At 41.9% G+C, this 537586-nt stretch overlaps 1 protein-coding gene across 8 annotated transcripts; it reads right to left on the reverse strand.

Moving 5' to 3' along the window:
- Positions 1 to 152191: 152191 nt before the first annotated feature.
- On the reverse strand, positions 152192 to 422075 carry LOC126470071 (F-box/LRR-repeat protein 2). Of its 8 annotated transcripts, XM_050097579.1 has the most exons (13): positions 421713 to 422075; positions 382137 to 382294; positions 312786 to 312884; positions 312598 to 312702; positions 212406 to 212473; positions 204376 to 204505; positions 193296 to 193459; positions 178245 to 178402; positions 177284 to 177423; positions 169284 to 169475; positions 164863 to 164964; positions 158311 to 158523; positions 152192 to 155129 (listed from the first exon to the last, which is right to left on the reverse strand). In XM_050097579.1, the coding sequence occupies exons 2-13, from the start codon at positions 382200 to 382202 to the stop codon at positions 155022 to 155024; spliced, it is 1545 nt and encodes a 514-aa protein (XP_049953536.1). In that variant the 5' UTR covers positions 382203 to 382294; positions 421713 to 422075; the 3' UTR covers positions 152192 to 155021. The 8 variants fall into 8 exon arrangements, with proteins under 8 accessions (XP_049953536.1, XP_049953537.1, XP_049953538.1 ...); XM_050097580.1 differs by lacking the exons at positions 312598 to 312702; positions 312786 to 312884; positions 382137 to 382294 and adding exons at positions 234306 to 234389; positions 368985 to 369116 and having other exon boundaries at positions 421713 to 422073; XM_050097581.1 differs by lacking the exons at positions 312598 to 312702; positions 312786 to 312884 and adding an exon at positions 234306 to 234389 and having other exon boundaries at positions 421713 to 422073.
- Between the last annotated feature and the right edge of the window lie 115511 nt (positions 422076 to 537586).

Genomic DNA, 537586 nt, shown 5'->3' on the forward strand with positions numbered 1-537586 from the left:
TCCTTCTCCTGCTGCTGCTAGTTCTCGTTCCCAACATACATAGTATGGAGACTGATCAATAATTAAAATATAAATACTGTAAACAGAATGATCGGAAAAAATGGCGGTACTGACTTTAAAGAAATAAAGAATGTCCGAAAAAACAGATACCATCTTAATATAGTTAAGGCTAACCAGTCATGCGAGTAATGAGTGTAGTGGGCAGGGGCACTACGAATGTAGTATGTGGACATTAAGTTGGGTTGGCTCAAATGGCTCTGAGCACTATGGGACTTAACATCTTTGGTCATCAGTCCCCTAGAACTTAGAACTACTTAAACCTAACTAACCTAAGGACATCACACGCATCCATGCCCGAGGCAGGATTCGAACCTGCGACCGTAGCGGTCGCGCGGCTCCGGACTGAGCGCCTAGAACCGCGAGACCATCGCGGCCGGCCATTAAGTTGGGAATGTGGGTCTCACGGGGAGCGTGGTGCAAGGGATAAATCCCTACAGTCACACTATCCTCTGTGCCCTCGGTGGCTCAGATGGGTAGAGCGTCTGCCATGTCAGTAGGAGATCCCAGGTTCGAGTTCCGGTCGGTGCACACATTTTCAACTGTCCACGTTCATATCAACGCCTGTCGACAGCGTGGGGTCTTGATTTAATTATAATTTTAGACTTCCAGTTTCGAGGTCATGAGGTACACATGCGCTGCAACTCAAACTTAGGCTGTCTCATCATGATGACAAATGGTCCACCTGCAGGACAGAATCGGCACCCTTCCACACTCACACTATTCATTACGTGCTTGAATGTGTGGCTGTGTCTTTATTACTTGTTAACAGTGGATTTGTGTGCAGAATAGTTGGATGAACTACTTGTCATAGTTCCGTATATGAGCAACGTGAATGACTGCAGACTGCGTGTGTGGAAATTGTGTACATGCTATGTCTGGGTGTAAATATTTGTATGTATGTGTGTTTTTTTCTTCTCCTACTGCTGCTAGTCCTCGTTCCCCACATATACAGGGTGTTACAAAAAGGTACGGCCAAGCTTTCAGGAAACATTCCTCACACACAAATAAAGAAAAGATTTCATGTGGACATGTGTTCGGAAATGCTTAATTTCCAGGTTAGAGCTCATTTTAGTTTCGTCAGTGTTTACTGCACTTCATCGATTCACCGCCATGATTTCATACGGGATACTCTACCTGTGCTGCTAGAACATGTACCTTTACAAGTACGACACAACATGTGGTTCAAGCACGATGGAGCTCCTGCACATTTCAGTCGAAGTGTTCGTACGCCTCTCAACAACAGATTCGGTGACCGATGGATTGGTAGAGGCGGACCAGTTCCATGGCCTCCACGCTCTCCTGACCTCAACCCTCTTGACTTTCATTTATGGGGGCATTTGAAAGCTCTTGTCTACGCAACCCCGGTACCAAATTTAGAGACTCTTCGTGCTCGTATTGTGGACGGCTGTGACACAATACGCCATTCTCCAGGGCTGCATCAGCGCATCAGGGATTCCATGCGACGGAGGGTGAATGCATGTATCCTCGCTAACGGAGGACATTTTGAACATTTCCTGTAACAAAGTGTTTGAAGTCACGCTGGTACGTTCTGTTGCTGTGTGTTTCCATTCCATGATTAATGTGATTTGAAGAGAAGTAATAAAATGAGCTCTAACATGGAAAGTAAGCGTTTCCGGACACATGTCCACATAACATATTTTCTTACTTTGTGTGTGAGGAATGTTTCCTGAAAGCTTGGCCGTACCTTTTTGTAACACCCTGTATAGTATGGAGACTGATCAATAATTAAAATGAAACTTCCTGGCAGATTAAAACTGTGGGCCGGACCGAGACTCGAACTCGGGACCGTTGCTTTTCGCGCACAAGTGCTCTACCAACAGAGCTACCCAAGCACGACTCACGCCTGGTCCTCACAGCTTTACTTCTGCCAGTATCACGTCTCCTACCTTCCAAACTGGCAGAAGTAAAGCTGTGAGGACGGGGCGTGAGTCGTGCTTGGGTAGCTCAGTTGGTAGAGCACTTGTCCGCGAAAAGCAAAGGTCCCGAGTTCGAGTCTCGGTCCAGTCCACAGTTTTAATCCGCCAGCAAGTTTAATATCAGCGCACACTCCGCTGCAGAGTGAAAATCTCATTCTGTAAATAATTAAAATGTAAATACTGTAAACAGAATGATCGGAAAAAAAGTAAGAATTGTATATAGAATGATCAGAAAGAAAATGATTAAGTATGTAAATATAACATATAGAATGAAAAGTAATATATTCAAGGGAAAACATAATATTTCAAGTCTTTAGTGTACCTGATAGTAATATAAATGTCTTGAGAAAAAAAATAATAGCTTTTTAAGTAAGTCAATGTATATACATTGTAAAAGAATACCGTACAAGCGGCTTATAGTGAAACTGCGTGCTTATGGAATATAGTCTCAGTTATGTAACTGGATCTTTTACTTCCTGTCAGAGAGGTCACAGTTCGTAGCAATTGACGGAAAGTCATCGAGTAAAACAGAAGTGATTTCTGGCGTTCCTCAGGGAAGTGTTACAGATCCTTTGCAGTTCCTTATCTATATAAACGATTTGGGAGACAATCTGAGCAGCCGTCTTAGGTTGTTTGCAGATGATGCTGTCGTTTATCGACTAATAAAGTCATCAGAAGATCAAAACAAACTGCAAAACGATTTAGAAAAGATATCTCAATGGTGCGAAAATTGGTAGTTGACACTAAATAACGAAAAGTGTGATGTCATCCATATGAGTGCTAAAAGAAATCCGTTACTCTTCGGTTACACGATAAATCAGTCAAATATAAAGGCTGTAAATTCAACTAAATGCCTAGGAATTACAATTACGAACAGCTTAAATTGGAAGGAACTCATAGAAAATCTTGTAAGGAAGGCTAACCAAAGACTGCGTTTTACTGGCAGGACATTTAGAAAATGTAACAGATCTACTAAGGAGTCTGCCTACACCACACTTTTACGTCCTTTTTTAGAATACTGCTACGCGGTGTGGGATCCTTACCAGATAGGACTGACGGAGTAAATCGAAAAAGTTCAAAGAAAGGCAGCACGTTTTGTATTATCGCGAAATATGGGAGAGAGTGTCACTGAAATGATACAGGATTTGGGCTGGACATCATTAAAAGAAAGGCGTTTTTCGTTTCGACGGAATCTTCTCACGAATTCCAATCACCAACTTTCTCCTCCGAATGCGAAAATATTTTGTTGACACCGACCTACATAGGCGGAAACGATCACCACGATGAAAGCCGGCCGGAGTGGTCGTGCGGTTCTAGGCGCTACAGTCTGGAGCCGAGCGACCGCTACGGTCGCAGGTTCGAATCCTGCCTCGGGCATGGATGTGTGTGATGTCCTTAGGTTAGTTAGGTTTAATTAGTTCTAAGTTCTAGGCGACTGATGACCTCAGAAGTTAAGTCTCATAGTGCTCAGAGCCATTTGAACCACGATGAAATAAGGGAAATCAGAGCTCGTACGGAAAGATGTAGGTATTCGTTCTTTTCGCGCGCTATACGAGATCTTAATATTAGAGAATCGTGAAGGTGGTTCGATGAACCCTCTGCCAGGCACTTAAATGTGATTTGCAGAGTAGCTGTAGATGTAGAAATAGTTTCGCAAATTATTGTATAAAAGAAACAAATTTTTAAATAAATCAACAAAATAATGTAAAAACCCATTATACAGTGTGCTTCACTAAATGTGTTTGCCTCTATAAGTTACGAAGTAATAGGTGACGGAAATATTCTTGCAGTTCTTCGTCTGTTACTGCGGCGTATTACCAAGCTGCCTGTTTCCCGAAGTCGTTGTTCGGCACGTGAGAACGTAATGGCTGTCGGAGCTCTTCGCCTAGGGTATCTCAGGGCTTGCGCCACGGCTGCTTCAGTGGCATCGTGTCGGCACTTGCTGAGCGTCAGAAACATGTCAAAGCACTCGTTGTTCGTGTATGCCATCTTCATCTGATGTCAGTAACTGTGGTATATTGAGCCCCGTTTGTTTGTGTGGCTCGAACTGACGGGTATATGGCCGTGTGCGGCGACAGTCGGCAGCCTAACAGCGCCCCGAGGGAGCTTCTCCCATCGTGACACCGGCGACGTTACAACTCGGCCGCACCAAATTTAGGAGGCGCATTACATATGCGCAGCGCAGGAGGAATCTGCCTATGAAACTTTGAAGGGTTGTAGCTCCCAAACTAAAAGTGATAGGAATGTAATTTAAATTGATGTATACACAGCTGGTGTTACTGATTCCAGTGCATAACAGAAACAACTATTGTTCCATTTAAAAATTTGTATCTTTTTGCTGTGACTCTTTGGATAATAACACAATAAACTATGTTCATAGCTCCGCGGACAGTGCAACGTTTCTTATGGTGACTTACTGCAATAAATATTTCCGTCACCTATTACTTCGTAGCCGGCCGCGGTGGCCGTGCGGTTCTAGGCGCTCCAGTCCGGAGCCACGCTGCTGCTACGGTCGCAGGTTCGAATCCTGCCTCGGGCATGGATGTGAGTGATGTCCTTAGGTTAGTTAGGTTTAATTAGTTCTAAGTTCTAGGCGACTGATGACCTCAGAAGTTAAGTCTCATAGTGCTCAGAGCCATTTGAACCACGATGAAATAAGGGAAATCAGAGCTCGTACGGAAAGATGTAGGTATTCGTTCTTTTCGCGCGCTATACGAGATCTTAATATTAGAGAATCGTGAAGGTGGTTCGATGAACCCTCTGCCAGGCACTTAAATGTGATTTGCAGAGTAGCTGTAGATGTAGAAATAGTTTCGCAAATTATTGTATAAAAGAAACAAATTTTTAAATAAATCAACAAAATAATGTAAAAACCCATTATACAGTGTGCTTCACTAAATGTGTTTGCCTCTATAAGTTACGAAGTAATAGGTGACGGAAATATTCTTGCAGTTCTTCGTCTGTTACTGCGGCGTATTACCAAGCTGCCTGTTTCCCGAAGTCGTTGTTCGGCACGTGAGAACGTAATGGCTGTCGGAGCTCTTCGCCTAGGGTATCTCAGGGCTTGCGCCACGGCTGCTTCAGTGGCATCGTGTCGGCACTTGCTGAGCGTCAGAAACATGTCAAAGCACTCGTTGTTCGTGTATGCCATCTTCATCTGATGTCAGTAACTGTGGTATATTGAGCCCCGTTTGTTTGTGTGGCTCGAACTGACGGGTATATGGCCGTGTGCGGCGACAGTCGGCAGCCTAACAGCGCCCCGAGGGAGCTTCTCCCATCGTGACACCGGCGACGTTACAACTCGGCCGCACCAAATTTAGGAGGCGCATTACATATGCGCAGCGCAGGAGGAATCTGCCTATGAAACTTTGAAGGGTTGTAGCTCCCAAACTAAAAGTGATAGGAATGTAATTTAAATTGATGTATACACAGCTGGTGTTACTGATTCCAGTGCATAACAGAAACAACTATTGTTCCATTTAAAAATTTGTATCTTTTTGCTGTGACTCTTTGGATAATAACACAATAAACTATGTTCATAGCTCCGCGGACAGTGCAACGTTTCTTATGGTGACTTACTGCAATAAATATTTCCGTCACCTATTACTTCGTAGCCGGCCGCGGTGGCCGTGCGGTTCTAGGCGCTCCAGTTCGGAGCCACGCTGCTGCTACGGTCGCAGGTTCGAATCCTGCCTCGGGCATGGATGTGAGTGATGTCCTTAGGTTAGTTAGGTTTAAGTAGTTCTAAGTTCTAGGGGACTAATGACCACAGCAGTTGAGTCCCATAGTGCTCAGAGCCATTTGAACCATTTATTACTTCGTAACTTACAGAGGCAAACACATTTAGTGAAACACCCTGTATATGTCACCAGAAACAAACAGCTTTGTAAATAAACTAAAAAAGGAAAAAAATTGTTAATTAAAAATAACATAATATTGTTAACAATCTGTATTGCAAAAAGATATTAATAATGAATCATTAGCTACTTTGTGGTATCATTGTTATTATTTCCTAACTCTTTCACTACAGAATTGTTGTTAGTAATAAGTTGTTTATAATAAACCTGAACCTCTCCCCATTATGCACACAAGTAAAGAGGCCAACAGAACTGAAATAAAGAATATATGAAGACAGTAACTGTTCTCGAAAGTATAAATACCATTGATGACCGTGCAGCTTCTATAGAATAAATGATAATTAATTGAAGCTCTCAGCTGCCGACAGGTGTTGTTGATATACCTCGATGGGGACAGCTGAAAATGTGTGTCCTCACGGGGACTTGAACCCGAGTTCTCCTGCTTACATAGCCGACGCTCTGTCCATCTTTTTTTTTCCAGTGTCAGGCTTACCACCTTTGCTGACATACATTTTGTTGTACTACCGCGTAAATAGTGTCTACAATGTCCATATGTTGACAAATAGTGGCTAATTAGAAAATAAATTAATTAAGGAAATGTATAAAACTGAAAATGCCCAAATGAAAGACATGAAGACATTGCGGATAGTACAAATACAAAAGAAATATGCTCCTGTAGCAATGAAATGAAATTCCTGTCGGGGGCGACACCTGCTCACGACCCGACGTTCGATAGAGCAAGAGAGCCATCTATCGACTCGTTCTCCTGACGTTGGTGTAAGACTGGGTCGTCTTCTCGAAATTAACTAAGGGTCCGTAAGTGTGATCGATGTCTATCTCGGTTTCTTCGTTTATCTCATCTCTCACCCGCCACACCCCATCTGGCCGGCGGGTAGGTAAATGTAAGTCGCAAGTAATTAGCGAAGTCTTGCCCACATTTATTATGCTGTTGCAGCTTCGTGTGTCCATCCAGGAGAGAATGCCAAAAATCAATTTTGTCCTTTTCCGATTCGTTGAACACGTAGCCAACCACCATTCCCCGTATCCATGTCACTGCATTGGTTTTTTGGACCGGAAAATGAGATTCTTGGGGGAAAAAAAGTGTGCCTGATGAAATTGTGTGAGGGGCGGAGCGTAACAGGAACGCCAATATCTGTTGTGCCTAGTGCCACACTGGAGCCGTCCCACTACATACTAAACGATGTTCATCAGTGTCCACTGTTGCTCAGCCTAAACATATCGGAGTGTCTGCCAAATGAATCGCGTGCCGCCGTTGATTCGTTGCGAACTTCCTATTTACCACCACATACCATGTTGAGCGTACCGACGTTGGAAGGTAAACGTTCCGTATAACGCGCCATATCTGTCGCCAGTTCTTGTCTGGGTACTTCTTTTCCAGGGTATTCCTGGGGCACCGGCGCAGTAAGAGTTGGTATACATCTCGCGTCGTCGGTAGTGGTGTTGTTGGGAAGGAATCTCTGACATAGCTAAACTCCAAAAAAAAAAGAATTGAAATGTGACAGCTTCGGTGAAATATGGCCCACATTGACTGGGGGCACCATTGAAGTGGGCGTTACTACATCGGCCAACGCACCCGAGATATTGCGAAATTGACCGCGCTACTGTCGGAAAATCGTACTGACGAATAACGCCTGTGCCTTTTCATATACGTTCACTAGACCAAGTCCGCCCTCTCCAGGTGGTAGTGTAAGCGTTGTGTATTGGATCTTAAACAGGTGTCCCACACTCTCGTAGGTTCCGAAAGATGCTTGTATCCGTGATGCCATTGTGCGCGTTAAAGGCAGGACATGCGCTACGTGAGCGAGTCTCGGTGCTAGGTATACGTTAACATAGGTCACCTCTGAATCATATCCAACGCTCTTAATTTCTGTAACAGCACCTTTGTCCGCATCTGCTTCAATATGCGTCTGTAGTTATCCGCTGCTGTCCGCTGTACATCCGTGTGGAACGTAACACCTAGACATTTTATGGTCTTAACTAACATGAGCGGGCCTTCCTCCCCCGGTTGTAATCCTCGACCGACATTCATGCGGCGTGATTTCTGTAGATTAAGCACGCTTCCTGCCGCCATCCCGTATCGCTGTATCCATGCCAACGCCGTACGTACTTCGTCGCCTGTCCTTGCCATCAGCATCACATCGACAGCATAAGCGCGGCAATGAAAGGTCAGTTGTGGCAACGGCACTCCCTCCAACCGTCTTCGGAGACCATATAGACAGGGTTCCAAGGCCACTGCATACAAAAATATCGAAAGGGGCCAACCTTGACGAACTGATCTTGAAATAACAATGTAGTCAGTGTCCCGCCCATTCACCGAGACCTTTGATCGCACGCCGTGTAACAGTCGCATGATCACTAGAATGAAGGCCTGTGGGATTCCCAATCTGCCCATCACCGCATGCAAAAAGGTATGATCCACTCTGTCGAACGCATGATCGAAGTCAATAGCGACGAGTGCCCCACGCACTGGGCATGCCGCTGCTAATGCGATGATATCTCGGTAGCCACCGAGCGCTGTATGTACATTACTCTTACCGCCTAGGCAAGTTTGATCTATGAGGAGTCTATCAGAAATTGAAGACCGCTGGCGAGCCCCAAGGATGCGCGCGAAAATCTTATAGTCGCAGTTCAAAAAAATTGTTCAAATGGCTCTGAGCACTATGGGACTTAACATCTATGGTCATCAGTCCCCTAGAACTTAGAACTACTTAAACCTAACTAACCTAAGGACATCACACACATCCATGCCCGAGACAGGATTCGAACCTGCGACCGTAGCAGTCGCGCGGTTCAGGGCTGAGCGCCTAGAGCCGCTAGACCACCGCGGCCGGCAGTCGCAGTTCAAGAGAGTGAGTGGTCTATAATCTCCTGGCCTTCTGCCACCGCGTGGTTTGGGTATTGGGACGATGATACCCTCCGTGAATTCGGCAGGTATCTCAGTCTGCGGTAACAGGAGTTAGTTGTACATCTGAATTCAGGTCCGTCCCACGAGGTGCGGTAAAATTCAATTGGGAAGCCGTCCTGGCCCGGGGACTTGTTCGGAGCCCCCCTGGCAATTGCATCTGTCAGCTCGTCCTCTGTTACTGCTGTGATGAAAGTCTCTGCATCCAGTGGTAGTCCTCTATCTGGCATTTCCGAGATGACATCATGTAGTGTCTCGTGGTTCACTTGTACAGGTCCATGTAACTGGCGGAAATAGTCAGTAAACACATGCGCAATATTACGCTGGTTCACAACTTGCTGGCCAGTTTCAGAGATTAGTTCCCTGATCAATGTCCTGCGTCGTCGCTGGCGTTCACGTACTACTTGGTGCATGGAGGGGGTTTCGGCAGCAACTGTGTCCGCCAATCTCGCCCGGACCATTATACCTTCCATTCTTAGTCTCGTCAGCTGTAATAACTTGGCTTTTATCCTGCGCATGGCAGTGTGCCTTTCCGGCGATGGTTGTTGGGTCATCAGCTCCCTCAGGGCTGTAAAATAAAAATCAGCCGTCGTGCGGTTCCACTGCGATTTGTCCTGCCCGTATCGTATCGACGTTCTTCGTAACGTTGGTTTTGCGCATTTGATCCACCACTGGAGAACCAAGGTGTATGCTCGTTGGCGGCGAACGCAGGTCTCCCAGGCCGCCTCTATCGACCGGCGACATGCAGTGTCACGTAAAAGTGCACAATTCATTTTCCAGTGGCACTTACTCCGCCATATCTTCTGATGCGTTAGTGAAATCGTACTGACGTACGCCATATGATCCGTAAAAGCCGCTACCAGATTTCGGCATCCAGTATCGCCGTCCGTAGAGCTAGTGTCACATACACTCTATCAAGTCTACTCGCCGAGTGTCCCGTTGCAAACGTATAACCCGGTCTGTCGCCATGCTGCAGTTCCCAGGTACCCAGAAGCGCCATTTCGGTAATCAACGCACGCAGTTCCCTGCATGGCACATAATGAGTTACTTGGTCCTTTTTGTCGACGACACAATTAAAGTCGCCGCCCACTATATAGTTATCATAGCGTCCAGCGAACAACGGTACTATCTCTTCGGTGTAAAAGATCGCCCTTTCTCTTCGTCTTGTGGAGCCACATGGCGCGTATAAATTGATGAAACGAACGCCGTCGACAGTGATCGCTATGCCACGTGCCGAAGGGAGAGACATGACGTCCTCCAGTCCTATTCCTTCCGTAGTGAGAATCGCCACACCGCATCCACTTTCATCGTGCACTGAATAATGTGCCTCGTAGCCGTAGAACTCTGGCGGCGATGTGAAACGCACTTCTTGTAGGAGTACAATATCCACGTCCGCAGCGCGTAACATGTCTTTCAGCATTTGAATTTTAAGCGGTGTCCGAATGCCATTAATGTTTATCGTGGCAATGCGGTACGCCTGGCGTGTGTTCATCAGTTGTAGGGCGGTGTCATTAAGCGTCTAACTGCACCCCCGGCGCTCCTCACCACACTAAGTTGTTCAACATTTCCCGACCCCTCCCGGCCTCTGGCCAGGGCTATCCTCAATCGTCGCGTTCGTATTTTCATTCTGTTCCTGTTGGTCCATTTCTTGCGCCCAGTCCCCCAGCATACTTCCGGAACTGGTCGAAGGATGGGAGGCAACGTTGTCACCGCTCTGATGTTGGACAATTGTCATCTCCACTTCTGCCGTCCGGTCACCAGAAGGAGAGTTCAAGTTATCGTCGCTGTGCAATTCCTGCATCGTCATCTCTGTATCTGTTGAATCCTCTGGTCTCAGGTCGATACTGTCGTTGTCGTCCACTGTCCCCTCAGGCCTATGGCTATCGTCAGCAGAAGTCAGTCGACGCTTCTTTCTTCTCTTCGGCGAACGCTGTTTCCTTTGCCTTGCTTCCGCATCGGCTGTTTGGGTTGCGTATCCTCCGTCTTGGGCCTGGCCTATCACGCTCTCGGTGGAAGCACTGGTAACCACCACGGATGAGCCTGGAGCGGCCGTCAGCTGCGTCTCTTGTGTGGTGTCCTGTGTCTGCTGTGGTGGAACCTGTGGTAGGAGTTCTAGTCCGTTGGTGTCCATGTTCTCTACAGGGGGCAGCTGCTGGTGCCCATCGGAAATCTCCCTCACGTCACCTCTCTGGGCTTCCACAAAGGTCAACGGTAAGACAGTCATCTGTTGTGGAGCCTGAACGTCATCCCGTGGTGTTTGCACTAAACGTCGCTGGAGGCATTACGAGCGGACATGACCTTCTTTCCCGCACCCCGAGCAAGTGCGAGGTGGCCCATCATAGATTATAATCGCTCGACAACCTCCTATGTACAAATAAGAGGGGACGTGCTTTCGCAGTTCTATCCGTATTTGTCTCACCCCATTTAAAACGGGGTACGTGGTAAAACTCGTCCATTTTTCGGCCACATGGGATAGAACTGTACCGTATGGTCGAAAGGCGTCGGTAACAAGTTCAGACGGGACCTTAAACGGAAGTTCGAAGACTCGTATAGTGCGGATCCCCATTCCCGCGTGATCGACCGTAACCGCATCTACATCTACATCTACATCCATACTCCGCAAGCCACCTGACGGTGTGTGGCGGAGGGTACCTTGATTACCTCTATCGGTTCTCCCTTCTATTCCAGTCTCGTATTGTTCGTGGAAAGAAGGATTGTCGGTATGCCTCTGTGTGGGCTCTAATCTCTCTGATTTTATCCTCACGGTCTCTTCGCGAGATATACGTAGGAGGGAGCAATATACTGCTTGACTCTTCGGTGAAGGTATGTTCTCGAAACTTTGACTAAAGCCCATACCGAGCTACTGAGCGTCTCTCCTGCAGAGTCTTCCACTGGAGTTTATCTATCATCTCCGTAACGCTTTCGCAATTACTAAATGATCCTGTAACGAAGCGCGCTGCTCTCCGTTGAATCTTCTCTATATCTTCTATCAACCCTATCTGATACGGATCCCACACTGCTGAGCAGTATTCAAGCAGTGGGCGAACAAGCGTACTGTAACCTACTTCCTTTGTTTTCGGATTGCATTTCCTTAGGATTCTTCCAATGAATCTCAGTCTGGCATCTGCTTTACCGACGATCAACATTATATGATCATTCCATTTTAAATCACTCCTAATGCGTACTCCCAGATAATTTATGGAATTAACTGCTTCCAGTTGCTGACCTGCTATTTTGTAGCTAAATGATAAAGGATTTATCTTTCTGTGTATTCGCAGCACATTACACTTGTCTACATTGAGATTCAATTGCCATTCCCTGCACCATGCGTCAATTCGCTGCAGATCCTCCTGCATTTCAGTACAATTTTCCATTGTTACAACCTCTCGATACACCACAGCATCATCCGCAAAAAGCCTCAGTCAACTTCCGATGTCATCCACAAGGTCATTTATGTATATTGTGAATAGCAACGGTCCTATGACACTCCCCTGCGGCACACCTGAAATCACTCTTACTTCGGAAGACTTCTCTCCATTGAGAATGACATGCTGCGTCCTGTTATCTAGGAGCTCCTCAATCCAATCACACAATTGGTCTGATAGTCCATATGCTCTTACTTTGTTCATTAAACGACTGTGGGGAACTGTATCGAACGCCTTGCGGAAGTCAAGAAACACGGCATCTACCTGTGAACCCGTGTCTATGGCCCTCTGAGTCTCGTGGACGAATAGCGCGACCTGGGTTTCACATGACCGTCTTTTTCGAAACCCATGCCGATTCCTACAGAGTAGATTTCTTGTCTCCAGAAAAGTCATTATACTCGAACACAATACGTGTTCCAAAATTCTACAACTGATCGACGTTAGAGATATAGGTCTATAGTTCTGCACATCTGCTCGACGTCCCTTCTTGAAAACGGGGATGACCTGTGCCCTTTTCCAATCCTTTGGAACGCTACGCTCTTCTAGAGACCTACGGTACACCGCTGCAAGAAGGGGGGCAAGTTCCTTCGCGTACTCTGTGTAAAATTGAACTGGTATCCCATCAGGTCCAGAGGCCTTTCCTCTTTCGAGCGATTTTAATTGTTTCTCTATCCCTCTGTCGTCTATTTCGATATCTACCATTTTGTCATCTGTGCGACAATCTAGAGAAGGAACTACAGTGCAATCTTCCTCTGTGAAACAACTTTGGAAAAAGACATTTAGTATTTCGGCCTTTAGTCTGTCATCCTCTGTTTCAGTACCATTTTGGTCACAGAGTGTCTGGACATTTTGTTTTGACCCACCTACCGCTTTGACATAAGACCAAAATTTCTTAGGATTTTCTGCCAAGTCAGTACATAGAACTTTACTTTCGAATTCATTGAACGCCTCTCGCATAGCCCTCCTCACACTACATTTCGCTTCGCGTAATTTTTGTTTGTCTGCAAGGCTTTGGCTATGTTTATGTTTGCTGTGAAGTTCCCTTTGCTTCCGCAGCAGTTTTCTAACTCGGTTGTTGTACCATGGTGGCTCTTTTCCATCTCTTACGATCTTGCTTGGCACATACTCATCTAACGCATTATGTACGACGGTTTTGAACTTTGTCCACTGATCCTCAACACTATCTGTACTTGAGACAAAACTTTTGTGTTGAGCCAACAGGTACTCTGCTATCTGCTTTTTGTCACTTTTTCTAAACAGAAAAATCTTCCTACCCTTTTTAATATTCCTATTTACGGCTGAAATCATCGATGCCGTAACCGCTTTATGATCGCTGATTCCCTGTTCTGCGTTAACTTTTTCAAATAGTTCGGGTCTGTTTGTCACCAGAAGGTCTAATATGTTATCGCCACGAGTCGGTTCTCTGTTTAACTGCTCAAGGTAGTTTTCAGATAAAGCACTTAAAAAATTTCACTGGATTCTTTGTCCCTGCCACCCGTTATGAACGTCTGAGTCTCCCAGTCTATATCCGGCAAATTAAAATCTCCACCCAGAACTATAACGCGGTGGGGAAATCTACTCGAAATATTTTCCAAATTATCCTTCAGGTGCTCAGCCACAACAGCTGCTGAGCCAGGGGGCCTATAGAGACATCCAATTACCATGTCTGAGCCTGCTTTAACCGTGACCTTCACCCAAATCATTTCACATTTCGGATCTCCGTCAATTTCCTTCGATACTATTGCGCTTCTTATCGCTATAAACACGCCTCCCCCTTCACTGTCCAGCCTGTCTCTGCGGTATACATTCCAATCTGAGTTTAGGATTTCATTACTGTTTACGTCTGGTTTCAGCCAACTTTCTGTCCCTACTGTTTACGTCTGGTTTCAGCCAACTTTCTGTCCCTAGTGCTATATGGGCGTTGTGACCGTTTATTAATGAGAGCAGTTCTGGGACCTTTCTGTAGACGCTCCTGCAGTTTACTATTAGCACATTAATATTGTTATTCCCTGTTGCATTTTGCCTACTCCTACCTTGCCGCGTCTCAGGAGGCGTCTTGTCGGGCCTAGGGAGGGAAGTATCTAATCTAAAAAACCGCACCAACATTCCCGTCGGAATGACAGAAACGATACCCGTTCGGTGATCGTTGTAGAAGTCTTTCGCAAGCAGCCTCGTCAACAACCTTGACACAGACGACGCTTGAAACGATCGATAAATTGATTCCCACGATTTCCTGTGGATCGATTTTTAACTCTTCTCTTAAGAAACGTTCAATCTCGTGTGCCTTTGGTCGTGTATAGTCGTTCGCAAAACTGAACTTCAAAGTCGTTTTTCTGTACGAGTGTACCATCTCGTTCTAGACTCACAACATCGCACACGCGAAGCTGCTCCGGCGTAAACAAACAGGCGCGCGCACCACAGCGCGGCCGGCAGGCAACACGGTCCGCACTGCGTCACTGCCGAAGGCAGACTGCTTACCTTATGCAGACCCGTGTTGGACACAGCTGAAGAGCGCGACTGCAGGGACTTATCCCTTGCACGCCTCCCGTGAGACTCACAAAAAAATGGCTCTGAGCACTATGGGACTTAACATCTGTGGTCATCAGTCCCCTAGAACTTAGAACTACTTAAACCTATCTAACTTAAGGACATCACACACATCCATGCCCGAGGCAGGATTCGAACCTGCGACCGTAGCAGTCCCGCGGTTCCGGACTGCGCGCCTAGAACCGCTAGACGACCGCGGCCGGCGCGAGACTCACATTCCCAACTGTCCACAATCTACATACGTAATGCTCATATGGATAGAGCGTCTGCCATGTAAGCAGGAAATTCAAGTTTCGAGTCCCGGTCGGGGCACATGTTTTCAACTGTTCCTATCGAGATATATCAAAAACACCTGTCGGCAACTGAGGGCTTCAATTAATTATCATTTATTCTATAGAAGCTGCACGGTCATCAGTGGTATCTGTTATTTCGAGAACAATTACTAGGCGGCCGGTGTGGTCGTGCGGTTCTAGGTGCTTCAGTCTGGAACCGGTCGCAGGTTCTAATCCTGCCTCGGGCATGGACGTGTGTGATGTCCTTAGGTTAGTTAGGTTTAAGTAGTTATAAGTTCTAGGGGACTGATGACCACAGATGTTAAGTCCCATAGTACTCAGAGACAACAGTTACTATCTTCATATATACACTCCTGGAAATGGAAAAAAGAACACATTGACCCCGGTGTGTCAGATCCACCATACTTGCTCCGGACACTGCGAGAGGGCTGTACAAGCAATGATCACACGCACGGCACAGCGGACACACCAGGAACCGCGGTGTTGGCCGTCGAATGGCGCTAGCTGCGCAGCATTTGTGCACCGCCGCCGTCAATGTCTGCCAGTTTACCGTGGCATACGGAGCTCCATCGCAGTCTAACACTGGTAGCATGCCGCGACAGCGTGGACGTGAACCGTATGTGCAGTTGACGGACTTTGAGCGAGGGCGTATAGTGGGCATGCGGGAGGCCGGGTGGACGTACCGCCGAATTGCTCAACACGTGGGGCGTGAGGTCTCCACAGTACATCGATGTTGTCGCCAGTGGTCGGCGGAAGGTGCACGTGCCCGTCGACCTGGGACCGGACTGCAGCGACGCACGGATGCACGCCAAGACCGTAGGATCCTACGCAGTGCCGTAGGGGACCGCACCGCCACTTCCCAGCAAATTAGGGACACTGTTGCTCCTGGGGTATCGGCGAGGACCATTCGCAACCGTCTCCATGAAGCTGGGCTACGGTCCCGCACACCGTTAGGCCGTCTTCCGCTCACGCCCCAACATCGTGCAGCCCGCCTCCAGTGGTGTCGCGACAGGCGTGAATGGAGGGACGAATGGAGACGTGTCGTCTTCAGCGATGAGAGTCGCTTCTGCCTTGGTGCCAATGATGGTCGTATGCGTGTTTGGCGCCGTGCAGGTGAGCGCCACAATCAGGACTGCATACGACCGAGGCACACAGGGCCAACACCCGGCATCATGGTGTGGGGCCGATCCCCTACACTGGCCGTACACCACTGGTGATCGTCGAGGGGACACTGAATAGTGCACGGTACATCCAAACCGTCATCGAACCCATCGTTCTACCATTCCTAGACCGGCAAGGGAACTTGCTGTTCCAACAGGACAATGCACGTCCGCATGTATCCCGTGCCACCCAACGTGCTCTAGAAGGTGTAAGTCAACTACCCTGGCCAGCAAGATCTCCGGATCTGTCCCCCATTGAGCATGTTTGGGACTGGATGAAGCGTCGTCTCACGCGGTCTGCACGTCCAGCACGAACGCTGGTCCAACTGAGGCGCCAGGTGGAAATGGCATGGCAAGCCGTTCCACAGGACAACATCCAGCATCTCTACGATCGTCTCCATGAGAGAATAGCAGCCTGCATTGCTGCGAAAGGTAAATATACACTGTACTAGTGCCGACATTGTGCATGCTCTGTTGCCTGTGTCTATGTGCCTGTGGTTCTGTCAGTGTGATCATGTGATGTATCTGACCCTAGGAATGTGTCAATAAAGTTTCCCCTTCCTGGGACAATGAATTCACGGTGTTCTTATTTCAATTTCCAGGAGTGTAGTTAAAGGCTACCCGGCCATTGACCTTCGCCTGTGCGAATAAGCACAGGTTGCTCGAACGCTTACGGGAATCGTCGCCCTAGGGGGCGCGAGTGATGAGTGGATGGGTAAACATCTATTAGGTACATTACGTATGTAGATTGTGGACAGTTGGGAATGTGGGTCTCACGGGAGGCGTGAAAGGGATAAGTCCCTGCAGTCGCGCTATTCATATGTGTCCTTGGTGTCTCAGGTGGATAGAGCATCTGCCATGACCGGAGATCACGGGTTCGAGATCCGGTCGGGGCACAAATTTTGAACTGTCCCCATCGAGTTATATCAACAACACCTGTCGGCAGCTGAGGGCTTGAAATAAAGAATGGTTAGGGGGAGGGGGAGTTCAGCGGTTATTAGTCCACAGTGGAGGGCTTTACTCTATGTTAATGTGGTCCAGGAGTTTTCCAGTCAATTTTATATGACACGAGACCAGTATCAAGTTACATTATGAGCTAGTCCAACTGCCTTAGATGCTTATGTAGGGTGAAGGCTCCCTCGGTGGTTCCCGGTGGGCAGGGGAGTGGAGATGACCTTAATGTAATTAGCCCAAGTCTCTATCCTGACACTGGAAGTCCCCATCTTATCTTCTCTCTCAAGGTCAAGATAATCTAGAACTGGCAGTGATAACCTACTACACTCCTGGAAATTGAAATAAGAACACCGTGAATTCATTGTCCCAGGAAGGGGAAACTTTATTGACACATTCCTGGGGTCAGATACATCACATGATCACACTGACAGAACCACAGGCACATAGACACAGGCAACAGAGCATGCACAATGTCGGCACTAGTACAGTGTATATCCATCTTTCGCAGCAATGCAGGCTGCTATTCTCCCATGGAGACGATCGTAGAGATGCTGGATGTAGTCCTGTGGAACGGCTTGCCATGCCATTTCCACCTGGCGCCTCAGTTGGACCAGCGTTCGTGCTGGACGTGCAGACCGCGTGAGACGACGCTTCATCCAGTCCCAAACATGCTCAATGGGGGACAGATCCGGAGATCTTGCTGGCCATGGTAGTTGACCTACACCTTCTAGAGCACATTGGGTGGCACGGGATACATGCGGGCGTGCATTGTCCTGTTGGAACAGCAAGTTCCCTTGTCGGTCTAGGAATGGTAGAACGATGGGTTCGATGACGGTTTGGATGTACCGTGCACTATTCAGTGTCCCCTCGACGATCACCAGTGGTGTACGGCCAGTGTAGGAGATCGCTCCCCACACCATGATGCCGGGTGTTGGCCCTGTGTGCCTCGGTCGTATGCAGTCCTGATTGTGGCGCTCACCTGCACGGCGCCAAACACGCATACGACCATCATTGGCACCAAGGCAGAAGCGACTCTCATCGCTGAAGACGACACGTCTCCATTCGTCCCTCCATTCACGCCTGTCGCGACACCACTGGAGGCGGGCTGCACGATGTTGGGGCGTGAGCGGAAGACGGCCTAACGGTGTGCGGGACCGTAGCCCAGCTTCATGGAGGCGGTTGCGAATGGTCCTCGCCGATACCCCAGGAGCAACAGTGTCCCTAATTTGCTGGGAAGTGGCGGTGCGGTCCCCTACGGCACTGCGTAGGATCCTACGGTCTTGGCGTGCATACGTGCGTCGCTGCGGTCCGGTCCCAGGTCGACGGGCACGTGCACCTTCCGCCGACCACTGGCGACAACATCGATGTACTGTGGAGACCTCACGCCCCACGTGTTGAGCAATTCGGCGGTACGTCCACCCGGCCTCCCGCATGCCCACTATACGCCCTCGCTCAAAGTCCGTCAACTGCACATACGGTTCACGTCCACGCTGTCGCGGCATGCTACCAGTGTTAAAGACTGCGATGGAGCTCCGTATGCCACGGCAAACTGGCTGACACTGACGGCGGCGGTGCACAAATGCTGCGCAGCTAGCGCCATTCGACGGCCAACACCGCGGTTCCTGGTGTGTCCGCTGTGCCGTGCGTGTGATCATTGCTTGTACAGCCCTCTCGCAGTGTCCGGAGCAAGTATGGTGGGTCTGACACACCGGTGTCAATGTGTTCTTTTTTCCATTTCCAGAAGTGTATTTATGAGTTTGGAGGCGCGGGTTGCCTATTCGCGTGAACCCCCGGTCTTGAACCATCTCTTAAACAACTACTGATGGGTTTTGCGAGTGTGACATTCGGTTCTGCATTATCTTTTGCAGCTGTCGTCCTCTTCTTTTTCGTCATAATCCTCTTCAATGACCTCTGTCACGATCGCTCAACACACCATTTCCTCTAAGTTTTAACTTAGCAGATGATGTTTCTTCTCTTCCCCTTTATGTGGTATAAATCTTCAGTACAGTGCTTTTTGAAACTGCGAACACTTCAGCCACCTTGGTTACAGACGGACCTACCATTCGAGCGCCAACAATTTGGGCACGTTAGAAATCACTTAGCAGTGACATAATGAACTCACTACAACACAGAACACTATCCTTACCACGGCTGACACAGGCAAAGTACTGAGGACTTTGCACAGGTGCTATTCATAGCCAGATAAAACAGTGCAACACGCAGGCTTGGATAACGTCTTCTTCTATATTCAGGCATGCTTTTCTGGCGGTGTTTCTGTAGTTTTGTCCGGCCCCTGTATCTAAAACAATTAATTCGTGATTAACAATTTTCTATTCATTTTTTTCTAAAACCGTGTTTTTTAACACATTCAGATAAAAATCTTGCACACCCATGCGATTAGTCGGTGCTTCTAAGAAGCTTTATCTAGCTGATTGTGCCATCTGCCCATCAATCGCTCTCACTTCCAATGGAGACGTGATAAAGTTCGCTTCTTATGTTGGCTGGGTAGCTTTCACCTCTATGGGAGACTTGGTTCGCTACAGATGAGGTACGTGTAACTCTATGGCGCCTACAGAAATGATATTGATATTGAAATTCGTTTCTGTGAACAAAGCTTAAAATCCCATTTATGCTGCATTTTGTTGACATATTTCTGCATAGACTTGTGTGACTAACAACGTATTAAAAAGTTTGTAGTATTGTTCCAACTTTATGCTACAAGCGTCAGTAATATTTCATGAATAAACGTAAATTTAGCCAATCGCATTGTTTTACCGAACTCTTCACTCGTGACAACCTGACAATAAAACACGAATTTTAGTGAAATTGTATTTTCAGCCAGCTACCTCTGGTAACATGTCGGCTTTTGTCTACAGAGGCCAACATATACAAACGTTTAAATACTCAAACAGCTGACTTACACCAAAGTAGCTATGTTTCGTGCAGTGGAATACAAGTACCTCAGAATCGTCGTTTCTGTGATATAATAAACTGACTTACTATGCTCGTGTTTAACATTACATGGTAGATAAACGTGACAAAATTTAGGGGTATGTAATGAGGGATGGAGATTTTCACTAACGTACTGCAAATGGCGTGTATATACACTGACATGATTAGATCTAATGTAAAATTCGGTAAGACTACAGATAGGCTTGTAAGTTATGGTGTACTGTTACATGCCTAAGTGAAATAATATTGAATTTTAGTACGGAATCAGCAGACATATTTTCGTTGACAGACAACCAAAATGAAACTGATAGGTTGTATAGGGCCAAGTACCTACGCAGGAGACATTTGACGCACATCATGTTTCCAAGACTCCTCTCACAACGAAGAGGAAAAACAGAAATCTGTGCGAAGTTTTCGGTCTCTCGACTTGGAAGAAGTAGTGCTTGCTCACGATAATGATGAATGGATGGTTTTCACATTTTTGGGGGCTAAACAACTGGGTCACCAACACCCTTTCGCAATACCAGGGTACTGGTGAATGAGGAGAGCTCTAGCTAAAACGGAAAGCAAAGGCCAGGTAACGGTTGCCACAGAAATGGAAAATGGCGCGTACAACGTCCAGTAGATCTATTCATACCGTTGTAACTATTTAAAAGAATCATTAAAACAGTGGAAGTTAGTAAGAAGTCTGGTTGATCGCAGAACGAAAGAGATGAGACAGACACTAAAACCACATTAAAACCCCCGTACAATTAAACTGAGCAGGTGTCCTGGCGCCTCGCAAAATGTTAACAATTATCGCACCATTCTGTCGTCATTGTCTAATAAGGAGCGTAAGTTCCTCAGAAGACCAAAGACCAAAGGTTTCCCCCGTTTGAGCATCCAACACATAAACATGACGCACCGTGAATGCGACGCAGCAAACATAGCATTACAGTAGGTCTCTTTGCACAGGACATATGCATGAGTCATTAGGCATTTGCCGATACGAAGACTAGTGAGGACCACTTGGCCCCTTCGTGGAGTTCGAAAGGATGTACGCCATGGGCGAACAACCGGTTTTAGCGATTACAGCTTGTCGTTACTCACTTCCAGTCACTGCCGTTTCCGCTCAGCCAACGTTCGCTTTGTCACCCATGACGCGATAGCCCGTAGGGGGACGTGAACTTGAACTGTGGTAGTTTCCTGGCAGGCTGCTTTCGCTGTTCTATCAGCTTCCTCATTCCACTCGATTCCGATGAGTCTAGGGACCCCATCAGGCGACAACCACTTTCTTCTGACTGTGCAGGAGATGGATAATGTCCTGGACCACCTGAACTGTCCTATCGCCGGTAAAATCTGCTGAATAGCCTAGAGAGCACTCAGAGAGTAAGCGCAGACAAGACAGTTCCCTCCACGAAGAAGTGTCATGTGTTCCAGTCGATTCTTGACCGCCCACATCTCTGATTAGTACACTGAGAAGTAGCTAATCCGATGGGACCGATGACTTCTCAGTTTGATCCCCTCCCCCAAATCAACTAACCAACCAATCACCAGCTTCTGCACAGAGGCTACGAATGGGACTGGTTCGGTAGGCACCTGTGTCCAGCCAAATGCCTGCATGGTGGACTGCGTCCAACATCTTTCAATGAGAAGGCCTAGCTGATCCATACACTATGCTTCCACAGTCAAGCTGCGTGCGGACGAAGGTTCTACAGAATGTGAGCAAGCTGGATCGATCTGCTCTCCAACTTTTACCGCTAAAACAGTTTAAAATATTTAGAGCCTTTAGACGTCTACATTTCAGGTGATGGAGGTGAGTCAGCTACGTTAACCTCTGATCAAAAAGAAGGCCCAAGAGCCACACTGAGGTCTTAAAATCCTAGATTGTTTCCTGAGCCGGAGTTTCGGGTAGGGAAATCATTGATGCGAACGATTAAAATACGCACATACAGTTTTTCCACAGAAAATTTAAAACCAGCGGTATCAGCCTAATCCTCCGGCCTCTTAATGGTCAGCTATAGTTGACGTGTAGTAGTCGTGAGACTGGAGGAAGAACAGAATACTGTAATGTCATCCACAAATTAGGAATAAGGACTAGATTCCTTATTGTGGAAGAGATACTATCAATCACTACAATAAAAAGGGAGGCCCCCAGAACGCTATCCTGAGGAACACCATTTCGTAGAGGCAATGGATCAGAATTGTGTAGTACTGACTCGATACGGGAAATACAGTTAAGCGAGCAAGTACTGCAGTAAGATGTGAAGACACCCACGGAAACAACATTCATGCAGTTAACGAAAGATTTTATGAAGGCACCAATAAACTGCTATTTGCGTAGGAATTATTCTTTTATCGATACACCTTAATTGGTGGAGGTTGTCAAGTGTGGATCGGTTTTTCCGAAACACAGAATGGAAACACCTGAGCCATCCCTTGGTTTCGAGAGTTCATCTTAGGCTAAGGGGTCTTTCCTACAGAGCTGGTGAGCTCGACACTCCTGTAGCTATCAGGAGATAACCTGTCCTTCCCGGGTTCAGAAGTGGTTTCACAAACGCCTCCCATCACATATCCGGATAGTATACTTAGTTCCATGTTTATCTGAAGAGGCATTAGAGGACTTCTTCCGCCTCCATGCTTAGGTGTCGTAACCTATCAGGACCTGCAGCAGTGTCACGTACAGCATTTAGTGATGTCTGTAGTTCCCACATGGAGAAAGGGCAGCTATATGGCTCCCTGTTGCCAGACGAAAATTCTAGTCGCCGTTACTTCACGTGTTCCCTATCTTGGTGCAATCGAGGAGTGGTGCAATAGGTGAAAATCAAATCATAAAAGTGTTTCGCCAACGTCTGCGCTGTTTCCATAGGTACTGTTTGGAGGACACCATTGTTTGACACTAGATCGGCGGAAGTGGTCAAAATGACACCTGTCATACTTTTTCCCTTCATTGTCATGCCCAATTTATTTACTTCGTTAAAATCATATGATTTTCCTAAATTTTTTCTCCTATTTACGATGATGTATTAGGATTTATAAAATGTTTATATTTTCTTCGACATTTCATTCCTCTTAGAACAGTGGAGGAGGTCAATTTGACCCCACTATGATTTATCTTCTGAATATATATGAATAATCCAACAATGAAGCGGCAACAGTCAGCAGTTATGTAGAGCAGTTGATGCTCAGTGTTGCGACTTGGCACGAGTAAATTCCAATCTATCACAGCATATATCGTTTTATTCAGGTAATAGTCTTTGTCCACGAAACACGTTTTCGAACATGTATCGTCAGCGTGGACTTTCTGATGAAGAAGTGTTACACCTCTTCCGAAGATGAATCGGAAACTAACTTCACTGATAAAGATGATGATTATCTACCTGAGACAAGTGAAAATGACGACACTGTGGACAGGGAACGATTAGTGGAAGAGGATTCATAAGCTGATTTACGTCAATCGTCACCTCTTTCATAACAATAAGCACAGTTGGAAGAATCTACAAAGATTGTTTCTAGGAATGGAACAGTGTGGTCGATTGCCAATTTTTCATCTTCTGGAAGAAGATCGGCTACGAATGTTCTGAGGGAAAAAGGTGGTCTCACTGCTTACGCTTGCCAACGACTTTGTCACCAGTGCCTTCCGACTTATTTTTGACGAAGCAGTGCTACGACTCATGAAGAAATACACACTATCAAATGCTCGAAAAGAACTAAAAACAATGATTAGACTATGTCAATAGACGAACTGGAAAACTGATAGCCATCTTGTGTGCTCGAAGTATCATTTTTATGTCTGTGGATGATCTTTTGGTGGCCTACTTTTATTAAGGGCATTATGCCAAGGGACAAATTTCAGGAACCTCTCAGATTTCTTCGTTTCGATGAAAACTCAACCCGACCTGAACACATGGCAGCCAATAAATTCGCTCTTGTACCTGAAATTTGGAGATAAGTTTACTGAAAACAGTATTCGTTCTTAGCACCTTGGAATAAATACAACAATTGACGAGCAAGTATTACCAAACAGACCAAGATGCAGATTCACTCAGTTCATGTCCAACAAATCAGACAAATATGGTCTCAAATTCTGATTGTTTGTCGATGTAACTACTAAGTATATATGTAATGCTTTCCCATTCCTCGGCAAAGAGGATACGCGTAGAGCCATTTGTAAACCAAGGAAGAAATGTGACGACTGATAACTTCTTTACGTCTCTTCAACTTGCTAAGAAACTCAAAGAAAAGAAAAATTCATTAGTTAGTACAATGAACAGGATCCGTCGTGAAATCCCCCAATGCTGAAATTTACTCCACCACCCATCCTGCACCATAGTGGCAACACAGACTGCACCATCACTGTATAGCAAAGAAAGAAGGATAAAAATGTCATTCTTCTCTGAGTACACAGCATGCTGAAGTAGCAATAAGCAAGGAAGGAAAGAAGAAATGTGAAACTATAACATTCTACAATGCAACAAAGTATTGGGTGGACGTGGTTGATTAAATGACCCGTAAACAAAATACAATGGTTGCATGTAGGCGATGGCCAATACATGTCTTCTACAACATCGTGCACACGCCGGAAATAAATGCACTGGTCATGTACAACTCAGTAACGAATAAGAAAATGGAAAGGATGAAGTTGAGACTTCAGCTGGCGAATGAACTCAAGGGAACGAAAGAGCAAGAACATCAGGCAAATGAAGAGGATACGGGTCTGAAATCACATAGAAAGCGGAGTAAGTGCCAAATCAGCCTCCAAAAAGGCAACAAGACAGCGAAAACTGTGCCATGAAGCCGTGTGCGCAAAATGTGCGCGTAAAACAGACATAACCTGTGCTAAGTGTGTCCAGCAGATTCCAGTAACTTGAGTGAAAATTAATACAAAACCGTGTGTAGAACACATGCCAGGGTAATATGGGCCAAATATACTAAATGAGTCTAGAAGGTTGTATAAAGAGTTAATAAATGAAATTCTACAGTTTCGGAAACTTGTTAGCATTAGCAACAATAAATCTGTAAGATATTTCGTTGTTGAAATATATAAGTAATTATTAATTACCGTGTTAAATAACTATCGTGATTACTAGAAAAATGTATGGATTAAGAAACACTAAAACAATGTACTTGTTTACGTCAAATATAAAAATACTTTATGTTGGTCAAAATTACCTTCTTCTGCCCTAGTGTTAATATGACAGATATTGGGCCTGAGCCATTGTAACACCCCACCCATCACTTATCTCGTTTTGGTGTGTGTTCACCCCAGGTAATTGACTAACAGATCAACAGAGAGTGCAAAACTGCCGCAATATCGGATAATGCAAAAAAGTAATATGGCCCTGTGACTCCTGATTGAACTGCAGTGGCAGTGTTGACATTAATTTATTCAGCATTGATCACTTTTAATTAAAAAGGGGTGCACATTGATGTTATATTCAGCTATTGAACACCAGATGCAAATGTTGAACATAAAATTAATTAAGAAAGTGACTTGGGATTTCAACTACTTCGCGGTGGTCTAGCGGTTCTAGGCGCTTAGTCCGGAACCACGTGACTGCTACGGTCGCAGGTTCGAATCCTGCCTCGGGCATGGATGTGTGTGATGTCCTTAGGTTAGTTAGGTTTAAGTAGTTCTAAGTTCTAGGGGACTGATGACCACAGATGTTAAGTCCCATAGTGCTCAGAGCCATTTGAACCATTTCAACTACTTGACTGAAAACAGATGCAGTCGATTAGCACAAATTTATTTTTACTCTCGACCTTCAATCATCACACTACAAGACTCTCCTATCAGGCAGTGGTGATAAATTGCGTTTGCGTGGAGTAAAGCACGATAACTCAAAAGTAATTCCTATCGACTGACCCAGGCGTAATGCGAAGTGCGAGAAGAATTCTACAATACACGGTCAATGAAACCCTCGTGGAAACTTTGCCGACGTGATCCAACAAATTAATCAGTGGCCGGAGCGGGCGCAATATCACCGAATACAGCGTTGCGCAGCGGCGTCGTTGTGTGGACGTCGGCCGACCTCGTGGCGCTGCAATGCCGCGCTCGTCTATTCACTCCTAGCTATCTTGCTCAGTACATATCTGAACGAAAACTTTGTATCTCCAAGCTCAATCGTTCCATTTGCTAAGTCCTAAATTGCAGAGATGCTCACTCTTTCTCAGGCAAGCTGAATAAAGAACGCGACGTCTGCACTCTAGGCAAGCTGGGAACGGAAGACCTCTACGGAGACTTCTCACAGTCCACTCTTCGCCTCGGTTTCCCCTCCAGCAAAATCACTTACACCAATTGCAGTGCAAGGCGCGTTAATTATGCGTCGCTTCCCAGCGCCGACCAATGCCTGCTCTGGGAAGTGAACAAATTGCCACAAAATTTCCCTTTGTATCAACTTCTGTTATTTAGCTCCTCCCAGGCCACCCATCAAGGTTAGCGTCTGCACAAACAACAATTTTTCCGGAATTCTGACTCCCAGGAGAGTACTTCAAATTCCTTGGTCCTACATTCCCATCAGAGGCTGGCGTATTTTATTCTGTCGCTCTTCACCTGATTTACTTCAGACTCTGCGGACCGTGAATTCAGCGTGAAGTTGCTATAGTCACGAACACGCATATTTTGACCTCTGTTAACCACTCCACCGTAGCTTTGCGTGGCTTTCTCGCATGTTTAACTGAAAACGGGATGACGGACATTTATCAACAGACTTACAAGTTCTCCGTCTGCTTCCCGGTACACTAGCGTGGGGTCAACCACCCACTCACTGTCACTCATCTTTAAGGCAGCTGGAGGTCGCGCCCCGTTACCGCTTTCTCAGAGCTTGAGCCACCCTAAGCTGCTCATTGTCGCTTCCCTTAGCCGCTCCCCCGGGGACCACGGACAATTCAGAGTACTTCCCTGGGATAAACTAGCCTCCAGTAAATCGACGAGTTTCCACAAAGTTTTCATGTCGTGTGAATTACTTTAAAACCATCACCCGACATTAATTATTTCAATACGTCCATACTATACCCTCTACAAGATGCATTGTGCCTTGTCAGTCATTTTTTGTTCAGCCCTACTGTTCGCTCAACGTGAGTTAGGTGATCTTTACTGACTTCATGTAAGGGGCATAGTTCTTGCCGTCTTACACCTTTACTTCCTGATACGTCCTGGATTGACCCCCATAACTTCGTTGGTGCTGCGGAAATTTAATGGGCATTAAAAATTCTCTCCGTACACTCCTTTTCTTTCTTTAATAAGTGGCCTAGCTTTAGCCCTCGCCTGCCGAAAGGCTGTGGGTTGTCTCCACTTGGTCTGTTCTTAAACCAGCGTAACGCAACGCACCTCTCCCCAATTGCTAAACGATATTCCTCACTCCCACAAGGACAGCCTTTCTTCTAGGCTGGCTAGGGGAATGGAGGAATTAGCAGTATGGTGCATCACATTCTTGATGTGGTCCACCCACTTCTGGGTGCTGTCAAAGTGTTGGAATACGCCCAGTCGACTGTATAGCGGCCAGATCGACTTAAAGGGGCCTCAGTTCAGACGTTATAGTCGCAGATAGGGCGAGCCAGGTAGGAAAGTGGTCTCTGGGGTGTAAATCGTTGGTCAATTCCCGTGTAGCGGTATCTGTAATGGCAGGAGAGCATAGGAAGGGGTCTATAGCGGAGAACGTCCCAGTAATCTTGCAGCAGTGCATTTCTCCAGGATTAAGTAAGCAAATGTCCTCTGACACCAACAGACTCTAAACTGCCCAACCCTTGGGGCGGATGGTAGAAGAGCCCCAGACCACACGATGTGCGTTGATGCCACCAAGTAACACAAATGGGTGGGGAAGTTGTCGCATGAGATCAGTAAGTTCCGTGTTATCAAGGAGCTCCTGCTATGGGTTTTACAAAGGGTATACTATAAGGCGAGATGGCGCATATACTGCCACTGCAGCCGCTTGTAACTCAACGGTGAGGGTGATGGGCAAGTAGTGGAGCATTTCATGGATGAACACAGCTACATCACCATCTGCATGGTCACCACTTCGGTCGTCCTTCCTATGGAGATTAAATCCTGGCAACACGGTATTACCCACGGCCTTAAGTGCATCTCCTGAGTGCTTTTCTTGTACGAGTAGTTTTACTGCCTCCAAATGCGTCCAGTAACAGTTCGAATTCCATTGAAGAATGGGAGTCATTTTAACAGTTTGGTTTAGCTCTCACTAAGTCATGGGGCCTAGGAGGGGATTTCAAAATGTTGGGAGGAGACGTAGACGGGCTCGGTGGGTCTTCCAAACGTATGTCTAGGTCCACTGGAAAGTCCTCCCCATCATACGTTACTGAAGAATTACTGTTAAAGGGCTTGACATAATGCTTTTTAGGCTTGGACTTCCCATCCATTGGTTTCACTTTCTGTTGGGAGGGTGGTAAAAAAGGATACGTACACTACTGGCCATTAAAATTGCTATACCAAGAAGAAATGCAGATGATAAACGGATATTCATTGGACCAATATATTATACCAGAACTCACATGTGATTACATTTTCACGCAATTTGGGTGCATAGACCCTGCGAAATCAGTACCCAGAACAATCACCTCTGGCCGTAATAACGGCCTTGATACGCCTGGGCATTGAGTCAAACAGAGCTTGGATGGCGTGTACAAGTACAGCTGCCCATGCAACCTCAACACGATACCACTGTTCATCAAGAGTAGTGACTGGCGTATTGTGACGATCCAGTTGCTCGGCCACCATTGACCAGACGTTTTCAATTGGTGAGAGATCAGGAGAATGTGCTGGCCAGGGCAGCAGTCGAACATTTTCTGTATCCATAAAGGCCCGTACAGGACCTGCAACATGCGGTCGTGCATTATCCTGCTGAAATATAGGGTTTCGCAGGGATCGAATGAAGGGTAGAGCCACGGGTCGTAACACATCTGAAATGTAACGTCCACTGTTCAGAGTGCCGTCAATGCGAACAAGAGGTGACCGAGACGTGTAACCAATGCACCACATACCATCACGCTGGGTGATACGCCAGTATGGCGGTGACGAATACACGCTTCCAATGTGCGTTCACTGCGATGTCGCCAAACACGGATGCGCCCATCATGATGCCGTAAACAGAACCTGGATACATCCGAAAAAATGACGTTTTGCCATTCGTGCACCTAGGTTCGTCGTTGAACACACCATCACAGGCGCTCCTGTCTGTGATGCAGCGTCAAGGGTAACCGCAGCCATCGTCTCCGAGGTGATAGTCCACGCTGCTGTAAACGTGGTCGAACTGTTCGTGCAGATGGTTGTTGTCTTGCAAACGTCTCCATCTGTTGACTCAGGGATCGAGAAGCGGCTGCACGATCTGTTACAGCCATGCGGATAAGATGCCTGTCATCTCGACTGCTAGTGATACGAAGCCGTTGGGATCCAGCACGGCGTTCCGTATTACCCTCCTGAACCCACCGATTCCATATTCTACTAACAGTAATTGGATCTCGAACAATGCGAGCAGCAATGTCGCGATACGATAAACCGCAATCACGATAGGCTACAACCCGGCCTTTATCAAAGTCGGAAATGTGATGGTACACATTTCTCCTCCTTACACGAGGCATCACAACAACGTTTCACCAGGCAACGCCGGTCAACTGCTGTTTGTGTATGAGAAATCGGTTGGAAACTTTCCTCATGTCAGCACGTTGTGGCCGGCCGGAGTGGCCGAGCGGTTAAAGGCGCTACAGTCTGGCACCGCACGACCGCTACGGTCGCAGGTTCGAATCCTGCCTCGGGCATGGGTGTGTGTGATGTCCTTAGGTTAGTTAGGTTTAAGTAGTTCTAAGTTCTAGGGGACTTATGACCACAGCAGTTGAGTCCCATAGTGCTCAGAGCCATTTGAACCAGCACGTTGTAGTTGTCGCCACTGGCGCCAAACTGGTGTGAATGCTCTGAAAAGCTAATCATTTGCACATCACAGCATCTTCTTCTTGTCGGCTAAATTTCGCGTCTGTAGCACGTCATCTTCGTAGTGTAGTAGTTTAGATGTCTTGTGACCAAGCTTCATTTTTGGGGGCATAAGTCACCTGCTTTTCCTTAGAACTCAACACCAATGTGTCTGGCAAGCTAATAACTGGCAGGTGAATCTACAAGCATAGGTAGCTGTACTAGCATCTAAACTGTGAGTTGGCTTCGAGGCATCAGCCTAGACTACTGGTTGCTGCACGGTGGTAGACGTGCTAGCATTTGCACTGGCTGTTTGTACTGAGGCATCAGACTTGGCAAATCGTTGCTTTACGATAGTAGAGAATGAGGTTGCAAACGTCGAAGGTTGCGTAGCTCTGAAAATCCTTTTTGCCTCCTTCTACAGTTCAGCGTATTGACATGAAGCTCCTGACTCTTCTGTTCCTGTACAGAAACAGCAAAGTCCTTTGACCAGACTGGTTGTGAGCCAATGCAATTAACAGAACAAGGTGGTCGGGTGCACGGCGAGCCTGGATCATGAGCGGCTAAATTACGTCTTCCACGGGTCGGCTTCCCTTTGCACGCTGAAACTGTGTGCTCGTCTCTGCCGTTGAAAGTAACGCATAGGACTGAGAACTACCGACGGAAACCAGTCTCTACACATTCAGATCACGCAGGTGAATTAAGGTGAATTAAAGGTGAGTATCAAGTTAGGTGTCTTTTTTCCTAATTCACCAGCCACCCATTTCAACACGTTTCTCACCTCAATTACGTCTTCGCTTTCCAATTCTGCTTAAAGTTCATTAGGAACTAGATGCATAAGGTCACTACTTACTACGACACCTCTGCTGTAATTGAGAGTGTTGTACATTTCAACAACTGTAGGATATCATCCAGGTTTCTTTTTTCCTTTGCAGTAAACTGGGCTCTTGATTGGGCGTCATTGTCTCTACCAAAAGGATACCATTCCGTAAAATTTTAATAAACTCAGAAGATCCAGCAACTCCCTCCACTCACTTTTGTATATAGAATGGGGACATTCTCTCGAACGTACCCTCTTCCGACTTAATAACAATGAAAATATTATTATGCATTGGTATTGTTCTGTTACTGATATTCAACACTGAAATAGATATATCAGGTCCACCCGAGTTCTCTTTGTGGAGTGGTTAGCTAAACCCTCCAGTGGCAAATCCCTTCCATTGGGAGTTTGAAGTTTACTGTTATTGTAAGCTATTTTGGACCCATGAGTCGCTAGGGAATCATTTCTCAGCCCACAGCCCTGCAAGCCTAGGTAAGCCTGTTAATAGTAAGGTTCGTCATTTCCTGTCAGAAAAGCCACAGTTCATAGCAACTGACAGAAGTAATGTCTAGCGTTCCACAAGGGAGTGTTATAGGCACTCTGCTGTTCCTGATCCATATAAACGATTCAGGAGACCATCTGAGCAGCCCTCTTAGACTGTTTGCAGATAACGCTGTCATTCGCTGTCTTGTAAAGTCATCAGATGATCAAAACCAACTGCAAAATTACTTAAACTGATATATCTAAGGTGCGAAAAGTGACAGTGAGTAAAGTCATCCACATGAGTACTAAGAGGAATCCGCTTAATTTCCGTTAGACGATAAATCACACAAATCTGAAGGCTGTGAATTCAACTAAGTACTTATGGATTACAATCACATATAACTTAAACCTTAACGATCACATAGATAATGTTGAGTGGAAAGCAAACCAAAGACTGCGATTGATTGGCAGTACGCTTAGAAAGTGAGAAAGGTGTAGTAAGGAGACTGCCTACATAAGCATGACCGCCCTCCTCTGGAGTATTGCTGTGTGGTGTCAGATCCGCATTAGATAGTACTGACGGAGGACATCGAAAAAGACCAAAGAAGGGCAAATCGAAATAAGGGAGAGTGCCACGGATAAGATACGTGAAATGGAGTAGGATCTCCTCTTTCAGTCACCGACTTTCTCCTCCGTATGCGAAAATGTTTTGTTGGCGCCTATCTTCATAGAGGGAAATGACCATCATAATAAAATAAAACTTGGTGTGCTAGGACTTCGTGTCATGTCCTGCAAGTATGTGTTGTAGCCCTATGTGGTCAATCCTCACTTGCTGCTTATGTACTTTTGTCGAATGGAGCCTGTTTACCAGAGACAGAGCAGTAAATACGTGGCTGGACATCAGAATTTCAACGGAAGAAAGAATAGGCCGGCCGGAGTGGCCGAGCGGTTAAAGGCGCTACAGTTTGGAACCGTACGACCACTACGGTCGCAGGTTCGAATCCTGCCTCGGGCATGGATGTGTGTGATGTCCTTAGGTTAGTTAGGTTTAAGTAGTTCTAAGTTCTAGGGGACTTATGACCATAGCAGTTGAGTCCCATAGTGCTCAGAGCCATTTGAACCATTTGAAAGAATAGCAAATAACAAAATTTTACGTAGGACTACTATATGATTAATTTGTAGATGATTTGACAGTGTTCACTGTGCGAAGTTTAGTAAAATGAATCTAACCTGGCCGGTCATAAAATCGAACTGAGCTGGGATGACGCATACCAGTACGTCATTCCATGCTGCTTCAACTCTATGCCAGCGTTCATCAACTGTAGAGGCTGGTGACTGATGGCGTGCTCGTCTCACGGCAACCTGTGGCCTAATATTTTCTGTGAGAGAGACTCTGGGGAATGTCTGGCCAGGGCAGCAGTCGAACAGTCCGTATCGAGGTGCGTCAAGATATCACGGACAACGTCCAGTCTTACGTTATCTTGTTGTAAGATAACGTCACAGAGACAAAGAAAGTAGGGCACAGCCACATATTAAAAGTGCAACGGCTGCAGTCTAAATTACTTTGTATGCAAACCAAAGGTAATCGTGTTGTGTAACCAATGGTACCACATACCATCGGGCTAGGTGCTAGTCCCATACAATGTTTACGAATGCAATCTACAAACATTGGTTGTCTTCGCAAACCCCCCTCACGGTTTCGTCCATCATGAAGCTGTACGCAGAGCTAGGACTCGTCTCAAAATGAGACGTGGTATCTCTCACGTCCATTGTTGTCACTGTGTGCAGAACTGTCAAAGAGCGTCTATGCCACCGCGTCGAGTGCATCCGCAACAACGGTGGCCATGCTGATAGTCAGTGGTGCTCCAGGCTGTCCGCGCAGATACTTGTCTTACTACAAGCAAGTCCATTTCCCGATTCGGTGTACGTGACGTGACAGTACGATCCTGTACGGCCGAGCGAACTGTAACTGTCCTCTGGGGCGCTAGACGCGTAGGGGCATTGAGATTATGCGTAGTACTATGTATGACTTTCCTTAATCCATCCATTCCATATTTCCACCAGTCGTGAGCTCCCAACAAATGTGAGCAACAATATTGTGTAACGATAAACTACAGTCTCGATATACCACGATCCTTCTGCTGTCAAATTCCGACACCTGCTGGTAAACGTGCCGCCACCTTACATGGGGCATAACATAATCTCACAAACAAACAACATTCAAATCCCATTTCTGAATTAAAAATCTACACCTGCCTATATACGAAATGTTAGATCACCAGACAAAAAATTAGTCACCCCAGCGTACCTGCACAGATGAATCGTTAAGGCTTTGTGGATGACGCATAGGTAGAGTCATCTGCCCAATCACGCGCGCACTGCCCCTGCGTGAGCATAAGACAGTAGCAATCAGTGAGATGTTTATGTTTCAACCGGTCATTGTACGTAAACATGGGTAAATGTAAGGACGTGACAGGGTGGCATGAACGGATAATCGTTTTTGGCCCTGCCCATGACCATGGTGTGAAGTCGCTGGGTTTGTTGATGTTTCGCGGCGGACTGTTCACCGTAATACGAAACACGACGTCAGATTTGTAGTTGGAAAAAGATGGTGACTGAATGGGACCGGAGACGCGTTTCACGGTTTGTAAATCAAAATCGCTTCCAATCCCGCTAGAAATTGCTCCAGGCTGTGAATGAAAGTCCATCCCAACCTGTTAGAGAGAGAACATTGCGACAGGATCTGCACGCAATGGTCACTGAGTCACCTCGCAAGAGGCCATTGTGCACGCAGGCGCATAAATACGACGATAGCAAAGTTCTTTGGGCTGGAAGAATATGTGAACACTTCGCCACCCTATTGCATCTTGATTGGCCTGCAAAAATCATCTGACTAGAATCCCATCGAAAACCTTCAGGACATATTGGAAAAGCGAATAAATCACCGTCATCAACATCCCTACAATTTGGTGGAATTGCACCCTCAGATCCTTAGCGAGTGGCTTAAGTTAGATGCGACGAACCTGCACAACCTTGTGGACTTACTTCCTAATTGAATCCACGCTGTTATCAAGTCCAGGGGTGCAATTATATGCTATTAGATAATAGTTACAATGGTTTCTCTGGGAGTGATTAATTTTTTGTCCGATGAACTTAGGATGGCAGTATCCCAACGTACTTTATTCCATTGCTCTGAATTGATAATCATTTGAGTAGCCAAGCATACTAATTTTATCTTTGTTGCATCCCTTAGCACTCCTGCAATTATAACAACCAGTAGTGCGATTGAACGAAGCACTGAGAATTCCCACAACATAGAGATGAAAAACTATCGACGTAGATTTGCTGTAAACTGTTAGGCGGTCACAGTCAAGGATTGTTCAGAAGGCGCATATTTGCTTGCTGTCCACTTAGCTCCACCAGGTTTTATTGTTTCCCAGCAATATATTCACTACATATTGGAAGACTTCTAATATATCCCGCTTCATGAACCTATCACAGTGAAACTCTAGCACAAGTCTTTCTCGTGAACACCTGTGTTCCCTGAAAGGTGAATAGGAGGTGCTGTTTGGTGACCAACTAGTTAACCTGTTGTACTCCACTTGACTTCGTCTGCGTTCACGTTGTAACACATTATTTTCCGGGCCCACCTGTGTGCTCTCCTTGTGGCAACTGTCTACGATAGAATCAGTGACTGGCCAAAAGAAGTTTCTTCAGTCTGGAGGCTTGTCTTTCCCTGATTCTTCTAATGGGTTTTGGAGGAGACCTACGAAGCTGAAGGACCAATGAAATTACCTGCAGGTGGCTACTAAGTCTGATTGGCTGGATGGCCTGAATATTAAACAATTTCGTGGAGCTCGCTGAATCGGGAAGTGTTCGGCGTATCTCCCTGGGAAGGGTAGTGGACACTCTGGAATGGAGGTGTTAATTCGAGAGTAACACCGAGTTCTGTGTTCGAAGACTTCGTGTTCGAAGAAGTATTTCTTCCAGTGCGGATAGCTAAGACAACTGAACAGGGGGTTTCCCTTGCGCGCGAGTGGAATGCTCAACAGCTTTACAGTTTTTTTTTACGAGTGTTGCCATTTGGTGAGTGTGCACACGCTCTGTGGACAGTCCTCAGACTAAGTTGGGGGGGAGGGGGGGGGCAAGAAACTAGCTGAACGTTGAGTGTTTTAGAATCGATGTGGATTTGGTGAGAAATTCATTGATGCCAATTAATAATATTCGTTTCCCTGGAAATTTGAATGACGTGTTTTCTGCCGTTTTTCCTCTGTTGGCTTTAAACTGTATTCCGTTTTGTTTTTGTTCAGATCAACAGTGGAAATTGCCAGGCGCAACTAGGAGATGTTGTGTGAGCTGTTAGCGGTGCTTAATTCTAGCCCATTGGTCAGATCTTGGAATATTTCTGAAAGTTATTTGGTTGCTGTTGTGCTGGTAATGATTGACATTTTAACAGTGAGAAGTTTAACCCTGTCTAGCGGGTCGAAGCGAGGCTGGCGACCCGTATTTGAACTGATTGTATAGGGTGCCAGTGAAAAGAAGGAATTCAGGTACGCTAAAAACACTTCTTATCAAATCTTTGGAGCAGTAAGTCGTGCAACTTTTCTTAGCTGCAACAGCTGCTAAGAGTGCGGTACTTCTGCCCGCGGGACGCTACCGAAGCTCAGAAGAAAGGACGGAAGGAACGCTGCATCGTGGAAAATCTTGGGTGTGAGATATCAGTCAAAACTGAAGAAGATCTCCAGGCAAGAATTCTTTCTGCCTGTGATAATGTTCAAACATCGACGTTCTTCGAATGGGTACGACACACCTTAGTGCGGTGTCGTCATACTTGCGTAGAAGCTTGTGGGACCACTTGAACAACTTTTGTGAATGTAGGACCTAGAGCAAATTGTGTACCTAAAATTAATACAGAAATGTCTCAAATTCGGTTTCCACTACCGTCAACAAAGCGACAAAAACTTTTAATTGTCTCATTTTCGATCATAACTTCTATCGAGTTGTTTCCAGTCCATATTTCTCTACCTCAGTTGATACATTTATCCTTTCCAGTCGACACTGAAAATTTGTGTCATTATCACATTATCACGTATTACATGAAAGACCAGCAGAAATGGTAACTACGGCTCAATTTCATCATAAATTTACAGTGTGCGAAAAGTAACTAAAGTTTTCGGTCTCTATTGGAAAAAAATACACAGTTCCAGCTACGGTAAAATAGGGAAACTTTCTGACTGAGGTGTCACTTTGTAACAACAGCGCGTTCCAGCCTTTTATTCTTAAATACTGTAATTTTGGTCGACGTTCAACATATACCTCTGCTGCAGTGTGTTCTTGCATTGTACTAGCATTAATGATAGAAGCTGCAATCAAGTGCATTATACGTGAGCTTGTCACAAAGCCGTTTTATTATGGTGTGGAGAAACGTGTTTGTAGAGTCCCTGAAAACGTTCTGCTAAAGTCGATAATTCTGAAGAGCTGATTAACTGAAGGTAAATCACTATAAATAAGTTATATGACCAGATCATTTTGTATATGAGTTACATGTTACAAAAATTTTCTTCAGCCGTTGGAAAGCGAAAGCCGTTACTTCCGTAGATTACTTCAGTAACTTTGTAACGTACACATACCTGCAGAAACATGTATGACAAATGAAATTGTAGAGAACGAGTCTCATTAATGAAATTATAAACATTTGTAACGTGTTTAGTAAAAGAAGTAACTTAGAAGTAGGCATCCTTGGAGTAGTGAACCAACTTAAATAAGTTAATAAAAGCAAGTCTTCCGGTCCAGATAGTATACCAATTAGGTTCCTTTCAGAGTATGCTGATGCAATAGGTCCACACTTAACAGTCGTATACAACCGCTAGCTCGGCGAAAGATCCGTACCCAAAGACTGGAAAGTTGCTCAGGTCACACCAGTATTCAAATAATGCGGTAGAAGAAATCCACTAAATTACAGATCCATATAATTAACATCGATATGCAGCAGGATTTTGGAACATACATTGTATTCGAATGTTATAAATTACCTCGAAGAGAACAGCCTATTGGCACACAGTCAACACGGATTTAGAAAACATCATTCTTGTGAGACATAACTAGCTCTTTACTCACACTAAGTGCTCCGAGTGCTATTGACAAGGCATCTCAAATTGATTCCGTATTTTTAGATTTCCAGAAGGTTTTGACACCGTGTCTCACAAGAGGCTTTTAATGAAATTGCGTGATTGTGGAATATTGTCTCAGTTATGCGGCTGGATTCGTGATTTCCTGTCAGGGAGGTCACAGTTGGTAGTCATTGACGGAAAGTCATCGAGTAAAACGTAAGTGATTTCTGGCGTTCCCTAAGGTAGTGTTATAGGCTCTCTGTTGTTCCTTATTGCTATAAACGATTTAGGAGACAATCTAAGCTGCCGTCTTATTGTTTGCAGACGATGCTGTCGTAAATCGCCCAGTGAAGTCATCAGAAGGTCAAAACAAATTGCAAAACGATTTAGAAAAAATATCTGTATGGTACAAAATTGGCAATCGATCCTAAATAATGAAAAGTGTGAGGTCACCCATATCAGTACTAAAAGGAATCCGTTAAGCTCCGGTTACACAATAAATCAGTCAAACCTAAATGCCGTAAATTCAACTAAATACCTAGTAATTACAATTACGAACAACTTAAACTGGAAAGAACACATAGAAAATGTTGAGGGGAAGGTGAAAAAAGACTGAGTTTTATTGGCAGGACACTTAAAACACGCAACAGATCTACTGAACAGACTGCCTACACTAGCTTGTCCCTCTTCTTTTGGAGTACTGCTGCTCGGTATAGGATCTTTGCCAGATAGGATTAACGGAGTACATCGATAAAGTTCAACGAAGGGCAGCACGTTTTGTACTATCGAGAAATGTGGGAGGCGCTTCCCGTTGCGGCGAGATCTCCTCACGAAATTTCTATCACCAACTTTCTCCTCCGAAAGCGAAAATATTTTGTTGGCGCCGACCTACAGTCGGAGAAACGATCATCATAATAAAATAATGGAATTTAGAGCTTGCACGGGAAGATATAGGTGTTCGTTTCTTCCGTCCGCTGTTCGAGACTGGAATAAAAGAGAATTATTGTGAAGGCGGTTCGATGAACCCTCTTCCAGGCATTTAAGTGTGATTTGCAGAATATCTCTGTAGATGTAGAAGTAGAACACAGTGTCATTTCGCATTACAACTTTGTTTCTAAATTTAACATACAGGTGCTCAGAATGTTGTATTGAATGTGTCATTATTGTTTTTCATCATACTACAGAACTTATAAGTGTCTGACAGTCTAATAAAGTTTCTTAAAGGATATTGTGTCGAAAATAAGTGTTGTTACATTTTTTTCTCATATGGTTCCACTAAATAGATATGGAAATAAGTGTGTAAAAGTTTTATTTAATTACCTATAATTATTTGGATCATAAGAAAATTTAAAAAATCTAAGCCTCACGAAATTGACAAACTTCGTAACAAATGTTTTTTTTAGGAAAAAACAAAACTCATAAAACTGGGCAAATTTATAACAGTTACTGCTGTGTTTCATAAAGAAATACTAGGTGAGCCTATCTTCGTGACAGGTGAATTTAAGTCTATTTTCCGTGTCTTAGACTCACGTCACAATGGTATCTTGAACTGGGAGGGGGGATTGTAAGTCTGTAACAACTAATATTCTATATTTCAAATACCTCATTATACACATAAAAACTTTATTTCTATCAAAAGTGATGGAGAAAGGCTATAAAATTCCATATCTGTGAAAATTAAATGTCGAAGTACATGTTTGTATAAGGTTATGTTACAAAAAGCGCTAAAAGTCTCACGAAGTTGCCCAATTTACGGTACCTCCAGAGTCCTCCTCATTCAGTTTACGGCGAAGAATAGATTTTGAAAGATGAGGATATGTCCACAAATGATGACGAAAACCTGTTACTAGTTATTATTAGGAGATTTTCTATCTTCACATTTTCTAGCATAAAAGGAAGATTTCCCCATTAGTTAGCCAGTCCTACGACCTTCATGGCTATACATATCTGCTCCATTCGCGCTGCGGCCCGAATTTAGTATTTGAAAGAATAGTGAAGGTTCGAGTTTGCTGTAGCATTCAGCCACTGGCTCTACAGCGTGTAGTATCACGCGGTATTTTGTTCCAGCGTGTAGCCGAACACTATGCCTCTGGTTGGGCCGCGCTTGCTCGGTTTCAAAGTGCGCGGAGTTGGTCGGAGTGAATTCTATTTGCAGCGCTAAGTGGATGACGGCCCCAAAGCACGAATACCGAAATAAACGCTCACCCCCGCGGTTGCTGCCCCGACCGACGAGGGAACAGCGACACGGGTTTCACAGGGACGAGGAAGGGATTGTCACTGAAACCGAAAAAGTAAGAAGCATTCTATTCGTCTATCCCATCATGTTCTTATCTCATTGGCGGTATCACTATAACCAAGAAGACTTTTTTTCCAGTCTACAATGGTACCTGATGTTTCTTTTACTAAACATCCTTCAACTCTTTAGCTACTGTATTGCTGCTTAGAATGAACCATGCAGTTCTTAATTCCGGCAGTACATTCTCATGGGTGTTTTTCCGTTTCCGAGTCCACTTGAGTCCTGTTCCTGACGCACTTTCACTGCTAGTGGCGACAGGAGAGGATCTGATGTTCTTATAAGCATTCTGCATTGATCCTGTCGTGAATATCGTTGTCGTCAATTTCTAATTGATCAAGGTATTTCCTTGCCATAAGGGACGTTGTCCACTTCGTGTTAGCAACTTACCTCCGACAGTGCTCTCTCTTGTTGATGGCGATCTTCAATCTCAGCTGCTATGAGAGCGAGGAGAGTTGGTAAATAACTATTTTTACACTGGGTACTAAAAATGAAGTCATGTTATCCTCGTAATTGAGTGTCAATCCAGTGAGGTGTGGTATCGTCCATTCGTAAATAACTTTCACCAGCAAGTAGTTGAAGAGGATAGGGGACAAGCTGTCTTCTATTCTCACAATAGCTCTGATGACGAAGTCCTTTGTTAGTTTTCTCCTGAATTTTACTTAGGAAGTTACACTGTTAAGCATTGTTTTCACATTAAGTTGAAGATGTAATTATCAACGACTAGTACGGTTGAAGTCTGGAAGAGGAAGTGTCTGCCTACAGAGTTGTAGACGTTGTGTAAGTCAAAAAGTGTTCAAATGTGTGTGAAATCTTATGGGACTTAACTGCTAAGGTCATCAGTCCCTAAGCTTACACACTACTTAACCTAAATTATCCTAAGGACAAACACACACACCCCGAGGGAGGACTCGAACCTCCGCCGGGACCAGCCGCACAGTCCATGACTGCAGCGCCCTAGACCGCTCGGCTAATCCCACGCGGCTGTGTAAGTCAAAGAAGATTACTGCATAAGGTGAAGTTCTTACAATCTTGTAATTGAGAATGTTTCTAAGGTTCTGTATCCGTTTTGTATCTTTTCCGTATATCATTTCGGCTTACTGAATTCGCCTTTGCACTCTTCTATGAAAAAGTCTAGTTAACACTCTAATTTCGTGAATAATGAAGATAATCTTGTACGTTACTAAAAAGCAGCATATTCCTACATGGCGGTCAGTATCCCTTTCTGTATAGGGGATAGAAGGTAGTAAAGGTCTAGTAATTTGGAAGTACCTGTCTCAGAGATCTCGGCTATGATGTCATACGTACTTTAGGCTGGGTCATCCTCTGCGTGTTTCCACAGTCCCGTGATGATAATGTCTTTTACTGGTGCTGTGTTCCATTTGAATTAGGAAATGATCATCCGTATCTCGTCTTTAGCTGATGACATGGTATCCAGATTAGCAGCAGACCTAGATGAGGTGTATCCGCATGTTCCTCTGAGTTTGCATTAGTTGAAGTATTCTGCTACTTTTGCCGTGAAATCTTGGTTTGAAGTTTCAGCCTCCCAGATGGTCCCTTGAGATACTGCCTGAACTGAATAGGAACTAACCTGTGATCTGACAGCTTAGTAAAGGTGTCTGGTGTTGTTTTTCTGGAAGTCACTCTCCACTTGTTCAATGATATTCTCTTTGTGCTCTCTCCTTGTATTTCTCACAGTGGTTTCTCTAGTTAGGATCTTTTTTATTTATCCATACTCTTGTTATTGGTGCATTTGAGTCACGCTTCCCTTCTCTTCAGTCGCGTAGTCACATGCTGTTGTCCACAGTGAATACCGGTGCCGGGGTAGTAGAGGTTGCCCTAACTATCACTGCCTTATGTAGTTGAGGTTAATATTTTTATCAGTTCATAGTGTATTTAGTAATAATGTTCTTGTACCCATTAGAAAGGAAGTTAATAACTTGCAAAATTTTCTGTTCCGTGATACATTACGTAGTTCATGACTCGCTTTAGTCACAAGACGGTTGGACCTCAAGTAAAATGCAGCGACAAGTAAAATAAAATTAAAATAATTTGTTTATTTTGTTGTAAGATGTGTCATGTTTGATGCATGAAAATCTCTACCGTTGTATCCCCTCTAGCCGAAAGCCGCATGTGGAAATATGCGTCTGCGCTGGTTCGGAGACAAACCTATAGTTGATATGAAAGCGTTATCCCTTGGGTGAGCAGCAGTTTCTCTTTGCGTTCACCGTGATTTTAATATTGGCAGTACTTGATCGCATGCACTGCTAAGTCTGAAACCTTTATCTGTTCACGAGATTTATTGAGCTGCGAATTTCGATCGCTTCTCTAATGACGCTGTCCCGCTAACAATACATTGAAGAGGGAATTTTAGTACATTTGTGGTCTAGGCTGTGCCCCTTACTAAGACAACGCTCAGCTACGGCAGATTTCACCGCCTGGTCCAGACGTATGAGTCGTCCACGTTCGACACATGTCTTTCACGATGCGACAAATCTGTCCAATACTTGTCTTCCCGAAGCTACAGAGAATCTAACAAACGCTTGGCTTTCTAGTAGACCTCTGAGTTTTGTGATCTTTAGCAGCCATACTATTTTCGAAAATAAACCGAAGGCGTATTGCTGTGCGAGTCGTTTACGAGATATCATATTTTGGAAAGTTTCCACACCAGCCCTTGTACGATACCTGTGATAGCACACACTAAAGAACAACACAAGTGCGTACGCTAGTTATATGGATTCTGAAAAGTAAGAAGACCACTGACCATCACAGAGTGTCTTCAAAATTACCACTGGCAGCGGCAATACATAATTCCAGTCTGGTATGGATCATCTGCGGCACACGTGCTAACATTACACTGGAGGTGTCCGAGCAGGCTGCAGTAATTCGTCGTTTCATATCAGGGGGTGTAGCTGATATGTCCTTGTAGACAGCGTCTTTCAGTTTTCCCCACACAAAAAAGTCAACAGGCGTCAAATCCAGGGAACGGGCCCGCCAAGGTATAGGACCTCTGCGTCCAATCAAGTCGTGAACACATCCTGCAGTTCTTCGCGCACTGTGGGCTCGACAGCCATCATTTTGGTACTGCAGGTTCCTTCCAGTCTACAGAGGAACGTCTTCTAGCATCCGTCGAAGATGGACTATTAGGAGTCTGCGATACTTGTGCATGTTCAGTATTCCGGCTATGAAACATGGGCCTATGAGCTGATGGTTCACTATCCCACACCACACGTTCACACTCCATGGACGCTGACGTTCCACCTGACGTAGCCAATGGGGACTGTCAACAGACCAATAGTGCATTTTTCGGTGATTTACCTGGCCTTTATTGGTAAATTTAGCTTAATCACTAAACAAGATACGTGATACATTGGGAGTTTCGTGTCCTAATGCGACGTACAGAAGTTAACACGATTCTCATAATCGTTCCCATGCAGCTGTTGGCGGAGAGAGATGTGAGACAGATGGAACCAATGACGCTGGATAATGCGTAGTATACTTGCCTGACTCATGCCACATCCTCATGCGAATTTGCAGAAGCTAACGTGTGGATCAACTGCTACAGCAGCAAGAACATTAATATCTCCCTCTTCTGTTGTCACTTGTTTCCTTCTGTTACTTTTTCTAAGTGTTACACCACCACTATCACGCAACTGGTTGAAGAGGTTCATAGTGACATAAAAATTGTTGTGGTGCATTATGTTTGAGTGGCATGCATACATCCAGGAGCAAATTACACGCCACCCCTTCCCCTTAATTTATTGTTATATTCATTGATTTATGACCCCTGGGGCTTGATTTATGACCTCTTGGCGATAATCTGTCCTGAGAAACACCCCGTCCTTACCTGTCCCCCTCATCCTCCCTTCCCCTCTGGGAACAGTGACAATTTTTCGGTTCAGAGCCACTTTCCACACTCTTGGGAAATCGCTCAATCCTCCTTCTACCCTCCCTCATTTAACCCATCCCCTCCTGCCCCCCCCCCCCCCATTCGGAAATGGGTGGGAAAAAGACGCAGTCTGTACTGAGTTGCTGCAGAGGAAGGATCTCAAGAAACGAAATTCAAATCAGAGTCAACTCATATAAAAAATATTTTTTAATTCCATTTGCATATTCTTTATGTTTTCAGCTTGTGGGAAACAGGGCTCCTCCACTACCCTTTCCCCAGTTGTGAACTGGCAGGAAAAAGGCTGGAGAGGAAGCTGCCATCTTTATTTTTGGAAGGGAAATGTCTTCAGTTGACAAGATGTTGAGAGAGGTGTTTGATAACTGTATTACCAAAAAGCATCCTATCCAGAGACGATTGCCACCATCTCCCCCTAGTCCACTATACCAGAGTGACGAGCCAGAGGTGTTCACATTGGTGTATGGACCACTGCCACCGGTTGGGAGAAGTCAAAATTGGTGGGAACACAGCATTCCCCCCTCATCCACTCGGCGCGAAAAGATCGCAGATCATCAATCAAAAAAATCACATACCACTCGAAGCCAAACTGACAATTACCCTACGACCCTGGAGCTTCAAACATACACATATCAATACGCGCTACCTCTAGTGACACAAAATGCTTCACTGATCTAATTACAAACCGAAATTCTCGTGAAAAAAACCACCACTCGTAAACAACGGATCATAATGCAACACACACATGAGAATCACATATACATTTTGCAAATAAAGTAATTAAATTTCGAAATTTAGTGCCGTAGCACTAAATATAAGGTCTTGTATGCATCGACGTTTGAGAACACAAGCATCCACTTCCACGTACTGCAAGACTCAACACCACCACGACGATTCCACCTTACACTAAACATGTATAGTGAAAAAACCTTCCATTCGTACATACTCACGATCACGAAGTGCTCGCCATTCGAAGACTGGAAGAGTGCCGCGTCCGCGACGGCCGGGCGAGGCTCGCACACGAATTGGCAAGGCAGGCAGTTGTGTACACAACTCCAGCCATACCAGAATCTCAAAGACTGTCACCATACCACCAAGCAGTCAACCGATCAATTTACATGAGGGGAATCTGCGAACGCAACACACACGTCAGCTTCTGTTGCCAGTCAACAAGCATACTGGTCACTTCACTGATCAGCCATCCAGAGGGTGCCTCCTCCGGTACTTGCACCCGCGACATGGGCAAGAGCCTACAGGTTGGAGCATTCTGTGTAACAAACCAGTCTTCCACGCTAAGCCACAGCTTCCAGTCGGCCACATCCCAGTGACCACCCCGTCATTGGGTGCAGGACACTTCGAGACAAGCATTTGCAGCTTGGACGTATAGTTCTCACTGCAATTCCATCTCTTACATAGACTCCCCAGTTTAAAAAATCCACCTTACCTAATCCAAGACAGGGATGTTGTTTCGTCCATACGCTTCGGATTTCTCACGTGAAATGCAGATTCCTCCCTTTTATACGAGTTATCTTTTCACATTCCTGAAGTGTCGTTATTTGTTGTGATAATCCTATACAACAGTACGGTGTTGCTCATATTTCCTCCAAGTAGTCTCCCATCAGGTAGAAAAATCTGGTCTTATCAGCTTAATGTTTGTTACATCCTACATCGCAGGACTAGAATACTATACTTATTTTTGGCTCATGACGAAGCGCCAAGAGCATGTTTTACCTGTGTCACAAGATGCCTCCTCACATTCAGACTCCCTTAACGTAGCCAAATGCCTCGTCAGCTACAAAGTCTGTTAAGGTAGCAGCACAGAGGAGGTGTAAATATCGGGTTAACCGTCAGTATCACTTTATAAATTCGGTAACATAGCTGATTTTTTACTATGAGAATCTCTCCCTGTGTAGATGGGAGACTGAAATTTCGTTAAGATGTTCCGATGCAACGAAGAAACACCTGGTTACCGCTCCACGTCGCGAATCATATCCGTGATATTCTCGCCCTTGCTTCACCTGCCCAGCGGCACATCATTGCTATCAAATTGATTGACTACTTAATTAAACTCACAATGAGAGTCCCCTTGCATGGTGAGTAATTTTTTCATGCAGAGGGATTACTCTCGCCAGATAACCTCTACAGACGCCTCTGTAATGTCTCTGGGGACTTACCACAGACTATGTAGTCACTTCCTCAGATGCTAAAATGGGTGTTAACCATTGTAAGATAGCTGAAGATGTCCAACGCTAACCACGTTCCGTCTGTTGGTCGCCTAGTCAATCTGATGGTAGTAAGTAACTTATGATTCTGATATACTGCGCCCGAACTAATCCTGCTGAAACCTGTAGGTCTATGGGGGAGTAGAATGTTTCTTTTCCAGCCCTGCGACGCCTCCAGCCCAATCCCCACCGTGACCACTGGCCCTCATGTGAACAGCAGCTATCACCAACCTCACCACCACTGCCGAACTTTCGTGAGCATGCAGTCGTGGGTTTCCCTTAGCTAACAGCCCAATGGAAGCATTCCTACTGGCTCCCACAATATTTGTGGGTTGATACTTTGACAACCGAAATGGGAATCCTTGGATGGAATGTGATGAACTTTTCGAGGAACGCTATTGAGAACCGAATTTGAAGCTGACTGTAGAAGGACACCGCTGGCGCCAACATACATTTCGCGTAACGACCACGAAGATAAGATGTGAGAACTTAGTCCTTGTATAGGGCATATAGACAGTCCTTCCTCCATCGCTCTGTTTGTGAGTGGAACAGGAAAGGAAATGACAAGTGGTTCAAATGGTTCAAATGGCTCTGAGCACTATGGGACTCAACTTCTGAGGTCATCAGTCCCCTAGAACTTAGATCTACTTAAACCTAACTAACCTACGGACATCACACATATCCATGCCCGAGACAGGATTCGAACCTGCGACCGTAGCGGTCGCACGGTTCCAGACTGTAGCGCCTAGAACCGCTCGGCCACCCCGGCCGGCGACTAGTGGTGGTACAGGGTACTCTCCGCCACACACCCTACAATGAGTTGCGAGGTATGCATATAAATGCAGATGTAAATTTAGTCTGCCTATCAAGATGTCAGTCCATCCATGTACAGTACAGAAGAAAATTGTCTCCTCTTTGCCGAAAAAACAAAAGACATAACTTCTGCTGCTGAGTGTCTGTTGCTGTATCCTTCTTATTAGTCTCCAATTTTCTCATTGTAGTCACTTCGTGAGACGTGTCTTGGAGGTTGTAATATGTTTGTCCACAATATTTATAAGTAAAAGCTCACCTCTCAACTCCCCTTTCGTCGGAGTATCGTTTACCTACTGTATTCTCACGAATCCTCCAGTCTCCGCTTTATAGTATTTGAATCCATACGATTACTACAAGTAAGAAATGTTCACTACCAAGTAACGGACGCCTGCTAATTCCCTCGAAATCCCACCACGTTTCGGCAGCATTGTTCAATAAGTTACCGGACTGTCTAGTCCTTTATCCGTCACTGATTCGGTAGAGAGCTGTCACAACAAGAAAAATACTACATTAACGTGCAGGAGCAGATTCACAACCCTGCAGACTGCACAAAGAAATTCAGAAGCATAACATCTACAATTCGTTGATATCTAATGAAATTGAAATGAGCGTTTGGCGTCATTGGCCGGGAGGCCCCTTACGGAGCAGGTCCGGCCGCCTTGGTGCAGGTCTTATTACATTCGACGCCACATTGGGCGGCCTGCGCGCCGGATGGGGATGAGATGATGACACCCAGTCCCTGGGTGGAGAAAATCCCCGACCCAGCCGGGAATCGAACCCGGGCCCGTAGGACGGCAATCCTTCACCGTGAACACTCAGCTATCGGGGTCGATGTTGATATCTAATGACTGTCAATAAATATCACTCTATACAACGCTAATCTCCTTTACCGTGTTCCTACGATTACTATGCTAGAAATACGGCAGTGTAATGGCGTCAGATTCTTCGTTAGTAGCACAGTCTCTCTCTCTCTCTCTCTCTCTTTCTCTCTCGCTCTCGTTATTTTGTAACATCGAACGGAGTAAAACTATGAACTATAACAACTTCGCTTATGTCACCTGGTAGAGAGCTTGACAAGATTTTACCACGTCTCTCCATTCCAATATATCGAAAAGAAGTACCGTCTGTGTGTTGACATCGACAATATGTGGTGATCCTATTAAATACACACGTTTTGGTCCATTGGAGGAGGTGGCTACTGATCGAAGTCGCTTCCAAACATATCACACAGACTATTTGTCACAGTAGAGGGTTCTTGAGTCTTTGTTTCACAAACACTTTGAGACATTGCTTTTTTTTTCTTTTTTTTACTGTAACACATCGAAGCAGTGTATCACTACAGCTTTTTTTTCTGTAACACATCGATGCAGTGTATCACCACAGTTTTGTACACCGCCATACATTTTGTTTCCATAACATAACCTTGAGGTCTATGTCAGGTGCTAAGCCGACATTAACACGTTTCGATCGATTTTCTCCCACAGAAAGCTGGACAACGCGTGGTGTAAAGTAAGCTGCTTCCACAACACGGAGGATTGTTGAAATTAAAGACAGAAGCTGTGTTTCTTGTTGACAAAAATGTGGAAGACATCGCAACATATGAAAACTGGAAGGGTTTGCAGCAATGTGGAGTGTTTCCAAACAGCTGTTCAAAGATGATGACCTCTAATTCAGTCTCATCTTCCACAGTGACGATGTAGCAGATGTCTCGGTGATCCATTTTCGAAGAGACCAAGAACATTGGTTCCTCATACTGGTGTTGCACATTGCACCCAGGTACATGATCACTGTTTTGGTGCCCACGGTGGTGGTCTTGACATCCAAATCTTTGCACATTGCGTATTTTATTTTTATGGCTTATAATGCACAACCGCATGTTGAACAAGGAGGTATTCTGCAGGACTTATACCCATAGAGCATGTTTAGTATGCACCATCAGTTTTCAATCCCACCGGTGGAGGAAAGGAATGATTTTCATAACCTAGGCGAGCATGTAAGTACCCCCATTCCTCCATACTTTTGTCGTATTTTCATCAGTTTTACGCATTTTCCATCAATTTTCGTAATTCTACCAGGTTTTCCGTAATTTCAACGCACTTTACCCAATTACTCGAGTTCCAAACCACCACTCTCGACGATTTGTCACGTCGACAAAACGTCTCATCGTGTCGTTCATGTGATTCTATCAGCCAGTGACATTCCTGAATGGTTCTCAATTTCTGTGTCATTACGAACTGTTAAGGCTTTCGCAGCTATTTATTGACAAACTACCTGTTGGCTTCTGCCTTGGGTTCTTCGGCTGACGTTCGTCTGATGATTTTTCTGACGTTTCACCAGCACGAGTGGCTGGCATTATCAAAGTTTCACCCTCCATTGAAAAAAAATCATGTATCATTGCTAAACCACTAGCTTTATCACTTTGCGAGGGCTATATACATGTGGATGTATCACGGATCCTGTTACACTGCCTACATCACATGACACAAATACCGTACTGCTTTCAGTGTAGGAAATACCCCATTGGAGTTCTTGAAGCATCCGCACACGATTTCGGAGGGAGCCAATAGCAATGCTTCCACGGGGCTTTACTCTGAGGGAAACCCATATCTACAGGCTCAGAGAGGAGGTGCAAAAACTATGTTCTTTAGCCGAAACATTTTTTAAATTTAGTAAGATATTATTACGATTTGCCATCTCTCCCTATTTTGATGGGGCTCCTAAGCTGTTCTCGCACTCGTAGGATAAAGTCGAAGATTTACCAACTTCTTTGATGATTACCACCCCAACAAACGAATCATATCCATAGCAGTATGCTCAGCACTCTGCCCCTTCGTTGGACCTTTCGGCTAAGGATCCTGAACAAAACTACAGATCTTCTCTCTATGCATTTTGTAACTGTTCCTCTATCTTTAACCAACTTTCCCTGAAACACTGTCTCTGATTTTATTTGGAACTGACCAGAAGTAGGAGCGCACTGTACCCATTACATTCGACATCTCATGAAAAAACAGAACGAGCTGAGTTCCACGTAATCAATACATTTCGATATTTTTCTTTCTAAAAGACAATAAGGCGCTTTCCAAGCTTGCATAAATGACCGACGCTAGTGATATAGACCAGTATTCTCATTCCAATACCATAACTACCGTTCTTCGAAGAATGCTCTGATATAGACCAGTATTCTCATTCCAATACCATAACTACCGTTCTTCGAAGAATGCTCTGTACTATTTTTTCTCAAGTCACCCATCCAATTACACACGATCTCTCTAGATGCACGCATGCTGGGGATGTTAGCACCTTATTGGTTTATAGTAGACAGGAACCTGATATATTTGAAGGTGTTATGGTGATGTGACAGACGATTAAAAAGAAGAAGTACCGCACGGTTTATGCGTGATGAGGCTTCAGATGGAAGGAGTTTGAAACACCTTGTGTAAATCAGTTGTGCTATCAGTTCTGTAGTATTATTTGGATTCCATACCAAGAAGAAATTGGAAAGAGAGAAATGACCATAGCCGCGCGGTGTCTACATCTACATTTACATTTATACTCCGCAAGCCACCCAACGGTGTGTGGCGGAGGGCACTTTACGTGCCACTGTCATTACCTCCCTTTCCTGTTCCAGTCGCGTATGGTTCGCGGGAAGAACGACTGTCTAAAAGCCTCCGTGCGTGCTCTAATCTCTCTAATTTTACATTCGTGATCTCCTCGGCAGGTATAAGTAGGGGGAAGCAATATATTCGATACCTCATCCAGAAACGCACCCTCTCGAAACCTGGACACCAAGCTACACCGCGATGCAGAGCGCCTCTCTTGCAGAGTCTGCCATTTGAGTTTATTAAACATCTCCGTAACGCTATCACGGTTACCAAATAACCCTGTGACGAAACGCGCCGCTCTTCTTTGGATCTTCCCTATCTCCTCCGTCAGACCGATCTGGTACGGATCCCACACTGATGAGCAATACTCAAGTCTAGGTCGAACGAGTGTTTTGTAAGCCACCTCCTTTGTGGATGGACTCCATTTTCTAAGCACTCTCCCAATGAATCTCAACCTGGTACCCGCCTTACCAACAATTAATTTTATATGATCATTCCACTTCAAATCGTTCCGCACGCATACTCCCAGATATTTTACAGAAGTAACTGCTACCAGTGTTTGTTCCGCTATCATATAATCATACAATAAAGGATCCTTCTTTCTGTTCGCAATACATTACATTTGTCTATGTTAAGGGTCAGTTGCCACTCCCTGCACCAAGTGCCTATCCGCTGCAGATCTTCCTGCATTTCGCTACAATTTTCTAATGCTGCAACTTCTCTGTATACAACAGCATCATCCGCGAAAAGCCGCATGGAACTTCCGACACTATCTACTAGGTCATTTATATATATATTGTGAAAAGCAATGGTCCCATAACACTCCCCTGTGGCACGCCTGAGGTTACTTTAACGTCTGTAGACGTCTCTCCATTGATAACAACATGCTGTGTTCTGTTTGCTAAAAACTCTTCAATCCAGCCACACAGCTGGTCTGATATTCCGTAGGCTCTTACTTTGATTATCAGGCGACAGTGCGGAACTGTATCGAACGCCTTCCGGAAGTCAAGAAAAATAGCATCTACCTGGGAGCCTGTATCTAATATTTTCTGGGTCTCATGAACAAATAAAGCGAGTTGGGTCTCACACGATCGCTGTTTCCGGAATCCATGTTGATTCCTACATAGTAGATTCTGGGTTTCCAAAAACGACATGATACTCGAGCAAAAAACATGTTCTAAAATTCTACAACAGATCGACGTCAGAGATATAGGTCTATAGTTTTGCGCATCTGCTCGACGACCCTTCTTGAAGACTGGGACTATCTGTGCTCTTTTCCAATCATTTGGAACCCTCCGTTCCTCTAGAGACTTGCGGTACACGGCTGTTAGAGGGGGGGCAAGTTCTTTCGCGTACTCTGTGTAGAATCGAATTGGTATCCCGTCAGGTCCAGTGGACTTTCCTCTATTGAGTGATTTGAGTTGCTTTTCTATTCCTTGGACACTTATTTCGATGTCAGCGATTTTTTCGTTTGTGCGAGGATTTAGAGAAGGAACTGCTGTGCGGTCTTCCTCTGTGAAACAGCTTTGGAAAAAGGTGTTTAGTATTTCAGCTTTACGCGTGTCATCCTCTGTTTCAATGCCATCATCATCCCGTAGTGTCTGGATATGCTGTTTCGAGCCACTTACTGATTTAACGTAAGACCAGAATTTCCTAGGATTTTCTGTCAAGTCGGTACACAGAATTTTACTTTCGAATTCACTGAACGCTTCACGCATAGCCCTCCTTACGCTAACTTTGACATCGTTTAGCTTCTGTTTGTCTGAGAGGTTTTGGCTGCGTTTAAACTTGGAGTGGAGCTCTCTTTGCTTTCGCAGTAGTTTCCTAACTTTGTTGTTGTACCACGGTGGGTTTTTCCCGTCCCTCACAGTTTTACTCGGCACGTACCTGTCTAAAACGCATTTTACGATTGCCTTGAACTTTTTCCATAAACACTCAACATTGTCAGTGTCGGAACAGAAATTTTCGTTTTGATCTGTTAGGTAGTCTGAAATCTGCCTTCTATTACTCTTGCTAAACAGATAAACCTTCCTCCCTTTTTTTATATTCCTATTAACTTCCATATTCAGGGATGCTGCAACGGCCTTATGATCACTGATTCCCTGTTCTGTACATACAGAGTCGAAAAGTTCGGGTCTGTTTGTTATCAGTAGGTCCAAGATGTTATCTCCATGAGTCGGTTCTCTGTTTAATTGCTCGAGGTAATTTTCGGATAGTGCACTCAGTATAATGTCACTCGATGCTCTGTCCCTACCACCCGTCCTAAACATCTGAGTGTCCCAGTCTATATCTGGTAAATTGAAATCTCCACCTAAGACTATAACATGCTGAGAAAATTTATGTGAAATGTATTCCAAATTTTCTCTCAGTTGTTCTGCCACTAATGCAGCTGAGTCGGGAGGTCGGTAAAAGGAGCCAATTATTAACCTAGTTCGGTTGTTGAGTGTAACCTCCACCCATAATAATTCACAGGAACTATCCACTTCTACTTCACTACAGGATAAACTACTACTAACAGCGACGAACACTCCACCACCGGTTGCATGCAATCTATCCTTTCTAAACACCGTCTGCACCCTTGTAAAATTTATCTCTGGCTTAAGCCAGCTTTCTGTACCTATAACGATTTCAGCTTCGGTGCTTTCTATCAGCGCTTGAAGTTCCGGTACTTTACCAACGCAGCTTCGACAGTTGACAATTACAATACCGATTGCTGCTTGGTCCCCGCATGTCCTGACTTTGCCCCACACCCGTTGAGGCTGTTGCCCTTTCTGTACTTGCCCAAGGCCATCTAACCTAAAAAAAACCGCCCAGCCCACGCCACACAACCCCTGCTACCCGTGTAGCCGCTTGTTGCGTGTAGTGGACTCCTGACCTATCCAGCGGAACCCGAAACCCCACCACCCTATGGCGCAAGTGGAGGAATCTGCAGCCCACACGGTCGCAGAACCGTCTCAGCCTCTGATTCAGACCCTCCACTCGGCTCTGTACCAAAGGTCCGCAGTCAGTCCTGTCGACGATGCTGCAGATGGTGAGCTCTGCTTTCATCCCGCTAGCGAGACTGGCAGTCTTCACCAAATCAGATAGCCGCCGGAAGCCAGAGAGGATTTCCTCCGATCCATAGCGACACACATCATTGGTGCCGACATGAGCGACCACCTGCAGATGGGTGCACCCTGTACCCTTCATGGCATCCGGAAGGACCCTTTCCACATCTGGAATGACTCCCCCCGGTATGCACATGGAGTGCACATTGGTTTTCTTCCCCTCTCTTGCTGCCATTTCCCTAAGCGGCCCCATTACGCGCCTGACGTTGGAGCTCCCAACTACCAGTAAGCCCACCCTCTGCGACTGCCCGGATCTTGCAGACTGAGGGGCAACCTCTGGAACAGGACAAGCAGCCATGTCAGGCCGAAGATCAGTATCAGCCTGAGACAGAGCCTGAAACCGGTTCGTCAGACAAACTGGAGAGGCTTTCCGTTCAGCCCTCCGGAATGTCTTTCGCCCCCTGCCACACCTCGAGATGACCTCCCACTCTACCACAGGTGAGGGATCAGCCTCAATGCGGGCAGTATCCCGGGCAACCACAGTCGTAGTCCGATCAGGGGATGCGTGGGACGAGCTGGCCGTCCCCGACAAACCCCCATCCGGACCCCCACAATGATGCCCATTGGCAACAGCCTCAAGCTGTGTGACCGAAGCCAGCACCGCCTGAAGCTGGGAGCGAAGGGATGCCAACTCAGCCTGCATCCGAACACAGCAGTTGCAGTCCCTATCCATGTTAAAAACTGTTTTGCAAAGAACGTCTGATCTAATCTACAGAGAGCGCAAACAAATCAACAAAATTTAAACGGTTATTAAAATACAAGATTGCCTAGTAAATGCAGTAATGCTGCTACTTGCGCACTGCTGACACTGCTCGGCGGCGGAAGGAGACTACGCGAATTTACACTATTCAGGTACTAAAGCGCGATGCTACAACTCTCAAATACTATAATACGCCCGAAATTAATGAATTAAACAATGCAAGTACCAAAAACACGCAAAGAAATTAAGAATTAAACTACGTAACAAATGAGTGAGCTAGGAGTATACGACTTGCTGCTGCAGCTGCTTATCCAACGGCGGCAGGGAGCACACTGACTGACCAACCGACACTGGCCGTTCAAAACAAAAACAGAAGACAAACGACTACGCGAATTTACACTATTCAGGTACTAAAGCGCGATGCTACAACTCTCAAATACTATAATACGCCCGAAATTAATGAATTAAACAATGCAAGTACCAAAAACACGCAAAGAAATTAAGAATTAAACTATGTAACAAATGAGTGAGCTAGGAGTATACGACTTGCTGCTCAGCTGCTTATCCAACGGCGGCAGGGAGCACACTGACTGTGACCAACCGACACTGGCCGTTCAAAACAAAAACAGAAGACAAACGACTACGCGAATTTACACTATTCAGGTACTAAAACGTGATGCTACAACTCTCAAATACTATAATACGCCCGAAATTAATGAATTAAACAATGCAAGTACCAAAAACACGCAAAGAAATTAATTAAACTATGTAACAAATGAGTGAGCTAGGAGTATACGACTTGCTGCTCAGCTGCTTATCCAACGGCGGCAGGTTAGAGGCGCCATGTCACTAATCGTGCGGCCCCTCCCGCCGGAGGTGGCGCAGTGGTTAGACACTGGACTCGCATTCGGGAGGACGACGGTTCAATCCCGCGTCCGGCCGTCCTGATTTAGGTTTTCCGTGATTTCCCTCCAGGCAAATGCCGGGATGGTTCCTCTGAAAGGGCAAGGCCGACTTCCTTCCCCATCCTTCCCTAATCCGATGAGACCGATGACCACGCTGTCTGGTCTCCTTCCCCAAACCAACCAACCAACCTCCCGCCGGAGGTTCAAGTCCTCCCTCGGGCACGGGTGCGAGTGTTGTCCTTAGCGTTAAGTTAGTTTAAGTAGTGTGCAAGTCTAGGGACCAATGACCTCAGCAGTTTGGTTCCTTAGGAATTCACGCATTGGAAAGTCTCTACTGACTGTGGTATGGGGAGATTTGTTGTTAATGATTGCACATAGATAGCGCTCCAAGTCACACCCAGAAAACACAAGTATATACGAGTCGAATGCGGGTTATACCACACAACTGATACAGCCCAAGAGAACAAAGGGAAAAATGGTTCAATGTGTGATAAATGACCGGTCACAACATCTCCCTCTCTTTAGAATTCATTATCAGTCTACCATTAAATCCTATCTCGTTACAACCCCTCTCAAACGATTATTCCATCTACTTTCTATCATCCTTTAGCGCAGATCCATGTCAATTTAGAAGCAAATAGTTCTCTTTTCTAGAAAAGCATCCAAGAGAGCATTAGGAAGGAATATTGGGTTTAACTTCCAGTCGACTTCGACGTCATTAGAGAAGGTCTTTAGAGACAGAGAACAAGCTAGGGCTGTGTCAGGGATAGGGAAGGAAATCACCTGTGCCCTTTCGAAGGAACCATACCGGCATCTGCCTAGAGAGATTTAGGGAAATCACGGAAAACCTACATCTTGACGGCTGGGCGCGAGTTTGAACCGTCGTCCTCTCGAGTGCAAGTCCAGTGTGCTAACACTGCGCCACCTCGTTCGGGAAAGAGAGCGGTCATCTTGCATTTATTCCTATTACTTCAGTATAAACACTGCATAATGTTATTAAAAACCATGCAGCTACTATTCTGTGAGATATTTGTTAGCAGACACTGTATGGTTGTGATTGGTAGAGAATACAGAGAAGCATTTTGTAAATATTGGTTATGAAAGTTTAAAACACTTAAAGAGTCTTGCACAGTGTCAAACATGCGATTCATTCGGTAGTTGTATATTGCAGTCCCCAAGCTGGTAACACAATGCTCTTTAGCTAAGGAGGACCTAAAGGTTATTGTAGCCACATATCAGGACACTTTATGAAAATCTATAAGGTGGTTGCCGATGTCTTTGAGGTCACACCTGGGCTTGTGATTCAACACATATAAATTTATTACTATACATTTTGTGGTCATCCTCGTCAAACAATTTATTCCAGCCGTCTTATCAACGTCCACGATCAGTTACTATTTCCCTGGTTCCCAGTGCCCCCATGTAGACTTTTTCTCATATTCCTCTTGCTGTCACACACTCGTTCCCATGTACAAGAATTTTCCTTCGCCAAGCAATCACGTAAGCACCCCCTCATTCTCCCTCAATTTTCCCCAATTTTGTCGTATTTCCCCTGAATTTATACTTGTTTCCAGCCAACTTTCGTAATTTTACAGATTTTATGTCAGTTCTGCTCACGTGATCATGATGTCACTTCTGGCAACGTATTCTAAAGTTACTTGTGAATGTAGTACAGTTGTCGACACTTAACTCAGTTGTGCTCTTTCTCTGTATGTGTGTCTGTATTGGTTTCAGGTTGGCGGGGGCTGGAGAGGAGGGTAAACACTACAGTAGACCTACAGCACGTGAATCCACCTTCAGATACCACCCTGGACATATCGCGGCGGATTCACCTTCGAATCCTATCCTGACCGTCACACCTGGTGGATCCTCCTTTGAACTCTATACAGATAACCTGTACTGGATACACATACAAATTCTATCTCGGTCCTATCTCTAACCTACGCTGTGCCATGGGGGCACAGTTTTGCTCACATATATCAATACTTGCATACTGAAATCATCAATATCTGGATACCACGAATTCGTCTTTGGAGTGTTGAAACACTCGATTTATTTAACTGTCTATACATGGAGTGAATAGTGGTCTGAAGATGGCATTATTGAGATGCCGGAACCGGTTGTCTAAATAAAATAACTGATCAAAACGTATGGCTCTTTGTCGATCTACCGTAGTAAATAAAACGTTACACAGATCAATGGAAGCGACTACGATACTGACCGCCTGCTCTGATCGACCAATAAATGTATATTTAATGGAATAAAAAGGTATGCTCCATGTCAACACGCGCCAGACGGGCTGGCCGAGCGGTTCTAGGCGCTTCAGTCTGAAACCGCGTGACCGCTACGGTCGCAGGTTCGAATCCTGCATTGGGCATGGATGTGTGTGATGTCCTTAGGTTGGTTAGGTTTAAGTAGTTCTAAGTTCTAGGGGACTGATGACCTCAGATGTTTAGTCCCACAGTGCTCAGAGCCATTTGAACCATTTTTTATGTCAACACGCAAACGATGAGGAGAGAGAGCGAGACCCTGTGCTGTCAAGAAAGACTCGAACACCATTACACTGTCGTATATCTAATGTAGTAATCATAGGAACACCATTAGACTGTCGTATTTCTAATGTAGTAATCATAGGATACACGCGGCTATTCATAGACAGTCATTCAGTGTCAACGAACTGTAGGTATTATGCTTCAGAATTACTGTGCTGTTGTTGTTGTTGTTGTTGTGGTCTTCAGTAATAAGACTGGTTTGATGCAGCTCTCCATGCTACTCTATCCTGTGCAAGCTTCTTCATCTCCCAGTAACTACTGCAACCTACATCCTTCTGAATCTGCTTACTGTATTCATCTCTTGGTCTCCCTCTACGATATTTACCTTCCACGCTGCCCTCCAATACTAAATTGGTGATCCCTTGATGCCTCAGAACATGTCCTACCAACCGATCCCTTCTTCTAGTCAAGTTGTGCCACAAATTTCTCTTCTCTCCAATTCTATTCAATACCTCTTCATTAGTTATGTGATCTACCCATCTAATCTTCAGCATTCTTCTGTAGCACTACATTTCGAAAGCTTCTATTCTCTTCTTGTCTAAACTATTTATCGTCCACGTTTCACTTCCATACATGACTACACTCCATACAAATAGTTTCAGAAACGACTTCCTGACACTTAAATCTATACTCGATATTAACAAATTTCTCTTCTTCAGAAACGCTTTCCTTGCCATTGCCAGTCTACATTTTATATCCTCTCTACTTCGACCATCATCAGTTATTTTGCTCCCCAAATACCAAAACTCCTTTACTACTTTAAGTGTCCTATTTCCTAATCTAATTCCCTCAGCATCACCTGACTTAATTCGACTATATTTCATTATCCTTGTTTTGCTTTTGTTGATGTTCATCTTATATCCTCCTTTCAAGACACTGTCCATTCCGTTCAACTGCTCTTCCAAGTCCTTTGCTGTCTCTGACAAAATTACAATGTCATCAGCGAACCTCAAAATTTTTATTTCTTTTCCATGGATTTTAATATCTACTCCCAATTTTTCTTTTGTTTCCTTCACTGCTTGCTCAATATACAGATTGAATAACATCGGGGAGAGGCTAAAACCCTGTCTCACTCCTTTCCCAACCACTGCTTCCCTTTCGTGTCCCTCGACTCTTATAACTGCCATCTGGTTTCTGTACAAATTGTAAATAGCCTTTCGCTCCCTGTATTTTACCCCTGCCACCTTCAGAATTTGAAAGAGGGTATTCCAGTCAACGTTGAGAAAATATTTCTCTAAGTCTACAAATGCTAGAAACGTAGGTTTGCCTTTCCTTAATCTAGCTTCTAAGATAAGTCGTAAGGTCAGTATTGCCTCACGTGTTCCAATATCTCTACGGAATCCAAACTGACCTTCCCCGAGGTCGGCTTCTACCAGTTTTTCTATTCGTCTGTAAATAATTCGCGTTAGTATTTTGCAGCTGTGGCTTATTAATCTGATAGTTCGGTAATTTTCACATCTGTCAACACCTGCTTTCTTTGGGATTGGAATCATTATATTCTTCTTGAAGTCTGAGGGTATTTCGCCTGTCTCATACATTTTGCTCACCAGATGGTAGAGTTTTGTCAGGACTGGGTCTCCCAAGGCCGTCAGTAGTTCTAATGGAATGTTGTCAACTCCTGGGGCCTTGTTTCGACTCAGGTCTTTCAGTGCTCTGTCAAACTCTTCACGCAGTATCATATCTCCCATTTCATCTTCATCTACATCCTCTTCCATTTCCATAATATTGCCTTCAAGTACATCGCCCTTGTATAGACCCTCTATATACTCCTTCCACCTTTCTGCTTTCCCTTCTTTGCTTAGAACTGCGTTTCCATCTGAGCTCTTGATATTCATACAAGTGGTTCTCTTTTCTCCAAAGGTCTCTTTAATTTTCTTGCAGTATCTATCTTACCCCTGGTGAGATATGTCTCTACATCCTTACATTTGTCCTCTAGCCACCCCTGCGTAACCATTTTGCACCTCCTATCGATCTCATTTTTGAGACGTTTGTATTCTTTTTTGCCTGCTTCATTTACTGCTTTTTTATATTTTCTCCTTTCATCAATTAAGTTCAATATTTCTTCTGTTACCCAAGGATTTCTAGTAGCCCTTGTCTTTTTACCTACTGTATCCTCTGCTGCCTTCACTATTTCATCCCTCAGTGCTATCCATTCTTCTTCTACTGTATTTCTTTCCCCCATTCCTCTCAATTGTTCCCTTATGCTCTCCCTAAAACTTTGTACAACCTCTGGTTCTTTCAGTTTATCCAGATCCCATCTCCTTAAATTGCCACCTTTTTGCAGTTTCTTCAGTTTTAATCTACAGTTCATAACCAATAGATTGTGGTCAGAGTCCACATCTGCCCCTGGAAATGTCTTACAATTTAAAACCTGGTTCCTAAATCTTTGTCTTACCATTATATAATCTATCGGAAATCTGTCAGTATCCCCAGGCTTCTTCCATGTATACAACCTTCTTTCATGATTCTTGAACCATGTGCTAGCTATGATTAAGTTGAGCTCTGTGCAAAATTCTACCAGGCGGCTTCCTCTTTCATTTCTTAGCCCGAATCCATATTCACCTACTACGTTTCCTTCTCTCCCTTATCCTACTACCGTATCCTAGTCACCCATGACTATTAAATTTTCGTCTCCCTTCACTATCTGAATAATTTCTTTTATCTCATCATACATTTCTTCAATTTCTTCGTCATCTACAGAGTTAGTTGTCATATAAACTTGTACTACTGTAGTAGGCGTGGACTTCGTGTCTGTCTTGGCCACAATAATGCGTTCACTATGCTGTTTGTAGTAGCTTACCCGCACTCCTATTTTTTTATTCATTATTAAACCTACTCCTGCATTACCCCTATTTGATTTTGTATTTATAATCCTGTATTCGCCTCACCAAAAGTCTTGTTCCTCCTGCCACCGATCTTCACTAATTTCCACTATATATGACTTTAACCCATTCTAACCTACCTGCCCGATTAAGGGAACTTACATTCCACGCTCCGATATGTAGAACGCCAGTTTTCTTTCTCCTGATAACGACGTCCCCTTGAGTAGTCCTCGCCCGGAGATCCGAATGGGGGACTATTTTACCTCCGGAATATTTTACCCAAGAGGAAGCCATCATCATTTAACCATACAGTAAAGCTGCATGCCCTCGGCAAAAATTACGGCCGTAGTTTCCCCTTGCTTTCAGCCGTTCGCAGTACCAGCACAGTAAGGCCGTTTTGGTTAGTAATAAAAGGCCAGACCAGTCAATCATCCAGACTGCTGCCCCTGCAACTACTGAAAAGGCTGCTGCCCCTCTTCAGGTACCACACGTTTGTCTGGCCTCTCAACAGATACCCCTCCGTTGTGGTTTCACCTACGGTACGGCTATCTGTATCGCTGAGGCACGCAAGCCTCCCCACCAACTGCAAGGTCCATGGTTCATGGAGGGAAATTACTGTGCATGGTTGTGAATTTCCTTCTATACGTTAGTGTGTTATTTTTGTTGTTGTTATAGCTCCTCGTAGGTGATGGGTGGAGGACTAGATAATCTTGTAACCAATGCAACAGTGCTGTCGGAAGGTAATGGGAGAGCTAGAGAAATCGCAGGGGTCTGTGATTTGGTGGGAGACATCACTAACTCGTAGAAATCAGGTGTAGTCAAATACTATACATCGAAGACTGGGGAATTAGTGAGAATACAGTAGGTAAAGACACTCTGACGAAAGGTGAGTTGAGAGGTGAGCCGTTACTTATAAATACTGACGACAAACATATTACAACCTCCCACACACGTCTAGCGAAGTGACTCCAATGAGAAAATTAGGGACTAATACGAAGGTTACACCAACAGATAATCAGTAACAGAAGTTACGTCTTTCGTTTTCTCGATAAATAAGAGACTACATTGTTCCGTGAGTTTTGTGTGCTTATAAATGGGTGGACTGACATCTTAGACTAAATTTACGTCTACATCTATATGCATACCTCGTAGGTCTTTGTACAGTGTGTGGTGGAGGGTACCCTGTACCACTACTAGTCTTTTCCTTTCCTGTTCCAGAGCGATGGAGAAAAGGACAGTCTACATGCCACATATGAGCATTAAATTCTCCTATTTTATCTTCCTGGTCCTTACGCGAAATGTATGTTGGCGGCAGTAGTATCCTTCCACAGGCAGCTTCAAATGTCGGTTCTCAACAGCATTCTTCAAAAATTCATCACACTCCAACCAGGGATTCCCCTTGAGGTTGTCAAAGCATCCGCCCATTAATATTATGGGAGCCAATACAGCCATCGGGCTGTAATCTAAGGGAAACCCATCACTGCACGCTCACACACGTTTGGCAGTCGTGGCGACGGTGGCGGTGGCATGAAGACCATTGTTGGCGGTGGATATGGGGGCAGAGGCATCGCAGGGTTGGAGAAGAGAGTGAAACAGCCTACTGCCCCAACAGACCTAGAGGTCTGAGCAGGATTAGTTCGGGAGCAGATATCAGAATCCTAAATAGCATTTTACATGCATTACTCTCAGAATTTACGAGATGTTTTCGTGACCATACATCAGTGTACTGCATTATTTCGGTAATTTACGAGTAGATTTCAGATCTGCAGGCTGTTTACGATTAGCAAGCATGTTTGCAGAGCATTATATGTGCATTATTTCGGTGATTACGAGGAGTTTGCAACTCTAGGCTGTGCAATACATTATTTCGACAGTTTATACTTAATGGTCGTGTTTGCAGAGGGTTTTACTGCATTATTTTTACTATTTACGGTTTGTTTTCGTGTCTGTACATCAGTGTTCTGCATTATTTCGGTGATTCACGAGTAGTTTGCAGGTCTGTGTACTATTTACTGTGACCTCAAGCACGTCAGAGCGAGTGTTTTGTATCAGCGTAATAAATAAACTATGTGAAATCCGTCCCTAAATAAACTGTTCCAAGGGCCGGCCGGTGTGGCCGTGCGGTTCTAAGCGCTTCAGTTTGGAACCGCGTGACCGCTACAGTCGCAGGTTCGAATCCTGCCTCGGGCATGGATGTGTGTGATGTCCTTAGGTTAGTTAGGTTTCAGTAGTTCTAAGTTCTAGGGGACTGATGACCCCAGAAGTTGAGTCCCATAGTGCTCAGAGCCATTTCAACCATTTTTTAAACTGTTCCAAAATAAATAAAGTACACTCCTTCCTCTCTCCGGCAGACGGACACACACTCAGTTTTTTCCCACCATTTTTTCCCAGACCACCATGGGATGACAGCGCCCTCTGGTGGTAGTACAGTGCACTAGGTCAGCTGGAGTCCGGATCTCATGGTGAATGTGAGGTAACATCCCAAAGATGTTCGGGCTCACATGCGGTTCCCCTTTGACGAAATGTCTTGGCTCAAACTCCTTTAGGCGTTGAACCATATGTGTCGCATTACATGCACTAAATTAGACACTTGTGACCCTTTGGTTAATTTGTCTGGCTGATGGCATGTTTATGAAATACAAAGTTAATATAACATATGATAACAGTAATAGTAATATCAGGAACTAAATTAACGACCCATAAATGATGTAGGCCACATAGTTGCTATTTGATTAGAATAATGTTCATTCAGAAAGCAAACTAATAGTGAAAATTGTCGTATTTAGGGTTACTGTTACACTCGAGCGCATATCCATTTGACACAGTTCGATCATTCACAATCTCATCGCGAAGTACAGGTCCAATACTCCACCTCGTTATCTTCGCGAAAAGTTAAGTTCACACCAGGCGCGTGGCTGATCACCACTCAGAGGCTGACTCCCGCGATGCCACACAACGCGAAATTTTCTAAGTCGTTCCACCTCCTAGCTACCTGAAGACCGACGTGTCAATCCGAACTGTACCCTTTGGTGTCTAGACCAGAACTGTCACTCTGCCCGTTTCCGGCCGCGTCCCTCACGTTCGAACATCGTCTCTCAACTGACTAGGGCAGTTCTCTTTCCTGAAACTGTCCATCTGATTGGCTACAGCTTACTCTACATCATTTTACATTTTAACATATTTAAGTAATCAAGCTTGACCACGCTCATATTCTAAACAAAAGAAACGATAATATCCATTACATAATAAACGTTAATTTCTTTTACATAAAACCAACACAATTTCCTTCTTAACTTTGAATGTCACAGCCAGTACGGTTCTGGCGCTACAGTCTGGAACCGCGCGACCGCTACGGTCGCAGGTTCGAATCCTGCCTCGGGCATGGATGTGTGTGTTGTCCTTAGGTTAGTTAGGTTTAAGTAATTCTAAGTTTTAGGGGACTTATGACCTCAGCAGTTGAGTCCCATAGTGCTCAGAGCCATTTGAACCATTTGAACAGCCAGTAGCCTTGCACCAATGTGCCTTCTGATAAATAAATAAAGAACAAAAGTAACTATTATGTGCTAAGCTTTACAAAAATTTTCTATTACCTAATGATTCAATAAGGTGTCATGCTGTTATCGTTCAATGTGTTTTGTGTGGAGGAAACGATGATCTGATGCTTAATTCAAAACACTGATAATTTAAATTCACTATATCTTTTACACAAATAAAGTTACTGAGTTGATATTTGCAACATTTGTCATTTTAATGATGCAGTTCTATATGAAATGTCGCTCGTCAAGATCGACCAAAGCGTTCAGATTCTAGCATACAGGTTTTTGTTACAAAAAAATGGTTCAAATGGCTCTGAGCACTATGGGACTTAACATCTCAAGTCACCAGTCCCCTAGAACTTAGAACTACTTAAACCTAACTAACCTAAGGACATCACACACATCCATGCCCGAGGCAGGATTCGAACCTGCGACCGTGGTGGTCGCACGGTTCCAGACTGAAGCGCCTAGAACCGTTTGTTACAAAACTTGTTAACTTCACATTAACAGTAAATCCTAAACTTTTATAGATTTGATCAATATTCAAGTTTTATTGGGATCACCATCAAAATTTATGAACGATGGTAGATTAAAATTACTGTGTCTTCATTTCCTGTATTACTACAGAATTAAATATAGTTTTCTTAAATGTTTCTCTTCATGGCCGATCTTAAGTCCGCCATATTTAACACTGCTACGTCTCCCTGGCCACAATCGTCTTCTGGGGGTTTCCCTATGACGTAGGTTCTCGTCTGTTTCACTTGCACACAACAACGCTTAGGCCTCATTCAGCACAACAGACGTCTGTGAATTTCCCCATCTCGTGGCAAATCTGCACTCTTTGTGGCACACGGTCCTGGGTTCGTTTCACAATTCCTGAAGGCTGACTCTGTCGGCGATATACTTAAGTGAGAGCAAAATGCTCATTAACTCACACACATCCACTTCATAACATGTTGGCGTGCCATATATGTTATGAATTAGCACCCAAATTTACTTGACCATAACTTATAATTTGGAAATTACAACAAACATAAAAACATCCAAAAACTTAAGCCTAACACATACATACACATAAATAAATCCCTAATATGCCCCCCAAAAACCTAATTTATATGCATAGTGTGCACTGATTCTTGACTTGATACCGTTCACCAAATAATTGAGTCCTCTGACCACCTCGCACCCAAATATGCGTCTGAACTATCTCTTTATAACTGCACAGACTTTGTGCCAATAAAAATCCTTATGCAACAAAACAACAAACAAGCTACCATAAATCCTGAAATAAAACATTGCAAATTACCCCTTAATTTCTTACTCATCCCAAAATAATTCTTTAATTGTTTCTTTCGTCTCAGTTTCATTTTTTCTCCCTTCTAGACCTCTCGCTATCTTAAACTTGTCTCGAATTCACAAATGAGGCAATAACGATCGTAATGTTCTACCGTACCATCGCCAATCAGTTACAGAAAAATCAAATTCCTCCTTAAGATACCATTCTGTCCAAATATCACTTTCTATATTAGAATCAAACTCACTGCATTCTCCCTTAAAATTATTGACATTAGTAGCTACAACATCATTATCATGAAATAAAGCATTACTTTTTACTTCCATGTCATTACAAACAACTTCACAAACATCACTTTCGACAGCCGGTGATACATCGTACAACTCACTACATAAAACATCATTACCTCCGTCGACAAATCACCAATATAAGAACCGTTCATAGTTTCACCATCTCCTGCCGTTACATCACGTATATTGTAGCTACAACATCGTGTAATTTCAGAATCAACAGTAGCATTAAATTCCGCTGAGTTTTGATTTAAACCTGAGCATAATACCTTTTCCTATTATACACGCTCCTGCGCCACATTAATTTCAGATCGCACATCAAATTCAGATCCACATTCATTCTCAAACAAAAATTCAAGATCCACAGATCCATTCAGAATTTCGGGTTCACCTCTATTAGTAGAAAGATACGCACAGATTTCTTCCTCTGAAGTATCAATACCAGCAACTTCAACTTTCGTAACTTCAGCACATAAAACATCATTACTACCTTCCTTCAAAAATAATTCACCAATATTCGCTGATACACACACAAATTCATCAACAGCTGACGAGAATAATGCCATGCCGCCCATATTAACCTCCTTAACAAATTTTCGCCTTCACACTATCACCTGAAACATCACCACCTCCATCACTATAATCGTTACCGGTGGTTGGTACCTCTTTAGAATTTTCTATACCATCTAATTCCACCACATTCAGCTCCACCTCAGCCTCCTTCTGGCACTTAGAAACTTTCATTCTATTAACATTTACCCACTCTTTCGTCTCACATTCATAAAACATATCATTTAGCCGTAAATCGTGGTCATCAACTTTATCGTTATCTTTAATTATCTTAGGATTACGCCTTTTATGTACGATCTGATTTGAAAATGTACCTATTTGATTGGCAACTCTTATTAATTTCATTTCAAAATTCTGACGCCTTTCTGCCGATTTATTGGCACCCATCACATTTCCGTTTACTCGCGTCCTATTCATCGCTGGTTTATTTTGACATCTCCGGACCTGAGGAGCGTCGAAACTTAGTTTCTCGATCTTCCATTAGGCTGGTTTACTTCGCCAGATGACGGTCCCTCAAATCTACGTTCTTGGTGTCGGTCCCTGTCACCTGTCACGAAAGTATCCGTTCCCATTACCCCTTTGAAATTTATCATTGGATGTGTTTCTGTTACCGTTTCCCATATCAAAACTGCTGTTTGCGTTCCGTTGATAACTTGTCGGATGTCTTTCATAGTAATCAGTTGGGCTGCAGTTATGATTTCCACTCTGAAAACTATTTGTCTGCTTTAAATTTCAGCGCCCTTTCTAATTTTTCTACAAAGTCCAAAAATTCGTGTACTGAGTTGCTAGAACTGTGCACTAGATTCCACTGCAAATATTCCGGTAACCGCCTTTTCAAAGTCGTAATTTCAGTAAGCACTTCCAAAGGACGTTTCACATGCATTAATCTCGCAAGTTCACGTTTACAAAATTCTAGCATCGACTCGTTCCCATATTTAAATGTTGGCCCATTCAGAAACTCATTTTGGAGTCGCGTTTGCTTCGCTTCACTCCAGAATTTGTTCAGGAAACTGCTTTCAAATATTTCTTAGGTAGTGAACGTATCACTGTGTATATTTGCATACCATTGCGGCTCACCTTCCAAATGTCTTTTCACGAATTTTATCTTCACCTCGTCGGACACTCCACTTATAAAACCATCGCTACATGCTGCTGGAACATTTACTGCGTGATATTTCCCATCGTCTCCTAAACATTTTACCGTTCCCGAGTTCATCCACGGAACACAGAACACTGTAGAGGTTTGATATGCAACTAATGAATTCAACTCGCTTTTTATTTCATTGATTTGCTTTTTAACTTCACCATTTTCAATTTTAATGCCAGATTATACTTGTTCTTTTATTTTATCTACTTCTTTCTCCCCTTTACCTATTCGAACGGATAAGTTACTAATAGCCTCTGTCGTCTCAGCCATTAGAGCATCGTGCCTACTCATACAATTTCTTACTTTCCTTCCCAGGTCTGCCTACAACTTCTCCACCTTATCATTGAAATTTTTCTGGCGCTGCAGTCCGGAACCGCGGGACTGCTACGGTCGCAGGTTCGAATCCTGCCTCGGGCATGGGTGTGTGTGATGTCCTTAGGTTAGTTAGGTTTAAGTAGTTCTAAGTTCTAGAGGACTTATGACCTAAGATGTTGAGTCCCATAGTGCTCAGAGCCATTGAAATTTTTCTCCGCTTGATCTACGTTAGAGTCAAGTATCCCAACTTCATCAGAAATTTTGCCCGTTTCATCCCGAATGGCTTTTAATTTTTCATCTATCAATTCCTCGATTCCACTAGCCATTTTACCTACTTCATCTTTCACAACGGAAGCTATTTCGAATTGAAACGAATCAATTTTTAAATTTACGTCAACCATATCGGTTTTAACAGAGTCAATTTTTAAATTTTGGTTCTAAATGAATCAATTTTTGATCCCTATCCACTTATCATTTGCATTAATTGCGACATTATGTCTCCCCAAAATTCATCTCCCTTGCCTGATTTCGGACTATTTGCCCTACTAAGTTCACCGCCGATCACGTTCTCCCGCTCCGACTTCGGGCTAAGTGTCTCCCATTGCAATGCGTAAGTTTGAAATTTATTGATTGGCGACTCCGTGGAGTGCTGTGTTCACAACGACCATATATGTTAAATTAAAAGGAAGGTCAGCGTTGGTCGTAATATTTATGTTTTATTGATAGCATGTAATAAAATTATCTCCTTTATATGAGTATCCAAAACCGTTTGCTTGACAGTTTTCATTTCTGTTTTATCAACTGCAAAGATATGATGGGTTCTGACCCAGTGCTTGTGCAAAAAAAGAGTACAACTTGATTGCGATGTATTTATTTGGGACAAAGCTTTTATACTTTAAAGAGAACACTGTTTCCTTATACCCAAGTTCTGTTTGTATCATATGATAAATTTTTCTATAAATAACAGGTGTGATAGTGGAGGTATCTACTAAGCTAGCGTATTTCGTACACTTGTCTCTATCCAACATATAATTTAGTCTTTGTAATTTGTAACAGTAGCTTTCACTCACGAATGTGCTAAACGATCTCTGCATCCACAGTGTGCTTTTAAAACATTCTGCTTTCACAATTACGATGACTTTTTAATTTATATAAAGTGTTCACATGCCCCAAAGGGATAAATGAGATGTGTGTTTCATCACGTCGTTAAATACGATAAAAAATTGTTAATCTGTACCCTTTAAATTTTTTTATATAACACGTAATGAGTTTCATGGCATTTTGACCTGCTATATTGTGACATACATGGTATAATTATATTTATGTATTTGACTTATTGGTTTCAATGTAATATTTTACGTAAATTAAGAGCCCTATATCTCTGACTCCCTACGCCAGATGGCGGTTACTGTGTTATAACAAATTCTGTTAAATTTGATGTTATGTTATTTGTATATTTTTCTTCTTTTCTAGTCCTGTAATCTGACACCATATAACTTCACCTGTTGATTCTTATTCTGACATATTTTTTAAGTTGTTTCAAAACAACACTGCAGCGTATGTTGGAAAGATGTGCAATTCCCCCTGTCTTTTTCTTGCTATGCGTTTTTTAATGTACAATTTTAAAACTGAAATATTCAATAAATGATTTGTACGTGCACGTTGGTTTTTGTGGTAATCTCTTGGCAAATAAAGAATTGTTAAGTCTTCACGTGACACACGCCACATAGAGGGCGTTCCAAAACCCTGTCACACCGAGGTCTGCTGTATAGGTGATGTAAACAGCGGCTTCAGTTATTGTGATCGCTTCTCAATTTTGGTTATTGGTAACTTGATACCAGTGTCTGAGTTTCATGTGTACAGGTATGTTGTTTCCAACTGTTGGTTTATACTCAGGTGTATTTGTGGTTTTTGTTTTTACTCACTGATCGCTATGTAAAAATTTTTAACTTCCAGCACCGGAGATGACCACTACGTGATCGAAAATCGCTTCTGCTGACCAACGCTGACCTTCCTTTTAATTAAGTTTGAAATTTGGTTCGAAGGTTTCTATAGCCTTTCTTTGAAATGATACAGAAACGTGGTGACCTGCGCCGTCACCCACGGTGACGCTTCAAACGGCACGGTGTCGACACATGCGAAAAAAAGGCCACAGCCCGGAAGTTCATATGAGCTGTAAGGTATGTTAATGATGTCACATTGCCACAATATTTCACCACAATTCTGCCCAACGCCACCGTCGACGTGTCACGCGATAAGAAGGTCGTCAAAGCCCCTCTTCCCAAAATTTCACCCTTTCTTCTAAAGTCAGAACCTCGACTCTCAGAGTTGAAATGACGCTGTTTTCTTATCGGTGAGCGAGGAGAACATTTCAGACACACCACCGCTCAGAATCGTCACGATAAGGCCTCAAGGAGTGGCACAACGTACGTCAATCCAGCCGCCCCTTTTCCTGGGGCGTTGATTGCCATACATTTCACAGTCGAAAACGACAGTTCGCAGTGCAGTGATCAATAGAAAGATGTTCTGGACAACCTTTGACACTGCTAACACCATCTGACATTTCAACCCTTCTCTAAGGACGATGTGGGGCTGCATCAAATGGTTCAAATGGCTCTGAGCACCATGGGACTCAGCTGCTGAGGTCATTAGTCCCCTAGAACTTAGAACTAGTTAAACCTAACTAACCTAAGGACATCACAAACATCCATGACCGAGGCAGGATTCGAACCTGCGACCGTAGCGGTCTTGCGGTTCCAGACTGCAGCGCCTTTAACCGCACGGCCACTTCGGCCGGCTGTGGGGCTGCATCCTCGAGGGTGACGTCGCAGGACTTTGCACCATTCCAGAGGAAGGTTGTAGGCACCTTTGTGCCAAATTTCAAACTTATGTGTTGCAATGGGAGGCTATTACGGGGCTTCGAAAAAGAGATTCTTTAATTCTTCTGCGCTGTGTATATTTAGGTGTTCAGTGATTTCACTAAAACGTTTAAGGAGAATGCCAGGATGGTTCCTTTGAAAGGACACGACGGTGTCAGTGTTTGTGCCTCTCTCTAAGGAAAACATCGTCGACGGAACGTTAAATGTTACCTTCCTTCTTCCTTTTCCGATGTTATCACCCACACTGTCTCTTTCCATCAACAAATCCCTTCAGACACCATATGCACCCTCAAAAAGTGCAATCTGTCCTAACTGCTCCACACTGCATCCATAACCTCTAAACTTCCTGTTAATCTCATCGCTCCTTTATTTTAACTCGTAATACAGACAGACTCACATACAACCGACAACTGTAAAAACATTTTAAAATTCTGCTAAACACACAGGAACGCCGAAAATGGTGTTAAACATCGACAGTCTAAGGTGTTTAACTATATTGCTTCCCCTCGCGTATGATCTTTTTTTCCTTTTTCGATTTCTGTGCTCTGTCAGCATTGATTTCTACTTGTAGTAATATCTGTTGACATTGTGCAATGTTTGAATATTCAAAGGGCATTGGTCAGCTCTATAGTTTCCCACAATATTTCTTGTTTTTTCAATCTCTAATTGATAAATTTAATTAAGGTCGTGAACTGTTCTGCCATAACATGTAAAGGTTTTTTTCTTTGAAAGTGCTCCCAAATGTGTAAAATATTACATTTGCCTGAAGTTCAGAGTAAAACGTCATAATATACACTGAGGTGCTCATGGAATACCTGCTAATATCGTGTCGGATCTCCTTTTGGCCTACGTAGGGTAACATCTCGACGTGGCATGGACCCAACAAGTAATTGGAAACCTCCTACAGAAATATTGGGCCATGTTATCTCTATAGCCGTCCATAGTTGCGAAACTGTTGTTGGTGGAGTACTTTGTGCACTAGCTGGCCCCTCGGTCACGCCCCATAAATGTTCTATGGGATTCCTGTTGGGTGGTCTGGGTGGTGAAATCATTCGCTCGTTTTTCAAACCAATAGCGAACAACTGTGGCCCTGTAAGATTGCGCATCGTCATCCACAAAAATTCCATCACTGTTTGGGAACACGACGCCCCTGAATGGCTGCAAACGGTCTCCATGTAGCTGAACATACCAGAGGACTCAGTCCATTCCATGTGAACCCAGCCCACAAGTTTATGCAGCCATCAGCAGTTTGCACAGTGCCTTGTTGACAGCTTGAGTCCATCGCCTCTTGGGGTCTGCGCCACACTCGAATCTACCATCAGCTCTATTCAACTGAAATCGGGACTCATCTGAGCAGGCCACGATTTCCCAGTCGTCTAGCGTCCAATCGATATGGTCACGAGCCCGGGACAGGCGCAGCAAGCGATGTCGTGCTGTTAGCAAAGGTACTCGCGTCGGTCGTCTGTTGCTGTAGTTCATTAACGCCGAATTTCGCCGCATTGACGTAACATTGATTTCTGTGGTTATTTCACGTAGTGTTGCTTGTCTTTTAGCACTGACAACTCTACGCAAGCGCCGCTGCGCTCGGTCGTTAAGTGAAGACCGTCGGCCACTGCGTTGTCGTGGTGAGAGGTAATGTTTGAAATTTGGTATTTTCGGTACACTTTTGACACTGTGACTCTTGGAGTACTGAATTCCCTAACGATTTCCGAAATGGTATGTCCCATGCCTTTTCACATGAGTCACCTGAGTACAAATGACTGCTTCGTCAGTGCACTGCACTTTTATACCTTGCGTACGCGATACGTTCGCCATCTGTATACGTGCATGTCGCTATCCCATGACGTCTGTCACCTCAGTGTGAAGGTCATTCCTTGAAACTTAGCACATGCCAATACAACTGTCACTTCACGTACGAGAAAGCTGAAGATGTGTGAGGTGACAATACGGACTAGATGCTACCCAACGGTTTCGGAAATTTGAATTTTGCTCGCAAGTTGTTACGAATACACTGAAATACCTGTACGAAATTAGAATTATATATGAATACCTTCAGCTACCGACGGGCGTTGATATCTATCAACGGGGACAGGTGAAAATGTGTGGCCCGACCGGGACACGAACCCGGGATCTCCTGCTTACATGGCAGACGCTCTATCCATCGCAGCCACCGAGGGGACAGAGGATAGTGCGACTGCAGGGACTATCTCGCGCACGCCTCCCGCGAGACCCACATTCACACCTTATATGTCCACACACTACATCCGTAGTGTCCCTACCCAACACACTCATTACTCGTGGCAGACATTCTTACCAAGTCCCGCAAGAGTTCGGGTGAAATATGTGTGCATCCACACAGAAAAGGAAGACTTATCTCTTCTGTGCGGATGCACACATATTACCCGAACTCTTACGGGACTTAGTAAGAATGTCTTCCACGAGTAATGAGTGTGTTGGGTAGGGACACTACGAATGTAGTGTGTGAACATATAAGGTGAGAATGTGGGTCTCGCGGAAGGCGTGCACGAGATAGTCCCTGCAGTCGCACTAGCCTCTGTGCCCTCGGTGGCTCAGATGGATAGAGCGTCTGCCATGTAAGCAGGAGATTCCCGGCCGGGGCATGTATTTTCACCTCTCCGTGTTGATATATCAGCGCCCGTCAACAGCTGAAAGTATTAATATATAACTCTAATTTCGTTCTAGACGGTTACAGGTCATCAATGGTGTCTGTTCTTTCCGACATGTCCGAAAGAACAGGCACCATATCCATATAAGAAATACCTGTAGGTGTCTTCCTATGCGTCCTTCTTGAAGCAGCACGGCAATAGGTTTGGCTAATTGTTAGAGAACATATTTCCATTGAAATGTTTCCGTGGGTTTGTGGTTTTTGCCATGGCTGACCTCAAAGAGTAGCGGGTCTGTATAGTTTTAATCTGGGGAAAACCGTTGCAGGAACACAAAAAATGTTAAAGCAAGCTTTTGGAGAGAATGTTTTAGGCGTCAGACACACGTAAGACTAGTATAAGCGTTTCAAAAACGGGAGAACATCGACTGTCCATAATAACCATTCCTGTCAGCTGTCAACAGCATCACAACAAAAGATGTTCAGAAACTGAGTGACCTGGTTATGCAAGATCGTAGGCACAGTATCAAACACCTCTGCAACTCCTTCGGAATAAGTTATGGTACCTGTAAACATCTTCCGTCAGAAGCATCAAACATGAGAAGAATTGCGCTGAAGCGCTTTGCTACAAATGCTTCAACATGATGAGAACAACATGGAGTGGAAGTCGGCATAGAATTTAAACAGCTGCTTCAAGAAGACTCAAATTTTCTTTCAGATATTTTCACTGATGATGAAGATTAGGTTTATAGTTGTGAGCCTGAAACTCATCACCAACTTTTGCAGTGGAAGAGTCCAATATCTCGGTCAAATAAGCTCGACACATCAAGGATAGCATTAAGTCGCTGAAGTATTTTTTTATTTACCTTCTTATATATGAATATTTCCGATCAGACGTTAAACTAAGAGTTCTGTCATGATGTAATAAGATGTTTTAGTGAGGGCATGAGAGCCGGCCGGGGTGGCCGAGCGGTTCTAGGCGCTACAGTCTGGAACCGCGTGACCACTACGGTCGCAGGTTCGAATCCTCCCTTGGGCATGGATGTGTGTGATATCCTTAGGTTAGCTAGGTTTAAGTAGTTCTAAGTTCTAGGGGACTGATGACCTCAGACGTTAAGTCCCATAGTGCTCAGAGCCATTTGAACCAACCATTTGACGGCATGAGAAGAAAACGTCCACAGAAGTGACATAGGAACGACAGGGTACTCCATAGTGACAATTACCTATCGCTTAAGGCCTACTTTATGCAAGAATGCTCGGCCAAAAACAAGACGATAGATATACTATATACAGGGTGAATCACCTAAAACTTGCACCGTAGATATTGCAGAAATGGGAAGTGTTACTGACGTGCGGCTTTCACAGAATGGAATTGTAGTCAGGGGCTCGTATTGTTAGCCAATAATACTTAGAATGTCACTTTTTAGTACAGATATCAACACCTTTTAAATCGAACAATGCCTATTGAGATTAAAAAACTAAAAATAGGGTAAATTAGAATGTCAGCGGTGTTTGTTGTAGGATTCCAGTGTAAATCGTTTACGAGATATCATATTCTGAAAATTTCCCACACTGACACTTGTACAATATCTGTGGTAGCACACACTAAACAACAACACTAGTGCATACATTAGAACACAGATTGTGTTCAAAATGACCACCGGCAGCGGCAGTACATAATTCCAGTCTGGTATGGAACGACTGCTGCACATGTGCTAGCATTTCAGCGGAGGTGACCGAGCAGGTTACAGTAATACGTTGTTGCATATTATCGGGTGTAGTTCAAATGGTTCAAATGGTTCTGAGCACTATGGGACTTAACTTCTAAGGTCATCAGTCCCCTGGAACTTAGAACTACTTAAACCTAACTAACCTAAGGACATCACACACATCCATGCCCGAGGCAGGATCCGAACCTGCGACCGCAGCGGTCGCGCGGTTCCAGACTGAAGCGCCTAGAACCGCTCGGACACATCGGCCGGCGAACAAGATTCAAGTCCTCTGCATTCAATCCGACGGTTTGGAAACAATTAGTGAAGATACGCCGTAGTATTTCGTGCACTGTGGGCATGCATGTAGGTACCACAGGTTCCTCCTAGTCTGCAGAGGAACGTCTTCTAGAATCCGTGGCAGATGGTCTGTTAGGAGGCTGCAATACTTGCGAGAGTTCAGTATTCCGTCTATGAAACATGGGCCTATGAGTTAATGGTTCACTATGCCACACCACACGTTTACTTTCCATGGTCGCTGACATTCCACCTGACGAAGCCAATGCGGACTGTCAACAGACCAATAGTACATGTTTCGACGGTTCACCTGACCATGATTGGTAAATGTGGCTTCATCATTAAACAAGATACATGTTACATCTGGAGTATCCTAGCTTAATACTCATGTACAGAAGTTAACACGATTCTCGTAACCACTTCCATGCAGTTTTTCATGGAGAGAGATGTGATAAGGATGGATTCTACGTCGGTGGAGAATGCATAGGACACTTGCCTAATTCACGCCATTTCCTCGTGCGATTGCGCGGGAGCTAACATGTGGATCAACTGCAACAGCAGCAAGAATATTAATTTCCTCTCTTCTGGCGTCACTTGTTTCCTTCTGTTACTTTGTCTAGATGCTACGCAACCACTTTCACGGAACTGGTTGAAGAGGTTGATAAATAACTGCACAGATGTTTGACTTCTATTGGGATGTCTTCCCGCGTACATCGTACAAGAACGAAGTTCTTTATTCCAACACTCTCCATAGACAATGAGCGTGTCTGCTTGTTCTGCATTGGTAAATCTCAACATCCACTCACGTCCATCTGCTCGGTCTGCCACTCACTAACTGACTAGAAAGTCACAATGCACTCAAGAAATACACAAGCACACTGTAAGTAAACATAGCAACATCGTGCTTAGCAACTACGCAGATTTAATGGCACAAACAAGTGTCGGTTTAGAAACTTTTCAGCATACGATACCTCGTAAACGACTCGTATTAGAATCCTGCAAAAAACACCATTGATATTCTAATTTACCCTACTTTAAACTGTTTATGTCAGCAGGCATTCTGCCATTTAAAAACGTGTATCCTTGCACAAAATATACTCTTTCTAAGTATCATTATAGTCTGTTTATTGGATAACAATACGAGCCCCTGACTACCAATCTATTCTCTGAAAACTGCACGTTAATAGTACCTTCCATTTCTGCAATATCTGCGGTGCAAGTTTTAGGTGATTCATCCTGCATATATGTGTGCGGTTCTTGCCCTCTTGGACACATCCGATAGGACAGACATCACACTGTTATTGAGGGTATTTTCGTTCTGTCTTTGCAGCTGCAAGAAAATGCATGTTTTTTTGCACCAGACGCACTTCGCTTTATTGAGGTAAAGCATTAGCAATGATCTGTAATCAAAGATAATTATAATTTGATTTTTTTAAGATCGAAAGAAAGTTCGTTAACTGTACGTGGCCTTTTACGTACGGCAACATATTGTTAACGATCCGTTTTTCGACCTTAAAAAAGGTGTTGACTCGGCGAAGGTCTTGCATGAGCTCCAGGCACATGTTAAAATGTGGCACTTGATCCTGTGGTGACAGAACACAATTGAAGTAGCCCCCTAGGATATGATCATAGCGTCCCCTGAATAAGGGGGCGACCTCTTCTGCATAAAACCTCAAACTGTCTCTCGTCTTGTCCATACCGGATGGGACGTACACGCTCACGATCCTGACGCCGCAATATGTGATAACAAGACCTTGTGCTGAAGGGATGTCACACCATCAATCATGATGCCTTCCTTCATGAGCATGGCCAAACCACTGCTATTGTCCATGCATGGTGCCTGGTAAACGTCATACTCATAAATAGATGGGAACTAGTCGATGGGCACTTCCTGTAGAAGTGTGACGTCAAGATCCCCTACCCACAACGTGTCGTGAAATATCAGCAGCTCGACCTTGGAAATGATGGTACTGAGGTTAATGGTGCCAGTCCAGTACGCCTGGTATGGGGTGGCAGCATCATTGGCACCAATTGTGAGAGGTGGAGGTGCGAGACCTGAAGAGGGCCCAGTTGTTGATAGCGAGTCCCTTCCAATTCCATTGTCATTTAACTGTCGTGCTGTGAAGCAACTATAAATGTTTTAGCTACAGCACTAGACATCAAAATCGCCAGCCAATTCAGTCAGGCGTGTGCATCAATGATGCCTTAGAATTAGTGGAGTGGATGGAGGTTGCAGGATTTCTGTCATGGAGAGAGAGGTCGAATCCATCTGCTGTCCATCATCCAGAGGTATGGCGCTATGAGAGGTCTCCTGCGAATCCGCTGCCGATCGAATCCCATTAGGGGAACCGACGATCATGTCTTCCTGCTGGGGGACCTTCGTCATCTGTAGATATCGTCCTACAGGTATCAGACAGAGCCAATTGGTACTTCTTCTGTCACTTCAGAGTCCGCTGTTTTCAAACATGAGCCGTCAGTATTCATCAATGACTGGGAATCCTCGCCATCAGGGACAAAAATGTCGGTTCTCACCAACAAGTCTGCAGTGGCGAATCTCTCCTGCAGGGCCATTCCCCATTCATATTGCAAGACTGGTACCGAGAGATCCTCAGGCAGTGCAGACTGTTCATCCATAGCACCCTGGCACCACGTCGGGAGTGCTCAGGGTCGACTGGAGATGACGCTTATGTTGACAGTAAATGATCAGACAGTACAGACTGAAGGATCCCCATCTACGTCAATGGGAGCACCAAGACATTCGGTGACATATTCTCGTGCTCCAGTGGCAGTTACGTGATGCAACATTGCATCCAGCATGATCTGAGATATCCCTCTGGCCCACATCTCAAACATGTCTTTGGCTCATCGTAGTAAATTACGATGGAACAGCATCCAGCAGCATAGGACTGGACATGTTTAGTGAGGTCTGTGCACACCTGTTGCATCCTATTCAGAACTGAGTATGTGGTAAACTGGGCCCAATTTTCCGCTTTGTGGCTTATGACAGTGCCATTGGGTCTCAACACTGTGATCACCATCTCTCTTGGCACCTCAAATGGCAGCTCGAAGACACGAAATGTCCTCTGGCTGAGATGCACATGTTCCACTTCCATAAGGCAATGTGTGAATCTGAATGCCTGAACTGAAGGTTGTTCGACTTATTGATGATCCTGTCTCAAGCCACGTCATCCACCAGTTTCACGTAGCCCACGCTTCTGATGGAAGGGTGAATTCCTACTAGTTCATGATAATCGATGCAAACGTCGTCTCACAAAAAATTTTCAATTCCAACACTTTTGGTCGCACATTCTCGGTGGTAAAACTGAACTGCAATGTCGATTTTTCTTGTGAAAATGTCATGGCGCATCAAAGAAAGTAAGTTGCGCAGAGTTAACTGTACACCGCAACAACGCCTTGTGCTATTGTGGCAGGGACGTATCCAAGCTGTCCATGCTACTCCACTGCTTTGGGCATACTGTTCGCCTCGCCCATCTGGACACGTTTCCCATCCTACCCAAATTTTCTTCTTGCCACAAGCTAGTGGTGTAAATTGTCAAAATGTTCAAATGTGTGTGAAATCTTATGGGACTTAACTGCTAAGGTCATCAGTCCCTAAGCTTACACACTACTTAACCTAAATTATCCTAAGGACAAACACACACACCCATGCCCGAGGGAGGACTCGAACCTCCGCCGGGACCAGCCGCACAATCCATGACTGCACCGCCTGAGACCGCTCGGCTAATCCCGCGCGGCTATAAATTGTCCATTCACCTACTTGCTCGCAGTGGGTCCTGTATTCCTGCAAGAGGCTCAGACACTGTTGTGCATCCACACTAGAGTTATCAAGGCAGACATGTGTCCAGATATACTACATCTATGTGTGTGGTATCTGTTCCATCGGGTCTATTCGACATGCCCATATAGTCATGATCTCTCCTCATGCAGCTTCCATATTTTTTGAGGCCTGAAGAAAGACATTCGTGGCTACCTGTTTGATTTGGACAAAGAGGTGAACGCCTGGCTACAATCCTGGTCTGGTAGGCAACTGCAAACATTTTTCCAGGAAGGCATCGACCATCTTGTGTCACAGTGGGATAAATGTATTAACACTTATGGCGATTAATTTTTAAATAATAAGCAATTTACTTACTTTGTTCCATCTGTATCGTTTTCATATACATTATTGGAAGAGATAGCATTGTGATCTGATGTTTAATTACAATAAAGGCATAGCGGACCATCGTAGCTAAGCAAGTGCCTTGGCACTAAATATTATATTTCGTAAATCTGTCTTAGAAAACTGCATATTGAGTCATTGTACACTATCTGATCAAAATATGTGGACACCCATACATAATGCGGAATTTACCACTAGATGTCACAATGACAGATCCACTTGTGTAAAAGAAGGTCGGGGCTATTGTGTTGTCAATACAGAAGCAGTAACAACAGACTGGTTCGTTCAGGAGAGCTCAGTGACTTCGAACATGGACTAGTCATTGGATGTCTCTTGAGTACCAAATCCATCAAGGACATTTCAACCCTTCTAAAGCTGCCCAGATCGACTGTTGGTGATGTGATTGTGAATTATAAATGTGAAGGAACAACTCAGCTAAACCAAGACTCGGCAGATTTCATGTACTAACGGAGAGGAACCATCGAGCTTTGGGGAGGGTGGCTATAAGAAATAACATGAAATCATCGGAAGGAATGTTCTATCAGCAATCCAGCTAGGACAATGATTGTGCGTATGGACTTAAAAGGAATGAGGTTGAATGGTCGATCAATTCCTCATACACTGAGAAGACAAAAGTCATGGGATAGCTCCTAATATCATATCAGTCCTCCTTTTTCCCGGAGTAGCGCAGAAACTCGACATGGCATGGACTCAACAAGTTGTTGGAAGTCCCCTGTAGAAATATTCAGCCATACTGCCTCTATAGCAGTCTGTAATTGTGAAAGTGTTGCCGGTGCAGGATTTTGTGCAAGAATTGACCTCTCGATTATGTCCCATTAATGTTCGATGGGATTCCTGTTGGGCAATCTGGGTGGTAAAAATCATTCGTTTGAACTGTCCAGAATGTTCTTCAAACCAATTATGAACAATTGTGGCTCGGTGACGTGGCACATAGCCATCCATCAAAATTCCATCGTTGTTTGGGAGCATGAAGTACATGAATGGCTGTAAATAGTCTCCAAGTAGCCGAACATAACCATTTCCAGTCAATGATAGGTTCAATTGGACCAGAGAACCCGTCCATTCCATGTGAACACAGCCCACAACTTTATGGAGCCACTGCCAGTTTGTACAATGCCTTGTTGACAACTTCACTCCATGACTGCGTGGAGTCTGTGCCACACTCGAATCCTACCATCAGCTCCTACCAATTCAAATCAGGACTCATCTGACCAGGCCACAGTTTTCCAGTCGTCTAAGGTCCAACCAATACCGTCGCGAGCCTAGGAGAGGCGCTGCAAGCAATGTAGTGCGCTCGCATCGGTCGTCCGTTGCCCTAGCCCATTAACGCCAAATTTCGCCGCACTATGCTAACGGATATGTTCGTCGTACGACCCACATTGATTTCTGAGGTTATTTCACACAGTGACATGTCTGTTAGTACTGACAACTCTACGCAAACGCCGCTGCTCTCGGTCGTTAAGTGAAGGCCGCCGGCTACTGCGTAGTCCGTAGTGAAGGGTAATGCCTGAAATCTGGCATTTTCGGCACACTCTTGACACTGTGACTCCAGGAATAATTAATTCCCTTACGATTTTCGCAAGGGAATGTCCCATGCGTCTCGCTCCAACTACCATTCCGCGTTCAAATTCTGTAAACTCCCGTCGTGCGACCATAATGATGTCGGAAACCTTTTCACATGATTCACCTGAGTACAAATGATATATCCGCCAGCGCACTACCCTTTTATACCTTATGTATGCGGTACTACCGCCATCCGTACATGTGCATGACGCTATCCCATGACCTTTGTTACCTACAGTATCCTATTGTCATTGCTAAGTGACGCATGAAATAGTGTAAAGTGTGGGGCAGTGGATGACTGGAGACGAGTTATGTGGAGTGATGGATCACGCCACATCCTGTGGCAATCCAGTGAAAGGTTTTGGGTTTGGCGAATGTCTTGAGTACGTTACTTCCCACCACTTGTAGTACCAACAGTGAATTACAGAAGTGGTGTTACAATATGGGAGCGTTTTTTGTGGTTATGGTGTGGTCCCTTTATTGAGCGTAAGAAAACACAAAGTGTGGAGGGATATGAACACATTTTACAGAACTGTGCACGGCCGACAGTAGAGAACAACTTTGGAGGCGACGGCTGATTGTATAAGCATGACCATGCACCGTTGTAAAAAAAAATAAAATAAAATAAAAAATAAAAATAAAAAAATTAAAAAGAATCTGTGAGGCAGTAATTTGTGGACTATAACATTCCCGAAATGGACTATCTTGCCCAGGTCCGCGACCTGAGCCTTATGGAGCGCCCTGGGGGTGAGTTAGAACGGCAACTTAGTGTCCGACGTTACTACCCTCTCTGGTTTCTGCTATTAAGTTAGAATGGGCTGCCATTCATTCAGAGACATTATTCACCCCACTGAGCCGGCCGTTGTGGCCAAGCGGTTCTAGGCGCTTCAGTCCGGAACCGCGCGACTGCTACGGTCGCAGGTTCGAATCCTGCCTCGGGCATGGATGTGTGTGATGGCTCAAATGGCTCTGAGCACTATGGGACTTAACATCTATGGCCATCAGTTCCCTAGAACTTAGAACTACTCAAACCTAACTAACCTAAGGACATCACACAACACCCAGTCATCACGAGGCCGAGAAAATCCCTGACCCCGCCGGGAATCGAACCCGGGAACCCGGGCCTGCGAAGCGAGAACGCTACCGCACGACCACGAGCTGCGGACGATGTGTGTGATGTCCTGAGGTTAGTTAGGTTTAAGTAGTTCTAAGTTCTAGGGGACTGATGACCTCAGATGTTAAGTCCCATAGTGCTCAGAGCCATTTGAGCCATTTGAACCACCCCACTGATAGTTTCCTCAAAAAAGTTCAAGCCCTCACAGAGGCGAAGGATGGACACAACCGATATTAATAGCCACTAACTGGTGTGCAGACACGTTTGATAAGTCAGCGCATGCGCGTCTATTGAAAATGAGTGAATGTTCCATATTTATACATTTTCAGTTCTTGATTCAACAGCATTGTTTAGTTGAGTTGTCGCCTGTGATGACTTATTAACTGACACACCGCCGAGGTACTCCTGTTCGGCGGCCCTTTATCATGAAGTAAGTAGTTTGAGTCTTGGCGGTAGAAGAAATTTTCACTGCCAGTATTCGTCAGGCGAGGGGATGAGAGTTGGAGGTATAAGTTTCCTGACCAGCAAGCTTTGCGCCAATGCCCTGCACTAAATTTCAAATCTTTGCACAGTATCTCATGAAATGAGGGTTAGCCGGCCGCTGTGGCCGAGCGGTTCTAGACGCTTCAGTCCGGAACCGCGCTGCTGCTACGATCGCAGGTTCGAATCCTGCCTCGGGCATGGATGTGTGTGATGTCCTTAGGTTAAGTTAGGTTTAAGTAGTTCTAAGTCTAGGGGACTGATGACCACAGATGTTAAGTCCCATAGTGCTCAGAGCCATTTGAACTATTTTTTGAAATGAAGGTTATGTGGCACCACTGATTGTAATCCATCCGTCGGGTAGGGAATATAAAAACATCTTGAATAATATCTGCTTGACCGCTCTTGTAAATAATTTATTTAATTACCGGTTTCGTAACCTATAAGCCATATCATCAGGTTATTTCTGTTAAATTAGACAAAATGTTCGTTACTATTGTGGTCAAATTATAGCTACAATCACTAGTGAGAAATACATCAAATTACTTACATGTTCAATCATGACATTAAACTTACGACATGGACGGGACCTAACATTCCTTGTTTATGAATACATGACGCAATTAGCGAATAGTCAGGTAAGCCGAAAGTATGGGTTCATGGTTCCTTAAGTGTGCCTAAAAGAAATTTAATGACTTTAAGAGTGCCTGAAATTTAATAAAAAATGTGAGAAGTATCGACAAGAACTCATTTAGTAATAAAAACAATATAAAGAAAACTTATGGGCAAGTTTGTATCGAAACGGCATACCATTAATACAGAAGACCGCTATACATAGAAATGCAGGTGGGGAAGTTCCCAACTGTGGACGCCATCTCCCTGCATCGCGGCCTGCTCTATTTATGATATGTCGTTTTCATATAAATTTCCCCGTCAGTTATCGTATTTATACTGTGCTTATTACTAAGAGGGTTCTTGTCGACACTTCCCACGTTTTTCATTAATTTTTAGGCACTCTGGATGGATTGTGACCCTAGATCTAATGGTTAACCGGTTATGTTAGTCCCACTCGTCCGTTCCAGGTTCACGGTAGATATTTTTAATTTTTAATTTTGAGTGGGTGTTCCACCCCTTTATTAGTCTTATACTCTCATTACATTAGGTCGATCGGATATTTCTTAACGGTTCTTACATTTTTTAAAAATTTTCTGAGGTACACTTGAGGAACCGTGGAGCAGCTGTAGGCTCAGGCACAGTCCCGCAATTATATTACTCAGCAGTGACCTCATAGGACGCCGTGTGCTTCCGCCATTATCTCTGTACCACATCTCCCACATCCGATGTCAAGTTCTACCAACCACAGCAACGCCCTCCAAAACAGGAGCCCGCCGGTCAGCACGACACCGGCTTCCATGACAGTGCGTCAGCTGCTACAGATGCCCTCCTTCCCATCGATGTCGACGACGAGGGCTCAGGGACTTTGCTTCAGACGGCCATCGACGATAACTCCTCCAGACTCCGTGGGGTCGAGACAGTCAACCATCTCTCCTCCGGAGACGGTTGAGAGGGGGAGAGGGAGGGGGGGCATGTAGTCCACCAGCATAACAGGTCAGTGCAGGGGATACGACCTACCGGACCAGTAGGCGCCATGGCATCGTGAACCAAACACAAACAGTTCCGGGAGACAACAGACTTGTTTGTTAATGCGATGTCCGGACAGCCGTCCAAACTAGAATTAATACTGTTAGACACACAATTGTAGTGCTCCACTATGCACAGATTTGATATTGATTATTAAACTATAAGACAGCTTTCCAGTTCCGACTGAACCAAGAAGTCTTGTTGTGTTTGTGACTGATTTAACTGCAGGTCTTGTAGTTTCATAAGACATGTCTTTTATATGATATCAAATGAAGTGTTTATTGTTATATGTCTACCTGGGAGCTTGTTCTGGCTTAGGGAATCACTGTCAGGTTATGGCAATGTAACCCTCCGTAGCTAAAGATAGTCGTTGAAATGTAGTGCCTTGCAGTTGTATGTAATCAGCGCAGTAAGACTGGTCATCGTAGAGACGTGACAGAATTGCAGAAAGGAGGTATTGTGTTTGGACGTGCCCGTGACGACACCGTTAATTAAGTTGCCTTATTTATTGATGAATCAGTCTGGACTGTTCAGTGCGTCTGCAGGGAGTGGTGTAAAGTCGCAGCCATGTGCGAGGATATGCTGAAAAGGATTGCCACCGAATTTTTTATGTGAATACTCTTAAAGCCTTTTAAACGAAACAAACTTTATATAATATTCTACACTTTTATTCTTCATTATGTATATTTATTTCTCAACATAGTCGCCATGGCAACGATCATATTTCTCCCAACGAGAGACCAACTTGTTGATTCAGTCGCTGTAGAATGTTTGACTTTGTGGACGGATTCACAACCTCACCTCTGCTTGCACCGCTTCATCATTATCAAAATGAAGTATTCGAGGGTGTTCTTTAAGTTTTGGAAACAGGTAAAATCAGATGGGGCCAAATCGGGATTGCATAGGGGATGATCGATGACAGTGAACCCATGACGTCCGATTGTTGGAGAAGTTGCAGCTCTCACGTGTGGTCTGGCAGGGTCATGATGAACGAGAGCGCTGAATTGTAAATTACTATTCATTTATTTCACAAAATCACAATTTTTTGTTTTATAGCCATTCTCAAGCGCAAGTGTCCGATTTCCATAAACGACAAAAGTAATCATTGGGTATGACGATTATTATACACCAGTATAATGACTGATCGGTGTGCACTGTTTATACGACGGTTGTCCAGAAAGTAAGCTCCGATCGGTCGCTAAATGGAAACCACTTGCAAAATCCAGTACAGATTTGCACAGATGTGTTGGGTAGTGTCTCTAGTTGTTGTTGTTGTGGACTTCAGTCCTGAGACTGGTTTGATGCAGCTCTCCATGCTACTCTATCCCGTGCAAGCTTCTTCATCTCCCAGTACCTACTGCAACCTACATCCTTCTGAATTTGCTTACTGTATTCATCTCTCGGTCTCTCTCTACGATTTTTACCCTCCACGCTGCCCTCCAATAGTAAATGGGTGATCCCTTGATGCATCAGAACATTTCCTAACAACCGATCCCTTCTTCTAGTCAAGTTGTGCCACAAACTTCTCTTCTCCCCAATCCTATCCAGTACCTCCTCATTAGTTATGTGATCCACCCATCTAACCTTCAGCATTCTTCTGTAACACCACATTTCGAAAGCTTCTAATCTCTTCTTGTCCAAACAATTTATCGTCCATGTTTCACATCCATACATGGCTACACTCCATACAAATAGTTTCAGAAACGACTTCCTGACACTTAAATCAATACTCGACGTTAACAAATTTCTCTTCTTCAGAAACGCTTTCCTTGCCATTGCCAGTCTACATTTTATATCCTCTCTACTTCTACCGTCATCAGTTATTTTGCTCCCCAAATACCAAAACTCCTTTACTACTTTAAGTGTTTCATTTCCTAATCCAGTTCCCTCAGCATCACCTGACTTAATTCGACTACATTCCATTATCCTCGTTTTGCTTTTGTTGATGTTCATCTTATATCCTCCTTTCAAGACACTATCGATTCCCTTCAACTGCTCTTCCAAGTCCTTTGCTGTCTCTGACAGAATTACAATGTCATCGGCGAGCCTCAAAGTTTTTATTTCTTCTCCATGGATTTTAATACCTACTCCGAATTTTTCTTTTGTTTCCTTTACTGCTTGCTCAATATACAAATTGAATAACATCGGGGATACGCTACAACCCTGTCTCACTCCCTTCCCAACCACTGTTTCCCTTTCATGTCCCACGACTTTTATAACTGCCATCTGGTTTCTGTACAAACTGTAAATAGCCTTTCGCTCCCTGTATTTTACCCCTGCCACGTTCAGAATTTGGAGGAGAGTATTCCAGTCAACATTGTCAAAAGCTTTCTCTAAGTCTACAAATGCTAGAAACATAGGTTTGCCTTTCCTTAAACTAGCTTCTAAGATAAGTCGTAGGGTCGGTATTGCCTCACGTGTTCCAGTACTTCTACGGAATCCAAACTGATCTTCCCCGAGGTTGGTTTCTAATAGTTTTTCCATTTGTCCGTAAAGAATTCGCGTTAGTCTTTTGCAGCAGTGACTTATTAAACTGATAGTTAGATAATTTTCATATCTGTCTACACCTGCTTTCTGTGGGATTGGAATTATTATATTCTTCTTGAAGTCTAAGGGTATTTCGCCTGTCTCATACATCTTGCTCACCAGATGGTAGAGTTTTGTCAGGACTGGCTCTCCCAAGGCTGTCAGTAGTTCTAATGGAATGTTGTGTACAACCGAGGCCTTGTTTAGACTCAGGTCTTTCAGTGCTCTGTCAAACTCTTCACGCTATCATATCTCCCATTTCATCTTCATCTACATCCTCTCCTATTTCCATGATATTGTCCTCAAATACATCGCCCTTGTATAGACCCTCTATATACTCCTTCCACCTTTCTGCTTTCCCTTCTTTGCTTAGAACTGCATTTCCATCTGAGCTCTTGATATTCGTACAAGTGGTTCTCTTTTCTCCAAAGGTCTCTTTAATTTTCCTGTAGGCTGTATCTATCGTACCCCTAGTGAGATAAGCCTCTACATCCTTACATTTGTCCTCTAGCCATCCCTGCTTAGCCATTTTGCACTTCCTGTCGATCTCATTTTTGAGACGTTTGTATTCCTTTTTGCCTGCTTCATTTACTGCATTTTTATATTTTCTCCTTTCATCAATTAAATTCAATATTTCTTCTGTTACCCAAGGATTTCTAGTAGCCCCCGTCTTTTTACCTACGTGATCCTCCGCTGCCTTCACTACTTCATCCCTCAAAGCTACCCATTCTTCTTCTACTGTATTTCTTTCCCCCATTCTTGTCAATTGTTCCCTTATGCTCTCCCTGAAACTCTGTACAACCTCTGGTTTAGTCAGTTGATCCAGGTCCCATCTCCTTAAATTCCTACCTTTTTGCAGTTTCTTCAGTATTAGTCTACAGTTCATAGCCAATAGATTGTGGTCAGAGTCCACATCTGCCCCTGGAAATGTCTTACAATTTAAAACCTGGTTCCTAAATCTCTGTCTTACCATTATATAATCTATCTGAATCCTGTCAGTATCTCCAGGTTTCTTCCATGTATACAGCCTTCTTTTATGATTCTTGAACCAAGTGTTAGCTATGATTAAGTTGTGCTCTGTGCAAAATTCTACCAGGCGGCTTCCTCTTTCATTTCTTAGCCCCAATCCATATTCACCTACTATGTTTCCTTCTCTCCCTTTTCCTACTACCGAATTCCAGTCACCCATGACTATTAAATTTTCGTCTCCCTTCACTATCTGAATAATTTCTTTGATTTCATCATACATTTCTTCAAATTCTTCGTCATCTGCTGACCTAGTTGGCATATATACGTGTACTATTGTAGGAGGCGTGGGCTTCGTGTCTATCTTGGCCACAATAATGAGTTCACTATGCTGTTCGTAGTAGGTTACCCACACGCCTATTTTTTTATTCATTATTAAACCTACTCCTGCATTACCACTATTTGATTTTGTATTTATAATCCTGTATTCGCCTGACCAAAAGTCTTGTTCCTCCTGCCACCGAACTTCACTAATTCCCACTATATTTAACTTTAACCTATCCATTTCTCTTTTTAAGTTTTCTAACCTACCTGCCCGATTAAGGAGGGATCTGACATTCCACGCTCCGATCCGTAGAACGCCAGTTTTGTTTCTCCTGATGACGACGTCCTCTTGAGTAGTCCCTGCCCGGAGATCCGAATGGGGGACTATTTTACCTCCGGAATATTTTACCCAAGAGGACGCCATCATCATTTAACCATACAGTAAAGCTGCATGCCCTCGGGAAAAATTACGGCCGTAGTTTCCCCTTGCTTTCAGCCGTTCGCAGTACCAGCACAGTAAGGCCGTTTTGGTTAGTGTTACAAGGCCAGACCAGTCAATCATCCAGACTGTTGCCCCTGCAACTACTGAAAAGGCTGCTGCCCCTCTTCAGGAACCACGCGTTTGTCTGGCCTCTCAACAGATACCCCTCCGTTGTGGTTGCACCTACGGTACTGCTATTTGTATCGCTGAGGCACGCAAGCCTCCCCACCAACGGCAAGGTCCATGGTTCACTGGGTTGGGGAGGGGGAGTCTCTAGTGTGCCCGTAGATCGTGTCGCGTCGCTCTTTTCAGTTTTGAGTGAACAGTGAGCACATAAAGATGCGTAGAGAATAGCGTCTCCCGCCGAGTATGAGGGCCTGGTTAGAGATTGCGCCTGTGTCATGTAGCCCAAATAACACAACTATCGAGCAGTTCCTTCTCCATGCCAATTCTCGGCCGCACACTGCAGGGGCAATGAAGACGCTCCTGCAGCGTTTCCGATGAGATGTGTTTGATCACCCACAATACAGTCAATAATTTGCTCCCCTTGAGTCTCATCTCTGCTCACATGAACCGCTGGCTATGAAGACAAAATTTTTCCACAGACAACGAGCTGCAGACCAGTGCAGATAACTGGCCGAAAGCACAGGCGGTTGCTTTCTATGACGAGGATATTGGAAAGTTGATACAACACTACGACAACACTCGAAGTTGGAGCGGCGACTATGTAGAGAAGTAGATCGAAGCTGTACCTAACTGTTGCAAATTAAACGTTTCTGGTTTTCACTGTAGTTTCCATTTCGCGACCGATCGGAACTTACTTTCTGGCCAACCCTCGTACATACATTTATATAGATGTACTTGTATATACTACGCACTCACGCACATTTATATTTTTCAAAGACTGCTGTAAATTTATTTTAGTATTACGTATCTACCCAGTTGATGTCTAACAACTGCGTTGACTCACACACACTTTCGAGGCGTGACCGAGTCGGTAACGACTGTACCAGAAAACATGACATGAGGGTGAAGTGCGTTCTCTAAATGGTGATTAATTATGAGAATAAATTTATAACAGTCTTCAAAAAAGTTATAGAAATGAATGATAAGTTACACAACTCGGCGGTAGCGTTCTCGCTTCCCACGCCCGGGTTCCCGGCTTCGATTCCCGGCGGGGTCAGGGATTTTCTCTGCCTCGTGATGGCTGGGTGTTGTGTGCTGTCCCTAGGTTAGTTAGGTTTAAGTAGTTCTAAGTTCTAGGGGACTTATGACCACAGCAGTTGAGTCCCATAGTGCTCAGAGCCATTTGAACCATTTTTTTTTACACAACTCGCTGTTAGCCCATAAACGCAAGTTGCCATGACCAAAGGAATACAGAAATAACGCGCTCTTTGATCGCAGGGGTATAACAGTGACGTTGCTTTGCGTCCAGTTTTAGTTTGACACAGCACATGTGTTTCCTCACGGTGGAGCTAGAATAAACAAGAATACAATCATTTATTTTGCATTCGACGAAATTTGTATCAATCGTGGACTATAGCATTAAAGTTATTCCAAATATCATTCCTCCCATAGCGGAATACATTTGCAGTTATGTACACTGCGTCAATTAATTTTCATCTTATACCCTTTACAGTTTCACAGAGCTTCGTTAAAGGCCATCTGATTCCGACAATCGGTCATTGCTGCATTACAGCTACTTTAAAGTAGCAAGCTCGTGTACTCACCTTTCGTACTAACAATAAGCCTAATGTCTAATGTGTGTGAAATCTTATGGGACTTAACTGCTGAGGTCATCAGTCCCTACTAACAATAAGCCACAACTAGTCTTACACTCTTCTATGCTTCATTAAGAGAAAACGAGTCGAAGAGTATGATGCGACATCAGCGCATGCGCGTGATCGTGATCCGCTGTCTTGGTACATATCCGCGTGCCACAGTCAGTTTCCAACGTAGCGTCCGCGGCTAACAGACCGCATTCGACGAAGTGGGGCCGGGGCTGTTCCTCAGCTAAGTAACCTTGCTTGACATGGTACCACGGTACTTAAGATTTTTATGTTTGACCGTGCCTTATTCTGGCATGTATTAGTTTATTTTATGCTTCTGAAGAAGGCTAGATTACTCTAGCTGAAACCTGGGTAAAGACCAGTAACATTTTGCAACTGAGGCGGATTTTTGACATATTAATTTATCACAGTTGCTGACAGGGCTGCAACATGTTAAAAATTCTGAGCTTAATAGCTTGTTTGTCCATCTTTAGAACGAAATACATCAATGAGTCTGCGCATTAGGGATCCGACAGTTTGTTGGTAGATTTGTGGAGATAGGCATTAGATGTCTCCGCACAAGTCAAGTAAATCGTACAAATAAATGGCGTATTCGGTGATGGCGCCCGATAGATACCCAAGTGGGTTCCACTGGATTTACACCAGGCGAATTTGGTCGCCGAGATATCAACGTGCGTTCTCTATAATACTCCTCAAACCACTGTAGCACGGTCCTGGCTCCGAGACACGGACAATTAAATTGCTGAAAGGTGACATCGCCGTCGGGGAAGACATCAAGCATTGAAGGGATGTAGGTGGTTCACAGCTGTCAGCATGTCTTCGATTACTACCATAGGTCCTATACAAGCGCAGGATAATCTCCCCCATAGCGTAATATAGCTCCCATCAGTCTGCGTCCGTGGCACGCTGCACGTTTAGAGTCGCAAAAAAATAGCTCTAAGCACTATGGGACTCAACATCTGAGGTCATCAGTCCCCTAGAACTTAGAACTACTTAAACCTAACTAACCTAAGGACATCACACGCACCCATGCCCGAGGCAGGATTTGAACCTGCGACCGTAGCAGTCGCGCGGTTCCGGACTGAAGCGCCTAGAACCGCTCGACCACCGTGGCCGGCTTAGAGCCGCAGTTCACGTCGATGACTTCGTTTGTGGAAATGGCCAGCGACCTAGTGTAGCAAAACTGTTATTCGCCCGATGAACAGACACGTTTCCTTTCATCGACGGTCGAATCAAAAAAAAATGTTCAAATGCGTGTGAAATCTTATGGGACTTAACTGCTAAGGTCATCAGTCCCTAAGCTTACACACTACTTAACCTAAATTAGCCTAAGGGCAAACACACACACCCATGCCCTAGGGAGGACTCGAACCTCCGCCGGGACCAGCCGCACAGTCTATGAGTGCAGCGCCCTGGCCCGCTCGGCTACGGTCGAATCCCTATGGCCCCGTGTTCACTGCAATCGTAATTGACGATATCGCTGGGTTAACATGTGAACACGTAGGGGTAGTCAGCTGCTGAACTCCATGTTCAAACACTTGTGAGTGTACCAGCATTATGCTCCTGCAGAGATGCCACAGATCACTATCTACCCTACTTTACTGAGCAGACAAACCTCCGAAATCCACGTTCTGTGAAAAGTAGTGGACGTGCAACCATTTAGTGCCTATTGGTAGTTTCATTGTCCTTCTACCTCTTTCCGTAGGTGCTCACGACAGTAGCACGTGAACATTCGACCAGCTTCGCCGTTTCCGATCATTATTAGGCTCTGCCTGATAATGATCTTCCCTATGTCAAAGCCGCTTGTCTCAATGGATTTCCCCATTTGCCGCCCATATTTTCGCTAGGGTAATCCCCCCTCCGTGTCTGGTCCGCTTGTATACATTTGTTACCGCGTCACGTGCAACGCAACCAGGTGGCATCCAACGGCATTCGGGAGGACGACGGTTCAAACCCGCGTCCGGCCATCCCGTTTAAGATTTTCCGTGGTTTCCCTAAATCGCTTCAGGCAAATGCCGGGTGGTTTTTATGCAAACCAAATTAATTAGAATATTCTTTTAAACTTTAGACACTGTGCATTACATTATACAAAAATCGGTCAGAATTATTATTTGATTGTATTTTGCGCGTGAGTGCGTGAGAATGATTGAGAGAGTGTATGTGGGACATACGTCAAAATTTAATATTTCATTTTACGTGAAACCTTGTACTAACGAACCGTGGCATAGTTGTGTTACAACCAAGATTCAGGTGACGTACATCGGTGTGTGCTTGCTTTTGTATAAAAGTAGCCAGAATGGAAGTTAGAGGCGGAATAATCTTATTTATCAATTTGAAGAATATTTCGCACTCCGTTTACTTTGATTAAACAAAATACAAGAGTTTAAAGTTTTGCTGACATTAACTACTATCAAATTAGTGACTGGATAAGGCAAGATTTGCCACGAGAATGAACTGGAATGAACGTTCTGATTGGTCATTTAGATCAACAGCCAATCAGAATTAATCTGTTCCCGCGCGAAAAGAGGAGAGTACATCGAGGAGAGTCGCTTGCTAGCTGGTCTACGGCTAACACGATGTCAGATCGCTACTTAAAAATACTCTGTAAGGTGAGGAAATAGTGAGCTAGTTTCGGTTCGAACATATCGTGACTGAAGCGACTGGAATTACGAACATTTTAATGAAAGTTTGGTGTTTCTAAATTAAATAGTTTCAAAGATATCAGCGTCTGAACTTTCTGGTTGTAGTAACAGCTCAGTGTGGCGTGTTTGGTGCTCTGTGCGAAATATTTTGGCGAGCACCTTTTACGAAGAGGACCACTGAAACGATCGAATGTTTAACTCGCGAATACTTGTGGGTATGTGACTTGTAGAATGTGAAAAGTAGTCGGATCGGACTTAATAAAATTCTGGCTGCTTTTCGAGTGAATAGTTGTTATACAGACAGTGAACTTTGATTGATAACATTTTACCATATTAAATACTGACTTGCCGGCCGGTGTGGCCGAGCGGTTCTAGGCGCTTCAGTCTGGAACCGCGCGACCGCTACGGACGCAGGTTCGAATCCTGCCTCGGGCATGGATGTGTGTGTTGTCCTTAGGTCAGTTAGGTTTAAGTAGATCTAAGTTCTGGGGACTGATGACCTCAGATGTTAAGTACAATAGTGCTCAGAGCCAAATACGGACTTGATAGCAATTTCATGTGTTTCAATATGAATAAAAAGCAGATTTAATCCAATTTTAAACACTTTTCTGCAAATAGACTGAAGATCCCGAATGCCCGATTTTTTAATCATGAACTTTCAGGAACTAACTTTCAACTAGAGTTACACGGCCTCTGTGTGGTAGGTATTACGTGGTGGTTTCATCAACGATGCTTTACACTGCCTAGAACGTATCTGCTACCACAGAGTGAAGGGAAATTGGCAAGAATCCTATCGTGGTAGGTGGACTGAACGATAGTGCTAACAAAAACAAAGACGACCGATCCCGCCCCACCGCACCTGCCGCATCTTGGGCATAAAATCAAGTCTTCAGTTTCATAACTACGGAGATTCTAAGTTAGCGATAGGTGTCTGTAAGGTACTACAACCTCAGTGTATACATATGCTTGACAGATTCCTATTTACGGAGTTAGTGGCGGAATGACGTGTAATTTCACATGTCAAACACCGCTGCTTTGCGTTTGCCCTTTTCTTTGCCAGAGGCATTCCCCGTTACTAACGATCATTTTATATAGGACTGATGCGAGCATAATATAATTTCTGAACCGTGATCTGATGTGCATAGTGGGGGATACACTCCTCAGGAAAGCTATATTGTACGTGTATCACAAGGAATCGATGTTTCAAGGAAGTAGTTTTTCATTTTACATTTTATCGCCATAGTTTATCGTAGACAAACCTGCAAGGAGAATGTGTGTCATGCGCTGGAAATATACTCCTTACATTGGGATATTAACAGCGTTGCATTCCATACGACTAATAGGTTGGAAACCGCAGCGATCTAACATTATAGCGTGTTTTAAGTGCAGAACATTTTAGCCTTAGGAGTGCATGTGTTTATTACCAATACCTTCTTGGTAATAACCCGAGACACTAGAACAAGCATTAGAATTGCTAGCGCAGTTGGTTTACGTAAAACGCAGCAAACTCCGTCCGTCTGGAGCTCCATCATGCACAAAAACCACCAGTTTCTTGTTCTTAACCGTCTGTATATCATCACAACAGTTTCATATCTACTGTACATCGATAAGGGGTGCTAACCTCCTCGACATTCGCGATCTGTGCTCTTGGATGGGTGCGGGACAGCAGTTACAGCCTCGGTTCATACTGTTCCTACACGAAACGTGGAATGTAGCGATCTACTTCCTGTCACCTGCAGGGATCGTTGGTCAAAGACAATACGAGGAGATTTTTCGGTCTCTAACTTTATCCTAAGAGTGCGAGAATGCAATGTGATTCCCATTCACATAGAGAAAGATCATAAGTTACGCACTATGATCGAAGTGCTAGAGATATGTAGGTCGCTGTCTGGTATACTTTGGTGTATATGTTCGAGAATTAACAATGAATGAATATACTGCACAGTCATCTACTTACATCCGTGATGGAACTGGCAAAGTAGTGGAGGGGCTGTTTAGTGATGATACAGAAATTGGTGAGCATGCTACTGCATCATTGGTCGGTGTCGAAATTACGCTAAAATTGTTAAAATTGATCGCACTATCAACTATGGTGCTTTTTATTACAGTACATCGACGGTGTCTTTTCCATACCAACAGTCCAGGTACGCTGCTGATTACCACCTAAAGTGATTTACACCGTGTGATGTCTTGTTTCCTGGGAGAGTCAATAGACCAGATGTGTTAATTTCAGTTTAGAAGCTGACACAGACGTCGAAGTTGTGGTGGAAAAATATCTATGGCAGTGTACAAAGTGTGTCACAGTATAAAAAGCGGTGTATCAAACAACGAAACAGCGTCCCTCTCCAGCGACTGATAACATGTGGGAGAACGTTCTCGTACAGTACAGGTGATGAAACTTTACACTGGTCTCTGCAAGCGATGTCGATCACTGGCCACCCGATCCAATGGATAAATACTTGTATGTTTAATAGGATCGCCACATATGCTCGATGCTGGCACATAGACGGTATTCGTTTTCGATATATCGGAAGAGAGAGATGCGGTAAAAATCTAGCAGATGACATTAACGAAGTTTTATAGTTCGTAATTTTTCTCTATTGGATGGTACTGAATAACGATGATAGCATGTTGGGGTGATAAAAGTGAATTGGCCCTGAGGGACGCAGATCTGCTTCAATGTTGAATCTTTCTAATTTTCCCAGCAAGAAACACCACTGTAACTGTTCGTACTATCGTCGTGTTGCAGGAGTATGCTTCATTTAACGCTGGCCTTACACATTGTACACGGGTGGCGGAGCTACGACAACATGTTCCCACTTCCACCGAGTGGTCAAAACACGCTCCTATAGTATTAACTCAGCTCACTCTGTTTCTACACAGGTTGCAGTCGGAAGTGTATATTGCTCTCTTCGATGCCTGGGTAAAATTGCTAAAATTGATCTCGCTATCAACTGCGGCTTTTATTACAGTACATCGCTCCATATCAATGGTGTTTTTCCAATCCCGACTGCCCACTGGCTACGCTGTTGATTACCGCATAATGACTGACTGACACAACTCTGTTGAGAAGGAGGGAATCTTGACGGAAGACTGGATATCTGCTGCTTGTCGCTGTGGAACATGGGATTAATTGTAGAGGTCATCACCTTAATACAGTTGTTTGGAAGCTTTCCTCATTGCTACAGACTCGACCTATTTCCATATGCTGCGATACCCTACACATGTTTTTAATTTAATTTTTTTTTCACCAATAAGATAACAGTACCTCTTTTTATTTGTGCTACCTCATGGATGTTGTGAACAGCACCTTCCGGCTGTGGTCAACACTGGAACAGTAATCATGTACATGACTGCAAAATGAAGGAACAATGCTTTTCGAAACGGAGCACCGAGACATCCGCTACCCTTTCGATGGGAAGATGAGATTAACTGTACAGGTAATCCCCGTCAAATAGTTGCTGGAAGAGCTTTACAATACCGCAAACTATTCCAGTTTCCGTATGTTGCGATGTCTTCCACATTTTTGTCAATGAGAAACATTGCGTCTGTGTTTTATGTCTACCTGCCTGTGGTGTGGTAGCTATATAGTTTATGCCAAGTGATGTTCAGTTTTCTGTGAGAGCCAGAGGACCGAAACATGTTAATGTCGGTTTAGCAGCAGCTGACACGGGTCTCTAAGTCATGGTAGTAAAAACAAAGTGTATGTCGGTGTACCTGATTGGGTGTGTTACAACCGGAAAAACAATGTATTAAACTGCTTATGAAGGAGCAGTACAGGAACCCTCTCGTGTGATTGATAGTCTGTTGGATATGGTCATCCTACAGTACAAGGGATGAAACTTTACACTGGTCTGTGGAAGCGACTTTGATCACGAACCACATGCTCCAATAAACCAATACCTGTATATTTAATAGGATCGCCACACATGTTTGGGTGATTGACATGAATGCACCCTGAGAGAATCAAATCTCCTTCGGACTACCTGTATGTAGTTTGGAGATGTGTTGCAAAATCTTCGTCCTTCCTCCATGCCATGTATGATGAGTAGTCTTCCTAATTTTCCCACCAAGGAATACCACCATAACTGCTCGTACTATCTCTTTTACTACCTCGTGTTACAGGGGAAAGCTTCGTTTGGCGCTGGCCTTACACACTGTACATGGTTGGCGGAGCTATGACACCATGTTCCCATTTCCACTGAGTGGTCAAAACGCGCTCCTGTTGCATTAACTCAGCTCGTTCTGTTTCCCCACAAGATGCAGAAAGTCTTAGATATAGCGTATTCTGACTTCCGTACAGTTCAGACTTATTAAGACGATCACATGGACTAAGCTGCAGGGAGGGCGGGATAGAGAATTAGGAGCAGGAACAAGATGCAGAGGGACTGATATCAATGACCTGCCACCTGGTGGGTGGAAGAGATGGCTAGGGCGCCGCGGAATAATTGTTGACAAGCGTTTCTTTTTTTTCGTTTTGGCGATATCTCTTAACGAAATTTCAATCTCTCACAACATACACAGGGCGAGACAGGCTCTCACGATTTGTTTCGTAAACGCTAGTAACATATAGCTCGCTCTATTCGTCCACGAGACTGAGAGGGCCATAGACACGGGTTCACAGGTAGATGCCGTGTTTCTTGACTTCCGCAAGGCGTTTGATACAGTTCCCCACAGTCGTTTAATGAACAAAGTAAGAGCATATGGACTATCAGACCAATTGTCTGATTGGATTGAAGAGTTCCTAGATAACAGAACGCAGCATGTCATTCTCAATGGAGAGAAGTCTTCCGAAGTAAGAGTGATTTCAGGTGAGCCACAAGGGAGTTTCGTAGGACCGTTGCTATTCAAAATATACATAAATGACCTTGTGGATGACATCGGAAGTTCACTGAGGCTTTTTGCGGATGATGTTGTGGTATATCGAGAGGTTGTAACGATGGAAAATTGTACTGAAATGCAGGAGGATCTGCAGCGAATTGATGCATGGTGCAGGGAATAGCAATTGAATCTCAATGTAGACAAATGTAATGTGCTGCGAATACTTAGAAAGAAAGTTCCCTTATCATTTATCTACAATATAGCAGGTCAGCAACTGAAAGCAGTTAATTCCATAAATTATCTGGGAGTAGGCATTAGGAGTGATTTAAAATGGAATGATCATATAAAGTTGATCGTCGGTAAAGCAGATGCTAGACTGAGATTCATTGGAAGAATCCTAAGGAAATCCAATCCGAAAACAAAGGAAGTAGGTTACAGTACGCTTGTTCGCCCACTGCTTGAATACTGCTCAGCAGTGTGGGATCCTTACCAGATAGGGTTGATAGAAGAGATAGAGAAGATCCAACGGAGAGCAGCGCGCTTCGTTGCAGGATCATTTAGTAATCGCGAAAGCGTTACGGAGATGATAGATAAACTCCAGTGGAAGACTCTGCAGGAGAGACGCTCAGTAGCTCGGTACGGGCTTTTGTTGAAGTTTCGAGAACATACCTTCACCGAAGAGTCAAGCAGTATATTGCTCCCTCCTACGTATATCTCGCGAAGAGACCATGAGGATAAAATCAGAGAGATTAGAGCCCACACAGAAGCATACCTACAATCCTTCTTTCCACGAACAATACGAGACTGGAATAGAAGGGTGAACCGATAGAGGTACTCAAGGTACCCTCCGCCACACAGCGTCAGGTGGCTTGCGGAGTATGGATGTAGAAGTAGATATAGCATCGCACTTGTAACAGGAGCCCTGTCATAGTGTACAAAACAGCTACGTTCCCTTGAATTATAGCTCCATGTTGTCAAACGTAAAATGAATGTGTTTTCTTCCGACATGTGTGCCAATGGCGTGAAAGATTGTCTGAAATGTTTGTAATACACACGTGCATAACAGTTTATTTACAGACACTAAACGACAGAGACGTGACAGATTGTCAGTTTATTTACAGACACTAAACGACAGAGACGTGACTATTTGTGATCGGTGGCGGTACACTTCCCTGGGCGTCACAAACTAATGAGATGCAACTGCAGTCGGACGTAAAAACTATACCGATTTTGCTCATAAAACTAAAAGAAAATGGACTTCACCTATTTTCATGTCAAGAGGACATTTATTATGGTCGTAAATGTGTTTTGCATTTTTTAAATAGATGCTTGATTATGGATGTGTTGACATCAAATACATTTTTTCTCCGTCACCGAACAGCCGGCTGCTGTGGGCGAGGGGCGATGGGGCATGTCTGCTGTGTTGGTCGCCGGACACAACCGCTCTTTGTGCGGCTATCCTTTTATCTCCTATCGTTTAGCTGACTATACACACTACTGTGTTGGCATAGGGGCGTCGCCTTAAGGCGGCAGCCAGATGGTGGAAAGCGAGTGCTGATCTTGACCATTCTCCGAATGTCCTAAGGGGCGCCACATCAAAGGCATGCCACATATCGCGAGGACCTGTTGGGGTCTGCAGCCGTACGCAGGTCGGCAGAAAGACAGCATAAGTCACAACTTGTGAAATAGCCACCTACAGTGTCCTCCGGATGGGCTGAATTATGCCACTTAATTTCCCTTTTGTGTTGTTTAGGACCGTCGCCTTAAGGCGGTGGCCAGATGGTGGAAGGCCAAGTGCGGCCAGCAACCGCAGAGGGTGGCAGTAAAGGGCGGACAGCGGCCTGGCTGCGCCGCGAGGCGGTCGGCGGAGCAGCTGGCCGTTTGAAGGAGCATGTGTCCCCCCCATAGGTGAATGGACGGAGAGAGAGGTGGAGGGAGGGGGGAAGGGGGCTCGATTTTCGGCAGTTTGTGGATGCCTATTGAGGCATTCAACTACTGCCTCCTCTGCAGTCTTTTAGGACAACGATTTTACCCAGTAAATGTGCTGCATTATGACCCATTCATTACGAGTACTGGTCTTTTCATGACTATTTCGAAGTGTAGATAGAACTGTGACGCATTTTTTTTTTCATCAGCTGTGGTAGCATATATTGGCTTCGATCACCTTGCCTGCAGAATGGTTTTTGGGCAGGCATCTGTAGCGAACTCTGACATCAAACAGCAATAGATACTGTATACTTACAGATAATACACTTTTTTAACTCCTCTCTGTCCAACACCAGCATCTCGTCAGTTGAACGTATTTCCCACCAAAAAGAATAAAATAGTACCTTACACGCCAGCCTTTTTCCCACAAGCCTGTAGGTATAGGGTAGAGTTTGAGTGTGTCAGTCGCTAGTTTCCAGGATAACACCAGTTGTATGGTATTGTCAGTTATTGCGCTGTTTTGCGCTTTTATGCCGTCTTTGTGTAGCGCTATGCATATACACTACTGGCCATTAAAATTGCTTCACCAAGAAGAAATGCAGATGATAAACGGGTATTCATTGGATAAATATATTACACTAGAACTCACATGTGATTACATTTTCACGCAATTTGTGTGCATAGATCCTGAGAAATCAGTACCCAGAACAACCACCTCTGGCGGTTATAACGGCCTTGATACGCCTGGGCATTGAGTCAAACAGAGCTTGGATGGCGTGTACAAGTACAGCTGCCCATGCAGCTTCAACACGATGCCACTGTTCATCAAGAGTAGTGACTGGCGTATTGTGACGAGCCAGTTGCTCGCCCACCATTGACCAGACGTTTTCAATGGGTGAGAGATCTGGAGAATGTGCTGGCCAGGGCAGCAGTCGAACATTTTCTGTATCCAGACAGGCCCGTACAGGACCTGCAATATGCGGTCGTGCATTATCCTGCTGAAATGTAGGGATTTGCAGGGATCGAATGAAGGGTAGAGCCACGGGTCGTAACACATCTGAAATGTAACGTCCACTGTTCAGAGTGTCGTCAATGCGAACAAGAGGTGAACGAGACGTGTAACCAATGGCACTCCATACCATCACGCCGGGTGATACACCTGTATGGCGATGACGAATACACGCTTCCAATGTGCGTTCACTGCGATGTCGCCAAACACGGATGCGACCATCGTGATGCTGTAAACAGAACCTGGATTCATCCGAAAAAAAACCGTTTTGCCATTCGTGCACCCAGGTTCGTCGTTGAGTACACCATCGCGGGCGCCCCTGTCTGTGATGCAGCGTCAAGGGTAACCGCAGCCATGGTCTCCGAGCTGATAGTCCATGCTGCTGGAAACGTCGTCGAACTGTTCGTGCAGATGGTTGTTATCTTGCAAACGTCCCCATCTGTTGCCTCAGGGATCGAAACGTGGCTGCACGATCCGTTACAGCCATGCGGATAAGATGCATGTCATCTCGACTTCTAGTGATACGAGGCCGTTGGGATCCAGCACGGCGTTCCGTATTACCCTCCTGAACCCACCGATTCCATATTCTGCTAACAGTCATTGGATCTCGACCAACGCGAACAGCAATGTCGCGATACGATAAACCGCAATCGCGATAGGTTACAATCCAACCTTTACCAAAGTCGGAAACGTGATGGTACGCATTTCTCCTCCTTACACGAGGCATCACAACAATGTTTCACCAGGCAAGCCGGTCAACTGCTGTTTGTGTATGAGAAATCGGTTGGAAACTTTCCTCATGTCAGCACGTTGTAGGTGTCGCCATCGGTGCCAACCTTGTGTGAATGCTCTGAAAAGCTAATCATTTGCATATCACAGCATCTTCTTCCTCTCGGTTAAATTTCGCGTCTGTAGCACGTCATCTTCGTGGTGTAGCAATTTTAATGGCCAGTAGTGTAGTAATGCAATTAGGACAGATCTTTGTGATTAATTGCACGACTGCTACGGTCACAGGTTCGAATCCTGTCTCGGGCATGGATGTGTGTGATGTCCTTAGGTTAGTTAGGTTTAAGTAGTTCTAATTTCTTGGAGACTAATGACCACAGATGTTAAGTCCCATAGTGCTCAGAGCCATTTGAACCATTTTTTTTGTGATTAATTACGTAATTCAAAAAATGGTACAAATGGCTCTGAGCACTATGGGACTTAACATCTGTGGTCATCAGTCCCCTAGAACTTAGAACTACTTAAACCTAACTAACCTAAGGACATCACACACGTCCATGCCCGAGGCAGGATTCGAACCTGCGACTGTAGCGGTCACGCGGTTCCAGACTGAAGCGCCTAGAACCGCTCGGCCACTCCGGCCGGCATTCACGAATCATGGAAGTGTTAATTAGCATAACATGTATTATTGGACAACTGAAAATCCATGTTGGCTGGGGCAAGTTGCATTCCAAAAACCGTGGCCGGTGAATGTATGGTGTGGGATTCTGGACAGAATTATAGGCCCCTATTTCATCGAAGGAAATCTTAATGGTAGGAAGTACACCACACTTCTGCTATTGGAAGAAATACCTTTAGGAACAGGGAACAGAATGTGATATCAACACGATGGGTGTCAGGCACATTTTTCGCTGATGGCTAGAAATGAGTTTCAGAGACAGTCCCCAAATAGTTGGACTCGGAGGAGATGTGTCGTGGCCGTCTCGTTCACCAGACTTGACGCCTCTGAATTTTTTCATGTGGAGATTCGTAAAAGACATTGTTTATAAAGACGTCCCAACTACACCTTAAGATATGCGAGAGAGAATTGTCAGAGCATGTGCTTCGATAAGTGCCGATGTGATAAGGAATAGCACTCAGTCCATGACAAGAATATTGCACCACTGCATGGACACCAATGGTCATCACTTCGAACACCTTCTGTAAATGGACGTTGATGTCACCTTTGTGACCTTCGTTGACCTTCAAAGACCGTACTGTAACACATCATTGGATTCGCCTCGATAGCCGTATCAGAAAATAAGTACCAAACTATAGAAGACCATTTAAAAAAACAAAGTTGGCCTTCATATCTTTGATGCGACCCCAACTAGCAACAAAAAGCCGACATCGTATTATGGCCCCTGTTGTTCCATGCAACTTCTGTCCCACAAACTTTTCAGCTCCTATCATACTTTCGGAGTTATTCTTAGTGGCAATAGTTTGAAAAAATGGTCAAATGTGTGTGAAATCTTATGGGACTTAACTGCTAATGTCATCAGTCCCTAAGCTTACACACTACTTAACCTAAATTATCCTAAGGACAAACACACACAGCCGTGCCTGAGGGAGGACTCGAACCTCCGCCGGGATCAGCTGCATAGTCCATGACTGCAGCGCCTCAGACCGCTCGACTAATCCCGCGCGGCTGCAATAGTTAATCTTGAGCGTTGTACTTAATTTTTTTTTCGTTATTCATATGTTGCAGAGGCACCACAGCCGCCACCAGCACGACAACAGCTGGCTGTGGCATGGATGCCTAGAGCGGTGGTTGCGGGGGCCGGACTGAAACATGCGCCTGAGCAGTATGCAATGTCATGCAAAGTGTCACTGGCGGCTGCACGAGAGGTGGCAGCATCAGCTGCGGCCGCTGCAGTGCCTGAGCGCCTGCCACTGCACCATCGTATACCCCCGGGCGTGCATGGTTCATCGGAAGAAGAAGAATAAGAAGGACAGCATTGATCTCTCATCACCGGCCGGAGTTGCCGAGCGGTTTTAGGCGCTACAGTCTGGAACCGCGCGACCGCTACGGTCGTAGGTTTGAATCCTGCCTTGGGCATGGATGTGTGTGATGTCCTTAGGTTAGTTAGGTTTAGGTAGTTCTAAGTTCTAGGGGACTGATGACCTCAGAAGTTATGTCCCATAGTGCTCAGAGCCATTTGAACCATTTTTTGATCTCTCATCCCCCCCCCCCCCCCCCCAGCATATAGCAGCAGCAGCATTGCCAGACATCATCGTCGCAACCAGGGTGTTCTCACTGGTCCTCATTGCTGCCACCTCATCCTACTCCATCTCCTACTGGTCGCACTCGCTGGCAATGGAAGCTATGTGTACCTCGGCACATACCTCTGTGCACCTCGCCAACTCCATCGTCGATGGGATGGACATCATCATCATCCTGTAGTAGTAGTAGTAGTAGTGGTAATAGAGAGATCCTGTGGCTAGCGGCAGTTCCATCTCCTGTCCTTTTAGTGAGGGACATCAGGTCAGTGACACTATACCACAGTCAGAATAATCGGTGATTCCACACGCCTTTAAGGAGCGAATCTCGTTCACGACGATCAAGAATCTGGCAGGAAAGTATCACGACCCTGTTGGTTTTCTAGTGTCGAGCCTTCCTGTCATGGAAAAGGAGCTCCTCAAAGTAGTCAATGATCCACAGCATCCTGCCATTAAATGCAGTGCGGTGCTCTGCGTCGAACTCTCACACCCCCCAAAGTTGATTCTTCATTATCTTTTTGGGGCAAATGGCATGATAACGAGGAGCACGGCAATGGCTGAGTGGTTTCATAAATCCACCTTGAGTGCTACATTGGCCCAGTTTTCCGAGATGGGATGATAATGATGATGTTTGGTTTGTGGGGCGCTCAACTGCGCGGTTATCAGCGCCCGTACAAATTCCAAACCTTTACTCAGTCCAACCTCGTCACTTCCATGAATGATGATGAAATGATGAGGACAACACAAACACCCAGTCATCTCGAGGCAGGTGAAAATCCCTGACCCCGCCGGGAATCGAACCCGGGACCGCGTGCTCAGGAAGCTGCGGACGCGAGGTGGGAGTCAGAGGGTCAGCTAAAGCACTCAGCCGAATACTACATGTCTATGTCTATGATCCAGTAAATGGAGGGTCTAGCTGTATCAAGCTCCCTAAACATATAGCTAATAAGCAGGCATGCATTAATGTCGAAAAAAGAAAGGCTCAGGCTTGTTTTACATGATCTATTCTGGCTTGCGAGAGAAATGACAATTACAGGGATCATCCTGAGCGTCCCGGTACATACTATGTAGGTGCTAATATTTGTCGGTGTTATGACTCATTATCGAGTTCCCCGTCAAGATCCAGGACATACCTAAATTTGAAGCACAGAATACCGGAATATCGGTTCACGTTTATGGCCAGAAGAACTGCAAGTCAGATGAGGTGGACAAGCATATTGTTGTTGGCCCATTTCTCAAAATTTTCTGGTGATGTCAGTTACATGAAAACATGCTGCTCTTCTCTGAAGGTGATAATTATCACTATGTTTGGATAAGAGACATGTCCCGACTCCTTTCCACCCAAATGAGCAAACATGCACATAAAAAGCATATTTGCTTAAGGCGCCTCAATACCTTTTCCTTATACAAGTTATTAGCGGCACATCTAGTAGATTGCTCTTCCAAGGATCCGATACGTTTTATTGTGCCTACTGAAGAAGAAAAATTCATAAAGTTTAAAAATGCTCACAACCAGGGGCGATGCCCGTTTGTAGTGTACGCTGACTTTGAATGCCTCCTCGCTCCTGTGACCCGCCGTGAAGGTGACCCACGACACCACACACCACCTTTACCGAAAAACACATGCTATATGCGGCAGTGTACCAAATTGTGTCGTCCCATGATTCGAGTCTTAACTGCTACAAATCTTACGTCAGGTATAATCCTGCGGTTTGATTCCTCACAGAACTCGAAAAACTTTCATGACCAAATCTAAGGAGAGTGAAGATTTGTACAATAACGCAGTTGACTGTTATATTTGTGGGCTGCCGTTAGACAGAAAAGCAGAAACTCCTCTTAGGGACCACTGTCATCTTACAGCGAAGTTCCGTGGTGCAGCTCACAATAAGTGCAATTTGAAGTACCCGCTACCAAGGCACATACCCGTTTTCTTCCATAATTTAAGCAGGTATGACTCTCACTTTGTAACTGAGCACTTGGCTGATTTCAGTTGGAAGAAAAATCAGGTCAGTGTCCTACCTGAGAGTGTCGAGAAATGTATTTCATTCTCCAAACGAATGACGCCAAGAATTACGCTGCGCTTCCTTGATACGCTACGTTTTATGCAGGCACCACTCCAGAAACTCGTTGAAACTCTACCTCAGGTGGGGGACATGCATATCGCTCGAGCTGCATTTTATGACAAGGAAAAGTTTCAACTTCTGACTAGGAAGGGGATTTTCACATACGAGTTTATGGATAGTATGGCGAAACTCAACGAAACCAGGCTACCCGGCATAACTGCATTCTCCAGCAACCTTACAGGTGATGCCATAACAGGTGCAGAGTTGTGAGCATGCCGTGAATGTCTGGCGGGAATTCAACATCCCCTCTTTAGGAGAGTGTGCATGGCTTTACATGGACACAGATGTGCACTTGCTTGTGGACGTTTTTGAGAAATTCCGGCGTCTATGCATGACTACATATTCTCTGGATCCCGCCTTTTATTACCCAGCACCTGGGTTGTCTTGGGACGCAATGCTCAGGAAAACGAAGTGCAGTATCGAATTACTAACCAATGCTGACATGCTTCTTTTCTTTGAGCGAGGGACTTTGCCAGTGTGTCCTTAGGCACGTCAAGATGCATAACCCACGCACATCCCTTGATTCAAGTTAAATAATGCACTTGGATGTAAATAACTTATACTGACACACCACGCAGCAATCACTGCCGATTGGTGAGTTTTGATGCGTGCCCAAAGACGAATGCAACGGATTGGGTGGAAAAATCGTGAGCGGTATGGCAGCTGATTCCGATGCAGGATGTGTGGTGGAGGCAGAACTCGCATACCCTATTAGTTTGCATGGTGTGCACGCTAATTTGCCATTGTGTCCAGAGCAACAGATTACGCAAGGAGGCTCCACCCCAAAACTGATGACAACGATGGGGAATAAGAGCAGGTATGTTGTTCATTATCGTAAGCTCCAGCAGTATCTCAGATAGGGGATGGAGCTGGTTAGAATCACCTGGGCTATCTCCTTCAAGCAGTCCCCCTTGTTGAAGGAGTATATTGATTTGAATACAAGACAGAGGGCTTCCACGGCGTGTGACTTTGAGAAAAAATTTAAAAAATTAATGAATAATTCAGTTTTCGGTAAACCAATGGAGAATTTCATTAGAACCGAATGGGATTGGCATTATGGCATAAGACAACGCATTGCCAGACCAAATTTTAAGCAGATCACCATATTCAATAAAAACTTTGTTGCTGTGGAAATGGTGAAGACTGCAATAGAGTTTACGAAACCTGTCTATGTGGGGATGAGAGTACTAGACCTATCCAGACTCCAGATCTACCGTTTTCATTATGAGCTTGCGAAAACTAATTTCGCAGATCCTAAATTACTTTATATGGCTACAGATAGCTTCATCTATGGACGAAGAACTGAGATCCATATGGAGTAAAGAGGTACCATGGTAATGAATTCAAAACGTCTTAATACATGGTCAATAATCCTGATGGTATTGTTCCACAGAATAAGAAGGTTATTGGCCTTATGAAGGATGAGGCAAATGGGTTGCAATTGTGCAGTTTGTAGGTCTGCGATCAAAAATGTATGCATGTCGTACAATGGAAGGTACCACCCAGAGCCGAGCTATGGGTGTGCATCATATGGCATTGAGAGTCCTCCCTATCAAAGATTATTTGCAGTGCCTGTACGGCGGTGTTCATGGTGCTTCACCGCAGTCGCCCCATATGGTACAGCAGACTAGTGTTCCATCGAGAGGACACGGGGTGTACACTGTGCTGCTGTTTAAAATCGGCTGTCACCTCATGACGATAAAAGAGTCACTTGTGATAGGATTAAAACTCTCCCATACTCACACTACTCACTTCTTGTAGCAGGACAAGGGATCGGTGACTCTGAGTGAGTGAGATTGAGAGAATGAGAGAGAGAGAGAGAGAGAGAGAGAGAAAGAGAGAGAGAGAGAGAGAGAGAGTCTGCAGAGTAGTAGTATGACCCTTTTATCATAGTGTCAGTAATTTTTTTTTTGTGTGTGTGTGTGTGTGTGTGTGTGTGTGTGTGTGTGTGTGTGTGTGTGTGTGTGTGTGTGTGTGTGTGTATACAAGTGTACATAGTACACATAAACATACAAGTGTACATAGTACACATAAATAGTTACACAAAACACACACACACACACACACACACACGCACACACACGTGTGGAAAAAAGTTAGAAAATATATATATATAGACACACACACCATGTGTGTGAAAGAAAAAAGTTTAATAAAAGCATAAAAAGAAAAAAAGATTTTTATATGTCTATTTATTTATTGATACATAAGGTATGTGCAGCCTGTAAATATATACACTGAAGAGCCAAAGCACTGGTATACCTGCATAATGTCATGTATGACCCCTTGAGCATGCACAAGTGCTGCAACACGATGTGGCATGGACTCGACCAATGTCTGAAGTAGTGCTGGAGGGAATTGACACCATGAATCCAGCAGGGCTGTCTGCAAGAGTACGAGGGGGTGGAGATCTCTTCTCAACAGCACGTTACAAGGCATCCAAGATATGCTCAATAATTTTCATGTCTGGGGAGTTTGGTGGCCAGCAGAAGTGTTTAAACTCAAAAGAGCGTTCCTGGGGCAACTCTGTAGCAGTTCTGAACGTGTGGGGTGTCGAAATGTCCTTCTAGAATTGCCCATAGCCATCAGAATGCACAATGGACATGAACGGATGCAGGGGATCAGACAGGATGCTTTCGTATGTGTCACCTGTCAGAGTCGCATCTAGATGTATCAAGGGTCCCATTCTCACTCCAACTGCACATCCCCCACACCATTACAGAGCCTCCACCTCCATGAACAGTCTGCTGCTGACATGCAGGGTCCATGGATTCATAAGGTTGTCTCATTACCCATAATGTCCATCCACTCGATACAATCTGAAATGAGACTAGTCCAACCGGGCAACATGTTTCCAGTCATCAACAGTCCGATTTTGGTGTTGACTGGCCCCGACAAGGCATACAGCTTTGTGTCGTGCAGTCATCAAGGGTACACAAGTGGGCCTTTGGCTCTGAAAGCCCATATCGATTACGTTTCATTGACTGGTTTGCACGCTGACACTTGTTGATGGCCCAGCACTGAAATCTGCAGCAATTTGTGGAGGGGTTGCACTTCTGTCATGTTGAACGATTTTCTTCAGCCATCGTTGGTCCCACTCTTGCAGAATCTTTTTCCAGCGACAACGATGTTGGAGATTTGATGTTTTACTAGATTATTGATATTCAAGGTACTCTCATGAAATGGTCATACTGGAAAATCCCCACTTCATTGCTATCTCTGAGATGCTGCGTCCCATTACTCATGCACTGACTATAACATCAAGTGCAAACTCACTTAAATCTTGATAACCTGCAATTGTAGCAACAGTAACCAATCTAACAACTGCACCAGACACTTGTTGTGTCATATAGGCATTGCCGACCACAGTGCCATATTCTGTCTGCTTTCATATCTTTGTATTTGAATATGCATGCCTATACCAGTTTCTTTGGTGCTTCAGCATATATATATCTGCACATCATGTGCATATTGTGAGTAGAATAGTTTTTAAGTTGTTCACCTGCCACTAGCCATCCAAGACAGAATAATTTTTAAGTGTATACAGTCCATCAGAATTATTATGATTGTAAAAACCTTTGCAATTGAAGCTGTTGAAAGTAGATTCTAAGTGTGCAAGGTGCATCAGAATTATTGTAGAAAGCTATGCTATTGGGGCTGTGGAATTTAGTTGTACTAAAAGCATCTCAGAATTATTTTTTAGCATGGAACTATAAAAAAATTGTAAACATTCCCATCCAGTGCTACTGGAAATAAAAAAAATCAGTGTTACTGTTGTAGCATGTAAGTTACAAATGTGTCTGCATTGGAACAGCAGAGTCAAATTGTACCTCAAGAATTATATCATACCTCAAGAACTATATTGTATTTGTACGAACTGAAAAAATGAAAAAATTCATTACCATACATCTTTGTTATTATGTAGAAAAAAACTATCCCCTATTATATAAAGGCTGTACAGGTCGCAAATGACATTAGTTTTTCCTGAAGATTTGTGCTATTGAGGAGGGAAAGCTTAAAACCAAGAATAACATAATATATGGAATAGTTGCATGGAACTAACCCTATTGTGCAGCACAAGTTGAGTTATGGGAGCAGGAGGCATGTGACCATGTCCACTTCCAAGTACATATAGCAAACATGTCTAAAATTATGTCTCCGGTGCTTGAATAAAACCACAAACACAGTATCTGTGTAAACCTGTACACTGTCAAAATGGGAACAGCGTGAAGAGAAATCATACACATATTATAAGATGAAAATTTGTTTATTTCTCATGCAACTTAAAAGTAGTTTTACATTTTAATCAACAGGCACAGCAACACTATTTTCACACATCTTCTTCTTCTTCTTCTTCTTCTTCTTCTTCTTCTTCTTGAGTTGATGGAGAGAAGGACACTCATATAATTCCAAGTCTTGAATAGTAGCAAACTTGGACCAGAGTATGCCTGATTTTATAAGTTACAGAAGCAACCCATCCAACTGTCAGCAAAATTTACATGCTACATTACATAATAAAATAATTGTTTCATAGAATCCCTTTTATTAACATGAAACACAAGGCTAGTAGCAATGGGCAGTGTCTGGTACATTTGTCACATTTGAATAAAACATGTACATACACACTGAATTAATAACAATAACTGACTGTATGGTGAGAATACTGTTCTTGAAGGTACCATACTTAATTGAAATCTACAGTTCATCAAGGTTATAAGACATTATAAACACATTATTAAGTTTAGTAGTATAAAAGATGGCAGCATCTATGTCCGTGGCATTGCTAAAGGTCTGTCTTCACTGTGGCTTACTTCCTAATGTGACAGATGTATTGGTATTGTGCTACAAGCTGACCAGTCAACTGCTGTCCATCACCATGGGAAGAGGGCTATGCAGGAGGACCCCTTCATTAATGTTAGGCACAGCACACACATGACAGATGTTCCATCACACACTTTCCCTCATTTATTACCTTGGGCATATATTTGCAACATCATCAACTTATTAACTCATTTTAAATGTTGAAATAAGCATATGACTGAATTCATTCCACTCATTCAGAATTAAATTTGGATCTTGCTTTTTGTGGGTATAAATTCCAAGCTCCCCCAAGATGTTAAGGTAACATCCCTTCTGCGATCTGTGTGGAATGTCCTGAATCTGGCTTTGGAGTTCATCCCAGTTTTCCATATGTACTGTTTACTACAGTCATTGCATTTGATATTATAAACACCTGCATCCTGAGAATTATTCCTACTATCATTGATTTTATTTCAGAGTCTGAATTTTGGCATGTTATTAGTACAAAAAACTGTTTTCATATTTGGTTTATGAAAACATTTCTCAATTCTCTCAGAGGTCTTGCCAGTGTAGGTTAAAGCTAAATATTTTTATTTGTTTATTTTTGTATTTCTTATTCTTAGCTGCAACATGACTTCCACTTATTTGTTTTAGTTGCTTCATCTTTAACTTATTACAATTTTTACCACATCCTTGCTCCTTACCCATTTGTCACAGCAACTTGCTTTAAAGCACGCAGTTCTATTTCTACTTCCTGCTGTCTTAGTGACAATCTTAATAACCTGTATACAATACAATAAATAGAGTCAAATGTACTGGAAACATACTTGAATTTCCTTTTTGGGTGGTGGTTCATCTAATACAACTACGTGAGTCAAATGTCTTAAAATCATACTTAAATTTACTTTTTGGGTGGTGGTTCACCTAATGCAACTAAATAAAAGGCTGTTTTTATTGTGCCATATCTGGTTTGTTTCTTTTTATTTCTGAAGCATCTTCAGGGACAAATTGTGACATTATTACTGCATGTCAAACATGCCAGAGCTGTACTTAGATCACTTGCATATTCATGATGTCCAATTTTTGGCATTTTATGAACACATTTTGTTTTAACATCTCACCTCCAATGATCACTGTGTCTTATTGTATTCTCTGTTTCAGAAGTAGTTTCTGACAATATTTTTTGCACTAAACACAACTGTATAATGATACAAGGCAAGAAAAATATTAGTAAAACTAATCATTCAGTAATTGCATCAATAATTGGAAACAACATTTAAGAATTGTTGCTGTAATCATTTTTTCTGGTATGAACATCATACATAAGATGCATTCAGAAAGAAAAGAGTCAGGTGCAGTCAAATGAAATCAGCTTAAGAGTTTGTAATGCTGGAGGCTTCAAAAGAAGCCCAAAGGGGTATACTGTGTTTCCTTACAGCAGAAGGAGAGTACAAAATGGAAATTCATCACAGGTTTATGGCAAATACCCCGTGTCTGTTGCAATTTCAATGCTCAGTCTGACCTTTAGAATAATGGAATCATAACTCACCAGTCTTCAATAATGAGAGCATCCACCAGTTGGAGTACGGTATCTGCATTGTGGTGTGATTTTCCAGATTGTCCATCATCACCCAATGACATCTGCTCCTCCTTGAATCACTTGTGCCATGATTTGAACCTTGCAATGGACATGCAGTACTCTCCATACACTTGCACCATTCTTTCATGAATTTCTGTTCTCCACACTCCTTCCAGTTGTGAAATGCAGTATTCCCCTTTGCTCTTTCTTTGAAGCCTCAATTTCACTATTTTCAGCACTACTTAGTGCAGTTGTCAGTTGATGCCTACATGTGTTCACTCTCACATGGATGTACACCCATGTACCTCCAGTGGTGAGTTTGGGGACTCAGTACTCTTATAGAGACTGGACCTTCTTCTGTAGGCAATGCCATTATGAAGGCTTTAGTCATTTTTATTTTACAGCCTTCAGCAGGTATCCTATTAAATACATCTTATATTTCATGATTCTGCATGCTTAATCTATGTAGACTGATTATGCTGTTCATCAATTTGAAAAGCAGTTAGTTCCATGTAAAAGTTTGTAACGGTCATTCACTAAAATCTGTAAATGTAACAATATATGTGAAGAACCACCATTGTTAAAAGTCAAAAATAGCTTGGCACCTAAGCCCAAGAGTCGGTGCCAGTGTTTTTTGTCTCAGCCTGTGTTAATCAGGCTCTATTTTGGATTAAATCTATACATGTTGTTTCCAAATTTTTTTCTGGAGGTCATTAAAAATTGAAGCTGCAACTCTAAAAATTTATTTTGGTTTTATTTTAGATATTAGTTATTTACCGCACTCACAATGAGAATGTAGATAATTTTTCAGTTAAGAACAATGTTCAGCCCACATACATTATCAGTTGGCAATAAATTAAATATAAATAGGTTGTATTGTACCTTCTGCTATGACAATGAAAGCAACGTGAAATAAGCTTCATTCTGAAGCACAACATGATGACTGTAATTCTCTTATTTAGTATTAATTTCATATGTGCAATAGCACATACAGTGTGTAAAACTGACATGCCAATCAAAGTTATTTTAAGTTTCAGCCAGTGTGTATACCAGCAAAGTTAATGGAAAGTGTATCTTTTAAGGAATGTTGTTGTTGTGGTCTTCAGTCCTGAGACTGGTTTGATGCAGCTCTCCATGCTACTCTATCCTGTGCAAGCTTTTTCATCTCCCAGTACCTACTGCAACCTACATCCTTCTGAATCTGCTTAGTGTATTTATCTCTTGGTCTCCCTCTACGATTTTTACCCTCCACGCTGCCCTCCAATACTAAATTGGTGATCCCTTGATGCCTCAGAACATGTCCTACCAACCGATCCCTTCTTCTGGTCAAGTTGTGCCACAAACTTCTCTTCTCCCCAATCCTATTCAATACTTCCTCATTAGTTATGTGATCTACCCATCTAATCTTCAGCATTCTTCTGTAGCACCACATTTCGAAAGCTTCTATTCTCTTCTTGTCCAAACTATTTATCGTCCATGTTTCACTTCCATACATGGCTACACTCCATACGAATACTTTCAGAAATGACTTCCTGACACTTAAATCAATACTGGATGTTAACAAATTTCTCTTCTTCAGAAACGCTTTCCTTGCCATTGCCAGCCTACATTTTATATCCTCTCTACTTCGACCATCATCAGTTATTTTGCTCCCCAAATAGCAAAACTCCTTTACTACTTTAAGTGCCTCATTTCCTAATCTAATTCCCTCAGCATCACCCGACTTAATTAGACTACATTCCATTATCCTTGTTTTGCTTTTGTTGATGTTCATCTTATATCCTCCTTTCAAGACACTGTCCATTCCATTCAACTGCTCTTCCAAGTCCTTTGCTGTCTCTGATAGAATTACAATGTCATCGGCGAACCTCAAAGTTTTTATTTCTTCTCCATGAATTTTAATACCTACTCCGAATTTTTCTTTTTTTTCCTTTACTGCTTGCTCAATATACAGATTGAACAACATCGGGGAGAGGCTACAACCCTGTCTTACTCCCTTCCCAACCACTGCTTCCCTTTCATGTCCCTCGACTCTTATAACTGCCATCTGGTTTCTGTACAAATTGTAAATAGCCTTTCGCTCCCTGTATTTTACCCCTGCCACCTTTAGAATTTGAAAGAGAGTATTCCAGTCAACATTGTCAAAAGCTTTCTCTAAGTCTACAAATGCTAGAAACGTAGGTTTGCCTTTCCTTAATCTTTCTTCTAAGATAAGTCGTAAGGTCAGTATTGCCTCACGTGTTCCAGTGTTTCTACGGAATCCAAACTGATCTTCCCCGAGGTTGGCTTCTACTAGTTTTTCCATTCGTCTGCAAAGAATTCGTGTTAGTATTTTGCAGCTGTGACTTATTAAGCTGATAGTTCGGTAATTTTCACATCTGTCAACACCTGCTTTCTTTGGGATTGGAATTATTATATTCTTCTTGAAGTCTGAGGGTATTTCGCCTGTTTCATACATCTTGCTCACCAGATGGTAGAGTTTTGTCAGGACTGGCTCTCCCACGGCCGTCAGTAGTTCCAATGGAATATTGTCTACTCCGGGGGCCTTGTTTCGACTCAGGTCCTTCAGTGCTCTGTCAAACTCTTCACGCAGTATCATATCTCCCATTTCATCTTCATCTACATCCTCTTCCATTTCCATAATATTGTCCTCAAGTACATCGCCCTTGTATAGACCCTCTATATACTCCTTCCACCTTTCTGCTTTCCCTTCTTTGCTTAGAACTGGGTTTCCATCTGAGCTCTTGATATTCATACAAGTCGTTCTCTTATCTCCAAAGGTCTCTTTAATTTTCCTGTAGGCGGTATCTATCTTACCCCTAGTGAGATAGGCCTCTACATCCTTACATTTGTCCTCTAGCCATCCCTGCTTAGCCATTTTGCACTTCCTGTCGATCTCATTTTTGAGACGTTTGTATTCCTTTTTGCCTGTTTCACTTACTGCATTTTTATATTTTCTCCTTTCATCAATTAAATTCAATATTTCTTCTGTTACCCAAGGATTTCTACTAGCCCTCGTCTTTTTACCTACTTGATCCTCTGCTGCCTTCACTACTTCATCCCTCAAAGCTACCCATTCTTCTTCTACTGTATTTATTTCCCCCATTCCTGTCAATTGCTCCCTTATGCTCTCCCTGAATCTCTGTACAACCTCTGGTCCTTTTAGTTTATCCAGGTCCCATCTCCTTAAATTCCCACCTTTTTGCAGTTTCTTCAGTTTTAATCTACAGGTCATAACCAATAGATTGTGGTCAGAGTCCACATCTGCCCCTGGAAATGTCTTACAATTTAAAACCTGGTTCCTAAATCTCTGTCTTACCATTATATAATCTATCTGATACCTTTTAGTATCTCCAGGGTTTTTCCATGTATACAACCTTCTTTCATGATTCTTAAACCAAGTGTTAGTTATGATTATGTTGTGCTCTGTGCAAAATTCGACCAGGCGGCTTCCTCTTTCATTTCTGTCCCCCAATCCATATTCACCTACTATGTTTCCTTCTCTCCCTTTTCCTACACTCGAATTCCAGTCACCCATGACTATTAAATTTTCGTCTCCCTTCACAATCTGAATAATTTCTTTTATTTCATCATACATTTCTTCAATTTCTTCGTCATCTGCAGAGCTAGTTGGCATATAAACTTGTACTACTGTAGTAGGCGTGGGCTTCGTATCTATCTTGGCCACAATAATGCGTTCACTATGCTGTTTGTAGTAGCTTACGCGAATTCCTATTTTCCTATTCATTATTAAACCTACTCCTTTTAAGGAAATTAAAGCAATTAATCTTGAAACGGATGTTGATGTGGAACAGATTGTTTACTGCCTGCCAAAAAAAATATAATTACTAGACTGGAATGAAACTGCAACAATGTGTGGAAAAAAAGATAAGTACTGTTTTTATTATGTTATTGTTTTTCTGTGCACTGACTGTAGGACTTTGCATGTGAAATTATTTTTTTATTAATGTTAGATTGAAAAATCATACAAACACATTAAGCAGGAACCAATTTCAGACAATGAAGTGGTGGAAGAGTTAGGTGATGAACAGAGCTTTAGCAACTCATTTTCAGGGGGAAATGGATGTAATGAACTTTTTCTAAAAGAAATAAAAAAATTTAGACATGAAATGAATACTATGCTAAGGTTTGATGAATTAAGAAACAAATCATATGAAAAATGAAGTAAAGTGGGATATCAGGAAACCAAAAGTGAGTTAAAAAGTGAGCTGGGTTGTGAAATGGGCTATAGGATTAATAAAATTAACATTAAGATTGATAACAGAATGAGTATGTTAATATGTGAACTAGGTAATCAATTGGACAGGCTCTCACAAATGAGTTGAAATCTGATCTTCTAAATAAGTGTTCAGGTTGGGGAGGTAAAAGAGGAACTTCACTCATTAAAAACCACTGTAACATTAGGGCAGAAACAGCATAATGCTTGGGTAGACATATCTGAGGGCTGCGGGACACATACTTACCTGTACCAGTAACTTTATTTCTTTACTACAATTTAGGGAATACATTGTACCATTTCCGTACACTTCTGGCATCTAGTGATAGTCTGCTGCACCAGTTGTAGTTCCTATTTGTGCTGAAACATAACATTTGTGGCACCATTGATCACTGAAATTGACATCAGCTGCCAAATTGATATTATAAACAATGAACAAGTGTGTCTCTTGAGAGGAATGATTGTTTTGACCTACTTTTCCATCAATTGTCTTGTATCTTGTGCCCTGGTCTCAAGTATTCTCTTAATACTGTGTGTGCATTTGTATTAATAAAGTGTCTAATTTGTGGCAACAGTAACAGGATATTATTCCACATACTCATTACTATTGAATTCCTACACTGATGTCCCACAACTACTGTATGTTTTCCATGTACTTGGTGAACACACAGTGCCACTTACCACTGAGACAGTGGATGTCATGGATCATCAGAGGTTATTATAAACTTTTGCCAGTTTTTGCTGTGTTTCCCATAGATTGCATAGTGCAACGAACTATGTGGAACTACTCAAGTTTGAAAATGCTAGTGAAAGTGACTATCACCCTCCTCCCACATGTGCACATTGATGTGCTGATTTCACATGGCAACAGTTAATGCAGCTTTCCATAGATCTGATTAACTTACCTCTGATGTATGAATGACGGGAACTGTTAAATACATGTGTCACAGGGCCTGTGTTACATACTAGTGTATGAGTGTAACACCACTTCCTCGCTGCTCCTAACCTGATGTGTGCTTCTGATCCCAGTTTCTGAGGCAAAAAATCCATTCTCACCAATCAGTAGCGCTTGACCAGCCACGTCACAACATAAAATTCCCAGGTTTGCTACTGTGTCAAGACTGACAGAAGGGCTTACAACCAGTGAATATGTTAGTGCCATATAGACTCTTACCCAGCATTGTTACTGCTTTATGGTGTATGCTACCAAAACTGCCTCATTTCCTTTCAGACCAGCAACAAGCATGGTTTTCATTGTTGAATTAGTGTTCACTACTCACAACATTTTTGCCAATAACTGAAATATTCCATATTACTGTGTCATACAGATGAGCATGCTGCTACCATCAATGATGTTATCATATCACATCCTTCTCTTAACAAGTTTGAGGCAGCTAATGCAGCATTACTTCAAAGACTGTGTAAATCACCCAGACAGCAAATTCAGCAGGCTATGTTCTTGGAACAATTAAATGGATAGACACCCTCACAGTTTTGACAGTAACTTCTAACCTTAGTTGACACTATACTAATGCTGACAGTGCACTGTGGGTCTTATGGACAACCAAATTACCACATGAGATTCAAGCATCTTTAATATGTAATGAAGGCCTCACAGAAGAGGTTATGTTCTGGTTAGTAGACCATATTTTTGTGTTGAAACCCAACAACTACCAGCAGTACCCTGCAGCCATGTTCCACATTGATGTGGCAGGCAGTTACCAATCGAAGGCAACCTCACCCAGTGCTTCACAATATGAGGCACACAGAATGGCAGTAGCAGTCTTGACCTTGCCTTCAGTAAGCAATGACCGAATGGGACTGAGCGCACCTGAAGTTGCCCAACACTGACAGCATGGGTCAATGCCTTCCAGCAACTGGGATGTACCACCTCAGTTGACAATAACAAACAGCCTGCACCACAATGCACAATGGACTGCCACATTAACCATGGGTCCTACTCAATGCCTGGGAAGCTCTTGGCAGATGAGGTTCTCAGTGAGCACCATCTCCCTGAACTGTGCAAGAAGTGAATACTGCCTTGAGAGAGGACTGGGACAATATCCTCACCAATGGAATCCTGAACAGTTTGGTAGCAGTATGACTAAAACATGCAGTATGTGCATTGGTCCCCAGAAGGGCATATGCCTTCCTGAGAGTCTAATATTGACCTTTATGCTGGGAGACTGACCTGTGCCAAACATGGACCTTATATATATCCATAATCCTGCTTTCCCATGTGATGAAATCTGCACCATTTTTATTTATAAATGTACCATTCCACCCCTATTATGTACATACTGTGTTTGATGTTGTTCATCATTGATTGTGATTATTTCTGTTCAACAATGTCTTATAAATTGTCAATCAGTGTAGTCAGAATTCTCTTCCATGACTTGTTTTCTGTAAGGTTCATCTTCAGAGGCACACACAGCATTTGTATGTTATGTGTGGTAGTGTGCATAGGGCCTCAAGTTGTTGTAGCTTCTTTCTACTTTTGTTTTAAGTGCTGCATCCTCTTATAATCTGTCAAATTTACCTTCTACTATCATTCTATCCATTCATCCTTAGTTAACTGTTTTGAGTGACCATTTGGCTGATTAAACAACTAATGATTTTTTAGTTTTTTCCTTAATTATTTATTTCTTTTTACTATTATCTGATCTGACTCATGTTGAAGTATGATTACTATATGGTTGTGCTTTACTTGTAACTCAGTGCTGAAGGATATGTAGGATTTTATTCTAGAGACTATTCTGCATTATGTTGCTGAGAGAATTTGTTATATTGAAGTACCTGTTGATAATGCCAGGCGATAGCTAGAACAACAAACTCTGATTTATACAATAATGAGTTTAGGGTTTTCTGTGATTGAATAACTTTTCATATTGTGAAGTAATTTATACATACACTCCTGGAAATTGAAATAAGAACACCATGAATTCATTGTCCCAGGAAGGGGAAACTTTATTGACACATTCCTGGGGTCAGATACATCACATGATCACACTGACAGAACCACAGGCACATAGACACAGGCAACAGAGCATGCACAATGTCGGCACTAGTACAGTGTATATCCACCTTTCGCAGCAATGCAGGCTGCTATTCTCCCATGGAGACGATCGTAGAGATGCTGGATGTAATCCTGTGGAACGGCTTGCCATGCCATTTCCACCTGGCGCCTCAGTTGGACCAGCGTTCGTGCTGGACGTGCAGACCGCGTGAGACGACGCTTCATCCAGTCCCAAACATGCTCAATGGGGGACAGATCCGGAGATCTTGCTGGCCAGGGTAGTTGACTTACACCTTCTAGAGCACGTTGGGTGGCACGGGATACATGCGGACGTGCATTGTCCTGTTGGAACAGCAAGTTCCCTTGCCGGTCTAGGAATGGTAGAACGATGGGTTCGATGACGGTTTGGATGTACCGTGCACTATTCAGTGTCCCCTCAACGATCACCAGTGGTGTACGGCCAGTGTAGGAGATCGCTCCCCACACCATGATGCCAGGTGTTGGCCCTGTGTGCCTCGGTCGTATGCAGTCCTGATTGTGGCGCTCACCTGCACGGCGCCAAACACGCGTACAACCATCATTGGCACCAAGGCAGAAGCGACTCTCATCGCTGAAGACGACACGTCTCGATTCGTCCCTTCATTCACGCCTGTCGCGACACCACTGGAGGCGGGCTGCACGATGTTGGGGTGTGAGCAGAAGACGGCCTAACGGTGTGCGGGACCATAGCCCAGCTTCATGGAGACGGTTGCGAATGGTCCTCGCCGATACCCCAGGAGCAACAGTGTCCCTAATTTGCTGGGAAGTGGCGGTGCGGTCCCCTACGGCACTGCGTAGGATCCTACGGTCTTGGCGTGCATCCGTGCGTCGCTGCGGTCCGGTCCCAGGTCGACGGGCACGTGCACCTTCCGCCGACCACTGGCGACAACATCGATGTACTGTGGAGACCTCACGCCCCACGTGTTGAGCAATTCGGCGGTACGTCCACCCGGCCTCCCGCATGGCCACTATACGCCCTCGCTCAAAGTCCGTCAACTGCACATACGGTTCACGTCCACGCTGTCGCGACATGCTACCAGTGTTAAAGACTGCGATGGAGCTCCGTATGCCACAGCAAACTGGCTGACACTGACGGCGGCGGTGCACAAATGCTGCGCAGCTAGCGCCATTCGACGGCCAACACCGTGGTTCCTGGTGTGTCCGCTGTGCCGTGCGTGTAATCATTGCTTGTACAGCCCTCTCGCATTGTCCGGAGCAAATATGGTGGGTCTGACACACCAGTGTCAATGTGTTCTTTTTTCCATTTCCAAGAGCGTATTACAGTGACTAAATTGTGATGATTTTTGCTATGCAATTATTATTGTTATGAACTGTCAGTTATAGTAATGGTCAGAGGATTTACTATGTAGTGAATAGTTAGGGACAGTAAGACTCTATGATAGTTCCATGGTGACTTCAGCTGTATAATGAATGCAAATCCTACACTAGTCAAAGATAATCATCTTGAGTATGACTATCTAAGAGAAACTAAGAATGTCCATAGGGTTATCAACCTAAAGTTAGTGAAGCTGCCACGGTTAGTACAAAAATATTGATGTTTTCTTACCTATAATTATATTTTGTGGTGTTGTTATTTATATGTTTCTACTGACAGTGTTGCTTAAGGTGATTATTCTACTTTGAAGAACTTTATATTTTGTTAACAATAAGTTGGAGGAAGATGGGAGTGGAAAAGGTACAAGCAAAGTACATCTCTGGCATTTTTCCATTCTATGAATCAAGTGCTCATATGTCTCTGCAAATAATTGTACATGCTCACATTTAGCAGATTATTACATTTTCTGTCATTAATAAGGTAATACATTTTTTTGTAACCATAATGATTCCATTCCATGTTCAAGCTTCTTTAAGGATTTATTTTGTCTTGGGTAACTAAGCCATGATATAGACAAGAAATATAAGGACGATGATGGGGGACTAAATTTAAATGTTTCTGCTGACAAATATCTAACTGTGGCACCAGTGCATTTTTTGTTTCTTTTAAGAAGCAGATATGTTATTGGTCATGATGTATTTTTCACTCATAAGGAACATTTCTTACCTATCATTTCACTTAGTCTCTGGAAACCTGTGTATATAAAGGAATGGAGTAAGTTTGTGTAAAGTAAGAAATGGCACTGTGAGAGTACAGAAATGTTGAGAACTGATTAGGTAATGAAATGGAATATTGTACCATTTTTAATGAAATGATGAAGTAATGAATTTTCACATAAATTTCATGTTATTCCAATGACTTAGAAAATAATTGTGATGCAATACAGTAAATCTTTAAGAAGCAATGTGGATGTTTTTTGTCGGTTGAGGTAATGATGAAGCTATGTTAACATTACTCATGAATAATGTTGAAGTAGTTAATGACATTACTAATGGTGATGTATTAGGAACTATTTTGTATGAAGTGGGGATGTATAATGGGAAGTAGAAGAATGACATTATAGTTAGGGCTGTGCTATCTTGAAATGTAGCAAAACATATTCATAAAAACCATTAGGGAGTACTGAAATGTTAAAATGTTTTGAAAATAATTACTGGTTTATCATACACACAATTAACGTTTGAAGTATTATGCCAACCTAATTTTGAGCTAAAACAAATGAAATGAAGCATAAGTGTTTGTTTAGTCATCTTATATGTTTAGGGGACTACAATTAATTGTAAACAACATCTACAGTAGGAACCACACTGAATTGAGTACAAACATGTAGCATGTTAATAAAGCTATAACTGATTTTTGTTAATTTGGAAAATAAGCCAAAGCAGTAATTGGAAGAGATGTAGAGAATCTTGATTAAAAGCTAGTTGTTGACAGAACTGCTGATAACACTGTTCATTTGAAACAGCTTTTCTGATGTTTTATCTCAATTTGTCCAAAGCAGTATCAAGTTGTTTGGTTTTAAGAATGAATTATGTGCCTTGCTCAGTGAATTAAAAATATTTTCCAGTTGTGTAGTTCTGAGAGTGATGCTGATATCAATATAAATTTACTTGTGTTGTAAATAGTTTTATGTATTTTTGTCATTCTTTTTTGTTACTGTACTGATGTGTGCTATTTTTAACAAACAGTGGCTCACATCTATTTCTTTTGAGTATCCATGCATCTACATTACTGTATATCAATATTATTATGTACACTCCCATACAATTTTTGAATACACTACGCACGTAGGAGCTTAGGTTAAATGAAAACAATGTATTTTCACTTCAAGAAATGAAGCTTACTTTGTGCTTATTTATTTATATTTTGTACTTGTAGCCCAGTTAATGCTTAAGCATTAGATGTTTGAGTTAGTACTTACACTGTTTTTTGCCGCAATTATTTTAGATTTTTGACAAAGACGTACTATTTCAGAAAATGCTAATTATGAACTGTATTTGGTCCTGTAGTTCAACATGAAACTATGAAACTGAACTATGAAGCCAAGAGCTCAGAGAAGACCAAATCAACCAAGGATATGGACTCAAAAGAAAGAAGTAGTGAAGTTAGGCAAAAGCATATTTAATAGTCATTAATCACTGTGAAGCTAATGTGCTGCTGTAGCAGGAAGAGAGGTGATAATCTGACGTGGTGCATCCCAGGTGGTGGATAGGGGGCTCCTCACCAGTTGATGGACTTAACCAAAACAAAATAGCTCTCATGGACCATACACAAAACAACTTCTATGGATAAAAACCATAATTGTAATATGGAGGTTGATTACCTTTGAAAGTCAGACTTGTAAGGAAATCTTTTAAGGAAAAATCCACTGCTTGGGGATTGTCAAGAAAGACCGCACTTGGATATGGTAGCCAGTCACTTAAAAGATAACTTAGGAGCATCTGAAACTATCCAAAACTGACAGAAGATCAAAATTCAAACTCAAGACATGATAAAAACTACACAGCAACATACAGCACTTAACCCATCATTTAACCAGGTAAACTCAAAATTTTGACACATGAAATGGATCACAAAGAGATTCCAATAATTTGGCTTCAAGAAATGAGAAACATTGATAAGGAACTAGCAGAATCACAAGGATATAGAATTTATAAGGGAGTACCAGAAAAAAGAGCAATGTTGCAATGTCCACAATTTGGGACAGAATCTGTGGTCAGTCTCAAAATAATTGAATCATTAATAGAATTTAAATCACAATCTCCTTGGCTACCAACTATAAAAGCTTTGAATAAAATATACACAATAATAAATTCCCATGCCCCACCTAATGATAAAAATAATAAGAAAGAACACAGAGACTATGTGGATGAATTTCGAGAGCTTTTAGATCAGACGACAACAAACATAAATAAAAATTTTAAATGGAGATTTTAATGCTCTGTTAGGAAGGGACAGAAGACCCAGAGATGGAATAGGGAAATGACCAGCACAAAGAAGAACAAACAAAAATGACACGAGACTGGTGGAATTCTGTAGGAACCATGACAGGTCTCAAAGTCAGCATACTTCAAGAGAAGACCAAATAAGCTTAAAACTTGGAAACATCCAGACTGGAAAAAAGGAGAATGGCAACTGGATCATGTATGGATGGATAAAAATTACCACAAGGAAATCTACAATGTGAGTTTGGTAAAACACTGGTAGAGAATCAAACCTGATTAAGGTATCAGAGTCATAAAACAGAAGAATCACACTTGGAACTCATAGAACAAAGAAAGATAATCCAAAAAATAATAAGAAGGGTTAAAAGCCAATATCAAAAAGCTATACTTCTAATGATAGAAACAGATAGTGATAAAACAACCTCAAGGGACTACTATAAAATATTTAGCAGACAACTACAAAGATATGACCCTTCAACATAAATGTCAAAGGATAAAAATAATAAGATGGCCCACAGCAGTAGAAGAAATACAGAAATTGCTAAATTGCAAAGATCTTCCAGAACTGATACAAGTAATCACATTTATCCCTGTTAAAACACCAGCTGAAGGTATAAACCCACCCACAATCGATGAAGTCTACAAGCTTTGAAAGAGCTCAAAAACTACAAAGCAAGTGGAGAAGATCAAACATTTGTAAAACTTTGGAAATACGCAGCAGAACCAGTGAAGATATCAATACACCAAAGAATAGCGAAAAACTGAAACAAATAAGAACTACCAGAACATTGGGCTCAACTATAACCCATCCATTACAGAGAAAAAAAGGAGACAAATCAAATCCAGACAACTATATTTGGATATCACACAAAAAGTCATGTCAGGAATTCTATATAACTTGAACTGGAACTAAAAGAATACCAAAGAGAATTTAGAACCTTGAGAATCTATGCAGAACAGATAGTCACTTTGAAATTGGTAATAGATTATTACAAAAGAAGATGAAAATAATAAGTCATAATCTCTGCATACATGAAAAAAGCTTATGATTGTATCCCCAGATGTTCAATGATGAAGATACCAAGAAATTTTGGTCTCCATCCCAAATGAATAAAAACGATAAACTTAACTCTAACAAACACTAAATCTAAAGTAAAATTCGGAGCCGTTGATGATTAAAGCAAGGTTAAGACAGGTAGATGGTTTATCACTATTAATTTTCTACTGTGCACTCAAGAATGTGATGAGTGAATGGTATGAGAAATATCCTGAAAACATAAGAATTGGAACCAAACAAGATCAAATAATATTAAATTGCTTGGGATTCTCGGACGACTTAGCATTACTGGCTAATTACATTCAAGAAGACAGAAATTAAATAATAAGCCTACAAAATATAGCACAAAAAATAGGGCTCTGGATATCATTCAAAAAGACTGAGATAATGATAGTGGACCCAATAGTAATCAAGCACATAACAGTAAATACAGTAACAGGAAAGTAAAAATAGTGAAACAATTTAAATATCTAGGAGAAATTTTAACATACAACTTGGAGAGGAAACCTGCCTGCCAAGTAAGAATGGGCAAAACGATAAAAGCTCAGAAATTAACAGAGTCTACGTACAATCAATAATGTCTATCAATCAAAACTAAATTAAACAATCACAAGGTGGTGGTTCAACCAGAGGTGACTCACAGAAGTGAACTCTTCAAAGTAATACAGAAAAATAGAATTGACAAAAAAAAAAAAAAATAGAAACAAGAATAGCTAGAACATGCATAAATAAGAAATACCAAAAAGATGGACAGTGGTGGATAGTGCCAAAGGAAGTGGTGTACAGCAAACTGGATCCCGTTACATATACTATATGAAAGAAAGGACCTCTTCTTTGGGTCACATTATGAGGACACTGGAAACCAAACTATCAAGAACAATTATAGAGAAACTTTGGAACATGAACCAACAATTAGGATGAATAAAGAAAATCAGGGAAGATACGAAAGAGCTAGAATTAACTATGGACAATTTGCAAAACAAAACAGAAAATTTAAAGAAACTGACAAACATAAAAATAAGATTTAAAACAAAAATAAACAAGCAGCAAACAATATAAAGGGTATTTATATATAAGAAATGACAAAAAGATCAGAATGAATGAAAAGATATTGGGTAGTTTGGAAAGGAAACATACAAAGAATATGACCAGAAAATGATTGACTAAAGTGGTCCAATAAGACCATAAAAGCAAAAGATGAAGAACCATTGACCAAAAGATTTCATAACAGAATTTTGCCCTGTGTAACTTTACAGCATAATCTCCCTAAACAATGTTAAAAGACAAAACAAACAATTTCTTTTTTTCTATGATAAGAAATAACATACACAATGTTTTTGACATATTTCTTATGAATGTAAAACTCTTGATGTCTATGTGTTTCAATAACATTACATACTGCTCTCTCTTGAAATTTTGTAACAAATTTTGTATACATATATCACTTTACACTTTCTTACTCTGCTCCCTGGATGCTCTGCTAGAACCTCATGAATAATTCTTATGCAAGAGGTCCTGGGGAGGAGGTGAGGGGTTATGTAGCAGTCCAGGACAAACAATAATGAGGATATTGATACCTTACCTATGAAACTATATGACTTACAGTTTGTTTTACTGTCAAATAAGATAGCCAACAGCCTTGCTGCAGTGGTAACACTGGTTCCCGACAGATCACTGAAGTTAAGCACTGTTGGAGTTGGCTAGCACTTGGATGGGTGACTGTATGGTCAGCCAAGCACTGTTGGCAAGCGAGGTGCTCTCAGCTCTTGTGAGTAAAATTAAGGATCTACTTGATCAAGAAGTAGCAGCTCGAGTCACGAAAACTGAGCACATGCCCCTCCATACCCATATCCAGTGATGCCTATTGGCTAAGGATGACATGGTGGTCGGCCAGTACTGTTGGGCATCCCAAGCCTGCTCGGATGGGGTGTAGTTTAGTTTAGTCAAACAAGAAAGTCTATGTTTGCGACCACTTGCATATGGTGTTTACTTATGAGTATGTCAAAGTTAATTACTATTCACAAAATGTTTCAAAAAAAACATAAAAAATAAAGTCAAATGTACTGAAAACATACATGTGTTTTCTGTTTAAAATGTACTTTGTGATCAGTTTTACACTAAACAAAGCCATGTAATATATGCGGTGATGCAAGTATTAGCGAAATTAAAATTTCAGTAATTGCATCTGTAATTAGGAGTAATATTTAAGTCTTGTTCTAATTATAAATTTTAATGATGTAAACATCAATTGTTTCATGATTCTGAGAACTTAAAATGACCCTTTGACTGCATTGGGTGTGTAAATACATACTGTGGCTACTATTCCAGGTGCAATGGCCATATTTACGTGTGCCTTTAATCCTTGCATCAGGTGCTCTAGATGGGTTTGTGCACAGCTAATACCTGCCGCCTTTGTGCTCCCAACAAGTTAAGATGGGCTGCTGATCAGGTCTCTGTGTGCTCTGGAAGCAATAACATGTGAGGCACATATCAGCCAGTTAGAGTGGTGAAGTAGCCACGTTTCTGCCCCAAATGCTCAGTTGCTTTAAAGAACCAGGTATAATTGCCTATCACCATCTTAAGTGATCTTATGCATGTTGCTGTTTCCATCTTTGTTTTTGACTGAGAAGATGGCATGCCATTGTCATTTTACAGAGGCAGAAATACTTAAGATGGTGATAGGCAATTATACCTGGTACTTGACATCACAGAAAAATACTAGTTCAGTAGTGATGCTGGAGAGACTAGCTTGCAAGTTGAAATCATTACATGTAGCTATAAGGCGTTCTAAATTTTGTAAATAAACAAAAGGTCTCAATGGAAACTGAAATAATTAAAACAGGTAGTTACTTACCAATTACACCTTGTGACAAAACAACCAGCAGGTTTTGATTAAAGCTGAGCAGCCCACATCAAATATCATGAATATTTGATTTGATTTGATTTGATTTCTTTATTAATCCATGTAACAAATTACATTGTGTGGATTTCGTCAGCAAAATCATATACAATACAATATACCTACAATTATACACATAAAATTAGTATTTACACACATTTTTGAGGTATCTAAAATTAGTTTTATATCCTTGTGTAATTTGTAATTTTCTTATAGTACTGTTCAATTTTTGATTTCATATTATAGTTACTTCCTCATGTATTACAATGCAGGCTACTTTAATTACACTACATGTTTTAATTCAGATAGTCCGTTACTGTGTAATAACTTTTATTTAATAAAAAAAATTTTAGTTTTGTTTTGAACTGTCCGATTGTGTCAATATCTTTTATTTTTTGGGGCAATTTATTATATAATTTAACAGCATTGTACAACAAGCTCTGCTGAGTTTTAACTTTATTTTTCCTCTCTAGATGCAGATTGTATTGGTTTCTAGTTTCATAGCTGTGTACTAAAGAATTTTTCATATAGCAGTCAATATTTTTTTTTTACATACATAACACTTTGAAAAATGTATTCACAGGGGACAGTTAGGATTTCCAGCTTTTGGAAATGTTCAAGGCAGTGAGCCCTACTGCCACTCTTGGTTATTATACGAATTGCTCTTTTCTGTAATTTGAAAACTATTTGAATATTTTTACTGTTGACTCCCCAAAATATTATTCCATAGGTAATAACAGAGTGGATATAAGAAAAATATACAGATCTGACACATGTAGTATCACAAACTGCAGTCAGAATTCTCAGAGCATAGCATGCTGTAGCAATTCTGTTACTAAGTATTTTAATATGTTCTTCCCACTTTAACTGACTGTCAACATGCATACCAAGAAATTTTGTGTAGTCTACACATTCTATAGTTTCAATGTTTAACTTAAAGTTGTTATAGTGTGGTTTCTTGCAGACATAGAAGTTAACAGCATTTGTTTTTTTAAGATTTAGTGTTAGTTTATTATTGGATGCCCACTCACGTACACTGTTTAGTGTTTGTTCGGCTTTTTCTTTTAGTGCATCTGGTGATTTGTCACTGATTAGAACATTTGAGTCATCTGCAAACAATATTGTTTGTCCATGCTTGATGCTCTGTGGGAAGTCGTTTATGTAAATGAGGAATAGTACTGGGCCAAGGACACTACCCTGTGGGACACCTATATTTACATAATTTGGGTCTGAAGTATACTTTACAATATAGTTTGAGTAACTTGAAATATGTGAGATTTCAGTTATCTGTCTTCTATTTTTTAGATATGACTGGAACCACTTTTTCACAAGTCCCCTTATTCCAAGTTCATCTAACTTATTTAACAATATGTTGTGGTCTACTGTATCAAATGCTTTAGTTAGATCAAGAAATATACCTGTTGTGTAGTTCCCTTTATCTAATGCTTCTAGAATGTGTTTTGTGAGGTGTGCTGTTGCTGATTCTGTGCTTTTCCCTGATCGAAATCCAAACTGGTCAACAGACAGTAAGTTGCATTTATTTAAATAATTCATTAGCCTATCTTTCATAATAGTTTCTAATATTTTTGCAAAGCATGATAGTAGAGAAATTGACCTATAATTTTCAATTATTCCTGCATCACCTTTTTTGAAGAGAGATAGTAATTTTGCATATTTTAAATAGTCTGGAAAGTAGCCCTGCTTGAAAGATTGATTTATAATATCAACTAAAGGTGGAAGTAGGCTCTTGATACAGTCCTTAATTATAAAAATGGGGACTTCATCCAGATCAGCTGAGTTTTTGTTTTTCAGTTTGCTGACTGCTTTATAGACTTCTTCCTGTTTTGTAGGGAATAACACCATTGAGTGTGATACACCATTATTTGGCTTTTTGACCTGAGGGGCTGTTAGAAAATTTTCCTGTAATTTTATTCCTATGCTACTAAAATAATCATTTATATAGTTTGCCAAATATATTGGATCTTTTATTAGAGTCCCTTCCTCTTTGATTTTCAAGTTTGACAGATTCATTTTCCTGGTACCAGTTTCCTGCTTCACAATCTTCCATACTGCCTTATTTTTGTTTTCAGCAGAGTGCACTATTTTGGAGTTATGAGCTCTCTTTGCTGCAATCAATATTTTCCTATATGTTTTTCTATATCTTTTATAAAAGAGTGAGAAAGTAGGATTAGTTTGGCTGTGTTTAATGGAGCTCAGGTACTTTAGTGTTTCAGATGATTTTTTGATTCCTTTTGTGACCCACTTGCTTTTTCCTGTTGTTGGTAATGGACATAATACTTTAGGAAATGTTTCTTCAAAATTTAATTTAAACAATGTCATGAAATTTTTGAATTTTTCATTTGCATCTACCTCTGAGTATACTGAGTCCCATGTTTGTCCTGCTATCTGTTTGGCAAACTCATGTCTATTTTTTTTAGAAAAAATTCGTCTGTAAATATGCATTTTCTTTGTTTCTTCTGGAGCCACTTTTATATTAATGATTTGAGCTGAGTGATCAGATAATCCTAGCTCTGCTACCACCACCTCACAGTTTTCTTTGCCTAAATCTGTTAATACCTGATCAACAGCTGTCTTTGAGTATTTTGTTATTCTGGTTGCACTGTTAACCATTGGAACTAAATTGAAACTTTGAGCAAGACTTTGTAATGAGTCCCATGTAGAATCAGGATTCAGTTTATCCACATTCAGGTCTCCACATATGAGAATGTGGTTCTTTGGAGTGGATATCTTGTCAAGAACATGATTAAGTTTGGAGAAAAAGATATTGAAGTCTCCACTAGGAGATCTGTATATACATAAGATAATCAAATTCCTACACCTGTATTGGTCCCTGATTTCAACTGCTGCCAGTTCAAAATTTTGCTCTTCACTGATTACACATAAATCGCTTCTGGTCTTATACTGATAATTTTGTTTTACATAAATACAACACCCTCCACACTTCATAGAAGTCCTACAGTATGCACACGCTAAATTATAAGACTGCAAGACTAACTGATTAATTTCAGCCTCATTGCACCAATGCTCAGTGAGACAGACAACTGAGCACTTTGTAGACTCCAGCTCCACTTCTAGCTGTTGAGTCTTATTTGCTAGGGAACATATATTTTGGTGAACAACTGTTAAGTAATTTTTTCCAGCGCTATTTGCATTCCCACTTTTTTTCGTTTTAAAGTCGTTCTGTTTTGGTTCAACTGCGTCCTTATTACGATTACACTCACGTTTTTTGTTTGCATATGGTATTCTTCGATAGTCACCCCCTGCAGACCATATTAGTTTCCCTTATTTTTTATAATTTTACATAAATCCAGGAGCATTTTACTGAAAGTCATTGCACCTAGTCTGTTTAGGTGCAGGCCATCCCTACCCAGACATTTGTCGTTGAGAAATTTATTTGGGTCAACAAATACAACACCAAGTTTGTCGCACTGTTCCATAATACCAGTGTTTATTTTGTTTGTATACGCATTACTCACCGATCTTCTTTGTAGAATTCCATTGATAACAATTCTGGAGCTTGTAAACAAACCTTTGGCTGACCGAATTACATTACGAATATCATTTATGATTTCTTCTTGTCTGCTGCTTCTAATAGAGTTTGTCCCTACGTGAATTATCACGCCTTTAAAATTTGTGTTGGAATCATTGTTGTTTTGGCTGGATTTTTCCATGTTCCTAATGTTGTTGAAATGTTTCACAATCTGCTGTGGTCGGATTCCAGGGCGAACATCGACTTTACAGTTCGGAACCACTACATTTTTTAACATGGAATCGCCGATAACAAAGAAATCACTTTTGTCGATCTGTTTTGCTGGATTTTGTTCACATTTATCTTTTTTCTTATACGTCACAGTTTTCCACTTATATTTGCTTACAGATTTACCGCACGAATGGGTGTAATGTCACAGTATCCTTTTCTGATGCACTTCCATATCTTAATAGACGAAAGTTTTGAGTATTAATCATGCAGCAAAATATGCACCTCTTTGCATGCTATTATTTGCAAAATACCTTCAATATCTTTAACTGTTCATAAAATATGACAGGCATTATGACCACCTGATTCACATTGTGCATGAACAGATCACTAGGTGCATTGCACACAACCCTCCCACGGATGTAAAAACCAATATCTCAAGAATGGTGATAGATATTGCTCTGCTTTGAGCTTTAAATAAAATTTTGATATGTTAGCTACGTTTCATATACAGCAATGAATGACTTACAATGACCCATATGCAAAATCTACATAGTGTGTTTTTACTTACGCAAGACTTAAAATTTTGTGAAATGCTTTATTTAATTTGGTGCAGCGTGCTAACTAAGATGAGTAATGAAAAGAAATTCAGTCCTTTATTGAGTAACAATATCAGGCTCTAAGAATCAGATTTTTCACTGAATAGTTTTCTTAAAACTGGATGATAAGTATTTTATAGTGGACAGCTTGTCTGCCAAATCGTCACTGATAATTTGTGCAATGCAACTTCACTGAGCATATAGCACAGGGTGACTGCATCACACTTGGCAACCTGTCCTCCTGCGATGATGTTCAACTTGCTATTGTATATGAAACAAATAACTGAAGTTGTCTCATGAAATGTAATCAACAAACATGGTCCAAAAAAATTATTACTTTGGTAATTAATTAAAGTGATGTCACAGAAGGATTTATCCTTTCTGAGTGATTGCAGTTGTGAATAATTGGGGGCAGTATGTGTTATGGATGAGTAACTATGAAAGAGCACTATGTTACCAAGGTGAATCAAAGCAACATGTTGCTTTCATCATATGCTTCCAAAATCCTACTAAAAACTCCAAGAAAATATAATTCTCATGTATGAAATGATAGTGACATACCTATGAGTTTGTCTATGCAGTGAAAAACTTTAGTTGTCAGAGTAACTGTATTTATTTTGTGTCATGGGTGGCAAAATCCAGAACAGCAAATGATGTTATCACACCCAGAACTCCAAGAATATTCAGTGCATATTGGCTAACTGCCCCCCCCCCCCCTATGAACCATGGACCTTGTAGTCAGTGGGGAGGCTTGCGTGCCTCAGCGATACAGATAGCTGTACCGTAGGTGCAACCACAACACACAACAGAGGGGTATCTGTTGAGAGGCCAGACAAACGTGTGGTTCCTGAAGAGGGGCAGCAGCCTTTTCAGTAGTTGCAAGGGCAACAGTCTGGATGATTGACTGATCTGGCCTTGTAACATTAACCAAAACAGCCTTGCTGTGCTGGTACTGCAAACGTCTGAAAGCAAGGGAAAACTACAGCTGTAAGTTTTCCTAAGGGCATGCAGCTTTACTGTATGGTTATATGATAATGGCGCCCTCTTGGGTAAAATATTCCAGAGGTAAAACAGTCCCCCATTTGGATCTCCAGGTGGGGACTACTCAGGAGGACATTGTTATCAGGAGAAAGAAAACTGGTGTTCTACGGATCAGAGCGTGGAATGTCAGATCCCTTAATCGGGCAGGTAGATTAGAAAATTTAAAAAGGGAAATGGATAGGTTAAAGTTAGATATAGTGGGAATTAGTGAAGTTTGGTGGCAGGAGGAACAAGACTTCTGTTCAGGTGAATACAAGGTTATAAATACAAAATCAAATAGTGGTAATGCAGGAGTAGGTTTAATAATAAATAGAAAAATAGGAATGAGGGTAAGTTACCACAAACAGCATAGTGAATACATTATTGTGGCCAAGATAGATACAAAGCCCACACCTACCACAGTAGTACAATTTATATGCCAACTAGCTCTGCAGATGACGAAGAGATTGATGAAATGTGTAATGAGATAAAAGAAATTATTCAGATAGTGAAGGGAGATGAAAATTTAATAGTCATGGGTGACTGGAACTCAATAGTAGGAAAAGGAGGAGAAGGAAACGTAGTAGATGAATATGGAATGGGAGTAAGGAATGAAAGAGGAAGCCACCTGGTAGAATTTTGCACAGAGCATAACTTAATCATAGCTAACACTAGGTCCAAGAAATATGAAAGAAGGTTGTATACATGGAAGAAGCCTGGAGATACTGGAAGGTCACAGATAGATTATATAATGGTAAGACAGAGATTCAGGAACCAGGTTTGAAATTGTAAGACATTTCCAGGGCAGATGTGGACTCTGACCACAATCTATTGGTTATGAACTGAAGATTAAAACTGAAGAAACTGCAAAAAGGTGGGAATTTGAGGAGATTGGATCTGGATAAACTGAAAGAATCAGAGGTTGTAGAGACCTTCAGGGAGAGCATTAGCGAACAACTGACAAGAATGGGGGGAAGAAATACAGTAGAAGAAGAATGGGTAGCTTTGAGAGATGAAATAGTGAGATATTGAATTTAACTGATGAAAGGACAAAATACAAAAATGCAGTAAATGAAGCAGGCTAAAAGGAACACAAATGTCTAAAAAAATGAGATGAATAGGAAGTGCAAAATGGCTAAGCACAGATGGTTAGAGGACAAATGTAAGGATGTAGTGGTGCATATCACTACGGGTAAGACAGATACTGCCTACAGGAAAATTAAAAAGACCTTTGGAGAAAAGAGAACCACTTGTATGAATATCAAGAGCTCAGATGGAAACCCAGTTCTAAGCAAAGAAGGGAAAGCAAAAAGGTGGAAGGAGTATATAAAGGGTCTATATAAGGGTGATGTTCTTGACGACAATATTATGGAAATGGAAGAGAATGTAGATGAAGATGAAATGGGAGATATGATACTGTGTGAAGAGTTTGACAGAGCACTGAAAGACCTAAGTCGAAACAAGGCCCCGGGAGTAGACAACATTCCATTAGAACTACTGACAGCCTTGGGAGAAATATAATAATTCCAATCCCAAGGAAAGCAGGTGTTCACGGATGTGAAAATTACTGAACTCAGTTTAATAAGCCATGGCTGCAAAATACTAACACAAATTCTTTACAGACAAATGGAAAAACTTGTAGAAGCCAACCTTGGGGAAGATCAGTTTGGATTCCGTAGAAATGTTGGAACATGTGAGGCAATACTGACCCTACGACTTATCTTAGAAGATAGATTAAGGAAAAGTGAACCTACATTTCTAGCATTTGTAGACTTAGAGAAAGCTTTTGAAAATGTTGACTGGAATACTCTCTTTAAAATTCTGAAGATAGCAGGGGTAAAATACAGGGTGTGAAAGGCTGTTTACAATTTGTACAGAAACTAGATGGCAGTTATAAGAGTTGAGAGGCATAAAAGGGGAGCAGTGGTTGGGAAGGGAGTGAGACAGGGTTGTAGCCTCTCCCCAATGTTATTCAATCTGTATATTGAGCATGCAATAAAGGAAACAAAAGAAAAATTCAGAGTAGGTATTAAAATCCATGGAGAAGAAATAAAAACATTGAGGTTTGCCGATGATATTGTAATTATGTCAGAGACAGCAAAGGACTCGGAAGAGCAGTCGAACGGAATGGACAGTGTCTTGAAAGGAGGATATAAGATGAACATCAAAAAAAGCAAAATGAGGATAATGGAATGTAGTTGAATTAAAATGCGTGATGCTGCCGGAATTAGATTAGGAAATGAGACACTTAAAGTAGTAAAGGAGTTTTGCTATTTGGGGGGCAAAATAACTGATGATTATCGAAGTAGAGAGGATATAAAATGTAGAGTGGCAATGGCAAGGAAAGCGTTTCTGAAGAAAAGAAATTTGTTAACATCAAGTATAGATTTAAGTGTCAGGAAGTCGTTTCTGAAAGTATTTGTATGGAGAGTAGCCATGTATGGAAGTGAAATACAGATAATAAATAGTTTGAACAAGAAGAGAATAGAAGCTTTCGAAATGTGGTGCTACAGAAGAATGCTGAAGATTAGATGGGTAGATCACATAACTAATGAGGGGGTATTGAATAGAATTGGAGAGAAAAGAAATTTGTGGCACAACTTGACTAGAAGATGGGATCGGTTGGTAGGACATGTTCTGAGGCATCAAGGGATCACCAATTTAGTATTGGAGGGCAAAGTGGAGGGTAAAAATCGTAGAGGGAGACCAAGAGATGAATACACTAAACAGATTCAGAAGGATGTAGGTTGCAGTAGGTACTGGGAGATGAAGAAGCTTGCACAGGATAGAGTAGCATGGAGAGCTGCATCAAACCAGTCTCAGGACTGAAGACCACAACAACAGCAGATCAGGAACAATAAAGGGCCTATAACACTTCCTTGGGGAATACCAGATATTACTTCTGTTTTATTTGATGACTTTCCTTCAGTTATTATGGATTGTAACCTTACTGACAGAAAATCATGAGTCCAGTCACACAATTGAGATGATACTCCATAGGCATGCAATTTAATTAGAAGCTGCTTGTGAGGAACGGTATCAAAAGCCTTCTAGAACTCCAAAAATATGGAATCAGTTTTACTTCCCCTGTCAATAGCACTCTTTACTTCGTGAGAATAAGGAGCTAGTTGTGATCCACAAGAATGACATTTTCTGAATCAGTGTTAGCTATTTGTCAATAAATCATTTTCTTCAAGTTCATTCATAACATTCAAACACAGTATATGTTCCAAAATCCTCCTGCAAATTGATGTCTAGTGATATGGTTCTGCAATTCTGCAGATTACTCCTATTTAATTTCTTGGGCACTGGTGTGACTTATGCAACTTTCCAGTCTTAGGTTACAGATCTTTCTATGAATGAGTGGTTGTGTACGACTGCTAAATATGGAGCTATACTATCAACACACACTGAAAGTAACCTGACATATCCAATTTGGACCAGGAGCCTTGCCTTTCTTACATGTTATAAGCTGCTTTGCTACACCAAGGATATGTACTTCTAAGTTACTCATATTGTTCTTGATTTGAGTTCTGGAGTATTTACTTTGTCTTCTTTTTTTAAGGAATTTTGGAAAACTGTGTTTAGTAACTCTGCTTTAGTGGCACGGCCATCTCTAACATCTCCACTGTTATAGTGTAGTGCAGGTATTGAAAGCATCTTGCCACTGATCTACTTTACATACAACCAGAATATCTTTGTGTTTTCTGCCAGGTTTCAAGACAGTGTTTCATTGTCAAAACTAATAAAAGCATCTTGCACTGAAGTTTGTGCTAAATTTCAAGCTTCTGTAAAACTTCACCTATCTTGGGGATTTTGCGTTCTTTTAAATTTAACATGCTTTTTTCATTGCTTCTGCGATAGTGCCCTGCCCTGTTTTGTCTACCATGGGGGATCAGTATCATCTCTTATTAATTTATTTGGTACATAGCTCTCAATTGTTGTCAATACTGTTTCTTTGAATTTAAACCACATCTGATCTACGCTTACTTAAATTGGAAGGAGTGGAAGACTGTCTCTTAGGAAGGTGTCAAGCAAATTTTATCTGCATTTTTAAATAGATATATTTTGCATTTACTTTTGGTGGGTTTGGGTGTTATGATATTCAGTCTAGCTACAACCACCATGTGGTCACTAATCCCTGTGTCTGTCATGATGCTTCTTATTTGGTCAGGATTATTTGTTGCTAGAGGTCAAGTATGTTTTTGTACATATTTACACTTCAAGTGGGCCCCTGAAATAGTTATTCAAAACAATTTTCTGAGAAATCAAACAATGGAAATTCTGGTAGGAATATCAACAATGTAGGAAAAGATAGACTGCTACTTACAGTAAAGAAGACATGTCAAGTTGCAGATAGGCATGATTAAAAAGACATTAGCATACAGGTTTTGGCTACAACCTTTGTCAGTAAAGAGGACGGACACACACACACACACACACACACACACACACACACACACAAAGGAAAAGAAAAAGGAAAAGAAAAAGGAAAAGAAAACAAGCACACCTCACACACACACACACGACCACCGATGTAGGCTGGGGCTGAAAACTATATGCGAGTGTCTTAATTGTGCCTGTCTGCAACTTGATGTGTCTTCTTTGTGGTAGGTGGCAATCTATCTTTTCCTACATTGTCAATTTTCTGAGAAGGCATTCAGTATGGTTTTGGATGATGTTTTATGCCTACCACCGACTTTAAGTAGCAGTATTAGGTGACAACAAAGCTGGACTCCAGCAAGCACATATCTAGCAGTCAAACGGTTAATCTATATACACTGGTCATATTATTCATTAATTAGTTCCATGTAAGAGTTTGCAGCTGTTTTTCATTAAAATTTGTAACTTTAACAATATTTGTGAAGGACTCCCACTGTTAATAGACATAAATAGCTGGGTGCCTGAGCCCATGAGTTAATGTCAGTGTTCTGTTTGTCTCTATCGGTACCAACTGGGTTATATTTTGGACAAGATCTTTGCATGAAGTTCACAAAAAGTTTCTCTAAAATTCTTTAAAAACTGAAATTGCAACTCCAAAAATGTGCTAGGATTTTGTTTTGCATGTTGGTTATTTGACACACTCATAAACATAATCCAAGCAACTGTTCAATTAAAACCAACATTCAGTATGCCTGCATTATTGGGTGACAGTAAATCAAATTTAAACAGTCTGAGCTGTGTATTTCACTATGACATCAAATACAATGTGTAAAACACTGTTCCAAAGCACACCATAACGTCTCAGATTTTCTCATTTATTATTAGTGCTGTAAGTGGTAACATTACAAATTCTTGGAGAAAAAATTCCACTTACCATGCCTTTCACCTCTGGCAATGTTTGTTAATTAGCAGAAGAGTCTGTGAGGTAATTCCAGTACCTACAGAAAACAAAGCTAACAGGAGTCACAGTGCAATGAGTTTGGCATTTAGTAAGAATATGTTTACTTAAAAACAGTTCAAAATTGGAATAAATTTACAATATTTCAGTTTGAAAGCCTGATTTCATTTCTTTCAGTTCCAGTTCTTCAACTTCTCTGTCTGTTTTCAGTGTTATCATCATTATTTCATGTTCAGTGAGCATGTGCTGTACTTTGGTTTGACATTTTTACTTGAGGCACTCTAATCTTCTTTAGTAAACTTGGTATTTCATGTCAAGGACATTTTTTTTATCATTATTTTTGGGACACGAGTTGATACTGTAGGTTCTGTAACAGAATCCTGGCTCGTGTGTTACACATCTGCTTGTAATTAGTGGTTATATTTAGTTCAAAACATGTGATGTGTTGCTGCCGTAATTATCTTACACTATTATTCGTACCATTTCAGTGTGAACACACTCTCCTTCATCTTCATTTTCATTTTGTCATCGATAATGAGGAACAACACTTTCATTTGAAGTTACAGTTGCACATCATTTGCTGATGAGGAGGAGAAATGAACAAGAACATAATGAATATTATAAATTACATATTATGCAGGGAAATTATCTTAAAAAATAAAGAGAGAGCATTATAATGTATACAAGCCAATGCACATAACTTGGAGAACAAAATCCACATCATCATTGTAGGGGTTGGAAATACAAATAAATTGTGGCTTGTCAGCTGCAATTAGCTACTTTCCACTTCCAATAACAGTAGGCTTGAGAAAATTACTGCCTCCAGTTTCATGCTCTTAAGCCTAGAAAAGTTGTGACACTGCTTTTGCTTGACTCTACACATCACATAAGTATGAAATGTAAAAATTGTAAAGTTCATCTTTAATTATACCTTGTCGTGCATGGATGTTTTCTTGGTCCTTTCCTTTCTATTGTTATGAAACATTTCAAACTTCTCTATTCATGATTTGTCCCAGTGCTCTTTCCATGTCTTTCTTTTGTTGGTCATACACTACTGGCCATTAAAATTGCTACACCAAGAAGAAATGCAGATGATAAACAGGTTTTCATTGGACAAATATATTATACTAGAACTGACATGTGATTACATTTTCGTGCAATTTGGGTGCATAGATGCTGAGAAATCAGTACCCAGAACAACCACCTCTGACCGTAATAACGGCCTTGATACGCCTGGGCATTGAGTCAAAGAGAGCTTGGATGACGCGTATAGGTACAGCTGCCCATGCAGCTTCAACACGATACCACTGTTCATCAAGAGTAGTGACTGGCGTATTGTGACGAGCCAGTTGCTCGGCCACCATTAACCAGACATTTTCAATTGGCGAGAGATCTGGAGAACGTGCTGGCCAGGGCAGCAGTCGAACATTTTCTGTATCCAGAAAGGCCCGTACAGGACCTGCAACATGCGGTCATGCATTTTCCTGCTGAAATGTAGGGTTTCGCATGGATCGAATGAAGGGTAGAGCCACAGGTCATAACACATCTGAAATGTAACATCCACTGTTCAAAGTGCCGTCAATGCGAACAAGAGGTGACCGAGACGTGTAACGAATGGCACCCCATACCATCACACCGGGTGCTGCGACAGTATGGCAATGACGAATACATGCTTCCAATGTGCGTTCACCACGATGTCGCTAAACATGGATGTGACCATAGTGATGCTGTAAACAGAACCTGGATTCATTCGAAAAAATGACGTTTTGCCATTCGTGCACCCAGGTTTGTTGTTGAGTACACCTTCACAGGCGCTCCTGTCTGTGATGCAGCTTCAAGGGTAACCACAGCCATGGTCTCCGAGCTGATAGTCCATGCTGCTGCAAACGTCATCAAACTGTTGGTGCAGATGGTTGTTGTCTTGCAAACGCCCCCATCTGTTGACTCAGGGATCGAGACGTGGCTGCACGATCCATTACAGCCATGTGGATAAGACACCTGTCATCTCAACTGTTAATGATATGAGGCCATTGAGATCCAGCACACCATTCCGTATTACCCTCATGAACCCACCGATTCCATATTCTGCTAACAGTCATTGGATCTCAACCAACGCGAACAGCAATGTCGCGATACGATAAACCGCAATCGCGATAGGCTACAATCCGACCTTTACCAAAGTCGGAAACGTGATGGTACGCATTTCTCCTCCTTACACGAGGCATCACAACAACGTTTCACCAGGCAACGCCTGTCAACTGCTGTTTGTGTATGAGAAATCAGTTGGAAACTTTCCTCATGTCAGCACATTGTAAGTGTCGCCACCAGCGCAAACCTTGTGTGAATGCTCTGAAAAGCTAATCATTTGCATATCACAGCATCTTCTTCCTGTTGGTTAAATTTCGTGTCTGTAGCACGTCGTCTTCGTGGTGTAGCATTTTTAATGGCCAGTAGTGTAGTAACTTTACCAGTTTTTTTTTTTTTTTATTGTGGCTTAAGACCGTTCCAATATAATATCTAGCAACAAATTTTTTTTTTAGCTGTGGGGAAGTTTGAATAGCAAACCTTCTTATGCTTATTTTCTAATCTCATCCATGATCACCTGAACAATCACACCAGCTCACATCATGGAAGATAACATTAAAATTGTTTCAGATGGTCTAAAACCATTAAGTAAACCTATGCAAGACATTAAATACATGCACAGGATTATGTGGCTGGCTGATAACTTACCAAAAACACAGATGAGTCAGCCACCCTGAAAATACATTAAAAATGTCGCCCTAAAATTGTAGGGAACAAGTCGGACAGTTCACAAAATTTTGAAAGTTGTACCACATTTGTTTCATTGTCAGTTAAAATACAGGGCAAATCCATCAGCAACTGAGCTGCTGACCTTTGGTCCAAAAATAAAAGACAATCTAGTAAAAAGTGGTGCACTGTGATCTGTATGCCATAAGTAACAAACATTAGAGGATCCTCTCGCTGGAGAAGAAAGCTTCATAGAGCTGTGGCCAATATGAGGATGAGTAAGGAGGACCCCATCCCATCTGTATGATTGGAAGGAGTTAAGCCACAGCTGTGTTGTGGACTTTACTAAGCATGGTTTATTGTCGGTCACTCCCACCTGTGTGACTGAAGGGAGGTAAGCCACAGTTGTGCCATTGACTTTACTAAGCACAGCTTATTGACGCCACTTCCATCAACTCTTTGTCTCATCGATTCTGTAACTCAACAGCAAGGCAATAGCTTGTAATGGGAAGGCAAACTGAACTAACTGAGGATTGCGACACACTTTCTTGGCTGCTACACCTGTCCTCTTGTTCCTTGTAACAACCATTGCCCTGCCACCCAGCAGAAAGACACCATCTCCCCCAGCCTTAGTAGTTGGAGGAGACTGTCCCAGATGTCATGGACTGCTTTATTTCTGGGTACAAGTGTTGGAGAGAGTAAAGGGCACTTAGAGAATTGGAACAGACAAGGTATTTACCACTTAAAACACATCTCATCTTCTTCAGTGCCCACAAGATTGTGTGTAATTCTGCATCAAAGATGGTAAAGTCTTGAGGACACGATCAGGGAAAATGACACAGCAACCAATGGAGTCCCCATCCCCCCCCCCCCCCCCCATCCATAAATACAGCTACAGATCAAAAGTATATACAGGAGTGCAACCTCTCCTGTAACACCCTGAATCTAAAATTACTCTGTGCCTCTTCAGTAACCACAGCAGCAGGCAATTAAAATAATAGATTTTGGATTAAACTTGCTCCACACCATGTGACTTCAACGGGCAACGCGTCACAAGTAATTAGTATAATGGGCGGGGGCACTAAAAATGTAGTGCGGGACAATACGATGAGGTTGGTTGTTGGTTGTTTTGGGGAAGGAGACCAGACAGCGAGGTCATCGGTCTCATCGGATTAGGGAAGGACGGGGAAGGAAGTCGGCCGTGCCCTTTGAAAGGAACCATCCCGGCATTTGCCTGGAGCGATTTAGGGAAATCACGGAAAACCTAAATCAGGATGGCCGGAAGCAGGATCGAACCGTTGTCCTCCCGAATGCGAGTCCTGTGTCTAACCACTGCGCCACCTCGCTCGGTAATACGATGAGAATGTGGGTTTCACGGGAGGCATGCCAGAGATAAATCCCTGCAGTCGCGCTACCCTCTGTGTCCTCGGTGGCTTGGATGGATAGAACATCTGCCATGTAAGCAGGAGATCCCAGGTTCAAGTCCCGGTCGGGGCACACATTTTAATTTGTCCCCGTTGACGTATGTCAACACCTGTAAGCAGCTAAGGGTGTTCATTTCATTGTAATTTCATTCTAACGAGCTGCATGGTCACTGATGGTATCTGTTCTTTTGGACATGTCTGAAAGAACAGATACCATCTTAGTATATATAAATGAGAATATAAGTGGTTAATAAAAGGGGGGGGGGGGGGGGCATTCCATCAGTAAATGGCAAACTGTCAAAGGTTGAGGGTAATGAGCACAAAGTGGTGGGGAAGCACCACTTAACAAATGGTGATGGCGAAAAAGATGGTGCCCAATATGCAACCTAGCTAAAATGATCTCCTCACAGTGACAGAGCCAAGGGGAGGTTTTCCATGCCACTGGGAAAGGTTTAACTCGCCAGAGCTTGTTCTCATGAAGGGAGGACCAGTGGTGATGCCAATGTGACACCACATGCTGAAAGACAGCAACATGGAGATCATCGAAGATAATGGAAGGACTAGCGGGCAAGGTATGAGGACTGCAGCCTTGGCAGCAGTATCAGCAGCCTCATTTCCTGTCAGTTCGATGTGATCAGGGACCCACCTAAACATCACAGTGGCTCCAACAAGACTGAGCAAGTGACAGCCTTCCTGGACCCATTGCACTAAGGGATGGATGGTGAACAGCACACAGAGGCTATGAAGGGCACTGAAAGAGTCAGAGCAAATTACACAGTTGTAAAGCCTGTGTCACCATATGTACTGCGTGGCCTGATACAGGGTGAAGAGCTCTGCTATAAATATTGAGCAGCATTCCAGAAGCTGATACCAAAAAACATCGGTGTCAACGATGAAGGCCACAGACACCATGGTCATTCCGAGAGCCACCATCTACACGAAGGTACTATCATGAAGTTCCATGCGAAGATCAAGAAACTTATGGTGATAGAGCGAGGCTGGAGTAATGTCCTTAGGAAGCAAATGAAGGCAAGGTGACTACAGGCTGCCACATGAAGCTAAAGTGGTGAAGGGTTCACATCCATTGCAAAAGTAGCAGGTTCAAAATGTTCAAATGTGTGTGAAATCTTATAGGACTTAACTGCTAAGGTCATCAGTCCCTAAGCTTACACACTACTTAACCTAAAGTATCCTAAGGACAAACACACACATCCATGCCCGAAGGAGGACTCGAACCTCCGCCGGGACCAGCCGCACAGACCATGACTGCAGCGCCCTAGACCGATCGGCTAATCCACCACGGCAAAGTAGCAGGTAGCGTGTAGTTAAGCTGCCAGAGCAATAGCCAAAAGCAAACTCCAAGAGGTAACAGAGATGAGGGACATGCCCCATACTGTAAATCAAAGGAGTTATCGAAGGAGGAAGCATAGCGTAGGTGGCCAGGTATTGCAGACAAACGGCGTGTGTATCTGCTGAGAAGGAAATCATGATGGTACGACAGTGGTAGTTCGGCAGCTTCTGCATACAGACTCTCAACTGGGCTAGTGCAAGAGGTGCCAGTGGCCAAATGGATGCCATGATAGTGGATAGTATTGAGACGGTGTAAGAGGGGCGCATGGGCAGATGCATAAACGAAACATCTATAGTCTAGTTTCGATTCGACAAGGGGCCAGTACAAAAGGAGGAGGGTGGTCTGATCTGCTCCCCAGGAAGTACCACTGAGGACACGTAAGATGCTGAGGTACTGCGTACAGTTAGTGGTCAGCTAAGACATGTAGGACGACCAAGAAAGTTTCCTATTAAATGTTTTTTTATTCCGGTCTTTAATCACAATATAAAGTCCTTTGATTGTGATCAAAGGGTGGAATAAAAAACATTTGACAGTACCTGGATCACTGTTTGTATTCGTGACTATGCTGCAGCTTGTAAAAGTTTCCTATTGAGCATGAGCCCCAGGAATTTTGTAATTTCAATGAATGGAAGAGCAACAGGCCCAAGATGTGAAGACAGTGGAAGAAAGCAATTGTGCCGCCAGGAATTCATAAAAACAGTTTTGTCACTGGAAAAACAAAAGTCATTGTTGATCCTCCACGTGTAAATATGATCAATACAATGCTGAAGCCACCACTCAAGGAGACAAGTCTGTGGAGAACTGCAATAGATGGAAAAATCATCAATGAAAAGGGAGCTGGACATGCCTGGTGGGAGACAGGCCATTATAGCGTTAATGGCGATAGCAAGGAGGACAATGTTCAGGTTGGAACCCAGAGGCACACCGTTTGCCTGGATAAAGGTGTCCAACAAGGCAGAACCCACACATGCCTTGAAAACTTGATCTTTTGAAAATTCCTGAGGGAAACAGGGCATGTGGCCATGGAAGCTCCACGTGTAGAGTGTATGGAGGATACCAGTCCTCCAGCAGGTTTCACAGGCTTTCTCGAAATCAAAAAACACGGCTACAATCTGGTATTTCCACAGAAAACCATTCATGACATGGGTTGACACATGATGAGTTGGTCAAATGCAGAATGACACCCTCAAAATCCACACTGTGCAGTGGTTAGTAAATTGTGAGACTTGTGACACCATACCAGTTAGGCATGAATCATATATTCCATCACCTTGCAAACACAAATGGTGAGAGAAATGGGGTGATAACTAGAAGTAAGATGTTTGTCCTTACCGGGCTTAGATGTGGATATGACAATGGCTTCACACAAGCATCTGCAAAACATGCCCTCTGCCCAGATGTGACCGTAAATATGAAGGAGAAAGTGCTTGCCCACAAGAGAAAGGTTCTGGAACATCTGGATACACATATAGTCCAGCCCAGTGGCAGAGGAATGGGATGAGGTGAGAGCATGACCTACCTATCTCACAGTAAATGCAGAATTGCAGCACTCATGATTATGAGAAGAGAAGGTTATCACCCGAGCCTCCTCCACTCATTTCCGATGGAGCTAGGCAGAGCGATAGTGGCTGGAGCAGGAAATCTCCGTAAAATAGCATCCCAAAGTGTTGGAGATAGCAATAGTGTCCACTATGACATGTGCTAAGGTCAGCTGTCATGCCAGAGATTGGGGGATGGACCTTGGTTCCAGAGAGATGTCGGGGGTTGGCCTACACAGTGGGAGAGGAAGTGGAACTGTTAAAAGAAATAGTAAATAAAATCCAGCTAGCTTTTTTGCTATCCCGAACAATGTGATAACACTGTGCATGCAACTGCTTATAATGAACTCAGTTTGCCATCATAGGATGATGGTTAAAAATGCCAAGAGCACATCTCCACATCTGAATTGCGTTGTGGCATGCCTCAGTTCGCCAAGGAACAAGGACATGGTGCAGTAAAGAGGAAGTGTGAGGAATGGGATGTTCTGTGGTGGTAAGGATATTGCTTGCAAGATATTCTACCTGTTCATCAAAACTGGGGGAAATGTTGTTCGTTGAAGCTCACCAGGGAGGTGTACAGCCTCCAGTCGGCCTTAGAAAACTGCTGTTTGGGTGTGCACGTAGGTGGGGTGGGAGTCAGCAAATGGCTAGCACATGGGAAAAGGTCCCATGAGTACCTTCCTTGGGATGAAGGTCAAAGTGGACTGGAAAGAAATGCGAGAGATCAAAGTGGTCATGAGGACACAATTTTGTCTCCTAGAGGCAGAGAACAAGAGCAGCCATAATTCCTCCTTGTTGGACCTAACACCATGAACATTCCATTGGAGGAGAGTCGTGATGAGGAAAGGGTAGGAGGGAAAAAATGAAGGGGTGTTACCTTGGCAACTACTGAGTGCCAGCCATCAAAGACTCACTGCTACAGGGTGCAGACGCTGGAGGATACTGCTCCATAAGATCTACAGAGACATTGGCATTCTCCCTCTGTTGGTCTGTGGAGTCCATGGCAGATGAACGGTTGGCAGTGTGCACTGGTGACTAAGAGGTTGGCCGGGTGAGGGTATCACATAGGAACACAGTCAAAGAGGATCTCCAAGTTAGCGAAGGAGAAGACTGTTTACCTTTCTTTGATTTCTTCGAGACTTTCTGGTTGGCAAAGGAAGACTCAGATGTTTGTTCACTGGAGGGACGTAAGAAGTCTTCATGGGAGTATTCCTTCTGTCCTTTCTGGCCTGCTGGTTGTGTAGCAGGTGACTTTGCCCCATGAGGCAAAAGTTTGGTGGCTTGTTGCACAGCTGGAGGAGGAGATGGTGATGCTACCGTGACACTAGGTGATTTTACAGCCATGGTGCTGAATTCGAGGTCGCGTGTCTGTGTGGCCATGTCCTTCATGGAGCAAGATGTGGTAAGATCAGTACTGTAAGTGCCGAATGGAAGAACACAGTGTTTCCAAGTAGCCAACAACTTGTGAGCGACTGGGTAAGGCCCTTTTCCCTTTACTCAGATCTCCTGAATGGCCTGCTCATCAAGATACATGGGACAATCTCGGGAGGAGGCTGCGTGGCCGCCATTGCAGTTGATGCAGTGGGGAGGAGGAGGAGGAGGAGGAGGAGGACAATCACCTTCACAAGCATCCTTTCCACTGGTTACACATTTGGCCTGGTGTCAACAGGACATTCAAGTGTGGTTATAATGATGACACTGTTAGCAGTGAATCGGGTTTGGAATGTATGATCAGACTGTGATAACTTCCTAGCCCACTTTGATCTTTGATGGAAGCACCACTCTATTGAAAGTGAGAAAAAGAGTGCATGTGGGCACTAAGGATGCATGTACCTTTTTCGTCACCTGATGCACTCCAGTGACACCCTGATCAGAGAGGTATATTTGGATTTCTGCCTCAGTCAGACCATCAAGCAGCCTAACGTAAATAACACTATGCAAAAAATTCAGCATTTTCTGGGCCTCGACACAAACAGGATAGCCACGAAGGAGCAAAGCTGCAAGCATTTGTTGTGCTTGAGAATCAGAAGTAGTCTCCAAAAGCAAAGTGCCATTGCGTAAATGAGAGCAGGGTTTCACAGGGCCAGCAACTGCATCAACACCTTTCTGAATAAGAAACATATTTACTGTAGCAAAGGACTGACCATCTTCAGGACGTGAAACTATGAGGAACCATGCTGCAGGTGGGAGGGGCTTTGAATCATGAGCTTCCTTCAATTTATGTTTAGTAGACATTGACTATGAAGATGATGATTGGCTCATTGCGAGAAGAGTCCCCACGACTGCCAGCATCTCCGATGGTGCACTCCTTCCAACTGAGGGCCCCCTCAGAGGGAGGTGTACCCACCTCGAGGTGATAGTTCACACCTCAGGCCAAATCTCCTGAACGCATGACAGCTGGACCAATTCGCAATTTGGGAAGGTAGCAACTCAGAGAAACACCCCTCCCTGGGCTTGGCCTGTACCACGGGATACACATGAACCCTACCTGTTGATGTGGGACTGGGAATTACGTGTTACACAGTCACCTGTTATGTGTCAGATGTGTGGACCAGCTTAAGGAGTGCACAGAGAGGAAGAAGAAAATGATGAACCTCAAACACTGACGTGGGGGAAGGATATGATAAGGGGAGCGAGAAAGAAAAAAGGAACGAAAAACAGTGGAGAGACTGTTCTTATGTAATCTACTGAAAATGCAAAATGTGTTCCAAAAAACACCCCAGACACATTCTCCAAGGAAAGGGAAAAACAATAGCTAAAGGATAGACGTGCAGCATGCTGCAATGGCTGGGGCCCCACAGTAGCCAAGCACGAACCCATCAAAGAGCGGCGATCCCCCTGTGGGGACAAAAGGCTATTGGTGGAGCTGCTCCACAATGCTCTCTCTCCAGACAGTGTTGTATGTCTTACTGGTGCCAAAAAATATAGTAACATTGTGATGTTTATTTAGGAAAACCTGCTACATAACCGCTTCTAGAAGCATCAGGTTGTCGACAGTGAATCAGAAGCTCCTGAATCAACACTGAGAGTGGCTGAGGAGTTGCCTTGTCTCTAACATCCAGACCAGATGACAGTTACCCATTCACTCCAAGGTCTTTCCTACACAGCTCATTAAGGCAACACTACAGTGACTACTAGGACACATTTGATCCTTTTCTGGTTTGAGGAGAGGTGTCAAAACGGCCTCTCTGTGCGTGTAGGAAAAGTGACCTGTCTGCCATAGCAAATTAAAACATGTGAAAAGGATTTCCTTTAATGCTGCTTGCAAATGTAGAAGCAGGCTGTACTGGATTTTGTCGTGACTGGGTGCAGTATCACAAGCCTCAGACAGTGCCAAATCCAGCTTCCGCATGGAGAATGAGCAGTTATAAGACTCTCAATTGTTGGATTGTAAGTCCCATTTGCCCCTCTCTATTGTTGCACAGTAGTGGTGGAACACTGGATCCTGGCTGGCATTGGCAGTAATCATTGCAAAATGCTCTGCCATTGTCTGAGTGATGAGTCCGGGCATTGTTTGGAGAGATCCCTGTTTCAGCACTGCTGCTATTGGTAAATGACTGTATTTATTGGAAATGTTCCTGATAGCTTCCCATAGAACAGGCGGAATGTTTGGCAGAGTGAATGCTTGCCATGGCCTTTTCTTGGTCTGCTTAATGATACATCTAGCCTTGGCTCTCGCAACTCTAAAGGCTGCATAGAGCCAAATGCCTGACCCATATTGCTGAGCAGCACTCGTTGGTCCACCAAGGTACAGGTTTCCTCTGAAGATAACAGAGGGACTTTGTGCTGGATAAGTCAGCGGCATTATCTATCATTCGTGTGATGTGGTCCACCTGTTTCAAGATGCTTTCTTGGTGTTCAAATCCAGCCTGCTTGTTTAACAGTGTCCTGTTAATCCTACTGATCATCCATTTCAATGGCTTCATTTCTTTCCATTAATGCTTCCTCCAGTAGGTGGATCTACAGTGGGGAAACAGTCACTAGGATCAAGATCACCAGTTACTTTCCGCTGAGTAGAGTCTGAGAGGAATGGAGCGCAGAAAGTGAGGTCAATGGCTGAGGACGATCCAGAAGCAGCAGAGAAATGAATGGGATTGCCTATGTTGAGGATGTATAACTCCTGAGACATCGTGAGGCTCTTCAAAATTTCTCTCTTAGGGCAAGTGAAGTTTGAGCTCCGTAATACATTGAGAGCTTTGAAGTTGCTAAGTAGGAGAAATGGGTGAGGAAGTTGTCGTATAAGGTCTGTGAGAGCCTCAAAATCTGTCACATCCTGGGGAGGTAAATACAGTGAGGAGATAGTGATGATGTGACCTACATGAACTTCAACAGCTACTGCTTGTAGATCAGTAACCAAGAAAAGAGTGGAGGGGCAGTGTGCATTATTGACAAACATTGCAACCTCTCCCTTGGGTCTTTCCCCAGTCAGTTCATCCTTGCAATGGAAGGTATAGCCCTGTAGCACAGGGGCATCATTGGCTTTAAAATATGTTTCTTGGAAACACAAGCACAGGAGATATGCCTGTGCTACGAGTTTCGGTTTCTCCACACAAGTCCTGAACCCATTCATGTTCCACTGTAGCATGGAAGCCATTTATTTGGGAGCTGAAATACATCCTGTCTCTCCACCAGCGTGGAAACCTGCAATCGGTGGATGTTCAGTCTTGGTGCAAGAAGGTTACCCAGGCACACTTCACATTCCATTGGCTCCACAGCAGAAGGAGTAGAACAGTCAGGTCAAATGACATCAACATGTCCTGACAGTTTACTTCCCATTTCTGCCTGTGTTGGAAGCTTCTCATTTACTTTTTTGGCCTGGGAAGGCTTTGCAGGAACTACCACAGCATTGATAGAGCTAGTGCCAGATTTTTTAGCAGACTCTGCCTTTGGAGATGACAGGAGCTCCACAGTGTTGGCAACTATGTCTTTATCTTAAGTTCTCTCGAGGTGGGCACAGGGAGGTGACTATGGGCTCTGAAGAAACTGCAGTTTATACAAGTGTACTGACAAACACAGGTAGTAGTGCCGACACTAGCAACGTCCATTTGTGTAGAGGCATTGGCTGTCAGAATAGGTTTCTTCAGAGCTGAAGCAAAAGATGTAATGAATGTGGGAGGCTGCATCGCCTTGTAGATCATCTTGGCCTCACCACACAGGATACATTTTGTTGTTTTTATCTTCTGTATCTTCCCTTCTTCAAGGTAGATGCTGCCATCTACTCCAGACAGGCTCATCCTCAAAGCAGTTTACACACATTGGAGGAGATGAACAAATGACACCTTTGTGGGCACTTAAACAGTGCATTGCGTTGGGGACATAGGGATCCTGCTTTGATATGCTCTGGGATTTTCATGCTATTGGAGGTAAAGATAAAGGAGTTGAATTTTGATTTTACCAGATCCCCAGCCACCTTTTTCATGATATTTTGTATATCAGCAAAATCTCTAGGTTGCTGTAGTTCAAGGTGTGGTGGAGCTTTGTTTCGATGTTATATTCCCCAAGGCATTTCAGCTTCTGGGGGTTCATCACTTGTTTGCAACTAGGCATTTCAACCAACAGTGTTCCCTCCCACAATCACTTGACTGATTTTGAAGTGCCAGCAATGCGCCCTAAACCTTTTGGAATATGGAAAACAGAAACCTTCTCAAAGCTTTCCTCTTTCCTTTTAACAATCAAAAGCACATTCTGCCCAGCAGCATACATTCTGTTACAGTAAACTGAAGAGCTTCGAATAAAGACTGCATCGGGAGGATTGGCTACATGAGCCCCCTTGTTAGGATGAGTGTTGATACCCATCAGCAGCCCATCCATTCCACTGGCAAGATCCAGACAGAGCCACACATGCCTAGGTAATCTTTGTAGAACTTAGTTGTTGCAGTTTTCCCAGAGGTTGCCAGCTAATGACTGTTCCATCTCAACAGCCACACATCTTATTGGTGCACAGCACACCTCAACATTTAGGGTCTTTTTATAGACTTTTAGCATCCTCACAATCCAGGCAGTTGAGCCCTGTTCCCTGTGGCACCCATGTTCCACTGCCATGCCATACAGTGGTTGCTGAAGCACGCCCACAATTTAAGGTGATTCTGTTTACCAGTCCCCAGCTCAGGAACCCTGAGTCGCCAAGCCACACAGTATCAACCCGAGCACCAGAACCTACTGCCTTCTGGGTCTTGTGAATGAACAGAGCCGACTGGGTTCTACACCATCATTGTTCATGGAATTCATATTGATTAAGACACAAAGGAATTACAGGCAATGGTTGCAAGTGGGCATCAGTTTAAATCACTGGGGAAAGTTGAAAATTTGTGTTGGAGCAGGATTCGAACCCAGGTTTTCTGCTTACTAGGCAGATGCTTTGACCGCTAAGCCATCCAGATACATTGGTCATCTTGACTGCACTGACTACCCAAGTCGTACCCAAATTCTCAACTTACCCACACACTACTAATGTAGCGACCCTTGCCCATTATCATCACTATTCATGGCATTTTGCTGGTTCCCGTAAGATTTCAAGCTTGTTGTGCATCTGCACTGAAAGATCATTGGCTGTCTTCTCCTTAATTATATATGCGTGGTGTCTGTTCTTTTGGACATTTCCGAAAGAACTGACACCACATGTATATCTGTATTGATTCCTAATGAGGAGATTTTCAATCAACAGAAAGGTCATAATACATGGGCTTAAATCAGGAACCCCAAGGCATATTTCTAGTGCCAGCATTATGCAAAATAGCCATATTTTGAAGTCTAACAAGTGTCATCGAAATAGACAAATGAGGATTTAAGCTCTCTTCATGCTCTTCAGGAGTGTTTTAACATTTAGACCACCTCATCTACTCTGTTCCCAAAGTAATGAATATGTATTTGTACAAGTATTAAGAACAGAATAATTTAGTGCAAAAAATGTTTATTATGTATATGATTCAATAAATTTTCATGCTACAACAACATTGAATCTTATGGATTGATTTTACAGCTTTGAGTTTGAGGATTAAACAACCATTATCCATTTCTTTTTCTTTTTACATTCACAATACCACAACAACAATATATGACAGCTCATGTTGCACTTTCCAAAAGACTGCCCTCAAGACAGTTTCCTTACCCGTTTACATGTGTATGTCTGGAATGAGTATTGCTGAATGTGTATACTATATCAAAATTAAAAATGGCCATCAAAATAAACCTTTATTCTATGATGCTGACCTCTTATTAATTGTAAATGTTAAAATGGAAAACTAGTAGAACATTGTTTTGTCACACAGATATGACATCCATTTAACTACAATGCATAGTTCCCACTTCAATGCTCAGCAACATACTTCACCAAATTTTTAGTACATTACCATTATCTTAGACTACCACTGAAGTTTCACTTTATTCCATTCTTCAAATAATTAAAATAAGAGAATACATAACATACCTTTCCTTGTGCATATCTGGCTGTCAGTATTATTTTTGGTTATATATACACAATACAGTTACTAGCAAATAAATTCAAATCTGTTTGGTGGGGTTGCAATTAGCAAAGGTCTACAACATGAATGCCAACACATGTTATTATTCAGTGGCACTGTGGTAATGTTATATCACTCCATGTAGATTATAATAATGAGGAAAAAAATGAAGCAATTCTCTGATATATTACCAACCCTCCTTTTACTACACCAAATAACACAAAATAAAACCAGTGACATTGGTAACAAAGTAGTATATAGCAATTTTAAAGTTTAAATGAGTATATAGCTTTCACTAGTCAACAGCAATTTTGTGTTAACATTACTGTATGTAACATGTTCCAAGCACACAGAAATACAACATTCACATGAATATAACTGTTGTTGCCCACCTAGCAGGAAAGAGATGATGCCAGCATCTACAACTCTGAAATAAACTGTTGTCTAAGTACAAGTCTATCACAGAAATTATTATTTATACACCATAAATGATCAGTCAGTTCCTGCTTATTATCAATTACATCAGCTACAGAACTTGGTACAAATACCTCAAAATTTATTTTATGCTATAGGAGGTAGGTGGTTCTGAATACTTTAAAGATAAAATTAAGCTGAAAATACAAGGACTTTTACAATTTGCTAAAAATATATATATATTATTAACCCTACATGCCAAATGCAATGTATCAAATTACAGAGTGCAGAATGTCTACTTATTAACAACTTCACAGTTCAATGTCATTCTTTTGAAAGACGCATTACAATTATATACAGCATGTAAAATATTAGTTTCCATATTCTCACTATTTTTCTCGTTGTGTTTGTTTCCTTTATTTCTCTTCTGTAATGAAACAGTACATATCTGAACACAGTGATATATCCAACTTACTAAAACAAAATGAAAGACATATTTAAGTGCAGAAAACAGATTAAACATTGTATTCTGAAATTATATCTGTTCCCATATTGGTAGTTGCTCTTTTTGACATATGAATTATGGAACATCTGAATTTCCTTTGATTTTAAAGCTACATTTAGTAGTGCTACAGGTATCAATACCCCTAAATCAGAGTTCCAAACATACCTCACACTACAAATTATTCTCCCAAACAGTGTGTAATTTCAGATATTCTTGCTAAAGTACATATAATCGAATTAACATTATAGTAATTTTATATAGTTGCTGTTCTTATAGTTGAAATTGAATTATGTCCCTATTGGCTACAGTAAAATCTCTATACAAATTTGATCACAAAAACAGCTACACAATGTTATTAGAAATACACTGCCACACTAAATTACATATGCAGAATTTTAAATTTAAATGTATTAAAATTATGCACACTTGAATACTATGTGTGGTTTACAATGTGACTGAAGTGTAGTAATAAAAATATCAGTTAAAATTATCACCTTCGTTCTCCATACCCAGTAATTTTTCAGTGTTAATTTGCTTGCCATTATGACTGCAGACATACTAGGTGTTATGGCTACACAACTGCTATTACATTCTTCATTAAAAAATTTCACATAAAAGCCTCATTAATCTCTCAAAACTTAACCAAAACTTCTATTCAAAAACACACTGTCAAAGGATTTCCTAAAAAGCGGTGTACATCATAACTGCAGTCCATCACTATCTTTTAATACTTTGTTACAAAAACTTGACCTTTCTGCTAACCAGTGACTGAACTCCCAAGCTTATAGTTAAAGTTTTATTTTTAATGCTGCTGATAAATTCTGCTTGTTCCCTTTTATCTGGTATATTCCTGACACCCCTAAGAAAACTTTGCAGATGTGTATTTTACACATAGAAAATAATAGCAGCTACCGGATAGCAATGGCTGACAGAACACAGAAATATCATAAACATCTTTCATATGTCAGATAAGTCCTGCAAAACAGTTCTACTAATTCAATGTCATTAATCAGTCTTTAGATTTATCAACTTAAAACAACATACACAACAATTTTGGGAACATTACAGGTTACAGTGTAAAAATATTTAATAATGTCATCTGCTTATAACACATACTTCTTGAGACAATGTGTAACCTTGTGCTACTGTACAAAATCATTCTCATCCCTCTATCTGATCCAAGTGGCTTACAGTCCTTCAAATCATTCTAACTGCACATATGCCGGAGGAGTCTGTTCCCCGTGCAAGCAGCAGACACAGATGCAAGGACATATGGAGCCAGTAAGTTCACTGATGCGAGATGAGATAAGGCGAGGCAGTGTGAGGCATGGCGACAAGAAAACCTCACAGGATGGCACAACAGCGACAGTAACGTTGTCTAGAACCACCTGCTGATGGTGGTGGTGTCACAGGTGCAAAGTACGCATGAACCTTGATGTTTGGAAGGTGGTTCTGTAACCCAGTGCACCAATTACAAATTTTATAAAAATGTTATTAAGGTACAAATAGGAGGCAGAAACTATGATAAATAGAAGCATTCAAAAGGAAAATAATGGAAATAAAAACCAAAACAGGTTGTCTGTCTGATAGTACATTTAATTTGTAGTAACCATGATAACAAGTAAACAAACAGTTATTATTACTATACCATGAAAACAAAAAATTCCAATAATGTGTGTCATCAAGAGTTACGTCACATTTCCTTAGACATTTAACTGAACTTCATCTTTTCCCAGAGTTTTGCAATAACTGTAAACCATACTGTATTACTTACAATACTGAAACAATAACCTTTGGTGAGTTCTCTTTTGGACTCTCAAAATCTCAATCAGAAAACTCAAATTTTTAGACAGTGCTCATCATGTTACTCTGCCTGAAATGAGTTGTTGCACCTGAGGTGTTGAATTCATTTCTTCTAAATGTGTGACAACACATGGCAACAGAAATGAGAGAAAATGTAAATCTCAAGGGCTGGTTGGAGTTTGAACAAATGCTCTCCTGGATGCTATATATGAATGAGTCAGACTTTTATTTAGGTAAAAAATTAGTTTTAAAACCTCTGTTAAATGAATTCTTTTCATGGCTATATAATTAACCCGAGCTTTGCAAAGTTTTTATTAGGACAGATGAATTATATTTTTTTCCAGAATACAGAACTCCATGTCAAACCATCCAATAAAAAATACTTTATACAATTCAAATGTGGCCTATGTACAACACACAAAATGTATAGCACTTTCCATCACACCATATTCTTCACAGAGCCTAGAATGGTACTTACCTCTACAGAGTTCCGAAGTTTCTCAGGGTTGCTGGCCTCCAAAATAGTTGTTTGTCAGTGTTTGCACAAACTGACAGTCCATATATACGAGGTGTTCAAAAAGTCTCTCCGCAGTGTCATACGATTGTTAGCTGCGTGTGCCGTATGCCGCAGTGAATATACCGAAAAGAAACTCAGTGAAATACAAGTTATTAATTTCTTGAATATTCATTTCTACTTACAAATTTTCACATTAAATGTTGAAAGTGTCCCCACTGTTGTTGAATACACGATTCAATTTATCTAATCATGCTTCCAAACACAAGCTGTAACATTTCTTCTGTAACAGAAGCAGTGAAAGTGGATATTGCAGTTTTCAATTCATCAATGGATTTTGGACAGTTTCTATAGACAGTTGCTTTCGCTGCAGCCCAGAAGTCAGGTGGTGTTAGGTCAGGCGATCGTGGAGGCCAAAGTCCCAGTGAAATTATGCAATCACCAAAAACATCAACAAGTAGTGACACCGAAATGCGAGCTGAATGCGCGGTTGCACCATCTTGTTGAAAATAACCGTTCAGTATTTCACTTAACACAAGTTCTCCCATGAATGGGTACAGAATATCACTGCGGTATCGTTGTGCGTTTATTGCTTCATTGAAAAATATGGGACCCACAATCTGACATCTAGAAATTGCAATCCAAACTCCTATTTTCACAGAATGAAATGGTTCCTCATGAATACACAATGGATTTGTGGTACTCCACATATGAGAATCTTGCGGGTTCATGTACCCAGATAAATGAAACCATGCCTCATCAGTGAAAAACGTTTCATTAAGAATATCCCTTCCATTGGTGGCCGAGCAGTTCTAGGCACTACAGTCTGGAACCGCGTGACAGCTATGGTCGCAGGTTCGAATCCTGCCTCAGGCATGGATGTGTGTGATGTCCGTAGGTTAGTTAGGTTTAAGTAGTTCTAAGTTCTAGGGGACTGATTACCTCAGATGTTAAGTCCCATAGTGCTCAGAGCCATTTGAACCATTTTATCCCTTCCATTTTGTTGAACAAAATTTTTGAACCATTGACAATAATCTTGCCATGATCAGTATTTCACTTCTTGCATGACTGTCACTTTGTATGGGAAAGGTTCTAATTTTTTCCTTACAGCTGTGTGGGCTGTTCCAATTCTAACATCGATTTCCTAGGTGAGTTTTCTTACTGACTTGTTCGGACTCATGGACATTTTATCAGAAATATCAAGTAGTTTATCCTCAGACAAAACGCTAGGACGACCACTTCTCAGTGCATCTGTCACTAAACCCATACTTCAAAATTTGTTAGTCAAATCTCGCACAGTATTGCGAAGTGGGAATGTTGTCTTCAGGAAAATTGAATTAAATGTTTGCCAAACTGAAACTGTGTATTTACCGCCAGCTTTGAACACTTTTTCAACTAAAAACACACGTTCTTCAATGGTTAGCATTTTAACAGTGACAAAAATGAAACAAACAAATAAAGGAACTAAACTTAAACGTTCACGTCAACACCTAACGACACACACCAACGATACTACCAACGCTGGCTGAGATAAATGAAACAGTAGAATGTTGGGAGAGTCCACTTTAAGGGAAGTAACCCAGGCAGGCAAACAATTCAATCATACGGCATGCGCGGCTAACAATCATACGGCACTGCAGAGAGACTTTTTGAACACCCCGTAGCATTCTAAGAAAGATATGCTCAGAGATACCACAATATCACTTGAGATCTCAGGAATGGTGGCACTTTTTTCCTAAAATCAGTAATGTTAAGTTCCCTAAACTCATCTTGATCATGGAACAGATAACAGTCACATCAGTGTCTGGCATTAATTAAAGTCTGAACACCGTCCCACACTTACCACAAATGCTATGTTCTGGGAAGGCATTTGTTATGTCATGAGTGCTTATTACTTTCCACACTAGTTAAAATACAAAAGCAGCAATCAATGACTTCTTGTATTTCTACTTTTCTTCGAGCATTCAGATTATTGTGTTGAATGTATAATGATCAAGCCTATGAACTTGTGTAACCCTAAAAACCCTCTGAGTGCACTCACTATACCCATCCAAATGTAATTTTGTCTTATTCTTATATTATGACTAATTTTTACTGTAAGTGACATGACTTTGTACACATGTAGTAAGAAAAATTTAATGTGACTTTATATGCTAAGGGAAGTGAATGTTGCAATGTCCTGCTTCCTGTTTAACTGGGTATAGAGTCATATTGATCTCAAAAAAATGATATTATATTGTCACCTTTGACAGTATTAAGAACCTTTTCTTCCGATACTATGAAACACAATATTCAAATTAAAAATGTTGTACAAACCCGAAGCCTGCGGATACCAGCACGTGTTATTAATTGGCAATCATAAAGTTCAATTCGCTGAAGATTATGACAAGAAATTAGGTGCTCCAGTGATGCATCAGTAATTAGAGGACAATTGTCCAGCTCCAGCACTGTGAGGTTTTCTGCTGCACATGGAGATGTCCCCAAGTGACGAATACCTTCATCTGTTATCAGTTCACAATGAGACAAACTCTGAAAGCAGAAGAGAAGACAGATTTATGTTCCAAAGAAGAGTTCTCTAACACAATATTCGGATTATGGTGGCATTCACAAGTATGTATTTTGTTACCTTAAAAGAGACACACTAAAATACCCTCTAACCTCCTACAGAATTTGAACTGGTTAAGTTCTTCAGAATCATATATAACAACATAATGGTCACGATGGCCTCTCCAGTCAATATTCCATATCCTATCATTATTGTCCAATTGTGAATGATTCACCCATATGAAGTAATAGCTTGAGTAACAGAATACAGTTTACACCCATTACTCATTAATCATGAGCAGCTACATCCACGCACTGCAAGTCATATTATGATGTGTGTAAGATGGTACTCCCTTGCAACATTTGTTAGTGAAGTATAATGAACATCTCGGCAACGCTCTTGGGCTTAATGACTGACCCCGTAATGAAATACACCACTTTTATCTGCATCTTCTCTATTTCTTCTATTAACCCTGCCTGGTAAGAGTCCCATGCCAATAAGCACTACTCTAGAATTAACCAAATCAGAATTTGTAAGCCATTTCTTTCACTGATAAATTACATTTCCTTACGATTTTTCCTACGAAACTCAACATACCAGCTTCCAGTCATCTCATCTCAGAATGGATAAATACATGTCCCACATAATTTTCAAGAGAATCTTATACCATTCTTCCTGCAAAATAGTGGCAAGTTCAGGTAATTATGATGAAGGTGGACAGTAATCATGCATCCTTCACTCCAAAGTAGACCACAAAGGCTCAATAATATTGAGATCTGGCAATTGTGGTGGCCAGGGGAGATGTGAAAATTCATCCTTGTGCTCAAAAAAACAGTTCTGGGCAATGTAAGCTGTGTGAACAGGGACCCTGTCATCTTGGAACACAGAACCACCATTGGGGAACAAACATTGTACCATGGGGTGGACCTAATCAGCTAACATGGTCACACAGTCCTCAGCAGTAATGCAACCTTCCGAAGTAGCCTTAGGGCCCATGGAATATCAAGATAGTGCTGCCCAAATCAACACTGAATGCCCACCATCTCTTGGGACATAAACTCAGCCAGAAGTTGGTAACAGTGTTAAATAAGTCTCATCTGAGCTCCATAGCTCTACTGTCCAGGTTTTATGCCTCTGGCACCAGTTTTCCTGTTATGGGCATTTACATCACTGATGAGTGGTTTTGGAATGCCAGCTCACCCTGCAATTCCGTGCTTATGGAGCTTGTTTCAGTGTGAAATTACGTTCTGCAGTGACTTTTGCAGCTGTTATTCCCTTATTTTTTATAAGAATCTTCAATGGCCATTCATCACCATCACTCAACATACTCTCTCCTCCATGTTGTGACTTAGTGAATGATGCTTTTTTGCTTACTCTGTATGCAGTGTAAGTCCTAAAGCTGGCACCAGCATAAACATGAAACATCTCAACTCCCTTGATTACAGCAGCACCCGCCTCACAAACACCAATAATGTGCTCATGTTTGAATTCACTTAGCTCCAAAATAATGTACTCACAACTGAACAGAATACTGTTCTGACAATGGCTGACACTTGCAAGTATTGATGACACTTCACAGATGCTGTTCATGATCAAATACAACAGCACAACCTGCAGGCTCTGCTAGCATCTGCATTCATTTCTCAGGTGTTTCCATAGTGAACAACAATGGCCCTATAATAAAACTAGCCTGAGGTATTTTGAAAGTTATCACTGCACATGAGAATTTTGGCCCTCTAAAACCAACATGTTGAAATATATCTGCTAGAAAGTTCTGAATCCAGTCACAAAGCTGATATTCTGTTCACTAACTGACAGTGTACATCTGTATTGAATGTCTTAAGTAAGTCAAGAAACATGAGATCCACCTGGGTAATGTTGTTATCTACAGCCCACACTATCATGGATGAACAGAGCACACAAGAGTTTCACAAATTACTATATAGGAAAGTTTCAGTCTTCAAAATGGACATGACACTCAAGCATAAAATATATTCAATAATTCAACAACATATTGATATCAGCCATGCTGCTATTGTGGTCTTCAGTCCAAAGACTTGTTTGATGCAGTTCCCCACTGGTCAGTCCTGCATTAACCCCTTCATCTCTGCATAACTATTGCAACCTACATCCATTGGAACCTTCTTAGTGCAATGAAATCTTACTGTCCCTCTACAATCCCCCCCCCCCCCTCCTCATTGCAAAATCTCTCTCTCTCTCTATCTCTCTCTCTCTCTCACTGCAAATTAACTACACCTTGATGCCCCAGGATGTGTCATATCAAGGCATCCCTTCTTTTACCGTGTATCTTCATTAGCTATTCAATACATCCAACTCATTATCAGCATTCTCCTGCAAAACTACACTTCAAAAATTTCTATTCTCCTCCTGTCTGTACTGTTTATTGTCCAAATTTCACTTCCAAAAATTTCAGCAATATAGACCTACAATTATATGCACCTGTCTGGCAATCCATACTGAGAACAGTAATGATCTATACCTTTGTCAGCATTTCTGTGGTATTTAAAGGAGAAATACTATTATTTTTTCTGCAGTGAAACAGTTTCAGAAGACCAAAATCAGTATGTTGGCATCCTGTTTGTTACCTTCTGTTTTGATGTTAGTATCATCACTTAGAGACTGAATAGGTGATTTTGACCTATTTACTGACTTCACATAAAATTAAAGCTTCTTGGTATTTTTCATCTTAGTGGTTTGCAAAATTTCTCTTATGAATTCATGGAACACTTCTTGCATTCCTTTCCTTACACTCATTTTCATGCTTTTCAGATTTTGTTGATCAACAAGGCTTTGACATCAATTAAATCAATGATGACACAGTCTTTGCTTTCATAGGAGCTTTCTAAACTACACATGACTGAGGGTTGGTGAATGTTCTTGAAAGACACCTTAATCAAAATCATTGGCATATTTTTTTTTTTTTTTTTTTACACTGCTTGCATGCATTGAACTTTTTATCTCCCATGGGGCAATTATTGTAAGAACTGCCATTTGCAATCCTTGAGTACTGTGATACCCCATCCACTGTTTGGTAATCACACTGTTTTGATATAAAAACCTACCTACAAAGAATTGTAGCTGTGATGTAACTATTGCATACAAGAAATTACAGCAAATAATGTAACCATACCCTGAAGGGTATAGGTTCTGTTCTTATCAGTTATAAACGAGTGATCTCTAGAGTGAAGACCTGCTCACTGACATCATTTCATTATTGCTACACTATCCAATGAAGGCAATTCATTGTTTCTATCACAGGAAATTTTTAAGTACAATATGTCTGCCAATTTAAACTCAGTAACACTGCTGTGATTATACACAAAGTAATGTAATGTACTTCATATGAAATGGCAGAAACACTTGCTATTTGATTGAACTGTTGGTGGTAAATCACAACCATGAAGTATGTAGTAGTACTCCATATAGAGTCACCAAAAGTGGAACAACCACAGAGAAATAATTTTAAGAAAAGTAGATTTCAGACAGATTCATTCGAGAATGCAAAGGTAATTTAATTCATCCACAAAAAAAATGTTTTACAAAACAACCATCTGACCCATTCTTGAGCACCCATCATCATTTTGGGATCATTACCACGAAGTATTCATGCAAATAACAGAGAAAATAAAAAAGAAGAACGACATTTTTCTTGCTCATAATCATGGACTCAGTTTAATAAGCATGAAAGCATTATGGAAGTGGTCGCCAAACTACAGATCCCAAAGCTAAGACAAGCAATGTGCAATACAGAGATGTTAACATTCCAAGAGCAGACCATGATGGGAAAATCAAATTACTTCTCGCACAGAGACTTAAAGATAATCATTCCTCCCACACACCATTAGGGAATGGAACAGGAAAGGGGAGAAGTTATAGTGGTACTGGAGATACCCTTTGATGCATATGAGAATGTACGATATCTCTGTCACAACTTCTCAGTCCACAAAAATGGGATCTGCCATAAAGTCTGGTAATGAACAGCCTTACAGTTAAACTCATCTAACCCACAACATGATCATTTAACTGTAAGCTAAATTTGCTGGAATGTTACCTTAGTGTATGGTGTATTTTAATCAAGAGGACTCCAAAACTCACTGCTGAAGGAACATTCAAGCACATGTCACAGAAGTTAGATAGCCGTGTACATGTAGATAAGTTTCACAAGATAATGCTTGCTCACAAAATACATAAATGCTTTTTTTAAAAAATTAATTCCATCTAAGCTCAAGTCACGAATGAGTTCAAAAAATGAAGTATTTTCCCATGGATCTGAAGTTGTAGAATACAGCAAAAGCAATTAGTGTGAAAGTAGATTCGCCATGCTATTTTACTAATAAAACGCTCTTGGGTTTCCAGCCAGAAGGTAGACTTTAAATTCCATCAACTTTTGGTAAGTTTGATTGTCAAGTTCACATGACATCCACTGCCAGGTGCCTCCTCAGCTTATAAACTGCACAAAAATGTTTTGCACCATCCTCACAATGTGCATAATTGATAAAGTTTTTTCCCACTTTTAAATGAGGACCTGCTTTTTCAAAATTTGACCTCATGAAATTGCTACAAACAGCCAGCTATGTAATGGAGATAAAAGTAAACAATCTTAGTGCACTATGTCTCAAATCACGAATAAGACAATGCTGCTTGTATATACTGTCCAGTGTGTCAACATGCCTTGAAGGATCACTTCAAACTTAGACCATTTGTGTATCATAAGTTCATGGCAAGAAGGGCTGTCAGCAGAGGGAGTTGCACACCTATTTGACATATACCTCAGCAACATCATTCAAACCATCAACTAGCTTTGTAAGACACAAGACACTGAAGATCTGGCTCATAGTTGAATTTGCAGTCAGCAACAAAAACTGACCGGCACTATACATTCTCCACACGACTATTCTCCCACACAACATCCCTATGTGATTTTGATATTTTTGGAGCCCTGAAGAAAATCATTTGTGGTCACTGATTTGCTTTTGACAAAGAGGTGCATGACTGGGTACAATCATTGTTCCATCGGGAACCACAAACATTTCTCCAGGAAGGCACTGACCATCTTGCCCACAGTGGGATACATGTATTAACAGCTGTGATTACTTTTGAAATAATAAACAGTTTACTTACTTTTTTCTCACCTGTCTCATTTTCATTTGACTGCCCCTTATAGGTATATATTACAGCTCCCTGCATATCTCTCTTGAAGAGACCTCGAAAATGAGATTTCACTACCGACAGTGTACACAGGGAATTTAAGCACCCATTCTTCATGTACTACATAAGTGAATGGAGCATGAAGAACAGTGAGGCACAGTAAAGTGGGATGTACCATCTGACATCCATATCACAGTGGTTTGCAGAGTATGAATGTAGATGTAGACAGTCATATACGTAGGAACAAAAACATAAAATGGGATTCCACATACACTACCACCCTCCCTTTAAGCAGTTTGGTTTAGTTACAATAAGTAAAACCTCTACACATTTTTAGTTGTTAACTACACATCAAGAAGTACTAGAGTACAAACTGTATACATCAATTAATTCAGTTAAAATAAACTGTTGTATATTAAAAAGCATCTAAGTAAAAAAAGCTATTAAACATCACTAAATTCCATATGAATAGTTTGTAACAAATAATTTTACTAGCAGCTTAAAGCTATTTCCTGGACAAAGACACAAATCCAGCATCAAGCCTTTCAAGAGCAATGCTCTTGCCAGCAGACACATTCATGTGTGACACACAATCTGCCTTTGCAGCTTTACTTCTGGCAGTATCTCTCTCTTACTTTCTGAGATTCACAGAAGTTCTCCTTTGTACAATTCAGGACTAATGCTCCTGGAAGAAATGATACTGCAGAGCAATGGCTTAACCACAGCCAAGGGAGTTGTTTTCAGAATAAATCTTTCACTCTGAAGTGGAATGCATGCTGTGTTCAGAGTGAAAGATCCATTCTGGAAACAATCTCCTAGGCTGTGACTAAGCCACTTCTCCACAGTATCATTTCTTCCAGGAGTGCTGATCCCACAATGTAAGCAGGAGAAGAGAGAGATACGGGTGGAAGTTAAGCTGTGAAGGCAGGTTGTGAGACAACTGACTGGCTCAGTGGGTATCGACACTGCCTGTGAAAGGCATGATTTCAGGGTTGAATAATTGTCTGGCACACAGCTTTAACATGCCAGGAAGTTTCAAAACAACACACAATCTTGTGTAGAGTGCAGGCATCTTTTTGTAAATCATTTCAATTGTTCTGAAAATTGCTAGTGGATGTTTGCATAATATTTTTGAATGTGTAGATCTTTCTTACAAGTTTCTCCAAACGGGGACAGCCCATCGCTAGATGTATAAGCGTAGCATCAGTAATAAGAACACATTCTTCTAAATCCATCTTCTCCAACATACGGCAGCTCTAGAGGGGAAAAAAAGATAATTATTAATGACCTATTGCTGAGGTGTTATGAATACAATTGTACAGTGCTGTACCTAATGTGGACATCTCGAATACTTGTTGATTGTTCTGGACATTGAAATAAGGTTTTTCAATTAATGCTAGCCTCAAAAGGGCTCAGTGATTTCTTGTGTGCATATTAATCACAGTTTCTGGGTGAAGAGACTATAGGTACAAGAATCATTTGAAAGGAGTGTTGACCTAATTTTAATAGATGTCTAAGGCTATAGAAAATATTACCACAATCATATAACACTAATGTTTGTAATTAACCTTTTGATCAACAAGGATGACATCTGTGATAAATCTGATCTTTAGGAAATTATCAATGCACAACTAATTTATTTCCATTGCTTTCTGCTTTACTCACAGACCCATTACACAGTCTTTACATAAATATACAGGATGAATTGCAGGCAGCTTCCACTCTCTCATTTCCTTTGATTAATGGTTATTTTTGGAAAATGTCTAACTATGAACATTAATATATGTTAAATTATTTTACTCTTACATTTGAGATCTTTCAGTTTCCTCTAAGTAATCATAAATTAATACAGTGCCCATACCTTTAAAACTGACAGAGGTTTTGTAGTTCCACAATTAGGGAGTACAGCTGTTTTAAATATTTTCTCATGTTTGTTTCTATTGGCTGTGCTAAGAGCTGCATCTCCTGAAAGTAGGCACTGCTCAACCCATCTGTCTCTTCACTACTTTAATATTTCTCTTATTGGTAATTTTTTACTTCATTGTATTTTTATATTCTGTATGAAGGAGTATTAAAACATACTGAAATAGTGTATGAAAATAAAATATAATTATCATAAAATATCCTGTATCATATTCACTGTCAACTTTTGATAAGAAAAATACATTTAAAGAATTAATGAGATCTAGCCCATTCCATCATTGCAAATTTTATAATTTTGCAGAAATTCTTTAACTATTGTGCCAATAATGACTGGGGTAGTCACTATCTGACATTTAAAAAAATCTATGTTAAAGCTGCTATTTGTTAAATGTGTCTTAAAATTATCTCTAGTAAAAACATTCCAAAGGTAAAATAGTCCCCTATTCGGGTATCTGTGCAAGGACAGCTCAGAATAAAAAGAAATCTGTCATTCTGTGGGTCGGAGCATGTTAAATCCCACAAGAAAACTGATAGGTTAATGTGAGATGTAATGAGAATTAAGTGTGGCAGAAGGATGAACAGGAATGCAGATAAGATGCTATGAACAACATACTGAAGGCAATATCACAGCAATGACAGAGACAAAGCCAACACCCAGCACAGTAGTACAAGTTCACAAACCTACTAGGTCTGACAAGGATGAAGAGATTGAAAGAATATATGCTGAGATAAAAGAAATTATTTAGATGGTTAACAGAAACTGTAACATTGCAAAGTGAAGTTGCACATACTATTTTTATACTCCTCTTAAATGTTCCATATACCCAAAACAGCCAAAATTCCATTTATATAATATTTTACAAAAACTTATTATTCATGGTATAGTTTCCAGTATGCTGAGACTAGTGGCAAATTTAGTTTTGTTTGAAATCTTGCTAGTTGCAAGAAATTGGTAACTTTAATGTTGAATGCTAGCATGCAAACGTGCATGTATGTCATTGTACAGGAGCCAGATGTCAGTTTGTGGGATGGAGTTCCATGCCTGTTGCACTTGGTCAGTCAATACAGGGACAGTTAATGCTGTTTGTGGATGATGCCAGAGTTTTTTTTTTTTCCGATGATGTCCCATATGTGCTCCATTGGAGACAGATCTGGTGATTGAGTAGGCCAAGGCAAAACATTTCAACACTTTGTGGAGTATTTTGAATTACATGTGGGTATTGAATTACATGTGGGTGTTGGAAAACACTCCCTGGAATGCTGTTCATGAATGGCAGCCCAACAGGTCCAATCACCAGATCAATGTACAAATTTACAGTCTGGGTGTGTGGCATAAACAAGAGTGCTCCTGTTGTCATATGAAATTGCAACACAGTCCATAGCTCCAAATGTAGGTCCAGTGTGTCTAGCACACAGACAGGTTGGTTGCAGACCCTCAACTGGCCTCCAGCAAACCAACACACAGCCATCATGGAGCCAGAACCAGTTTTCATCAGAAAACACAACAGAGCTCCAGCCTACCTTCCAGTGAGCCGTCACTTGACACCACTGAAATCGCAAATGGCATTGGTTTGGGGTCACTGGAATGTACACTACAGGACGTCTGGCTCAAAGCCCTCCTTGAACCAACTGATTTGTAAACAATTTGTTGTGCCACTGGGCTACCAACTACTGCTCAGATTGCCGTTGCAGATCCAGTATGATGCACCAGATCCATATGCCAAACATGATGGTATTCCATCTTGGTAGTACCATGTGGCCATCCATTGCCCTGTCTTCTAGTGACCACACATTCTTATGACCATCGCTGCCAGCAATCTTGTACAGTGGTTACATTCCTGCCAAGCCTTTCTGCAGTATTACAGAAAGAACATCCAGCTTCTTGTAGCCCTATTACACAATCTCAATCAAACACAGTGAGCATCTTTGTCACCTTAAAGGTATTCTTGACTAGCATCAATTCTCCATATACAATCTAAAAGGTAACTAAAACTCATGATCATTACAGTGTGTAGTTAAAGCCAACCTGATTTGCATCTTCACAGTAGCCCTTTTTAGCACCACTCTTGTACAACTGCCACAAAATCTGAATAAACATCATCTTTCAAATGTAGGAACATGTCTACCAACTTTCGTTTGTTGCACAACTCCTTCTCGATGTTGTGATCTCTCTCTCTCTCTCTCTCTCTCTCTCTCTCTCTCTCTCTCTCTCTCTCTCTCTCTCTCTCCCCCCCCCCCTCCCCCAAAAATCAGTGTAACTAACTCAAAAATACCCTACTTGCAGATATAAAATAGATTTCTAAAATCTTGTGTGAGCAGAAAAGTAATTTATAAACTGACGGAGAAATATGCTGTACAGTGTCTCCATTTTTTCAGAAGGGTTCTGGTGACCCAATGTTGTGGTACTGAAGCACATGCACAATGTTTGTGCACCTAAAATCTGGTTTGAGGTATAAAATTAGTTTTACATTATTTCAATTTCACGTAAAATTTTACTGGCCCATGAAGTTCTTTTCATATGAATGACATGTCCTGTTTTGGCAGAGAAAAGATGGGAACAAGAAGAAACATGCTCCTGTTTAAAAGACTCTGATCGGAAAGTAGCACACCAGCTGCCTCGTTCTACCTTCCTCAGCACCTTTAAAAATTTTGGCTTGGAAACATACTCGCTCTTTTCTATGCTAAGAGAGGAGGAGACAATGGCAGTGGGAAAGAGACAGAAAATTAATAAATACTGGAAGATAGCAGACAGCGGTTGTCATATAGGAAGTGCAAAAGAGACGATGGAAGCGTGAGAGAAAAAGGGGGACACAGTGACAGTGGAACATAGTTGACAGTGAGAGGACAGTGCTAGGAAGAGAGCGAAGGAGACAGTACCAGTGGAATATGGATAAAGAGAAGGAGAAAGTGGAAGTGGGAGAGTGCCAGTGATAATGAAAGACAGAGGCTATGACAATGACAACAAGGAAAAGAGAGAGAGAGAGAACAGCAGTGGGAAGGACTGAATGAGATAGTAGCAGGAGGACAGAGCAAGAGGGAGACAGTCACAGTGAGAGGAGACAGTAATAGTAGGATAGAATGAAGAAACTGTGGCTGTGAGACAGGTGACAGGGACAGTTAGAGAGACATAAAGAGATAATGACTGTGAGTTGGGCTGAATGAGTGAGAATGGGAAAATGGGAGTAGAGGGGTATGAGTGACTTACAGCGATAAAGTAGTGGGTGTGAGCAAGTTATAGTTAGGTGAGTTGCATATTAAAAAAGACTGTGAATATGTGCATTATGTACACAAGCTAAAATTTTTAAAAGCACTAACGAAGGTAGAACAGGGCAGCTGGTACCACACTTTCCAGTCAGGGTCTTTTGAAAAGGAGCATATTTGCCTTTTTTGTGCTCTGATAAGATCATTTTTCTGGATATGTGAGTGTTTCATCACAATATATGTTCCTATACTGTTACAAAATCTCTCTCAGCATAGTGACTGTTTGTCTTATCTAGTTGAGTTTTTGTTCTGTGGATTACTCACTACAAAATTTAACATCAATCACTCACTGTTTTTTTTCTGAAACCCTGTCTCTCTTCTCTGCATTTTATTATTGTTTTTATTTCTTTTTTCTAAAATTAAAAATAAGCTTTATCAAGCTGTAACTTACCCTTGCCAAGGCTTGAAATCCAGCATCAGTGAACTGTGAACAGCTGGATACTTCAAGCGTACTGAGTTGAGGGCACTGTGTTGCCAAGACAACAAGAGATGCATCTGTTAAATGAGAACATCCTGACAAACACACATAGTGCAGTTTGGGACAGTTTTCTGCTAACTGCACTACTGCTTCATCTTGCAGATTCTGTAATAAGAAAATGTCAAAAATTCAGTGAACTTTGTTTCCAGTGTAATAAATGAACACATTTTGAATTATTACACTTGCTATCAAATTCACATCATAAACTTTTCTTTTATTGTGTCAGGTTAACTCAAATAGTGTGTGGGATAATTTAGGTCATGGAGAACAGAGGTTGTATTGCTGATATATAGACTTCAGGTGGTACATAAAATGACAGTTTTTTAGTTAAGTCAGAATGTAATACGCAACTAACTCCTAGGTGCCAAAATTTCACTTAGGTAAGCACTGGCATGCAGAATTGTAGACTTAAATTTTACATTAAATATTCAAACAGGGAGAAATAGAAGTGAACTTACTGGACAAATACAAATAGAGAAAATTGTACTATTGGAAGGAATGAGGGAGGGAGGGAGGGGCTCTTACAAACACTAACTGTATTACTTCAGGTGCAATATTTTTTAAAAGAGTCATCAAAAATGGTGTGTATTGGTTGTGGTGGAGTAGTATCAGGTGGTGTGGGTTGAGGGTGAGGAGGTGGGAGGCAGGGAGACTAACTGGAGGTGAGTGGCTAGCAGCACACAGGGAGGCAGCTGGTTTGCTGGCTAGGAAAGTGGGAGGGAGGAGTTGCAGATATATGGGCTTGGCATGTAATGCAGAATTGTAGGGTCATGTGTGTGTGTGTGTGTGTGTGTGTGTGTGGTCTCAAGACTCACAAATAGTGACATCCCTATCAAACAAGCAGTGAACATGCTACTTTAAAAACTGAAATACAATGTATGTATGTATGTATGTATGCATGGAGCTTCAAATAAACTTGAATTAACAAGTCAGAAAAAATAACATGTTTGCATTATGTTTTTATTTAATTTAGTGTGTACTATGACCTTAAATATTATTCTATTAGGTTTTGGGATTTCAGCCGAATCATGTTGACTTCTTTCCACAATACTTCAGCTGGTACCTGTCCAGCCATCTTCAGGTGAGTGTCTGCCACTGGAGACTGCAAGTTCATGACATTGGCTTTATAGCAAAAATTGGCGGGAAAATGCAGGCGCATTGGCGGCCACACAGGAGTGTCCTCTATTGAAATCCACACCCCCTGCAAATACTGTTCCACTTGTGGTGCGCAGGCACATGCATAAAGATCCAACTACATGTCTCTCCTCTCTCGGAATGCGTGCTCGCATCACTAAGAACGAATGTCAGATGTAGTCACACATCTCATTACGAATAAAATGTTTTCTCTCAGAAGAAGTTAAAGAGATCACTGGGCCCCATGCCTTGTTCAGTTGGAAGCCACCAACACAATTCATAAGATTTTGTGCTAGAAGTATTTCCACAGATTCTTTAATTACAGGATCCTAAAAGGATCTCACCAGTGCCAAGATTTTTGTGGTAAAATAATCAATAGTGTGTCCTTTGGTAATACAGTGCTCAGCTACGGTTGACACACTGGTGTGAAAGGCAAGTGTGGTACTGATGTTCAATGCACCTTTCATTGAAATTCATTCGTCTGACCTATGTAAGTTTTGCCATTAAAGCACACTCCTGTTAGGGTCGCCAATGCTATAGAGGCAACACTGTGAACTAGCAGTCTCCAGTGATAGACACTCACCTGAAGCTGACTGAACAGCTGCCAGATGAAATATTGTGGCAAGAAGTCAACATGATCTGGCTGCAATCCTAAAACCTCATAGAATATTCAGTATGCTGAGAAAACTTCAAGAATCACACCACAAAGGTTTTGCAAAAATTCTGCAACAGAAGTATGAAAATAACCTTTATCTTTGCAAATGTTTGAATATCCTACTAAAGGAGTAGATCACAATTTTTTCTTATAGACTAATCCTTGTTCAAAAGCTACATGACACATTTAATCATTTGCATCACTGATTTTAAATCACAAAACACTTCTTTTATTGCTAACAGAGTAGTAACTTTCCAAAGAATACAAAAACAACAGCACATGGGTTAAAGCTTACTCTTATTGGAATGTGTATCAACATGCATGTAATTATATTCATTCCTTGTGAAAAGTAAATAAAAAGATTCAAACACAAAACATGGAGGTATTTTGGTCATGAATGACACGTTTATGTTGCTTCCTTAAATTTGAAGAACAATGGCAAAATATTATAATGTATCTATAACAACATCTGTCTTTCATATGCAGTACTTGTAACATTGTATTCGAGTCCTGGCTGAGTAATCCATGTTCTTTTAGCATTAGGTGAATGGCATATGCCTGAACAGTTTTCCCTGCAAGTTACTTTCTGTTTCATGGCACTACAATATTATTCTGTATGGCACAGGTGAAATCTGTATTGCATATGTACAGAGAAATTCATTTTAAAATCAGAAATTGAAAGATGTGTCAATCCAAAGGTAGGCAGAAACTGTATGACTAATTAAATAGCAAAGCATAATAAAGTCCAGATAACACCTGATGACAGAAGGGGCGGGGGCGGGGGCGGGGGCGGGGGCGGGGGCGGGGGCGGGGGCGGGGGCGGGGGCGGGGGCGGGGGCGGGGGCGGGGGCGGGGGCGGGGGCGGGGGCGGGGGCGGGGGCGGGGGCGAGGGCGAGGGCGAGGGCGAGGGCGAGGGCGAGGGCGAGGGCGAGGGCGAGGGCGAGGGCGAGGGCGAGGGCGAGGGCGAGGGCGAGGGCGAGGGCGAGGGCGAGGGCGAGGGCGAGGGCGAGGGCGAGGGCGAGGGCGAGGGCGAGGGCGAGGGCGAGGGCGAGGGCGAGGGCGAGGGCGAGGGCGAGGGCGAGGGCGAGGGCGAGGGCGAGGGCGAGGGCGAGGGCGAGGGCGAGGGCGAGGGCGAGGGCGAGGGCGAGGGCGAGGGCGAGGGCGAGGGCGAGGGCGAGGGCGAGGGCGAGGGCGAGGGCGAGGGCGAGGGCGAGGGCGAGGGCGAGGGCGAGGGCGAGGGCGAGGGCGAGGGCGAGGGCGAGGGCGAGGGCGAGGGCGAGGGCGAGGGCGAGGGCGAGGGCGAGGGCGAGGGCGAGGGCGAGGGCGAGGGCGAGGGCGAGGGCGAGGGCGAGGGCGAGGGCGAGGGCGAGGGCGAGGGCGAGGGCGAGGGCGAGGGCGAGGGCGAGGGCGAGGGCGAGGGCGAGGGCGAGGGCGAGGGCGAGGGCGAGGGCGAGGGCGAGGGCGAGGGCGAGGGCGAGGGCGAGGGCGAGGGCGAGGGCGAGGGCGAGGGCGAGGGCGAGGGCGAGGGCGAGGGCGAGGGCGAGGGCGAGGGCGAGGGCGAGGGCGAGGGCGAGGGCGAGGGCGAGGGCGAGGGCGAGGGCGAGGGCGAGGGCGAGGGGGGAGCGGGAGGGGGGAGCGGGAGGGGGGAGGGAGAGGGGGAGCGGGAGGGGGGAGGGAGAGGGGGAGCGGGAGGGGGGAGCGGGAGGGGGGAGGGAGAGGGGGAGCGAGAGGGGGAGCGAGAGGGGGAGCGAGAGGGGGAGCGAGAGGGGGAGCGAGAGGGGGAGGGAGAGGGGGAGGGAGAGGGGGAGGGAGAGGGGGAGGGAGAGGGGGAGGGAGAGGGGGAGGGAGAGGGGGAGGGAGAGGGGGAGGGAGAGGGGGAGGGAGAGGGGGAGGGAGAGGGGGAGGGAGAGGGGGAGGGAGAGGGGGAGGGAGAGGGGGAGGGAGAGGGGGAGGGAGAGGGGGAGGGAGAGGGGGAGGGAGAGGGGGAGGGAGAGGGGGAGGGAGAGGGGGAGGGAGAGGGGGAGGGAGAGGGGGTGGGAGAGGGGGTGGGAGAGGGGGTGGGAGAGGGGGTGGGAGAGGGGGTGGGAGAGGGGGTGGGAGAGGGGGTGGGAGAGGGGGTGGGAGAGGGGGTGGGAGAGGGAGAGGGAGAGGGAGAGGGAGAGGGAGAGGGAGAGGGAGAGGGAGAGGGAGAGGGAGAGGGAGAGGGAGAGGGGGAGGGGGAGGGGGAGGGGGAGGGGGAGGGGGAGGGGGAGTGGGAGGGGGAGGGGGAGGGGGAGGGGGAGGGGGAGGGGGAGGGGGAGGGGGAGGGGGAGGGGGAGGGGGAGGGGGACGGGGACGGGGACGGGGAGGGGGAGGGGGAGGGGGAGGGGGAGGGGGAGGGAGAGAAGAGCAATGAAAGAAGAATGTGAAAAGTAAGAGGTTCCTGTTAACTGAAATAGCAAGTTAAGAGCAAATCATGTATTCACAAAATACTTGAAAGTAACGAATTTTAGCAAATTACGTTGTTTGGAAGACATTGTGCCCCCCTGATGTACTATAAACAAATGCTTCAAATTCTGAAAGGAAGAAGACTGAAATGAAAGTATTCCACATATCTAGTCGAAATCTTAAGGCAAGTTTCTGTAAGTTATTGCTAACTATAAATTTGCCAGCAAAGAGTGTTAAATTAGACTGGAGGATGAAGCGTGCAACCATTTTGCAGTGTTGATTCAATGAAAAGAATGCTGTCCCGTTCCATGAAGTGATGAGGAGCTATCTAGAACTAAAGAAACTGCAGTTTCAGTTATCAAATAGTGGTAGTTATTTGTCTCCCACTCTCGGATGTACAAGATCTGAGAAATTAGTTCCAGATGTATGATCAGATCTAGGTATCCAATGGACACAATATTTCAGCAGCTGACCTCATTAGGTGAGCCTATTAACTAATTGCTAACAGATGGTTACAAGTCTTTACATACATATGCCCTTTCATTTGCCTCTCATGATGGCTGAATACCAGGGAGCATATTCAATGCTCCACACAAGGTTTGTGTTCATCTGCACATCCAACAGTGCCACAACGAGTAACCACTGGAGCTCCAGCTGCTCAAGGAATCTGTCACTGTTGCTGGGTACATCTTTGTACCTTTTAATTAAAAAGCAAAAAGAGTTATTCGGGATGATAAAAGCTCTGTGGCTGCTCATCAGCAGTCAGTTCATCAGCACAGAACATGATGCCAAAACACTGTGCCGGTGGACACAAATATCCAGCTATATACCCATGAACTAATACGAGCTCTATGCCGGTAGAAACTGAAAACAAATTCTTGATCTGTCATTCAAATATTTCATTTTAATCACAACAGTATATTCTTTTTTCTGATTACATCTTTCTTACCATGAATGACTTGCACAATTATTTTTAAGGTTTCTGTAGTTTGTAAATAATAGAGCCCCAAAATAATAATCTTGTATCATACAACAGCTCTACAAAACTCTGGAATATAATTTTTAAATAGTTCTTAAAATTTCTGCAATTTGAAACAACTAACATTTGGTGGAGGGAGAACTTGTCAGACACACAAAAGGTGGTATTTCAGACAGAGGTTTTCAAAAGTCCATAAATACTTGGCCAGGCACTTAGTCACTCTACAGTTGACACTCTTAAATCAAGCACATTCCAGACATATTGCAATAAAATGCATGTAACAAGTACTGATGATCCGTACACCAATACTGTACACTGTCTGTTTTGATGGAACAAAGTTTTGATGCTGAGGTTCCTCATAACCAGAACAAGCTTTAATAAAACAGTTGACCTCCAATGACCCTCATGAACTAATGAAATGGTGCTTGTAACCTTGAGCATGTTTGAACACTGTAGCGAGCTCCACTCTATTGGCAACATTCAAAAAGAAATGAGCAAGAGGCTGTTAAATGAAAACTTCTGAAGGGATTGTAATGGTATTGCTAACAGAAGAAGGTGGTTCTATAATAGTGCTGTGCCCCTAACTGGCTAATAAAGGAACATGGACACACACTCAGATGACAAGAGACTGAGGACGTGCACGTGTCAACAGTGTACTACACGGAGTAGCACTGAAATGGAAAATGGAGAGCAAAGGTATGTAGTGTGGTGTCACCGCCAGACACCACACTTGCTAGGTGGTAGCTTTAAATCGGCCGCGGTCCATTAGTACATGTCGGACCCGCATGTCGCCACTGTCAGTGATCGCAGACCGAGCGCCACCACACGGCAGGTCTCGAGAGACTTACTAGCACTCGCCCCAGTTGTACGGACGACTTAGCTAGCGATGCAACACTGACGAAGCCTCGTTTATTTGCAGAGAAGATAGTTAGAATAGCCTTCAGCTAAGTCAATGGCTACGACCTAGCAAGGCGCCATAGCAATTGATAGTTATCGTATGAAGCATGTCTCATCAAGAACGATGTATACGAATGATGGATTAAAGTTAAGTATTCCAGCAGCTACGTACTTTTCTTTATAGCATTCATTACGTATCCTGTTTCAGACCTCACGCCATCGTGCGTGAGCTTATAGCGTGCATTTCGGCCTTCCCTAGCTATATAACAAAGAGTGTGTTTGCTTACAGCAGAAGGAGTGCAGGGAACAGCAATTCATCAAAGAATGGCAAGCGTACAGAGAACACCGAATATCTGTTGCAATTCACTCAACAATCCTACCTCTGTGGCAATGGCTGGCACTAACTCTCCGGTCTTCAATGATAAGGACATCCATCTGCTGGACAACGGTATCATTAATACAGTGAGATGTTCAGGACTGTGCATCATCAGCCAATGACATCTGCCATTCCTTGAGTCACTTGTGCCACACCTTGACCCTTGCAACAAGTATGCAGTTTTGTTCCTACAATTGTGTCCTCCTTTGATTAATTTCTGTTCCTGGCACTCCTTCAGCTAACACAAAATGCACTACATTCCTTTGCTCTTCTTTTGTAGCCTCTATTTCACCATTTTCAGCACTACTGAGTGAAGTGTACAGTTAAATGTTTGCACATGCTCACTCTGTTATAAGGTGGGTGTGGGCCAGTGTCCCTCTACTCTTCTGCAGTAAGCATCTTTGAAACCCATTGTGCACACAACCTGTGATCTCCTATTCAATTGCTCATGATTTCATGAACAACTTTTTTCAGGACACCATTTGTGCAGATCATCACTGGTCACACATCAATCAGAATGAATATGCTCTTCAAGTTTTTGCACTAGTTCATCAGTCACTATGAATGGGTGTCCACTTCTCGCATCATCACGAATTTCCGGTCTTCTGAAAGTGAAATTCCATACCCATTTTATCACATGTTGCTGTGACGTAAACTCCCCTCTATACACTGACAAGATCTCCCCACAAGTCACACTGCCACTCGGGCCCTTGGCATTCAAGTAGCATATCAAGGTATGGTATGTAGTGTGTAGAGTGTTACCACTCATTCATTTTAGTGCGTGCAACCATACACAAGAGTGGTGCCAAAAGTGAAAAATTCAATTCCCTGGTAACCTTAGTTTCCGGATATCCTTTGTAGATGGTTACAGTAACTGTGAGAGGAGTGTCAAGTCAAGTCAACAACACCTAACTCTGACTACATTCATTGTTTGCGAATTGCCAAGTCCCTGGCTCCTCATATTATTCAGAAGGGAATGAGAAATGAAAAAAAAAATAATAGTAAGTTTTCTTTTTATTTCATGGTTTTACTACCATATGTAGTGCTCTGTACAGTTTAGCTACACCTCTAGATAGAAAACAATTAATATCAATGACAAACAAAGTAAAAATTTTATAAAGTGTTGTCTTGAACAGGAAGAACATCTGATGTGACTGCTTGAATACTGAAGAATGTTATAAGCTCTTTGCATATAGTTGCTTGTGTATTTCTGGGTTCTTTTCGAAATTCTAGATACAGTTTAAATCTCTTACAAGAGACAGAAACAAAATTATCTCTAGTCACAATCACCTACAGCTGTGATCAGGAAATGCTTTCAGTTCTACATAATTCTGTTTTCTACTACAGTTTAAAAATTTACATTAATTACAAAAGAATAAGGATTAACTTTACTAGATGAAAATAATAACATGGTTAAATCCAGTTAACACCTGCAATAAACATACCGTGCAACCAAAAAGGTTGATGACCTCAAGATTACGACAATGACTGGCGAGGCATGCAACTGCTTTGTCTGTCATGAGAAGGCAGCCCTTTGACACAAAGCTACGAAGGTGCGGGCATCCACGTGCCAGAGCTTCCACACCTGATAAACATATGTGTACATTAAGAACATCACTTTATCCATGCATTACCTTTCTGAGAACTTTTTTCCTTCAACATCTATTTTATATGAATCAGAAAACCACTACTGACATGCAATACAAGTTAAAATGGCCATTGAAAACATGAGAAAATTTATCACTACTACTCACATTGCACCTCTCTGACAACTAATATGAATGGATTTTCAGAGAAGGAAAAATAAATAGATAATGAGTCTGTCTCACTAATTGATACCAGATTTCATGTATTAAGCATTGATAATGCTCAAATTTTATTTTTCTTTGCTTCTCTTATCTATTAAAAAAACTAATCAAGTGTGAACAACTTATTCAAAAATAATTTTGCCAATGAACCTACCCTGAAAAAAACAATAAGATTATGATCCTGGAATTTACCATGAACCCTAATTCGAAACTTAAAAGACAAAACAGTTACATTATTAACTTAAAGTATGAAATAAAATGTGGATGTAAGCATGTGTAAATTTCAGTCAATAAAATCAAGTTACAAGTGCAACTCATTCATTGAATAATTAATTACATTTAAGGCATGTACAGACAGCAGAGAAAAAGTTCTAATAATCTGTAGAATGGAGATGGATGGAGGTTTACAGGAAAGTAATAGCAGTAAGAAAGATTTGATTGCCATTGTTATGTAGTCCATCACACAACATAACAAAACGTGTGCAATATTACAGTAATTCACCATGCTTAGTATTAGTTAAAGCTCATGGTGAGAGATGATCAATGCATATAATGTAACAATCTTTAAAATTATTTTCCTTGTATTCAACACACATACCATTTTCTGAAATCTGCTCACACCATGATATATTTATGTGAGTAAGGTTGCGACAACCTTCAGCAAGGCTTTTGAGTGATTCATCTGTAATATTTGCACAGGAACTCAAATCGAGGCGCTGGAGCTTTCCACAGTTTCTACTCAAAGAAAAGCAAGTGCTGCAGACAAACAAGAAGAAATCTGCATTAGTCCTAGTACTTGAAAGGATGCGGTTATCACTGTCATCATCTCAGTTTATATATAATGAATAATTGATACACTATTTCAATTTTTTATTCATATAAAAAAAAGGTAGTGAAGATGCAATTTTCTACTGCTGAATCAGTTAATGCTAAAGTTACATACAATATACAGCTACTGAACTCCTGGGCACTGTGTCTCATTCTGCAACTTAACCAAAAACCTAAATTTACATTCATGCATGCAAGCATTGATTTTAACTTATATTATTGACATAATTTTCCACCTTAGGTAACTCTAAATACAAAAATTTCAAGTAAACACTCATTACTCTTCTTTTACTTCAAATAATTTGTAATTAGTCCTTCTCTGGGAACATGAATATTGCCTGCAGCTTGTTTATCTTGGCTGTTTTCAGGTAAACTCATGGTCGTGACAATCCAACTTCATCAAATGGCAAATAGAGTAACGAAATTAGAACGTGTTCTGAGCACCAATAATAACTGGTTTTCAGCAAACACATACATTATTTTCTTAAGAATGAAATGTCATGCTCATTGGTCATACAGGAAACCTTCCAGCCTCCCAAAACCTCATACCACTTGTCTGGTTCATGTTCACTGACAGTGTCTCCATGATCTGGACCCAGGGCCAAGGCATCCTATCCTCATTCATCCATAAACTCAACACCTTCTCTTCTCTCCGCTTAATCTGGTCTTCCTCAGCCCAACGGGCCACCTTCCTGGATGTAGACCTTCACCACTCTGATGGCTGCATCCATTCTTCTGTCCATATCAAGCCCACTAACCACCAACAATACATGCATTTTGACAGCTGTCACCCCCTCCATACCAAAAAACTGCTCTTATTTAGCCTGGTCACCTATTGAAGGTGTATTTGCAGTGACAAGAATTCCCTAGCCCAGTACACTACCTGTCTCGCATAGGCCTCCACAAATTGGTACTACCCCCCAAAACCTAGCCTGCAAACAGATTTCCCACACCATATCCTCACACACCCTAATCCAGCCACCACTCTGAAGAACTTCACCAGATCTTCGACTATCTATCATCACCCTGGAAATGAGGGGACAGCCTACCCATAATCCTTCCCATCCCTTCTGAAGTGGTATTCCACTTCCTACCTAACCTACATAACATCAGGATCCATCCCTATACCACTCTCATTACCAATTCCTCGTCACTGGGGTGATATCCCTGTGGAAGACATAGGTGCAAGTCCTGCCTGATTCACTCGCCCGGCCCATGCTACAGTAGTCCTGTCACAAGCTTACCCTATCTACTCAGAGGTAGGGGCACCTGTGAAAGTGGCCATGTCATATACCATCTCTGCTGCCATTTCTGCAGAGTGGCCATGACGACCAACCAGCTGTCCACCAGAAGGAATGGCCGCCAAAAAGCTGTGGCCAAGGACCGAGTTGATCACCCAGTGGCAAAACATGTTGTTGAGCACAATATGTCTGAGTTCATGAGCTGCTTCACAACTCATGCTATCTGAAGCCTCCCCTCCAGCACCAACTTTCCTGAACTACATAAATATAAGTTATCTTTGCAACACATCTTTCACTCCCATAATTCTCCTGGCCTCAATCTCTAGTAATCCATTACATCTACACTCTCTAACCAACAGTTGCCTTTTCTCTATCCTGTCACCCCCCTCCTAATCCATGCCTCCACATCAACAATATTGTGTGTCACATGAACTCTCTGGCTCCAACACCCAAGTGTCACATGCATAGCCAAGGCACGTATTGCCACTTCCTCTCTCTACCGCATTCCTAGCCTGCACATCTGCGGCATCCCTCCAAGCCACCAGTAACTCCTCTGAAACCATCTACCCACCCCACCTGACTCTACCCCTCACCACAGTCCACCTGCTGAACTGCAATACTGGCATTCAATGAGTGGTTTCCTGCATTCTTAAGTTCTTCAACATGCAGATTTAGATTGGTGCTATCCCTTTGTTCTGTAGTTCTGTCAGCACAGATACTATTGTGACAAAAGAAAACAGGACTTTCTAACAATCTATAAGCCCCATAAAGAGTGATAACTAGTATTTTTTGCTCTTTTTTACAAAATCACTGACAAACATTTGCTATACCCATTTGTGAAGCCAGTTTGTTCTTTTACTTGGTTAAAGCCTTAAGTTTTTTTTAGACCCTTTGCAAGGATTTTTGTAAAAATCTTGCATACCACTGATAATGGACTAATGGGCCTATAGTTCTTCATATTTTTACTGTACTCTTTTTGTGGATTACAGGAAGCATTCTGCCAAGGGAAGTGCGTGGTCTCAAACACCAAGAATTCGACAAAAATGTGTTTAAAATACTTATCGCTCATCCCAAAAACAGAGGTATGACCCAGTCAAATGCAAAACTGTGTGTTATACTATGAGAGACATTTGAATGCTCACCTATTCAAAGTCTAAGAGAGGAACTTAGTATTGCCAAATAAACAAAATAAAATATTTTAATTGAATCAACTGTGGGTTACTGGTGAAACATTGTTAATTAACTAAACAAACACTGCTTCAGCCTTGTTATATGAGTCTTACACACAGAGGAAAAGGGGACTAAATTCAACCAGTTAGAAATTTTAGAAATTAAAAAGCAGATGCAGTCATCACCACGCCTATTATTAAATGAGCAAACCCAACTCAATTATTAACCTGTTTTAGATTATATCACTAAAACTTCGGGTCTCAATCCATCAGTAGATAAAAAGTTCTTGTCTGATGCATAACTTTATTCCCAAGTATGTTTAGTCATGTTAGTGTATTGCTGAATTGTGTAATTCCATATGTAATTTATTAAAAAATGGTGACTGAAGTAATTTTACATTAAGCCATGGATCGATACATTAAGAAGTTGAGATGACTATCTTTGGCTTATCATCATGTTTATTTGTGCATTATCATCTTTGGGAATCAGTAATGTACTTGAAAAGGGGCTTATAACCCAAAACCTAGGTTGTGCAGTAGCAATAACAAAATCTGTAAAACAACGCACAAACAGTGTTTGTTCAGTTAAACAAAATATTGATACAACAGGACCAAAAACACATCTATTTATTGCTACATTCCCCCTGCTTAAAAAACTATACTATCTGAACAACAAACTTTTTATTCTGATTGAATAGTGTTGCACAGCTATCCAGTCTTCAAAGTGCAGGTGTGGGATTTCAGCGAACTGGTCAAAGCAAAGTGGAACAGAACAAGGTGCACATCTGACTAAAGCCACTTTTTCACATTCAGTATCACTTTTACACTCAGATAATTCAATATCAAATGTCACAATAATTACATTTTGCGATTTTTTTGTCATAACCAGCTTTTGGCCAAGCATGCCGTAACATAGTTTCACACTTTGGTGCAGAAAATTGATTGTATAGGACACAGTAAGGTCTCATGATGACATGACTACTGTGCAACTTTACTTGTGATGTTTCACATCATAGTCTTACAAAATTAAGTTTGCTTCTGATGTACAGCTTATATTACCTAAAGAAGTACACATCATGAGATTTGACAATATTTTGTTCTCATCAATGTGTTTTTTCTTCCTGTTTACAACATTGTTTCTCACATTGCCTAAGTTCCTCACTCAGACCTTGAAAAGACGATCATTTAGATGTCTCTCATGGTAAGACATGCAGTTTTGCGTGCAAATGGCTCAAGTCCACTGTTTTTGCAATGAACAAATTTTATTGTAAACACGTCTTCGTACGATTCTGAGTATTCCAGGTAATGAAGCATTTCCCTGTCACTAGCTCTTCTACTATTTTAACCATTTGTACTATTATCTCACCATCCCGAAGGGTTTTTCTTATTCCATGTGTGAAATTGTTTTCCCCGCTTGTTCTAGTCTGTTTGTTCTCACTAATCTCCCTTATAACCATCTCATTACTCTTTCTGACATCTTCTCATAAACATTTTGTTTTGCTCCTGCAACATTTTCAGCTGTTCCCGGTATAAATACCTGTTAACACATCATTTCTCACATTTAAGCCTACAGTTTCTTCATTCTCAAAATCCTTAAACCTTTTTGAAAAATGGGGACTTCTGCTGGACGTTCATGTCATTCTCGCATGATATTTCAATGGCGTAACTCACTGTCTTCTTCAGGTTCTACCCGAGAATGGTCCTTGGGCGGATTGAGTCCAGTATTTATGCCTCTATGGTGTTGGGTGCTCCCTAGTCGGTCCACACCGCATCGGGTGTTCCCTCTGCAGTCCGTACCCACCAGACGTGGCTCCCAGGGTCCTCTCTGGTCACTGGTGTTCCCATTGCCATCTGCTCCCGACTCGGTCACTCTCTGGGTTTGCGGTCGCCATCTGTAGTGTCTGGTGCTCTGTATTCTGGCTGTTTCCTTGTTCTCCACTTCTGTTTCTTGCTGGGCACTTTGTAACTGGCCCGCGCCACGTGGAGTGTTTTGTTTGTGGTCGACACCTGCCAGGCCTGGCTCCCATGGTCCCCTCTAGTCGCTGGTGTTCCGACCGCTGTGCGCGCCCGGTGCAGCCATCCTCTGGGGCCATGGCCATCATTTGAGGTCTGTCAATGTGGGGTCAATTTTATGAGCAAATGGAAGAGGTGGCAATGGGCAACCTTGATCACCAGTGGTTGCCAACTTGTTCATGGAAAGATTTGAAGAGGAGGCACTTACATCAGCCACATATCAACCCAAGTGCTTTTTTAGATATGTGGATGATACCAATGTCATTTGGCCCCATGGCAGGGAGAAACTAAATGATTTTCTGGAACATCTAAATTCATGCCACCCAAATATAAAATTCACAATGGAACTGGAAAAGGATGGACCACTCCCACTCCTGGATGTATTAGTCAAGAGGAAGCCTGATGGCACATTTGGGCACAATGTGTACCGCAAACTGACACACACTGACACGTACCTGCAAGCCAACAGCTGCCACCATCAGGCACAGAAAAACGGAGCGCTCAAAATTCTAGTCCACCGAGCACGTACTCTGTCAGATCCAGACAGTTTGGCGATGGAAACAGAACACTTACAGTTGGTGTTCAGCAACAACGGATTCTCATCTAGACACATCCAGAAGGCACTTCGAGCTGCCAGTCAACCACAGGATCCAGAAGCAGAACCAGAATAGCTGAAGAGGGTGGCATACTTGCCATATGCTGGACCGATCTCTGCTAAGATCGGCAGAATTCTCATGAATCATGACATCAAGAGCGTATCTTGCCCATCCACTAAGATTGGAAAAATGTTGGGGAATGTAAAGGTTGACCTGGGTTATGGAAGCAAGTCATTTACAACATATCATGCGAGTGTGGAATGTCATACATCAGCCATGCCAGACCACCATGACTGTGGACATCAGGTATAAAGAACACCAGAGGCACACCAGACTCGGACAAGCAACCAAATCAGCCATAGCAGAACACAGTTTAGAGCTCGGTCACTCGAACTACAAGATTGTCACACAGATACCTAGATACTGGGGCAGTGTCATAAAAAGAGTCCATCAAGATCAAGATCACGGAGAATCTTGTCAACCATGACACTGGATATCAGCTCAGCACAGCCTGGGATCCGGCTCTTGAACTTCTGAAAACTCAATGCAAAACACATCAAGATTTCACAAGAAACAGGAGTGGGGACCAAGGAAATAGCCATGAGACAGAGCACCAGACACTACAGATTTGTCTTGACACTCCCAAAATGACGACCATGACCCTAGAGGACATCGATGTCAGGCCCGGACATCGGCTGGAACACCAACGATCAGAGGGAACCATTGGAGCTGCGCCTGGCGGGTGTGGACTGGAGATGGAACACTTGACGTGGTGCGAACCGATTACAGAGAGCCCAGCAAGAGACAGAAGTGGAAACCAAGGAAACAGCAATGAGACATAACACCAGACATTACAGACCAGTTTTGACAGACCTCAGATGATGACCACGACCACAGAGGATGACCACACCAGGCACAGATGGCAGTCAGAACACTAGCAACCAGAGGGGACCATGGGAGCCAGGCCTGGTGGGCGCGGACTGTAAAGGAAACATTCAGCATGGCACGGACCAGTTACGAAGCGCCCAGCAAGAAACAGAAGTGGACACCAAGGAAACAGCCAGGATACAGGGCACCAGACACTCTAGATGATGATCGCAACCCCATAGAAAGGCCGAGCTGGGTGCGAACAGCAGTGGGAACACCAGTGACCAGAGAGAACCTAGGGAGCCGCGTCTGGTGGGTGTTCTACGTGTTCATAGATATGTTTGCTATGGTTCCAGACACTGGGGGTTCCATTGGAAATCCTTCACTTAGTAAATATAATTCATTAGTGAACTGAAAATAGTTCTGTTCTGTTATTAGAGGGAATTATATTTGGGGATGTTCTCATCTTTTTAGTAAGTTATTTCTGTTGGAAAAGTAACTGTTTATGCATCAGCTATTGATCCAACAGAAGTAGAAAAGGTGCCATAATAATCTCTGCAGATTTTTACACTTAGCGTATAGTGATGAAAGAAACATAATTTGGTGATGACAGACACTACTGACACATCATCTGAATAACAGAAAAAAACTGGAGTATGCAAGAGCAAAAAGATGATACACTAATAAAAAATGTGAAATTATTAACAAAATATCTGCCCATCTCTATTATTTACACACGCAAATTTTGGAAATATCTGTCAAGGCAGACTACTTAAGAATGCAGTTCTAACAATTGATGCTGCACTGATTCTTTGCACAATGCCTGGATAAGGACAATTTCATGAGCAGAAGCTATCTGAAGTCCAGTACGATACACACACACACACAGAGGTGAGAGTAGCTCCTGCAATTTTTTCAGTCTCTCTCTCTCTCTCTCTCTCTCTCTCTCTCTCTCTCTCTCTCTCTCTCTCTCTCTCTCTTTTGCATCCAGATGAGATATTCAAATTAATGCTGGGAAAATGCACAACACTGTTGAGCAATTTGGGAGCAACAGTATTTGCAGTAATGTATCTGTTCTAATGTCTCAATCACAACTGATGAAAAGTACAAGCAGAACTGTGTTCAGCAGCATTTGAAATGCACAAAATATCTCAAGAATAAGAATGCTAACAGCGCAGTGAGACAGCAGTTTATTGGTGAGGCACTAGCATCTTCAACTTGAAAAAGTGGAAATTTTTTTGTCACAAACAACAAATATTTCTAATATAGCATTCCACTTTTCAAGCTCAGCTGTCCTATTATGAACTATCTAGTGAAGTATACTGGAAAGTCGGTTTCTGACAATATTCCTTTAAGACAGTTAACACCTTCTGTTTTTAAATGAAGAAAAAGTGTCACAAATCAGATAAGTAACAGCTAATTATCCAGTGCATTTTATTCTAAATGAAACATCTGATAGTCTTTCTTAACAAAATGGACAATATCACCATTATGTGAAGTTTCATGTTGTTTTCAATTTTCTATCTCAAGTCTATGTTCTCCAAGTTACAACACATGAACTGCATCATGTACGCCATTCACACATTTTGAGAGACATTAAAAGAGATGTAGTCATACTTGAACTAATTTGTATCTTGCATTAAGTAAACATTGGAGGAAAGAAAGGTTTCGTCAGAATACAATATAATATACAAATTACAGGACTTCCTTTGTCACTTGGCCCCATCACTAGATGTGGTACTTGCTTGAAAGCTGCAGTGTTCGTCTGTAATAATTTTCAGGCTGTACACAGACTTTAGATGCCTTGCCAGATGATGCTTTAGTTGTAAGAAAGGCTAAAGAGATAGCATGTAAACAAGAAGTACAAGATGACCATTTCTCTCTGGTAACCTCCTGAGAACACTGTAGGAGCAGTGTTTTGAATAAGAAGCACAGTGAATCATTTTGGCGGGTGTCAAAAATGTGTTTGAAGGTACTGGAAAACGGAAGCTCAACCAAAGTTTAGCCCCAAATGTTGACGTGGAGGGCATGGCAAAGAACAAATTGAAATTTAGATAGATGCAATAGCTCCACTTACTATAATTTCACTTTTTAAATCTCTTTTCTCTCTTCTGTTTTCTATCCTACATGTACTGCATCTAGTACAAATATCTGAAACTGCTAAATTCTTATCAACACTCTATTTTGCTCAACTTTTATTATTCAATTAATAGTTTTCAGACCACTAATGATAACAGTACAATTAGTTTTTGAGGGAATATTTTCTTTGATGTACTATTACCAAAACCACGTGTCCTTCAAAATTTGTACCTGTTAACAACCATTTACTTTATGATTAACATACCTTACTTGAAAGTCCTTATTCTCCTCTTTTGAATAAACATTTTACTTTTTCAAAAACTTGATATTTAAAATGTTATTTCTATTCAAAATTACTGTTTTCCACGACATTCAAATCTTAATATGTAACCCTTTCAAAATTCCAATTTCCTATTTACAAAAATATACACTTTTACAAAAATAACATGTTAGTTGAAAAGATATTCCAATTAGGAAATTTAACTTTCCAGAAAATTCTTGACAAGTTTTGGAATCCCCAGTGTACATTAAAACTTCCTCCTCACAACGTAGTAACTGCCATTTCTGATTAGACAATTAATAACTAAGCCAAATTATTTCATTGTCTAATATGTATACATATTACCTACTTTTTCAGTCTTTTATATTATTATTTAAGATGTGATTAGAGAGAATTTTAACATTTTGTAATTCCCATACTACACACATCTTTATACAGGTGTCGCACACAATACTATAGTCAGCCATGGTTGAGCAGTTAGTTTGTATAGTTACCATGTGTTGGTCAGTTCTCACTCAGAAGTCAATACATAAACTACTTTGACAGGTCCACATCAGTCAGTATGATTCAGTTATCTAGCATTGAAAGAATGGAATTACTGTGTTAATTATCTGTGTTGCCACTTGTAAATTGCTGTTAGACCACTCACAGATTAAGTGAGTTGCTGACGCATGTTGTTACACCTACCAAAGTTACTCCAGATAAACAAATGTGGAGCAAATTTTCTGGCAGGTTATCTCAGTATAATCTATGATGCTGTTTTTACATATATCGTGAATCCATGGATAAATGAGAGTGGCATTAATCTCACTTTATATCCTTTAATCTTGCATCTAGCCACTGAGATGTCTTCATCCAAATGATATTCCTGTGGAGCTGTAGTACTGGTGCCATGGTCATCAGCCAATTTGCTCACAAATGAGATTATGCCGCTTGTCAATTCTTCTACATTAATTTCCAAAGTATGGATACCTTGCCCAATGCAGTGGGCTCTGGGAAGAGCTATTATCTGTATCTCTTTGCTGCTGCTTTTATGGCCTTAAGAGATCCGAGATCTAGTTTGGCTGCATTGTATGTAGATTTTCTGCCATCCCGTGCCTGCAGTCCATTGCCCAGGGCACAGCCATGAGGTCATTCATAGTTGCACTCAAACTGAAGTGCTGCATGCAAAGTAAAAAACTGACAACTTCATAGTTGCACTCAAACTGAAGTGCTGCATGCAAAGTAAAAAACTGACAACCCTTTTCAAACACCTGTTAACCAACAGGTGCTTTAGAGTTAGCACTGGATGTAGAACAAGCAGATCATTCACCTTTTAAAAAAATAGACTTCTTCAAGGATCTGTACTGGCTCCAATACTCTACATTTTTTACACCAAATACAACCAGTAACAAATTTTACTATGCAGTTGATTTAGGGACAGCCACTGAAAACAAAACACTAGAAGAAGGAGACATTGTTCTTTACAGAGACTTAGAAACATTGAATCAATATTATAACATGAAGACTCTGCCAAAATCCATCAAAGACAGAAGTGTAACTTAAATAACTAAATAGCTAACGAATAGTTCAACAACAGATTCTACCAAAAGTGTGCAAGACACAATTTCTACCCTAAATAACTTGTCATTACACTGGGCTAATCACTTACATGAAGCACATGGAAAATACGAGGCAGAAAGTGAACATACGAGTACATATCAATGTATGATAAAGAAGTTTGTTGGGACCTCACAAGGAGCTGATGTATCAACCTTGCACACTGTGGCCTCAGCTATGGTATATTCAGTGGCGGAATATTGCCTCCCTTTACAGCAGTTGAGTGCCCACTTGAATTACTGCACGAAAATCATCACATGAACACTGAAATCCACACCCGCTCCCTGGGTGCACATTATCAGTAATATTCCACCACCAGAACTAAGATGATGGGTGCCATTGTACAGGAACAGATGAACCTACAACGTCGAAACAACCCACAGGACCTACCAATAACAAGATCCTAAATAGCCCTCCACAAACCCATCTTAAATCCTGGAATTACTTATGGCTGAGGTCACTGAACACAGCCTGATGGTTAAAGGAGACTGGCAAAAAAAATGGAATGCCACCAGTGCACAGACATGGCACAGTTGCAGTATGTAGGCTATGTGGAACACAAAATCATATTGTATGAGGGGCACTATGCAACAAACTGGTCTGTGACTTATGAGTCGGAGACCAAACTGTAGAGCACATTGTACATGAATGACCTTTAATGAAGTAAACAGGTCCTTCCAGAACGTTATGGATGTGACTCCTCCTGCATTGAATTGGATGCACTTCTTGAACATCTAGCTTTGATGAAAACTCAAACATGCCATAGCAAATATTGGTCTTATTTATATTGTGCAGTATTGTATTTTATTTTATATAATATTAATTACTCATTAACATTGGTATATAAAATACCTGTATATAATGTATAAAATAAATGTATATAAAATACATGTTTTATATTGCCATACGATAAATAAAAATAAAAAGTCAATGAAGCTAAAGAAAACAAAACTTAGCAGTTTTGTGTACTGTGAATTGGTAACCGTTTAAAACACAAAATAATTATTGTAAGAGAAGATCAATGAGACTGAAAAGCCATCCAAAACAGGTTGACATTCTTACTAGTGTCATCGGCTTTGTGAATACAGACTGACATAGGTATGTGTATTCAGTGATGTGTTTCAATAGTTTTTCATTGCCTGGGTGAATTCTTTTAGAAGGTTTGCATTAAGTGATTTTTATGTATACAGGGTGTACCAAAAAGGATGGCACAAACTTACACAGCTGGAAGTACACGATAATAGAAGCACAAATGCCCCAGTAAACATGGGTCCGCAAATGAGCTGCTTGTCAGATAATGATGACTGTATGGCTCCAACCCGCCACTCACATAATTGTAAACATCGTCCTAGTTTGTACACATTAATTTGAAATTTAGAGTTTACTATTGGATTGTACATCACAATTAGTTCAAATTTCACATATGGGGTACCTATTAAAGGATGTGTTCAAAGTGTTTTCTTTGCATTTGGATGTAGTACTGTGCTCGTCTCTGCAATGAATTTTGAATCTTTTCAAAAATCCCTGGATCATTCCAGAATTCTTGACAAGCATGTACAACACTCTGCTCCACACATTCAGTGAGAAACGTTGCTTATGTGGTGATTCATGAACATCATGTGGGTTTATTTAACACCACAAATTTGTATTATGATAGTTAAACACACCATTACGTGTGAATCCTGCCTCATCTATAAATAAAATGTTACATATGAAACAAGGGTTGACTACAGCCTGCTGTTGCAGCCACCAACAAAACATCACTCTAGGAACAAAGTCAGCATCATTGAGACACTGAATTCGTTGGACATAGTAAGGGTACAATAAACTGTGATGTAAAATTCTCCATACACTACTGTGGCTTAGTACAGGCACTTGTGTGGCAGTTCTTCTCATCGAGGTTCCTGGAGAGCATTGTACTGCTTCCAACACCATATCCCCAACCTCAGGCACAATACAAGCAGGCCTACGTCCTGCTCTGCAATGTGCAAAACCCCTGTGTTCTCTCAGGCCCTGATGGACCCTTGTAAATATATGACTGTCGGGGTGTCTTCGATCAGGATATGTTCCTTGGTACAAGCTTGCAGCCTCCCGTGCATTGCCATTAGCCTTATTGTACATGAAATGCATATCCACATACTCTTCCTTACTGTACGGTTCCATTGTAACTACAACACAACACAGCATACATGGCACTCTTCAGACATGACTGATACCCTTTGAGACTGTCTGCTGTATCCGTCATGTCCATTCTGCGTGTATAGTGTGATTCCAACTCTACCTCTCGGCAATGTTCCGTTGTGCAAACAGCAAACATAGGATGGCCTCAAGTGCGAAGGGGGAAACTGGACGACATTACAAACAATGCTGTTAGTGGTGGCTTGGAACCGTACAGTCATGGTTATTTCGCAAGTGGCTCGTTTGCGGACCTGTGCTTACTGGGACATTTGTGCTTCTATTATCATGTAATTTCAAGCTGTATAAGCTTGCGTCATCCTTTTTGATACACCATGTGTGTGTGTGTGTGTGTGGGGGGGGGGGGGGGGGGGAGGAGCGGAAAGGGGGGGGGAGCGGAAAGGGGGGGAGCGGAAAGGGGGGGGAGCGGAAAGGTGGGGAGCGGAAAGGGGGGGAGCGGAAAGGGGGGGAGCGGAAAGGGGGGGAGCGGAAAGGGGGGGAGCGGAAAGGGGGGGAGCGGAAAGGGGGGGGGCGGAAAGGGGGGGGCGGAAAGGGGGGGCGGAAAGGGGGGGGAGCGGAAAGGGGGGGCGGAAAGGGGGGGCGGAAAGGGGGGGGAGCGGAAAGGGGGGAGCGGAAAGGGGGGGGAGCGGAAAGGGGGGGGGGGAGCGGAAAGGGGGTGGAGCGGAAAGGGGCGGGAGCGGAAAGGGGCGGAGCGGAAAGGGGCGGAGCGGAAAGGGGCGGAGCGGAAAGGGGCGGAGCGGAAAGGGGCGGAGCGGAAAGGGGCGGAGCGGAAAGGGGCGGAGCGGAAAGGGGGGGAGCGGAAAGGGGGGGGGGCATGTATGTGCACCTTATTAGTGTGTCTTCTTCTACCTCTGATATCACAATGATATTACTCAGTTCTGCTTCCAGTCCCAGTAGCTTATCTTCAGCTGGAAGCATCCTCCCATTTATTGTCCCTACACTGATTGGGTACAAACAGTCAAACCTTTACAAATTATGAAATTTTATTTATTTATAGTTTAACCTAACTTCATGTAACAAGTTGCAGCCATAGAAGTAGCTGTGTGTATACTGTGTTATGAATACACTGCCTCAGTCCACTTATTACAACATGCTTTAACCCATATGAAGATACTCACAAGCCTGGAACTTCTACATAACAATATGACCTCTGATAACACTACCCATGAATCACTAGTCCGTCAGGCCCCTAGAGCCTGGTGAGATACAGGCCCAGAGCTAAGCCTCAGCAGAATAGGACTCTCCACAGTTTCAGTCCTTCAGGAATTACTTTTATGTCAATGGTCGAAGTCCACACAACCAGTCTGCATGCTACATGTGTCCTGGCATAGAGTCATCCCATTATGGCTGGTCGGTGAGAGTTAGTTTTCCACAGCGAAAATTGTATTCTGCCTGGACAGTTGCAGTAGTCTACTTTTCACACTGTCTGCGACATGGGTTAGAGAGCTGCCCTTCTGGGACTATTCATCATACTACTGGGTCACTGTGTGAATGCTTATGGTGCACAACATGGGGTCACGAGAGTGGCAGGATATTGAGGAACACACATTTCTCTCGTTCAGCATCTGTTACCAATCAAGCTTGGAAGTCCCTACCACTGACTATGCCACTGCCACTGTAGCTCTCAGTTTCACGTGAATACATTTACTTCTCTGCCCTCACATTCATTGCTGTGAGAAGGTTGAATTCTCTGGAGAGGAGAAACTATTCAAAGCTCATCATTTGTTAAGCCCCGAAATGGTTAGCTATACAAATCTCACTTATTAACCATTCTACTGAACTACATGAAAATAAAAACAAAACTGATAACTGTTTATGACAGTTCATATTTGCTTGTGATTTTATTCTTGAAGTTTTATTGGTATAATAAGTATTTCATGAGGTTTCGAGATTGCAGCCAGACATCACAATCTTGCCAATGGCTAAATGGTTTCCACCTGAAATATCATGGCAAGATATGCCTCATAGAATAATTAATAATTATTTGTGGTTGCCAAGACACACACACACACACACACACACACACACACACACACACACACACACACACACACACACACACACACACACACAGAGAGAGAGAGAGAGAGAGAGAGAGAGAGAGAGAGAGAGAGAGAGAGAGTTTTGAGAATTACATATAAAAAAACTAATACTACAGCCACATCATTTATCTAGCAGGTATCCCATGTGACATGCCATTCTTACAGTAAAATATTAACAGCTAGTGATATTTAAGCTTATGACAAAACAGATACTGATAAGATTGTGCAGCATGAATGAGTGTATTTATCCAAGCTTATAAAAATAGGAAGTTACTGAATTTACACCAGCATTAAAAATATAGATATAACCTCAGTGACGGTCCGTAAGTAGTTATTCTGCACCAGCAGCAGTACTGAACAAATTTGGCTCACAAGAACGACATCTATCAAAGAATTATGAAGTGTCTCCACATGATCAAAGAAATACCTATGGCTTTTTATAAGAAAATGAGTATGGGATGATGAAACATCACTGCCTGTCACTATAACAAAGCTGTTTGTGTGATCATCATACAATGAAGTATTATTTGGAAACAACAGTTCCTATTTTAAGTTCAGAAGAAGAAGCATAAAATGTATCCACACACTGATAATGGTACAGGGAGGAGGACAGAGATACACAGAGAACAAATAGAAAAAGGGAATTAAAATTTCTGTGAATGAAAACACTATTGTTCCAAGGATTTAAACTGTTATTACATTAGCATTATCTACAGAAGTAACAAACAGAAAACAATACCTGTCTGTAATCTTGGTGCATTTATTCAGATTGAGATCTTCCACATTTCTGCACTGTTCAGCAAACGTTTCCATAGACTTGTCAGCTATTGACTGACATCCTCTTAAGCTTAACTTCCTCAAGAACCCACCACATCTCCTTGATATATTTTCAATCACAGGCCCCTGGAATGAGAAGATTTCTGTAAACTAAAATATATTCAAAGTTTAAATGTAGTCAAATGATAAAAAAAAATCATATATTCAGATAAATCTTGTACACTAAGGTTGCTTTGAAAATCATAGATCTGATTTTGCTCTCATTAGCTGCATAATGCATATCTGATACACACAAGAAGTCTTAAAAATTTTTACTCATTTATGACAAAGATTTAGCCAAACTGATGTTTTATATTCAACCAAATTATTCTATATGAACTAAGTCATGCACTAAGCAAATGGTGAGGTTTACTGCAATTTAATAACATTTTAGAGCTGTTAAAGAAAGAGAAAGGCTTCAATGCATATTAAAATGAAAGACTTATTTGAGTCCATGTTCTGTAAATAATTTCCATAATTCTAATAACGTGGAAATCGTCAGTTTACTTGTTATATATAGGGTGAAGAAAAAAAAAAAATGTTGCATTTGGCAGTCAGTATGTGATTGCTCATCACAGTTAAAGATGAAATAGTATCTAGCAGAACCTAGCCCCAGCAATAGTTTTAATAGAAATGAGACTTAAAAATGAGGCATGCAGCATGTCCAAGAACAGGTACCATTAACCATGTGCTGCACCAGAGATGTCCCATTAGTTCAGTGATATTAGGCAATGCTGTGAGGAACAGATATGCAGATTCACTGGTCAAGTTCACACCAAACCCCTTCCTCCCCCCCTCCCCCCACACTTTTTCAGTGAAAGGATCAGATTCTGTCCAATTTACAACTCCACAATGTGGTATCTTGTGAAATTCTTTCTGTTACTGTTATCTTTATTTAAATATCAAGACTTAAGATGAACCTCTTAAAGATGTAAATGGCCACTTTGTTTCAACCACAACACAAATTACATCAATACAAAATAATAGTGAATATAGTAACACCATATGTATCCAATGAGGTACAAAAAACCCAATAGGTAGGCTACACTAAATTGCACATTATGCTATGCATTGCAATTCCATTCTGTATGTTTGATGTCTGGGCTTGTTTTCACAGAGGCAGTAAATTCACATACATGGAACGTTCACTTTAGAAAAGATGTTCAAAGTGACAACTTTGCATTTGCAAACACTTCGGCACTCGGTGGATCATACTTCGCTGGACCCTATGCAACACACCTGCATCCACCATTTCTGAAGCAGGATGCACGTCAGCTATTATTTCATATACATCCATGGGTGGAGAACTATAAACTTGCTTCTTTAAGCATCCCCACAAACAAAAATGTAGTGGATTGCAGTCTGGGGAATGTGGAGACCAGAATGTTGTACCTTGAACAGTCTAGTTCCCCAGACATGCTTCATTTAAATAATTATGCACACTCATTCCAAAGTGTGGTGATGCACCATCATGTCAAAACTATAGTTATCGAAAACAAAGTGGAATGTTTTCTAATGTGTCAGGCAAAGTATTGCAAAGAAACGTATGATCAGGGGAACATTCAACTTGTCCAGCAACAGGTAAAGGCCCTAAAGCAATCCTCCCCCAATTCCAGCCCACAGGTTTATACCAAAGTGTGCCTGAAAGCCAAGTTCACAGGTGACATGTAGGTTGTGTTCTGATCAATAATGACGGTTGTGAAGGTTGAAAATACCTACTGGATTGAAGCTAGATTCATCAGTCCATATCACATTCTTTATAAAATATTCTTTATCTTCCACTTGGTGCCAAAGTCATTCACAAAACTGTACTTATCAAATGTGGTATTCTGGTCACTGGTGCTGAGTTAATGTGCAATCATATGGATCCAGTTTTTCATTGTGCAACACTTCAACAACCAGTCTTTGAGATATATGGAACTGCCTTGCAATATCATGAGTACTTTGCCAATGTGAGTAGTGAACAGTTTCAAGAATCATATCCTCCATTTGTGGAATATGTCTAGTCCTTGGACGACCTCTGTCCATTCTTGTGGACAAAGATTACCGGTTTCCCGAAGGCATTGCTACAGTTGGCAAAAAACATTCTTATCAGAATGGCACCTCCGAGGGTATCGTGCAGTACACACACCACCACCACCACCAGCTTGGTTATTGGATGCAGCCGACACCAAAAGTATATTGACAAATTCATCATCTCTGTACTCCATCAGGAAGATGCCATACATGAACCTAATAGGACCAGTTATGGTTGTACACTGTGTGGTTAGTAGACACAGGCATGCAGTTTAATGGATCCTACTGTCACGTAATAGGTCATGTCACAAAATGATATACTGCTTATATATGGCAAGAACTAGAGAACGGACATCTAAAAAATAAAAAAGGGACTTGATGAGGATTTGAACTGTAGTATCATGTTGGGTGTGCATTTGATGTCCCAGCAGTCTACTCAGTGAGCTATGATGGCTGGTACAGTACTGCAGGGTGATACACATTCCTCTGAACATTCCAATGCACTGCATGATGTGATAGTGTTGTCAGCTCCTCATTTTTATACACGTATTTTCAAAATGCATCCAATCTGATTTTGCTACATAATCTTTCGACCTGAATCTAGATGAGGAATTGCATGCCAATCTGCAAGGGTGGCATTTTTTCTTCACAATAAGCAACTGAAGTGCACTCACACCTGGGTTCAATAATATTGTGGTCATCTAGTACACACTACTACACAGCACAATCTTACTAGCGCAACATTTAAGAAAAATGTTAAATATAGTTTTCATCTGCACTACATACATTACTATTTTTTAATTTAAATCTGTGTACAGAAGAAAGACTTATCCAGAAGAAAGTATTTTAGTTTAGATTTAAAATTTTCTTCATCGACTGTCAAACATTTTACGTTACTATGCACGTGATCGAAGATTTTTGTGGCTACATACTGAACACAATTATGAATCACCAACAGGTTTAGTAGTAATCAATCAACGTTATATTTTTTAAATAGCTTCTTGAAGAAGCATCTACAAGATAAGTGTGGTAAAATGTAATGCATTGTTCTTATCGCTTGCTTATGTGCAATGTTTATTTTCCAAGTTATGAATTGGTTCAAAATATTAGACACACTGATCATCAGTCTCAACTAAATAGACTCTGCACCCAATTTGCAAAATATAGTAAACTGAGTTTTCTCCGTGTTTACAAATACTACCTCAGCGCTTGAAAAGTATTTAGCACGCCCTTCTCCAGTCTGACTGCAAAATGTAAGAAGGCTATTTCCCATGAGGTCTGCTACACATGTCCTTATAAATACATCTACCTAGATATAAGAATGTCTTGCAATGTATTCTACCCAACTGCACTCATGTAGTAGATACGTTGCACTAGTTAGTAGTCAGATGACTGCTTACTGCTGAAGCTTACACTCATTCAGTGCTGTATTTGCACAGTCCTCCATTCTCCTGACACACAGAGCACCGTACCACTGCCACCACCACATCTGTTTCCTGTCTCATTCTTTTTTACCCTCCTTAAACAACTGTGTGCTTATCATTCATTCTCTACAGGGCCCCATTCCAACTGGCTGCCTCCTTAGTATTGTTAATAACAATGTTCTAGGACAGTGTATGTGTTCTATTACTCTGAATACACCGACGATACCCTTCTTTAGGTTCTCTCAATCATTTTTTTTTTTTTTTAAGCATTTGTTGTCTCTGGCATATTATCCCAAGTACCTGCTACCAAGTTACAGCTTCCAGCAGCCATCAGCAGCTACAAAATCTGGCTGGAACATCAGAATCATCTGTCCCAATTTATCTGCAATTTCCTCAGTATGTCCACACAATTTGAGCCACTTCACCTCATTTCCCACTTCTCACTGATCATTTGATTCAGAATTTCAGAAGCACCAATACAGTAAAATGAGAAAAAAATCTTTCAAAAAACTATTTTTGACAATTTCTTTTATCTATAGTTCTACAGTCATGCCATTAAACAATAGAATATTTCTGTTATCAGTTATGACCTATTTGGAGACAGCAACCTTCCCCACAGGAATCAACACACAATAGATCAGCCTACTTGTTCCCAATATTCATAGCACAACAGACAGTGGCAGACAGACTAATGTTTTACTTCTTGAGTTCAGGCAGTCATTCAACAGGAGAAACAGGACTTGGTAACTGATTATCACAGGAAAACACCATGCACATAAATGACCTGGAGGATATGTTTTCATTTTGGATTTTATACTATGAAGAATTAATAAAGATACAAAAACTTAAGGGAACAGCTCTCTCATGTTCATTTACTCTCATTCAGAGTGTCACAGAGATGTATAATACAATGCTAGTGGCAGACACTACAGTTGAGACAATGTGCACTATGTCGTTGTTGCTATTGTACTGTTAAGATAATAAGATCACATAACTGAAGAAGAGTGAGCACTGTATTATTTCCTCCATTATGTATCTCATGAAATGACCATGGCACTAAAATGAGAGATATTTGAGCTTACAAAGTGATAGCTAATCCCCCAGGGAGCTTTCACAAGGACTGGGGAAAACGATTACGGTACACAACATATCCTCCAACATACACTGACAGTACAAAGGTAGGTATAGATCTATAAAATGTACTGACTATACTTTATGTATGGTAAATGGAACAACATTCACACATTTAAAAAACAGGAATGGATCCAAACCTACCACCACCATTCATGATTCCTGCCACCACCACTAAATTCTTTACTCCTACAGGTGTTGCTAAAATTTTTCAACAATATTTGTTGCTATCTTTTTCCTGGATGTTATTCAATTTAGGTGTCTAAAATACTGTTAACTTCCTAAAATTTAAGATTTTAAGATAATACTACAATCTACAAAATAAAATTCTTTCATCAGGAAAAACTTAAAAAATGAAAATAAAGTTATATTTTGTTATTTAATGTGTGTAAATGTATAAATGGCCTTTTTACTTTGACTGTATCGTGTGGAGTCCAAATTCAAATTTATTAAGTAAATTATTTCCACTTAACTGTAATACTATTATAAAGTATACCATACTACTTTCTCAAATGTTTTGAAGGACAAATTATGACACTACGGTAATTGGGTGGTAATTATTTTCATTTTTCCTGACTCCTTTCCTTAAGAGATTGTTAACAGTGGCATGTTTCAATTTGGTGAAAAACGTTTCCTTGCTAGTGGTGCATTATACATGACAGTAATGGTTCAAATGGCTCTGAGCACTATGGACTTCACATCTGTGGTCATCAGTCCCCTAGAACTTAGAACTACTTAAACCTAACTAACCTAAGGACATCACACACATCCATGCCCGAGGCAGGATTTGAACCTGCGACCGTAGCAGTCCCGCGGTCCCGGACTGCAGCGCCTAGAACCGTACGCCCACCGCGGCTGGCACAACAGTAATGACACTAGTTATTAAATAAAAACAAATCTTCAGTATTGCATTTCAAATTTTCTAGGACATCTCCAGCACACATGGTGAGGCAGGTAAGAACAAAAAAACTCCAAATACACAGTTATTATAAATGACTGAAGTGATTTCATAAATTCACTGTAGCTGCATTGAACTGATATATTGTCAGAAATCTCTACACTCACAGACGAAAAACTTTCTTTTTTTTGTATTGTTCAGCTGCACTTCAGATTTCTGTCACAAGAGCACTACTATGAGCAGCTAGGCATGACAACGACAGGTGCTGAGAAAGTGTATGTTGTGCTCGAAATGCATTCATTCGTATCATCCTGCCATAACAGTGCATCGACCCTTCAGAATTAAATTCAACAAATATCCACCAGCTGTTAACTCCATTTGGTGACAATATTCACACTTTAAAGCTCCAGGATGCTACTGCAAGGGGAAATCAACTGATTAGCCTGCAGTGAGTGAGAAAATGGTGACCACATGTGGGAGAGTTTACATGTAGCCCACAGAAGTCAACAAACAGGGCAGGCATAGGGCTGATCGTATCACAAGTGACCATTTTGAAGATCTTGAGGAAATGAATGAAGCTGAAGCCTTACCACTTGCAATGGCTACAAGCATTTACTCCAGATGACAAAGTCAGCTGCTTCGAATTTTTGGCACAGTTTCCAGACCCCCTGGAAGGGTGTGGGTTGTGTGAGAAACTCATCTTCAGTGATGAAGCAAAATTTTTTGTGAATGGTACCATTAACAGGCACAGTTTGGAATCTGGGGGGGACAGGGAATCACTATGCTATTGTGCAGCACATTCAAGATTCACCAAAATTTAATGTGTTGTGTACAGTCTCACGGTTTGAAGTTTACAGACCCTTTTTCTCCTGCAAAAAGACCATTATAGGACAAAATGTAGTGGGATATGCTGGAAAATTGGCTCATGTCACAACTGGAGATCTACAGTGTGGACTTTACTTACAAACAGGATGGTGCTCCATCCCACATCCATCACGATGTTCACAATTTCTTAAACAGGAAACTGAGAACTCATGGAATAGTCATGGTGGGGCTGATGATCAGCAATTTATGTCATGGCCTCAACAATCTCCCAACCTAATCCTATGTCAAATAATATAGCTACAGAAAATCTATGAAATCACTTTAATCATTTATAATAATCTTGTATACCCGAACTAATAAATATATCAAGGTGCAGTTTTCACTAAGTTATTGTAGCCAATGTAGCAAATTTCGTAACAAAAGTATAAAATTTTTAAATTTTATAGCTGGCAAGTTGCAAGAAAAACTTTCTTTTTTTAATTTTCATACAGAAATATATAATTTTTCACTGGCATTGGAACAAGTTTTCGGAGAGGACTTGAAGAAAACAGCGTGTATGGAAATTGATCAAATAGTAACAAGTTAGCACCACTACAAACCACTGTGAGGGGAAGAGATCACACAATAGTGTGCCTTATTGTGTAGACTGCATGGACACAAGTAACTCACACACAGTTAGTTTGCTTACCTATGGGCATTAATCTCATAATGTCTGTGGTCTGATGATGTGATGCTATTCATACATTCACAATATACACAACAGTCAAAAAAGTGGATAGGGCTTTTGTTTGGAGCCATTGCCATCAGACATTAGAGCAGCAGTGGAACAGTACGCTAGAAGGCATCCTGATTTTGGAAAGCCCTTGTGATCTGTCTATTATTTAAAACCTTCCAAGAACCTGGAAACGTAAGGAATAAAATACGCCAACAAAAAAGAAGAGGAACAAATCTGAGAAATGCTTCTAACATTTTAGCAGTAGTAAGACACAATCCATGCGTCACTACAAAGCAGCTTCAATGTACGAGTGTTAACAGCGAAAGAAAGGTTCTGCAAATACTGCACTCCAACATATTTCATCCTTTCCACATTTTGTTCCATCAATAACTTAATGGCAATGACTTTCAACATCTGTTATAGTACTCAGAATGGTGTCTATGAAAGCTGTAAAGATATGTGGTATTTCTATGAACGAATTTGTTTACAGATGATGCATTTTGTACAAACTATGAGCAAATCATTCTTCACAACACACACTACTGACCAGTGGAAAATCCATGCTGGCTGAGAGAAGTCAAAATGTGGTGGGTGTTTCCAAGAATCTAATCACTGGTCTCTGCTTTATTGGTGGATCAAGTATAGACAAACATGCAGTCCCAGCTATTGGAAGATACCCCATGGACATAGGGCATTTCATGTGGTATCAACTGGACAAATGTCCCATCCATTCCACACAGATAATCAAAAACCTTTTTAATTGAGCATTTAGAAATTGGTGGACTGGTAACATCTAGGAAACACAAAATGTTCAAATGCTTGCTATGGACTTTTACCTATGGGAAAAAAAGTCTTTCAAGAAAACAATGACATCTTCTAAATAAATGAAATGCCATGTAATGAGGGCCTGTGCTCTGGTAAACCCAGATGACATTCAGTGTGCAGTATCATCTAGAATTGTTTCTAAGCATGTATCAATGCTCAACATACTGAGCATTTGATATGACAGTTACAATAAGAAACACACATTCTGTGGCAAACTTATGTGTTCACTTACATTTGGTACAAAGGAACAGATGTTACTGATACCGCTTCCCCTGACAATGGGAGAAGAGTTTGCAGCACTTCTTGTTACTATTTGATCTAGTTCCACACTTTTTATGTTGTTAAAATCATCTTAAAAGGCTATTTCCAATGTCGCACAAGAAGGTATATAATTCCATAATGAAGTCTGTTTCATAATTAGGCAGCTATAAATGCTGAAAATTAATTATTTACATCAGAAAATATGCCAGACTGTCCACTACAACTCAACAAAATCTGTACCTCAATCTACAGTATTCACTTGTTATGGATATATTTTGGGTGGCCTCTCTCAGTTGCCTCATTCTGTATACTAATGCTTACTCAACTCAAATGTTTCACCTTATTTTCTCTAACACATTTAGAAAATTATTATTAAAAATATTTGCCAATTATGAATTCCTGGTCACAGTACTGCCATTCACTTTAATGGCAAAGTATATTTTAATGTGGTCCATTTCCTGGTCTCCATCTCACTGTATTAGACATAGTCCATTACTGACATAAATTTTTATCATCCTGTGCACATTTTTGGACATTTTAATAACTTTCCTCACAATATTTCAGTGATTTTTGTAAAAATACACAGAAAATATGCTCTTTACTTGTTCTTGCAATCTAGTTAGTTATCAATATTTTTCTTTTTACATTTTTATTGAGTTTCTGAACTACTACTTAGGACATCTACTTCAAACATTAACAAAAAATTATTAAGAAATACTATGAATCTCACATTAGCATTGCCCTTGTAATACTTCCTTGGTATAATTTATAAGCCTCACTGTTATGGTTAGCTACATCTAAGAATATTGTGGTGATATTTGATTCATTTTGCATAGTTGTCCTCAGGTTCAGGAAGAGGATTGCTGTGCACTTGTTGGAAACTTTACTACCTCAAAGAAAACTGTAGTAGATACATGTTTCCTTCTCATTTCTCCTGTCAGAAGCTTTCAAGCCATCTCACGGAAGTCTCCACAAATTGTTAACTGTTTCTTCTTGTCTGAATAATATCTTAATAATGAAAGCAGACTTCTCATAAATAGCCAAAAGTTTCCCACTGAAGATTTGTGGGCCATCACTGCAAATCGAATATACTTCACAAAGAATTCCTACACACATGCTTGTGTTCTGACCTAGACAAAAACTGCTTTGCTCAACATCTTTTAACATGTATGATGTATGTAGCAACATCTCCATCTTCTTCTTCTATTTGGACTCTACATGAATATAATTTTAGCTTTAAACCAATTATGTTTAACTTTATCATCCTGCAGTTCATGGTGTTCAGGCAGGAGCAAAATTTCTCCCTCATAAAAATCTGCTGATTTCCTTAAGATACAACAAAGCCCATCTGTCTCACTTTTCAATTCCCTTGTGTTCTAATCAAACAAACCCACCTCACTTTACCAAGAACAATTTAACTCAGCAATTTGTAAGCACTATGTAGTAGAATGAAGGATGGCATTCAGAGTTATGTATTCTTATTTAATTCATGGATAAACAGTAAACTGTATTACACCAATTAGCCAGTGTTTGGAGGGAAGATGAAAGATGTAGGCATAATGATTTAAACTACCATTAAATTAAATGAGTAAGTGGGAGACACTGAGCTAGGTGGCACAATGATTAAGACAGGACCAGGTTTCAGTTCTCTCTCTGTCTGGCCATCCACATTTATGTTTTACTGGAATTATTTAAAGTAATCGCTAGCATGGAGCCTACGAAAAAAGGACAAGACCAATTCTCTTTTCTGTCCTTACCCAACCCACACTTGTGGTCCAACTCTAATAACTTCATTACTGATCGGAAGTTAAAAGCCACTACTGCTTCCTTTTTTGAGAGGGGGGGGGGGAGAGGGAGAGGGAGAGGGAGAGGGGGAGGGGGGGGGAGGGGGAGAGAGAGAGAGAGAGAGAGAGAGAGAGAGAGAGAGAGAGAGAGAGAGAGAGAGAGAGAGAGAGAGAGAGAGAGAGTGTACTACTAAATACTTATTCTCAATTGCTTGCCAAGTTATTCAACATCTCAAAAGTCCCTTACAATTCCCATGCTTTCGCTTAATTTTCCATGTGTTAACAGAATAATTAAACAGATCTGCAATTGGATTGAGGGTTGTTTGATGGCTAGTGTCTTGTGTCACACTATTTGGGATGTATTACAAACAAACAAAGTAAGATCCCAGAATGAGCTTGTCACACAGTCTCCTAAGATACTGTGTCTAAGAAAGAGCACTGAATTGGTAAGTGCAGGTAAGAAGTCCTGGCACATCTGATGTTCAGACAGAAAAATCTTTTTTGTTTCCAGACCAAATCAGTGGTTTACAGTCTATTGACTACAAGAAAGTCACTGGTATTGTTACTGAACAGCTAATCTTTACTCTCGCAACAAGATGTGAAATAATTGTTGTCAAAGATGGAAATTCATTTATCAGTGACCACTTTTACAAGTACCACTGGTGTTTGCTGATTTGGCATCAATTTTGACAATGAGGGAGTTTTGCAAGACTGACAAAGGTACAGATTTCAGGCAGTTAAGTGTACGGTAACATTCCTCATCTCATCTACTGTTTTATTTCAAACATGGAATCAACTACCACACACATTTATTACTATGAAATTTCTACTGAATTTTACTATTTAAAAAAGTGTTTTTCTTCTTTGGGCCCATTTCTATACATCTCTTCACATTAGATCACAAAAAAATGCAAAATTTGAATTTTCACAATTACTAAGAGTTCCATTTCAAGTGTGTAATATAACATTTTATTTTACTACCCATGTAAACTGAAATGTCACAACTCACAATACAGCCCAAATTTTGAAGTACTAGTATGAATAATTAAGATGTATAAAGTTTTTAATGTCTCAGACGTAAGTATGAAACTTCCTAGTTTCTATAGTGCATTTGGCAAGCTTACCTCAACATCTGTTTGGAAGTCAAATAAATCAATCCTCTGCCAGTTGCTGCCATCAAGAGCCAGTACATTCCAAGCTTTAGAAACTTGTGCACATCGACACAATGAAACTACATCCAAATAGGAGAATATTCTGTAAAAGATAATATCATCAGTGTCAGTTTGTACAGAACTGTGTGAAAGTTTTAGAGGAAAAAATAAAGAAGAAGAAGTGGCCCAAAATAAGCATAATAATTAAAACAATCTTGTCATTGAAACTTCCTGGCAGATTAAAACTGTGTGCTGGACCGAGAGTCGAACTCGGGACCTTTGCCTTTCGCAGGCAAGTGCTCTACCAACTGAGCTACCCAAGCACGACTCACGCCCCGTCCTCACAGCTTTACTTCCACCAGTACCTCACCTCCTACCTTCCAAACTTTACAGAAGCTCTCCTGCGAGCTGTGAGGACGGGGCGTGAGTCGTGCTTGGGTAGCTCAGTTGGTAGAGCACTTGCACATGAAAAGCGAAGGTCCCGAGTTTGAGTCTCGGTCCGGCAAACAGTTTTAATCTGCCAGGAAGTTTCATATCAGCCCACACTCCTCTGCAGAGTGAAAATCGCATTCTGGAATCTTGTCATTGTTATTCTAAGAGCTACTACAGCATATGCAACGCATTAAGCAGCAAATAAAGCTCTAATTTCTTTTAATTTTTTTATTTCTTTTAATTTTTTTATTTCAGTAATTTTTATAAATGACACAAAAGTTGTATTTGTGGCAGTATTAAATTTCTACAGTACAAAGTCCAGTCCATTCACTTAACACAAACTGAAATTACATACCACATTTACCAAGGCAAGTTGATGACATCAGGATTGACTAAGAAGTATTAGAAGTGCATAGTACTAGCCTTATGGTCCATTTTTCAGAGAAATGTGTCTTTCAGTACATTTATATATGGTTGGATTGTTCTAACACTTTTTTAGGAATCTTAACTACATGTGATGATCATAGTTTAACTGTTGGAATTCTTAACACAGCTTTTATTTACAAAAAGTGACTAAAGTGCACCAATTACTGCTTGCAACTCTAATTACTGAGTTTGCAGCTTTGTTTCTTATTTATCAGCAAAGAGTTGCAGGATCAGCATGTCTGCAGTTCTGTGTATCCTGTTTTTCTCTGGGTATTTAATATCCTGAAGAACAAAATGTCTTTCTAGGTTGGAAACAGTTCTGCAAAATGATGAAAAGTGTGAAGGTTGGGAAGGAGTTGAGGTGAGGGATCAGCTAGGGCCTTACTACAGTATCATGCTACAATTCACTGAAAGTGGTATAGAAAATCAAGAAAATGTAGACATTATAACGGCCACATGTCATGAATGAATAAGAGTTTACAGACTTATTATTGGAACATCTTACTTCAGCACACATTAAGATCAGGTAAGAGACACATTTTTTTCCACATATTTACAGTGAGCAGAGCCTTGGAAGGGTGTAAGATTAGGGGTCAACATCCTGTCAATAGCGTGGTCATTAGATGGTTGGTTGTTTGGGGAAGGAGACCAGACAGCGAGGTCATCGGTCTCTTCGGATTACGGAAGGACGGGGAAGGAAGTTGGCTGTGCCCTTTCAAAGGAACCATCCCGGCATTTGCCTGGAGCGATTTAGGGAAATCACGGAAAACCTAAATCAGGATGGCCGGGTGCGGGATTGAACCGTCGTCCTCCCGAATGCGAGTCCAGTGTGCCAGCCACTGCACCACCTCGCTCGGTCGTGGTCATTAGAGATAGACCACAAGCTCAGACTGAGGACAGAAATCAGCCATATCATTTCATAGAAATTACCCCTGCATTCACTTTAAATGATCTATGGGAAATTACAGAAAACCGGTATCGGATAGTCAAAAGATAATTTGAACACTTGCTCTCCTGAATTCATGTGCCGGATCTTACCACTGTGCCTCATCCCTTGGTGGGAGCCACAGATATGTGGAAAAAATAGAAGTCATAAGACTGTAGATATATACATACTGAAGTACCTACAATAATACTATTTTACTCATTTTACTATCATGCTGTTATGTTTAAGATGAGGAGTACTTCATTATCATACAAGAGGAACAGTCAATATTCAGGGATGTGACAGGAACGTTCATTCAAAGAAAAAAGATCCATTAAACATAGGCTCTGAAATGCATACCTAAAATAGCTATGAGCACTTGTTTAGTACAAGACACATGTTACACAACTACATAAAGAATGTACTCCTTCACATATGGCTCCAATGATTTATTGAAGTAACATGACCTGTGAATCTTAAATTTCCAAATCTGAACTCAGCCAAGTTCTGTAACCATGCAACATCAAAATTAAGAAACAGACTTCATGGAAGGAAGAAATGAAGGAATGGATTTGATGTCCCAGGTCATTAGAGATAAAAGGAAGAGTAGGATTTAACTTTTCATCGACGATGAGGTCATAACAGACAGAGTAAAAGTCCCTATTTGGGAAGGACTGAACGAAATAGCCCATATCCATTTTAAGGAACTGTTCCATCACTTGCCTTAAGTGATTCAGAAAAATTACAGAAACTGAAATTTGGATGAGCAGATGAGGATTTTGTCATCTTCTTTAATATGAGTACTGCGTCTTACCGCTGCATCGGCTTGCCTGATTGCTGCAGATGGAGTATTAGCTGTCAATGACGCAACGATATTGCCAATTGTTGGAGTCAAAAGTTAACACATAACTACATAAATTTGCAGTCTCCAAAATTGCTGTTTGATAGTAAATGAATTGGTGATAAAATGTTGAAAAACAAGTAATTAACAGGTTAAAGACTCACAACTTAATGGTAGTAGGGCAACTAGAGTACATTTTATAAAGGGAGCCCTATGTATCATTAATGTGTTTGTAGATATGTTTTATCATTTTTAACTGCCAACTATCATTTAGATCTGCATCAGAAGGTGAAGTAAACTTCCTCCACCACTTAGCACCATATAAAAAGCTAGAACTGCAGCTACAGCCATTATCCACAATGTGTATTATTTTTGTTACTGCCTTTCACTTTGTGCTACATACTATTCTGCTTGTGAGATCCTCTCTTCTTATTCAGAATCTGATAGGAAGCCAATACTTATTAGTTTTGTTCTGTTCTAAATTGGATGTAAATTTTAGTGTTACCATCTCTGTTACTTAATTCAAATATGTACATAGAGCAAAAAACTGTTACATCGCATTTACTTGCCAGGTGCACGTTTTGTAGTAGTTTCTTCATTGTAACTGCATACTTGTAATAGAATACCTACAGAATTCAGATGCTGTGTACAGAAGCGAACATAGTTGCCCATATGCTGCACTCACCTTAAAGCACTGTCAATGGTAACATGCTGTCTTCAACATGGCATTTTTTGTTGTGGCAGTTACATAGGAAACTCCATATAATCTAATGGATTTAATTTGTCAATGTGAGGGTGCGAGGGATACAGTAAACTGGCAGTGGTGCGTTGCAAAAAAGATACTTGACTCCCAGGGGCTGTGTGCGAGTTCTGATACTGAGCTGCCTAAACCCACAATGAGAATTAGTTTGTGGTTGGGTCAGCACTCTCAAGTCCATTTGCTATTTCCATAAGCCCTGGCTCGAGACAAAAGGCACCGCTGACAGCTCATGTGTCAAGTGAGGCAGCTTAACTTTTCTTTTCTGTTTCATTTGTTCTACTTTCCCATCCCTTTCCCTCCTATACGATTTGTATAGACACAATGCAGCTTTATACTCATCACTTATTAGGTGCCTCTGGTTTGCAATAAGTACTTAAAATCCTGCACCATCACTTCCGTAATAATCTTTGCTGATGATTCATTAGAGTAATGCATATTACTAAGGAACTGTAGGCCTCTCTTGGCAGTTCAGGAGAGCTTTACACATGGAAGGCAACTACTCTGATGTGAACTTAGGAATGGGAGGGGTGGGGGGGGGGGGGGGGGGGGGTGGGGTGGGGGGGGGAGAGACAGATGTTGCATATTACCTTTCGCACTCTTCGTCTCGATCTCGTACATCCTGTAATGTTAGAGTGAAAACTAAAGAAGAAAACACAGAGCTTAGTTATCAAAGAAGACACTTTCATAAATTAATTGTTCAGCTGCTTATTGATCAAACTGGGGCTGAAATGACTTATAGTGAAATGAAGAATAGATTTCTAAACTCCTATTAATTAAGACAAAACTACAGTTCCATTGCTACATGGAATTAGAGAAAAAAGATTTAGAAATGATTGTCCATGGGAACTAACAAGGGAACCTTCCCATCGCACCCCCCTCAGATTTAGTTATAAGTTGCCACAGTGGATAGACCTTGAAAAATTGAACACAGATCAATCGAGAAAACAGGAAGAAATTGTGTGGAACTATGAAAAAATAAGCAAAATATACAAACTGAGTAGTCCATGCGCAAGATAGGCAACATCAAGGACCGACAGAACACAGGAGCGCCACGGTCCCGTGGTTAGCGTGAGCAACTGCGGAACTAGAGGTCCTTGGTTCAAGTCTTCCTTCAAGCAAAAAGTTTAATTTTTTTATTTTCAGACAATTATCAAAGTTCAGGCACTCACATATAATCAACTTCGCTATACAAAATTCCAGGACATGTTCAGATTTGCTTGGACATATGCAGGATTTGACAGTCGACACACGAAAATTTGAAAACGTAAAAAACATGTTTTGACAGAGCACAGGGAAAAGTGTGCGAGTGTGAGACTTTTGGATTCATTTGTTGCAGTTTATGTGACAAACTCTTATGTTTTCATCACTTTTTTGGAAGTAATTATCACATCCAGAAGAAAACCTAAATCAGGCAACGTAGAAGAATCTTTTTACCCATTCGCCAAGTGTACAAGTCAGGGGGGTGCGATGGGGAGGTTCCCTTGTAAGAGTGAAAAGTGGAGTTACTGATCCTGATGGATTTCCTGTTGAACTGTACATTGCACTTTTAGTAGAGCTCATCTCACTTCTTGCCGCTACAGTGACACATCCTACATGATATGAAGATAGCACCATAGAAATGTATTGGAGAGATTTACACTGTCTTTTATAGAATGGAACATTCCGCCAAAGTAGCTGTCTTGGCAGTCAGAATGACTTCCTGACAAGTTTGGTACACCATATGGGCAATGAGGTAAGTAAACATATTGTGATTTCAAAAATAGTTGGCAATTCTCCATATATGGTTTGAGTATGGGATTAGTGATTATTCATTGGTTGTTTTTGATAGTGAAGGTACATAGTGTACCTGTTCCAACCTGTTTAAGAGTTATGTACTCTGGAAGGAAAATTTAGTACTGCAGAATATTGGGAGTAATCTGGACATAAGGTTCTTCTCTGTATAGTACTTCATAAGATATTCATGCAGCATATCATTGATTATGAAGCCAGATGGGTAAGTAGTTATCAGTTTAGTTTAACTGTCTGAATGTTCTGTGCATCATATTAGTGATATCTGACTAATGTAGAAATATCCATTGGTTTACAAATATAATACAATTTCTTCCATGAAAATATGGCTGCAAGCTGGGGGTTTCCAGGATCAGCTTTTACATGCATCTTAACCTAAATTTTAATTGGTTACCAGATCTGTTTGGAAATTCATCTACAGAATAAAAGAAGTTATCAAGTAAAACTGATTTAATTTTTTTTTTATGTCAATACTGCCTCTAACTCTACAAGTAAGTTCATTCAAAATCTTTGTGCAGCAAGTCAGAATTATTTTGTAATCACAACAGTGTAACTAAAATATTCAAACTCAAATGGAGGAGAGTATGGAAAAGACATGGTGAAACCTACTGTAATGGCAAAAAGATGTCTTTGAACATGAATGTGATAATGCATTGTATTTATATATGCTTACCACACAAAGATGTTGTACATTTCATGTGCACATACATTTTGTAAGAAATACAAATGCTTCCATTGGTGCAACTTCTGATTTCAGAAAAAAATATAAAGGTCTACCATCAACCAGTATACACTGGTCAGCCAGAACATTATGACCACCTACCTAATAGCCAGTATATCCACCTTTCGCATGGATAACAGCAGTGACGCATCGTAACATGGAAGCAATGATGCCTTGGTAGGTTACTGGAAAGAGTTGGCACCACATATGCACATACAAGTCGTATCATTCTTGTAAATTCAAGGAAGGGTGGTGATGAGCTCTGACACCACGTTCAATCACATCCCAGATGGGATCTGGTCAGGTTAAGATTTGATGAATTGGAGGGGGCCAGCACATCAATTGGAACTCATCACTGTGTTCCTTGAACCACTCCATCATACTCCTGGCTTTGTGATACGGTGCATAGTATTGTTGAAAAATGCCACTGCTGTCGAGGAACATGACGATCATGAAGGGTTTTATGGGGTCTGTAACCAGTGTACGATACTCCTTGGCCTTCTTGGTGCCTTGCATGATCTCCAATGGACCCATGAATGCCCGCGTGAATGTTGCTCAGAGCATGATAGAACCACCACCAGCTTGTCTCTATCTTGCAGTACAGGTGTCAAGAAGCTGTTCCCCTGGAAGACGACAGATCCACGACCCACTACTGGCATGATGAAGAACGTATTGGGATTCATCAGACCATAAAACACACTGCCTCTGCAGTCATAGTTACTGATGTCATGGTGTTAACACTGGCACGTGCATGGGTCGTCAGCTGTGGAGGCAATTCACTACGAGTATTCAGTGCAATGTGTGTTCAGACACACTTGCACATTGCCCAGCATTAAAATCTGATGTTAGTTCCATCACAGTTCTGTTTTATCAGTCTGCCCAGCCTACAACGTCCAACATCTATAATGATGGACCACCCTACCCCACGACATCTGGGCATGGTTTCACCTTGGTTTTATGAATGTGTTGAAGACACTCACCACAGCACTCCTCGAACACCTGACAAGTCATGCAGTTTCCTAAATGCTCATGCCGAGCCTCCAGACCATCACAATCTGCCCTCAGTCAAACTAATATAGATTGCATGCCTTCCCCATTCTACACACAGATACCACACTCACTGCACTGTGTGCGTGTCTGACAAGTAGTATCACCAAGATGGGTTTATGTTGGTAGGGGATCAGTGGTCATAATGTTCTGGCTGATCATTGTATTTCACATCTGGCACATGTAGTTTGTTTCTGTAATCAAACTATGCAATCCAGAGGCTGCTTGTGAGTGTTATTGTTTGTGGGTAACAATATGTTAATATTATAATGGTGGAAGTTTTATCAGCATAGTATAGATCATTGTGTGTTTACTGTTCACATAAGAGAATTGTTCCTGCTGAAACAAGATGAATTATGGTAAAAACGGGATGAAACCAGATGAAGTATGGTGAAAACCAATTTGAAAACAAAATATAATGAATGAGACCAATGTCAAAACAGAAACAAAAATAAATAAGATGACAATAACTGTGTGGAGTGGAGGTCAATGTGTAAACGTGAATGGGGAGGGGAGGGGGGGGGGGGGGAGGAAGTAGCAAACATGAATGGATTAGGCAAGGTCAGTATAGTGCATGTATCAATATAGGGAGGGTGAGAGAGCTGTTGAGTACGAGGTGTGAGAATGTGCGTGTGATGAGGGCAAGAGCAGGAGAAAATGAGAAAATAGTATGGGTGAAGGGAAGTGGTGAGATCAATTTAAAGATTCAGCAATATATGTGAGGCTTTTTTTCTAAATCTGAGGAAATGTTATGATACACCTAGATAGAGTGAGAAGTATTTTGCATAGAGGCTTAGCACTCCTTACTCAACTTTTTTAGTAATGGTATTAAAATTCCTGCTTTAAATACAGTCAGAAAGCATGGATGTACTTTTTTTAAAGTTTGAGCGCACATATCTGATAGTTGCTGTAGTAACAAACTAGTATGAAAGGTTCTGCAGAGCAGGGATAAGTGGCAAATTTAAGAAAAAAGAAACAACCTATGTGGCAAAACAGGATAGATACAGATATCCTTTCAGGGTTATTTTAAAGAAAATTAATTATAAAAAGCACATTATCTTACCGAAGGAGCAGTTCCTTTGGCAGCTTCTTATTGATCTGTGCCTCATCATCAGAAAATACTCTTGTTAACTGTGAGAAAAAGAAGAAAAACATCTTTGTTAGTTACAGAAATGTAATAAAAAATAAGGTCACTGCTTAAGATGTGTTATGCAATCTTACTTACATCTAAAAACAAAACAAGACCATTGTTTTTCTCTCTACTGTCATCATGTATGAAACCTTCTTAGCTACATACACAAAATAATTAAATAAATACTGTCTAAATGTTTTTGTTATAATGGTAAGTAAACATCTGTGTATCAGTTTAAAATCACAATAAAGAAAACAAAAACATCAGTTTTAAATAGGCAATCCATTTTTCAAAAATAAACTAACTTCAAGACCAGTACAACTGTAACAGGTATTTCATCAGTGAACACAGGTCATGACACTTACTTTTAGATTAGAAATATTTCAGTCATAAAATAATAATAATAATAATAATAATAATAATAATAATAATAATAATAATAATAACTGTCATCAATCGCAAACAAACAGAAGCAGTGCAGTGCTAAGTCACTGGACTCTCCTTTGGCAGGACACATTTCAACTCTGGGTCCAACTATACAATTTTTCCTTTCTTTCAGCTTCACTAAATCACTGAGGGCCAATGCCCAGAAGGTTCCTTGGAGGAGGGCATGACCTAATGATCTTGTCATCAATGGGACAGTAGAACTTAATTTAACTTCTGTCCTCCTTCAGTGACAGTGAAAGCGTAAACTTTTTATAGTGTGTGTGAATGTAGAGGTTTCTTTTACTACTGCATCTAGTAAATATTCTGTGACTGAAGGATTGCAGGTGGCGTACATTATTTCTACTATAAATTTCATCTGACATCCTACTCTTATAAAAATAAGAGCTGTTTCATTTCTTTCCTCCTCCTTCAAAAAGAGTGAACTTCAAAATCTGAATTCCACTTTGAAAATGGCATTACAGCTCTCTGAAATGCATCTGACTTAAATAGAGGATATTGTAATTAAAGATAGTACATTTGTACTGATATATATCAAAAGTGATTTAATGAAAACTGAACTATAGGTGTCTGAAAAACTTAATCCTTTCCAATACAACACATTTTTATCACAGTACTGTTCTTTACATGGTAAATATACCTCCTCTCTAAAACACAGCAGTTTTGAAAATGACAGAGATTTTAAATGTAGCAAATATAATCAGTTTCATATACCCTGTGTTTGATTTTTCCAAAAGGCAGTCTGTAAGAAACAACTTTATGTTAATATAACATACTTGCTTCCCAGGGTAATACCAGCAGCATTAGTTATCTATTTTTCAGTTTGCTTAAATCACTTAAGCCACAATAATGAATCAAAATTGAATCTCAAGTTTCTTGATGAGCTGGGCAGTAGAGAAAAAAAACTGACTAAAATGTTCTATAAAATCTCTCCCCAAAATTTATCCTATTATTTCAATATAAATCTATTCAAGCACTGCTGGAGCCAAGTAAAAACTGCAAGGAGTACCTAACATAACCAATCATATTAAAAACTTTTGAAAACAATAAGTGCAGCATACAAGTATAGGATGTCCACCAATTGAAAAACAGATGTGAACATGAAATAGATCTTTTTAAATATCACAAAAGTCATTAATAGAAATTATTTCTGTAAAAGAGAACAATTACATGAAAATAACTATCAATAACCGTTGCAAATTCATAAGGGTAGTCTCAACATCAATCACAATGTTAGGTAAAGAAATCATCCTTCACTCATGTTCAAGGTGGGAACAAAATTTTTGAATGAATCTTTCCCATCATTTCTTACGAAATTAAAATTAGTATGTGAACATATGGTCAACCACTGTGGTAGGCTAATTTACATTCATTTTCTCCCCTCATATGAATAAAACTGCTTTAGTGTTGCAATGCTAAATTTAGAAATGACAACTGTGCCACTACTTGTAAAACACGAATCTACAACAGTCAGTTTTCATTTCATTTGCTGGTTTATGTCCCACTAGAGCCTTTTCTTTCACTCACAGAAAAGTCAACTATACTGCTGCCTGTAGGGATAACTTGAATTCTGCATGCAACAATTAATAAATGTGTTTTGTGCTAAGAAATACTGTAGTGCCTCCTACAATATTGCTGATTTCAGTTCTGTATTAAACATGAGACTAAGCACACCAGATAAAAAATTAGTTCCCTGCAGGAGACGACATGCTAATACCATGTAACACTACTGCTAGCCCAGGTAATGACGTCAGTTTGGTGAGGAAGGTAGTCAGTCAGTCGGTCGGTCAGTCAGTCATTTCATAGATAAAATTTACAAGAAATATTATTATATGGAATGTGTCAACAGAACATACATGCAGTACTTATACACAACTCAATACAAAATAATATTTATATGGGTGCACGCTGGCCATTTACAGTTTTTAGTTAATAAGAAGTGGGATATTTCTGACAGTAGAAAACGTGTGAAATGCATTTTTTCAAAGTGTAAAGCTAGCCCATGTGTGTAAAATCATTCAATAACTTTCACAAGAGCACCGTTTTCTATTCTCTCTATTCATACCTCTTTGCCAGGCTTCATGACAATGCTTGTATCATCTGAAAACAGAATTAATTCTTTCTCCTGAGTCAAATAACATAGCACATCATTAACATGAAGCAAGAATAGTAGTAGCTCAGTGATTAAACCCTGTGGGATCCCTATTGAATGATGACTGGGCATCCCTCTCTGTATTACTCAAAGAGGTTAAGATAACTTTCTGCATTCTGTTTCTTAAATAAGAACCAAACCAAGCTTTTGAGGAACTATGTGTTTCATAAAAATTTCTCTAATAGGATATTCGAATAATATATTGACACAGCACCTTCAATTCTTTACATCTAAGGCATACACCAATAAATATAACACATGTTCAGGAAATAATAAATAGAGTGGAAGCTGGAAAAATCACATTTTGAAACTCCTAGCACAAGTTAGTTCAACCACAGTTGCACTTGGAATCATTGCAACCCTAGGAAATGACAAGTAGTAAGTTGACATATTTTGCAAATTTGCAGTCAATAATGCCATAGGAATAATATTCTGGGATAACTCATCTTTAAGAAAGATTTTTCATTGCTCAAAAAGCATGCTGTAAGAATAATGTGTGGCGCTCACCCACGATCATTTTGTCGGGATCTGTTTAGGAAGTTGGACATTTTCATTACTGCTTCACAGTACATTTATTCCCTCACTAAGTTTATTGTAAATAATCCACTGCTGTTCAAAGTAAAAAAGATGTACATAATTACAATACCAGAAGAAAAGCTGACATTCATTAGTCCACATTAAGTTTGTCTTTAGCACAAAAAAAGGGGTGCAAAAATGATGCAACAAAAATTTTTGATCACTTATTAAGTGATATAAAATGTCTGACAGATAGAAAAATAAAATCTGAAAACAATCTGAAAATGTTTCTCCTTGACATCTCCTATTCCATATAAGAATTTCTGTTATTGTAATGTTTAAAGGTGGCTGGTAAGAATTACTAACTCACATCTGTACATTTAAAATAAATAATGGCCAGCATGTGGCCATATTTATAACTATATTTGTTGCTTGAATGTAAAATGGGACTTGTTGCCAGCCGCTGTGGCCGAGCGGTTCTAGGCCCTTCAGTCTGGAACTGCCCTGCTGCTACGGTTGCAGGTTTGAATCCTGCCTTGGGCATGGATGTGTGCGATGTCCTTAGGTTAGTTAGGATTAAGTAGTTCTAAGTTTAGGGGACTGATGACTTCAGATATTAGGTCCCATAATGCTTAGAGCCATTTGAACCATTTGGGACTTGTTCCACATAATTACAATTTATTGAGCAAATGATCTGTTGAACATGTAACTGACTGACTATTACGATTAACACAAATGCCTTCAGTAATCACAGAAGATCCAAGTTGGTGATTTTTATCATTCAAAGGTTTTATTGTGTTTTCTGTAACTGTTTAAACAGAATGGCCCTTTTGAAATCCAAACTGTGAGTGGTTAAGTATCGAATTACTACACAGATGTGTGGCAACCCTCGAGTACATTAGCTTCTCAAACATTTTAGAAAATGTTGTAAGGAGTGACATGGGGTGGTAGTTATTAACATCTGTGGAGTCACTCTTTTTATAGAAGGCTTAACAATGGCATATTTCAATATTTCTGGGAAAATACCCTGAGTTAATGATGCATTACATAAGTGACATAAAAAAACTAAACTCCATCTGAAAAGGCTACAGATACAGAAGGCCCAACAGTACTGACTGACCACTGTGTCATTCTCAGCCGACAGGCGTCACTGGTTACAGAGATGGAGGGGTGTGTGGTCAGCACACAGCTCTCCTGGCTATTGTCAGTTTTCGTGACTGGACGTAAGTGACAAAGAACATTCTATATTACAAGGTGTATGAACTTTTACTTTTTGGAGTCATAATTATTTTCCTTGTTTAAGATGGGCATGAGAGATTAACTTTTTCTTCACGCGGTGTTCTCTGTATTGCTCCTTTGTTGTATTGTTTTGCTTTCTGTTTTGGACTATCTACACCTATTTCCTCTCACATATTTAAAAAAAGTAATTATTAAAAATACCTGCCACACCAAAGTCCACAGATACCTTCAGGTATACCACATCCAGCCAAAGCCATTCATTGATGATTAGATACTGGAAAACCACAAAATTGCAGTGATTTTGACTTCTGTGTTTCACCTGCTGTTCCTAACAAGTACAGACTTTTTCTGTGGGATTAAGATGGGGTGATTTAGCCAACCAGTCAACGTGTGGTACGATGACCTTGTGTTTGATACAGTTGTTGTCAGTTTCAAATGTAAAAATGCAACATTTGGTCATCATGAACACTGAACTGAACATCATGATTCATGTTCACGGTAAAATGAATGCGTGGACTCCAGCCATAGTACGAAAAAACATATACAAAATTTCAAACAACACAAGTGTAGGTTAAATGCGTCATCAAGCCATTTTTTATGAAGAGAGACAACCCGTAGTAAATACCTTGGAAGTTTATCGCGATGATGACAGTCAACTTGTGAAGCAAAATAGTGAATGCTACAAATACATATGCCAAAGAAACGATATAGAAAGTCACTTTACTTACAAAACATACAATGTGGCACTTGCATTAGAAGAATGGAAGGCTTTTCTTGGTGTGGTACTGAACATGGCCTTGAATTTGAAGGCAGAATTAGTGGACTATTTTACAGAAGATTCCATTTTTCAAGGATGTTTTTTCTCATATCTCTCTCTCTCTCTCTCTCTCTCTCTCTCTCTCTCTCTCTCCCCCCCCCCCCCCCAATATATTGGATGTGGCATTTAGTTCCATCTGTCACAACTCAGGAGGGAATGGGGGGGGGGGGGGGGGTCAACATATGAGACACAGCAAGGTGAAGAACATCAGTGAATATATTGACAGTAAATGCAAAGAATTTATGTACTAAAAAGAAATGTGACTAAAGATGAGAGCACATTGGGATTCAAAGGAAGAATTCAGTTTCAAGTTCTACAACCCAAAGAAGCCTAAAAAGTGGGGTTTACAAGTTATCTGTCTGTGTGAGTCAGAATATGTTTTTTCCCCCCCTCACATTCCATATTATGGAAAGACAACTACAGAAAGTCTAATTCATCCTGATTTATATTTTGCAACCCGAATACTGGGTCTTTTGGCACCACACTTGGTAGCTTGTGCAGGTGGTTCAGACTATCACATCTTTACTGAAAGGTTCTATACAATTTCTCAACTTGCTCAGGAATTGCACAAAATGAAATTTCATCTAACAGCTCCATCTTCTAAGAACGATTTTCCAAGTAATTTGAAGAAGACCGAACTTGCTAAATATGAGTTATGTGGCAAAGAAAGTGAGATTAAAATTATATCATTTTCATTTCATGACAAGAGTTGCTGAGTACATTATTTTGTCCTCAGATCAAATTCAGTTGATCATTGGTTATAGAAAGATAGAGCCTCTGCAGTTCGTGAAACACACCATTATTTTGGAATATGTTAAATTTATGGTAGGAGTCCAAAGAGCTAATCAGTACTGTGGTTGCTATGGCTTTACAAGGCAGTCATGAAACTGGTGGAAAAAATTATTCTTCTGGCTGACTGAAGTTCTGTGAAGAGCAGTTATAGTCTTCACTCAATAGGGAAAAAAAATCTAATGTGGAGAACAACTGTACACTAACTTTTCCTCCAGAAGAAATCTAATCAGACAGCTAGTCAGCCAGATGAGAAACACAAATTCAAAGAGAAGAGGAAGACGATCATCGCGTAACACTGAGGAGAGACTAAATGGGAAGATGCATTTTATAATGCAGAATGGAAAACAAAACAAAAAAAATCAACAGAAGATTACATGGTTTGCAACAAACACAAGCAGAAAGGAGGAAGAAAAGAAACAATTTTCTACTGTGAAACATGCAAGAGGAGTCCTGGACATCACCCAGGAGGATGTTTTAAGAAGTGCCAAACAAAAAAAATTACAAACAACCATACACAAACACCAACATAGTTTCAAAAACTAGTGTAAAAGAAACTAAGGCTGTCAAATGACCTCATATTGTTTTTAACAGCATTGTATAACCTCTAATGCCTTATATCCTTCCCTGTGTAAAATAAATAAGTGTTGGGGAGAATGTAGTGTACAAAAAATTGGACTGGAAAGGGTGAATGTATTCTCATTATGAAAACTATACTCATTATAGCATTAGGCCTATCTAATGGTTGTATGTTTCCAATACTATAGCCCCTAGTCCAGCATGCATTTGGAACGCAATGCTAGAGAAATGTGGTTCCAATCTGTTACACACCACTGGTAATCACCAGAAATTGGAGTGTAATTACCCTCAGTTGTAGCTGTTAGCTCAGGAAGGCTGTAAGATTCATGCTACTTCATTCCTTCAACACATCCATGAGGAATATTGCTATACCACTTGCCATGATCCCATGTTCCATAAAATGTGCTAATACCCCACAGCGAAGTAGACCCCATTATCCTTTCATTTCCCCTTTTAGTGAGCTGCTGCGCCATGAAAATATTTGGGAAGTCCAGAATGATATTTTCACTCTGCAGTGGAGTGTGCACTGATATAAAACTTTATATGGAAAGTGATTCACTCAGTAAAGGCTTCAATTTTTCCTGTAAAAAAAGTGTGGCCTTTATGGTCAAGCAAAGTGTGAATCTCACGGTGCAGATATGACCTGAGCTCAAAATAGGCCGAACCTGGTTGAGGGGATTATGAGATGGAAGATAAAGACCAGTCGAGAATTACGTATCTCTGTACCATAGCTAAGAGTGTATGCTCAGTATGATTTTTTTTGTTTCAGCTGACCAGAAGACCAGATAATCCTATTCAAGAATGTTTTCTAGGTGTATTTTGAAGAGCTATGAAGTCGACGTTGTCGTCGTCGTCGTCGTCGTCGTCGCCGCCGCCGCCGCCGCCACCACGTTGCATTGCATTGCGTTGCGTTACGTTATGTTAAAGAGGGCCTCCTGGTAAACCGTACCACTACACTTTAGGAAGCCTGGACATCACTCAGGGTGTTGTCTTTTAAGAAGTACCAAACAAAAAAAATTACAAACAACTATACACAAACACCAACGTAGTTTCAAAAACTAGTGTAAAACACACAACCATCACATCCCTTTAATATGATCGTCGTAACTAGCATCATTTTCATTTTGGAAAATATCATCAATTGTACAAGTGTACTAGAAGCATATACATACAGAGCACATTGTTTAAAAAATCGAATAATTACTTCCATGTTTTAAAAGCATAGTGGTCTTTACGCTCCAGATTTGTCAAACAGATTAGTGAGCACTAGCCCTGCTTCACCTAGGTCCCCATGATCAGCAAACCGATGTAGGTAATCTAGACGTAAGATGATGATGATCAATGACAGAGGATTCGAACGGCAGACGATAATCAACGTATACATCTTTACGGATTTAAAAACGAACTTTGGCACTATCCGAAGTTGACAGTGCTCTGTACTCTACCTGCTTGAAGAACTCTGGTTTGGAACACAACAATTGAGCGTGCCTGACTATTCCTGGGTATTTATTTATTTCTAGTAACAAACTTTGTTTCATTCAGTGTTACAGAATTAAACAGGAAACTATCAGATCAGCATAAGACTGCAAAACGCCCACATAAACAGAGTAATTCCTTACTCCACAGAAGCTATGAATTTTACAATTTCTCTTGTAGTTTTGCTCCCGCAAATGGTACAAAAAGTTTAGGGCTTGAGAACTATAATGTGTGCTTTGTATCTCTACCGTACTGTGTATATCATGCAAGAGATAGCCATGCATTTGCAACACTATTCGCGAAATCCGTTATCTGTCACACTATATGTGTAACTCCGTTGTCAAACTTGACCGCAAGTAGTATCACTTGGCTTTATGTCCTTTTGAAAGAAGTACATTGCTAGATTTGCTGTATGTGTCTCCATGAGAATGACAAAGAACATAAATGATAGCTGGCAATGCATTACTTCAAACACCAAGTAAAACTACATTCCGCTTTACGTAGCATAGATGCCCATGCACATTATGGTATCAGCTTACATTCAATGGTGCTTGTTTAATTCATTAGTCATTCTTACCATCAGTGGTGGCATGCATGAGCAAATAATGGTTATTTGTTTAGAGTTGTCTGCATTGTTTTTAACACAATACTTAAAGGGTTGACTAATATAGCATCTTATTTATCGATTTTACTGCATGTAATGGCATTGTTTTTTCACGACAACCTAATGAATCAGTAAAGCAGAGGAGAAAAATAAAGCAGATAGGGTGACAGTAGTGTTGCTCAATGTCACAGCTAAGCTGTCATGATTTTTTGCCCAAGTTCTGAAACTAAATTATGTTCTCCTCCACAAATCTGCGACATCCGAGTAACAGGTTCGCGTGGGCGAAGAATTTAGAAGATTTTCTGAGATATACATTCCTAGGAGTACACACAAACAGCTCCTGTGAATGTAGTGCTCTCTTCGCTTATCATAGACTTTGGGTGTCAACAGTTATCTTTACTTCTCTCAACACAAACTATCGAACTGTCTTTGAAACTCGATGGCGCAAGTTTTTCACCTGGTAAGTTTCATCATCTCTTCACCTCATTCCATTTTGCACTGAATCGATGATGACGAGTATGCGAGGTCCACGTGAGAGAGTCCTGCTTGACGTAAAGTCGTCGCGCGGGCTACCCCAGGAAAGAATTATCTACATCAGTTTTGTTGTGTATAGCACAGTTAACAAAATTTGGCTCTTTCAGCTACATTACTGACCATACCAGTTGGTGCGTAAGATCATTACCTCTTCACTCCAACACATACACAAACAAGACTTATTAGCAAGTTTTGGGAAACCTGAAATACAATTCGAGGTCTCTCCTAATCTGTGAGGTCACCTTATATCAACGTTACTCATACGCACTTACACATGTAGAGATTCAGGGAAGAAATTTTGCACTTCACTCTTCGCTGCAGTACCTGAATGTACACGGCAAGAAGAATCGTAGCTTTTGTTTCAGATGATTGAAGATGTATAGATATCTCTGCAGGGATGAAGTGAAGACACGCTTCAATTAAGTCACAAAGCGGTCCTGCATTTTATCAACAAATTTACTTTATTTCTTAAGTTTTGTGTTAATCTGCCCATTGTCTGCAACAGAACTATGAAATCTATCACAGATGGATGGGTTCCCGAACTTCAATTAAAAGGTGAAGGTACAAAGCTTCGTTTATAAATGTTACACTCATACGAGGTGTGTGTGTGTGTGTGTGTGTGTGTGTGTGTGTGTGTGTGTGTGTGTGTGTGTTTGGGCGCGCATTTCTGAAGGTGAAACTGGGACTAAGGTGAGTATAAAAGAAGTTACGTTTCAAGTATATGGAACTCGCGAACTGAACTGTCAACCGCAGCGGGCGCCGCCTCTCCCGCGCCGTTCATCGTAACGGCGCTAACCTAACCTAAAACACTGGGGCCGTGTGACCCCACGATCTTCTCCACACGGGGACAACCGGACGTGCTCGATACTGCTCTTCTAAAGAGCATCGGGCAATTCACGACCGCCGAGACGCGAAACGTCCTGTCTTCCGACCACGTACCGGTCATCTCTGGCCTCGATGTGTTCGGAGCTTCTCTTCCTGAGAGCTATCGCAGGCTGGATACCGAGCCCTTTCGGACGAAAGCCCTCGAGCTCCTCGAGGACGCGCCAAACCCCACGGAGCTGGGGGAGACGCCGCCCTAGCATTCTTCACCCGTAGAATACCCCGAGCAGCAGATGAAGACACGCCGAGACATCGCCACGGGCCGCAAGACTTCTCGCGTCAGCTACCGCGACATATTTTGGCCGCGATCACCGAGAAGAACAGACTGTTTCGTGAATGGCAGCTCACTCGCCAACCAGACACGAAGCGCCTCTTAAAGCGCATGAGACGGGAAATTAAGGCAGCAGTCGAGCAACGCCGGAACCAGGACTGGGCAGACCTTGTGTCTATGCTCAATCCGGAGGACGGCAGTGCATGCAGAAACGGTTCAAATGGCTCTGAGCACTATGGGACTTAACATCTGAGATCATCAGTCCCCTAGACTTAGAACTACTTAAACCTAACTAACCTAAGGACATCACACACATCCATGCCCGAGGCAGGATTCGAACCTGCGACCGTAGCGGTCGCGCGGTTCCAGACTGAAGCGCCTAGAACCGCTCGGCCACATCGGCCGGCGTATTGCGTGCAGGATGGTAAAATCCTTCCTACACCGGCGACAGCGAATACCGTCCCTACAGGTCGGGAACGACTTCGCCAGCGACCCGGACGCGAAAGGCAGTGCTCTGGCTGACGCGTTCGCAGCGAACTTCACACCGGTGGCCAACGTCATCGACGAGAAGCACTTACGGCGGGTCCACGAACAACTACGAACCTCCGGCGCCGTGAGGGAGGAAGGCGACGTTATCGAGCGGATAACGTAGGAAGAAATTGCTGTACAGCTTCACTCGATGAATCCCAAGAAGGCTGGAGGCAACGACGGCGTCACAAACCTCCTGCTGAAGAACCTTCTGTCGGGAATACACCGGCTACTTGCCGATGTTTTCAACGAGATCCTCCGATCAGATCTCCACCCCTTCGCATGGGAACATGTGGATGCCATTCTGAAATCCGGCGAGGACCCACGCCAGGTATCCAGCTACCGACCCATCATCCTGCTCCCGTCCCTCTCGAAGGTTTTCGAGAGGCTGTACGTGAGAAAACAGATTCAGCATAATCATACTGATTCAGCATAGAGGGCATAATCCCGGACGAGCAGTTCGGGTTCCGAGGAGAACATCCCACCAGCTCCTGCAAGTGGTAGAACCGGCGATGAGAGCACTGGAAACAAGGGAATTCCCTGGGGCAGTGTTCCTCGACGTCTCCCGACCGTTTGACTCGGTGTGGCAAGACGGTCTCGAGTTAAGACTTTCTGAACATGGCATAGCGACATCCCACGTGACGCTACTGCGGTCGTACCTGTCTGAACGAATCTTCCACGTGAGGGCCGACGACGGTATGTCTACAGATCGGCAGATAAGTGAAGGGGTGCCGCAGGGGTCGGTACTCGGCCCCATGCTGTACTCCCTGTACACTGTCGACGCTCTGAACGTGGCAGGCGTCGAACTGGAGCTGTACGCGGGTGATACAGCCCTGTTCACTCGCAGCATGAACGCCCAGGTGCTTAGAAACCGCCTCCAACGCGGCTAATGGGCAACAAAGTGGCGGCTAAAATTTAACGTCACGAAGAGCCAGGCAGTTGTCTTCACCCGGAGACTCCTGCCGCCAGGGCTTCCGCCAGTCGAAATCCTGGGAGAACCTATCCCATGGAGTGGGACAGCCAAATACCTAGGGATTACCCAAGACCGCAGGCTTACCTGGAAGCACCACATTCGTGATGACAAAGGGAGAGCAATAGGACGCCTTCGCGCCCTGTATCTGCTGCTAAACCCACAGTCGTCGTCGTCGTCGTCGTCGTCGTCACCGCAACACGGCATCACGCTATACCTAACTTTGGTTCGCCCACTGTTAGAGTATGTGGCCGTGGTCTGGGGACAAGCTGCAGATGCTCACATTGTGACACTGTAGCTGATACAGAATCGCGCTCTGAAGCCTGCCATGCATCTTCCAAGGAGCTATTCGACGCGCCGGCTCTACGAGGACACCGGGATCCTGCCGCTCCGAGATAGGATCCGCGCCACCGCCAGGAGGTTTTACGAGAAAGCAGGCCACTCCCGAAACCGGCTCATACGACGACTGGGCCAACAACCACACTACAGGCCAACCACGAGTTAGCCTGACCTGCTAAGGGATTAAGTTTTACTAATCCCCCAACAGAGTGTTTTTACTTTATCTACAAGTATCCACCAGCAAGGTCGAACGAAGAAGCCAGGTAATATTTTCTCTCCCCCTTCGGAACTGCAGGAATGACAGTTCTGTCTAAACTGCACCATCTCGAGCCAAGGAACCGGCTCGTCATATAGCGTCAGTGTCAGTAGATTTTATCATCACCTTCCAAATGTCTTGATACGGAAAGGCGGAATCGCATGGAGCTCCTGAAATGACGTTCTGAAATAAACTTTCTCTTACAAAACTCTATCTTTTTACTGAAAGTTTGTTCCTAGTAACTACAGCGTGCCTCCGATGGCTGGAAAGCGGCAAGTAAGAGATAGTACTAGCTACTGCTTGTGACTGGTCCTCAGGGAGGTCGCTTTTAATTGATACAAATGTGGCGTTGTTACAACAGGAGGTGGTATATAATCCATAATTTACTTTCAGCAGTCACATTCCCAGGAAATTCACCCGAACGAAGAAATATTAGTGTGTTACTTCACATTGATGCCAAGAAAATTAGTAACGGTTCACAAGTTCTTATTACTCGAGGATAGGGAAATAATTCGGTTGTGTCCTTTCCGAAGAAATCATTTTGTTATTCGCCTTATCTCTAGTAATACCAAAGAATTTTCCGTAACTCGCATTACCAAAGGGGGAGAGGGTACTTTACGTCCAACCTGAGAAGAATTTTAAAAATGCAGATTTCGTTAATTGTTGTTGACTTTCACTCAAAATATCCTTTTATAGAGATATATACCTATGTAAGGTGCTGAACACGAAAAAACTGAATATGACTCACTGGGGAAAGTGGCATCCACTACCAGTACTTTAGAGTTAAAATTTTGGCTTAAGTTTACGTGAAACATTTAAAATATTCATGTAATCAGGTAGGAGAATTCATTAGAAACAATAAATATTTTTTCAAAATTTTAAAATATAAAGTAAATGACAAGATTACAATATTTTCAAAATATGGGCATAAAGTCTCTCTCCCCCCCTCCCCCGCCCCCCGGGATTACGGGAGTTAATCGACTTGACTTAGGAAAAAATCGCGAAAAACCGAAATCTGGTTTGTCTCGCAAATGCTAGTTCCGTTCCGTAACCACTGCGCTACTTCGTCAGAGAAAGAGCAGTTCTTCTAATTCAGTAAGGTTGTATAACCGCCTTGAATTAATAAAGTTTAACAAACAATTGCTTCGATTTTCCACATCCTTAATTCTGAGGTATATTATTACTTCTTTTTCTCTTGGAAAGCACCATCATTTAAAACTGTACAGACTCAAAACTTTTATCTTCAGCATATGATCGACACAAAATTACAAAAAAAGTCGTCTATTAGAGCTGCACATTACTCTTAGGATAAGCATTTATGTGATAAAAGTATTCTCCTGTTCTTCGTGACAACCACACACTGGCTGCTAATTTTTTTAACATAAAATGGAGAATAAATACGGCAACTAGGTTCTACTTAAGATTTCCATAGTCTACCTCCATCCTACACATCATTTATCAATTATAGCTTTTTCCCGTAAAATGATATTTCTCTTAAGTCACTTGTTCTGTCAGCAGTAATAATAATTGTCACTCCAATAGGTCCCACGGCATCATCCATATTCACGCCAACTCAGTAAATTTTGAAATACGCAGTTATAAAGCAATCTGCTCATTGGTGTAAGGTGCCAAAGTAATGTGAAACACAGTTGCTAGGGAAGCAGACATTACCAAGGGAAGAAAAAAAGGCTCTCATGGACTCAATGTATGTAGTTCATCAATTTTCATCGTCAGTTTCATTATTAAATAATTCACGCAAGCTGCCGAAGTCAATCAGATTATTTCATATCGAGAATGTGGATAAGGATGATTTTTAAGTATATTTTTAGTAATCATAATATATCTGTTATTAAAGTGTGCGTTTTAACTGCACAAAGTCCCAGTAAAAAAAACTGTAAACATGTTTCTTTATCTCTTAGATTATCAGGAAACAACTAGCATGCCTTACCCTAGGCAAAACTTACTTTCCGTAACAAGGAATTACAGTATGTATCTAATTCAGTATTATTAGCGTCACTACTTTAAAATGTAGTATTTTGTTAGTGAGCAATAATAGTTTAATGAGGCTTCCAGTTTGTACACTGGCATTTGTTACTGTTAAGAAAGTCATCGATATTAAATGAGGAAAAACTGAACAGCGATTAGGGCCAACTTAACCTAAGTAAGTGCAGCAATAATAGCGGGATATGTCAAGCGTAAGTCTAGAACAAATGAAAATTAAGCTCTGACTGTAATGCAGAGAACAGAAAAAAAGAGACCTGCAGTACACTAACATTCTCCATAGCATACTTTAATCCTACAGATATCCCGCGAAAAAAAAAAAAAAAATACTTTTAATATCATACAGAGTTGGCTGAAAGAAGTTTAAAGGACCTTGCCTCAGAAATCAAGGTTTCAAATGTGCACATTCAATTGCGCCCATTACTGTGCCCACTACAAAAAGTTTGAAACGTTTTTGGGTTTTCCTATTAGACAGTTGGTATAATAACAACAACAACAATAATAATAATAATAATAATAATAATTATTATTATTATTGTTGTTGTTGTTGAACCAGATATGTTCCACTCGTGTTTTTTTGTATCTGAACAAAGTTTCGTAAATCTGAGGAATCTCCCATAAGAAATTGAAAATGCGAACGACAATGACAATTCCACGTTCTCACTGGTGTCAAAACCTCATTCTGAAAAAAGGTTGCGAAAAAAGACGCCATACTTCAAATATCAAGCATCTTGACTATTCTGAAATTAAAATACATTATTCTGTGTCGATCAAGTGATTAGAATTCTGAAACCTAAGAACAATCTGCAGAACAGACGAAAAGAATAATTCTGCCACAGAATCGAAACATCTGTCATCAGCCGACATCAACAGCGTTACCTATGACGGCACAAGACCGAAGATACATTAGCGAGATTTACTGTGTAGGAATTTATCAGATAAATAAGTACATATATTGTACCACAGCACTGATGTATTGCAAAGTGACCAAGAATAATGTATAATGAGAGAGAGAGAGAGAGAGAGAGAGAGAGAGAGAGAGAGAGAGAGAGGGACGGAATTCTGAAGACAGCGTGTACGAATGTATGGTGACGACGCTTAGAACGGCTTCGGCATGTTCTAGCAAAATGCTAGTTTTTTTTCTTTTAAGCATATTTACGCACTCTCGTGGCACATGAAGAGGATGTATGTCTCATTTAATGTTTTGACTCTCATTCGCTGAGTGCGGGACTGTCTACTGTTTTACAGAGTATGAAATGTATCGTAGGAATTTCGCTACCCATTCGAGAAAACCTGACATGCAAACTTCAAGTTTCAACAAACCACAGTTTTCTCTCGATTCATATGTAATTTACACAGTGTAAACTGCGATAAAGAGTGTAAACTTCTGAGTAAGGGAGAGTAATGTACCCGTCCTCATGGTCACGAGAGACATAGCACAAGTGACTAACGAACAAGGAGACTTAGTAGTACGATATTGCACTTCTATTCGGGAGGTAAAGTACGGTGAAGTTCCACATTCTGGCCGCATAAGGGCCAGTCGAGCACGACCGACCTCCGTGACATCCTCCGCCAATGGCGTAATTGGATGCGGTATGGAGAGGAGCATGTGGTCAGCACACTGCTCTCCCGATCGTTATTGTGTTTCTTGACTCTGGAATTGCCACTAATCGTTCGAGAATATCCTGAGTTGCCCTTACGAGGCTGGATAAAGGAAAATTCCCTGGCAATACCGGGAATCGAACCCGCGTCTCCCAAATGGCAGTCAGACGCACTGAAGACTCATCTACAGAGGGAGTTTAAATCTCTGTTTGGTTAGATTGAGATTTATTTTCATTCTGCTAAATCGTTCAAGGCGAATGCAGGGGCAGTTTCCCTGAAAGGTCACGGCCGATTTGCTTCCACATACCTAATTTGTGTTCCATCTCTAATCACCTCGTCATCGATGGGACGTTAAATCCTAATCACATTTCCGCAAGTGGCTGACAAAGACAGACAGAAAAATGGCCGAGTCTGTTTCAAAGAAACTCACTAATGTAAGGAAGTCACGGAAGGCTCGTGCAAGGTGTTGTCAGAGAGTTGTAATCATCACTTCGAAATAAATAAAATTATGTAATGAACGTTTTGTTTGTTTGCAGGTACCAGGTGGTTGTAATTAAAGTGCAGCTACTGAAAGTGATCGAGTGTGGCCTGTAATTATCGTATGGCAGCGAAACTTGGTAAATATTCTATTGTGTTAATGTGGATCCCATTTACACTGGAAAAATAATAGTTCCAATTTTTGGCCACCAGGTGCAAATCTGGTGCTGTGAATGCAAGAAAGACATTAATAAATGTATCCATATATACTGGATTAGGAACGGGACATGGTCAGAGGAAGTCAAAAAAGTGAGAAAGGGATAATGGTCATTTTATTTGTTGTGGCGTAACAAGCTAGTTACGCCACACTGAGAAGGGAGCCGAAAGGCCCGCGTACACACACGCCGACTGGCGTCAAGTCTGGAACAGGATACGTTATGACTGCTATCAAGAAAATACGTAGCTTTGGAATATACTTAACTTTATTCTTTGTTGGTTTACAAAGCTCTTCTTGAGACATTTATACGATAACTCTCAAACTAGGTAAGGCAAATGGCGCCTTGCTAGGTCGTAGCCATGGACTTAGCAGAAGGCTATTCTAACTGACTCTCGGCAAATGAGAGGAAGGCTTTGTCCGTATTGTCGCTAGCAATGTCGTCGTACAACTGGGCGAGTGCTCTATCGTATCTCGAGACCTGCCTTGTGGTGGCGCTAGGTCTGCGATCACACAGTGGCGACACGCGGGTCCGACATGTACTAAATGGACCGCGGCCGATTTAAGCTACCACCTAGCAAGTGTGGTGTCTGGCGGTGACACCACATTATTATTAACAGCCGCTTACACAATTTGTTCAACAGTGGCATCGGAGATGTCGACGAGATGCCGCACAGCGTCAGATTTGCACCTGGTGGTCAAAATCGGAACCAATCTTTTTCCAGAGTAAATTGCTTCGCTTGGCATATCTACCAAGTTCCGCCGCCATACGAAAACTGCAACCAACACTGGACCTCCGTGAGTAGTTTCACTTTAATTATAACCAACTGGTGCTAGTAAGATTTGTAGACAGTGCATAATGCAATTAGTAGCGAAAACTGACAGGGGTGAAGATGTACGAGGAAAAGGCGGGAGGGAAGGACATACGGTAAGTCGCTTGCGTGGGAAAAATGTTCTCGAACCGACCCTGTATACTTGCTTCAGTCCTGGTACACACTGAATTATCCGTGCCACACTGCCATGACACGCCGCTAGATAAACCAACTGAAAATGGCGCAGCCCTTTAATAAAGTGGGATATGGTGCCGTAATTCGTTTTCTGTATTTGAAGGTGAACAACGCTCAAACACATCATGGTGAATTGGTTGAACTGTACGGCAACAATGTACCTTCACATGACAATGGGGTTCGGTAAGCAGACGCTTCCAGTATGGTGAAACGAGTTTGCATGGAGAAGAATGAAGCGGCAGATTCTCTCTCTGTGAAGAACAGAGAATTGCCCTCGTGCTAGACGACCGGCGAACAACAATGGAGGCGAACATCACAGACCGGTTTCTACATCTTGCACTTTTATTTTTGATGTGACAAACGAAGTCGCCGCTGGCTTACTACTCTTCCCATCCATTCAAAAACACACAGCAGCAGAAATGTTGCAGCTGTGTCAGGTCAATCCAGATGACTTCTTCAGATTCCTAACCACCATGGATAAGTGAGGAGCCAATCAAGCAGTGGAAACATGTGGCTTCACCAATGCCGAAAAAAGCGAAAACTCTACCGTCAGCAGGTAATGTGATGCAAAGTGTTTTTTGGGACTGCCATGATGTGGTGCTAACAGATTAAGCTCAAAAGAGGCAAAAATTCCTAGGAGCATAATACCGAAAACTCCTGTCGAGATAATGGGAGACTGTCAAGGTGAAGTACCACGGGAAGCTGTCCAAGGGGATATTTTTGCTCTGCGACAACGCCCTAGTTCATTCTGCACGGAACAAGTCACACAGTGACTTCATCTGAATACGCTGCAGTTCACAATTAAGTGCCTGGCAGAGGGTTCATAGAAGCACGTTACTGCTCCACCATTCCACTTTCGAACAGCGCACGGAAAAAAACGAACACTTAAAACTTTTCGTGAATTCTGATTTCTCTTATTATGATGATCATTTCTTCCTATGTAGGTGAACGCCAACAAAATATTTTCACACTCAGAATAGAATTTTGGGGATTGAAATTTCGTGAGAAGGTTCCGCCGCTGCGAAAAACGCCTTTGTTCACTCCAATTCGTATATCATATCCGCGACACACACTCCATTATTTCGCGATAATACAAAACGAGATGCCCTTCTTTGGACTTCTTCCTCTTTCCCTGGATGAAGATATCCTTGCCGTTTCCAGAACAATGACGAGGTGATTATCCAGGCTGTATGTTTCCTGAAAAGCCAAACTGCGGACTTCCACAACTAAAGGCTGCGCCAAGTCATCCACCACTGGCAAAAATGTGTGTCACTCAAAAGTGAGTATTTGGAAAAAGACTAACACTTTCACAAAGTTTCGTAGTCACCGATTCAATTGTCGTCTTCTTCGAAGTGATACACGAAACTTAATGACTATCCTTTGAAGGTAACAGCTGGACGAAAGCATTTTGCACATGGCTTTTATAGGGAATCAAATAATCATCAAGCCATTAGCCGCAGTAAACAGGTATTCTTGACAACGGCGTAAATTCATGTCACTTACATGCCTTTGAAGCTCTGTTTCTTGGCATTTTCGGGGCATACGCTGCACCAACCTCTCTAGTTAAATCTAATCGAGAAAAAGCTACTTGTCCCAGACTGTACATACCATTCTTTAGAGCTTCATACTTTCGCGACATGAATTCTTTCTGTGTTATATTGAGTAAGAATTGTACATATAATTTTTCGTAATTGCCTTCACCGCGTGCGTGGGCAATGGTTTGAGATCAAAAATTTAACGTTTTTTAATATTCAAACAGACTGATTACAGAATAGAGAAACACGTCACCTCTGGCCCCTATCAAGTCACTAAATTTAGGCGACAGCATTGCTCCATAGTATGTTGAATGACAGCTTTATTATCGAAATGTGGGTAAAATTAATAAAAATCGTCGACCACGGTCATCTACGTGTACATACAACCCACGGTGCGTAATAGGTATTACCTGAAACTTTTACTCTTCCATTCCTGGATGATGCGCGGGAGACACTGTACGCGTCGTTAATCTCTCACCCGTCACCGGTGTAATCACTGTTAGCGTAAAACATACTGTGTATAAAGGAGGATACACGGATAGTATATTTTTAGAATTCCTTATCGAGCCAGGGCCATGGATTTGTATAAGCAGCCCTTCGTGATGCACGGAAAGAACAACTGTTGCTTTGCCTCCATGCAAGCCGAATTTCTGCTATTTTGCCGTCAAGATCATTGTGTGAGATGACGTGGGAGGAAGTCCTATTTCTTGGGTCGTTTCAGGACGTTTAAGATCAGATTTTTAGAAGTTAGGATTTGCATCCTGCGTCTTTTCTCTGAATTTGTAAAGAGCTTCTTAGGAGGTTTTGTAATAGTTGAAAAAGTGTGTTACGATTCAAATAGTTCTCTCTCTCTCTCTCTCTCTCTCTCTCTCTCTCTCAATTAGTTAACAGACCCACACTGCTAAACCATTCGGACGAGTGTTTTATAAGGGATCTCTTTCGTAGATGATTTCGGTTATCATTCCTTCAAGGAATTTCCATTTCGCATTTGAGAATTCTCCTACACAAATGCAATATGTAATTGGTGTTCCCCACTATCACCCTGATAGGTCGCAGTAGAGTATTTAACGGATTTTATTGACACTAGAGATTGTTTACCGACACAATACGCAAACGATATCAACGATTTTTGTCAACTAGTTGATACGAAAATGCGCAAAGAATATTCCTGTTAGCACTTTAAAAAAAATTTAAAAAAAGTTTCACGCAAAAGTATTGTGATTCAAAGAACGTCCATAAACCAACGAACAAAGCTACTGGACATGTGCCGACGACACAGTAGTCGCTTCTGTGATACGAATTATGTTCAAATAGTAAACAAATAATAAAAAAAAGGACTGGCTATCTAGTGCATGTGGAATCGTAGCCTTCTGTGAAGTTGTGCATAGTCGGCATCACTGTAAGTATTTGTGTCAAATGCAGATTATAAAACATCGGTTGCCAAAACTAGAAGTAAATATGCGAAATAAAAAGTGTAGATTTACATTAAGTGGATGAAAATTTCTTTATGCATACTTGCAAGAAGTGTTATACAAATCCTAATGTAAATACAATGAAGGCTTTCGCAACGTATGTTAGCTCCCGTTAAATCTGTCAGGCTGAGAGGTCAGTGTTTCATCTCCCCGCGGACGGATGCGAAACCTTACTACGTATGAACTACGGCGGCTTTCAACACGTTTGCTGACGTGATCGTTTCCTCAGCAGGTATGTAACTACATATTTGTTTATACACCAGACGCCTTTTATAGTGCTGCAGTGATGATATCTATTGATCCAGACGCTTTTTGCTTTTTATTTTAAATGCATTTTCAGCGTGTGTTCTGAAATAGCATAGGCAACTTTTTGTATCGATATTATACATTTTAAAAAGGTCTTGTGTTAATTATTTACCAGACTGCCAGCGAAGAGTTTAAATCCATAGTGCACACATAACAAACTCCGAACAAAAAACGAACCATTTCGATGGAAATGTCCCGAAAAGTTTCGTAAATAAGGTGCAAGTGCGCCTTTCAACCTAGAAACAGACACAGACTGAGAATACAGGAAGAGCCAGAAAATGTAAAACTAACCGTAACTATCTTTTCGTTTATGGAAAAGATTTGGGCGTCTTCTGTATGAAATCTACGACCATAATTAAAAACGAAACTGTATGTTGTTTCCGAACACCCATCACAACGCTTTCCAAATTGAAAGGGTTCGGGATAACAAATGTCGTCATTGCAGCACAAACAAAGTGTCTTGTTTATGAACGAATACCTATCCTACATTGAACTGGTTTCTCCTCACAGTTTTTAACGCTATTTCACTTCCCTGCATGTTACGCTTGGAGTGCCACTGTACTGAGAGCTATGAATGTGTAGATGTGTAGGTGGATTACAGTGAGCCCTTACGCTAGGAATATGCAAAGAGACTGTACAACTAAAACAGCCTGCTAGTAATTTTAATCTACGGAATTTAAGCTTGAAAACTAATAGGCTGCCCTGTCTCGTGGAATACCATTGTACGGCAGGTTGACAGAAACGACCTGTGCAAACTGTCAAGCTTTAAGCAAAATCCAAGCAATGTGAGTTTCAAGCGAGGTTAGTTTGCTGAGATGTACCTGTATGTAGTTCTGCTTCATTGTACACACACAGAAATTTGGTGGGTGTTTCTTGAGGGGCAGCCACCACCGCCGTGCCACACCCTGCGTAACAAAAAGCAACAGCCTCCCCACTATAAGGATATTACGTCACACAGCAAACATGTACCTCCAAGTCAACATTAATTATTATTACTTTCTTTCAGAAATTCAACAGCAAAGTAACACTTCTGTAGGCAATATTTCAATCGACATCTGAAATCTGTAGACAATGCTCCAATCTGGTGAAATGAAATTAATATTGACACTAGAATAACAATGTGCCGCCATTTTAAGTAATAACAATAGCGTTATTTTTACCTAGGGAAATTTTAAAAACGATATTTTACCTATGCTGAATATCAAGCAGCAAAGTGCAGGAGCGAGAAGGCGAGTTAAAACAATTACAACGGGCGGTAATTCAGTTTTGCCATTTCAGCTTCAGTAATAAAGTTACAATGCCGGCTGTAAAAAAAGTGACAGCGAAACACCAATTATTCCAGATATACTGGCAGTATGTACCACGCTCTCTTCGTCCACCAGAGCCAAAGCATTGTCGAAAAACTCGCCTAGGTTTGTGCCATGGTCCTTAACTTACGAAAGGCATTCGATACGGCCCGCACTGTTTTTTAGTGAATATAACCGTCATTTGTAAGGCAATTTCCGATAGGTGTAAGGTAATTTCAGGAGTACCCCTAGGGATTCTTATAGAGCCGTTACTGTTTACAATATACATTTATGATTTAATGGATAACGTTGGAGGACATTCGCGGATAATGATGTTGCCCATAGGAAAATTGCTACACCAGAAGACGATAGCAGGAAGGAGAATGACCACATAAAACTAACTGCAGGAAAAGTAGATTCCAAGTGGAGATTCACGTGAAGAATCTTAACAAAATGTAATGCATCTATGAAGGAGGGGGCAAACAAAAAACTTGTTCGACCGATTCTCGAGTACTGCTCAACAGTTTGAAACACTTATCAGATTGGACTAATAGAAGAGATAGAGAAGATCCAACGAAGAGCGGAGCGTTTCGTCAAGGGGTCGTTTAGTTTCAGTGGAAGACACTACAAGAGAGGCGTTGTGCATTACGGACAGGTTTACTGTTGAAATTCCGGGAGTCTAAGTCCGGAGAAGAGTCTAGCAACATACTGCTTCCTCCCACACACATTTTGCGGAATGACAAAAACAAAGGTATTAGAGCTCGTATGAATCTTAACCGACAAGCATTCTTCTCATGCGCCATTCGTGACTGGAACAAGGAAGGAGGGAAAAAATGTTGGTTCCAGAAACACCCTCTGCCACACACCGTAAAGTGTAGCGCGACAAAGAGAGGTAGCGAGACCTCGGTCTGTAATTTCAATTGTACTGTCTTGCTATTACGACTAAAACATGAGTAGAAACATACAAAATATACAGCAAACAGTTAAGCATGAGTGAATTACACGATCACATTCTATAGCCGATCTGAAGGAACAACATGATGTGTACTTAATGCCCGCGTGTCGGATGCTTACTACTTCCGGGAGTCACAGTGAGAAACAGGGCCTCTATAGGAGTGCCCTGGCTTGGGATTCCGCATTAAGGCCAATTCACACTGGCAGTCACTGCACCCACACGCCAATGTGTACTCACACGGTCCATCACCTCACGGAACGTCAAGTCAATTCACGTCACGGTAGCTCAACTCGCATGGCTGCCCTCAACTGTTTATTTCGCGGGCATGGCGATCTTCGCAAGACGATTTTCAACTGGTTTTATGAGTGAAGTGCACAAACACAACGTGGCAGTTTACATACGTAGCTGCTGGAGTGCACATTTGTAATAAAATGTGCATTTATTGGACTAAAATGGTTCGTAGCTTTCTTGGATTACTTGTATATTAGAGAAGGAAATGAGAAGTGCAAACCACGAAAAAAGTGTGGGTGCGAAAAATGTCATTTTTTAGTACAGAAGTGGAATTTCACACACTATACAAGGAGCTCCAGGAAGAGGAATCTGCATTTTATATTTTACAAAGTCGAAGCATCAGATTTTTTCATCTGTTGCGTCGAATGGCACCCAGAATTATTAAAAGGAACACAGTGTTACGAGCTGCCAACACATCCCGTGAAAAATTGGTCTGTTTAGGTTAAGGTTATTTGCTAGTTCAGTACAAATTTTTGTACAATGGTCATACTTCCCGTAATAACTTTCCCTTCAAGATTTGTGTGTTTTCTTTACATCTTGTATTTGGCTTTTAATAGTTTAAGTGCCTTGTTTTTACTGAGTTTAGCTAGTGAGACCACACAAATATTGACCACTGATGCTTGCAAAACTGTTTCACACACAATCCAGAGAGCTGCTTAACAATAAATAAGCCTGCCACAAACACACATTTAAGCAAACAACTTGCAAAGTCTGAAGGTTTCAGTCCCGTTCTTTATGAATACTACAAATGTCTCACAACATTAAAATACATTCCACCCACTAATCAATCTGATTCTACCCACAGTTCTTTTTTCACTTCAGATTGCAGCCATATTACAGTCCATTTCATTGTAAAATATTAATATGGTACCGGGATGTACAAAAATCCACTTTTTAAATGCAGCAGACGGCAATTAGTGTAGCATGCTCATATCGTACAATTTCAGACTGCTACCTCACTGCCTCAGTTAAACTTTCGCCATTTATTATAAATTTTAACAAAAGAAATAACGAAACGAAACAATTTATAACAAATAAGGAACAACAAATAACTGATATCAACCACGATGAAACGAAACTGCTCATGGCCGTTGCGTTGGGACATACTGTGGGGACCATTACATGAAGTCCTCGATACCAGGCTTTTACGTATTATGCAACACAGATTTCACAGTATAGCAAATGTTAAAATACAACTTTTTGTGCTCTATACTGTATCAGGTAGCATTGTAAACGAAGTACATAAAATGTAACAAATGGCTTGGTTCAATTGGCTCTGAGCACTATGGAACTTAACATCTGAGATCATCAGTCCCCTAGAACTTAGAACTACTTAAACCTAACTAACCTAAGGACATCACACACATCCATACCCGAGGCAGGATTCGAACCTGCGACCGTAGCGGTCGCGCGATTCCAGACTGTAGCGCCTAGAACCGCTCGGCCACCACGGCCGGCTAAAATGTAACACAGCCATTTAGTAAACCACAGCTCATTTAAATACAATCAACATGAATCTTTGATTATTGGAAAAGTATCTTATTGTAATCATCAATTTTGAAAATTTACAGAAAAACTAATTATTTTATTTGTGTAACTATCAGACAATAATCACGTAGAAATGTTAGTGTTAAAAATAAGGTCAGTCATCAAATGGTAAATTGTCGAAATTCGATTATTTCATAAAACGTCAAAGTTAATGTTTTGGGTAGTTTTCTAGCTAACTGATGCACTGAAAGCCACGTTCACTCTCAAGAGATTATGTTTCCATAAAAACTCAGATCAGATTGATTGTACTTAATACTGTAATTAAGAGTTCTATGACTTTCTGTCATAAATAAAATATTATTTTGATCATTTGGTCAAAACGAGATTATTATGTAAAATTTGGACCTCAAAATCAATTTCAGCATTATGTAAAGTACTCCAAAATATGTTAGCATCAAAATTCTTGTTGTAATTAACGTCATATTAATTATTTCGTATCAAGTATTTCTCAAGCAGAATTTCGATACTAAATTTCAAAAGTAATTTTAGAAATCATATTTGTTATAATCAGTCATTTATTATTTCAAAAATTGTAACTGTAATTTCTTATCAAACAATCAAATTCAATTTTAACTCAATTAATGTGTCTTTGTTGAACAATACTCTCAAAGGACTTTCACTGTTAAGAAACTACATAAGCAGTGAGCTTAAGAGCTCGATAATGGCAGTTGTTTTCAGTTACTCCAAGAACATGATGTAAAGTCAGCTGTGCATGGTACGAATGTTCTGGAACAATATAAACATTAACACGAAATGCAAACTGTGTGTTGATAAACTATTTAACATCATCGGCTTTTCACATTGACTCCTGGCATTTCTGCAGTGAAACAGGTAATATCACCCCAATGAACATTGAACTGGTGGAGGAAAGTCGTCGAAACCAACAAGCGAAGTACAAGCTCCAAGCATTTCATTTAACTTATCACACATTCGTAATCTACGAGTATGTTAATCGAACATTCTTAGCTAGAGCCTGGTAAAAAGAGTGTATTAGACCGTGTATCGGGAGAAAATGAGCTTGGGGGGCAGGGGAGGGGGTGTCCGTGATCAACAACCGATGGACAACAACGGTCAAAGTTTCTTCCCGAGATACCTTGACGGTGCCGTGAAGGGACGGGATGGCCAATATGGATGCCGCCATTTGAAATGCAGAATGTTTTTACGTGACGTGACGGCCAGTGTGAATTGGCCTTTAGTCTCCTCACCTACAGCTTCTGGCTTGTCTGCTAGTACTCTCCGTAGTCACGGTAGTTTTCCTCGTGAATCCGTCTTTTCTAGTCTTCTGGGGGATGTGCTACACTGGATACCACGGCGCAAACAAACCGTCTGTCCTCTTAATCCGGAAGGGGTATCCATTGATACGCCTGGGGCTTGATGAAGGAGAAGCGCGGAAGCGGAAGTTGCTACACGGCTAACGCTTGTGGTTTACTGTCTCTGGTTTATTACTATGTCGAAATATCCGCCTCGAATAGACTGGTTTCCTCTGCGAACAGCGCCTCGTTAAGTAGGTTGCGTCGTACGCAACAAGCAGCGCTATGTTGTTTTCACAGACAGGCACGGAAGAGGAGAAGAACGTACCTGTCAGAGTAGTTACACAGAGTGTACTGTAACCATTTCGAACTTACCAACCCACTGACATATTTAGACGTGCTGAAAGTTACAAATGAAGGATAGTCCTGTGTACATTGTGTCATTAGACGCGGCACAAATTCGGATTGGGGGAGGATGGGCAAGGATATCGGTTGTGTCCTTTTCAAGGGAGTCATCCCGAAATTTGCCTTCAGTGGTTTAAGGAAACGACGGAGACAATGACGTGGCCAAGTTCTATAATTCTGAGGCCAAAGTACAGGGATACTTAACTGAAGTGTGATATATTGTTTAGCGAATTAATTTAGCTAAAATATTTACAACGATTTTCTGTGTGTCTCCAAGGCGAGAACGAGAGAAGAAGTAGATCATATCACCTAGGTACGCTAATACTTTTGTTTTGAGCTAACTTCCGTGATTTTCTAGTTACTAATTTCCTCTGAGTTGATAGTGACCAGGTGATAGTTTTGTTCCTGTGGTGGGGGACGCTACGAGACATCCCTGGTAGGAGGTAGTTGGCTGTTATTACTCCCCAACCAACGAAAATTTTCCTCGAAACACAGTAATTAATTAAGGGTTTGACGTGATTAAACCTCTGATATCATGAAGCTCTTATTCACCGCACTAGAACGAAATCTGTGTAGCTCATCTGCCTGCGTCTACATTACTCCTTTGTGCAAGTGTGGGAATGTTTATTAATGGTTTGCGTAGCGTGTGTTTAAAGACGAACGTCGGTGCCAGCCCGGTATTCACCTAGTGGGATGTGGGAAACCGCCTACACACCACATTCAGGGTGGCCGGATCATTATCAGCCTCGGTGTTAATCCACGAAACGGATTCGAACCGGATCAGGCTCGGCTGCCGCGGCCCCGGAAGCGGAGCGTTAAGGCGCTCGGCTATCCGGCAGTTAGGCCCCCGCTGGCGAAAGCCTTGTGCCGCGGGGCCACGTACGTACTGAGGGTCTTAGTAAAAGACTGTAATATAGAGCGTTAAGTTCGTCGTTTACAAGGCGTAAATTACCTACGTGATTTACGCGATCGTCAGATGAACCGCTAGCCTGTACCACCTACAGGCTAGGTGCCACGCCGTTATTTTCCAAAGCCGCGTCTCATTCCCCTGACATTTCTCTCGAGCGGGTGTAAACTATAATGTACCTTTCTACAAATAATTTTTAAAAAATACGTTAAAATGAGTGTTTTTGTTAATCAGTAAAACCTAATGTCCAACACTTCCTCTTCCCTCAGATATCAGTGCAAAATATTTCAATTGCTTAAGTATATCAAATTTTTTGGTATACAACATACTTAAACAACAGAGTCAAATTTGAGCTCTTCTCTGTGTCACGGCCCTTGCTGTTGCTCCAAATCCCCATGATTAATCTATGTGCCAACTGACTGCTTTACTCACGCCTGTAAAGGTGCGTTTACATAGGCCATGTTTTACTGCCTACACGGCGGTATGACTGGCCAATATCGCTGATGGAACAGGCTGCTGCAGGCAGTTGCTGACATATTGTTGAGGCGCTGCCGGTGTTGCCCACCAAGGATGGAGAATATTTCCTTTGGCCGAGACGCATCTGTCTCTGTCCATGTCTGTATATGCTTCCCTCCGCCCCCCCCCCCCCCTCACCCTCTCCCTCTCTCTCTCGTCTCCAGCCTTGCTTCCTCTTTCTCACGTAAACAGCGCTGCAGCGCCGAGTTGCATGAAACCATAGCATGTCGCTTCAGTTCAAAAGCTGGTGTGTTACGCAGAGACAGTCGATTTGTTTGTTGGCTACGGAAGTATAGAAGTAGGCAAACAAGACAACTACGTTATCCATGAATATGATATGTACATCTATGACCACAGCAGAGCAAAGCAGAAAATCATATTTATACCACTATATAAAGACAAGTCGTCGTTTAACGTTGTTACCAAAAATCTCGGAAAGAACTTGGCGGATTTACTTCAAATTTGCACTCGATACTCTAATGAACATGCGAGCGGATATAGGCTGAACATTTTTTTAGATGACACCGTACAAGTTTTCTGTTACAACCGACTACAAGAAAGAGAATGGGTTGTAAATTGTTTCTCCCATATACAGGGTAAAGAAGAAATCGCTCAATCGGACTTCACAGCGCGGTTCCTCACATACTGGCAATACAAAAGTTTCTCATGAAATTTCGTCCTGTACATATTTCGGGCAGTAAATGGACATTAAAGATTGACAATCTGGCAACACTGTAATCATGTGTACGGTAACTATCTCTGTCAACAAACAAAGTAGTGTTGTGCAGTTGATTGCGTTTTGGGGCCACATGCAGGAGGCTGAGGGGTCGATTCTGGGTCGAGGATTATTTGTTTTTATTTACTAAAAGTAGTCTGCGTGGTACCGTATCTGGCGTCTTAATCGTCATACAGCGATTACAGTGGGTCTTCTACAAAACATTTGCAATAACGTACTATGAACACAGGAATGGAAATACAATCGTTTTCATTGGCCAACTTTTAAAGAAACCTTTTGCACGTCGCGAACGCGAATTGTTTGTTGCATCTACTACGTTACAAACATGTTTTCTGTGTGCCATTCCGTAATGGTTCCACCGAAATTATTTGCAAAGCACGTTGCTAGCCCTATCAGTGACGTAAGGCCCTAACGGAATGTAATGTACCTGAACGTGGCAAGAATAATTGCTGGTAGTAATCGATGGGACCATTGTGGCAGGATATACAAAAAACAAGTTTCGAATCTAGTAGATACAGTGGTGCGAAACAATTCGCGTCCAAGACATGCAAAAGGTTTCCTTAAAAGCTGACCAATGAAAACCATTGTACTTCTGTTACTGTGTGTGTAGAACGTAACTGTAAATGTTTTGTAGACGAAATGTTTGTATTCGGTGTATGACGATTAAGACGCCAGATACCGTACCAAGCAAATTGCTTTTAGCAAATAAAAACAAAGCTCCTGCATGCTAACCCAAATTGCTATCCACTGCACTAACTTTATAACACTACTACTGTTTCCTGAAAGAGGTAGTTACCGTACACGTGATTACAGTATTGCCAGACTGCCAATCATTAACGTCCATTTACTGCTCGAAATATGCACAGGACGAAATTTTGTGACAGACATTTTTGTATTGCTAGTATGTGAGGAATCGCGCTGCGAAGTCCGAGTGCGCGAATTTTTTTTCACCCTGTATATTCTCTCTCCTTACATAAAACATCTAAAATGACTCCTCCCGAACAGGCCATGAAGGCCCAACGCTACCGACCGGCCGCCGTGTCCTCCTCAGACCACAGGCGTCACTGGATGCGGATATGGAGGGGCATGTGATCAGCACACCGCTCTCTCGGCCGTATCTCAGTTTCCGAGACCGGAGCCGCTACATCTCAATCAAGTAGCTCCTCAGTTTGGCTCACAAGGGCTGAGTGCTAGCCCAGCCCGACGGCGCTTGACTTCGGTGATCTGACGGGAACCGGTGTTAACATTCCGGCAAGGCTTTTCCTTACATAGTATGTTTTAAAATTCCTCGCCGTCGGTTTTACAGAAAACACGGAAGCTGTATTTATGGCTTTTTGGCTTATGATTACAGTACTACTACGAAATCTGAATCGTCCGAAACTTTGCGCGCACACACGCGCGCGCGCGCACGCACACGCACACGCACACGCGCGCGCGCGGAGCGTTCAACAAATAACACACTTTTTTTTCTGAAACCAGGTTTGTTTTATTCAGGACTGCAGTACACATTATTCCCCACTCTTCTGACTACAATAACACTATTTTTCAACATGATCTCCGTTAAATGGGACGGCTTTACTGGGAGGGCCTGTATGCGAGCATAGTATTGGTCGACGTCGGAGCCAGTGTCTTCCTGTGTATCAATAACCTACTCACCATCTACGTACTGCTTCCTGCAGAGTGCATCCTTCATTGGGCCAAAGAGATTGGAGTAGGAAGGTGCGAGATCCGAGTTGTAGAAGGGATGAGGAAGAACAGTCTAATGAAGTTTCGTGAGCTCCTCTCCAACAGAGAAGTTCAGTTGAGCAGCGAAGTGTTCGTTTTTATCCGTTGATCACCTCGAAGCAGAATGTCCGCACTTCCATAGCTGTGTGCAGCCGGCCGCCACGCGGGAGATCAGACAGGTTTGCGCCATGTTGTTGCGATGATGACAGAGGCCTCGCCCAACGACTCACGGCGCTTTTGTTCACTGCCAGGTCTCCACAGACATTCTGCAAGCGACTATGAACATATGCGATGCTATGGTTTTCCGCCAGAAGAAACTCTGTGACGGCTCTCTGCTTGAATGCACCTCCGTCACAGACGCCATTTTGGAGGCTCCGTATAACGCTGGCACCCAATCGGGACTTCATGAAACTATAAGGGCTGAAACGGGAATATTCCATGATGTCCCACCACAAATTCCGCACTTTTTTAACTGAAATTAGCCGAGAAAAAAGTGTTGTACAACTTATTGAACGTCCTTTGTATATATGAAACTGAAAAGGGCAGTATCGCTGTTGCCGTCGTAGTAGAAGATATGCTATACTGAACCATAATTTTATTCCACAAAGATTCTTATAATGTCTAAGGCTTTTGAAGCTTCGAAAAGTGTGTCTAATGCAATTTACCAACTTTTTTATTACGGTGTCTGTATACATTACTTTTCACGTCCAGCAATTTTGGTCGCTAGATGTACTGCATTTACAGAATTACTAGTTCTCTCACGGTACTGATGTTTTATTAAACATTAACATTTTATTGTTATTTCAAACTACTTTAGTGAATTCCTTGAGTCCTTACACCAAAGTAAGGAGGCATATGGATTTGGCCGTGCGGTTCTAGGCGCTTTAGACTGGAACCGCATGACCGCTACAGTCGCATTTTCGAATCCTGCCTCGGGTATGGGTGTGTGTGATGTCCTTAGGGTAAAAAAAAAATGGCTCTGAGCACTATGGGACTTCACTTCTAAGGTCATCAGTCCCCTAGAACTTAGAACTACTTAAACCTAACCAACCTAAAGACATCACACACATCCATGCCCGAGGCAGGATTCGAACCTGCGACCGTAGCGGTCGCGCGGTTCCAGACTGAAGTGCCTAGAACCACTCGACCACTCAGGCCGGCTGTCCTTAGGTTAGTTAGGTTTAAGTAGTTCTAACTTCTAGGGGACTGATAACCTCAGATGTTAAGTCCCATAGTTTTCAGAGCCATATAGATTTGACGTGCACTGTAAAGAGGTACGTCAGATTTACGTAAGAATCAGCACTAGCTCAAGGACAGTTGCCAATTTGGTTCTAACAAATCGTGTTCTGCATTCAGGAACAGCTATGTATCCAGTATCAATTCACGCTGTAAAGTTTCGGAAGCATTTCGTTTACTTAAGAAGGAACACGTCCACGAAGCCTAATTTTTATTTTGCTTTCTACTTTTTTTACTTGTGGAATGCCAATGCAGGAGAGCCGCACTCACTTCCACTACCTTGCTTTCGTCCATATCGCGGCCATTGTGTGGTTCGTGTCAACACTTCTGGCTCGCAAACATTTTTTGGGAGCACTGGGCAGCAACATTGCCGTACATGTGGCTGCAATTCGAGTGACCGCGACGTTGACGCACAACATTGTCGGCATTATATAATTTTTACGGACCGTGTAAACGTACCCTAAGCAGCATCGCGTAACAATACTTTAGAGGCTGCACAGAACTTAATCTCTTTGGGTCCCATTCACCGTAAATCCTGGTCTACAGTTTAAATGGCCTGTTTTGTAGGTGGAGCCTTCTTACAGTGTATTTGCAGGAACATTTTGTTAATACTTATCCTGCTCGCCTCTGTTTCGGTAAACATAGTGACTCTTCGTACTATACCGTCGAATCACATTAATATGAGCACATCTCAAAAGCCTGAACAATCACCTTTTGGAGCGCGGGCCGCTACAAGACGTGCAGGAAGAGTGTCAGTGAGGTTCTGGAAGGTACCGACAGGGATGTGGAGGCGCGTCGACTCCACTGCTGTGGCCAACGTTTCTCGGTTGAGGATCCATGGCGAGTTTCTTATCAGGGGAGTAAGGTAAACTCATGCTGTGTTCTTCGAACCACGCACGTACACTGCGAGCTTTGTGACGCATTGCATTATCCTGCTGGTGGATGCCATCGTGCTGGAAGAAAAAACTGCACGAAGGCGTGAATATGGTCCCCAAGAATAGATGTATGCTTGTGTTGAACCATTGTGCCTTCCAGATTGACGGAATCACTCGAAGACATTCCCCAGACCATATTACGTTCGTCGAGGAACAACAGCACGGGTGCATGGAGCAAGCGCCTGTTGCAGTGGCCCATACCCAACATGTGTTCGCTGAACGATCGTTTAGGACACACTGTTAGCATCCAGCTTGGTTCATCCGGGCGGCCAGCTGCTCAACAGTTGCACGTCTATTCTCCTGCACACACCTCCACAGTCGTCGTTCACCCCTGTCATCTGTGGCTAGTGGTGGACGAGAGTTGCCTCGGTGATCTTTTTTGAGAGCATCATTCCGTCATGCACCGTGTAATTAATTACAGCGGCACGCGGACAGTTTAAGAACTTTGCCGTTTCGGAAGTGCTTCCATCCTTGGCCCGAAAGCCAATGATCATGTCGTTTTGGACGTTGGATAAATCGCAAATCGCTCCGCTCCTGCAATACGCCAATGACTGCACTGTTTCCCTCGTCCCCGGGCACGCTTTATGTATCCTCCACTGCTAGTGCTGCCCGCTGCCACCTGCCATCTGAGAGTGACTACTGCACGTTGAGGTCGAACAGAATTGGTAGTCATTGTAATTGGCTGGGCCATGTAGTTTCTTCACTACAGTAGTGAATGGTGTAGAAACGATATGCATCTGTTGTATTTTGTTCGTCTTTTGCATTTCAGCGTACGGTACACCCACGATTTTAATTTCCTCTAGCTAAATAGGGTAATCCAAACATCGGACTGTGTGGCCCTCATGCGATGGTAAGAGACCGACACGAGATGTTAGCTTCAGGAGCGGCTCTGCCGCTATATGTTGTCTGGTCCTATGTAGAGAACAGAAACAGAGCGAGTTCGTGACTGATTTTGCGGGTTGCATTCTTTACAAATCCAGGCGTCGCTGTTACATCAGTGCTAAATGAACTCCCTTCGTTCCCGCTGTAGTTCCCCGAATATGACGAGTCTGAGAACGGCCGTTTCATACTCATCGACTCGTTCTCTCTCACTGGAGAGTGTGAGAGTGTAAGACTAGACGTGACTTAGTACGCAAGTTGAGTACACGAGGTTACTGTTGTAAAGCAACATTGACAAGGCAAAATGACCGACCGTCGGGTTCTGATGGCATTTAACGAAGCTGTGTTTTGTGAGACTGTGGACAATGTAAGATGAAAACTAAGTGATGTAGTTGGGGAACTCGGGGCAGAACGGGATAGCGGGGCACAATGGGAAATTGCTCTTTTCTAGACTGGACAGTGTTGCAACCTGTTGTATGGGCATGTAACTATTTCTACGAATGGAAGGGAAATGAGGGCAGCCATTCTGATTTAGTTTGAAGTGCGAGATCTAAGTGAATTGTTGTCCGTCAGGTTACCGCTTGCGTTGTTCTAACGTTTGGTGAATTTCAACGCCAGGTAAGCTGTCAATTGTTAATTGTATACCCTAAAATGACACATTCCCTTAAAGTGCATGACATTTGTTATACTTTAGTTATTTAATGCGTTTAAATACGTCAGTTATTACACTCCGTAAAAGTTGTTAACCTCGAAAGTGCTCATGGGGCGGAACGGGACGGGGCAGAATGGGATAGTGTCCCGTTCTGCCCCGTCATATTTTGATGCAAGTAGAAAGCAAACCCAGCCTGGATGTTCATGGATGCCAGACTCTTCCAACCAGCTATGATGGCCGAACAACTCAGCTTTCCAGATATCGCCCGAGGCTGTCATTCCAATCCCACTAATCTGTCAAAATACTCGTCGGACTACAAGACGAAAAGGGAAAACCGTCGTATTAACAGATTCTCCTTATAAGAAGGAACTGCAGAATGCTGTCACACGTAAAGTAGGCCGACAGAAAGGAGGAGGGTGCACAAATATAAACAATGTCAGGACAGAGACGTCAGGTGCAGTGCAACTTAAGGCAAAAACATCAAACTGTACACCCAAAAAAACCAAAATAGAGGACATCAAAGACCTTAAGAAAAATAAAAGGAAGAAGACGATGGAGAAGAGAGAGTCAGAGAGAGAGGATGCTGAGGGTCTCTACTGTGGCGACTTCTACTCCGTTTCTAATGAGGGCTGGGTCGCATGCCAGAGTGGGCACACAATTCATGTGCTGGCATAAACAGTGAAGATGAAGAGGAAATACTGATTTGTGACTATAGTCGAAAGGGCTAGTAGTTAGTGGTTTGGTGGTTATTAAGCATTGTACATTTTTCAGAATGACATTAAAATATTTTCTTATTTCGAAGACTGACTTTTTAATTGTTTAAATTACACATTCCTTAGTCTGAATTGCCTGTTATACAACATTTTGTCATAGTTTAAAACGATATTAGTGATTCAAATTCAACGTTTATGCAATAATTTAACAAAAAATACACTTATCCCATTCTACCCCGTGGGTGGGGCGGAAAGGGAAATATGCAAGACTTTCTTTGAAAAATTGTAAAAATGCAAAAGTATTGTTTTAAGTGATTTTAAAACGAGGTACATTAGGTTACACTACAAGGAGTTTTTTTTCATCACTTTAAGAAGTGTTTCCTTGTGTTCCCTTATTTTATAGAAATTGTTAAACATTAAGTATCCCGTTCCGCCCCGAGTTTCCCTATATACACTTGCAAGTGTGTTTTATTAGAGGAAATGCAAACAAACTGGTTGTGTTCTTGTCCATTCCACCTCCAGCATCAGAAAACATAACTGCTATGTCAGACGAAAACTGGGTACAGAGCAGCGCCGCTGTTACGTCCTGTGACCAAGAAGCGCGATATTTTTACATCCTTTTGGTCATGGCAACTTTTGTTTAAAGGATAACAACGAGTTGTATAGTTTATCACTCATTTCTGTAACTTTTTCCAAGACTTGTAAATTTATTTTAATAGTTAATCACCCTTTAGAGAAATTATTTCATCCTCGTGTCATGTTTTCTTGTACTCTTGACGAAGACTTGGAAACACCTCGAATGTGAACGTATGTCAACGTAAATGCTATACAATCCCTGAATAAATACTGAATATTAAAATAAATTTACATGCCTATACCTGTATGTGTACATACGTGCGCACGCATATGTACACACACAAACCAGTAACCTCCTATTGGGTAGGGGTCATAATGTGGAGAAAGAAAGTGGGAGGAGGAGATGGGAAGGAAGAGATAGACGGAAGGGGAGGAGCTGGACAGAGAAAGGGGAAGGAAGAAATTAAAGAGCAGCTGGGCAGAGACGGGGGAAGGAAGAAATGGACAGAGACAGGGATAGAAAGAAATTGACAGACAGGGGGGGAAGGTGGAGATGGAATAATGGAGGACTGAACTTATTCCTTCTTCAAATGTTTCTTTGGCTTCCTGTACTCATTGCTGACTTATGCAGACTGAATTACATCGGAGATAGGCTACAACCCTCTCCCATTTTCTTCCCAACCACTCCTTTCCTTATTATAACCACAGTCTGGTTTCTCTACATGTTACGTATAGCCTCTCGCTCCCTGTATTTTACCCCTGCTACCTTCAGGATTTCAAAGAGTTTATTCCAGTCAACACTGTCAAAAGCTTTCTCCACATCAACAAATGCTATATACATAGCTCTGCTTTTCCGTAACCTATCTTCTAAGATATGTCGTAGGGTCAGTATTGCCTCGCGTGTTCCAGCATTTCCCCGGAAACGAAAATTATCTTCCCCCGAGGTCGGTTTCAACCAGTTTTTCCATTCTCCTGTAAATAATTATTTTCAGTATTTTGCAACCATGATATATTAAACAGATAGTTCGGTAATATTCACACCAGACAGCACCTGCTTTCTTTGGAACTGGAATTATTAGACTGCTCTCGAAATCTAAGAGTATGTCCACTGTCTTACATCTTTCACACAGGTGGAATTAGTTTTTTCATGGCTGGCTCTCCCAAAGATATCAGTAGTTCTGAGGGAATATCGCGTACTCCTCCAAGGGCCTTGTTCCGACTTAGGTCTTCGGTGTTCTGTCATATTCTTCTCTCAGTAACATATCTCCTATCTCATCTTCATCTACTTCCTCTTGCCTTTTTACAGTTCTGCCTTCGATTTGATTTCCCTTGTATAACCCCTCTATACGCTCCTGCCATCATTCAGCTTTCCCTTCGTTGATTAGTATCGGTTTTCCATCTGAGCTCTTCATATTGATAAAGCTGCTTGTTCTTTCTCAAAAGACCTCTCATTTTCCTGTAAGCGTTATCTATCTTACCCCTAAATATACAGACTTCTATACACTTCCATTTGTCATGTAGCCATTCCTGCTAAGCCATTTTGCACTTTTTATCAATCTCATTTTTTATCAATCTCATTTTTTATCAACTTAAAGTTTTTTGAATAAGATTGACGAAACTAAAAATCACTTTAGTTTGGTAAAGTTTTGTTTCAGCTCTCAGTACAGGCAATCAGTTCTAGAGTGCACATCTTTGCAATCAGTCTGCAGCTGGATAACAATCAATACCGTGCTGCTCTGTTCCACTCCTAGCACTTTAACACTCTTGCATCCTCCTTGGCGTGCTGCCCGCAAGGCAATGCAGTCGTGATACCAAAGCCTGTCCCACACATCTCTCTACATCTACATCCATACTCCGCAAGCCACCTGACGGTGTGTGGCGGAGGGTACCTTGAGTACCTCTATCGGTTCTCCCTTCTATTCCATTCTCGTATTGTTCGTAGAAAGAAGGATTGTCGGTATGCCTCTATGTGGGCTCTAATCTCCCTGATTTTATCCTCATGGTCTCTTCGCGAGATATACGTAGGAGGGAGCAATATACTGCTTGACTCTTCGGTGAAGGTATGTTCTCGAAACTTTGACAAAAGCCCGTACCGAGCTACTGAGCATCTCTCCTGCAGAGTCTTCCACTGGAGTTTATCTATCATCTCCGTAACGCTTTCGCGATTACTAAATGATCCTGTAACGAAGCGCGCTGCTCTCCGTTGGATCTTCTCTATATCTTCTATCAACCCTATCTGGTACGGATCCCACACTGCTGAGCAGTATTCAAGCAGTGGGCGAACAAGCGTACTGTAACCTACTTCCTTTGTTTTCGGATTGCATTTCCTTAGGATTCTTCCAATGAATCTCAGTCTGGCATCTGCTTTACCGACGATCAACATTATATGATCATTCCATTTTAAAACATCTTAGTAAATTAGCTTACTACGCCTATTTTCACTCATTGCTTTCATATGGCATAATATTTTGGGGTAATTCATCACTGAGGAATAAAGTATTTATTGCACAAAAGCGTGTAATCAGAATAATAGCTGGAGTCCACCCAAGATCTTCCTGCAGACATTTATTTAAGGATCTAGGGATATTCACAGTAGCTTCTCAGTATATATACTCTCTTATGAAATTTGTTATTAACAACCAAACCCAATTCAAAAGTAATAGCAGTGTGCATAACTACAATACTAGGAGAAAGGACGATCTTCACTATTCAAGATTAAATCTAACTTTGGCACAGAAAGGGGTGAATTATACTGGCACTAAAGTCTTTGGTCACTTACCAAATAGTATCAAAAGTCTGACAGATAACCAACAAGTATTTAAGAAGAAATTAAAAGAATTTCTGAATGACAACTCCTTCTACTCCATAGAGGAATTTTTAGATATAAATTAAGAAAAAAACAAAAATATTAAAAAAATAAAAAATAAAATAAAAAAATAAAAAGAAAAAAGAAAAACAAAAAACACAAAAAAATAAAGTTGTTATATTAACTTAAGTATGTTGTTAAATTAACCTAATTATGTCATGCATTGGAAAATTCGACTCGTTCCACATCATTACGAAATATCGTATTCATGATCCATGGAACTAGTATTAATCTAATCTAATCTAATCTAATCTAAATCACTCCTAATGCGTACTCCCAGATAATTTATGGTATTAACTGCTTCCAGTTGCTGACCTGCTATTTTGTAGCTAAATGATAAAGGATCTATCTTTCTGTGTATTCGCAGCACATTACACTTGTCTACATTGAGATTCAATTGCCATTCCCTGCACCATGCGTCAATTCGCTGCAGATCCTCCTGCATTTCAGTACAATCTTCCATTGTTACAACCTCTCGATACACCACAGCATCATCCGCAAAAAGCCTCAGTGAACTTCCGATGTCATCCACAAGGTCATATGTATATTGTGAATAGCAACGGTCCTATGACACTCCCCTGCGGCACACCTGAAATCACTCTTACTTCGGAAGACTTCTCTCCATTGAGAATGACATGCTGCGTCCTGTTATCTAGGAACTCCTCAATCCAATCACACAATTGGTCTGATAGTCCATATGCTCTTACTTTGTTCATTAAACGACTGTGGGGAACTGTATCGAACGCCTTGCGGAAGTCAAGAAACACGGCATCTACCTGTGAACCCGTATCTATGGCCCTCTGAGTCTCGTGGACGAATAGCGCGAGCTGGGTTTCACATGACCGTCTTTTTCGAAACCCATGCTGATTCCTACGGAGTAGATTTCTAGTCTCCAGAAAAGTCATTATACTCGAACACAATACGTGTTCCAAAATTCTACAACTGATCTACGTTAGAGATATAGGTCTATAGTTCTGCACATCTGCTCGACGTCCGTTCTTGAAAACGGGGATGACCTGTGCCCTTTCCCAATCCTTTGGAACGCTACGCTCTTCTAGAGACCTACGGTACACCGCTGCAAGAAGGGGGGCAAGTTCCTTCGCGTACTCTGTGTAAAATTGAACTGGTATCCCATCAGGTCCAGAGGCCTTTCCTCTTTTGAGGGATTTTAATTGTTTCTCTATCCCTCTGTCGTCTATTTCGATATCTACCATTTTGTCATCTGTGCGACAATCTAGAGAAGGAACTACAGTGCAATCTTCCTCTGTGAAACAACTTTGGAAAAAGACATTTAGTATTTCGGCCTTTAGTCTGTCATCCTCTGTTTCAGTACCATTTTGGTCACAGAGTGTCTGGACATTTTGTTTTGATCCACCTACCGCTTTGACATAAGACCAAAATTTCTTAGGATTTTCTGCCAAGTCAGTACATAGAACTTTACTTTCGAATTCATTGAACGCCTCTCGCATAGCCCTCCTCACACTACATTTCGCTTCGCGTAATTTTTGTTTGTCTGCAAGGCTTTGGCTATGTTTATGTTTGCTGTGAAGTTCCCTTTGCTTCCGCAGCAGTTTTCTAACTCGGTTGTTGTACCACGGTGGCTCTTTTCCATCTCTTACGATCTTGCTTGGCACATATTCATCTAACGCATTATGTACGACGGTTTTGAACTTTGTCCACTGATCCTCAACACTATCTGTACTTGAGACAAAACTTTTGTGTTGAGCCAACAGGTACTCTGATATCTGCTTTTTGTCACTTTTTCTAAACAGAAAAATCTTCCTACCCTTTTTAATATTCCTATTTACGGCTGAAATCATCGATGCCGTAACCGCTTTATGATCGCTGATTCCCTGTTCTGCGTTAACTTTTTCAAATAGTTCGGAACTGTTTGTCACCAGAAGGTCTAATATGTTATCGCCACGAGTCGATTCTCTGTTTAACTGCTCAAGGTAGTTTTCAGATAAAGCACTTAAAAAATTTCACTGGATGCACTCCAAGATAGGAGACAAAGCACTTTCTACTCAGAGCTGCTGTACGTAGCCATTTCCTGTGGTCGAACGAATCTTGACAAAGATATTTGCAATAGAAGACTATATAAGCCAGGACCGAAAATAAAATGCTCTAGAACAATTTTGCATCATCATTTATGCATACTTCGTGAATATTTATGATTGTTGACACGTAATTTTACAATCGCGTGAAAATGCAAATATTCACTTCAAAACAACATCTGATACAAAAATGCGAAATTTATAGCTAAGCGAAAAATCATATACATGGTGCTTAAAAAACTGTGTCACTTATTCGTAGAGGACGTGGTATTGGTGAAATCTAAAATAAAGGTTCCTATAATTACGGCAGGAAACCGATACCTCTTGACATATGGGCCGTTAAATTTGTGACGAGTAATGTGTGTAGTATTCGGTCGTGTAGGTCGTCATACTGTTGCAGTTCACTGTACGGTGAATTACCAGCACTATTGCAGAATGGTGCCCTGGCAGAAAGACGACGGTTTACGCACGATGGCACACGACCTGTTTTCCACGCATCGTGCTACAGCACCTCACCGCAACGTTTCATATGCAATGGAGTGGTCGAGTAGGTCCTGTAGTATGGCCTACCCTTTCATCGGATCTGAATCCGTTGGTTTTCTGGCTGTGGGGACATTAAAGGTGTTGATGAATGCCCAACCCATCCACATTTTTTCGGATGAATCTAGGTTCTCTTTACTGCATCATGAGGGTCGCATCCGTGTTTGGCGACATCGCGGTGAACGCACATTGGAAGCGTGTATTCGTCATCGCCATACTGGCGCATCACCCGGCGTGATGGTATGGGGTGCCACTGGTTACACGTCTCGGTCACCTCTTGTTCGCATTGACGGCACTTTGAACAGTGGACGTTACATTTCGGATGTGTTACGACCTGTGGCTCTACCCTTCATTTGATCCCTGCGAAACCCTACATCTCAGCAGGGTAATGCACGACCGCATGTTGCAGGTCCTGTACGGGCCTTTCTGGATACAGAAAATGTTCGACTGCTGCCCTGGCCAGCACATTCTCCAGATCTCTCACCAACTGAAAACGTCTCGTCAATGGTGGCCGAGCAACTGGTTCGTGACAATACGCCAGTCACTACTCTGTTGAAGCTGCATGGGCAGCTGTACCTGTACACGCCATCCAAGCTCTGTTTGACTCAATACCCAGGAGTATCAAGGCCGTTATAACGGCCAGAGGTGGTTGTTCTGGGTACTGATTTCTCAGGATCTGTGCACCCAAATTGCGTGAAAATGTAATCACATTTCAGTTTTAGTATCATATATTTGTCCAATGAATACCCGTTTATCATCTGCATTTCTTCTTGGTGTAGCAATTTTAATGGCCAGTAGTGTACAAATAAACGCGAGAATAGCGAAGTTGGAACCAGCAACATAGCGAAGTTGGAACCAGCAACGTTGCGATTAGGAGACACGAAAACTACCCACGCAGTAGCAGGAGGTTCTGTTTAAAAGCTCGGAGATTTTAAGATCTTCAAAGCAGAATTTTTCGAATTTTTTTAACTAGGTCACAGTACTGCTTTAGGAAGCTATGTCCGGGCATTGACCGTCAAATCCTTAAGTATACAGGAGATCGCTGTCCGTAAGGTCTCCTTGCAAGATACCACTACGCTAAATACTTTTTATGGTATAATGAGAATTTATGCGCTTTCGGAAAGTGAAGCAAGTGCCACAATGTTGGTAACCGCCAAATACCCGGCGATTTCGGAGCTAACCAAATATAGTGGCAGCGATCAAGAACGCTTCCTCTGTTCTCCATGGCAAATAATTATGTAGCCTACAGATGGGGCTCAGAGTAGAGCGAAGGACGTCTTCATACGCCGTGTCCGACGGCTCTAATGCTGCTGCTGCTGCTGCTGCTGCTAGTATTACTCCGAAGACTTACGCCCTGCAAGTGACATTGCGAAATACGGGCCTATTTGCGCAAGTAACTGAGTCATTTCTGCGAGAAGCCGTTTAGCGCGTCGACGCGACGAACGTGCTTCCCAGCTGGCTCCAGTCAACAAGTCTCGGTCCATACTGACGATAAGCGTCCTTAACCTAGATATCGCGCTTATTGTTGTGTACATATAGGGGCCACTTATGTTGATGCTCTTTTCATAACATTAGAAAGGTGCCACTTAGACCTGGGAATCGGAATGAAGGGAACGCAATACTGATTACGAAGAGAAGACGTAAAAAAAGTGAAAATGCGGCATCATGCGAGAATGGCAAGACGACCCCGTGTGACGCAAAGACTTCACATGAAGTACACTGTACCCTGAAGAATGCGCGTTAGTGAAGGTCTATGTGCCTTCCCTTCCAACAACTTTGGGTAAAATGCTATGTCACATTGTAACGGCAGTAACTCCAGACAATGCTGCAAAAAATAGAGGACGAATCTGACTATCGTCTTGATCTTTATCTGCATGCGATGGATGGCAAATTGAACATTTATGAAAGGTAAATGAAGACTTTGATGTTAAACGTAAATGTAAAAAATATGCAACGTTGTACGTCCACGCATGTGAACGATACGGTCTTGTAAAATCTCACGAATATTTTTGAAACATTCTGTATAGCTCAGTGGAAACTTTCAAGGAAATTCAGAAATAACGAAATATATTTTAAAAAATTATCATAATAGCGAAGGCCGCAAACCTGTTGTTACCAGTTTTGAAGTACAGTGCAGCTGAGAAAGGACCGAGATCTTAATTAGTAAGAGGCTGACATGTAGGTAAATTTATTTAGGAAGTATGTTATCGTAGTAATTAGGGAATCAGCGGTGAAATGTTATTTATCATTAGTTACTAATAAAACTATAGGATAATACTTATTATGAATAGTAAAAGGTTACGGTCTGTTGGTTTCTAGAAGCAGACATGTACAAATAAATTATATGTAAGTATGTAAATACCATTTCATTTCTGTAACGGGCACGTTGACGTGTTGAGGACTTTCTTACAATTTATCACTGAGAATCAGCAAATCATTTAGAAAAAACAATACTCTATGCAGCCATCTGATGCTGAACGTTTTGTTTTAAAGTGGTCATGGCAAGGATTTACAAACCTCATTCGTTAAGTGGCCTGTCCCCCACCTTAATAAAAACACGGAAATTTATTTATCAGCTTTCCACTGGCTTCAGAGTTTAAAATACATTTTTATTACGAATTTTAATTTCGTCTGACGTAGACACCTAGACTGCGGAGTGCTGAAGGGTATAAACCTCACTATCTGCAGTTCAAAATAATAAACTGCCTTTGTAAACATCCTCAGTTAGTCGACACCGAGAGTTTTACGACGTGGGCCAGGAGCAACAGGCTGTATACCAGCAACATAGCAGCATCCTACGCATGAGATCCGATTACCAGCAAAATAAAACGCTAGTGACATTGAAGAGTTTTAGGGGCACACGCGAATACTGCGAAACATTTCATCGATATCCAGAAACACGTTAAAAATATCTCCATCTGCTTATTTATGGCAACTTTAATCGGGAATCAGGCACCATCTTAAATGGTTGAGCAAGCGAGGTGAGACACACAACTGGTAAAGTGCTGTTCTGCCCACCAAGATTTGTGTTTTTTTTATGGTTTTCCATAATCGCTTAAGGCGAATGTCGAGATGGTTTCTTTGAAAAAGGCACGTCCTGTTTCCTGCCCCATTGTTGACCTATCCGAGCTTGAGCTTCTTCTCTAATGACCTCGTCGTCGACGGGGACGCAACAGCCTCATCTTCGTGCTTTTCACTCAAGTTCGGCAACTTTTGTTCGACATGTGATTCCCAATTAAGATAATGAATTTCCAAAATGTTAGTTTATTTTGCGTACCTCTATTCATTAAGGAAACCGTACAGTCAAACGAGAGCCATTTATTGAACAAAATCGTGCAATGAAGATTGTGTGTAGTGCTCATCTTCACAGCTGCTTTAGACAAATTTTTAATCAAACACAAGCCCTAAAAACGCCCGTATAGTACATTACTATCTCACGCGGAATTTCGAAAAGAAAGCAGCAGCGTTCAATAAAAGTCACACTGGGAATAAAAAGATGAATCTGTATTTTGAACTTTATATAATCTAGTATAGAAAAGGGGACAATTGTAAAAAAGTTCAGCAACCTCGCCACCAAACTGAACGAGCTCATAAATAGTAACAACGTAAGTTTAAATTCAACATAGATTTTTTAATATCATTTCACTACGGGCAACAATTTTTGAACAGCTAATTTTGTGTGTAAAATAACTAACTTTTTACGGAATAATGAAACATGTTGAATGAGATTGTAAGAGACCGCTTAAAGATTTACATCATCCTGATGACTTGCGTAGCTTGCGTTTTTCTTAATCGCAAATCTGTTTCTCAATGCTCTTTTGGACAACGCAGATCGTTAAGTACAACAACCTCCGTAATGGAGGTAAAAGGAAACCTACGTTTGATCAACACGCGAGCATTACGGGATAATTCGTGAAATCAAGTGAGACTGCCTGGAGGAAAGACGACTTTCTTTTCGCAAAACTATTGAGAAAAATCAGAGAACCGGCATTTGAAGATGATTGAAGAACGACCCTTTTCGTACATTTCGCTTAAGGATCACGAAGATAAAAGGAATTCGGGCTCGTAAGTAAGAATACAGATGTCAGCTTCTCCCTAGTACGGGTGCAAGGTACCATGCACCATGCGGTGGCGTGCGGAGTATCTACATAGATGTGAATACATTCTTACTGCAGCGCAGTGGAGTTCATTGTGCCTCCAGTCGTGGACGTAGCAATCAACTTGTGTGCATTGTTGAGATTGTCAACATGGCTGGAAAGTCATTTCAAACTCAGAACGTGTGCACATTGCCACTTTAAGATAGCAAGAGTTGGCAGCCCGAAAGCTGCCTTTGGTTTAGTGCACACAACAGCGACGTCTCCGAACATTCAACAATACCAGTTGATGACCGCAACCTGCACCTTATGGCATGTGGATATCCCAAGAAGAATGCAAGAATAATAAGATCTGTCTGTCGCCTAATGAAAGCGATTGTGGAAATGACCAGCTACCAATGCATGCCTCAGGCATGCAGTCCCACGTGTCCAGCAGGGCGGTGACTCACTCATTTTTGGGCTTGTATTATCATGTACAGATGGACTATCTTATCGCCATCGAGGGTAATTTGATGGCTATACAGTACCAAGTGTGCTCGTGTTGGCGGCTTTGCCGACAGCTACATCTCGAAAGAAAGCGTTTGGTAAGCGTGCCGAGTACACCCTGACCTCTTTTCCGACCAGCCTGCTTTTTTCTCTGAGCGGCTTTTATCACCCGACTAACAATGGAGCCCGCAGTGACCAGGACGTCCACGTTCTGTGCTTTTACCGTCCTTTCAAAGAGATAGGACCCAGTTCCAATATATGAGGCGTCCCGCGCTGGCTCAGACATACTATCAGCAATGGTCAAGACCTCTAATCTATTTTTTAAGGCGTAAGGGAACAACCATGTAAACTGGACTAATTTTCGACTTCGGCCCAGAGGTTCACGACCTGCCACTATTCGCCATCCATCCTCCGGTAAGTGTGAACCGGGCAGGTGAGGCGTATCGGAAGGCGCTGCGACATCAGGTTTCCCGAGTGACGATAGACGCACTAGGGGTGCCACTGTTTTCGCCGCAGGTGCCTCAACACAACTGCAGCCCAGAACGGCAGCCTGCAGCCTGAAGATCGTGGCCAACAGAGCTTAGAACTTTTTCAAGGCAGCGACGAATTTTACTTCCCCAACAGGGGAAGTAAATATACTAAAACTAAACTAAACTCCTCCCGAACAGGCCATGAAGGTCCAACGGCACCGACCGGGCGCCGTGTCACCCTCAGCCCATAGGCATCACTGGATGCGGATATGGAGGGGCATGTGGTCAACACACCGCTCTCCCAGCCGTATGTCAGTTTCAGAGACCGGAGCCGCTCCTTCTCAATCAAGTAGCTCCTCAGTACGCCTCACAAGGGCTGAGTGCAACCCGCTTGTCAACAGCGCTCGGCAGACCGTATGGTCACCCATCCAAGTGGTAGCCCAGCCCGACAGCGCTTAACTTCCGTGATCTGACGGGAGCCCGTGTTACCACTGCGGCAAGGCCGTTGGCAAATATACAGGGAGTGGAAAAAAAATATGATCACCATGGAATTTAGTACATCTTGACGCAAGATGACACCACTGTGTACGTATAAATACTACGACGTGGCTGCAGTGCACAGTTGCCGTACCGCATCTTGGAGGTTATCTTTCAGTGTATTATATGCTTTGTTCTGCGACGGTTCACACAAAATATCGGTTAAATGTGTGATCTCTCAGACTTCAAAAATGGGGCAGCTGGATTCGCTGGAGCATCTTTAACGAAATCTGCTGAAGTGTTTAACATTTCACGAGCGACAGTATCCACTGTAGCAGTATACGCAAAACATAGTAAAACATCATTGTCGAAGAGGAATAGTGGCCGAAAACCGAAGTTAACCGACAGAAATGGACGAGCATTAAAAAGGATTGTGGCCAGACAACATAAAACTACCGCGGCAAAAGTGACAGCAGAACTCAACAACAACTCGAGTAACACTGCGTCGACAAAAACAGTACGGCCGGAGCCTCACGAGGCTAACATTTATGGAAGGGTTCCGTTAATAACGGAAGCCACCGCAAAGCTGCGAAACAAGCTGTGTCACGATCATAAAACCTGGACACTTGATGACTGGAAGAATATGGTATGGTCCGATGAATCGTCGTTTACACTGTTTCCTACAAGGAGCCCGTTTTATGTATGGAGGACTGCAAAAGAAATTAGATACCGCTTGCCTGCTTCTTACAGTTAAGCATGGGCGAGGATCCGTTATGATTTGAGCGGCAATATCGTGGTATACAGTTGGTTCTATCATTACCCTCACAGGCCGGATGACTGCGAATGAGTATCTAGACATCCTCTACAATGAAGTGCTTACTATGACGAGCATACTGTTGCCAAATACGGCCATATTTCAAGATGATAATGCGCCCATACACACAGCCAAAAAGGTTCAGGCGTGGTTTTTGGAGTATTAGAATATCATCTACCTTCTTCCCTGACCAGCGGAATCGCCAGACGTCAACATCATTGAAACGTTATGGGGCGTCTTAGAGCAGAGGGCGAGAAGCATATTTCCAGCTCCAACATCGTTGAAGCAATTGGCGGATATTTTGGTACAAGAACTGGAGAACATACCTTTAGAAACTATTCAGACACACTAAAAATCTATTCCACAAACAATTGCAGCTATTCTCAAAGCCAATGGTGGTCCAACTCCTTGTTAACAAATTAATATTGTGTACATGTCAGGTGTTCTTATATTTTGACCGCCCCCCTGTAAATCTTTAACTACGTTGAACTATAAAACAAGAAATATACTAGTAAACCAAGCAGCCACTGGATATAATCTAAGTACTGCTGATTCACTATTCCTGGGTATTACTACACCACACTCAATCAATACTAACGATCGGAAAAGACACAAATACTTCGAAGAAATTAACGGGTAACGTCTTCTCTGAATAACGTAAGAAAGAAGACTAAACTAAAAGCTGTGTAGAAACTAGGTACAGCTGGTCTGGCAGCTCCTCTGTCCGGGGGTTTCGACACGAAAGTGTAATAAGATCTCAAATGTTCTCAACATACATAATCGTTTTATCAGTTGGGATCAGCAATACCGTAAGATTGTTTGCTTGTGATGCTGTTGTCCACATGAAAGTACCGTCTCTGTACTTGGACAAAATTTCCAATTGGTGTGTCAAATATCAGTTCTCTTTAAATCTGGATAAATGTAAGATAATCCCTGTAAGAAATAGAAATAACAGGCTAGTTTCCGATGGTAAGATTATTGGTAAAAATCTAGAACACGCCACAAGGTTTAAATATTTAGGGGTAATACGAAGTAGCGATCTGAAATGGAATGAACAACTGAAATCTCTAATAGTTAAGGCGGATCGAAATGTTATATTGTTTTGTAAGTGTTCTGTAGACGTTCGCGTGTCTATGACATAAATCGTAGACAAGACGCTAGAGCGATAAATTCTGGAGTATTTTTCCAGTGTTTTGTTCGAGTCCTTACCAGGTACGCGCGAAGAAAGACATCGGTTGAATTCACAAACGCGCTGCTAGAGTATCAATGCTACGGCATATACCATACAAAAGAGTAACGCAGATGCTTGGGGCACATACACGGCAAAGTTTAGAAGAAAGGCGACGCTGTCCACGAGAAACCGTACTCGATAAATTTAGAGAAAAGGTACTCTGAGAAGAACGCGCGACAAATCTGTTTCAGCTAAGCGACTGGGATACAACAAAAAACCGCTCATACTGGTAGGAGGTACCCTCCATGACACAATGTCTTGCCGAGTGTATATGTAGATGTAGTTTGCGTGTTTCTTGCTACGTACAGACCTTTGTTCACGTACCACGCACCCACGTTCTTGAAGTTATTACGCGTAAGTTCTTGTTGTCTGTGAGTTGGAGGTAAGCTTCCCTATAAATATGCAAGAGTAACAGCATACGAACACACAAGGAGACACTCTTCCTGACCCACACAGGAGTAATAAAGGAGAAGGTGCCGAGCGCTGCCTTAAGTAGACAGGCGCAGCCACTCCCACTGAGTCACGTCAGGAAGCCGTAGGGGTCAAGTCCGCGTTCTTATGCAAGGCGAGTATCGCATGCAGCGCCAGTGAGCTGCATGTCAAGCGATGCCCGTTGGACTGTTACAGGGTGTTTCAAAAATGACCGGTATATTTGAAACGGCAATAAAAACTAAACGAGCAGCGATAGAAATACACCGTTTGTTGCAATATGCTTGGGACAACAGTACATTTTCAGGCAGACAAACTTTCGAAATTACGGTAGTTACAATTTTCAACAACAGATGGCGCTGCGGTCTGGGCAACTCTATAGTACGATATTTTCCACATATCCACCATGCGTAGCAATAATATGGCATAGTCTCTGAATGAAATTACCCGAAACCTTTGACAACGTGTCTGGCGGAATGGTTTCACATGCAGATGAGATGTACTGCTTCAGCTGTTCAATTGTTTCTGGATTCTGGCGGTACACCTGGTCTTTCAAGTGTCCCCACAGAAAGAAGTCACAGGGGTTCGTGTCTGGCGCATAGGGAGGCCAATCCACGCCGCCTCCTGTATGTTTCGGATAGCCCAAAGCAATCACACGATCATCGAAATATTCATTCAGGAAATTAAAGACGTCGGCCGTGCGATGTGGCCGGGCACCATCTTGCATAAACCACGAGGTGTTCGCAGTGTTGTCTAAGGCAGTTTGTACAGCCACAAATTCACGAAGAATGTCCAGATAGCGTGATGCAGTAATCGTTTCGGATCTGAAAAATGGGCCAATGATTCCTTTGGAAGAAATGGCGGCCCAGACCAGTACTTTTTGAGGATGCAGGGACGATGGGACTGCAACATGGGGCTTTTCGGTTCCCCATATGCGCCAGTTCTGTTTATTGACGAAGCCGTCCAGGTAAAAATAAGCTTCGTCAGTAAACCAAATGCTGCCCACGTGCATATCGCCGTCATCAATCCTGTGCACTATATCGTTAGCGAATGTCTCTCGTGCAGCAATGGTAGCGGCGCTGAAGGGTTGCCGAATTTGAATTTTGTATGGATAGAGGTGTAAACTCTGGCGCATGAGACGATACGTGGACGTTGGCGTCATTTGGACCGCAGCTGCAACACGGCGAACGGAAACCCGAGGCCGCTGTTGGATCACCTGCTGCACTAGCTGCGCGTTGCCCTCTGTGGTTACCGTACGCGGTCGCCCTACCTTTCCAGCACGTTCATCCGTCACGTTACCAGTCCGTTGAAATTTTTCAAACAGATCCTTTATTGTATCGCTTTTCGGTCCTTTGGTTACATTAAACCTCCGTTGAAAACTTCGTCTTGTTGCAACAACACTGTGTTCTAGGCGGTGGAATTCCAACACCAGAAAAATCCTCTGTTCTAAGGAATAAACCATGTTGTCTACAGCACACTTGCACGTTGTGAACAGCACACGCTTACAGCAGAAAGGCGACGTACAGAATGGCGCACCCACAGACTGCGTTGTCTTCTATATCTTTCACATCACTTGCAGCGCCATCTGTTGTTGAAAATTGTAACTACTGTAATTTCGAAAGTTTGTCCGCCTGAAAATGTACTGTTGTCCCAAGCATATTGCAACAAACGGTGTATTTCTATCGCTGCTCGTTTAGTTTTTATTGCCGTTTCAAATATACCGGTCATTTTTGAAACGCCCTGTATATACGACGAGTAATAATCGGATCACCAAAATATACAATATGGCACTGGTGGGTTAATTCGTTTAAAGCAAGTTAAACACGAGAGTGACAAGAGTGTGCGCTTGCACCTTTTAAGGCTGTGTTTTATTAAAACGACGACAGTTATGAACTTCGAAATGCGTATAAACAAGTGGGATGCAGTGCAGTGTGTTTCACGTACGACTCAAGCGCTATGACGGAGTTACCGAAGAACCAATACCGGGGAAGCAGACATCGATCGCGACACAAGGCGCAGAGCGTTCTTCGGATCGTGGGCGGTGGTCTATCCGTTTTAGCCCTTAACCAAACTTAGAGAGAAATTTTAAACATCACACTGACGTGTCAGAAGTACTGCTCACAGAACTGCGCACCAACAAACTGTTGCTCAACGACAGTACTGGGCCTGGCTATTCGAGTATGTGTATGAATGGGTCGCTGATCTTGAAACGCTCTGCTTCTTTTAAAATATTTTTTTTATTACATTGGCTGCATTTATCCGGGTACGTGAACTCTCAGGCCACTCAATGACGCAGGACTGAACGTTCAAATCAGTTGCACCAAGAGACGTGAAAATAGTAGTGTGGTGTGGAATTAGTACAAAACGAATTACTGGACCAATCTTTTTCCTCCAAACCATAACTTCCGATTGGCAGGTGAACAATATATTTAAACCTTTTTTCATTGAACAAACAAAGGTATTTCCTATCAACAGAAGTACCTCGTAATACTATCATAGATACACTGGCGTTGTGTGTGATCTTTTATTGTCGCTCATGAAATAACCGCAGGTATTTTCGTTGGGCGCTTTGACTATCAAAAATTACCATTTGATCGAGAAATATTGGTCAGTAATTCCAAGATCGCTTCATCTCAAGTCGCCTAAACCGATATGCCACTGGCCCGCTTCTGCTGCACGGGCAGCGGCTTCTTCAGTGATCGGTGCGTCTATACCCTGGTACTGGTTCCCGACATAAATATTGAAATATGTTACGAAACAAGCGGCGTTAGACACGATTAATCTGAAGAAGTGAAATAAATGACAGACTATCACCAATCCCACTGATGTAAATTCCTCGTAGAACTATAAAAGAACTGTTGGGCTCGCGTACGATTTTTTGCAGACGGAATAACACGTATTGAGGCCCCAACACGGTTTCCGCAAGGAACGGTGCTGTGGAATTCAGTTTGTTCTGTTTATTCTCAAAATCCAGATGACAGTGAACAGCGGTGGTCAGACTGATGCTATGTTTCTTCATTTCGTAGACCTTTTAATACAGTTCTGTATGCTCGGTCAGTAAACACTCTACTTATATATGGAATATCAAAACAGATATGAGATTGGAGTGAAGCCCTTCTAGCAAAAACTTTCAATATATCATTCTTAATGGGGATGCATGGGTAACGCTCGGTATATCTAAATTTAGTGTAACTGCGCCGCTGCTTTTCAATGTACACTGTGAGATATGAAGTATACGGACATCTTATTTGATTTTGAATAGTTCAGATGCCACGAGAGGCGGACTCCCCAGTATAAGTGGAGGCGGGGCTACTGTGTTGTTTGTAGAGAAGCAGCAAGTGCAGAATGGGTAGTCAGTAGAGTTCAATGACTTCCAACATTGACTACTCATTGGGTATCACCTGATTAACAAATCTATCTGAGACATTTCAACCTTTCTAAAAATGACCAAGTCGACTGTTGGCGACGTAACTGAGAAGTGGGAAAGCGAAGGAACAACCAGAGCTAAACCAAGAACAGGCATATCTCATGTACTTGGTTCAAATGGCTTTAAGCACTATGGGACTTAACATCTGAGGTCATCAGTCACCTAGACTTAGAACTGCTTAAACCTAACTAACCTAAGGACATTACAAACATCCACGCCCGAGGCAGGATTCGAACCTGCGACCGTAGCAGCAGCGCGGTTCCGGACTGAAGCGCCTAGAACCGCTCGTTCACAACGACCGGCAAACTCATGTGCTCTCCGACAGGTACTGTCGAGCACTGTGGAAGTTGGTTGTAAAAAACAGCATTAAATCAGCGGAAGGAATCAATCGTGAGTTCCAAAAGTGCTACCAGCTGTCCATCTAGTACAATGACTGTACTTAGGAAGTTAAAAAGAATGGGTTACAATGGTCGAGCAGCTCCTCACCAGCCACACATTTCTGGAGCCAGTGCTAAGCGACGCCAACGGACAGTGAATGACTGAAAAAGAGTGATTTGGAGTAACGAATCACGCTATAGACCCAGTGGTAATCCGACGGAATCGTTTGGGTATTTGCGAATGCCTGGAGAATGGTACCTGCCGTCATGTGTGGCGCCAACAATTAAGTTCGGAGGAGGTGGTGTTAGAGTATGGGGCTTTTTCGCGGTTACTGTGTGGTCCCCTTATTGCGCTTAAGTAAACGCTAAATGGGGAAGAACTGAAAAAAAAAGAAAGATACAGCGTTGTATGCTACGTACAATAGAGAAACGGTTCGGAGACGATGATCGATTGTGTCAGCATGATAATGAATCTCGTCAGAAACAAGCGTAATTGAGGCAATAGTTTTTGGACAATAACATTTCTGAAATGGACTGGACTACTCAGAGTCCCTACCTGAATCTAACTGAACACCTTAGGTATTCGATCCAGACCCCAGCGTCCGACGTCACTACCTTCTCTGTCTTGGCTCTCGGGGAGACATGGGCTGCCACTTCTCCAAAGGCATTCAGACACCTCACTGAAAGTGTGTCCAGCAGAGTACAAGCCACCATAAAGGCGAAAGATGAATACAACCCACATTAATGTCCACTGACAGGTGTCCGGATACTTTTGATCAGATAGCTTTCATTGAGGCATGTGCGGTGTGGCCAAAATAAAACCGCTCCGGAAATTGCGCGCCCAATACGTACCGTAACATTATGGTACACCTGTTCAAGATACTTGTGTGAACTATCTGGAGCATAGCGGCGCTTGCTCTCCGACCTCACATACTCAAGACAGGCTGAGCTTAATCCGAAGAAATGTAATACTACGAATCCTGATGTCCCAGTACTACTGCACAGAAAAACCACTGTCAGGACTGAATACGAGCATCCGAAAATTTGCGATTATAGAGATATAAGTCCTGTCTAATATTCTGAGACGACTATCTCTTAATTCCCACTTGCATAGCTAACCTGTATCACAACTTCGTCGGACCTTCCTGTAGGCTACCTTCCATTTGAGGAATGCTTTCTGATGATCGGAATCGCTTTGTTTAGTTTCCTAGAGACCTCTTTCCTGTTTACATTATATTCTCACGAAATGCGAGATATACCTTACGCGCCACTTTTACTTTGGTTTCCCTGTAGTTGATCAACAGATTAATACTGTCTCCCAAGTAGACAGGTTCGTTAGTTTGCTTGATAAGTATTTGCTCTCATACGGCTATGTGGACCAGCACAGATTAGTTATGGCCACCTAAAGGAGAACAGCCGCAGAAGGCACGTAGAAACATATTTTCCATCGAGAGAGAGAGAGAGAGAGAGAGAGAGAGAGAGAGAGAGAGAGAGACGAAAACGGTGATAAGATTGTTAGGTGAAAGCGGAAAGATTGATGTTGCAACGCGTATTCCGCGATTTGACGCGACTACGAAGGCGTCGCAAGAGGTACGGAATTATCCCAAACTAGCTTCTATTATACAAGGTCGGAATACAGTTTAATACAGTTTACATGCAGATTAACAAGAGGGAATGTATGAGCAAGAAAACCTTCACTAGATACAGTCTTGAACGCTCATCTTGTAGGAATTCTGCTAGGTCGCTACGGCCTCAAAATAGAAGAAATTTACAGCCCGACATTCCATGGATAAGGCAGGTGCAGTACAGGCTCGCGTATGACAAAGATGTGGAAGAAAATTGACTTAGTCGTTTTCAAAGGAATTATACCGGCATTCGCCTTAATCAGTTTCACGAATCCAAGGAACGCTTAAATCTGGCTGGGCCGACGGGAACTCGAAGCCCACTTCTACAACTCTCACTTCTCAAAAGAGGTGAACTGCAATAACCGTCTACGTACTTCTGTGTGCGACTTGCCCTCTTCATATCCTAGAGAGTTTAAGTTAAGTTGAAAATATTAAATTCATTTACAGCTAAAACAAACTTCTAGCTGTTTTCGAATTTAGACTATTCAGTATCACTAACTAGCGGATAATTTCTCCCAGCCTGCTCATCGTCTGTGTGTTGAAAGATCCTAGAATGTATTTAAGTTCGAATACAATGACGTGCGAAGTGAGGAGGGAGAACATTCTCTCCAAAAGTTAGTAGAGAAGTAGGAAAAATCATTCATATCAAACGCAGCTCGCTCTTTTCACACATTATATCTCGGAAATGAAGGACACAGTCGGCTATATTGAACACGTTATGCGTGGTATCTGAAAAATGCTTGACAGCATACCACGCTGTCGACTGTTATCGACGGTATGGAGTCGCTTTGCAAGCGTATGATTAGCTTGAGGAAAATGTGATTAATAAAAAGTGGTACGTTACACGCGACAGCGAATGACCAGAGATTCACGTACTGTCGGGAGCGTACTAAGGAAATTTTAGAGGAACGCTCTAGCTCACGGTTCACTCAGATATCCTAAAAACCTGTGAATATTGAAACTGTTTGCTGATAGCACAGCTATGTTCAGCTAAGTATCCTAACTGATTAACTGTGTGGAAATTTATAAAGCATTAGACATAATATCCAACTAATCCAATGAATAGCACCATACGAGTACCTTAAAAGCTGATGAAAGCAAGATAACTCGCAGGAGTATGGGGAAAAGCTCTGTAGTTGTTGAGTTCAACATTAATGATAAATTACTGAACTCAGTCCCGGTTGGTTGGTTCGGGAGAGGGGACCAAACAGCGAGGTCATCGGCCCCACTGGATTAACGAAGGATGGGGAAAGAAGCCGGCTGTGCCCTTTCGAAGGAACCATCCCGGAATTTGCCTGAAGCTATTTAGGAAAATCACGGAAAAGCTAAATCAGGATGGCCGGACACAGGTTTGAACCGTCGTCCTCCCGAATGCGAGTCCTGTGTGCTAACCACTGCGCCACCTCGCTCAGTAACTCAGTCACATCAGTAATATATACGCTGAGGTGGCAAACGTCATTGGATACCTCCCAAATCGTGTCGGACCCCCTTTTGCCCAGAGTAGTGCAGAAACTCAACGCGGCATGTGCTCAGCAAGTCGTTGGAAGCCTCCTGCATAAATATTGAGCCAAGCTGCCTCTATAGCCGTCCATAATTGCGTAAGTGTTGCCGGTGCAGGATTTTGTGCACGAAATGACCACTCGACTATGTCCTATAAATGTTGAATGGCATTTATGTCAGGCGATATGGGTGGCCACATCATTTGCTCGAACTGTCCAAAATATTCTTCAAACCAATCGCGAACAATTGTGGTCCGGTGACATGGCACATTATCAAACATAAAAATTCGTTCGTTGTTTGGGAACGAAGTCCATAAATGGCTGCAAATGGTCTCCAGGAAGCCGAACGTAACATTTCCAGTCAATGATCGGTTCAGTTGGATCAGAGGAGCCAGCCCATTTCATGTAAACACAGCCCACAGCGTTCTGGAGTCACCACAAGCTTGTACAAAGCCTTGTTTACATCTTGGGTCCGTGGCTTGGTGAGGTCTGCGCCACACTCGAACCTTACCATTAGCTCTTACCAACTGTAGTCGGGACTCATCTGACCAGGCTTAAGTTTTACAGTCGTCTAGGCTCCAAACGATATGGTCACGAGCCCAGGAGAGGCGAAGCAGGCGATGTCGTGCTGCTGGCGAAGGCACTCGCGTCGGTCGTCTGCTGCCGTAGCCCGTTAACGTCACATTTCGCCTGCGAGCTTTCAAAATAAAAATATGTGGTGGCCCTCAACTACGTACCCTCAGACTCAGAGTTGAAATATTAAAAGTTTTGGCTGGTTTCGTTTTCTAGGGGGCTGGAATACGTAGTTGCCGCATTACATGTCAAATACTGCTGAGTCTACAGTATACAATACGAATAAACACATGAATCGATTGGTCGAAGGTTCGTACCACTCAGCAATTGCGAATTTTGAATGTAACATAGAAATTTATAAATGAAAGATTGCAATTAAATAAAATCTGCTGGTACTATTTTAACGACTTTAAATGGTTCGTTGCATCTGTTCGGTGCGGATGTCCCAGGACACCCGTTCAACTTCAGCGTTGAGGCATTGACTCAGTTTTTTTTATTAAAGAGGGCAGCTAGCCCTCTGACCGAACACGCTGAGTAACCGTGTCGGCTCGCCGCCTAGAACCGCTCGGTCACCTCGGCGGGCACATCGAAGCAATTCCGAGGCGTGTTGCTGGATTTGTTACCGGTAGGTTATATCAAATGGTTCAAATGGCTCTGAGCACTATGCGACTTAACTTCTGAGGTCATCAGTCGCCTAGAACTTAGAACTAATTAAACCTAACTAACCTAAGGACATCACACACATCCATGCCCGAGGCAGGATTCGAACCTGCGACCGTAGCGGTCGCTCGGCTCCAGACTGTAGCGCCTTGACCGCACGGCCACTCCGGCCGGCTAGGTTATATCAGCGCGCAAGTATTACAGAGATGCTTAATGGACTCCAATGAGAATCCCATGAGGGAAGACACACTTGCGTAAATTTAGGGAACTGGTATTTGAGGCCGACTGCAGAACGATTCCACTGCCGCCAATGTATATTTCGTTTAAGGTCCACGAAGATAAGGTGCGAGGAAGCAGGGCTCGTACGTAGGCTTTTAGACAGTAGTTTTCCCCTAGCTCTATTTCCGAGTGGAACAAGAAAGGAAATGATGACTAATGGTACGTGGTACCCTCCACCGTTCACTGTACAGTGGCCCACGGAATACGTATGCATGTATAATCCATTCATTCGTCGTAAGAATAAACCTGATGTAAACATTGCACTATGCATTCTCCCGCGTTTGCTGTAACCTCCTTGGATTTCAGTTTAACGTGGGAGTGCAGCCAAGCTGTCTCGAGTACTGTCAAGTACGAAATAAAGGTACGTTTTGTGCTGTGAGTTACGCGCACATCGACTTGGCCAAAATACGGGACAACACCTTTACCGGCACATTTAACTTTGATAGCACTGGCCGGTCAGCTGGTGCAGCTAGCCTGCAGTGACGCATCCACCTGCAGCTCACACGCAAAAAGAGATGAGCAGAGGTGCAAAACAGCTTCGAATGTAATTTATTTTTTATAAAGACTGGAATAATACACTGCAAATCTCCCACAAGTCGAAAACCGCAACATGTTATCGTTTTTAGCTAACGTACTGTTGTAATTAAAAACAAAAATTATGAAATTTCCTGACTTAACCACAGGGTAATTTTTCAGCATAAGCTGCGTGTAACGTAAGAAAGTATTGAAGCATTTCACCGTACAGTTAAATATTGAAGCCAGTGAAGGTATTACTTACAGTCAGTCGTCTGGTAATCTCTTAGCTCCTTCCTTATCCGAATCCGAGAAAAACATTTTAGTTCTGGATATGTCACCTGCTACGTTGATAACGAGCCTATCAACAACAGAACCCACGAAGCCAACCAGGCGCAGCATTTTCTCTTCTTATGACAAGCCGTTCTATACCCCGCTAGCGTTCGGCAGTGACATGTGAAAATGTGTGTGCGTTAGTATTCTTGTTACTTCTCGGGTCAAATCCCGCGGCTTGGCTCCAGATTAGTTCTGTTGGGTTCATATTGTAATGGTACAGTAGCAAATGTAAAAATTCAGCATCTGTATGATGTGCTCGATGCTGTGAAAACGATTGTTTTTCATATTTCTACGGTACTTACCAACCTCTGTGGTATAAAATAACGGGCATAGTCCAAATAAAGGGGATTTGGTTTTTAATTTTTGCCTTAAAAAAGTAAATTGATATTTTTCTTAATTTAAACAACTTTTATGAACAATCTTTCATAAAAAATCGAAACAGGAATTTCGCGTCCAATATACAATTAGAAATAAGAAGATTTGCATTATTCATAAAAAATGATGAGTTTTATAATTACGAGATGTAGGTACTTCAAATTGAACGCGAAAGAAATGATATTGCGGAGATCTGAACTAACGTACGAACATCCTCATACGGTTAATACAAAATAACGTTACCGACTACGCTACCCGTTCGATATATATTTACTTCTCCACTGCAGTATACACAGCGCTGGGAAAACTACAAAGCCGATTATCTCCGTAAATTTATGAAATGCATTAAGAACAGCCTATTTCTCGGCACTTTTTAACCGTGTTTCACGCGCGTGTTTCACTACTGAACAAAAAGCGGCCTCAGTCATTTTCATACTGCATACTGCAATCAGAGCACAACGCTGCAGAGGCTGTAACTGTTCACGATTTTTGAAATAAAAACTATGCAGCTAAAATGCGATTAAGAAAAATGTCGATGGCTGTTAATACATTTGAATATCTCAAAGTTTCATTTAACGTAACTTAGTAATAAGATATCTTAAAATCTAGTACATACGTAGGGCCTACTTCCAAGAGCGTAACAACACCAGTACACGTGTGCTACGGCTTCTGACCAATCATCGAGTTTGTATTTGTTTACATCAGGTTTATTCTTACGATGAACGGATTATAGACATACGTAGATTATAAAAGTATCCAGTTGGTTTCCTCAACAGAAGGAAAAAATGCTATTAATATGGACGAGCCATCGGAGTTCGAGGGCATGCCAGCGTCATACCGGAACTACTTAAAGTTTGTCTGTAGTTTTCTTGCATTATCGCATTCGGGAGAATGGTGGTTCATATCTCTGTCTGGCCATCCAAGTTTTAGTTTTCGTTGGCTTCCCTTAATCTCTTAAAGAAAATGCCGCGACGGTTCTTTGAAAGTAATATGGCCGATTTACTCTCCAAATCTTCCACGATTCAAGCTTGTGCTCAGTCTATAATAATTTCGCTGTCCCTGGAACGCTAACCTTTGTCTCTCTTCTTTTCTTCCATTATATATCGATGAGCGTGCAGATACGCGCCACCATTCCTGTCACCCGAGCATGTATGGTCAAACTCAACTACATGTTGCACCCTAGGCTGTCACTCTTTTCAGGCATTTCTTCAGTGTGAGAAACTAATGAAAGAGAAAGCTGAAATGCTGGTGGGTCTTACTCGATTTATCCTTCTCATAACAAAATGTAATACTTTCTACGGCGGTATTTAACACACAGCTGCTCCCTGAACTGAAAACGAACCTGTGCTGCACAATTAGCCTTTGAATTTGAGTCCCATGAGTGACCCTGATAAACGAGCGACGAACTATGCACCAGGAAGACGCTGGAATTGATTCAAAACACAATTGAACGTCCTCGTTCTATTTTCCTTGGCGTCGTTCCCGCTTTGGCAGGAGCTGTATGTGACTGGCATATCTTCACCCTGGATTTATCGATTTTATGTTTGTGGTCAGATGCCCTTCAGGCGTCACCTACGGCAAGTTAGAACCGTGAGTAATGTCACGTGTATGAAGGGTCTAAACTGTATGAGTAACTTTGCGTATTTTAACTATCCGTGAATACGGAAATTTGGTTTCGCATGTGAAGAGAACCGTCTAGAGATTGTAGCCGCACTGGTCAACATTCCTGATCATATTATGTCAACTTCACGCACGGAAAACCCGTATTGCATGCTTCAACGGGGCCGAGTCTTCAGTTTTGCAACCTGACTGGCTGCCATCTTCAGATATCTCCTTAAGACTGGATGACTAGATCGAGTAAGTGATGAGGGCGTCCTATATTAAATTGGGAAAGAAAGGAGACAATATTGAACCTGCCGGTATTTCCCGTCAGTTTTAATCTACGACGGAAAGAAACCCTCATCAGAATCCAATAAACGTAAAACACGCTCCATAATTATAATTATAGCTATTCACGTAACATCACCTACGTTGGGTTCACCAAATCCCAACCGAAGCATCACCTTTCATGAAGAAATAAATCACGGAGTTCTTGCCGTGTAAATTTTGTCACTGTAGAGCTTTTGACGTCTTTCTCCTTCGTCATAGTCAGGAGATAGGAATTCAGTATGCTTTTAGATACTTTAGTCGGTTTTACTACGCCCTGCAGGCGTCACGAAGTGACGCAATTTTGATATGCCACCAGAAATTATGTTCAGGTCTATGACTCAAGAACGGTAGTAGCGATGCCGATTTCGTTAGATGGTGAATGACTTATTTCATTTCTCTGTTGCCTTTCAGCACCAAGCGCCCGGGTGTAGCCGCTATCCCAGTTAAAGTAGTGGTATACGTTCTGATCTCAACAGCTTCATTAACGACAGAATCCAGTTAGTAGACGCATGGGACAATATTTCCGTTTTATCAAACATAATCGTACGTTTGTACATGAAGCTGGAGCAGAATTGTCGAAATCTGCGATATTTAATGTAACGTCGGTGCTCTGTGCAGCGTTCTGAAATAATTCGTATTGACTGACCAAGAATTCCATGAAGTATTTATTTAAGAATGTCACTGCGAAGAACTACTTGGGAATGTCCCTTTCAACCTAACCAGACCTCGTGTTACATTACCGATCATTCCATCACCACAGCCTACATTCCAAAAATATAAAAGCAAAATAAATACGAGGTTTCTCGTTTGCCCTCTGTTTGAACACATATGACGTAACACGCCACTTCATCACTACACCACGGGCGAAAGTCTATGTCCGCTACCGGTAGGTGGAACCTACTCAAAAATACGTGTATTTCACAACTTGACATAAAAAAATGTTATCCTTGGCACTAAGGAAGTAGGGGAGGGGAGGGGCATGGGAATGGCAGATGGAGAAGGGAGTAGAAATTGTAAAACAAGACCAAGGCTTCACTACAGTTAGCAGGTTCAAGTGAATATATGTAGCAAAAGTTATGGAAGTATCAAGAGACTCGCGTAATATAGATTACCGTGATGAGCTGCATAAAAACAGTCCTTGGATTAACGATAAGAACCCCACTGGTGAATTAACACCTGCTACGAATCGGAATTGCAGCAGATTAACTCCATGATGTCAGAACAGCTAGTAACCTCTCTAATTATCCTCCTTGCTACACTGTAGAGGATTTCTACTAGCTTTTTGGAGGTAGTTGTGGAGGGGGGGGGGGGGGGGATTTATAAATGATTATGTGAGCCCGAAATAGCTGAATAGGTCCAGAGGCAAAGGGAGTCCTTTGATACACCTATCGGTAATCCTGCTTCTGGCAGCGGGCGTCGTGGTACTGAGGTGAAGGTTGCTTTTGTGATCCAGTGGCTGCCACGCCGCCATTGATTTCACATCCCGCTTTACGCTGTGCCCTCGGAACGCGCAGAGTCCCACGCCTCTTTTCATAGATCATGATGTGATCGTTTTGGAAGCACTGCTTCGCAACAGCCGATTACATGGATTCGCGGAATTTCGTGTGACACTTAATGTTCGCGGCAGCGCTCCTCATTTGTGGTTGCTGTCTGACCAATGTACGTAATGCAGAAAGTACTCAGAGAAAAGCAATTTTTATTGCAAAACTTCAAATACGAACTTAAGACAAACCCCAAACAACCGGCTGAGGCAACCATGATCAGCTTAAAAGGCATAATGATTGACAATAATTATGCTATGTCGATAGCAGATAAACGGTTATACTTCGCCTCAGATTGTACCACCTTACAAGCCCTGAAACGAGCTGTAAGGAACAAGTCGCCGTCTACTCGCCTCCACGAAATGTACGAAATACCTGCCTTGTGCCCACCATAGCTCCGTCACCGAAGTGGAACCTGAATAATAAAGACTCAATGTTTACTAAATGTCGTCGTCGTCCGTCCGAAAAGTGGTCTCATGCAGCTCTCCTCGCTACTCTATTTGTGTACGTCTTTTCATGGCTGCATAACTACTGCACTTTACATCCTTTGAAACTGCTTTCTGCATTCATGCCTAGGTCTCTCTCACCGATTTTTATACTCCAAATTTCCAACCATTATCAAATTAACCACTCGCATATGTCTTACGTCGATCCTATCAATATATCCGTAATCTGTGTCAAGTTCTATCATACATTTCATTTCTCTCCTCTTTTAATTATGTATCTGATCTGCTCATTTTTATCTTCAGAGTCATTCCCTAATTCTATATTTCAAAACTCCCTGTTCTTTTCTGTACTCTTTACCGTCTACTTTCCACGTCTGTGCAGGGTTGTACTTCGAAAATATACCTTCAGGAAAGAACCGTGCGAGGTAGCACACTGGACTCTCATTCGGAAGGACGACTGTTCAGATCCCCGTCCAGTCATCCAGATTTAAGTTTGTCAATTTTGTTTTATGTCGAATTATTCCTCCGTTATTCCTGTGTAACTTCGTCCCAGGGTACGACTTAAAATGTCTCCCATGAATTGTCGAAAAAAATTGAAATATAACATTTCCTGTGCTGAGATGACTCTATGGGCACGTTCCGCGAGGTGGCACACTGGACTCTCATTCGGAAGGACGACTGTTCAGATCCCCGTCCAGTCATCCAGATTTAAGTTTTCCGCGATTTTCCTAAATCGCTATAGCAAAATGCCGATACAGTTCCTTTGAAAGGGCACGGCTGAGTTCCTTCCCCATTCTTCCTTAACCCGAGCTTGTACTCCGTTTCTAATGACCTCGCGTTGTCGACGGGAAGTTAAAATCTAATCTTCCTTCCTAACACCTAAATCTATATTTAACGCTCATAAATTTCTCTTTTTCAGAAACGCATTTGGTGCTATTGCCAGTATACCGTTTATATTCTCTCTACTTCGTCCATTATCAGTGTAAGCTTATCCGTTACGGACTGTTTATTGAATGTAAATACATAAAACTGCAGTCAGTCACAGTGAATGGTTGCAATTTTATTTATTTACATTACACGTTTGTTTTGGTGTTCAAATAGAAAAACTCTTCTACTGCTACTTTTTTCGTTCTTTAATCTAATTCCCTCAGCACACATGATTTAATTCACCTATATTCCATTAACCTATGTTTTGCTTTACTGATATTAATATTACACCCTGTTTTCAACACACTATCCATCCCATTCAACTGATCTTCCAAGTCCTTTACTGTCTCTGACATGACTTCAGTGTCACCAACATATCTCAAAGTTTCTGTTTCTTCTCCCTGAACTTTAATTTCCTTTCCAAATTTCTCATGCATTTTTTCCAGCACTTGTTCAATGTACAAATTGAATAACATGGCGGATAGGCTACCAAATCGTTATCGATTACTGCCTTCATTTCATGTCCTTCGACTCACGTAACTGCAGTCGTGATTTCTGTACATGTTACAGATAGCCTTTCGTTCCCTGTTTTTTTTTTCTTTTTTTAATCCTGCTACATTCAGAACTTACAAGACCGTATCCCAATCAACATTGTCAAAAGAATTCTCTAACTCTGAGACTGGTACAGAGGTAGGTTTGACTTTCTTCGATCTGTTTTTGAAGACAATCCAAATCGTGAATACAAAATATATCTGTCATCAGGTCGGCTTCTACCGCTCTTTCCATTCTTCTATGTGAAATTCATGTTAGTATTTTACAAGCATGACTCATTAAAATTAAAGTTCGCTAATAAACCTTTTGGCACACCATCTTTGGTGCTCGGCTTATTAAATCCTTCCTGAATTCTGGGGAGTCTCAGAATACACATCAAATTCGACGAACTATTCGAGTACCCAGCATACAGGACGAGCAAGTAACGACTCGCATGAAACAGTGAACGTTCGATCCCATCTGAAACTGCTTTCAAGGGAAGATAGTCAAGAACAGCGTACACTGTGCTGTGTGTGTGTGTGTGTGTGTGTGTGTGTGTGTGTGTGTGTGTGTGTGTGTGTTTTTATTTTTAATTTACTGGCTTTCGGAACGTGTCCATAGAGTCATCTCAGCACAGGAAATGTTATATTTCAATTTTTTTCGACAATTCATGGGAGACATTTTAAGTCGTACCCTGGGACGAAGTTACACAGGAATAACGGAGGAATAATTCGACATAAAACAAAATTTACAATCAGCGTATACTAAAACGGGCAAACAAGATGAAAACCGCCATGGTTAATGCACTAGAAGGGCGTGCCACTGTCGCCTGCTATATCTAACACCGAAGCACCAACCTATGATACGGCTGAACATATAGCGCTACACTATTAAGCCCATGCTTCGAAATAAGCCAACACCGTAATCTTGGGGCATTTTATGCAGCGAACTCTATAACTTAATTTTGCAGAACTCTACCCAATAATGAGCGCTTCGACGCGGCGACCCTCTTATCAGGAATGCCACCTGACGAGTTCGTAAAACTAATCAGTGGAAAGGTGTAAGCCATGTTAACGAGGTAGCTGGAGTTCGTGCTCACCTCAGCGTACTTTCTATTCCGTGGCTACTGCTGTGAACAAACGGGCGGCGTGACCATGGGATGTCTTCTATCATCTGCGGTAGGAAATTTGCATAAAGACGACTTTGGTTCACATTAGACCAAAATGAAAAAACAGCAAGTTATGACAGGGTGGCGTCTAAATACGGTTTATTTGGTTGTCATGTGTCATCTGCAGCTATTTTCTGTGCACTGCCACATAAATCCGAGCACGAGTATGAATCAAGCAATATCTCTTGCAACAAAGCTTATTCTGAAACAGGCGCATAAAGATATTATAAATGTAGAAACAGCAAACTGGTTCGCAAATGGATTATTCGAGGAGATTTGCAGTGTGCTCCTTAAACAAAGAACACTGCCCCACGGCGAAAACAGAGTGGAGGAAAGATGCTTCTATTTTCTGTTAAGAAAAGAACGAGGTTAAATCCAGCATATCGATATTCATGTAAGAGAAGCCATACTTGCAGCAACAAACAGCAGACAGTGTTGTACCTTGTTGCTACTGGCTGAAGTTGATCATGCCGCACCACCGAGCGAGGTGGCCACAGTCGTTAGCACACTGGACTCGCATTCGGGAGGGCGACGGTTCAAATCCGCGTCCGGCCATCCTGATTTAAGTTTTCCGTGGTTTCCCTAAATCATTCCAGGCAAATGCTGGGATGGTACCTTTGAAAGGGCACGGTCGACTTTCTTCCCCATCCTTCCCTAAACCGATGGGACCGATGACCTTGCTGTTTGGTCCCTTCCCCCAAATCATCCAACCACGCCGCACCTCTTTCGCCTGCGTATTCCAGACACCATGCTTTTAGCTTCCTATTCAGTTTCACTCTGCCATTGTGGCTGCCTTGGCTCCTTTATTTTTGCGCAGGGGACATTTCACATTACAAAAGCATTTTGGTTCACCGTAAGCAGTAACAATCTTGACCACTCCAACTAACCGCGTTGCCGATCCGCACGAAACAGATGGCTGAAAGAGACCGATTGCTAATGCTCTCTACTGACGAGATAGTGTTCACATCGAATTACCAGCATAATTCCGAAACTACGATAACGTTCTGAAGAAATCGCTTAAGAACAAGATTTTAAGACGCATTCGGGAAGAACGCTGTTCCTATACCCATCCGGCTTTACAGATTTAGGAATTCTGTGGTTTCCATAGACCGATTAAGACAAAAGACGTGATGGCCCCTTTGAGAAGGACACAATCGGTTTACTTCTCCCCTCTTTCCAAATCTGAACTTGTGCTCTGTTCCTAACGGTCACGTTGTTGAAAGCTAAAGAGTGTTTTATATAAAAATAGAGAACCCTCCTAAGTACATAAACACTGATTCACATACTTCACAAAACTGCCCGCATGGAGAGATGACTAACATTTGTTTATGGTACTATACTCTAATGACGCACACATTTAACTTATGCGTTATATTATATTCTTTATTACTTTTCGTTTCTGTATTTTGTGTTTGTCTCTAATTCGTATTATTCTTTATTTTTATTGCTCTTTATTTTGCAAATCCTGTTACGTATATCACACACACACACACACACACACACACACACACACACACACACACACACACACACACACACGGTACAGCCACATTACTGTGACTACCGCCTATGTTTGAGGTCAACGTGCAATAACCACTCGCAGACGGCAGGTGGCAGCAATAATAGTGGAAAGTATATGAAGCGTGTCGCGGGTGGGGACTTGGAAAACAGTGCAGCCGAAGTCGTAATGCGGAGGCAGAGCGATTTATCTGACGTCCATAAGGGCACGATCACTGGCTTTCGAGCCAAGGGTGAAACTATTTCCGAATCGCCTAAGTCTGTGTACTGTTCGCGTTCCACCGTGGTTAAAGTGTACCGTGCATGACACAATGGCGCTACTCAAAACCGGAGCCGAGGCAACTCCTTTGGTGCACCACGAGCCATAGATGAGAGGGTTGTACGACGGTTGCAGAGATGTGTACGGGCAAATATACGTGCAAATAGACGTGCAACTGTTGAGCAAATGCTGGCCCAAATGAACCAAGGAACAACTAACAGCGTCTCCTCAACGTTGAGCGAACGTTGCAGCGTATGGACCTCTGTAACAGGCACCTGGTTCATGCACCCACGCTGACTGCCGTTCATCGGGAACGAAGGCTGGAATTTGCACCCCAACAGCACAACTGGATGTCGTTGAGGGGTGACAAGTGGGCTTTACAGATGAATCACGTTTTATGCTCCACCGGACAGACAACCGTTGGTGTGTACGCCGTGAAACGTGTGAAAACAAACACCCTGGGGAATGTTTTCGTGGCATTCGCTGAGTGATCTAGTCATTCTGGATCCATACCAGTAGGTGATTATTCAGGTTTTTAACAGGTGGTCACATTAATGCGACTGGACAGTAAAAGTTTTTTTGTTCATGCCTACAACAAACTACTAAAATTTCCCAAAGCATTTATGGAATACCACTTTTACAAAAAAAAAATAATATTAGTAAATATGAAATAAATTATGTAACTCCTTTGGGCGAAATAGGCAAGGCACGCCAAGATCCCGAACGAAAAATGAGCGGAAAAAAAGAAAAATGAAAACCTGCGGTCCTAGTCAGGAATTTAGATTTGGTCTGGCCGCAAGATAAATGCCGGGACCGTACCCAATAATCACTACAAATAAATTCCCAGTTTTGAGAGGTAAGTAATCCGTTTACGTCTACTCAGCACCAAAATCAAGACCTGAATATATTAACAGCAACTTGTAAACCAACAATATTAACTTCATATCCACACAAATTATGAAGATGTATGTGTTTATGTATAGATGTATGTATGTATCCTAACTCTATGGACCAATTTCAATCAAACTTTGTACACATATCACACAATGACGGGAAATAATGACTGTGGGGGTAAGAACCACCCACCTATCAAAGGAGTGTGGGTTAACAGGAGTGTAGTCAACAACGTGGGAATACCCATGCTTTAGTTATTCACCATTTGAGAAAGAGATCGCTTAGAGAACTGCAACACACTGTACACACACACTTTCAAACCTTTATGAACCTTTTCCTCGTTGACGACCTCTAGAAAAATGACGAAAGGAAAAAAAGTTTATCGCTTACTGTATTTTCGCCGCTGATGTAGCAAAACTGCCACATGAAGAATAACGGTTTAATTTGTTACTTTTTTTGCTGCTAACTCTATCTGCAAAACATATCTACATATGCCACTGAATGTACTTACAAAAATGTACCATTGTAAGACACACAGTTCAGGCGATATAACGTCAAATATTAGGCTGCATGAAAAAGAAACTGCATGGTGAAAGTCGTTAAACTTACAGGTCAAATATGTGTACGAACATGAGTAAAATATACTTGACATGTGCGTATACGAGCAAAGCCACGGGTAAAAAGTTCATTCTAAGCCCCTGAAACGATTTCCATCAAATTTGGTTTATAAATTAGTTACAATCTTGAAAGAAATTATGTAGAGATAAAAACCAACCATCTCCTATCTGGCTCAGTGTGATAACATGGAGACAGGGGAGGATGATGAGACGGACGGACAGCGAAGTCGAAGAAGGAGATAGGCACAGATATGAGGAGGAGGAGGAGGAGGAGGAGGAGGAGGAGGAGGAGGAGGGAAGAGGGGGAGGAGGACAGAGAGAAGAGGGGGAGGAGGACAGAGAGAAGAGGGGGAGGAGGACAGAGAGAAGAGGGGGAGGAGGACAGAGAGAAGAGGGGGAGGAGGACAGAGAGAAGAGGGGGAGGAGGACAGAGAGAAGAGGGGGAGGAGGACAGAGAGAAGAGGGGGAGGAGGACAGAGAGAAGAGGGGGAGGAGGACAGAGAGAAGAGGGGGAGGAGGACAGAGAGAAGAGGGGGAGGAGGACAGAGAGAAGAGGGGGAGGAGGACAGAGAGAAGAGGGGGAGGAGGACAGAGAGAAGAGGGGGAGGAGGACAGAGAGAAGAGGGGGAGGAGGACAGAGAGAAGAGGGGGAGGAGGACAGAGAGAAGAGGGGGAGGAGGACAGAGAGAAGAGGGGGAGGAGGACAGAGAGAAGAGGGGGAGGAGGACAGAGAGAAGAGGGGGAGGAGGACAGAGAGAAGAGGGGGAGGAGGACAGAGAGAAGAGGGGGAGGAGGACAGAGAGAAGAGGGGGAGGAGGACAGAGAGAAGAGGGGGAGGAGGACAGAGAGAAGAGGGGGAGGAGGACAGAGAGAAGAGGGGGAGGAGGACAGAGAGAAGAGGGGGAGGAGGACAGAGAGAAGAGGGGGATGACAGAGAGAAGAGGAGGAGGAGGAGGACAGAGAGAGGGGGAGGAGGACAGAGAGAGGGGGAGGAGGACAGAGAGGGAAGGTTGGAGGTCATGGAAAGGGACAGAGAGGATGGAGAGAGAAGAGGGAGGAGAGGTCGACAAAGAGAGAGGGGGTGCGTAGAGAGAGGGGCGAGGAGGTGGTGGACAGAGAGAGTGGGGAAGGAGGAGATGGACGGGGTGGGGGGGAGATGGACCAATAGAATACTAGAATAAATAAATACCCAGGCAACACCGGTTTCCTCAGCTAGAAGCCATGTAAAATTGTTAACCAATACTGCTGCAAAGGACTATGAGAAAGACTTTAAGCAGCCTACCCTCTTCCATAAGTGCAGGGAATGAAACATGAAAAATGAAAGCGATTACCTTAAACGGGTGTGTGTTGTATGACACGTTCAGAACAGTATATACTATGTAACCTGATTCTCTGAATTAGACTAGGCAAAACAGGACAATATTTAACACTAGGACGATCCACCAAATGAGTATAGCACGTGTATGAAAATGGTTCAAATGGCTCTGAGCACTATGGGACTCAACTGCTGAGGTCATTAGTCCCCTAGAACTTATAACTAGTTAAACCTAACTAACCTAAGGACATCACACACATCCATGCCCGAGGCAGGATTCGAACCTGCGACCGTAGCGGTCTCGCGGTTCCAGACTGCAGCGCCAGAACCGCGCGGCCACTACGGCCGGCACGTGTATGAAGTCTGGATAATACGTACTAGTACATTTGCTACAAAAGCAGAATAGATTATAACATATTATTTAGGACAGACAAATTTCGAGCGATCGGTGTTTGACTTCTGCGAGGAAGCTAAAACGTCATATCCACAACCTAGACGGTGCAGAACCATAAAGACAGTAGGCGAGTAAGACTCGTTTTTCCAGCACACTAATTCTGGATTAATGTATGCGTTACAGGGCACCGCATCTATAATCGATCACTCAGTAAGCCCGTAGATACAGCTTGCCGAACTCAGCTTTCAGTACGGAATGAGGGTCAAGAACGCCCGTGAAGACAGAGATTCCAGCTCATCAGCCATCGGTGCCTATTTAATGATGACAGCATTACTCGTTAGTGAATAGTCGTGCAGAACAACTCACTCAAACTGGTAGAACAGTTGGGAATAATTTAAACTGTGATTTTTTCGGAAATATCTCTGTTAAAAATTCGATGCACCGATTCTATCCGGATTTTGGATCCTCTCCAGGCCTTGGAAGCCAACGCTGTGTGTGTTGCGCTATACGAGCAGGTCAAGATCACGCTGGTCTATTTTCAGACATCCCAGAACAAACACCACGCTCTGTTTCATTCATAGCCCAGCTCACGCGCGGGATGGTGCAGTCGGTAGGACAATGGGTTTTATTCAGGACGAGCGAAGTTCAAACCCCAGCGGTCGGCATTTGCTAGTGCGTGCTCCAGTATTACTATCATCATCATCATTAGTAGTAGTAGTAGTAGTAGTAGTAGTAGTAGTAACTACCTGTTGTTGTTGTTTTACTCATCAGTGGATCATTTTCTCATGGGCATTACACACGTCATGGCGATGCAGGTGGAAAAAAAAAGTAAAGCGCATAATCAGACAGGCATTTACATACTTTCGGGTCTAGTTTGGAAAAGACATGACAGGTAGTTGGTCGTAGCCCAATAACTAGAACGACGTCGGTAATTTCCTGCCGTGATTGAAGAAAACCCCGGAAATCCAATCACAATGGCTGGATGCGGATTATAGCTTTCATATCATTGTGGAGAGGAATGTCTCTTTCTGTGTGCCTGCATATCAGATATTTGTATAATGTGGTGTCGGTACACACCCGCCCGTACTACTGTTTTTAACTTCATGAGATCCGTGTAATGTATGACTGGCTGCGAAAATATTGCATTTGCAGTCTCCTGATAACTGCTGTACGGGTACTCTGCACGTAGTCATTATACAACCTTAACAATAACAGCACTTCATTTAACATTATAGTAGTTTGGTTACACACAAGGTCCTCTTGAGAGTAAATAATACGTTCAGTAACCTGACAGGTCAGTGTACGTTCAAGTTTCTTAATGGCTGATACACGGAAGAGCCAGAGAAACTGGTACACCTGCCTAATATCGTGTAGGGCCCCCGCGAACAAGCAGAAGTGCCGTAACACGACGTGGCATGGACTCAACTAATGTCTGAAGTAGTCCTGGAGGGAACTGACACCATGAATCCTGCAGGGCTGTCCATAAATCCGTAAAAATACGAGGGGGTGGAGATCTCTTCTGAACAGCACGTTGCAAGGCATCCCAGATATGCTCAATAATGTTCATGTCTGGGGAGTCTGGTGGCCAGAGGAAGTGTTTAAAGCCAGAAGAGTGTCCCTGGGGCCACCCTGTAGCAATTCTGGACGTGTGGGGTGTCGCATTCTGCTGCTGGAAGTGCTGAAGTCCGTCGGAATGCACAATGGACATGAATGGATTCAGGTGATCAGATAGGATGCTTACGTACGTGCCACCTGTCAGAGTCGTACCTAAACGTATCACTCCAACTACACACGTCTCACACCATTACAGAGCCTCCACTAGCTTGTACAGTCTCCTGCCGACATTCAGGGTCCACAGATTCACGAGGTCGTCTCCATACCCGTACACGTCCACCCGCTCGATACAATCTGAAACGAGACTCGTCCGACCAGGCAACGTATTCCCAGTCATCAACAGTCCAATGTCGGTGTTGACGGGCCCAGGCGAGGCATAAAGCTTCGTATCGTACACTCTCACCAACGGTACAGGAGTGGGCCTTCGGCTCCGAAAGTCCATATCGATGATATTTCATTGAATGGTTCGCACACTGATACTTGTTGATGACCCAGCATTGCAATCTGCAGCAATGTGCGGTAGGACTGCACTTCTGTCACGTTGAAAGGATCTCTTCAGTCGTCGTTGGTCCCGATCTAGCAGGATCTTTTTCCAGTCGCAGCAATGTCGGAGATTTGATGTTTTACCGGATTTCTGATATTCACGGCAGACCCATCAAATGGTCGTACGGGAAAATCCCCACTTCATCGCTACCTCGGAGAGGCTGTGTCCCATCGCTCGTGCACCGACTAAACACGACGTTCAAACTCACTTGACTCCTGATAGCCTGTCATTGTAGCAGCTGTAACCGATTTAACAACCGCGCCAGGCAGACGTTGCCGACCGCAGTACCGTATTCTGCCTAGTTACATATCTTTGTATGTGAATACGCATGCCTATACCAGTTTCTTTGGCGCTTCAGTGTAATTCCAGATGCTAGTTTGTCAGAAAAAAAGTAGTTCGTATAGATTCGTTAACCTTGATTCCCTTACAATCTTTACCTACACACCTCTAGAGACGTTTTGTATTGAAATTAAGTTAATTCTCTCATAATTACTGAGATCTGTGGGAGAATCGGAGGGAGGGAAGGAGAGGGAGAGAGAGGGGGAGAGAGAGAGAGAGAGAGAGAGAGAGAGAGAGAGAGAGAGAGAAAATCTGGTAAATGCCAACCTTTGGGAAAGTAACTTCGAGTTCCGCAGAATTGTAGGAACTAGCGAGGCAATAGTGATCCTACTCAGAATACAGACTGAAGAACGGCAAACCTGAGTTAGTTGCATTTGCTCATTTAAGAGAAAGCTTTTGACAATGTTGAGTAGAACGCACTCTTTGAAATTCTGACGGTAGCAGGGGTAAAATGAGGGAAGCGAAAAATTATTTACAGCTTGTAGAGAAGCAGAGTGCAGTTAATAACAATCGAAGAAAATAAAACGGATGCAAAAGTTGAGAAGGGACAAACGGGGTTGTAGCCTTTCCGTGATGTTATTCAGTCTGTACGTTGAGCAAGCAATAAGGAAAAGAAGAAAAAGCTGAAATGAGAATTTCAGTCAGGGAGAAGAAAGAAAGAAATTACGGTTTGCCGAGGACATTGTCATTCTTTCAGAGGCGGTAAGTGTATTGGAAGAGCAGTTACGCGAAATGGATAATGCCTTGTAAATAACAATGATAATGGAATGTAGTCTAATTAAGTCAGGCGATGCTGAGGGAATTACGACGTTTGTGTTGAAAAGTAATGCCTAGGAATGTTTTATTCTGTTCTCTATATCGATTGAGGTATTACATGACACGCATATTACTTTGTAGACTATCCAACTTGGCTGACGCAAGCTGCAACCCTCTGCCACCAGAGGACTCCGAAGAATAATAAAAGCTGTGTACGGTATTGACTGTATCGACATCTGTAACGTGCGACGTTGGGCTGTTCGCGCTCGTAATACAGGAAACGGTGGTACTGACCTCAACGTGAGAGAGAGTGTTCCGAGTGAATAACCGCGTAGGACAACCGACGACACTCACCGGAATCGGGTTGATGAGATCATCAGAGAAAATCATCGGATAACACAGACGCAACTCTCAGGTGAGTGTGGTATATCAAGAGAGCGTGTGCAGGCCATTGTTGCAGAACTGCGGTGTAGAAAACTGTGTGCGCAGAGAGTGCCTCCAATGCTCACTGCTGACATCATCAGAGGACACTGGACTTTTGTTAATAAATTTTGGGTTCCGTAACAACATTGTGACAGATGATGAAAGCTGGGTTCATCGTTTTACTCCCGAAAACAGGAAAGCATCACTGGAGTTCCGCCACAAAGGATAGGCGAAGCTAAAAAAGTTCAAGATCACGCCATCACAAGGCAAAATCGTTCTCACAGTGTTCTGGTATGTTCAAGGCATTTGGAATTCATGCCTACAGGCACCATCATAAACTCTGTAAGGTACTGCGATGCCCTCAAAAAACCGGAAAAACTAATTCCCAGCCGCGCGGGATTAGCCGAGCGGTCTTAGGCGCTGCAGTCATAGACTGTGCGGCTGGTCCCGGCGGAGGTTCGAGTCCTCCCCTCGGGCATGGCTGTATGTGTTTGTCCCTAGAATAATTTAGGTTAAGTAGTGTGTAAGCTTAGGGACTGATGACCCTAGCAGTTAAGTCCCAATGATTTCACACACATTTGAACTAATTCGCAGTGTTCGTCCACATACAGAGCACCATCTCTTTCAACATGACATTGTCAAACCACACACGAGCGTTCCAACATCTGCAACGATCCAACGTCTTGGGTTCACTGTCTTCAATCATCCTCCATACAGTCCCGACTTGGCCTCGTCCGATTTTCATCTTTACTAAAACTTAAAGACTTCACTTGCACGACTTCACTTTGACAGTGATGAAGCAGTGCAGGCGGAAGTGTGGTTATGGCCCCTGCAAGAAGTCAAACATTCTACAGTGACGGTATCTAGATACAAACTGGGCTCTCGTTGGGAGAAATGTGTTCGTCGCCAGGGTGACTACGTTGAGAAATAAATATAAAGACTTGAAGAATAAAGATGTACGATGTTAATGTACATATAAAAAGTTTCCAGAGTTTTCACATTAAAAAATTGGAGAAATTACCTTTCAGCACAACCACGTCGATTAGGAAATGAGGCCCTACAAGTAGCCGATGAGGTTTCTTATTTGGGCAGCAAACTATTCGACGATGGCCAAAGTAGAGAAATGCATACCGGCAATAGAAACAAAAGCATTTCTTAGAAAGAGAAATTTGTTAACATTAGATATAAGCTGAAGTAACAGGAGGTATTTCCTGAAGATATTTGTCAGGAGTGAAACCTTGTATGGAAGTGGAACATGGACGATAAACACTCCTGACAAGAAGAGGATAGACGTTTTTGAAATGTGGTGGTACAGAAGAATGTTCAAGATTAGATGTGTAGCTCGAATAATTAATGAGGAGGTACTGAAACGAACTGACGAAAAACGAAATTTTGGTACAACTTGACTAAAAGGAAGTTTCGATTAATAGGACACATTCTCAGGCATCAAGGAATAGTCAGTTTGGTCAATGAAGGAACTCTTAAGGGGAGAACAATGCTTGACTTTAGTAAGGAAGTTCAAACCGACGGACGTTGCAGTAGTTAAGCAGAATGAAGGGGCTTGCTCGGGGTAACTGCATCAAACCAGTCTTCGGAATGAACACTAAAACAACAAACTAATAAACCTTGCACTATCCTGCTGCTATCGAGGATCACAGTGACGTTTGGGTGCGTGATGGAAACAGGTTAGTGTAGCCCCATACGAAGTACTAAGTTGAAATTACAGTTAAGTCGAGCGATTGCGTGCCTACAGCGTTGTCGAACGAATGGTACACATAGGGCTACTGCCGGACATGTTCTTCTGAAAACTACAGATTAAGACATATTTTCTTCAGAGCTGTAAAGATAACGGATATTCGTATGTATCAGCTACTTAAAGTTAGCTTGTAACTACAAAGCTATTATGTTAAGTGATTCCTAAACGGAACATACAGGGTGATTCAAATTGAATAGGATGAAAAGAACGTATTCCTGTGGCTACAGTAACGACTTTATTTCAGAAATACTCATATGTTTGTATACACAACGGAGAGTTGCACTGCAGAATGGGAGTTCATTAATTTAATTGAGCTAGAATTGGACTAAGGCTGAATTTATTAAGCTATTCCCTTCCGAATACAGTGCAATGAATTTACAAACTTAATAAAATATAGGCTCTGCTATATGGTCTAGAAGCCAAACGTTGTGGGAGCTGCGCGTTTATAAAATTCCTTGTATAGTTCCTCAACCTATCTACAAATGTTTATGTGCGCGGTTATGTTTATACACTAACTTAAAAAAAAAGTGACAGTACTAAATTGCGGGGAGGAACACGAGCTATGAATCGATCGCACTCGACACTGATGTTTCAAGTTCACACCAACTCATTTTATTTGCTCAGAACCAAAACAATATTTTGAAGCACGACTGCTGGCCTATTCGATCTGCTTACATTCTAGCTTTTCTTAAACTCGAAAGGACTTATTTACAATGGAAAGTGAAATACTGAAACTTTTTCTATTGTTTCATGAATCAATATCAATACAAAATCAAGTGTAAACGTAAGTAGTAACAGACAAATATTCCAGCCGGAAGAAACTGTAGGCTTTCTTGTTTACAATAAGTTCTTTTCAAGACAAAAGTATTCGTTTTGAATACAAGGAAAACTATGGGAATTGTCTTATGTTTTCGTGAAGTTACACGGAAATAAAATCAACAGTCGAAACACTTTTCCAAGTTGCTGGGTACATACTTAATATTACTGCTCTAAGTTGCTGGAACCTGAAGTGCTTGGTATTGACAGCGCATGTTATCTAAATTTTGCCATTGCATTTGTATATCCTGCATACTACGTAGATGCTAAATGCATTTTAATTCTCATTAAATTAGTGTACAAGGGTTTTTATTTTTCCCAACAGGAAAGTATTCGTTTTGAATGCATGGCAAACTATGGGAATTGTCTTTATCATTGACTGCGCGTGTCGTCTAATTTAAGCCACTGCGTTCGATTCCTTAGGTATGGCTGTTCTAATATTTCTTACGATAGAGAAGCTGTCATTAATGACATTGCCCAAGAATGAAAACGTTTCTAGTTCAATAATTACTTATTCTTATGTATTTCCATCCATCTCCATGCCGCGAGGGCAGGACATGTCAGTAAATCACAACTTCTGATTGGAAACCCCATTCGCAACGTTGTATTCCTCCGACATATCGAATAGGGGACTGCTCGACGCCGACTGTGGCCGTGCAGCGAACTACGACGTACCATAACAGGCAGTACACTGCAACCGGAGCTTGCGTATCGTGCAGACGTACAACAGATAGCCTCTCTAAACATTACAACATTTGCTCAGTGTTTATTGCCTTCACACCTACTTATCATTTGGTGAACAGACGTGCAAGTGGACGATGAATGTTGCAGCCACGAAAGAAAAAACTGAAATGATCCTGATTTACGGAGACTGTAGAAATGTTGTGGCTGCTGTTGCCTTATATGCTGGGCGTTTCCCAGAGAAAGCTAGCCCTCGTTTGTTTTTTTACAAGGCTGTGAACGCCTTTCTGACTAATGCAGACTGGCAAAAGGAAACGAAGAAAAAGTGTTACAGGTGAACCTAATGAAATAGCTGTACTGGCGACAGTTCACCACAACCCACAGATAAGCGGCCGCAATTACACCGCGATTCCGGTCTGTCCGTAGGTAGTATTGTCACAATACGCATCGTCATAAGTATCATCCATATCACGTTCCACTGCGTCAAGAACTTCATGGCGTCGACTTCCATAAACAGGTAATGTTTTGTGAATGGGCACGTCAACAAAAGCAAACGACCCCCACGTTCTTTGCTGAGGTACTATTTTCAGATGAGTCTACATTCACAAACCATGGTAGCGTTAACCGGCATGACATGCACTGGAGTTACGGCAAGTTGACCATCAACGTCCTTGGCCGGTTAACGTATGTTGTAGTATCATGGGGAAAAAACTCATTAGTGCGTATTTTATCGAGGCACGTTGAATGGACGCAAACATCGAACGTTTTAGGAACACGAACTACTGGCACTACTGCAGGATGTTGTCCTGGACGTTCAACAACGTATGTGGCTTCAGCATGACGGTTGCCCAGCGCATTACGCAATTGAAGCACGGGAGGTATTAGACAGTGTTTACACTGGTAGGTGGATCGGCAGAGGTGGCCCTCTTAATTGGCCCGTTAGGTCCACCAAGGTGCACCAACAAGTGCCAACAGGCTGTGGAAACATGGTCGAACGCATCAGAAACGCCTGAGCTGACATTCGCGCAGATATGCTTCTGCCATGTGTAAGGCCATTTTAAAAGCGGATCATTAAGTGTACTGAAGTTGGTGGTACTATGTTTGAACACTTACTCTAATTGGAAAAGTAAAGTTGCGTTCGCCTCGAGCCAATGTCACAGTGGCGCGTCCAGTAGTCCCCTGTTCGATGTCTGATGAATACAACATTACAAATGGGGTTTACTATTGTTGTTGTTGTTGTTGTTGTTGTTGTCGTCTTCAGTACTGAGACTGGTTTGATGCAGCTCTCCATGCTACTCTATCCTGTGCAAGCTTCTTCATCTCACAGTACCTACTGCGACCTACATCCTTCTGAATCTGATTGGTGTATTCATCTCTTGGTCTCCCTATACGATTTTTACCCTCCACGCTGCCCTCCAATACTAAATTGGTGATCCCTTGATGCCTCAGAACATGTCCTACCAACCGATCCCTTATTCTAGTCAAGTTGTGCCACTAACTTCTCTTGTCCCCAATCCTATTCAACACCTCATTAGTTATGTGATCTACCCATCTAATCTTCAGCATTCCTCTGTAGCACCACATTTCGAAAGCTTCTATTCTCTTCTTGTCTAAACTATTTATCGTCCATGTTTCACTTCCATACATGGCTACACTCCATACAAATACTTTCAGAAACGACTTCCTGACACTTAAATCAATACTCGATGTTAACAAATTTCTTTTCTTCAGAAACGCTTTCCTTGCCATTGCCAGTTTACATTTTATATCCGGTTTACTATTAGAAGTTATGAAGTACTAGCCTGTCCTACCCTCGCAGCATGGAAGTGGGGTCCTATGTGCCATTGGATATTCAAGGGTACCCATTTCTATTACTCCGACTACAGCGTCATTTGTGGCGAAACGAAGAAAATGCTTCGATCAAAAGGTATGTAGATTTTGCCGCAATAAAAAACGGGGTTTCCCATCGAAGATTTCGAAGCTGACCCCGCTACCCACGCACGGGGTGGAATGTGTCGAATGTGGTATCATTGGATGTCCCCCTCCGAAACAAACAAATTGGAATTATAATTTTTTTTGATCCGACGTGTAGTTTTCGAGATATTTCAATGTCTTCAGTTAAAATGAACATCCTGTAATAATTTCAAGCAATAATTGTATACACAGCTATGTGCTGTTTTCTTTTCTTCCTCGTTTTAAAAGAAAACAGGGAAACTGTATTTACGGCTTATCAGCGTATGATTAGAATGCTACTACGGAATCTAAATGGTCCGAAGCTTTGTAATCCTACACGTTCGCAGATTAAAATCATGCGTAATACTGTCATTAAAGACACTAGCCTCGGAGATTCAACAGCAAGAGAGTCCTCTCATATATCGCATACCAACGATATATACCGACGATACAAACCGATTTACCTATTCATTTTAAGCAACTTTAATTCCCAAGCAACGTTCCGTTGGCAACAACGACAGACAAGGCTCAAGGACAGAGAGAAGGGGAAAGAGATGATGGACAGGGAAGGGGAGCAGGAGAGGGACAGAAAAAGGGAGCGAGAAGGAGATTAGAACGTATATTCAGTTCTCACACATATTTAGCAACTGTGAAGCATTGTCGGGTTCGCTAGTATGGTAATAACTTCGTAGCCATCAAATATCACTTTCGATACTGAGCGACGCCAAAATTTTAAGCCTGCCTTCAAACATGGAAGTACAAACGCCGTTTTTGATCAAATTCAGTGTTGAGAATGACCTTTTTCCACTCCTGTTTTTGATCATAAGCGACAGGCTTATTCTTAAAGTGACCGCGACCTTGGGAGAACACCTTTGACGTTTCACAAGTCCTGATTTTGATGAAATGTTTATGGAAGAAACAGGGTTTCCGCGAAATCTAACTCGTCTGAAAATGCCAAGATTCTGTTAACCTTTCTTTTAAAAGTCTAACTGGTTTTGCCAATTGAAATGCGAAGCGTTTGAGTGGGTGCCGCTGAAAATTTGAAGCGGGGGAGCGCTGTGATTCAGAGGAGACTGGTATAAGCTGTTCAATGAACATCTCAGCCGAACAATCCCATACAAAATAATTACGCCTACGTGTTTTACTATCATAAGCGGCGCCCGAACCACAATACTAAGACACTCTTATTTTCAATTTTTGTAGCGCAGGTCTTAGGTTACCGCCGTGATTGTCTGCGCTATATTACAATTGTAGCCGCACTTAATTGAGGATTGGCCGCCTACATAGCCCAAAGTTTGACTCTCAAGCGGAGGATCTGGGTTCAGTGCCTGGTATTGGCATGGATTTTTTCCTTGGTAGGAGGACTGAAACGGTTGTGCTAAGTCTCGTGATACCAGTCGAGGAGCAACTTGAATGAGAAGTAGCTGTTCCAAGTCTGGGAAGTCGACAACGGCCGGGAAAGCTGTGTGCTGATCGCATGGTTCTCCATAGCGCATTCGCATGTCACCGTATGGCGAAGGATGACACGGCGGACGGTCGACGTACTGTGTTCTTCAGGGCCTGATCACGGAGTTTTTTTTATCAAGGATTAAGTTAAGGCGTTCTTAAGATAAATCCCTTTTCTCTTTCATTCATCTCCCATAGCGATCTCCCTCCTCAAGTCATAATATTCCCAACCGTACTAACAACTAGCAGTACCGTCCGTGATTGTGACCTTTTCCCACTGAAAAATGACAAGGTATCGCTGTTCAAACATCGTTTTAGTTCCCTTGGGTCTCATGGCGGCTTTGTAGACTCAACTGCTGAGAGAACAGGGAGGAACATTCCGTACCATACCACACACAACTCGCATTTGTACAAGGGAACTCAAATCATGCTCTTATGTGACCTAATATTAAAGATACATTTCCAAATGAATTATTTTCAAAAATGTCTTTATCAATATTTAACAGTGCTTCAATGAGGCTTTGTTATTTATCAGCTATCGGCCCACTGATATGGACGGAGCCATGTGGCGCAGAGGTAAGACACAAGACTCGCATTCGGGAAGGCACCGGTTCGAATCATTGTACAGACATCCAGAGAGAGCTTTTCTATGGCTTCCCTTAATAGCTTAAGCCAAAGTTCACAGCCAGTTTTTCTGTTACATCCCTGGAAAATCCGAGCTTATGCTCCGCCTTTAGCGGCCGCGTAGTCGACGGAACATTAAAGTCTTAATCTTCTTTTCTTTCTTCCTCCCCCCCCCCCCCCCCTCCTTCACTCAATCCTGTATGAGTGTAAGCTAGCCACCGATCGACTGGGAATAGCGCAGTCTGAAGGGACAGAACAATGTAAGTAATGTTAGACGTGGTATTCGAGAACGCCATTCACTGGATCACGGTTACCGCTTCTGTAGCAGGAGGAGAAATCGTTTAGTGGTTGTAGCACAATGGTAAGTGGAAAGCAGAATTTGATTAATCACGGAACTAGTAACGGAACACAGCGGAGTCAGAAGGAAGGCCACTACGACAAATCAAGCGTGTTAAAGTCGACTGCTGTGGACCAGAAGGTTACAAGAATTATACAATAAGGCAACGGAATTGGAAATTAGTTCGGAGAATAGGAGAGACTGGCACTGTAACTCAGTGCCAGAATTCATAGTTAACAGAAAAAATGCGTTATTACATGAATACCCGAAGCTTGTTGACAACCCTGACCTTCCAATATTTAACAACGTATTCCCTGTGGAGTGGAAAAGGGCAAGACATCCTCCTCTATCAAAACCAGGATTCTTGCTGAAAACGAATGCAATGGCATTGACGAATGGAAACGCTGCTGGCAACACAACTGTTCTTCATAATTCCTGAAACTGCTCTGTACCCAGCAGAACACCCCTGGTACTGAACAGCCTCGGGTAATTTGGACTATCCTGAACCGCATCCGAATAGGCTATGGAAGATATGAAAACACAGTCCACAAGTGGGGCAAATGTTTATCTTGTGACTGTGGTGCGGAAGGACAGAAAACTGCTCATATTGTATCAGCATGTCTTTTCGAGGATTTTCTACCAGCAACAAGTGGTGTGATAAAATACATAAAAGACCTTGATATCCGCATACAGCTGTCATTTGTGTTATTTCATACTGTAGAACTGTGTTGTAATGTTTGTAATTAAAAAACTCTTAATGCTTGGCATGCGATAAATAACTAAATAGACTTTTACTTTGTGCGAGGGATTGCAGATCGCTACGGAATTGTAACTGCAACTATTTATCACATGGTTTTGTCTTAGGCAGCTTCGATGCCTCAGCGTATGGTGAAGGCTGCGAACAATGACATTTACAGGATCGATTGGTCGCTTTTTTGGCACTATATTTCATATACATTTTTATCAAACGAAGAAGAATGTGGAGGCGGCCAGGTACCAATGCACGTCTCAGGCACACAATGCCAAAAGTTCAACAGGGGAGGGTGGGATGGGGGGGGGGGGGGTTACAGACAGGTGGGTACGTTATGTTGTGGACTAGTACGAATACAGATGTCGTACTATCAAAGAGAATTTGAATAGTGTCCAGCATCGGAAAACAATCTTCCAACCTATTGTCCAGCCTTACAGTTAATATTTCGGAGACGAGTTCGAATTTTAAGGCGATAATGCACGACCATACCTCACCCACTTCGTGAACAACTTTCCTTCAGGTCGCAGAAATCAAACAAATGTAACAGCCTTCACTATTTGCGAACAGTATCGCGGTTAAGCACTGCAACTTCGCTGGGGCTGACAAATAATAAAATGATGATAGATTAATCGCATGTTGGGATCACTTTGTTGTTACCTGACCACCAGAGGGAGAGTACACGACCTTAAATTTGTACATGGGTGATCTGTACATTGTGTTCGGTCATGCATTGTTGACTTAAGCTCTTATCAAAGCATCGACCTTTCATGAGGTATATTAATTAAATACAGAAAATTTATATACAGTATTAATAAAATAAAGGATACAATAAGGGAACGATCCCTCAGAACAGTGATGTAGCCTACACACGGGACGCTCAATCAAACCCGCCATTTCAAAATATCTTACATAGCAGACACACCGCTTTTAACGTTACAGCATGGATAAAAACTGGCTTGACCAGCAGCCCACTTGCGGCATGCTGAGGAGTATCCAAGCATGTTACATTGCACAGGGTGAATCAACGCAGTATTAAATTTTATCCATTTCTAAAATATACAATTTTTAACAAATTGTGTTTTGATAATTCTTTTGGTTTTATTTTATAATAAAACATTCTTTTCAGTTTAATAAGGCTTATATTTTTATTCTCTGTTCCCGCAAGTCTACGCCCGAGACATATTTGCTGATATGCAAATTATACTTTTTTTTGAGCTGTTTAAAACAGTGGTGAGGTGAAACGAAGTGCTCTTGATATTATACAGGGGGCTATAATTAAACTTTCGCTTTTAGAGAGGGTCCCATGAGAAACGAGTGATCGTAGCTAAACTAAACTTTTGCAAACATTCGTAATGACATGCGAAAGTGAGATAACGAATAAACCGTTGAAACCAACACATTTTAATTTCCACATGAGATGGTTCAAATCTGATGATTTTGGTGGTTACGCAGTTTAGAACGATCAGCCAATGATTCGGCTTTCCCCAAATATGTTACGGAGTAACAGAGTGCTCTCACGAGTAGTGTGAGCTGGGCCGCGTCGTGCATCAAAACAGTTGACTTTAAACCACGTCTCTCCCGTAGAGCAGGGTTGACATGTTGGTAAAGCAGGTCACAGTAACGAGTGGCATTTACGCTGCATGTCCTTTGACTCTGTCGTCCGAGTTCCTCAAAGAAAAATGGACCAATCATGAACTGTGCCGCGAAACCACACCACACACTGACGCATTCACTAGGGGAACTTCATGATCGTACGTTGGTGGTGACGATCCCGACAAGCGTCCGTTTTTGAGTGTGCACTGCCCGAATGAGCGTGAAGTGTGCATCACTCCGCGAAATGTTCCAAAGCCACATGTCGTCATCTGTAACGGTTGCAAGAAACGTAAGGACAAAGTCTACTCGAATATCTGAGTCACGCAACTAGTTGGAGAGTAATGGTGAGTTTGTATGAATACAATTTCACTGCACTTTTCGAACTGTGGCCGACGGAGTGTTCAGCTGTTGTATCATAACTCGTGCACTGTTTGAAGATTGCATAGTGTGTCTAACATTCTCAGCCACGGCAACACAAAATTCTTCAACGGTCTGTGACGCAGTTGGCCGTAGACCTCACTCATGAGCAAACAAAATTATTGGGCAATCGTTCCAAACTGCGTAACCACAAAGATCAACAAATTTGAACCTTTCCGTGCGGACATCTAAATTTCTTTCTTTCAACGGTTCATTCTTTGTTTCTCGTCCGCTTGGGGGTGGGGGTGGGGGGTTCCTGCCACAGCTCTGTTGTCCTTTCAACATACTACTCACAAAAAACAACAGATTTTCTCTGCAGTATCAAAATTCTCGTATGAATAACGAATATATTGCCTGACTGCCTTCACGTCCGTGACTTGGCCCGTCTAGAGGCTTCCGTGCTTTCGGCTAAGCATATGCAAAGTTGATGTGTTGAATTAAAGAGGTTACTCTAACGAGTCTCGCAGCGCGTACGGCTCGCGTGGTTCATTGTTTAATGCAACTGGAAAAGACATATCAGGATATGGGTAACGCATACGAAACTAGTCACAAATAAACAGGATTAAGGTTTAACGACTCGCCGACGACGAGGTCAACAGACACGTAGCATAAGCTTGTACTGAACAAGGAAGAGATGGACAATCGTCCACGCCATATTAAGAGGAATCACATAAGCAATCGCCGTAACTGATTCAGAGAAACTATGGAAAAAGGTGATATGGACGGCCGAACGGCGACCTGCCCGTTTTGTCCAGATTGTGACTCAGTGTCCCTACCACTGCAAATCCTCGCTCGCTACAATATCATAATGTAGATGGGGAACAAAAACCGGGGAGAAAAGTAGAGTGTAATCGTAGAGCAATAAGAATCAGACCAGTTCAGCAGCGAGACCTCGGAAGAGGGCGAAGGAGCTTGCGAGACATAATAGGTCTGTTCAAAAAATTCCGGAACCCCGTCCACAAATATTTTCTACGATGGCCTTTTACTGACTGTGCATGGTCTCCTTCAAAATACTCTCCTCCGCAATTGATACACCGCTCCCAACGCCGTTTCCACTTCCGGAAACGGTCTCGATACTTGCTGGAACGCGTGAAGCGCCGTCTGCGAATTTTCTTTTTTCTCGTCTATCGTTGCAAATCTTCGTCTTTCAATGGGGTCCTAAACTTTGGAAATAAAAAATAATTCGGAGGAGCTGGCACAGTGATTTCGTTTTTTGTGCAATAGTCGCGCACCAACAGGGATGAATGTGCGGGTGCGTTATCGTGATGCAAGAGCCACGAGTTTTCGGGCCACATTTTAGTCCGTTTCCTTCTCACATTTTCTCACAGGCGTCGCAACACGTCCCAGCAGTATCATTGAATAACGACCCCGATGAACGAACCCTTCGAAGTCAAAGAAAACTATCAATATGGCTTTGACATTTGACGATATTTAACCTTGGTGTCAGCATCATAACCGTAGACCCACGTCTCATCACCAGTTATGATTCTCTTAAGGAACATCTCGTTTTTATTTGCGCGATCCAAAATCTCTTCACAGATTGCGAGGCGGAGGTCTTTCTGGTCTTGACTCATGAGCCGTGGGCCGAACTTGGCGGCAACACGATGCATTCCAAGACGCTGTGTCAGGATTTCATGACAAGACCCAACTGAAATGTTACATTCTTCTGCAATCTCTCGGGCAGTCAATCTTCTACTGTCACGCACAATGTCGTTGACGTTCCTGAGATAAGCGTAGTCGGTAGACGTCGAAGGACAGCCGGCACGGTAGCTCAGCGTGTTCGGTCAGAGGGTCGATTGTCCTCTGTAGTAAAAAAAAAAATAAAAAACTGAGTAAAGGAATCAACGATCAACTTGAACGGACGCCTTGTGACGTCTGCACAGACTAAACGCAACGAACTATACTGAACAAAATGAAAAAAAAGGGCGTCCTGAACGAGGGTCATCTTTAAGTTCTGTCTGGCCATTTTTAAACGGTGTGAGCCATTCATAACACCGAGTACGGCTTAAGCACTCGTACCATAGGCTTCCTGCATCATCTGCTGTGTATCTGTAAAAGTTTACTAGAGTTTAATGTAAAATTTAATGCAGGCGCGTTACTACTCTAACTCTGCCGTCTCGAAATTCGCAAACAGGGGTGCAACAGCATTTCACTCCAACACAACATTGGCGCGAAATTACGAATGTTCCAGAATTTTTTGAACAGACCTCGTCAGTGAGCTATCACGTTGTGTAAAGGGGCGCACACAGACTGGGCCGGCCGCGGTGGTCTAGCGGTTCTAGGCGCGCAGTCCGGGACCGCGCGACTGCTACGGTCGCAGGTTCGAATCCTGCCTCGGGCATGGATGTGTGTGACGTCCTCAGGTTAGTTAGGTTTAAGTAGTTCTAAGTTCTAGGGGACTGATGACCTCAGATGTTAAGTCCCATAGTGCTCAGAGCCATTTGAACCAACACAGACTGGATGCCACAATAAGAAAATACTTGAACTTAAAGTAAGGCCGTTCCACTTCGTCGATTTCTGAAAAAAAGATATAACTATGAATCTTCCACCAACTTGCCGAGTTATTTGTTTCATTGTACTTCTGTTTTGTGTTGTCATTTGTTGGATCACTGATAGTCTACTAATCTGATGATACCGCTTCCAATCGTTACGTAGTCCGGATTTGTTTGTGAATAATATTAAAGTTTTTGTGAATATATTCCGAAAGGAATGTAGAAAGCACTGCCTGAGGCTCATTTCCAAGAAACAGGCATCATCAGTGAATGTCTTCCAAGACACTCAAATACCCCCGTCAGTCCAAATATCTTCGAGGCTGGAATAATTAAAAAAAAAAAAAATAGAGAAACGTTAAGATGATGGTTATAATGCTTCAAATGTTCTGCATAGTTTCCTGGCTTGAGTACAATGGTCAGGACAAGCAGGTTAAACTGTTAGAAGTTTTTCTTTGGAATGTTGTTCAATTCGCGCGCCACATTGGCTTGAATCCCAATAATGCCCTTTATGTGAATTTCTGCTCTTTGTCGTTTTGTGGTAGGTTCGTACTAATAACACCACGTCCTGTGAACTGTGATGAGTTTTTCCAGAAAAGAATTGTCTGCGTTTTGCATTTCAATGAAGTCGCGGAAGGCGTCTAGCGTTGCTGTCTTTGTTCGGGCGCGAAGGAGTTCTGGAAAAACTTTGTAGATAATTTCATCTTCTTCAAAGCATTCGGGAGAATGTCTTTAACAATTCATTTTGAGACGTTTCTCCATAGCTATCTGTGACACAACAACGTTGCTACACAACGACCGCACGTCCACTGCTTACCAATGACTGGTCGAATGCCCATCTGCTGTTTACAGTTGTTAGTTCAAGCTGACACCATAGTTACTGCTCTGATGTCGCTTATGCAACAGGAATAAAATCAATCTCGGAAATCTTTGGACGGGCGGTGTACGAAGACATTACCCTGGCGGAGGCAGCAAACTGGTCTTGTGCCACGGCGATGCACTGCGGACAGCCAATTCAACAGAACGTGAATCACTTCCTGCAGTATCAGTGTATCACTACAGTCAGAAAAAGCTCTGTTAGGTGGCAACATATTGTATCGAAAGTCTATGAATCAAAATTAGTTTCATCTGTAATTAATTCCGTGAAAGATTCACGATTGTATCGTTAAGGTAGGAAGCTTAAGACTCCATCTTTTCGCAACGAGAACTCATCTACTCTCCGTGTCCTCTCCACAGGCACGCCTCTATACGTTCCATGAAATGTTTTGAGTTGTTAGTGTCACTCCTGTGACACTGAACAATTTAAGTGAAGCGGTTTCAGCGAAATACAAATTGGAACCTCGGTCGATCCCCGTTTCCTATACGCAAAATATTATATATTATATAGAATATGTTGTGACATTGGCTCCTAACATCATGCACACAGTCAGCCTTCAAACCATGAAGTTTCTTAAACTTATCTATATTATTTGAGGGCTGCGACTGTATTAAAAGATACTTTATGATATAATATATACTGCAACATTCACAAAATAACTAAAGTTTCAGTCCAATGCATTCTATACATTTTGTTACATATTAAAGGCACACAGAACACGATGTTCTGATAACAATTCGAGCCAGTATTTTCATAAATCATTCAGGAAATCCAAATCTATATAAAGCTAGCCAATGAAGAAAGAGAAAAGTTTCGCTCATATGTAGAACCAAACTACGATTTTTGCGACAAGTAAACCACTGTGGCTCATTGTGTAAGTACCAGATTACAAACCAAAGAGTCTTGGGTTCGATGCCTGGTTCATGTTTGGTTTCTGTTCTGCCACTTACCGCTTCTTTCGAATCTGACAATATTTATCCTTTAGAGAATGTATTACTAACTTATTACTTACAACGAACCAGACAATGCTTCGCAATTGAAAAATATGTATGGGACTGGTTACACGACCTGATTCTCCCCCTCCCCGTCTGTCCAGTTCCTCTCCTCCCTCTTTCTCACTCTGAACCTTGTTTATTGTTACTGTAAACGAAACCTTAATTAGGAACTGAAGTCGCTGAAAACGAATGGGTAAATCGGTTGGGATGATTGAAGTATGGAGTAAGAGAGATCTCCCCTGCTACTGGATCTGGAGAGGATAATAGTTTCAATGACAATATTTTACAAAGCATCGGATTCTGATCCTAAGCCGGTAAGTCATAAAAACAGCTTTCCTCAATTCTGTTAAAATCGACAGCGAGGAATAAAACAAAATATCACACTGTTGTGCATACAGTTTTTGTTTAAAATTATGTATAAGGGGAAAGAAATAAGAATATATATGGGAGAAACAATTTGTCTAATGGTTTAAATGACATGCTATCGTAGTTAAACAGACTGTGAGAAAGAAAACGAAAACGCACAGCACTATCTATCTTGCAGCTGGTTTAACAGAAAACCTGCAACTTCTTGCTTAAATTAATATACATATAACTTATGTCCAGTAAAAATCTGAAGTCAGTCTGTCACCGACTTTTCGAGAATTCTGCTAACAACGTGTGTGTGTGTGTGTGTGTGTGTGTGTGTGTGTGTGTGTGTGTGTGTGTGTGTGTGTCGGAGTTTTTATTACAGTATCGTTTAAAAATTTGATGTAAATGGGTCAAGAAGGATTCGAGATTTTTGCTAAAAAAATTTCTCCTTTATATAGTATGTATATACTTATTTGCAATATATATTGTAAAGTTATATAGCTATTGTCCCTCCGGATGTTTATCAGAGTATCGTGTGAATATTTTAAGAAAGTCGGTCAAGAACTACACGAAATTTTACGTAACAACGTTAAACAACGCACTGTCTTTATATAGTAGTATATTTTTCACGTACGTACGGGAACAGGTACGTCTGATTGCTAAAACTGCAGTTTTTTAATTAATTTTTTGTGACACTACTAGATTAAAACCGTGACTCGAATATGGTACCTTTGCCTCTCATGGGCAAGTACTCTACCGACTGAGCTATCCAGGCACGACTTGTCAGCTGCCCTCACTGATTCACTTCCGCCAGTACCCCTTTCTGCTGCCATCCCACAGTCACAGTAGTTCTCCTGCATCGAAGGTAATAGAAGAGCTACCGGCAGTGTGAACCTGTGAAGGCAGGTTTAGAAGTAGTGCTCGGATTCCTTGGATTCCCTCCAAAACGTAAATAATTTGATGGCTATATTGATGATTGTTTCACTATGCATGAGCAGTTGTAAAACATTGTAATTCGTAGTATTTTATCAGTACAATAAAATATTATAATTAAAAAATAGCCGGTAAAGCACTTGCTCGTGAAGGCAGACGTCGCAGGTTCGAGTCCCTGTCTGGCGCACAGTTTTAGTCCACCAGAAAGTTTCAGAACGGCACACACTCCGCTGCAGAGCTAAAATTGAACTTTTTTGTGCACGATATGTGTAATAAATGCTGAAATGAAAAGATACGAGACATCGCAACAACCAAACCAATTGCAATTTTCATGCGCCACTTTGGGATAAAGTAGTGTGACATCTAGAGATGCGAAACTAGTGTCCGGCGCGTCCCTAAGAAATTCAGCGGGCAAGGTGATGATCGCCGTCTTTTTCGACGGCCAAGGTCTGATGCTCACTGAATTTCTGGAGCACGGAAAAACCATTAACAGTGACGTGCACTGTGAAAACTCTGTAGACTAAGAACAAACGGCCTGGGAGTGATACTGCTCCACGATAAAGTGTGTCCACACGTCTCCGAGGTCACATAAAGCGTAATGACCAAGTTCAAGTGGGAGCAACTTGAGGATCTGCCCTACGGCCCGGACGTGTCGTCCTGTTACTTCCATGTGTTTGGTCCACTAAAAAAAAAAAAAAATCTCGAAGGGAAACGCTTAAACTCAGACGACCAACTGAAGGGCAAAATGGACGACTGGCTCCCGTCACATCCACAGGAATCCTGGGAACAGGGAATCTGTCGGCTCAAAAAACAGTGAGATAGTTGTGCTCGGGCTTCTGCTGATTACTTCTGAATAAAGATTTCAGTTATAACCACAGTGTTGTTTCGTACCTTTTCTTTTGAACACCACTCATATTATTAACTGTGTCTAACAAATAGCTTACATTGGCTACACACACGTTCATACATATTTACTGTTGTGACTTATTCCAAGGTCAAGCGATGGTGAAACTAAACAATACCCGGTCTCTTCGTTATTTAGAATACTAAACTGAATTCGCTTACGTTAACGGTCCGCTACCAGACTCTGAACCGAACATCAGTCGTCTGCAGGTCTACATTTCACGTCAATTTTCTAATGATGCAACTTCCCCGTAAACCACACTGTCGTCTGAGAACAGCATGAGATAGCTACTAACGTTATCTACCGCGTCATTTGTGTACCTCGTGAATAATAACCGTCCTATCACATACACTCGTGAGACACGCCCGATATAACTCTCTTCTGACGATGTATCCCAGCTGAGGTCGACGCACTGACTTCTGTTTCCTAAACAATCGTCACGCTAATCTTGCACTAGGCCCCATATTCCATAAAGAAAAGTATTTTGCTTTCTAGGACGTAGTGTGGAACTTTACTGGACGCTTTCCGGAAGTCAAGAGAAGTGGCATCAACGTGGTCAGCATTATTCACATCTTTCCCTGAAATAATATTTAACAACTAAGACTAAATGGAAATCACCACATACAGTTTTCGATCAGTATCACATACAAAGTGCCGAAAATCTTTTCGCTGCTTTCAACGTTGTTTCAGCTACAGAACAAGAAACAAGGAAGACGACTGGCTTAAATGATATATGGCCCGTTGTCTCAATCGTATCGTGTTCAGTTGCATCACAGTGAACGAAAAAGCATTTTCCCTATACTCTTTACTGCCTCTTTGCTGTGACAGAGATACGACAAGAAAGCTAAACATCTTATTTCAGGAGTCGAAAATGTCTGTCAGAACACGATTAGCAATTCATTGGTTGTTTCCGCTTCTACACACGTCTTTCTTATTTCCCCTAACTCACTGTATCGCTGCATACATTTATTACCAACAGTATCCTCTACATGCCGTTTTTTGTCGTTTGAGATAAGAGTATCGCTCAGGCACGGATGGACCACAGCTGCACACACAGTGTTCCCATTGTTTTGGAATGCTTTTCCCGACGATTAGCCGATACACAAATGTCAGGTCGTTACTTACAACTAGCGTTACATATTAGGTGACCGAGTTCACATTATGCCTGTCAATGAGTATTACAACGATTAACGACTCATAACTGAGTGCGTTATCCAGTTTTTGCCCCTTCCAACACACGTAATACGTCAAGTAAGTGAAGAGATCACAAAAGCGTACCAGCTGTACTGTCTTCAATGGAAATTTCTTCTTTGTCAATGTAAGAATATCGTTTATCCGTTAGCTTATAATTTATGAGCTACCTTTTTTTTTATATACGTCACTACAGTCCTCAACGTCTGTCATATTTCATTTTCTATTAACATACCGACTAGAAAAGTATGCATATTTCTCGATTTAAAAAGATACAGCATTTAGTGTGCGCAACAGGTTACCTTGTCGAAGGGAGAACTACACAGGGTGTCCTACGAGGAATGTTCAGTATTCAAGAATGTGGCAGAAACAATCATTCGAACCAAAGAAGTCTAGTAAACGTGGGCTCTAAAATGCATACCTGAAGAGCTCTGAGCACGTCTACCTTAACGATATTGTGAAAAAAATGTCTCCTACTGCAAGCATTTTGCTTTCCATATGGTGGTAGTATGGAAAACAAAAGAAAACAGTGTCCAGTAAAAATGAGATCTAAAGCTATGAGCATTTGTTCATCTTCGCAACGGTGAAATACATCTCTTCTAACGCACAGGTGCTCATAGCTCTTAAGGTATGCCTTCTATAGTCCATCTTTGAGAGACCATTTTGCTTCGAAGGCTCGTTCCTGTCATGTCCCTGAATACTGTCCACTTCTGCCAGGATACTTCATACAAACCTACGTAGTAAGTGACGAATGCTGAGATAATCCGGGAAGATACAAGATCTCAGTTAAAGCGAAGCGTTAACTGCACTGGAAAACAGTGTTTCTCTATGGTGGTGGTGGTGGTGGTGGTGGTGGTAGTGGTGGTGGTCGTCGTCGTCTACAAAATTCTATGTAGACTTCATCATTCCACATTTTTCCGAAATGCCTCTATCTTTCACATGGAGTTCCACATTACTTTTAGACAGGTGGTCGTTGCAGGGAACGTGATCTAAATCTAGGTCCACGCCCGTCATTTGCATCTACTGTTCGTGATTGCGCGTAGGAAGGTAGCTGATTTCAGTATTTATGTAGCCTCCTACCATTTCCGCAAATGAAGCAAGGGAGAAATCACTGCCCATACACGAGGGTGACTCAGTAAGACAAATGTTGCTAAACCAAGTTGGTGCTAACAGGTAGCGATAGCTTATGTAGGCCTTCTAGGTTTTCCCATCATGTGCCATCACCTGTAGGACGACGCTAAAACAGTAAGGACACAAATTCATTCGTTAGTCTGGCTGTGGCAGCTATTTCAGTTTGTTAGGCCATGTTGTTTCCATAGAGATGAAGTGCAGTATCGTTCAGTTATTTGCCATATGTTTACAGCCCAGAAAACACGTGTAGAGACAAAAATGAAATTAAATACTGTTTATGGTGATCCTTCGTCATTAAAGACACTAGCTAGATATTGATTTAACCTTCAACGGGCTTAAATGAACATCCGTTTCTGATCGCCCTTCGATGTGGTTTACCGAAGTAACCGAAAAAGTCTACGAGATGATTCTCGCTGATCGTCTAATGAAAGTGCGCGAAGTAGCCGAAATAGGTGTGTTGGTGGGAATGGAAATCAGTATTTTACACGGTAAGTTGGTAAAGAACGAATTTGTGGTTCAATGGTTGCCTCTATTATTGAAGGTGGACTACAGACAGACGCAGCTTTCAAATTCGGAACTGTGGAGCAATATAACCAAGAGTCGACGAAGTTTTTGCGTAAAGTTTTCATCGTCGATGAGATCTGGATGTTTAATCATATGCCGGAAATCATGCGTATCATCATCTTTTCTGGATGTGCGCAGGTCTTTGTACTGCGAGTTGCTGCTTTGTTTGGGCTCAACGTTTCCTTTCTTGCCGCGCGGAGTGGCCGCGCGGTTTGAGGCGCCATGTCACGGACTGGGCGGCTCCTCCCGCCGGAGGTTCGAGTCCTTCCTTTGGCATGGGTGTGTGTGTTGTTCTTAGCATAAGTTAGTTTAAGTAGTGTGTAAGACTAGAGACCGATGACCTTAGCAGTTTGGTCCCTTAGGAATCCACACACATTTCAACATTCGTTACTTTTCCTTGCGTTAGAATAAATACAGCATTTCTCTCGTCACCAGTAACAACACAGGATACGAATGCTCGGTGTTGTTCACGAGCTAATTAATGACGAGCAAGCAGAAATGAACATCATGGCCACCCGCTGATTTTCTTGATTTTGGCTTCGAGGTTGAGGTACCCATACACCCGTTTCCAAACATTTCCCATCGTATGCAAATGTCGCACGATGGTGGACTGATCACATTTCACCACATTTGCCAGTTATCGAGTGCACCGCCATGCAGTATCGTTGATTAATGCGTTTAAACGATCTTCATTGAACCCCGATGTTCTTTGTGAACGTGAAGTCACTAATGACAAAATGATCTTCCTTAAATCGAGAAAACCATTTTCTTGCCATGCTCTGCCCAATGGCATTATCCCCATACACGGCGCAAATGTTTCTGGCTGCCGCCGCTGCTGCAACCCCTCTATTGAACTCTAACAGAAGAATACGTCGGAAAATTTCCGGTTTCTCTACTTGGCACTCTATTTTCTTTTGTTCACAGCTTCACTCTCTATCTCCAAGTGACAAAATGCAAACTCATAAGCAACAGTGCACTACAAATAAAAAATGACAATCGATAAATAAAGCCATTGCAACCGGAATACCAACATGAGAAACAAAAGCGCTACGAACTTAATGCACCAACCTAATATTTGAAGACATTGATTCTGGAAGTTGACAATTTTTCCTGGCAAGTTCCACACCAACGCAGAAATATTAATGTAACATGTTGCTTTACAAGTAGCTGTTGACGTTGGACTCTGACTCGGGCCGATGAATGATTGTTCAGTAATGTACAGGGCTCAACTCGACATGATGTGAAAATTAGACTGTCGACTCCAACTACGATCATCCATCATTACATTAGAACAGACGAACGGTGAGCTTGGCCTTCTCCTCTGGGAACAGACACACAATTAAACACGAAGCAGACACGTGGCATTTCCTACCGTGCCTGCAGCACGATCAGCGACGACCTAGGGCGGCTGACCTCGAATGGGTCGATGCTAAGCGCAAGCAATCTGTTCTCTGCACGCGCGTCGCTCTACATGGAAAGGCCACTGGGGAGTTTGCCAGTTAAAACTTACGTAGCCAGCAGTCTGAATAGCGACGACCAAGTCTGTGATTGCCTACTACCACATAAATGACGGATAACGGAGGGGTTATCGCGAATTACCATTTCTTTGGACAGTAAATTTATTGCTATTGACTCGCCCATTTTGGCGACGAATAAAATCAACCGTCACGAACACGATGGTAATATCTTACACATTTTCCGGCTAGGCACGCTTTAGCCTATTCCAGTGGTTTCCAGCCTTTATAAGACTATTGCCTTTGACAAGGTAAGACATCAGCGAATACTCCAGTCAAGTTTAGCATCTAACTAAATTTTAGATTAGCAAAACTGATATTACTATTTGTAAAGAGATGGAAGGCACACAATTTAGCTAACACCAAACAAACAAAAATCGTCTTTTCTAGATTTTTTATGAAACAAGGAAATAAGTCACGCAGTACCAGATTATTTCAATCTATTTTTGATACATTCTGTTCAGTATCGCCCTGTGCCGTGGTTACTATTGTTCCAAGTTTATTCGGTTCTTTTCATTTCTATCATAGTCTAGAACCTCCTTTCACACCTACACGTTGTTACGAATGGTACAAGTTTTAAGGACTGTACCGAATACTCGCCTCTGACACCAGTTTCCAGTTCTGTTTCCTTTAAATCAAATTTCAGTTTTTTCTTCGCGGAATACAACAAGCTGCACGTTGGATCTGACTTCAGTACCTACATTCCTTGAAAATGGTCTTAGACCCGAGGCATATTTCTAATCGTATATATAAGCTCGCCGGAAATAAATACCAGCCACCCTTTGTAAAGAGCAAAGTTTCACTTTTTACATCGAATTCCAGTTTTTATCGTTATTCACACACTTAACATTTTCTTGCTGCTGCTTCGTTTCCACATATTTGTAACATAGTTTTCTCCATCATGTGATATACAAATGCCACATCGGCAAAACGCACAAAATCCTGATAATGGATCACGACGGGTTGGGGGGGGGGGGGGGGGGTTATGAATGTGTACTATTCGCAGCCATGTAACACTGCGCAAACTTGCCAACTTCCAAAAACCAAAATTCGGGAAATTCAGTTTTAAAATTGGGAGATACGATCAAAATCCGGGGCCCATTTTCAGTATAATTCCTAGACAACTGCTATGAGTCTTTCCCTATGAAGTCACGAAGCTATATCACCGCTATAAAAACGCGACTGAAAACACTACAGTTACCAAAACGTTGATTCCATACCCTATACCTGTGGGTTGGTATGCTTATCAACACACCGGCAACCATTTAACATGCATTACCACAATTAAGAGGTAAACAATTACTGATCGGAATATTACACTCCTCCAGTGTGTTAAGCAGTGTTCCTCTGTTGATGGCAGTGGAATCTCCTTTAAAGTTAGCGAAAGATAATAAGGTGATTTCAATTTCTAGGTCATCTTATTTTAAAGTCTAACAACTATGGGATATAAATTAGACTCGCCTTTGTTACTACTGTCTGTTGAAACAGAAAACGGTCGATGTGTCAGTGTTTCTACGATTTCTTTTTTTGCATTTTTCCCGTAACTGTTTTTCATCTTGCACAGCTGTCAAATTGATTCCATATTTTTAGAGTTCCAGAAGACTCTTGACACCGTGCCACACAAGCGACTTCTAATGAAATTTCGTGCCTGTTGGCTGTCGTCTCAGTTGTGCGACTGGATTCGTGATTACCTGTCAGAAGGTCACAGTTCGTAGTAACTGACGGAATGTCATCGAGCAAAACCGAAGTACTATCTGGCGTTCCCCAAGGAAATGTTATAGGCTCTCTGCTGTTCCTGACCTACATAAACGATTTAGAAGACAATGTGAGCAGCACTCTTAGCCCGTTTGTAGATGATGCTGTCACTTATAGTCTAATAAACTCGGCAGATGATCAAAATAAATTGTAAACTGATTTCCACAAGATATCTGTATGAGGTGAAAAGTGGCAACTGACTTTAAATCTTGAAATGTGTGAAGTCATCCACATCAATATCAAAACGAATCCGACAAACTTCGGTTACACAATAAATAACACAAATCTACAGGCTGAATATTAAAATAAATACTTAGAGATTACAATTGCGTATAACTTGAGCTGGAACGATCACACAGATAATGTTGTGGGTAAAGCAAACCAAAGACTACGATTTATTGGCAGGACAATAAGAAAACGCAACAGTAAAGAGACTGGCTACACTACGCTTGTAAATCCTCTCTGGAGTATTGCTGTACGGTGGGGAATTCGCATCATACAGAATCGACCGAGGACATCGAAAAAACTCAAAGCACAGTTCGTTTTGTACTATCGCGAAACACGGGAGCGCGCGCACCACGTATATGATGCGTGAATTAGGGTGGCAATCATTAAAACAAAGCGGTTTTCGTTGCGACAGGGTATTCTCGTGAAATTTCAGATACCAACTTTCTCCTCTGAGTATGGAAGTATTTTGTTGGCATCCACCTACGTAGGGAGGAATAATAAGAATAATAGGAGTAATTAGGGAGGAATAATAAAATAAAATAAGAGAAACCAGAGACCGCACAGAAAGATTTACGTGTTCGTTTTTCCTACGCGCTGTTCAAGAATGGAACGGTATAGAAACAGCTTGAAGCTGGTTTGATGAACCCTCTGCCAGACACTTAATTGTGAATTGTAGAGTAATCATGTACATGTAGATAAAACGCTTCTGGTTTGAAGAATGTACCCTAGCGCACTTTGATTGCAAAACCTAAGTTAGGGCCTCATATTATGCAACAACTAACATATTTGTCATGAGAGGCTAAATAAAAGTTCGATCTTTACAGAACACATTTATCAAAACACACTGGCTGGTCTAACAGAATACAAACTGGTTGCCCTCATATGCACACCAACAACAGAGTGGCTGCTCCTTGCTGTCAGAGTCGCTTCCACCCACAGCCTGACATCACATCCGCCAGATACAAAGGACGATTACACCACACGAATACAGCATGAAACAGTGGAAGCTGGGACTCGTATTGTCACAACTCGCCCTTTAATTTACCAGGTTTTAATCCCACAAAAACCATCAGATCATTTGGAATAGCGGTCAAAACTCAGCAATCAGTGTTCCAGAAATTTGGCAGCTCTACGAGATATAAGAATTAATGAGCGGCTTCTGTTCGATACGGCATACTTGAAGCAACTTGTGGACGTTTTTCCACGGCGAACTAAAGCCTATTATCAGGACTAGTGGTGTCCTCGTGATATTAGTATATCGTCTCTTGGAGGTGGCTAATTTGTTGTTCGATGTGTTTAGTTGTTTACAGTATTTATTACTGGTGACAACTATGACTGAATAAAAACAAAAATAAACAAAAGAGTATACTAAATAGATTTTTCAAACCCCATCTCCCGATTTGTTTCAAACAAAGTTTACAATCGTCGTGTATTGCCACTTTTGACAGTTGGCAGAAAACTAACTTTTAATGTAAGCGCCATTTAAAACGCTGCAGCGAGGGATAGAGATGCGTTGTTTGAAATTAGTACGGCAGACAAAAAACAAACAACCGTAGCACGGGATCTGGGACAGACTGGCCCGGAAGACATAATCATGATTGTAATAAAAAATAAAAATGAAATGTCGCTTTCTGAGACTTGTAATCAACCGAATCGATGGCTTACGTAGATAAGCTGACCACGGTGGTGGCAACAGCCCTGTATTTTAGTGTTAAATCCGAAGATAGCGTAATTCGGCCGAAACTGGAAGTAACAGTTAATAAAACGTGATCTAGACTTTTCTGTTCGTTAAATAATAAAATACATCACTGATTCCTTCAGCCACATAACTCGGCTTATCAGTAATAAATTTATTTTGCGATCCGGTCGGAAGGTACATTTTAAAATACATTATATTTTTTATTTTTTCCATTTTTAAGGAACCAAACTGCTGAGGTCATCGGTCCCTACACTTACAGACTGCTTACACTAACTTATGCTAAGAACAACACACACACACACACACACACACACACACACACACACACACACACACACACACACACACACACACCCATGCCCGAGGGAGGACTCGAACCTCCGGTGGGAGGGAATACACTTTATATATACCTATCTCTGCAAGAGTTATTTCTTTTGCTGATACACAAGTTAAAAATCCACGGTGCTTCATTTTAAGCATTTCTCGGCTTCAAAAGTAAGGGGCGGAATCTGTCGTGGTCTAGATCCGCAGAACACCTTAACAGCTCCTTGTAGTTGGTTAACGGAAACTGCAAAAAATTTTGGCTCACGCTGACCGAAAGCCGATTTCAACATAGGCTGATCAGCATACGTAGCCAGCTCACTTTGCGCAAAGTAATTATTAGAGGCTTTTAAAAGACATAATTGCCCAAATTTTAACGTTATTTTATGTACGAAGTCCACAATTGCTGTTACAGTCGTTGCCCATTTTCAAGCGGAATAGTTTCGTATGAACACATAAAAATCAGACTACGTACTTAGTTGCATATGGATTAACTATAAAAACCAAAGGCACCAACGATACCTTTTTAAAAGTTTTCTATGACTGTGAATCGCCAGCAAAAAAAAGGTAATCAGTTACAATAGGACATCCTTGGATATAAGGCTGCGATCAGGTTTTTCGGCACACTGCTGTGTCTACAAATAGAGAAAGTGACGTTAGCAACGCAGAAGTTAACCATTCGCAATGCTTTTACGAGTCTGTCTCGTGATAAGGAATGCGAGTCAAACGTGAACATCACGAGTCACACTCGCGGGAACAGTCGGGCCAAATATAAACATCGCGAAACAAACTCATGTGACAAACATTTGTCACTTACAATCGTGGTTTAGTTCTTACCATTACGCAGTTGACAGCATCTGGAGGCTTCTGCAGTTCCTGCTCCGTGGATCCGTCTCGACACATCAACTTTGGAGTACGATCTGAAGGTGGTCCGCCTTTGGACTGAAACCAGTCACCAATAAATGTGATTTGTGCTATCTGGACTGTTTTTTTAAGTATAGTGAAAAATAAAAATGTCGAATTACCGGTCTACGGAAAGCGTGGAAAACCTTCAGTGGCTGAAACACTTCTTTGATTCTAAGCGCAATACTGGGCCCGTTTCCCGAAACATTCCGATCCGACGCCTAAAAAGGAAAAAAACAAGGTCTTGCATAAACAACAAAATACGAAGCGAAACGGTGTGGGAATGCACGGAGTATAAAGTGGCCTTACATCTACCACAGTGCTTTCGAAACTACCATACCATGCAAAACTACCAATTGTTAAGAGATGTAGGCATTTTACTACTGCAAATTCGTTCGAGGGAAGCATACGTTCTTGTAATTAAATTTTTCGTTGACACAGTATCTACTTTCAGGTGTCGTGTTATTATATTCCTTCTGAAGAGGTCAAACTGCATGTCGCCAGAACTTACCATGACGCTATGGATTCTCCTACTGCTGGCTTCGGAGCCGCGAACCTTGTTCCGCGAGGAACGGGGCGACCTTACACCGAATACATGGGAATCTGCCTCTGGAAGCCTTCGGTTTCGCATCGACACTTCGGGGCCACGGACTTTGTTCCTTGGGGGACGGGGCGACCTTACACCGAATACAGGGGAGTCTTCCTCTAGGAGCCTTCGGTTTCGCACAGCTACTTCGGGGCCACGAACTTTGTTCCTTGGGGGACGGGGCGACCTTACACCGAATACAGGGGAGTCTTCCTCTGGGAGCCTTCGGTTTCGCATCGCTGCCATTACTGGTTACACAGAAACAAGTGACGACTCAATCGTTAAGGGGAAGCCACCTCGACAGAGCCCAACTACCGAACACTTGTGAAGTCAACTACAGAACTGACGAGCGGATTACTTGCGCGAGACTGGGCGAGGGAGGAAGGGGGAGGTGAAATTACAACATCAGGGGGCGTTTGTGGGTGAACCTAGTCAGCCGCGTTTTCAGCATGACTCATTTCCTTGCTGGACAGGGCCGCCACCCGCTGTACTTACACGACCCACTGACAGTGAAATAACTGCGAGTTCCGATGTTCCAACGTCAAAGTGTCGTGATTCATCCTACTAAATATAGAGCAGTCGTTTCAAACCGATGGATCGTTACACTCTGTTGGAGGAGGAGGAGGAGGAGGAGGAGGAGGAGGAGGAGGAGGAGGGGGTCAGTTATATCTAGTTCAATAAGTACACAAATTTACTTCAAAAATTCATGTCAATTATCGCTATTTGTTTAGGTTCTAATATTTATTATCGAGGACTTTCAAACGAGAATCTGGCTGTGGTATGATGAGTGGGCAGGTCACAGCCTGTGGAACGCATGAATTACGTTATCTGAAGAACGCGGGCATTTAGCGTAGACCACAACTTACTGTAACGGGCCACTTCCTCGGCTTGGCGCATCCACTATTTCCATCGCGTTATCGCCTCGCTTTTAGTTGTTTGTATCACCAGCCAGTTTTTCGCTCGTCGGCGGAGCCAAAAGATCTGATAACGTGTGTGTCTCCAAACTGACGTACCCTGTGGATGTCTTTCGAGAAATAAATACGCTAAACGCCGGATTGCAGAGAATCATGGTGAATATTTTAACAGTGGATACTGAAGTTTCCACGTATCTTCCTAAACTGAGGCGTTACAAATGCAAGGCTGAATCTAATGAGGTTTCAATGATCACAGAACTGAGCATTATTCAGTGCGTGCCTTGAATACTATTGGCATTCACAGATGAAATAAGTCTTCGCATGTCAGGTATCTCTTGACGAACAGCCTATAGGAAAATTACTGGCAGTTCAAAATGGTTCAAATGGCTCTGAGTACTATGGGACTTCTGAGGTCATCAGTCCCCTAGAACTTAGAACTACTTAAACCTAACTAACCTAAGGACATCACACACATCCATGCCCGAGGCAGGATTCGAACCTGCGATCTTAGCGGTCGCACGGTTTCAGACTGTAGCGCCTAGAACCGCTCGGCCACTCCGGCCGGCTACTGGCAGTTAAAGTGGATTCTGCGTAGCAGCTTTGCACGTCTACCACTGCCAATCACACGACGTGATTTTGTTTACATTTTCGTGACATCATCTCAGTATCACCGCAATGCCAGGCAGCTGTGTCTTAGTGTTGAGGCAGCCATTTGCACTTGGCAGTTGAAATCTGGCAATAACTCCGCTAGCTGTCTAGGATCTTCTGTCGTCGCATGGAGTATACCTACTACTTTCTTCATTCGCAAAATCGAGAAATAAATGGGATTCTAAGACCGTTTTCAGTAAATGTAATATTGTAGCTAGGGAAATTGCACTTTCTTTCAAATTTCGCTAACTCTGCGGAGAAACAGAACTTGGAACAATCTAACACCTGGCGGCGTATATCCATTATTATCGGACAAAGCCTTAAAGAGTCAATTTCAATTTGCCACAATTTACATAAGTGAAATTGAATTTGTGACTGATACGCATTGGCAGGGAGCGAATCGAATATGAAAATAAGTAGTAGAAACAGCAGAGCCAACCGTCTCATCTATTCATTATTTCCTGGTCTGATAAAAATACGTACAATACAGTTAATTTTTGGTTGCTTGAAGGTTAACTGAATATTTTTTACGACGTCATATTAAAATGGTAGTGTTTTTTATTTCAGTCGAACGTTTAATTTGATGCTAAACTTTGTTGGAGGTATTGGTTACGTTTAGACCCGTTTGGGGGTAATGTTCTCAGGGGAACTGTGGCAGCCCAACCCTCACCGATCCTTCTTCAGCTTTTTTAAAAAAATATTTACTTACCTTACACTCCCTGCGCGTAAAGACAGAACGGACTCTTGTAGGACTTAGTTCTTTTGAAGATACATTGTTGTAGCTATATTTGTTACATAAAGAGAATGTATGTGAAACAAATTATGTGAACAGTTTTTTTTCTTACTTGTGGCCCTTTCGTAGTCTGAGTGACTCAGTGAGAGGTTTACGGTTCGCGGCAATAGCTAGTCTGTACACCCCTGCTATAACCATTCCTGAGAAACACACGTAGAGAACGGCAATAGATCTTTTAAAGCCTGTAAATATGCCAGTGGAGTTCATCTCAAGATTTATGGAAGTCATTTCCTCGGAATCGCGGTATGTAGTACCAGATGGATTTAAGCGTCAGCTGCAGATACGGGATTTCCACCACACTCGATGTCGACTGAGTTAAGGAATGACGGGCTTCTGTGCTTGAAACAAATATGTCGTTCGCAGGTTGTGATGTTTGCAACAGTTAAGACGGGCTGAGTTAATGTGGCAGTCTTACTATACTCTCAGGGTTTCTTGCTGCCGCCTCCCATATCTCAGCTAGTTGTCACTTCCGCTCCCTTGACACATTTCTGATAACAGCCACGCTTCGTTTACGTCTCACAAGGAGAGGCTAGACCCGGCGACCCACTGATTTCGATGAGCTGTGTTTTAAAAAGGTTGATCCGTATTCATAAGACTATATCTTCTACATGAATGAAGACAGAAATTTGGGTGGATTTTAAGAGAGATTATTTTCAATGGAACCAGCTTATTTTAAAAGTATATATCCTTTACATGCCTGGATATAGAATTAGGTTACTTCTGAAAATTACGTTTAAGATCAGAGTATTCATTACCTTTCAAAAATGTTCGATATGACCACGGGAAGCACGTCACACATTTCAGTAGGTAGTGAAACCAGTCCCATATTTGTGCGAGCGAGCATTCTCTGCTGTTGCTGCTAGGCGTCGCAGTTCACTCAAAGTTATTGCACAAGTTGAGTCATTCACAATTACCCCCAACAACGCCCTTCACACACGCACACGCACGCGCGCGCATGAAAGTGTCTGCGTATAGAGTTATTCATGTGAAAGTGAGCGAAAGTTTTCTAAATGTTTGCGAATCGTGTAACTGGGGACTTGAGTAGCATTCCGGTATTCATCTAGTGGGATGTGGGACACAGCCTGCAAACTAAATCCAGGCTGGTCTGCACACAGACCCTCGTCGTTAATAGAGTTTACGGGCGCCTAACGGGGAGGTTATCGGTGCATCGTTAATCCGCCGGGCAGATTCGATCCGGGAGCGGCGCTTTACAACACGCATAGCTATCCGGGGGGGAAGCTTAGGCTACTTTGCTTTTGCCTGCTCATTCATTTCCCTGGATTCTAACGTGCCCTGGTACACAACAGTATACTACAATCTTCCCCCGTTTTTGTAGCGAGATAAGGAAGCCTTATCATATTACTCATTTTTCTCTCCTGGGTACAACTGTCTGACAGCTTGGATGGCTGAGCGGCAGTCTGGGCAGTTGAGATAAGTGAAATCGTGTCTACATTAAAAGGCAATTAGAGTTTAACATACATACAGCGCCATTAGAGGCGGTTCACGTGTTCAGTTGAAGGACGGAAGTGGGTACCAAGCTGAACTCTCTAAGAACACATCCCGGGAACAGAAAACCCAATTCTGAATGACTGGAGTGTTTGGAACGCCACGTAGACCAACTCAAATCTCTCTCTCTCTCTCTCTCTCTCTCTCTCTCTCTATCTATCTATCTATCTATCTATCTATCTATATCTTATCTTTACATTAGGTATATTCGCTAATAATAAAGTAGTTCGCCAGCTTATTAAGACTCATCTGGCCAGTCTACGACGGGCTTCACTTCCCCTCGCTTAATGTAAGCTAAAAATCGTTGACTTAAAGTAACCTGAAGTTAAAGTCAATATAAACTTCTAGCCATCAAAATTTCAAGACCAGAAAAGACAGCAAATAGTGAAAGATAACTTATTGTGTGTATATAATACAGCAGGAAGAATACGGTATTAAATATGTTTATGATTTAGGGGTGTACTAGGTAAGAAATTTAGTACACAACGCTGCCACCTCTGCCAGCAATAATGGTTCTGACCTGACGGGTATCGGCCGGCCGCGGTGGTCTAGCGGTTCTAGGCGCGCAGTTCGGAACCGCGAGACTGCTACGGTCGCAGGTTCGAATCCTGCCTTGGGCATGGATGTGTGTGATGTCCTTAGGTTAGTTAGGTTTAAGTAGTTCTGAGTTCTAGGGGACTGATGACCACAGATGTTAAGTCTCATAGTGCTCAGAGCCATTTGACGGGTATCGAGTCGAACTGATCTTTGACGACAGATACGGGCACATCAGTTTATGCAGCTTCATCTTCGCCCGAGTCAATCATTTACAATGGTAAGCGAATGGTGACGTATCAGTCTCTAGACAACACATGACCAGATGTTTTCAACTGGTGAGAAATCTGCGGACCTTGCCGGCTAGGGAAACAGTCTAACACCCCCTGTGTCTAGAAACGGGTCTGGATAGCGAGAGCAACATGCGGTCTTTCGTTTTGTTTTTGAAAGATAACCTCACAATGAAACGGCGAAGATGGGGCACAGTCACTGGACTGAATACATAAGAATTTTAACGGCTGTTGTCAAAATTACAAACTATGCGAACCACAGGTGATCGTGTTGTATACACGATGGCACATACGCAGACCAGTATCATTTGTTGTCCACAGTCCAACGTGATGCTGTGTGCAGCAGATTTACCTATCTGAAAAGACGACAAGGTGCGACTCCTATATTCAGCGTTGTCATTGGGCGCACCACTGACGGCGCGACTTTCTCTGCGTGGCCGAGAGGTTCTAGGCGCTTCAGTCTGGAACCGCGCGACCGCTACGGTCGCAGGTTCGAATCCTCCCTCGGGGATGGATGTGTGTGATGTCCTTAGGTTAGTTAGGTTTAAGTAGTTCTAAGTTCTAGGGGACTGATGACCTCAGAAGTTAAGTCTCATAGTGCTCAGAGCCATTTGAACCATTTTGACTGTCTCTGCTGCCGCGTCGATGTCAGCCACAACAATAGTCGCAGTGCTGACAGGTTTTGGTGCTCCAGACGTCGTAACACCGTCCGTCTGCAAATTTATCTTTGCGAACAAGCCCATCTCCCGAATCTGGCTACTTTGCGTGACTGTCTGATCCTGCACGCCCGAGCGAACGTCTGTCCCATCGGGCGTTGCTCTCTCGATGCCGCTGAGATTCTGTATGTCGATGGGTATGGACCTCAAGAACCCATCGATTGCATTTCGTATAGCAGTCGTGAGATCCCGACCAAAGCAAGCAGCAACGTCCCGGAACGATAAACCGCAGCCTCGATAGGCCACAATACTAACGATGTACAACTTTGCAGCTACATCTATACTGCGCGATCACTGTCAAGTGCCTGGCACAGGATACGTACCAGTATACCAGTATTAGGCCCTTTTCTCGTACCGTTCGCTTATCACGTATGGAGGAGTGGGAAAATGATTGTTTCATTGCTTCTGTGCGTGCTGTAATTAATCTAATCTTATCCTCACGATCCTTATGGGAGCGATATGTAGGGCGCTATATACTGCTAGAGTCATAACTTAAAGCTGATTTTTGAAAGTTTATAAGTAGGTTTTGTCGTGGTAGTTTACGTCTGTCTTCAAGAGTCTACCATCTCAGTTTCTTCAGCATCTCTGTTTCTCTTTATCTCTGTCGCACAAGCCTGTGAACATTCGTGCTTACTTTCTCTGAATACGTCCAAAATCCCCTGTTGGTCCTATCACACACTTGAGCAGTAATCTAGGATGGACCACACGAGTGATTTGCAAGCAATACCTGTCCGCAAGCAATCTCCTACGTAGACTAACTACTTTTCCTTATCAGTCTACCAATAAACCGTCACTTCAGACCCTTGTAAGCGTTACACCCAAGTATCTGTATGAGTTTACGGATCCCAGTAGTGACTCACTCACATTATATTCATACGATATAATGCTGCTTTCGTTTTGTGATATGCACAATTTTGGATATTTGAATATTTAAAGCAAATCGCCAATCATTGCACCATCTTACCGTATCTAACTTAATATTTGTACAGCTACTACGAAAAGTCTGAGGTAATTATTAATATTGTCCGCAAGTTCATTAATGTACAAGGTGGTTATAATTCAACTTTCCCTACTTGGCATGGTCCTTATGAAAAACTAGCGACCGTACGACAGTGCAACTTTATTGGACCACTTGTAAGGACACGTGGAAGAAAAGTAACGAATAAACAATCGAAAGAAACAGATTTTAATTTCAGTTCGAGAAGGTAACTATTTGTCACTTGTGTACCATGTTTACATTCCAGATTACAAACACTGTTCAATGTGATGACTATCTGCGTCCACGACAGCCTGGAACAGCAATATAGATTTCTCCACTGTTGCACAACACAACGGTGGACCACGGAATGTTCAACTGTCGTGACACAGATCCTGCACTGCTTGATGATCGCACATTGAGTCCAGCATTCTCGCCCACGGAACAGTAATTTCTTCAACAATTTGTGACGCAATCGGCCATCGACCTCTCCCAGCACCAATTCGAAAATCCCCAATTAATTTGAACTTCCGAATCATGTTCTTCAACCGCGGTGCGGAAAGAGGACCTCTCCTTATCCCTTTACTGCGTCGATACTTACGAAGAATAGCAGCACTATTGCTGTTGTTTTGATAAAACAGCTCACCTCGTCCAGACGTGTGTCGACTGTCTGCCGCTGTTATTGACACTGATGCTTGTGTTTCAACCCTACATCGTTGTACTAATACCAGCGACTAATGACAATCTATGTCACTAACAATGCAAATCCTGCAGCACACTGTCTGAACATCATTTCTATAAAGTTGGGTACCCATATGGTAAAAAGTTTTCCGTCTAGACTGTCTCAAGAAGCAAAAGTTTATTTATAACCAGCCTATACAACGTGAACAACACACTTCTCTGGGGTATACCCAAAGTTACTTTTACATCTGTCGATGACAATCCAACATAACGTGGTGCGCCCTCCCTACCAAGAAATCCTCAATTCAGTAAAAAATTTCGTATGATACCTCAATACGATACGACTTTCGATAATAAGCGTAGGTGTGGTACTGAGTCGAGTGCTTTTCGGAAATCGAGAAACAATGCCTCACTGACTGACTGACTGACTTACTTGATCCATAGCTTTTAAGAAAGTCATGTGAGGAAAGTGCGATTTCGGTTTCACATGATCTTTGTTTTCGATATCCATGCTGGCTGGCATGGAAAAGGTCGTTCTATTCGAGATACCTCATTATGTTTGAATTCAGAATATGTCCAGGACATTGGACGGTAGTACTGTGGATCACTTCTGCTACTCTTCTTGCAGACAAGATGATTTCACAACAATCAACATTCAAATGCGGTTTCTGAATAAGAAACCCGCTGCGTAGTCCTTCCTTACATACAGAATGTGGATGGCGTTATTTCCATCTATTTTGCGCGGTTGTGCTGAAATGCTGATCACTTTCATATCCAAGGGTGTAGAACAGTTCATGCCAATTTGATGTTTGTTGCATGGCGCCTTGTTCACGAAGTTGCAGTTTTAATGGCCAGCAGTTTAGCTTGCGAATTACTTGGTAACTTCTCCATTACCAAGAACGAAAATAGCAGGAAGCTTAACAGAAACGACAGAAGCAACCGTAGCCTTCATGCGAATCGTTTCCGTGCGGCCTAAAAATCGGTCGATATCCTACGCGAGCGCCGGCTGGTGAATGATTTATGATTCGGTGAAATGTGGCGTTTTCACGGCCCGGCGTACCAGCCAAGAAGAGTTGGTGCGCTGTTAACGAGTGCAGTAGCACTACACATATTCCTGTCAGTTTGCACGTAAATGAGTCATCTCATACAATTTCTTCACTTCGAAATATCTTAAATCTTAGTCACACTTGCCTCTGAAGCATTCTTAATGCCTGACTTTTAATGGCATTCGATTATTGGATAGATATTCAACGACGTATCCAAAGGTCAAATACCAACGTCCAGTGCTCAGCTCTGTCAAAACAAGAACTCTTCTGTCGCTTTTTCTCCCACCTCAGACGGCTATGTGTAAATATGAAAGAACAAAGTTTTACCATAGTTATGAGTACATGTTTAACTGTAGGTCCTATCTGGCTGTCTGTGCAAATCAGTTTAAAAGTCAAAGTATGGTAAGCGCATATCGCAGGCAATATTGAAGCTCTGTGGTTTCAAACGAACCTTTGACTTCACGACAGCTTTACCTTCTACATGGCAGTTACTGCACGGCAAATCGGAACCGTTTAATGCAATGACCGCACATAAGCAGTTGTGTTGGACGGAAGTTCGATCTATATTCCATTGCTAAGTTGTAGTTCGGGGATGAACTATAACGGTAATAGATGAAACATTCTGCACATGCGGATGATCACAATGGAGATGGTAGTGAAGCTTGTGATTTGTGTTGTCTGGTCTATTTCCCCACATATAGTGAGAAGGAACTATTACTCTTGTGGAATTGACACTTCTGCTCCGTAATAACTGTTACATATTTTGTCACAAAGTTTCTCGCTTGACATCGTATAAGAAACATCTTCGTGCAAGTAGGGCGTCTCTAGGTGGTCTAAGGCAACAGTCGCTGATACAGAGTATAAATACTCTACAATCCACATCAGGAGTCAAATTGGGACCTTGACTCGCGCGGGTAATGGTCTTACCAATTCAGCAATGAAGACCCGCCATACAGCCCAACTCATAGCTTGAATTTGCTAGTACCTCTGGTTATATCCCATTTCGCAAATCACCTCTGGATACCAGGCTCAACTATATGGATCTCAACTCACAGAATAAGGATCAGACATCTAGATGTGTGTCTCAACATCACCTAGTTTTCTCCCAAGTACTTTTGAGTCTGTGCAGCTAATAAGGTTCGGACAAGTGGCACTAATGACTCCTACACAATTTTTTTTTGAAGAGGATCTGTTTATGTGTAAATCGTTGTCAATCACTCCCGGGGAATGAGCTATGGTAATTGCAATTTTCGTCTGCATTGGGGTGCGTAGCCGGATCGTCGGAATTCCTTCTTCCTATAGTTGTTATTGTTGTTGTTGTTGTTGTTGTGGTCTTCAGTCCTGAGACTGGTTTGATGCAGCTCTCCATGCTACTCTATCCTGTGCAAGCTTCTTCATCTCCCAGTACTTACTGCAACCTACATCCTTCTGAATCTGCTTAGTGTATTCCTCTCTTGGTCTCCCTCTACGATTTTTACCCTCCACGCTGCCCTCCTGTACTAAATTGGTGATCCCTTGATGCCTCAGAAAATGTTCTCCCAACCGATCCCTTATTCTAGTCAAGTTGTGCCACAAACTCCTCTTCTCCCAAATTCTATTCAATTAGTTATGTGATCTACCCATCTAATCTTCAGCATTCTTCTGTAGCACCACATTTCGAAAGCTTCTATTCTCTTCTTGTCCAAACTATTTATCGTCCATGTTTCACTTCCATACATGGCTACACTCCAAACAAACACTTTCAGAAACGACTTCCTGACAAATATATACTCTATGTTAACAAATTTCTCTTCTTCAGAAACGCTTTCCTTGCCATTGCTAGTCTACATTTTATATCCTCTCTACTTCGACCATCATCAGTTATTTTGCTCCCCAAATAGCAAAACTCCTTTACTACTTTAAGTGTCTCATTTTCTAATCTAATTCCCTCAGCATCACCCGACTTCATTCGACTACATTCCATTATCCTCGTTTTGCTTTTGTTGATGTTCATCTTATATCCTCCTTTCAAGACACTGTCCATTCCGTTCAACTGCTCTTCCAAGTCCTTTGCTGTCTTTGACAGAATTACAATGTCATCGGCAAACCTCAAAGCTTTTATTTCTTCTCCATGGGTTTTAATACCTACACCAAATTTTTCCTTTCTTTCCTTTACTGCTTGCTCAATATACAGATTGAATAACATCGGGGAGAGGCTACAACCCTGTCGCACTCCCTTCCCAACCACTGCTTCCCTTTCTTGTCCCTCGACTCTTATAACTGCCACCTGGTTTCTGTACAAATTGTAAATAGCCTTTCGCTCCCTGTATTTTACCCCTGCCACCTTCAGAATTTGAAAGAGAGTATTCCAGTCAACACTGTCAAAAGCTTTCTCTAAGTCTACAAATGCTAGAAACGTAGGTTTGCCTTTCCTTAACCTTTCTTCTAAGATAAGTCGTAAGGTCAGTATTGCCTCACGTGTTCCAACATTTCTACGGAATCCAAACTGATCTTCCCTGAGGTCGGCTTCTACCAGTGTTTCCATTCGTCTGTAAAGAATTCGTGTTAGTATTTTGCAGCTGTGGCTTATTAATCTGATAGTTCGGTAATTTTCACATCAGTCAACACCTGCTTTCTTCGGGATTGGAATTATTATATTCTTCTTGAAGTCTGAGGGTATTTCGCCTGTCTCATACATCTTGCACACCAGATGGTAGAGTTTTGTCAGGACTGGCTCTCCCAAGGCCGTCAGTAGTTCTAATGGAATGTTGTCTAAGCCCGGGGCCTTGTTTCGACTCAGGTCTTTCAGTGCTCTGTCAAACTCTTCACGCAGTGTCGTATCTCCCATTTCATCTTCATCTACATCCTCTTCCATTTCTATAATATTGTCCTCAAGTACATCGCCCTTATATAGACCCTCTATATACTCCTTCCACCTTTCTGCTTTCCCCTCTTTGCTTAGAACTGGGTTTACACCTGAGCTCTTGTCATTCATACAAGTGGCTCTCTTTTCTCCAAAGGTCTCTCTAATTTTCCTGTAGGCAGTATCTAATTTGCCCCTAGTGAGATACGCCTCTACATCCTTACATTTGTCCTATAGGCATCCCTGCTTAGCCATTTTGCACTTCCTGTTCATCTCAATTCTGAGATATTTGTATTCCTTTTTGTCTGTTTCATTTATTGCATTTTTATGTTTTCTCCTTTCATCAATTAAATTCAATATTTCTTCTGTCACCCAAGGATTTCTACTAGCCCTCGTCTTTTTACCTATTTGATCCTCTGCTGCCTTCACTATTTCATCCCTCAGAGCTACCCATTCTTCTTCTACTGTATTTCTTTCCCCCATTCCTGTCAATTGCTCCCTTATGCTCTCCCTGAAACTCTGTACAACCTCTGGTTCTTTCAGTTTATCCAGATCCCATCTCCTTAAATTCCCACCTTTTTGCAGTTTCTTCAGTTTTAATCTATAGTTCATAACCAATAGATTGTGGTCAGAATCCACATCTGCCCCTGGAAATGTCTTACAATTTAAAACCTGGTTCCTAAATCTCTGTCTTACCATTATATAATCTATCTCATACCTACTAGTATCTCCAGGATTCTTCGATGTATACAACCTTCTTTCATGATTCTTGAACCAAGTGTTAGCTATGATTAAGTTATGATCTGTGCAAAATTCTACCAGGCGTCTTCCTCTTTCATTTCTTAGCCCCAATCCATATCACCTACTATGTTTCCTTCTCTCCCTTTTCCTACTCTCGAATTCCAGTCACCCATGACTATTAAATTTTCATCTCCCTTCACTACCTGAATAATTTCTTTTATCTCATCATACATTTCATCAATTTCTTCATCCTGTGCAGAGCTAGTTGGCATATAAGCTTGTACTACTGTAGTACGCATGGGCTCCGTGTCTATCTTAGCCACAATAATGCGTTCACTATGCTGTTTGTAGTGGCTTTTATTCATTATTAAACCTACTCCTGCATTACCCCTATTTGATTTTGTATTTGTAACCCTGTATTCACCTGACCAAAAGTCTTGTTCCTCCTGCCACCGAACTTCACTAATTCCCACTATATCTAACTTTAACCTATCCATTTCCCTTTTTAAATTTTCTAACCTACCTGCCCGATTAAGGGATCTGACATTCCACGCTCCGATCCATAGAACGCCAGTTTTCTTTCTCCTGATAACGACGTCCTCTTGAGTAGTCCCCGCCCGGAGATCCGAATGGGGGACTATTCTACCTCCGGAATATTTTACCCAAGAGGACGCCATCATCATTTAACCATACAGTAAAGCTGCATGCCCTCGGGAAAAATTACGGCTGTAGTTTCCCCTTGCTTTCAGCCGTTCGCAGTACCAGCACAGCAAGGCCGTTTTGGTTAATGTTACAAGGCCAGATCAGTCAATCATCCAGACTGTTGCCCCTGCAACTACTGAAAAGGCTGCTGCCCCTCTTCAGGAACCACATGTTTGTCTGGCCTCTCAACAGATACCCCTCCGTTGTGGTTGCACCTACGGTACGGCCATCTGTATCGCTGAGGCACGCAAGCCTCCCCACCAACGGCAAGGTCCATGGTTCACCTATTATATAGGTGAAAACTTTACTGTCATGGTGCGTCAGTCGCAGACTTATGTGCGTAAATTCGTGGTAATCTAGTCTTCGAACACTTTATGTAGCGATAACCTGCAGAATTTAAGGCGAATCGGTCACTCATGACCAAGTCGACACAACAGCGCCATTCACAGGTAGATTTTATGTCGTTTAACAAGAAATGCAAAATATATGAAACTGCGCTAGCGTATCCTACAAGCAAGTAGTAGTTGCAGGTTGGCAATGATTATGGGCCACGTAGGTTATCGTTAGAACTGGTGGCAGGTGTCGAAATGCCAAGCAGCGAAAACTCGCAACTACGAATTTACCCGAGAGTGAAGGCTTTAAGGTGTTTTCTAAATAGAAGACCTCATCTGTCAGAAGCTTCCTTGATAATTTTATCTCAGAAGGATGAGACGGTGTCAACGTCTCCACATTGTCGTACTAACACCTACATGCGACATACCGAGTCTACGAGGAGGAAGAAAATGTAGCATTTGAAATAAAAACAGTCTTGGTTGCAATGTATTGTTTTATTAACGACGCGTTTCACCTTCGTGGGGCATCCTATGAATAATCTGAAGATGACACACTAAGTTTTAGTTCGAGAATGTCCTTGTTATACGGGAAGAAGTGAAACATTCGGCACAAACGTGCGATCGAAATCCGGGTAGCTGGTCAGTCAACTCGTAGCTGCAGCGCGGACAACAGCATTGAGCGGGCTCACTGAAATGCTGCGTTACGGTCGCCGTTTGCGTCGTCAGAACCATCGTACTACAGCTTAAAAAGCTTCTCAAGAGTGTCGAGTCGACGTCAGGGTCAATGCGAAACTACAAGACGGCAATGAAAGGTATTTCCCAAACCACTATCCTTTCTGGTCATTGTGTTTTTGATAGTTGCAGGGTGTTTTTGTTCTGTGGGCGTTACTGGTACATTTTCTGCTGGTAATGGCTGGATTACTGTGGCTGTCGTGAGATGCAGAATTGCTGCTTTAGCTGCACTGGAATCATTCACCGAGAGAGATGTACCTGCATTTAAAACATTTCACATGAGTGAGTTTGCTTACAGGGACTTCAGTAAATCACGTTACACTAGTGATATGCCACTGGTGGTGTTTGTTGGTCGATTCGGGGGAGGGGACCAAACAGCGGAGTCATCGGTCCCATCGGGTAAGTGAAGAAGGATGGCGAAGGAAGTCTGCCGTGCTCTTTCAAAAGAACCATACCGGCATTTGCCTGAAACTATTTAAAGAAATCAGGGGGAAACCTAAATCAGGATTGGATGGCCGTATGCGGGTTTGAACCGTCGTCCTCCCGAATGCGAGTCCAGCGTGCTAACCACTACGCCACCTCGCTCGATCACTGGTGTTGTCTACACGTAACAAGAGAAGAGTTGGACCAACAGAAGGTGTACATGTTGGGATGAAAGGACATGGCGGCACCACAGAAGGGTTTAACTGAATTGTTGATATTGTATTGTATTATCAATAAAGATTTATCCACCTACTTTAGCCCATGATTTATTTAAGAGTTTTTAATTCACATAATCTACAAATGCTTGCTGTACCAGACGGCGTATTGGAGCGGAAGACATTTAACGAAAATGTAATACCTGAAGAAGAAAACAAAACTTAAGCTATGAGAAATAAAATAATGGGAATGACATTTCTCAAACGGCAACTATGTTGCATTTTTAAGTATCTAGAACTAATTGGTTCTAAAAGAGCAACCAAAGTTACTACATGTCTTACACACCACTCGCAGAATTTACGACAAAGGAGGTTTCTTGAGTACTCTCCAGAAAGTTATTTATATAAAGGCTTCACGTTTCGTCGATGCGGAATTCGTTAAAACAGGCACAGCGCAAGGGCAGGGAAGGAAATAGTCTTTTTCATAGCAACCAACCTGACACTCGCCATAATGTATTTCGGTAAACTGTGTTAAGTCCTAAATCTGGATAGCCGATACTTCGTCCATCGCACTTTTTCCCTGAGTTACTTGGATAGAGCGTCTGTGTTCTATCCACATGACTGAAATGTATTGACTGACAGAGCTCGCCGACAGTTGAAGAGGCTCGTAATGTGTAATAGGCAGACATCTATGTAGACCATCACACAGGTATTCCAAACTGCATCAGGATCCACTGAAAGTACTATGACAGTTAGACGCGTGGTGAGAAAACTTGGATTTCATGGTCGAGCGGCTGCTCATGAGCCACACATCACGCCAGTAAATGCCAAACGACGCCTCGCTTAGTGTAAGGAGCGTAAACATTGGACGATTGACAGTGGAAAAAAGTTGTGTGAAGTGATAAATCAAGGTACACCATGTGGCGATCCGATGGCAGGATGTGGGTATGGTGAATGCCCGATGAACGTCGACTGCCAGCCTGTATAGTGCCACAGTAAAATTCGAAGGCGGTGGTGCTATTGTGTGGTCGTGTTTTCCATGGAGGGGGCTTCTACCCCTTGTTTTGGGTGGCACTATCACAGCACAGGCCTAATTTGATGTTTTAAGCACCTTCTTGCTTCCCACTGCTGAAGAGCAATTCGGAGATGGCGATTGCATCTTTCAACACGATCGAGTATCTGTTCATAGTGCATGTCCTGTGGCGGAGTGGTTACACGACAATAACATCCCTGTAATGAACTGGCCTGCACAGAGTCCTGACCTGTATCCTATAGAACACTTTTGGGATGTTTTGAAATGCCGACTTCGTGCCAGGCCTCACCGACCGACATCGATACTTCTCCTCAGTCCAGCACTTCGCGAAGAATGGGCTGCCATTCCCAAAGATACCTTCCAGCACCTGATTGAACGTATCACTGCGAGAGTGTAAGATGTCACCAAGGCTAAGGGTTGGCCAACACCATATTGAATTTCTGCATTACCGATGGAGGGCGCCACGAACCTTTAAGTCATTTTGAGCCAGGTGTCCGGATACTTTTGATCACATTGTGTACGATGAGCACGTTATTCCGATACAACTGCCAGAAATGGTCACTGACACAAACAAGCTCGTTGATGACAGCAACTACCAGGGAAGTTTATATGTTCTATAAATACATTTAATAAATAAATTTGCCTTTTATATATCAGTTCTGGATTTTTTCATAAACTCTGGACTAGTTTCGTAGCTGGCACCCGACTTTCACGTACACTAAGTTAACAGCAATATATCACGAATAGGCCAACAATTTACTATAGTTGTTCACTAACGCCGGTTCTCAAAAAAAAAAATGACTTAATTTTTAAAGGGATTTTTAATTTCAGAATCTAAACAGAAACTGGTTCGCCATTATAAAAGACTAAGGGACGGCGTTTTGGAGAAGCTGTGACGCAGAAGTAACTTAGTTTGTTTTTATAATACGTATATAGTTATCACAATATGTTATGTTAATACCGAGCTCAGGCATTCTGCTACACACATAATCGTTCCCACTGCTTCTACAGACCTTTTAAATTTTTCATAGGTTATTCAATATCAGATCATGTCTCTTAACACGGAAGGAAGAGTTCTTTTCTTTTTACAGACTTAGTAAGGATGAAACGGACACGTGTCACAACCTTCACGGAAGGATGTGGTAGACAGATATACAAAACCTATTACAAGCTGCTTGAAAGTTACGACCAGAACCGGAGGCCCTTATCAATCACAACGCGCCTGCTCTGCACAGTAGGGTCACAGGAAGCTCCCATGCGCATCCGGTCTCTCGGGGGCAGATCTGATCATTGGAAACGTCACAATACGGTATGCGTACCGTTTAAAATCCCTCGATAAATCCAAGTACTAAATTCTACAGATCTAGTAAAAGCGGCGAATGAATTGTATTCTACGAAACAATGTGTTTGCCGTTTCAGAGTACTGTACGTGCATTTCACGCAACCGAAATCTGACATCTGGATTTATTTTTTTATTTTTATTCCTACCTATTTCAATGACCTTATTGGACCATTCTGCAAGGTCTCTGTAGTACAAGCACGCAACTAACTGCTGATCAACATGGACGTCTATTATCTGCAAGAAACCCTACGGTGTATTGCGCGCTACCTCTCTCTTGTCGGAAAATTTCCATAATTTCTCAGATTTTTCTCACCGTTGTGTTGCGTTCATTTTGTGAGTTGTATGCGGGAACAAATACGTTGCCAGAATTCTTGGAAAGTACGCTCTGTGATGCTTAACGCCTCAATGCCTCTCCTGTAGCGTCTGCCACTGGAGCTGAATTACCATCTCCATAACGCTCCGCGATTAATGAAACTTTCCAAATGCGTGCTGTTTTCTCCGTTAACTTCATTAGCGATTCTCAAAGATGCACCGAGAAAATTCCGACGAACATTGTGGAGGTCAAAGGGTTTCATGGTACGTAACGCACTGAAATAGAGATCTTAACAAATATAAAAGCTCCTTGACAAAAAAATCATTCCTAACATGTATGAATTAGCAAACAATATTGTGCACGTGCAAGGAGTTAAAACCTTTGTAGCGGTGCAGGTACTGGTCACAGAGAAAGCAATAGGATAACGATTACCCTATGTATGCACTCAACACAACTGTCATAACAGTTTGCATTCCCGACTTGTTTGCCTCCATAGCTTTCAAGTTAATTACAAACGAAGTTTTCATTTCTACGTAATCAATGGAGATGCGCTCTGATACTGGCTATTCAGCCAGTAACATCTGCAGTAATTTGATTCCCTACTTGTATCTATGCAATTAGAGGCATTGCAGTACTTTTAACAACTAACGTACCTCCATTTCATTATAACAAATAATTATCAAAGGACGCATTTTATATACCTTTAATGTAATATACGATATACATCGTTTTTTTGTACTGTAATAAAAGTTCTATTTGCACAAATTGTCGGCAGAAGTGGTCTAAAAACAAAAACGTGTATCTTCAATGTGTCGATGCTTTCATCATCGACTGCGGCTCTTTAGTTCTATAACCTAGGTTCCAATACGGAATCTGTTCGGTTTAAACTAAGACGCGGTAAGCAATCTTGCGATGTATCGGTTCATGGTCCGTAGAACATTGCCGAAATAGGACAAGACTTAATGCGTTCTTCATGTGCGTGAATGCTTCGCAACGTGGAATTTCACGCAATTACTTCACGAAACTACTACTGCTCCTGATCCACGTTACATTTCACATCACGTGTGAGGACGGCATAAGATATGTAAGACGATGGTACAGAAAGGCCTCAAGTTCGACCGCATTGCATAACGGAAACAGGCGGAAAGCAAGGAGCCGCTGCTCGGCCCGCTATCAAAATAAAGCCAATATCAGTTGTCCAAATGAAAAAAAATCTGATGCTCACTTCTAAATGCAGAATCTGTAACAAGCTAGGTGCGTCTCAAAGACTCTGTGAATTAACCAGTGATCGAGGAGAGATGTCGAGAAGCGCCACGCATTGTCCAACGTGCAATTTCACGTTGCACGTGCGTCAAAAATTTATTGAGTCCTATTGGATGTCTGCAGAGTGCTACGCAACGTGAACCAGAACGATGCAAAATCGCTTTCTACATCACAGGTTACCTGAGGAGAAGCAATGCTGGAACACAGTTTAGTGTTAAAGCGCCGTATTTGTAGGTAAGGTGTTAGAACCATAACTCGTCACTTTTGGTACGATATATTAACTGAAGTGTCTACAAATGTCACATCAGTGGTTAATAAATCGCTACCATAACTCTACAGAGTGCTTAACACTTCGTGTTACAGGCTTGGAGAAATTGTCGAAGGTGAAACACTATCGGCTACTGCTAAATGAGCAATAAATCGATATTGTCACTCCTGTGAAAGGATTGTAATTTGACCGTGAACATGCGTGTTTGAAAGGTATCTGACGGTTTTAGTTTCTCGAAATACTTCTATTGAAAGGGAACAATAGAAGAATAAACGAGTTTCGAAACAAGATTCTATCAGTTATAAGTGAACTGCAATTACGTAAAAAGAGAACGGTCGCCAGTCTAATTCGGCAAAGTTAGCAATTGAGATTGTCTATGCCTGATACTAAAATTCTGTTTCGCAAATAATACAGAAGACGGAAGTATACTTTAGCAATTAGTGTAACAGTAAGAATCTTCCTGGCAGATTAAAACGGTGTGCCGGACCGAGACTCTAACTCGGTCCGGCACACCGTTTTAATCTGCCAGGAAGTTTCATATCAGCGCACACTCCGCTGTAGAGTGAAAATTTCATTTTAGTGTAACAGCAGTTGGCATTAACAACACAGCAGAAATATTAACCGTTCTTACAACCATTGGCTCTCAATAACACCATCTGTGTAATAAAGCAGCAAAGTAATGATCATTACAAGTAAAATGATTTGCCTATGATGGAGCACTAATAACTTGGAGATGAGTTTCTTTTATTACTTGAATTACTGGGAAATGCTGTCAGTGAAATGGTTTTCAGGTAATTATTTTTAATGATTATTATTTGTATTCTTAATGAGCATTCACTTCCTTGCACTATTTAACTCTAATGGGACATGTGATACCTGGATCTAGTACAGTTTGAATAGTTGTAGTTATCTGCTTACCACAGTTCACAAATATTAGACAACTGGAAAATGCACTTCATTAATATTGTAATACGAAATCGAAATCTGATTCAACATTTAACATGGACACCCAGAGTCCAACCTACCAGTAGACTCAGAAAAAGTAAATAACGTTAGTTCCTAAGCTGTACAGTGAATAACCCTTAAGCTGGTCCTTCAAGTCTACTACCCAGTAACTTTTATGAATTATCACAGTTTTTGCAGATACCTGTAATACTGTAATGAGATTTCAACAAGGACAAACTTTAAGCTACATACTTTAAATCTTTTCTTCGCAATTATACTTTAGTGAAACTTTAACTATCCTTTTATTAAAAAATACATAAATTACTTCAAAACTTAGGCTCATTGAAAGATTATGAGCCGCGCGGTTTGAGGCGCCATGTCAGGAACGGTGCGGCCCCTCCCGCCGGAGGTTCGAGTCCTCCCTCGGGCATGGGTGTACGTGTTTTTCTTAACATAAGTTAGTTTGTTGTTGTTGTTGTCTTCAGTCCTGAGGCTGGTTTGATGCACCTCTCCATGCTACTCTATCCTTTGCAAGCTGCTTCATCTCCCAGCACCTACTGCAACCTACATCCTTCTGAATCTGCTTAGTGTATTCATCTCTTTGTCTCCCTATACGATTTTTACCCTCCACGCTGCCCTCCAATATTAAACTGGTGATCCCTTGATGCCTCAGAACATGTCCTACCAATCGATCCCTTCTTCTAGTCAAGTTATGCCACAAACTTCTCTTCTCCCCAATCCTATTCAATACTTCCTCATTAGTTATGTGATCTACCCATCTAATCTTCAGCATTCTTCTGTAGCACCACATTTCGAAAGCTTCTATTCTCTTCTTGTCCAAACTATTTATCGTCCATGTTTCACTTCCATACATGGCCACACTCCACACACTCACCAGTTTGGTCCCTTAGGAATTAACACACATTTGAACATTTGAAAGATTATGAAATTTCCTACTCCAAGAAGTTTATTGATTATAGTGAAAGTTCACTGAAATGAATTTTCAACATAATAAATTTGGATACTCGGAAATATCGTAGCACTCAGGATAGGACATTGTCTAGATAAATGACTAAGGATAAAATACGGGTGCTCAACACGAAGTTTAAAGAACACAAACTTATTATTGAAAAAGAAACCACGTAACTGGTCCATGCAGTTATACAGTACTCAGCTGATAATTTGAGATGAAGGTGGTGGCAGCGTCGATCTCCTGTGACTTTTCAAAAAAGGCGGTCAAAGTGTACATGGCTCTTGCTGTGTAACATGTTCTGAAAATTCTCTTCTTAGCCTAGGATTTTCGTAGTACAGAGCTAACCAAAGGACGCCATGAATAATAAGCCAAATTACTTCCACATCCGAAGCTATATAATATGATCTTGCTGTTATTCTAGCCTCGTTCAGTTCACAAGATTGGAACACGTTGCCTCCTAGCCACCGACTAATTCTTGCCACGAAGGAGCCTAGGAGTTAGACCGCCAGATCCATCTTTTCTATTTCCGCCATGTCAGTTTTGTTGCAGATGGACTTCCCTCCAAGTTTTACATAATTATCAACCTACTTTCTCTATGCATAAAACAGTATTACAAGTAAAGTCAGAACAATATTTTTAAAATTATGTCCATAGATTAATTACACTGACATGAATTGGCATTAATAATGTATGGAATGTTTACATATATGTTACATCAAAGAGCTCGTTGATACAGAAATCACATTAAGTAAAAGCAGACAAAGAAGTTAGATACGACAAATATAGGTAATATCGATAATGGTGTTACAAAGGGAATTAGTAGATAAGTTTTAGATACGGAACTCGCGTCAGGAAATTTATAGTTTAGATGTAAAGTAAGTTTGAAGATCGGGTCATATTTCCCGCTTGACGGTACGCACATAGTGGTGATAATGAGCTCTGAGCTGCGTGCCGTGTAGGAGCGCACGGCATGATGTTTCCATACTCGTCGTCAGGTACTTTTCTACGTGAACGAAGGAAGTCTTCTTCAAAGTCAAGAGCACGGCACGTCCTCTGAGCACGATAGTCAACCCTCCTGGTTACGAACGTACCAGTTTCCCGCAGCCCTTATTTTAGTAGAAAATTGTACGTGATGTCATAACAAGGACTGATCTGACCAAGGCGCCCTCTGCTGAGTTTGTGTGCGTATCGTGAAGCGGGAGATATTTGAGTGAGCATATCTTCAAACTTATTGTATATCCAAATGTTACATTTATGGGCATGGATTTATTGTTAAAGTAGTAGTAAGTCCGATTCACACGCACTAGAAGGCTGTAAGAAGAATTGTGAAACACTCTAATGTCTGTGTGCATCTGCACTCGTCAATGTAGAAATGAGAACTTTGAAATGAACTTGGAAAATATGGGGGGCGCGTAAGTAAAAAACAGAATCTTGATCCTATTTATGTTTTGTGCGCACATACAGCATATTTTGTAACGTGCTGATTTCTCAATTTGAGAATCTTTGTTTGATTCCCGCACAGATATCAATTGCTCAGAAACGATCAAGGCTTCTCAATGATTTTTGTCTAGGAGGAAATCCAATACTTTCAAGATCTCTCTTCAACGCGTTAAGAGCTTTTGAATCAATCGACGTCTCAACAATCGTACACTGTCGATAGAAAACGTAGCTATCGAGCCCCGCGTTAATCGTTACTGAGCGTCATCAGCCAATCTGGGAGTCACATTCACGTTCTTATTAAGTCCACGTTCGCGTCACCGTTCGCTCAACTAGGAAACATTTTTTTTGGAAATTACAAAAATGCCACGACAAATACACCAGTGATGAAAGCCTAAACGTACAGAACAGAAGCTGTGTATTTACGACTGGTTCAGACTCTTTCGGGACGGAAACAAAATTGGCGATACAGCCTTCGACAAGGCTCGATGATCCGATAGAATTCCAGTCATTTCTTTCACAGAATTTGCAGCTGAGTTAGCAGACTCATTTGCTGATAGGATGCAAAGAAAATGCAGTCACACGACAAAGAAGACTGTTTGTAAAACACTCGGTACACACACAGGGCAGCACGAATTGTCACAGTTTGTTTGACTCACGGAGGAGCGTCAGCGAAATTCTGAGAAACCTGAATTGGCATACGCTTGAAAATAGAAAACTATACCGTGGAAGCCTACTTGCAAAGTTCCAAGAACCAGTATTGCGTGAAGCGGCAGATCCACTGGAAAATCCCCAAAGGTCACCGCTGTACAACCCCAGCCAAAAGTGTACTGAGGCAGATGATTTGTTTGAAGGCAAATAAAGGTTTTCTAACCTCATATTTTCGGCCGCAGCCTGCATGCTTGACATACTGTAATAACTTTATCAATGTTCAGATCAAGTTATGGAGTAAAGAAATGTTTTGTGCACTGAAAGTCGTAAAAGTGAGCGGGAAGTTGCTCAGTACTGCACTGAGGTGACAAAAGTCATTGGATGCCTGCTAATATGTTGTCGGACTTCCTTCTGCCCGGCGTAGTGCACCAAATCGACATGGCATGGATTCAACAAGTCGTTGGAAACAGTTTTTGATGTTGTTGAGCAACAGTCATACAATTAACGCACCGCCATTAAACTGTTTTATTGTTTATTTAAGTACAACCCATTTTTCGGCTTTTTATGCCATTTTCAAGTATGTTATTTTATGTCTTTAACATATATTGCACGACACATAACATGTTGTCAAGCTCAAAGCTGGTCAATATTTTTCTTAATTTATGGCAAACTTTGAGCTTGACAACATGTTAAGTGTCGTGCAATATATGTTGAAGACATAAAATACTTGAAAATTGCATAAAAGGCCGAAAAATGGGTTGGACTTAAACAATAAAACAGTCAAATGGTGGTAAGTTCCTTAAAAAAAAAAAAAAAAAAAAAAAAAAAAAAGTCGTTGGATGCCCCTGCATAAATATTGAGTGACGCTGCATCTACAGCCGTCAATAATTGCGAAAAGTGTTGCCGGCGCAGGATTTTGTGCAAGAACTGACCTCTCAGTTATGTCCCATAAATGACCGATGGTATTCATGACGGGCGATCTGGATGGTCGAATCATTCGCTCGAATTCTCCTGATGTTCTTAAAACTAATCGCTTACAATTGTGTCCCGCTGAAAATTCCATCGTTGTTTCGGAGCTAAGTCCATGAATGGCTGCAAATGGTCTACAAGTAGCCGAAGACAGCCATTTCAACTCAATGATCGGGTCAGTTGGAGCAGAGGACCAAGTCCATTCGTGTAAACACAGCCCACATCACTATGCAGCCACCATTAGCTTGCCCAGTGCCTTGTTGACAGCTTGGGTCCATGGCTTCGTGGGGTCTGCTCCATACTCAAAACCTACTACCAGCTCGTGCAACTGAAATTGGGACTCATCTTATCAGGTCACTGTTTTCCTGTCGTCTAGGCTCCAACCGATATGGCCACGAGCCCGAGAGGGGTGAAGCAGGCGATGTCATGCTATTAGCAAAGGCACTCGCGTCAGTCTTCTGCTGCCACAGACCATTATCGCCAGGTTTCGCCGCATTGTCCTATCGGATACATTCGTCTTACGTCCCACATTGATTTCTGCGGTTATTTCACGCAGTTTTGCTTGTCTGTTAGCAGTGACAACTCTACTCAAATCCCGCTGCTCTCGGTCGTTAAGTGAAGGTCTCCGACCACTGCGTTGCTCGTGGTGAAGGTTAAAGCCTGAAATCTGGCATATTCGGCACTCTCCTGGCACTGTGAACCTAGGAATATTGAGTTCCTTAACTATTTCCGAAATAGAATGCCCTCATGCGTCTAGCTCCATCTACCATTCCGCGTTCGAACTCTGTTAATTCCAGTCTTGCGACCATAATCACGTCGCAAACCTCACATGAACCATTTAATTACAGAGGACAGCTCCGTCAATGCACTGCCCTTTTATACCGTGTGTACGCGATATTACCGCCATCTGCATATGTGCGAATCACTATCTCATGGTTTTTGTCACCTCAGTGTATATTGAAACGCTGCACAGCAATGTAGTATAGGGGTTCTAAAAAGAAATACGGTAAAAAATAATTTTGGGAAGTCGAAATAGCACGTATCTGACGCGCCGAGAGTGTATTAAACAATTTTTTCACCATAGCGACTGACGCAGAAATAACTACATGCATGCCACAAGGCTGTTTTGTTACACTAAACGTAAAATTCTGGGCGCTAAACAACAACAACAATTGTTACCACTGTGCACGCCGGCCAGGGTGGCCGAGCGGTTCTAGGCGCTACAGTCTGGAACCACGCGACCGCTCCGGTCGCAGGTTCGAATCCTGCCTCGGGCATGGATGTGTGCGATGTCCTTAGGTTAGTTAGGTTTAATTAGTTCTAAGTTCTAGGGGACTGATGACCTTAGAAGTTAAGTCCCATAGTGCTCAGAGCCATTTGAACCACTGTGCACACGTTCGCGCTCTGTACCAACGGCAACACTATCACCACAGCAGTCCACATAGTTTAAGATACAGCCCATCAAAGGATTTCCCAACGATTAATGAACAAATCTATCACAAAAATTCTACTTGAAAATGATGTATCTGAAGAAGACGAAAGGACGACACTAAAGGTCACACCTAACAAGTGCGGGAGGTACAAATGATGCTACTACCATCGTAATAAATTTTCAAGAGGAATCTCATCCGCACGAACCAATAATTGTATTCATACTTAACAATGACATTTATTCGTAATTGTAACATCTGGCCTTGTCAAAAGAAAACCAAAAGAAATGTTAATTCTGTTGTTAAGATTCTTAGAAGAAACGTGCTGCACGAAAGAAGTATTTTCAGCAGCCTTATTCCACACTGCCTCGCCGAATTCCGCAAATAACCTTCCTCGAAGCTAAAGACGCCCGCCTTCCTCTTTAGCAAGCACCCTGAAGTAAAATAAACCAAACGTACAGTAAATGGTAGCACCGTTCGTTTAACTTTAGCAAGCAACTGTACAAAAATGGCGCAGCTCATCTTCCTTTGTCAATGGCCTCTCTCTCTCTCTCTCTCCCTCTCTCTCTGAGACACGGAATTTCAACGTGTACCAGGACTTCAAATATGTACCTGCAAACAAAAGTTTTTCCGAGGTAACAGTTAAAACTCTTCGATTATCCCTCGGAAAAATCACCTATAATGTACATTTCTGGTATCTCGATGATCTCTTCGTAACTTATCAGTATCACTCAAATGTCAAGATCATTTTTTTCGGAAGTCTGAAATGTATTAAAAAACTGAGATAGAATAGTGTTACCCGACAGAATTCTGCCATCAAGCATGTGACTGGCTGCGAGATTAGTTTCTTGACAATACCTACTTTATTCGATAGTTTCAGAGTGCGATACAAACATGATTACGCTGTCTATTACTCTAGAAGCGTGTAATGTGGTCGCGAGGGCCGTCTGCAAAGTAATGGTATGAAAAAATTGGGGAAATTCTGACCAACAAGCAACAACTCTTGTCTTGTACTCTCTTTTCTTATGCTGCAGCATATTTAGTGTTATTTGTCGTAAACAGCAGCTGTTGTGGAATAAAAGATGAGGTCAACGATGAAGCGAATGCTGTCATATCAAATAGCTTCGCGTGGAAACCACAAATCGTTATCAGCCGTTTTCATTTATCTGATTTTCATGCTATCTAACCAGCTTTAATCACGGATATGTTTGGACATTCCTACATGCGATTTCAGTCATCTCAGGTGCACGCATTGATAGAAAGCAACTTTGGGATATCTCTCCCGAGGAAAGAAATATCAGGCCAAGATGACAATGTACTCGCCATCACGCTGTCGTGAGTATCTCCTTAGATCTGGGGTCAATTGCATCATGTTTGCATAAGTTTCAAATATAGAGGCTCGTTTTTTACTGACGTAGTTGCTGTCCTAATTCGTAAGTTTCTCGGCCAGGCTTCCTGAACCCCTGATAACGACTCAGACTGAGGAAGTTTGTGACCCAGTTCCTATATAGTGCATTCACATAGAGATTACATGTGAGAACGTATTCTACGACAGCAGATTTATTGGAATGTTGTTCTAAACTTTGTTGTACCGTTCCCACTGTCTTTCCAATCTGTTTCTGCCAGGAACTGAACTCTGCACGCGATCACACCCGTTATGGTGGCGGCAAGCTCACTTTATGTCAAGCTATTTCAAAATGCGGCCAGTTCTTGACGATATGCTGGTGCGCCTCCCCCAGCCCCTTCCTTTCACACACACACACACACACACACACACACACACACACACACACACACACACACACACACACACACACACACACACCGTAGCGGTGTGTACCAGTAAGCTTCCTGTGAGTCCCACATAGCCTCGTATTCCAGCAGAATATGACATTCCCCTCTGTTTTCAATACAAATAAGAGTACCTCCGATTAGAGTTGGTCAACAGATGCGGTTAATTAACGAATATCTTGGAGTTTCCAACTAGTGGACTACTACTGACTTCTCCTCTACTTCCACGAGCAAGTCCGAGGCAGACCGGATGAAAAGTAAGATGGTTCAAATGGCTCTGAGCACTATGGAACTTCACTTCTGAAGTCATCAGTCCCCTAGAACTCAGAACTACTTAAACCTAACTAACCTAAGGACATCACACACATCCATGCCCGAGGCAGGATTCGAACGTGCGACCGTAGCGGTCATGCGGTTCCAGACTGTAGCGCCTAGAACCGCTCGGCCACCCCGGCCGGCGAAAAGTAAGAGCCGGTTGTTTCATCGGGGTAAAGCTGCACAGCACACGCCGAGTTACCGACTAGTGCATTCCGAACAGTTATTTTGGGTAGTATCGTCGTTTTGATGAAACCGTAGGAGTTCATTTGACGAAAGACAGTGAACGGATATCATACTTTTTATTTTAGAATAGTTCACGTAGCACAAAGAATTATTGTCTCCGAGAATAGTACTGCGTTTATAATCAGGAAAAGATGAGGTGTGAACGACGTTTCTTAAAAATATTTTTATTTTACGGCGTTGGACTAAGAACCTTATTTTTTGCCGACCGCAAATGGCAATTGTACATATTACGCTCACAAATTTTGTGTGTGTGTGTGTGGGGGGGGGGTGGACGAAAAAATGTACACAGATGAGACGTAACATTATGACCAGTGCCTAGCGCCCACCACGATAGTGAACGCTGCCTGGTGGCGTTGCGGTAACGTAATTTGGTAAGGAAAGTATGCACATAAGCGTAGCAGAGACGCATGCCATCCGCAATCATCGATGCACGTTTCCCTGACGGACTCGTGTCTCACACACTCAATATTTCACGAACAGAAGTTTCACCACTCACATTCAAGGCAATTAATCAACACGAGATGGTAAACAAGCCATAGAACACCATGCATTAACGATATCACGACGACACATGATGAAAAACCACTGAACAGTATCTCACGACTATAGACAGCACACTCAACTGTCTAGCATCGAGTGGAGAGATGGTGTGTCAGTGCCAGCGTTGATAAGTGCGAAACAACTCTGTTCACACGCAGACCGAAACTGTACAAACACCAGACAAATAACACTACACACGCCCAATATTATTCCATGAGCTAGTCACGTACCTTTCTGTCTAGCTTTACCGGAAACTAACTTGGTGAAACACATACAACACGTCACCAACAGAGAACTGACGACGCTCAGAAAACTATCCAATGCTTAACAGGCAAAGAACACTAAATACGAGGATGGTGAGGTCCAGGTACATGATTCTTATTAGACTAATGATGACATACCCTGCGCCAGTCTGGGGTTTCGCAGCTTCAACCCATTAGCGCCTCCTGCAGGTCATACAGAGCGAAGTTCTACGAATCAGAAGGAAAAAAAAGAAAAAAATTGGCTTTGAGCACTATGGAACTTAACTTCTGAGGTCATCAGTCCCCTAGAACTTAGAACTACTTAAACCTAATTAACCGAAGGACATCAAACACATCCATGCCCGAGGCAGGATTCGAACCTGCGACGTAGCGGTCGCGCCGTTCCAGACTGTAGCGCCTAGAACCGCTCGGCCACTACGGCCGGCGAATCAGAAGCAATATTTCACGGTATGCACGCACCGCAGACACACACAATGAAATCCTCCTCGGGACCCTCGTGGAAACTCGACACATTACTGTACAGTAACTTTAGACATTCGAACAACCTTTTCATCCCAAATCTGGGGAAAACTACGATCATAACCACAGGTAGCAGCACAATCGCCCGAAAACACTTTTCCGCAGTGTGTCTTACCCACCTATGACAAGCTTAAATGAAGTACTTTGACAACGCAATATCGGCAAATCCCTGTATTGCAGCAAATCTAACTGGCAACGTCAGCTGTCAGCTGTGCTCACACAGGCCATAAACCACCGGCAGCGATAGGGGAGACAAACACACACACACACACACACACACACACACACACACACACACACACACAAAACTACAGTACTTTCTACACTGAGCGATCGCTTTTATGACCATCTTGACATCTCTGATGACCACTTTGACATATTACAAGTGCGCTGACGCTAAAGCTGGCCCAGGAGACCTCGCCAGTGTCCAGCAACAATGGTAACTAACCCCGTACTAACATTTCCTTACATCTATACATGAAATATCGCTGCTGGCAGAGTGAATCTGCCAGGCGCCATACTGCTCGTCCAGACCGTCGCAGAGATTTTTTTTTCCCAAGGAGCTTGCCGCTGAAAATTACGCAGGTGGTTCGGTTGAAGGAAGGTGTGCTTCTGTTGCGAACGCCATATGCTGAATCTGCCCTGTTTCTACTTATTCCGACGTGATGCGCACAGAATCCTGCTCTAAAAGTTTTGTATGACGAATGGCAGAATGGTTCCAACGATTATGTCTAGGTATTGTCTCACGCTTATACAAAAGGACTTGAAAAGTTAGTTACACATCGCTACGGCAAGCCAAGTAACTTTCATTGAATGCTATACTGCACTTCAAAATAACACAGCTACACGACACTATTTTCCAATACGGTCACTAGATCTCTGCAAACAACGGTCGAAACGTTCTACCAATCGACGACATAAATCCGCTCCTTGGCCATGAAGCCATTTGAGAACCGCTGTGTGAATATCCTTTTAGTTGGAAAATCTCTTTCCCCAAAAATGTTGTTTAGCTTTCCGTAAAGATGGAAACTGCACAGTGCATGATCTGGTCTTCTCCGAACAGCATCATCCACGTCTGGAAGCGACATTCCATTTGGTCCACATACCACCAGAACTTCACTATTAATCTGTGTGCAATTTTAACCACAAGAGTCGAGTTGTCCCATGTACTTCACCTTTGGAGTATGTCTCCGGTTGCCGCGCCATTTCACCCTCGCACTGTCAAATACGATGCATCTGCTATCAGTACCACACCGCAGCAGAATTGTGTCTGCAGGTCTCTCTTATGGCAACGCTCAACTCTTGTTGCGCAATTGTCTTAGCGGCGAACGACGTGTGAACCGTACTTTCTGAGATCTCCACGTAATAAGCCAGAGTAAGCCATCTGTTGCTCAGGCGGCACAGATGGTATGGACAGCCACACGTGGATACGAAACAAATACTTCTTGCAGGCAGCTCTGAAGTCATCGCCCTCTTAAGGGACCAGCGTCACGGGGAAGAGAAAGATCCTTATACCCTATCTGTGTTTACCTCTGGAGAAATCATCCCTCATGCAGAAGAACCTTTCCCAGCGCACAGGTTTCAGTCGGTACAGATCGTCGCTCATGTCGGACACAATATACGGACCGATCGGGTACTCTTATGTGGAGCAGAGTGGAGAGTCTAAACGAAACACTTCATCGTTCCTGCGAAGGATTCGACTGTAGATACCTTGACCTGAAATAAACGGTGTGGACTTATGAAGTGATCCTGGATAGGTCACGTTTGAACCGTGGACCGTAAAACGAGAACGACCACTCCAGTAGCAGAATACTCGTGGAACGCACTTTTTCATGGACTGTAGATGCTGCGGAATTAAGAAGTGCACAGGCGAAAAGTCAGTACCCAATAAACCAATTTACATGAATATAACCAAATAATTTCCAAAACACTAACACGAATTCTTTGCAGGAGAATGGAAAAACTGGCAGAAGAAGAACTCGGGGAGGGTCAGTTTCGATTCCGGAGAAATGTAGGATGACGCGAGGCAACACTAGCCTTACGACTTACCTTAGAAGATGGGCTAAGCAAAGGCAGTCCTATGTTTAAAGCATTTGTAGACGCAGAGAAAGCTTTTGATAATGTGGACTGGAACACACTCTTTGAAATTCTGGAGGTAGCAGCGGTAAAACGCAAGGAGCGAACGGCTATTTACAACTCTTACAGTAACCAGACGGCAGTTTAAAGAGTCGAGGGGCACGAAAAGGAAGCAGTGGTTGAGAAGGGAGTGTGACAAGGTTGTAGAATCCCTGATATTCAGTCTATACACTGAGCAAATAATAACGGAAACCAAAGAAAGATTTGGAGTATGGATTCAAGTTCAAGAAGAAGAAATGAAAATTTTGAGATTTGGAGATGACATTTCAATTCTGTCAGAGACAGCAATGGACTTGGAAGAACAATTGAACGGAATGACTGTATCCTGAAAAACCCATATAAAATGAACAACAACAAAAGCAAAACAAAGATAACGGAATGTAGTCCAATTGAATCAGGTGATGCTGGGGGAATCAGATTAGGAAACGAGACATTTTAAGTAGTAATAATCGAGTTTTGCTATTTAGGCTCCAAAATAACCGATGATGGGCGAAGTACTGAAGACGTAAAATGCAGACTGGCAATGGCAAGAAAATCGTTTGTGAAGAAAAGAAATTTATTGCCATCAAATATAGATTTACGTGCCACGGCGTCTTTTCTGGAAGCGTTTGTATGGAGTGTAGCCATGTATGGAAGTGAAACATGGGCAATAAACAGTTTAGACCAGAAGAGAAAAGAAGCTTTCGAAATGTAGTGCTACAGAAGAATGCTGAGGATTAGATGGGTAGATAACATAACCAGTGAGAAGGAACTGAAAAGAATTGGGGAGAAAAGAAATTTGTGGCACAACCTGACTAGAGGAAGGGATCGGTTGGTAGAACAAATTTTGAGACGTCAAGGGATCACCAATTTAGTACTACAGGGAAGTGTTGGGAGTAAAAATTATAAGGGAGTCCAAGTAAGCAGATTCGAAAGGATGTAAGTTGCAGTAGTTATTCGGAGATGAAGAGGGTTGCACAGGATAGAATAGCATGGACATCTGCATCACACCAGTCTTCGAACAGAACACCACAAAAACAACCAACTGACTAGCAATTGTGGAGGGTAAAAATCTTAAAATTAGGGTCGTTAATTACCAGGGCGTTGTCATCAGAGTCCATGAATTCACATATCTCCTGCACTGCTGGCCATTGATATCGCCACACCGTGGAAGGATAGATTACGCAGCGGGCTCTCAATCAGAAATCGCAATTGAATACTGTGATTGTGAGAAGATCGTGCTTTGCCTCGTGTAGGAAGGAGAAACGTCTATCAGCACCTGTCTGAATTCAACGGAGGTAGGATCGTTACCTATTGAGACTGTAGTTTATCGTTCCGCGATACCGCTGGTCACGTTACGTAGGGTACTAAGATGGCATGCATATTTGCTGTGGCTACGTCCTATCTTCGCAGTCTCTCTGACGCTTTTAGCATGGTGAGGCAAGTCCTCAAGCTGCCCGTGCTGTCCACACCTACCTCGATACAGAGGGTGTTCGACTGTTGTCCTGGCCAACACGTTTTCCAGATGGTCACTAAATTTCGGGCGTGCACCCGCATAAATTCCACTTCTTCTGATATTTCAGCTGTGTATAGTTCAGCCATCTTCAGAGTCAGCCGAATGACTGGCGCTCCAGCACTCGCTCCGTCCTTATAAACTCGCGGGCCGCGCCACTGCGCATGCGGCCAAAGATGCACAAGGCGCCAGAGACGTTGATCGGCGCCAGATACGTGCAACATATACATAACGCTGCGATACTAATGTATTACTGTGAGTTGTATTGTGGCAACGTCTTTGTTAATTACAGAAAATTGCGGGATTCCATTATTTATCCAAACTGAAGCCGCCATCTCTATTAATTAAATTCGTCGTCAAGTGAATTTCAATTTCTTCTTTTACTACTGAGTCTCAGAAAGATTAAGTTGAGGCTGAGATTTCGACATTTTCGTACACCTTAGAGTGGTTAGTGTCAATACTGTGCTCTGGACCGCCGATTTATTACATTGCAGCAGTCGGGGTACCTGCGGTGTTCTGTCCATCCTTCATGGGGATCTCGTAAACCCCAGGCTTCCGAAGCACAGTATTTGATGGAGGCGAACAATCACTTTGAGTTTGCCGAGGATCCGCCCAATTTTTGACTATAGGCTTCCCAAATATGTAGGAAAGCCTTGATTTAAAACTTTCCATCTCCCTCTCTGCATTCCTTATGCCCACCGTTGGTATCATTCGCAATGCTTTACGTATCTGCTGAGGATGATACCCGTTGGCTTCAGAAACTCGACCGAGCGAGGTGGCGCAGTGGCTAGCACACTGGACTCGCATTCAGGAGTACGACGGTTCAATCCCGCGTCCGGCCACCCTGATTTAGGTTTTCCTGATTTCCCTAAATCGCTCCAGGCAAATGCCGGGATGGTTCCTTTGAAAGGGCACGGCCGACTTCCTTCCCCGTCCTTCCCTAATCCGATGAGACCGATGACCTTGCTGTTTGGTCTCTTTCCCCCAAACAACCCAACCCTTCAGAAACTCTTTTCAAGTGTAGAAGCTCGTCCTCCAAATTGCTCTCGTCAGCAATGATGTGTGCTGTGTGCTTGTGTACCAGAGTGTAGAGCACTCATCGTGTGGGAAGGATAGAGGCGGCTATTTGCACGTAAATATAAATCCAAGTGCATCTGTTTCAGATACAGTGAATGCCCCAAAGTGCGATCATCTTTGCGTAGTACCAAAACATCAAAAAATGGAAGGCATCCCTCTTTTTCCGTTTTCATTGTACACTGAGTTTCTCTTGGGATGGAATTCAGATGGTTTAAAAATTCTTATCATTAATCTTCACCATAGAGCCACGCAACAACATACCTCCATAATACTGGGGGTTCAAGCTAGCTCATTCCATCGCCTTTTCCTCGAAGTTCTCCATAAATAAGTTGGTGACCAAGGGCGACACCGTCAGTCTGTTCAAAAAATTCGTTATTAAATAAAAAGCATGGCGAGGTCATGATATGTTTAAACAAAGCTGAAACTTCTTTATCAAAGGTAATGTCGATAAGAGATAATGGTGCTGAAAAGGGTACCTTTGTGAATAACGAAGTACATCGAAACTAACTAATATATTAGAACTTTTCAGTTTCAGTGATTTCAGTTTGTCACTGAAGTCCGCAGAGTTGCGTATGTGATGAACACAATAGGGCTTAATAACGACGTGAAGTATTTGGCGCAGTCATAGGTTGGAGAGCCAATGTTAATCACTACTTAACGCATAGGAAATCTATCTCTTACGGATCTTTGGAAGTCCATAAAGCCTCTGAGGAACCGTACCACTTGGTTTCAGTCTTCTCAAACCTTCTGGTGGAAAGAAAATGGTTCAAATGGCTCTGAGCACTATGGGACTTAACATCTATGGTCATCAGTCCCCTAGAACTTAGAACTACTTAAACCTAACTAACCTAAGGACATCACACAACACCCAGTCATCACGAGGCAGAGAAAATCCCTGACCCCGCCGGGAATCGAACCCGGGAACCCGGGCGCGGGAAGCGAGAACGCTACCACACGACCACGAGCTGCGGACTCTGGTGGAAAGGGGCAGGCTTTTTGCACCCGGCACTGTATATGAAAACGCCGAAATTTCAGCCTGGACTTCATCTTTCTGGGACTCAATAGTGAAAGAAGCAACTGAAATTCGGTTGGCGACGAGTTTAATTAACGGAGATGGCGGTTTGAGCTTGGACAAATCATGATTTCCGGCACTTTCTGTAATAAACTTACAAAGACGTCGCCACAGTACAGTTCGCATGATACATCGACATCCCAGCGTGCACCGACTGTGCAACCACAGATCTAATTCATTCGTAAGTTGTACCTGTATGCCGCCGATCGATGTCTCTGGCTCCTCGTGTATCACTGGTCGAATGCACAGTGGCGCGGTCTGCGAGTTTAAAAGCCGAAATATCAGAAGAAGTGGAATTTACGCGGCTGCACGCCCGAAATTAAATGGAAATGACACTGCGCCGCGAAAACATGAAGACTCACACGTTCTCCAGATATCTCAGCTACTGAAAACTATTGGGTATAAGTGGCCGAGAAACTGGCACGCCACTACTCGTCAGCCACTACGGCTGATGTAGTCTGGCAGGTGGCTGAAGCAGCATTGAATGACGTACCCCTATCTGTCGGCCAACCTCAGTTGGGCACTACCCAGTTGAATTAGAGGCGTTGTTGCTGTTGTTAGGCGTGGCAGCTCTGTGTACTACATTTTCCATCCTGTGTACCCTTACATAATCTACAAATTTAATTATGTATTCCTCCCACTATACCGTATCGGCACAAAGGTAAAAAGTCATTACTTGCTATTCTTCTTCTCGTTGAAATTTTAACGGCCAGCAGTGTAGAAAGCAGTCGCCTCCACATTAAACTATAAACAGAGTTGGTTGAAACTCGAAGAAGACGGCAGGGATGATGATGGGTGTGGGCGCTTAATAACATGGCATCAGCGCCCTTACGCGGTGTCTGCACGACTTTCTCGAAACCGGGACGACGACGTCGTTTACAGCACAAGCGCACGACAAGTGGTTCAAATGGCTCTAAACACTATGGGACTTAACATCTGAGGTCATCAGTCGCCTAGACTTAGAACTACTTAAACCTAACTAACCTACGGACATCACACACATCCATGCTCGAGGCAGAATTCGAACCTGCAACCGTAGCAGCAGCACGGTTCCGGGCTGAAGCGCCTAGAACCGCTCGACCACAACGACCAGCTATTGCACGACAGAGACTGCGTTCTAGTGTACCTGATATTCTTCTCCACCCCCTCCCCCCACCCGGTTCCACTCACGTACGGAGCGCGGGAAAAATGATTGTTTAAATGCCACTTTACACGCTGTAATTAAATCTAATCATCTAATCTTATCCTCAAAATCCCTATGAGGGCGTTATGTAGGAGCTTGTTGTATATTCCTAGAGTCATCATGTAAAGCCGGTTCTTGAAGCTATTTCAGCAGACGTTTTCGGGATAGCTTCCGTCTATCTTCACGAGTCTACTAGTTCAGTTGTCTCAACATCTCAGTGACACACTCCTGTGGGTAAAAAACCATGTGACTAATCGTGCTGCCCTTCTCTGTGTATGTTCAATATCCCCTGCCAGTCCCATTTGGCACGGGTCCCACACGCTTGAGCAGTATTCTAGGATGGGTCGCGAGAGGAATCTGTCAGCAATCGTCTTCATAGACTGCTTGCGTTTTCCTATTATTCTACCAATAAACAAAAGTCTGCCACCTGTTTTTACCCACGACTGAGCCTATGTGATAAGTCCTCTTCATACCGCTACAAGTGCTACACCGAGATATTTGTATGAGATGACCGATCCAACCGCGGCTCACTGATACTATACTAACAGGATACTACGCTTTTCCGTACTGTGAAGAGCACGATTTTACATTTATGAACATTTAAAGCAAGTTGCTAATCTGTGCACTACTTCTAGATCTTATCCATATCTGACGATATTTGTGCAGCCTCTTCCAGAACTTCATTACAGATAACTGCATAATCTGCAAAATGTCTGAGATAACTATTAATATTGCTCGCAAGGTGATTAATATACAACATGAACAGCAAGGGACCCAACACACTCAGCACACCCGAAGTGGGGCGGCGGCGGCGGCGGCACCTTAGGGATGAGACCAGACAGTTCACAAAATTCCAAAACCCGTGTTACACTTGTGTCGATGTCGGCGAGGATCGTGGACAGATCGCAAGCCAAACCCAGGATTGCCATTGTGTCAGTATACAAAACTCACGTAGCTGAAACATGCTGAACCGAAACTGGAACACCACAAATTTCACAGAGTGATCAATCCTCCCGTCGGAGGAGGAAACCGTGCGTTAGTGGGCAATGTCCTATGCGCAGTCTGGTGACCAGCACTTCGTTCCATTGTGTGGTTGGCATTAAGTCCGCCATGCATGCGTGGTCTATTTGACTGACCACAGTTTGTTCCGGTTACTCAATGACGCACGATTCTTTTGTCAGACAATGGGATGACGGCATGCAAGGGGACGACACATTGACCTACACCACCATTCCCACACGTTGCTTTATCGCCTGAGTTGTTTAACTGTATCCAGACATGTCCAAGTACCCAGCTGAAGATCACCTCCTTGCCTCGGTCTTGGAACTATTATAAAGTGTCCTGGATAATTTGCACCAAAGTGCCTACTGGATAAATTTGATGGATCGTTTGTAGTTCACTGAACGAAATTTGTATATATCGTACTGGTATGCGTATTTGGAAATCCCCTACCACGGAAAATAAATCAACAACCGAGGGCACACGCTTGTTAGGATCCATCCATATAAACAACGATATAACGATGGTACATGCTTAAAACCGAAGAAAATAGGAGACGTGAAAACGTTTCTTGTACGTGTTAAACTGAAGATCACTTTAGCTCCTGGAAGACGCTAAGCGGCAATTCATTTCACCCCCGGCTGCGTATTCGGAGGTCTGATATATGCAGATCCATGAGGCACTAGGTGCCACTGCTTGGTCGCACGGTGACGACTTCGCAATAGCCGCTCAAAGTTGGTGTGGACCGCCGCACTAAATTCCCATGACGAAGGCAATGCTAAGATATTAAGGGCTGTCGACCAAAAACGAGGCTCTACCTAATTCCAAGTGGAGGTTCATCACCCCCTGCACACATACTCTGAACTGGTCTGGTCCGATAGGCTCCGGTCGATACCTGACTGCCCTCTTGGTCTGACACCTTGGGGTAGGAAGTACGTGCTGCCCCATTAACCACGCTGCTGTAATCCAATCGTGACCTGAAAAATGGCCTACGAAGCTGCTGGACCAGTCCGCTCCATACGTCTTTCTGCCGAGGTATTTAAAAATATTCAATGATTCGATACTCTTTGTTTGCAGCTCTTTCAGGTGTGCGAGCCAGCATAATTTCGAGTCAAATACGAGGGTTGGAACTTTAATAGTGGCAACTATTTATTTACAGCTCGTACAAAATAGATACGTGTTTCAAAGTTTTGCTGACCTTCAAAGTAGTCACAAGTATTGAGTATAGCAGTGCCAGTTGTGTTGACAGTTCGAGCGGCGCGGTCTATTGGCCGACGAATTTGTAGCAGTTCTGAAGCGAATGCCTTGAAGTGTTTCCTTCAGTTTAGAAATCGAGTTGAACTTACGAGGGCTTAAGTCAGAGGAGTGCAGTAGGTGGTATAGCACTTAGCAGCTCCATCAGTCAAACAAATCAGTAACAGCTTGCACTGTACGTGCTTGAGCATTGTCCTGAAAAATGATGGTCAGGTCCTGCAGATAGTGTCATCACTTCCGTCTCTATACTGTTGGTTTTTGGAACACAACCTACGACCAGCTTAGAGACAGAAGTGATGACACTTCCTGCAAGACCTGATCATCATTTTGCAGGACAATGCTCAAGCACGTACAGTGCAAGCTGTTACTGATTTGTTTGAGTGATGGACCTGCTAAGTGCTAGCCGGCCGCGGTGGTCTAGCGGTTTTAGGCGCGCAGTCCGGAACCGCGTGATTGCTACGGTCGCAGGTTCGAATCCTCCCTCGGGCATGGATGTGTGTGATGTCCTTAGGTTAGTTAAATTTAAGTAGTTCTAAGTTCTAGGGGACTGATGACCACAGTAGTTAAGTCCCATAGTGCTCAGAGCCATTTGAACCATTTTTTTGCTAAGTGCTATACCACCTACTGCACTCCCCTGACTTAAGCCCTCGTAAGTTCAACTCGATTTCTAAACTGAAGGAAACACTTCTCGGCATTCGCTTCAGAACTGCTACAAATTCGTCGGCCAATAGACCGCGCCGGTCGAATTGTCAACACAACTGGCACTGCTGAGAGTATCCTAGGACTTTCACATCGCTGGCAACGGGTTATACACAATGCTGGTGACTACTTTGAAGGTAAGTAAAACTTTGAAACACGTATCTATTTTGTACGAGCTGTAAATAAATAGATGCCACTATTGAAGTTCCAACCCTAGTAATATGCACAAAAAGCGCACATTATCCTTATGATCTAAAATATTGTCCCCGTCGTTAAAACTTCGACAAGCACAATTAAAACTGATACAAGTGATCTCTTCTACCGAGTATCTGAAACCAGTTTTATTAGCCGAGAATCCCCACCTCCTCATAGCTGTAGTTGCCTCTGCGTGTTCGTTAAGATGTGAGGCGGAACAGAAGATTCGCAAACAAAGATCTTTTAAGACGGCTTCTGACTGTTGAGGAGATGCCGTTGATTGTGAATGCAAACAGCATGTCACTGGGTGCACTGCCTCGGGGTCACCATTTTCCTGAACACAACAGTAAGACAAGGTATCATCAATGCAATAGCGAGACCACTTGTCCACGAGGAAGCATTGAATAAAAAGCGGCAGACGATCAAGTAGTTCCATTTCATGAGATTGGTGAAGGATGGTGCACATCAATGTGGTGTCGTAAGCCTTGTGTGTCAAAAAACACACCGATTAAATGGTTTCGGCGCAAGAAAGACTTACGTATCCGCCGTCTCCTGTAGAATTAACCTTCTTAGTATCACTGGGGTCAATATGACACCAATGTGAATTGTTTTCTAGTTTCTTGAATGTAACTTTATTAAAATAGAGCGACGACTGTTATGCTGAAAAACCTTTATACGAAATACCTGCAAATATGAAAGTAACATTTCCCAGTTATTTTGTTCCTATTGTTAAGAGTTTCTTGCCTCAGCTGTTGTTGTGTATTGCCTCAGCAGTTGATAGTGTATTGCCTAAGCGTGTCGCATAATTACGTTATGAATGGAAAATGTTCGAGTACTTCTGAAATGCAAGCAATTTTGTATGAAGGAGAGGAATTCAGTGTAATATAGTCTAATGGCGATGAATGGTTGACGCTATTTTCTCTGAAGACAGTTCATCAGTTGAATATGATGATGTTTAAGGTTTGGAAACTGATCCTGAAGCTGATGACATAACATCAGTAATGCTACTACTACTACTATTATTATTATTATTAATAATAATAATAATAATAATAATAATAATAATAATAATTACAGCAAGCATATTATTAAAGATCCCAATACCACAACGGATAAATGCAGACTTTGTAAACAACAAATAGAAACAGTAGATCACATCACAAGCGGATGTACAATACTAGCAAATACAGAATACCCCAGAAGACATGACAATGTCGCAAAAATAATACATCAACAGCTTGCCTTACAACATAAACTTTTAAAACAACACGTTCCTACATACAAGTATACACCACAAAATGTACTGGAGAATGATGAATACAAATTGTACTGGAACAGAACCATTATAACAGATAAAACAACGCCACATAACAAACCTGACATCATACTCACCAATAAAAAGAAGAAATTAACACAACTAATCAAAATATCTATACCCAATACAACAAATATACAAAAGAAAACAGGAGAAAAAATTGAAAAATACATCCAACTGGCTGAGGAAGTCAAAGACATGTGGCATCAGGATAAAGTTGACATCATACCAATTATACTATCAACTACAGGAGTCATACCACACAATATCCACCAGTACATCAATGCAATACAGCTACATCCAAACATATATATATACAGCTACAGAAATCCGTAATTATTGATACATGTTCAATTATCCGAAAGTTCCTAAATGCAATATAACACATACCGTACAGTTAAAAGGAAGTGACGCTTGATCAAGGTCCGTGTCACTCCATTTTTAACCGGACTTAACGTCTGAGAAAGTGAAGGAAATAATAATAATAATAAATGTAAAATAGTAATCTCGTTGTTTTCAGGCCCAGAAATGGAAAAGGAACAAGGGGGCAAAATCCTGTTAGATTACATGGGAGGCAGCCAGCACGAAACATACTGATGTTGGCTCCAGGTCCAACAGGGCAATCTATAAGGAATGTAAATACTGTGCAGTCAGCATTTGAATTATTTATGAAGCCCAGCATTTTCCAGAATGTTTTGAAGTGGACGAACAGAGAAGGTGACATTACTTCCGGGAACAAATGGGTAGCTCTTGACAGAGAAGAATTTGAGTGCTTTCTTGGCCTGTTTATACTTGCAAGGGTTTACAAGGGTCACAATGAGGGAATAGTGAATTTATGGGAAAAAAAGAGCATGGCCCACCTATCTTCAATAGTTCTACAGGTAGGAACCGTTTTACAGAAATATCACGCTGTATTCAATTCCATGAGGCACATCAGCGGCGACATAATATTAGCACTGTAAATTGGCTGTTATATGGGCTGCGTGTGAAACGAATTCACATTTTTGTGAATATGTATAAGCATCAGCTACTTGTGACAAATGAATATTGTGCCGAACCAGGACTCGAACCCGGATTTCCCGCTTGAAGGACATTGTACTGTAAAAGAAGCAGTTGCCGTATAAACAAAGACACTGTCGCCGTTGGTGACTAATTACTATATCACAAACATACATGCGCACACAGGAAAGGGCAAAGACTAGCCTAGAGAAGCAAATCAGGGAAAAAGCATTATGTCGGAACGGACAGAAAATTTACCCAGGATGTTAGAAATGTGACAACAGATAATTTCTTCGCAAGATTTGAGTTGGCAGAGGCACTTGAACGAAAACAGGCGACCGTCCTTGGAACAATGAGAAAAACTTGCCTCAACTACCTGCATAATTTGTCGCATCGAGATTAAGAACTGTAACTTCAAAGTCTCTTCTTACTGCAAAATGTTTCAAATGGCTCTAAGCACTATGGGACTTAACATCTGAGGTCATCAGTCCTCTAGACTTAGAACTACTTAAACCTAACTGACCTAAGGACATCACACACATCCATGCCCGAGGCAGGATCCGAACCTGCGATCGCAGCAGGAGCGCGGTTCCGGACTGAAGCGCCTAGAACCGCTCGGCCACAACGGCCGGCCACTCTTCGTACCGCAGAAATCAGCTTCAATACTAGCCTGTCGTCCAAAAAAGGGTATGGCAGAGACATTATTGAGTACCGTGCATTTCGAAGAGGACGTACGTGAACGTGAAGCAACGAAACCAATTACAATCCTGCAGCTAAATTGGGTGTAGACACAATGAAAAATTACTAAGTGCCTACACTATAAAACGTATGACAAGAAGATGGCCCAGGGTCATGCTTTATATTATTTTGGACATTCGCGTCCTCAATGGTTTCATAATTTGGCTGAACTTAAATCCTGATTGTAAGAAAAAACTAACAAAAAAAGAAGAAAATTTCTTCTCAAACTGCGAAAATCTCTAGCACAGAAAAACATATCAGTACAGGAAAGTTCTTCTTCTTCTCCTGCTCCTCCTGTAGAAAGTACTAACGTCGGGAGGGTTGAGGGTGGTGGGTGGGAGGTGGGGGGGGGAGGGGGCAAACACGGACGGTGTTCCCTATGCGAACGTTCCGTGGACAGACACTATCCGGACAAGGCCACAAGACTTTTTTTGCGTATAAACAACATTCAGAATTGCTTTGTTTTAAATTTGGGGTATTTGGCTGTTGTCTCTGACCTTTTATCTTGAAATACTTATAGTTTTCCTATTTACAATTCAGTAATGTATATTTTTATCTCAATTCATTAAAATAAGTAAGATACTGCCAATATATCCCGTGTAAATTACCTGGAGTCAATACGACACTGATGGTACACAGTGAAACAAAAAAAAAAAAAAAAAAAATGCTTGTACTGTAGTAGGAGAATTAAGTTGTCAAGGGCAGAACAGTAGCGCATGAAACCGTATTGGGAGCGTCACAGGTGATATACGGAAACGAGGAGCCAGCCGAGGCTTGTAAGAGCTGCAGTCCGTTAACTGTTAGGGGTTGGTACGATCATTGCCAGGTTTACATAGTGGAATTAATACTGCTTCCTACTAAGTGGCTGGATGCTGTCCATCATCAAAGCAGATCTTACATCTCACCGAGACAAGATAGGAGCTTGCCTTTGGCTCCAGGGTACAGATGACTGAGCATGGTGCAATGAATCTCATCCGGTCCAGAAGCAGATCTCTGGCTGTGACAGAGCTGACTCCAATCCCTACACGGAGAATGGATGATAGTAGATCGACAGCAGGAAATACCGTGTAGCGTTTATCAGGTAAATAAAAAAAAAGGATTACTGCACAATAAAGGTAACTCGAATTAGCTGTAAGCTCCGCGAGCATATTCCGATTTCTAAGATAGTTACGGTTGTGGAGGCAAAGATCAGCATGAGTTTACGAAAAAAATACCTGAAAATCAGCTCGCTTTTTTTTTCCAAATCCGTTGTCTTGTAAATAGTAGAAACCGGTGTATAAATGTGTTAAGTCTTCCCATACTTCTGAAAGGCTCTTTACACTGTATTGATAGATATCCACTTTGATTGGAATTTTTTTTTTTTTTTTTTTTTTTTACTACTAGAGCCCAGTGCGTTACAATGATCGGCAAGTGTACAACGGGAGCCAAGTTAACACTGGGTGTGTACCAGGGATGCGTAATACATAAACGAATTATCTGACAGTGTAAAGCGGCAGCTTCAGATTCTTGGCGTACGACCTTTACGTGTATAGAAAAGGACTGTGGCTTTATGATCTTGAGTAAGTGCAGAAAGGACCAACTTTCCACTCATTAAGTGTAGATAAACGCAAGGTAATGCTCATAAAAGGGAGAAAGAATCCGATAACATACTGTCGTAACAGTGGTGCTGTGGAGCCCATAACGTCGCTTAAATCTCCTAGGTAATAATTCGAGGCGATATGCGAGATTATGTGTTGTGCACAAAGCTGGTATTTAATTGCAGTAAGAAACGTACGGAATTATAAAGGTTCCAGTAGCAAATTAGGAGGGGGAGGGGGAGGGAGAGGGAGAGGGAGAGAGAGAGAGAGAGAGAGAGAGAGAGAGAGAGGCGTTGCAAAGAGTATTTTCGATATGTAGTTGCCCTTTATTGTTGTCGTTAAGTTCGCTTGAAAGTGTTTTACTCGAGGTGTTGTAATTTATTACGCCAGATAACTGTGCTATGAATTAACACCTTCCTCTATTTGTGCTGGTGTTTCTGCTAGCATTGACCCCGCTCGAAAGTCACGCGTTATGCCAAGTCCCGTGTCCATAAATCACCAGTGGAATGTTATTTTCGTATCATCCATTGGTGGTCGCCTCTGTTAAAGGAGTAATTCCTTGAGTTACTCAGTATAAGCACGGGAAAGCTAAATGCGGGTGGCCTATCGGGAATCGATCCAGAATCCAACGGCAGAAAGGGCAGCGCCTTAGAGCTGTGTCATTTCCCTCGGCGAGCATTACTACACCACCCGAACTTACTGTGGTATTCTACAACAGGAAGCTGGGAGCAGCTGCATGCGCTTACAAGAATAAAGGCCGAGCAGGCTGTACCTAACGGTGTCTTCCTTCGGTTGATTACGACTGGTCGGTCGGAAGACATGATCCCCTCCCACCCCCTCCCCCTCCCCCTCCCCCTCCCCCTCCACACACACACACACACACACACACACACACACACACACACACACACGCACACGCACGCACGCACGCGTCGAAATTTATCCATCTACTGCTGTCTCTGGAGAGAGTTATAGGAATGAGGTCTTCAGAGTTTTATGTGTAGTATTACTTGCAACGTGAAGTGATGGACAATAATCATAATAAAGAATGAATGAATGATAGGGGGAGTGAATTTTAATAACGAATGAATGAAGAAGTGAGTGAGTGAGTGACGAATGAATTTTAGGGTTTAGCATTCCGTCCGGCGAGGTGATTGCACACCATGCACAAGCTCCGATTGGAAGACGGGAGGGGATGAAAATAGGTCCTGTCCTTTTGAAAAGAACTAACCTACCATTTTCCTTAAGCGATTTGGCGAAACCACGGGAAAACCAAATCTGAATGACAAAAAGGGGATTTGAATCGCCGTAACTACGAATCCGAGTCCACTGCGCTAACTGCTGTGCTACGTCAATAGGTTAAAAACTTAATGAGAAAAGGACCAAAACGATTATGTTCTCTACATCTACATCCATATTCCGCAAGCCACCCGACGGTGTGTGGCGGAGGGTACCCTGAGTACCTCTATCGGTTCTCCCTTCTATTCCAGTCTCCTATTGTTCGTGGAAAGAAGGATTGTCGGTGTGCTTCTGTGTGGGCTCTAATCTCTCTGATTTTATCCTCATGGTCTCTTCGCGAGATATACGTAGGAGGGAGCAATATACTGCTTGACTGCTCGGTGAAGGTACGTTCTCGAAACTTCAACAAAAGCCCGTACCGAGCTACTGAGCGTCTCTCTTGCAGGGTCTTCCACTGGAGTTCATCTATCATCTCCGTAATGCTTTCGCGATTACTAAATGATCCTGTAACGAAGTGCGCTGCTCTCCGTTGGATCTTCTCTATCTCTTCTATCAACCCTATCTGGTACGGATCGCCGGCCGGTGTGGCCGTGCAGTTCTAGGCGCTACAGTCTGGAACCGAGCGACCGCTACGGTCGCAGGTTCGAATCCTGCCTCGGGCATGGATGTGTGTGATGTCATTAGGTTAGTTAGGTTTAATTAGTTCTACGTTCTAGGCGACTGATGATCTCAGAAGTTAAGTCGCATAGTGCTCAGAGCCATTTGAACCATTTTTTTGGTACGGATCCCACACTGCTGAGCAGTACTCAAGCAGTGGGCGAACAAGTGTACTATAACCTACTTTCTTTGTTTTCGGATTGCATTTCCTTAGGATTCTTCCAATGAATCTCAGTCTGGCATCTGCTTTACCGACGATCAACTTTATATGATCATTCCATTTTAAATCAGTCCTAATGCGTACTCTCAGATAATTTATGGAATTAATTGCTTCCAGTTGCTGACCTACTATATTGTGGCTAAATGATAAGGGATCTTTCTTTCTATGTATTCGACGACGTTATTTGGTGTATTACGTGAAAGTTCCTACCTCTCTCCGTAACAGTGCTGAAGATGATCGTTTTGGTTTCCAAGATGCTACGGTGCGGGGAGGCATAATGTTGCATGGGCGTACTGACATCCAGATCTTTGAACACGGTACATTCATTCACCGCTCAACGTCATTGTGTCACTGCACTCCTACATGTGCGTCTTTTCAGGGATGTACTCGGCCCTAACTTAATTTTTGTGGATGTCAATGCGTGACTGCATGGAACAGCACAAGTTGAGCACCTCTTGGAAACAGGGGATATTCGGCAAATGGACTGTCCTGCCCGTTCCCCCGACTTAATCCAACGGAGCCCACGAAGGACGAGTTAGGGAGACGTATTGCTGCATGTCCACATGCACCAGCGACCGACTAGCAAATGCCAACCGCACTGGTGGAGGAAAGGAACACCCTAGCACAGAAAGTCCTTTTGCCAACCTTGCGGCCAACATGGAAGCACCTTGCAGATCAAACATTGTCGTCAGTGGTGATCACATACGCTCTTAAGAACCATTTTCCTTTAGTGTTCTCCAGGGGACTACCATAAATTGTGGTAACTGCCGTGTAATTGTTATCTTTTATTCGAAATGTCATTGCTGTTGGTCTTAATGCGAGTTTTTTCCTGCAATATACTGTACAAGTTCTATGTATAGTCCAACTTTGCTTGGCAGTGACACACCATGCGAAAATTACTTTCGACCTTAAGTTTTGCACACCGGTAATTGTTATCCATTTAACATTCACTGCCAAATAAATGCCTCCTCCGGTCTTTTACATCTGTCACAGTCTGCCGCTATACAAATCCATGTTGCTTTTGCATGTTTTCTCATGTCTAATATTTAACGCGACCATCTGCCTTCCAATCGCCTGGCTACACGTCGTCTTCCACTCCATTTATTTCCGCGATCCATTTGTTTGTTCTACTGCATATACCACTAATTTAGTTCACCTCTCTCTTCATGTGTTACTCTGTGTACATGTGGATCCAGTCAGCCTACGAATCTATATGCTTGGGGCTCAATCCTGGGACAGCTTTAGGATTTTTCGTATCACATCTCGCTTGTTTGAACTCTGGCAATGACTGTTATATGTGAAAAATGCCATAAGTCCACGTTATGCCGTAGACTTTTTTTAATAACTGGCAGTATCAGTCCGTTCGAAAAATCAGAAGCCAACTCCAATGTGATAATACCCAATCAATCACTGCAGTGTTCAAACCAACCTTCGCATTGCGATCAGATTTACCTTTTACTTTACAACTCCAAGCTCGTTCGGCAACTACTCGTTTTAAACGATTTTCGAACTAAACGTTCATGTCTCAGTGCATTAATTCGAAACCATACTTCCATTCCCGAAGTTTGGCTGTGAAATCTCTATTTAGTTTGCTAAAAGCATTGTACTCCGTTTTCACCAGTTGAAAATTTATTTTGTTCTATTTTTTTTTCTTCAGTTGCCTTAGATACAAAATCACGTTAACTGAGTGTAGGATTCGTTTGTAAATTTCTACTATTTACTTCCTTGTGTTTGGCTGTGGTGCCGATCGGTGTTCCTGGCCCGCTAACATGTTGTCAGCACGATAACCATTATCCGCTGATTCTCGCGTCTGACGAGCGAAACCGGTAATAGTGAACCAAAATGCACGCGACACGTCACTATTTTATTTGAATATTAATTACAGCGATAGCTGTGTCCCCGACAGGAGACGCCTACGTTAGCTAAGAACTAAGAAAATTCTGTGCTTTGAGAGTTGGCGTCTAAAATCATAATCTCTATCAATTAGTAGATGAACATAATATGCAATGCTCGCTGATTGCTGATAATGATGATACAAGTAAAGTGGTTAGCATGGTCGTACCATGCTTCTGACATGAGACATGATGTTGAAGGTTGAATCTGACCCACAGTATAGTACCACATACAGAAAATATTGCAAGACTTTTTTAGTGTCAAAACAAGGTATAGAGAACCTGAACTTGTCACTTGCGCAGGCGCAAATAGGCGGCGGCGATGGCGTGGGATGTGGAGGGGGGGAGGGGCGGGAGGGGGGGGCATATCAAGAGAGTGGGGTTCTGCTATAATGCTTTGCACAAACATTCATCCATAGATAATGAACAACTTGAAATTCGAAAATAGAGAAAATTTAGCATAAAACATGATGCTTAAGAACTATATCTTTAACGCAATAACGCATTTACTATTTTCCCTGTTCCGCCGTTACTAGTACTGTATGTAAGAACTTTTTACGTCCTGTATGAAAGGGCAAAATGTGGGAAGATCACGTAAATAATGAAAGCAGTTCGTAATAAAAAAAACTTAATTTTCCTACTAATTTAGAACTTCGCTAACACTATTTTGATGAAATGGTACCTATATGGTATAGAAGGGGGTGGGGGTGGGAGGAAGGGAGAGGTGGAGAGAGGGAGGGGGGGCACACCTCTATTTACTCTGCGGTTTTTAAGAGCCTCGGGCATTTTCATTAAAAGTAACTTGCAGGTTGTTACTATGCACGATTTACTATCTGAGAGGAACAACAATAGGAAAGTCAGATTCTCGGCGAAAGCTATTGCAAGGATAGATACGCAGTACGTTGCTACTAATTTGCTGCAAGCTCAGCAAATGACACACATGCAGCATAGCTGATTACTCGAAGTATGAAAATACCAGAAGGCAACCCGGGCTGTGTGGCTCCACCAACACTTATTTACGGATATAATAGTCCTCTTACGCACTACCTGATGTTTTAAGTAACCTGAATTTAGCGTATTCTGTATAAGTTGCTTTTATTGAGTTGACCAGTCTGGAAATAGATGAGGTCCCCTTTCACATGTTGCAGTTACGACGTACCAAACACAGTCGCGCGGTATTCTTTACATGACAGAACGATGTTATTTTTACTTTATTGTTCCGACAATCAAAATGGACAGTTACTCATAGAAAATTATCAATGGAAAATTTTACATTCAGGGAAAATTAAACTTGGATTGAAATTCTACAAGCTTACGTAGCTTCGAATCATTCCGGAGGTTATCTTGAATTCACAGAATCTACCAGTTTATTACACACACACACACACACACACACACACACACACACACACACACACACACACACACACACACCACCCTCCCCCCTCCTTCCTTCACTCCGTAACTCACCATCCTTTAAAAAGTAAGAATAGTTACGTTAACGTTAGTAAGTTCTTCCTGCTTTGCACTCTGTGCCGTAAATTCAAGGTCTTCACATTTTCCTCCGTGATATGTGCACTTTATTTTTCAGATCCTTAAATTCTGTAAGTTTCTTTCATTAAAGACATTGCTACTTTGTAGCCGTTGCTAAAGCATGATTCGCAGTGACATCTACAATACTGTTTGTATACTTTCGATACTTCCCTTCTGAATAGCAACAGAACGCAGTTGATAGGAAAGTATTGTCGGTGTAGAAAGACATCTCGCCCAATAGGTAACTTAGGCAACAGAAGATCAGGATTGCCGACGAAGATACTCTCACTACGTGTTATTGTACAACTTACAGGAACTGTGATTGTTTTAAGTTGTTCAACATAAACTAACTAGTTCACCGAACGGAGAAAACTTGGGTGGGGGAGGGCTTGGGAGATAGCTACAAATGGCTAGTTGTGTTATTTCCATGAATAATTTGTAGCCATACCGACGTATTTTATTCCTGCATTTGCCTTTTTGTTAGTAAAGGCGTTACCAACACAAGGTGTGAGTTCAAATTAATTAGACGAGTTGCGGAATAATCCTAGGAAGAACAGACATTTGGTGTATTTTGAGCTGTCATCTTGTTTTGTTGGCGATAGGCGTATCTATGACACTCTGACCTGTCACGACAAATTCTGACGCAAGCGCTCGTCCGAAAACAAATGAACCTCAGTGCTTCCTATATGCAGCGATGAGACTCGAAACAAAAAAGGTCTCTGTGATCGTAATACACATCATGAATGCATCATCTACTAACGCAAGTACTGATAAACTAAACTACCTCACCAATTTCGAACACTTTAATTCAACAAGTAATCGAAGATATTGATTTACAGTTACCGGTTGTTACGGAAATTGATATCTGTTAGCTCTGCACTTCAAAACGGCCGTTTGTCGAAATAGTGTCCAATAAGCTCTTCTGATATGAAGTGAAGGAGAGTGGGGAGAAAAGGGGGGGGGGGGGGGGGGAAGGATTGGGGGCCATTCATCCAAAAGCATGAAATCGCCAACACTTAACACGTTCTCATTCCCCTAAACATGGGTTTAATGAGTGACTGTCAATGCTTGATGTTTACATTTCATCGCGTCATGGTTTATATTTGAGCTCGTTAATAACTAATTGGAAGTCCTAAAGAAACAGTATCGCGTCTCCATCTTGTTTTCCTTTCATATTTTACCCCAACCATAGAGCGACATCTTTTAGACGACAGTTTAAAAGACACACGTACATAAAACCACTATATATACTGATTTTTAAAGAGTATCGTGTGGTGTTATCTTTTAGTTGAATTACAGGTTAATGAAATTTTAAATACTTTGTCATCGCCTAAACAAGAAAATAAGTTTTTAGAGTTAGTATAAATTTAAGAATGAACAGGTATACAGAAACAGACAAAAATGTTCAACTCATTGGGTGTGAAAAAAAAAAAAAAAAAAAAAGATAGGGAATCACTTAAACGCGTCATGAGCAAAACAACGATCCCATTATCCACAAATAATGTCAGATTTACTGACAAAACAAAGAAGTTGCAGAATCTGCAGCAGTCTGTCTTACCTATATAATTTCTTGATATTGTTTGTCACTCGATGCGCTCATAGCATATTAGTACTCTGTGTTCATCACACATGCTTAAGTCGCATGAAGTACAGCTGTTTTTTGTTTTTTTGTCACGGTTGCTGGGGCAGAAGCTAAATCTCCTTTCCATCTAGTCTGCTTGTTACTGATCAGCCTCCTTGGTAGCACGGCCTATCTAATCCACATAAGACACACAGGGGTCCAACAAATCCAACATCAACTATCTATCAACATTGCTATGCAGGTAGAGCAGAAAAAAAACACAACATACTTGCTGCTTAGGCCAGCACTATCAAGCTAATTTACATGCTCACTAACATTTTCCAAAGTTAAAATCAAGTGAGTAATCAACAAAAGAAATTTGTGTGGGATGTAATTCTCCCCAGTGTATGTCTGCAGGGTTGAGGGCGCATCTTGCTATAGGTCTTATGTTACCACACGTTCGTTAGACCTGGACACACGATATACTTATTTCTTTTACCTAGAGTCTTTATTTGTTTAGAAACATTATATCTGCTAGTTTTCATTCACTTATGGTTTTAAATGCAAAAAGTACTAATTCCTCCAATTCCTTAGCTACAGGAGTGGTTCTTTCTTTTGTTTTTTGATACGTCATTTGACTAAGGTGTAATATGTCAATGCCATGTGGCAGTACATTTGTTTTCTTCATACCTGTTACCACAAGTCTAAGTTCATACTTATAGCTCCTACGGTAGCCTTGGGTAAATGTAAAAGAGATTGCATATTTCGTGCTAGAATTCTTGTTGCGTAACCTCACTGGACAAAATATTAATCTCCCCCTTAAAAGGGCTCACTGGTTGCTTCGGGCGCTGTAGATGGTGCAAAAACGGGTCGACGTGTAGGCCCGACAAGGTGACTGAAATAAACTGTCGTGTTTGGACGTGTCCATGACTGCCGTGAATAAAGATGCCCTATTTGTTGGTGTATCAGCGCGGACTGCCCGGTGCGTCTACGTCGAATGATAGCCGTAAAAATATCCAAACAGTCAAGGACCGGAGGATTGTCAGTGACAATCGATTTCAATCCCGACACGAATTTTTGCTGTCAGTGAATGCAAATTCATGTCAAGCAGTTTCCGAACGAACGTTGCGAAAGGAACTGGTTGCATGGGCTTTTGGAGCCGTCTCGTAAAAGGCTATTGCGTCCAGCAGCACAAGACTGTATTTCTTCAATGGGCCAAAGACTTTACTGGACCATAGCTGACTGGAGGAAGGTATTGTGGTCCAACTAGCTGCGATTTTACCTCTTTTCAAATAATGAAAGCTGAAGAGTGCACCAACGGTCCAATGACGCTTTCAGCCCGCAGTGTGTAGAGGGTGTGATTAAGGTAGGAAGTGCTTCTATGATTTTTGGGGGTGTTCTTCGTACCATGACTTGAGCCTATTCGTCTGGCTGCCATGAGAACAAACCAGAATGTTTATTTCATAATTCTCGGCGACCAAATTTTTGCCCTTTCTTCTACATTTTCATGACGAATATGCTGTGGACACACCAAACTTCCAAGATGACAACAGACGCTTTCAAAGGGCCTTACGTACACGTTCCTGGTTGGGTGAACACTCAGGTACACTATCTTAATCCTATAGTAACTGTCTGAGACTATTTGCAACAGCGGTGAAACGTAGAAGTAAATATCTAAATATCATCCTCCCGCCAATTTGGTAGCTCTACGGGATCAATCATCAATGAATGAGATGCTTCAGCTGGATATGACAAACGTGAAGAAACTAGTGGAATCCCTTCCTCGTCGAATTGTAGCCATTATCAAGCTTGGAGGCAGTGTTACATGATATTAGCGCACAGTTTTGGGGAGTGACCAATTTATCTTTGCAGCTTTATTTGTGTACATTATGCTTTCAACCGCTGATCTGAAGATAGTGCACAACGGAACGAGTTATAAGGTAAAAACCAAACTAAAATTGTTTCTATCTAGATGGAGGATTTCGTTCCAAAATACAATAAAAGTGCAATGCTGTTTCTAATTTTTTTTCCTTTTTCTAACTCAGCAATTAAGCTCTCAACAAGTACCGGGCCGCACTGCATGCCAGCTCGCACATTACAGTGATTTTTATTTTTTTATAAATAACCTACCATATAGTTATTACGATAGGTAGTGTTTTCACAACATTAAATTTTACATAGATATATATATCCTGCGGTCACAGGCCATACAGACCAATTGCTGCATCCACGAATTGCCTCCATTCCTTTCTGTTTTGTGCTCGGATCCTCCAGGTGTCCTCAGTCTCCAGGGCTGCCAGGCCCATCACCAGCTCGTTCATCCAGCGCTGCCTTGGTCTTCGTATCGGGCGTCTGGTGTTCGGTATCCCCTTAAATGCTTTCTGCATCTGTCTTTCTTCTGGCATACGAGCTAAATGCCCTGCACACTGGCTTCTCTTGCTCTTCAGTTTCTTCATTATTGTTGTTTGTTGCTTCAAGAGAGAGATTTCCTCATTCCTCCTCGTCCTCTTCCTCCATCCTCCTTTATCCACGGTTGGTCCCCATAGTTTCTCATTACTGTCCTTTCAGATATTAACAGTTTATCCTTTTCGTGTTTTGTCATGCTCCAGGTTTCTGAACCGTACATTACAGCTGGGCTATCACTGTATTACAGATTCTCATTTCAGTATTTGCTGATATAGATTTTGAGCTGAGCGTCTCCCTGTGGGAAAACATGCATTTCATTCACACTGCTATTCTTTGCTTGATGTCTATTTGTATGTTGTTCTTGCTGGTAAACCAAGATCACGCGTATCTCAACTGGTGAAATCTCTTGAGCCTCCGCCTGGGATCAGCTGCCTTGCAACAGCCACTGCCGGTCCCAAGCCCAGATGAACGTCTTTGTTACTAAATATAAACTTGCCTCGGACGCGGATGAATATTCAATTTTACGTACAAATAATATGAACCTTACTTGATTTCTTATTTTTTTTAATTTTTTAACAAAGTTTAGCAATCCTTATGGACAACAGGCTACGAGGTCTCGTACAAATACGAGGAATACTCTGTTCTGGTAACTGCTCACGCTTTGTGGTACGAACACCACAGGATGTCTGTCCCAACGACCTTCCCTGGCGATAGGGCACACATTTGCTGCAGTATCGAAAGACTTGCACACAAGCGTACAACTCAGTCAGCTGAACATTAACCCATATGTACCCACAGTGTCGATAACCATCCTGCTGCGACCGACAAGGTAAAAATATTTTCGCTGGCTAGATCAGAAGAACATGTTCGCTTTTTAAAGATATAATTGTCAAAATGTGCCGCAAATGTAACGCAGATTTGGATGAAAGAAGGTTTGCAGAGTTTCATGCATAATGAATGTTTTATGTTACTTCCCTGGATCCCGGGTTCGATTCCCGGCAGGATCAGGGATTTTCACTTGCCTCGAGATGACTGGGTGCTAGTGCTGTCATCATCCTTTCATCATCATTCATGAAAGTGGCGAGACTGGACTGAACAAAGGTTGGGAATTTGTACGGGCGCTGATAACCGAGCAAATCATCATCATCATCATCATCATCATCCGCACACAGTCAGATGCACTGACCGCTCGGCTACAGAGCCGAACGTAAGGAAGGTTGTAGACAGTAAGAAACCACAAACATCGTGGACAGACCAAGTTGGTGTTTCTAATGTGGGTAATCATTGTGTTGAATGGTAGTACAGAGCCACAAATCATCGTTGGCGGTTTGAGAGACATTCTAGTGCCCAGACATTTATACAGGGTGGCTAGAAATAGTCCGAAAAGCTTGTAAGGGAGTTGCAGAGTGAGTTGTGCTGAAAAATCATTCTTAAGAAAAAAAATCGATACGTTGCGCCTTCTCCGAAGTAATTAACACTGAAGTTAGCCAATCAGACCGTTGCGCGCGCAAATTCAGACAACTCGTCAAAGACACCTAGTGCCAATTGTTCTAGTAACGCCGATGATAGCGCTAGAAACCGCTCACTCCTTGGTTCGGGTTCGAGCCTTACTACCGTCCCATGTCCAACTTTTGCATCGCTCTACTGTTCGATTTTAAGAAACCAAACGAAGCACAAATTCGGCGACACAATCTCTGGCGAGTCGCTGGAATTTGCGCGCTCAAAGACCTGATTGGCTACCTTCAGTGATACTTAACTCTGAAACGGCGAAACGTATAGAATTTTTCTATAACTACTTCTCAGCACAACCTACCTTGCAACGCCCTTTTACAAGCTTTTCAGACTTTTTCTGACAACCCTGTATGAGGTACTGCAGCAACACGTGTATTCTTTCCTCTTCGTTGATGGTCCTCTTTGTGTATGGTAATGCTCGTCCACATCGAGCTCTTCTCTATGATGGATTTTCCACAGACCAGGAATAGACTATCGAGCCAAGATCGTAGATACGAACCCCACTGGACTTTTCTGGGATGCACAGGGGTGACGAATTGCACCCCTGCCAGCCATCACCAGGATCTTTTCAGCCTTCCTCTTGTTTCTCAGGAAAGAGATTCACTGCCCCTAGATTTCTTGGGAAACCTCACAAATAACACACCACGTCACTATCAGCTAAAATAACCATTTCCCGTAGCATTTGCTATGGTGCTGGGAATAATTTCTGGTTGTATTTCATTTTTTAATGTGTACAACTTATTTAATATGGCACAACGCTGTATTGTGACGCTAAACTTTCAGATTATGTGTCCCAGATACATGCTCTCATTTTTTGATGCTGGTGGACTTCTGCAAACTATAGTGCATTTTCCATCTGCCCAGCTCCCAGACACTCCTATTACAGTCCTGTGGGTCTTTGAACGAAATGCTCTCTCTCAGTTTCATGGAATACATATACGTCTCGAGTTATCGACCCCAGGGATCGCTGTTTGTGGAGCTCCAGGAAGTTTGGCGCGGAGAGAAGGGTCGAAGTAGTTCATTAACTCTCTGACAGTATCTGTCAATCGGATCACTGAGACGCAGCCGACGAAGGGCAGGGCAGGAAATACTTTGCGACACAATGTGTGCACATATTAGGAGGCAGTTTCCACTGTCGAGCCCACACCACGAGAGCAGTTGGTGTGCGTGCCGCCCGTCACCCGTCAGCTGTGTGGCGCAAGACTGTGTCCCGGACACTGCGCGGCGAAGGCTGAAGCTCTGCTCTGCCGCGGCCTGTGCCTCAATCTGTGATTGCGTTTTCACCCGTTTGTCACAAAAACCTGCCCTGTGCTGCCCTGCCCAGCCCTTAGTCGCCTGCGTGCCAATATGCACCTGGCATTATGGAGGAAGAAGCCGTATGCGACGCAAGAATACCCACACCGTCTTTTGCTCTCACAACTTTGTATTTATCTTCCCGTCGAGGGCACAGTCTGTAAAATGTTAATCTTTCCTGTGCTAAGACAGTTACCTCCACCACATGAGTACTGAATTCTGTGATGTTACACTAAAGGTGAAAAAGTTTCAATTCACTCATATAAGAATCGACGGCTACGAAGTTGTTTTCACTACCTGAAAAGTTCTATGTGATACGACAGGCTTTTGTTGGCTCCTTCGTTTCCTTCTGTTCTTGTCCAGCTTCTTTCTCCACGACCGCATTGCGTGTGGAACCTAACTGGTCTAGGGAGCCGCAAGGTGTAAGACCTAAAAATAATAGAACACTAGGTTAGTAACACGGAGCAGAATCAGTTCCATGAAAACGCTGGCATCGTTTTCATAGATACTATCAGAAACTAACAAACGGTAAAGCTTTTGAAAAAAAATATCAGGCGACCTCCTATCCTTTATGAACTGAAATACGAGGATTGGAAGTTTAATAGTGGCAACTATTTATTTACAGCTCGTACAAAATAGATACGTGTTTCAAAGTTTTACTGACCTTCAAAATAGTTACCAGCATTGTGTATAACTCGTTTCCAGCGATGTGGAAGTTGTAGGATACTCTTAGCAGTGCCAGTTGTGTTGACAGTTCGAGCGGCGCGTTCTATTGGCCGACGAATTTATAGCAATTCTGAAGCGAATGCCTTGAACTGTTTCCTTCAGCTTAGAAATCGAGTTGAACTCACGAGGGCTTAACTCAGGGAAGTGTAGTAGGTGGTATAGCACTTAGCAGCCCCATCAGTCAAACAAATCACTAAAAGCTTACACAGTACGTGCTTGAGCATTGTCCTGCAAAATGATGGCCAGGTCCTGCAGAAAGTGTCTCAATGCTGTTCATTTTTTGGAACACAACCTACGACCAGGTTATAACAATGCTGGTGACTACTTTGAAGGTCAGTAAAACTTTGAAACACGTATCATTTTGTACGAGCTGTAAATAAATACCTACAACTATTATAGTTCCAACCCTCGTATTCTTAATTTTGTAAGGGCATTGTGACATGATGTGACAAAACAGACCCTGACGTCAAAGAACTGCAAGAACAGTGGGGTCAAACTGTCATCATAGAAGTAACAAATGTTAAGAAGAAAGCAAATTGTGGTTTGGAGAGAGGAGCAGCGTTAATGCTGAAATTCATAACCACCGTAAGGTCCGGCCTAGTATAACAAATATGTGAGGTATTCCAAATGATGAAGTTTTGACATCACTCTTTCGAGTAAAATTGATTTCTACCTGCGCTAAATATGAATCAGCGATACGACACAGAATCACTATGCCTATCGAAGGGCGTTGATTGTTTGATGACCCCTTGCGAAGGAGAGGATACTGAAAAGCCATTATCTTATGTATTTAGGAAAAATACCTTGAGATGAAACGAAAAATTAATTCAAGAGTATGCAGCCGCCAAGCTGTACTACCTATTCGACCACATCCGTGAAGAAACATCCACTTCCAACTAACGCTGTCATACAGGCAAGACTACAGTGACAGCCACAAAATACCTTACAGTTAAAGCAGCTCGCAGAATACTCTTGCATGGTCCGTGCCTGTTTTTAAGCCGACGATTGGTGCAGCAGGCGCTGTACTATAACGCCGGGCCTTAAGATGGTTATGAACGTCGAAATTAACGCTGCTCCTTTCTCCAAACCACAATTTACTTTCTTCTTAATATTTCTTACTTATGTGACGACAATTTCTGACCCATTATTCTCGTAATTCTGTTATGTCCATCTCTGTGTTGCAACGTCATGTCACAACTTTCATACGAAAATTAAGAGTATTTCAGTTCATAATGGATAGGACGCCGCCTGATATTTTTCGGAACAGCTTTACCGTTTGTTAGTTTGTGACGGTATCTATGAAAACGATTCCAGCGCTTTAACGGAACTGATTCTGCGCTCTGTTACTAACCTAGTGTTTTTTTTAATTTTAAGACTTACACCTGGGGCTCTCTAAACCGGTTAGGTGCTAACATTCCCTGTCGGGCCAAATGGTTCAAACGGCTCTAAGCACTATGGGACTTAACTTCTGAGGTCATCAGTCCCCTAGAACTTAGAACTACTTAAACCTAACTAAACCATGGACATCACACACATCCATGCCCAAGGCAGGATTCGAACCTGCGACAGTAGCGGTCGCGCGGTTCCAGACTGTAGCGCCTAGAACTCGGCCACCCCGGCCGACCCTGCCGGGCCAACCATGCCGCTAAAATAATTGGAAGTCTTACGCTGGGTTTAGAGGAATTTTCACGAGCTGCTAGAATATGTATCTCGACTTACGCAGAGCTCAATGTGCGGCAGGCACCCTAATGCAATCATACATGTTATTGCGAACTTTACGAGTTTACACGATGAATCATGAACACCACCAGTGTGTGCTTGACATGTCCAGCTCGGAAAACAGTTTGTTCGTTTGACCAACTTTGTCACTGTCACCTAAAAAAATTGACGAAGAAGGAAACGAACGTAGTGTATTGACTGATTAAAGAAACGAAAAACTTGGTCTCAAATTATCTTACTCTGCGAGTTGAAGCCATATCCAAGGTTGGAGTACCTATTTCACAACATATTTGATAATTTAATGACTTTTAACACCTTTGATTAAAAGCAAACAGAGAAGCTATAATATTACACGAAAGACTGACGGCACTAAGGTGTTTTCCCACGAGCAAATGGAGCTATTAAGTACTACAAAATAGGAATAGACACACATCTGCAATGGTCGTGTGTTGAGTTATGTACATCCTTTTCTTACTCATAATACCTACCTTCCGTTGTTGTCTTTTGCCTCCAGTAGTTTGTGAGGGAGAATGGTTCAAATGGCTTTGAGCACTATGGGACTGAACTTCTTTGGTCATCAGTCCCCTAGAACTTAGAACTACTTAAACCTAACTAGCCTAAGAACATCACACACATCCATGCCCGAGGCAGGATTCGAACCTGCGACCGTAGCGGTTTGTGAGGGAGAATTTATATTTTTAATAACGACATTTTGATACTATCAACCAATTCGTATTTTGGTACGTGACTTATCTGAAACGAGACTGGCTTTCATATATTCGAATAACCGTTTCTAACAATTTTCTAGTGGTTTTCTTTGTGTCTCCTGACACAGTGTCGCTACGAAGACGATTCACGACTTACGTTTGTTTGTACATCCCTGCAAATTGTCGAAAAGGATGCTCAAGCATGTGCACGTTGGAACGCTTGCGTAACTGTACATCGATAGGGCTTTAGGCATCTTGTACAATCAAATGTGTGTGCAAGATTTCCATTCAAACGCTGAAGCATGCTTGCGCTAAAGACTTTAACATGAATGCTACGCTGAAAAAGCGTAAATATTGTGATAACTAACTTGTAAAAATAGCAGAGCAGTTTTCGAACGCAGCATTTAAGGGTTTTTATTTAATTGTATAAAATGTTGGTACACAATTTATAACTTCATGAATCTTTTTTTTTGTGGTTTTAGGGCGCACAACTTCAATGGTCATTAGCGCCCAGACTACGTTAAGAATGCACCGCGAGGCACAAGTTTTAAACAACAACTAAAAGGGAAAACACGATAAAAGACAGACTGACAGGCATAGGATTAAAAAAAAACAGCATAATCAAATGTCCTTAGAGAGGTTTGTCAAATTGATAAAACGAAGAACGCGAGCAGCTGCTCGTGGGTCATCCGCTAAAATGGCATCTAGAGTACACGGCAGGCCAAGATCAAGACGCAGCATGTTAAAATCCGGACAGGACGTTAAAATGTGGCAGACCGTCAGCAATTGCCCACATGGGCAGAACGGCGCCGGCGCAGCCGTCAGCAGATGGCGATGGCTGAACCGGCAGTGTCCAATGCGTAACCGAGCCAAAACGACCTCCTCCCGCCGAGAAGGGCGGGAGGAGGACGTCCAAGCCGCGGGAAGAGGTTTCAAGGCCCGAAGCTTGTTGTCCGTAAGCGCAGCCCAATCGGCATGCCACAGCGATAAAATGCGACGACAAATTACCCTGCTACAGTCTGAGGAAGGGACACAACAAGAAGCTGTCCGAGGCTGGAGGACCGCAGCCTTGGCCGCGGCATCTGCAGCTTCGTTCCTAGGGATACCGACATGGCCAGGAACCCACGTAAAGCTAACCGGAGAACCGACGTCCACCAGCTGCTGAAGAGAGCGTTGGATCCGGTGCACGAAAGGGTGAACCGGTACGGATCACTGAGGCTCTGGATGGCGCTCAGGGAATCGGAGCAGATGACATAAGCAGAATGTCGGTGGCGGCAGATGTAAAGAACAGCCTGGTAGAGGGCAAAGAGCTCAGCTGTGAAGACCGAACAATGGCCATGGAGCCGGTATTTGAAACTTTGTGCCCCGACACTTCATGAATCGATGAGATTAAAGTTACACAAAGAAATGAAATCATTGAGGTATTCAAAGAGGATTTATTAACATCATTATGAAGAACTACATTCTTGAATGGAAAGGACAAAAAGTTGAGCTTCACATCAATGCTGGAATTAGTATTTCACTTTTAAAAATGGCACATTGTAGCTATAGGGAAACATGTTCGTTATACCAGTCGAAGATAAAAAAGGAATGACTGAAACAATTAAGTTTTTAGAATTGGAAGGAAAATAAGCATTGGCCGTATTTTGTTGTTTTATCATTATGTGATCGTTCTACGCTTGTGGTTATAGCTTGATACCAGTGCCTACCAATTTTAATTGTATATTACAGCACTGAGATGGTCACTAAGTGACCGAAAATCGATTTTGCTGACAATAAAACAACAAAATACGGCCAATGCTGATTTTCCTTCCAATTCTATCCACTATTTGGTCGTGGTGCACACAACACGCCATGGAATCGCCAATCAATTAAGTTTTTACCCACATTCAAACCCAAGACATTTAAGACCTGACACCATCGGGAAGTTGGCGGGAGGGAGTGCGAGGTTTTAGAAATGAATGTTGAAGTGATTGATATCACTGAAATATGAAGCCGAATAAGTCCGTACAAAATAGTGACGTCTACACTTTTTCAGATTATAAGAGCGCCTGCACCACAGTATTGAAAGAACGGCTTTTACATTTCTAAATTTTTGTCGCGTGGGCCCTTACGCTGCGCGTAAATGTGGCCCTTAATGCAGCAGATTTTCCAGGTGTTGCTCACTAGGTACAATACCGCCATAGTCGCTGTTTTCTCCGCCCCTATCTCGAGGCAAAACATCCTTATTCTACAGGGTGTTACAAAAAGGTACCGCCAAACTGTCAGGAAACATTCCTCACACACAAATAAAGAAAAGATGTTATGTGGACATGTGTCCGGGAACGCTTAATTTCCATGTTAGAGCTCATTTTAGTTTCGTCAGTATGTACTGTACTTCCTCGATTCACCGCCAGTTGGCCCAATTGAAGGAAGGTAATGTTGACTTCGGTGCTTGTGTTGACATGCGACTCATTGCTCTACAGTACTAGCATCAAGCACATCAGTACGTAGCATCAACAGGTTAGTGTTCATCACGAACGTGGTTTTGCAGTCAGTGCAATGTTTACAAATGCGGAGTTGGCGGATGCCCATTTGATGTATGGATTAGCACGGGGCAATAGCCGTGGAGTGGTACGTTTGTATCGAGACAGATTTCCAGAATGAAGGTGTCCCGACAGGAAAACGTTTGAAGCAATTGATCGGCGTCCTAGGGAGCACGGAACATTCCAGCCTATGACTCGCGACTGGGGAAGACCTAGAACGACGAGGACACCTTCAATGGGCGAGGCAATTCTTCGTGCAGTTGACGATAACCCTAATGTCAGCGTCAGAGAAGTTGCTGCTGTACAAGGTCACGTTGACCACGTCACTGTATGTAGAGTGCTACGGGAGAACCAGTTGTTTCCGTACCATGTACAGCGTGTGCAGGCACTATCGGCAGCTGATTGGCCTCCACGGGTACACTTCTGCGAACAGTTCATCCAACAATGTGTCAATCCTCATTTCAGTGCAAATGTTCTCTTTACAGATGAGGCTTCATTCCAACGTGATCAAATTGTAAATTTTCACAATCAACATGTGTGGGCTGACGAGAATCCGCACGCAATTGTGCAATCACATCATCAACACAGATTTTCTGTGAACGTTTGGGCAGGCATTGTTGGTGGTCTTGATTGGGCCCCATGTTCTTCCACCTACGCTCAATGGAGCACGTTATCATGATTTCATACGAGATACTCTACCTGTGCTGCTAGAACACGTGCCTTTACAAGTACGACACAACATGTGGTTCATGCACGATGGAGCTCCTGCACATTTCAGTCGAAGTGTTCGTACGCTTCTCAGCAACAGATTCGGTGACGGATGGATTGGTAGAGGCGGACCAATTCCATGGCCTCCACGCTCTCCTGACCTCAATCCTCTTGACTTTCATTTATGGGGGCATTTGAAAGCTCTTGTCTACGCAACCCCGGTACCAAATGTAGAGACTCTTCGTGCTCGTATTGTGGACGGCTGTGATACAATACGCCATTCTCCAGGCTGCATCAGCGCATCAGTGATTCCATGCGACGGAGGGTGGATGCACGTATCCTCGCTAACGGATGACATTTTGAACATTTCCTATAACAAAGTGTTTGAAGTCACGCTGGTACGTTCTGTTGCTGTGTGTTTCCATTGCATGATTAATGTGATTTGAAGAGAAGTAATAAAATGAGCTCTAACATGGAAAGTAAGCGTTTCCGGACACATGTCCACATAACATATTTTCTTTCTTTGTGTGTGAGGAATGTTTCCTGAAAGTTTGACCGTACCTTTTTGTAACACCCTGTATATCACTCACTTATTACAAGTTTTTTGCTGTGGGGAAGCACACAGCCCCTGTCCCTGTGACGCGCGCAGCTGGGCCAGCTGGTGTGTAGAGCACAGCTGCAGCGGCAGCGGCGCAGTTGAGGTGTGCCTGCCGCGGGTGTCCTTGAGCGCGGTGAGCCGGAGCAAGGCCGCTCGCCACAGGTGCCTAGGACGACAACCTCGCCGCAGCCGCTACACTGCTGCACTAAAATCACTCGCATCACCTTTTAACGGGACTTTCCTAACTCTGTAAAAACTAACGAACGACTCGATCGTGGTGGCACACTACAACTATTCTGACGGATGAAGGTTGCGACAACCTACACGAAACTGCAGCGAACTTCCGAAGCAGGAATCAAAAACAAGAAACGTTCATAGACGAAATGGCTCTGACGACCGATTATACTCGCACGAAACAAATACACGTGGACAAGAGGAACAGCATCTAAATAAACACAAATCCAATATTTGTTTGCTTGCTTCCTTATTCTCTAATGCCAACTAACTGAGAACAATAATTTTTAGATGACACCGCTCACACGTACCATTTAGCGATGGTGAAAGCAATTATATCTCACAATATCCCTAGTTATTCGTACAAGTGGGTATGTCCGACACAGACGCAGCATAGACACGTAGTGTGCTGTAATGATATAGGAAATATTGCTTATTCGGAACTTCGGCGCGCTCTGAAGTGAAATACAGTGCTAAGTTCATATGGATGCTTTTAAGCATTTCAAACTGTTACACTAATAATTTTGAACTTAAATTATGTATAACAGTTGTCACCAAACGAGTTCAGCGGTTTACTATAACGTAATGTGACAAACTGGACCACGACCAGCAGATGAAGACAATAATTAGTGGGAATAACTAATGTCTGATCAGTCGAAATATGCTGTCAATGAGCGAACGTGTGCAATAAGCGTCTGCGAATACGTCATTAACAAACCTAAGCTTAAGATAACAGGGACAACTGTGAACGTACAAAAAGAAATGTGTACGGGGACATAATTTATCGTGAACAAATTGCGAACTCACTAGGGGACTGGTAAATACACAATTCGTTATTTTCATTTGCAGGTCATTTTGAGGTTTCCACTGAAAAAATTGCACATTTCGCGGTCCGACGTTTAAAATTTTCTGCTCACTGGTTATCTCTCGATTAACTGCCCGGCCTGCACTATTTGTGTTACTCCGTCCTTCGTTAAATCGATCTTTCTTTCGTAAAAGAAACCTGTAACAACAAAACCTGATCACGTTTCAAGCTATTCGACATCCGAAGATATCACGGCAATCCAAAGTACCTCATCCCATTTGCCTAACTCGGTATAAAGACGCAGAGTTATCTAGCATTCCTCCAACGCATTCGAGATAAGGAAATAGCATTCTCCCTTTCCGACATACTCAGCAGGTACACGCATCAACCATTAAGCGACTTGAAGCTACGAGGATGCATCTAATGACGGACTCATTTCAATAGTTCATGTGCACGCATGTTAAATGACGTCTAGTTAATCACCTCCAGCTATTCACTGTCAACAACAGTCTACTGGAATATACCCCCTTATCCGAAAAGTAAACGAAAAACTGTTTCCATCGAAAACTCATCTGCAAAACTGCCGTATATTCCAGAAGCACTCTGCAAACGCTCAGTACTTCTTTTTCTGTAGTATATCCACAAATGACTGCCAGGAGAGAGTTTTCAACATACAGATTCTTTTGTGACAGATAAAGAAACGCAGACATCGACTACGAGGATCACAAGTTGTTATAACAGTAACGTTTAAGGGAACATAAATACATACCTGGAACTACGTACCATAATTATATCCCTCCATGGCCGAGATACTAATCGCAACATGAAATTAGTTTTTATACTTTCACAAAGGAATTTGTAATTGTGCTAGCAACCATTTGGTGATAGATGTCATAACAAATGAATCTCGATTGACAACACAGAGAAGAATGTATTCTCTCAAATCGTATCAGTTCGTCGTCACATACCTGTCACCGTCCTCGCCTCTAAAAATGGCTCTTAGCGCTATGGGACTCAACTGCTGAGGTCATTAGTCCCCTAGAACTTAGAACTAGTTAAACCTAACCAACCTAAGGACATCACAAACATCCATGCCCGAGGCAGGATTCGAACCCGCGACCGTAGCGGTCTTGCGGTTCCAGACTGCAGCGCCTTTAACCGCACGGCCACTTCGGCCGTCCTCGCCTCTATCCTGAACATTTCCACATACCGAACAGCTCCGAACGATTGTTTCAGTCAAAACTTGTGATCTGGCTGAGAATATCTGATTTTATCCAGACTAGGATGCGAAAAACCGCACAAGTCACGGGTCGACTGCCAAGGTGTCACGGCTAACAAAATTCAAATTAGTAAATGAATAGCGCTAGTTTGCTTTTGTTCTACAGTATTACTTTCATTGTGTTTTTGGCTTACTAGGCCATCTTCAGAAATTCAAATTGCATAAATCTGAGAACAATCACCTTTGCCTTGCACATACGCAAGAACGGCAGCTGCCAAGCAATGTTGGTATCAATTATCAAGGGATCTTCATTTGCGGATTACCTCATATCATTCAGTAGGAATAACTGCAAGAAATTTCTTTACTGTGTAGACCGTGAACTCTACCCTGTACTGTGAATAGACATCACGCGAGTGGACGGATTGACTTCTTTTAAAACATCTGTTTATGTGGTCGGGTTCTGTGAAAAAATCGGTAATTTTCTTTCCTGTTCTCATAATGTGCCACACACTGGCAGAGTGAAGGGTGTATGCTTTAATCCATTTACAGAAAATTAGTTGAGCTTCACGTGCGTACTGTACTTAAAAGTGAACTAAGTGGCGATAACGTAGATTAAACTACTTTTTGAGCACCTCATTCCCATTATTCTGAAATGTAACTTTTTTACAGCAATGGCAATTCCGAAACTATCTCAGTAATTGCTTGCTCATTATTACAGTCCTCCGGGCACCGAAAGCAAGTACATCGTGTCGTCTGCACTGGTAACCCACCCGCACTGTTTTTATAACTTCTGATAGGGTCGCAATTCTTTGTAAATCTGGACCACTCTATAATCAATGTTTATGCAAAATACATATGACCTTGCGTTAAAGCAAGGTGTCTGACATGGCAAATTTGTCCTTGTTTATCTAAATCAACTCGTCTATGCTGAATAATATATTATTCATTACTCAAGTGGAGATCTCTTAGAACTTAAATCTGAGTGTGTGCAGATACTTACCAGCACTGTTCTTGAACAAAAAAGGCACTGTTCTAAATATTGTTTCACGCTGTACTGCACTGATTACTGTGACTGCGTATTACGTCTGGTGGAAGCGTATGCGCAGCAGTATTTGTATGGTTATGACTTCCGTGAGTGAACGCGTTTCTTTGATTTCCTTTCGCTAATTTCGAGGTGGTGTAATTTAGTTGTAAGGTGTAACCTGAGTGCGTTGCTATTCAACGTAGTGTTACAGTGCTCAGTGACTTATTAAAGATTACTTAGCGTGGTCTATATCCATATATGTCTTACGCGTTTCTTACTTTATGTACTGATTATATGTAAACAGACAGAACCGTTTCGCTACAGGTTGTCTTCTCTAGATTAATCACACCAGCCGTCGCTGAGATTGCTGTGCTTTCATTAAATGCTGAGCGGAAATATGTTTTGAAGAAATTTTAAAACAAAGTTGAATACTATTTTCATTTAAATATGTACCTTATCCCAAATTTGATAGTTTTATTAGGGCATAGTAACCTAAATGGAAAATAGCAGTCATTAGTAATAAGAAAGCTCAATAAGATTTAAAATGGCAACCAGTGCAACAGCCAATGTAAATTGTTGACAATTACGGTAAGCATCTTTTCAGTTTCACGAGCGGGAGGAAATTATTCAATAATGTTCTCGAAGAAAGGAAGTAAGTTAAATGCCACATCGGCAGCGCGGTCATGAGCGACAGAGCATAAGCTCCGATCACCAAAGGATGAGGAAGGATATCGGACGTGCCTTTTTCGAAAGTAATAATCCCAGCATTTGCGTGGAGCGATTCAGGGAAGCCACGACTAAACTACATCTGGATGGCCCGACGGGGATTTGAACCGTCGCCCTTTTTAACCATTTGACGCGGCTGGAGACTGTGACGTATCTGTGTACATCGTCGCGAAACGACGCATTCTCACAACAATATGACCCGTTGATGCTGTTAGGACGACGCGGTGAGGTGGTAGGTACGGTATGCATGAAGCAGCGCTGGTGGGCTGCCCGGTGCACGCGAGGCCGGAGGTATTTTTGCCCCGCACGGCGCACAGCTGGCAGCGGCAGCGAACCAGCTGTGCTCTCTACTCAGCAACTCACTCGCAGACTACCGCGCTGCACTTCCTCCATGCAATCTACGACGGGCATTCGATAAATAATGCGACACATTATTTTCTGAAAGCAGGTTGGTTTCATTTGAGATTCCAATTCATTTCATAATTTCCCACTCCTTTGGCTAAAAAATCCTATTTTTCAACATAATCTCGAAGGAGACGGCCTTACGCCACCTTACGTCGGAGCCAACTTCTTCCTGCATCAATAACCTTCCCATCACCCACGTGCTGCTTCCCGCGGAGAGCATCTTCCATCGGCCTAAACAGATCGACGTCTAAAGGTGTGAGATCCGGGCTGTGCAGTGGATGAGGCACAAACCTTTGAGTACCCCCAACTGGTGGAAGAGTGTGTCAGCTCTACCGAAAGGAGTCCAGTTGAGCAGCGATGTGTTTGATTGAGATCCGTCAATCACCACGAATGGGAGTGTTCGCACGTTCCAACACTGCAGGAGTTACAGCTATGTGCGGTCGGTCGGCACGTGGGAGATCGGGCACGTTTGCGCAACCTTGCTTTGATGATGACCGACGTCTCGCCCGACGACTCATCGTGCTTTTGTTCACTGTCACGTCTCCGTACACATTCTGTAAGCGCCTATGTACATCTGCGACGATTTGGTCTTCCGCTAAAAGAAACTCAGTGACAGCTCTCTGGAACACACCTCTGTTAAAGTCGCAGTTTTTAAGGATACGTACAGCACCGCCACCTAAAATTATTGGGGCTGAAGTGGGAATATTCCACGACGTTCCACAACAAATTTCACATCCTTTCAACCGAAATTGGCCGAGAAAAAAAATGTGTTGCATTACTTATTGGACGCCACTTGTACATCTATATCCGCACCCATACTGTGAAAACTACTGTCAAGGGCATGGCCAAGGGTACTTTCCATTGTAGCAAGCATTAAGGCTTCTTTCCGGTCTATTCGCGTATGGAGCGCGGGAAGTATGAGTAAATGCCACTGTGCGAGCGGTAATTAGCCAAACCTTGTCTTCGCTGTTGCTACAGGAGGTATACATAGGGACCTGTAGTACAGGCCGTTTCAGAAAGATTCGCCCGATCTCAAAAGCCTGTATCTTCTACATGAATGAGGATGGAAACTTGGGTAAAATTCATGTTACGCATCGAAACTTGAAGCTTAACTTGGCGCCAGTTCTAAGTTGCCGATAGTGGTTCCCTGGTTCAGCTGGCTGCCCGTTCGCGGTTACATGAATCATGTACATGTATTTTTCCGTTACTGCCATTACACGCCGAAAGTTTCATTCTGCAACAGGACGGAGGACCACCGCACTTGCAGTTACATTTAATACTATTTTACAACAATGGCCTGCCTCAACGATGTATCGGGAGCGTACGAATCTTACTGCACCACGGGTCACCAAGGTCACTTGGTCTCAGTTTGTGAAGGACTTTGTCTCTTTGCCTCCCCTTCCAACAACTTTGGGTGAACTGCAATGCAATACTACAACAACAGTGAAAGCAGTACCTCAAAACATAACTGCAAAAATAAGGAACTCGTTTGACCATAGTCTGAATGGTTTTCGTCCATCCAGTGGAAGCGAAATTGAACATCTGTGAAAGACGAATTAAAACGATGGTCCTAAACGTAATTGTTAAATGCACTCCATAGTTGTACGTGCAGTTATGTGAAGGGTATGCATTGGTGAAATCGGGTGGTTCTTTCGAAAATAAAATCTTTTGAAGTCTTACGCGTAAGTTAAAATTTACATACGTTTCTTTACTTATTCGTGTAAAAGTCTGATAAAATGGGATTAATATGTACGGCGTATATTCCTGATACTTCGTGTATTGGCTGTCACGGGATATATTACGTCTGTTTTCGAGCATCAACGCGCTCATGTTTTTCACGATATCCGTGACGCTCTCCAGTGTTTTACACATCCCTGTGATCATTCGTGCTGCCCTTCTTTGGGTACATTCAAAACCTCCTGTTAGTTCTATGGGTGTCCACAACTCTCGCCATATGAGGGTACGTGACGCCCCCAGGAACATTGTCGAACACAATATTTTTTATGGTTTAAGTGTTATGGTGTGCAGAGGCATAGTGTTGCTTCGTACTTACCTCCAAATCTTTGAAAACGGAGCACTCACGGGTCAACGTTATTGTGACACTGTACTCCTTCCCCATGTGTGTCTTTTCAGCGGTGCAATCGGACCTTTGGCTTCATTTTTAAGAATGAGAACTCGCTGCCGCAGTGAATTGCGCAGTTGGATCAGCTCCTGGAACAAGACGATATCCGGCGAATGGACTGGTCTGGTCCCTCCCCCGACGTAAGTCCTATCGAAAACGTGTTGCACGCGTTGGGGAGACATATGACAAGAGATCCAAAAGCATAAACGACCATCCAGCCGTTGCCAAGCGCGCTGTTGGAGGAATAAAACGTCCCACCACAACTCCTTACCAAACTTGTGCACAGCATGGCAGCACGTAGTAGAGCAGGCATTGCCGTCCGTGGTGGTCACACACAACATTAAGTTTCTATAATTAATTTCTGGCCAAGATATCCCTCTCTTAACTATAATCTATCGTAGATCCCTCGAACAAAAAATCGTGTCAAGTAGTTGGAAGAAAGCACAGGTCAAACGTATCTACAAGAAAGGAAGCAGAAGTGATCCCCAACACTACCGTCCCAATATCCATGATATCGATTTGTCGTAGAATCTTAGAATATATTCCGAGTTCAAACACAATGAGGTATGTCGAACAGAATGACAACCTCCATGCCAACCAGCATGGATTTCGAAAACATCGTGCATGCGAAACTCAATTCGCACTTTTCACACATGACATACTGAAAGCTTTGGATCAAGGGAGTCAAGTAGATGCAGTATTTCTGGACTTCCGAAAAGTGTGACTCAGTACCACTTCTACGCTTATTATCAAAATTACGATCGTATGGGATATCAAGCAAAATTTGTCACTAGACTGCGGATTTTTTGGTAGGGAGGACGCAGCAGTTTATGTTGGATGGAGAGTCATAACTTTTGGTGTGTCCCGCGGAACTGTGTTGAGACCCTTATTGTTCATGTTATATATTAATGACCTTGCGGAAGATATTAATAGTAACCTCATACTTTTCGAAAATTATGGTTATTCGAAAATTAAACTACAAAGAAACAGGTTGCATAAACATCCAGTCAGATTTGGATAAGAGTCCAAAATGATGCAAAGATTGGCAACTTTAAACGTTCAAAAATGTGAGACTGTGCACTTCTCAAGACGAAAAAAAATGTGTATCGTATGACTGTACTATCATTAAATCACAGTTGCCATCAGCCAATGCATACAAATATGACACTGGCGTAACACTTTGTAGGGATATGAAATGGAATGCTCACAAAGGTCAGTCGTGGGTAAAGCAGACTGCAACGTCAGTGTACTGGTACAATACAAGGGAAATTGAATCGGTCTACAAAGAAGATTGCTTACAAATCACTTGTGCGGTCCATACTAGAATATTGCTCAAGTGTGTGGCACCCGTACCTAGCAGGGCTAACAGGGGATGAACGTATGAGGAGAAAGGCAGCACACGAATGGTCACAAGTGTGACACATGGGAGAACGTCATTGAGATGTTGAAGAAAATGAACTGGCAGACACTAAGTATGACGCAACCTATCCCGTGAAAGACTACTTACAAAATTTTAAAAACCGGCTTTAAATGATGACTCTAGGAATATACTACAAACCCCTGCATATCGGTCTCGTAGGAATTGTAGGAAGAGATTAGATTAATTACAGCACGCACAGAGGCATTTAAAAAGTCATTCTTCCTGCGCTCCATATGTGGATGGAACGGGGAAAGAGACTAGTAACGGATACAATGGGACGCACCTTCTGCCATGCACTTTGCAGTGGCTTTCAGAGTAAAGATGTAGATGTATCAAGAACCATTTCCTACCGTCTGCAGCGCCCAAGGGACCATCATAAATCGCGGTTAATTCAGTGCAATTATTGTTTTTGAATGAAAGTGGCATTCCTGTTCGTCTCCTTGAGTGTTTCTTTCAGTTACCTCCTGTACTATACTGAAACATTTCTTACTTTGTACGGTCTAGGTTTCATGGAGGTTTTTTTACATCGCAGTGACGCATCATGCGAAATAACTTTGTTTATTAACTTTTGCACACCAGTGTATTTTTCCAGTTACACTACCGCCTTCCATTCGATATACTTCACTTATTTTGCCTGAAAATGACTCCGTAGACGAGTGTGTGTTAAACGGAATCACAAAACGAAGTCATTAAACTGGCAACTTTCAGGAAACAACGCTTGTTTGTTCAGCAATTTGCTACACTTCACATTTAATGCTTCAGTAATATCCCATACACCACCGAAAGCAAAACTGGACTTTGTAGTCGTTGTCGATGTTATTGTTCCACAAGAGGTTGGATCTCTCTTCCGCTGTCATGTGCTCAATTTCCGGTTAAGTACCGGCTCTAAATCCTTTCCGAACGTGATCATCGGTGAATTATCAGACTTCGAGTTGCACTGACACTTCAGTACACACTTGTTCACAATAAAGACCGCCACAAAGAAAAAAAAATGCGTTATGGTTCACTAACGTTCGTTGTCACAGAGGATGACCTAGTAAAATGAAATCCGGTTAGTAATAGGCAAGTATTAGTGAAAAAAAGCAATGTTTGCGTTTCACTTTCGAACTTTCTCTATTATGGGCAGAGGAAAATGGTTCAAATGGCTCTGAGCACTATGCGACTTTACTTCTGAGGTCATCAGTCGCCTAGAACTTAGACATAATTAAACCTAACTAACCTAAGGACATCACACACATCCATGCCCGAGGCAGGATTCGAACCTGCGACCGTAGCGGTCGCTCGGCTCCAGACTGTAGCGCCTAGAACCGCACGGCCACTCCGGCCGGCCCATGGGCAGAGGACTTCAGTAACATGGTCTTTCAAGGTATTTACACCGAATCATTGAAATGAAAGCTGATGCACTCCCATTCAGCTCAAATGACACTCAGAAACTAAAAGTTAAGAATATTGGGGGCTCAAGTCCTGGGTTGACGAGTCTGCCCTTCTAACGCTTCCCTGAATTGCTCCAGCCGTATGTTGAGCATGTGGCTGGAAAGAAAATGAGGTCAGTGAAAATTATACTTTCCTCTTTTTTTGAGACACGACCACAGTAATACGCTTTTAATCGTGGTCAGTTTCGGCCATGTATTGGATGCCTTCAGAAACCATTTGCTGCTAAAGACTTATGGTATCTGAAGACGGTCACTATATGGTTGAAATCTTTCACGATTAAATGCGTGTTACCGCGATTGTGTCTAGCGGAAGTAACAAACAATTATATGACGAAACAGGTTATTTTAACAAAGTGAGGGCTGATTCCATCCCTTATTCCCATTTCTAACAGTACGTCCATGTTTAGTTATCACTACAATGAGTAACGACAAAGCACGCTAAGCACAGAATGCCATACCAGACGCATAGACATAACATTACACCGCTTCTGGTATGCATTAGCAGGAAATACACGGGCAGCGAACTTTAATTAACGGTAGCACGGTCACTGCGCTTTGCAGAGCCTCTCCACACGTTCGTTAGCGATCCTTCCCTAGAAATCTAACGGCCGTTGTGCCGCGGCTGCACAGCAGCACCATCGAAATACAACGCTCCTGGCTTAAAGGGGACGAAACCATACAGTTCTTTAGCCTGACGCAATTGAGCTAATATTACAGGCAGAAAAATGTCACGCGGAGCTTGTTAGCTGGCACCAAGAGTTAACAACAAAATGTATGATTTAATTTCAACTTCATATGTGATTTTCATTGAGACGGATGCGTACCCGAATAGATTATACAGTATCATTTAACTTGACAATTTACTCGTCGTAACTACGCCAAGACTATTATCGCCTACTATGATTTACGTGTTTTGAAGGAACATAGAAAAACAGTCGGTTGAATTTATTACTAGATTGGTGGGTTTATTGTTTCTGTGCGTCCAACAGCTTGATGAACTTTGTTAGGCAATCGCCTGACTTTTTCAAGCCATCGTGACACTGGTGGGTGAGCTTTCACCAGTTTTAATCTAAAATAAATTGCCTGTTCATTGTGAGTGGTTGACGGCTGACGATTCTCTGGTTTCAACGAAATCCGAAGAATATACTACTACTACTACTACTACTACTACTACTACTACTACACATTCAGTTGTGGTATGAACGACGGCTGTCTACGTCGGATTCACTTTTATGCCTTTATGAAACCTTAGTCTTCTGTGGGCAGTTAGGTATTATTTATCGTAACACAATCTGTCTCGTCGGGTTCGTACATATTTCATTTTGAACTGTCACACTGTTGTATGACCACCTGGACTATTTTGCAATATTTACGCACATTCTATACGCATACTTGGTTCATCAATACCCCGAGGTCATGACCTGCCCGAGAGTATCTTCATGCCGTGCAGAAAATTATGAGGGCAGTGTATTCTGAGGGCAGTTAAATATAGCTTCGGCTGATTCAGCCGACTTTCGAGGGCTTCGTCATTTGTACATGTACAGCTGGAAAAATCTTGAAAACTATCTTATATACTTCTCAGAATAAACTTTCAAACCGCTATAACGCTACAAGAAACACGTGTCGCCTAAGAAAATGAATGATAGTATCAAAACTTCCGAGCACTCGTAAGTAGTTTAGGTGTTCTCTGTGTCTTCCTCTCTACTTTCGTCCATCATCCTGACGGGGATCACTCAACGAAATTACTTCTGAAGTCCTTCCTTGAAAATATTTAACACACACTATAATATACTCTAAGCCTTCACCCAATCGAATATCCACTTTCAAAAAACTTCTGCGTAAAGAGGTAGAACTCGTGGAAGAATACTGTAAAAGTTGAATTTTATCTTAAGTAGCAAGAAATACATACGCGACCAATGCCGTCTTGGTGAGACGTCTTACCGGGAATGACAACATTTCCGGATGGAATCAATGTCAGATAGGAATGTGTATATGCGAATACTACCAGTATCCAGCTCTATGAGGTAACCTCGTAAAAAACGATCGCACCAGGGGCATGAACGACGGTTTTAAATATTCCACTCCTGTTTATGTTCTCGAACTAAGACAGAATGCGAAAATTCAAACTTTAGTCAAGACTGGCTGAAGCGACTAGGAAAATTGTAAAATTTTAATGTTATTATTCAGACGATACTTTAAGAAATGACCCTGACCACATGTTACAAAATAGATCTAGAGGCGTACGACACAAAATACCTGGTGCTGTACTCTTTACTAAATTTGGAGTCCTATGTTACGCCGCTTTTTTAAGAATACGTATAACGATTCAAGATGGAAAAAGCTCAACTGACCTCTTTTCCTTGATAACGGCGTATCTGGATAAAATCAGTTGAAAGATAATTGTAAATGCTCCAGTGAACTTTTCAGTTGAAATCCATGTGTGTCATGACACTAACCACTCCGTAATGGAGAACACAAGATGTAATCGTGACCAGGAAGTCAATATTTTAAACGTACACCAGCCAGTCAGGAAAAGGATACAAATTTGTTGATTGGAATTGTTTCTTCTTGTCACAGTGCTGTTATTTACGTTATTTTTCGTCTGCTGATGCACGTTCTTGCGATTCTAAAGTCGAAGAGTTCAACTGATCTTGCGCAGCCACTTACTTGTACGTCTGTTTTTCAGTGACTCCCATATAAAGCCGTCCTCTCCAGCATCTTTTCCTTTCTTGTGCACGCCAGACGTCTGTCTCAGTGTGACGAGTTCACAGAAACGGGAAAAATAAAAGATGACTCAATGTAGGCAATTGATTCTGCAGACACATACCGGACTACTGTTGACTCATCGGCGGTTGCTTTCTAGCGCGCGACTAAGAAATGTCTAGAGGAAACGAAAAAAATGCTTAAAGCACTCCTGGAAATATTTCCGACGGAGAGTATTACTTTGGAATGTGGCTACAGTCAACACAACTCTGATGATACGTGTTTCGGAAATTATTATAAATTCCGTAAAGAAACCTTATTAATCACGCTATTGCTTCAACGAAATGTTTATGGAGAGAGCATCCTTCAGTGCCACAGAGTTTATCTAGGATTCTAAGACACACTAATGCAACAGTATCGTAAAAATCAATTAGCTCGAGTTTATCTGCTAGAAAATTTTGAAGTTATTGGTCTGAACAAAATATTGATCGCAAATCTAACAGCAAAAGACTGCCGGAATTTTTATAATTATGACCTTACACCGAAGATTCTGATCTGATCACCAGTAACGTACGAAGAGTTTTCCTTGATGGGAGATGTTGAACGGAGTCCACTCAGTCACGAGATCACAGCGGAGCAGCAGAAGTAACCAGATTTTCAGACCAGCATTAATGACAGGAGTACAGAACGGACGACATCGTACTTTGTAACACCATGCACGGGAGGAAAAGGTGGCCGATCGATAGTTGAATGAACCAGAAGAAAATAATTCTACCAAATTATGAATTATTACACTTAATTTTTTCGAGATAATAACCTTACAATTCAGTAATTAGTAATGAATCAATGATACCTCTCAGATAACGCACATCATCAAGTAAGTGTTTGACGGAGAAGTTCACACAAGAGTTTCTCCTTCCTATCGTTGCACTCGTATAAAAATCACAATCATTAGATTTGTGACAGCCGAATATAAAAGCTGCCAAATTCCTTCGGCACATGGAAATTCACAGTACCTGATGTGGTACCCATTACATTTTGCATACCGATTACTCTAAAAACTGGTCCCTCTGAGAAGGAAAGAGGACATGCACAAAACTACTAACCTTTATCAAATCGCTCAATTGCTCGCGTATGACTGTTTCGGAGACATAACAAGTTCTCTGCAAGAAACAACACAAATTCAGCAAGCGAACACCATACGAAACTCAGTTCTCTCTATTCGTTTATGAGGTACAGAAGGCTGTAAACACAGTCCAACGTAATGTGGACGGACGAAATAAAACTTTCCCGTAAAAGACTTTACAAAAAAGTACGACAAATTCGTAACCCTCGTGAGATGTGGGAGTTGGAATTAATACTATCATCGTGACATAACACTATAAATAATCTGCGTCTTTATCTACATCGATACTCCGCAAATGACATTTCTTTATTATTCCAGTCTCGTATAGCGCACGGAAAAAACGAACACCTATGTCTTTCCGTGCGAGCTCTGATTTCCCTCATTTTATTATGATGATCATTTCTCCCTATGTAGGTCGGTGTCAACAAAATATTTTCGCATTCGAAGTAGAAAGTTGGTGATTGGAATTTCGTGAGAAGATTTCGCCGCAACGAAAAACGCCTTTGTTTTAATTACGTCCAGCCCAAATCCCGTATCATTTCTGTGACTCTCTCTCCCCTATTTCGCGATAATACAAAACGTGCTGTCCCTCTTTGAAGTTTCTCGATGTACTCCGTCAGTCCTATCTGATAAGGATCCCACACCTCGCAGCAGTGTTCTAAAAGAGGACGGACAAGCGCAGTGTCGGCAGTCTCCTTAGTAGGTCTGTTACATTTTCTAAGTGTCCTGCCAATAAGACAGTGTCTTTCGTTAGCCTTGCCCACACAATTTTCTGTGTGTTCTTTCCAATTTAAGTAACTGTAATTCCTAGTGTTTAGTTGAATTTACAGCCTTTAAATTTGACTGGTTTATCGTGTAACCGAAGTTTAACAGATTCTTTATAGCACTCATGCGGATAACCTCACACTTTCCGTTATTTAGGGTTAATTGTCAGTTTTCGCACTATACAGATACCTTTTCTAAATCGTTTTACAATTTGTTCGTCTTCTGATGACTTTACTAATCGATAAACGACAGAGTCATCTGCAAACAACCTAAGACAGCTAGTCAGTTTGTCTCCCAAATCGTTTATATAGAAAAGGAACAGCAAAGGGCCTATAACAACACTACCTTGGGGGACGCCAGAAATCACTTCTGCTTTACTCGATGATTTATCATATCAAACTTTCTGTCGTGCATGAATGAGACCTTCCAGATCAGTGGTCGTCAAACTTTTCTGCTTAAGAGTTGACATTGACATTATAGGACCACACATTGAGCCGCATAGGGGGAGGGTTCGAAATGGCTCTGAGCGCTATGGGACTTAACTTCTGAGGTCATCAGTCGCCTAGAACTTAGAACTAATTAAACCTAACTAACCTAAGGACATCACACATATCCATGCCCGAGGCAGGATTCGAACCTGCGACCGTAGCGGTCGCTCGGTTCCAGACTGTAGCGCCTAGAACCGCACGGTCACCCCGGCCGGCCACAACGTTTGACTGTGTGGCGTGCAATGTCCAGTCACGAAATAATCGGTGCGACATGGCATGGTGACTACCAAACGGTACGCGTATGTTTTGGAAGATGAGTTCATCCCCATTACCCAAAGTGACCCTGATTCTGACAAGATGTGGTTCGCGCAAGACGGAACTCTACCTTATCGAAGAAGGAGAGTTTGAGTCCTGGAGGAGCATTTTGGAGACCGCATCCTTGCTCTGGGGTACCCAGAGGCTACTGTCGTGGGCCTCTAATGGCAGTAGCGGCACTCCTTATCTCCACTATCTTCGTCATCTGTCGTTAATAAGACTGGTTCGGAGGAAGAGTCATCGGAGTCCGCATTACTTTTTCTTTTTTCCGGAAGATTGAGAAGATAGTTTCTCCATTGGATATCTTTTCTTTAAAATTCTGTCTTTGGAACATGTAGAGTAGATGTTCAGCTTCATTCTTTCTTCAGACCTCTCCAAGGACGCTTGAATTTGCAATTTATAACGAGAAGTCTTCACAACACCAGTTTTACCTCCTCTGTTGGGATTTGAACTTCTGGGCACAGCTGATTTCGAGAGAGAAACAAATTTGGAGTTCGATTTGGTGAAGAGTTATCAGAGGTTGGTGGAGCTTCTGGTTCTTACACGGGACTCTGTGGCTGGACGAAAGATGCAAGGATTGCAGCTGCACTGGTGGTTGAAGAAAGTTGTGTTTCTTGAAGAAAGCCGTCGTGTCCAAAGGAGACCTACTTCGGAGTTCGATAAGCTAATTCTGGGTGACTTCTAATGAAGTTCCGGAGCCATTTTTGACGGCAAGGCCCTTTTCAAGATAAAAAGGATGATCAAGGTCGTTAGCAACCGCCAACTGAAAAGCTAGCTGCCTCAAATCCTTCATTCTGAGCCTATAGTAACGCTCATCCATAATGTTGCAGCAGGAAACTAGTTCGCCTTCTAATTTATCTCCCAGAGCACACATCCCGCCAATCTTTGTCTTTATCAAAGAAAATGTGTGTCTGCTCTCATGGTTTACGTAATTTTCTAGTGTAGACCGTGGGACGTTAAAATACTTGGATGCTTTTAGGAAGCCCATTTGCTTTTCCTATACTGAATTAACAGCTTTTCTCATCGATTCTTCTGATCAATGTTTCCCCACTCCGGATGCCATCAAAAATTTTTCCATTAGTATCTATACAAGATCGAATTCAATACTTTGACAGTTTTCCTAATCAACAAGCAATGTCTGTGTGAGAGGAAAGGTTTCTTAACTCCTCTGGGAAAGTGCGCTTATGGGATTTTTAAGAATAGGTCTTTACATGACAAGATAAGGGAGTCGTATGTCGGATAGTTTCCCCAATTTCGAATAGGGGGATTTCTCATATAATAAGCTGCTGCTCTATACTGGAAATTATTTCAATTAGCTTCTAGTAACGGTAGGATAGTATGCTGGGAGTAATTAATTGGTACTTTGACATCTAGTGGAGTTGGAAACGTCAAGAGTGTTTTGTTCAGTTCCGAGTTTTTTTTGTGGTGTTTCCTGAGCTAAGTTTTTACGCAGAAGGTATGGTTTTATGATATTTTATGTGATATGTCTAAGCAATGTATTTTGCTTTAATATTAATGTGTATACGTGAAATTACGATCACAAACCCACACGTTCGAATCGGCCTTGTTAAATACAGGATTGTGTAAGATTCCTAATTTCGGATACTGGAGTTGCTTAGTTTGGGATATCAGAAATTAAGAACTATTTCGTGTGGTATTTAAAGCATTTAGTTATTTTGTGCCAGCACACCGCTGGCAAGTGGAACATTAAAAAATGACAGTTTATGATACTGATACACAGTAATACTCCGCATGACGGCTTTATAGTAAGGACTTATATTTAGAGACAGAAATATTTTGGCAGCTTTGATATGGAAGAGTCTGTGCAATTCTAGCTCGTCAAAAAATTCAGGTCAATGGAGTAACATCATTAATTATATTCGTTCGTACCGATCGTGGATTACGTTTCAACTGTTGTCCGAGAGGAAGCCCTTCGATAAGGAAATTGTGACATAACACGATATACAACAGCAATACACCAACGAGCCAACGCCGAAATATTCCGAAGTAAATTCCGGCAGCTAGGTCTCTTGAGTGGTGGTGGAAGTGGATTAAATGCAGGACGGGGTAGGCTCTGCGCTTGCGCAGCCCAAGTCAAAGCGCCAGCGTAGGTCGCACTTAACAGGGGCACATCCTCTCTGCAGCCAAGCGAATACCAGCTTTCAGGACTGCGGAAAAGCTTTCCGAGCCAACTCGTTTGAGTTAAAAGTAACTCTCTGATGTTTACGAGCGGGCAAAAAATATTAGCAGCATGTGGAAAAGATAAAAAAACAAGTGCCAAAACTTGACGGGTTCATGCGCTCCGCGAAGACGAATGGAGGGTAAAAATCAACATGTCAACTATGAAACGTTTCAAACGCCTCAATTTATGTTGTACGTAAGTAGAACCAATTTGTTGTAGCCGTTAGTCTGACGACTGGTTTGAAGCAGACCTCCACAAATCCAAGTGTATCCGCACAACTACTGCACCTCACAACCACTTGAGACCGCTTACTGTCGCTTAACCTTTGTTTCTCTCTCTCTCTCTCTCTCTCTCTCTCTCTCTCTCTCTCTCTCTCTCTCCCCCCTCCCCTCCTCCATTTCCAAAGTTCCTATTCTCTGTACTGTTTATCGATCGCTTTTAATGCACATACACTTCCAGAAAGATTTCCAAACACGTAAAATTTATATCCGAAGTTCAGAAACGCTTTTTTTTATTGCCATTCTGCATTTCATATCCTCTTTATTTCTCCCATTGTCAGTTACTTTACTGCCTAAACTCGTCTACCACTTTTATCGTCTTATTTCTTAATCTAATTCCCTCAGCATTACCACTTTTATCGTCTTATTTCATAATCTAATTCCCTCAGCATTACTTGATTTAATTCGACCACACTTCATTACCTTTTTTTCACGTTTTATTAATTTCAGTATTACAGCCTCTTTTCGCGCCAGTATCCACTCAGTCATCTGATCTTCCAAAACATTTGCCGTATCTGACAGAATTACTGTCTAGTCGACATGGGTGGATCATCGGTTGGTTGGGGGTTAAAGGGGATCATTCGTCCATCGGTCAGAAGGCAGTTCAACTGGAGTTAGTGATGTCAATCGGAAATTTGATCGAGTTATGGAAGTATGTAAGAGCAGTAAAAACGAGGCGCTGAAAGAGAAATAATTTAAGGAGAAGTACACGTATATGGCTTGGGTCGGGTCGGTAGCGTACGTACCCATGTCATACCAGCTCGCCGCCATGCTGTTCAGAAAGTTATGAACCTCTTCTTTCACCTCGTCGTCGCAGCTGAATCGCTGGGACCACAATTAACGCTGACAGGTACTGTAAGACTCTGAAAAAACTCAAACGGGCAATTCAGAATCCGAGAAGAGTAATGTTGAGACATTCTCCATGACAACGCTTGCCCACACATCGCTCGGCAAACAGTTGCTCTCCTGCAACAGTTTCAGTGGAACATAATTACCCATCCTGACTTGGCGCCCAGTGACTATCACCTGTTCCCTAGGTTAAAAGAACATTTGGGCGGAAAGCGATTCAGCTCCGACGACGAGGTGAAAGAAGAAGTTCATAACTTTCTGAACAGCATGGCGGCGAGCTGGTATGATATATACAAAAACTGCCACAGCGTCTACGAAAATGCATTGACAGAAATGGTGATTATGTCGAAAAATAGCTAAATGTTCAAGCTGTAAACTAATGTAAACCATTGTAGAAATAAACAGGTCTCTGTACTTATAAAAAAAATAGGAGACCTTACTTTTGGGATTACCCTCGTAGGTCAGAGCAGAGGAGTGTTCTCCTCCGGTTCATCTGTGCCGAGAGAAACCCCACTAGCATCCGACATCCCGCTAACACGATTAAGGGCGGAGACAGTTACAGACTACAGCAAGCTCACTAGCCGGGAGATTCGTAACAATAAAAGTGAGAAGGCTAAAAACGTAACACACCGGTGTATCAGTAGGACTGAGGCCAATAAATTAATGTGAGAAAAATTATCGGGCCAGTGAGGCCAAGCGAGTGTACCCCGTGGCTCCGCAAGCGACGGGGGTTTTCCCTTCAACAGCCGTCCCACTCCTGATCCGTTATAGTCGAAGAGTTAAAGAGGGAAAGAGCTCCAACTATTCATCAAAGTGCTACTCCTAAAACATAGTAGGGTGATATAGAAAAAAATGGAGCTAACTGCATCTAACACTAATTAAAACGGAGTAAAACAGGAATGATCAAGGCAGGTGGCAAACGAGGTAGGGTTGAGGACCCCCACACCCAGCATATGGCGAGAAACACCACATTCACAACCAACTTATTCCTTCTCCGAAAGTAGTTTAAAACGTTATATCTGACGATAAAAACTACTTTCACGGAGAAAAGGGAGGGTCTGACAAATGTCCACAAGTCGTCCGCTAATAGTGGAGCTAATAGCACAAGTATACTACTGTCAGTTTGCTCTTCGAAGAGCCAAACGTTATAATTGGTCCATAGCGCAGTGACAAAGTGGCAAAATCATCAAAAAATGATCACTGTCACAAAGATCGTGGTGTAGCGAATCTGTGAAATTGGGGTAAGAGATCGTAAGGTCGGCAGCTGAAAAGGTGCCATGGGCAGCACTGATGTGGGGAGAAAAAATGTCATTGAGAACACACAGATCACGGCGGCAAAGAAACCTTTTAATCAAAAGGTCCCTACCAGAGAAAGTGGTGGGGTGGTGCACAATGAAGGCTCCAAGTTGAAGAAAAGGGGGGAAGAGTTGCTGGATTGAGATGGTCATGTCAAGGTATGTAAAGTGACCCGTCTGAGGTTCAATATACGTTACAGATGGTGATCTCTGGGGTTGCTCGTACTCGCACTGCTATTGCTTCCACTGTGACACAGAGGGAAATCCATCCACGGATGACATCTGTGCGAACAAATGTACAGATCCCTCCAAATACTCTCTCGGGACTAGTGTGGTTCCGTCAATGTATAGTAACCTTGAAGAGTTGGAGATAGGTCGTCAGTCTGTCTTGGCGCGCAACATAAATCGCAAAATGAGGACTTAAGTTGTTGCAGTTCTGGCAGTTTACAGTAATATCTATTGCAGTTCCATTAATTATCATGTTAAGGGTGTCCTGGTTAGGCGTGAAGTGGACAGGTTATGCCCCAGGGACACTGCCTGACACCAGTGGAAAAAAATTGACATCGGTTGGTAATTCGATAGTGTGGCGGATATGGCACCTTCGGGTCACCATAGTAGCCATCTCTCAACAATGCAAAATAAGAACTGTGCGGAATAATTTTCGACGAGCCGCTTGGTTTTACTTTCCTCCCATAGCATGACCAAGGAGCGAAGTTCCTACGGTCATAACAATTTACACTGAAGAATTTTGGTTTGTCTAAAGAGACTGCAATAGGGTCGTGGTCATCGATTGACACCCTAGGTCTGTTCACAGTGCCAGATACGTTGCCTACTCTTCCCAAGGGCGCCACCCAGCCAGAGAAATCGCCACTTGACTATACGGCCGTTGTCCGAAGTTCCCGGTACATCCAAACGGACAGACACCTATTCCTGGGGATGGGCGTGGAGGCATCAGCGCCGGCATCAATAGTGCATTCCCTACATAGTCAGGGAGCTACCACCCGACGGGTAACTGACAACGCTGAGATTCCTCCCCTCTCCCATGGACTGGCTGCCACGCGGGGTACTGGGTAACCCTCGTCACACGCCCCACACTTCCGTAAAATAATTTTTGAAGCAGTGGACGTCGACGGAAGATGAGAGGACTGAACATCATTTAAACGAAGTAAGAGGTGTAAAAAAAAAGTAGGAAATACCATAATCGATGTCCTACGAAAAAACTAGGTTGTCGGCTGGCAATCTGTCTTTAAGAACACGTCTGAGAAAAGATATAGTTAGTGCATAAGATTGCAGCACAGGGAAGTACTTCAATAGTAGCAGTACTTCAACAGCTTCGGGCCCCGCGCTCGCAAGGCACATACGAGATAATTATGAGCCTCCTGGGGGCTCTAATAGTCAAATCTCAAAGTTTTTACTTCTTATCGCTCAACTTTCATTCAGATTTCCACATTTCTCATTGATTTCCTTTGGGTAGAGACAATGATATAGGGGATGGGATACAAACCTATCTCGTTCCTTTGTCAATCAGTCAAATCTCTGATGTCCTTCGACCGTCGTAACTGCATAGATAAGCCACTACTCCGTTCTTTATCCGCGAATATTTCAGATTTCCAGAGACTGTATTTCAGCCTAAATCGTTAAAAAGCTTTTTCAAAATCTACAAACGCTATAAAAATGGGTCTGCCTTTCTTCTACTTACCTTTCTGAAATCTGTGAGTGGAGCCTACGTATTATGATTCTTGCCGGCGTTCTGTCTACAGCACTAGGGAGGAGCTTTCTGAAGTAGTCGTCAGATTAAGAAGATAGCTCTTCCAGTTCAGTGTTCCTTTAATACCAACCCATTTCACTGCAGATGGTCCGGCCACCCGCCACTAATATTTCCGATAGTTCTTTGCGTTGGCTGCACTTCAACTTACGAGACAGCCGAATCTTTTCGCTTCGTGTATCCTTATAAATTATATACACCTACCATTTCTTTTCTCTACAGTGTCGTATACTAACAGGTATTACTCAGCATGTGGCCGAGAGCCACAGAGACTCAGGTATAAAATTCGTATTAGTTTTCACCCTCTCCTCTCCCAAGTACAACACACAGTAAGCACCACTTTTACACCCCACAGATGCCTACGATTATAGATACAACATTTCAATAATAGTAATAATTGTTTATGTCAATGAGTACATCATTTTAGCGAAACTTCCAAGAAATTCCCTACCGAAGAACGGCCCGCATGCGGCATGCATTTGATAGAGATTTGTGAAAAAATTTGGGAAACACGTGTCTCCCAATTGATTTAAGAACTATGACGGCAACAAACCTTCAAAATTTTGAAACATAAAAATTGACAATATAAAATCAAAGTGTGCATTCACCGTTGTAAATATTTGACTTCGCATTGTGACTACGAAACCAAGTCTGCAGAAAATTATGACTAGGTGAGCGTGTAAATGAGGGGGAATGCGGTTTTTTTTAGTCATTTCCAGAGCTATATTTTTTTCTTAATGCAGCAAACGCACGTTGGGCCACAGCGTGTAGCAGAAGAAAACGCACACCGACCTATTCTACGTGCGGACAACTGCCACCGCCTAGCGCAGAGAAACGGGGTGTTCCAGCCATCAAGCCTATCAAGACTTCACTGCTTCCAAGCCACGACACGTCGCCGCTTTTATCCGTGCCAAACGAGGCCATACCGGCTATTAGGTAGGTGGTCATAACGTCCTGGTTGATTATTGTACAATGTCTGACCAAGATGTCCAACCTTCAATTCTGGACCGACAGTTATGTTCTTCTGTCTCACCAAAGTTACTCGACTTGGCCAAAATCAGTTTCAAATGGCTCTGAGTACTATGGGACTTCTGAGGTCATCAGTCGCCTAGAACTTAGAACTACTTAAACCCAACTAACCTAAGGACATCACACACATCCATGCCCGAGGCAGGATTCGAGCCTGCGACCGTAGCAGTCGCGCGGTTCCTGACTGCAGCGCCTAGAACCGCACGGCCACGTGGCCGGCCAAAATCAGTTTCTAGGCAGTTTTTGGGAGCAAAGAACTGCAAAATCAGTAAACTGACTAAATGCCGTAGAAGGTAGGATCATCCCAGTTTCTGCTGTTAAGTTGCAACATTTGCAGCTCAATCAAAGGTTTGCATTTTTAAATATATTCTCCATCCACTTCCATTACAGTGATACCGTTGAATAAAATACACATCTTATGGCATATTGCACAAGAACAACTTAAGAACCGACTAAGTAAGAAGTATTCGTACAGTCCAATCACAACGGTCCTTAGTCAACTGCCTTGATACTTTTAAGAAAAGGTCACCAAAAGTTGTCACGCAGTTTGTATTCTTACATAGTGCAGTTAATAGAGCACCAAAATATACAGGCACCATAAAATTTTTAGCTGCTACGGACTGTTAGAACACGAGATATCAGTAGTCAAAGTTACGATGAGAATATTGTAATTATGAATGATTTACTATACAAATGGATTATTTGAGACAATATGACATGAAACGCTATATAACAAAATTTACTTACTTCACTACACTATCGGAGACAAAGACAGCATGGTCAATGCATAAACACTTCTCGCAGTGTGCACATTTGATGAAAGCAGGTTGGACTCAGTTCTCATGGAAATACTTTACCGTTAATCCCATCTGCGAAGCAGTACTGCAAGGGTGATTGAAATACACCAGGATTGTCTGCGGTACAGCCGCATTGAAAAATATGCAAGTTTTATTGAAAATACACAAACGACTGAATGCGGAAAAAGTGGACTCTATGCCATATGTTAACATCATTGTCAGAAGATACCATAAACGTATCTGTGATACATTTAACAACATTTTTGTATGGACGGAAGAAGAAAACGTCGGCAGGTTGCACAATGCTTGTACACTTCGCTGGAATCACCTTCTTGATGAATTCAACGCCTTCAATAACTGTAGAGTTGTATAGTTCGTCATCTCTACCGGCAGTCCAGGTGCCAAGCAGAATAAGGGCTTTATCTTTTCCTTGTATGTTTGGCAACATTATTTGTTCTAGGACTACTTTTAAAACCCTCGTCATCATATTAGCATATTTTTTGAGCAAACGGCTTGATGTTCGTAAATTTATGTTCATGTTTGCAGGAACATGGCCGGCAGGCTTCGGTACAAGAACATTAAAATAGGGTAGCAGCGTACCATTCATAACAATCCAAGGTATTATCAAATAAGTGTGTAGTTGCTATTACGGATCTAATCGCAGCGAAGACGTGGTTGTTTCCCTTCACTGCGGGAGTCCTTCCAGATTATCACTCTTTATTAAATCTTGATTGGTCGGCATTAGTTACTTGATCTGGTGACATGTTTTCCCTCAATGGGACACCCGATTTTTCTCACAAATTGGAACCTTTTTTGCTGAATATCGGCAGCCCCTCCATCCACCCGTTTGCTAACTTTATGGGTTATTTTGCGACAGTCAGTCTTATTCTTACATTTAAATTTCTTTACTCACGAGTTGGAAGTTGTGAACTGCAGTGAATTGCGAGGGTCAATTCTCTTGTTTACTTGCAATGCCCACAGTCTTAATGTGCGCTCATGTATTATTGCCCTTGCCTGTCTCTTTTCTATGAAATGATCACGTAATTTAAAATTCATCATGTCCTGCAGAATTTTTGGGTTCGACGAATGACGTTGTTTTAGCCTGTTTCCAGTGTCCTGTAATACAGTCTTGGTCTTTATTTTCCTTTTTGTGCCAATACTGTTGTAATTTTCGGGCGCGGTGCCGTATCAATTGCTAATCCAGGACGATACAGACTGGGAGGATCAACATTTCCATCTTTTTCTCTTGGCTGTTTTGTCCATGTCTTGTAAGCATCAGCCACATATCCTTCTGGCAACTTCGTTTTCTTGGAGGTGATGGCTGATAAGATGAACTGCTGCTTCCTCACTCCCAGCCATGGCACTGCCATTTTCTTAATTTGACGCCTCTTCATCTACAGAAGTGTAGTATCCTCTGCTATTACAGCATCTTCTTCTGTCAACTGTTGCTTTATTTGTTCATAAATAACACGCTCTTCTTCTGTATGCACTTCATCTGCAATTCCCAAGTACTCCACCAACAGTTTAACAATTAAGGCGCATCTCATTGTCCGTGGTGAAACGTTAACTCTGTAAACACACTTCCTGACCAAACAGATAATCTAAACTACTCTTACAGCAAACACAAACCCATCTGACATGTCGTGACCACTGTGCTGCTTGCAGAACGATAGGTAAATGGAGGGCTTCAGTAGAGAAGTAAGCCTATTACCGCCCCCCATCTGTTTCTCTCCTGTTAATACCGTTGCAGCATACCATCTAAAACATTAGTGTTTTTGTTTCTTGTCAGTAACAAAAAAAAACAGTTCTGCTTTATTCTCCGCGACAACTACAGTGACCTTCCCTTGTTATAAGGGCACAGGGGCGGCTCTTGTATAAATTTGCCGGTTTGCGCTACCCTAAGGAATAATTTTGTTTAATTATGTGCGCTTTTAGAACTTTCTACACAAATGGTGAAGTAGTGCGCCATTAATATCTTGTGAAATGTCCGGACTCCAATCGTCGAGTAGGATGGGAATGTGCCGATGGCGACTTGGGGTTGCACTGCGCTCGCAAACGTGGACTACGATGCCGGGGGGTGGGAATAAGGCAATGCATGGCAACACTGCACTCGTATACGGGCCTTGTGTGTATAAACATCTCACCCCGCCTGCCGCAGAGACAGGGCCCGGACTCTTACGAAGAGAATCTGAATTGTCACATCTTTGAACAATGCGGTATTCTCGTGTCTCCTTATCATTTTCACGTGTATCTGCGAGCATGAAACTTCTTTCCTGTGCGTTGTGCCCGTTGTTTTAGTGTGTGCTATAGTGAATTTTGAAGATCAAGTAACAGGTGAATACGTGAAGTAACGAATCTGATAATTTCCTTGCTCTCTGAACATTTCAATTTACGTCCAGGCACTTAATACGAAAATTAGTCAGTTCATTAGAAAATTCAACTTCGAACTGTACAGCAAGCATGACTGTGTGGGTACGATTTGAAAAATACCTTCTTTTTCCTTGTTTATTATTTGGAGGAGAGCTTTCATGGACTAAATGCGCAGTCTGTGACATTCAACACCTCCATGACAAAATCACGAAACAAACTTTCTTCGGTCCATGTCAATAACATTTTGAATTTGGTAAGTCTAGGCAATGTAAATATAGCTACCTAATTAAACAGTGGTTACAGAACGTCCGTGGCATTACACAACCAAAAAGTTCCGGATAATTGGTAAATACTAAATATAATTCTTAACTGTATGCGTTTCTGTGGTACGTTGTAACATGCCCTCAGACGACACGAGACAGTCATCGTCCAATCCTTGCCTTCTTCGTGCCTTGATTAATTTTAGTGCAGAATTAGATTCTGTATTAAAATCGCATTTAGAAAAAGGAACAGTTTTCAAAGACACCTCTAAAACCATCCAGAATGAACTCCAATCCGTGTGTCAGGCCAGTCAAGAGTAAATTAAGTATGCGGAATTTTTGGTTGTCGTGACGAAACCACTGATGCAGCCTGTGTTTACCAGGTGTGTTTACACATCAGTAATGTAAGACCAGTTGAAAGATTCTGGGAGTCCATACTACCAGAAAAGCATGATGCCCAATCTTCGGCAACGTAATCATACGTAGCAGATGAATCACGAGAACTGTCAGCATAAACATATAGTAGTGCAGCACTCATGAGTGATTCGTCACGTGGGGTGCAAGCTCGTGTTAAGAAAAAGTTTTCCAGCGCTTAGTACATTCATTGTTATACCCACTAACTGAATCGCATTAAGCTTGAAATCGCTTCGATTAACAAAAAGGTCCGAATACTTTCCCTTAAGCTTCAGGGACTTTGCAGCTTTTTTTCACCGTCTTCATAAAGAACAGCAATTCTTAACGAAATAGCACGAAAATGACAGCCACGCTGAGTGCCTACTCTATGGAATTTCCAATTAAGGAGTGTCAATATTGTTTTCGAATATAGCGAAGATATTATCAAGTGCATGAATAATATGAGCAATGGGGAAAATTGTAATGGAAACACCATCCCATAAGCCTATGGCTTAGTAAAGATTATGAAGGATGAAGGTTCATTTTCTGGCTCTCGTTTTTTCATATAATTATGATCTATGTGGATATTATGTATAATCAACTACAGAAAAGGGATATTGATCCAAATTATGCACAAATTCAACTGACAACTTTTGAGTGTGAAATTAAAAACATTACAGGAGGGGTGAATGACAGATTTGCACAAGTACCATCAACGCGGGAGAGATGGAGGAGTGGCGTGTAATCTACTGCGAGAGGCAAAAGAAGTATCTGATGATGTAAGTTAAGAGGCGAAAGAAAGATTCAAATTCACTTGACACGTAGATGCAGCCTCCCGTTGGCTGCCAGAGAAATTCAAGACTTACTCTATCAATTTTCCAGAAACTTCTTTCAGAGTTGCTATTGAATGCTACTCTATTTTGGAAGCAAAGAAAACTCGAATGGAACACACTATGGAAGAGACGAGTTCAACAGTATGTGTGGAGCTTTGAGCTTGTTCGATTACGTAAGTTAATAATCTTTGTTGATACATTGAGCGAATCGGTGAAACTTCTTCAGTCACAGAGGATTAAAAAATTTCCAAATGTGAAGGAAAGAAGAATGGAGTTTCTGTAAAACACCACCACCACATCGAAACGCAGATAAACAATCGAACGGCTTTACCATCGGTCCTGCTGAAAAGGCAAGCTTACTACATTTTGCGTACGTAGAGTCGCAGTTTAACTTAATTTCTTTTATTCTGCAAAGCAGTACTTCATTTTGAGCACATGTTTTGGTGCTATTACAAGCAGATGCTGTCGTGACAAGAGCGAGCAATCTGTTGTGTTTTTTTTTTAACCGTGCATTACAACAACATGAGAAGAGCACTGATCTTCTCTTCTTTTTTAAATGTATTTCTTGGTGAGAAAGTGTACTACAAGCCGCCACTGGAAGGGCACTAAGACTAACACGCTAGAAGTACCTCTTTGTACTTTCTAGGAGACGCTGTCGGCGTTCTTTAAAGTAACAGAATGAGTAAGATTAGATGTCTATTTAAAACTGTCTGCATTGATTGAGTATTCACATTTCAGCACTGACGACTGCATTATGAAACTAATACATGTACAACGTTGAGTACAAAGATCATCATAGAGGGAGTAGCTACAAGGAAACACACATACCTTGACAAAAAATTGAGACTGCTCCAACTGCTGAGGAACTATCTGTGGCGGCGTATTCCTGACTTCTCTACGACGTTTAACTATGTCCATACGTTATGAAAGGTTTCTTGCAAATAGACAAACTCAGTGGCAATGGACGAGCAGTTTACTATAGGTGTATTCTTCCTCTTCATTGGAAGGCAAAGAAACTGGAGCTCCGACGCAGTCTAACCGAAAACGAAATGTTTTCGGCACTGGAAGGAAAGGGTGCTGAGGTGCGCCGACTAAACTGAGCCATACTAATGGAACGAATTTGTGTTGTATTCAGATTTTCGCCATCAGTTTCGATTATTTTTTATTGTATATTGTATTATGAGTTCTGACGGAGCGCAAAATACATGTCCGTAGTGAACTGTTCGTCCACTGGCAACGGGTGCATTAATTTTCATGGAAATTCTCACAAGAATACTGCTACATCAATACAAATGAGAACAGTCTTCCTTTTCGTTAAACTTTGTACATACCATGTTCACAGAAAACATCCTAACTACCTATGGTTAGTTAAATTAACGTAGAAACCCAAGCTTTTTCTTTAAAAAAAAAAAAAGAGAGAGATTAGGAACTTCGCAATAATGCGGAAAGACAGCGGTTCGGATAAGCGACTTCACACAGCTAGTCACAGCAATACTCATCTCGCACTTCTAGTACTTCATCTCCTTGTTTGAGGAAATAATTACGTCAGTTAAGGGAATCTGGCAATTAAAAAGCGTGGAGTAAGAAGGTATAAAAACACAGCTGCACATGTAAGTCACGAAACCGGGAAGGAACCGTCCGCCATCACACAAAAACTAAATGTAAACGATGAAAGGGGTCAGTGTGTCGATATCACAGGCCGAATTACAAGGAAGGTTAAGGGGTCAGCATCTCGTCAACACAAGATAACGATGGAGGAAAGAATCGATTACGACCTAATTAAAGAAACCATCTGAGCATTCAATTAAACTGGTTTAGGGATCCCACAGAAAAGATTAATCAGTAAATAAAGACATGGGTTTGATTGTCACTCCTTCCTGGTAAACCTTTCAATCACTACGTCACCGCCTTTAGTAGTGCAAGTAGGGTGTAGGGTCATCTCTAGTGGTAAAGATGTCCTCATAATTTCTAAACGATATATTCGATGACACCATAATGGTCGCATAGTTTCCTAAATTTACCCAGCACTGTTTAGCGATAACTACGTAGTCGTTTACTTACAACGATTCCATTTAAGTGCCCCGAAAATTTGCAACATTTTCGTATAGGCTAAACAGACATGTTAAGATCCTGGTAGCGCATACCTGGATTCGTTTCACGATTGTAGTCTACATGATAAGGACTCTACCCACTGGTGCAGTACTTTAGAATTGGTCTGACTAACGTCATGTATACAATTTCCTTTACTGATGTACTGAACTTTCCTCACAAATGTAAGTCTTCAATACGCTTTCCCTAATAATGATTTTCGTGATCGTTCCATTTCATATACCTTCTTAGTGTTATCCTTAAGTACTTAAACGATTTGACGAACTCAAGATGTTCACACCTCATCTTGTAACCAGATAGCATAGGATCCTCTGTTATAACAATTGTCTTACGTTTATCCACGTTTGGAGAGAAATGCCATTCATTACAACAAGTGGAAATTTTGTCGAAGTCTTCCTGTTGTTCCTTGCGGTCAACGAATGGTAATACTTTCCTGAAAACAGCATCGTCTCTTAGTGTTGCTGAATGTTTCTGGTACATCGTTTACGTCGTTTACGTATGTTGAGAACATTAGAAGTTCTTGGTGCACACCCGTTGATACTTCCGTCTGAAGAATTCTCGTTGTCCAATACAGATTCCTCGAGACAGTCACTTACACCGTATGATATTTTGGTTAGTAGTCGACGACGCAGTGCAGAGTCGAATGCCCATCGGAAATCTAGGAAGATGGAGTCCATCTGTTCAAACTTCACCAATTGTTGCAAGATGACTAGACTGAATGCAGCAACCAGTGTTTCACGCGAGCAGATTTTCCTAAATCCGTGCCGATTCTTTGAGAGCCTGCAAGAAACCCAGGTCAGCGACTTTGGTGTGTGATTATGTACATCCGACTTTTACCCTTTTTGTGAACAGGAACCAGCGCACTTTTGCAGTCAACAGAATTTACACTGCGTAAGTATGTCTCAATGTATACGAACAAGGAGAGGAGCTAATTTCGCGCACCACGCGGAGTGTCCGCGCGGTTAGACGCGTCACGACATGGATTGCGCGGCCCCTCACGTCGGAGGTTCGAGTCCTCGTGTGTGTGTGTGTGTGTGTGTGTGTGTGTGTGTGTGTGTGTGTGTGTTTTGTTCTTAGTGTAAGTTAGTTGCAGTAGTGTGTAAGTCTAGGGACCGATGACCTCAGCAGTTTGGTTCCTTAGGAATTCACACATATTTGAACATCTAATTTCGCGCCGTACTCCTTGTAAAATCTAACACATCTTCGATCAGTGACAGTTTCTAGTACCTCACAGGGTTCACAATGTCATGTAATACGCACGAATATTGTCTTGGGAGTAGCAAATTGCATGGACACAGGCATGGCCGTGGTATGTTAATATCGACGAGCACAGTGCGCAGAAGCGGCTGGAGAAAAAGAACATATTGACCGTCCGATACGTGGTAAAGAAAAGGAGTGATTTTGACAAATGACACCCCAAATCTTAACCATTACACTTCGTAATTTCTACAGTTCGCACATGATTGGTGGAGCGTGGCGTTGCTTACTACAACACCAAACGCTATTGTGGCCACATTCTGTCCAAGATTGAAGCAAGTCACACATGATTTTCTTCTGTCCGACTTTACGTTGAGGCGCAAGGCCGAGAAGAAATCGGGAAGAAGGGCGTACGTTAAGCCTCAGGGATGATCAGGCTACTGTGAAATCTCTCAGGCGATGGGCCATTCCGTGTACTTAGGCCTTCGTAGGTCAACATGGTGTGTTACAGTGGTGTATCCACTTCCGTATGTGAGTCAACCAACAGCCGTCGCGCGCGCCCACACTAATCGCCAGTAATGACGCATGAATTTTAGGAAATTCCCCGACGAGCCTGGGAAGTCATGAAAGAACTGTACAAAAGTTACGCGTAATATTCTCATTTTCCTATGCTCTACAGGAATGTAATGCACCGAGGAGAGACTTGCAAATAAAACTGGCATTGAGATTCCTTCACATTCTGATTCAAATTGAAGGAAACTTTAGGGTATATCCTTGACTACGATGTCGTTTGAAACGGACTTTCGTCTCGGACTGGGAAAGGAAGTCGCAATGTCTTTTGCAATGGAACCATCCGGACAGGAATTCTGGGGAACTACGGCGAATTCAGATCTAGATGGCCGGACGAAAATATGTGCCGTCTTCCCGAGTCCAGCTCTTACCATTGCACCACATCCCTTGGTATTCTCATGTAATATCTTTAACACTAGACGCAGATGTTTTCTACCAATAATACATATTTTTTCGCCTTTGTGGTCCCAATGCAGTGGTGGTTCTGGCACCTTCTCACAAATGCCAAGACTATTTGCTCGAACGAGATTACTTTCATCGACAATATCAGACATGCGAGGTAACTGAACGTCATTCTATCGATGTGAATTGTCCGCGAGTAACTGCTTGCATAAGGGACAGAGCTAGACCAACGAGCTACTGACTTGCTCAATTTGCGAAGCTCTTTCTCTTGAATAAATCATTGAATTTCTCTGAAATTGTAATTACACATACATCACCCATTGGGATAATTCCTTTGTGGTGCTTCTTTTTTTCTTAAAATGTATTTTGTAAATCCCTGGCAAAGAAAGCTTTAAAGAACGTCAGTACTTGGCGATAGAGACGGTATAGATGATTTTCCCATATTATCAAGACACCGATACAATTTTTGGAACTGGTTCCACATAGTGTCACGAATTTGGTATTAGATATTCCTAGGTACAGCATCCTACGGAAGACCTGTCGTTTCTGCAAGAGAATGCACCGTTCCAATGCTGCAGAAGCACAAATTTGATTTCAGGGGCATTCCTCGGGCAAGCGAGCGCTGGTGGCATCCCTCAGCTCTCATTTCACCCTGTATGTGAGTACGTCTGGGGCGCCTAAGTGTACTTGCCTTCTTGGCGTTGTGGGTGGCGATTGACAGATCACGGACCGGTATGGCTCTCCAATGCATTCGGTGTTTTGTGGAGCCCATTCTATGACCTGACGACGACGCTCTCACCAGATCGAAACTAAAATTTAGATTACTACATAGGTTACTTCAGTTGCTCACTAGTGAATTTATTAGTATCTGACAGAACTTTGCACGTATGCTAAGAATATACTTTTATGTTTTGGTGAGGGTGAAGATCTAGTGTGAAGTCTACAGCCTACCTGGGATCCTCGCCTCTTGTAGCGGACGCTGAACATAAGACAACTAACGCCCGAAGTGCAGAAGTTACTTACCTGTCAATGTTAGTTATTAACTGTTAGAACCACTTTCAGGAGCTGTGCACCACTTGGAATTAATTTCCTCATCAAGTCTCTACTGCGGAAAACAGTTTGTGGGACAGCACATACACAATAACATCCCAATATTTTTCGTTATACTCAACTCCACGCAAAAAATTTCTTAAATTCAGCTTTCCAGGTAATTCTTGGATGCAGAGACTGAAAATCCTCTAACGAATACGTCGCGATAACTTAAAATTTGTCACAAAGAGGGGCTCTAATCAGGATTTCCAGGTTTCCCCAGAAGTCGCCTTACCCGTGGGTTACGTGAACACTCCTCTGGGCCTTTCTCGAACTTTCGTTCGTCAATCGCCGGTCTGTAGTCCTTGGGAAGGCGTCTTGGAACACAGAGACTGTGCAATCTCTTGTATCCTAATAGTTCAGCGATTATCTCCAGCGAAAGATTTTATGAAATCAGTTGAAAACAGTCCAGCCGTTGAAACATTATGGAACTGCCTGTTTTCACCATTTTTCGTACCACTTCGTTGCTGACTAGAGACAGACGGCCAATCTTAAACGAGACCATTGTCGCACACCTTCATTCATCCCATTAGGTCAGTACTGTGGCGTTTTCTCATCTCAAAGTCAATAAAACCTGAGCCACCTTCCATAAAGCCACAGATCCGTACTACGAATCTCGTAGAGGGTTAATGATGAATTAATCAACATGGCTGCAGTCCATGCTAGGAGTTTGGTCGCAGGGTTCACTTGCCTGGCACTGCGTTCCACGTTCCAAGCAATGTCAAAACATGTTTCCATATAATTATATTTATTGCTAAAAAGAAAAAAACAAAAAAAACGCATCAGCCGGTATCGACATGTTTTTGCACGGTTGCTAACTTGATTTTGGCATGCTTTCACAAAAATCCAGGCACTGTTGGTCATAGTGACCTACCTCAACATTAACGTCCAGCAAACACTGTGTGTGTGTGTGTGTGTGTGTGTGTGTGTGTGTGTGTGTGTGTGTGTGTGAGAGAGAGAGAGAGAGAGAGAGAGAGAGAGAGAGAGAGAGACTGCCTCCCTGTTTAAGGAATGTGAGGTCACAAAAATGAACAAATATGTACTTCTTAATAGAATGAAGCGACCCGATTTCTAGCACTATTTTAATTTATATTAGTTTTTAAAGAACAATTTTATCTATGTATATTAAATTAATCGTAATGTATATTAATGAGGTAGCAACAATATGTCAATTACTCCTCTTTCTGCCATCTTCATAAAATGTAATTTTTATAAACTTTAAAACTGTAAAATGTAAGATTTTAAAGGAAATTCCAAAACTTGTTTTCTATTTTTTCGAGTCTAATACTTCCTAAGTTACTAAGTATATGATATTTAGTCATTACAGATTCTCACGGTAGCAAAATATAGGATGATTAACTGGTTTCACGCCTCCGAAAACGGCGCTGCTAATAACATTCTGTGCCGCTACATCTTCTGTCGAAGGACAGCGCTGCCCGCAGAAAGAACTATCTCGCCAGCTTACACCAGAGCACCCTGGACGATTTCGAGGGATGGAGTGTACTGGAATAATTCGCGTTCGTGCTGTCACAGGTCTTTTTGGTCTACGGGTGTGATTCATGATTAAGGCGCACAAAGGATTATCCTGTAATGCACACACTGAGACACACACACAGTCGTCACTGCACAGTTACTATGAGTTTATGTTTTTGCTGAACTGTGTAAGTTGTTTATGTCTACAAAAATTCATGTCCGACCATATGCCCGTTATCTCAATGTAGTCAAACATAATATCACCTATCATCTATGTAATTTTGACTATTAAACGTTTGGGACACCCTGCAAATCGCTAACTACAAGTGTTTAAATAACGTTAACGACTGTCATCATACATTTATCTCGTTAGAAATGTGGAATATCACTGGGAAAAAGTCAGTAGTTTTGAAAAATACTTTTGACGTGCTTGACGGATGAGAAGACTCTCGGTGGTTCAATAACAGTGTTACGAAAGAAGAAAGAGCTCCAAACCACCCACAACCTTTTTGGCAAAAGCCAAGGATGTCAAACTGAGCGTAAAAAGAGAAACGGCCGACCTGACGAAATATCCTAGTGTTCTTGTTTCTGTAAGGTCTGTAAGCGACTCAAGTTAAGCTATTCTTTCGCTCCGTGATAATTCTGGTATCGCAACGAAGTATGACAGTCGGAAAGCAAAAACACTAAATTAGGTCTTCCAAAACTCTCTCACTCCAGAAGAATGCAATGCGGTTCTCTATACAACCGCACAAACGCTGAAATCAGCCTATCGTAGGTCGCTGGAGCAAGGGGACTTTTCACATGACTAGCAAAAGGCGCAGGCAATTCCTGTTTCCGAAAAAGGCTGGCGAACAGATGCATGTAATTATAATACTACATCGGTGACGTTACGCACCTGCAAATTCTGGAACATGTTTTGTGTTCGCATAGAAGCCCGAATATTTCCTGCCGGCCTCTGTGACCGTGCGGTTCTAGGCGCTTCAGTCCGGAAGCGCGCTGCTGCTACGGTCGCAGGTTCGAATCCTGCCTCGGGCATGGATGTGTGTGATGTCGGATGTGTAAGTTCGGTTTAAGTAGTTCTAAGTCTAAGGGACGGATGACCTCAGGTGTTAAGTCCCATAGTGCTTAGAGCCATTTGAACCTTTTTTTTATATATATTTCCTCTCTAGGAAACAGCATGAATTCTGTAAACAGGCATCTAATGCAACTACACGCTCTGTCCACATATGAGGTCCAGAAGGCGATAGATAATTATACACAGGTTGATTCAGTATTTTAATACACTACTGACGATGAATGGAAACCGCCAAAACCGTTTAACACACACGAGTATGCATACAGAGCTATTTAAAATGCAGAACCACGTCTTACTGGTTTTAGGAAAGGTAGATGCCAGACAGATTTCCTGGGAGAATTCTATGGAAACTTAATTTATCCATAAAAGATGTGGGGCTTGTACAATCTTTTTCGGCTTGTTCTTGACTGCTGCCCTCTGTTCTACGAACCGTACCAAGTAGGAGTGCTCGAGGAGATGAAGGTACATGGAAGAGGAACGACACACTTGGTCTCGCGGAAATGTTAATTCTATTCCATTCGTAGGCGCTAAAAGACGCTACGTTCACCGACAGATTTGCAGTTAAAATTTTACCCCCAAGTTCCAAGAACAAATATTAATTCCTGTCTCTTACATCTCGCCAAATGATAATGGCGGTAAAATCAAATAATAAACGCTTACACACATGCTTTACTTTCCCGGGCATCAACTGCAAATGGAACAAGATATTGATACAAGCAGTACACCCCTCTTCCTCCACACTCCCTATAGTGGTCTATGGAGTACAGATATATTTCGGTTATCAATTTGTTATCAAAAAGTCAAAGAAATTAAAAACACATACGCGCCTTAACAATATTGTAAAGTAGAATCTATGAGAAATGCATTAGAGATGTTCATTGGAAACTACACTTGAAATGGATTAATATATGTGCGATATATTGAAGCATCAATTGTTAGAGTGTTGGTACATAGAGCAAAGGTCGCGGAACAGAAGGATGACACATATAGACGCCTCGTATTAGATGTTTAGAGCTTAGGGGAGTTCTTTCAGTTAATACGGGAAGTTCCGAAGTTAGTTTTCCGTTTTAATTTTGTCGAAGTTTAGGGTCGACGATGAGGACTTTTGAGACGGAGCAAATAAACAGGTTCGCCAAGTATAGGGCAGAAAATGGGCCAGGGTCCTTTTCAATGCAACTATTCTGGCATTTCTGTTTCATTATTTAAGAAAGCCATGGAGTATATAAAACGTGGCTGGCTGAATGGGGATTTGAAATCAGTTCGTCCTGAATGAGAGTCCATTGCCTTAACTATAACTACTTCCTTATCGATTTCATCACCCTGATGATAGATTACATCGAAACAGTCAATCTTCGACACAAAAACGGTGACTTGCTTTTTGGACAGTTTTTGGATTTTGACGTACAATACGAGACTTTCAAGTGCTAACGTCAGTCTCAGTCATCACACAGAACAAGACGGCATATACACTCTTCTCGTAATGTTACAGAATCTAATACGGAAAATATTACAGTCTCAGATACTTGTGATCGTTTCAAAATTGGAGCGGATCCGGAAAACAAAGTATCTCAAGATTTCACACGGGCAGTGTTCTTATCCCGTTGACGCCGAGGTCATTCGAGACGAGAATTGGGATATGACGTAAGGTATGTCATCTGAAATGTCATTTTCAGAGTAGCCATATTGGCATTTATCTCACAGTATCAAGGGAAACCACGGAAAATGTAAATCTGGATGGCTAGGTGGAGTTCTGAACCGCCGTTCTCATGAATTTCACTCAAGTGTTCTAACCATCGCACCACCTCGCTCCATAGCAATAGAAGAAGCAGCTTGGACCTTTAGCACATTTGTGCCTGCAGACATGATTCTCCCAAATACCCAAGTCTTATCGGCGCTACCCACGTAAGACACCGAGGCTTTATCAACACAATCTGCTCTTTGATCATGGAGCCAGTCAAGAACTGCTATGTGAACGTTTTCATCGCTGGAAAAATCCCCCCCCCCCCCCCCCCCAACATCCTTATGATATTCTTTCAGCTTACCGAGAAGATGGAAATCTCATGGTGCCAGATCTTCCTTCCTTCCCGATTAGCATCACCAACTTCTGTGCTGCCTTGGCCAAATTGTTAGCACTATTTCACTACGGTTGGGCGTGACATTACATATAGTTTATATATCGCGAGAATTTCACGGTGAATGTGTGTGTTTACATGCTTTGCCCTCTAGAATCTTACTGTCCCGGGTGTTCAACTTTGTAGTACGTTTCCTGTTGCTCCCCATTTCGCTCGCAGACTGTGTATCGCAGCAGAACTGTCTCTGCTGGACATCCGAAACATACCCTCTCTCCTGAGAACACGCCACTCTTGTTGCGTAATGGTTTCAGTGTAGGACGACACGTATATCTTACTTTCTGAAGTCTCTACGTTCACACAGAAACTGCTGTGTTAAATTCCACAAATCTGCGGGGTTTCACTATCAAATTACGAAATCGCAACGGATACCGATCTGGCTTGCAACTGTAGCTTTAGTGCACGACAAATACAAACACTACATCGGGGTATGGATATGAAATCAACACAAAAATTAAATGAGACATTTGCCCCTGAGATTTCACAACAGAAGTTGGTTGGTTGTTGAAGATAAAGGGACCAAATTGCGAGATCATCCTATATTTATCGAACCAGGAATAATACTCAGCGGAAGGATAAAGATAAATCCTGGGAAGCCCAATAAAGTAAGACAGATAAAATCAAGGAGAAGTAGTAGGGGAGTGAGAGGTGGTAAGGTTGGCGAGCCGCTCTGCCCGTAATGAAGTAGGAGTCCCCTGGATATGTTATACAATGGGAGACGCATCCTGGGCACCCGACCAGCACTACCTCGCCATCTGTTACCCCAAGAAGACAAGCTGCACAGACAAGATAAGATTTTAGGAAAGACAAAACATTAAAAACGGCAAATGTAAAAGAATTTGGAGAAGGGTAGGGGCCAGGCTGGACCGCCGATCAAGGACCGCTGTGTGTCCTCAGAGCCAGAGCAGGCGAGGGGTGCCCCTTCAACCCTTCAGGCGGTCAATGAGGCCAAAGCGTCCCATTTCACAGAGACGAGTAGAAATTGTCTTCGCAGATGAAACGTAAAACCAGGTAAGCGGCTTTGGCGTCGTCCGCTTTGGCGTGTCAGGGAATTTAAGATATCGCCGCAACACAGCCAAATTTGGGCTGTCTAGTATGATGTGGGCCACCGTCAGGTGGGCACTACATCGGCAGTAAGGTAAATCTTCACGCGGGTGAATATGGCCATGAGTCAGCGAAATGTGGCCAATGCGTAGCCAACTAATGGAACTGGATTCCTTGCGACAAGCGCGGAGGGAAGACCGTCACGTGGTCGTGGTCTCCTTTATGTTCTCTGTTCGGGGAGTCCAGGGCGGACCATTATGAGCTGCAGACCAACAACTGATGGCGTAGAGTCGACCGAAGGTCCAGTTCTGGGACTCTTATTTCCGAAACCGGCATCCTGGTAGTCAACTTTGCCAACCGGCCAGCATGTTCATTCCCTCAGAACCCAAACATGTCCACGGCCCCACCCAAAGGGGACTGGGCACCCAGCTTGATGGAGGTCAGAAAGATGATCCTGGATAGTCGTGACTACCAGGTGACGAGGGTAGCACTGGTCTACAGCCTGAAGACTGCTCAGGGAGTCGCTGCAGATTAGAAAAATCTTGCCAGTGCAAGGCTAAAGACTCGCTTGATGGCCACCAATTCAGCAGTTTGGACACCACATTCACACGTTATGAACTACGTCGATGGCTAAATCATCCAGTACATTGGACAATATGATTCCAGGAATGTTGCATTATTCTGCCAAGGTCTTTGTGATCTATATGGAAATAAGAGGTGACAAGGAAAAATATAAGAACAGAGAGATCTTGGGAGGGAGGGGTCAAGTATTTGAAAACATTCTAAGGTATTATTTGTCGAAAAACGAGGGATAAAAAGATGAAACCCCGCAAAACAAGTATCCTTTCAAGCAAATGTACGCAAATTTTTTTTTTTTACAGGACGTTGCGGCAGCCTAATAACTAGATAACAAAAATAAAGCTTTGCCGTACAATGATGAACGACCTATTTACTTACTGAATATTGGAACAGCGTTATTATTTCAGGGATTTTACAGCATTATGTCCTGCACTCTAGTCAATGGCGAACGAAAAATCTTAGGATGGATCGTAACTACAAATACATTAGCATTCTGCAGTTTTCATTCGCAAACAACTGGGCTACGCTGAGTGCCATATTGGAAATGCGTTCTTTATAGATTGCTGGTAGTCTTCAGCTGACTTGTCTCCTTCCAGGCAGACAGTCCGTGTCACTATTAAGTACAGCTTAATTTCTGCCTCTTCAAGCAGTTGGGTAGAAATGCATGGGCCTCATCAAATACATCATCTTATATATATATATATATTCATCAACAAACAATAAAAATCCTTGGACAGTCGGGTGAAGTGCCATCAAATGTCCTTACTGTTTAACAGTTTCCGAGTGCAAAGTCCTCCAGTCTTTACGTATCGCATAGATAGTTTCCAGTTGATGACAGACACACACACACACACACACACACACACACACACACACACACACACACCTAACTCCGGGTATCTGAGTTTCGTGCCACTACCTGCCCATCAATGTGCAGTATTACAATTAAGCCTAACAGCACCTAGTCAAGTTATTATGTGTGCGAAGTTAATAATGAACCCGATTGCAACGTCCCACAATGGACCGCTAAGCCAATTGGTGACACTTAGCCATTAGTCCCACGTTACATTACAACACGCAGTTCTAAATAATCCTGGAAGCACTGAGTTCACGTATGCTTCAAGAATAAATAATGTATGAAATAAGCGAGTCAGTTCAAGCAACTTCTTTCAGTATTCATATCCAACCATTGAACATGAAAGGCTAAAAGGAATTACAGGTATAAAAATAATCCAGTGCAGTTTCTAGGCACCAGTTGAAAATTACGCAGCAAAGTAAAAATCAGACCAGCATGTAACGGATGGTAAACAAACATAATATTAACGTATTTGAGTGATGTTTCTGCAGAGCAGACTTACGTTGGAAAGATACTATATAGGCGATAATTTTAGACTCTAAAAGGAACAACACCTACTAAATATAAACTGATGATAATACGAAGTCCAGATCGCTCATTACTAGTTTTGGTTTCGTTCAATCGTCAGGCAACCAAATGAATAATGAAGTGCGACCTGCACTTCTTAATATTAACACTGTCAGCATTTTAAAATAAGTCAACAGAAATAAGAACTTTCTTTTTATAAGAAAAAATGTGTACGTAACTTATATAGTGATTAGTGGGAAATGACGTGCATCAGCCACTGCTGAAGCATCAATTCCATGTTGGACGCAGGGTTAGGAGTCGTAAATCACCAGTGATAAAGCTAGGCATCTAATGATCCAACCCTTAGAAAAGGTATACTGATCAATCTGCTGCTGTTCTGTCAATATCCAGCTAACGTGCAATGAACGTAGCTTTCACGAGTATTAGCTAGATACTGGCATAACCGCAGCACACTGACCACCATCCCTTTTTTAAAGGTTGTCTTCACTGAAGAATTACGAGACTTGACATCTAACATCCGACAGTGGCTAATGCACCTGGCTTCTCACAGAGATCACTACATAACTTAGGCACGCCATTTTTTTTAACTTACTCCTTTCTCAATTAGACATCTATGTTAACCCTTTCAGACCCTCTGGCTACAACAGTGTACATTATCTCTTAATGTGTCTTGGTTGCAACAGAAATATTTTTCCCCATTGGAAATCTGAAGCACACATTTGTGAATGTTCAGTTTTTCCATCATGCACAAGTGCTGCCAACTGGTGGGTATAATATTATTTTGCGTGATAGTGAATGACAAGTTTATTTATTAAAACAGTGAACATTTCAAAATTAGTTATTTTGGTCCATAAGTAGAACCCAAGTGTTGAAAGTATTTCGAAAACGTGTACATATTATGTATTTTTTTAGTCGCTAGTCTTCTGATTGGCTTGATGTGGCCGCCACGAATTCCTCTGCTGTACTAACGTCTTCATCTCAGAGTAGCACTTTCAACCTATGTCCTCAATTATTTGCTGGATGTATTCCAATCTGTCTCCCTCTACAGTTTTTATCCTCTACAGCTCCTCCTAGTACCACGGAAGTCATTCCCTCAGGTATTAACATGATGTCTTTTCATCTTGTCCTCCTTATCAGTGCTTTCCACATATTCCTTTCCTCTCCGATTCTGTGCAGAACCTCCTCATTCCTTACCTTATCAGTCCACCTAATTTTCACCTTTGGTCTGTAACACCACATCTCAAATGCTTCAGTCTAGGTTTCACTACCATACAATGCTGAGATACAAACGTACATTCTCAAATTAAGGCCTATGTTTGATCCTATTAGACTTCTCTTGGCCATCTTGGTCAGGAATGCCCTTTTTGCCATTGCTGGTCTGCTTTTGATGTCCTCCTTGCTCCGTCCGTAATTGGTTATTTTGCTACCTAGGCAGCAGAATTCCCTAACTTCATCTATTTGGCGACCATCCATCCTGATGTTAAGTTTCTCGCTGTTCTCGTTTCTGCCTTTTCATTACTTTCGCCTTTCTTCGATTTAGTCTCAATCCATATTCTCTACGCAAACTGTTCATTCCATTCAGAAGAACATGTAATTCTTCTTCACGACTCCTGAACCTCTCTTAGTTCCATTATTGCTTCTTCGACGTACTGATTCAACAGAAGGGGCGAAAGACTAAATCCGTGTCTTACACCCTTTTTAATCCGAGCACTTCGTTCTTGGTCGCCCACTCTTATTATTCCCTCTTGGCTCTTATACATATTATATATATCACGCGTCTCTCCCTCTACCTTAACCCTATTTTTCCCAGAATTTCGAACATCTTGCACCATTTTACATTGTCGAATGCTTTTTCCAGGTCGACAAATCGTATGAAAGTGTCTTGATTTTTCTTTAGTTTTGCTTCCATTATCAACTGCAACGTCAGAATTGCCTCTGTTGTCTTTACTTTCCTACAGCCAAACTGATCATCATCTAACACATCCACAATTTTCTTTTCCATTCTTCCGTTTATTACTCTTGTCAGCAACTTGGATTCACGAGCTATTAAGCTGATTGCGCGGTAAGTTTCGTACTTGTCAGCTCCTAACAGTCTTCGGAATTGCGTGAATGTTGTTTTCCGAAAGTTAGATCCTATGTCCCCAGGCTCATACAATACACACACCAACGTGAATAGTCGTTTTGTTGCCACTTCCCCAATGATTTTAGAAATTCTGATGGAATGTTATCCATCCCTTCTGCCTTATTTGATCTTAAGTCCTCCAAAGCTCTTTGTACAGTTCCCACTAATCCGCTCTCCCCTCTGTACTCAACAGTGGAATTCCCGTTGCACTTTATGTTACCAGCACTACTTTTAATTTCACCGAAGGTTTTTTTTTTTTTTTTTAACCTTCCGGCATTCTGAGTCAAATCTGGATTGTATTATGTTTGCAATTTGGAGAGCCTTTTTGTTGTCGACGAAGTGGAGGAGAGGAGATTTGCTACGTTATTCACTTCCGACCAGAATCCGTAACGACGACTTTCATCTACATACAAAACGCCCGCCATCAAACACACTACATACTTTATATCGAGTTGATTGTAGAATAAAGAAGCAAATTCGAGAAAAAACGCCATAAATTAAAATACTCCGAGAAAGCCTTCGTAGTTAACGCATCTGCAGCAGTTGAAGGCAAGTTGTTAATGTATATTACGAAGAGAGTGCCCTCGGTACGTAACTCTAAGGAAAACATGTTAACAATATCCCATAAGATGCTAGCTCATGTCTTATGCGAGAGTGAAATGCAATCTTCTGCTTCCTACTGTTCGGATTAGGCAACCGAATGTCTTAATCTTGATTCCTTCTATTTCAGCTATACAGGGTGTCTCAGAAACATTGCGAAAAACTTCGAAATGTCTTAAGGAACAATTCGAGGATAGGAACCCATGTCCGAAAACGTCATCCAGAGACGCCACAGAGCATCATTGTTATAGGCGCCGGCGCATAGGCCACCCCTCGGCGGCAAATGTGACTTTGCACGCTGACGGACCGTAGACGGACAGTCTCGCAATGTTGTTTGCTGTTCAATGATCGCTTGATTGCCAAGATCGCTAGTGGAGAACATAGTTCGAACTGCTGCGAATACTAGCCTTGTCTCCTATGAACATGATGCTCTGTTGCCTCAGTGGATGACGATTTCAGACGCTGGTATCTATCTGCAGTTTATTTTTCTTCTGTACACCGAGAAACGATTGAGATTTTAAAGGGTATGGAAACCAATGTCCGAAACCGTAATCCTCGAGGCAATAAGAGCATCGCATTCATAGGAGACAAGGCCTTTCCACTCAGCAGTTAGCTGCATCTTCTCCACTGGCGATCGTGACAATCAGTCGCGATCACTGAATAACTGACAACATGGCGAGACGTACCTCCTGAAGGTCCGTCAGCGTACAAAGTCACTTTTGCTGCCGAAGGGGTGGCCTCGTAGCAAGCGCCGGAGCCTGCAACATTGACGGTCTGTAACGTCGTTGGATGAAGTTCCCGGACACGCGTTCGCATCCTCGATTTGTTCAAGACACGTTTACAATCCCTCTAAGTCTGCCGCAACATTTTTGTGGGTAGTTCTATATTAAAAAGCATATTGAAGTCGCAGAAGACACTCTATACCCGCAATTTTTGAGAAGTATCTTCCAGTAACTCGTGTCAGAAAGAACATAATGCCTGCTCCGCTGAAGTACTATAACCAAAACTGAATTGTTCACCTAACAGTATGTTGTCCTCTTGACCTTGCTGAACTGACACCTCCGCCCCCTACCAATTAGCTCGAAGTGATTAGAAGCAAATACAGTTTTATATGGATAGACTGCGGGAATTACAATGTTAAAAAAATTGGGAGGTACTGCAGCAACATTTATTTTTCATGCTCCTATATACCGATCACTTCAGCTAGTGTCACGTCGCGAACTAGCACATGGACTTAACACTACTTACAATGTAAGTGCAGCGTTTTCCTTTCGCCACTACTGCAAAGCTTGTGCTTCGGTTGTACAATGATTCTGGAGAAGCTTTAGTCTTGTGGTTGTCGAATAAGGAAGTAGTTTATCACTTTTCAGCACAAAAATCAACACACTGGGTATAATGTAAGGTTTTCTCTTGTATGCAATATTAAGTGAGATAGCACGAAGGTTAAATAATAACGGCAACCAGAGTTTTTGCTTCATAGCCCAAGTGTAGAAAGAGAACGTGGGTTTCCAACTGTCATTTACTCACTTTGCCCACACATCTGGTTTTGGCACACGTCCTAGATGTGCGGGCTCTGATCGAAGGCATGTTACGTCAATTCGACCAACGACACTATCAAAATACGAAATCACGTCGTACCATCACAATTGTGTGAATGCAGTGTGGACTTACGTAGTTACCACTTACAAATTTGCTCGTATATTCAATTATGTTAGCGTAATTTGTCATTACATTACTGATTTTTGTTATGGGTAGTAGAGAAAGACTACGAGAGATATCCAATTACATCTGTCACAGAGTGAAGTAGTGCCTTTCACAATAATGCGGAACTGAAGAATAATTACGGTATCTCTCAACTGACAGGAAAATCCCCCCCCCCCTCTCTCTCTCTCTCTCTCTCTCTCTCTCTCTCTCTCTCTCTGTGTGTGTGTGTGTGTGTGTGTGTGTGTGTGTGTGTGTGTGTGTGTGTGTGTGTGTGTAAAACGTTACTGTCAAAAGAAAACATACAGTACAACCTTATCAATTACAAGATTCGATTGCGTATGGTCGAAGTATGCACTCAATTTTCACTTGCGACGGAAAGTTTACAGTCCATGCAATGTATGCCTTCTGCAAGAATACAAGAACCTTCCTCTCGCGCGGCCGACGTGATGTTTACACTCTAAGAATGTTTACACATTATGGCTCGTCTTATCAGCAACAGCAGTGTAGTGTTCCGTAATTCATACTGTCCAAGTAAGGAACGTACGTAGCTACAACTACTTTTAACTGACAACTTAGTGTCCAGTCTAAATACAAGCAGAAAATTGTGCCCAAGCAATCCGAATATCAAATCTATGTAATGCCTGTACTTACAAACATAACAACAGACCTCATCGAAAATTACAGCTGTTTGTCACCCTTCAGATGAATAAGTTTTAAACTGCTGGTTTTTTCTTTGAAATTTCTTCTAGCAAAGTGATAAAATACAGCGGGTCACAAATATTTATGTGCATGAAACCAAAACATTTCAACACACAAAACTGAAGTTTTACAAGACGACCAAAGATTTTGATTATAAAAAAATCAAGCAAAAGAATATTATGTATTAGGGGCAGTTCGAATTAACAATGGAAAATACAACAGATATTCATCAGACTACATTTGTTTATATAACGTCACGCAAGCTCGAGAAAACCTGATACAATTAACACTAATTAGGTGGCTATTTCTCCTGGATTTTATTACAACTATTTCCAATAGCGACTTTACACACTGGCACCACATTACCGAATTTAAACATTAAAAGAGAACTAGCGAAAGCGAAAAAAAGTCCTTGCATATGGAATTTTCACGCTTTTCTTGCTTCAGGTCAAATATTCGATAACGACGTAACAGTAGCTCCGTGTAACATTTTCTGTACTACAAAAACTGCCTAACTACTACTAGACTCTTCTCATAACGCACGTATATATAAACTAAAAGGTTTTTCGTCATACTATCGCGACGATACAGAATCAAATAGTTTTAGACCTTCTCACAGAGACTTTGAGAAATCTATACAAACGCGCAATTTTTATAAGAACAATAAGAAATGTAAGTCAGAACAACTAGAAGTTTACGGAAAAAACTGCGTAGTTTGCGAGACTACTTTGATTCTGTAAAGCATAATTACTTAAAGTGGATTAATTACTCGTTGGAAAATACACACCAATGTTACAGAAACTGAATGTTTCCAAATACACTCACATCACATTAGAACGATCTGTGTCAATACACTAGCGTACTTTATACTACAGCTGGAGTTGTCCAAACTTAACCTCTACGGACCACTATGCGCATCAAAATCAGCTGTTTATGTTTCACAATGGCGGATGGTACAAAGATGCCAAAAATTTGTGCGAGTGTTATGTGATAAAACTAAAACGAAAAGCATAAAGCTGAGAGAACTTACCTCTAATTTATTTCTGTTTGCATGGATCATTCTGCTACAACGCAGTACAATGCTTGCAAATGGAAATTCCTACGTCGACATACATCTAACAAAGAACGAAATTACGACAGGTACATTCAAATTACGTATAAAGATGCACCGAACGGAAGTCCAAGACAATGTTTATAATTTTATGCGATATTAAGTCCATTTTACAGTGACACGATCGCACAACAACACGAAAAAAACTCTAAATGAAATCGCTGTTCTTCCAACCACTGTTTCTAATGTTTACCACAAGCTACTGGCGTCTCACGCTTGCACTGGGGTTTTCAGTGACAGTACGGGCCGCACGAACTTCGCTTCCACCAATCGGATCGCTCCTCGCCTGGTTCGCTCTTCTAACTGGTCGAGAGTACCTAAACAAAAACAACTACAGCTGCTCCTAGTGACGTCACGGGGTAGGGGGTCGATGAACAAAGCGCGATCAATGTCATTTCGTATACATCGCACAGCAGGCCGCGTGGCATTGTTGTTTCCGCTGTGTGTTTCGCAACTGAGAAAAAGATTCACTTCTGGTATCTTTTTTGCGAACTGTGAAAACCTTACACTGATTCATAACTAACTTTACAAATTCATCACGTTTATAACAGAACGCAAATTAATGTTCCGTTAAGTAATTTATTATTTAATGTGATCATCAGAATGGCATATATAACAAATATATGACTCTATTCCAACGTTTAACTTGTTGCTAAACACTGGGGGTAATTTTACAGAGCTTTCATGCTAGCATAAGTTCACCATTAATCGAGTTTGTTTACTGTCATAAACAATGATTTTTTTCGACCATTCAATGAATGTATCTTGGTGTGATTAATTTTTGTCTGCTTTCCATTTTTATTAGACAATACTGTATGAAAGAGCACTTAATGATGATCTACTGATTACTTTTACAACTTTTTGCAACGTATTGACTGTGAACCTGTTTACTGCACTATAGAAATATCACCTAGATAATTTCTCATTTTTGGTGTTTTCAGTTGGCTGTACTACTCAAGTGAATAGATGCCCACTTTCATATGTCTATTACTAACTTATACAAACACATTTCAATTGAAAAAAACTGATTCAGAATAAAGGTGAAGCAAGAGTAAGTATTCTGACTGACTGGCTTTAAGGAGACATTCTGAACAAGTTTAACCAAACTCATTTTACTGCAAACAGAATTCCCACTAACACCCAGGTCACTGCTGAAGCAGTCTTTGTAAGTAAACTGAATAATTTTACTTGTTGTTAATCATTAGTACTTGACACACTGGTTACTAGAATACCTCAGACAGTATTCTACATGAATGCAGGGTGAGTCAACATTTAAGAAGAGGTGTGTTCTGGAAAAGTATCAGAAATTATTGTGGAAACTGTTACACATTTATGTCTCCCATAGTGGTGTACTATCTGCTTTCAAGCCCCATGATGTCTCAGTTTTTAGGGCTGGAAGTGAACACTGGCCCTGACAGCTCAACAAACAATAAATTAAATGCGCAATCTGAACTGAAACACACAAAAAGGAAACAATGGACCTCTACTCTTTGGAACATATCTATGAGTTTCTGGGTTATGAGCTTAGAAAGTAAATGAAACCAGATCATTTTAAATGCTCAGCACATGTGTGTTCCCATTAATTTCTATTACCCATACATTCACCCATAAAAATGGTAACCAAACAATCTCAGTGTTAGTTTCTAATATCCATTTTTCACCACCCAACTTACTACTTCATCACAAGCAGGTAAGCATTGTTGAGTATTGATATTTTATTGCTCGTATTCCACTGCCTCTCAGAAAACTCCTGTTTTCATTCCAAAAGTCTTCAAGTATTACTACCCTCTGATAAATATTTCACTGGAGATACAGGAACAAACAAGTGCACTATATGATATAGAGGCACTGTAAACTTATCCTCTCCCCCCTCTCCTCCTCCTCCACTCATATTACACTGCATGCTGGCTTATGTAATAAATCCTCTGCAAAAGTGGAACATATCTAAATTAGTGTACTTGCTGGAAAATTACATTTGTTTTGCACTGCATGGATATGTATAATGTATTTTCACAAGCACATGTGGAATACACTTCACAGAATAATTAAAAAAAAGAGTAGTTGGTAATTATTTAGTAATCAAAGTAATTTGCAAGTCACTCTCCTCAGTTTACATCTCCCTGGGTCCATAAAAAGTAAGCATATTGATGCACATTGTACCTAGCCACAGCACGCAATTTGAACATTTGTGACACGTTAAAACTGCATGTTGGAACAGTAATCAGTTCTGGATAATTTCCCAACTAGTGACAGGTTCAAGCTGCAAGTCTGTTCACAAAATCTTCAGAGAGGGTTCAAATAGTAGATCATTGCTTGCAAATGGCAGATATCCACATCTTCCACATAGCTTTAAAGAGTCCCACATCTTCATTGCAGCACTTTGTGTCTCCTCTCAGTAAGTAGGGTTTTTACCCACATTTGTTCTCATTCTGACTATTCACTTCGACACAACCTATGTTTGAACTATCACAATGGTCTGCATTACAATGCAATTCTAAACTACTTGTATTTTCCAGCAAGTTTAACGAATATATACTTCAATGGTTTGCAGCTGGGTGAGCTTGTAGACAAGGTGGGACATTTAATTGAGTGTTATGCCTGACGTCTTCCTGCAGAAACCTTTTTTATGCTCATCCAGATAGAAACCTAAGAACCTTATATTAATTTACTTCTTTCACTTCACCTCAAGTGTTCCTCACTTCTTTACACCATGTTTTCTACAACATTCACTACATATATATATATATATATATATATATATATATATATATATACACACACACCACAACCCACTGTACGGTGAACAGTGGAGAGCGACTTGTACCATTCTTAACCCCACCTGTCCTTTTCCCATTTGCATGTGGAGTGCCGGCACAATGACTGCCCGACTGCCTGGATGCCCCCCCCCCCCCCCCCCCATGTTCAGCCTATCTTCTGTTTATTCTCACTGTCTGTACATGAGCCTGCTTCAAAATGGTTCAAATGGCTCTAAGAACTATGGGACTTAACATCTGAGGTCATCAGTCCCCTAGACTTAGAACTACTAAAACCTAACTAACCTAAGGACAGCACACACATCCATGCCTGAGGCAGGATTTGAACCTGTGACTGTCGCAGCAGCGTGGTTCTGGACTGAAGCGCCTAGAACTGCTTGGCCACAGCGGCTGGTGAGCCTGCTTCAAATACCTGTTCTTTAAATTAATGTAACAGCATTTTCGAGATCAGTATCACATTTTTTTCGACCGTTTCCACTTTTGTTCCCAAACAACTATGTTGCAGTTCTGTGTGGGCCACACTGATCTGTTCAGATACTAACTGTGCACCTCTGAATTTCATTGACACCTTCCATCAGGTTGACTGGATGGAAAAAAAAAAAAAAAAAAAAAAAAAAAAAAAAAAAAAAAAACAGTAGGACTCTAAGAATATGTCACACTAGACTCCTACAACAATTTGTGAAGTGTAAGGGCTACTCTGTCCAGAATTCTCAAATTTGTCTTCTATTCCTGTTCCCAATTACTGATTTAATGAGCTTATTCCATTTCATACTAACTCATTGTGTCACACCTAGAAACTTAAAAGTTTCAATGCACTCAAAGTGTAGGACTAATTATGAAATAGGATGCTATTCTGTTCTTTCTCTCTGTTATGAATATTATCTTGCAGTTATGCACATTTAAACTGAACTGTCATTCAGAATATTAAGTGGAAATACTGTTTAAGTAGTTCTGCATGACTTTGCAATCATTCAGTCATGAGTGTCTCCTGTAGACACCATTTTTGGTGAACAATCTGAGACTGCAGGAGGTCCTATCTATTAAACATTTACATATACTCCTAGAAGTTACTCTAATATCTGCCGAACATATAGGGTCCAACATAATAAACTTCCACTTTAACTTCCTTTCTCTGTTGATCACTCCATCCCCCGTTTCGCCTTCATGCATCTTGTGTCAGTTGTCATACTGTAAATTTGCATTACTACCTCATAAAATCTGCAACAGTAAATTATTTGTTTTTCTTTCTCTTAATCTCTGATTCCAAACAGCAAGCAAATAACTTTAAATACTTTTTCTTTCATGTACATATTCCCAAAATTATTCCACTCAACTTAAGATGTTTTTTGGAAAAAAAACTAACAGTTGAATTTGAGCCTTAACTGCAATGACAGCCATACTACAATGAATGTCTCTTCATTATAATTAAAGTAATATTTCCTTCACATAACATCTGTTTCCTCCTGTAAATTATTTTCCTTGGCTTATAGGTCATTAATACATGAGAAATGAGGTCTTATTATGAAAAAAGCAGCACATCAAGGATTAAATTATAATTGTGAACAAAGTGCTCATTAGAGCTAATTATCTCAGTTTACATTTAAACTAAAATGACATACATTTGCAAAAGACATAATGTGTGCTATTAATATTTATGAAAGAAGGGTGTTTACTTACCAACTGCCAAAACAAGATTAACTGGAATAGGGCAGAAGTTTGGAACACAATCAAATTATTTAATTTCTTTGTGTGCATCTGCACTATTCCATTTCTTGTATCAGCAGCTGGGAAGTAGGTGCTCCTTTTCTGTCATATATTGTTAATAGATGTTTATTTTACTTTGAAAGAGATACTGTATTCAACCAATCTGCAAATAATTATTACACTAAGTGTGTGTGTGTGGTCTGTTGCAGATGGTAGACTACCAATGAAAGTAAAGTAACAATAGGACTGTACATGGAATTTATTGAATGAAGTTGATCATTGTGGATTCAACAGGAAGTAGTGGATTTAAAAATAACATTGAATGGATAAAGTGACAATGTTTCAAAAATGCTGAAAAATACTTGCCAGAATTCTGAATTATAGTATAACACACACTGTTCTTTTAATACTGAACACCCTTACATATGTTAACTCAAACTGATGTCAGCATACAAACCTAGTTTTTAATTTTGGATTACTTTTTTTAAAATAAAAATTGCTATTATATACTGACAGTCAGAATCACCTTCTGTTCAGATCAAGATAATAATAAGTTTTGTGGGGCAGCTTCCATGAGTTAATTGCACCAAACTAGAAATATGCAAGTACTGCACAATATGATTTCAGTCACTTTTAATGAACATCACTGTTGCAGCAAGAGATCAAAATATTTAGGTTCTTACAATAATTTTATCACAAAGTAATACTTAAAGCAATATAAATTTATTAAAACAACAACATGAAAACAATGACAAAGTAAAAATTCAGATTCATTTTCTGCAAACAAATCCTCTTGTCTAAAATGCATAACAATGAAATTACATTCAAAATCTGTGTGTGTGTGTGTAAACGTGGTTCAACCATTATAACAACCACATTGAGGTGACAAAAATAATGGGACAGCAGTATGCAGATACACAGATGGCAGTAGTATCATGTACACAAGGTAGAAAATGGCAGTGCGTTATTTGTGCTCAGGTTATTCATATGAATCTTTCATGTTTAATCAACATGAGAGCCAACTCAAGTGTGATACCCATGGCCTACATCACAGGCCATATCTTGCCGGTAAAACTGCCCTTATATGTGGATAACAAGACAGATAAAAGGGTCCACGGTGCAATTGAACTGCAGATTTAGCTCATGTCAGATGTGTATTTTCCACCTTTCCAACTTAATACATCATCAAACCAAGACACACATACCTTGTTCGCAACATATGCCCAACTATCGCATCTGTGCTTACCGAGCAAGTGTGTCCATCAGCACAGCTGGCATTTCACACACCAACCTTATGTTGGAATGCACTGAGGTTGACATTCTCTGTCTAACAAATCCCGAGACACAATGTCTAATTGACACTGCTTCAGGGAACTGCTTTGAGCTTGCCGCACACTTTAACTGCTTTCATCCCCTTCAACGGATAACTCAATGCTCTCTATTATGGACATCTCAGACAAGACAACCCCAGAGACATGGGTTAGTGACAGCACATTCTACATTGCTGTTACATCAGTAGCACAGCTCCCTCCCCTCCCCACTCACCCCTACAAGGTGGTGAACTAGCTCCAAATTTGAAAGGCAAATGCCACAAAATAAATACCGCTTTATACTACATAGAAAGAACTTTTCCATAACGGAGCAATACGCCCTTCGGTGTTCCACATCCATCTCGTACTCAAGAAACACAGTTTTTGCCGACAGTGTGGCGACTGCACATGACTTAACACTAGAACCATCACTGCTATTATTCTAGTCCACATATACAAGACTTTGCACAACTTCTTAATGGTGCACAGGTCATTAGTGTCATTGACTGTCCTAAAGCATACTTATAGATACACATGTTTCTGGGAGACTTTCCTAAAATGGCACTGATCACCCCTTTTGGATTGTTCTAGTTCTGTTGCATGTCTTATGGGCTCAAGAATGCAACCCAAACATAGCACCAGTTCATTGACTCTATCTTTACAAGATGCTGTTTTGCTTTGCACTATCTAGATGATATATTAATCTTTTCTGCCATGATAGACGGTCATTAGTCACACCCCCACCAAGTCTTACAAGCTGTGAAGGCTAATGATGTGGAAATCGGCTCCAAGAAATTTCAATTACAACAAGATTCAATGACATTCCTGGGACATATAGTGGAAGCCGACGAAATTTGGCCACCATCTCACTGGACTAATGTCATTCGTAACCTAGCCAGATCGGCAACATTCAATGAATTGCATTGTTTCCTGGTAACCATAAAAGGGCACATTAATTCCGGCTCCATTAACTGATGCCTCGCCAAACAAGCAAACAAACAAACATCTGACTCATTCCTGGTTCGGTGGGTGGACAGCACGATTCAAACCTTTGAACTGTTCAAGGTCACAATAGCAAATGCCGTTATGTTCTTACACCCCATCCCAAATCTGCAAATCTCTATCACCACAGATGCGAGTGATTTTGTGGTCACCACAGACAGCTTTACAACAAGTGGGCGATTCCAAACAACCTTTATGATTCTTTTCTAAGAAACTATCCAGTTTGTAACATAGGTGGTCTGCATTCGAGCAGGAGTTCTCGATGTATGAGGCTATGAAGTACATCTGGGATGTCATCAAAGGCAGAGAAGCCACCACATATACCAACTGAAAACCCCTCACAAACGTAAACTGTAACCCAACAGCAGATTTGCCACCCAGTCAGTTTTGACACAGAGATCTCATTAGTTAAAGCACCATGGACTTCAGATACATTACAGGAGCAGACAATGTGTTGGCAGATTAATGATTGCGAGTTCTGGCAACAGATGCATAATTCTGGCTATTAGAAATAGTATATGATGGGCAGAGGCCATGCCTCTTGTATGGTGTCAGACAAACAACACACCTTCCATTGAATTCCCGAAACAATTCTGGTTAAATCATTATGTCACACAACATAGTTACAAGTAAATGTACGAATTTTACTGATATGCAAATCGAATAAACAAGCTGACATCTATTGAATATAAACCACGAACACTCAGACTAGGAACTGCATGCAAGAAATTTCCCAAACCCGAGCTAAAAGACGCAGTTCTGAGGACACCAGAATTTTACAACAGCAACAATAGTCCCATGTTTGGCCGAAACCTGGACAGCAAGAGATCCAGCAGACACAATGTGATGCTGTAGCCTTTGCGCAGGCCGCCAGCAGAAACAGCTCTTGTCTCTGAAAAACACCCAATGAATCTAGCTTTTAATGACGACCATTCAGAAAGCCTTTCTGCAGGAACATGGCTGGAGATGGCAGGTAAACGTCTGGAGAAATCCAACTCAGAAGATTGGTGACTGTGGCTACCTGCGTTAAAACCCATCTGGAAAAAAGCTGTTCTCCCTTCTCTTGCAGCAAATAGTCAAGTGTCTGAGAAAGGTGACAAACACCGTGCTGAGACGATTACAAGAGGAATTATGTGAACACCTGTTCACAGGCTCGTCTTAACTCTTTAGGAGTTCAACTGCAAAGTCTGCAAGTATGGAGAATTGCACCGCCCACTGACAATTAACACTTGCACGTGATTCAAGAGCAACAACATATGCACTATTCCAGGCAAACAGCGTGTACCATGGCCAATTAACTTAGATAGGGAACAACCAGGAGTCTTGGCTTCACCAAAGATGTAAGAACAGTATCAGACTGATATTTAACAGCTGAAAAAGATTCAAAACAGATTCTCACGTCCACAGCACACCGACGGGAGCTACTGTATTTGCCGACCAAATGTAAAAACATGCGCCATGCCAGGAGGTGATATTCAATTTCCACTCAGAACTGTAGTTGTCTCGTCTCTCCTATTGTTCCCGTAAATTCAACCATGCCCTGTGTTTAAACACATTCACGACTGTCGTGCTTAATTAAAGGAGAAACACGAGATATCCAATTTATTGATAAGAACTGATCAGCCACTGTAGAGTGCTTTATACTCTGAAGTTATTGAACTGATTTAATTGTTTACACTCTTTTCTATAGCTCTTTACCAACCCACATCAATTATTTGGTTATTTTAATTGTGCATTTATTTCAATTGATGTTTCTGGCCCTAACTGTATTTAATTTGTTTGAATTCTGAGGACCTCCAGAAATGGTTAATGACCAGCTTACTATTAAAGAATTCTGGATTTAGAAATTGATATTAACAGTTTAGGAATACCCAGCACATAAGTGTTTTGCCATCCTGTATGTATCACAATTATGATTGCTATGTCATGAAGTCATACTGACAGTAAAAATAAACCTTAATAATGAAAAAACCCTTTTAAATTACTGTTTGCTAACCTTGAACCTGTACACTAAGTTCTGTTAGCATTAACGTTTCTTTTACAGGAAGTGTAGTGGAACCGACATTGAGATTATTGTCTGACAACATCACTGCCCATACTGCTGCACTCTTCTGATTTCTGCATGTGTGACATGGTACCTTCCTACCTTGCAGGCTGTAGGTTCAACACTAATTACCCAAAACACTCACAGAGTGTCCTTGCGCAACTTTGGTAGGAAGGTAGACCAGAACCAGTCTCATCCATGTTAGACCCTTTGAGATATCACTGCCAATTCCATAGCTACAGCTTTTATTAATATGTGGATCACAAGATTTGGTTGCCCGTCTTCAGTCACAACCAACCAAGGTTGGCAGTTCAAGCCCCAACCATCTGAAAAACTATATTCCTTATGCGGTGTGGCGAAATTCCAAACCACCCACAGAGTAACGGTCTCGTAAAACTATGGCACCGTACATTCAAGACAACACCCATGAACCACAAGGAGGCATGGACTTTAGCATTGCCCTGCCTACTACTAGGAATCTGCGTAGCACGTACAGATGACCTGAAAACTTTGCCAGCAGAAGTACTTTATGAGGAACAACTTGCACTTCCAGCCAAGCTCATCTTCACCTGAACTCCCATCACTGATCAAAGAGGTTAAATGCTGTATTGCCAAACTGTGCATGCCTCTTTCCCCGACCACACTAAGCTCCCCAAACATTCATTGACAGCGAACAGGAGAATCAGCTCTGCAGCCACCTTACTCTGATTCACACCATGTCCTGGTCAGGTCCAACACCAAAGTGGACCTCATATTGAACAGTGAACACCAGACTATTTCAATAAACAGGGTCAAGCACGTCTGAAGGTTAAATGATAACAGTCCACCAGATATACTTCTTACACAAGCAGTGCTATGAGAAGCTCCAAATGATGGCAGTTCAACAGGACACCATGCAGCCTCTGAACCATTGCGTGTGCCAGACACAATGTTTAGCATCAACATCTGCCATCATCGTACAGAGCACCTGACCATTCTACCTGCACGACAACTGTCTTAGTTTTCACTAAGCACAGAGAAGGCTCCGACAGTGGTGCAGCACCATATGTAACTCTCCCATGATCATTTCAGATTCTGCTGAATGGGGACGACATCAACATCAATGCCAGGATTGAGGGCAATGGACACGCCAACACCACTGTGCCAGTGCACATAGTAACTAAAGCAACCCTGTGCTCTCGTGCAGAACACAGCCATCATTCATCTCCATGGCTACGAGAAAGTCATATTGGGAGGCATCATACCTGTTATCATCAGCTCCACGAGAAACAGCCTAACCATGTCCTCCTTAATAACTGACCACAACATGGTTGGTCACGTAAAATTGCATCCTTCGGAGGCCAACATCAATGTGACCCCTTCCATCTCCTAGACCCTGTGCTCTGACGGCAGATGGGAGAGGGGGGAGGGGTTGAGGGGGGAGGGGGGTAGAGCGCACTCTGTGGCAACCAGCACCACCTGAGAAGAGATGATCAACCAGGGAGTTGTAGAAGTTCTTTGAGACAGTTTGTTTTTGGACTCTTGTTCGAGTAGTAGTGATGCAGGTGTATTGTTCAGTATTAACATTGGTAAATAACAGGGAATGGGTCTGTACCGACCACATGTGCTGTGCAGTGCAGTGCAGTTCGATTCATGAGTTCATCACCCGTGTGTCACACCGCAAGTATTTTATTTTTGTGGGGATAAATTAGTTCTGCGGCGGCTGCCAGGAGCATTGTGTTGTGTCCGTTAGTCCATGCTGTTTGTTCTTAGTATATAGTGTTTCCATGTTTTGTATTCTTCATGTCAATTCGTTAAGTACCTTTTTTATACTTAGTTCTTTAGTAACCAGTCATCAAGGCACTTATTCATTTTCCCGCGAGTGTTGCCTTTATGTACACTGCGTCTAAAAGACGTCCAGTATAAACTGCATAACAAACGAATAAAGAAGCTAACCGGTCAGATGGGCCAGAACCTAGCCCTATGGCCAAACTGGTGACCCCGACGTGATTTATCATCTGCCTAACGCACATAATAAAGTCATACTGTAAGATGACGGAAAATACAACCGCGTCTGACCCTGCTGTGTCCAGACTCACCGTTTGACTACCACCCTTTTGGCATCACAATCCAGCACTACGGTTTGTGCAAGTTGTAGCTAATTTCTTTTACTCTGGAATAACTGCCGATGCTACCAAGTTTGCACTGGTCATGAGCCGGCTTGATCATCAGTATGTGGCTGAAGTGCAAGACATGATTACAGTACCTATGACCGGCTCAAGGCAGAACTTAGTCGCAGAGTATCAGCTTCATAAGAAGAATGCCTCCGCCAAGTTCTGACGCAGGAGGACATCAGAGATCATCAACAGTCACAGTACTTACAGAACCTACAAAGTAAGATCAACACTGGTACTGTGCCTGACAGCCTGCTGAGAACCATCTGGAGCAGTCGGTTGCCGCCTGCTATCAAAGCAATAATAGCCTCACAGTTAGAAATGCCCTTAAACACAGTGGCGGAGCTAGCAGACAAGGTACAGGATGCTGTCTCACCTGCACCTATTAATGTAGCAACTGTGCAATGCACGAGCACGTCGGCCACAGTTTCGCGCACAGACTACGATGGTCTGCAGCAAAGGTCGATATGTTGATGCAACAGATTAGCCAACTGATGTCTCAGTGTAACACCATCACTGATTGGGACCGACTGAGATACTGGAAGCAATCATGCAGCAGATCATCAACTACCTCATCTGCACCTGTGACTGAAGCACAGCAGGGATATGCTGGTATCACAGAAGATTTGGTAATCAAGCTCGTCACTGTTCCAAACCCTGCACATAACCAAATGCCTGCGGCGATTGAGTATAGACGCTTCATTCGATTGCCAGTCTGCGTCACAGTGTCTGTGAGTGAGTGACCGGCACACAGGCAAGAAATATTTGATTGACACTGGTTCTGATCTGTGTATTTTCCCACGAACAAAGTTACACAGGTGTAGGCCGCATACGTCGTTCTGTCTAGCTGCCGCAAACAATTCTTCTATTGCGACGTGTGGTACACACAATTTTGAACTAGATTTAAGCCTACCTGGGTGTTCGCGCGAGATTTCATGATTACAGACATTGCCGAGCCGATAACACAAGCGGACTTCCTGGCACATTACAACCTTCGGCCTGATATCACCAACACATGCCCGGTCGACCAAACCACTGGACTGACAGCTGCAGGATTCCGGCATCACACAACCATCCAATCCACCAAGCTGACTGAAGCAGCAGACAGCAAGTACGTCACCTTACTTCAGGATTTTCCAGCACTGACAAAACCTCCAGGTATGCCTAAGGAAGCGAAGCATAGCACAGTGCACTATATAAAGACCACCGAGAGGCTGCCATTATCCTTTAGACCTTGATGGTTAGTCCCGGATCGGTTAGCTATTGCCAAGGCTGAGTTTGATAGTATGATTTGAGAGGGTATCATGCGACCATCAAGTAACCCTTGGTCATCGCCATACCATCTCACGCCTAAGAAGTGTGGTTTGTGGCGTCCATGCTGGGACTATAGAGCACTTAATGCCCATACAGTGCCTGATCGTCACCCAGTTCCGTTGCTCCGCGATTATAACTATGTGTTGAGCAGTGCCCGCCTGTGCAGCGTGTTGAACTGTGTCATGGCATACACGCAGATACCTTTGTCGAAGAAGACATCCCAAAGATTGTCATAATTATGCCATTCAGCCCGTTTGAAAGTAAATTCATGACTTTCGGTGTCAGAAACGCTGTGCATACATGGCATAGATTTATCAACTCATTGTTGCAAGGTCTGCCATTCTGTTTTGCCTACCTTGATGACATATTGGTATTTTCAGTCTCGCCAGAACATCACCAGTATCTCATACAAGTTTTTAAACAGCTAGACGAATACAGCATCATTCTCAACACAGCAAAATGTATTTTTGGTCAACCATAAGTAGATTTCCTTGGCCACCAAATCTCTCTGTCTGGCTCACTACCATTACCTGACAAAGTGGAAGCCATCCTACAGATTTCACGGCCGTCCACAGTTAAGGAGCTGCGATGATTTTTGGGGATGTGGAATTTTTACCGCAAACATTTACCTCACGCAGCGGATATACAGTTACCATTAACGGCTATGCTGTCAGTTCCGAAATGCAAAGGGAACACAACAATACAGTGGACAGACCGCATGACAGCTGCGTTTGAATGGGCTAAACAAGCAATAGCAGATGCTGCATTGTTGGCACATCCTGAGCCAAGTGCACCGTTAGCGTTGGTTGTAGATGCAAGCCGGACAGCTGTGGGTGCAGTGTTGCAACAATACAACAATAACACATGGCAACCTCTAGCCTTCTTTTTGAAGAAATTGTCACCGTCTCAATGCACGTGGACCACCTATGACCGAGAACTCTTAGCGATATGTGAGGCAATCAAATACTTCTGTCCTGAGCGGGAGGCATGTCAGTTCACCACATCCACAGATCATAAGCCACTGACACATGCCTTTTGACAGAACAATATTAACTGTTCACCAAGGCAGCACAACCTATTACTGCATATTGCGCAGTTTAGCACGAACATCCAGCGTATATCCGGGATTAAGAATGTAGTAGCGGATTGTCTCTCCTGTGTCAGCCGCGTCTGTACCATAGACTACACGGAACTAGCAGAAGCACAAATTACAGACCTGCAGTTGGTCAATGTTCCTGGCAAAGGCATCAAGTTGTACTGTGACGTGTCCACAGCCAAACCACAACCGTTTTTACCCACGAGATTCAGGAGAAACATGTTTACTTCTTTGCATAACCTGGGCCATCCTGGAGCACAAACTACAATATGACTAATCTCAGATTGCTTCATGTGGCCAGGCATGAAGAAAGACTGCCGTGAGTGGACCCGATGTATACAGTGTCAGCGCAGTAAGGTCGGCTGGCACGTGCACGCACCTATGGGAAACTTTCCTGAAACCACCACCCATTCTACGCACGTACACATCAACATCATGGGACCATTTCCACCTTCAAACGGCCATTGATATTTGCTGACAATGATCGACCAATTCCCACGTTGCCCAGAAGCCACCCCAGTGGACAATGTCTCGGCAGAAACCTTGGCATTTGCCTTCATATTAAACTGGGTGTCACGATTTGGCTGTCCTTTGCACATCACCACAGATCATGGTAAACAATTTGAATCTGATTTGTTCACAAAGCTAACAGTGTTCTGTCAGATGAGCCACCACAACACAACCAGCTACCACCCAGCCAGTAATGGCATGATAGAGCATTAGCACCGTACTCTGAAAGCAGCCCTAATGTGCCACAATGCCGGGTGGACAGAAGCTCTCCTGATTGTCCTGCTTGGCTTACAAAACTCATACAAGCCAGACCTAGACAGTTACTCGGCAGAACTAGTGTATGGAGAGTCATTACAACTGCCTGGAGAAATTGTAGACATGACTCCATAGCCTGATCAAGGCCCATCTACCTTCGTCAGTTGCCTTTGTGATTATGTAAGAAAAATCTGACCTTTGCAACCATCTACGCATGGAACTGTTGCCACCTTTGCACACAAAGAAATCAGGAGGTACATTCACGTTATGTTATGAACTGATGGCATCAAACTGTCCCTCCAGGCACCTTACACCAGGCTACAGCGAATCATCAATATGGAAGATCGCACCCACGATATTCTTGTGAATGGAAAATGAGCCACTCTTACAACTGACAGGGTCAAAGCAGCCTACATCTTCAATGAGCCACCCCCCACTGAAACTCGAACACAGCTCTGCCCACCACTTGGTTCGGTGATACCAGCTCCGGCACCACCACTGACCAGGATGTCAGCACCATGGGACCAGCACACCACAGCTCCAGGGGACCAGAACACTATGAGGTCTGGTTGGCACGTACACTTCCTGGCGCACATCCTGGATGGCACTGGGGGGCTGTTGTAGTGACCACAATATACAGTGCAGTGCTGTTTGATTCATGAGTGCATCACCTTTATTTCACACCACAAGTATTTTATTTTTACGGGGATAAATTAGTTCCGTGCCGGCTGTCAGCAGTGCAGTGTTGTGTCTGTTACTCTGTGCCATTTATTCTTAATATATAAATTTTCCATTTTCTTGTTTTCTCCATGTTAATTCTTAAGTACATTTTTTATACTTAGTTCTTTAGTAACCAGTCAACAACACACTTACTCGTTTTCGAGCGAGTCTTGCCTTGACGTACATTGTGTCTAAATGACGTCCTGGATTAATTGCAGAATGAACGAATAAAGATCTTGTCATCTCAACACTGGAGATATCGTTGTGCATTATTTATCACAAACTAGAAGGTTAACTGGTCGGACGGGCCAGAACCTAGCCCTACGGCCAAAGGTCCTACTGATACCGGAGGCTGTATTTCATGGTTTTCAAATGAACAGCCAAATAATAGCACAGATTTAGAATCAAAAGGCAAGCTTATTGACATACACATGGCAACCAGCACCAGCCGAGAGAAGAAGTTCTTTGGACAGTATTTTGACTCTTGTATGAGTAGAACTGACGTGAGATATATTGTTCTGTATTACCAGTGGTTATTTTGTAATTAAACTATATTTATTCTCAAAGTGTTAGAGTATTCTTGATGGCTGTTGATTGCCATGAACCTGGATATATCCACAGTCGAGACACCGTTGTGTGTGTTTCGCATTTAGGTCTTCATCAGAAGAACATAGTTATTATGGGAACCACCATAATGGATAATATTCTTGTCCAGATGACGGTTTCACAAGAGAAGCAGGCATAACCTACAATATCCTGTTTATGCGGGACAACTATGACAGGTCTCATTTAAGTACATTTGAGTATCCATATTGGTGAACATGGGAACTAGTGGTGTCCGCCTTACAATACCTGAAGAACACCAGCCTGTGAATGTACCTTTACTCGTCGCCCAGTGCTCACAAGCTCTGCCTGACTTTTCACGCACGTCGGTTCCGTAGAGTTTTGCGTGTTAATTTGTCATGATGTTTGGACAACATGCATTCCATTTCCTAATGAGAACTGTGTTTCTGTCATGCGGGATACCAAAACATCCTCGTCCACTGGAAAATAACATCCCACAAATGAATGACGAGGAGTACCTAGTTTTGTGCCATAATTTGTCACGATGTTTGGAAAACATGCATTCATTTCCTGATGACACCTGTCATTTCTGCCATGCTGGATGCCAAAACACCCTTGTCCGCTGGCAAATGACATCCAGCAATCGAATGACAAGGAGTACCTAGAGAATAACTCTGCATTGCAGCTGTGGCGATGTTTACATTCGATGACCAAGGGCACACAGAGCCACAAACCTTCTTGTGCATTCCCCAATGATTTGCATGTGTGTAATTAGGTGCCACAACCCGGGGTGACTTGGATGGGCACCATGCTACACTCCATTCTGCCAACTCGATAGATGGAAAAGGTCAGTTATTCATCCAGGACATTTCAACAAATCGTTCATACACCGATGACTGTTGGGCTTAACTGAAGCAGAAACATGAGATATCCAATTTAACAAAAAGAATTGATCAGCCACTGTAGAGTGCTTTATACTCTGAAGTTATTGAATTGTGTACTACTTTCTGATTGCTCTTTACTGACCCCCATCCATTATCTGGTTATTTTAACTGTGCATTAATTTCAACTGAAGGTTCTAGCCCCAATTGTATTTAATTTGTTTGTATTTTACCAACTCCAGATATGATTAATGACCAGCTTACTATTAAAGAATTCTGGATTTAGGAATTGATATTAACAGTCTGGGAATACACAGCATGTAAGTTTTTTACCATCCTGTATGTATTATAATTACGACTGCTATGTCATGACGTCATACTAAGACTAAAAATAAACCTCAAAAATAATAAAAAAAAAAAAACATTTTTAAATTACTCTTTGCTAACAAGTAGTGATGCCTTGAACCAATACATTAAGTTCTATTAGTGTTAACGTTTCTTTTACAGGGAGTTTAGTGGAACTGACATTGAGATCATTGTCTGATTTTATTTTACAGGAAGTGTAGTGGAACTGACATTGATATCATTGTCTGATTATATCACTGCCCATACTACTGCATTATTCTGACCTCTGAATGTGTGATATGGTATCTTCCTGACTTGCAGGCTGTGGGTTCAACACTTATTCCTGAATACACTCACAGAGCGTCCTTGCGCAATTTTGGTAGGAAGGTAGATCAGAACCAGTCTCGCACGTTAGATAATGGTGTCCCTATCAGGATGGTAAAATACCATGGTAAGGCTGTTGACCATATGTAATTAGTAGGCCATAAAAACACCCTCTTAAAAATTTTTTTACGTAATAAATATTTTGGTGTTGTATCAAGTAATGCTAAATATCAGTGGCTTATGACAATTCAGTAGGGAGACAGACACACACGCAATGCGCTGAGAGACATATGCAGTATCCCCATAGTATAGTTGTAACACCATTGTTAGCTTTTAAGTTTTTTTTTGCAAGCGTACAGGTGGCTAACAGTGCTGATACGTTGGTTCCGTCCCAACTGGTAAGTGACAGTCGTACAGTCTTGTTATTGTGTCAGGGAAACTAGGAACAGTAGATAAAGGGTGAATAATTTTATGAAACAAGTAAAGTCATATCTTCTCATGATTACTTGACGTAGAATGTGTCAGTTAAAATTGCAAAGACAGGAATCAGAGAGATTAGCAATGACAGATCGAGACCTTTACAGAATAGAAGTATACATCCAGCAAGATAACGTATGGGAACCACAGGACAGAACAGATGACATCATGCCACAAGAAACAGACAAGGGGGCATATAATGACGATAACATACAACAAGGCGCCAAAAGTGGCGATCAACATACTGCACAGAGGTGCAGGAGGATGGGGAACGGCTTCAATACATAGAATCCAGAGTATATGTAATAAGACCACCTTCACAACACAGTACAGGCAATACAAGCAGAAATGTGTCACTATATGGTTCACTGCAGTCAGTCACGGAAGACACGAGAGTGAGAACGTAGAACGAAGCACCCTCGAAGAAGAGGTAGTAGGACCCGTTAATTTGTCGGAAATACTCCAGCAAATTAACACGTAGCATAATAACATAAAATACAGAGATAAAGAGACATATGGGAGCAGAATGTAGAAACAATGATACAACTGTGTGAAATAGAAAAACAAAACATTGAGGTCACAGAACAATTACGTCACATTGAGGAATAGGCGAAAGAATCCCAAGATGTGATCAAAAATTTAATAATAGGTCACATGCAATTAAGAACAGATATTGACAAGGTCCAAGTGGATGTGCAGACATTGCAGGATGACACCCAGACTGAAATAAAAACACTGCATGATAACACTCAGTGTGAAATTAAAACATTATGTGATGATGTCAAAACATTATGTGATGACAACAAAGTATTACGTGACGATATCCACGATGGAATTGCCAAGATAGCCAAACAGGTTAATGGCATTATATACCAAACAGCTGGTACAGCACAACAAATTGTTGAAGACAGTGTGCTGCAGAAACGCATCATGAAAGAGATTCTCAAGAGGTACGATACTTGTACCATGAGAATATAAGTGAAAACAAAGCACCAATTCGAAAAACTTGAGGAAGAAATGTTGCAAACTATACAAGAGCGAAGCATAGGGACTTTGTATTGTATAAAGAGAAACCCAAAGTAGTTCCCCTCTGCAACGGAAGTGAGTTGGTGCACTAAGAACAGGTGGATGTGGCGCTCAGTCTGGGTGGCAAGTGAGAGAGCTCAGTAGTCAGTCAGCAGCAAGTAACTGACGAGTAAACAGTTCAGGTGCCAAGTGTGGCTTACAGTATTACAGGTGGAATGGCCTCACATTTAATATGCGGATGTAAAATGGTGTTCTCGATTTGGGAAAAGCTCTAAAAATGATATTAACAACACCAAGAAGAAGTAAATAGAGCTTATTATTGCCAATGGAAAGACCACCTAGCCTGCACATGCTCGCCACCATGATTGGCAACCACTTCGTCATATATACGAAAGGTTAGAACTGTATTACTGTATGAACAGTAATGTAGTATTTGGTTATGTGAAAATATAATCCTAATATTCAAAATGTATTTGAACAATTGTAACACCATAGTAAGATATTATGTAATTTTTTTCTTCTGATTAATTATGCTTTGCATAAAATGTATTTTTTTCAATATGTGCTCCATGATATGTTGTACTATGTTTTCTCTTTACTGACTAATTGCTTTGGTTGTATTTAGAAATGGATGATTTTGGTTAAATAATTTTGCACTGATTTGTTAATTGGGTAAATGCAATGTTTGTTTAAAAATGTTTACTTGCTACTTTGTAATTGCTGATCCACACTTAGGGCTCTTGGTTCATGTTATGGTTAAAGATGGAGTGGTTCCCCTCTAAAAAAGAAGATATTTAGCGTGTGCAAATTGCGGTTGGTGCAAGTGAAGAGGTACACATGAGAGAGAGCCTGAGGCTAGCTACCGGACAGTTGGCAGCTAGTGATTGGAAGGTGCATTGCGTAGGTGCCAAGTGAGGCTTTTAGTGCTTGGATTTATTACACCAAAGCTTCAGGTGGATGAATGGATTTAATAGAACGCTCTGTGGCCTGAAAGTATTACAAAATCTGATGATCGTCACCATGAAGAAAATAACAGAGCATTTCAATTCCAACGGCAAGTCCACCTGCCATTATATACTCACCACCAATATTGCGCAATCACTGTGACAGAGAGGAGGAAACAGTTTGTAAAGTGATGGATCAACACATTTAGTATGTGCAAATACAAGGTAACTCATACCAAAATTTATGTACCTACATTAATTTGTTCCTCTTCATAATACCTCTTAGGATCTTCTCCGTTTGAACAAAAAAATGGTTCAAATGGCTCTGAGCACTATGGGACTTAACATCTGAGGTCATCAGTCCCCTAGAACTTAGAACTACTTAAACCTAACTAATCTAAGGACAACACACACATCCATGCCCGAGGCAGGATTCGAACCTGCAACCGTAGCGGTCTCGCGGTTCCAGACTGAAGCGCCTAGAACCGCTCGGCCACTTTGCCCGGCTCCGTTTGAACAACGATTTCTGAGTGTCCAGATTGTGAGAAATGATAATCACAAGGAAGACAAATATTTGATTTGAAACTGAGTGAAAAAGGCTATCAAAAATTACTATGGATTTTGGTAAAGCTGAGGAGGAAGTAAGTGTCACTTTTGTGAAAGCCTTCCAGTGATTGAACTAATTCATTTTAAAGTCTTGTGGACTTTTAAAATTACTTGCTTAACTTCTGGTTTCAAAAGTAAACAACTATGATGATAACTAAGAGACAACAATTCATTTTGAGGTTAACTTTAAAGTAAATGTTATTAGTTTGAAATGCAATACCTGGTTAACATATTTATTGTGAAATCTGTTATTGGCATTCTTTAAATTATTCATGAAAGTGTGTTAGTCTGCTTTACAACAGTGGTCAAGATTAAAGGCCCCCCATTGAAAGTGTTAAAAATACATAAAGTTACTGGATTAATGAATATTCTCACTGCTCTTGTAATGTATGTTGAGTTTTGTGCACATTGTGTGCCAAAAAGTGTAATATCAGTTTATGAGCACCCAATTAGTGTTTTATTCTCACTGAAGGTAAAGTTACCCTGAATAACATTATCAATGAATACAGTTACTTCCTTGCTTTTAAAGAAAAGTGTGAATATTTATGCAAGTGAAATTTAATTGAATTTGTGTTGTGTAGAAAAATCTGACAAAATAAGACAAGACCCATGCCCAATTTCCAGTTTAGTATTGGACTGCATTTGTTGTGTTGATGAAGTTACTCAGGTTTGACAAAGTATTTAAAATTGATGAGTGTAACAGTGTCTTTTGTGTTTGTGAGGACAGGCATGTTTTACAATAACTGTTAATATCCACTTTACCACTTTTTGCTTGTGATTGGGTTCATTGCACTTTCGTAGGAAAGAAGTATAGGCTGTGTTTTTCCACTAAAACTGTTTACTTTTCTTTAAAAGAAATGTTACACATTTCTATGCCTAATTAGGCTGGTGACCGTATGCTATTTCATTGGAATAAGTTTGATTACCTAAAACAGTTTCTAAATTGGATCAGTTACCTTCAGCGTGTTTACATAACTTCAACATCATGTTCAATAAGCAAAACCCTTTAGGCATTTCATGGTCAATTCTGCAAAAATCCTAACAGAGAGTAACATAAATACCATAAATGGTTACAAATATAGTATCAGTACACAAACGGTGCAGTGTATAGTGTTATACATGGCTTTTCACGAGATAGGACTGTTTGTTCTGTTGGGGTGTGAGTGTTATACAATGTGTCCATCCTATGCACTTATCCAAGTAGGATCCTATCCTTAAGTGATGAAATCCGAGAGTGCCCTTTGCATAAAAATCATTAACAGTTTTACAGTGCATTTTATTGATGTGTGGTAAAGTTATGTCAGTACTCTTAATGTGCAGGGTAAAATTTGTTTTTCATGCATATAAAAGAGATTATTTATGTTTGAGTATTTCGAAACTTAACTAGCAAATGAACTTGAATATCAGTTTAGGAAAGAGTATTACTTGGAAAACAAAAGTGTTCTAATGTCTGTTGCTTTTAAAGTTGTTTCCAATAACTACTTGCTTCACAAGTGGCATCATAAAACACTTTGTCTTGAGGTTGTTTCAGGGTAAAGAGTATTAGAATAGTACAAAATTAATCATCTCAAATGAAAGAGTAATCCAATTCTACCTTAATGCTACATAATTTTGAAAGTGTGTATAGTTTTGTTGTTATAATGAAAAGGATAGTTTGTGGGACAATATTTCTTTTCCATCATAATAAAAAGGATAAATCAGATTAGTAGGTTTCTGGGGTTGTGAAGCAGCTGAATGGGTTGAAAATAAATAAATCACCAGGTCCTGATGGGATTCCAATTCGGTTTACTGAGAGTACTCTACTGCAATGGCTCCTTACTTAGCTTGCATTTATCGCGAATCTTTTGCCCAACGTAAAGTCCCGAGCGACTGGAAAAAAGCGTAGAAGGATGGATCCTCAAAATTACAGACCAATATTTTTAATATCGGTTTGTTGCAGGATTCTCAAACATATTGTCAGTTCGAATATAATGAATTTCCTTGAGACAGAGAAGTTGCTGCCCATGCATCAGCACGGCTTTAGAAAGCATCGCTCCTGCGAAACGCAACTTGCACTTTTTTCACATGATATCTTGTGAACCATGGATGAAGGGTATCAGACGGATGCCATATTCCTTGACTTCCGGAAAGCGTTTGACTCGGTGCCTCACTGCAGACTCCTAACTAAGGTATGAGCATATGGGATTGGTTCCCAAATATGTGAGTGGCTCGAAGACTTCTTAAGTAATAGAACCCAGTACGTTGTCCTCAATGGTGAGTGTTCATCGGAGGTGAGGGTATCATCTGGAGTGCCCCAGGGAAGTGTGGTAGGTCCGCTGTTGTTTTCTATCTACATAAATGATCTTTTGGATAGGGTGGATAGCAATGTGCGGCTGTTTGTTGATGATGCTGTGGTGTACGGGAAGGTGTCATCATTGAGTGACTGTAGGAGGATACAAGATGACTTGGATAGGATTTGTGATTGGTGTAAAGAATGGCAGCTAACTCTAAATACAGATAAATGTAAATTAATGCAGATGAATAGGAAAAAGAATCCCGTAGTGTTTGAATACTCCATTAGTGGTGTAGCGCTTGAAATAGTCATGTCAATTAAATATTTGGGCGAAATATTCCAGAGCGATATGAAGTGGGACAAGCATGTAATGGCAGTTGTGGGGAAGGCAAATAGTCGACTTCGGTTCATTGGTAGAATTTTGGGAAGATGTGGTTCATCTGTAAAGGAGACCGCTTATGAAACACTAATACGACCTATTCTTGAGCACTGCTCGAGCGTTTGGGATCCCTATCAGGGAGGACCACAAAGAGAGATTAGGGCTCATACAGAGGCATATAGGCAGTCATTTTTCCCTTGTTCTGTTTGGGAGTGGAACAAGGAGAGAAGATGCTAGTTGTGGTATGAGGTACCCTCCGCCACACACCGTATGGTGGATTGCGGATTATGTATGTAGATGTACATGTAGAATGAATCTTGAAGTGATTACTGAGAAGCAAAGGTAGAAGGTTTGTATGCTGTGTCTCATTATTGCTTTGGTATAGAAAATGTGTGTATTAAGTGTACTTCACTATTATCATGTGCTATCTGGTCTTGTGTGGGTTGTGGGAGCAAGTTTAGACTATATTAGTTAAAGGCAAAAGTAATGATTAAATTAAACAAGAGAAAGGGTTCATTGCAAATCTTGTCACTGCTTTACTGCTCAAGTGACAACTGCTGCTATTAACTGTGTAATTTGTCCATTTGGGTGTGTTCATTGCACTTCGCAGAACAGTATTTGGTGAAAGTTTGTTTTGAATTAGTAAAAATAGGTTCTTTATAAATAATGTTTTATGCATTATTGTGCCTAATTAGGCTGGCGACCGTATAACTATTTCATTTAACAGTGATCCGTTGTTGTTACTTCTTGCAAAATTATTTCTTTCTGCTTTCTACCTACAGCTATTATTACGAAATTAAAGTTTGATACCAATCCAAACTCCTCTCAGAGGGTAACATTTATTGCAAGTTTAGGCCGTATTTGGCAGAATTACTACCGCAGTAGTGTAATATGTGGCTGCCTTGTGACAGAAATAAACCCTGTCGTCACTAGGTTAAACTGCATGCCGGTATAACAAGCAGAGCAGTAGTGTTATACACCTTATACAATACCACTAAGATACAGGGATAAAGTAGTTAGGGAGAAATCCAAAAAATGTTGGGTGATAACATCACTGAACCAGCCTCCTCAACATATAATAGCCCTCTCCATATTGTAAATAAAAAAGGTGGCAGTATCAGGTTAGTGCTCGATTCCCGACAGATAAACACAGAGACACATCGTCCTGAAAAGTTAGAAGAGCTAATTCAAAAATTCCATGGTGCAAAGGTTTTCTCATCCATTAACTTACTTTCTAGTTTCTGGCAAACTTAACTGGTGCCTGAATGTAGAAAATGTACAGCATTCCTCATTTTTGGCAGATGTTACCACTTTAAGTGATTACCATTTGGCCTGAATATATCACCAGTGGCATTCATTAGGGGGTTTAACACCATACCGAGTACTGAAATCTTACAGAAAATAAAGTGCTATGTTGATGATGTCATTATAGCAGGACCCTCATGTGAGCAGCACACCACCACACTTAGCCAGTTTTTGAAGACGGTAAAAGATCATGGCGTAACAGTCAACATAATGAAGTGCAAATTTGGAATGCGAGAAGTCAAATTCTTGGGGCAAATGATATCAGAAAAGGGAGTGATGCCAGACCCAATCAAATTAACAGCAATTAAAGAATTTTGCACCCCCATATAATAAAAAAAACTCTGAGGAGATTTTTAGGGCTAAACAGCTTTTACAAAAAATTCATATCAATTGACACTCTCGCAACATCATGCCTACGTGCAATTACTGGAAAAATGTGCCACAACTATGGGATCAGCAAGCTAACGATGAATTTTAAAAATTGAAAAATGCATTAGCAACAGCACCAATACTAGTTCAACCTGACTTGAAACAAAATCTTTGTACAGCCACGGGCAGTGAGGAAACAGAGTTAAGGGTTTTTTGTTTCAGGAATACGAACATGAAAGGCAGATAATTACAAAACAATTTCATTTGCCAGTCTAGTACTCACAAAAAGCGAGAAAAATTATTTGATTACAGAGCTGGAAACATTGGCTGTTGTATGGGGCTTCCAACATTTTACATATTTCCTGTATGGAAGAAAAACAGAAGTATTCACAGACCACAAGGCTTTAGAGTTCCCATTATCCATCAAATTAACTCATGGAAGGCTAGCTAGATGGATGGATGCTACTTTTACAAGAGTTTGATTTCACAACCACACACATTGCAGGACCAGCCAATATGTTAGCAGACGCCCTATCACGATGTCCACAGGCAGCATCTAAGAGCATAGGTTTGGAAGCGGAGTACGATCAGTTCACAATGTAGTGCATGAAAAATGTACCCTTCGAAAACTACATTACTACTGCATTGTGAAACATAGGTAAAGAAGAGGACAAAGCTCCAGATATAACCAGCATCAAACAAAAATGGAAAAACAGAGATTTCCCAGATATTAGACAACATAATCTCCTGAAAAAGGATGTCTTATTTTTCAGATGAAATATTGCCACCAGCAAATGGTTAGTTTTTATCTCGCCTGAAATAGTTAATAAATACATATGGTATACACATCTGAGTAATGGCCACTTTAGACCAAAAAAATGCTTCCTAAAACTAAAGCAAACTGGAACTTCCTTGATATGGGAAGGTGAATAAGGAAAGTTTTATTAAAGTGCAAAAAATGCATGAGAGCAAAACACGTCACTTTTCAGACCAAACCACCTATGTTCCCAATAATCCCTGAAAGATTAAAACCGATAGTGACAACAGATTTAATGGGATCCCTCCCACGCACAAAGAAGGGCTACACTTCATCTTTGTGGTACTGGAATTAACTTCAAAATATGTCACTTTAATGCCTTCAAACAGGCAACAGGGCTTACAATACACAAAGCATTCAAACATGATTTTCTCAGAGAAGTTGGTAGGGTGTAACAAATACCTTCAGATAATGGTCCACAATACAAATCAGCACAGTGGCAGGACACATTTAAACATATTTTTATGTCAAAATATAAACCAGTGCAAATCCAGCGGAATGGTCAGTGAAAAACATTGGTACTTTATGTTGATTGTACGCCAGCAAAAAACTTAACACTTGGGATGCACACCTGAGGGATTTCAAAGACATTATAATCCAAGTGTCCCACAGCACTACCATACTTCCACCCATTACAGTACTTAAAGACATTGAAGCCCCTGATAAAACCAAAGAAACAATAAGATTTCCCACAGTACCACACAGGCAATACAAACAGATTACAGCCACAGCATTAACAAACATTAAAAGGGCACCCATGAAAAGAAAGGAAAGAGGGGATAAGACAACAGTGAAAAGGACAGCCACATTATGGTACAAGGTGTATGTGAAAACTCACCATGTTGCCAGTAGACACAAACAAAAGAGCCATACGCTTTTCACTGCATACAACGGACTTATGATAATAACTAGAAATGCTCACAACAATGCCGTAGCACTAGCGAATCCAAAGACAGGCAAAAGTTGTGGACTTCATCATGTAAGCCACATCAAAAAATATGAAGAGTAACTGCCTGTAGGTATAAGTAAATAATATCAAAGAAATCATTGAGTATGTTGCAGGTAGGACAAACAGTAGTGTGAAGAAAAGAAGAGACATAGAAGGAAAAACAAGAAGTAGCAACTAATATTGATGTGTAGAGTTTTCGAAGGTGAAGGGAACAGATAACCACCAAATAGCATGACGTACTAAGATAGCACACATCACAACACCACACACATCAATATAAGGAGTTTTATTAGGTTAAGCCACCAGGAAAAAAGAAATAAAACCTGATATGAAACTAGAACTATAAGATATTGGTAGGACACCAAACTTTGTAAATTTATTAAAAGGCATAAATTAGGAAAGTAGATTATAATAAGAATTTTTGTTCTCAAACCTCCTGCGAGAAACAATCTTCAACTGCCACAACAATGAAGCAGATGGCAACTGAAGAATGTAAAGGACGTGAATGGACACATCAACAATCTTTTATGATGCAGAGGTGTCAGCAAGAGCATGAGAAAGATGGTAACTAAGGATATCATTGTACCAGACAGCGGTAGTAAATGTGCTGCAAGAAAAAGTACAAGGAACTGTGAACAGACAGCAGAAGAGCGACATTGGATCCAGGCCTTGCAAAACTTCACTTTCAACCGATACTCATGTCAGAAGGACTGCGGGGAATGACAGGCCATAAAATCGGAGCAGCAGGTAGTGCGCATAGAGAGAGAGAGAGAGAGAGAGAGAGAGAGAGAGAGAGAGACCCTTGGTGAAACCCTGGCTTGGCTGCATCACAGTTTTTACAGTTTTTTAATAATAATAATAAAATTAGAGCTGAAGGAAAATAAGTCAATGCCGAGCTGCCACATCCTAATCAACGACTGAAGCACAAACAAATGTGAAATTTCAAAGTAACTAGTAGTCAATTATTTCCAATATCCTGCCCAGAGAAGAGACAAGGTTCAAGTGAGAAGAAAGGAAGATGCTAGGAAAAACAGAAGACCAAGAGTCCCAAAACAGTGAGTGAAGAGAGAAGATGGGCAAAAATATTACAGGACATAACTTTCCAAATACCAGTAAACTAGTTGCCTGTGAAGTGTTACAAAAATTATAAATACCTTCAGCAATGTCTTGAGAAGAAATATACACGTTTTTAAAACCAATAACCGATGAGACACCACTCCAAAAGGTCCTCATTATTATGAGGCCACAAAACTACAGCAACATCCAGTTGGAAAAAAAACGAAGAACAATGCTGTCCATCCAGAAGTTGCAGACAATCACCTCGCTGAAGTCCATCAACCTCATGCAAGGACATTCACCGATGTCATGCAAGAACATTTGTAGATATTGTGTGAAGATAATTGTTGAAATAGTGCAATGATCAGTGTCAGACATTGAAAAAGCTGCAGAAAACACAACCATTGATAAAGGACTTCGATGTATGAATATCGATTTAATGCAAATTTTTCTCTCTTAATACATTGTATGTAAGTGTCTGAGTAAGGAATGTATAAAAGTTTTGCCAAGAGAAAGAAGATTTTGTTTCACGAGTCATGCAGGAGATACCTTTTTGTAAAAAAATGTTTTATGTAATTATAGTGTTAGTTAGAATAATATGTTAAAAAGAAAACCTACATGTGTATATTCTTAGGCAACATTTTTGTAAAGTCAGTTTACTGTCTGTGCATGTAATATTTTAAAATCTTATGGGTGCCTACTTATTAACGTAACATTTCTCAAAACCTTTATTGTCTATTAGAATAATTTTAAGAATAATATGTCTGAATAACACTGTTTGTGACTGTAATATTTTCGAAATTTTTATGGTTTTTTTAACAGAGAATTTTAAAAAATTTCATATCAGTAGGATTTACTAAAATAATAATTTTATGCTTGTACTATTTGTAGTAACTGAATGTAGACATTGCATTGTATGTATTAAGAGTAAAGTCGTTTAAAATTTCAGGCAAAATTACAGATCAGAAAGAAAATTAGAATTTAAAGTCAGTAGCTAAATGCCTCCTCAGGGGACACCACCTTAACGTAGCACTGTCCGTGCGGGCGAGGAGGTTTGCGTGCTCCGGATCCAGAGAGCTATGCCGGCGGTAGTGTAGCTACCAGCAGGGTCACCCATGCCGGACAGGCCAAAGGGGAGGAGCCAAACAAAATGTGTCCCACAACGATCTATCGCTCCCCTTTCCTATCCCAAACCTGTCCTCACCATTTCCTTTTCCTGTCATTCCCTGGTATATGTACAAAAGGGCAGAAAGACCTCAATAGGCGTGGAGAAGCCAATCTTTCTACAGGAGAAAACTCCGAATGAAAAATCCTGGTCCTCCAGGTTGGGGGTTGGCGACGGGCTACCAACCCGTCCTGGAAAAAATAATCACCGGTACTAGCATCACAGAAGAGCCTCGGATAGGACTGATCTCTGTAAAACGACCTAAGCAAGAACAAGGACTACAGAAGGAAATACAACTAGGGACCTGGAATGTCAGAAGCCTATACCAACCTGGGGCAGCAAAATGTGTAGTAAGGGAGGCAGATAAGTATCAAATTGATCTATTGGCCCTGCAAGAAACAAGGTGGACAGAAACCGGAGCTACAGAAATGGAAAACTATGTCATATTCCATGGAGCCTCAGAAACAAACCACTCACTAGGAACTGGTTTTGCAGTGAAGAAATCACTCTGTACCACTCTCATAGATTTTAAATCAATCAACCCCAGAATCTCACTCCTAACCATAGACAAGGGAAAACACAAACTCACATATATAAATTGTCATGCCCCAACCGAAGAAAGCGATGACATAAAAAAAGATATTTTCTACGAGGAATTAGAAACGGTTTTAGACAATATACCAAGTGAACATTACAAAATTATCCTTGGAGATTTTAATGCGAAAATAGGGAAAGAAGCAGCCTTCATGGGGACCATCGGAAAGCACAATTTACATGATGTGAGCAGTGATAACGGCACTAGGCTGGTTAGCTTTGCGACTGCAAAAGGCTTGTTTATAAGTAGTACTGATTTCGACAGGAAGAGAATATATAAAGGAACCTGGGTGTCTCCAGATGGGAAAACAGTGAACCAAATTGACCACCTAATTGTAGAGAAGAGAATAAAGAAGTGGATACAAAATGTTAGAACGGCAAGAGGTGCAGAATGTGGATCAGACCACTTCCTTGTCAGAGGAAGGATGAAAACAATATGGAGAGCCAGGAAGCACAAAAGAATGCAAAGAGTCACTCGATATGACCATGAGAGTCTGACTGAAGATAATATAAGAAGAACTTTCAAGATAGCACTAACAAACCGTTTTGAGGCTTTGAATGAAGAGGAAGGAGATACTGTGGTAGATCAGAACTGGAAGGCGATTGCAGAGACCATTAAAGAAACAGCCCAAGAAGTATTCCCAAAGCGAACTAGGGGAAAAAGAGTGTGGTTCAATGAAGAGTGTGAGGGAGCTCTCAGGGAGAGACAACGGGCCAAACTACAGTGGATACAAAGCAACATGCAAGAAGAAGAAAAATTGAAGTTTGAAGAAACACGACGGCAGACCCAAGCCACATTGAGGAAAGCAAAGAGAAAATATGTTAAAAGTATAATGGAGGAAGCTGAACAAGACTTTCATGGAAATAGGTATAAAGAACTTTATAGAAAAGTGAAAAGTTTTAAAGGAGGGACATACCATCAACACAGATTCATAAAAGATGCCAATGGAAGAATGTTAACAGAAGATCAAAAAATTGGAAGAAGATGGATAGAATACTTCAGAGAATTACTGAACTCTGATGAACCAACCGAACTACTTGAGTTTGATGAACCAGTAACAGTAGACCCAGAATATCCTCCACCCACCATTGAAGAGATAAGGAACCAGATTAAAAACCTTAAGAATGGTAAAAGTCCAGGTGAGGACGGTATTCCTGCTGAACTTCTCAAGGCTGGAGGGGAAATCCTCTGTTTCAAAATTCACAAGCTAATCAAGCAAATTTGGGTAAAACATGAAATACCATAGGAATGGAAGGTAGCTGTGATATGCCCCATATATAAAAAGAAAGACAAATCCGTATGTGACAACTACAGGGGCATAGCGCTACTCAACACCTGTTATAAGATCTTCTCCAACTGCCTATTAGAACGAATAAAACCTATAGCAACAGACACAATTGGAGAATACTAAGGAGGTTTCCAGGCAGGGCGATCAACCACGGACCAGATTTTTGTCCTAAAACAGATCTTTGAAAAAATGTACGAATATGGACGAGAGATACATCTCCTGTTTGTAGACTTCAAGAAGGCTTACGACAGTGTACATAGACCTAGCCTGATTAGAACCATGACAGAGTTTGGTATACCAAAGAAGTTGGTCAAACTGGTAGAGGTATGCCTAAATGACACAAAACTTAAGGTTAAGGTAGGCAATCAAATGACAGAAAGCTTCCAAGTTGTAACAGGATTACGCCAAGGAGATGGGCTATCACCTGTCCTCTTCAACCTGGCACTTGAGAAGGTAATGCGGGATTTCAACAAAGAAAACATCAAGGGCATTCAAATTGGTAATGAACACATTACATATCTGGCCTATGCGGACGACATTGCACTATTAGCATGCACACAAGAAGATCTGAAGAGAAGTATCCAGACCTTGGAGTTATTGGCAGCTAGGATCGGTCTACAAATTAGCTCTGAAAAGACAGAGTATGTGACCATAGGAAGAAAGATCCAGATCTCTTAAGATGTAATTGTGAACAACACCAGGTATAAACATGTGAAAGAGTTCAAATACCTTGGATCATTTTTTACAGAAGTAACATCAACAGAAGCAGAGATAAAAGCACGACTGCAGGCGGGAAACAGATGCTATCACTCTCTAGACCCTATATTAAAATGTAGAAGTGTCTCGCAACAACTAAAGCTACGGTTGTATAAGACATTAATAATGCCAGTAGTACTTTATGGTTCTCTAACCTGGAGCACTCGAAAACAAGACCTTAAGCGACTGCTAACATTTGAAAGGAAAGTCCTCAGGAAAATATTTGGGCCAGTCAGAGATCAGACTACTGGAGAATGGAGAAGACGCCATAACACTGAATTAGAAGAGCTGTACAAGGAGCCTAACATCTTGGGAGTGATGAGAAGCAAAAGACTGCAATGGGCTGGACATGTTGTTAGAATGGAGGCAACAAGATGGCCCAAAATCACAATGGACTGGATCCCGTCAGGCAGCAGACCAGTGGGAAGACCTAGAAAGAGGTGGATCGATGAAGTGAGAGAAGACCTGTTGCAGCTGGCAGTCACGGAAAACTGGAGACAGATAGCAGAAGACAGAGACGGATGGAGAGCTCTAACTGTGGTGGCGCGCCGTCCTCTGGGCCTGATCGCGTGAAGAAGAAGAAGAAGAAGAAGAAGAAGAAGAGCTAAAAGGTTGAGGTTAATATTAGGAGACTGATGTGAAAGGGCCCTCATTTTCGACATAAAATCTTAAACACACATGACACACTTAAAAAATAAAGAAAAAAGAAATTGATGTCGGAAAAAAGTTTAGAGTCTTTACTTAAAGGAGACAATTAAATCATTAACAGAACTAACCATGTTAAAAACGTATACAAACCAATAGAATTAAGTAGAATAAGGACTAGACCGAGTGGCTAACCAATATTCAATGCTTGAGAAAAAGTATAATTTTTGACTGACTCAGACAAGGCCTCAGCCATTTTTTAACCTCGGTACAAAAATAATCATGGAAGGGTGGTGATATGTAAGGTGTCAGACAAGCAACACACCTTCCATTGAATTCCCGAAACAATTCCACTTAAATCGATATGTCACTCGACATAGTTATGTGAAAATGTATGAATTTTATTGATATGCAAATCGAATAAACAAGCCGACATCTTGTGAATATAAACCGCTAACACTCACACTACATATTGCATACAAGAAATTTCCCAAACCCGAGCTACGAGATGCAGTTCTGAGGAAAAGAGAAATTTACAACAGCACCACCTGACCCATATTTGGCCGAAACCTTCACGTTGAGATCCAGCAGACACAATGTGATGCCGTAGTCACTGCGCAGGCCGCCGGCAGAAACCGCTCTTCTCTCTGGAAGACATCCAATAAAGCCTTTCCACAGGAACAAGGCTGAAGATGGCAGATAAACATTGGTGACTCACTGTAGCCACCTGCATTAAAACCCGCATGGAAAAAAGCTGCTTGTCTCAGTATTACATAACAGAAGTTAAACTCTGCCCTATGAAAGAAACTACGCCTTTGACAGGCTACAGAAACTCTAATGGGTGGAGTTATAATAAGTATGCAGGCTCCGATTGGCCAGAAAGAAAAAGCGTGACCACCAGATTTCATACAGGCAAAATGCAGACAGAAAAATTATTCCTTCTCTTGCAGCAAATCGTCAGGTGTTTGAGCAAGGCGACTCACACCATGCTGAGACGATTGCAAGCACAATTATGTGAACACCTGTTCACAGTCTCATCTTAAATATTAAAGAGTTAAACTGCAAAGTCTCCTAGTATGGAGAATTGCACTGGCCACTGACAGTTTATGCTTGCGTGTGATTTGAGGGCAACAAAATACGCACTATTCCAGCCAAATAGCATGTAGTATGCCAATTAGCTTAGCTAGGGAACAACTAGGAGTCTTGGCTTCACCGAAGACGTAGGAACATGATCAGACTGATTTTTAACAGTCGAGAAAGATTCAAAACAGATTCTAAGGTCCACAGCACGCAGATGGAAGCTAGAACAGCCACCGGCCAAAGGTAAATACACGCACCACGCCAGGAAGTGATATTAAATTTCCACTCAGAACTGTGGTCATACAATCAACCATGCCCTGTATTTAAACATATTCATGACTGTCGGGCTTCACTGAAGCAGAAACGTGAGATATCAGATTTAATGAAAAGAACTGATCAGTCACTGTATAGTGCTTTATACTCTGAAGTTATTGAATTGTTTTAATTGTTTACAATCTTTTCAATTTCTCTTTAGCGACCCCTATTCATTATTTGGTTATTTTAATTGTGCATTTATTTGAATTGACTTTTCTGGCCACAGCTGTACAGGGTGATTCTAAAGTCACTATACATTTCAATGATATGGTAAGTCACTATACATTTCAGTGATATAGTAATGGAATATTTGTTTCTTGCAGGTAGTACGACAGAATGCTAACCAAAGAAGAATGAATCGCTGTTGTTTCTGCTCGTCTTTGTAGAATGATGTACGAACAGGTGCGGACAGACTTTGCCCGTCGATTACGGAAAACAGGCCCCACCAGGCTTGCTATCAAGACCCTAGTCAATAAATCCCAGTGTACTGATAGTGTTGCAGATGAAGAACGTCCAGGGAGGCCAGCCACAATGCCAGACACTGCGCAAAGTGTGCAGGATGCATCTACCAGGAGACTTAGTAGGGAGCTTGGTATTCCTTAAACCACTTTATGGAGAGTTCTTCATTACAAGCTGCACAAATGTGCGTACCATATCCAGGTCGTACATAAGCTTGAAGCAGAGGACTACGCAGCCAGACAAGCTATGTGTCATGACCTGCTACAAGCTGTGGAAAATGATAATTTGATGCAAAATGTCTTGTTCAGTGATGAAATAACATTTCATACCTGTGGACATGTGAACAGACACAACTGCAGGATCTTGGCAGAGAAACAACCAAGTGTGCTGCAGGAGTGGCAACAGGACACAGCAACGCAGAACAAACCGTTACTGGAACCACATACCTAGATAGGTTGGAACAGTTTTTGGAGCTCCAGTTGATATCTGATGAGATTATGGATACTGTTGTTTTTCAACAGGATGGTGAACCACCCCATTTTGCCCTCATTGTTCTGGATTATCTGAATCAAGCATTTCCCGGCAGATGGATTGGTCGTGCCTCTCCACAGATGTGGGCACCCCGCTCTCCTGACTTGACAACCTTAGACTTTTTTGCATGGGGGTTTATCAAGTCTAAGGTATACCAGGTGAAAATTCGCAGCACTGAACACTTAACACAGTGGATTCAAGCCACAGCTGCTGAGATTACACCAGATATGCTTGGGCAGGTTTTTCGGTCTACTGTGGAGTGCTGGGGGTATGCCTAGACATGCAATGTGGTCACATTGAAATGTACTGAAATTACGTCCAATTGTAACATAAGTTGCAGTGCCATTACATATTGGTTAAAAAAATTTGTTTAAGTACAAAATGTATAGTGACTTTAGAATTACCCTGTATTTAATTTTTTTGTATTCTGCTGACCCCACACACGGTTAATGACCAGCTTACTATTAAAGAATTCTGGATTTAGGAATTGACATTAACAATTTTGGAATACCCAGCACATAAGTATTTTGCTATCCTGTATGTATTATAATTATGATTGCTATGTCATGAAGTCATACTGACAGTAAAAATAAACCTTAATAATGAAAACACCCTTTTAAATTACTGTTTGCTAACCTTGAACCTGTACACTAAGTTCTGTTAGCATTAACGTTTCTTTTACAGGAAGTGTAGTGGAACCGACATTGAGATCGTGTCTGATTACATCACTGCTCGTACTGCTGCACTCTTCTGATTTCTGTATGCATGACATGGTACCTTCCTACCTTGCAGGCTGTAGGTTCAACACTAATTACCCAAAACACTCACAGAGTGTCCTTGCACAACTTTGGTAGGAAGGTAGACCAGAACCAGTCTCATCCATGTTAGACCCTTTGAGATATCACTGCCAATTCCATAGCTACACCTTTTATTAATATGTGGATCACAAGATTTGGTTGCCCATCTTCAGTCACAACTGACCAAGGTCAGCAGTTCAAGCCCCAACTGTCTGAAAACTGTATTCCTTATGCAGTGTGGCTAAATTCCAAACCACCCACAGAGTAAAGGTCTCGTAAAACTATGGCACCGTACATTCAAGATAACACCCATGAACCAGAAGGAGGCATGAACTTTAGCATTGCCCTGTATACTACTAGGAATCTGTGTAGCACATACAGATGACCTGAAAACTTCGCCGGCAGAAGTACTTTGTGAGGAACAACTTGCACTTCCAGCCGAGCTCATCTTCACCTGAACTCCCATCACTGATCAAAGAGGTTAAATGCTGTATTGCCAAACTGTGCATGCCTCTTTCCCCGACCACGCTAAACTCCCCAAACATTCATTGACAGCGAACAGTTGAACCAGCTCTGCAGCCACCTTACTCTGATCCACACCATTTCCGGTCACGTCCAATACCACAATGGACCTCATATTGGATAGCAAGCACCAGACTATTTCAATAAACAGGGTCAAGCATGTCTGAAGGTTAAATGATAACAGTCCACCAGATATACTTCTTACACAATCAGTGCTGTGAGAAGTTCCGATTGGTGGCAGCTCAACAGGACACCATGCAGCCTCTACATCATTGCATGTGCCAGATACAACATTTAGCATCAACATCTGCCATCATCATGTAGGGGACCTGCCCATTCTACCTGCACGTCAACTGTCTTAGTGTTCCCTATGCTTACAAAAGGCTCCGATGGTGGCATGGCACCATATGTAATGCTCCTACGATCATTTCTGCTGAATGGGGACAACGCCAACATTGTTGTCAGGCTTGAGGGCAATGGACACGTCAACACCAGCGTGCCAGAGCACATAGTAACTAAAGCAACCTTGCGCTCTCATGCAGGACACTGCCATCATCCACCAGCATGGCTAAGGGAACATCATATGTGGAGACATACCTATTATAATTGGCTCCACAATAAACAGTCCAACCATGTCCTCCTTAATAACTGGCCACAACATGGTTGGTCACACAGAATTGCATCCCACAGAGGCCAGCATCAATGTGACCCCTTCCATCTTGTTGCCCCTGCGCTCTGCACTAAAAGGCAGATGGGGAGGGGGCGGGGTGCAGAGTGCACTCCGTGGCAACCAGCACCACCTGAGAGGAGATAATCAACCAGGGAGGTGTAGAAGTTCTTTGAGACAATTTGTTTTCGGACTCTTGTTTGGGTAGTAGTGATGTGAGGTATATTGTTCTGTATTACCATTGGTAAATAACAGGGAATGGATTCTACCGATGCTGGAGGCTGTATTTCATGGTTTTGAAATGAACAGCCAAACAGTAGCACAGATTTAGAATCAAAAGGCAAGCTTATTGACATACACATGGCAACCAGCACTGGTCGAGAGAAGAAGTTCTTTGGACTCTATTTGGACTCTTGTTTGAGTAGAAGTGACACAAGGTATATTGTTCTGTATTACCAGTGGTTATTTTGTAATTAAACTATATTTATTCTCAAAGTGTTAGAGTATTTTTGATGGCTTTTGACTGCCACAAACCTGGATATAATATCCACAGTCGAGACACCATTTTGTGTGTAAGGCCAACCACACAAGAGATTATAAGCCTATCACTGGACACGTTGACTAAGAAGCACAGCAGCAAGCAATGCCTGGTACGACACTCGAAACTAATATTTCTTGTCAAGATGACGGTTTCACAAGAGAAACAGGCATAACCTTAAGTATCCCGTTTAAGCGGGAAAACTATGACAGTACTCATCCAAATACACCTGGACATCCACATTGGCAAACATGGGTATTAGTGGTGTGCGCCTTACAATACCTGAAGAGCACTTTACACGGTCCCTGAACATTCCTTTACTCATTGGCCAATACTCACAAGCCCTGCCTGACTTTTAATGTATGTCAGGTCTGCATAGTTTTGTGTGTTGATTTGTCATGCTGTTCAGAAACATGCATTCCATTTCCTGATGACACCGGTCATTGCAGCCGTGCTGGATGCCAAAACATCCTCCTCCACTGGAAAATGATATCCAGGAAATAAATGATGAGGAGTATCTTAAGAACAGCTCCACATTGCAGCTGTGGCAACGTTTACATTCGATGACCAAGCCCACGCAGAGCCACAAACCTCCTTGTACATTGCCAAATGATACGCATGTGTTGAATTAGGTGCCACAACCCGGGATGACTTGGATGGGCACCACGCTACACTCCATTACAGCAACTCTATAGATGGAAAAGGTTGGTTATTCATCCAGGAGATTTCTTCAAATCGCTAATACTCTGATGAGGGAGCAGACACAAGTGTGATACCCATGCCCTACACCACAGCCCATACCTTGCTTCAAAACTATCTGTAAATGTGGCTAACAAGAAAGATAAAAGGGTTCACAGAGCAGTTGAACTGCAGATTCAGTTCATGCATGATGTACACTTTACATAGACCTTCCACATGGCTGAGGTAAACAAAATATATAAAGGAACAGATTTCCTCTGATCTCATGTGTTCTCCATTGATCTACATTCTCGAACCTTAAAACACCATCAATCCAAGACATGCATAACCTGTTGATAAAACATGTCAGATTTCAACACATCCAAACTTGTCAAACAAGCGTCTCAGTTGGCACAGCTGGCTGTTTCATATACCTGCTTCATGGTGTCATCCACTGTGGTAGACACCCTTGGCATTAGAAATGCTGAGACACAACGTCAAATTGACACTGCTGTGAGAGATCTGCTTCAAGCTTGCTGCATATTCACATTGCTTTCATCCTCTTCCATGGATAACTCAATGCTCCACTATGGACACCTCAGACAAGATAATCTCAGCGACACATGTTAGTGACAGTACGTTCTACACCCCTGTTACTTCAGTAGTGCAACCTCCTAGCCCCCCCCCCCCTCCCCCAATTAGCTTCAGTTTTGAATGACACATGCTACAAGATAAACAACACTGACAGTCCACCTGTGTCACACAAGGCACATCAGCTACCATCACATAAGTTTCTCTATGCAAAGGTGGTAGCCTAAGAACGGAATGATACGCCCCTGGGACAGTGACTTGTCATCCCCTATTCATTTTGTACTCAAGAAAAATGGGTTCTTATTGACTGTGTGTTGACTACAGGCACATAAACACGATAATCATCATTGACAATTATCCTATTCCACATATACAGGACTTCGCAAAATTTCTTAATGGCGCACGAGTCCCTAATGTCACTGACTGTTGTTAAGCATACTTACAGATACCCATGTCTCTGGGAGACATTCCTAAAATGGCATTGATCACACCCTTTCGTCTTGTTTGAGTTCTGTTTCATGCCTTACGGCCTTGCACATCTCGATCATATTTTAACCTCTTCAGCCTCAGTCGTGGATCATCACTCACATCTCCAGAACACAGTCTTACAAGCTTCAACGACTAACAACCATGAAAAATCTCTGTTACACCAAGATTCAGTGACATTCCCGGGCCATATGGTAGAAGCTGATGGCATCCAGCCTTATCTGATTGGACTGATGTCATCTGTAACCTACACAGACCTACAACGTTCAAAGAATTCAGTTGTTTCCATAACATTTTAGAGGCAACACCTACTGACAGACAACATGATTGAAGCCTTTGAGGTGCTCGAGATCGTATTGGCATATGCCACTATACTTGTGCACACCGCCCTGGATGCGCACATCTCTATCACCACAGTTGCGAGCGATTGTGCAGTCGGTGCTGTTTTACAGCAACTGCTTGATTCCAACCAACCTTTACGATTCTTCTAAGAAAAAATCCAGTTCACAACATAAGTGGTCTGCATTTGGCTGAGAGCCGTTTATGGTTTATGAGGTTGGAAAGTATTTCCAAGATGCCATCGAAGGCAGAAAAGCCACCATGTATACCAATCACAAACCCACTGCAGACATGATCAACAACCCAGCAGCAGATCTACCACTCCACAATTTATGGCATGTGAATGTCATCAGTCAGTGCACCACAGATGTTAGATACATTAAAAAAGCAAACAACATGGTAGCGGAACTTGTCCCAAGATCAGCAATTACTTCTCAACCGATTTTCAAAGAGCTCACTTGCTTACAATAAGAAGAAACTGAGGTGCAGGACTTTTCACGTGACACCTCCACAAATCTTATTGTAGTTTTACAATGGCTGCCTAGGGCCACCTGTACATTATTTGTGACACCTGTACGGGTAATCTGCACCCAATCATCCTAGCTTCCATGTGAAAAGGAATCTTCCCATTGATACACAATCTGGTGAACACAGATGATAAACCTACAAACAGTTTGATTACTGGAAGTTTCGTCTGACCAGGTCTGCCAGGCATAGTCATGCACATGCAGCTCATGCCAAAACAGTTAGGATGGGCATCATAATCAGCCAACATGAAGAAAAACCTGATGCTCCAAAAGGATGTTTAGGCATGTCCACCATGATGTAATTGGACTTCTACCACTGCCCGAGGGCTACAGAAACGTCCTGTTGGCTACTGAGAGAAGTACATGATGGGTGGTACTCTTGATACTCTAGCAATCATTTTTATTAACATATGGATAATGAGATTTGGTTGCCGGTCTTCAGTTACAACTGACCAGGGTTGGCAGTTCAAAACCAACTGTTAGTAAAGCTGTGCTACTTGTGTGACATGACTAAATTCCGTACCACTGCTGACCACCCACAGAGCCATGGCCTTCTAAAACAATGGCACTGTACATTCAACAAAGCACTCGTGTAGTACAGCAAGGCATGGACTCTAGTGTTACCCTGGGTAGTACTAGGAATCCATGTACTGCATAAAGATGACCTAAATACTTCACTGGCAGAGGTACTTTACGGGGAACAACTCGCACTCCCAGTTAAGTTCGTCGAAGACTCGTCGATTGTGCCTTAGGACAAATTACCAGCTTAGGTTGAAAAGGTTAAACAACATATCGTCAAACAGCGATCCCCTCAACCCTGACCACACTGAAATCCCCGAACATTCATTAACAGCAAATTTGCAAATTGCAGATTCATCAGGCGCAGACATGACACTGTCTGGCCAGCCCTGCAGTTGCCCTACTCTGGCAACACTGTGTCCTGCGCTGGTCCAACAACACAATGGACATCACTCTGAACAATTAACACAACACTGTTTCAATACACAGGGTCAAGCCTGAGTGGAGGTCAAATGATGAAAATCCACCAGATAAACCTATTACAAAATATGAGTTGTGAAGCTCTTTCAGTATTATGTGATTCTAACCTACATCTCAATGTGACCACCTCCCCACTGCAAACCTCACCCACTATAACATAAACTACCACCACACCTCCAATTTAGTGGCAGCTCACGAGGACACAATGCCACCTCTTCACCACACCATGTGGTAGACTTGATGTTTAACATCAATGCCTCTAATTCACCTGCACGACAAATGTCTCTATGTGTTCCCTAAGCTTATGCATGGCTGCAATGGTGGTGCAATACCCCATGTAATGAACCTACACCCATTTCACATTCCGCCAAATGAGGACAATACCAACATCGATGAAATGATCGAGAGCAATGGAAATCTTCAACACCACCATGCCAGTGTGCACTGAACTACAACAACCTAGTGCTCTCATGCAGGACGTCGTCTCTGTCAACCTGCATGGCTACGAGACTATGTCATATATGGGGCTATCATACACATTTCCATTGGCTTTATGATAAATGGTCCAACTATGTCCTCCTTAAGAACTGGCCAGAACATGGTTGGTCATGCAAAACTGGATCCCACGGAGGCCAACATCAATGGGACCCCTTCCATCTCCCTTAACCCGAGCTCCATACTAAAAGGGGAGGGAGGGAGGGTCTCGGTGACAACCAGAGTAGGTCAAAAGGAGAGAATCGTCCAGGGAGTTGTAGAAGTTCTTTGAGACAGTTTGTTTTTGGACTTTCATTTGAGTAGTAGCGTCATGAAATATACTGTACTGTACTACCAATGGTAAATAACAGGGAATCTTTTCCCCACTGACGCTGTAAGCTATAGTTCCTGTTTTCAAATGAACACCTGAATAGTAGCACAGATTTAGTATCAAAAGGCAAGCAGTATTCTCATAGTGCAGGCCCATCTTATGGTTTACAACTGAGCAACCTGCTACGAGACACGTGCTTGGCAGTATTTGCACTGCAAACACTGTTTCTGGACACCGTACTCTAGTACTTTAGGACATCTCTCGATCTTTTTTTACGACTTGTTTCAACATAAACCTTAACAAATGCTATCATACTGTAATTGTCTTCTCAAGAATTATCGAATGTCATTATAAAATGTATAAGAACCTATTAAGAAAACATATTTCAGTTGATACCAGGGCTAAAAACACTAACCAAACAAAGTATACATGCCCCTTGATGCTCTAACATTTGCCAAAAATTGCATTTCGATATGTATAACTGATCATGAAATAAAACAGGTGTCAAGCCTTTATGCGACACACCTTATATACCGATCACAAACCTATTGCAGATAGGATCCATAATCCATCAGCAGATCTGATGCCGCAACATTTTTTGGAAGTGGATCTCATTAGTCAGTACAGCACAGAACAGACAATATGGTGACAGGTTGCGTATCCCAGGTTTCAGCAATTACTTCTTAACTGAACTTCAAAGAGTTGACTTGCTTGCAGTAAGAAGAAAGGGGGGGTGCAGGACTTTTGACATGATATCTTCACAAACCTTACTGTAGTTTCACAACAACTGCCCATGACCACCACTCCCATAATTTGTGACATCTCCAAAGATAATCTGTGCCCAAGTGTCCCAGTTGCTAAGCGAAGAAGAATATTCTCATCGACACACAATCTGAAGCAACTTTACGTGAAACCAACTAACGACCTTATTACAGAATATTTCCTGTGCCTGGATGTTGAGAGGCACTGAAAGGCATGGTCACGCGCATGCACCTCATGCCAAAAAAGTAAGGTTGGCCACCACAATCAGCTAAAATTAGGAAAATTTAATGTTCCAAATGGATGCTTAAGGCATGTCCACCTTGACATTACTGACCCGCTATCATTCAACCAGCGTCCAAGGGCCACAGATATGTACTGTCCAGAACAGAGAGAAGTGCATGATGTGTGGTCTTTCTGATACTGTAGCAACCACCTTTATTAACATACTGATCACAAGATTTTGTTGCCGGTCGTCAATAAAAATTACATCTTTAAGTCTCCATCACAGCCTTGGATCTTGAATGAAGCCATCCTGAACATCCAACACCAAGCTGTAATCATCGGGGATTTTAACAGCAAGAGCACCAACTGGGGATACGATTATACCAACAAAGAGGGCCAAGACGTGTCAGGATGGGCCGATGCTGGAAACCTGTTTCTGTTGTATGATGCCAAAGAAAAGGGCTCCTTCCACTCTGCTAGATGGAACAAGGACTATAGCCTGGATCTATGTTTTGTCTCAAAGGACTCATCCAGAAGACCTCTGAAGTGTAGCAGGAAGATTCTAGACAGCTTCCCACAAACTCAGCACAGACCAGCTCTTGTCAAAGTTGCCCTAGAAATTCCTGCCATCAGATCAGTCCCACTGCCACACTAGAACTTGACCAAAGCCAACTGGTCAAAATTCATGAGTGAACTGGAACATAATATACCGTGGATCCCATCTAAAATAGAAAATTATAAGGGCTTTATGGGATTAGTCAGTGCCATCACAAAGAAACATATCCCAAGAGGATAGAGGAATGCGTATGTCCCTGGCTGGAATCTAAAATGTAACGAGCTATATGAAGAATATAAACTCAGCGGTGACCCTGAAATTGCAGATGAATTACTAAATTCCCTAGACTCAGCTAGAAGAGAAAAATCGATCAACCTCACGGAAAACACAAATTTTCAGCACTCCAGCCGAACAGCATGGTCTCTTTTACGGAAACTTGGTAGCAGTTCTCCTAAATTCAGTGCTAGTTGCTCCAAGATACAACCAGATGCAATAGCAAACAAATTAATTAGTCTGAAAAAAAAAAAAAAAAAAAAAACAAAGAAAAAAAAAGAAAAAAAAAAACTGCCGATAATGACAAGAAAGAGGTATTTGCTCAGAATTAAAATCAAAGATGTCCCAGGCTGAAGGAGTTTTTAGTTTTCACTTGATATCACGACCATTGAGGTTTCATTTGCGCTAAAGGAAGTAAAATCAGGAAAAGCAGCTGGACTAGATGATATTCATCCAGAATTTCCATTATACTGTGGTCCTCAAAAAAAACATAATGGCTTGTTAAGTTTTACAACATCTTACACAATGGATAGCTACCACCAATACTCTGAATAGCTAAAATTGTTGCAATACTGAAACCTGGGAAAAGTGGAGACACTGCAGAAGATTATAGGCCTTTTGTCCTCCCGAGTGTCTGCTATAAGCTGCTGGAAAGAATAATATATAACACAATCTCGGCTACAGCCCCCTGGACAACATACCAGAAGAGCAAGCTGACTTTAGACCAAAGCGCAGTTGTACCAACCAGGTGCTGGCCCTAACCAGTCACACAGAGGGTTCCAGGATCGCAAGAAGAATGTAGCTGTGTTTGTGGACCTGAAATCAGCATACGACACACTTTAGCGAAAAGCAATGATCCTCAAATTCCTTACAATAATCCCCTGTAAAAAACTTGCCACCCTTCTGAACAACACGTTGGCCAGCAGAGCGATTGAAGTGCACGTAAATGGCAACGTAAGCAGACCTAACAAACTGAATGATGGATTACCACAAGGATTGGTCCTTGCCCCATTGCTGTTCAACATATACACTGCGGATTAACAGCTACTACTGTTAGAAAGTTTATATACATCTCAGAGCTTTAACAAACAACAGCTCCCAGAGCACATTTGCTGACCACCTAATAGCCAACAACCACCACCCAACCACAATAGAAACAGACTTAAGAATACTAAAACCCAGCCACAGCCCATACAGCCAACTGACCATTGAGGAAAACTTCCATATACAGAAGGCAATAGCGCAAGGAAAACAGTTCTTAAACGAATACACTACACTCTGCAAGGGCACACTATTTAACACATTAAAGGAACTTTACAAATAGTACACACACATGCACGCACAAACGCGCGCGCGCCCACACACACACACACACACACACACACACACACACACACACACACACACACAAAGATGATAAAATGTAAATAAAATTCAAATTTGGCACCGAAATTTCTGGTGAACAAATGAACACTGACTGGGCTGGGACACATATGAAACCATAATCACACTGTGTTCTGGTGTAGTGAAAAGTGTTTTACTATGTTATTTGTGGAAAATACTTATTATAGCTATGTAAGCAGTCGGAGGGTCCTAGGATCCCTAACGCTAAACATAGGAACAGACATCAAACGTTCATAGGAACACTGAACGTGAACTCAATGCTGAGAACAGGTAAACAAAAAGAACTGACAAAACTAATGGATGAACACAAACTAAAAGTTCTGGCTATACAAGAAACAAGATACCCAGATGAGGATACAGTACAGGCAGACCAGTACAGGATTTATAAAGGGAAACCAGCACAGATAGTAAAGAATACAAAAGGTCTTCGGGTATATGGCACAGCATTTGTGATACATAACTCATTTTCTACTAAGGTACTAGAATTTAAATCTAAATCACCAAGAATATCATTGATAACATTCAGAAATAAAAATAAAAAGTACACACTTATAAATGCCCATGCACCAATAAATAAAGACAACCAACAAAATCCAGAGAAAGTGCAGACATTTTGGGAGGAACTGGAAGAAACAATAGGGAAGATCCCTGAGCAACACACTACAATTCTGTTAGGAGACTTTAATGCACAAATTGGAAGAAACGAATTATCAAAAAGCACAGGGAGGTTTACAGCACACACTAAAACTAACATGAATGGCCAGAGATTAGTAGAGTTTTGTGAGAAATTCAAATTGAACATTATGACAACTAAATTCCAGAAGAATCCCAAAAAACAAACAACATGGAAATCACCGAACAAATTACTTGGCGAGTTCCAGATTGATCACGTGGCAATAAGTTATGATAATTCAAGGGACATTCAAGATGTACAGGTGGTGAAAGGGGCCAACTTTGATTCTGACCATTATCTGACCAAAATTAAGATGAAATTAACACCAGAAAGAAGTCACAAGAGTGACGAAACAAAAATTGCCAAATACAGAGTACAGGACTTAATGCTCAATCAGCAAGTCTTAGACGACTACAAGGAAAAGACAGATAAAATCAAAAGTCACAAATGGGAAGAAATTGCAACCTCAATACGAGACGCAGCAGAACAAACAATTTTACTAACCAAAAAGAAAAAGCATCCCTGGTGGAATGAGGTCTGTGAGAAAGCACTACAGAAAAGAGCCAGAACTTGGGAGAAATACAACTCAACCAAAAGGCCAACTGACTGGGAGCAGTTCAAAACGCAAAGACGTGAAACGACGAAAATCATTAAAAGTGAACGAAGGAAATATGACACACAACAAATACAGAAAATACAAGATGAATTTTCTAAGAATAATACACGCAATTTCTTTCAAACATTCAGAACTACAATAACAAGATATAAACCACCGACACTCTGCTTCAAAGATGAAAAAGGAAATCTGATCACCAGCGTGGAACAAAATTGCCAACACCTAGCGAACTACTTTGAAACGCTGCTAAGCTGCAAAAGACCTGATGAAACCTTGACATTTGAGAAGCCTAAGAATAAGCTACCAGACTCTAAACCACCTAATAAAGAAGAAATTAAAGAGATCTTGAAAGGATTGAAAAACAATAAAGCATCTGGTAAAGATTTGTTAGTCGCGGAACTACTGAAATACGCAGGAGAAAACTTAATAAATAATTTCGAGGCGCTGTTTGAAGAGATTTGGAATACAGAGAAGATTCCGGAGGAATGGAAGACAGCATTGATTCATCCGTTACATAAGAAGGGTGCCAAGACAAATGCAAATAACTACAGAGGTATCTCATTGTTATCAGTGGCCTATAAGATCCTATCCAAGGCACTACAAAACAGGATTGAAAATCAGGTAGAGAAAGAACTGGGTGAATATCAGGCTGGGTTTAGAAAAGGAAGATCATGCAGTGAACAGATATTCAGTCTACTCTCCATAATACAACTTCGCGCACGCACATCGAAAAATCTAGTAATTACATTCATAGACTTCAAAAAAGCATATGATTCTATTGATAGACCAACTCTGATTAACACATTAGAAGAATTTGGGATTGATGATGAAAGCAAAAGTCTAATCCAGGAAACCCTTACGGGAACAAAATCGCAAGTGAAGTTTTTGGGTAGATTGTCACAACCGTTTGTAATTGGAACAGGTGTTAGACAAGGGGATGGGCTCTCCCCGCTGTTGTTTAACATTGTCCTTGAAAAAGTGGTCAGGGAATGGAGAAAGAAGATGGCAGAAGCTGGAGTGAAAAATGGGATAACGTTAGGAAGAAATAAAACAAAAATTGAATGTCTGGCATTTGCTGATGACATGGCAATATTGGCAGATGACATCGAAACAGCAAAGATTCAGATAGAAATGCTGCATGAGATCGCTGAGAAGACAGGTCTACAAATATCGTATGAAAAGACAGAACTGATGATACAGGACAAAACAGACCCAACACAGACATTGCAAACTAAATATGGAATAATTAAGAGAGTTCATAAATTTAAGTATCTAGGGGAATGGATTACACCGACAGGGTTACCAAATGTTTCACTACAGGAAAGAGCAATAAAGATGGAAACGGCATACCAGCTATGCCGAAATGTATACAATAAAAAGTCGATCTCCATCAATGCCAAGCTCAGGCACTACAATGCGGTAATAAAACCAGAAAGTTTGTATGCGATTGAATGCATCCCACTGAACAGAAAACGTCTGTTGGAGAAATTGGAAATAAAAGAGAGAAAAATACTGAGAAAGATCTTAGGACCTAAAAAGGATGGACAGGATTATAAATTGCGATCCAATAAAGAGTTATACGAGAAAATTGAAAAACTGACAACATCCTTTAAAAAGAGAAGACTGAGTTTCTATGGGCATGTCAAAAGAATGGCACCAGAAAGAACGGCAAAGAAAATCCTGGAATACATGGAAAGCAGAAAGACACAAATTAACTGGCTGAAAGAAGTAAAAGAAGACATTGCAGAAATGAACATTATACCAGAGACAGTTTACAACAGAATGGAATATAGGAATGCCATCAACAAAATACAGGGATTCAAAGACCGAACGCAATCAAAGAAGACGGGAACAACCTGGTCGCAAGAACGTAAAGAAGCCCACTCAGAAAAAATGAAGAAGTACTGGGAAGAACGCAAGAAAAAGCACAAGAAATGACTGATGCTTAGCGTAGTCCAAAGTTGACTGTAACGAATAATAATAATAATATGTAAGCATCACAACAGCTCAGCATGATGTGGACAATGGAAGTGCTTGCCACACGAAAACTTAAGTAAATATGAAAATAGGTGCGAAAACATTGCAAAAAAATAAATTACAGTCTATAAGATAGGTTAACTCTCAGCAAAAACTTTCCCATCAACATCGTTTGGTTGCAGATGACAAGCTAACTCTAATAATTAACACAAAAGTGGTCCAGAAAATTCATGCTCACCAAATGTAAAGGTATTTACAAAAAGAAACGATTTGTTGTTTGCACTAAAAATGCACATAATTTTATAATCATGTAACAAAAATGTTCACATTGCAGAATAAATAAAAATGAAAACCCACTAATGATGGCACAGTGGTGCCGAAACATGTTTGGGTACTGAGAAAAAAGGTGTTTTGCATGACTGGCGGACCTCAAATCCCAAAATTTATATACGCTGATCATCTTGCACTGACAGCCCAGTCCAATGACTTCGCAGCATCAGAAACTGCGCTCACAGAATGTCTTCAGAGACTCAACGAGTTCTTCAAAACCTGGAGACTGAAACCAAACATAATGAAAACAGAGGTCAGCAGCTTCAATCCGAGCAACAGACAAGCCAACTATATCCCTCAAGTTCAATACTGTGGCCACCTGGTGAAGTTCAATCCTCAACTTAAATATCTAGGAGCAATCTTGGATCAATTCTTGACCTACAGTGCACATCTAAGAAAAACATCTGCTAAAGTTAAAAGCCGTAACAACATTCTACACAAACTCACAGGAACAGGCTGGGTTCCCATTGCATCTACTCTCAGAACTCCTGCACTTACCCTAGTATACCCAGTAGCTGAATACTGCAATCCAGTATTGCTTAACAGTACCCATACAAAGAAGGTAGATCTCCAGCTGAATGTCACAATGAGGATTGTATCAGGCGCCATCCAGTATACTCCTCAGAAGTGGCTACCAGTCCTTTCAAACACTCCACCTCCTCATCTCCGAAGAACATTAGCACTGAAGAAAGAATGGCATAAATGCTGTGACAACCCTCTCTTACCAATACATGAAGACTGTCTACATGAAGATCTTAGGTTGAAATCTCAGAACCCTTCTTGGATTCTAGGAAAGAAGCTGGCCCAAGATCAGTTTACAGGAAGTGAAGCTTGGCGCAGCAACTGACTCTCTTCAAACCCAGACAGATCTGGACTGATCTTGGACCCAACCAAGCAACCTCCTGGTTTCAACCAACCCAGGAAAATCTGTACATCACTCAACTGGACAAGAACACAACACAGCAGTTGTCAGTTTTGGAAGCACAAGTGGAAGACTGCTGATACCCCTTTCTGCAACTGTGCTAACATGCCTCAGACCATCAGCCACATCCTTACGGACTGACCACTTTGAAGGTTCAGTTGTTCAATGGAGGAGATCCATCACGCCAGTGAGGAAGTTGTGGAATGGCCTTGTACATAATTTGAGCATGCCATGTACATGAATTTGAGGAATATTTTCATCCATCACGCTGTCGTTCCCCCTTAAAAATTCACTGGCACAAGTACTTTATAGGGAACAACTCGCACTCCCGGCTATGTTCATCAAAAACTCATCAATCATGCCTTAAGACCAATCACCAGCTTTGGTACAAAAGGCTGAACGCCATACTGCGAACTGTGCATGCCTCTATCCCGACCTAATTGAACTTCTTAACATTCATTGACAGTGAACTTGCAAACTGTGAATCCATCATGTTCAGAGATGACACAGTCTAGCCAGCTCTGCAGCTGCCTTACTGTGGTTCATACCATGTCCTGACCAGGTCCAACAACACAATCGACATCATACTGAGCAATTAACATCACACGGTTTCAGAAAACAGGGTCAAGCCTGAGTGGTGGTCAAATGATGACAGTCCACCAGATATACCAATTACACACTGTGTCATGTGAAGCTCTTTCCGACTTGTGTGATTCCACCCTGCATCTCAATGTGACCCCCTGCAAACCTCCCCCCTACAGCACAAACAACCAACACACCTCCGATTGATGCCAGCTCATCGGCACACAATGCGACCTCTACATCACTGCATGTGCTACACGTGATGTTTAACATCATTGCCTCCCATAGTAGTACAGAGCATCCACCCGCCTCATTTACCTACAAGACAAGTGTATCTTTGTGTTAAAACAATGGAGACATCACACCCATTTCCACTGGCTTCATGAGAAATGGTCCAACTATGTCCTCCTGTCCTCCTCAAGAACTGGCCAGAACATGGTTGGTCATGCAAAATTGGATCCGATGGAGGCCAACATCAATGGGACCACTTCCATCTTCTTGAACTCGAGCTCTATACTAAAAGAGGAGGGGGAGGGTGGTCTCTGTGGCAACCAGTGCAGGCCAAAAGGAGAGGATGGTCCAGAGAGTTGTAGAAGTTCTTTGAGACAGCTTGTTTCTGGACTTTCATTTGAGTAGTAGCGTCATGAGATATACTGTACTGTACTACCAATGGTAAATAACAGGGAATCTTTTCCCACAGACGCTGTAAGCTATAGTTCCTGTTTTCAAATGAACACCCGAATAGTAGCACAGATTTAGTATCAAAAGGCAAGCAGTATTCTCACAGTGCAGGCCCATCTTATGGTTTACACCTGAGCTGTCTGCTACGAGATGCGTGATTGGCAGTATTTCTAATGCAAATACTGTTTCTGGACACCGTGCTCTAGTACTTTAGGACATCTCTCGATCTTTTTTTACGACTTGTTTCAACATAAACCTTAACAAATGCTATCTCACTGTAATTGTCTTCTCACGAATTATCGAATGCAATTACAAAATGTATAAGATCCCATTAAAGAAACATACTTACTTCAATAATTCAGTTGATACCAGGGCTAAAACCGAGCGAGGTGGCGCAGTGGTTAGCACACTGGACTCGTATTCGGGAGGACGACGGTTCAATCCCGTCTCCGGCCATCCTGATTTAGGTTTTCCGTGATTTCCCTAAATCGTTTCAGGCAAATGCCGGGATGGTACCTTTGAAAAGACATGGCCGATTTCCTTCCCAATCCTTCCCTAACCCGAGCTTGCGGTCCGTCTCTAATGACCTCATTGTCGACGGGACGTTAAACACTAACCACCACCACCACCAGGGCTAAAAACACTAACCAAACAAAGTATACATGCCCCTTGATGCTCTAACATTTGCCGAAAATTGCATTTCGATATGTATAACTGTTCATGAAATAAATCAGGTGTCAATTCTTTATGCAACACACCTGATATACCGATCACAAACCTATTGCAGATATGATCCATAACCCATCAGCAGATCTGCTGCTGCACCATTTTCTGGAATTGGATCTCATTAGTCAGTACAGCACAGATGTCAGATACACTAAAGGAACAGACAATATGGTGACAGGTTACATATCCCAGATTTCAGCAATTATTTCTTAACTGAATTTCAAAGAGTTGGCTTGCTTGCAGTAAGAAGGATGGGAGGGGGGGGGGGGGGGGAGGCGGCGCAGGACTTTTGAAATGATATCTTCACAAATCTTACTGTAGTTTCACAACAACTGCCCGTGACCACCACTCCCATAAAATGTGACATCTCCAAAGATAATCTGTGCCCAAGCATCCCAGTTGCTATGCGAAGAAGAATCTTCTCATCGACACACAATCTGAAGCAACATAACGTGAAACCCACTAACAGTCTTATTACAGAATGTTTCCTGTGCCTGGATGTTCAGAGGCACTGCCAGGCATGTGTCACATGCATGCACCTCATGCCAAAAAAGTAAGGTTGGAAAATTTAATGTTCCAAATAGATGCTTAAGGCATGTCCACCTTGACATTACTGACCCTCTACCACTCAACCAGTGTAGAAGGGCCACAGATATGTACTGTCCATAACTGAGAAAAGAGCATGATGTGTGGTCCTGATGATACTGTAGCAACCACCTTTATTAACACACTGATCACAAGATTTTGTTGCCAGTCGTCAATAAAAATTACATCTATAAGTCTCCATCACAGTCTTGGATCCTGAATGAAGCCATCCTGAACATCCAACACCAAGCTGTAGTCATCGGGGATTTTAACAGCAAGAGCACCAACTGGGGATACGATTATACCAACAAAGAGGGCCAAGACGTGTCAGGTTGGGCCGATGCTGGAAACCTGTTACTGTTGTATGATGCCAAAGAAAAGGGCTCCTTTCACTCTGCAAGATGGAACAAGGACTATAGCCTGGATCTATGTTTTGTCTCAAAGGACTCATCCAGAAGACCTCTGAAGTGTAGCAGGAAGATTCTAGACAACTTCCCACAATGTCAACACAGACCAGCACTTGTCTAAGTCAGCCCAGAAATGCCTGCCATCAGATCAGTCCCACTGCCGCGCTAGAACTTGACCAAAACCAACTGGTCAAAATTCACGAGTGAATTGGAACATAATATACACGTAGATCTCATCTGGGTCAATCCATTTCAAATCACCCAGGCGATGTTGCTCAACATTTTTGATTTTCTTGATTTTTTTTATCATGACTTCCCTATGGACAGACATTCACAAAACACTGTTTTAAAAATTTTTATAAGTCATAGTTTTATTCTGGCAGCCATTTTTACAATGGCATTTGGGCAAATTTTAGTGGAAATCAACGTTTGTGGAAAGTTTAATTGCCAAGTTATTTTAAAAGATATCAGAATAATTAAAAAACCAGTGTGCTCAGCATGAAATGAACTTTAGGCATTTTTTTAAAATTTGTCTATCATGCAAGAGAGTCACTCAAACCCTTTCTGTAAAGGCTCTGAAAAAATTTATCAATCTTCACTTTTAAGGCCTTCAATTTTCATGAAGGAAGAGAGGCTCACTAATAATATGCTATCTCTGTGTTGTGTACTTACATAACTACCTGCAATAAAAGTTGCAGTCCTGAGAATGCACTCCTGTTTTTTCTAGAGCTTTTCAAATATGGCCAAAACCCTTCTAACATCAATTTTCGCAGGTCAATATCTAAAAAGGGACCGAATGAAAACAAGTGAAAATTTTACAGAGTGTTCTTTATTCTCATGGGAATATCTCACCAAAAAATTATGACTGAGACTAAACTACATTGAGAGTAATAGAGCAGCAAATTTCAGTAAAAACGCTAACCCTCTACATGCTCGTGCAGTGCCAAGTTAGCAAACAAGGGCTTGAAATTATTGCAGTTGACATTGGTCAAATGATGTTTAAATCATTACATACAATAAATGATCAAATATTTCTACTTTTAAATAACAATGGGCAGAGATAACAATTGGTAAGAGTTCTAATTCTTAAAATTAACGGTACATTTGTTGTACTACACTTGCATACAGTATACACATTATAATGTTTCTCCATGTATACAGATTTAAAACTTCAGTTGTAACTACTTGCCAGCTGCAATTTTCATTAGGGAGTTAAAAAAACACAATATTTCATTGCATAGTTTATCAGTTATGTTGTGTGTTCTACCAGAAACTTTGTGAATTCCATTGGAGTTACTTTTCATATTACTTTCTTTGCAGGACCCAAGACAATAAACAAGTGAGTAAGAGTTTTGTAAGTGTAGATCTGATGTCTCCCATCTTCAACTGTTTTCAAGAATAGTAGAGTTTTCAAGTATTGAAATGAGTTGTTTTGTGGGTGAACTAATAAGTGAACAGTGCCATAAACAACACTACAAGAAGAAAGTGCATCAAGAATTAATAAGAGTGAGTGACTTGCCAGCTGAAGAACAATGTTTGTTAAAATTAAGAATTTCAAAAGAAATTTCTAATATGTGTTATTGCCACAAAGATAAATATTTAGACAAATACAACCACATTTTTGGTAAAAAGTGTTGTGACCCATTTGGTACTCACAAAAAGCCAGTTAAAAATGGTTTGCATAGAATACTAGTTCAACACCTAAACAAAAAAAATGTGGATATTAACCTAATTCCTGGACAAGCTCTATGCCCAACTTGTGCATCAAGAATATTTGTAAATAAACCAGCTGAAAATGTGGCAATTAGCGCTGAGAATGATCCTGAATTTCTTCCTGAGCCTTTTGAATTGGTTGAGGATGATCCTTTACATCAAGTAGAATCAATCTGTGAAACTTTGGAATTATCTCCTTTATGCAAAATAACAAAGCTCAACAAAGACCAGCGACTATCAGCTTTAGAAAGAAAAACTGATAAAATTACAAGTGCTGTCAAGTGAAAATTGGAAGATTCTTTCCATAATGACTTAGATGCTCAAAATGGAAATAGTACAGAAAATGTACACAAAGTGAGTATGATATACTTATTACCAAAATGAAAGAAAAATTCAAAGTTTCCAGTAAAGATGACAAAATTAAGATAATTAGCCTCTTGCCAAGATCATGGTCAAAGAAAAAAATAATCGATGAATTTGGTGCATCTGAATGCATGGTGAAGTTAACTAGGCAGCTAGTTATGGATCAAGGTGTCTTACCACATCTTTCGAAAAGACAAGGTGCCAACAAAATAAGTGAAGTTGTTGTTAATAGTGTCAAAGAATTTGACGAGGATGATGACAATAGTCGCATGTGTCCTGGTAAAAATGAATGTGTTTCAACTGTGATTGACAATGTTAAGGTGCAGAAGCAGAAAAGGTTATTTCTTCTCTTGCTGAATGAGCTCTACAGCCTCTATAAACAAAAATACCCAGATAACAATATTGGCCGCTCTATGTTTTGTGTTCTACGACCAAAGTGGTGTGTTCTTCCGGGTTCATCAAGAACTCATACTGTATGCATGACATATGTGCAGGATGTCCTGGACCAGATACCCTACTTGATATCTTAAAAAATGAACATGACATCTTGCCTGATGAAGTAGTTTTCAAACAATGGGTACAAACTGAGAGAGTTGAGCTTATAACACAGATAATGCCCAGTGAGGAATTTTTACAGTCTCTTGTCGATAAACTGGTGCTTTTAAAATCCCATCACTTTATCTCAAAAGCTCAAGCTCAATATTTTAAGGAAACGAAAGAAAACCCGAAAGAAACCCACTGTTTAGTGATTGGTGATTTTGCAGAAAACTATACATTTACAGTACAGGATGAAATTCAAAGTTTTCACTGGACTAATGCACAAGCGACACTGCATCCGTTTGTCATCTACTTTAAAAAAGAAGACGACGTGGGTTGCAAATCTATTTGTGTAATTAGTGACCACCTAGAACATATAAGAAATTAAGAATATCATACGTAATGTTGAAAACATAATCTACTTTAGAGATAGCGCAAGTAGCCAGTACAAAAATAAGAAAAACTTCATTAATATCTGCCAACACAAAAATGATTTTGGTTTACCAGCAGAGTGGAATTTCTTTGCCTCATCACACACAAAGAATTCTTGCGATGGGATAGGCGGAACAACAAAAAGAGAAGTTACACGAGCTTCCCTTCAAAGACCTTACACAGAACAGATCCTGAGTCCACACGATTTGTTCAAATACTGTCAACAGAATATTACTGGAATTAGATATATATTTGTTTCTTCAACTGAAATTGAACAAATCAAAACAAAGCTGACTGAGAGATTTGATTGTTGTTTACCATTGAAAGGAACAAGAAGCTATCACAGATATGTTCCCGTAAGTGACAATCAAATAAGATGTTTTGTTACTTCCAAAGGCTCCAACTTTGATGATCATCAAACTTCAATACTTTTTACAAATGTATCCTTCTTTTACAAATAACGATTTTGTTGTTTGTATGTATGATAAGAAGTGGTGGCTTGGAAAAATTGAAGAGAAAAGTGAAGATAACAATGATGTTTTAGTGCATTTCTTTCACCCTTCTGGTCCAAGAACTGCCTTTCAACTTTCCAAAAATGACACTGCTTGGGTGCCTGCAAATAAAATAGTACGAAAGCTGACTCCACTGGAACTCACAACAGTATCTGGTAGAACACACAACATAACTGATAAAATATGCAATGAAATATCATGTTTGTTTAAATCTCTAATGAAAATTGCAGCTGGCAAGTAGTTACAACTGAAGTTTTAAATCTGTATACATGGAGAAACATTATTATGTGTATACTGTATGCAAGTGTAGTACAACAAATGTACCGTTAATTTTAAGAATTAGAACTCTTACCAATTGTTATCTCTGCCCATTGTTATTTAAAAGTAGAAGTATTTGATCATTTATTGTATGTAATGATTTAAACATCATTTGACCAATGTCAACTGCAATAATTTCAAGCCCTTGTTTGCTAACTTGGCACTGCACGAGCATGTAGAGGGTTAGCGTTTTTACTGAAATTTGCTGCTCTATTACTCTCAATGTAGTTTAGTCTCAGTCATAATTTTTTTGTGAGATATTCCCATGAGAATAAAGAACATTCTGTAAAATTTTCACTTGTTTTCATTCGGTCCCTTTTTAGATATTGACCTGCGAAAATTGACATTAGAAGGGTTTTGGCCATTTTTGTAAAGCTCTAGAAAAAACAGGAGTGCATTCTCAGGACTGCAACTTTTATTGCAGGGGGACTGCAACTTTTATTGCAGGTAGTTGTGTAAGTACACAACACAAAGAGTGTGAGTGACTCTCTTGCATGATAGACAAATTAAAAAAATATATGCCTGAAGTTCATTTCATGCTGAGCACACTGGTTTTTGAATTATTCTGATATCTTTTAAAATAACTTGGCAATTAAACTTTCCGCAAACGTCGATTGCCCAACCACCATTGTAAAAATTGCTGCCAGAAAAAAACTATGACTTACAAAAATTTTTAAAACAGTGTTTTGCGAATTTTTGCCTATAGGGAACTCATGATTTTTTTAAAAAAAAAAAAAAAAAAAAACGTTGAGCAACAAATTTTATTCATATTGGGTGATTTTAAATGGATTGACCCATCTAAAATAGAAAATTATAAGCGCTTTATGGGATTAGTCAGTGCCATCACAAAGAAACATATCCCAAGAGGATACAGGAATGCGTATGTCCCTGGCTGGAATCTAAAATGTAACGAGCTATATGAAGAATATAAACTCAGGGGTGACCCTGAAATTGCAGACGAATTACTAAATTCACTAGACTCAGTTAGAAGAGAAAAATCAATCAACCTCATGGAAAATACAAATTTTCAGCAATCCAGCCGAACAGCATGGTCTCTTACGGAAATTTGGTAGCAGTACTCCTAAATTCAGTGCTAGGTGCTCCAAGATACAACCAGATACAATAGCAAACAGATTAATTAGTCTGAAAAAAAAAGGCCTTCCGACAATGACAAGAAAGAGGCATTTGCTCAGAATTAAAATCAAAGATGTCCCAGGCTGAAGGAGTTTTTAGTTTTCACTTGATATCACGACCATTGAGGTTTCATTTGCGCTAAAGGAAGTAAAATCAGGAAAAGCAGCTGGACTAGATGATATTCATCCAGAATTTCCATTATACTGTGGTCCTCAAAAAAAACATAATGGCTTGTTAAGTTTTACAACATCTTACACAATGGATAGCTACCACCAATACTCTGAATAGCTAAAATTGTTGCAATACTGAAACCTGGGAAAAGTGGAGACACTGCAGAAGATTATAGGCCTTTTGTCCTCCCGAGTGTCTGCTATAAGCTGCTGGAAAGAATAATATATAACACAATCTCGGCTACAGCCCCCTGGACAATATACCAGAAGAGCAAGCTGACTTTAGACCAAAGCGCAGTTGTACCACCCAGGTGCTGGCCCTAACCAGTCACACAGAGGGTTCCAGGATCGCAAGAAGAATGTAGCTGTGTTTGTGGACCTGAAATCAGCATACGACACACTTTAGCGAAAAGCAATGATCCTCAAATTCCTTACAATAATCCCCTGTAAAAAACTTGCCACCCTTCTGAACAACACGTTGGCCAGCAGAGCGATTGAAGTGCACGTAAATGGCAATGTAAGCAGACCTTACAAACTGAATGATGGATTACCACAAGGATTGGTCCTTGCCCCATTGCTGTTCAACATATACACTGCGGATTAACAGCTACTACTGTTAGAAAGTTTATATACATATCAGAGCTTTAACAAGCAACGGCTCCCAGAGCACATTTGCTGACCACCTAATAGCCAACAACCACCACCCAACCACAATAGAAACAGACTTAAGAATACCAAAACCCAGCCACAGCCCATACAGCCAACTGACCATTGAGGAAAACTTCCATATACAGAAGGCAATAGCGCAAGGAAAACAGTTCTTAAACGAATACACTACACTCTGCAAGGGCACACTATTTAACACATGAAAGGAACTTTACAAATAGTACACACACACGCACGCACAAACGAGTGCGCACCCACACACACACACACACACACACACACACACACACACACACACACACAAAGATGATAAAATGTAAATAAAATTCAAATTTGGCACCGAAATTTCTGGTGAACAAATGAACACTGACTGGGCTGGGACACATATGAAACCATAATCACACTGTGTTCTGGTGTAGTGAAAAGTGTTTTACTATGTTATTTGTGGAAAATACTTATTATAGCTATGTAAGCATCACAACATCTCAGCATGATGTGGACAATGGAAGTGCTTGCCACACGAAAAGTTAAGTAAATATGAAAATAGGTGCGAAAACATTGCAAAAAACTAAATTACACTCTATAAGATAGGTTAACTCTCAGCAAAAACTTTCCCATCAACATCGTTTGGTTGCAGATGACAAGCTAACTCTAATAATTAACACAAAAGTGGTCCAGAAAATTCATGCTCACCAAATGTAAAGGTATTTACAAAAAGAAACGATTTGTTGTTTGCACTAAAAATGCACATAATTTTATAATCATGTAACAAAAATGTTCACATTGCAGAATAAATAAAAACGAAAACCCACTAATGATGGCACAGTGGTGCCGAAACATGTTTGGGTACTGAGAAAAAAGGTGTTTTGCATGACTGGCGGACTTCAAATCCCAAAATTTATATACGCTGATCATCTTGCACTGATAGCCCAGTCCAATGACTTCGCAGCATCAGAAACTGCGCTCACAGAATGTCTTCAGAGACTCAACAAGTTCTTCAAAACCTGGAGACTGAAACCAAACATAATGAAAACAGAGGTCAGCAGCTTCAATCTGAGCAACAGACAAGCCAACTATATCCCTCAAGTTCAATACTGTGGCCACCTGGTGAAGTTCAATCCTCAACTTAAATATCTAGGAGCAATCTTGGATCAATTCTTGACCTACAGTGCACATCTAAGAAAAACATCTGCTAAAGTTAAAAGCCGTAACAACATTCTACACAAACTCACAGGAACAGGCTGGGTTCCCACTGCATCTACTCTCAGAACTCCTGCACTTACCCTAGTATACCCAGTAGCTGAATACTGCAATCCAGTATTGCTTAACAGTACCCATACAAAGAAGGTAGATCTCCAGCTGAATGTCACAATGAGGATTGTATCAGGCGCCATCCAGTATACTCCTCAGAAGTGGCTACCAGTCCTTTCAAACACTCCACCTCCTCATCTCCGAAGAACATTAGCACTGAAGAAAGAATGGCATAAATGCTGTGACAACCCTCTCTTACCAATACATGAAGACTGTCTACATGAAGATCTTAGGTTGAAATCTCAGAACCCTTCTTGGATTCTAGGAAAGAAGCTGGCCCAAGATCAGTTTACAGGAAGTGAAGCTTGGCGCAGCAACTGGCTCTCTTCAAACCCAGACAGATCTGGACTGATCTTGGACCCAACCAAGCAACCTCCTGGTTTCAACCAACCCAGGAAAATCTGTACATCACTCAACTGGACAAGAACACAACACAGCAGTTGTCAGTTTTGGAAGCACAAGTGGAAGACTGCTGATACCCCTTTCTGCAACTGTGCTAACATGCCTCAGACCATCAGCCACATCCTTACGGACTGACCACTTTGAAGGTTCAGTTGTTCAATGGAGGAGATCCATCACGCCAGTGAGGAAGTTGTGGAATGGCCTTGTACATAATTTGAGCATGCCATGTACATGAATTTGAGGAATATTTTCGTCCATCACGCTGTCGTTCCCCCTTAAAAATTCACTGGCACAAGTACTTTATGGGGAACAACTCGCACTCCCGGCTATGTTCATCAAAAAATCATCAATCATGCCTTAAGACCAATCACCAGCTTTGGTACAAAAGGCTGAACGCCATACTGCGAACTGTGCATGCCTCTATCCCGACCTAATTGAACTTCTTAACATTCATTGACAGTGAACTTGCAAACTGTGAATCCATCATGTTCAGAGATGACACAGTCTAGCCAGCTCTGCAGCTGCCTTACTGTGGTTCATACCATGTCCTGACCAGGTCCAACAACACAATCGACATCATACTGAGCAATTAACATCACACAGTTTCAGAAAACAGGGTCAAGCCTGAGTGGTGGTCAAATGATGACAGTCCACCAGATATACTAATTACACACTGTGTCATGTGAAGCTCTTTCCGACTTGTGTGATTCCACCCTGCATCTCAATGTGACCCCCTGCAAACCTCCCCACTACAGCACAAACAACCAACACACCTCCGATTGATGCCAGCTCATCGGCACACAATGCGACCTCTACATCACTGCATGTGCTACACGTGATGTTTAACATCATTGCCTCCCATAGTAGTACAGAGCATCCACCCGCCTCATTTACCTACAAGACAAGTGTATCTTTGTGTTAAAAAAATGGAGACATCACACCCATTTCCACTGGCTTCATGAGAAATGGTCCAACTAAGTCCTCCTGTCCTCCTCAAGAACTGGCCAGAACATGGTTGGTCATGCAAAATTGGATCCGACGGAGGCCAACATCAATGGGACCCCTTCCATCTGCTTGAACTCGAGCTCTATACTAAAAGAGGAGGGGGAGGGTGGTCTCTGTGGCAACCAGTGCAGGCCAAAAGGAGACGATGGTCCAGAGAGTTGTAGAAGTTCTTTGAGACAGCTTGTTTCTGGACTTTCATTTGAGTAGTAGCGTCATGAGATATACTGTACTGTACTACCAATGGTAAATAACAGGGAATCTTTTCCCACAGACGCTGTAAGCTATAGTTCCTGTTTTCAAATGAACACCCGAATAGTAGCACAGATTTAGTATCAAAAGGCAAGCAGTATTCTCACAGTGCAGGCCCATCTTATGGTTTACACCTGAGCTGTCTGCTACGAGATGCGTGATTGGCAGTATTTCTAATGCAAATACTGTTTCTGGACACCGTGCTCTAGTACTTTAGGACATCTCTCGATCTTTTTTTACAACTTGTTTCAACATAAACCTTAACAAATGCTATCTCACTGTAATTGTCTTCTCACGAATTATCGAATGCAATTACAAAATGTATAAGATCCCATTAAAGAAACATATTTACTTCAATATTTCAGTTGATACCAGGGCTAAAAACACTAACCAAAGTATACATGCCCCTTGATGCTCTAACATTTGCCGAAAATTGCATTTCGATATGTATAACTGTTCATGAAATAAATCAGGTGTCAATTCTTTATGCAACACACCTGATATACCGATCACAAACCTATTGCAGATATGATCCATAACCCATCAGCAGATCTGCTGCTGCACCATTTTCTGGAATTGGATCTCATTAGTCAGTACAGCACAGATGTCAGATACACTAAAGGAACAGACAATAAGGTGACAGGTTACATATCCCAGATTTCAGCAATTATTTCTTAACTGAATTTCAAAGAGTTGGCTTGCTTGCAGTAAGAAGGATGGGAGGGGGGGGGGGGGGAGGCGGCGCAGGACTTTTGAAATGATATCTTCACAAATCTTACTGTAGTTTCACAACAACTGCCCGTGACCACCACTCCCATAAAATGTGACATCTCCAAAGATAATCTGTGCCCAAGCATCCCAGTTGCTATGCGAAGAAGAATCTTCTCATCGACACACAATCTGAAGCAACATAACGTGAAACCCACTAACAGTCTTATTACAGAATGTTTCCTGTGCCTGGATGTTCAGAGGCACTGCCAGGCATGTGTCACATGCATGCACCTCATGCCAAAAAAGTAAGGTTGGAAAATTTAATGTTCCAAATAGATGCTTAAGGCATGTCCACCTTGACATTACTGACCCTCTACCACTCAACCAGTGTAGAAGGGCCACAGATATGTACTGTCCATAACTGAGAAAAGAGCATGATGTGTGGTCCTGATGATACTGTAGCAACCACCTTTATTAACACACTGATCACAAGATTTTGTTGCCAGTCGTCAATAAAAATTACATCTATAAGTCTCCATCACAGTCTTGGATCCTGAATGAAGCCATCCTGAACATCCAACACCAAGCTGTAGTCATCGGGGATTTTAACAGCAAGAGCACCAACTGGGGATACGATTATACCAACAAAGAGGGCCAAGACGTGTCAGGTTGGGCCGATGCTGGAAACCTGTTTCTGTTGTATGATGCCAAACAAAAGGGCTCCTTTCACTCTGCAAGATGGAACAAGGACTATAGCCTGGATCTATGTTTTGTCTCAAAGGACTCATCCAGAAGACCTCTGAAGTGTAGCAGGAAGATTCTAGACAACTTCCCACAAAGTCAACACAGACCAGCACTTGTCAAAGTCAGCCCAGAAATGCCTGCCATCAGAGCAGTCCCACTGCCGCGCTAGAACTTGACCAAAACCAACTGGTCAAAATTCACGAGTGAATTGGAACATAATATACACGTAGATCTCATCTGGGTCAATCCATTTCAAATCACCCAGGCGATGTTGCTCAACATTTTTGATTTTCTTGATTTTTTTATCATGACTTCCCTATGGACAGACATTCACAAAACACTGTTTTAAAAATTTTTATAAGTCATAGTTTTTTTCTGGCAGCCATTTTTACAATGGCATTTGGGCAAATTTTAGTGGAAATCAACGTTTGTGGAAAGTTTAATTGCCAAGTTATTTTAAAAGATATCAGAATAATTAAAAAACCAGTGTGCTCAGCATGAAATGAACTTTAGGCATTTTTTTAAAATTTGTCTATCATGCAAGAGAGTCACTCAAACCCTTTCTGTAAAGGCTCTGAAAAAATTTATCAATCTTCACTTTTAAGGCCTTCAATTTTCATGAAGGAAGAGAGGCTCACTAATAATATGCTATCTCTGTGTTGTGTACTTACATAACTACCTGCAATAAAAGTTGCAGTCCTGAGAATGCACTCCTGTTTTTTCTAGAGCTTTTCAAAAATGGCCAAAACCCTTCTAACGTCAATTTTCGCAGGTCAATATCTAAAAAGGGACCGAATGAAAACAAGTGAAAATTTTACAGAATGTTCTTTATTCTCATGGGAATATCTCACAAAAAAATTATGACTGAGACTAAACTACATTGAGAGTAATAGAGCAGCAAATTTCAGTAAAAACGCTAACCCTCTACATGCTCGTGCAGTGCCAAGTTAGCAAACAAGGGCTTGAAATTATTGCAGTTGACATTGGTCAAATGATGTTTAAATCATTACATACAATAAATGATCAAATATTTCTACTTTTAAATAACAATGGGCAGAGATAACAATTGGTAAGAGTTCTAATTCTTAAAATTAACGGTACATTTGTTGTACTACACTTGCATACAGTATACACATTATAATGTTTCTCCATGTATACAGATTTAAAACTTCAGTTGTAACTACTTGCCAGCTGCAATTTTCATTAGGGAGTTAAAAAAACACAATATTTCATTGCATAGTTTATCAGTTATGTTGTGTGTTCTACCAGACACTTTGTGAATTCCATTGGAGTTACTTTTCATATTACTTTCTTTGCAGGACCCAAGACAATAAACAAGTGAGTAAGAGTTTTGTAAGTGTAGATCTGATGTCTCCCAGCTTCAACTGTTTTCAAGAATAGTAGAGTTTTCAAGTATTGAAATGAGTTGTTTTGTGGGTGAACTAATAAGTGAACAGTGCCATAAACAACACTACAAGAAGAAAGTGCATCAAGAATTAATAAGAGTGAGTGACTTGCCAGCTGAAGAATAATATTTGTTAAAATTAAGAATTTCAAAAGAAATTTCTAATATTTGTTATTGCCACAAAGATAAATATTTAGACAAATACAACCACATTTTTGGTAAAAAGTGTTGTGACCCATTTGGTACTCACAAAAAGCCAGTTAAAAATGGTTTGCATAAAATACTAGTTCAACACCTAAACAAAAAAAAATGTGCATATTAACCTAATTCCTGGACAAGCTCTATGCCCAACTTGCGCATCAAGAATATTTGTAAATAAACCAGCTGAAAATGTGGCAATTAGCGCTGAGAATGATCCTGAATTTCTTCTGTGTTTCAACTGTGATTGACAATGTTAAGGTGCAGAAGCAGAAAAGGTTATTTCTTCTCTTGCTGAATGAGCTCTACAGCCTCTATAAACAAAAATACCCAGATAACAAAATTGGCCGCTCTATGTTTTGTGTTCTACGACCAAAGTGGTGTGTTCTTCCGGGTTCATCAAGAACTCATACTGTATGCATGACATATGTGCAGGATGTCCTGGACCAGATACCCTACTCGATATCTTAAAAAATGAACATGACATCTTGCCTGATGAAGTAGTTTTCAAACAATGGGTACAAACTGAGAGAGTTGAGCTTATAACACAGATAATGCCCAGTGAGGAATTTTTACAGTCTCTTGTCGATAAACTGGTGCTTTTAAAATCCCATCACTTTATCTCAAAAGCTCAAGCTCAATATTTTAAGGAAATGAAAGAAAACCCAAAAGAAACCCACTGTTTAGTGATTGGTGATTTTGCAGAAAACTATACATTTACAGTACAGGATGAAATTCAAAGTTTTCACTGGACTAATGCACAAGCGACACTGCATCCGTTTGTCATCTACTTTAAAAAAGAAGACGACGTGGGTTGCAAATCTATTTGTGTAATTAGTGACCACCTAGAACATATAAGAAATTAAGAATATCATACGTAATGTTGAAAAGATAATCTACTTTAGTGATAGCGCAAGTAGCCAGTACAAAAATAAGAAAAACTTCATTAATATCTGCCAACACAAAAATGATTTTGGTTTACCAGCAGAGTGGAATTTCTTTGCCTCATCACACACAAAGAATTCTTGCGATGGGATAGGCGGAACAACAAAAAGAGAAGTTACACGAGCTTCCCCTCAAATACCTTACACAGAACAGATCCTGAGTCCACACGATTTGTTCAAATACTGTCAACAGAATATTACTGGAATTAGATATATATTTGTTTCTTCAACTGAAATTGAACAAATCAAAACAAAGCTGACTGAGAGATTTGATTGTTGTTTACCATTGAAAGGAACAAGAAGCTATCACAGATATGTTCCCGTAAGTGACAATCAAATAAGATGTTTTGTTACTTCCAAAGGCTCCAACTTTGATGATCATCAAACTTCAATACTTTTTACAAATGTATCATCTTTTACAAATAACGATTTTGTTGTTTGTATGTATGATAAGAAGTGGTGGCTTGGAAAAATTGAAGAGAAAAGTGAAGATAACAATGATGTTTTAGTGCATTTCTTTCACCCTTCTGGTCCAAGAACTGCCTTTCAACTTTCCAAAAATGACACTGCTTGGGTGCCTGCAAATAAAATAGTACGAAAGCTGACTCCACTGGAACTCACAACAGTATCTGGTAGAACACACAACATAACTGATAAAATATGCAATGAAATATCATGTTTGTTTAAATCTCTAATGAAAATTGCAGCTGGCAAGTAGTTACAACTGAAGTTTTAAATCTGTATACATGGAGAAACATTATTATGTGTATACTGTATGCAAGTGTAGTACAACAAATGTACCGTTAATTTTAAGAATTAGAACTCTTACCAATTGTTATCTCTGCCCATTGTTATTTAAAAGTAGAAATATTTGATCATTTATTGTATGTAATGATTTAAACATCATTTGACCAATGTCAACTGCAATAATTTCAAGCCCTTGTTTGCTAACTTGGCACTGCACGAGCATGTAGAGGGTTAGCGTTTTTACTGAAATTTGCTGCTCTATTACTCTCAATGTAGTTTAGTCTCAGTCATAATTTTTTTGTGAGATATTCCCATGAGAATAAAGAACATTCTGTAAAATTTTCACTTGTTTTCATTCGGTCCCTTTTTAGATATTGACCTGCGAAAATTGACATTAGAAGGGTTTTGGCCATTTTTGTAAAGCTCTAGAAAAAACAGGAGTGCATTCTCAGGACTGCAACTTTAATTGCAGGGGGACTGCAACTTTTATTGCAGGTAGTTGTGTAAGTACACAACACAAAGAGTGTGAGTGACTCTCTTGCATGATAGACAAATTAAAAAAAATATATGCCTGAAGTTTATTTCATGCTGAGCACACTGGTTTTTGAATTATTCTGATATCTTTTAAAATAACTTGGCAATTAAACTTTCCGCAAACGTCGATTGCCCAACCACCATTGTAAAAATTGCTGCCAGAAAAAAACTATGACTTACAAAAATTTTTAAAACAGTGTTTTGCGAATGCCTGCCTATAGGGAACTCATGATTTTTTTAAAAAAAAAAAAAAAAAAAAAACGTTGAGCAACAAATTTTATTCATATTGGGTGATTTTAAATGGATTGACCCATCTAAAATAGAAAATTATAAGCGCTTTATGGGATTAGTCAGTGCCATCACAAAGAAACATATCCCAAGAGGATACAGGAATGCGTATGTCCCTGGCTGGAATCTAAAATGTAACGAGCTATATGAAGAATATAAACTCAGGGGTGACCCTGAAATTGCAGACGAATTACTAAATTCACTAGACTCAGTTAGAAGAGAAAAATCAATCAACCTCATGGAAAATACAAATTTTCAGCACTCCAGCCGAACAGCATGGTCTCTTACGGAAATTTGGTAGCAGTACTCCTAAATTCAGTGCTAGGTGCTCCAAGATACAACCAGATACAATAGCAAACAGATTAATTAGTCTGAAAAAAAAGGCCTTCCGACAATGACAAGAAAGAGGCATTTGCTCAGAATTAAAATCAAAGATGTCCCAGGCTGAAGGAGTTTTTAGTTTTCCCTTGATATCACGACCATTGAGGTTTCATTTGCGCTAAAGGAAGTAAAATCAGGAAAAGCAGCTGGACTAGATGATATTCATCCAGAATTTCCATTATACTGTGGCCCTCAAAAAAAACATAATGGCTTGTTAAGTTTTACAACATCTTACACAATGGATAGCTACCACCAATACTCTGAATAGCTAAAATTGTTGCAATACTGAAACCTGGGAAAAGTGGAGACACTGCAGAAGATTATAGGCCTTTTGTCCTCCCGAGTGTCTGCTATAAGCTGCTGGAAAGAATAATATATAACACAATCTCGGCTACAGCCCCCTGGACAATATACCAGAAGAGCAAGCTGACTTTAGACCAAAGCGCAGTTGTACCACCCAGGTGCTGGCCCTAACCAGTCACACAGAGGGTTCCAGGATCACAAGAAGAATGTAGCTGTGTTTGTGGACCTGAAATCAGCATACGACACACTTTAGCGAAAAGCAATGATCCTCAAATTCCTTACAATAATCCCCTGTAAAAAACTTGCCACCCTTCTGAACAACACGTTGGCCAGCAGAGCGATTGAAGTGCACGTAAATGGCAACGTAAGCAGACCTTACAAACTGAATGATGGATTACCACAAGGATTGGTCCTTGCCCCATTGCTGTTCAACATATACACTGCGGATTAACAGCTACTACTGTTAGAAAGTTTATATACATCTCAGAGCTTTAACAAGCAACAGCTCCCAGAGCACATTTGCTGACCACCTAATAGCCAACAACCACCACCCAACCACAATAGAAACAGACTTAAGAATACCAAAACCCAGCCACAGCCCATACAGCCAACTGACCATTGAGGAAAACTTCCATATACAGAAGGCAATAGCGCAAGGAAAACAGTTCTTAAACGAATACACTACACTCTGCAAGGGCACACTATTTAACACATGAAAGGAACTTTACAAATAGTACACACACACGCACGCACAAACGAGTGCGCACCCACACACACACACACACACACACACACACACACACACACACACAAAGATGATAAAATGTAAATAAAATTCAAATTTGGCACCGAAATTTCTGGTGAACAAATGAACACTGACTGGGCTGGGACACATATGAAACCATAATCACACTGTGTTCTGGTGTAGTGAAAAGTGTTTTACTATGTTATTTGTGGAAAATACTTATTATAGCTATGTAAGCATCACAACATCTCAGCATGATGTGGACAATGGAAGTGCTTGCCACACGAAAAGTTAAGTAAATATGAAAATAGGTGCGAAAACATTGCAAAAAACTAAATTACACTCTATAAGATAGGTTAACTCTCAGCAAAAACTTTCCCATCAACATCGTTTGGTTGCAGATGACAAGCTAACTCTAATAATTAACACAAAAGTGGTCCAGAAAATTCATGCTCACCAAATGTAAAGGTATTTACAAAAAGAAACGATTTGTTGTTTGCACTAAAAATGCACATAATTTTATAATCATGTAACAAAAATGTTCACATTGCAGAATAAATAAAAACGAAAACCCACTAATGATGGCACAGTGGTGCCGAAACATGTTTGGGTACTGAGAAAAAAGGTGTTTTGCATGACTGGCGGACTTCAAATCCCAAAATTTATATACGCTGATCATCTTGCACTGATAGCCCAGTCCAATGACTTCGCAGCATCAGAAACTGCGCTCACAGAATGTCTTCAGAGACTCAACAAGTTCTTCAAAACCTGGAGACTGAAACCAAACATAATGAAAACAGAGGTCAGCAGCTTCAATCTGAGCAACAGACAAGCCAACTATATCCCTCAAGTTCAATACTGTGGCCACCTGGTGAAGTTCAATCCTCAACTTAAATATCTAGGAGCAATCTTGGATCAATTCTTGACCTACAGTGCACATCTAAGAAAAACATCTGCTAAAGTTAAAAGCCGTAACAACATTCTACACAAACTCACAGGAACAGGCTGGGTTCCCACTGCATCTACTCTCAGAACTCCTGCACTTACCCTAGTATACCCAGTAGCTGAATACTGCAATCCAGTATTGCTTAACAGTACCCATACAAAGAAGGTAGATCTCCAGCTGAATGTCACAATGAGGATTGTATCAGGCGCCATCCAGTATACTCCTCAGAAGTGGCTACCAGTCCTTTCAAACACTCCACCTCCTCATCTCCGAAGAACATTAGCACTGAAGAAAGAATGGCATAAATGCTGTGACAACCCTCTCTTACCAATACATGAAGACTGTCTACATGAAGATCTTAGGTTGAAATCTCAGAACCCTTCTTGGATTCTAGGAAAGAAGCTGGCCCAAGATCAGTTTACAGGAAGTGAAGCTTGGCGCAGCAACTGGCTCTCTTCAAACCCAGACAGATCTGGACTGATCTTGGACCCAACCAAGCAACCTCCTGGTTTCAACCAACCCAGGAAAATCTGTACATCACTCAACTGGACAAGAACACAACACAGCAGTTGTCAGTTTTGGAAGCACAAGTGGAAGACTGCTGATACCCCTTTCTGCAACTGTGCTAACATGCCTCAGACCATCAGCCACATCCTTACGGACTGACCACTTTGAAGGTTCAGTTGTTCAATGGAGGAGATCCATCACGCCAGTGAGGAAGTTGTGGAATGGCCTTGTACATAATTTGAGCATGCCATGTACATGAATTTGAGGAATATTTTCGTCCATCACGCTGTCGTTCCCCCTTAAAAATTCACTGGCACAAGTACTTTATGGGGAACAACTCGCACTCCCGGCTATGTTCATCAAAAAATCATCAATCATGCCTTAAGACCAATCACCAGCTTTGGTACAAAAGGCTGAACGCCATACTGCGAACTGTGCATGCCTCTATTCCGACCTAATTGAACTTCTTAACATTCATTGACAGTGAACTTGCAAACTGTGAATCCATCATGTTCAGAGATGACACAGTCTAGCCAGCTCTGCAGCTGCCTTACTGTGGTTCATACCATGTCCTGACCAGGTCCAACAACACAATCGACATCATACTGAGCAATTAACATCACACGGTTTCAGAAAACAGGGTCAAGCCTGAGTGGTGGTCAAATGATGACAGTCCACCAGATATACCAATTACACACTGTGTCATGTGAAGCTCTTTCCGACTTGTGTGATTCCACCCTGCATCTCAATGTGACCCCCTGCAAACCTCCCCACTACAGCACAAACAACCAACACACCTCCGATTGATGCCAGCTCATCGGCACACAATGCGACCTCTACATCACTGCATGTGCTACACGTGATGTTTAACATCATTGCCTCCCATAGTAGTACAGAGCATCCACCCGCCTCATTTACCTACAAGACAAGTGTATCTTTGTGTTAAAACAATGGAGACATCACACCCATTTCCACTGGCTTCATGAGAAATGGTCCAACTAAGTCCTCCTGTCCTCCTCAAGAACTGGCCAGAACATGGTTGGTCATGCAAAATTGGATCCGACGGAGGCCAACATCAATGGGACCCCTTCCATCTGCTTGAACTCGAGCTCTATACTAAAAGAGGAGGGGGAGGGTGGTCTCTGTGGCAACCAGTGCAGGCCAAAAGGAGACGATGGTCCAGAGAGTTGTAGAAGTTCTTTGAGACAGCTTGTTTCTGGACTTTCATTTGAGTAGTAGCGTCATGAGATATACTGTACTGTACTACCAATGGTAAATAACAGGGAATCTTTTCCCACAGACGCTGTAAGCTATAGTTCCTGTTTTCAAATGAACACCCGAATAGTAGCACAGATTTAGTATCAAAAGGCAAGCAGTATTCTCACAGTGCAGGCCCATCTTATGGTTTACACCTGAGCTGTCTGCTACGAGATGCGTGATTGGCAGTATTTCTAATGCAAATACTGTTTCTGGACACCGTGCTCTAGTACTTTAGGACATCTCTCGATCTTTTTTTACGACTTGTTTCAACTTAAACCTTAACAAATGCTATCTCACTGTAATTGTCTTCTCACGAATTATCGAATGCAATTACAAAATGTATAAGATCCCATTAAAGAAACATATTTACTTCAATATTTCAGTTGATACCAGGGCTAAAAACACTAACCAAACTATACATGCCCCTTGATGCTCTAACATTTGCCGAAAATTGCATTTCGATATGTATAACTGTTCATGAAATAAATCAGGTGTCAATTCTTTATGCAACACACCTGATATACCGATCACAAACCTATTGCAGATATGATCCATAACCCATCAGCAGATCTGCTGCTGCACCATTTTCTGGAATTGGATCTCATTAGTCAGTACAGCACAGATGTCAGATACACTAAAGGAACAGACAATAAGGTGACAGGTTACATATCCCAGATTTCAGCAATTATTTCTTAACTGAATTTCAAAGAGTTGGCTTGCTTGCAGTAAGAAGGATGGGAGGAGGGGGGGGGGGGGGGGAGGCGGCGCAGGACTTTTGAAATGATATCTTCACAAATCTTACTGTAGTTTCACAACAACTGCCCGTGACCACCACTCCCATAAAATGTGACATCTCCAAAGATAATCTGTGCCCAAGCATCCCAGTTGCTATGCGAAGAAGAATCTTCTCATCGACACACAATCTGAAGCAACCTAACGTGAAACCCACTAACGGTCTTATTACAGAATGTTTCCTGTGCCTGGATGTTCAGAGGCACTGCCAGGCATGTGTCACACGCATGCACCTCATGCCAAAAAAGTAAGGTTGGAAAATTTAATGTTCCAAATAGATGCTTAAGGCATGTCCACCTTGACATTACTGACCCTCTACCACTCAACCAGTGTAGAAGGGCCACAGATATGTACTGTCCATAACTGAGAAAAGAGCATGATGTGTGGTCCTGATGATACTGTAGCAACCACCTTTATTAACACACTGATCACAAGATTTTGTTGCCAGTCGTCAATAAAAATTACATCTATAAGTCTCCATCACAGTCTTGGATCTTGAATGAAGCCATCCTGAACATCCAACACCAAGCTGTAGTCATCGGGGATTTTAACAGCAAGAGCACCAACTGGGGATACGATTATACCAACAAAGAGGGCCAAGACGTGTCAGGTTGGGCCGATGCTGGAAACCTGTTACTGTTGTATGATGCCAAAGAAAAGGGCTCCTTTCACTCTGCAAGATGGAACAAGGACTATAGCCTGGATCTATGTTTTGTCTCAAAGGACTCATCCAGAAGACCTCTGAAGTGTAGCAGGAAGATTCTAGACAACTTCCCACAAAGTCAACACAGACCAGCACTTGTCAAAGTCAGCCTAGAAATGCCTGCCATCAGATCAGTCCCACTGCCACGCTAGAACTTGACCAAAACCAACTGGTCAAAATTCACGAGTGAATTGGAACATAATATACACGTAGATCTCATCTGGGTCAATCCATTTCAAATCACCCAGGCGATGTTGCTCAACATTTTTGATTTTCTTGATTTTTTTTATCATGACTTCCCTATGGACAGACATTCACAAAACACTGTTTTAAAAATTTTTATAAGTCATAGTTTTTTTCTGGCAGCCATTTTTACAATGGCATTTGGGCAAATTTTAGTGGAAATCAACGTTTGTGGAAAGTTTAATTGCCAAGTTATTTTAAAAGATATCAGAATAATTAAAAAACCAGTGTGCTCAGCATGAAATGAACTTTAGGCATTTTTTTAAAATTTGTCTATCATGCAAGAGAGTCACTCAAACCCTTTCTGTAAAGGCTCTGAAAAAATTTATCAATCTTCACTTTTAAGGCCTTCAATTTTCATGAAGGAAGAGAGGCTCACTAATAATATGCTATCTCTGTGTTGTGTACTTACATAACTACCTGCAATAAAAGTTGCAGTCCTGAGAATGCACTCCTGTTTTTTCTAGAGCTTTTCAAAAATGGCCAAAACCCTTCTAACGTCAATTTTCGCAGGTCAATATCTAAAAAGGGACCGAATGAAAACAAGTGAAAATTTTACAGAATGTTCTTTATTCTCATGGGAATATCTCACCAAAAAATTATGACTGAGACTAAACTACATTGAGAGTAATAGAGCAGCAAATTTCAGTAAAAACGCTAACCCTCTACATGCTCGTGCAGTGCCAAGTTAGCAAACAAGGGCTTGAAATTATTGCAGTTGACATTGGTCAAATGATGTTTAAATCATTACATACAATAAATGATCAAATATTTCTACTTTTAAATAACAATGGGCAGAGATAACAATTGGTAAGAGTTCTAATTCTTAAAATTAACGGTACATTTGTTGTACTACACTTGCATACAGTATACACATTATAATGTTTCTCCATGTATACAGATTTAAAACTTCAGTTGTAACTACTTGCCAGCTGCAATTTTCATTAGGGAGTTAAAAAAACACAATATTTCATTGCATAGTTTATCAGTTATGTTGTGTGTTCTACCAGACACTTTGTGAATTCCATTGGAGTTACTTTTCATATTACTTTCTTTGCAGGACCCAAGACAATAAACAAGTGAGTAAGAGTTTTGTAAGTGTAGATCTGATGTCTCCCAGCTTCAACTGTTTTCAAGAATAGTAGAGTTTTCAAGTATTGAAATGAGTTGTTTTGTGGGTGAACTAATAAGTGAACAGTGCCATAAACAACACTACAAGAAGAAAGTGCATCAAGAATTAATAAGAGTGAGTGACTTGCCAGCTGAAGAATAATATTTGTTAAAATTAAGAATTTCAAAAGAAATTTCTAATATTTGTTATTGCCACAAAGATAAATATTTAGACAAATACAACCACATTTTTGGTAAAAAGTGTTGTGATCCATTTGGTACTCACAAAAAGCCAGTTAAAAATGGTTTGCATAAAATACTAGTTCAACACCTAAACAAAAAAAAATGTGCATATTAACCTAATTCCTGGACAAGCTCTATGCCCAACTTGCGCATCAAGAATATTTGTAAATAAACCAGCTGAAAATGTGGCAATTAGCGCTGAAAATGATCCTGAATTTCTTCTGTGTTTCAACTGTGATTGACAATGTTAAGGTGCAGAAGCAGAAAAGGTTATTTCTTCTCTTGCTGAATGAGCTCTACAGCCTCTATAAACAAAAATACCCAGATAACAAAATTGGCCGCTCTATGTTTTGTGTTCTACGACCAAAGTGGTGTGTTCTTCCGGGTTCATCAAGAACTCATACTGTATGCATGACATATGTGCAGGATGTCCTGGACCAGATACCCTACTCGATATCTTAAAAAATGAACATGACATCTTGCCTGATGAAGTAGTTTTCAAACAATGGGTACAAACTGAGAGAGTTGAGCTTATAACACAGATAATGCCCAGTGAGGAGTTTTTACAGTCTCTTGTCGATAAACTGGTGCTTTTAAAATCCCATCACTTTATCTCAAAAGCTCAAGCTCAATATTTTAAGGAAACGAAAGAAAACCCGAAAGAAACCCACTGTTTAGTGATTGGTGATTTTGCAGAAAACTATACATTTACAGTACAGGATGAAATTCAAAGTTTTCACTGGACTAATGCACAAGCGACACTGCATCCGTTTGTCATCTACTTTAAAAAAGAAGACGACGTGGGTTGCAAATCTATTTGTGTAATTAGTGACCACCTAGAACATATAAGAAATTAAGAATATCATACGTAATGTTGAAAAGATAATCTACTTTAGTGATAGCGCAAGTAGCCAGTACAAAAATAAGAAAAACTTCATTAATATCTGCCAACACAAAAATGATTTTGGTTTACCAGCAGAGTGGAATTTCTTTGCCTCATCACACACAAAGAATTCTTGCGATGGGATAGGCGGAACAACAAAAAGAGAAGTTACACGAGCTTCCCCTCAAATACCTTACACAGAACAGATCCTGAGTCCACACGATTTGTTCAAATACTGTCAACAGAATATTACTGGAATTAGATATATATTTGTTTCTTCAACTGAAATTGAACAAATCAAAACAAAGCTGACTGAGAGATTTGATTGTTGTTTACCATTGAAAGGAACAAGAAGCTATCACAGATATGTTCCCGTAAGTGACAATCAAATAAGATGTTTTGTTACTTCCAAAGGCTCCAACTTTGATGATCATCAAACTTCAATACTTTTTACAAATGTATCATCTTTTACAAATAACGATTTTGTTGTTTGTATGTATGATAAGAAGTGGTGGCTTGGAAAAATTGAAGAGAAAAGTGAAGATAACAATGATGTTTTAGTGCATTTCTTTCACCCTTCTGGTCCAAGAACTGCCTTTCAACTTTCCAAAAATGACACTGCTTGGGTGCCTGCAAATAAAATAGTACGAAAGCTGACTCCACTGGAACTCACAACAGTATCTGGTAGAACACACAACATAACTGATAAAATATGCAATGAAATATCATGTTTGTTTAAATCTCTAATGAAAATTGCAGCTGGCAAGTAGTTACAACTGAAGTTTTAAATCTGTATACATGGAGAAACATTATTATGTGTATACTGTATGCAAGTGTAGTACAACAAATGTACCGTTAATTTTAAGAATTAGAACTCTTACCAATTGTTATCTCTGCCCATTGTTATTTAAAAGTAGAAATATTTGATCATTTATTGTATGTAATGATTTAAACATCATTTGACCAATGTCAACTGCAATAATTTCAAGCCCTTGTTTGCTAACTTGGCACTGCACGAGCATGTAGAGGGTTAGCGTTTTTACTGAAATTTGCTGCTCTATTACTCTCAATGTAGTTTAGTCTCAGTCATAATTTTTTTGTGAGATATTCCCATGAGAATAAAGAACATTCTGTAAAATTTTCACTTGTTTTCATTCGGTCCCTTTTTAGATATTGACCTGCGAAAATTGACATTAGAAGGGTTTTGGCCATTTTTGTAAAGCTCTAGAAAAAACAGGAGTGCATTCTCAGGACTGCAACTTTTATTGCAGGGGGACTGCAACTTTTATTGCAGGTAGTTGTGTAAGTACACAACACAAAGAGTGTGAGTGACTCTCTTGCATGATAGACAAATTAAAAAAAATATATGCCTGAAGTTCATTTCATGCTGAGCACACTGGTTTTTGAATTATTCTGATATCTTTTAAAATAACTTGGCAATTAAACTTTCCGCAAACGTCGATTGCCCAACCACCATTGTAAAAATTGCTGCCAGAAAAAAACTATGACTTACAAAAATTTTTAAAACAGTGTTTTGCGAATGCCTGCCTATAGGGAACTCATGATTTTAAAAAAAAAAAAAAAAAAAACGTTGAGCAACAAATTTTATTCATATTGGGTGATTTTAAATGGATTGACCCATCTAAAATAGAAAATTATAAGCGCTTTATGGGATTAGTCAGTGCCATCACAAAGAAACATATCCCAAGAGGATACAGGAATGCGTATGTCCCTGGCTGGAATCTAAAATGTAACGAGCTATATGAAGAATATAAACTCAGGGGTGACCCTGAAATTGCAGACGAATTACTAAATTCACTAGACTCAGTTAGAAGAGAAAAATCAATCAACCTCATGGAAAATACAAATTTTCAGCAATCCAGCCGAACAGCATGGTCTCTTACGGAAATTTGGTAGCAGTACTCCTAAATTCAGTGCTAGGTGCTCCAAGATACAACCAGATACAATAGCAAACAGATTAATTAGTCTGAAAAAAAAAGGCCTTCCGACAATGACAAGAAAGAGGCATTTGCTCAGAATTAAAATCAAAGATGTCCCAGGCTGAAGGAGTTTTTAGTTTTCACTTGATATCACGACCATTGAGGTTTCATTTGCGCTAAAGGAAGTAAAATCAGGAAAAGCAGCTGGACTAGATGATATTCATCCAGAATTTCCATTATACTGTGGTCCTCAAAAAAAACATAATGGCTTGTTAAGTTTTACAACATCTTACACAATTGATAGCTACCACCAATACTCTGAATAGCTAAAATTGTTGCAATACTGAAACCTGGGAAAAGTGGAGACACTGCAGAAGATTATAGGCCTTTTGTCCTCCCGAGTGTCTGCTATAAGCTGCTGGAAAGAATAATATATAACACAATCTCGGCTACAGCCCCCTGGACAATATACCAGAAGAGCAAGCTGACTTTAGACCAAAGCGCAGTTGTACCACCCAGGTGCTGGCCCTAACCAGTCACACAGAGGGTTCCAGGATCGCAAGAAGAATGTAGCTGTGTTTGTGGACCTGAAATCAGCATACGACACACTTTAGCGAAAAGCAATGATCCTCAAATTCCTTACAATAATCCCCTGTAAAAAACTTGCCACCCTTCTGAACAACACGTTGGCCAGCAGAGCGATTGAAGTGCACGTAAATGGCAATGTAAGCAGACCTTACAAACTGAATGATGGATTACCACAAGGATTGGTCCTTGCCCCATTGCTGTTCAACATATACACTGCGGATTAACAGCTACTACTGTTAGAAAGTTTATATACATATCAGAGCTTTAACAAGCAACGGCTCCCAGAGCACATTTGCTGACCACCTAATAGCCAACAACCACCACCCAACCACAATAGAAACAGACTTAAGAATACCAAAACCCAGCCACAGCCCATACAGCCAACTGACCATTGAGGAAAACTTCCATATACAGAAGGCAATAGCGCAAGGAAAACAGTTCTTAAACGAATACACTACACTCTGCAAGGGCACACTATTTAACACATGAAAGGAACTTTACAAATAGTACACACACACGCACGCACAAACGAGTGCGCACCCACACACACACACACACACACACACACACACACACACACACACACACACACACACAAAGATGATAAAATGTAAATAAAATTCAAATTTGGCACTGAAATTTCTGGTGAACAAATGAACACTGACCGGGCTGGGACACATATGAAACCATAATCACACTGTGTTCTGGTGTAGTGAAAAGTGTTTTACTATGTTATTTGTGGAAAATACTTATTATAGCTATGTAAGCATCACAACATCTCAGCATGATGTGGACAATGGAAGTGCTTGCCACACGAAAAGTTAAGTAAATATGAAAATAGGTGCGAAAACATTGCAAAAAACTAAATTACACTCTATAAGATAGGTTAACTCTCAGCAAAAACTTTCCCATCAACATCGTTTGGTTGCAGATGACAAGCTAACTCTAATAATTAACACAAAAGTGGTCCAGAAAATTCATGCTCACCAAATGTAAAGGTATTTACAAAAAGAAACGATTTGTTGTTTGCACTAAAAATGCACATAATTTTATAATCATGTAACAAAAATGTTCACATTGCAGAATAAATAAAAACGAAAACCCACTAAATGATGGCACAGTGGTGCCGAAACATGTTTGGGTACTGAGAAAAAAGGTGTTTTGCATGACTGGCGGACTTCAAATCCCAAAATTTATATACGCTGATCATCTTGCACTGATAGCCCAGTCCAATGACTTCGCAGCATCAGAAACTGCACTCACAGAATGTCTTCAGAGACTCAACAAGTTCTTCAAAACCTGGAGACTGAAACCAAACATAATGAAAACAGAGGTCAGCAGCTTCAATCTGAGCAACAGACAAGCCAACTATATCCCTCAAGTTCAATACTGTGGCCACCTGGTGAAGTTCAATCCTCAACTTAAATATCTAGGAGCAATCTTGGATCAATTCTTGACCTACAGTGCACATCTAAGAAAAACATCTGCTACAGTTAAAAGCCGTAACAACATTCTACACAAACTCACAGGAACAGGCTGGGTTCCCACTGCATCTACTCTCAGAACTCCTGCACTTACCCTAGTATACCCAGTAGCTGAATACTGCAATCCAGTATTGCTTAACAGTACCCATACAAAGAAGGTAGATCTCCAGCTGAATGTCACAATGAGGATTGTATCAGGCGCCATCCAGTATACTCCTCAGAAGTGGCTACCAGTCCTTTCAAACACTCCACCTCCTCATCTCCGAAGAACATTAGCACTGAAGAAAGAATGGCATAAATGCTGTGACAACCCTCTCTTACCAATACATGAAGACTGTCTACATGAAGATCTTAGGTTGAAATCTCAGAACCCTTCTTGGATTCTAGGAAAGAAGCTGGCCCAAGATCAGTTTACAGGAAGTGAAGCTTGGCGCAGCAACTGGCAATCTTCAAACCCAGACAGATCTGAACTGATCTTGGACCCAACCAAGCAACCTCCTGGTTTCAACCAACCCAGGAAAATCTGTACATCACTCAACTGGACAAGAACACAACACAGCAGTTGTAAGTTTTGGAAGCACAAGTGGAAGACTGCTGATACCCCTTTCTGCAACTGTGCTAACATGCCTCAGACCATCAGCCACATCCTTACGGACTGACCACTTTGAAGGTTCAGTTGTTCAATGGAGGAGATCCATCACGCCAGTGAGGAAGTTGTGGAATGGCCTTGTACATAATTTGAGCATGCCATGTACATGAATTTGAGGAATATTTTCGTCCATCACGCTGTCGTTCCCCCTTAAAAATTCACTGGCACAAGTACTTTATGGGGAACAACTCGCACTCCCGGCTATGTTCATCAAAAAATCATCAATCATACCTTAAGACCAATCACCAGCTTTGGTACAAAAGGCTGAATGCCATACTGCGAACTGCGCATGCCTCTATCCCGACCTAATTGAGCTTCTTAACATTCATTGACAGTGAACTTGCAAACTGTGAATCCATCATGTTCAGAGATGACACAGTCTAGCCAGCTCTGCAGCTGCCTTACTGTGGTTCATACCATGTCCTGACCAGGTCCAACAACACAATCGACATCATACTGAGCAATTAACATCACACGGTTTCAGAAAACAGGGTCAAGCCTGAGTGGTGGTCAAATGATGACAGTCCACCAGATATACCAATTACACACTGTGTCATGTGAAGCTCTTTCCGACTTGTGTGATTCCACCCTGCATCTCAATGTGACCCCCTGCAAACCTCCCCACTACAGCACAAACAACCAACACACCTCCGATTGATGCCAGCTCATCGGCACACAATGCGACCTCTACATCACTGCATGTGCTACACGTGATGTTTAACATCATTGCCTCCCATAGTAGTACAGAGCATCCACCCGCCTCATTTACCTACAAGACAAGTGTATCTTTGTGTTAAAACAATGGAGACATCACACCCATTTCCACTGGCTTCATGAGAAATGGTCCAACTAAGTCCTCCTGTCCTCCTCAAGAACTGGCCAGAACATGGTTGGTCATGCAAAATTGGATCCGACGGAGGCCAACATCAATGGGACCCCTTCCATCTTCTTGAACTCGAGCTCTATACTAAAAGAGGAGGGGGAGGGTGGTCTCTGTGGCAACCAGTGCAGGCCAAAAGGAGACGATGGTCCAGAGAGTTGTAGAAGTTCTTTGAGACAGCTTGTTTCTGGACTTTCATTTGAGTAGTAGCGTCATGAGATATACTGTACTGTACTACCAATGGTAAATAACAGGGAATCTTTTCCCACAGACGCTGTAAGCTATAGTTCCTGTTTTCAAATGAACACCCGAATAGTAGCACAGATTTAGTATCAAAAGGCAAGCAGTATTCTCACAGTGCAGGCCCATCTTATGGTTTACACCTGAGCTGTCTGCTACGAGATGCGTGATTGGCAGTATTTCTAATGCAAATACTGTTTCTGGACACCGTGCTCTAGTACTTTAGGACATCTCTCGATCTTTTTTTACGACTTGTTTCAACTTAAACCTTAACAAATGCTATCTCACTGTAATTGTCTTCTCACGAATTATCGAATGCAATTACAAAATGTATAAGATCCCATTAAAGAAACATATTTACTTCAATATTTCAGTTGATACCAGGGCTAAAAACACTAACCAAAGTATACATGCCCCTTGATGCTCTAACATTTGCCGAAAATTGCATTTCGATATGTATAACTGTTCATGAAATAAATCAGGTGTCAATTCTTTATGCAACACACCTGATATACCGATCACAAACCTATTGCAGATATGATCCATAACCCATCAGCAGATCTGCTGCTGCACCATTTTCTGGAATTGGATCTCATTAGTCAGTACAGCACAGATGTCAGATACACTAAAGGAACAGACAATAAGGTGACAGGTTACATATCCCAGATTTCAGCAATTATTTCTTAACTGAATTTCAAAGAGTTGGCTTGCTTGCAGTAAGAAAGATGGGAGGGGGGGGGGGGAGGGGGGGGGGGGGGCGACGCAGGACTTTTGAAATGATATCTTCACAAATCTTACTGTAGTTTCACAACAACTGCCCGTGACCACCACTCCCATAAAATGTGACATCTCCAAAGATAATCTGTGCCCAAGCATCCCAGTTGCTATGCGAAGAAGAATCTTCTCATCGACACACAATCTGAAGCAACCTAACGTGAAACCCACTAACAGTCTTATTACAGAATGTTTCCTGTGCCTGGATGTTCAGAGGCACTGCCAGGCATGTGTCACACGCATGCACCTCATGCCAAAAAAGTAAGGTTGGAAAATTTAATGTTCCAAATAGATGCTTAAGGCATGTCCACCTTGACATTACTGACCCTCTACCACTCAACCAGTGTAGAAGGGCCACAGATATGTACTGTCCATAACTGAGAAAAGAGCATGATGTGTGGTCCTGATGATACTGTAGCAACCACCTTTATTAACACACTGATCACAAGATTTTGTTGCCAGTCGTCAATAAAAATTACATCTATAAGTCTCCATCACAGTCTTGGATCTTGAATGAAGCCATCCTGAACATCCAACACCAAGCTGTAGTCATCGGGGATTTTAACAGCAAGAGCACCAACTGGGGATACGATTATACCAACAAAGAGGGCCAAGACGTGTCAGGTTGGGCCGATGCTGGAAACCTGTTACTGTTGTATGATGCCAAAGAAAAGGGCTCCTTTCACTCTGCAAGATGGAACAAGGACTATAGCCTGGATCTATGTTTTGTCTCAAAGGACTCATCCAGAAGACCTCTGAAGTGTAGCAGGAAGATTCTAGACAACTTCCCACAAAGTCAACACAGACCAGCACTTGTCAAAGTCAGCCTAGAAATGCCTGCCATCAGATCAGTCCCACTGCCACGCTAGAACTTGACCAAAACCAACTGGTCAAAATTCACGAGTGAATTGGAACATAATATACACGTAGATCTCATCTGGGTCAATCCATTTCAAATCACCCAGGCGATGTTGCTCAACATTTTTGATTTTCTTGATTTTTTTATCATGACTTCCCTATGGACAGACATTCACAAAACACTGTTTTAAAAATTTTTATAAGTCATAGTTTTTTTCTGGCAGCCATTTTTACAATGGCATTTGGGCAAATTTTAGTGGAAATCAACGTTTGTGGAAAGTTTAATTGCCAAGTTATTTTAAAAGATATCAGAATAATTAAAAAACCAGTGTGCTCAGCATGAAATGAACTTTAGGCATTTTTTTAAAATTTGTCTATCATGCAAGAGAGTCACTCAAACCCTTTCTGTAAAGGCTCTGAAAAAATTTATCAATCTTCACTTTTAAGGCCTTCAATTTTCATGAAGGAAGAGAGGCTCACTAATAATATGCTATCTCTGTGTTGTGTACTTACATAACTACCTGCAATAAAAGTTGCAGTCCTGAGAATGCACTCCTGTTTTTTCTAGAGCTTTTCAAAAATGGCCAAAACCCTTCTAACGTCAATTTTCGCAGGTCAATATCTAAAAAGGGACCGAATGAAAACAAGTGAAAATTTTACAGAATGTTCTTTATTCTCATGGGAATATCTCACAAAAAAATTATGACTGAGACTAAACTACATTGAGAGTAATAGAGCAGCAAATTTCAGTAAAAACGCTAACCCTCTACATGCTCGTGCAGTGCCAAGTTAGCAAACAAGGGCTTGAAATTATTGCAGTTGACATTGGTCAAATGATGTTTAAATCATTACATACAATAAATGATCAAATATTTCTACTTTTAAATAACAATGGGCAGAGATAACAATTGGTAAGAGTTCTAATTCTTAAAATTAACGGTACATTTGTTGTACTACACTTGCATACAGTATACACATTATAATGTTTCTCCATGTATACAGATTTAAAACTTCAGTTGTAACTACTTGCCAGCTGCAATTTTCATTAGGGAGTTAAAAAAACACAATATTTCATTGCATAGTTTATCAGTTATGTTGTGTGTTCTACCAGACACTTTGTGAATTCCATTGGAGTTACTTTTCATATTACTTTCTTTGCAGGACCCAAGACAATAAACAAGTGAGTAAGAGTTTTGTAAGTGTAGATCTGATGTCTCCCAGCTTCAACTGTTTTCAAGAATAGTAGAGTTTTCAAGTATTGAAATGAGTTGTTTTGTGGGTGAACTAATAAGTGAACAGTGCCATAAACAACACTACAAGAAGAAAGTGCATCAAGAATTAATAAGAGTGAGTGACTTGCCAGCTGAAGAATAATATTTGTTAAAATTAAGAATTTCAAAAGAAATTTCTAATATTTGTTATTGCCACAAAGATAAATATTTAGACAAATACAACCACATTTTTGGTAAAAAGTGTTGTGACCCATTTGGTACTCACAAAAAGCCAGTTAAAAATGGTTTGCATAAAATACTAGTTCAACACCTAAACAAAAAAAATGTGCATATTAACCTAATTCCTGGACAAGCTCTATGCCCAACTTGCGCATCAAGAATATTTGTAAATAAACCAGCTGAAAATGTGGCAATTAGCGCTGAGAATGATCCTGAATTTCTTCTGTGTTTCAACTGTGATTGACAATGTTAAGGTGCAGAAGCAGAAAAGGTTATTTCTTCTCTTGCTGAATGAGCTCTACAGCCTCTATAAACAAAAATACCCAGATAACAAAATTGGCCGCTCTATGTTTTGTGTTCTACGACCAAAGTGGTGTGTTCTTCCGGGTTCATCAAGAACTCATACTGTATGCATGACATATGTGCAGGATGTCCTGGACCAGATACCCTACTCGATATCTTAAAAAATGAACATGACATCTTGCCTGATGAAGTAGTTTTCAAACAATGGGTACAAACTGAGAGAGTTGAGCTTATAACACAGATAATGCCCAGTGAGGAATTTTTACAGTCTCTTGTCGATAAACTGGTGCTTTTAAAATCCCATCACTTTATCTCAAAAGCTCAAGCTCAATATTTTAAGGAAACGAAAGAAAACCCGAAAGAAACCCACTGTTTAGTGATTGGTGATTTTGCAGAAAACTATACATTTACAGTACAGGATGAAATTCAAAGTTTTCACTGGACTAATGCACAAGCGACACTGCATCCGTTTGTCATCTACTTTAAAAAAGAAGACGACGTGGGTTGCAAATCTATTTGTGTAATTAGTGACCACCTAGAACATATAAGAAATTAAGAATATCATACGTAATGTTGAAAAGATAATCTACTTTAGTGATAGCGCAAGTAGCCAGTACAAAAATAAGAAAAACTTCATTAATATCTGCCAACACAAAAATGATTTTGGTTTACCAGCAGAGTGGAATTTCTTTGCCTCATCACACACAAAGAATTCTTGCGATGGGATAGGCGGAACAACAAAAAGAGAAGTTACACGAGCTTCACTTCAAAGACCTTACACAGAACAGATCCTGAGTCCACACGATTTGTTCAAATACTGTCAACAGAATATTACTGGAATTAGATATATATTTGTTTCTTCAACTGAAATTGAACAAATCAAAACAAAGCTGACTGAGAGATTTGATTGTTGTTTACCATTGAAAGGAACAAGAAGCTATCACAGATATGTTCCCGTAAGTGACAATCAAATAAGATGTTTTGTTACTTCCAAAGGCTCCAACTTTGATGATCATCAAACTTCAATACTTTTTACAAATGTATCATCTTTTACAAATAACGATTTTGTTGTTTGTATGTATGATAAGAAGTGGTGGCTTGGAAAAATTGAAGAGAAAAGTGAAGATAACAATGATGTTTTAGTGCATTTCTTTCACCCTTCTGGTCCAAGAACTGCCTTTCAACTTTCCAAAAATGACACTGCTTGGGTGCCTGCAAATAAAATAGTACGAAAGCTGACTCCACTGGAACTCACAACAGTATCTGGTAGAACACACAACATAACTGATAAAATATGCAATGAAATATCATGTTTGTTTAAATCTCTAATGAAAATTGCAGCTGGCAAGTAGTTACAACTGAAGTTTTAAATCTGTATACATGGAGAAACATTATTATGTGTATACTGTATGCAAGTGTAGTACAACAAATGTACCGTTAATTTTAAGAATTAGAACTCTTACCAATTGTTATCTCTGCCCATTGTTATTTAAAAGTAGAAATATTTGATCATTTATTGTATGTAATGATTTAAACATCATTTGACCAATGTCAACTGCAATAATTTCAAGCCCTTGTTTGCTAACTTGGCACTGCACGAGCATGTAGAGGGTTAGCGTTTTTACTGAAATTTGCTGCTCTATTACTCTCAATGTAGTTTAGTCTCAGTCATAATTTTTTTGTGAGATATTCCCATGAGAATAAAGAACATTCTGTAAAATTTCACTTGTTTTCATTCGGTCCCTTTTTAGATATTGACCTGCGAAAATTGACATTAGAAGGGTTTTGGCCATTTTTGTAAAGCTCTAGAAAAAACAGGAGTGCATTCTCAGGACTACAACTTTTATTGCAGGGGGACTGCAACTTTTATTGCAGGTAGTTGTGTAAGTACACAACACAAAGAGTGTGAGTGACTCTCTTGCATGATAGACAAATTAAAAAAAATATATGCCTGAAGTTCATTTCATGCTGAGCACACTGGTTTTTGAATTATTCTGATATCTTTTAAAATAACTTGGCAATTAAACTTTCCGCAAACGTCGATTGCCCAACCACCATTGTAAAAATTGCTGCCAGAAAAAAACTATGACTTACAAAAATTTTTAAAACAGTGTTTTGCGAATGCCTGCCTATAGGGAACTCATGATTTTTTAAAAAAAAAAAAAAAAAAAAAAAACGTTGAGCAACAAATTTTATTCATATTGGGTGATTTTAAATGGATTGACCCATCTAAAATAGAAAATTATAAGCGCTTTATGGGATTAGTCAGTGCCATCACAAAGAAACATATCCCAAGAGGATACAGGAATGCGTATGTCCCTGGCTGGAATCTAAAATGTAACGAGCTATATGAAGAATATAAACTCAGGGGTGACCCTGAAATTGCAGACGAATTACTAAATTCACTAGACTCAGTTAGAAGAGAAAAATCAATCAACCTCATGGAAAATACAAATTTTCAGCAATCCAGCCGAACAGCATGGTCTCTTACGGAAATTTGGTAGCAGTACTCCTAAATTCAGTGCTAGGTGCTCCAAGATACAACCAGATACAATAGCAAACAGATTAATTAGTCTGAAAAAAAAAGGCCTTCCGACAATGACAAGAAAGAGGCATTTGCTCAGAATTAAAATCAAAGATGTCCCAGGCTGAAGGAGTTTTTAGTTTTCACTTGATATCACGACCATTGAGGTTTCATTTGCGCTAAAGGAAGTAAAATCAGGAAAAGCAGCTGGACTAGATGATATTCATCCAGAATTTCCATTATACTGTGGTCCTCAAAAAAAAAACATAATGGCTTGTTAAGTTTTACAACATCTTACACAATGGATAGCTACCACCAATACTCTGAATAGCTAAAATTGTTGCAATACTGAAACCTGGGAAAAGTGGAGACACTGCAGAAGATTATAGGCCTATTGAACTCCTGAGTGTCTGCTATAAGCTGCTGGAAAGAATAATATATAACACAATCTTGGCTACAACCCCTAGACAATATACCAGTAGAGCAAGCTGGCTTCAGACCAACGTGCAGTTGTACCAACCAGGTGCTGGCCCTAACCAGTCACACAGAGGGTTTCAGGATCGCAAGAATACTGTAGCTCTGTTTGTGAACGTGAAATCAGCATACGACACAGTTTGGCGAAAAGCGATGATCCTCAAATTCCTTAAAATAATCCCCTGCAAAAAACTTGCCACCCTTCTGAACAACACATTGGCCAGCAGAGCGACTGAAGTGCACCTAAATGGCAACGTAAGCAGATCTTGCATAATCTGGCAGCAGATCTGCTGCCCCGCGATCTTCGGCATGTGGATTTTATTAGTCAGTACGCCACAGACGTCAGATATGTTACACGAGCAGACAATATGGTGGTGAATTATTTATGCCATGTTTCAGCAGTTACTTCTCAATCAAATTACAAAAAGCTGGCTTGCTTACAGTAAAAACAAAGGGGGTTGCAGGACTTTTCGCATGACAGATCCACAAAACTTACAGTAGTTTCATAACGGCTGCCCATGCCTGTCATTCCTATAATTTGTGACATCTCCACAGGTAATCTGTGCCCAATTGTCCCAGCTGCTATGCGAAGAGGAATCTTCTCATCAACACAGATAGGCAGGAACATACATCAAGTATATTCCTAGACTTGTCAAAAGCGTTTGATACCATCAATCATGATAAATTACTAGGTAAGATTCAGAACTGGGGTATTAGGGGAGCAGCGCATAACTGGATTAAATCACACCTCCATGAAAGAAAACAGCTCATAGAGATAACACACGAAGTAAATGGGACAATCAAAACTCATCAGTGAGATTTATTAGTGGTCAAACATAGAGTTCCCCAAGGTTTCATATTGGGTCCAATTCTCTTCTTACAATATGTAAACAATTTACATATAAACAGTAAAAACAGTAAGCTATATCCATTTGCAGGTGACACCAGCATCTGAACTACAGGAAGTAGCAAAGAAAAGTTCGGAAAAAAAAAGAAAAAAAAAAAAAAGAAAAAAAAAAAAAAAAGAAAGAGAAAGAAAAAAAGTTCAAATGTGTGTGAAATCTTATGGGACTTAACTGCTACAGTCATCAGTCCCTAAGCTTACACACTACTTAACCTAAATTATCCTAAGGACAAACACACACACACACACACACACACACACACACACACACACACACACACCCGTGCCCGAGGGAGGACTTGAACCTCTGCCAGGACCAGCCGCACAGTCCATGACTGCAGCGCCTTAGACCGTTCGGCTAATCCCTCGCGGCTGAAAACTTTGAAAACAACACTAAGACCATCACACAGAAGATGGTACAGTACTTTGATGCAAACGGTTTGATTATAGATCTGGAAATAACTGTTGCAATGGATATTTCCACTGCCCAGAATAGGACACCAGCAAATCATCTTGTAGAAATAAGTGGAAAAAAAAAAAAAAAAAACAGGGAGTACAAAATTTCTCGACATATGGATTCAACAAAACATGAAATGGGACACACACTTGGACTATGTGAACAAAAAACTGTGCAAAACATGTTTTGTAATGAGAGTAATAAGAATCAGTACATCACATGGTAATCTTAGGACCATATATTTTGCTTATTGAATATTCAATATTGAAATATGGTGTAGTGTTTTGGGGAAATTGTGGAGCTAGTCATAAATCATCTAGATTGCAGAAAAGAATTATTAGATTAATCAAATATCATCATGCAAGCCACTATTTAGAAAAAATAAAAGAACAACCAGTTCCATGTATTTATATAGTTGAAAATGTGATTATTAAAAGAGAAAAACTAAACAGCAGCAGTCCGAGCATCACCCATAATGAATCCGTACATAGTTACCACACAAGACAAATAAATGATGTACACATACAACAGACAAACACAGCGCTATTACACAGAAAGGCATACTCCACCCTGGTATAAAATTGTACAATGCACTACCCAAATCCACAAAAATAATAATGAACTTAAACAATATGAAGGATTACTTGGTTGAGCACTGCTTCTATACAGTAAAGGAATACCTAGAAAAACGAAAGTGCTTCACCGATTAAGACTGTTTTTATAAAATGTGTAAAGTAAGAAAATATTGTATAATTTCATCTTTTGTTAAGTTAAAACGATGCCTGAAGTAAAGAAAAGAAAGAAAAAACTCAAGGAATGTGTATTGTAATTAACAAACGGTCCAATATCTTTTGTACACTGTACTGTCCTAGATTCACAGGATCAATAAATAAATGCAGAAATCTGATGAACCCTAATATTAGACCAACTAAAAGTTTGATTACAGAATGTTTTGTGTGGCTGGATGTTAAGAGCCACTGCAAGGCAAGTTCATGTGCATGCACCTCATGTCAAAAAAGTAAGGTTGGACATTATAATCAGCCAACATTTTGAAAATCTGATGTTACAAACGGATTCTTAAGACATGCCCACTTTGACACTGTTGGCCCTCTACCACCGTCTAAGGCTACAGATATGTCCTGTCGGGTACTGAGAGAAGTAAGTTCTGGGTGGTACTGTTGATACCCTCGCAACCATTTTCATTAACATATGTATCACAAAATTTGGTTGCGGTCTTGAGTTACAACTGAACAGGGTTGGCAGTTCAAATCCCAACTTAGGAATCCACGTATAGCGTAAAGATAATCTTGAAACTTTGCTGGCAGAAGTACTTTATGGGGACCAACTCACTCTCCCAATTGATTTATTGAAGACTCACCAGCCGGCCGGAGTGGCCGTGCGGTTCTAGGCGCTACAGTCTGGAACCGCGTGACCGCTACGATCACAGATTCGAATCCTGCCTCGGGCATGGATGTGTGTGATGTCCTTAAGTTAGATAGGTTTAAGTAGTTCTAAGTTCTAGGAGACTGATGACCACAGCAGTTAAGTCCCATAGTGCTCAGAGCCATTTGAACCATTTTGAAGACTCACCAATCATGCATCAAGACGAATTACCAGTGTTGCCAAAAAGGTTAAACACTACATCACCAAACAGCACACGCCTCTACCCTGACTACATTGAACTCCCTGAAAGTTCATTGACAGCGACCTTGCTAACTGCAAATTCATCGTGTTCAAAGACGACACGGTCTGACCAGCTCTGCAGCCGCCTTACTCTGGTCCACACCGTGTCCTGGTCAGGTCCAACAACACAATGGACAACGTATTGAACAATAAACTCAAGACTGTTTCAATAAACAAGGACAAACCAGTGTGGAGATAAATGATGACAAGTCTGCCAGGGCTGCCTCTTACACAATCAGTGTCATGTGAAACTGTTTCAGGCTCACACGATAGCATATCTCAATGTGGCCCCTCCCCACTGCAAACCTCATCCACTACAGTGCAAACTACCACCTCCGATCGGTGGCAGCAAACTGGGACACAATGCAGCCTCTATGGTACTGAAGTGCCAAACGTGAGATTTAGCACCAACGTCTCCCACCATTGTAAAGAGCACCTGGCAATTCACCTGCATGACAACTGTCTCTGTGTTCCTTAAGCTTATGCATGGCTCTGATGTTGATGCTAATTTCACTGAAAGGAGAAGATACCAACAACAATGCCAGGATCGAGGGCAATGGACTCCTCAACACCACTGTGCAAGTGCACACGGTAACTACCACTACCCCACACTCTTGTGCAGGACATAGTCATCATCTACCTATGTGGCTATGAGGCTACATCATATCCAGAGGCATCATACCCATTTCCATCTGCTCCATGTGAAATGGTCCAGCTATGTCTTGATTAAGAACTGCACACAACATGGTTGGTCACAGAAAAATTGCAACCTGTGGAAGCCAACATCAATGTGATCCATACCATCTCCTTGACCCCATGCTCAGCACTAAAAGGGGGGGAGGGAGGAAATGGGGAACTCTGTGGCAACCATCACTGGTCGAGAGAAGATCAACCAGATATGTGTAGAAGGATTTTGAGACTGTTTGTTTTTGGACTTTTGTTCTAGGAGTAGTGATGCGAGGTATATTGTTCTGTATTACCAGTGATAAATAGATGCTGGAGGCTGTACTTCTTGGTTTTCAGAGGAACAGCCTAATAATAGCACGGATTTAGTATCAAAAGGCAAACTTATTGAGGTACTTGTGGCAACAAGCTCCAGTTGAGAGGAAAGGATCATCCAGGGAGGTGTAGAAGTTCTTTGAGGCTGTTTGTTTTTGGACTCTTGTTTGAGCAATAGTGAACCAAGACAAACTGTTCTGTATTACCAGTGGTTATTTTGTAACTGAAGTGTATTTATTTTCCAAGTGTTAGAGTATTTGTAATGGCTGCAGACTGCCATGTCAGTGACACTGTTTCATGTGTTTCTTGTTTGAGTCTTGGTCTAAAGTGCACAGTTACTACGGAAACCACCACAATAGATGATACGGCCAGCCACTAAACAGACTACAAACCTGTCACTGGACAAGTCAAATGAGGAGCACATCAGCAAATAACACTCACGACTGACATTTCTTGTCCAGATGACAGTTTTACAAGAGAAACAAACATAACCTATAATGTCCTGTTAAAACAGAAAAACTATGACAGGACTCATCTGAGAACATTTGAGTATCCACACCAGAGAACATTGCCAACCATGGGAATTAGTGATGTCTGCCTTAAATACCTGAAGAACTCTTTCCCCAGTCAGTGAGGGTATCCTGGCCTCCACATGTGGGCCAATGCTTGCAAGGCTTGACTTTTCACACAAATCGGTTCCGTATAATTTTGTGTGTTCATTGAGCATGCTGTTCGAACAACACACATTCCATTTCCTGATGACACCAGTTGTTGCTGTCATGCTGGATGATAAAACATCTGTGTCCTCTGGCAAATTACATCCAACAAATAAATGACAAGGAGCACCTAGAGGAAAGATCTGCATTGGAGCTTTGGCAATGTTTACGAGCTATGGCAATTCTAGGATACATGCCAGACATACACTGTACACCTTTTGGTTAGTGAAATTGCATCAAGATCCACAATCACAACTTTTTTTTCCATACTACAGATCCACTGCACGTCAAACTTCATTTGGCAAGCATTCCGAGTAATAAAGTATCATCTTCTCATTAACACACTGGTGAGCAGCACAGGTGGCAAAACAGTGACGGTAGTTCTGTTCGAGGCCGGCAGTGGCAGAGGTAGAATGGGTGCTGCAAGCACACGTCACGCTCAGCAGCCAGAGAGAGGCATCCACAGCTTTGCACAGTAAGTGGTTCACATTTGACCGGCAGCTGTTTGCAGTTTATGAGGTTTTGAAGTATTTCCAGGTTGACACTGAAGGCAGTGAAGTCACCATATATACCAATCACAAACCCATCGAAGACGCAATCCGTAACCTGGAAGCTGATCTGCTGCCCTGCCGTTTTTAATATATGGCTGTCATTCGTTAGTACATCACAGATGTCAGATACCTTAAAGGAGCAGACAATGTTGTGGCAGGTTACTTATCACAGGCTTTGGCAATTACTACTCAACTGAATTTCAAATAGTTCACTTGCCTACAGTACAAAGAAAGGAATGTACAGGACTTCTGACATAACGTCTCAATAAATCTTACTGTAGTTTCACAATGCCTGCCCAGGGTTGGCTGTCCTATAATTTGAGACACCTGTACAGGTAATCTGCACCCAACTGTCCCAGCTTCCATCCAAGGAGTAATCTTCTCATAGATACAGGATCTGGCACAACCTGATATTAAAGTAACAACACATTTGATTACAGATTGTTCTGTCTGACTGGACATTAAGAGGCACTGTCAGGCATGATCATGTGCATGCACCTCATGCCAAAAGTAGTAAGGCCTCATGTCAAAAAAGTAAGGTTGGGCATCATACTCAGCCAACATTAGGAAAATCTTATGTTCCAAAAGGACGCTTAAGGCACATCCACTTTGACATAGTGGCCCTCTACCACTGTCCTGGGGCTACTGATACGTACTGTCAGCTACTGAGAGAAGTACGTGATGGGTGGAGGCCTTGCCCCTCCAAGATACTAGTGCCGATACTGTACCTACCACTTTTATTAATATATGAATCATGAAATTTGGTTGCCTGTCTTCAGTTGCAACTAACCAGGGATGGCCGATCAAATTACAAATGTTTCAAAAACTGTGCTACTTGTGTGGCATGGCCAAATTCCATACCACTGCTTACCACCCACAGAATGATGGCACTGTATATTCAAGACAGCACTCATAGCAAAACAAGCACAGACTCAAGCTTTACCCTGGGTATTACTAGGAATCAACTTAGTGTGCGTAAAGATGACCTTAAAGCTTTGCTGGCAGAAGAACTTATGGGAAACAACTTGCTCTCTCAGCTTTTACCACAGGCTTTTGTAAGAAAATATAACGCCTACAGCCATCCTTATGATCTTATTTATTGTGTAGCTACCAGTTTTGGTATTTCAATGCACCATCTTCAGGACTTAAATGATGCTGAAGGGGTTATCACAATCCATATATATGTTGCAAAATAGCTGTTATGTTGGCCACTGATGTAGCGTACATATAGATCATGATAACTCCTTCAGCATCAACTAAGGCCTGAAGATGGAGCATTGAAGCACTGGAACTGGTAGCTACACAATAAATAAGATCATTAGGATGGCAGTAGGCCTTTCATTTTCTTACAATAGTGAACGGCCGTGGTCCCCTAGACCTCCAGTCAAAATGATGCACATACAAAAACTTTAGCAAAGGCATTTCCCATCATTGCAGAGAGCACCTGGCCATTCACCTGCACGGAAACTCACTCTCTTTGTTCTCTACGCCTAAGCATGGCTCCAATGGTGGTGCAGCATCTCATGTAAGGCTCCAACGCTTGTTTCAGATTACGCCACATGTGGATGATGCCAACATCGGTTCCAGCATCAAGAGCAATAGAATTCTAAACACCATCACGACAGTGCACATGGTAACTACCACAAACTTAACTCTCACACAGGATGCCGTCTTCACCCAATTGTGTGGCTATGAGGGACTCTGCGGCAACTACCACCAAGCAAAAGGAGAGGATCAACCATGGAGGTGTAGAAGTCCTTTAAGACAACTTGTTTTTGGACTCTTGTTTAGTACTGGTGATGCAAGATATATTGTTCTTGTATTAACAGTTGTAAATAACAGTGAATCGTTTCCTACTGATGCTGAAGGCTGTATTTCCTGGCTTTCCAATGAACAGTCAAATAGTAACACAGATTAAGTATCAAAAGGGAAGCTCATTGACATACTTGTGATGAATAGCACAGGTCAAGAGGAGAGGATTGACAAGCGAGGTGTAGAGTTTCTTTCAGACAGCTTGCTTTTGGACTCTTATTCAAGCAGCAGTGATGTGAGATATATTGTTCTGTATTACCAATGGTAAATAACAGGGAATCTTTCCTACTGATGCTGGATGCTGTAGTTCCTGGTTTTCAAATGAACACCCAAATAGTAGCACAGATTTAGTATCAAAAGGCAAGCTTATCGACATACAAGTGGCAATCGACATACAAGTGGCGACCAGCACCGGTTGAGAGGAGAAGTTCTTTGAAACTGTATTTGGACTCTTGTTTGAGTAGAAGTTACACGAGGTATATTGTTCTGTATAACCAGTGGTTATTTTATGATTGAAGTGTGTTTATTTTCAAAGTGTTAAGAGTATTCCTCATGGCTGCTGACTGCCAAGGACCTGGATATATCCACAGTGGTGATGCCATTTTCTGTATTTCACATTTGGGCCAATGGCTACAGACTACAAGTTTATCACTGGACAAGTCCACAGAGGAGCACAGCAGAATGCAATGTCAGCTACAATACTCACGACTGATGTTTCTGTTACGGATGAGGGTTTTACAAGGGAAGCAGACTTAACCTATAACGTCATGTTTAAGTGAAAAAACTATGACAGGACTCATCCAAGCACATTTGAGCATCCACACCAGAGAACACTGCCGACCATGGGAATTAGTTATGTCCACCTTACAATACCTGAAGAGCACCTTCCACAGTCCGTGAGTGTACATCGGTCTCCACTTGTCAGCCAATACTCACAAGTCATGCCTGACTTTTCATGCATATCAGTTCTGCACAATTTAGTGTGTTCATTTGTCATGCTGCTCATGCCTGACTTTTCATGCGTATCAGTTCCGCACAATTTAGTGTGTTCATTCATCATGCTGTTCAAACAACATGTTTTCCATTTCCTAATGACACCAGTTGTTGCTGCAATGTCGGATGTAAGAAGATCTATGTCATCCAGCAAATAACATCCAACAAATTAATGATGACGACCATCTAGAGGACAGGTCTGCATTGTGGCTGTGGAGAGTTTATGTGCTGTGGTGACTCTAGAATACATGCCAGACATTGCCCTGTAAATGTTGAGGCTAATGAAATTGCCTCAATAATTATGATTACAACTTTTGTCCCATACGACAGATCCACTGCACATCAAACTTGTCCAGTGGACCAAACATTCCAAATGATAAAGCTTCACTGTCTCATTAACACATCAAGGAGCAGTGGGGATGGCAAAACTGGAACGGTAGTTCCATATGCTGCTGGTAGAGGTAGAATGGAAGTGACAGTCATACATGACATTCAGCGGCCAGGAGGGAGGCGCCCACAGCTCCCACTACCCAATAACCGAATGGGCCTGATTTCAGACCAGTCTAAAACCCAACACCCAAGGACATCCCAGAAGACAGATACAGATGGCACAACAAGAGCTAGCCACATGCCTCACACAGTTTATCCCCTCTGCTGATTTCACAGCACATTCGGCACTACAATGCAGAACCTCATACCTCTATGTGCATTCCTAAATGATTTGCTTCTTCAAATTAGGTGCCAAGACCCATGACAAAATGGACGGGTGCCACGCTCAGCTCCATTCTGTCATCTCTACAGATGGAATAGGTTGTTTATTTGCCCAGGGCATCTCAAAGAATCTCTCATATTTAATCAACTAGCGAGCCAACTCGAGTGTGATACCCGCGACTTACATCACAGGCCATACCTTGCTGGTCAAACTACCCTTATGTGTGGCTAACAAGATGGATATAAGTGTCTACAGTGCAATTGATGCAGATTCAGTTCATGCCAGATATATACTTTCCAGTTTTGGGCTGTATGGTAGAAGCTGGTGGCATCCAGCCTTATCTGATTGGACTAATGCCACCTATGTCCTACCTAGCCCTATAACATTCAAAGAATTAAGTTGTTTCCTGTGAACTCTAAAATTTTAGAGGCAACACCTACCAAGGACGCATTAATACTGGCTCCATTAATGGATGCCATAGCAAGCAATCAAACATATGGATCATGGCAGGTTCAGTGGACAGATGACATGATTGAAGCTTTCGAGGTGCTCAAGACTGCATTTGCAAACACAATTACATTTGCGCACCCCATCCCAGATGCATGCATCTCTAACACCATAGATGTAAGTGACTGTGTGATCGGTGCAGTTTTACATCTGGGTGATTCCAACCAACCTTTACAATTCTTATAAGAAACTACCCATTTCCTATGTTGGTAGGTGGTCTGCATTTGACCGAAGCTGTTCACGGTTTATGAGGCTGTGATATATTTCTGGGATGACATCAAAAGCAGGTAAGTCACCATATATATACCACTCACAAACCCATCACAGACACAATCTGTAACCAGGCAGCAGATCTGCTGCCCTGCCGTTTTGAGCACATGGCTGTCATTATTCAGCACACCACAGACGTCAGCCACATTAAACGAGCAGACAGTGTGATGTTAGATTGCTTATCCCAGGTTACGGAAATTACTTCTCAACTGAATTTTAAGGAGTTCACTTGCTTAGAGTAGAAAGAAAGTGAGGTACAGGACTTTTCATATGACACTGCCGAAAATCTTACTGTAGTTTTACAACAGCCGCCCATGACTGTCAGTCCTATAATTTGTGACATCTCTACAGGTAATCTGTGCACAATTTTCCCCATGATATTAAACAAACAACATGCATGAATACAAAGCATTTTTTTCTGGCCAGACGTCATGAGAGACTGTCCGGCATGGTCACGCACATACGCCTCATGCCAAAAAAGTCAGGTGGGGATCATAACCAGCCAAATGAAAATCTGATGTTCCAAATGGATACCTAAGGCACACCCATCTTGCATTATTGGCCCCCTACCACCGCGTGAGAGCTACAGATATGTACTCCCTCCACAGTGAACTACTTGAACATCCATGGGCAGCAAACTTGCTAACATTAAATTCATCATGCAGAGAGATGATAGGGTCCGACCAGCTCTGCAGCTGTCTCTCTTGCATTCACACTGTGTCCTGGCTAAGTCCAACAACACATCTTATTGAATAATAAATACCAGACTATTTCAATAAGCAGGGTCAAGCATGCATGGACATTAATGATAACAGTCTGGAAGATACACCTCTTACACTATCAGTGTTGTGTAAAGCTCTTTCAGACTTGCGCGATCCCATGCTGTATCTCTGTGCAAGCTCCAACCGAATGCAAATCTCACCCACTATGGTGTGAACTACCACAACATCTCCAATTGGCAGCAGCTCACCAGGACACCCCACGAATTCTCGATCACTGGAAGCACTTGACACGAAATTAAGCACTGACGTGTTCCATCATTGCACACAGCACCTGGCGATTCACCTTCGCGCACATCTCTCTCTGTGTTCTCTAATTTTATGCATGGCTCCAGTGGTGATGCTACACCACATGTAATGCTCCTATGTTCATGAAACCAACATCAATGCCAGGATTGAGGGCAATAGACTCTCATACTCCACCATGCCAGTGCACAAGGTAACTACCAATTGCATCCTGTTGGTGCTAATATCAATGGGAACCCTTCCACCTCCTTGCCCCCATGTTCTTTACTACTGGGGGGAGGGAGAGGGGTGGGGTGGAGGGGGTCATTTCTGTGGCTCTCAGCACTGGTCAAGAGGAGAAGCTCAACCAGACAGGTGTAAAAGTTCTTTGAGACTTCGTTTTTGTACTCTTGTTCAAGTAGTAGGGATGTGAGATATATTGTTCTGTACTACCAGTACTTATTTTGTAATTAAAGTGTGTTAATTCACAAATATTAGAGCATTTCTTCTGGCCCCCGATGGCCAGAAACATGGATTTATCCATATACTTTATGTGCATTACTGTATCAAGATACCAACAACCCTCAGTTTTGTTCACAAAAACAGTTCATAGAGAAGCTTTGTTTTTATACAACCAAAGTGGTGACAATGGGAATGAGGGCAAAAAGTATTGATTAATAGTGAAGACTCTATAGCAGATCATAATTTTGTCATGTCAACAGCTGACAGTTTTTCAAAAAGCAGTGATGAGAAGGAGCAAACAGCACACAGTTCAATGGAAAACATAAGAAAGACAAGGGTAAAGGTTTTCTGGCATAAGTATTTAGGGAAGTAAAATTTAATCATTTCATTTTAACATTATGCATTTTAACTGCAGGAGAGAACTCCTTACAAACTGATGAGCAACCCTTAGATGGTTCTCCATCCACCTTGACAGCAGAAAGTAATGCAACATGCTCTCACCAGACACTGTTAGAACTTGCAATGTTCAACCAATGAAAGGTAGACCCATAAAAAGAGCAGGAATCCATCCTCACAAACAGTAAATAGAGTGAAGGAATCCCTCAAAAGGGGTTTGACACACAAAGAGTGCTGAAATCCAAGCTAGATTAATGAAGCTTGGAAGCGATCCCAATCTACAAATAATAATGTGTGTTGTTGCAACAATAATTATTATTGGAAGCCACCAAGTTCTTTCTACAGGAGAGAGAAGTGTAAATAACAGGGAATCATTTCCTACCAATGCTAGAGGCTATAGTACTGGTTTTCAAATCGACCCAATAACAGCACACATTTAGTATCAGAAGACAAGCTTGTTGACATACTTTCATGTGCATTATTGTATCGAGATAACACCAATCCTTAGTTTTGTTCAGTCCAACTGTTCTTACAGAAGTTTTGTTTTCACACAGCTGAAGTGGGGACAGTAGGAAAGAAGGCAAAATTTATTGATTCCTCATGTGTGGATTATAGTGATAACTCTGTGGTTGATCCTGATTTTGCTGTCACAACAGCTGACGGTTTATCAAGTTGCAGTTCTTCACCAACCTCCACAGCAGTATGTAATGCAACACGGTCTTCACCAGATACTGCTGCAGCTACAAGTAGGCTGGATCTTATCAACAATGTCACTATAGAAATGGGAATTAGCAACCATTATGTCATTATAGCAGCTACGGTTATTACGAAAGTTAATAAATCAATAAAGAAGACTAGGAGAGTGTTTCCGCTAAACAGAGCAGATAAGCAGTTGTTAGCATCTCTCTTGGAGAGTGAACTGACATCATTTAGTTTGAGTAAGATGGACTTAGAAGGATTATGGACGGAGTTCAACAAGACTGCAAATTGTGGTCTGGAAAGATTTATGCCTAATAAGTGGAGTAAGGACTGAAACGACCCACCATGGTTTAAAAACGAGATTTGGAAAAGGCTGTTCCACTCTTAGTTCAAACGAGAACTTGGAAGTGACAACAAGCAAAGGTTAGCAGAGATTCATCTGACCGTGGAAAGATCTATGTGCAAAGCATACAACAACTACTGCCACCATACCTTAGCAAAAGATCTGGCAGAGAACCCGAGAAAATTCTGATGGTCTTATGTAAAATCTGTGTAATTTGCTGACCAGTCTGGTAAGACAGTTGAAAAACATACCATCGGACAGACTCCCGTATGGACGACATAGTAATCCCTGACATAGAGAAACACCTGTAAGATCTGAAAGCAAGGAAGTCACCATGTCCGGATGGAATCCCAATTCCATTTTACAAGGAGTGCTCTATGGCAGTGGCGCCTTAGCTGGCTTGCATTTATCATGAATTTATTGCTCAGCACAAAGTACATAGAGACTGGAAAGAAGTGCATGTGACTACTGTATATAAGAATGGTAAATGCATTGACCCGCAATTTTACAGACCAATTTCAGTCTGCTACAGAATCCCTAAACATATTCTCAGTTTGATTATTATGAATTTTCTTGAGACTGAGAAGCTTACGTTCATGAATCAGCAAGGTTTTAGAAAGTATCACTCACGCAAAACTCAGCTTGCCCTTTCCTCACATGATGTACTGCAAACTATGGATGAAGAGTAGCAGACAGATTCCCTGTTTCTAGATTTCAGGCAAGCATTTAACACGTTGCCCCATTGCAGGCTGTTAACGATGGCACTGGTGTATAGAATAAGTTGACAGATATGTGAGTGGCTCAGTGACTTCTTAAGTATGTTGTTCTCAATAGTGAATGTCCATCAGATACAAGGGTATCAGGAGTGCCATAGGGACGTGCGATAGGACCACTGATATTCTCTATAGACATAACTGACTTGGTGTACAGGATGGACAACAATCTGTGGTTGTCTGCTGATGATGCTGTTGTGCACGATAAGGTGTCGAAGTTGACTGACTGTAGGAAGATACAAGATGTCTTAGACAAATTTTGTAATAGGCGTGATGAATGGCTCTAAATGTGGGAAATGGAAGTGAATGTAGATGAGTAGGAAAAACAAACATGTATGACAATATGTGGTGTTACAACAATAACTATTACTTTAAGCTGCTTATTTCTGTCTACAGGAGAGGAAAATGTAAATAAGAGCAAATCGTTTCCTACTAATGCTGGAGGGTGTATTTCCTGGTTTTCAAGTGATCATCTCAAACACAGCTGAGATTTAGTACCAAAAGACAAACTTATTGGCGAGCAGCACCAGTCGAGAGGAGGTGCAGAAGTTCTTTGAGACTGGTTGTTTTTGGACTCTTGTTCATTTAGTAGTGATGTGAGATATAATGTTGCGTGTTACCAGTGGTTATTTTGTAGTTAGTGTTAACTGTCTAGTGCTGGAGAATTCCTTCTGGCTGCTGCCTGCCAGAAGCCTGAATACATCCACAGTGGTGACTTCATTTTGAATGTTTCACATTTGGGTCTTTGTCTCAAGTGCTCAGTTAGCACGGGAACCGCCACAATAGACGGTATGACTGGCCATGTGACAGACTACAAGTTTTATGCTATCGCTGGACAAGTTAACTGACAAGCACATCAGCAAGCAATGCCTGCTAAAACTCTCGTGATTGAATGGTCTTGTCCAGATGACGGTCTTCAAGACAAGCAGACAGAACTTACAGTGCCCCATTTAGGTGGAATAACTATGATATGCCTCATCTGAGCACCAACAGCAGAGAACATTGCTGACCACAGAAATTACTGATGTACACCTTACAATACCTGAAGAACACTTCCCTCAGTTGGTGACTGTACCTCGGCCTTCGCTCATGGGCCAGTACTCACAAACCAACCCTGACTTTTCACACACGTCAGTTTCACACCATTTCGCATGTTCATATGCTGTTTGAACAACACGCGTTCTGTTTTCCCCTGGCACCAGTAGTTGCTACTGCACTGAATGTCAAAACATTTGCTTCTTCCACATTGTGTGGTAAGTGTGGAGAGCATATTACCAACACCATTACGACCTCAGGCTACATGATGACACAATACAGTTTGGTATCCACCCTTCTCAATTGAGATTTTGACAAGCTGGACACAAATCTGTCTTGAACACAGCAGTTGAGACTAGCAGTTCAACCAGTTACTATCCAACACATCCCCGTGGATCAATTCTCTATGCTGCCTCCAATACAAAGGCATCAATGACGATGCTGATAGGGTTATATACCCCGTGAATCATCTTCAAGGTAACACTGATCTAATTAGTGACTTAGTGTTGTAACTGCCATCGTCCTACAAATATGACACAGCTAAAGCTATTATTCTTGACCATCTTTCTCATCCTCTGGCAAATGCCATCCAACAAAATCTACAAGGAGCACCTAGAGGATATACTTGAATATCAGTTGTGATGATGTTTATGCATCATGACGACTCCAGAATACATGCCCCACATTGTGTTGCACACTTGGTGTCTAGTGAATAACTCCCAACTGCTTCAACAAGCCTTACAATATAATAATCGGAAGCAGTGAGCAGTGGGGAAAAAACAGTTTGACACCGTATGGTTCACCGATGGGTCGAAATCAGGCCAAGGCATTGAGGCAGGGGTGTACGGGGTTCAGCCAAGACTGCAGGGCATTGTCTCTCTAGGAAAACTGGCCTTGGTATTGCAAGCTGAAATAACTGCAATCAGGGCATTTGTGGAGGAGAATATGCATAGGTGCTACAAGGACCATAGAATCTACATCTATTCAGACAGCCAGGCAGCCCTGAAATCTCTAGAAGCTCCTGCAATGAGATCGAAGACTGTTGCAGAATGCCACAGGGCTCTGGTGGAGCTAGGGGGAAGCAACAGGGTAAACCTAGTGTGGGTCCCTGGCCACTCAGGGATCTGTGACAATGAGCAAGCTGACAGACTGGCCAGGATGGGGGCCATGACTCCATTTATTGGACCGGAACCTGTCCTGACAATCACCAAGGCTATGATCAAACTAGAACTATGGAACTGGCTTAGTAAACAGCATGTAGAATATTGGACCAAGGTCCATAAATAAAGTCATGGTAAGATAATGATGCCCAAGTCATGCTTTAAAAGAAGCTCTGTAATCCTGGGATTGAACAGGAAAGAGATCAAACACATGACTGGAGTGGTGACCGGCCATAGTAACTTCAAAAAACACTTACACACAATGGGTATAATAGAAGAAGAACCTAAATGTAGGCTTTGTGATGAGGGTGAAGAAACTGCATCACACCTAATCTTCAAATGCATGGCGTTGGAGAGCAAAAGATACAGAATCTTCGGGACAACTAGACCTGAAGAAATTGTGTCTAATAAAAAGCTGGTAAAGGGACTCCTTGCACTATTTAAGGGCACTGGTTGGCTTAACTAGATATACAGGGAGTGATACCGCACAATAAACTCGGTTTCGGTGCAGGCAGTGGTGGGTTTTACCTAAGCTGTTTTAGCTTCCCTGTCAAAATCAAATCAAAGAGACTGCCTGCACTATTCTTGTCTGTCATCTTTTAGAATACTGCTGCGCATTGTGGGATCCTTACCAGATAGGACTGACGGAGTACATCAAGAAAGTTCAAAGTAGAGCACCATGTCTTGTATTATCATGAAATAGGGGAGAGTGTGTCACTGAAATGATACAGGCTTTGGGGTAGACATAATTAAAACAAAGGCATTTTTCACTGCGACAGAATCTTCTCACTAAATTTCAATCACCAATTTTCTCCTCTGAATGAGAAAATATTTTGTTGATGCCAACCCACATATGGATAAACTATTGTTATAATAAAATAAGGGAAATCAGAGCTCGCACGGAAAGATATAGGCATTCGTTTTCTTCCACGTGCTATACGAGATTGGAATAATAGAGAATTGTGAAGGTGGTTCAATGAACCCTCTGCCAGGCACTTAAATGTAATTTGCAGAGTATCCATGTTGATGTTGATGTTGATGTAGATGAGGCTGAGGGTGAGCACTGCCATGAAAAAATTGGGAGCAGATGGAATTTTTGTCACCTGAGATTTAAGCATTCCAAAAGGGGAATACAATACACCTGAAGCAATGGAGTCAGTGTGAGAGCATGTGTAGAGTCACATTAAACAAGGAAAGAAACAGGCATAAAATACCTTGATGCCAAACAGAGCATTGCAAAGATGCACAGAATATACCAAGAATGGATCAAGGGAATTAAACAGGTAAAATTTTTTAAACACAGTTTTTGTGGAAAATCAGTGGTCATGAAATACAGGGCTATTACAAATGATTGAAGCGATTTCATAAATTTACTGAAGCTCCATTCATTGACATATGGTCACGACACACTACAGATATGTAGAAAAACTCATAAAGTTTTGTTCGGCTGAAGTCGCACTTCAGGTTTCTGCCGCCAGAGCGCTCTAGAGCGCAGTGAGACAAAATGGCGACAGGAGCCGAGAAAGCGTATGTCGTGCTTGAAATGCACTCCCATCAGTCAGTCACAACAGTGCAACGACACTTCAGGACGAAGTTCAACAACGATCCACCAACTGCTAACTCCATTCGGCGATGGTATGCGCAGTTTAAAGCTTCTGGATGCCTCTGTAAGGGGAAATCAACGGGTCGGCCTGCAGTGAGCGAAGAAATGGTTGAACACATGCGGGCAAGTTTCACGCGTAGCCCGCGGAAGTCGACGAATAAAGCAAGCAGGGAGCTAAACGTACCACAGCTGACGGTTTGGAAAATCTTACGGAAAAGGCTAAAGCAGAAGCCTTACCATTTACAATTGCTACAAGCCCTGACACCCGATGACAAAGTCAAACGCTTTGAATTTTCGGCGCGGTTGCAACAGCTCATGGAAGAGGATGCGTTCAGTGCGAAACTTGTTTTCAGTGATGAAGCAACATTTTTTCTTAATGGTGAAGTGAACAGACACAATGTGCGAAGCTGGGCGGTAGAGAATCCTCACGCATTCGTGCAGCAAATTCGCAATTCACCAAAAGTTAACGTGTTTTGTGCAATCTCACGGTTTAAAGTTTACGACCCCTTTTTCTTCTGTGAAAAAAACGTTACAGGACACGTGTATCTGGACATGCTGGAAAATTGGCTCACGCTATAACTGGAGACCGACAGGGCCGACTTCATCTTTCAACAGGATGGTGCTCCACCGCACTTCCATCATGATGTTCGGCATTTCTTAAACAGGAGATTGGAAAACCGATGGATCGGTCGTGGTGGAGATCATGATCAGCAATTCATGTCATGGCCTCCACGCTCTCCCGACTTAACCACATGCAATTTCTTTCTGTGGGGTTATGTGAAAGATTCAGTGTTTAAACCTCCTCTACCAAGAAACATGCCAGAACTGCGAGCTCGCATCAACGATGCTTTCAAACTCATTGATGGGGACATGCTGCGCCGAGTGTGGGAGGAACTTGATTATCGGCTTGATGTCTGCCGAATCACTAAAGGGGCACATATCGAACATTTGTGAATGCCTAAAAGAACTTTTTGAGTTTTTGTATGTGTGTGCAAAGCATTGTGAAAATATCTCAAATAATAAAGTTATTGTAGAGCTGTGAAATCGCTTCAATCATTTGTAATAACCCTGTACTATTAAAATATAATAAAACAGTTTAGACCACGTCTTTTTTATTTTTATTTATTTATTTTCTTGAAAATGGTGACTCCTTGCTGATTGTTGGAACTGGTGCCACTGTTCTTCACACCATCCAAAAGCAGTTGGTGCTCCATACCACCAGCTCCAGCAGTCAGCAAGGAGCAATGGTTTGAGGATGATCAAACACTGATCCATCTTCTAAAATAAAATATCTTATGCAGTCTACACTGTTTTCATTACATCTTTAGAAGTAAATATGTCTCCTAGAATCCCGTCACATTAAAGCAATACACTGATATATTCAACCGAGAATACAGGGTGTCCCATTTTAATCTACACTCCTGGAAATTGAAATAAGAACACCGTGAATTCATTGTCCCAGGAAGGGGAAACTGTATTGACACATTCCTGGGGTCAGATACATCACATGATCACACTGACAGAACCACAGGCAAATAGACACAGGCAACAGAGCTTGCACAATGTCGGCACTAGTACAGTGTATATCCACCTTTCGCAGCAATGCAGGCTGCTATTCTCCCATGGAGACGATCGTAGAGATGCTGGATGTAGTCCTGTGGAACGGCTTGCCATGCCATTTCCACCTGGCGCCTCAGTTGGACCAGCGTTCGTGCTGGACGTGCAGACCGCGTGAGACGACGCTTCATCCAGTCCCAAACATGCTCAATGGGGGACAGATCCGGAGATCTTGCTGGCCAGGGTAGTTGACTTACACCTTCTAGAGCACGTTGGGTGGCACGGGATACATGCGGACGTGCATTGTCCTGTTGGAACAGCAAGTTCCCTTGCCGGTCTAGGAATGGTAGAACGATGGGTTCGATGACGGTTTGGATGTACCGTGCACTATTCAGTGTCCCCTCGACGATCACCAGTGGTGTACGGCCAGTGTAGGAGATCGCTCCCCACACAATGATGCCGGGTGTTGGCCCTGTGTGCCTCGGTCGTATGCAGTCCTGATTGTGGCGCTCACCTGCACGGCGCCAAACACGCATACGACCATCATTGGCACCAAGGCAGAAGCGACTCTCATCGCTGAAGACGACACGTCTCCATTCGTCCCTCCATTCACGCCTGTCGCGACACCACTGGAGGCGGGCTGCACGATGTTGGGGCGTGAGCGGAAGACGGCCTAACGGTGTGCGGGACCGTAGCCCAGCTTCATGGAGACGGTTGCGAATGGTCCTCGCCGATACCCCAGGAGCAACAGTGTCCCTAATTTGCTGGGAAGTGGCGGTGCTGTCCCCTACAGCACTGCGTAGGATCCTACGGTCTTGGCGTGCACCCGTGCGTCGCTGCGGTCCGGTCCCAGGTCGACGGGCACGTGCACCTTCCGCCGACCACTGGCGACAACATCGATGTACTGTGGAGATCTCACGCCCCACGTGTTGAGCAATTCGGCGGTACGTCCACCCGGCCTCCCGCATGCCCACTATACGCCCTCGCTCAAAGTCCGTCAACTGCACATACGGTTCACGTCCACGCTGTCGCGGCATGCTACCAGTGTTAAAGACTGCGATGGAGCTCCGTATGCCACGGCAAACTGGCTCAGACAGACGGCGGCGGTGCACAAATGCTGCGCAGCTAGCGCCATTCGACGGCCAACACCGCGGTTCCTGGTGTGTCCGCTGTGCCGTGCGTGTGATCATTGCTTGTACAGCCCTCTCACAGTGTCCGGAGCAAATATGGTGGGTCTGACACACCGGTATCAATGTGTTCTTTTTTCCATTTCCAGGAGTGTATACTGGTCGATATCTCTGGAGCGGCACAATTCTGCAAAAAAAAGTCTGTAGTAAAAGTTGTAAGGCTCGAAGATGGTCATGGAGTGGTTACCCCAAAATGACCTTAAACCCTGATTTCAAGGTCAAACCAAGGACAAGTTCATTTTTGCTAATGGTAACTCCTATTTTGTATTCCATATTCGTATTCTACATGAAAAAGCATTGTATGCAGTTTTTTTTTTTTTTTTTTTTTTTTTTTTTTGAGAGAGAGAGAGAGAGAGAGAGAGAGCTTTGAGGCTAACTAATAAGTGTCATTGTTGGGGAATTTGAAATCATGCCTGAGGGTTCAGAGAAATTTTACCTTTTCTGAAAATCTGTGCTGTGTGCTGTGCTCACTTAGAATGATTCTTGACTGGTGTGACTTATAAATTTTTCTCTTATGGACATAGAAAAAATGTTTGTTAAGGGATTTAAAAAAATTCTACCTTGTCAAACTCTGATGAATTTCGCCTCGTGGGACTCAGTACAATCTCATCTAGCGAGACTCTAATGAGTTCCTGTGAAGTGAAATTTTTCCAAATCTACACAAGCAAAATTAGTCTCAACGCAAATGTTTGGAGCCCATAAGAGAAAAATTTATCTGAGTCACCTTGTCTCGCAATTGACTTTCTCGGGCCCATCTTTTGTTTCTGCCTTCTCTACATATTTGAAAAGGATGGATTCCATGGGGTATTTCATTATTTTATTATTTACATCAATATCGAGATATGTAAAGGTGCTCTCTTGAAAGACAAACATCCGTTAGACACCTAAGTAATTTTCTGAAAGAGTGCACTTGAATACTGTATGTTTTGGCTTCATGTTGTGGTGTAAACAACAGCGAGCATGTGTAAACAAATGGGTCGCATAAATTGTAACAAATCAATTGTCCTGCAACATGCTTGCCGGATGTTTCGTTGAAGGAAAAACCTAAGAAAACCAATAATAGTAAAAGTGATAAGTACAATTTATTTTTCGAGTCTAATCTGTCCGAAATGACTGATTACATGCCATAAGAAATAGTGAGAATGATAACAATTGTTCGTGAGTGTCACAATAATTATGCAGCAGCACAAAGGTTGTATGCCAAACGGTACCCCGATGCCCTTCACCCCATGAAGGTTACAATTATGTCTCTGGTAAGACGAGATGAAAGGGAGACCTTGAAAAGGCAGAGATGAAAGATGGGCCCAAGAGAGGCGATTGCACTGGGAGTTCGTGCTATCATCGCTGATGATCCACACCTTTTGACTCATCAGATTCAGCGAATGCATGGCATGCCTCAATCAACGGTATCTCATGCTTCAAGATACTTTAAATCCCACCCATATTGCTTACATATCACCGAAGCAATTGAGCCTGGGGATCCTGAGAGATGCCTGGCATTTTCTCGATGGGCCGATATGCAAATATGTCTTGATCCATTTTTCTTCGCATACATTCTCTTTAAAGACGAGGGAAATTTCGACAACATGGGAGGTGTCAGTCTCCATAACGCACATTACTGGGCAGATGCAAATCTTTGCTGGAAACGAGATCACTGAATGTAGAGATGGTGGTCAATCAACGTCTGGGTTGGCATAGTTGGAGATTACGTGATAGGTCCTGATTTTTACGGCAAAATTTTGAACGGCTTGCGCTATCTTCACATTCTCCAGAATCAGGTGCTTCCTTTACTAGAAAATATCTTCCTAGACATATGAGCACGTATGTGGTTTCAACATGACATCGCCCCTGCACATCAGGCCTTACCTGTCAGAAGGTACCTTAATGCAACTTACCAGAATCTATGGACTGGTATTGGTAGTGCAAGTCGTGAATTCCCGCCAAATTCACCAGACTTAACACCATTGGACTACTACTTATGGGGAGCTGTGAAGCAGAAGGTGTACTCCACTCCTGCGATGATGCCACAAGATATCAGAGAAAGGATTGTGGCAGCTTTCCAGGCAATCACGTATCAGACATTGAATGATGTTGAGACCAGTTTCCGACAGAGATTGCAAATGTGCCTTAGGTAAAATGGGCAGTTGATCGAGCATCTGAGATCCTAAATTTCCAGTGAGAACCCTATTAATCAGCTCTTTTCAGGGCTAACAATGTGTGAAGTCCGCTGTGCAACCTCCACATGGGGCACATTGGGTTCCGATAATAATGGTAACCTGGGAAAGTTACAATGAAGTACTCCCTGGCGACAAACCATTTGGTTTAAAAACAAAATGTTCCATACAAACAATGTGTATTTTTTCACCTAGAATATGAACATTGAACAAAAAATAGGGATTACCATTAGTAAAAATGAACTTGTCCTTGGTTTGACCTTGAAAAGTGTTTAATGTCATTTTGGGGTAACCACTCCATGACCCCCATCAAGCCTTACAACTTTTGCTAGAGACTTTTCTTGCAGAATTGTGCCGCTCCAGAGACATTGACTGGTAGAGATTAAACTGGAACAAACTTTACAATAGTTCTTCTGGAGAGGAGAAAGCAATGTTGGCAGACAAATACATCTCTCACTTTGCACAAATAAAGCTACTGTCATGGAAATCAAAGAAAAAGACAAAATCACTTCAATCTCTGGTAAGTCCATTATCAGTGGATGTTTTAATCTGCAGAAAATGTTGGCAACTCCTCAGTCTGATATGAGCACAATTCTACAGTCTGCAACATGGGAAACAAGGAAGGGTAATGTTACGATTGGTATGAGGTCATAGTCCACATGAAACAGCCATTTCTTGCAGATGCAAGCTGGTGAAGGTGGCAAAACATTCAAACTCTACTCAGGCAGCTGCAGAGGGCAAAATAGAAACAGATTCGTATTTTGTGTGTTTGATATTCCAGACGTAATAGATGCAATGACTTATCACACATTGTTTTGTAGAAAGGGGGTGATGTGATGTGACAGCAACACCATATCAATGACACCTCATGAGCCAGAACATTCTGCACAGCTGCGGCTACACTGCGGCAGCTTGTAAGACTGGCCTCGCACCAAAGCCAACAAAAAGCAGCAGCTCTGGGCTGTCCAGGACACTTGTTGACATACACATCCTACATGATGCACGTATGCGTAACTATCTTCTTCCACTGAAGCCGCAAGGGCAGCCAATCAAAAACTTATAGCTCTATGCTGTGGCCCACGAAGGTAGAATCATTGCAATTTATGTTCGAAGATCATAGCTGACATTGCTCAGGACTTCGCAGCTCCGGTAATCGCCTGAAGGAGTGGATCTGTGACAGCATTCCCCTCCTGAAGAGTCGCAATTGGTGACTATTCAATATTTCATCCTGTCTGCAGAAACTGTATTTCAAACTTTGCTGCTTCCTCAGCAGAACTCAACTACACATTCCACAGGGACTAATACTGCCGAGTTGCAGAACAAAAATTACAAGTTACTTTTCTCAAGAGTTTTCTTTCAGTTAAGTCAAGAAGAAACCTTATGTTGTGTAACTCATTTCTGCAAATTCTCCACTGAATGTAAGCCAACTTTATGTTCATGACTGTGTGTCAGTTGGCAGACTGTGAATAAATGTGTTAACTGCTACCTGACTTTCCATGTTAGTTATCTCCGGTGTACCAGATACAGCATTGGAGATGAGAAGTTAAAATTGTGCCCAAGCCCTGTTGCAGGTAATCAATTTTCTGATTTGGACTTGTTGACATGACAAAAGCAGCAAACACTGTGGACCTCACACACTCAGTGATTGTTGTGCTACAGAGGATGCAGTAGATGAACAAGATTGTGGCAGAAGGGCTGATAGCAATTATACACACTCAATGCCAGCAGGTCCAAATTGATTCATCAGTGCGGAACATCAGAGGCACGCTGCCCCCCTCCCCCCTTCCCAAAGCTTCAACTGAGAGCTGGAACCTTGATTGTGCGACATTGCATGCATGGAACAACACTTCCTGGTTCATGTCATTACAGGTAATACACAGCAATGCGCATTCTTACTGCCAAATGCAGGCCTTGCCATTTACCAGCTTATACAGCAACTACACCCAAAGGCAATTTGAACTACCTTCACTATGCCACCCTGTAGTCTATTTTGACTCTCAGGTTCATGTGGCAGCCACCCAACAAGTTCTTCAGCTGTAATAAACAGGCCTCACAACCATACCGCAACTGGATTGCAATGCTCCATGGACTGTCCCAGGAATGCAGATTCAAATGCTCCAATCCACACTGCGTATGCCCCCAAACTAGTTCACTCACCTGGCAAAGCCTTGAGATATGACTTTCTGAAGTTAAAAGATCCTGCCCATGGTTGTTTACCAATTATACAGGCATTCAAACAATCTCTGCGATAGTCAGCTTCCCTACCAGTCAGGACCAGCCCACCTGATAGGCAGCAAGAATGGAAAACAAACAAGACACATACACAAACTACATCATCTTTAATAGTCATGTGCTCAGTGCTTAATCAGCCACCAACACCAGCAGTTCCATTTTCGTAGAACTGAGAGTGCATCTCATGGAAAATTGGGCCATAACGTGGAGGTGAGCCAATCAGCACCACCTATGGAGGTGGATCGAACTTTCTCCAATCAACCCACTGCTGGCATGATCTGGCCAGATGTCTCCTACATGCAAACAGTGATCATCCATTCACTACAAATCGTGTCAATTATGGTGTCTCTCAATGGAGTCCCAGTTGTCCTTGATGCCGCCTCCTCAGCCACCAACACTGACTGGAAAACATATCAGAAAGTTGGGTTACCACAGTTACATCTTTTCGACACCCCACTTCACAGTTTTAGCAACTACCTCACATTTGTGTCCGGATTTTTCTGAGCAAAAGTTCAATACAGTGCCACCACTCTCACAGCAGAGATGTTGGTGATCGCCCCCAGGGTACTTCCAAACCTCTTGGCTTTGAATCTGTTTAATACATTAGGACTGGAAATTCATGACACTTAGGAGACTGTGAGGGTGGCTGGAGAAACCACGGACATCACGGACTCTCAGAGAAATTTCTGACCATCTTTTCATGACAGGACTCGGTCATCTCACACATTGAGGCACAGATTAACTTGCTACCAATGGCAAGACCCAAATTCTTCGAATCACATAATGTGCCATTTGCGTTTAGGGAGAAGCTACACAGTGAATTATAATGACTCCATGGCCAAGGTGTAATAACAGTAGTTAAGAACTGTTCATGGGTAATGACAATTGTGAATGTAATTCCATCTCTGTCTGGAGTGCTGACAGCTGTCCAAGGAGCATGCATGCCCGTAATAATCTTCACGAAACCAGTTAAAAGTGCTGCCATATTTTTTAACATGAAGGTTACTCGATTTAAGTAGGCCTGAAGATGACATAATGTACTGTAAAAACTGGTAGCCTAAAAATAAAACCTAAATAACGGTGATTGGTATTGTATTATTGGAATGACAATTGTGATAATGGAAAAAACCAAACGGAGCACTTTTTATTTGTTGGGACTTTTAAGAGGATACATGATGAGTGGTGGACCCATATCTCATTCCGAGGTTGGAAGTAATTAGGACCAAACTCGCAGGACCACATATTTGCCAAGGTCTACCTTAAAGATGCATATTTATATTTGCCCTTGGACACAGAATCACACTCGATGTTAGTCATTGAAACTTCATTTGGTCTGTATTGGTATAATCGCCCACCATTTGGAATAACTAGTGCACCAGCTACATTCCAAAGGTACCTGGAGAAATCAATCAAGAGCATTTTGAGAATAGTGAATTACCTGGATGTCTCCTCATTGCAGGTATGGATGCCACAGAATTCAGGAAGAAACTTTTTTCAATGTTTTCACATGTGGATCTCCACTGTAACATAGACAAGTATGAATTTTTTGGGCACCAAATCGATTATCTTGGACACGTATTTAGTGCCTCAGGAATCTGCCCAACCCCACAGTATCTGGATGCCATTCAAAAGCTGCCAGTAACCAAGGACAGATCACAACTTCTTACTGTTGGTTTATTGCACAGGCAGCAGCACTCTCTGAACCCCTCAATCAGCCACTTCACAAAACTGTCCCCTGGAAATGGTCATCTGCTTGTGACAAGGCATTCTGGGAACTGAAATAGGAGCTGTTACAATCGGCTTGCCTCACGGCATATAATCCCAAACATCGCCTTATACTGGTGCCTGATGCCTCCGACTATGGAGCGGGTGCAGTTCTTTTCTATATAATTAATAGAGTAGAACAGTCCATTGCATCCGCATCTAAGATATTAAATTCGGCTCAGTGCAACTACAGCCAAATTGAATAGGATCATCATGACAGTGTGTAAGGGCAGGAATTCACCCTCTTTACAGACCATAAACTGCTGCTACCCTTACTAAAGACTTCAGCAGCCATACCAACCAAAACAGTAAGATGCCTACAAAGGTGGACCATGTTCCTCTCTGCCTATACATATGATTTCATTTCTGATTCACAATACAGCATGCCAATGCCAATTTGTTATCTCGGTTGCCCATAGATCAGGATCCTGAGTTTGAAGCTGACCTCAGGGGTGCTTCCAGACAGATGCAGCCGCTGAAGAAGCCCTGGACAATCTCCCACTGGCTGCACACCTCGTCCAATACAACGTAGCTTCAGGCCAGGTGCTGCGAGACCTCAGGTACATCAACGGAGACTAGCCAATGAATAAAAAGACCTTACACCACCCAGATCTACAAACATTCTGGCCATGACACCATGACCTGTCCATTAGACAAAGCATCATTCTCATCAGGGCAATAATGGTCGCACGAGGGTCCTCATTTGGCAATAGGCCCTGGATCTACCGCACCAAGGACATTAGGATGTGGTGCTCACGAAGCGACTCTCAAGACATCACATCTACTGTTGAGGTATTCACTCTGATATTGTGGCTATTGTCGCCAAGTGTACAACTTATGAAAGTAAGCAAGGTGCCCTACCCCAACGCTATTTCTCTTGGCCAACAACCTCATGGTCCTGCGCCCACATTTCTTTTGCAAGCCCATTCCTTGGGGGTACCTGGCTCATAGTGGTAGATACTGGCAGGGGGCTTCCATTTGCATCATGAATGACCTCTAGTTCATCTGCATGTATAATACAAGCACTGACAAAGATTTTTGCCCTCAAAGTGCTGCCTGAGTTCACTGCATGGACAATGATCCTCAATTCACTTTGACCAAATTCCAGGCCTTTTGCAAGTCTCATGGTATTTCTTTGGTCCACACTGCACAATTACACCTGGTTCCTAATGGATTAGCAGAAAGATTTGTTTGTACTTTTAAAACACAACCGGTGAAGCTGTGTCAGCACCACCATCTACAAGAGGTAGTAGCTCTGTTCTTGGCCTCATATCATAGCACACCTGTAGATGGAACCTCACCACTGGAAAACTCCATGGCCATCCCATCCCTCCAAGCTCTCAATCCTTCATCCCCAGGTACAGGAGATGCATCTCAGATGCAACAGGCGACACAGATTTTCTCTCGAAGACCTGGTGTGGACCCTTACTTTTTCGCAAGGATGCACCTGCTAGTTGCCAGCAAAAGTCACTCACCTTCTACCTTCTACGCTGAGCCATGGTGGCACTGGAACTCATAGATGGCACCTGGTGCCAAAAACACATTAACCAAGTATGTCCTTGTCATACCCTGGCTCCACCACCAGACAACCTGACTAAGGTCTCTGTTACAGAACTGCGAGCAACAGGTGGTCCACCAATGAGGATGCCACAATCTGCACCATTCCTGGAGGACATCACACCCAGGGCTAAAGACTGCAGACCATCTCAGCCAGTCAGTCCATGGAAGTGGACCCCAGCTCAGCCAGCCTCCCCCATCCCACCCCAGGGATGGAGGACACTGACTTCACAATTCCGAGAACTATCGCCACCTCTGTCCTGGGAGAGGGGAGAGGCGGGGGGGGGGGGGGGGAGGAATGTCATCCATGACATGACAGCTATGCTGCACCGACAACACCTCATGAGCTTGTGCAATCTGTGCGGCCATGGCCACGCCGTGCAGTCAATCGAAAATTTTAGCTCTACACCACGGCCTATTTAGTTTGGTGCAACGGCCCCTGAAGACACAATCACCACAGTTGATGACGGAGGATCACCGCTGACATCACTCGGGACTTCGTAGCTCCGGTAACTGCAGCATGTGGATCCGTGATGGCATTCTGACTGGTTCCCTGAAGATTGGTAATTTGTGAATGTTCCATATTTCATCCAGGCTGTCGAAACTGTATTTCTGACTAAGAAATATATTGCTGCTTGCTCACCAAAACTTTAACTTGGTATTAGACTTCAAAATATTTCACTACTTGCTCAGAAGGACATAACTCCATATTCCAAATGAACTGCTACCACTAAGTTGTGGAATGAAATTTACAAGCTACTTTTCCAAAAGCGTTCTTTCAGTTAAGTTTAAGTCAAGAAGAAACCTTATGTTGTGTAAATCATTTCTGTAACTCTCCACTGAATGTAAGCCACATTTCTGTTGCTATAAAGTTTTTTTCCATAAGACTGTGTCAGTTGTCAGACTGTGAATAAATATGTTAAATGCTACCTGGCTTTCCATGTTGGTTATCTCCAGGATACCGGGTATTGCTGGGGGCACTCACAGAATGAAGGTGATTCAGTGCAGACTGATCGAAAGAAGAACCAATCTGTGTATATTCCAGATTAGTGGTCACCTTGTTTAGAATGGATAATGTCAACAGCAAGCCATGAACAATTAACGAAATGAGACAGGACTTAATATATGACTTCAAGAAAGTGGTGCAGAAGTAACAGCAGATGTACAACACCAGTAAAAGAGAAAAAGAGAGAGAGAGAGAGAGAGAGAGAGAGAGAGAGAGAGAGAGAGAGAGAGAGAGGTGATGTGGAGTAAAGTACATGAAATTGTTGTCTTAGAAGGATGACCATAGGAAGTGTACTTCAAGTACACTTACCAAGAAAAAGCAAAATGTATCTTTGTCCACAAGCAATCTAGAGGAAGGCCGCTATCATTCTGTGGTATCCTTCAACAGGGATGTCACGGGTTCCTGCTGATCAGTGAAAAGAAGTTGAAGGATCTCTTGTCCTTATACAACAGCAAATGCATCCCAATTGCCCATCACCAGTTTTATCAAAGCATGCTTTCAAAACAAGCTGGTACACCAGAACATATTGATTGTGATGTATCAAGTGCTGATGAATGAGGATCTCTAATGAATAGTGTGCAAGAACCTCATAATACATTACTTCCTCAGTTTTTTATCATCATTAAGCAACTTATGATGAAAATATGTTGTAGATTTATCCAGAGAAGAAATAAGTCCATTTTCGAAAACAGGTAAGGCATATCAGCATAGGGCATTTATATCCCTTCATTTGTATCTGCTTCTCTGTGAAGTTTTGACAAAACTGAAATAAATTTGGGTTTATACTGTTCAGCTTAAACTTCTTTTGCTTCTCCTGTAAAACTGACAATATGGAGTTACAATGTTAATACTTGGAGCAGTCATAATGGTTGATTGGT

The sequence above is a fragment of the Schistocerca serialis genome, chromosome 3 (assembly GCF_023864345.2).
Source record: "Schistocerca serialis cubense isolate TAMUIC-IGC-003099 chromosome 3, iqSchSeri2.2, whole genome shotgun sequence".
In the NCBI taxonomy this organism is placed as follows: domain Eukaryota; kingdom Metazoa; phylum Arthropoda; class Insecta; order Orthoptera; family Acrididae; genus Schistocerca; species Schistocerca serialis.

What these genes read in the sequence shown, in the direction of transcription:
- LOC126470071 (XM_050097579.1), bottom strand. Translation starts at nt 382,202, where the DNA reads ATGGGGAAGGAGTACAGTGTCACAATAACGTTGACCCGTGAGTGCTCC. An exon ending in ACTTCCAAACAGATGTTGAG is followed by an intron (nt 193,460 to 204,375) that starts GTAAGCTTGCCA and finishes TTCTCATTCCAG; the next exon opens with GGGCCTGTGATTGAAAATAT. An exon ending in GTCCCCGTTTGGAGAAACTT is followed by an intron (nt 158,524 to 164,862) that starts GTAAGAAAGATC and finishes TTCTGCTTTCAG; the next exon opens with AGTTTGTCTCATTGTGAACT.